This window comes from Balaenoptera acutorostrata, chromosome 10, assembly GCF_949987535.1.
Source record: "Balaenoptera acutorostrata chromosome 10, mBalAcu1.1, whole genome shotgun sequence".
Lineage (NCBI taxonomy): Eukaryota > Metazoa > Chordata > Mammalia > Artiodactyla > Balaenopteridae > Balaenoptera > Balaenoptera acutorostrata.
Genome location: NC_080073.1, coordinates 81407908 through 81984623, shown reverse-complemented (window position 1 = coordinate 81984623; position 576716 = coordinate 81407908). Strand labels below are relative to the sequence as shown.

General features: G+C 40.3%; 4 protein-coding genes, 1 long non-coding RNA gene and 1 other non-coding gene across 13 annotated transcripts in view; 4 read left to right on the top strand and 2 right to left on the bottom strand.

Moving 5' to 3' along the window:
• IL17F (interleukin 17F) overlaps window positions 1-1805 on the top strand; it is a 16873-nt gene extending 15068 nt beyond the window's left edge. Inside the window, exons 3-4 of the mRNA XM_007194042.2 lie at window positions 163-368; window positions 1541-1805. Coding sequence (XP_007194104.1) covers window positions 163-368; window positions 1541-1805 — 471 coding nt within the window. The remainder of the gene's footprint in view (window positions 1-162; window positions 369-1540) is intronic.
• Window positions 1806-37530: 35725 nt separating this feature from the next.
• Window positions 37531-40361, bottom strand: IL17A (interleukin 17A). Its single transcript, XM_007193867.2, has 3 exons — window positions 40335-40361; window positions 39009-39205; window positions 37531-37768 (listed from the first exon to the last, which is right to left on the bottom strand). Exons 1-3 carry the CDS (start codon window positions 40359-40361, stop codon window positions 37531-37533), a joined length of 462 nt encoding a protein of 153 aa, XP_007193929.1.
• A 4689-nt stretch (window positions 40362-45050) lies between these two features.
• On the top strand, window positions 45051-45157 carry LOC114235508 (U6 spliceosomal RNA). The gene has a single exon (XR_003621666.1). It is a non-coding gene; the product is annotated as a U6 spliceosomal RNA (small nuclear RNA).
• Window positions 45158-71174: 26017 nt separating this feature from the next.
• On the bottom strand, window positions 71175-84886 carry LOC103002178 (uncharacterized). Of its 2 annotated transcripts, none has more exons than XR_452135.2 (3): window positions 84800-84886; window positions 84104-84278; window positions 71175-73050 (listed from the first exon to the last, which is right to left on the bottom strand). It is a non-coding gene; the product is annotated as an uncharacterized LOC103002178 (long non-coding RNA). The 2 variants fall into 2 exon arrangements; XR_003621656.2 differs by lacking the exon at window positions 71175-73050 and adding an exon at window positions 77352-80431.
• Window positions 84887-114028: 29142 nt separating this feature from the next.
• PKHD1 (PKHD1 ciliary IPT domain containing fibrocystin/polyductin) lies at window positions 114029-570870 on the top strand. 7 transcript variants are annotated; one of them, XM_057555319.1, is made up of 67 exons: window positions 114029-114158; window positions 119526-119653; window positions 121122-121199; window positions 121821-121965; window positions 122204-122312; window positions 126278-126335; window positions 129963-130041; window positions 132204-132278; window positions 133268-133332; window positions 134615-134654; window positions 135509-135579; window positions 136900-137001; window positions 137802-137897; window positions 141098-141239; window positions 143270-143384; window positions 144379-144657; window positions 145749-145838; window positions 146064-146154; window positions 146901-147043; window positions 148370-148500; window positions 149247-149422; window positions 152168-152306; window positions 154431-154558; window positions 156758-156942; window positions 157844-157966; window positions 159191-159296; window positions 160330-160602; window positions 171777-171907; window positions 174723-174858; window positions 177678-177873; window positions 178582-178649; window positions 181554-181901; window positions 183761-183904; window positions 189653-189872; window positions 199746-199896; window positions 250306-250462; window positions 268175-268387; window positions 289375-289585; window positions 290856-291013; window positions 293249-293440; window positions 296341-296466; window positions 298977-299033; window positions 299269-299399; window positions 314020-314132; window positions 315608-315713; window positions 317696-317830; window positions 324142-324277; window positions 327034-327280; window positions 338829-339006; window positions 340777-340972; window positions 352543-352608; window positions 364049-364177; window positions 399476-399613; window positions 419125-419238; window positions 421738-421825; window positions 437853-438007; window positions 439366-439518; window positions 443657-444535; window positions 445238-445406; window positions 447004-447161; window positions 509161-510175; window positions 521135-521285; window positions 522258-522345; window positions 532669-532776; window positions 539063-539221; window positions 548532-548654; window positions 565762-570870. In XM_057555319.1, the coding sequence occupies exons 2-67, from the start codon at window positions 119602-119604 to the stop codon at window positions 566220-566222; spliced, it is 10995 nt and encodes a 3664-aa protein (XP_057411302.1). In that variant the 5' UTR covers window positions 114029-114158; window positions 119526-119601; the 3' UTR covers window positions 566223-570870. The 7 variants fall into 7 exon arrangements, with proteins under 7 accessions (XP_057411302.1, XP_057411298.1, XP_057411299.1 ...); XM_057555315.1 differs by having other exon boundaries at window positions 180309-181901; window positions 521135-521270; XM_057555316.1 differs by having other exon boundaries at window positions 180309-181901; window positions 539078-539221.
• On the top strand, window positions 404953-407731 carry LOC103001902 (ubiquitin carboxyl-terminal hydrolase 1-like). Its single transcript, XM_057555320.1, is given in 7 exon segments — window positions 404953-405368; window positions 405371-405523; window positions 405525-405835; window positions 405837-406901; window positions 406988-407348; window positions 407350-407619; window positions 407621-407731. Coding segments are annotated over 7 exon segments (2334 nt in total). The 5' UTR covers window positions 404953-405305.
• Window positions 570871-576716: the final 5846 nt, after the last annotated feature.

Genomic DNA, 576716 nt, shown 5'->3' with positions numbered 1-576716 from the left:
ATCTTCATGTATGACTGTTCCTGTTGCCAGGTGAGGACCTGAGGTTCAGAGAGGAGCCCTGATCCCATCCCAGGGATGCTGAGTTCAGCTGATGCATGACCTGTCTCTTGTCAGCAAGTGACACCAGAGTCGCTAACCAGTCCCATTCTCATCTATTTCCAGGTCAAGTCCCTGCTGCTGTTGACATTGGGGCTGACCCTCCTGGGGGAGGTGGCAGCTCGGAAAACCCCCAAAGCTGGGGACCCTGCCCTCTGTCCCGCTCCGGAGGACCACACTGTGAGGGTTGACATCCGCATCCTCAGGCAGACCCAGGGTGCTCTCCTCTCACACGACTTCCAGAACCGCTCCAGCTCCCCCTGGGATTACAAGTATGTGCCAAGGAGACTGACCTCCACGTTCTTTTGAAAAACATGTTAATTTATTCTAACCATAAGTAGAAAATTTCAAAAACATAGAAAAAATAATAGTCCTTACATTCACTCTGAAAAACGGAAATTCCACGTTTCCTGGGTGCTCACATTTTCTTGCTATTTTGGGCTAAGTCCTCTTATGTGGTCGAAGGTCTATTTTGCTTCCAAACTCTCATCGACGCTTTGCCCTTTTCTGCTTCACGCAGCCCTGGATTTGGAATTTGCAAACTTTCTGTGCTGGAAGAGAGGACTGTTTAAAGCAGCCTACCTAATGGTCTCTGCATGGAGATAAGTGGGAACCAGAAAAGTCAGTTCAGAGAGAGCCACTCAGATTGGATTTCAGTCTTCAAGGAGTGGGGAGGAGGCCAGAGTGGAGGAGAAAGGCCAGTTTGGGAAGGGGATGTTCAGGGTCCAGACTTGGGATTTTGTCTTACATGGAGGTTCTCGGAATAGCAAGCACTCATTTATATGCTCTAAATATAAGTATGAAAACAAAGCCCGAGGACCATTAGAAGTGCTTCCGGGGCTGCCCGCACTGCTTGCCTTGGGAAGCGAGAGTGTACGCTGGCCAGCTGGCTGGGTTGGCTTTGCTGCCTTTATTCCCCCTGGCAAGGGGGCTATTGAGGGAGAAATTGAAAGAAGGCATTGGATTCACCGACCCCCCGGGGCTTTGGTTTTCTTTCCCAAGCAGCAGGCTTTGTAGACTGTGTACTGGGGGACCTCCTAGTGAGGTTCAGTCTCTAACCAAAGGATGAATGATGATTATAATAATAAAAATGAAAAGGGAAATGAACTAAAAGATCTAACATTCATGGAATGCCAACGTTTTACGGTGCGGCGTTTCATATGCATTTGTATCACCGAGTGTTGGTAACAATCCCACGGGAGAGGAATTTGCGAACCCCCATTTTAAAGTTGAGGGAACTGAGGCCTAAGGAGTTAAGCACCCGCCACGGGCCGGCGTACTGAGTCCAGGTTGTCTGCTCCGCGCCTGCGCTGCCGCCCTGAGTCGCCCGGCACCGCCTCCCTGCAAGCGGGCGCCCAGTGCCGCGGGGCCCCCATCCTTTGTGCCTCTTTCCCCGCCTCCCACCCCCGGTCTCACCGTCGGCTTCTCCCTGCTCCTCCTGCAGCATCACCCGGGACCCCCACCGGTTCCCCTCCGAGATCGCAGAGGCCCGGTGCAGGCACACGGGCTGCATCGACGCCGAGGGGAAGGAAGACAGCTCCATGAACTCCGTCCCCATCCAGCAAGAGTTCCTGGTCCTCCGGAGGGAGTCCCAGGGTTGCTCTCGCTCCTTCCGGCTGGAGAAGGTGCGGGTGACTGTTGGTTGCACCTGTGTCACCCCCATCGTCCGCTACGTGCGTGGCTTGAGGGCGGCGGATCAGCTCAGCTGAAGAAGCTGTAGAAACGCCCCTCTTTACCCAGCACTTTGCTGTGAGTCCTGTGTGGTTCCCAATTCTCTCCACTTCCCAGGTCTCTTCATAAGATCTGCATGGGACTCTCAAAGCTCTGTATTAGATAGAGTAACTTTCTGGGGCTTCAGAATCTTTATACGGTCCTGAGATGTTCCAGTGTCCCACCCCCCTGAAAATAGATGGAGGAGAATGCAGGACCCTCACCTACTCTGCTTATGTACTATCATGACCGCCTCCCAGCCATGCAGTCATTGGGTGGGTCCCCCTTGGTAAAATGGGCTTCTGCTCCACAAAAGGCAACAAATAAAATAACCACAATGTAAGAGTGTGTGGGAGGGTCTGTGCAGGATGGGGTGGGTGGGAAGGATGGGTATAAGGATCCAGTACCTGTTTATTAAGCATTTGCTAAATATAGATGAGGTTGGCCTGATATTTATACCTATAGGGAAACTGTCCATGTATTTATGATGTATTGATTATATAAAATTGTAGGAGAAAAATTAATATATCAAGTACTAATATAATAAAATATTAATGACTGAAAAATGCTTCAGATGTTTGTTTCCAGTCTCAGCTTGTACTCACGAACCTTGTGGACCTGAAGACTATGAAATTCTTTACACCTGTCATCTGTTTTTCATATTTCATCAGAGTGCTAGTGTCAGAATTTTTATTATTATTATTTGTGTGTAATCTTGGTAATATTAGCTTTCCCCCCCAGCTTTCTTGAGACATAATTGATAAATAACATGGTGTAAATTTAAGTGATAACAAGGTAATGATTTGATACATGTATATATGGTGAAATGATTACCACAATAAGGTTCCTTAACACCTCCATCCCTTCACATAATTCCTTTTGTGTGTGTGTGTGATAAGAACATTTAAGATGTACCCTTTTAGCAAATTTCAAGAATACAATACAGTATTGTTAATTACAGTCACCGGGCTGTACATTAGATCCCCAGAACTTATTCATCTTATAAATGAAAGTGTGTCCCTTTCATCCAACATCTCCCCATTCCCCCACACCCTGCCCCTGGCAACCAGCAATCTCCTCTCTGTTTCCACGCCTTGGAGAGTTCCTCTATTATTAATGGTTCTCGGGGGTTAGGAGGAGAGTTAAAGAAAATGGTGCAAACAGGGCTCGCATTCCCTAGTAACTCGTTACTGCTCTGTCTTCCTGGCTATATTATTTTACAACGTGAACATCTATTGGCCACTGTGGTAGCTACTGGAGACACGAAGAAAAGTAACAAATGCACATGGCGGGGTCCATGGTCTTGGTAGCGGCCGCCTGCAGAGCTCCTGGTCACTAGGGCCATGGCGGTCACTCTGCATCTGGAATCACTGGTGGTCTTTCATGAATCTCTTGTGCTTCTTGAGGACACAGGGGCTTCCAGATTTTGGTCTCCCTACCACTCAGAGGCTCACTGGTCCCTCTCTCGCCCAGATGCACCACATTTCCTCCTTCGCTGCTACACTACCGGTTCAAGGCACATCTGTGTTCTGCTGCCTTTCAGTCCCGGAGAGGGGATGGGGCATCAGTTCTCACTCCCACCTGCAACTTGGCTTGAGGATGCGCAGCGGGCAGGAGCCCGGCACCCATTTTTCACTCTTTAGTGGGGGCAACTTTTACCTAGTCTGTAGGTGAGGGTGGGGATGGAGGAGCTGGTAAGCGGGCTCTTCTCTTTGCTTCAGAGTCTTTCACGTATGGTGTAAACATTGACGTTTGTACTTAAAATGCTCAGCCTCTTGGAATCTAAAAACCATTTTCTCTCATAGTTATCAGCTTCGTAAGTTTGCTGTGAATCCCACAAGTCCATACTGGAGCAGAAATCTGTGCAATGAATCTTCCTTTCCCTGTTCATTTTGGCAGTAATAGCTTTACCCTGAGGGTAGTACACACACAAAGCCTCAATCTGAGTGGTGAGAGAAGTATAGAGGTGAAGGACATTGCAGAGGAAAAAATTATGCCTCTGAATGTATCAAGATATTATCTTGTTACACGTGGTCACATGTAATTTCAAAACGATGTGCTAAGTACCATGATCAAGGTCTGAGATTTAAAGAAGACACAGAGGATGATAGCTCACCAGGAAATTTCAGAAAGGAGATGACTTTTGCACTGGGTTAAATAAGAGTTGCTCTAGAGGAAAATGAGGGAAGGGCATTCCTAGCAAAGGGAACAGTATAAACAAAAGTGCAGAGGCACAAAAAAGCTTGGTGTGTTAAGGGAACAGCATATGCCTGGGATAATGTGGACACGGGGACACAGTGGAGGATGCATAATAAATATTTCTTGAGAGAACGATTGAAAACATGAGTGAATGAATGAACATGGCAGTAGGCAAAGGACAGTAGGCAGAGGGCCCCCTTGTGGATGGTTTTGTATGCTCTATTACAGATGTTATAAAAGCATAGCTGTATTTCATAAGAGAATTTTGGTGGTAAGTGTATAAAAGGGATGGAAACCAGAAGGCCGGTTACAAGGTCAGAGGGAAGGCAATTTCTCCTGTGGTAGATTCACGTAGAGCTGGAGGGGCCCCTGTAGATCACCTGTCGACCTTTTTTATTTGCAGATGAGGCCCAGATGAATTAGGTGGCTTGCTCAAGGTCACTTGGGTAGTTAGTGACATAAGCAGGTTCACTGACTCCAAGTTCGTGACTTTTCATGTTGGTTCTATAGCGTTTCCAATAAGGACTCTGGGAGCCGTGATGAAGGACCTCCCCAGCCCACATCTCCAGGTACATTGTACATGGCGCCCCCTGGAGCCTGGGGCCCTGAGTTACAGCTTCCCTCCGCGGTTGGCTGCTGTTCAGGAAATTGCAGGTCTTCTCCCACTCACAGGGTGGCACACTGCGCAGGTTTGTCCCCAGATTCCCTAGCATAGGCGCCTAGGGAATGATGGCTCCCTCCTGGGGGACTCTGTCTTCCCTGGCAGCCACCTGAGACCCTCCTGTGCTCCTCAGCTCTGCGCCCAGCTTTCTGGGACTTGGAGGTGTCTTGTTTTGCCTGCAGGAGATGTGGTCAAGTTGAGTGGTTCAGGCATCCAAATCCAATCACCATATAGTGTGTGGAGAGAGGAACTTTTCTTTCCACATGGAAACTTGAAAGCATATAAACTTTTCTTTTGGTATCCAGTTCATACTTATGAAGACTTGGCTGAGGGGAAAAACACATTCTCAGTCTCTCTCTTTCTCTCTCCTTCTCTCTTCCTCCCCAAACCTGGATAGAAGTCACCTGTATTTATGACGTCACATGGGAGAAGTTTCGCTTGTAATTTACAGTGAGGAAAATGGTTATGAAATTGGTTTGTCTTTCTTTCTAATAGGAGAGGTAGAAAAAATGCGTTTAATATTTAGACAGCTCTTGATTTTGAATCTTGGTTCTACTATTTTCTGGTTGTATAAATTTAGGCAAATTAGTGGTTCTGAGACTCAGCTTCCTCTATGTTAAGTGGGGATAATAGCTATTTTAAAGAGTAGTGTAATATAATTGAAACAAAAAACGTAAAAGACAATTGAGTACCCAGGAAATTGTAGGCACCTAGTTACCGGTAGTTATTATCCCAAGAGGCACAGAACTTATGTTTCCCATTTTGCTTGGCCCCAGGAAACTCACAACCAACTTTTATGCTTAAACACCACAGTTATAATATTTCTCGTGGTTATTAAATTTATACTCTCTATTTACTCTCTGTATACACATGTATTCAATATATAATTTAAGGTAGTTTAAACAAATGACCTATATATTGTTAGTATGTTGTTATTATAAAGATGGGTTGTTTAAACACCTTAAATTAAGTTGAAAAGAGTAAAGGAAGCTATAGATTTTTTCCTTTCAGTTTTATTGCAATAGAATTGACATATAGCACTGTATAAGTTTAAGGCATACAGCATAAAGATTTGATTTACATACACCACGAAGTGATGATCACAGTAAGTTTAGTGTACATTCATCATCTCAGATAGATACAAAGCTAAAGAAATAGAAAAATAATTGTGTGTGATAAAAAATTTTAGGATTTATTCTCTTAATAACTTTCATATATAACATACAGCAGTGTTAACTATACTTATCACATTGTACATCACATCACTAGTACTTATTTATCTTATAACTGGAAGTTTGTACCTTTTGACTACCTTCATCCAGTTCCCACCCTCTCCGCCCCCCTCCTGGTAACTGCAAATCTGATCTCTTTCTCTATGGAGGAAGCTATAGATTTAATACATTAAAAAAATTCCCCTTTGTCCCAAATGTGCATTGTAGCCTATTCTACTGATATAAAGCATTTTGGTTCAGTAAGTTGCAGAAGGGGTACCTGTTCAACCTGACTCCCCTCAGGTTACAAAGGAACACACATTTTCTCAAACACTGAGACATCATTTTTTTTTTTTTTTTGGCACCCTCTTTGGTGTCAAGGAAAGAATCTTTGGAAAAAAGGTAGCTTCTGAAGCTGACAAGCTCTAAGCCTTGCTTGTGCATCTCCAAGTGTCATAACAGACTACAAAAACATTCCTTCTTCCCTAAAGAGTACCCAGGAAAACAGAGTCCCTCCAGTCAGTGAGAGATCAGGTGTGGGGTAGTGGGGAGAAGCACTTATCCCTTATATCTGTGAATCTGAAAATCAGGGAGGTTGTACTTAGCAAGTCGTAATTCTGCATCTTCTTATGTTTGTGATAGGATTTAATGTATTTGTAACGGAATCTTACTTTTCGTATCTGGAGTATTAATGTGACCCAGGAAGCTAAACCCAATAACAATTCTATTGAGGGTTGTTAAAAAGAATGAAAATGATAACAATGACAGCAGCTTGTATACACTGAGTGTTGGCTGTGTGTGTCAGCCACTGTGCTGTTTTACACGCATCTTAGTCCTTACAACAGTGGTGTGAGTTTGGAAATATTATTATCCTCGTTTTACAGATGAGGGAACTGTGGAATTAATTACTTGCCCAAGGTCACAAGAGCTAGTAAATATTAGCCTCAAGGTTTAAACTCCGGTCTCTTGGACAACATATCAGATCTCCTATTGCCTGATCATCTAATCAGTTCATCTGGGTAAACTTGGATAAGTGTCTTAATATTTCTGCACTGGAATCTTTTCCTATCTGGAAATGAAGACTGATTAAAATGCTTCTTACATAGGTCACTGGAGGTCCTCAGGATTAACCCTTGATCTACAAATAGCACTACTTGATGTCCTTCTGGAAACAGACCTCTGTTTACTAGTAGCAGGTGTGTGACCTTGGTCTTGTAATTTTATAATGGGGGCTGTGTGAAATGTGTGCTTTAAAAATTGTGACTTACTGCTGGCACACTAGCAGCTACTTACCCATGCTGATTTTGAGAATTTTGCTCAATGGTGAAGAGAAAATATTTCAAAACTAAAAAGAAAAAAAAAGAATGACCCCCCATTTGAACACGAAGACTTCTTACCTGCAAAATGTTCATCTCTTCTCTTAAATTGTATGAGCATCATAGCAATATCAGAAACCACACCATAATGACTAAGCATGTAGGTGTTGGAGCCAAATGCCAGCTCTGGCACTTACTGGCTGCACCAATTACTAATAATCTTGGGCAAGTCACCTAACCTCTCTGTGTTCCTCTTTTCTCAGTTGTAAAATGGGGATGATCATAGTGTCTACTTCACAGGATTGGTGAGAGGCTATAATAAGATAATATATATAAGGTGCTTAGCATAGTACCCGGCATGTGTTGTCTGGTGAGTTATTAAGAAAGGGAAAGGCCATCCATTATCCCACAATAATAACATATCACTTTTTTTCTCGAAGTATAGTTATTTACTATATTGTGTTAGTTTGAGGTATATAGCAAAGTGATTCAGTTATATATATATATATATATATATATATATATATATATATATATATATATATATATATATATTCTTTTTCAGGTTCTTTTCCATTATAGGTTATTACAAGATATTGAATATAGTTCCCTGTGCTATACAGTAAGTCTTTGTGGTTTATCTATTTTACATAAGTAGCGTGTAGCTGTTAATTCCATACTCCTAATTTATTCCTCCTCCTGCCCCAAACCATAAGTTTGTTTTCTATGTCTGTGAGTCTGTTTCTGTTTTGTAAACAACTTCATCTGTATTTTTTTAGATTAATATTTTGCTTTCTTTTCTGCTCATTCATCTCACAGATACATGTTTTATATAAGGCTGTAACTGCAACATATGTGCGATCTATATTTTCTACTTAATATTGTATTTTATACATTTTCTGTTTCCATACGGTTCACAATGATTTTTAGTGGCTACATACTACTCTTTCAAGTTGACAAACCAGAATTTGTTTAGGTGTTTCTTTATTTGTGAACCTTTAACTATTTTTGCTTAGAAAGATGAGATAATGCCTATACCTGTTTTAATTACTTTTTAATGTGATACATACACTATAGACAGAAGAGTGTACGTCTTTATATAAGTACAGTTGCCTTCCATGTTAAAATTCTCTCTATGTGCATTCTCTCTATTCTCTCAGAGACTTCCTACTCCACTGGCTTACCTCTGTGGTTTCCTTACATGCTGTCTGTAGGTGACATACCACAGCCCTTTGCATGGCCTGAAGGCAAGGACCAGACCTTGTTTGTGGTGGTAACAACACCAGAAGCCATGTAACCATTTCCCACAACCATGGTCTCATGATTTTGACAGAAACCAGATCTGGGAGGCACAGCTCTGGGGGGGCCGTGTGTGCTGAAGCTGGAGTGGGGTCTGCGTGTGATGGGCCTCCCCGGAAGGGACACGCTATTCACGAAAAATTCTGAAAATACTAATCCATGAGGCAAGAGTTTCCCAGGGTCCTAAGAGACCTCTAAGAGAAAAAAGACCCAGATTTCCCACAGACCACTTGTCAAACGCCTGACTGCCTTCTGCGGTTACCTCAAACCTCAAGTGAGATCCATTAAGAAAGCCACTTGCTTTTGACTGTGTCTGCATATGGGATGCTAAACTTCTGGTGACTGTATTTGAAAACACATAGACATTGAATTAAGTATAAAAGCAAACAAATCTTTTCTCTTTCTATGTTGCTTAGCTTTGTGAAATCCACTAAGTACTATGATTTGGGTTTGAGAATTTAGATGAATTGAAGTTCTTGTCATATGAGAATGAATTTTACTAGGTATGGCCACTGTATGGCGGTTTCACAAAAAACTAAAAATAGAACTACCATATGACCCAAGAATTGCACTCCTGAGTATATAGCTGAAAAAATCAAAAACCAATTTGAAAAGATACATGCACCCCAATGTTCATAGCAGCATTATTTACAATTGCCAACATATGGAAGCAACCTAAGTGTCCATCATCAGATGAATGGATAAAGAAGAGGTGGTATATATATATATATACAATGGAATATTACTCAGCCATAAAAAAGAATGAAATCTTGCCATTTGCAGCAACATGGATGGACTTGGAGGACATCATGCTAAGTGAAATAAGTCAGACAAAGAAAGACAAATACTGTATGAGATCACTTATATGTGGAATCTAAAAAATACAACAAACCAGTGAATATAACAGAAAAGAAGCAGCCTCACAGATATAGAGAAAAAACTACCAGTTGGGAGAGGGGCAGGGGGAGGGGCAATATAGAGGTAGGGGGAAAAAAGTGTCATTATGGGATTATATAGAATCATGTGTGTGAAAATTTTGAAAATTGTAAAGCATTATAGAATTTAAAGAATCTTTCATTCAATAAAAAAATAAATTAAATAAAAGTAAAAAAAGAATTGATTTAATTACTCTTACTGTACAGAAGATGAATACCAAGGGATTCCCTAGTATTCTCATTACTACTGGAACCCATTTTAATGAAAGCTGACACTTGTTGAATGGTTACAATATAATAGACCTCTTCTAACTTATATGCATTCACACACTCATTTGTCATAATAACTCTACAAGTAGGAACTATTAATTCGTGTCACTGTACAGATGGGAACACTGAGGCAGAGACTGAGTTAGTACCTTCCTTGAGGTGACAATACTTATCCTTCCTTTTGTTCCTCAGCTACATTGCCTTCCTGTAGGCGGTCCACTGGGAATCCCTTGCCTGCACTGGAATCTCTGAATCACAGAATCTTCTCTGAGGATCGTTCTCTCTGTGAGTGGTCAGAGAGAGCACGTTAATTTCAGTATTTGCTTAATCATGCAACTGCAGAATTTTAAGCTTATGGAAAGCCCATTGGAAATGTAACCAATAGATTCTCAACTGTGCCAGCTTCCATAAATACCTCATATTGTAATGGCCCTCATCTTGCTTGTGTATAGGAAGGCCAGTTCTTTCCCAGGCCCTCTTCCTTACAAGTTTCTGGGAATCTCTGAGCAACATCCTCATTTCCCTCCAATTTTCCCCGAGGATGTTCACTACCTTGATCAACTGTCTGGTTTTTGACAGCCAATCTCTGCCCTGCCCAGCCACCGGCAGGTGGAGGCCTGGTCATTTCTGTCAGGCTCCACAATTTCCCAGGCTAGGTCACAGGGGGTTATGCAGCTTCCACCTGGTTCTCTGGGGATGCCCATTCTGGGGAAAGCCAATGGCCATTCAAGAAGCGCAGCTACCCTGAGGATGCCATGCTGGAAAGCCCACGTGTAGATGCTCTGGGTGACAGTCCCAGGGTACTCCCAGCTGACAGCCATGTGAGGGGGCCATCTTGCTCACTTTGTCTAGCTGAGTCTTCAAAGGCCGAGCCCCAACCAGTATCTGAAGGCACCTGATGAGCAAGACTGGCTACATGGTTTATGGGGCCTAGTGAAAAAGTGCACAACTCCTCATTAAAAAATTCAGAATGTTGAGCAGAGAGTTAAACCAACCATGGGACCTGTTTAAGCTGAGGGCCCGATGTGACTATACAGGTTGTGCACCCAGGAAATCAACCTGCTCATGATCCCAAGAGAAAACTGCCCAGCTGAGCCCTTCTTAAATTTTTGTGATTGAAATAAAATGGTTGTTTTATTTTTTTCTAGTTTTATTGAGATATAATTGACATATAACATTGTATAAGTTTAAGGTGTACAACACAATGATTTGATATACGTATATATTGTGAGATTGAATCCATTCTATGTAATGAAGCCTCCATAAAAACCCCCAAAGACTAGCTTTGGAGAGCTTCTGGGCTGGTGAACTGGTGAAAATCTGGGGAGAGTGGTGAGCCTGGAGAGGGCATGGAAGCTCTGTCCCGTTTCCACCCTATGCATCTCTTCCATTTGGCTGTTTCTGATTTACATTTTTTAAATAATAAACTGGTGATCTGGTAAGTTAAATGTTCCTCTGAGTTCTGTGAGCTACACTAGCAAATTAATCAAACCTTAGAAGGAGGTCATGGGAACCCCCAATCTGTAGCTACTTGGTCAGAAGCACAAGTAACAACCAGGGCTTGTGACTGTCATCTGAAGGGGGGGTTGGGGGGAGTCATTTAGAACTGAACCCCTACCCTGTGGAATCTGATGCTATCTTGGGGTAGGTGGTGTCAGTATTGAGTTGAATTATAGGACACCCAGCTGGTGTCTGAGAATTGCTTATTAGACATGAGGGGGAAACCCCCATGCCCAGATGGTGCAATTGGGGTACTGGAACACAAAATAAGGTTCTTTACCCATTTTTAAATTGGATTATTTGTTTTTGTTATTGGGTTGTATGAGTTGCTTATATATTTTGGATATTAACCCCTTATCACACAAGTGGTTTGCAAATATATTCTCCCAATTTATAGGTTGCTTTTTTATTTTGTTGACTGTTTGTTTTATTGTGCAGAAGCTTTTTAGTTTGATGTGGTCCCACTTGTTTATTTTTGCTTTCGTTGTTTGTGCTTTAGGTGTCATATCCGAAAATTCATTGCCAAGATCAATGTCAAGGAGTTTTTCCCCTATGTTTTCTGCTAGGAGTTTAATGGTTTCAGGTCTTACATTTAAACCTTTTAAAAATATATAATATATTTAAGTCTTTAAACTGTTTTGAGATTATTTTTGTAAACAGTATAAGATAAGAGTCTAGTTTCATTCTTTTGAATGTGAATATCCAATTTTCCCAGCAACATTTTTGTTTTTCCATACCACGTGGCATGTGGAACTTCCCTGACCAGGGATTGAACCCGTGCCCCCTGCAGTGGAACTGTGGAGTCTTAACCACTGGACCACCAGGGGAGTCCAACATTTATTGAAGAGACTGTCTTTTCTCCATTTAGTATATTCTTGGCTCCCTTGTCAATTACTTGATCATAAATGCATGGGTTTATTTGGAGATTTTGATTCTATTTCATTCCATTGATCTATATGCCTATTTTATGTCTGTACTATACCGTCTTGATTACTATGGCTTCATAATATAGTTTAAAATCAGAAGGTGTGATGCCTCCAGTTTTGTTCTTCTTTCTCAGTATTTCTTTAGCTATTTGGTGTCTTTTGTGGTTCCAAATGAATTTTAGGATTGTGTTTTATATTTCTGTAAAAAATTTCATTGTAATCTTGATATGGAGTGCATCAAAACTATAGATGGCTTTGGGTAGTATGGAAATTTTAACAATAGTAATTCTTCCAATCCATGAACATGGGATATTGTTGCATTTATTTGTGTTTTCTCCAATTTCTTTCACCATTGTCTTACAGCTTTCAGTATACAGATCTTACACTCCTTTGGTTAAATTTATTCCTAAGTATTCTATTGTTTTCAATGCTATTATAAATGAGATTGTTTTCTTTATTTCTTTTTCAGATAATTCATTGTTAGTGTATAAAAATACTACTGATTTCTGTATGTTAATTTTGTATCCCGCACTTTTACTGAAGTTGTTGATTAGATCGAACAGTTTTTTGGTGAGTCTTTAGGACTTTCTCTACATAAAATCATGTCCTCTGAAAACAGACAATTTTACTTCTTCTTTTCCAATTTGAATGCCTTTTATTTCTTTTTCTTATCTGATTGCTCTGGTTAGGACTTCCAGTACTATGTTGAATGGGAGTGAAGAGAGTGGGCACCCTTGTCTTGTTCCTTATCTTAGAGGAAAAGCTTTCAGCCTTTCATCATTGAGTATGATGTTAGCTGTGGGCTTAAAATGGTTGCTTTACACCAGGAAATTTGGGGTTTTTTATTACATGGCCATAGTAATTATGTTATGCTCCAAAAACAATTGTTTCAGACTGCAATAGCCCAGCACTGTTACCCTTTCTAAATGTTCATTCAGCCTTAAATCTGTGAGTCTAGGCAACCTGAGCTATGCCTAGTTCAACTCTATTTTTTGTTCTGTCGTCCAGTAGGAGTTAAAAATTGTGCCTTTATACCTTTGCAGCATTTTTTGGCCACCTCAACAAGGTTAATTAAAAACTCACAAACACAGACCTGTATATTAAAAAACAACAGGGTGTAACAATGAAGTATATTGATAGTTAGAAAGGAATTTTTGTGCAAAGGACATAGTCTGCAGAAATGCAACTCTGCCTTCAGTATTAATGACCTTTAAAATCACCTTTTACAAAAAGGTGCAAGTTAATCCCCAGGAACTATAGTTCCTAAGTTGCTGTATTTTATATTTGCATAATTAAATGGCCCAACTGTTTGCATTTCTCAGAAAAAAATAGGGGGTTTCAAGATACCTCTAGTGCAAAGCAAAAAATTTGCTTGCCTCTTGGAAATAAATTCTCAAATTCTACTATTTGCTCTAAGGTTTCAAAGATTTTAGGGCACTCTTACTGAACGAAAATGATTCCATACCTCATAATTTATTCTGAAGTCAAATAGAGCTGAATCTCTGGGTTCATTTATTCGCCAGAACTCTATACTAACAAGCATTTCTGTGCTCCTAGAATATGGTGATGAATTGATGTTCATAATGAGAATGATCTTAGATATTGTTTCCTAAATAATCAAGAGAATATTGTGTTCAATTGTGTTAAGAGTGCTGTAGGGTGTGTCTGATTGTTTTCTTCTCTGAAAATCTTTCTTGCATGAAATAGTAGGTTGAATAATGGCCCCCAAAGATATCCACACTCTAATGCCTGGAACGTGTGAATGTTACCTTAAATGGCAAAAGGGACTTTGCAGATGTGACTACATGAAGGCTATGGAGATGGGGAGATTATCTTGCATTATTATGGTGGACTCTAAATGTAATCAGATGTCCTTATAAGAGGGAGGCAGAGGGAGATTTGACAACAGAAGATAATGTGATGTGATGACTGATAACAGAGGTTGGAGTGATGTGCTTTGAAGATGAAGGAAGGGACCACTAGTCAAGGAATGCAGCTCTAGAAGCTGGAAATGGCAAAGAAACTGTTCTCCCCTAGAGCCTCTGGAGGGACAGCCTTGCTGACACCTTGGTTTTGACCCAGTGAACCTGTAAGAGAATAAATGTGTGCTGCTTTAAGCTACTAAGCATGCGGTAATTTGTTATAGCAGTGATAGGAAACGAATTGAATTTTCTTTTTCTTTGACATCTTTCTTGCATGGCTAACTCTTCGTCAACTTGGATGTTTGATTAGCCTAAATAAGAATTATATTTCGAGGCTGGGAGAACATTCACTCTAGAAATTATTGGTCATGATCTACCCATTTCTAATCTCCTGGCCACTGTTCATGCCTCAGAGCAGTAACTGAGGTTCATGTGTTTAGACCTCTTTTTAGTCTATTCTGGAAAATTTGCTTTATCCCGTGGCCAGTTCTATTGAACCATGTCTTTGGTGAGAGCAGGAGGTGGAGGCCTCAGAGGGAAATGTCTCTGACTCACTCATGTGGTAGGTCTGAAAGGATGCAGAGGGATGCTGTTTCAGTTTGACTGCTGAGTGCCCTGTGTGGGAGATGCATGAAGAGCATTCTGGGACCTGAAGTTGGCTTCTCACCATCTGACTGAAACAGGCAACTTCTTACAGTAACCTCAGGGGAAGGAAGTCAGTGTTGGTGGAGTGCTCCTTCCACGAACTTGAACCCGACCTACATTTTCAGCCTCCCAAATGACCTTCACTATACCTGTAGCTATTCAAGGTTAAACGCATAAAAGTAAACAGTGCATGACAATCACATTTAATCTAAGGATTATTTGAAATCCTTTGGTTTCATCCAACTCTTTGAATTTGATAGATTAAAGGGCAGTAGGGCAACATGGTTGAGGGGATGATTATTAGTCTTTGTGGGCACGCTGTTTTTTAGGAAAACCTGGTTCCTCCACTTCCACAGCCTCTAAGTCTTCGTTCTCATCCTCACGTGGGATTCCTCCAGGAATGTCAGCTATGGTCGGGTCTCAAGCTTAGCAAGACAGACTACATTCCCTGTGCTGTAATTTGTGGGCCATGGGAAGAGACTCTGCCAGCAAAATATATCTTTGTGCTCTGCTGAAATCCTCTCTTTGAAACATCACTTTTGAGGACTTTACTGAAAAGTACACACCTCTGGGAGGTTGACACATTGAGCTGGTAAGGTAGGTTCAATTTTCCAGTCATCCTCTGAAAACCCTCCTTTTAAGGTCTAGTACTGTGTCAGCTACTGGGGAATCAGAGATCACAGAGGTGCCATTCTCTCCACTGTGATGCTCATGGTCTACAAGGCGGACAGAAACAAGTCAGCAAAGATAGCCCTGGTCAGCTGGGGTCCTCCTGCCTACTGAAATTTAGATGACAATTGGTTCAGGCAGCCAGAGGGCCCTCCCCTCCTCCCTGGGGAGATTCCTGGAGAGAATCTCAGGTTCTTCCAGCCCCCTGGGTTCTTAGGTGCTGCTCTCAGGGCCTTCTGATCTTATTCATGGCCTATCTCCTCCTTCCAGGTGGTTCTGCCCTGAACTGACTGGAAAGGTTTGCCTTTGGGCACCAAGTACTTCTCTCTCTCTCTCTCTCTCACTCACACACACACACACACACACACTCTCTCTCTCTCTCTCCCCTTCTCCCTCTACTGCTATCACTATCTTTGAGGCACAAGGAAAGTTTATAACTGATGAAAAAGGTGGATGTTGAAGGCTTTTGGTTCAGGAAGCAGGTTCTGGGAGCAGGAGGGGAATGAGGGTAGGGTTGATATTCTGAAAAGAATGGTAAACTTTGGTATCATAGACACAGGGATTGCCTGGGCAGATGTTCCCAAACTTGTTCGAGTGACAGAACACCCAGGAATCATGGCCTCTGTGAATCACTGAGAGGTAGTGATGAATTTAATTCATGCCTTAATAGTATTTACCTCAACTTTATATGATGGTCTGTTTTAAGTTTACATGTTTAGACATATTATGTTTGGTTAAATTTACATGCTATAAAACAATATACAGTCAATCCTAGGCACTTGTCCATTAACAATCACTCTGTAAGATGAGGCGTGAGGAGCATCTCTGAGATTTGCCCTGAGATTTGATTGCTACTGACGGGACTGGGGATGAGGGAGTGGAAGGACACTGTGGCTGAATCATGCTTATGCTTATGATGGATGCACCCATTTTTCTAATATGTGCTGCTGCTGACATAAATGAGGTGATTAAGCTCATTGATTCTTTTGGTCACATCTGAGCATTCAGCAGGAGTAATTAAAAATGAGGATTTAGAAATGTCATGTATGTTGAGCAGTAGTTTCTCCATAGAAGCTCTTTTCCCTCCCTCCCTCCCTCCTTCTCTCTCTTTCTTCCTTTTTGTTTAGAACCTATTTGAACTTGCTGATCTGCCAGTGTTTGAAGAAATCTGGAAAAATTACAACTACAGTAACAACTCAGGAGTATTTCAGGTTGATCCATGAATGATTATGGACTCTTTCACTTCTAGAGGTAGAGAAAAGTTTTGTCCTGTATGATTTTTCTTTAGCCTTGAACTTGAAGCTGATGCTGAGAACAGGCAAAGGGTCTTAAAAGGAAGGGGAAGAGTCTCCAAAGGGAATGGCATTGGAGTAGCTCTCTTTCTGTCTGTGTTAAATTCAAACATTATTCAAGACGAGAATTTCTACTTCACTGCAATGAAGAAAGTGCATGCATTCCCCTCCCCCAACCCCACCTTTTCTCTCTGGAGCTGAAGATACAGTTATCACATTCTTGTGGTAAGCATCACGACGGTGAGCCATCAACCAGTCAGGATGGTGTAGACGGTCTGGTTAACCACGCGGCTTGCAGAGGCACGAGGCAGACTGAGCCTGGAGAGAAGGGGGCTTGTGGGAGTTGACTTGGATATGACACAGAAATAAAGGCTCAGTTATCTGGGACAGTAATGAGCTTCATGAATACTTTACACAACAACAACATCTATTCAAGGGCAAAACTTAAAACCAGATACTGTACTATGTGCGCCTCTGTCATTTCAGAAACTTTGCCAAATAATTCTGAAACCCTTGGTTAAAGAAATATTAAACAAATGCTTAAGCCCAGTTGCAGATACTGTACCTCCTGATAAAAAAACAAAACAAAACAAAAAGAAAACGTAACCGTACAATTTATAAAATAACGTGTAGCCTGCAAATATTTTTGTTCTTCTTTTCCGGAACTTGCCCTCAGGCAAAATTGTTTGCTCATCACAGGTATAGTGAAATGGTAGACTGAATGTATGGTTGTCAAATATAAATATGATTTCTTAGTTTGAGCAGCGGGTAGTTTGAGGTTATATTCTCTGGCAATTGTCTTCTTTCATGTCCATAATGCTTTTCAGATGCAGTCATGTTGCTGGGTGTCAGTGGTTTGCTCCTTGTCATTGTTGAGTGTATCCCATTGTATGTATGTGCTAACATTGATTTCTATACCAGTTGATGGGCATTTGAGTTGTTTGCAGTTTTTGGCTATTATAATGAAAAATTTATGTATAGGTCTGTGTTTGCACATACGTTTTCATTTCCCTTGGGCAGATGCCTAAGAGTAGGATTTCTGGGGCTTATGACAAGTGTACATTTAACTGCCAAACTATTTTCCAGATTGACTCTGTCACTTCGCATTCCCACTAGAAACATATAAGAGCTCCGGTTGCTCCCACAACCTTGTCAGCGCTCGGTATTGCTAGTTTTTAAATTTTAGTGACTCTAGTGAGTGAGTCAGGGTATCTCAGTGTGCTTTTAATTAGCACGTCACACTATATTGATTTACACACTTGTGCCACCGAAGAGCCCTGCCCCTTCATTTAGGTGCCACTGCTTGGGGACTGCATGCACAAGGGGCTGATCCCAGATCCTGGCAGCTCCATCTGAGTCAATGTTTCATCAGAAAAGTTGATTTTTCCCCTATCCTTTTATGTCATCTTGTCCTGATCTTGGGAGGGTTCCTCTGAGCCTCTCTTCATAGAATATATGACATGTGTCCTTCAGTGAGTAATCTGGTTTCAGTTTTATCCTTTATTCATAGTCTGCCTTTCGTCTTTCTCTTATCTCCTGGTGGATTGACATTTGTCTTTATTCTAAACCCACTGCCGGTGATACTGGGTATTGTTGCTTTCATGTTTGTGTCACAGTCACTCAATCACAGTTATATGTTGGAAAATTTGGCCCATCATCATTGATTTTCTTTATTGGTTTGGTGCTATTCACAATGCCCAGTGACTCTGATTCATCTGCTCTATTGCAAATAGTTATCTTGGGGTGGAGGTCTGAACAACACAGTCCTGGACAGGTAAGTCATATAACAGGGATTGGACGTGTAACTGTGCATGCCATCTTTATAAAGATGAGAGCTGAACCCACAGATCTTGGAACCATATCCACATTTAGGGCGGAAGACAAAGAAGGGAAACCAATGTGGAGACAGAAGAAATTAATAGGGAGGTGAGGTAGAATGTCACAGTGTCACAAAAACCAGGGCAAAAGAGAGTTTTAGGAAGGAGAGGGTGTTCAGTAGGGTGAATGCTCCACAGAGGCTTAGAAGGAAAGAACTGAGAAGACGCCACTGAATTTGAAATTGGGAGGTAATTTGAGAATTTGGAAACTGCAGTTTCAGCAAATCAGTCGAGTCAGAAACCAGAACGCATAGAATTAAGCGATGAGAAAGTGGGGGAAACAAAGACATCTTTCAATAGCATGGCAGATAGAAATATGCCTCCATCTGAACCATTCTTTGCTGCTTCCAGTAGGGAAAGACATCTTTCTGGGCTTTATATTTGACTTGTCTTTGACCAAGGAACCTGACTCTTCTGACGGCTCTCCTATATCTTTAACCTCTGGCCATTTTCTCTCAGTTTATTAACAGGCTCAAAAATGTTTAGTCTTCATAAGTCAGAGAAAAACAAATATCGTATATTAACGCATATATGTGGAATCTAGAAAAACGGTACAGATGAACCGGTTTGCAAGGCAGAAATAGAGACAATGTAGAGAACAAACATATGGACACCAAGAGGGGAAAGCAGGGAGGGGGGTGGTGGGATGAGTTGGGAGATTGGGATTGACATATATACACTAATATATATAAAATAGATAATTAATAAAAACCTGGGGGAAAAAAAAGGAATTTTCAGTCTTTAACAACCAAAACAAACAAAAAACCCTACAAATAAGTCACAGGTTCCCATGGCCATCACCTTTCTTTTTACAGCCAACTCCTTCAAAAAGAGCCTCTTCCTGCGTCTCCCATGTCCTTCCCTTCTATTCTCTCCTCAAACTATTCTAATCTGATTTTGGCCTCCACCTCTCCAAAGAAACATCTCCTTCTAGGGCTTGATGGCTTCATAGTTCATATCTAACAGACCCTTTTCGGGTCACAACTTAATTGACATTTCTTGGCATTGGATTCCTTCGACCAGTTCCTTGCCTTTAAATTCTCTCTTCCGTTGGCGTTTCTTTCCGATTTCTCTTTGTACATCTTGGGTAGCTCTTTCCTAGTCTCCTTCATGGACTCTTCTCCTTCCTCTTGATCCTTAGACATCAGGGTTCTTCAGGGTTCAATCTTTCGCTGTTGGATCCTTTCGCTCTGTGACTTCTCTTTAGGAGACACCAGTGAACGCATGGCTTCTGATAATCATGTATGTGCCCTCGCTGTGCTTTGGAGCCTGCTTTTGACTGAGGGGCTTTACTCTCCAAGTTCCTCAAGCTCAGATCTTGGCTGAGCTCATTTTACCATGTCCCCGCTGGACAGTGCCACACGGATATCCGACAGATATCTCAGACTCAGTAAGCTCAAAGTCGTTCACCACTCCCATTGGCCCCTAGCCTGATATTCTTCTTTCCTCCATTCCTTATCTTATTGCAGGGCATTGTCATCTACCTGATTAAACAAGTCAGCAATCTGGGCACCATCATTAACTTTCTCCATTCCTGCTTACTTCCCCCCAACTTCCCCATGAAGTCATATTAATTTTATCCTTAATATTTCTCAAATTCACCCCTTCTCTCTGTATCTACTGCCACTATTTACCATCTCCCTCAGGAAAATCATATCTTTCAAATTACTTCCTCCAGGCTGAGAATGCCATTCATGTATCCGTTCAATTTCATTCTTCAAACATATTCAGCAACTATTTGTTATATGCAAAGTACTATTCAAGGGGGCAGTCTCAGCTTCTAGTCAAGTGTTTTAATCTATCTTGGACACTTCCTCTTGACTGCTTCCTCACTAAACCCCATGTTAGGAGTCTAAACCTAAACCGATCTTTCCTCCAATCCCACATCATACCATCCCCCAAACTGGCCACTCTGCCCATGATCAATTCCATTACTCTGAAGGCTGGATTGGAGTTACACCAATTAGCAGAAGATTAAATTGCACCTCAGTGACATGCAAGTGGAATGCAAAATAGTCATCAGCGACTGATGTGAGGGTCCAACAATGTTTATCATCTGCTCTCTCGCCCCTGCTAAATCCTATGATCAGTTTACTGTCTCTTGCCTTTGTGTCCTATTTCCCTTTCTACCCCACTTAAATCCCATGGCAAGCTATTATAACCACTCCTTTTGCACCTGACCTCGGTCCCTTGCATCTCTCACTTGGTCATATTCAACTGGTAAAATTCCAACACCAGTTAAATTCAAGTCTCAACTTACTTATTTTGTGCTTGAACCTACACTGCTTAATGTGGGTGGAGAAAATCCTGCAATCCTGCTGACTAATCTCACTTGAAATGTATGACTGCTAACCTCAGCTGGGTCTGTAATTCTCCTGAAACACCCATTTGCTCCCTCATTCCCCTACATGACTATTTCATGTTCTCTCTTACCTTCTGGTGCCAGATACCAATTTATTGCCTCTCATCTCCTTGATAAATATATTCTCCAAATCTCCACTACCTCCTTCACCACCTTCACTCTGGGTAGATGACCTTGCTTCTTATTTTATTCAGAAAATAAAAGCAACCAGAAGAGCACTTCTATACGTCCTAAAAATATAGGCAGAGGACCTGGGGGACAAGGACCATAGGGTCCTGCTCCATTTTAGTAATAGTTGTAATGAATTTTTATACAATGGTACATGGTCCCAATTCAAGATAGAAAGATTTCAGATGGACATGAGAAGGACTTCTTGCCTTTTTAGGTAATAATCCCTGGATTGGGATAGGTCTATATTTGAAGTTGTCTAAAATTAATCTTGATGATGTTTTTGCTCATATGTAGTATCACTTTCTTTTATCTTTTGACAGAGAAATGGACTGGAAGACCGTTCAAACTTTCTTCCAACATAAGCGTTCATAATTATCCTTGTAATTGTCCAGTAAGACTCAGCTAAGGCCCTTCTCCTCCAGGAAGGCTCTGGGCAGATAAAGGTGAATGAGTCAGCCTTTTAACCTTCCTCTTCCAAGAAATTAATGCAGGCTCAGTGACCCAGGTGTCCTCAATCAATGTTAGTTTAGGAGCAAATCTTATTGCCATCCCTGTCACCATCACCATCATTCCTATTTGGCACACATCTGGGTATGTGCAAACCACGTGTTCTGTTACTTCCTCCAGGAACTCATGAGAGTAACCAACCTGTGGTCTTCCAGCAGGAGGCAGTGAGATACAAATCACCTTTGAGAGGAGCCTTTGAAGGCTGCTTGCTTCTAACCACAGACATACACGGACTTCCCCTCCATCACCATTAATGAGCTCCACGCTTTGAGAATTGACCTTATCAGCTCTGCCCTAAGTTGTACACCTGGTGGTAGTGGGTACCTGAGGATGCGAGGAATCACAAGGACAAGCAACCACCCTGGAAGCCTCCAGGTCTCTCTTGTTGATATTATTACCAGCCTTCCTCAGTGCTCTTTTTTTGATAGGCTCTGAGCTTCTGAACCTGGATCCTAGATGGGCCTTTGTGGTAAAAGAAACAGGAAGACCCCATGCCATTTCCCTGCTCTCTCTCTCTCTTTCTCTCTCTCTCCCTATCAGTTTCGTAAGCCTTCAATTTCTTTGATCACTTCTCTCCCCAGCTACTCTGAAACTTTTCCCAGGCACAGCTCAAATTTCTTTTTCTGGGTGAAGGTTTAGGGACATTTAAAAACTGCTTGATGTCACAAAAGTACTAAAGCTGAGGCCGGTATTGGTGACAGGAACCGTTTTGGGGGAATGATGGGAGGGAAAACTTGATCAGAGTGGACGTTGTAATATTTAAAACCCTTACCCGATGTGAGAGGTGGAAAACTACTATTGTTACCTTAGCACTTCGATTTGTGATGTTTTGATATTTAAAAGCTTCTGAAGCCAATTTCCTCTTGTTTCCCCACCTCCACCTAAACTGCCACCATAACTTGTTTTTGATCCTGATGAATTTATTTTTCATCTGAGGTACCACAAGGCTGAGCATATGATGGAGATATGGCAGTGATGATCTAAACTGATAAAGGTAAATAGTCCATTTGGGTAATTTATGCCCCAAAGATAATTTGTGCCTTCAACATGAATGGCTCCTTCATGGTGGTGTAAAACAATACATATGGTGGCAGGTTTCAATCCCAGGGGACAGACACAACAGCATAAAAAGGATGAAGGCATATGTTTATTTCAGTGTTGCTTTGTATGGGTGAGATGTTTTTCCTGATGTTTTGAACATGGAGCTATGTCTTTAGAGTGTATTATTTGTTAATTTTGCAGTTTTTTTCCCAGCTAGAGTGGATTCTTACCTTACTGTTTCCCTACTTGGCATTCCTGCCACAAGGGGGTTCAGTGGCCATGATCATGGTGGCCTGGATATTTTAAAGTTTTATTTTATTTTATTTACCTTACCTTATCTTATCTTTTATTATATTATATTATTTTTCATTATTTTATTTTATTTTTTTGGTCTGAGGTTCCAGGTTTCAGATACTGACTCTTTCTTAGAGCCATTTTCATATAGTCTCATATTTTCCATTCATTATACTATTTCATTAAAAATGGAAATGATTTATTCAAATTACCAAACAACCATTATTTTTATTTATTTGTTTGTTTGTTTGTTTATTTATTTTTTAACCATTATTTTTAAAGCTGCCAGTTTTCAGACCATAAAGGCATCTCTATTTTAAAAGAAATAGATGTTCATTTAAAATGAGAAACTGTAAAGAAAACATGAAAATTATCCATTCCCCATGACCCAGAGTAACTCCTGTTAGTATTTTTATTCCTGTATTTTTAATATTTCCTTCCTGTTTTTTAATACCTTATTTCCTTTTGTAAAAATTACTTAATTAATTATTGGCTGCGTTGGGTCTTCATTGCTGCACGCGGGCTCTTCTCTAGTTGTGGAAGGCGGGGGCTACTCTTCGTTGCGGTGCACAGGCTCTAGGTGCACGGGCTTCAGTAGTTGCGGCTCAAGGGCTCTAGAGCGCAGGCTCAGTAATTGTGGCACATGGGCTTAGTTGCTCCGCGGCACGTGGGGTCTTCCCGGACCAGGGCTTGAACCAGTGTCCCGTGCATTGGCAGGCAGATTCTTTTTTTTTTTTTTTTTCTTTTTTTGGGGGGGGGGTTTATTTATTTATTTATTTATCCATTTATGGCTGTGTTGGGTCTTCGTTTCTGTGCGAGGGCTTTCTCCACTTGCGGCAAGTGGGGACCACTCTTCATCGCGGTGCGCGAGCCTCTCACTGTCACGGCCTCTCTTGTTGCGGAGCACAGGCTCCAGACGCGCAGGCTCAGTAGTTGTGGCTCACGGGCCTAGTTGCTCCGCGGTACGTGGGATCTTCCCAGACCAGGGCTCGAACCCGTGTCGCCTGCATTGGCAGGCAGATTCTCAACCACTGCGCCACCAGGGAAGCCCGGCAGGCAGATTCTTAACCACTGCGTCAACAGGGAAGTCCAGCTTATTTTCGATAGTTGAATTATTTTCTCCCTCTCATCCTGATTTTTACCCAAATATTTAGAGTACATTTTAAATATTTCAAAAGTTTTCTTGATATTTATGATAAGCTATGATAATTTTGCACACAGTTTTATTAATATATTTTCAAATTATTTTGCTCTGATAACTTTCTAGAAGAGTAGTTAGTGGTCCAAAGAGCATGAATATTTTTAAGTTTCTTGAATGAAATTGTAAACTTGCTTTTCAGGATGTTGTATCCTTTTACACTAATTAGCAGTGAATAATTGCTCAATTTGGCACATTCTTGCCAACATTACTATAGTTAAAAAGATAAACTTGGCTACTTCCATAGGCAAAAGATAGGTAATTGTTTAATGTGAATTTATTTATTAGTGATAGTAAATATTTCCACATGTGCTTCAAAGACATTTTGATGCCTTATTGTGTTGTTAGTTTGTATCTTCTGTCTTTTGAGTAGATGTTCTTAATGCTTGTCTTATCAATTAATGTGAACTTTTCCACTATATATAAAATAGATAACCAATAAGGACCTACTGTATAGAACAGGGAACTATAGTCAATATTTTGTAATAACCTACAAGGGAAAAGAATCTGAAAAAAAATTATACATATATATGTATAACTGAATTATACATACATATGCATATATGTGTAACTGAAAAATTATACATATATATGTATTGCTGTACACCTGAAACTAACACAACATTGTAAATCAACTGCACTTCAATAAAATAAATACAAAAAATGTAACGTGAGCTTTTCATAATCATTCAGTCAGCAAATGTTTAGTGAGCATTTACAAGGAGGAAAGCGCTGTACTGGACGCTGGGCATACGGCATTGAACAAAGCAGACGAACATTCCTGCCCGCAAGGGGCTTCCATTCTAGTGAGGAGAAATAGAGAATAAATATGTGAAATAGTATATTAGGAGGAGGTGAATGCCATGGAGAAAAATAAATCAGGGAAGTTGCAGAGGGAGTGCCAGGGTGCTCAGAGATGCCTTCACTGAGAAGGTGACATTTGCCCAAAGACTCGAATAAGGGGAGGGAAGTTCGTGAGGCTTTCAGTGGAAGAGTGTACCTGCAAGAGAATACCTTTTGCAGTATTCCTGACAAATATTTTCTCAGTTTGTTGTTTGCCTTTCAGTTTAATGTTTTAACCTATTGAAGATTTACAGTTTTGTGTAGCTGCATCTATCACTTTTTTCCTTTTTTTCTGTACCTTTTTAAAATTTTAATTGTGAAATGCATCATATACACAAAAGAATGAATATAATGTATGTGTACAGTTTAAAGAGTTCAATTAAGACAAACAAAATCCAAACACCCAAAACCACACTACTCAAGTTAAGAAGTGAAACATCGCCAGGACTTGCTGCCCGGGTGGTCCTCCCCTCCCCTCTAGAAGGAACAACTATCCTGACGTTGGTGTCCATCTTTGTCTTGCTTTTCTCTATAGTCCTCTATAGTATCACACTTATATTGCATGCTTAGACGATATATTACTTAGTTTTGGAAAACCAGGTGGGGAACACAAACCTGGCTGATGAGGGGAGAACATCATTCCCACTGTTGCGGGAGGCGCCCAGGAGCCGTGTTGCATGTTTTGGTAATGGTCTGGCTCCACCTTCCTGGAGAGTTTGCAGGAGCATCCAGGGAGGGCAGCAGTGAGGCTTTGCAAACACCGCGAGCTGTGGGCTGGGGCCAGTGAAGCAGAGCTGGCCAGTGCAGAGTTGTATTTGGGATGCATCTGCTCATCCAGGGATCTCATTTCCCAATACCCCTTATATTCGTGAAATGAAAAAGAGACTGGGGTCCTGAATCTCCTCAGGAAGGAGGCATGCTCACCGACCAGGAACCCCTCACTTGAACTATTCTGTGATGTTTTAGTCCATTCGGGCTGGTGTAGCAGAATACCAGAGACTAGAGGGCTTATAAACAACAGAAACTCACAATTTTGGAGGCTGGGAAGACCACGATCAAGGTCTGGCAGAGGACTGCTTCCTGGATCATCTTCTTGCTGTGTCCTCACATCACCTCATGGCGCAGCCACTATGGAAAACAGTATGGAGTTTCCTTAAAAAACTAAAAGTACTCTGTGGTGACCTAAATGGGAAGGAAATCTAAAAAAAGGTGATATATGTATACATATAACTGATTCACTTTGCTGTACAGCAGAAACTAACACAACATTGTAAAGCAACTATACTCCAATAAAAAGTAAAAAAGAAAACAACCAAAAAACCAAAAACAAAAACTAAAAGGAGAACTACCATATGATCCAGCAATTCCACTCCTGGGCATATATCCAGAAATAAACAAAAACTGTAATTCGAAAAGATACACACACCACCATGTTCATAGCAGCACTATCTACAATAGCCAAGACATGGAAGCAACCCAAGTGCTCATCAACAGATGAATGGATAAAGAAGATTCCATATATATATATATATATATATAGAGAGAGAGAGAGAGAGAGAGAGAGAGACAGAGAGAGAGATAGAGAGAGACAGAGAGAGAGAGAGAAGCTACACGTTAGACATATTCTTTTTCTTAAGCAAAATTTGTATTGAACCATTGCATACATACAGAGAAATGTGCAACTCTTAAGTGCATAACTCCATAAAATGTCACAAATGTATCATCTGGTGGTCAAAGAAAGCTTGTTAGAGCAGGTGCTGTCTGATCTATACTTTCTCTCCTTTGGGGCTTTGAAGATTTTACTCCATTACTTCCTGGTGTTCAATGTGGAAAAGTCTGACATCAATATAATTTTGGTTCTTGATTTGGTATTTTGTATTTTCCTCCTGGGTGTGAGCCTTATATCTTCTTTACTTTTGAAAATTAAAAATGTTCAATATATTTGAATATGGTCTCTTATAATTAATTTGGTCTAAACCCAATTTTCAGATTCACTTAAAAACTAGCAAGATATTTTACATTTAAAAAAATATTGGGATGGGTGAAAATAGTAAGAGGGTACAAACTTCCAGTTATAAGATAAATAAGTCCTGGGGATATAATGCATAGCACGGTGACTATAGTTAACCATACTGTATTGCATATTTGAAAGTTGCTGAGAGAGTAGGTCTTAAAAGCTCTCATCATAAGAAAAAAAAGTTGTAATTATGTGTGGTGATAGATGTTAACTAAACTTACTGTGGTAATAATTTTGCAATATATACATATATCAAATTATTACGTTGTACACCTAAAACTAACACAATGTTATATGTCAATTACACCTCAATTTTTTAAAAAACAAAGGAACATGTCAGAATCCCCAGAACTAAGGAACCAAAATGAAAAACAAGTATCTCACCATTCCACTGTCTTAACCCCCTCAAAATATTAAGAATATTTTCACAATCCCCCTAATATCTTATGCACTGCCTGTTCATGCTTTGTACCTAGGAAAGATACATGCTAAGTGTACTGTTAGCACCCTCTCCATGTGGGCCACACATTAAAATTATGACATGGGCAACTGATAATTGAGCTCTTGCAAAGAATTACTCTCAAAAATAACAAAAAAACCTTGAAATCAGTATGTGTTTTACACTTATAACACAACTCAGTTAGGACGAGCCACATTTCAAGGGTTCAACAGCCACATGTGCTTGGTGGCTACTGGTTGAGACAGTGCAGTTCTGGTTCTGCTACAAGGAGGGGGAAACTCTGTCTGCCTGGGTCCTTGAATGTCTGAGTGGAGTTGAGCTCCCTGAGGACCCCTGGGGGACAGTAACATGAGCAAGCAATAAACATTGTTTATTTGAGTTTTGCTTGTTGCAACAGCTCTTAATTACTTACCCTGACTAGACTCCCCAAGAAGCTGAGAGACATTGAATTATAAACTATAAGAAGCTAAGCAGAGAGTTACAGAAAGACAGAGAAGATGAAAAGGCAGAGGGCTATGTACCAGATGAAGGAACAAGAAAAAACCCCAGAAAAACAACTAAATGAAGTGGAGATAGGCAACCTTCCAGAAAAAGAATTCAGAATAATGATAGTGAAGATGATCCAGGACCTCGGAATAAGAATGGAGGCAAAGATTGAGAAGATGCAAGAAATGATTAACAAAGACCTAGAAGAATTAAAGAACAAACAAACAGAGATGACCAATACAATAACTGAAATGAAAACTACACTAGAAGGAATCAATAGCAGAATAACTGAGGCAGAAGAACGGATAAGTGACCTGGAAGACAGAATGGTGGAATTCACTGCTGCGGAACAGACTAAAGAAAAAAGAATAAAAAGAAATGAAGACAGCCTAAGAGACCTCTGGGACAACATTAAACGCAACAACATTCGCATTATAGGGGTCCCAGAAGGAGAAGAGAGAGAGAAAGGACCAGAGAAAATATTTGAAGAGATTATAGTCGAAAACTTCCCTAACATGGGAAAGGAAATAGCCACCCGAGTCCAGGAAGCGCAGAGAGTCCCATACAGAATAAACCCAAGGAGAAACACGCCGAGACACATAGTAATCAAAGTGGCAAAAATTAAAGACAAAGAAAAATTACTGAAAGCAGCAAGGGAAAAACGACAAATAACATACAAGGGAACTCCCATAAGGTTAACAGCTGATTTCTCAGCAGAAACTCTGCAAGCCAGAAGGGAGTGGCATGATATACTTAAAGTGATGAAAGGGAAGAACCTACAACCAAGATTACTCTACCCAGCAAGGATCTCATTTAGATTTGATGGAGAAATCAAAAGCTTTACAGACAAGCAAAAGCTAAGAGAATTCAGCACCACCAAACCAGCTCTACAACAAATGCTAAAGGAACTTCTCTAAGTGGGAAACACAAGAGAAGAAAAGGACCTACAAAAACAAACCCAAAACAATTAAGAAAATGGTCATAGGAACATACATATCGATAATTACCTTAAACGTGAATGGATTAAATGCCCCAACCAAAAGACATAGACTGGCTGAATGGATACAAAAACAAGACCCATATATATGCTGTCTACAAGAGACCCAGTTCAGACCTAGGGACACATACAGACTGAAAGTGAGGGGATGGAAAAAGATATTCCATGCAAATGGAAATCAAAAGAAAGCTGGAGTAGCTATACTCATATCAGATAAAATAGACTTTAAAATAAAGAATGTTACAAGAGACAAGGAAGGACACTACATAATGATCCAGGGATCAATCCAAGAAGAAGATATAACAATTATAAATATATATGCACCCAACATAGGAGCACCTCAATACATAAGGCAACTGCTAACAGCTATAAAAGAGGAAATCGACAGTAACACAATAATAGTGGGGGACTTTAACACCTCACTTACACCAATGGACAGATCATCCAAAATGAAAATAAATAAGGAAACAGAAGCTTTAAATGACACAATAGACCAGATAGATTTAATTGATATATATAGAACATTCCATCCAAAAACGGCAGATTACACGTTCTTCTCAAGTGCGCACGGAACATTCTCCAGGATAGATCACATCTTGGGTCACAAATCAAGCCTCAGTAAATTTAAGAAAATTGAAATCATATCAAGCATCTTTTCTGACCACAACGCTATGAGATTAGAAATGAATTACAGGGAAAAAAACGTAAAAAAGACAAACACATGGAGGCTAAACAATACGTTACTAAATAACCAAGAGATCACTGAAGAAATCAAACAGGAAATAAAAAAATACCTAGAGACAAATGACAATGAAAACACGACGACCCAAAACCTATGGGATGCAGCAAAAGCGGTTCTAAGAGGGAAGTTTATAGCTATACAAGCCTACCTAAAGAAACAAGAAAAATCTCAAGTAAACAATCTAACCTTACACCTAAAGAAACTAGAGAAAGAAGAACAAACAAAACCCAAAGTTAGCAGAAGGAAAGAAATCATAAAGATCAGAGCAGAAATAAATGAAATAGAAACAAAGAAAACAATAGCAAAGATCAATAAAACTAAAAGTTGGTTCTTTGAGAAGATAAACAAAATTGATAAGCCATTAGCCAGACTCATCAAGAAAAAGAGGGAGAGGACTCAAATCAATAAAATCAGAAATGAAAAAGGAGAAGTTACAACAGACACCGCAGAAATACAAAACATCCTAAGAGACTACTACAAGCAACTTTATGCCAATAAAATGGACAACCTGGAAGAAATGGACAAATTCTTAGAAAGGTATAACCTTCCAAGACTGAATCAGGAAGAAACAGAAAATATCAACAGACCAATCACAAGTAATGAAATTGAAACTGTGATTAAAAATCTTCCAACAAACAAAAGTCCAGGACCAGATGGCTTCACAGGTGAATTCTATCAAACATTTAGAGAAGAGCTAACACCCATCCTTCTCAAACTCTTCCAAAAAATTGCAGAGGAAGGAACACTCCCAAACTCATTCTATGAGGCCACCATCATCCTGATACCAAAACCAGACAAAGACACTACAAAAAAAGAAAATTACAGACCAATATCACTGATGAATATAGATGCAAAAATCTTCAACAAAATACTAGCAAACAGAATCCAACAACACATTAAAAGGATCATACACCACGATCAAGTGGGATTTATCCCAGGGATGCAAGGATTCTTCAATATACGCAAATCAATCAATGTGATACACCATATTAACAAATTGAAGAATAAAAACCATATGATCATCTCAATAGATGCAGAAAAAGCTTTTGACAAAATTCAACACCCATTTCTGATAAAAACTCTCCAGAAAGTGGGCATAGAGGGAACCTACCTCAACATAATAAAGGCCATATATGACAAACCCACAGCAAACATCATTCTCAATGGTGAAAAACTGAAAGCATTTCCTCTAAGATCAGGAACGAGACAAGGATGTCCACTCTCACCACTATTATTCAACATAGTTCTGGAAGTCCTAGCCACGGCAATCAGAGAAGAAAAAGAAATAAAAGGAATACAAATTGGAAAAGAAGAAGTAAAACTGTCACTGTTTGCGGATGACATGATACTATACATAGAGAATCCTAAAACTGCCACCAGAAAACTGCTAGAGCTAATTAATGAATATGGTAAAGTTGCAGGTTACAAAATTAATGCACAGAAATCTCTTGCATTCCTATACACTAATGATGAAAAATCTGAAAGAGAAATTATGGAAACACTCCCATTTACCATTGCAACAAAAAGAATAAAATACCTAGGAATAAACCTACCTAGGGAGACAAAAGACCTGTATGCAGAAAACTATAAGACACTGATGAAAGAAATTAAAGATGATACCAACAGATGGAGAGATATACCATGTTCTTGGATTGGAAGAATCAACATTGTGAAAATGAGTATACTACCCAAAGCAATCTACAGATTCAATGCAATCCCTATCAAATTACCAATGGCATTTTTTACGGAGCTAGAACAAATCATCTTAAAATTTGTATGGAGACACAAAAGACCCCGAATAGCCAAAGCAGTCTTGAGGCAAAAAAATGGAGCTGGAGGAATCAGACTCCCTGACTTCAGACTATACTACAAAGCTACAGTAATCAAGACAATATGGTACTGGCACAAAAACAGAAACATAGATCAATGGAACAAGATAGAAAGCCCAGAGATTAACCCATGCACCTATGGTCAACTAATCTATGACAAAGGAGGCAAAGATATACAATGGAGAAAAGACAGTCTCTTCAATAAGTGGTGCTGGGAAAACTGGACAGCCACATGTAAAAGAATGAAATTAGAATACTCCCTAACACCATACACAAAAATAAACTCAAAATGGATTAGAGACCTAAATATAAGACTGGCCACTATAAAACTCTTAGAGGAAAACATAGGAAGAACACTCTTTGACATAAATCACAGCAAGATCTTTTTTGATCCACCTCCTAGAGTAATGGAAATAAAAACAAAAATAAACAAATGGGACCTAATGAAACTTCAAAGCTTTTGCACAGCAAAGGAAACCATAAACAAGACGAAAAGACAACCCTCAGAATGGGAGAAAATATTTGCAAATGAATCAACGGACAAAGGATTAATCTCCAAAATATATAAACAGCTCATTCAGCTCAATATCAAAGAAACAAACACCCCAATCCAAAAATGGGCAGAAGACCTAAATAGACATTTCTCCAAAGAAGACATACAGACGGCCACGAAGCACATGAAAAGATGCTCAACATCACTAATTATTAGAGAAATGCAAATCAAAACTACAATGAGGTATCACCTCACTCCTGTTAGAATGGGCATCATCAGAAAATCTACAAACAACAAATGCTGGAGAGGGTGTGGAGAAAAGGGAACCCTCTTGCACTGTTGGTGGGAATGTAAATTGATACAGCCACTATGGAGAACAATATGGAGGTTCCTTAAAAAACTAAAAATAGAATTACCATATGACCCAGCAATCCCACTACTGGGCATATACCCAGAGAAAACCGTAATTCAAAAAGACATGTGCACCCGAATGTTCATTGCAGCACTATTTACAATAGCCAGGTCATGGAAGCAACCTAAATGCCCATCAACAGACGAATGGATAAAGAAGTTGTGGTATATATATACAATGGAATATTACTCAGCCATAAAAAGGAACGAAATTGAGTCATTTGTTGAGAAGTGGATGGATCTAGAGACTGTCATACAGAGTGAAGTAAGTCAGAAAGAGAAAAACAAATATCGTATATTATTGCATGTATGTGGAACCTAGAAAAATGGTACAGATGAGCCAGTTTGCAGGGCAGAAGTTGAGACACAGATGTAGAGAATGGACATATGGACACCAAGGGGGGAAAACTGCGATGAGGTGGGGATGGTGGTGTGCTGAATTGGGCGATTGGGATTGACATGTATACACTGATGTGTATAAAACTGATGCCTAATAAGAACCTGCAGTATAAAAAAACAAACAAAACAACTAATACTAAACTTTCATTGGGTTATTTGTATGGAAATATATTAATATAAATGTTTCAGACATTACATGAAATTTCTAAAAATCTTATATTTGTATTTGTATGGAAATATGTATGGAAATATGTTAATATAAATGTTTCAGACATTACATGAAATTTCTAAAAATCTTATATTTGTATTTGTATGGAAATATGTTAATATAAATGTTTCAGACATTACATGAAATTTCTAAAAATCTTATATTTGTATTTGTATGGAAATATGTATGGAAATATGTTAATATAAATGTTTCAGACATTACATGAAATTTCTAAAAATCTTATATTTGTATTTGTATGGAAATATGTATGGAAATATGTTAATATAAATGTTTCAGACATTACATGAAATTTCTAAAAATCTTATATTTGTATTTGTATGGAATTATGTATGGAAATATGTTAATATAAATGTTTCAGACATTACAGGAAACGTCTAAAAATCTTATATGTTCTGGTATAATGTTATAAGTAATAATCCTAGTTATTACTTTAAAATGTATATCTCAGAAATAACTAATTTTCTTGTCAACTGCATTATTATGAACTTTCATCAAATCTTTAACCATGGTCATTTTTAAGTCTTTTGTCATTTACAGACAGTTCTGGGTGTACTCTGATGATTTTGCAAATATGTTCCTATAAAAGGGTTTCATCTTCAAGAAATTCATGGAAAAGACTCTGACAAGTACAGGTTTCTGGTAACTGACTGTACTGCTGAACTGAATGAATAAGCATTTTCAGAACTCTAATGAAAAACTGATGAACTCATAAAAGTGCTAACAAAAGATCAAGATGAAAAAAAAGAAATTAATTACATGGGACTGAGTGAACTGATGAGGATGAGTATAATTTTTGTGACTTTCTGTCTGATTTAAAAAAAAAAAAAAATCCCACAAGGACTCAGAGGCAAAGAATATACAAATCAATTTTCACTGCAAAGTAAAGGAGCTGTTACAGTGGAGGATTACTGGACTGAATGTCAATATTATGACATAGTATAAGTGTGTTTCATGTTTGGTAATTGCAATCATTGTTGTTTTTGTTGTGGTCATCCATGTACAATGCTTGGTGTCAGTCTATTTATCTCTTGTAAAAATAAAATACAGTGTGTGTGTGTGGAAAAAAAAAAAAAAAAAGAAGCTAAGCAGAGAGACCAGTTAGGATCCCGTTACAAGTGCAACTATTTTTTTTAAATTAATTAATTTATTTTGGTTGCACCAGGTCTTAGTTGTGGCAGGCGGGCTCCTTAGTTGTGGCATGCAAACTCTTAGTAGTGACATGCATGTGGGATCTAGTTGCTTGACCAGGGATTGAACCCCTGTCCCCTGCATTGGAAGGCAGATTCTTAACCACTGTGCCACCAGGGAAGTCCCCCTTTACAGTGCAACTTTAAACATGACTCTGGAGTTAGGGAGGAGGGAGAGGATACGAGACAACTGATGAGGGATTTGTCCTTCGTTGGATGAGAGGAGTGAGTGACAGAGAGAAATCTAGGTTTTTCACTCAGATGAACAGGTGATGTCATTTGAGTAGATAAAAAAGGCAATAGAGAAGCTAGTTTGGGAATAGAGCTCATGACTTTAGTTTTGTCTGTTGACTTTGAGGTGTCTCTGGACAGCTGGTTCACAGTTTACCTCAATATTGACTGTCTGCTGCGTGCCAGGTCAGGTGCTGATGGGCTGGCTCTCAAGGGACCACCAACTGGTTAAAAGAAAGAGCCCATATAGTATGTAAGAGTAGTGATAAGTGATACCCACAGTGCTTTTGGAGCCCGGAAGAGAGAGACTTAATTTGGGATTGCTGGAGTGATAGGTCCCGGAAGGCTCTTTAAAGGAGATGATCCCTACGTGGAGAGAATGAGTAGAGCAGTGGGGGTAGGGCAGAGTGTGGAGGGCAGGTGTCCTAGTCCATTTGGGCTGCTATAACAAAATATCACATATTTTGGGGAGCTTATACGCAAGAGACATTTATTTCTTACAGTTCTGGAAGTCTGAGATCAAGGTGCCAGCATGATTGAGTGAGGATTCTCTTCCGGGTCCAAGACTCCTCGTTGTGTCCTCACCTGGCAGAAGGGGAGAGGGAGCTCTCTGGGGCCTCGTTAATAAGGGCGCTAATCTCATTCATGACCTAATCACCTCCCAATGATCCTGCCTCTCAGTCCCATCACTTTGGGGGTTAGGATTCAACATATGAATTTTGGGGGGACACAGACACTCAGACCATACCAGCAGGGTATGAATAGAGGAACAGGAAGGGAGAAGGTGGTAAAGGTATACAGGTAGAGCGGACCGCATGACACAGGCACTGAGGTCAAGAACAGCGTGGCAGTCAAGATTGCAGGGTGAAACATCAAGGAGGAAGCAGCATGAGATAAAGCGGGAGCACGATCAGGGCCAGGTTACAGAGGGTGTCTTTGTCATGTCTGATTTTGTGCCATGGATAGAGGTTGGAGGATGGATCTGCAGCAACGACAGGCAGGAAGCTGTTCCAATAGCAGGAGGGAAATGAGAAAAGCTGAAGTCCTGAACCTGGGCAGGGAGGGGGTTAATTTGAGAACTTTCAGGAAGTGAAACAATGAGTTTGGGGATGTGTGGGTGTCGGGAGTGAGAGAGAGGAAGAGGGAAGAGTCAGGGATGCCTCGCAGATTTCTAGCAGAGATGATGGGGTGAATGATGGTACTAACTGGGGAAAATGAAGGGAGAATAAAAGCAACACACATCAGGGGAGAAGAGGCTTGGAAAGCAACTGCCTCTTCCCACCCTCAAAATTTCCAGGAATATAGTCTAGTGGGAAATCATGGTGCTGGACTCTGGAGGTATATGCCCTTTTCTTGCTCTCCATCCCAAAGGAAAAACACAGTTTTATTTTCACCACTACCATTCAAGGAAAAGTGAGAAATGAACAGCAGGGAGAGGTTTTAAAGCATAGATTGTGAGAAACCGTCAGTGGCAGCTGCCTGTGAATCTCTTGTGTGAAAACCATGATGGGAGTTGGTCATAAGACTCAAGATCTCAGACCACAAAAACACTGGAAGGGGTGGGGCTGGAGAAGATGACCCCTGGGTTTGGAATTGGAAAAGAAGAAGAGAACAGCCATGGGCCTCTGGATGGGGCTGGAGTTTCGAGAATAAAATATTGCAGAAGATGGTCTTTCGAGAAGCAGGGAGCCTGTGGGACCAGCCTGAGAATTCTCAGGGGCACCCAGAAGTAGGGCAAGTAGGACACGCTGGGCCATGATGGGGGAAAATGGTTATGACTTGAAACTTGAAACTACTCTGGAATTGAATATGGTTCAGTTTTTATTTTACTTGGGCTGAACTTTTCTCATGCTTGAAGTTTGTTTTGCCCCAGTGACTCTTTTCTGTGTCCTGGGGTGCACAGAATCAGCAGCCGAGGGCAGTAGAGGTTGTCCTAGGGGTATGACTTGAGCAAGAGAGAAATGTTCCTTTCTAAATCTCTGGTTGACATTAATCTTCAAAAGCAGACTGAGCTTGGGGAGACACTGCCACTCTAGTCTGAAAACAATGTCTTCTCCCAGAACTTCCTCCTTCCTGTCAAACCTCAGGTCATATCTTTGGGAGGATCTTTTTCTTCCCCCCATATGATCTTTAAAAATGACATGTCATTTTCCCGGGGCCGTTATTTTTATTTGCTTAATTCGTTCCAGAGAGCACGTGTCCACAGCATTGGCTAATATTATGCGGGCCACCATCCTGTATTGTCTTGAATAACATTGAGAACTTGGACTTGGTGTGGGTGGAGGTTGTTGCTACTCAAAGGCATGCTTTGTTTTGCTCTATTGATAAATTTGCACACCCTTCCAAATAGGAAAGAGCTGAGCTCGTGGAAGTCCTTTTAATGAGAAAACAAATAAGGAAACACATTTTATTCCCAAACTTTATTTGTTATCAATTGTTTTTATTACAAGAGTTTAACAGAGCAGAGTTAGACTTGCCGTCTCTCTTGTGAAACCTCAACAATTTACACAGTTAAGGTAATAAATATGAAACTAGGTTTAGTCTTTCTTTTCAGCCATGTCATGCACTCCTAAGAGACAATGAGGAGAAAATCCTGTAGCCATATGCAGTACAAACTCAGAAATTTTCAACTGCTATTTAATCCTATCTAGGATTTCCCTAGGCAGTACAGATACTCATATATTTCACCTTTCTCTAAAGACTAAGAGACATAAATAGATCCATAAATAGCTCATATAAATATAGGTTTTACCTGTTAAATAATAAAATTCCCAAGTCTGGAATCTTGTCTTAAAAAAATACAAAATAAGGCATGTAATTCATTAAAATGGAATCTCATGCCCCAAAGTTATCTCGGGGCCTATTAAATACATAAATAACTTAAAGCCCTTAGAAAAGCAAACAAGAAGCAAATTGGTACTCAGTCTAAAACTTCCTCCTTGGGGAAAGGGAAAAATGGTTCAGATTCCATCTCTAAACCAGTGTTCCCTCTGGAGTTTCCACAGGATGAACTAAGAACCCTGATGATTTTGGTCAGAAATGGGGCTGGGTCTACTCCCCAGAAAGCCTAACTGATTTGGGGAGTGGGGGTCAGACCGGAAGCTCTTAAGCCATGTGGCGGACAATGGGGGTGACACAGGTGCAGCCCACGGCCACCAGCATCTTCTCCAGCCGGAAGGAGTGGGGGCAGTGCTGAGGCTCCCTTCGCAGGACCAGGATCTCTTGCTGGATGGGGACGGAGTTCATGTGATGGTCCACCTTCCCTTCAGCATTGACACAGCCCGAGTGGCTGCACTTGGCCTCCCAGATCACAGAGGGGTACCTCTCAGGGTCCTCATTGCGGCTACAAGGGAGACAAAAACCAGGAAGAGAGTGAAATCCTCGTAGAGCAGGAAGGAAATCAAACAGGAATAAACAAAGGGAGACAAATTCACAGGGGCGCAAATGATAGGCATTGTGAATTCTCTAAGTGCTGTTAGTCTGAAAAAGAAGTAGTTTGGGGAAAACTTGTGTTTCAAAGCCCATGAAGTGTTATAGAAAAAAAGACAATGATCAGTTTTTCCCAATTTCTTTCCAACATACACAAAAGAAGATAGACTGAAACTACAGAATGGATTTAAATTTGACACAAAGGTTAATTTGTTGAGGGTACATTTGATGGATGAAAAAAGACTAAAGGAATAGTATAGAAACAAGATAACTGTTAATCTGACTTAATGAAGTCTGTCTTTGAAACAGAGAATGCACCCAAATTTTATCTGACAGCACGCCGATGGAACAGAGCCCACGGCTGATATGAAGGGCTGCAAACAAAATCTTAAGCCCCTTTATAACCTTCTCTTCTCTCTCCGCTCCAGCTGAGTGAATAATTTGCTTCGACTTCTGAATTAATTTATTTGAACTATTCTTAGTAAGTAGAAGTAAGAAGACAAGAAGCCCTACAGTCAGGTGAATCTGTAGGCTCCATATAACTGAGGTTTATTTGCCTAAAATCAAATTATCAAAATACATTTTGTACTTAATCCATCTAAATACTAGATGTACTAAGGACACAGCAAATATTGGTCTGTTGGGGATGTTGTCTAAGTCAAAAAAGGGTGGAAATACCCAGCATGATACTTCTTCCACTGGTATTCAAGCTATATTTTCCCAGTGTTAATACAATCAAAAAAGCACAAAAACCCCAGTTAATTAATAGTTATTTTCAACAAATCTTCTCTGGGAGCTCTGGTAAAGAGAATTCAAGCACTAATCTCCTACGATAAATGTCTATTTCTTTTTAAAATAAATAAACAACAGACTTGGGGTGTCATAAATATGAGAATGATGACCACCGTTCATTTGGATGGATTTCTGGGACAATGAGAACTAGTAGAATAGGTGTTATGGGGGGTGGGGTGAGCTGTGCTCTATCAAAGAAATCTGTAGAATGAAAGTTTGAGAATCATTGGTTTACACAATGGCCCTTCCAGTTTTGACGGATGATTCTGAGTGAGTAACACCATTCTCAAGGTGATTTAACTGGCAGTCTGATACATACAGGGTAGAAGAATACAGAGATTTTATCTGGGACTCTTACGTACTGGAGAGTCCAGGGTGAGGTGGAGCGTTTGTAGTAATCGGAGGGTCTTCTGGAATTCGTGCTCCGGTTAAGGATGTTTAGGTTGACCCTCACATACTGTGGGAAGTTCTTGTCCTCAATATGAGGGCAGCCTGGACTTTGTGGGATTATGATTCCTGCCTTCACAAGAGCCACCAGACTCAGCAGCAGCAGCAGTGACTGGAACTGGGTGGGAAAGGAGAGAGAGGTGGGAGACTGGGTTAGTACTACATGGTTTTTGTCAACAAAGTGGGGTGATGATGGAATTGCTGATAGCTGAGAACATGCTATGGACAAGGATAATCCATACTAAGTTTTCAGATCTGTTAAATGAAAAGCTGGTTAGATGAACAAAATAATATTAGGATGGCATTTCTACCAGTCTTGAACATTTTTCTTTTTTGACTTAGAAAAACCACATTATTCATTGGCTGGCAGTAGTTTTAGTGAAGATGGCAAGTCATCAACCTGTCAGTGCATGCATCACTCTCAGGTCATTGGGATGGTAATGACCTTGATTTTCTAGGAAGAATTGTCCTCCTGCACCATCGATCCCTCCCCTTGCATTCTGTGAAACCCTATGTGAAATCAAATGTACACCTTAGAAATAAAGGGCTGTAGAAAATCCATGTGTTATCAGTTAAAAATTCTGTTGGTACCACTGGCAAACATCCAACCCAAAATGGACCCCCCTTATGTTTTTCTTAGGTACATTTCCCAGTTTTTCTAAATTTACATATACTGATTCTGTAATCAAATTGGGTTTCAAAAAAGACGTTTTAACTTAAATATTTTAAAAACATAAAGACCGTTTACTCTAAACCACACCTATACCATCTATACATCTATGTCTAGTTAGAATAAATAGGGTTAGCATACCGAGACTATAGTATAATAATAAGATAATGGAAAGAAAATCACTGCCACAACTTATTAAATCCTCAAGGATAGTGACCCATCTTATTTTGGATTAAAGAAAAATGGGAGAATTATATTAAATCCCTTGTACTCAGAGAAACAGGTTTTCAATAAGCATTCTTTCTTAGAGCACAGCATCATGCGACACTTCTTGTGTGGTTTAGCCCCAGTATAGCTATCTTTCAGTTTTAATCTCACCTTTCAAACTGATGTGTACCAGTTCTTGAAAATGCTATACAATGACAAGTATCTATCAAGTGTTTCATTTCCCATCCTACGTAGACAGTATTCTTGGATTTCCATAGCTAGAATCCAGGATTTCATGCCTGCAGTCCAGAAATATTATCTGGCCCAAATCGACGAGAGCATTGCACATTTGTGTGGGACTCACCATGAATGAAGTTCTCACACGAGCCATGGTAGTTTCTCCCAATTCACTGTAAGTGGATGAGCTTGTGCTTGCTGCGAGATGGACAAAGTGTAGCGCTACCTTCTCTCTTTTTATAGGGCTTTTCTCCTTCTGTGGTCACTTACGTTGGCGTGTAGGAGTGAGTTCGGGGTGACACCATTTTGGTTAAAAGTTCCATCCCCAAATGAGGTCAGAGAAAAACCTCCCCTTCATGATGGGCGATAATCTGCTTCTGGGGGAAAATGGGAAGGACAGAAATTTATGTTTCTAAAGACTATGTCTTCTCTTCATTCTTCAAGGAACTATGACTTGTCAGAAGCTGAGTGGAAACACAGAAATCATTTATTTATGAGCATGCATGAAACTGCCATAAGAGATAACTTCTATTTTAACGGCTCGTGGGGAAATAAAAGTTTGACCTCACATTCAAGTCCTCTTTGGTCATATGCCTTGATTTCCCATTTGATAACTCCTTTCCTCACCCGATTCCCTAGCCAGATGTGGTGGAGACCATTCCAGAAACTACCCATGGTCTCGCCATATAAACAAACAAAAAAATGGATACATAATTTCATGAAGACAAGACATATTATTTCATCGATTTAATGCCTGCTTTGTTGAATGTTACTCTGCTTGAGGAACAAATAACTAGGTTCAAGAGACGTGAGATTTACTATCAAAGACACGTCTAACACTGCATGTTACCAAGCAATTTGTTAACTCACGCAATTCCTCAGGAGGAAGAAGGAGTGAGGAAATGTAACCGGACAAAGAGAGAAATGAAAATGGAGGTAGAGACTGCAGGAAGGTGGGGGTAGAGAAAAGGAGGGCAGGCGAGAGCAGACAATGATAACAAGAAAGGAGGAGAGGAATGGGGGATAAGAAGGAAAAAGAGATAGGACTTCCCTGATGGTCCAGTGGTTAAGACTTTGCCTTCAAGGTAGGGGATGTGGGTTCGATCCTTGGTCGGGGAGCTAAGATCCCACATGCCTCTGGGCAAAAAAAAACAAAACATAAAACAGAAGCAATATTGTAACAAATTCAATAAAAACTTTAAAAATGGTCCACATCAAAAAAAAGAAGGGGCTTCCCTGGTGGCGCAGTGGTTGAGAATCTGCCTGCTAATGCAGGGGACACGGGTTCGAGCCCTGGTCTGGGAAGATCCCACATGCCGCGGAGCAGCTGGGCCCGGAAGATCCCACATGCCGCGGAGCAGCTGGGCCCGTGAGCCACAATTAGCCTGCGCGTCTGGAGCCTGTGCTCCGCAACAAGAGAGACCGCGATAGTGAGAGGCCTGCGCACCGCGATGAAGAGTGGCCCCCACTTGCCACAACTAGAGAAAGCCCTCGCACAGAAACGAAGACCCAACACAGCCATAAATAAATAAATAAATATTTTTTTTAAAAAAATGTTAAAAAAAAAAAAAGAAGGAAAGAAAGAAGGAGATGGTTCCTCCTTCCTTTTCTCTCCACTTTCTAAGTGAGGTGAACTTCGATTTCAGGTCCTTGAGGATGGCTCCTCCTCGAAAACATTGAGGTCTATCACAAGGTTGATAAAATGAGGGGTCAGTGGATGCAGACATGGCTGGCGACATGTCACCCTGTCTCTGCCTGTTCTCGGCAGTGAGGTGTTTTCTTGGGTAGACAGACCCTGACTGATCAGTGAGGAAGGCCATGAGCAACTGAAATCTCAGTGGCAATGGTAGATGGATGACCTTGGTAGGCGAAACAGATACAGATGGAAGAGGAAGTGGGATGCAGTTTCTCCCGATTTCCTTGGTTCTGGTGTTGACCTCACCATATACCTTGGAGACATGGAGTCATCGTGAGCTCCCTTGTCCCTCCTCCACATGTGATCACGTAGCCATCTCAGCAGCAGCTGTGTCTCTCACATCTATTTCCTATTCCCAGACCTACTGCCATTCCTCTAACTCATTGCTCACCCACTTGGACTGTTTTGTTTTTGTTTTTTAGTTGAAGTATAGTTGACTTACAATGTTGTTTTAATTTCTGTTGTACAGCAAAGTGATTGTTATACATATATACACATTCTTTTTTATATTATTTTCCATTATGGTTTATCACAGGATATTGAATATAGTTCCCTGTGCTATACAGTAGGACCTTGTTGTTTATCCATTCTATATATAATGGTTTGCATTTGCTAATCCCAAACTCCCAATTCATCCCTCCCCCACCCCCTCCCCCTTGGCAACTACAACTATGTCTGTGAGTCTGTTTCTTTTCTGTAGATGGGATCATTTGTGTACTTGGACTGTTTTAATAACCACATGTGCTCTTCCCAATTGTTGCCTTCCACCCGCCTTCAACATTCCTGCAATAGTGATCCTCAAAGCATGGCTCTGATTGTGCCTTTTCTTGTATCATTCGCTTGCATTCAGAACAAAATGCAGACCCCTTAGTATTTAAATTATTATTTGACTTAGTATTTGAATTAGTATTTGAAATCTGCAACCTTTACAGCTTTACCTCCCACCACGCTCCATGACCTGGGCTCATGGGGTCCTGATTGTCCTCCTTCCACAGACGGTCCCCAACTTACGATGGTTTGACTTACAATTTTTCAAATTTGCGATGGTGCAAACGTGATATGATTCAGTTGAAGCTGTGCTTCAGATTTTGAATTTTGATCTTTTCCCAGGCTGATGATATGTGGTATGATCTTCTCTCATGAGGCTGCAGTGGCTGTGAGCCATGCAATCATGAGACTGAACAACCGATATATTTACCAACATCTGTACCCAGACACTGATTCTATTTTTCACTTTCAGTACATTATTCAGTAAATGACATGAGATATTCAATACTTGATTATAAAATAAGCTTTGTGTTAGATGATTTTGCCCATCTGTAGGCTAAGATAAATGTTCTGGGTAGGCTAGCCTAAGCCATGATGCTTGGTAGGTTAAGGTGTATTAAATGCATTTACATCATGATGTTTTCAATTTATTGGGTTTGTTGGAATGTAATCCCATCTTAAGTCAAGGAAGATCTGTAATGCCTGCATGCCTTTTGTTAAGTACTGTCTCTGAAATGCCCTTTCCCATCCTCAGTTTATATCAAAATGTGCCTTGTCCTTCCAGATCCAGTTCAAATGTGTCTTCTAAGTCTGGAGGTCCTTCCTGATCATTTAGCTGAAATGAGCAGCTCCCATAACACATAGCTTATACCTACCTCTCTAGTAACTTTTGCTTCATTTTGTACTGTGTTTTATTTGGCTGGAAAAAGTATGTCTAAGACATATGTTTATTTCCAATTTTAGATTTTACTGTTATCCTTCAAGGCCAGTGTGTTATTCATCTTTGTAACTCCCATGGTGCTTCACGTGAGGCTTTATACAGCATAGGTCTTCACAGATTGCTTCTGTGTTGCTGGTTTTTCTCTGGTCCACAGCTGTCCATGCATATTTCTAGCACATTGCATGTCATTTGTTTATGTATCTGATTTTCCTGCTAGACTGTGAAGCTACCTGGAGACAGTTATTATTAGTCTTTGTATCACCTAACCCAGTGTCTAAGAAATAGGAAGTGCTTAATATTTTGACTGAATTACAGTACAAATAATGTTATTTGGATAGGTCAGAATCTTGAATATTCCTTTTGGGACCCAACTGCATGCCAGTGGCCATACTGAGCTGACACCTTGACTCTCCAGCTGATCCTTTTGAAGGTAGTGTGACAAGGTTGTGGCCTGTTTTGGACCATCCTTAAGTAGAAGATTCCTTGCTTGTTGCTGTCTGGTAAGGATGAGGTCAAGGTGAATGTGTTTGCTGGACAAAGGGGAAAAGCTGATTCTAGTTGTCCTGCCTATGCCCACCTCCTGTGCCAGTGAAATACACCCTGTGTGCTGTCCTTTGAAATACCAACCCTTGCTTTGAAATAAGAATGGGAAACAAGGTGGGTTTTCACAAAAGTGTAAAACTGACCATTTTGAGGTGGTGGTTGGAGCTCGGTGTGCCCAGTCTTGAGTAGGACTGGTTTCTCAGATACGCTCTTGAGCTGGAGGAACAGTCAGAAGCACAAAGATGGTGCACAGAGCAAGGAGGGTATTTGTCTACAGAGGCAGCTGGTTCAGGTTTGGACCGCAGTCTGTTCAGATAGAAGGAATGCTGGGCTGGAAATTAGGTGCCCAGAACACTGGAGGAGAGGGCACTTTTATTTTCATTGTGGTTCTGCCATTAACTACGCATGCCCTTAGGTATTTCACATCCTTGAGGCTCAGTTTCCCTCTCAATAAAATGAGTTTTTGCACCAGGTAATCTTTGATTATCTGAATTTTCAGAGAAAGAAAATAGTGAAAGAACAAATAGGGACAGTAAATTAGGGGTGATGATTTTGCTTAGTGATTTCTCCCAGTTTATCAGTCTTGCTTCTTGGAGGGCTTGGGAAACAGATATCCACAAAGTAATGGGGAACTGCAATCTGGGAGTTGGGAGCTGGGTGAGGTGGGGAGACGAGGAGCAGGTGGAGGCTGGGAAGTCTTCCTGGGAGCCAAGCATTCATCAGGTCCTAGTAAAGTGTCTGTGGGCTTCTTGATTTAGGGAAATGAGCTTCAAGGCTCCTTGACCTCATTAAGTCATCAAACAGCATCCCCTTGTACTTACAGTAGAGAACAATGTGGGAGATAGAAGAACATATATCCCTTAAATTAAGACTGTCATTTAAAAATTAAATAAATAGTGCTCGCTTCAGCAACACAAATACTAAAATTGGAATGATACAGAGAAGATTAACATGGCCCCTGCGCAAGGATGACACGCAAATTCGTGAAGCGTTCCATATTTTTTTGAATGATTAAAAAATAAATAAATAAGTAAATAAATTAATTAAAAATAAATGTCTTGCTTAGGTGGTGGGGTTACCATCGAGATACTATTGTCTTTTTAAATTTCTACTCTACAGCCTTTAAAAAAAAAAAAAAAAACAATGGTCTCAGTAGAGGAGGAGGCCCTGTGCCATCGTTAATGACTTATGTACAGCAAGTCCCCTACATACGAACCTTCAAGGTGCGAACTTTCAGAGATGTGAACGTGCATTCCATCAACGTCAGGCATGAGTGAACGTGTAGCTTGCCTTCCATCTCCTATTGCTGATGATCCTTCGGCTCTACCATCTCCCACCTCCTCTCCCTCCTCTAGTCAGTAACTCTTCTTGCCTGTTCACTCAATGCCAGCCCTCATATGCCAGCAGTTGTACTGTACTCTGTACTTTTCAAGGTACTGTACTGTAAGATTAAAAATGTTTTCTTTATTTTTTGTGTTTGTTTTTTAATGTATTATTTGTGTGAAAAGTATTATAAACCTATTACAGTACAGTACTATATAGCTGATTGTGTTAGCTGGGTATGTAGGCTAACTTTGTTGGACTTAAGAACAAATTGGACTTACAAATGTGCTCTCGGAATGGAACTCGTTCGTATGCAGGGGACTTATTGTATATTGTAATTTAAAGATAATGGCTTCTCAAAGAAATGGTTGTCATTTTATCTCATGCTGTGCACATCACAAGGAAAACTCCTTTTCTCTTGATTTTGATTTAATATAGAGAAAGTAATGAGTAGCTGCAGAGAATCCTTTTGGGTTTTTAATCTGGGGGCTAATATTTTGAAAATGGGCCAACTCACAAGAAGCAATGTCAGATACTTAATAGGAAGACATGGTTTTGAGAGGGGAGAACGTTTGCCACAGAGTCATCTGGAGGGCCTTGGGGCATTGATAAAATCAGGATTTAGCTGATATTCAGATTTAGATCTAGTTGTTTAAGATCTAGATCATCTATAATATCTCCAACTTCAAAGTATTAATAGTGTTATATACCAGAGGCTCAGCTCTAAGGTTAAAGCTGTTGTGTTTCAAGAATCAGGACTTACTGTCTATGAAATTACCATGGTTTATTAAATAAGAAATATCATCTTAGTACCAGCCTGGTAGTGTCAGTGTTCCTCTCCAGGGCAACACTGTTAGGTGTTCACTACGGCTGTGTTGCTGAGGGCCGTCCTGAACAATGAATTGTTGGGTGGGAATCCTCCAGGGGTAGGTACAAGCTTCCTCTGGAATCCCTGGTGGAGGAATTTCTCCTCCTTATATGACATGATGAATTGAAGGAATGATTAACAATGAGGACTTCTGAACAAGTCACTGTTAATGGGCTGGTGAGGGCTAAGAGGTGAGAGGCAGAATCCTTTTTCAACATTTGGATTCTGTTTTTTCACCACTGGGCATTCTAACACTTGGTGGGTTGTTCTTCCCTGATGAAGACCCTCTGTGAACAGCTCCTGTGAGTGGCTAATTATCTTTCTTCTGCTATTCATTTTTGATGCTGCAGGAGCCTAGTCCTAGCCCAGACCAGACTATTTTTATCTGATGGAATCAGATCACAAAACTGTTTGTACGTCTTTAAAAAACAAACTTAATCTATGGAGTCAAAAGAATGTTGATGGGCCATGACATTATCCACGTGAGGGATTTGACTGACAGGCATTCTGTTCCTGGTGACTCCCCAGTAGTGCACGACACCTTCATCTTTTCGGTAAGTGAGGCTTGCTCTTACACATCTTTCCCAACCTCAAAGCATTGAGATGATACCTGGAAGCCGTGATGAGACCAAGCCATACAAGAAGGAAGACACATCACATCACGTCATCTTAAAACAACTGCAATCCATCAGTGTTTCCCCAGTCTCTACACGAACATCCACAACCCAACTCATCAGATGAGCATGTCAATTTCTCCTTTGAGTAATAACTCCTACTAACCTCATGGAAACCAAGCCTCTTCCTTAGGTAAGTTTCTCACTAGCCTTTTACTGAAACACTGATTTAAAGTGGGTCAGAAAACTTTCCATTTTTTTTCAAACCAATACATTTAGAATTCTATCCCTATATATTAGCAGGCACATGCAAATTTTTTTTTACGGGTGGCCTTCCCTTTGGTAATGCTGACTTCATCTAATACCCTGAGAATTAAGGTCACTAAATGACTGAAGTTTCAAGTCTGAAAGGATGTCACTGAAAAGTAAGGTCTAAAATTAAACAAGCAAACCAAACCACACACTGAGGTTGGGCTATCAAGTTATCAGCTTTATTTTCTTTTCAGCAATTCTGAAGTTAATATGATTTAGAGACAACCGCAGAATGTATTTAAAGGACAAGATACAACATGTGGACTCAGAACAAATTGCTAATTGGTTTTTCTTTTTAGACAATATAGAAGATGCTCTGGTGAAGTGTCTTCTCCACAGATTGGAAATATAGTAAAATCAATAATAGTGATGCTATGTTCCTTTATTCCAAAATCCTTCGAAGGATTTGAGATGATTTGTAACAAAAATTCAGGTAATAAAGTAGATAAGAAATATGAATCAGGCCCAGCGAATATAGTAGAGTCAAAAGTCAAGATCAGGGAAAAGAAAACCGAAAGTCACAGTCCATAAGGATCAATAGAGTTACTCTAATTGAGGTTTACATTTGTCTCTGAGCTTCCTGTCAGCCAAAGAGAAAAGGTAGATATGCTCAGTTACACAGTTTTCATTATCAGCAAGGAAGAAGCTAGCTAATTCCTTAGAAGAGATGGAGTTAGAAGAATGGATAAAGATGTGATACATATACACAATGGAATATTACTCAGCCAGAAAAAGGAACGAAACTGGGTCATTTGTAGGGACGTGGATGGACCTAGAGGTTGTCATACAGAGTGAAGTAAGTCAGAAAGAGAAAAACAAATATTGTACAATATCGATTATATGAAAAGCGATAATGGTACAGATGAACTTACTTGCAAAGCAGAAATAGAGTCACAGATGTAGAGAACAAACTTATGCTTACCAAGGGGGGAAGGGGAGGTGGGATGAACTGGGAAATTGGGATTGACATATATACACTACTATGTATAAAATGGGTAGCTAATGAGAACCTACTGTATAGCACAGGGAACTCTACTCAGTGCTCCATGGTGACCTAAATGGGAAAGAAATCTAAAAGAGAGTGGATATATGTATACATAAAACTGATTCACTTTGATGCACAGCAGAAGCTAACACAACATTGTGAAGCAACTATACTCCAATAAAAATTAATAAAAAATATTAAAAAATATAATGTACTAAAAAAAAAGAAGAGATGGAGTATTTCCGATCATTACATTTTTTTTAACATCTTTATTGGAGTATAATTGCTTTACAATGGTGTGTTAGTTTCTGCTTTATAACAAAGTGAATCAGTTATACATATACATATGTTCCCATATCTCTTCCCTCTTGCATCTCCCTCCCTCCCACCCTCCCTATCCACCCCTCTAGGTGGTCACAAAGCACCAAGTTGATCTCCCTTTCATTTTGAAATAAAATTTCCATTTGGGGCTCATAAGAGGTTCCTGTTTAGTATATTGGTTAAAGACATGTTGTGGCATCAGACATTCCCATAATCAGATCTCAGCCCCACTTTATTAGCTGTGTGACCTTAGGAAAATTATATCATGCACGTCTCAGTGTCCGTACCTACAAGATGGAGGTAACAATAGAATATGACTCATAGATTATTGAAAGGAGTAAATTAAATAATATATGTGGCAATGCATATTGATGAAATATTAACTTTTGTAGGAATGTCAGGGCAAGAGAATCTGACAGAGTTTGTCAAACTTTTTTGAGAAAGAGAACCATTGGGTCTGAGGGTCAGACACTGGATGTGAAAGTCAGACACTGGATGTGAGGGTCAGACATTGGATGTGAGGGTCAGACATTGGATCTGAAGGTCAGACATTGGAGGTGAGGGTCAGACACTGGATCTGAAGATCCGACATTGGAGGTGAGGGTCAGACATTGGATCTGACTAGTTATCTGCTCATTGAATGTCTACGATGTGAGAAAGTAGGGAGATTTCTTCAGCTTCCACATGGTCTGGGTGAAATAGCCCTTCATTCAACAAATGTTTCTTGAGCACCTGTTCTGAACTGGGCACTGCTGAGCTCTGGGGATAGAGCAGGGTATAAGTTGACAAGGCCCTACTTTCAAGGAACTGACATCCAGGGTAATCCAGGCCCTTTATTCATATTCTGTGCTTTTAAAACTGATTGCTGATAATGAATTGGGCTTATTAGGCACTTAGATAACCTGGAAACCAGTGCCCTGGATAGTAGACACAGGCATCTGATTAGCGGAAAGGAATAGTCCCTGCTACAAATTATTAATTTGTCCTGGTTTATATACTGTTGTACTGATGATAAGGAATTTCAAGGTTTACCATATATTGTATTGAACTTAACTCAGAACTGCCACCCTGTATATGTGTATATACATAATTTATATCTATCTATCATCTATCTGTCTATCTATCTATCATCTACCTATCATCTATCTATCCATCTATCATCTATCTATCTACACAATGCACAAGCACACACACACATACACACACGTCATTTTTCTTCTGACCATGAAAGTGATATATGGTCATTTGTTATACAAAATAATGGGGGCCAGGTGCAGGGAGCAAAAGGAAGAAAGCAAAATTAACCCATAATCCTGGTTCTTAGGAATAAGCTTTTGGAGTATACTGTTCCTGTTATTTTATAAAACTGGCATCATTTGAAGTGTATTGTTCTAGTTTAAAAAATACATTAAAAAAAACCTGTAAGTATTATTATTACCAAATTGGGCCATATTATAATACTGTTTTGTGACCTGTTTTCTCACCTTACATTATATTCTGAACATTTTTGCCCTTTTTAAAGCTTTTGTTTGTTTATGTGTGTTTGAATCCTGCCTAACATCCTGAGACATGGATGAACAGCAGACCATTTAACCAGCTGCCTTTTTTTCAATATTTTGATTGCTTCCATGATTTCATTATTTCTTTGACTTCTCTGGGTCATCTGTCCATAGCAGCAAAAAGTCTCATACCTGGATACTCAGTAGAATTATTGTAGAGTTCTACCTTTGCAAAGTGACTGAATTTGGCTGAAGAGCAGTGCTGTCAACACCTAAAAGCAAAGGAAGAGAAAGATCCACAGGGTTATACATGCTTGGTCGCATAAGTAGAGCGACAGTCATGAATTCATAACACTGAGAAGTTACAAATGTTTTTAATAATGGCTTGACTCAGAAGGAAGCAACCCCAACCCAAGAGTTAAACAAAGAATGACTTAGTGACAAAGCCCAACAGGATGGGTTAGGAGCACAAAGATTTCTTTGTAGTTATAGTGGTATGAGAAGTTTAACTATAATGGGACACATTCAATATTTTAATGGTTATAAATTATTAAATAAAAAGATTTATTTGTTCAGGCTTCTCTAAGTTGCAATTTTCTGGTTTGCATTTTCCCATGGTGAGAAAGGAGTGATTATTTTGACTTAAAATACTTTCTCACCAATTTTTGCTTGATAAGAAAAAATAGAAATTGTGTTGATGTCAACAGCTTTTTAAAGTAAAGTATGTATCTTGTCCATAAGCACATGAATATAATGTATTGTAGTCTATTCACAGATGCATGACAATCAAATATAATAATAAAACTAATGCTTAAAATAAATTGACAGAGATCAATGAAGCTTGTTAAACATTTTAGGTAATGTTATTACAAGGGCAATAGTCATTAAAGACATCAACAAAAATATTAATATTTACAAAAAAAGGCTTATGATAGTATAAAAAACAGTGATCTGCCATATGACTGGTGTCAAATAAACGTAAATGATATAAATTTTGTAATGTCACAGAGAAAGGCCTTTTTTTGGGGTATTTATCCATTCTTTTAATCTCTACAGCAATCCTGTACTTGGACCCTATAACTATCCTATATATTTAGATATTATTATCCAAATTTACAGAAAAGAAAACTAAGGTTTGGAAGGTTTCAGTAACTAGTCCAAGATCATCTAGTTGGCAGGTTGTCGAAGGATCCAGACATGGCTGATTCTCAGGTCTGTGGGCTTTTCATTATGACCAGCTGAAAACATTGATATTGAAAACATTTAAAAAACTTATTCTGCAACTGACTTTCCAACTTTCTGAAGCTGTCTGATGTTTTTGGAGTTTGAAAATTTTGAAGTCTTAAAAATTATAGAATTGTTTTTCTTTCATCCATTTTGTGGTATCACCTCTTTCATTTACCTTTGTCCATTATCTTTGTTTTACTGACAATCCCTCACTGTCTAGTGCTATGACTGTATCTAGACTAAGATATCCCCAACATATATTTATTTTGTGATTCCCTCAAAGTGGAGATTTTCGTGAAAATAATGAAGGGAGGGGCAGAGAGAGGTGTCTATATGTCTATGTTTCACTGAGGATCAAAGTAAGAGGATTAATGCTCACTTTCCCAGCTGGATTAGAAGAGCAGTAATCTTTCCTTTCTTTTTCTTTTTTTTTTTCCTAAAAAAAAGGTAGGTGTTGGAAGAGCTGAATTTAAGCATGAGAACCTCATAGGGGAGTATTAGATGATGGCTATGAATCAGATTGGTTTTCTCTTTGATCTGAAGAACTAGGCCATTACAGTCATAATGCATTTTAGCTACAGCAAAAAACTGCAGGAGTCAGGTTTTTAAACATTTGACCAGTATTGAGTTAAACCTCATGAACCTGATGCCAAGTATAAGAGGATAGTATATGAAGAGCAATTAATTCTGAAAAATTTCCAATGTACATATCATTTAAAAATATTTGGTTCAAATTCAAGTGCATGTATATACCATAATTTATTTATTTAGTCTCCTATTAGTGCATTTAAAATTCATTTCAAATTATTCATTATTCATCAGTACATGATAAATATTTATTCATTAGATCTTTGCTCAAATATATATTATTACTAGAGAATATGGAACCATTGTGGGTTTTTGTATTATTATCTATATTTTACTAAGATTTTCTAGTTTCTGTCTTGGTTTGTAATAGAAACTCAGTTGAACCAGCTTAAGAAAAAGCTGGTTTTAGGGAAACCAAGGGAAGGAGTTACAGCAGGAAAGCACTGGAACAAGAGTTTAAAAACAAATGGGAGGGACTTCCCTGGTGGCGCAGTGGTTAAGAACCCGCCTGCCAATGCAGGGGACATGGGTTTGAGCCCTGGTCCGGGAAGACCCCCCCTTGCCGCAGAGCAACTAAGCCCATGCACCACAACTACTGAGCCCACATGCCAAAACTACTGAAGCCCGTGTGCCTAGAGCCCATGATCCGAAACAAGAGAAGCCACCACAATGAGAAGGCTGTGCACTGCAGCAAAGACTCAAAACAGCCAAAAATAAATACAAATAAAATAAATACATGTATAAAAAAATAAACAAACAAACAAAAAAAAAACGGGAGTCAAGCAATTGCTTTTTCAGTCTCTCAAACACCCTCTTCTCTGAACTATGTCATTTCTCTCTCTGAGGATTCATTTTCTCTGTGCTCCTGGCTCTGCCAAGTTCACATATTCAAGGTCCACTGATAGGCATTTCTCAGTTTCAAGCCATAGAACCAGGAGAGTCTGATTGGCTTAACTCTTGTGTCTAATCAGCTATGGTTGAGCGGGATCATGTTGTACAAACAGGGCTGCTAGGGATCCTGCTTTGTGGTTAAGTTAAGTTAGCCCTAATCTCGAAGAAAAGCAGTGTGGGCTGGGAAGACATTCTAAATGGTGTGTGTACTCTAGTAAATTTCCTCCTACGACAGGAAAAGCATACGTAGGTGGCAAAGTAATTTCTTCCCTCCACCCCATCAAATCTTGGTAAGGATGCCTCCAGCTCGCCGAGCTTTGTTATTCCTCCTCAACCTGAGCGATAGGATTGTTTTTATTTTGTTGATGGTGTTATATTTTATTTATTTTATTTTTTAAAAATAATTTTATTTATTTATTTTTTGGTGGTGTTGGGTCTTTGCTGCTGCGCGCGGGCTTTCTCTAGTCGCGGCGAGTGGGGGCTACTCTTCGTTGCAGTGCGCAGGTTTCTCACTGCGATGGCTTCTCTTGTTGCGGAGCACGGGCTCTAGGTGTGTAGGCTTCGGCAGTTGTGGCTCGTGGGCTCTAGAGCACAGGCTCAGTAGCTGTGGTGCACGGGCTTAGTTGCTCTGCGGCATGTGGGATCTTCCCTGACCAGGGCTCGAACCCGTGTCCCCTGCATTGGCAGGTGGATTCTTGACCACTGCGCCACCAAGGAAGTCCCTATATTTTAAATATATGTATATAATTTATACATGTATTTTATAATTTATATATGTAATGTGCATATATCTCTATATCTTTGTGAATAAAATTTTGGGGGTCTATATTGACTAGACTTAAACTTATTAAGTTGCAGTTCTTAGCATTGTACAAAATATATACAGTAGATGTTTAAATGCTTGTTTATTATCTTTTCAAGATGGTCTTCCTGTCTGGAAAGGCTGGATGCAGAAGGATTGCCCACTTTTAAAAATAGTTGTATGTTTTATGTAAGTCTATGTGGATCGGCTGAACCTATGTGGTTTTTAAGCTTTTTTTTTTTTTGATAAGCTCTGCTGCATAAAGCATGTGTAGACCAAATGTAGTGAGCTTGACACCTGAAAGTGAGAGACAGGGAGCCAGGGCCCTATGTGGGCTAAACACAGCATCTGCTAGACATGATGAGTAAACAGCCATCAAGGAAGTGGTTGATGGACCATTTGACTGAGGTGACAAACTCATCTGCCTTTTAGACTTGTTGTCAGAAGACATACTTCAGCAAGATGCCTGGTGTAAACATATGAAGACTCTAAACTTGCTTTTGTTTGGGAACCTGGGTCTCAGCAGAAATATATTGCCCACTGGTTGTCCTAATTCAACAAACATCCCCATCTATCCATCCATCTATCCACCTCGTAAACATTTATTGAAAAATTACTGTATAAAAAGCAGCAAGAACTATAGTTTTAGAAGGAGCACTGGTTGAGTCACACTTAAAAGTTTACAAATGAATAGGTAAGCTTTGAGTTAGACACATCTGGATTCACTCTGTTGCCTCCTAGCTATGAGACCTTAGTCAAGTTACTTAATATTCTCTAAGCCTCAGGTTCCTCACTTTTAAAATGACAATAATAATAATAATAATACTTACATCATAAAGTTATTGTAAGGATTGGAAGACATACTGTAGGTACTGTTTTTTGCACAGAGCCATAAATATTATGTACTATTATTTCTAATCATCAAAATCATATTCATTACCAACCACAATGAGTTCTTACAGAAACTCAAAATTTTATGCATTGTGGAATATACAGAAAGAAGGTAAATTCTGCCTGTTACAAGCTGCCACTTTAAGGAGACTGACTGCTTCATGTGGGATGTGTCCATAAAATAAGACATCTGAAGAAAGAAAAATCCAGGTTATCAGAATGCTTTGCTAACTTGTTGCCAAATATAACTTATTTCTTATTTATGTACTATTATATCCGGGTGGGCTAATTTTTTCACTTTTCATCTGTAGGTTTGGATAGCCTGCAGAGATGGCTTTAGACTCATAGACCCACAGAATGAAAAATGAAAATAATACAGAGAGCTTATTTAATCAATAGGTGTTCTTAAAAACTTGCCTAAATATTTACGCTTTATCTAAACACATTCAGAGAAAGAGATGTTGTAACTGCCTTAGAAATGTATCCTAATTTCTAACTGAACTCCCCCATTTGTAAATTCAATTAATTTGTTTTGTTTTATCCTTAAGTGATATCGTCTAAGTTAATGAGCTCCAAAACTTTTCCATTGTCTTTGATTTTCCATTGCCTTTTAAAAATTGATGTATAGTTGATGTACAATATTATGTAAGTTACAGGTGTACAATATAGTGATTCACAATTTTTGCAGGTTATACTCCGTTTACAGTTATTATAAAATATTGGCTATCTTTCCCAAATATATTCTTGTAGTTTACTTTTTTCTTCCCCTTTTGTCTCCCTTCTGAGTCCTGTCACCAGTTGTCGCAGAGTCCTATTGATTCTCTGTGTTCTTCTGCCATGTGGTGGACGTTCTTCCCACCTTAGTTCAGGTCACCCTTCCCTTGGGCTTTTCCAGTAGTCATCGCCTCCTACTGGGACTTCCCTGTTTCCAGACACCTCCTCCTTGCAGCCCATCCCGCTCACCAAAACCACATCCATCTTCCTTAGCCATTGCTCTCCTCAGAGGTTTTCCTGTGGAAAGTTATTGTAGGATAGATCACGTTTGGGCTTCTCCGTTGTACATTGGGCTCCTCCACATGTGGGACTGCCCTTCTTGTCCAGCCTTGACCTTTATCATTCCCAGCTCTGCTTCTGTCCAGCTAGATTTCTGTCTTGCAAACACAGCGCTCCCAATCTTTCAGCAAGTCTTTGCTCCTGTAAACTATTTCTTCCTTCACTTTTTGATTGTTGTATGGCTAAATGGTTCAAAAACTGTACAGTTATAAAGGTTTAAACTTTTGCTAGCAATTCATTGCAGGAGAGAAGAGTTGAGAGGGTCAATGAATGACATAGAACTTGTGGATAATCATCTCTGCTTATACATGAGCTGGGAACTGTGTGGTTTCCTCAGACCAGAACCTGGGAAATGCGGGAGGTTCTCAGACAAGGATTCTTAATTTAGGATCCATGGGTTTCTAGGAAGTCTATGGATGGGATTCAAGGAAACTGTGAACTTACTAAAATTACAATTAAAGACGCATTCATATGTGTATTTGTTTTCGGTGGGGAGGATCCACCACTTTCATGAAGAGAAGCAGGACATTTGACAAGAAGAAGCTTTAGTTAAGGGTTTGAGTGGATGCAAGAAGGTAGGATGAAGTTGGGACTGAGCCAGGCCAAGATGAAACTTTGCTTGGATACTACGGAGAAATTCAATGTGAAGAAATCAAGTCTTACTAAAGGCTGAGCCAAGCACTAGCACCGGCTGGGAGAAATAGGGACAGTATGGTTCTAGAACCTCCAGGGTGTCAGAATGCTCTAGACTTAGGTCCAGGTTGGAAAAGGGCTTTTCTAACATAAGGAAGTCAGAGACAGAGAGAGAGAGACCAGGAAATCATAGGTTTGGGCTGATTCAGGACACTGATTTTGTGGGTAAGATGGAAATGTCTGGTTGGAAGAGGCAAAGGCCATGTGGGACATACTTGATTAAGAACTGGATTCTGGAAAGAACTGAGATTTTTTTTTGACAGGACCACTCTGAACGTTTTTAGGTAGAAATATTCTTGTAGATGAAAAGAAGAACAGCGACCTGTATGTATTTAGAACATTTTGTTGACTAAGAAATTTGCGACTAGGGTTTAGTTATCTAAGTTTCATATCTGTTTTCTTGTATGTTCAACTTTTTTATTTTTTGCTTTCAGATTTTATCATAATTTTTCCTTTTAGTTTTTCATAAAGATGTTTTGAAGATGTGAATCTAATCTGTGTTGAAGAGGAGGAAACATAGGAAATTGATGGGTTTAGTGGGGAGGGTGAGGGGTACTATCTTAGCTGGACAATGGAAGTCATGGTGGTGCAGTTAGTGAGGGGAATGCTTCCACAGCTCTGATGGATATATGGCTGGGGTCCTTCATTTACAGCCCTCCCACCCTCAAAGATCCATAGCCTAACTATCCCTTGATCATTTTCAAATTCAGGAGGCTATAACTTCCTACTGACCTTCTGACAAATCTCTTACTCTCTCCTCCTAGATCAGTGGTTCTTAACCAGGGAGGAGGTGGGGGAGGTTTTACAAAATAACCGCCCACCATACAGTCCAACTGAGCACACATATTTTGTGTACCACTTGGTAAAAAAATGATTTGTCACTTATCCTGTGTGGTTTATCTTCTCAGTAATACTCTAAGTCTTGGCTGTTCTACAGCCCGTGTTATTTAATGTGAAGTAAACAAGCTTGCTAAACCATGGTTCTTCATCTTTAATTGATTAATTGCTATTGGATGGTAATGTGACAAACTCACTACAAGCATTGAAAAATAATGGATATGGAGAAGAATTGAGATTGATAATGTTTAAGGGTAGAAAGAACATATGTACTTGAGACTGAAGTACCTGAAACAATGCATCTTAAATTTCCCATATACTAATATCACAGAAAAGTAAGTCTTTTTTTTAAACAACAGAGACACTTCAGAAATAAATGAATCTAAATTTAACTGAATGGAATTTGTTGGTAAATTAGATCCCATATTAGAACTAGAATGTATAAGAGGAGAATGCTTAACAGGTTTCAGGCAATCAACTCTAAATAAGGGCAGTGAAAGGAAATACATGTAGTTTTTTAATTAAGAGGTATTATTAAAATTATTAAGGGGAGAAGGCTGCATAGTTTATACCCCCTAGCAAGAAGATCAGAAATTCCTGGGTTAACAAAGTAGGTTGATCTTATAATTTAAAATGCTGGATTGCAACATGTTAATCTTTGTTAGCGAAATAGATGGATTCAGTGAAGATTATTTTATGACCTATTTTCTAAGGAAATAAAGTTTCAAGTTTACTTACAGAAACTATGCAAATGAAAGCGATCGTAACTCAATAATGACAAATGGACAGGATGAGAGAGGTAAAAGAGTTGTAATTTCCCTACAAAAAGATTTTCCGATTGAAGTTAAAAATCTGACAATTCAACCCCTCCAAGAAATAAAAAAGATGTATATCTATGAAAAGTTAGCAGACAGTTTAGAAGCTTTCGAGACTTGTGAATATAAGAAAAACAGCATGTACTGCGAAAGATATTTTGAGCAATAAGAATCTAAGGATTCTGAATTTGTCTCCAATCAAGTAGCAATTAAAAGGACAGCCTGGAAAATGCATCAAAGATAGATGTCTGGAAATATAAGAAGAAATGAAATTGTGACTGGAATAAATCTTCACTGTTAGAACAAGAAAGATTTTATTATTATTTATGTTGAATAAGAATTAAAGTATTTATTTATTGAATATCAATAAACACAAATGGAAAGGAAAAATGGTCCAAAAATACAATTTTTTTTTCAAAATGTTAAGAACCTTTTATGAAAATGGATATAATTGTGAGCTTTGTTCTTCAGATGTCTTTGATGTAGGATTTTGCAGAGTACCAGCATCTTAGCACAACTGGGAGGAAACAATCCTCTTTCTTGCATCAGAGGCCTGGGACTCCCTTGAGTGCCCTTCAGGCATCTGAGCCACTGACTGCCAGGCCCCAGAGGCACGGTTTACCTGTAGCATTCCTGGTTTTCCGAATCCTTGCTTCCATAATAAAAGCAATCTTCTGAGATGCTGGGGATTTTCTTGGAAAGCCACACCCATCTTTGTTGCTCTCCTGTAGCAGCAGATGAGAGAAAACTTTGCTGTGGACATGCTTGACTCAGTACACGGATCTTAGGTCTGACGCTGTAAGAAGGAGTCTGAAAGTGGCATGGGGATTGAGGGTAACAAATACAGTTGTTTTCCTTTAATGAGATCTACTTCACATTTGGATGAGTCTTAAAGATCAGGTTTGAGATTCATAGATTGTGGGGGACGAGTAAAACTTTCTTGTTGCCCAGAAGAAAAGGAGACAGAATATTTAAAGCTCCAGATGCCAAAGCCCAGGCTGCATTTGCATTTACATAGGCTGAATGCACGACGTCTTCAAAACAGGGGCCGTTGGTCACATTTTTCTCACCAGGGAGTCACTGTAGTGCTTGAAATGCCATTGTTAGGGGTAAATTTCTTTGCCTACAGGCAAGATCTGCCTGTTCTCTGGAACTCTCTTTTTAGTAAAATAAGTGATGGTAAGTCAAGCACGTAGAAGAGTGGGTTACTTACTAAGTTTTTCCTGTGTCGACTGGAAAAAAAAATGCACGATGTTAAGAGTTGTGAGTTCAGTTTTATTTGGGGCAAAATGAGGACTATAGCCCAGGAGACAGCGTCTCAGAGAGCTCTGAGGAACTGCTCTGAAGAGGTGCGGGGGAGGTCAGTATCTATGTGATTTTGGTGAAGGGGGTACATGAAATTGAGCACACATTTTGGCAGAACGTTGCTGCTAGTCACAAGGTGCAGATGTCGACATTAATGATTTTTGTGCTTTTCTAGATATGAGAAGATGCAAGAAATTGGGCTCATAAAATCTCCTGAAAATATCTGTCTGAAAGTCTGTTCTGCCAGTTTATCTCAGAGCACAGAGTGCCTCATTCCTGATCTCCACCCTGAACTCTTTTCAGGGTGTTTTGAAGGTCAGCGATTGTAGTGGCTAGTGGCTTCATCCTTGTAGAACCAGATGGCAAACGACAATTTTTAGTTGGCACCTGATACTCCAAGGGCACCTAGGAAGGGAGGAGCGGCTGCCTAGGGGTAGAGTGGGATGGGGAAAGGGTACAGAGAGAAGTGCTGACAGGGCAAAGGAGATCAATTTTCCTGCTTCATCATGTGCTCAGAGACCTGTCCAGTATTCCTAACCCCTGGGGTTGCAGCCTTGATTAGGGGCTCCATGACCTGTAGCTCCTCTTTCAAATTCAGTCCCAATTGCAATGCTGGGAATCCCCAGTCACATGCCCAGGCCTATTGTTTTTGGCTTAGAGGAACATTAAAGCAAATAACACTTTTCTGCACATTTTGAAAAGCTGGAAGCTGTAGAGGAATATTCATACGGTAAAATCATTCACCTCTCACCCCATCACCTCATAAAAGCATCACAATAAACACTTAGTATTTTGGTGCCTTTGTCTATTGTCATATGTGGCTGAAATTAGCCTGGATATACAATTTTATATCTGACATTAAAAAAATTTTAAATTGTATGATACATATTTCTCTATATGATTAAAAATCTTTGTAAATATTTTTAACGGGCACCTAAATTTTCTTTTTGTGGATATGCCATCATTTGTTTAAAATTTCCATGTTCTTGAGTACTTAAGACTATTTCTTGTTTTCTGCTATGATACTGTGATGAACCTCTGTGCGCATAAATCTGACTCCACTTTGGATTATTTCCTTAGGACCCTAGAAATGAAATATATAGGGTATGAACATTTCTGAGACTCATGTTACATACTGTCGAGTTACTTTCTGAAAACCAGGGTTCCAATTTATACGTCTAGTAGAGAAGGAGAGTGCAGTTTCTAGTATACATGTAAAAAATGAATAAACTGAAACCCAAAGAAATAGAGTTGGGAGACCAGAAGGGGTTGCTCTCATGCCCTATGACCTTAGCAGAGTTCAACAGGAAGAAGACAGACTCTTCTTCTTTCCTGGCAAGGTCTCAGCCAGTGAAAAGCCACGGACTCTTTGTTTACTGCAGCCCTCCGGACTTCCTTTTCCCTTCTACATATAAAAGCCATCTCGTTCCCTGGAGACTTACCTGTGGCTCGTCATGGTTGCAGACCCTGAATTGCAATTTTCTGCTGATCCTGAATAAACTCATCTTTGCTGGAGAAATATCTGGCAATCTATTTGTTTCAGGTCAACAACATTATTAAATTTACTGAATGAAATGAATGATAACTGTTTATTGAATCCTTACTGGCACTGTTATCATAAACGATCCAAACTAGAAAAAAACATCAATAACAAAACATATCTTGCTAATTTATGCACAAAGTTTTGCATTTAGCTATTATAATTTCCACATCCTTGAAGACTGGTATACATGGAAAATTTCTGTGGAAGGAATTGTTTCTATGCTGACACCTGGGACTGTTCAGAGGCAAGCTAGAATTTGTAATCTGTACATGGGAGACTGGCTCAAGTCCCAAAGAGAATCTTCCTCTATTAGCTGTGAATGAAGAAAGTCTCTAAAATGGGCTCACCTGCAAATGGATATCCCAGAGAGAGCTCCCAAATCCACTGGGATCTCCAATGATGATAGCAAACCCTTGGGAAATAGTGCTCAAATATTTGCAAAGAATATTCTAACTGACCCGCTAGAGTTCTGTATTGACCCACTAACTCCTTCCAACCACTCTCAGAGGTAGATACTATTATTACCATCCTTATTTTGTGGGTGACAAAAATAAAGCCTAGAGGGTTAAAGAACGTGCCCAGAATCACACCACTAGTAGGCTGCACAGTTGTGCATTGTACGCAACAGTCTGCACACAGAGTCTGATTTCTTCACCACCAAGCTACCTTGTATGTCAGAAATATCACTGAGACAAGGTAGATGGTCCTGTTCTAAGCCTTCTTCACACCCAGTGTTTCTTCTTCATATTTTGTACTAAATTAAATCATTATCTGTGCCATGCTTCCTTAAAGGTCTCTTCTGCTAGAATTTAAGCTCCCTGAGGACAGGCATTTTTTCAGTCTCATTGAAGATAATGGGAGGTGAAGTGGGGGGAGGGGTATGTGGGCACCAAGTGGATGGGCTGCAGGCAGTGAGTGGGTGTTCAGACCTTGTCTTCCCAGTGGGTGAAGGTCCTGGGCTGGTCCTTCCACACTTGTTCACACTCTCCTCCTCCCTTGCCAAGGGCATATCCTTGATGTTATCTTGCTGAACCTGTGAGCGTGGACTGACTTTTCTCTGACCTGGAGCAGAATGGATCCAGATAACTTGGTTTGGTCATGAATCTTTACAACATCAGCAGATCTTAGGAAGCCTCTAGCCCACCTGGAGTGTGGAAGCAGGTGTGAGGAAATTAGGAATTTGGTCAAGGCTAAGGCTAGTTTATGAGCTTTTGGCTGTCTGACTCCACAGTCAGTGCTCTGGAAATTTTAGGATGTGCTAAGAAATTTAAGCCAACTTTTGTCTTGTTCTAGTTCAAGTTCAAACAACTCACATGTTTAAAGCACAAGGGCATAGCACTGAGGAGTGTACATGAGGGACCAATTCCTCATCTCAGACTCTTCCCTGATGATAAGACGAGGACTCTGAATGTAACCTCCAGGGTCCCTTTAGACCAGCACAGTGCAATCATGTGAGCCACATACGGAATTGTAAAATTTTTTTAAAAAGTGAAAAGAAACAGTGAAATGAATTTTAATAACATATCTATTTAACCCAATATATCTAAAACATTATCATCTCAACATGCAATAATATAAACAAGTCATTAATAAGATATTAGAAAAGACAACATATGCCAACACACACACTACAATATAATGTCTTATGTGATGCCATGGTTAAAGGGAAATGCAGTTCAACCAAAACAATAAATTAGTGTTTAACAGAGAAATATTTTACACTGCTTCAATTTGAAATTTAAATTAATTGAAATTAAATAAAATTTCAAATTCAGCTCCTTAGTTCCGCTAGCCTCATTTCAAGTGCTCAGTAGCCACAAGTAGCTAGTGGCCACCATATTGGATGGCATAGCTTTGGAGATCTCCTTGATAGGTCCTGTGTGATAATAGACGACTCTTGCCATTTCCTTTGGGGTGGGTCTTATCTGTAGATGTCCCAGGCAATCTCTGGTTCATTATCAGACCAGAGGACTTCAGGAAAAAAAAAAATTCATTCTTGGGTGCTGCTTGATGGGCTTGGAGATCTGATTTTTAGTTTGTGTTGTTCTTTTGGGATCTCTCCAAACTTACTTTAGAGAATACTCCATGAGCGTTTGTTCTTTCCAGACAGTAGAGCCTAGTTGTTCCTTAAAAGTTAAGTTTCAGGAGCCAAATCCTGGAGAGGCCACTTACTGGATATATGAACTTGAGCAAATGACCTAATCTCTTCATGCCTCAGTCTTTTCATCTGTAAAATGGGGGTTGCAATAGTACTTCATGGGGGTTATTATAAAGGGAGAATGCATTTATACATGTAAAGTACTTACAGGTGTGCTTGACACACACTAAGCTCTCAGAAAGTGTTAGCTATTGCTATTACTTTTAACCACAAGCTCATGCAATTTCTGAAGACCAGGGCTCAGCGGGTGCCGTTCTCTCTGTTGTAGACACTCCACCTGGATAATGTGTATCATCCTTTAGTTTAGATTTCACTTCTCCAAGGGAAACCTTACTTTACTTCTCACACTGGTTTAGGTGCCCTCCTATGGGCTCCCACAGCACCCTACTCCCTCCCTTTTATAACCCTTAGCACTCGGTATGTGTTTATTTGCTTGTCTGAATCTGACCTGTGAAAGTATATTTCTATTTTGTTCTCCACTGTATCTTCCAAGCCTGACACACAATATTGGGTATAACGATAAAAATAACATTAGTTGTAGCTAGCATTTATTGAGCACTCACTAATTAAAGTTCACATAATCCTCAGTTGCACGTTTTTGAGGAAGGTACTATTATTTCCATTTCATAAATCAGGAGACTAAGGCTTAGGGAGGTGAAATAAATTTTATAAAGACAGCCAGATAGCAAATGGCAGAGCCAGATTTGAACCCAACTTATCTGACTCTGAGCTCAAACTCTCAGTGGATTGTCTGGCATGGGTACCCCATAAACAGTGCCCTCCAGCAGAACCTTGGCCTGTTGGACTAGAATCCCTCACATCTGGCCCAAAGATTCAAGAGGCTAATTTTTATGTAGTTATACCAACTCTCTGAAGCAATCCTTCTCTTTTACTCTCCTGAAGTTTACAAATAGCCACTGGCAGCATAATTTAGGCTGGAAGGACTGAGCAGGATCCTGATTCACTCAGTTCTTTGGGTTTAATCAGACTCATACAACACTCTGTTCTACATAACCCTACCATCAGCCCTTCAATGCTTCAACTAAAAATCAAAAGGGACTGGAATATGTGCTTTTTTTTTTTTCTCCAAATGCTTAGGATCTTATTTGTGAACAACTGCTCCTATTGGCTTGAACATAGCTGTGAAAATCTGGTTCAATGTACGTCCTATAATTTCTAAATATTTATTAGCATTATTCCCTGGAAATGCTGCGTAACTGCATGTATATTATTAGAGTATGTTCTTCTGTGTTTAAACCCTTGTTGTCAGCATGTATTTTAGAGGAGATGTTCTAGAGAAAAAAGGAAATTGTCCTACTATATACCAGGGCTTGACAAAGGTCTGTGCTTAATGAAGGCTGTTGAGGGATGCTCTTATTGATGTTTCAAACAGAGGAAGCCTTAAACTGGTGGTAGACTATCCTTCCAACTATCAACTGCTGTCACCTGGTGGCATATTTGAGAAACACCAGAAACTTTGCTAACCACAGGAGTTTTCTCTTTTGATGTTCAGTAAAGTGGATTGAGTGTTTTCACTGTGTTTGTCTCTAGCATATAATCAAATTAAGTGGTTCTTGACAAAGCCAGCATTTATTATAAACTAAACCTCAGATCATCTTTCTTCAGGCTATAATAACAATAACCAATATTTATTGAAAGTGTATTGAAGACCAGGACCTGTTTTAAGTGTTTTACATGGATCATCTTATTTAATATTTATGAGATTTCTATGAGGTGGATATCACTATTATTTTCATCTTAACCCACTGAAGCATCTACAGGTTGAGTAATTCACCCACATCACACCACAGGGAAGTGGTAGAGACAGAACCGTAATCCAAGAGATCTGATTCCTGCGCCCTTGCTCTTAACCACGGCTTTACAGTGGAATCTTAAGCTAAGATGGTCAGCAAGTGAGAACAGATTAGAGGTGGGAGACTTGGGTGTGAATTTTAGCTCCACTGCCACCTCGTTAGTAACAATACCTTGTTCCAAAAAAGATACACCTGTAACTTATATAATATTGTACATCAACTATATTTCAATAAAACAAACAAAAAAACCCCAAAAAGACACACCAGCAGGATCTGACCTTGGTCCTATTCCTCTCCTCTGGGTCCCATTTTTTCTTCCATGAAACCATGGGATTGGACAGGATCATCGAATTTCAAGCTGGGATTTGAGATGTGCTCAGAGTTCCACATGTGATGGGGCCAGAGAGAGAGAGAGATGAAGGGAAGTGGGTGCTTGGCCGGTGGGATTGGGACCCTTGCACCTACCCCTGCTACCTCCTTCACTTCTTTTACATGATAGTCTCTTAATTAACGTTTTCGTTCTACAAATGCTTTAATAGCTAAAAGAAAATTTAGAAAAAAGAGGGCCAAATTCTTCTGGGGACTCCAGAAATACTTGATGGAAGGTACTTCCCCAGACAATTGCAGGTGGGGAGCATCACCGAGACGGGGTTCCACTTCTCTTCAGGAGAGAAGCAAAGGAAATCCATTCCTATGTGGATGATTCCAGCCTAGCACTGTGAAATACAGTTGCCTCTGTAGAATATTTAGAATATATGCTAATAATATGCTTACAATAACAACAGAGTTCTCTGTCCATGGGGAGAACCTAAGAAGAAGCCTGTTTTATATTTGGAATAGGATGCAGATTTAAAGGAAAAATCTTTACTTTGAGAACTTTTAAAGCTTTTTCTTTGGGGGGGAGCAGGGTTTAATTCAACAAAAGCCAAAAAGAAACAAAGCAAATTATGTACTATCAGTTTTAATGTTTGCAGTGATTTTTTGCCTACCAAAAATGCATTAATAATTATAGGCATATTTATATCTCATTTTACTTTATATTGTATTACCTTGATTATGCTATATTTTGGTTGCTTATAGGATATGCAGTCTTTGACAGTTTTGGTCCTGGGTGATAGATTTTGTCTCAAATATTGAAATTTGTGCCCCTTCCAACCACAATGCCTAGTGCATAGCAGGTATCCAGTAACTGTTGAGGAATACTACTGTCCTTGCATGAAGGAACATGCTACATTGGAAACTACCCAGTTTAATTCTTTGGTTTTTGGGCCTACTGAATATTCACTGGCTTATAAAATTGATGTTTTACATTTGCTGGTTTCCCCCATCTTATAGATACAGAAACTGAGGCCAGGACAAATGACATTGTTCCAATGTGTTAGGAAAAGAGAATCAGGTTTTCCTGATGGCTTGATGTCAGCTCTCCAAAAATCAACTTCCTGAAAGCCAATTCATCAATTGATCAACGCACCACGTTTACTTGTTTCTTTTTAAGTATTCAGCTTTGGTTGACCTACTTTCATAGCTGCATTTTAAGGGATGTTAAATTTGCTCTCGTACCAGCACCTGCCACTGCACTTGGATGATGAGGGTACGAGTAGGGGGAGGTGGAAGCTGAGGAGGGGATGGAGCTGATAGGGGGCTGGTTCATAGACAAAAGACTGTAAGACATCTTCATTTTCAAGAGTGTACTAATGAGTCATCATGAATATATTCTCTTTTTCCTTCTTGGGATCATGGGATTCTCAATTTATTAAACGTTATTGGTTGGCTTAAGGTCTTTCCCCCTCCCTCTTTCATTTTATTCCCACTTCCTCTTCTCATCTCCCCCTACCCTGCCCCCATCTCAGGCAACATTAAAATGAGCTTATTGTATATCTTTTTGCTTCTTTGTGATCTTCCAGGCTGGGTATTGTTTTGTGCACATGTATTAAGTTACCCAAATGGTATTGCGTTACAGATCGCATTTTGTTTATCAGTTCGCTCAGGATGCTGTTAGAGGGCCATCTAAGTTGTTTCGAGCACATGTTGACCACTGCTTCTGACCCCGTGGTGTCCAGGCCCTACACTTTACCCAGCTCTTCCCTCTGTGATGGACACCAGGGTGCAGCCAACTGCCCTCTGCCTCTACCCCAAGCAAGGCTGCAGTGAGTAGCCTTGTACTCGCTCTGTTATAGACCTGGGTGGGCAGGTCTTTAGGCTGTATACCTAGGAGCAGGAATCCTGCGTCATCAGTTATGGTCACATGTTTCTGTTATGAGAACAAGAATTCCTGACATTTCAGGGGGAAATTCTATAGGTAGATGAGACCCACTTACTAACCTTCTGTGAAGAAAGAACTGAAAAATTTTGGCGAGTGGATGAAAATACAGCTACTGTTGGTTCTCCCTGAGAAAAACTTAAGAGGAAATGGGTTTTCATAGCAGTAGGGGGATTTATGGGGAGCATCAAGGAGAGTTTTCTGTAGCAAGATTCTGTCAAGGATGTGTATGAAGCTTCTTACCTTGGGACAGAGGATGGTCAGAGCAAGGTCCATACTGGGCCTTGGACAGAGTGACCTCTGCAGTGACCCCAGCCCCCCTTCTCCCAGCCCCCTCTGCCTGCAGGGGCTCAGGGGGTGGAGTCAGTGTCCGAATTCGGCCCTGCCTGTCAAAGAGCCATCAGCCTTTTACCCTAAGTAATGGTCATATTTAGATGATCTGACTTACAGTAGATCCCCAAACTGCATTTCCAGTCAGGACCTGTGTTCTCGCCTCAATATTTCTACTGTTTTGGATGTGGATACAACTGGGGAGTAGAACTTGGGTATGGGGCAGAGGGCTGCTGTTTTTCATTAAAAGCTTTAAAAATGTGAACTTTGTCCATATGTAGCTTTGAGAAAAAGTAAAAATATATAAAAATGTCTGCTGCTTATTTTTGGTTATGTAAGTAATACATACCCACTGGGCAAAATTTAGAAAATTCAGAGAACCACTCCCAAGCTCCACCATCTGGAAATATTTACTACTGACGTTTGTCTTAGATTCTTCCATATTTTCTCAACATATACATAGATGTATTTTTTTTAAACAAAAATGGATCATGTTATTTTGCTTTTGCTACTAAAGAATATAGCTTTAGAATAAACTCCTAAGTCAAAGGGTGTGCATTTGAATTAGGATCCTTTTGTGTCCAAGTGACAGAATTTCAGTATTAAGTACCTTTGGTAAAAAGGGATACAGGTTATAGGAACTGGGCCTTGGAAATAAGTAGGTGCAGGACTTAAGTGGCTCCAGGAATCTGTATCTCTTCTATCTTTGGTTTCTTTTTATGTAATTGGTTCATTCTTCTCTCTACTGAACACTACAGGGAAATATTGGGACCTGTTGTGGAGCTTCACCTCTTTCCATTTGAACTCTCCAAGGAAATGTATCCCTGATTTTTACAGACCTCAAGTCAAAGTCCCACAAAAGGGCACACTAGGATTGCTTAGATCTGATAACAGTGTGTGATCAGGAAAGGTTCTCATAGAAACCTGGTGAGTGGAGTGGAGCAGGAATTTTAAGAAGAATAACCAAGGAAGAGAGACAGCTATTAACAGGAAGGGAGGATTCAGAGTAGAGAAAATAATAGCACCCTCCATGGATATGTGTGAATAAACTATACTCTAACGAGTATATACCAATATTCACTCCACACAGCGATACAAGGTGGCCTGTTGGCTAAGGTCTTGCCAGCACTGGGAATTACCATCAAAAAGAAAATCTTTGATGAGCTTCATCTAATGGGATTTTTCTGTTTGTTCTGAATTCCTGCATGATAGAGGGCCCCAGCACTATTTCCCATCAACTCCTCCTGGGGAAAAGCACTTTCTGCTATTGTTGTCTCACTTGTAGAGATAACGCTGGCCGGAGGTGGGGCTGGGAGCCCTTTTGAAGGTGACCCAGAGTTGTCAATTTTGATCACTGTGACGTTGTCATGTGCCGCCTCTTCCTGGCACAGGAATGATGATTGTACAGGAACACACACAAAGGGACGCAGCAGCAAGAGCAAAACCACATGCCCCGCTTGAGTGGCTTAACCTAGATTTTGCCCTGAAAAGGGGTCATGGCAGGATGAGCAAGCACGGCCCTGAGGCACAATGCCTGGCTCTGACTGAGCTTGATTCCTGACTAACACACAGTCTGGTCTTGGGGGACTTTTGGCCAAAGATGTCAAGACCATTCAAACTTACCAGAAAACATGTGTTACCGAGTCTAAGCTCGCTCTGCTCGCACGACAGGCCAATAAATCGGGAGACAGGTTGTTGAGGAAAGTAGACTTTATTCGGAAAGCCAGCAGACTGAGAAGATGGCAGACTAGGGTCCCCAAAAAACCATCTTATTGGGGTCTGGATGCCAGTTTCTTTTATAGAACAGAGAGGGGGAGGAGGTGAGGAAGTAAAGTGAAAAGGCCATTAGTTTTGCCTGCCTTGGCCAGCATCGGGGAGGGTATGTGTTAATTTCTTCTTTTCTCCAGCCATTCACAGGTGGGCAGGGTCAGATTGTCTCCCTGTGAGCTGAACCAAGGCATTTTAGTTTAACATTCAGGCAGAGGGGCAGGGTTCCCTGAGGCAGGCAATTATGTATGATTATAATAGCAAAAGCAACAAAAAGCAAAGGTTAAAGTCAAAGAAACAGGGGCTTCCCTGGTGGCGCAGTGGTTGAGAATCTGCCTGCTAATGCAGGGAACACGGGTTCGAGCCCTGGTCTGGGAAGATCCCACATGTCGCGGAGCAATTAGGCCCGTGAGCCACAACTACTGAGCCTGCGCGTCTGGAGCCTGTGCTCCGCAACAAGAGAGGCCGCGATAGTGAGAGGCCCGCGCACCGCGATGAAGAGTGGCCCCCGCTTGCCACAACTAGAGAAGGCCCTCGCACAGAAACAAAGACCCAACACAGCCAAAAACAAATAAATAAAAATAAATTAAAAAAAAGAAAAAAGTCAAAGAAACAGATCCAACACGGAATCACAATTGGCTCTTCCCTGTTACACATGTGCTTTCTTAAGGGTTCTTCCTTTCTTTTCAGTGGCTGGTGGGAGCAGGGGTACTTTGGCTCCTCTTCTGGTTTTATGAAAATCTGACAGAAACGTGAATTTCAGTCGTATTCTCAGGGGCTGAGCACGAGGGACCAGTATGGTATCCTGAGTTTGGATGCAGCCTGTGGCTAGAGCTGCTTTCAAAAAGATGGGGTGGCCAATGAAACCAAGCAGGACCCTGTGGGGCTCCTGGGAACAAAAGCCTTTCTGTGTCCCCCCATTTCTTGATTACAGGAAATAGGCTTCATTCAGCCTCCAAGACCTTCCTTGAGTTGCAAGCGGCAGGTTCAAACAGTTGCTAATTAAGGAAGGGAGGGGATGCAGAGACAGGGCAGGAACAGTCAAGAAACAATAGTGCAGCCCTGGGGCAAGGTCCTGGTTCCCCCTCAAGGGATACACACAACAATATCCTTGAGCTGTTTTGCAGATACTGAAGCCCCCCCAGGGAGGAGAAGTTAATCCTATGCTGCCCACCAGCACGGTAGACCCCAGACCAGTTGGAACCAGAGGGTTGATGATGCTGACTCCCACTTACCTCACCACCAACCAATCAGAAGAATGTCCACAGGCTGATCACACCCTCTTTGAACCATTGCTATAAAACTTCTCACTACCCCGTCCAGGTTGGGGCACACAGTTTTGAGGGCATTAGCTGTCTGTGGCCCCCTTTGCCTGGCAAAGCAGTAAAGCTATTCTTTTCTACTTTATCCATACCTCTGTCTCTTAGCTTTAATTTGGTGTTGGGGTACAGAGACCAGATTCGGCTTCACCAAGGGCAAGGGTGGGTGGATTTAGATGGTAACATTTACCCCGTGTTCTCTGAGTCTTGTTAGAAATCCTATGACCTGCCAAGGACAAGGAGATGAGTCTAAAATCACCCAGTAGGTGGGAGTAGCTGGGTCTCCTTCAAGTCAAGTCAAGCCATGAGTGGGTTGCCTTCTTCCTAACACAGAGGAAGATATTATTTAGTCTTAGACTGACATCCTGTCCAGTTTCCTGTCAGGTATTTTAGCCATAAAATCCCAAATCTGCAAGTGTTCCTGCCTGCACCTGCCATTGTCTATCTAACCTTTACCTAAATGACCTCTGCTTTCCTGGATGCAAAGGTCTCTCCTTGTTACTTAAGTACTTGACCTTGCCGTGTTTGTTCTCATGTCGTTTAACCCTCTGTGCTCCCAGGTGTCTGAGTGCTCTGCCACTGTGCTTCAGGGCCCCACTGTCTCTCTCCCAGAGATGCACATCTAGCTCTTGGGGAAGCTCCATCACACACTGCAGACCTGAGACACAGAGGCAGCTGGCGGGCATCCCACCCCTAACTCGGGGTTTGCACCGGTGCGCTGTATTTAAAGAGATACGCAGAAATAGTCAAACCAGAGATTACATGATCTCATATTTGTGTTTAGAATAAAATAATAAAGAAGGTGAACATTTATTAAATAAATTTTTATTGAACACCAACTTAGTTTCAGGAACATTTCAGGTACAGTGTCAAAGATAAAGACTCTTAAAAGTTTATTACGCACCCAGCACTAGTTGTATACCTTTACATGTATTTTCATTTCATTCTCATGCAAACCTTATGAGGTAGATACTATCACTAATATCCCCATTCTACATATGAGGAAACCCAGGGCCAGAGAGGTCAAACAATTTGCCCAAAGTGGCACAGCTGCCACTGTGAGGGTGCTGGGATTTGAGCCCAGGCAGTCTGGCTCCAGCGCCTATGTCTAAACTCCATACACTATGGCCTTCACGTACTCAGCGGTTTCAGACTGGCTTCTTGACAGTGTTCACAAATGAGGGCTTGCTTTCCAGGCGGGATATTTCTTGAAGGTAATATGATCAGTCTCATACACGAAGCACTTTTTAGTAACACTTATTACATACTAGTAACACATACCAGAATGAAGGCATGCTACATGATAGTAGAATTAATAGTTGGAATATAAAATTACCCTGTAATGAGGTTTTATTGATTTTTTTGTTTTTCTATTTTCTTGTTTTAAATCTGGTCTTTCCCTTCCAGTTGTGAGTGCCCGTGGACACAACATTTTCTCTGAGCTGTTGCCATGTACAGCAGACAAACAACACCAGCTGCCATTTCTTAGGGGCTTGTATGTGGCTCTTGATAAACATTACCTTTTAAAATCCTTAAAGCAGCCCTAAGTATTATTGTCCCCATTTTACAGATGAGGAAACGAAGGTTTACACACTGTTAACTGAGGCCCAGGGAGGGTATATCAGAGCTAATAAGCGAGAAGGGGAGGATTCAAACCCTGGTCTCCCTGACCCCCTAGGCACGTGTAGATAAGCACAAAATAAGCTTCCCTGGGTGGAGACTTTGTGGTCCCTGGACATCAGGAGACCATGTTTGTGTCAGAGGACAGCATATGAACACAGGCTTCTGGAATTCCATGAGCAAATGTAACCCCAGCTAAGTCCTGGGCACACCCTGAGTAACACTGTCAAAGATAGAAGTTTTGGGAGAGGAATTGGAAGGCAGGTCAGGATCCCTTCTTTAATAGCAGGTAAAAATTATTGAGATCTTTCTAACTCCTTTACATGTATTCTCATTCCATTCCACATAAAACCATATGTGGTGGGTACTGTGATTATCATTATGCCCATTCTGCCGATGGGAAACTGAGCTACGTGTGAATTTCTTAGTGAATAGCTATCTTTGGGCTGACTTGATAGTACACAGTGTGCCAGACATATTTGGTGGGCTGTGTAAAACAATTATGTCTTGGAACCAGCCATACCTTGCAATTCCATTGAATTGTACCATATTCATATGTCCAATTTCTTTCCTTAGACTCTTAGCCCCTTTGAGCAGGAGCCCTGTCTTCTGGGGCTCATGCCCTTCCCTTGGCTGGCCCAGGGCTGAACCACCATCCATCCTAAAAATCTTTACTGTGTGCCAAGAGCATGAGAGTGGGTCTAGTTGTGGGTACACAGGCACAGAGCTCTGTGTGCTGAGCATGGAAATCTGGCTCACTTCTGAACCCAGGGCTCCCCTTTTCTCCCTTCCTGGAAGCATGAGAGTGTGATAACAAAATCAGAGTCTCTTTCTTAAGGGAAACGTTAGTAGGTAACTTCAGCCACAGATGAATCTCTTCTGTGTCTCCAAGGACTGGGCCTTGCCAGCCCTGCTGTAGCTGGTTGAAGGGGACCAAACCTCTCAGGAAGACGGACTTGGTTCCGTTTGACCAGCCAGAGCAGGGGGCAGCTCCTGTGGGAGTTGACTGCAGCCTCTAGGGTGAGGATTCTTGGTATGTCTCGAGCATCATTGGTCCAAGCCTGTGACAAAGACAGAGCCGGCGTTAGCATGAATCAGATCCCAAGAGCTTGCCTTTCCTAGAATGTTCTCTCGTAGGGTTTGTGAAAACCATATATAATTTGTATTTTGCATTGTATGACTTTTTTTTTTCTTTGATCCTTATTCTTTTTTCAGATATGAACATTGTGGAGAACTAAAGTGATATAGAATTGTAGAATATGGAAAATAAAAATCTCCCACAATTTTCCCTCCTCCCATCTTCCAAAATAAATTTAACATTTTGGTGTATATTTTTTGAATATCTTACATTATAATTTTTAAAATAAATTAAATTTTATAATTTTTAATTCAAATACTGTACATTTATAAAAGAATGAATGTAATACATGTGTAAGTTATGATACATAATGATGAAATCGATACTCACAAACAACTGTTTACCTTAGAAAAAGAATTGGTGAAACCAATACTGTTGAAGCTTTCTGAATGCTTTTCCCAATTTATCTCTTTAGTTTCCCCTCAGAGGTAACTATTATTCTGAGCTCTTTTTTTCTTACAATTTAACTGTTCTTCTTTATGGTTTTTGCCATTTATGCATATATTCCTAAATAATATATTGCTTGTTTTTTAACATAATAGTATCATACCATAGGTATTCTTCTGTGACGGTATTTTCACTTAAAATGATATCTGTAAGATTTATCCAGATTTCATGGCAGCTATCATTTATTAATTTTCATTATTTTATCTTTTTCTCCTACATGAGTGTACTTCAATTTTGTTAGTCATTCTCCAGGTGATAGATATTGAGGTTGTTTGGTTTTCACAAATGGTCAGAATTGACTAAATGGTTGCCCCAGGGATGTGGGGAAATCTTTGACTCTTGTAGATGTTAAAGGAGAAGTCTGGGTGCAGTGTGTAAGAACTTGTATGTTGACTTTGGAAAGGGAAAGCAACACTTACCAGTCCCAAACGTATGGGGGATGTTTGAGATCTGGTAAAAGCTGCTCTTCAGGTGATTCTGATGCAGCTGAAGTTTGAGAACCACCGGATGAGCAGAGGTACCCACTGGTTCCTCTGTGTTTCTGGGAAAGTGCTGCCAAGGGGGCAGGGAGCTGATTAAGGAGGAGGTCTTCCCCAGCAAGGTGGCTTGGCTCTCGTCACCATGCATTTGAGCAGGTGGGGGAAGAGGTAAGGAGAAAGGATATTTTGAGTGATGCTGGGAATTTGCTCTTGGGAGTGGGCTTTGCCTGCCCTTTTATTTCCTCTCCCTGATCTGAAGAGAGTGTAATGGAATGCCAAGCGGGTGGCCTTGGAGTCACACTTACCTGGGTTCAGATCCCACTGAGGTTCCCTGGCTCTCTTGTTTTTTGGAAGTTAAACCTCAGTTTCTACCTCTGTACAGTGGGGGAGTGTACCTACTGCACCTACCTGTTGTAAGGCTTAGTGAAAACAAAGGAAAGGGGCCCAGGGGACACTTTCAGGGGTCGTGGGAAAGTCCTAGGGACAATTCCCACTGCTTTTGAGGCCCAGAGTTTCTCTCTCAACTCCAGCCTGTCCTTCACATTCTTCCCTTCCTTTGGCTGCAAGTATTTTCATTTGGTCTCTGAAACTGTGGAAACCACTGATTGGGAAAAGCAGAACTGGTTTACTCAGCCTAGCAGACCTCTGCCAGGTGGACCCCAGCTTGGGAGCACTGCCTGGAATAAATAAGACACCCCAGAAACCAAAGGGCTCAACAAGGCACCAGAGAAGTGGCTGGTGTGAGGGTGGTGGCGGGGAAGCAGGGACCCCCCCTGCCCACTGTGGCTGGGTTCTAGAACGGTTTGTGCACAGTGATACTGAAGCATCTTTCTTGTTCTGAATCCCCTCCTCCTTGGCCGGCATCCCGTAACTCTGCAGTCAAGTATCTCATCTTCACCCTCCGCCTCCTACCTGTGACACAGGTGTCTGGTGACTGCCGCTCAGGGCTCACCGGCTCTTCCTCTGGCTACCCTTGTCCTAGCCTAACCATCCTCCAGGCTCCTCCTGGGGAGCAAGGGAGAAGGCAGCTGTGGGGGCAGAGGTCATCCGGGAGGAAAAAGTACTTGTGTCCAGCTCATCATTCAAGCCCCTGACGTTGCAATTTCTTTAACTCAGGACACTGGTCTTCATCACCTCTCCCCTCTTCTTCACTCACGTCCTGCCCCTCCCACACATCACGCCCCCAGTTCCTGAGCAGGTGACATGAGATCAATCTCAGGGAAGGAAAAGGAAAACTATTATGGAACAGGAGTGATTCAGAAAAGGGAAGGGTTGTCACTGGAAAGAAGCACAACTTTGAGGCATCTGCCCATTTTACAGGCTCAAAGACAAAGCAACGTTTGTGAAAGAAGAGCAATACTTCTCTTTGGGAGACAATATACCATAATATGCCCGTGTCAGAGACGTTATTCATTCATAGCACTACTATCTAAAGCAAGGGTTTCTCAACCTCGGCATATTGACATGCGGATAAGTCTCTGTTGTGGGTGCTTTCCTGTGCATTGTAGGGCATTTGGCAGCACCTCTGATCTGTGCCCATTTGATGCCAATAGAACCCCTTAGTTGTGACAACCAGGAATGTCCCTAGACATTGCCAAATGTGCCCTGAGGGGCAAAATCACCTCCGGTTGAGAACTGCTGATCTAAAGCTGTAGGTTTCTGTAGCTGCCCCATCTTTATAATTCTCCCACATTCTTCTAAGTTTTCCCCAGTTTTCAAGGAGTCCAGTTTGGCTGCCCTTGAAGGACATTAGGCAACGGCCTAGCGTCTGGAAGAGGTAGGTGGGTGATGTCATCTGTGTTGCTGCAGCCCGGAGAGGGGTTCAGCCTCTTGTGCTCTGGGTGCTGCCCCCTAGTGGGGATGGCATTCTTCATCGCTGGCCACTCAGCCTTCACCTGCTGTCTGCTGTGTAAACATGGCGGACCCTCCCTTCTTTCTTCCCTTTTCTTCTCATCCCAGGTCCTTGTTCTGCTGCTTCTCAGTTCCATTTTGCAGCCCCTTCCTGTGCATCTCAGCACACATCCATCAAATCCTGTGATGTTTCCTCTTGTGGTTCTGCTTGAGAACTCGTAGTATAAATTTAGTGTGGTCCCAGCCGTCATGTCACACACCCTCACCGAGCAAGAAGGAAGCAGGGCTGCGGGATGCAGGAAGCCCTCCTGGGGCTGGGCATCAGTGAGCGAGGGAGACCCTTCTCAGAGCTGGGGTAGCTGATGGCCTGAGCCTTGGGGGACCGCAGCCTCCCCTCATGCTCGGGGTTTCCCTCCATACGTCCAACTCCTTCCTGGTGTGGGCTCAGGCCCTTTATGTCAGGGCTGGGAACATAGGGGTTCAGGGAAGAGGAGAGAAAGGAACTGAGCTAATTGGATGAGTGAATCACTATTTTAGCGCCTCAGACCTTTTCCACAAACGGCCTCAACCAGCACCGCTTGGCGATGGGGTTGGGACATGAAGAGGAAAAGACAGCAGAGCAGGGTCAGGGGGCTGGCTGTGTGACTAGTCTGCCGTCTCCTGAGCCTCACAGCACCTGCCAAGAGAGCCCTTGGAGATGCGCGAGCTGCCCTAGACACCGACGATTATGAAAGAAAGTGATAGAGCCAGGTATGAAGGCACTACGGTTCAGTTTGGTTGGTAGAAACATCTCATTTCGGGAGCAAACGGACAGAAGGAAGGAGCTTGGAGGGCGAGGGCTGATCCTGTGACAGACCTTCAGGTGATGCGGCCTCTCCCTGCATGAGGAGCCAGGTCTGGGAGGCTGGCCACAGAGGGGACTCGGGGACCGCAATCAGTGTTCCTGACCCTTGGGCAGAGGGTGAAACCTCAGAAGGGAGAGAAGGGTGCGGGGGGCGGGGGGACCCCAGGCGGGATTCGGAGCCTCTCGCTTTCTCGGTGAGGGATGCCCATGGGCGCAAGGCCGGGATGAGGAAGAGGGGGACCAGGTGCTCTGGGTGGGACCATGGGGCCGCGGAGAGGCGCTCGCCGAAACCACACACTTCCTTACATTCCATAGCAAAGTAATCCGTATGGGGATATAAAGAAGCATGTGACCTCGGGAAGCAGTCTTGGCCCCCGCCTGGCTTCCTCCATCGTCCAGATGCAGCCCCGCATCTCAGATGTGGGCCCCTCCCACTCTCCTCCTCCTCTAGGTGGGAAAGCTCCCGGGACCTCATGCCATCCGTCCCATCATTCCCCGCCAAACCATCCTGTTGTGAGGCATGGCGGTGCTTTGGGGAGCGGGGTGGTCCAGTCCTTCCCCTACTGTTTGTTCAGAAATAAATGGCACCCAAGTTCCTCTGGCTTATTTTGGTGCAGTTACAATGCATCAAAACTTTTATTATTATTAATACTATTCGTTAATTTGCCTTGGCTTTGTACAGCTCAATGTGATTCTTTTTTAATGTTTGGAATCCCATGAAGGAAAATTAAAAAAAAAAAAGAAAAAAAGAAAAAGAAAAAAGGAGAGAGAGAGCATTCGACAGAGAATTACTCCGCACGTGCGCAGTGAACTACCCTGGCTTAGGACACGCCAGGCTCTCCTGTGCGTCCTGCTGTATGTCTGTCCTGGGAGCAGTTGATGGGCGGCAGCTGCCACGCAGCATTCCAAGCACCATTGTTCATTGTGGGAAGGATCTTTTTGTTCGGCTTCTGCTCCCCCTTCCCCATCACCAGCCCTACGATCTGTGGATCTGTGAGGCCCGAGCCTCAGGGAAGTGAGGGACGCTGGCAGTTGGGGAGCGACCCGGGGTCTGGACAGGCCACCCCTGGCTGGAGGGAGATGGGGTTTTCAGCTTCAGAGGATCTGATATTCTACCAGGAAGCAAGGAGGAAGCCAAGGGAAGAACTACGCCCCAAAGAAGGTTTGAGACTTAGAGCACTGACAAGGGCAGTCAATGACATACAATAAAAGTAATAAAAATAAGAACAACATTTCTTTCAGGCATGACAAGGATGATTTTTGGTGCTTTGACAAATTCCTTGAATTCTCTCTGCTCTGTGAAATAGCCATTACTTTTATCTGGTTTTACAGATCAGTGTCGTAGAAATGAATTGGTTTACATATACGTAAATGGTAATCCTTTTAAAAAAAACTAATCAGGTTGGAGGAACAGTCTTGGATCAACCCATGGAGATAGGCTTGGAAGGTGAGAGTTCAGAGGGAAGCAAGGGAAGAAAATGTCTATGGGTTTTATACTCTGTGAACATTTATTCTTCTGCAGCTCTGCCTCTGAGGTGTTGGTGATAGTGGTGGCTTATGAATCACACTTTTTCTCAGGAAAATAGGAAAATGTCCTAGGCACCCAAGTCAAAATCTTTCTGGCTGACCTCAGGAATCATCCAATAACTCATTTAATCCAATCCAAGGGCTATGTATCAACTTCTGCTGTGAAAACACATTTGTCCCCCATAGTCAAGTGCAGGCTTAGTATGAGTGAGAATGTGGGGTTGATCTTCCACCCCCAAGTTTGGGGGCGGTGGTCCATCAAAAACAGGGGCTGGTGGGGAGGAGAAGCAGAGGGGCCAAGGATAAGATGTAGCTGTGCCTTTGAGAAGATTAAAATGTCTCATCTCTTCCAGTGAACCAGAGAACTTAGAGCTGAGTACAGGTTCATTTTAACCCATTAAATCTGTCACATCAAGATCCCCAAAGTGTGAGTTTCAGGTTTGCACAGATGATAGAGACTGAGTTTTTTGGTCCCAAGAACTAGAAAGAGCCAGCTTTCAGGGACCCACCATTCATAAGCCAGCTGAGGTCCGGAAGGTGATTAATTCACGTAAGGATACAAAAGAAATCGATTTCCTGAGAAATGATTTGAGATAACCAAGACTGTGCTAACCCTCCCGTGAGATTGTCCCCAGCGTTTGGGTGTGAATTATTTTGTTCTTTTGTCAAGCCCAACCTCATGTGGTCAAAAGATTACATAAAAGTTCACTTCAAAATTTGCAGAAAAAAACCAACAATAAACTTTTAGTAACTAATTACTTGATTGTTTTGAGTCTCATCTTACTTTCCCACGTCATCTAACTTAAGATGCTAGGAAGGAAATTCATGGAACAGATGAGGAAACGAAGTGAAAGGAAGGCTGGGAAAAACAAAACAAAACAAACAGCTGCAGTAAAATCAAAATATTTCACACCAGGCATAAATGAGAGGAAAAAATCTAGGATGGGAATAGAAAGACAACTTTCTCTGCGTTTTGCACAGGGCAAGGGACATTGATACAGCAGTGTCCTGTGACTTTGGCTGGTGGTGTTAGTAGGAAGGATGGGGAGGTATGGTGTGTTAACTGGCCATGGGTGTGCTCTGTGATGTTGGTGAAATCACTACCCTTCTCTCCCTCATTCCTGTAGTGGTTGTGTAACCCCATCTGCCCATCACAGGGTGGGTTAAAGATTAATGAGATAACACATGTGGAGAGTCTTGAGTTTCTTAGGAGAACAGGTTGATGGCCATATAAAATGTCACTCAACATGTTATTGAAAACAAGATTTATTTTTCCCTGCTTCTGTCCTCTAGTCAGACAGTTGATCAGAAGCCTTAAATTTCCCTTGTTCTTGAGAATTAAGTTCCACTTAAAAGCACTCAGAACTTAAGTAACGGTTAAGGTAGCATCAAAAGCATAAGCAGAAATTATAGTTCTTTCCTATTTCTTTCACCAAGCAGTATTTGAACATAAATGTCTCAGATACAACATGACAGGGAAGTGAGGATGGTGATTTCCCATGAATGGTCCTCAGAAAGACTCTTGGGTTTGGGAAAAATCAAGGACGGGTTAAGACAGGGAGAGGTCTGAATGATAGACAATGTAATCGTCAAGATTACTGGTGGCAGAGGGGTATAGGGAGGAAGAGCATGGCTTGGCCATCTGTGCGTTCTGGCTCTGTGACCCTGAGCAAGCTACTTAACCTCTCTGAGCCTGTTTCCTCATCTGTAAAGTGACTGTAATAATACTTATTCAACAGGAGGCTTCAATGAGATAGATTCATGTAAAGTGCCATGAACACAGTATCAGAAGTCTAATAAATGGTCTCTGTCACTCTTGTTACTATTATTTAATATATACTTAATATTAATTATTATTAATTAATATGGCAACTGAAACTACCCACACCATGGAGGTTCTTATATTCGACCTACTTTAAAGAGTTTCATTCACGTGACAGTTGTACAAGGGGTGGTTCTAAGATATTTGGGAAAGCTTAAATATTTTCAAAAATATGTCTTTCACAATTTTGGTTTCCCTTTTTTAAAAAACCCAATTTTTAATAATTGCATATGTTTGAAAAAGATTTGTTAAGGAAAGGAATTCGTCAGTATCATTTCTGACAAGAATCGATAGAGGTTCCGAATATCCAGGGCTCCAGTCTCATTGTCAGGACCTTTAGGAAAAGATATAAATGATGAGATGCTCAGACTGTCCCCTTATTGACCACAAGGCCTTGCCCTCTGATGACAGAGCTGATCTTAGTTAGTCAGCCCTTTGCTGGATGAGGACAGGAAAGCAAGACTGAAGGAAAATCACCCCATCTCACTCTCTGAATTTCGAATATAGGCATCTTAGTTTTCCCTATCCCTTCTCTGCCCCATAGAAAAGCCTGATAATAGTTTCTTAAAATGTAACCAAAATTTCATGCTTTTATGGAGATTAGGAGCGGTCTAGTGTCTGCAGGAGGAGCGGTCCACACAGACGCACCCACCTGGGAATCTGAGCACTTGTGACCTTCTGTACCAGTATGACTGCTGGTGTTCTTGGTGGCTGTCCATGAAACAGAAGCTGTTCTGGAGTTCACCGAGGCACAAGCCAAATTATTTGGGGCTTACCATCATCTGGCTGAGGAGGTAGAAAATAAAGCAGTGGCCCCTCCTTTTAAGGCAAGCCTGGGTAACGTGTTGGGATAGAACCTTATTTTTCCAAAGGCTCAGCCAGACACCTTGCTATTTTTAGAGGACTGCCCAGTTCTGAATGTTGATTCCAGCACGGGCATGAGTCCCATTTTAACTTCCCAGGGGCAGCTAAGAGCAAGGCCAGCTCCAAAAGCCCATCTTCTCTCCCTGTGGGCACCCTGCCACCTTTCTCGGAAGAGGTGAGTTTTGGTGGCATTTTAACATCACTGTTGTTCTTGCCCTGTTTTTCATCAGAGTTGGAGAGCTGACCCCTGACTTGGGAGGCTGGGGCAAGGGGATGAGAGGGAGCCAACATTATACTAAGCCATTTACTTATTTATGCTTCCAGCCATTCTGTGAAGTACCTTTCATTACACAGGATGAAACGGACTCCAGCAGATTAGATAATTTGGAGGCATAGAGCGGTTAAGAAACTCGCCCAAATCACACAGCTGATAAATGTCTAACCTAGGACTTGAAGGACCTCTCTAACCCAAAACACACATTCATTTAATACGCTGTATATCCCAACCTAAACTGATCCTAGTGCCACAGAGGTGCTTATTAAACCCCTGTTCTCTACATCCCAGAGCCACAGAATTGGAATCTCCATGGGAATGGCCGGGTATCCACATTTTTAACAAGCACTCGTAGGTGATTTCTATGCTCAGCAAATTTGGGAAAGAACAGATCTGGGAGAGCTGCTTTCAAACTTGAATGAACGTTAGAATCTCAAGGGAATTTGTCAAAATGCAGATTCTTCCGACTTGCCCTCAAAGCTGCTGAGAGAAGCCACGTGGGCCGGGAGTCAGGAATCTGCATTTTTGCAACTATTCCCAATTTATCCCATTGAAAGCGGGCAGAAGAATTTGAAAAACATTGACCTAATAAACAAGAAAGAGAGATGTGGATACTAAAGTAATGCAGTCATTAATACTGGAAAGGACTCCTTTCACAGCAGTCCGAGGAAAATTATTTAGTTTGGATTAAAGGAAGAATTTCTGCAAATATGATGACAAATGGGTGATCCCTTTCCATCACATGAACAGTTAACATATTAGTAACAGAAAGGGGAGCAGGCCCTGTGGTCCACACCCGGCCACTCGTGTCTTATCTTTTCCATGTTCCCTATTCTCAGCTTCCACCTGGAATGTTCCTTTCCCTTTGCCCATCTTCACTAGTTAAAAGTTCTAAGTCTCAGTTCAAAAGACACTTTCTCTACAAAGTTTTCTCCCAGTTGCCCCTCTTCCTCTTCTTTGTTTCTATTGTTTTTACCTGTCCTTGGGCACATGTCACATCTTACCCTGCTGTTGGAATCCTTGGGTACCTGTAATGCACACATTTCCTCAAAAAGAGGGCTGGGACCTGACTGCTTTGTTTTTGATTTCCCACATCACTCGGTGAAGGCCCTTTGCACAGTAAGGGTACAGCAGATAAAACCACCACCACTGCTATACTTACTGTGCGCAGGCATTGTTCTCAGTGCTGTAACAAGCAACTTTTATTAAATATTCCTATTTTGCAGATGAAGGACACAAGACACTGACCCAGAGGTGGTTGTTTGTGGAAGGGTCTCTTTTAGAAGTGACAGCCCTGTAGGCAACCAGAGTCCCACCTGTAAGGAGATCTGAGCTCTGTGTTAAAGGAAACAGCACTTTTAAAAAACCTTAACCTTCAAATTTGGTGTATCAAAGTTCCCTGGAGGGCAGGCTAAAGCACAGAATGCCAGCCCCACCTCTGTAGTGTCTGATTCAGTAGGTCTGGCGTGGGATCAAGACTTGGCATTTCTAACAAGTTCCCAGGTGATTTTGATGCTGCTGGTCTGGGGACCACACATGGAGAACCATTGCTGTGGTTCAAGGTTTCTGATGCTGAACAATTCAAGGGCAAGGAATTGGCCCTTACATCCTGAGCTTCCTTAAAATGAGGAGGTGAGGAAAAAGGAGTAAAGCCACACAGAAGCCAGAAAGCTGTGAGCTCTGTTCAGGGGTGCAGTTGTAGGAGCTTTCACCAATGAGGGTGCAGACAGACAGGCAACACTTCAAAGAGAGGAGCCCGGTCTGTGAAGTTACTAAGTTACTTAGAGTTTTCAGCTTGAGGGGTTGTACACAACTGGAGACCATCCCTTTGGCTTCCAATCTTACCAGTAAACTTCAAATGGGGTTTGAGGAAGAATGGACATAAAATTACATGAATGTTTTTCTTGAGAAGGTAGCTCAGTAGAGGGTCCACTGACTCACTTGACCTCATATTGTATTTGCAGAGGGATCATAATGATAATATAACACAGTAATACAGAATATTGATAAAACTCTTTAGCTCCAAAATCTTTTACTTTTTTTTTTTAAGTGCACCTATTAGATTGAGTGAGGATTAAGAAATGCTTAAGATCCAGGGAACACGTTCGAGAATCTGGTTCTTGTCCTAGTTTTCCAAAGAAATACATTGCTCAGGGACTTCGTTTCTTAGTTTTTAAAAAAGATGTAACATTTCACATTGTCTTAGTGGGGACATCTGTGGGGGTCATCAGAAGAAACTACTGCCATTCAGCAATTATTTGAGATAAATGACAGATTAGAAATAAATTCCTTTGTTTTGCTTTGAAGAAAATTTCAACATGCATTCAAAATATGTAACCAAGGCACTGAAAAAGCAAGCTGAAAGTTCAAGGTCAAGTGCTGTCCAAGTCTCATCCCTCACTCCCCAAACCCTGCCTCTTCTTTAGGTCATGGACCAGCCCCTAGGCGACTGTGAAATCTCTCCCCTCTTCATCGTCCCTCTGTCTTTTATACCCACCCCTCCTCCTTCCCCTTTGCTTTTGCTTCAAGCCCCAGCACACAGAATCAAGTTCACTGTCAGGACCAGCCGACAAGTCATTCCCACACACCAATCATGCGGGCTGGGGTGATTTCTCTCCTCCACTTCCCCTTGCCTAGCTCTGCCTGATGGAGCTGGATCCCAGCAATGCTCCCCTGCCCGTGTGGGATGCAGACGTGAAGATTCACCTGCTTCCGTAGACACTGAGGAGCTGGCTTCAGATGACAGAAGCAGGCTGCCCGCAGGGCTTCCCCAAAATGCACAAAGAGAGAAAGACAGATGGGCAAGGCAGGAACGGCCAGAGGACAGTTAGAGGAGAAAGCCCCACGTGGAAGCAGCTCAGTACATACCTGGGGAAAAGTTGCCGGCGGGTCCCTCCTCTGTGTGCCTTCTTCCCTGGCAGGCTTCAGCCCCGTGGAGGTGTTTAGAGCATGGATTTTTTTTTTTTTTTTTTTCCTCCAGAGCTAGCAGTGTTGGCTTGCATTTCTATGCCTTGCTGTCAGAATTCTCTCAAGGAAACAGCAGCTGGTGAGAAATGTCAGTCAGAATCTTGGCCTAGTTTGGGGCCTTGAAGATTTTACAGAAAGTTAAAAAGGTTTCTGGGCCAGTGTCTCCTCTGGGTTTTCCCTCTCCTGCTTCTCACCTTTTCCATCTTGTGTTTTTTTTTTTTTTTTTTTAATCATTTTTACCTTAGGAGCTAGCTGCTTCAATTGCCTGCCTCCGTCTTTCTGATGGAGACCTTTTGGGTCTGGCTATGGTGCTTCTCCCAGTCAGCCTAACCGCCTGGTGACTTTCTAACCATTTAGCCTGTCCTATGCACTTATTACTTATTTTGTCTCCTTACTACTTGCCTTTTCCTGTTTCCTTCCTTCCTTTTCACTCGTATCTTTTTAATCGCTATCCTTGTAATCACACACAGAGAAATCCTCTTTGTCTTTCCTTTGGGTGATTTCCCCATCCTGACCGTCCACCTTTTCTCCCTATTTGTGTCCAGTCCACTCATTTGTCCTTCATCCCTTTAGTTCTGTCCTTTTTTCTAGCTTTACCTCTCATTGTGTCCTGCCTAGATGGGACCTCCTCTGCTGCCCCCTCTCCTCTTGTTCCTAGGGGAGCCTCGTCCTCTGCCTTCTCTGTCTCTGCTCTCGAAAGGCCAGCCTCCTCCTTTTGTACCCTCCAGCCCTCTGCCCACCCCCAGCACTCTCTCCCACCTGTTTGTGTCTTTTAAGGGCCTTGGTCATGTCCATGCCTTCTGTCCACCTCAATCACTGAAGTGACGGGCCTCTGAAAGCTGTTAAATGACACCTCTTCAGCTGTCCCTTCGCAAGGAGAAATGCCCGTTGCTAAATCCTTTCTCAGATAGACCAATCTATAGTCATGCTTCCGTTTATGGAATACACTGAAATGATGCATCTATTATTTTAAAGACTAAGAACAGAATTTTTTTTCAAGTGAATGAATCCCCCATCTCTCGACACTAGGTTTCTTTTAGGTGATGTCAATATATACCACCTCAGATACAGTCCTTTTAGCTTGTCTCTAACTGATTTTGGCCACTTTTCAACTGGGAGGGTGCTAGTAGTGGGCTTAGGGAAAATGTGGCTAGCTGGGGACTTGACGAGACGCTCATTCATCTATACTCAGTAGTAGTGCTTGCCGAATCATGGTGTAACATATTCAGTAGAAAGCACTGGTATTACAAACAAGTGTCTATGTTTCCTGACTTGAGAGACCTAAGGTTCTTTTGGGGATAGGACCTGTATCTGGAAAAATATACACACACAGAAAAGAATATGATAATTGCAAACTGATAGTACAGAAAATAAGTGCTATCGGCATTCAGAAACAGGGATCGATGAATGAGGGACCAGGTTGTGAACACTTCCTGGAGGATGTTGGGTTTCACCTGGGTCCTGAAGGTAGGGAGGGCTGACATACCTGGAGAGGTGAGGGAAGGGCTTTCCCAGATGGGCAAGTGCTTGAGCAAAGGCATGGAAGCAGGAATGTACAGAGTGTGCTCAGAAAGTCCTAACTAACCAGTGGCCAGATCCAGTGCTTTGTAAGGGGTCAGCCTGGGGGCAGCCTTGGACACAGAACAAATATACTCATAGTAGGAGATCTCAATTTTTAAAAAAGTTCCTTTAACCCACACCTTATAGGTACCTTAATTTTAAAAGCAAAAAAGAATAATTGCTATAGTATTATGATTTCTACAACTTAAATATATAGGGATTCTTTGAGAATCAACATCTGAAAAACCATGGTCTGAAATCTGTTGCTATTGAATATAGAGAGAAATAAACATTTCTCTCCAAACCGTAAATATTATAATTCTGTTTCTTATTTAATTCTGGCATTTGGTATTGAAGGTCTACTGTTATAAATGCAGAAAACTGCTCTCTCACTCATTTCCAGTCTGTCTCCAGTTCTGTCTCCTTCACGAGCCTGCCCCAAACTCTAGTTAACACCAATCTTTCCCCTTGCTGAAGGCTCAGATCCCAATTTGGCTGGACTATGCGTTTGTTATAGGCCTACATACAGTTTAATGTGTCATTATACTGTTTTAAAATTTGTTTCACAATTTTTTTTTTTTTTTGGTATGTGTTCAAGTCTTGAATTTACAAGGCTGTAAACTCCTCAAGGTCAAGTTTATTCTTATTTTGATTTCCTATCATCTCCAGCACAATGTAAGGCATACAGTGGGCTCCTAAGAATGCTTATAAATCTAACTGGATAAAGAGGTTTGCTAAAACTCTACAACAAAATATAAACCCTCCAGCCACCCTACCGATGGGAGGTAAGCATCTTTTTAACATTGCATCAATCTTTTAGCTCTTCTGAGATTTATCTAGGGTCAAAGGAGGGAAGTGACCTTAATTTCATGACTTATCTGGATAGAGGGTTATACTTCACATTTTCAAGCCACATTTTCTTGTGGGCCTCAAAGACTATTTGGAGTAGGTAAGTCAGAGAAGTATAGATATTTGAACTTGGAGGATGAGCCATCAGAGGTACAGAGCAAAGAGGGGCCTTGGGCTTCCCTGGTGGCGCAGTGGTTAAGAATCCGCCTGTCAATACAAGGGACACGGGTTCGAGCCCTGGTCTAGGAAGATCCCACATGCCGCTGAGCAATTGGGCCTGTGAGCCACAATTACTGAGCTTGCGCGTCTGGAGCCTGTGCTCCGCAACAAGAGAGGCCGCGACAGTGAGAGGCCCGCGCACCGCGATGAAGAGTGGCCCCCGCTCGCCGCAACTAGAGAAAGCCCTCGCACAGAAACGAAGACCCAACACAGCCATAAATAAATAAATTAATTAATTAATTAAAAAAAAAAAAAAGAGGGGCCTTGCTGAGGGCTACCTGGCCAGTTACTGAAAAAGCTGGCCTGAAATCCAAATCTTTGGACTCCTGATAAATTTATATATTTATTTATTTGTTTGTTTATTTATATTTATTTATTTATTTAACCTTAGCACATTTTAGGTGAAGAATTCTGATTTCCCTGGTAAAGAGCTACTTTTGTTTTCCCTAAAGTCTCATTTAAACCAGGTTGGTTTTTAAAATGTATTTATTTATTTTTATTGGAGTATAGTTGATATACAGTGTTGTGTTAGTTTCTGGTGTACAGCCAGTGATTCAGTCATATAAACCAGGTTGGTTTTTAAAGGGAGTGAGGAGTGGGGAGGCTCTTTTCCTGAGATCTTTGCCGGTGAGGTGCTCTTCCTCATGGAAATCTCCAGAATCCAGGAAAAGGGTAAAACTAGAGCTGGTCTGAGCAAAATTATCCTCAAGATTAATCTTCAAAATAATCTCACTTGGTTACGTCATTTAATATATGAGGAATCCTATAGCACAGGGGACTGTACTCAATATCTTGTGATAACCTATATTGCAAAAGAATCTGAAAAAGAATATATACATGTATATGTGTGTATATATATATCCGAATCACTTTGCTGTATACTTGAAAGTAACATAACATTGTAAATTAACTATACTTCAATTTATAAAAAAAGAAAAAAAAAAAAAAGAAAATCTGAGAAATCCAAGGCCCAGGTTGGCAAAGAGACTTGCCCTCATTCACAAAACTGGCATCCCTGGATCAGCTCTGTGCTCTTTGTATCACATTTTATACTGGCTTCTGTTGGTAAGAGCCCCTTGAAAGGCCTTTTCCCCACCAAGGCGACCCTGGGACAGAGCAGTGCTGGTGGAGGGACTCCTCGGGCTGACGTCTTCATGGCTGCAGGCCACTTCTTAGAGCCCTCCAGCAGTGAACAGAAACTGGGGGAAAATCCCTCGCTGGTAGGGGGAATGCATAGAACAGACTGTCCCATGTTAAACATGGGCTTCACGCTTTGTAGTGGGCTCAGCTATGGCATTTCATAAGGGCGATAATAATAATAATGAAATCATGGGATGATAAGAATAAATCCTTTGAGATGCTGCCAGAACTATGAATCGGAGGCTTTAGACGCCAATGGGCAGCTGCTTGGCTAAATGTGGACCCCAGTTGTCAAGCAGAGACCCACCCTGATACGGGAGAAACAAATCAACAAGGATGTGCAGGGCACACACAGGGCAGAGCCACTTGGAGGTGAAGGTTTCAATTTAGACACCATTTCTGCCCTTGAGGAATTAGTCACTTGAAAATGTGCTCAAACTGTCAAATTTCACTTAGAGGCATTTATGGCCCCATGTGCTGGCTTGCATGAATCAGAGATCACATATCACGTGCTCTGGTTTCTTAACATGGTTTCAACCAAACGGTTGACAGTTACCAGTGTGGTGGAGCTGGACACACCTTATGGTAGCGTGAGCAAAAAGTTCTGCTAACTTTCTCATTTCCAAGATGGTTTGGTTTCTTCAGAACTGGAAGGTAGGACTTTGCTACCTTCTGTGTGATTGCCAGAAATCACTGATTCTCACCTCAGCTTCCTCATCTGCAAACTAGGGGTAATAAGTGAACTACCTCCCTTACTGGGAGGATTAAATGAGAGCTTATTTGCTGTAAGATATCCCGAAGGGGATCTTAGTTTGTTTTAGTCGTACTTGAGTGGGTAAACAGTACGCAGTGCAATGGAAGGAGGGACCAGTTTGAATTTCATTCAGCAGTGGATGGAGTTGACTGGGGGAAGTTTGCTTTGAGGCATCTGCCCATAGATGTTCATTTTAAGGGGAGATCACCTAGTCCAGACTTCTCATTTCGTAGTAAGGAAATGGAGTCCTAAGAGTTTAAATTGATTTCCGCCCCCCCCCCCCCCGCCAATGTCATTCATGGAATAATTGTCAGAGCTGGGGTCAGAACCCAGGCCCAGATTCCTAATGTTACAGAGTCAGCCAAGCTTGTGCTGAAGGCCAAGGGAGACCAAATGAGATCATGATTGTGAGAGTTATCTGTCAACTGAATAATATGACATAAATGTGCAGTGTTATTTTAATGAAATGTGTCCCCAAAATACCGTTATTGCAGAAAATGACACTTCATCCTGGGTGATGGCAGCAGTGTGAGGTCTTGGACACCAGCTGCTCCCTAGAAGTTTTCCCAGCTGCTGCTCAGGCCAGCTCTGTGTAGGGGGAGCCCCGCGGTGGGTATTCCAAGAGTGTGGATTCCTTACAGGATCAGGCCAAAGCAGGTCAAAGGCAGAACAGTTGAAGCTATTCAGGAAACAGGTGGGAACAATGAAAAATTCATTTGGTTAAATGTGTGCTTAAGTCAACACAGAAGTTTATCCCAGTTGCTTGGTTTGGGAAGACAGTCCATGCAGTGTTTAAAAGCTTTCCTTCCTTTCTTCCTCCCATGCTCCCTCCCTCCTTTCTTTTCTTTTGTTTCCTTTTCTTCTCTCCTCTTTCCTTTTATTTTCTTTTTTCTCCCCTCCCCCTCCCCTCCCCTCCCCTCCCCCTCCCCTCCCCCTCCCCCTCCTCCTCCTCCTCCTCCTCCTTCTCCTTCTCCTCCTCCTCCTTCTCCTTCTCCTCCTTCTTCTCCTTCTTCTTCTGCTTCTTTTTCTCCTCCTCCTTCTCCTCCTTCTTCTGCTGCTTTTTCTTCTTTTTCTCCTTCTTCACCTTCTCCTCCTTCTTCTTCTTTCTCTCTTTCTCCCTCCGTCCCTCCTTCCTTGTGCTTTGTTCTTTTTTAAATTTACATTTGAGGCTTGGTCAGAATTTAAAAGAAACTAGAAATGTGATTGAACTCTCTTTCTGAAGAAATATTAAATGAAAGTTGATTACCAGTCATGTGATTTTTTTTCCTGTTCTGTAACAAGAGGACTTGATTTCAATGCAGGAAAAAAAAGATTAGTTAAATGTAAGGGAAACTAAGTTTTATCAGGCCCCTGGCCTGGGACAGCTCCATGCTTTCACACATGTTTTTTAATTTAATCCTCACAAAACTACCTTTACCCCCCAATAGATGCTAAACTCTTCAATGGCAGGGGTTGTCTTGTCTTTTGTATCCTGTCACGGCTTTCTGCATTCAGATTATTATTTTAAAAAAGGTAGCTTATGGCTTTTTTTTCTGTGCTCCACTTAATTTTGAAAACGGACATATTCTCTAACATATTAAAAATTATATTTAGAGTTTAAAATTATAGTTATTTGAAAGACAATTTCTGGTATGTTATAAATATTGACATTTTAAGCTCGAATATTATATCATTCTTTTGCATCCCGTGAAACCTAAACCATAGCAATTTAACATTTGTCATCTTTCTTTAAAGGAATATGAAAGCAAGCTTTTTTAAACAGTTGGAATTTTGTAATGTTCTTTTTTTTTTTTTTTCTGGAACTTGTATTACTCTCTTTTAAAATGTTATCCTAATGAGGGCATTATGTTTGAAAGTACCCTATCAGATTTTACTACAATGAATGAATATACAAAGATTGAAATTAAATTTAAGAACTTTCTAATTAAAAATTAAAATAAAAATTGTTTTAATTTCCTGTGACTTACAGAGCAAAGATTATAATTTTTCTTTTGGACTGAATTGTCATTACAATTATTACTAGTACAGAGTTACTCAAAATACCATAAATATATTGCAAATAATAATTACTAAATGTAAAAATTAATATTTATTGGAAATATATTTCTCATGAAATTGATAGGGCTCTTAAATTTTTTCCTTCGTTTCATACATCCATGGATGGATATTACTAATTGTTAGGGTGGAGGTTTAGCATCAACTCTTTTTTTTCCATTTATACATATGGACACTGAGAGCATTTGTTCACATAAATAAGAAGATGGGAATGGAAGGAATTTTATGGTGGCGATTTCTCAAAATTCTTTGATACACATCCGACTTTTATGCCAGAAGTTGTATAGTATCCCATTGTCAAAATTATTATTAATGATCCATCACTCACAGCTTGTTGAGGTTTTCTTTCAATTTTGTTGAAAGCTACGAAATGGGAACTTCATGACTTGCAGGAGAGCTTGTTACTCGGTTATGAGAGTATTTTGTTGGGAGAGGCCATGAGTGTCTCTGCACATTCTTGCCTAGTGTGCCAAGAATGCAAGGCTCTGGCTACTTTTTATGCAAACCATTTCTCAGGGTAGTGAGCAACCTTGAGATGAGGTAAGAGCTACACCCAAAGAGCAAGCTTGCTTCTGTTTGCTATAAAAGTGTCAAACCCCCAGCTCAGGGTGATACAAACCCACAGTGTACACAGCATCCAAGACCATCCATCTACTTGCATTGCCCGCATGGGACTTGGAGCACATAGGAAACCAATGCACACCAACATTATGCTTATGCTTCTTGCTGTGCCTAAAGCAATGAAGGTCACAGTCTCTGACCCATGAATTTCATGTCTTTTGCCAGCATCCATGGGACCTTAACAGACTAGTTTATTAGCTTTTCAGTAGAGTAAAATCCCAGATCCTTCACAGACCCTGACATATTATGTTTCTAATTTCTGGGAAGAATACCAAGAAGGCATTACCATGGCTCATTGAACTGTTAATTGTAGCAGTCACTCTTTCACATGGAGGCACCCTGTTTACTATAATCCAAAGTGTTAGGAAAATCTAAATATTGTTAACTTCGATGCACCCTTGTCAATATATTTTTGAAAAACTCTTTGAAAAATCTTACTATGTACTTTAACTATATATTCATCAAAAATTTGGAACCATAGATTTAGTTCATTCAATTTGCGGGGGTGTCTTCCATTATAACTTGATTGGCAAAACCAGTCTTTATAGTCAAACCAATCAACCAAAGTAAACTTATTCAGTGTCATTAATCTGTCTATTTTTGTGTCTAAGGGCACAGAAGGATGCAAACAGACATTTAGAGGGACAGTCCAGGTGACTGCCTTTTACACTTTTCAATCACAGTGGAAACTCTATTCAAAACATCAGATTGGATTTCACTGTTTGGAATTAGACTTTTTCTTTAAGTAATGGAGTGAGAGTTTCACATATCCATAATTCCATCTGGGAAACATCACATGGGTATAAATAAGCTACATTTCTATCTATGTATGTTTTTATTTTATTAATAATTAATGTGTGTAAGACGGATAAAAATTAAATTTGGAGAATGGTGCAGTCAGAGGGCACATTTAATTATACTCTATACAAAGCAGAATGGCATCCATATTCTGGTCTCTAGTACCCAAGGAAATGTCAGTAGTACCAGCAGAGACCTTAGGTAGGTTGTGCACTCATTTGTGATAAATGAAACCCTCCCTGAGGAGTCTCAGAAATTTTGTTGTAACTGGGGTGAGTTGTAGGAAGTTAAAGTTCTGCTGAGCACGTGGGTAAGGGCAAGTACCACAACATTTGGGTTAATGACATCCCATTTGTCACCACATTCCAATGTATGAAGGGATCCAGTGGAAACTTAGGTTACATATAAAAACCTTAGTTCTTTTGAGCAGCAACTGCTGAAACCCCTTCCTTCTTCCCTGTGAGCTGCCTCTTGAATTACCTCCCCCAGTGCCCTCCTTCGTTCCATAAAAGGCTAGGGCTGGAAGGTATCATTTTTGCAACGATTCAGGGTGAAGCAAGCCTTTTTCTTTTTGTTTTTTTCCAAAGCAGACACTGGAATGTTCCCTTTAAGCCCTTTGATGGACTAATTGAGACAGATCTCCAGGCCTCCTGGGATGTGAAGGAGGAATGAGGTGGTCCTCACAATGGCAGTGGGAGAATGATGAGCTCAGAAAATGATGGTTTCTCTCCATGGGTAGAAACCAGCAATCCCACCTGTTCCCAGCTTAGTCCTGTCTTCAGAGCCCAAGGCTGGCAGGTTGCTTAGTTAATGTTTAAAACAAAAACCTGTTGAACAGAAAGAAATTCCTCCAAAGCACACAGGCCTTCACACTGAAACCCCCTCCTAAACCTCTCCTGGGCAGAGAACACTAGACACATTATCTCCAGTAATGCTTGGTGAGAAGGCATTCACTTTCTCAGGGAAGAGTATTATTGGCATTTAGGTCAGGAAACATAAAGTTCTGAGGAAGAGCCTAGAATTTTAGGGCAAGGGAGGGGGCACTGAGAAGACTAATGGGCCCCAAACACCAGTGTGTCCAAAGAGGGTCTTTGGTCCTTTGAACACAAACCAGCTATAAGGATGGCCATGAGTTGGGTCCATAGAACAGCTGGTGTCAGAGTGGTTTCTGAGAAAGGCTGTCCTGTCAGCCCTTTGGTGATGAGACAATCATTAACCTGCTCTAACGACACTGGAAGAATGTTTTGGAATTCTGAGTAAAAGTGGTTAACGTGGGCAATGAGAGAGAAGAACTAAGTAAATATTTGACATTCAGCCTGTGAACTGGAAAAGTGGAGGGAATGGAGGATTCTTCTGAAATAAAGGGTATTTTATTTAGAATTGTTTGATAATAATGAAAAAGAACATGTAATGGGAGTGTCTGTGCCCCTTCATCCTCAGCGTGGGGCGCACCAGCAGACCCCTTAGGGGCCACCCTCCCTTCCCTACTCGGCTAAGAGGTAGAGGTAGCCCCTTTAGGGATTATAAATGTCTGGGGCATAACAAGGGTTGACCTCATGGGTGGACAAATAAATAGTTATTGAAGGAATTGTACCTCTAGGGTCATGTTCCAACAGAGGCAGTATCTGGAGAGAGGATGGTTGAGGTTTCTGTGCACAGAAAGAATGATGGCTAAAATATAAATTCAGCGTTTTGTTCATGGATGTATCCTAAATGATCAGACCAGTGTTTGTTACATGAATGGCTCTGCTCACATGATGGGATGGACAGCCTGCTAAGGCCAGCACAGCCTCTGGACACATGGGTGCTTCTTGCAGTCTTGGCTTTCCCGGTGCCCTGCTCTTGCCTCCTCCAGGCCATGTCTCTCTTGCCCCTCTTCTTAGCCTTCTCACCCTAAAAATCATCTGAAAGTTGATTCTATCCCTTTTTCCAACTGATAGCATTTCTGCTTCCTGTCTTAGGGTAGCTGCCCTAATCCCCCTCCAAAGGGGAGCTACCTTTATAGTTTTCAGGTGAATAAAAGGAGACAAAAAGCACAATTTTGTAGTCCATCAGGATATTTGCTACAGGGCAAATAACTGATCTGCATGTGAAGTCGGACTGTCTCCTCTGTGTGCTCCCAACCGGCATTGCGTTTCTAAATTCTTAGGGAATATAGCTGTTATTTACAGGATACTTTATGGGATAGAAGAAGGGATAAAGCTTCATTCCATAAGAGAAAAATACTTGGCCCAGCAACAGCCAGGTTGATGTGTCATGATATATCCCACGATGGCACAGAGTTGAGGAGCAGGAAAGCAGAGAGGAAATACAATTCCTTCTCCTTTGTCATTCATTCATTTATTTCACAAATATTTATTGCGCCCTGACTCTCTGCTAGGCACCGTTGCCAGAAGCCAAGATGCAGTGGTAAAACAGAGATAAGAGCCCTGTCTTTCTGGAGCTTAAAGTCTTTCTGGGAAGTTAGGTCTTTCCTACCTAGGCCAGTGGACAACTAGAGAGAGGAGTGATAGACAGCTAGGAGGCCTATGGCAATCTACGAATTCTTCCAGAGGAATCTAAAAACAGAAGGCTGGGAGCACTTTGATGCTAAATTAGCCTGACGTAATCAAGGCTATATTAACACTAGGAGAGCTCTAACTGGACCCCAGGAAAAGAATTAAGAACGATATATAGGGCTTCCCTGGTGGCGCAGTGGTTGAGAATCTGCCTGCTAATGCAGGGGACACGGGTTCGAGCCCTGGTCTGGGAAGATCCCACATGCCGCGGAGCAACTAGGCCCGTGAGCCACAACTACTGAGCCTGCGCATCTGGAGCCTGTGCTCCGCGACAAGAGAGGCCACGATAGTGAGAGGCCCGCGCACCGCCATGAAGAGTGGCCCCCGCTTGCCACAACTAGAGAAAGCCCTAGCACAGAAACGAAGACCCAACATAGCAATCAATCAATAAATAAATCTTTAAAAAAAAAATAAATCTTTAAAAAAAAAAACGATATATAAAGAAATTTTCTAAGGAAATCTGGGAGTACGTCAAGATATGTTTTTAGCTCAGTTTTAACGTTGCAACTATTAATATACGACTTCTTCCTAGCTTATTCCTGACCATACCTGCAGAAAGCCAGAGGTGATACTCCGTGCTGTTTGGGTGGCAAGAGTGCAGAGGGAGAAACCCACTCATCTCACCCCTCCCCACACGCAGAATGTCTGCTGCCCTTATAACGGGGGGTGGGGAGGTAGGGTGACAGGTGGGGTGGCTGCGAGCACACCTCCTGAGCACCCACGGATACAGGAGGGCTGCACGGGGCTGAGCTGGTGGCTGAAACCAAAGAAGCCCCAAACCTGCTGTCAAAGCAGCTGCATGAGCCATAAATTGTTTGTAAAATCAACCCCAGTGGCTGTCTAAGGGGAGGGGATGACGGGAGCAGCTACAGTCAGGATCGATTTCCCTTTGGTTTTTCCATCCAGCTCAGAGCTGTGGGATTCCAGGTTCTTTTTTGGAGGCAGAAATACATCAGCTGTAGTTTCCTTTGGATTCCCTTAGTCAGGGTAGGGCAGGCAAGCTCAACCACCCTTGTGTGTGGTTCTACTATTAGGCTGATTCCCATTCCCAAGAGAGCATTGAAGGACCTCCCCCTTGTGAGGCTGAGAGAAAGGCATCCCTTCTCTAGGTCTTCTAGGGCTTCTTCTCGTGTTGGTCTTTACGGCATCATATATGTCTTTTTACAGAAGAGAGAAAGCAATTCTGTGAGTTTGTCTCCACTTTGTGTTCTTCCCTTGCAGATTACAAATAAAGACTTTGGTAATCAAGTGAGGTCCCATGCCTGTCTCCAAGAGAGGGCCATACACCACACAGAAGTTGTGTGTTTTTATGTGTGTGTGAGAAGGAGTGGCTTATGATTAAATGTGAATTTTAACAAGCATGTTAGTTTACTTCCTGTTACTGAAGAGTTTTTTTTTTTTAATCTTTTTTTTTTAGAGGGGCTTCACTGCACTGCTTGCGGGATCTTAGTTCCCCTACCAGGGATTGAACCCTCACTCTCAGCAGTGAAAGTGCAGAGTCCTAACCACTGGACTGCCAGGGAATTCCCCTACTGAAGAGTTTTAAAGAAAGGAGCTATAGTTTGCGATTAGCAGATGCAAACTCTAATATATAGGATGGATAAACAACAAGGTCCTACTGTATAGCACAGGGAACTATATTCAATATCCTGTGATAAACCATAATGGAAAAGAACATGAAAAATAATATATATATGTATAACTGAATCACTTTGCTGTACAGCAGAAATTAACACAAAATTTTAAATCAACTACAGTTCAATAAAATTTAAAAAAAAAGAAAGGAAATATAGAGAAACTACTCACACTGGACATTAGAACTACTATAAGGGCAGTGATTTTACATCTTATATAACTCCCTGCCCTTCCTTCTCTTCCTCCCTCCTTCCTTCCTTCCTTCCTCCATCCAGCAAACCTTTATTGAGTACCTCCTATGTGCCCATTATTATACTACGTGCTGTGAATATTGAAATGAATTAGAGGCACCCCTGACATTGAGGAATCATCTATACTTGCTGTGTATCGACAGCATTCCCCAAATCCAGAAGCAGGTTCGTTCTGTGTGCCAGTCAACAATTACCAGGTGCGTATTACTTTGGTGCTACTGCTGATCTAACCTCTTGATGGCCTGTACTTGGAGTTCTTTCTGTCATAGCAAAACTTCTTGAAAAAGTCATCTGTTGGGCTTCCCTGGTGGCACAGTGGTTAAGAATCAGCCTGCCAATGCAGGGGACACAGGTTCGAGCCCTGGTCCGGGAAGATCCCACATGCCACGGAGCAACTAAGCCCATGGGTCACAACTACTGAGCCTGCGCTCTAGAGCCCGTGAGCCACAACTACTGAAGCCCACGCACCTAGAGCCTGTGCTCCGCAACAAGAGAAGCCACTGCAATGCGAAGCCCGAGCACTGCAAAGAAAAGTAGCCCCCGCTCGCTGCAACTAGAGAAAGCCCGAACGCAGCAACGAAGACCCAACACAGCCAAAAATAATAAATAAATAAATAAAATAAATTTATTAAAAAAAAAAGTCATCTATTGTCTCTGACTCCACGTTTTCACCTTTTATTCTCTCCTCTCCTTCACAGTTGGACTTCTGTTCTTCTCTGCAGTGAAAGTATCAATACTCTTGCAAGGTCACCAATCGCTTTCACATCATCAAGTTCATCTATGATTTTTCTAGTCCCCTTTTGGCATCTCAGCAGCATTCAACTCCCTTGCTGCATCTTCCCAGTTCCTTTCTTTGGCGCTTTCTCTTTTGCTTGGCCTGTAAATACAGTCAGAGGACCTGGTTTCGAAAAATAGGATGTTCAAGTAGAATCTGCAAACATTTAGTGATTATTTCTGGTATTGCATTTTTCATCATGTGTGGGCTGATGGCCATTCATGGAAGCTGCTGGGAGTCGAAGGACATCACCATCACCCAACTAGAAGATTATCAAGTATATAAGTAACCAGGATCAGATGGAGGCTTTAGCAGTGGAGGAACCAATAGAAGCATACCACTTCTCTAATTATAATCTCTCCCAAGGTGATCCTACACAGTCCCATGGCTTCACATTGTATCCTTATGCAGATGACTCCAGATTTACTTCTCCCCAACCTTTACCCTCATACACCCAACCTCCCACTTGACTTCTCCATTTGGAAGTCCAAGCACCTGGCCAAATTGTGACTTTTACCTCTCACCTCTACTTTATGTTCTTCCCTTCATTCTTCTCCATCTCAGAAGATGACAGTTGGGGCTCAGACCCCAAATCCAGGTTGGCGTCCTCTTTGATTGCGCTTTTCCTTCACTCTCCTTATCCATCTTTCAGCAATTTCTTCCAAATAGGTTTCATATCTGTCTCCTCCAGTCCCTCACTACCTTATTCCAAGTCAACATTTCTCATCTGGGCCATGACCAGTCTTGATTTCCTTCAGTCAATTTGTACCTAGTTAGTGCTAAGATTCTTAAAAACACAAATCAGATTATTCTATTTTATGGCTTAAACCCTTCTAAGAGAGTTCCATTTTATTTCAAATAAAGTCTAAAAGACTTACCGTGACCTCCTCTGTGAATTATATGAACCCCGTCAGCTTCTCTTGTGTCAGTTCTTCCATCCATACCCTAAGCTCTGGCCATGCTGACCTCCTTCCCATTCCTTTGACACTCCAGCTCATGCCCACTTTAGGTCCTCTGCCCTTGTCCCTTTGTGTGGAATCTTCTGCTCCACACATTCACGTGGCCGTCTCCTTCTGGGCATTTTGGTCTCAGCTGATACATCATTGCCTGAGAATCGTCTTCCCTGAACATCTAGAGACGCTACCTTCTCCCTCCCACCACTTCATCTTCTCTTACTTTTTATTATTGATGTTTCTCACTATCTGAAATTGTCTTGTTCATTTATTCTTTACTTGTATGTTGCCTGTCTTCCCCAATAGAATGGAATCTTTATGGGATCAGAGACTTTGTCTGATTTGATTTCAATCTCCAGTGCCTTCAAAGATGCTTGTCACATAGCAGGTGCTCACCAGTCCCCTCTCTCCTCACAACCCTTTACTTCTTCCCATCTTAGAGGGGGTTAAGGTCTTGTACTTTGATGACCTACAAGGTCCTCCAAAATCTGCAAAACTTCCTTGCCTCTCAAGCACCAACTCTGTAAGCTCACCTTCTTTCTTACTCCACTCTGGTCAGACTGGCCTGCTCACTAAATGTCGGATGTACCAAGCAGATGCCTTTCTGAAGGTCTTTGCCCTTGCTGTTCCCCGGCCCGGAACTCTGTCACCTGACACATCCATGGGCTTGTTCCTTCATTGTTTCTTGTCTTTATATGATGTCTTCCCTCACTCCCGATCACAACTTTTAGTCCCACCTTGACATTTCCTCTCTTCCTTCCTTTATTTTCCTCCTCGGCACTTAACACCATCTAACCTGTTCTATAGCTTACTTGCTTTTCTTGTTTATTTTCCCTCTCTCCCACTAGACTGTAGTTCTCTGAGGGTAAGGGTTTTTGTTTGTTTTGTTCACTGTCATATTTCAGTGCTTGAGCAGTGCCCGGCACAGAGTAGTTCTCATGTCAGTAAACATTTATTGAGTGAATGAAAAATTAAGGAGAACCTTGTATTCCTCGTCATAAATTCTGGACTTACTGGAAACCATTGAACGATGTGAAAGAGAAAAGTGTCAGTTTTCCATTGAAAAAAGATTGCTTTCGACACTTGGGACAAATAGATTGGGATAGTAAGTATGTATATGGAATGACAAATTAGGAGGATTTGCAGGAGTTTGGAGGAGAGAGAGTGGTAGCCTGGACTAGGGCTGGGGGAGTGGGGATGGAAAAAGCGGGTGTGTTTGAGACTGTTAAGAGTCTGAATCTGGGACTTCCCTGGTGGCGCAGTGGTTAAGAATCCGCCTGCCAATGCAGGGTACGTGGGTTCAAGCCCTGGTCTGGGAAGATCCCACATGCTGTGGAGCAAAGAAGCCTGTGCTCCACAACTACTGAGCCTGCACTCTAGAGCCCACGAGCCACAACTACTGAAGCCTGCGTGCCTAGAGCCCGTGCTCCACAACAAGAGAAGCCATTGCAATGAGAAGCCCATGCACCACAACGAAGAGTAGCCCCCGCTCGCCGCAACTAGAGAAAGCCCGCGCACAGCAACGAAGACCCAAAGCAGCCAAAAATAAATAAATAAATACATTTATTTAAAAAAAAAAAACAGTTTAAAAAAATAGAGTCTGAATCTGTAAGACTTGGGGATCGATTAGAAACGGGAAGCTATGGTTGGAGACAAGATGGCGGAGTAGAAGGACTTGAGCTCACTTCCTCTCATGAAAACATCAAAATCACAACTAATTGCTGAACAACCATGGACAAAAAAAGAAATGGGAAGCTGCATCAAGAATGAATCTCAGATTTCCCTGTGTGAATGGTTGGTTGTTCTATTCCTGGAGACAGAAAACACTGGAGGAGGAAGAGATTTCAGGCAGAAGATCAAGGGCTTAAAGTCTCTGGACTTGCTGAGCTTCGAGCGTCTGAGAGATAGCAGAGTGGAAATACTGTGTTGGCAGTTGGATATTCAGGTCAGGAGCTCAGAAGATTCGAGTCATCAGCACATAGATAGTACACGAAGCCATGGAAATGACGATAAACAAAAACCGGCATTGGGTTGCATCTGTGAGGTCAAAATTTATCAGACATCTTAATGGTTCTAGCATGGCTGTATCAACTGAGAAAAATGCACAGCCTAAGAGCTGAGAATTGTATTTTATTCAGCGAACTTCCTGAGGGCTTCAGCTCGGGAGGCAGCCTCTCAGATAGCTCTGAGGGACTGCTCCAAAGTGGGAAGGGAGGAGCCCGAATACATAGGGGGCTTTTGCAACAAAAACCAGGTAGTCAGAACATCAAAAGATTATTGTTAATTAAAGAAAACCAGACATCTCAAGTTAATGAATTTAGCACTTTTCTGTGTCTGGGAAGATACAAGAGTCCGCGCTCATTGAAACCACTCCTTTATGCACCTTAGCTGTCTAGGGCTAGTATCCTGCTTTTCTCCATCCTGAATCCCCTCAGGGTGCACCGCTGGGGAGCAGCTGCAGTGGCGGAGGGCTTCATGGCCGCAACATCCTTTGTTTACTGAAATGGCAGGTGACATTTTTCTCCCACAGCTGTTTCTCTCTGGGAAGGCTGGTTTGCTTGGTCACTCCTCTACAGTGTCAGAGTACTCACAATCTCCAACTGGAGCCAGAACTTTCTGTTGGTCCGGCCTGCGACCCTCGCACTAGGGTTACTGTAGACAAGACTGGACCTCTCTCTTTAGACTTAATTCTGTTTTCAAGTTTCCCTTCTGCATCAGGTCTGAGCCTTCTTCAACAACCAAGCTGGCAAGGGGATGGTGACAGTCACCTAACCCAGCTGTGCATGGGGACAGTATTTTCCTGAAGCTTTTGGACCTGTGTTTAGACCACCATCATTCAGTGTTATACGTGGGCAGGGGAACAGACAGCTCAAGAAAAGAGGAGCTCAGGACAAACAGAAGGGCTTCAAATTGAACCAAGATCTTGGTGTAGTTTTGAGAGCATTTTGATATCTTTGTATCTGAAATGGTACTTGTAGGAAACCATGCATTTATTTTAGGCTTTCCCCCCCCCCCTTTCTTATTTAAAATATTTAAAAATTAAAAAAATATTTAAAAAAATTTTGGGCCGTACCCAGCAGTTTGCAGGATCTTCCCTGACCAGGGATTAAACCTGGGCCACCGCAGTGAAAGCCTGGCAATCCTAACCACTGGGCCACCAGGGAAGTCCTAAAACACTTCTTTTTTTTTGAACATCTTTACTGGAGTATAATTGCTTTACAAAGTTGTGTTAGTTTCTGTTGTATAACAAAGTGAATCAGCTATATGTATACATATATCCCCATATCTCCTGCCTCTTGAGTCTCCCTCCCACCCTCCCTATCCCACCCCTCTGGGTGGTCACAAAGCACCCAGATGATCTCCTCGTGTGATGCAGCTGCTTCCCACTAGCTATCTATTTTACATTTGGTAGTGTATATATGTCAATGCTACTCTCTCATTTCGTCCCAGCTTACCCTTCCCCCTCCCTGTGTCCTCAAGTCCATTCTCTACATCTGCGTCTTTATTCCTGTCCTGCCCCTAGGTTCATCAGAACCATTTTTTTTTTCTAGATTCCATATATATGTGTTAGCATGCAGTATTTGTTTTTCTCTTTCTGACTTACTTCACTCTGTATGACAGACTCTAGGTCCATCCACCTCACTACAAATAACTCAATTTCGTTTCTTTTTATGGCTGAGTAATATTCCATTGTATATATGTGCCACATCTTCTTTATCCATTCATCTGTCGATGGACACTTAGGTTGCTTCCATGTCCTGGCTATTGTAAATAGGGCTGCAATGAACACTAAAATATTTTTAAACATTACATATTTATGGTAAAAAGTTCAGTGTAGAAGAGTATAAGTGAAAAATACAAGTTCTTTTTCCTCCTCTCCACTTAAAAAGAAAGAAACTGGTTCCATTGCTTATCCTGTTACATTTTGTTTTAAATTCAAATTTGATTGGGGTCAGCAACTTGGCGTGATTCACTCTCCGGTTTCTTTGTGGCAGCTGTTTGCCGTGAATGAATATCTTGCTTGGACTGGGGTCTCCTATGTGGCTTCTCCAGGCAGCCTGTGACTGCAAGGCACCTGGGAGAACAGTCAGATCTTTTTATTCTTGGGCAGGAGATGGCGTGCTCTGAGGACAGGCAGCTGCCTCCCTGCGGGAGGAGAGGGAGCAGGTGGGGCAAGAGGGCCGCATGCCACCAAATCCCTTGCAAAGTTTCATCCTTCCTCAGCAGAGGCTGCCAAACGGGCTGAATTCCACAGGGAGATTTTTTCCACTGTGAACAACTGTCCCAGGATAGCAAGCTGGGATCACATTTCAGGAATCTCGTGTTGCCCTTGAGACGCCGTGTGGATGGCTGTCAAGTATGTATAGGGGATAAGAAAGCTCCAAAGAGAGGTGATGAGTCACGAGGCACTGGGGTGAAAGGGGTGCCTTCTGGCGGGGTGGGAGTGGAGGGTGGCCAGATACTTCCAGTGTTCCCTTCAACTTTTCATGGAAGTGAATGATCAAATGAATAACTCACACTTTAAGGATTTATCAATACTTTTTTGTGTTACTTAATCTTTTCCTTTCCTTTGAATTTTTTCATTTTAATTCAGTTTCCCATCCAATTTGAAATATAGTACTATGAGATCGATTTATCTTCAATAATTTATTAAAGTTCATTGAACACATAATCATGTTGTTGTACTTACTTTCTTTCCTAATGTCATTTGACTCTGAAACATATCATTAGTACCTTCATTCCCAGCACCAAACACCTGGGATTTTTAAAAAATCACACAAGTTATGTATGAATACATCTTACTAAAATGTTCAAATAACACCCATCCTTCACATTTGAAGGCACTTTACAGTTTACAAAGTGTATCCACAGTTATTCTCTCATCTGTCCTTCACTAGCAGGTGTTCTCAGCTAATGGTCCATATCTGCATATCTTTTGAAAGACTCTGGGAGAACAGCCCTGGCCAGTAGACTTTTCTAGAGCAAGTGTGGGCAAGAGAGATGGAAGAAGAGGGAGAAGGTAGCTGCCTGGAGGTGGGAGGTCAGAAAGCAAATCTGGTCTAGTTCCTAATTTAGTTCAATGACCTTAAATCACTGCCCAGGAGGCTCTGAGTGGCTCCTGACCTTGGTCCCACCCTTTGTTACACTCACCCCCTCAAATCAGGTGACTTCTAGATCCCATACCTGTGGAGGGAGGGTACCCCGATTTGGTGACCAAGGGTATGGACAGGGGTTCAAGGAAGCAGCCACCTAGAGTTAAATAACGAAATACAAACCACAGACCCTGGGGAATGGTGTGAATATCCCATGCCCACAGGTCTCCCTCCCTCCCTCCCTTCTCCCCACCCTCACCCTTCCCTCCGTGCAGCCCATCATAATTAGGGCCAAATAACCAAGTGAGATGCTCCTCTCCATTTCCCCCTATCCCCTTGAGTGCTATTTTATGTGCCTTTGAGTTACTGAAGTCAGTACTTGGAATTCATTTTATCCATATTTCATCTGCATAAATGTGTTGACGTGCCCTTAAACTTGGGGGGTCTCCCCGGCTCAGAATTCCATGAGAAGAGTCCTATTTGCAGGAGACAATGATGTCATTTCCTGCTTCCCAGAATGTCTCTAAGCTTCTTCCACTGGTCCTACATGCCAGAACTTTTAAGATTAAATCTCTCTGCTCCTAGCCCACCTCATAAATTCTTTGGCGAATAGAGGAGACATTAGCAGTCAAATGGGTAAACAGGATGGACCAGGTAGCTAGTTCTTCTGGAAATGGTTGAACTCTACCAAACTACAGAAAAATCAATTTCTGAAATCCCATCTGGCATTTGTGGAATATGTTGTTTCTCTCGGGTAACATATTGGGGGCTTTTTGCATCCAACCGTCTAAATCAGGTGTGACCAAAAAACACTCTCCTGGGTGTCACCTCTACTCTCAACACTTCACTACAACACTCCTTCACTTTTTTAAAATTAAAAAAAAATTATTGGGACTTCCCTGGTGGCTCAGTGGTAAAGAATTTGCCTGCCAATGTAGGGAACGTGGATTCGAGCCCTGGTCAAGGAAGATCCCACATGTCGTGGAGCAACTAAACCCCTGCGCTACAACTACTGAGCCTGCATGCCTAGAGCCCATGCTCTGCAACAAGAGAAGCCACTGCAATGAGAAGCTCGCGCACCGCAAGGAAGAGTAGCCCCTGCTCACCGCAGCTAGAGAAAGCCCGCACGCAGTAATGAATAAATACAGCCATAAATAAATAAATAAATAAATAATTTATTTATTTACTTATTTTTGTTGAAGTATAGTTAACTTACAATGTTGTCTAAGTTTCAGCAAAGTGATTCAGTTATACAGACATATATATCTCTATTCTTTTCCATTATAGGTTATTACAAAATATTGAATATAGTTCCTTGTGCTATGCAGTAAATCCTTGTTGTTTATCTATTTTATACATAGTAGTTGTATTCCTTAATCCCAAACTCCTAATTTATCCCTCCCCACCTTTCCCCTTTGGTAACCATAGGTTTGTCTCCTATGTCTGTGAGTCTATTTCTGTTTTGTAAATGAGTGCATTTGTGTCATTTTTTTTAGATTCCACATATAAGTGATATCATATGATATTTGTACACTTTTGACATCAGATGTATGGGTTTTCCACACATTAAGCAATTCATGCTGAGTGCCCTACTATTTTACTCAATTCTGATGCTTATCTACCTGGAGGTAGTGTCAGATCCCTCAGGTTTAGGGCTCAGTCCCAGAAGACTGTCCCCACGTCAGATGCCAATGTCAAGGACAGGTTACCTGTGTTTCTGAACCAACTGCCTATAAATTGGAGGTTGCCATGAACTTCTCCTCAGGATTGATTAATTTCTGTGAGCTAGAGCAGCTCACACAATTCAGGAAAGTATTTTACTTAATAGATGACTGGTTTATTATAAAAGGCTATAACTCAGGAACAGCCAGATGGAAGAGATACATAAAGCAAGATAGTAAGTGGGAAGAGGCACGGGGCTTCCACGCCCTCTCTGGGCACATCACTCTCCCCACATCTCCATGTGTCCACCAACCTGGAAGCTCTCTGAACCCAGTTCTTTGGGGTTTTATAGAGACTTCATCACATTACATGGGCACGATTGATTAGATCATTGGCCACTGGTGATTGAACTCAATCTCTAGCCCCTCTCCTCTCCCTAAAGGTTCCAAGGCTGGGGCTGAAAGTTCCAACCCCCTAATCGCAGGGATAGTCCCCTGGCAACCATCCCCCATCCTTACTTTTCAGAAGTCATCTTATTAACATAAACACAGGGTAGTTGAAAGAGGTTTGTGATGAATATCAAAAGTCACCTTTACTCCTCTTATCACTTAGGAAATTCCAAGGGTCTTAGGAGCTCTGTGCCAGACATACATTTCTTATTACAAATATATATTTCTTATTACAAATCACATAATCACAGCAGAATTTTCCAAAGAATGTTCAGAAACCCTAGTTCCAATGAAAATGATGGATCTGTGATGAAGTAAGTATTTGGGAAATACTTCAATGAACCTAAATAAGATTCATTTCGGCAGGACATCTCAGAGGCTTTAATAAGCCAATAAATATCCTTTGTGAGTCTTTAAAGAAGGGTATAGCTCATAGCCTTTTCCACCCTATTTGACCACAGAACTTGTTTTCTCATGACTTGTCTTTCTAAATTATTGAGTTGCACAGAATATACTTTTTAAGGCTCCTTCAAATGAAAGAAGTTGCTCTAATGTCACACTGTGAAGTTGATTGATGGGAAGATATTCTGGGCCAGATTGGGTGCTAAAGTGCCTGAAATTTTACATTTTGGATGGCTGTCTTTTCCAAATTAGTTTTTTTTTTTTGGCTTAAATAACAGAAATTTATTTCTCACAGTCCGAAATAATATTTATTTGCTCACAGCAGTCTGCTTCTGTATTCATCTTCAAGGGTTCAATATTGCCCCCTAGTGGGTCCAGTCAGATCTTAAATTTTCTGCGCAATTGTCCTAAACTTGGGAACTGACCTTGGTAGTTTTTACCAAAAAAAAAAAAAAATCTTTTAAAGTCACAAAAAAGATACTACTTTTATCATACCTGATACCACTTGAAAAAATTTATGACACAATAATATGTGTTTGTTTTAGAAGGAGAAAATAAAGGTAAGCAAAATGAAGAAAATAAAAATAACCCATAATCTTACCTCAAGTGTTAACCATTACCATTCTAACATGTATATCCTTTCAGTCTTTTTTATATACAGGCACATAAAAATTCAGACTTCCCCTGCTCCTAAACTAAAAAAATATTTTTTTCCAGCCTTTATCTTGCGTGCCCATTTTATCTGAACTTCAACTATTAAGAACCTGCTCCTTGAGTATTTTTGGTCCTTTTGAAGGAGCCAGGAGGAGAGAGAGGGTGAAACATTAAAGGGGTAATTCAGGGGCTAAGTAACCCACTATGTTTCATGGGTAATTGCACCAGTGTCTTCCAAGAGGGACATATACACTTTAATGGCACCAAATGACAACCCTTCCTGGCTGTGCTAGTTTCCTCTGGCTGCTGTAACATGGTACCGCAAACCTAGTGGCTTAAACAATGTGGATTTGTTATCTTACAGTCTGAGGGTCAGAAGTCAAAATCAGTCTCAAAAGGCTAAGGTCAAGATGTTGACAGGGCTGGTTCCTTCTGGAGGTTCTGTGGGAAAAATCTGTTTCCTTGCCTTTTTTTCCAGCTTCTAAAGGCCACTTACATTCCTTGGCTCATGGCCCCTTTCTCCTATCACAACAAACTCTGGCTTCTATCATCACAGCTCCTACTACTGACTCTGATCCTCCTGCTTTCGTCCTATAAGGACCTTTGTGATTATGTGGGGGCCACATGGATAATCTCCCCATCTCAGGACCTGTCACTTAATCACACCTGCAAAGTCCCTTTTACCATGTAAGGTCACATATTCACAGGTTCTGGGGATTTGGATGTGAAGAACTTTGGAAGGGCCATTATTCAGTCCACCATACATACTGGCTTCTCCTCCTTCTCCTTCTTCTTCTTTTTTTGTTTTGTTTTAAGAATTTTGGTGAGAATTAGGTGTTCATTTTCTGGAAATCATGGTCTCTAAACGTCATGGATTAATCTGATAAATATGAGAGTTTGTCAGATCTTGCCAGAAAGTCAAATAAAGCCCACTTGGATCACCTGCCTTGGCTGAAAGCTGCACTTCTGGGATTGACATAAATGGCTTTGGCCATTTACTGCACGGGGGTACAATCAGGCATTTCTGGCAGGGTTCAGAGCTGGTTCCCAGAAGCTGTTGTGTCCCATCCTTTCCTCTGAGTGTTCCCTCCACATCTCTGGCTTGGCTGTGTGCCCCCTTTGAAGTTCTGCAGCAGTTGTTGTCTATAAATAAGGCATGCCCAGCACCATCAAAGTTCTGAGATGAAGGGCACAGCTCACTTACAAGATTGTTGAAAGTGCAGGACAGTGTTAGGTAGAGATCCTGCTTTCATACTTCTTCCCCCACCTCTCCTCAATTCTCCCACTTCCGAATTCATGTAAAAAATACATGAAGGCCCCAGAGAGAATAATCAAAGCTCCTTCACACTTGGCAGACTCTTTCTTGCTTCCTTTTGACAAGAAGGAAGAAGAAAGAAACGAGCATTTGGATAAGAGCCCAGGAGCCCATATCAGTTCAGACTTTCCCCAGCAGCAGAGCCTCCTGGAGTCTTCTGGTGGTAACACAAAGGATGACTACATTATTTGACTCTAAGATGCTAGGTTATCTCATCTCATCCTCACGACTTCCCCCTGGAGTGGGAGTATAAGAATTTCCATCTCACAGAAGGGGAGCTTTCCCCAATTTTTCAATTCTAGGCACACATAGAAAACGGTAATATTTGAACTCGTGGGGGCAGAAGGAGAGGCTTCTTTCTAAGTACCTCTCACTTCTCTCTGCCAGCCCTGAGTATCCCTTATGGCAACGGTGCCTATTCAGTCCATACAGCAGGATGCGTATACTAGTTACAGCCGAGAAAGCACGTTTGGGTCTGTGATCCAGACATTTGGTTTCTAGGCCTGACTCCACATTAGTTAGCTGTGACTTTAGAAGAGCTGCTTGATACTTCCAAGTATCATGAAAAATGGGTACAATAGCCCCTATGATTGTAAGCCTTACCGGAGCCTTCCTCCTGGCATGGTGGCCCCAGGTAGTCGGAATTCTCAGGGATTGGCTCAGAGTTCCAAGAGTTAATGTTCCAACCCACATGGCAAAATTGCATTGTTTTTTCTGACTTAGCCTTGGGAGTCAGGCAGCATCATCTCTGATGATTTCTATTGGTTTTAAGTGAGTCACAAATCCTCCTGTGTTTAAGAGGAGGGAGACATATACCTCCTTCCAATGAGATAATTGACAAAGAACTTGTTACCATTTGTAAAAACACTGCCACACTATCTATCTTCACAAATAAGCATCTGAATGGTTTTCCTTAGCTAGAGTAATAGCTTTAAGTCTTACTGAGCAATTTGATCCATTACTGGTTGTTTTCATTGTTTAACTCTGAAGGCAATCTTACTTCTAGACTTTTGGAGTTCCCCTCATTTTCACCACCCATGTTGTCCCTCCTATCAGGTATTGGACTCTCTGCTATTTTATCAGCTGTGCAACATTTGCCAGAGAAGGGGAAAACATTTCTTCCATTTTAAAAACAATTTTTCTCTAAGATATAGAATTTGACAGTAGCATAACATTCTGCTGCTAAAGCAAGCATTCTACTGGGCTGCAGAAATGTATGACTTCTATGTCACTCATAATTTTAAAACAAGGAGTGAGATACACTTGGGCATCTCAGTTGGGCTCCTGACTCAGAGCAGCATGGTATCAAACTAGAAAAGAATTAATTGCTTTTGTGTTGTTGCTCCCTGCTGATATGATTTATTTTAAATTCTGCTGAACCCAGGAGAGACGCGGTACTGTATGTAATTCAGAAACTGACATAATGCTGTTTTGCCCACATTTCTCACAAATGCTCCAAATTCAAAGAAAAAGACGTTTCTGTGGTCTGGAAAACATTGGATATTGCAACACCTATTTTATCTGACATGGCAGGAATTGAGTTACTCGACATATAAGTGAATTTTATAAGGAACTGAATGAAATCTATCCTCTTCGAGTGCCAAAGCATTTTAGAAAATGTTGACTATGTCTGGACTAGGAGCTGTCTAAAGTGTAGGGTGATGAGCCATCCTGTTTTTCCCGGGACTTTCCCTGTTTTACACTGAAAGACCCATGACCTCGGAAAGCTCCTAGTCATAGGCAAACTGAGACAGTTGGTCATCCTACAAGTTAGATATGAACTCAATTTCACTGCTTTCCGATTACCCTATGTCATTGGTATGAACCTAGCTATGATGAGCGTTGTGAGCCAGTGATGCCCCAGGATGATTGAGCATGTGGCCCCATTGGCTCCCAGACTATATGATGCTGGAGTAGCCAGTAAGCTCTGCTCATCCAAATGAGGAACCTACCCGCAGTTCAGTGTTACTCCCAAGTTCATGGACTTCATTAAGTTATTTTCACCTGTGTCACCCAGGGCACCCTTGATGGTTTTCAGAACTCTCATCAGGATGATGCAGGGCACCACAGTTTGGATTCCAGATAAGTGGGGGTCATTGTTATCAAAATAAGTTAATAAGCAAAACTGACTCCGGTCAGAGGCAATAATGATAGATTCCTTTTAAGTAATTTTACTCTAGAGGGAAAGAAAATTTGTCTAAAGAAACTATGAAGCAAATATTTTACTCATAGCTTTGACCCTCTAGTGGAACAGATTCATTTCTTCTCCAAATCTGAGTCTATATACTCATTATCCTTTGGATCCAAATTTAATCAGGCATATGATATTGAACCAGAGAGAATATAATTCCTTTAGCTTCGTTTCTTTATGAAAAAGGGAGGCTAGGAAGACTTGAGGAAAAGGAAGGAGGAGGAATTGGGTCAATCCTAGACAGGTGAAAGGGGAATTCACCTGTCTCACCTCACCGGGGAGGATTCTGACCACACAGAAAATGTGAGGGCTGTGGCTGGGGCATAGCTCCAGGGCTAGTCACACAAATGGTGTATCAGGAGAGTGAGAACACAGCTTACTCCAGAGTCCCACCTACCCAGTGAAGTTCTTACTTAGATGGAAGGACCATGTTACTGTCCTGTTCCAGGTTCACTTCCTATCAGAAATATGCCTGTACAACATGGATAAGTGCGTGTCACCCTCAGGAATGTATCCACAGTGGCCTTCCCTGCTTGTGGGCGGTGTATCCTGATGACAAGTACCCGTACTTAAGGGTCTGTGACATAAAGCCTTAAAGAGAAACACACACACAAGAGAAAACTGTCAAACATTGAACGTTGTTATTTATATTTTAAAAAATGAAAAAGAGGGGTTTCCCTGGTGGCGCAGCGGTTGGGAATCCGCCTGCCAATGCAGGGGACACGGGTTCGAGCCCTGGTCTGGAAGGATCCCACATGCCGCGGAGCAACTGAGCCCATGCGCCATGACTACTGGAGCCTGCGCGCCTAGAGCCTGTGCTCCGTAATGGGAGAGGCCACCGCAATGAGAAGCCCGCGCACCGCAACGAGGTGTAGCCCCGGCTCACCGCAACTAGAGAAAGCCCGTGTGCAGCAAGGAAGACCCAACGCAGCCAAAAACAAATAAAAATTAAAAAACACAAAAAACACTAAATCAATAAATTAAAAAATAAATAAATTAAATAAAATAAATAAAAATAAAATAAAATACAGATTCTGATTAAAAAAAAAAGATCATTGTTTGTGTGCTAACCACTTACTGGATTCTGTTTTGTGGTGGACGTAGACAGTTATGTTTGAGCTTTGTATTTTGTGAGAACCGTAATGAAACAAAGAATTCCAAAGACAAAAAAAAAAAAAAAAAAAGAAATATGCCTGTAAATTGAAGAGGGTATGATAAAACAATTTTGATAAAGAGAAAGCAAAAAAAAGAAAAAAATGCATTGAGCATTTTTGGTTTCCATTTAAAACCTGCTTTTGACTTTGGTAGCCCTCATCCATTCCAGAATGTTTTTCCTCAAATGGATTCCCAGGCATTCCTTTCCATGTAATTGTGTACCTACTCTATGTAAGGCACTGTGCAAAATGTTTTGAGGGTACAGAGGGAACATATCATTTTTTTCTTTAAGAAAGGCAGCATCTAGTCTGGGAATGACACGTATAACCCAAAAGTTGCCAGGCATCACCACACTCATGAGGTCACATTTACAGTGGCACCCACATTTTGATGACTTGTAACTCTGTATTTGCCCATGTGGGAACTTAGTTATCTCTCAGGGCCTATATATCAGTTAGAGTCTGAAGAAATGTGGCCTTAGTGCAGATGTGGAGATGAATCTGAAAGGACAGCAGCTAGGCCTTTGGTCATTATGCTTCCTCTAACTGGAGATTGGTGAGATGCATTTTCATACCACCCCTCCCCAATTACCAAAGCTGCGAGTCCCCAAGAATTCAGAGTGGTGTTGAAATTCAAGGGAAAGGGATCAGAAAATGACCTGCTCCCTTGACCTCCTTGAGTTTGCTTTATAGGCATTTTTTTTGTCTTGAGAATTTCACAAGGTCTTATAAAAATAGCTTCCTATGGAAGAGTGTCAATGTCTGGGGGTGAGCATGGCTACCTGCCTTGGGGTGGTCGGGGAACCATGCTCTGGTTGCCTTCAGAGACCCAAGCTCAAGATTTTCTTCAGAATTTCTATTTGACAGGGACTTTGGAGTATGATTAGATGGAAGAGTTGGTGGAGGGGACTTGTCTGGAGGTTGTGTTTGCACGACAAACTTAGATATGTGTGTATATTTGAGGGTCTTGAGGTGGATGGAGCTCACAGAGAGGAGTATTTAAGGCTCCCCCAACTTCCATGTGGCAAAGCCACTGCCTGTGGAGTTCTGCAGCTTCTCCTTTCAGGCCTTGGAGCATGAAATGGCTCATTCGACTTCATTTCTTTAACTGTAGAGCTTGATTGCCCACCAGGAAGTTCCTAGAGCACAGAAACCAAAGTCCTGCGTATCATTAGGTTTCTTTTAGTCAAGAGTAAAGAGACACATCTACCCATAAGAAAATTAGGGTGTTTTAGTCTTGATAGCTAGGCTGCCAAAAAGAATTATAAATATCCATTATAGGCTCTTTACTCAAGGATAGATGGGGTTAATCTCTGGAATCCCTTGTTAAAGTATCAAGAAATAAAACACAAGTTAAGTCTTAATCATGAGACTTGACTACAATATAGTAAATGAATCTGATCACGATGTCTCCCCTGTCAGACAGCAAGAACTTTGAGGGCAGAAACTGTGTTATATTCTTTAAAAAAATAATTTTGGATCATCTAAGTGGTTCATGAATATAATTTTCTTTACAAAAATAAAAATTACCAATACTTTTGAAATCTCCTTTGTCTCCCCGGAACCTGGTCTGTTACCTCTTCCTTATTTCCCACGTGCAAAGCACACAAGTGTGGCTCAGATGATGCCTGTGGACCCACATTGGAAGATCTAGAGTGGAACCTGAGGTTCAGTAGGCAAGAGGGTGGCCCAATGACTGACCCCCTAGCTGCCTAACCTGGCCAGGCATCCTCTCTCTACACTACTGGCAGCAGTGCTAGGAAAATCATTCTGCTTGTCGCTCGTTGCCAAGCTGAGATGAACATCAGATTTGGTATAAACTCCCATACTTTCTAGAGGATAGTTCCAGCACTCTTATGGGAGTTGTGCTCTATCTCCATGGATTAAATCTGGTCTTGCTGGGGATGCTTCCCAGGTCCTTTGAGGCAGAGACTCAGGGCTATCAAATTATGCTGGAAAGGCTTCTGTCTCAAAGGAAAGAAGATGAGAATTTCTTCTGGTCAGGAAACACTGGGCATGGACTGACTCGATCAGGAAGCTGGTGATGTGAGTTGGAGTGTATGGTGGGACGGAGACAAGGAAGTCAGATGTGGACCAGGTAAGGAGGTGGTGCTGACCTCCTAGGTCAGCTGCTTGTCTGATTCCTCATCAAGAGAGTCAAGCCAGTGACTGAGACCCATGGTCTGGGTCCTCATAGAAGGTGATGGGGACAAGTCAAGGACTTCCTCTTGGCCAAAAAAAGCAAGGTCAGGAGGGAGGGAGGAAAGTAAAAAACAGGGAGGGCTAGTTGGCCCTTTCTTAGCAAGACTTTGGGTCGATCATCCTCTCTCTGCTTCTTTAGACTCACCCCCGGTAGTGAGAATGCCAGCCCGTGGCAGGCACTTACAAGCCATCAATTTCTCTTGATGAAAAGTCATAGACTGCTCATGAATGGGGACCAGCCCTCTGGTGGCCCTTTCTCCTGGGCCTGTGTTCGGTCACTGACTTACTGGCAAATTCTTTCAATCATTGAATGTCTGTTTGTGTCACTGGGTGGACTTTCACTTAAAATTCTTGTCTAGGGCACATGCAGTAAGTGGAGAAAAATGTAGGACACGGTTTCTTTGGTCATTAAAAAAAGACCCTGGGGAAAAAGCCTAAATAGCTTGTGTTAATCATTAAACTTGCCCCATGGTCAGCTCTGAACTTTCACTTTGGCGTATGTTTGGTCGGGACACAAACGAGTTAGGTGAGTTACCTGTGTGGTAGCTGCAGGCTGGGCTCTAACCAGGTAACACGGCCATCGGTTCTTGACAGAGAGAAACAAGGTCATTTGGAAAGGAAAGATAATTTCTCCCTTGAGTCACAACGAGAGAGAAACAGAAGAAGGTACTGTTGGGTTCAGAAATATCTCTGCTCTGTGTTTTCTAGGTGTTGCCTTTCTTGCCAATGTCATGGTGAACAAAGGAAATGGGGGGTCTGTAGTAGCAACCTTGCAGCTCTGTCTGTCAAAGTCCCAAAGTGGGGGGAGGCTGGGAGGGGAGGGAGGAAAGGAGAAAGAGGAGGAATGAGGGCAGAGGGGAGAGAGAGACAAGGGGAGAGAGAAGACTTGACCCAATGCACACAGCTCTCCTCTGGTTGAAAATATTCTAGTTAAAAGAATTAAATGGAGGCTGAGTTTGTTCTTAGGAAGAATTAGTGGAAAATCACATAAAGAAAAATACATGTATTATTGATTTGATTGTTCTGTTTTAAAGGAAAAGATGTAGCTCTGAACATAGGGCTTGAAGAAAACCAATGTGTGACTATTTACTTCCATTGTTTTAAGCTTGAAAAAAAATGTTAAAATCACAGTCAGATTGAAAATAGACTCTCTTGTGCCGAGCATATTCTGTTGGGCGTAACAAGCAAATCAGATCCTGTGCTTTTGGACTAAGTAGAAAATACTCCTGGGTACCTTTCTCTAGGCAGTAGATGTATTTCTGAAAATTGAATGTTTTAAAAACGAATCCTATTCCAAATAGGTGTAAAAATGTAGGGAATTTTGCAATTTAAAGGAACACCTGCTGAATCTACTTGAAAACTTTAGAACTCCTCTTGTAAATGCAAGTAGCCTCCACTCCTACCCCATCCACTGGGGACTTGTTGGCAGGTACACAGATTATTTGCCTCTGTTTTCCCAGCTCCTAGCACAGTGCCCAGCATATATTAGGTGTATGATAAGTGTTTGTGGAGTTGAATTAACTAGAGATGATTTTATCCATTGCACTAACTTAATCAGGACATACCCATAAGATATGTTTTTTAAAAAAAATAAATTTATTTATTTTATTTTATTTATTTTATTTTTGGCTGTGTTGGGTCTTCGTTGCTGTACGCAGGCTTTCTCTAGTTGCAGCGAGTGGGGGCTAATCTTCATTGCGGTGCGCAGGCTTCTCATTGTGGTGGCTTCTTTTGTTGTGGAGCACGGGCTCTAGGTGTGCGGGCTTCAGTAGTTGTGGCATGCGGGCTCAGTAGTTGTGGCTCATGGGCTCTAGAGCGCAGGTTCAGTAGTTGTGGTGGCATGTGGGATCTTCCCGGACCAGGGATCGAACCTGTGTCCCCTGCATTGGCAGGCGGATTCTTAACCACTGTGCCACCAGGGAAGCCCATACACATAAGATACGTTTATTCTAAGTTTTTTGTAGATATTCCTTTTCTGGGCATTTATCTTGGCTTTTACTTTTTTGAAATGGTATAACTATTTTTTCTGGTTTCAGTGTTTTCTTAATCCTCCTGTATCAATGAAAGGGATCCATTACATCGATGATAGAAATTTAACACGTAAAACCTTGCCTCTGCTGCAGGACACTCTGTAGACTTTGCTGGAACATCTGCAAGGAAGAGGATAGGCAGTGAATCCACAAAACATTCAAGGCCCAGGAATCACTGTAAAGTTGTTGGGAGTTGTGTAGTCGGCTAAGACTCAAGTTGTTCCAGAAGCTATAACTAAGATGTAAGCCTATCCAAGCCCTAAGAGTATGAAATAGATGCAAGTCTTTGTAAGGATTTTGGAGATTTGGAGGACTTTTATTGCTCGCCTGGCACAATGCCTCTGTCCCTTATACAACCTGGCAAAAAAAGGGCACATATGGAACTGCGAGTCAAAATTACAAGCTACCTATGAGCAGGCAAGAATACTAGTGAAGCAGATTAAAGCTCTGGGCATCTCCCAAGCAGGGCTACCATGAGTTATTTGTGTCTGTGACTCCAGAAAGTGTCAACTGGGCCCTGTGGCAGAGACAACAGAAGGAAAGAGTGTCCCTAGGGTTTTGGTCCCTGCTCTAGAAGGTGGCAAAACTCTGATATGCCCCCAGACAGCAACAGCTCTAGCAGTGTACACAGCATATCATGGTAAGAACTTCCCTTCCTTTCAAGGGGTGGATTGAGGATATGTTCCATCAACCCACATTTGCCATGACTCAAAGGCCCAGTTTGACTAAGTGGCATGTCTCTGTGTAGCAGGGGAACACCTTGTCCACCAGGCCCCTGTCTCTAGAAATGTGAGTGCTCCTAGGCCCTGTAGAATATGTAGATCCTTCAAATGCCCCCTCTGGCAATCAGGAAGGTGATTGAAGCAACTGACCCTTCAGTAACCACAGCAGACTGGGTACATAGGAAGAGCAGCCACTGTAACACCTGGGTAAGATGGCATATTGCCAAGGATGCTGGATTGCCCTTGAAATGCAGTGACTTGGTTAATGCAAGTAACAACATGTCCTATATGTTCTAAACAACACCCAGAGCAACTTCCAAAGAGGTCTGGTACCATCTACTGGAGTTTCCAACTGGTGAAGGATTGGTAAATTGATTATATTGGGCCCCTCCCTCTGAGGGAGGGTTCTAAATATGCCTTGGTTTCTATGAACACTGCATCTGGCCTAACCCAAGCTTTCCTCGGTCTCTGCACAAACAAGGCTGCCACCATTAGGGGATTAGAGAACCGAGGACTATGTTTGGGTATCCTCATCCAAAAGACAGTGGTTGATGGGGCACAGTTCAAAGGTCATGATATGCAAGACTGGGCAAAAGAACATGACATGAATGGAGGTTCCATCTCCTCTATAACCTGTGAGAAGTAGGGTTAGTAAAAAGGAAAAGTGGAATATTAAAGCAACAGATTAAATTAATAACAGGTAAAGCCACCTTGGCTGGGTGCACTAAAGTACTATCCTAGGCTTTAATATAGTTGATCAACCAGTAAAACCTGTTGCCCCGTGTATGAGACTGAGCACCCTTACCAAGACACCCAACATTGTAAAGGTACAAAAGTCATGGGAGAAGGCCATGGCCCTGACTCTCACCATGCGTCAACGTGCTATGCTGCTGATAATAGCAAGCCCTATCACACCTTCCCAGGTATCCTAAGACATTATCTACTGGAATTTACAATGGGACATCCCACCAGGACAGGTGGATTACTTCAATCTCCACAGGATCCCATTGTCCTGTTGCCAGCCAGACCTATGGAAATGTACTACATCTGGAATGGAACCAGCACCATGGGAAAGAGGGGAGAAGGTGCGGTCCTGGTATGGCATATCCCCCAGTCCATTTCCTCATGCCTAACAGGGCTGCCTTCTCTGGCCTTGTATGGTATACACAACCAGGTCAAGCTTCCAAACTTTCCAACCTCCCTTTCCTCAAGATCAGATGGGCATGTCTGTTTTCCACTGGTGCCATTGTTTGGCTGCTGCCTTTGTTCCCTCCATTGGCCTGGAGCACATAGAAGCTGTTACTAAATTCACCCAACAGTCCTTAAATGAGAGCCAACAAAGCCCGTCCTTACGGAACACTGAAATGTCCCTAATGAGAAAAGCTCTCCTCCAGCATAGGATGGCCTCGGACACTATCCCTGCCTTGCAAGGAGGCACCTGAGCCATTATCCAAGCAGAATGTTGCGTGTTTGCACCTGATGAATCTGCTGATGCATCATCTTTATTAAATCACATGAGGACACAAGTGAACTTCCTGAGTGATCTGACCACCAACCCAGGGAACTTGATAAATCAGTGGTTCAGATCATGGAGCTCTTGGTGGAAAAAAATGTTACTTATGTTGGGAATGTTAATCTGTGTTTTCTCTTGCATGTGCCTATACTGTTGCTGTGGCCTCTATCTCCTATGCAGCCGGATAGCTGCCAAAGGAGCCCCCTCCATGCTGGTGAAACCCTTTGCTGACCTCTCAGGGCACAGCTCGGAAGAGGGGGCAAGTGAGATTGTTAGAGCTGGTCATGAGGGGCAGACTGCTGGAGGAGGTCATGCACAGGGCGTGACCACCAGTTGACCTGCAAGCAGACCCCGGGCAATTGGAGGCTCCTCACCCCCTCCCTGTCCTTGAAATGTACATTCTGCCCACAGGTCCCACAGCCAGAGCCGTTTTCAAGGATGCAGTTTTGAGAGAGTCAGGTGGTGTTGAGACCACTGGGATTGAACACGTGACTGAATCCCACTGAAGTCTCTATAAACTTTTAAGATTGTGGGGGGGGGGGTGGAGATCTACTCATCTCGCTGACGCCCACGACAAGCCTCGTTTGTAAGTTTTCCTGAAACCTGACACCTGCCAATCTGGAGTGTCTGCCTCTTTCTAAGGTCTCTCCTTGCCCTCTGTGTTTGGGGGCCGGTTAATTTATGAACCAACACAGGGACAGATTACGTGGAGAGGCGGCTCCCAAGCTGGGCCCTGATGCAGGCCAGGAGTTCACTGGGGCACAAGAAAATTTGGGGAATCCAGAAAGCGACCAGCAGGATCCAAGGTAGAGGCTGCCGCGTGGGAAGCTTGTCTGGGAGACGGTGGGGAGAACAGCTTCGCTGCGGTGCTGGGGTCACCTAGGAGAGCAATGCGAGGGGAAGTTGCAAAGGTGGGGGGCAGATCATGGTGGGACTGCAAAGTCAGAGAGAGGGCTTTCCTTTGGAAGCAGAGAACCCTCCAAAAGAAAACTGAAGTTCGTGGGCATCTCCTTTGTGCCAGGCCCTGTGTTAATTTCTTTATGTATCTATCGTCTCAGTTAATCTTGATAAAAATCTTACCAAGTGTTCTTATCGTCATTTTTGAAGTGACAGAGGTTTTGCTTTGAATTGAAAGCTTTAAGCAGGAGAAGGGCACAGTGAAGGCAGAGTTTAAAGAGGATGATCCGGGCATCGTGGATTGAGGTAGAGGGACCTGGGGTCATAGGGTCCAGTTTGGAGGGTCCAGCTTTTTCTTCCTGTTTCCTCTGCTGTGAGGATAAGATAATTTCCCCCAAATTTCCATTAACACCATTTTTTTTTCAACTTGTTACCATGTTTAACATTTGCTTTAACTCTTTACTCTTTTTGTGTTGATTGGTTTCTAGAGGACTGAGACTTCCAGAAAACAAAACAAAACAACCCGCACCCGCTCTCCGTAATCGCCATTAACTAGTATTTTGAATCTGGAATTCATTTATTTTAAAAATTTAAGTGTTTATTTAATAATGAATTAAGGAAAGAGGTTATTATTACTTACCCAGCTTAAACATGCATAAAATAAGTCAGTGGGACAAGGGGGTAGAATAATGATAATTTTATGTAAGATTCTTAGATTATCCTTTTCTTCCAAGCTTGGGAAGATGGTGGGTCCCTCTGAAGACTCTAGAGTCATACTGGTATAATTTCCTTAATTTCCCAAGTTTTAACGAAACAAAGCAATTGTATCTAAGCAAAAGTGATAGTAATTTTTCATTTTGTTTTTATAAAGCTCTGCTGCTCCAATCAAAATTGAAAATGTGTTTAATGTCTGAACAATTTTGAAAGGATTGATTTAAGTGAACAAGATGACTGGCTGGCTGGTCTCTCTGACAAGTATCAAAATACTACTTTTAGCAGGTGAGTTGGATGTGTTTTGAAGGGATTTTGGATAGAATGCAGCAGGTTACCTTGAGAACTAATTTATTGATACTTAAATATTACTTTGGGAGGAAGTGTTAAAGTATCTCCTCTAGGTTTAAATTTTCTCTGCTTAATAATTTTTTTCTGTTTAGTAGTTGAGGTTATATATTAAATAGTTATAAATATATACTTTAATTTTTAACAGTCAGTGGAAGTTGCTGTTAAGTCTAGAGCTTTTAATAATAACTTACAACCTTCCTTTTATAATTTATTTTTGAGCCATACAATGAAATTCTTTTTAGATTTTATTACTTTATCTTCCCAAGGGGAGTAGCTTATCTTGTCTTAGTGATTAATGACCAATAAAAATTTCCTTTTCTCAAATCAGGTCTCTAGTTTTCTCAGTGACTTTGGTTATCCTCTGTATCTTTTTATGGCATTTGTTTTTGATCTTCTTAAGGTAGAAGTATCTAATACACCTTTGAGGGGTGAGCATGAGCCTATCTGGCCAGGGCTGCCACGAATGGTTGTGTTGATGTGAATGATTCTTCACCACTCTTGGTTGTGCAGAGTGCCACCTGCATAAATGTACATAAATGTACAAAGCCCTGGGCTAGCCAGAGTTAGTGTGGCTTGGATGATCCTTTAACTTTTCTGATATAGAAACCGAGAAGCGTTCTGTAGACCTCACTGAGGAGCTAACTGATTTTTGCTGGCTTTACCTCAGACAAGGCATGTCCATCCAGGATCATCTTCAAAAATAAGGCATTGATAAGGTCATGCTCAGCCCATAGTCTCTATGCGAGAACCCAGTCTACCTAGTGTGTAAGTCTATAGTGGACTTTTAAAATAATTCCAGCACTGATTCATGTTTCAGCCCCTCTCTGAGCAGGCAAAGCAAAAATCTAGAGAATGCTGTGTCTCTTTGGGGAGTCATTCTGATCATGTATTCAAAAGGGAGAAACTAGAGGATGATATTCTAAGCAGGAGGACTGAAATAGGGATAACTTCCAGAACTTTCTCCTCTTCTCTGGGAAGTGGAAATATAAGAAATAAGTGGTAACAGTTAAATATGACCACCTAATTAAAGAGTGGGAAAGAGAGAAGACATTTTATGGATTCAGTTAGGAACCAAATGTATCCTGGAGGCTTTTGCAAAGGAAGTGGAAATTCAGGATTGTCCTGGTGAACACAGGGTTTTTGGATGTCTAAGATAAGAAGATCAGTCAAAACTTTCCTTAAAATGGGAGGAAGGTGTGGTCCCCAGACCGGTAACACCAGCAGCACCTGGTGAGAACTGTAAATTCTTGGGATCCACCACAGACCTACTGGATGGGAAACTCTGGGGGTGGGTCCAGCGATCTGTGCTGTATGAAGCCCTTGTGGTGATTCTGAGGAATGCTCAAAGGAAGCCGGTGGATTGAATTTGCACACTGAAGCCAGTGTTTCTCCTACTCACTTATAGTGCCTTGTCTGAGTGTCCACATTGAACCTGAAGAAGGCAGCCTCGCAGGAGGAACGTGGATCACGGTCATTTTTGACGGTAGGTTTGGGCCTTACCGAATGCAAGTTTCTTATTTATCGATCTAAAGAATCCTAAAGAATGAGTCTCTGGTGTTCTTCCTTGTCTAAGGACAGATGTAAAAGAGGTCTGGAAGGGAGATGGACCAACTGACCAACTTCTGTGTTACCAGATGCCCACATGCTAATGTCACATCACACCATTATATGTCTGTGTCCACTTCCTTATCCCAAGCTGTGGGGTGGAACTCTAGGAACCCTAATGAGATGATACCCATGTAGCACAGAACTTGGCAATGTGACCCTCAGAAACTTGGTTAGCTTCCTTGTCGATAATCCTACATATGGGAGCTTCTAAGCCATGGCTCAGTGCATCCATCTATACCACTGGAAAAGAGTAACTTTGAGGGTTGGAAAATTCTTTCCTGGATTTAAGTGGATGGACCTGAAGAGAGAATTCAGAAAAAAAATAAAGCCATAAAGAAGCACACTCATTCACACAGCCTTCGGAAATGAGAAATATTACTTTTAACCCTTAGGTAAACTCAGGGCCTGCCATTGCCCCCGTGTGGCAGGTTTTTGTATTACCCCGTGTGGATTACTGCTCTGCTCAGCCTGAGACTCCACTCTCCCTTGTGTTCAGGTTTGGAGCCAGGTCTCCTTTATCCTGCCAACGGCTCTCAGCTGGAGATCCACCTGGTGAATGTGGCTGTACCCATGCTGCCCATCATACCCTGTGACATCTCTCCTGTCCTCCTGGATTTGCCGATAGTGATGTGTAGGACCAGGTACACCTGCCCGGGAATGAGAAGACCAGACAGGATGAGTGCTTTGCTCATCTCAGTAGCTTTCAGTGGCAAATTAGAGCAACTCCTGCCATGAAAGGCAGGAAAGGTGAAATACAGGACTCCTGGGTTAGCTCTGTTTCGCAGCTGCAGGGGGGAAGTTTGAAGTGGTCAAGTGGGGCTGCCAGCTTTGGCAATTCATAGTCTTTGATTCACAAGGATTGCCACTTTCTGCCCTCAGATCTCTGCTGTCCGAAGCACATGAAGGTCTGTATTACCTGGAAGTGCAGGCTGGGGGACAGGTCGTAGGCAGCCCAAGTTCAGGACCACGAGACAGCTGCACTTTCAAGGTGGGTACTAAGCATGGAGGAATGTGTGTTTGCCTGGTCTGAGAGTGTGCTTGCACTATCGACAAGCAAGTTATAAATCAGCTGGGGAGTCTTTCTGCTTTGCCAGGATGAGAGGAACAGGTGGATGATAGTTACGGAGTTTCCGAGACTATCTTAAGAAGGTAAGTATTGAGCATGTGTATGTCAGGCTCTCGCTAAGTGCTTTATGCACGTTCATTTAATGCTTACAGCAATTTTATGGGGTAGCTTTTTATTATCCTGCTTTTACGGATGAGCAACCTGGGGCTCAGGGAGATTAAGTAATTTGCCCATGTCATCTAGTTTGTAAATTGCAGAACCAGGATTAGAACCTGCATCTAAATCCTCACTTATACTGAAGTCCATAGAGGAGCCACAAAGATTACCATTGTGCATCAGTGTTTCATTTTACAGCTGAGATCATCTGGAGTGTAAGCATGGGGAAGGGACTCAGGGACCCAAGTTCCACCTTCCTCTCTGCTTCACGGTTGATTTCTGCTTCTTCCAACCCTAGACCGAAAGGGCATGTGCTGTTGGAATTCTCCTTCGACCTCAGAGAGAGCAAAAAGCAAGCAGATAGAGAGAGTTTATGAGTCGATGCCTGCTTATTTTAGAGCTTCCAGATGCATTAATTTTATGTTGGGGCTTCATTTTATGTTGTTGAGTCTACTGTCCATTTCAGATTGGTTTTACACTAAAATGCTCTCTGAAAGCATAGGTTCTAGACTTTCCATAAAATGCAGCAGCTTGGCAGGGTTGTACTTGCCTCAGGGAGCCTCTGTTTAAGAGCAGTTCCTAATAACACAATTTAGTTATTAATCAATGCTCCTTTACAACAAGACTTCATCTTCTAAATTCATGTCTCATATGATCCACATTTTACATAGGCAATTCATCTTTAGAATTTGGAATTTGCCATCAATTCACATTTAACAACTTGTTTCTTACTCCAAGAGAATCTTGTTTTCCAGAATTTTGCTTTTGCACGTATGCGGCAGAAAGACAAAAAAAATTCTTTTTTGTTTAGACCCACACCAGCACCTCTACATTGTATCAGTGAATAAAACAGAAGAGAGACGGCGGAGCATGGTCCTTAATCACTGTGCTGTTTTTGGTTTTGATGTCCTTTCACCCCAGATAATAGTTTTCCTACTTATTAAAAGACCGGTAAGGAGAGAGAGGGGAAAGAAGAGAAACACTTCCTAAAATTGCACATAAAAGAAAGCAAGTCCTCCGGTGGTTCCACTAGCTTGGTGAATTGATGAAAAATCACCAGGGGATGCAGTTAATGAGAGGCATTCTGAGCTGAAGGAAACCCAGTGTCTCTCTTTGTTTGGGGGCTGGGGCTGGGGGAACCATATGTATTAAAAATTAATTCCACCTCTCCAGTCCACTCCAAAGAGCCTGCTGCAGGCACTGACAAGTTTGAACAACTCACAGAAGGTTTATCAAGCAGCTGGTAGCTGCGGCTTTATCATTCTCATCCTCTGCTTTTCGGCTCCCCCCACCTTGCTGCTGCCGACCCCACTCAAGCTCAGGGATCAGCCTGCAGGAAGCTCGTTAATTTTTCACTTTGTCATGTCTCTAGCTTCATGGGTGACCAGAGACCTGTTTCTCTTAGAAAAGTGCCATTTTATATTGTGTCAGCTCAGAGAGATTCACAAGTGAAGACTTTTTTGAGGTTTCACTCTGAGCCTGCCCTGCCGCTCTCTGAGGACCTGGGAGGGAGTGATGCAGGAGTCGCCTTATTTCCCCTGCACTTCTGGTGGAAGGCTCTCAGCCTGAAGGATAGACCTTGCTTTTTTTTTTTTAAAACATCTTTATTGGAGTATAATTGCTTTACAATGGTGTGTTAGTTTCTGCTGTATAACAGAGTGAATCAGCTATACATGTACATATATCCCAATATCTCCTCCCTCTTGCATCTCCCTCCCACCCTCCCTATCCCACCCTTCTAGGTGGTCACAAAGCACCGAGCTGATCTCCCTGTGCTATGCGGCTGCTTCCCACTAGCTATCTATTTTACATTTGGTAGTGTATATATGTCCGTGTCACTCTCTCACTTCGTCTCAGCTTACCCTTCCCCCTCCCCGTGTCCTCAAGTCCGTTCTCTCTGTCTGTGTCTTTATTCCTGTCCTGCCCCTAGGTTCTTCAGAACCATTTTTTTTAGATTCCAAATGTATATGTGTTAGCATATGGTATTTTAGACCTTGTGTTTTAAGTTGGAAATCAAGAGGTGTGTTTCCTTGTGTGGTTTGGATTCAGTTGTTCCGTCTGCCTCAGTTGCTAACATCTGGAAGATGGGCAGTAACCACTGCTCTGTATCATGAAGCTCCTATGATAAAGTTCCAGTGGGAATGACAATGGTATGAAGGGCGTCCCAGTGGGAGTTGAAGGCCTGGGTGCAGGAGGAGGCTGGGAGGGGGGTAGTGTACGTTTGGCAGGTGTGTGTGGAGTTGCATTAATCTTTATCCTTCAGTGAGATCAGAGCCAGCTCCCAAACTGTGAGGTCACAGCATTCTTATTTTGACCTCCTAACTGTACATATTTTCTGTGAACTCTTTTCTAACCCTTTCTGTTAGGAAGGGAGGAAACAAGCCTTGATGACAGACTGTACAGCCATGTGAATCAATACATAAAACCTGCACTTGCCAAGCCGCCATCAGCTTTGTTAAAATGTCTGTTGATTCTCCATGTCTGATGAGGGTTGTTGATTAACACCAGAGTTATTCTTTATTGCTCTTCTCCCTGGGAAGGTGGACTCCTGGGGTGCTGGAAGCAGACCAAGCAAAACAATTCGCTGTCTTTGTTTTGCAAATGGGAGGTGCAGTAGGTTAGGGGAGTGAAGGTGGTCTAGGCGTCTAGAGTAGGATGGGGGTGAAGGTAGCAGGAAGGGGAGACCAGGTCTCTTCCTGGGTAAGTCATTAGCCCATGGCTCAAACCTTGGCCAGGTCAGTCCATCCTTATGATTCTCTCCTTTTTCATGCTGGCCCTGACTGTGAAATGCTCTAATCTGGAACTAACCCAGAGGCCTATAGGTGAGATGGAGTTCCCGGAATTGTCTCCTTCTCTCCTCTGCTTCCAGGCAGTGTCTCAGTCATCTCAGATGGGGCCACTCCATTCATTCACAAAAAAGTGAATGTCTTTTACATACCAGGCTGTGCCCAGGGATACAACCAATGACTCAGCCAGGCATTGCCCCTGCCTTTCCGGAGCTTATAGTTAGTAGCTGATGTGCTTCAGGGGGTGAGGGCATCATAGGATGATTTGAGTGCCAGGAACAGGCTTCTCCAGGCTCCTGCCTCTCCAAACAATGCTGGTTTTCTCTTTGGAGAGTAATGTTGCTTCTCGTTCCTTGCATACTTTGAATCATTTTCCTCCCAACAGGCACCTTCCATTTTCCCAGACAAACTTCCCTTGCGTATCTCTCCAACTTCCAATTTTTCGTAGCTTGCTAATCCCTACCAAGGTGCTGGCTGATAATAATTTAATTTGCAATCCTTTTTATCTAAATAAGCAAACTATTGTCTAGAAAAATTTTAAAAAACCTTCAAGACCCCAAGATATCAAGTTGCAATAATGGAATTAAAAGGTTGGTATTTTAAAGCATGGCCTGCCTACCTTTCCTTTGGTAAAACATGTTCCTGGTATGGCAGGTGGGCAAGTAGAAACAGACTTGCCCAGGTGTGAGTGATATGGTGCAGGGAAGACATATGACCTTGATCAGATTCCCTTGACCTCATCTATGGAAGAACTATAACAATGTCTGTTATCTCTGCTTCACAGAAATATTGTGAAGATGAAAGGAGATAGATGTAAGGTGATTTGAGGAAATGCAACCACTTGCTGCCTTAGATGAATGCTCTGTGAGGAATGACTTAGGCTTCTTGTGTATGTGACTGTGATGTTCTAATGAAATGCTCACTGTGATAACACTTTCTAAACAGTTTTCCAGGGCACAGACACCCATTGTTTACCAAGTTAATCCACCAAGTGGAGTTCCAGGTAAGAAATCTCCTATTAAGATAGCAATAAATATAAATCCCTTTGCTGAAGCTTATTGCAAACTCTTCTACCCAGGTGGATGGTTTCTATAAATAGAAAATTTTAACTGCTTCTCTGATGCTGTTTTGAAAATAAGCATCAATCTCTGGTTTATTTTTAACCTGGTTTGGTTTCACCTCTGGGCACTTTTGCTCTATTACTTCACTGATAACCAAAGGAATCTTAACATGAAAAGAAAAAGAGGCCAGCAAAATCAAACCAGGTGTTGCTGGAGAATGGAGAATATAGACATCATCGTCACTCCTAACTTTATAATTATCCACATAATAACAAACCTTTACTGGCCCTTCCTGGGAGTCAGGTTCTGTTCTAAGCTTTATTATTTATGTTATCTCATTAGATCCTCACAACACCTGATGATATAGGAACTATTATTATTTCCATTTTGGAGGTGAGGAAAGGAGGTACCAAAAGGTTAAGTTATTTGCCTAAAGTCATAATGAGTGGTGCAGCTGAGATTTGAACGAAGACAGTCAGAATCCAGAGTGGGCCCATGTACCTTACATTTTATTTTGTGTTGAGCCAAGTTGGGTACCACTTGGAAGGCCATTAACCCTGGTCCTGATCCTGGGGGTTTGTTTATGAGTTAGAGAGCACACTTACATGCAGAGACTAGGAGGACAGAAGAGAAGAGAGAGAACGCTGGGAGGGTGGTTGTAAAAGAAGGAGTTGCAACTAAGAAACACTTACTTAAAACTAAGTAGTAAACAGAGCTGGGATCACATATAATTTGCTGTCTGATTCTTGACAAATTCCTACATCACTTTCAGGTTTTATTTGTTCAGGGTTTCCAGATGGTATAAGTATGGGGATACAAGTTGCTCAATTTTTACATGTGGTTGCATCTCAATGCATAAACTGATCTAGTCGTTTCGAACTGTTCAAGAATGTCAAAATGAATCTCTGAGTCACTGAAAAGTGTCTGTACTTTTGGTGTGTGTGTGTATGTGTGTGTGTATAGACACAGATGATGTATGTGTGTATTTAAATTACAACCTGAACAATATGAATTCGGCCTTGTCTTATTAAGGCCTGTTATTCACAGATCTGTTCCTTTCCATTCGTCTGAATAATCAAGACGTGATCATGTTTTATTAAAAAGAGTTGTGGTCTGTGAAAGTCACATGCCGTCATTTTGTCCCCCCCTGCTCTGGTGTTGTTAGAAAACTCCCGTTCGGATGGCAGAAACCTTGTTAGGGTGAGGGTTGAGGAGGAAAGCCCGCTGTGAGAGGTGTGACATGGGGCATCAGCTGGCGCCCAGATCTGTCAAGCCCATTTCTCCCACCCAGTTTGAGTTCTGCACACTGTCTCCTCCACCTTCGGGGAGAACGATTGGTGGCTGGGCTGGTTGGAGTGGTCCCTCCGGGCAGGATCCACACGGCTGCATCTTTGAAATCACTTTCCAGACGATTAGTCTCATCTCCTTTGGGAAGCCTGCCCAGAGTAGCAGACAGGGAGATGGGGGAGGTGGCAGAGACAGGAGAGATGTTTTGTGAGCAGCTGAATTCCCATATGTGGTTAACAGTCCTCCACTGTGACGCGGAATCCCCCCTCCCCGCCCAGCACACGGTCTGGCTTAGCCATTTGTCAGCTGCTGTTTGTTGGGCTTCTTTGTTTAGAAACAAAACAAAAACTCCCAGGAATTCCTAGTTTCTATAACCTGTTATTCGTTTGTAAAATTGTGCCCATCAGTTGTAGAAATCATGCCTGCCAAAGCCAGGAAATCCATCGGTTAGCCCTAGTAAAATGAAGAATTATTTTGCTAGCTGGCAACAGTAGCCGAGACCTTCAGACTCTGGGCTTCTGCCAGTTCCACAACCTTTGTCTAAGTCACTGAATTTCCTCTCTTTCTACCCGCTCTCTGGTCAAGTGTCTGCCATACTTCCTGGAAGGTTTCCACTGTTTTAGGGCCAGTCATCCAATGACTGCAGATAAAAGTCACTTCCTATTAATAAAACTCATGCACAGTATGTAGGGAAGCATTACTTCTTGCTCATGTTCTTTCGTGGCCTGAAGTGTAGCCATGAGGAGACCCAAAGTCCTCTGATTTCAGTGACCTCATGAGCCCCAAAGATGCCCTCTTCTCTTCTATTTGTGAGGTTTTGCCTCATTAACCAACACCTCTCTTACCTCTCAGTGTTGTGATGCTGGAAGAGCACAGCCTTGATGGTTAAATTCCGTAATTACTTGGAAGGCACACACTTCCATGTTGTGGGGTTGTGTGGTGAACTTTAACTTGCTCTGGTGTGTTTGCTTAAAACCTTGCTTTATGCATTTCCGCGGAACTGAATTTAGGTGTTTTTCAACTCTGGAGGAAAGCAACTCATGTAGCATCAGGTATGGGCCCCAAACTCTTTCTGATAAGGGCCTACTCTAGATTTCTTTCCCAGATCCTCTGAGCAGAGAAGGTGGGGGTAATGCTGAGAGTTCCCCTTGATGAAAGGGGGTTGTTGATGCCTGCACCCCCATTTTTATGAACTCAAAAGAGGCGAGTATCAAGGAAAAACTTGCTACCCAATGGGAATCCCTACACATTGCATAGAGGAGACCCAGCAGTGGAAGTCATCCATTTATCCGTGGACAAGGCAGATCCCCATTTTGCCTGATCTTTGAACATGAGCATATTTGTTGAATTAATTGCATGTGCAGTGGCCCATCCTTTAAGCCATAACTCTGTTGCTCTCTCGTGCCCTTCTTTCTGACTTCCTGTCTGTTTGATTCATCCATGACATTCATCTTTTGTACTCTGAGATACGGAAAGAAGTTTAGTATCTTTGAATATCTATCCAGATCGTGTGATATGAGCTTCCTCTTATCACATGTGTCCAGAGGAAAGTCTCATGAAGCATGGAGCACCCCCAAAGAATATTATTTTTAAATCCCATGTGGGTGGATGGTCTACACACAGCCAAGAGAGTGGAACAAGGCAGTGTGTTTATTTTTTTTTTAATTTTATTTATTTATTTATTATTTATTTTTGGCTGCGTTGGGTCTTCGTTTCAGTGCGAGGGCTTTCTCTAGTTGTGGCGAGTGGGGGCCACTCTTCATCGCGGTGCGCGGGCCTCTCACTATCGTGGCCTCTCTTGTTGCGGGGCACAGGCTCCAAACGCGCAGGCTCAGTAATTGTGGCTCACGGGCCTAGTTGCTCCGCGGCATGTGGGATCTTCCCAGACCAGGGCTTGAACCCGTGTCCCCTGCATTGGCAGGCAGATTCTCAACCACTGCGCCACCAGGGAAGCCCCGGCAGTGTGTTTAAATTGGCCCCTCCCTGCCTCCCTTCCTGGGACTGTGAAGAAGCCCTGATATTCCTTCTGTGCTCCATACATACATGAATAAGTCCACAATGGCAATGATTCATTATTTTTGCCTCTTTGATATTTAATATCGATGAATGGATTATACTTGGTGATCCTTTCCTGTTGTACCGTTTATAAAAATGTATTAATATTCTGAGTCATGACCAGCTTGGCCATTTTGAGTAGAGGTAACAAAAGAGAAATACAGTTTACATTATATATTTAGAGTGTGAGCTAAGTAGATTAATTGAAAAAAATATTTTTCAAACAGGAAACCTTATACATGTGTATGGCTGGATTATCACTGGAAGGTCGGAAACCTTTGATTTTGATGCTGAGTACGTTCATAGGTAAGCGTGTGCTTGTTTCTGTGTTCAACTAGTTACAGATATGCTGGATTGATTCCTGAGACCAGCTTCCCCCATAACAATAAATTGTAAGCAGCTGGCACGGAATTCCTCTTTTCCTCTTTGCAGTTTACGGTCCCTCATGAGCTGGGCTTCAACAAACTTGGCTAATGTAATTGCGACTGGTCGATTAAGTTGGTCCATTTATTTACTGACAACTAGTCATTCTGGGCACAGTGTGAGTTGTACTGTAATTGCATCTGTGGATTTTCTTTCTTGATTCTTCCCCTTCTCCCTCTTGTTTCTCAGGCTGAAATAAATTCTTTATAACGATGTGTGAACACAAAAGACCACTATAACATCCTTGTTTGTTATACATTTGTGTATATAGAATTTCTGTTGGTGTGATCAGAGGAAAATGTGGAACAGGTACTGAAAGCCATTGAGTTATTTTTAAGATTTATTTTTTTGAAGTATAGTTGATTTACAATATTGTGTTAATTTCTGCTGTACAGCAAAGTGATTCTGCTAATCCCAAACTCCCAATCCTTCCCTCTCCCACCTCTCCTCCCCTTCGGCAACCACAAGTCTGCTCTTTATGTCTGTGAGTCTGTTTCTGTTTCGTAGATAAGTTCACTTGTGTCATATTTTAGATTCCACATATGAGTGACATCATATGTTATTTGTGAAAGCCATTGAGTTTTTAGTGTTTTCTGGGAATGATTAGGATGCCAACATGACTTTTTTCATTGGAGACTTTTAAAGTGGAAAGTGGTACTAGTAAATCATCCTTGCCAGGGAAAGGGGAACACAGGATGGAAAGTGTTGAAGTTGAGGTGTTTGTGGGAAGGAACTGTGGTTACTCAACGTATGAAGCAATTATAGTGAGGATTTATAGGGTAGAAGGACCACAACTTCATTCGATGCTCTGTTGAGAGATGCTACATTCTGTGTCTGATATTTCCTCCACCCCTTGGACAGAATGGGGGGCTCCTCATGTTCTGCTCCAAACCTTTGATTCTGTTCTAGTTGAAAAGAACATGATTTGACAAACTTTCAGGATCTACATTTCTGGCATAAAATAATGGCCAGGGAATTCCCCAGTGGTCCAGTTGTTAGGACTCAGCACTTTCACTGCTGTGGCCCTGGTTGGATCCCTGGTTGGGGAACTACGATCCTGTAAGCCACATGGTGAAGCCAAAAAATAAAATAAAAAAATACAGTAAATCCCCTACATATGAACCTTCAAGTTGTGAGCTTTCAAAGATGCGAACGTGCATCTGGTTCCAGCAAGGAACCAGAACCTGTGCCATCAACGTCAGGCGTGAGTGAAATTGCAGCTTGCCCTCCGTCTCCTATTGCTGACAATCCTTCAGCTCTACCATCTCCCACCTCCTCTCCTTCCTCCAGTCAGTAACTCTTCTTGCCTGTTAACTCGATGCCAGCCCCTGTATGCCAGCTGTTGTACTGGACTACTGTACTTTTCAAGGTACTGTACTGTAAGATTAAAAACATTTTCTTTATTTTTTGTGTTTGTTTTTTATGTATTATTTGTGTGATAAGTATTATAAAAGTATTATAGTACAGTACTATACAGCTGATTGTGTTAGTTGGGTACCTAGGCTAACTTTGTTGGATTTAAGAACAAATTGGATTTACGGATGCGCTCTTGGAAAGGAACTCGTTTGTATGTAGAGGACTTACTCTAATCAACTTGTCTTGAACGGAAATTACTCTTCCTGTGGAGGACTGAAGCCCCAAGTACATCCTTGACGATATGCCATATTCAGTACTTGGTCCCATCACAGCCTTGGTCTGGGATACAGCCTTTGCAAGGGGGAACAAAGACACAAACTCCTCCATGGCTCTGTGTGAACCCAGTATAGCCAAGGAGGAGATGATGAAGATTTTTCAGGAAAGGGGCAGTGCTCCCTCTGTGGTGTGAAAGTGTGGGCCACAGACCAGTGTTATGCACCCTGCTCTTGGGCTGAGGGTCTGATTTAGCGTCTCCTTGGGGGACAGTCCCCAGTCACCTGCATTAATGCCCCATAAGTTCAGAGATGAATGTTCATAACAGTGTTTCCTCTTCCTCTGGGTTTTTCCAAGAATGTTTGTTGAGAGCATTCACTCTTGACTTGTGTCTGTTGTTTCTATTTTGTATCCAGCCCATTGATGTTGGAAGCTCAGGGAGACAAATGGGTCACTCCTTGTTCTCTTGTAAACAGACAGACAGGATGCCGGTGAGTGCCTTTCTTGCCAACATGTATGCTTTTAGGTTCTCCCACATGGGCATAACACACACACACACACACACACACACACACACACACAGACACATCTATTTTTAATATAAATCACCCATAACTGTTGACTGCCTCATCTTTAGACTTCCTAGAAAAGACACAGTAATTGATTCACAATGCAACTTGAAGTGGGTTCTGAAAGCTTTCTTGAAAACAAATAGCTGATACTTACTAAGTGCTTACTGCACTAACGGTTTCACATTTAAGGCAGATAATAACCTTGTGAGTACATACGGTTATTAGTCTCACTTTACAGATGAGGAAACCAAGGCACAGAGAGGTTAAGTGACTTGTCCAATGTCTCACAAAGAGCAAGTGGTAGAGCTCAGGTTTCAACCTGGGCCCACTAACTAGCCTCCAAAGTTCATCCTCTTAACCACTATACTGTAACGACTAGCCAGAGAGAAAACAACTAACTTTTCAATATTCAGTTATTTATTTATTACAAGGAAAATTTAGAAAATGAGTGTCTATGTGCTTGTAGTTCAGATAACCAACATTTTGTTGGATTTTCACTTCCCTCTGGACTGAGTGGATTAACCTTCTATACCCTATGGCTTAGCTTTTAGGACTAGCGTTTAGTAGAGCCAAATTCTATAATATGGTTTCTTCCTGGTTTCTTACATTTGATTGCTCAGAATTGTCCTGTTTCAGTTCACATTTGCTAATAGATTTTTTTGGGGGGGATAAGGATCTTGCTGTCCTTGTATAAAATAGATTTTGGAAAGAAAGGACCCAATGGAGATTAGGAGTAGGCAAAATTTTGTGTGTTTGACTGGTAGCATATGTATTGATGATAACTCTAGTTACAGTTTTGTTTTATTTTATTTAATTTATTTATTTTCTTTCCTGGCTAAAGAGCCAGAGCTTCTGAACTGAATTGTCTGGTAATTCTTACCTCTTACTTTTTTTGGTTCTTTCCCTAGCTATCCTATTCAGGAAGACCACGGTCTTGGGACTCTGCAGTGCCGTGTGGAAGGCAACTACATTGGTCTGTTTGAGAAGTAACAGAATTTTAAAGTCTTTCTCTGTGTTGGAAAAAAACGATTTCAAGAATTGGTTCTCCTAAAAGGGAACCCTCCTGCACTGTTGGTGGGAGTGTAAATTGGTACAGCCACTATGAAGAACAGCATGGAGGTTCCTTAAAAAACTAAAAATAGAATTACCATATGACCCAGCAATCCCACTACTAGGCATATACCCTGAGAAAACCATAATTCAAAAAGAGTCATGTACCACAATGTTCATTGCAGCACTATTTACAATAGCCAGGACATGGAAGCAACCTAAATGCCCATCAACAGACGAATGGATAAAGAAGATGTGGCACATATATGCAATGGAATATTACTCAGCCATAAAAATGAACGAAATTGAGTTATTTGTAGTGAGTTGGATGGACCTAGAGTCTGTCATACAGAGTGAAGTAAGTTAGAAAGAGAAAAACAAATACCGTATGCTAACGCATGTATATGTAATCTAAAAAAGACGGTACTGGTGAACCTAGTGGCAGGGCAGGAATAAGGACACAGACGTAGAGAATGGACTTGAGGACACAGGGGTGAAGTGGAAGCTGGGACAAAGTGAGAGAGTGGCATGGACATATATACACTACCAAATGTAAAATAAATAGCTAGTGGGAAGCTGCTGCATAGCACAGGAGATCAGCTCAATGCTTTGTGATGACCTAGAGGGGTGGGATACGGAGGGTGGGAGGGAGGCTCAAGTGGGAGGGGATACGGGGATATATGTATACATATAGCTGATTCACTTTGTTATACAGCAGAAACTAACACAACATTGTAAAGCAATTATACTCTAATAAAGATGAAAAAAAAAAAGAATTGGTTCTCCTGAGGATGATAGTAATAACTGCCATTTGCTGAGAACTCCCTGAGAGACACTACATGAAGCAACTTAAATATAAACTAAATTAATCCTCATGTATAAACCTGGAGGCTGGTGGAATTGTTTTTGCTTTACAGGTGAGAAAGTTGGACCTAGTAACCAGTGGAGCAGGATTTATCATGCTTGGTCTAACTCCAAGCCTGCTCTTACCTGCTCTGTGCTTCTACATTTATCCTTTTATGGTTAGAAGTCACCATCACAGATGGTGTGAGTCTGGAACGTGTTTATTTTGGGCACTGTTAAAGAAATTAAGGTGTGGGTAGTACCTTGGTGATCGCCAGAGTCCTTGGGTTTATGGTAGCAGTGACCTGGTCCAGGCAGTTTGTGCAGGTTCCTGTATTAATGTCTCTTTCTTTTTGTTACAGGCTCCCAGAATGTTAGTTTCTCAGTATTTAACAAAGGAAAGTAAGTAACTGGGAGGAAGCAAATTTATCTTTATCTTACACTATCTACTCTTTTGTCTTGCTTAGCTTCTTTAACCTTTTATAATGGAAAATTTTAAATGTACCCAAATAGAGTAGTGTAATAAAACCCCACATATCCACTTGATTTTTTTTTTTACCTGGGTGAATATAATTGTGTCCTATGCACTCATCCTGAAGCAATGTAAATGTTTCAGTGTGATAATGGTACAGAATTTGGGGAATTACTTCTTAAATAATTTCATAATACTGGAAATTTAAAACAGTACAGTTCCATAAAATGCTTTGTATCATTCCAGGAAATGCCTTCTTCAAGATGGAAAGCGTCCAAATTTCATAGCGCTTTGGAGAGATCAATTAGGATTCTGGATTTCTGCTTGCCTTACCTCATGCTCTGACACTATGTACTTTGTCAGTGTTTTCCTGAAAAGGGCATTGTCTAGCTGATATTAATTTCATTGTGAAGATAGTGACACAGCCCAAAGTAGAGAGATTTGCTCTTTGTCTCTCTCTGTCGCTGTCTCTCTTTTAGGAAAGACTAAAACTAATATCTATTGAGTATCTTCCACAGGCCAGCTCCATACCAGGTCCTTTCACATTCATTATTCCATTTAACGCTAGTCACACTCTGTAAAGTAAGTATTATTATTCCCATATAATTTTCTAGATCAGAAAACAAACTTTGCCCCATTCGTATTCTCTAGTCATCAAAGGGAGCTGGTATCTGAACAGCTTTAAAGATCACTAAAGTTAGTGATCTTCCTTTCAGGCAATCAATTTAAAAAATGTAATCCCAGATGCAGTTTTCATCCAAAACACAATTTTGTCTTTTTGAAGGTCAATGGTACACAAGGATGCATGGCTGGTCAGTGCTAAGCAGGACCTTTTCTTGTACCAGACGTATTCAGGTACCATTTCCCTTCATTGTGTATTTCTCACCCCTCCCCTCACTCGGCTCTGGATCTTGAACCCTCCGTCCCTTCTTTCTGGCCATTTCTCTATGACCATTAACACCTGAAGCTGTCCCTGAAGTCATGGATAGCCCTTTGGTTTTGTATGAGAATAGGTTGCTTGTGTGAGTGTCCACTTTCGTTGCTATATTAAAAGAGGCTTGATCATAGATTTTTATACAAAGTCTAGGGATATAGACAATAAAAGAAAGGGGAGTCATCCTTGTTTTATGTTCTAAAAAAGTAACAGAAAAGAGATGGCACTGAAAAATCTAAAGCACATCTTTGCAGTTATTTTAACGTCTCATCTCTGAGCATTCATTCAACAATTTATGACTTGCTGATACAGATGCTAAGTTTGTGTATTCCTATCTGATGAGTAAATCTTCATACAAAAAAAATCTGAAAACTGGAAACTTGCATGAAATCATGAACTCAGTCCAGTAGTAGAAAGCTGGCTACTAAATATGAGTGCTAGATTCTCAGCTTGAATACAGTCCCAGAACCACTTTAAAAATGTCTGTGAGGTTAGCTCAGATTCCAGAGGCAGCAGAGTCTACCTTTGCCAAAAGTGCAAGAAATTTCCTAAGTCATGGGGCCAATGCCATTCACTCTCTAGGTAGCCTACCTCTGTCAAAGCTGAATTTTGACCCTTGGTTTTATTTTGAAGTGGTAACCATTCATAATTAGCCTCTTTGTACCTTCAGTTTATCAGAGAACACGATTACTCATTCCCCTTGCGGGGATGAAACTTAGAACTCTCAGAGTTTGATCATAGGAGGGGGAAGGATCAGAAAAAGTTAAATTCTTGGGGATTTGTGGCATATGACAGTGTAACTCATTCTTTTGCTTAGAGCGAATTGCAGACTCATATGGGTAAATTGAGACCTTGCCTGGTGCATCCAGAGTTGATTCCTCCATAAAGTGTAACCTACTGTTCTGTGATGTGTAAACAGAGTCCTTGAGGTCAGGAGACAGAGTTCCTAAGAAAGCATCATGGTACGCAGGGACTTTTGCTGATAGCATGAGTGACTGCATTTCCCATTCCTTTCAAATATTGATCCTGTATAATATATATTATTATCCATATTGTTATATGTGAATCCTTTTCTTATTATATGCACTTTTAAATGACTATTACTAGAAAAAATTACAACTGTTGCTGGTCTTAGAAAGTTAAAGTAAGAAATAAATTATGGATAGCTTCTATGATTATATTATTATCTGGCTCACATCCTGGTTTATATCTGGAAGCTTACTTTTTTTTCCCTCTTGCAGAAATACTATCTGTGTTTCCAGAAACTGGGAGCCTTGGGGGAAGAACAGACATCACAATTACAGGGGACTTCTTTGACAATCCTGCCCAGGTTACCATTGCAGGTAACTAAGTTGAAATGGCTGAGAAGAGTTCATAGATTTAAATGCCATAGGAGATTATGTATCTCTTACGGCCTGGAGAGGATGGGGGGAAGCAATATTTGCCTCTTCCGACTCATCATGGGACCCTGTTCTGAGGTCTTTGACCTGTGTTTGAGGCTGCAGGGGTTGGGGGGTGTTTTGGTCCTGCAGCTTGGCAAACATGTAACAGAAATAGGGTGTCCTGCTTCAGACACACACACAACTCATGGGCAAGTCCCTCAGGTGTCCCCATCTCGGGAGGGAAGAGAAGGAAAAGCACAGCTGCGTCTTCACAAAGGTCTACTCCTTCTAAAAGGCGGCCCCTCTCCCTCCCCTTAGCTCTGTCTGAATAAGTAAGAATGGGCAGGCTTTTGCTATGCAGATTCTTCTGGAGTGCCCCCTTAGCAAACCCTTTCGTGGAGAACATGTCTAGAACCTTTTGTTCTGCCTAGTGGGATGCTCCTCTAGTTGGTGACACCAAGGATGCAGGAAAATGTCCTCACACTCTCCTGTCAGTTCCTCTCCCCAGCTCAATTCATCTCCAGTGAACGACATGGCAAGGCATTTTCTTCCTGATTATTGTGAGCAGCCCCGTGTTCCACTGCTCTGCACTCCCCCTTTCTTGCCTCCTTCCATTGAGGTGACAACTTTCTCTCTACTCTCCACTTCTGGCCCTTTGCCTTGGAACAGGAGCCTGTCTACCTCAGTGTGGTCCTCTGTCCTGCCACATCTATATCTCCATTGATATTGACATCTGTATCTAATTTAAATGTTCCCCTCAGGCATCCTGTGTGATATTAGACATGTGTCTCCCAGGAGGATTGAGTGCACCACCGGAGCTCCAGGTAAAGGTGCAAAACTCTCTGCTCCTCAGGCAGGTAAGGAAGTCTCCACGGCTGGTCTATGATATGTGGTCAGTCTCAGCTGTTTGACTGGCTGCTCAGTGAGTCCTGGGTCCTGAGTCAGAGCTTTCATTTCAGAGAGGCTCTTAGCTTTACTCAGATGCTTAGCAACACCCTGCACTCCTAGCCCCAGCCAGCAGAATGACCAATGCGGTTCAGTGGAAACCATGATCCAGGAAGCCTAACTGCCATCAAGATGTTGCTATAGTGACTGGTGGAAACCCCTGAGCCGCCCCTCCATCCTCTGGGTCAGTTGCCCTCCTGCCCACTATTTAAGAAGACAGAGCTTCAGACCATGTCTTCTATGTTCATAGGACAGCTTTAGACGAGGCGGAGGGTGGGGTACAATGGGGTGCATTTAAATGTTGTTTCTTCTCCCCTGTGGGCACTGTCTGCTACTCTGAAAAGTAGAGATGTATTGTGATGGGGCCACTAGGTTACCCCTGAAGTGGGCAGAAATGGAGGGGGCAAGGGGACAGGTTCCACCTGGCCTTCTGTGTTTGTTTAAACCTTCTACTCCACGGCTGCAGACTGCAAGTGCACCGCGGGAGCACTCTTCTGGAAAGCGTTAGAACAGAAGCTCAGGCTTAGTTAGGGACGAAGGGCAGTTGGCGTGTTGGGCAGCCTGAATCACAGGCTGCCAGTTGGGAGCCCTATGTGCCCCGCAAGGGCTGTCTTCAGTGTTAATCCACAGGCAGGGAGCTCATCTGAATCTCATCAGGGGAGAAACCTTTCTAAAGAAAGGCCATTCAGGTGTGAAAACACATGCAAAGCTTTAGCTGGGAATTCTCCAGGTTCCCGATCTGCGGTTTTTACTCAGGGAAAGCTCCCATCCAAGGAAACAAAACTACTGTATGAAGCAAGTAATGGAGAGAATGCGTTTCCAGAGTCAGGAAAGAGGGCGCCTACTGGCGTTGCGGTAGAGGAATTTCCTGAACACAGCTTTTCTTGATGGTTGATAACGTCCTTTCTGAAGCGCTTTTGAAATTTCTTCCGTGGAAGTGTGATGGGGCGGGGCGGGCGCGCAGCTGTTAGCAGGTGAGCATTATCGCGAGACCTTAATGCGAGACCATTAGTGCGAGGCAGTGAGAGGTCTGGTCTTGCCAGCGGCGGGTCTCGTGGTGGTCCGTGGGGCAGAGCGCGGTGAGAGGCGGTTCTCGGCATTGTCCCTGGGGCCCTCCAGGCCCTGTGGCCTCGGGCCGGTGGGTGAGCTGGGGGGCCCCGGGGCAGGCTGAGGACTGTGTCCGGCAGGGTTCCAGAGCCCTCGCCTCGGCCGCGCGCTGGCCGGGCCCAGGCCTTGAGGCGGCAGCGAACCTCTCCCCTCTCCCCACCTCTGTGACCTAATGACAGTGGCAGTCTCCAGGGGTCCCAGTCTGAGGACCCCGGCCCCCGTTTGGGCAGCCTTAGGAGCCTGAGGGCCGGCTGGGTCCTGGGCGTCTGGCTCCCTCAGTGGTGATGGCTGGGCGGGGTCTGGGGACCTGGCCCTGAGGGTGCCGCCAGCTGAGAGCTGCCTCGTCAGCCGGGCTGGGTGCTGGACGAACCCTTCTGGTAACCAGCCCGCCAAAGGGCCCCCTCCTCCTAGCCCGGGCTTGGACCTTGGAGGGAGAAGGTTGAGCCTTGGGACCTTGCCCTTTCTTGTCAGAACAAAGAATAACATTTGTTTGGTAGAGATGTACAGGAACATCGTTACTTGACCGTGACCTGACTTCAAGAACAAAGGATCTGACACCAAGTAGTTTGCAATAAATAACCGCGCCCCTCCCTCACCTTTCCTATAAAAGGGCTTTGCCGAAGGCTTTCGGGGAGTTTGGGTTTTTTTTTTTTTAAGGCATGAGCCACCCCTCTCCTTGCAAGGCCCTGCAATAAACCTTCCTCTGCTCCAGACTCCGAAGTTTTGGTATTGTTTGGCCTCACTGTGTTGGGCACACGGACTTGTGTTCGTAAGAGAAGGACAAAGGATCATGTACTGCAGTGGTTCTCAATGGCCTGCAGGGGGCACTTGGAAATGTTTGGTCCTTACACCTGGGATGGTGGTGCTACTGCCCTCTAGTGGGTAGAGGCTGGAAGTGCTGCTAAACATCCTTCAATGCACAGGACAGCCCTCACAACGGAGTTACCCAGCCCCAAATATCAATACTGCTGAGGTTAAGAAACCTCAAATAGTATGTTAAAATATGCTCTTATTTTTATGCTCATTCCTTATCTGTTTTCCCTTCTTAGGATTTAACAAGGAATAACAGTAGTTTAAAATAATAATAACTACCCTAGCTATCCTTTATTGAGTACTTACTATATTTCAGGCTCTTTGTGTATATATTTTAAACTCCCTTAGTCTTTTCCCCCCCAGAATTGTCAAACTGACTTTATTTCTCTCCCCAGCTTTACTGTGATATAATTGACATATAGCTCAGCTCCCTTAGTCTTTAGTGCAGTATCTCTGTTTACTATTGGCCCCATTTTGATGAAGGAGAAAACGAAGGCATGAAGCAATTGGCTCAAAGCTACACATCGACTAAGTGGCAGAGCTGGACTCTGAACGCACCCATGTGTGATTCCAGAGCTTTTACCCTCACCCCAATTAGTAGCCAATATTGATTGCACATATGCCTTCGGTCTCAGGGTTTGTTTAATATAAAACACAAATGAATAAGTACGACATCATTTAGAATGTTATGTAATAGCAGCCTGTCACGTGATTTGCTCCATGGCTACAAATTGAGGCCATGACCTGTGAAAAATTTAAGGATTGCCAAATTTCTGGGACCCAGGGTTTTAGGGAATAGAATTCCCAAGCTGAACTGAACATTAAAAGAGACTGAAGTCCAGTCCTGGCTTCACGAGCCTTCATTTGCTCTTTCACATTTTCTCGTATCCAGACACTCCCATTAAAAAGAGCTCCTTCGTCTTTTCTGGTCCTCTGAGAATATTTCCCCTTACCGCTCCTTGTCAAGTCTCTCTTTCCAAGAGCTTAAATCCTACATCAAGCAGTAGTTTCCACTTTCTAGAACATTTGTATTATCTATAGAACATCTCACATGGCTACTCCATCTGTGTCTCAGTTGACTCACCTTCTAGATAGTTCTGGATCATCTTCACTCTGTAATCTGTAGTAAAGCAGTTCCCCTGCTTGGGGGAGAAATGCCCTCTGATGTTTATGAGGCTTACATGTCTTACAGGCAATCGAGGGCTTCTCTTTGAAGTTGGAGACGCGGCTGAGGGCTTTGACCTGACAGAAGCCACCCCTGGGTACAGATGGCAGATTGTCCCTAATGCCAGCTCTCCGTTTGGATTTTGGTCAAAGCAAGGGCAACCTTTCAGGTATGTTGTAGGAAAAGTGGGGGTCCATATCACAAGTGTCTCTACTGGCCTAGGTGAGGCTAGGAGACAGGTAAGTAAGCAATGAGATTTCCAGGAGAAAATTTAAAATATCTACTAATTCAACAGCAACAAAGTTTGACCGCTGTTCTCAGCTGGTGTTGGTTATGCTTGTGGACCACAGGCCCTTTATGGGTACACACTAAATCTTGATCAATAGGTAAAATTTATATTTTCTACAGCTTAGTTTGAACTCTGTTTTGGGGAGGACTATTCATCAGAACATTGAGCCGGGTAGTCTAGGAAGCTTGGTAGAGAGCAGGGCAAAACTTGCCGCAGGAATGTGGTTAAGAGGTGAAACTAATATCTGGATGATACTAAAGAAAGACTCGAGAATTTGCCCTTTGGGCATATGAGGGAGCAGAGGCTGGGCAGCCAACAGTTCTGTGGGAACAATTATCCAGTGCCAAAGGTCAACCAGATGGCTGGTATAATAGCAGGGGAAACTCCAGTGGGCTCTGGAGACATTGTTTTATGTAGTGGTGACTGCAGTGTGATAAAGTTTTTCCTGCTTGGTTTAGTTTTGTCTTTTTAATCACTTCAAGGATGTGGCCAAAATTTCTCAGATTTTAATGTGGGCTTAAAAATATAGAAAGTTAGAGAATTGTGGAGACACAGTGTGCTCTAAGGTGTGGATTCAGGTGACTGAATCCTTTAGGTGTGATGGATCTCTTCTCCTTTTGAAACTCTTCTCAGAGAGGTTGGTCATGACTCCTGAGTGTGAATTCCAGCCAACCTGTGACCTCTTTCAAGGATTTGGCCATTTTATTGAACTTTTTCTTTCTTTCTTTTTTTCTTTTTGGCCGTGCCGCACGTATGAGGGATCTTAGTTCCCCAGTCAGGGACTGAACCCGTGCCCCCCTGCAGTGGAAGCACGGAGTCTTAACCACTGGACTGCCAGAGAAGTCCCTTGGCTATTTAAAACTTCAATTCAATTATGAAATGGAAGGCTTTGTTCTCTGTTCAGGGAATTTCAGACATTGAAAAAACCAAGTAGGGAAGGAAATCTGAACAGAGTAGAGTTTCTGTTGTCTTGGAAGCCATACTAATTAGATATCTAACCACCAGTATACATGGTTTTAAAGTGGCTATATATATATATATATATATATATATATATATGTACCACGCGCTAACCGATTGCGCCACTGGAGCTCCTATATATATATATATATATATATATATATTTTGTAGCACCTAGTACTGCGTCTTTGTCATAGTTTTTGAGGCTCATCAATAATGTTCAAAGGAAAACCTTTCAGCTATATTCAGTGTGTGCAGGAGTGTCAAGGAGAGTCAGGCCACCTCAAAAGACAAAAGAACATTTGGACTGTCTGGTATGACCTGTAGGGTATGTGTCTCTAATTGCCATTTCGAGGAGCCACAAACCAGACAGTAACTCTTTCCATTCTTTCTGCCATTCGTTTCTATAAAATTCAAAATTTTTAAATGAAAAAACTGAAATATTTATTGATTGAAAAATTATGATAACGATGGACCTTTACATAGTTACTTTCAAAACTATTAACAGAAAAGATTCTTGGTATTCTTGGTATCTAGACCAAATCAGCGCAAACTCTGATTGGTGATCTCTCTTTATTTGTAATAATGAGAATAATATTTACTATTGATTGAGTTCCTACCATGCACCAGGCTCTGCACTGGCTGTGTTAGGTGAGTTATCTCAGCTAAGCCTCCAGGCAAACCTACGCTGCGACTACGACTTTCCCAAAGACGACAGGACTGCTCAGGGAGTTGTGCCAGTGCAAAGAGATGGGCTGAGATACTGAGCCAGGCAAGCACCACAGGAAAAACTGCATCCAGAGGGCTTTGGCCAAATACATGACACAAGAGCCAAGTGTTTCCTCCTCATTACCATAAAGACAAACAAGGTCCAAGGGCACCATTTTTTGGGTCGGTGATTCCGGACTTGGTTGCCCTCACTTCTTTCTCTGTGTTCCTCTGCTTTCCAGAGCGCGGCTCAGTGGGTTCTTTGTGGCCCCAGAGACAAATAATTACACTTTCTGGATCCAGGCTGACAACCAGGCTTCCCTGTATTTCAGTCAGTCGGAGGACCCGAGGACCAAGGTATACACCTCCATCTCGTTTTCCTTCTTCTGGTCCCCAGTCCTTAACTCCTGAAAAAAAACAAATAATCACAATGAAAGCTCTCATGTTCTACTGATAGTTGTAACATGCCATTAAGCAACCAGAGATTTTTAACGTTTTGTTTTTTTGTGTGTGGGGGGTTTATTTTTTTATTAAAGTTTTTTTAAAAAATTGAGATATAATTGACATGATTTTAATTGTTGAAAAAGGGCTTGGCTGAATGTGTTGGCATGTTTATTGAGGTCTTACTGTAAGCTGGGCATTATGCTACAGCTGTTATACACCTTGTTTCTAACCTTCACAGCATCTTGTGAGCTATGTCTCTTTATCTCTGTTTTCCAGATAAGGGCAATGAGGCTTAGAAGGATTGTATGGCCAATCCAGGGCCACTGGGATAATAAGAGTCATATTAAGAATTCAAACCAAGATTTGTCTGACTCCAAAACTTGCATCTTTACCACTAATTCTGGGTAGGGATGTAGTTAGTTTTATGCAGGAAATTTCTGATCAGCTTTGAAGGATAAGAAAAAGTGTTTTAACAAACAGCCTAAATTAACTAGTGCCATTGACAAAGAAACACAGTATTTCATCTCAAATGATGAATATACTTCTATGAAATTGCTTTGGTAGTTGGCTAGAGAAACATCATAGATTTTGATGCAGTCAAGTAACATTTAGGTTTCTCAGAGGACTTCATACAACTTTACCCACAGCATCATGTAAAGCTAGGGTTTCAGGTTGTCTGTTTCAGCTCTGAACATGGACCATCCAGCCTCATCTGAATACTATGTAATTGAGAAAGAGAGAGAGAAGAACGGCTGGAGAAACATACACAGGCACAGGTCCTAACTTGTTGGAAAAGGCAGACCAGCCCCCAAATCCCTGTTAAGTAGCTGTCTAGACACTTGCTGTTTGAAAAAGAGAGACCCAGAAGCTTCATAGTGCTGGTCCTGATGTGTTGCTTGGGGTGCAGGTGAAAGTGGCCTCCATCACAGTGGGCACTGCTGACTGGTTTGACTCCTGGGAGCAGAATGGGAGTGAAGAGACCTGGCAACAGAAGAGCCCCAAGCTGGAGCTGCTCGGGGGAGCTAGGTACTACCTGGAAGCAGAGCATCGAGGGAGAGCCCCCAGCAGCGGGCTGAGAATTGGTGTCCAGATCCATAACACCTGGCTGAATCCCGAGGTGGTCAGCACGTACCTCCGGGAGAAGCATCAGATCCAAGCCCGGGCCCAGAGACTTCCGGAAATCCAGGTCTCCGTGTCTTCCCTGTCCCATGGGGTTAGGTTCAGGGGGTGAACTCTGCAATGAATATAGTCCCGCCTAGTGGAAGGATCGCTGGCTGGGAGCCAGGAGACTTGAGCCGTGGTGCTAACTCTGCTGCCAAAGAGATAGGGTATCCATCCAATAGGCTTGAGAGGACTTTACAAAAAATGCAAAGTCTTGTTGTTGAGATGCCCTGATTTATGGACTTAGTTTCAGGAATTTAAGTTCCTGGTAAATCTTCCTTTGGAAACATATTCCCCAGAGAGGAGATAAGGTCATCCTAACACCCACACCCATGTATGCATGCCTGTGAGCGTACACATACGAGATTTCATAGCTTTTTGACCCATTCGGGTCCTATTTCCCTGTAGTGTGTTTTCTAAGTCTGCTTTGTAAGGGTCAGGGCCTTTGGGTCTCTTGGTTGTGCCCCATATTTTGGTTGAACAAGTTTGGTGTGCTTTCTTTTTTTAAATTGAAATATAGTTGATTTACCATGTTGTGTTTGGTGTACTTTTTGTTGTCCACTTTTTGGTGTACAAGGGTGACTCAATATGGACTGTGCCTCTTAAAGCTTACGGTGTAATAGTAAAACATGCAGATAAAGAACCACAGAACAAAGGAGAAAACAAGTAATATAAGATGATGGGTGTCACCCCATTACAAGAGTGTGATGTGCCCAGCAGGGAATGCAGTGGAAGCAAAGCAGCGGCTGAATCAGCCTCTGAGAGGGTGTGACACGCATGGGGCTGCTTCTCCCTCCCAGGCCACCCCTGGGAGGGAGCTCGGTGAGAAGGGCTGAGAGTGGGCCCTTCAGTGGTGACATTTAGGTGTCACATTCTAAAGAGAAGGAGGGGGGCAGGCATCAATGGGGAGATAGACATGTATATTCTTCCAAGAAAAGTTTTCATTACATGATGACACTTGTGTTCTCCAGATAGTTCTAGAAGATAGTGAGTTTAACAATTGAAATTGTAATAAAAAGGAAATAGCAAGCCAGGGAGGTGTGTCCTGTGTTTCTAGGTTGTCTCCCTGGTTCAATGAGCACATGTTCTTTAATCCCGTCCCTCTTGACTTTTCAGATGCTGATGGTGTCTGGCACAGGGAACTTCTTCCTTACCTGGGACAATGTCTCTAGCCAGCCAATCCCTGCAAATGCCACGGCCCATCAGGTGGGAACCTTCTTCACTTAAGCAGAGGTGGGGGAAGTAAAGGTGGTCTTTCTGCTCATGGTAGGAACTCCTGGTTGTTTTTCTTTCTTTCTTTTTTTGGCCACACTGTGTGGCTTGTGGGATCTTAGTTCCCCCGTCAGGGATCGAACCTGGGCCCTCGGCTGTGAGAGTGCCGAGTCCTAACCACTAGACCTCCAGGGAATTCCCTGTTTTTCTTTTTAACAGATTCAAACAGCCCTTGAGGAGTTACTTGCAGTTAAATGCAAACTGGAACCCCTTTCAGCGAACATCCTACTCCGGCTGGGATTCGAACAAGGTATGATCTCTGGTTTGACAAATTCCGACCCTCTTTTTTCCTCCTTGTCTTCTTTCTTTCTTTCTCTTCTTTTTTTTCTGTCAAAGGGGAACAATCTTCATTTCCTCTCCCAGGTGACTCTGTTAAGAGTCAAATGAAAATATGGCAACTGGATTCAGACACTGAGTGCTTGGGAGGGAGCTGTTTGGTGTGGGAATCAGAGAAAGAAAAGGCATCCCTCCCGAGCTGTCAGGTGGAGCAGAGTTAGAAACCAAGGGTGCTGGGGAGCTGGAATGAGGACCTGTGTCTCATGCCGTACAGTGGGAAGCGGGCAACAGACATAGCAGGGAAACAGCAAAACAGTGCAAATCTTGTTTAATTCAAATTGCGTCTCAAGTAAAGGAATTATACATAAGACAGTAATCTAACAAATTCTAAAAATGTGAGGGTATGTTTTAAAAATACTAAGGTGAACTAAGTTACAGTCAACACTCTTTACCTGCTTGCTTCTCAATAGTTTTTCTGTGTCATGGTATACATAGAAAAGGGTAATAGATTTTCGATGCTGTAGGGCAGACACAATGGGTTTCTCATATCTGGAGCCTTCAATCTGGGGGGTGGGCCGACCACTTTGAGCCCTGCCCAGCTTGCTCAAGGGCTGAGGGGTCAATGTCATGACGAACCCATAACCCATTCCCTGCAGACATGTTGGGAAACTCTATTTAACATTTACACCCATCTTCCTATTTTGTTCGAAATGCATCCAGGCCTAGAAAGTTCCAGCTCTGATGGGCACCTCACCAGTGGGACAGAGCCCTTCTGTGGGAGGTTCAGCTTCCATCAGCCTCGACACCTTGTCCTGACACCCCCGGCTGCCCAGAAGGGCAACCGGCTAGATCAGTACACACATGTAAGTAGCAGCCTTCGTGCTTGCAGGCGAGGTGGGTAGGGAGGGATTGGAATTATTCTGTGGGGTTGAGCCTGGAGAAGCACAAGAGAGTGATTGCTGTGCCTCGCAGGGCTTTTCGGGCTGAGGTGCTTGGTTTCAGGGGTGAACAGACACCTCTGGTCCTCCCATTAGGTAGTTGCTGCATGGAAATGCCTTTCTATTAGCTGAGACCTATAGAAGTTTTTCTACGCTGTAGTAGTTTCTTTGCTCTCCAGGTATGAGCGCCGATTCTACAGTCAGACTCTGGTTTTGAATTCTGACTCTATACCCTGCATGCCCTCCATGTCTTACTTTAGTTTACTCATCTGTGAAATGGGTAATAATGAGGTTTGCCTTTCAGGATTTAGGTGAAGAGTATATGAGATAATCCAGTAAAGTGCTTGGGCAGTGATTAGGACTCATTTAAGGATAGTTTTTATTATTTATCATAGTTATTGTTATTGATGGATGGACTGACACATTCCTTCAATACCCCTTATATCTTTGTGTCAATAGCTCTGCTGTCCTTCATAAAAAAGTGCAGCTTACTTGCCCTTTGGGAACCAGAGTGAACCTTCTTGGGGTGGCTGAACTCATGGTAGTGGTTTCAAGTCCTTTCCTAGTTGAATGGCAGTGGGAGCCAGGACTAAACGGTTCAGGACAGGGCACTGCCCGACTTCCAGCCTTTCTTCTACAGCACAGGCTCCCAACGCTGGGTGGTGGGGATTTTGCCCCATGGGGAGAATTGGCAGTGCGTGGAGACATTTTTGGTCACCAAAACTGGGGAAGTGTTTGTAGCATCCAGCGGGTAGGTTCTAGGAATGTTGCTAAACGTCCTACAATGCACTGGGCAGTCCCCCTCACAGAAAAGCATTATCTAGTCCCAAATGTCAGTAACACCGCAGTTGAAAAATCCTGCCATGTAATTTTACTTAACTCAGAGTTAGAAGCCAAGGATGCTGGTGAATTAGGGTTAAGGAGTGAGGTTCAGAGAGGTACAGTGACTTGCTCAAGGTTGCACAGGTATCTGGGTCACAACAGGGGGTTTCTATTGATAATTGAGATGCTCTAAAATCCTCATGGCCGTGCACAGTGTTAGGCATTGGATAACTCTCTGTTGGATGAATAACAATTTGCTCTAAGCTATTTGTCTCTCCAGCTAGACCGGTAAGCTCCAGGAGGGCAGGAGCGGGCTGGCTGTCTCTCTGAGCACAAGGCAGGTTCTAGGGAGTGGATTGTCCTTGATAAACATTGCTTGAATTGCTGCTTCTTAGTGACAGAGCTGAAGGACTTGTTTGGTGTCTCTAGCTGTGCCTTGCATACAAAGGCCACGTGAACACGATCCTGACGGTGACAGTGTCCTTCACAATTGGCTTTCAAAACACTGTTAAGAAGAACGTCACCTGTGACTGGAGTCTCGCGGGGGCCAGCCCTAACAGGTAGCTCATCTGCGGGCACATGTGGTGGGAATTCTGCCAGCTGGGATGATTAGCTTTCCTGGGGACAGTGGCCCACGGGAGGTACTAACTGTCTCTGATATTGGGGACTTGGATACTAACTTCAGCTCTGAACACATTTTATTTGGCAAAGAAGTTTGATTTAAGAGCAGTTAGTTGTTATGAATCTAATACTCCCCAGAAGGAGTCTGACTTTTCTCATAGGGATAGAATCATAGACCACCATATTTGGAAGAGATTTTAGGGAACATTCCTTGACGTTACAGATGAGAAAAATTGGCGCCCGGAGAATTTGTGATTCACCAAAATTCATTCAGCGAGTGAACAAAGATGCTGGAATATAATTCAGCATCCTGATCTCTTGATTCAGCTCTGTTTCCACATCTCTTAAGGGTTTTGTAAGTGTTTTTAAACTTAAATGAGTCTGGAAATGTCCAGAGTATTAATCTTCCCTGACAGTAGAGCCTAACAGGTGATCTGCTTAAGACACATAATCATATTGTAGTTTGAAAGTACTGCTGACATTGTTATGAATGGATGGTGGACTTAAGCGTGATTCACTCGTGTTGCATCCCAGCCAAGCTGAGCCCATCTCGGATGGGATGCTTGTACCGCGGCAGCCACGATGGATTGGGTCTCCTGGCTGCATGGTCCTCAGGCCCAGGCTCTCAGGAGAGAGAACTGCGGTGCTCACAGGAGGCCTGTTTCTGCTCTGCGCTTGTTTTCAGCTGGCAGTTCGCCTGCACCGACCTCTGGAAGGCGTGTGTGCTTCACTCCGTGCATCTCCAGCCACCTCCCGCGAACTCCCCGGTGCTGGTTCATCAGGTTGATCTCCTCCCTTTGTCTCCGGAGATGGGCGTGTTCTATGTGGATGAGATTATTATTGCAGACACAAACCTAACAGGTGATAATCAAATCCACTCTCCTCCATGGACCTGTCCGTCAAATGCCGTCTTCGAACTTTGCTGGAGGGGCTGCTTTTCTTTTAATGGTGAGAGAACATATGATTCTCCATCTTTCCTGCCTCGATCCTGGAGAGAAGATGGAGTTGGAATTCTGTGTCCTTGGCCCCTATATCTCTCTAACTAGTTCCTTTTTTTCCCCCCTATTTATTCCAATGCTTGCTCTTGCTTTGGGTGTCTGTGATCTTACCCCAATTTTACCATTTTCTTGCTGAGGGGCCTTGGTTTTCTCATCCATAAAATGGGCTTAATGAGGGCCCTACCCCATTGGATTACTATGAAGAATAACTGAAGTATAGTGTAAAGCACTCATCATGGGTCCTGACTAGTAAGTGCTCAATAAGTGTAATCAATTATTAGTACTATTATCATTACTGTTGTTAGGCCAGCAGGATTTCTCCACCTCTCCATCTGTGAATATCTGTCATACAAAGTGCTGTAAGGAACACAGCAATATCTGGCCCTGTAAATGGGCCACAAGTCTGATTTACAGCCCTTAGGACTGACTCGGTGGGAGTTGGAGGGTCACCGCATCCACATGAGAACAACCTCGTCTTTCCTTCTCCCCATCTGGTTCCCCTCACACATCACTCAGAGCTCAGGCCTGGCCCCTCTCTGCACAGAGTCCCTTGACCTCTCTTGGGTGCAGTGCTCTCACCTGGCTTTGCTTGTCTTAAGGGCAAGGTGCTCATCAGGGGTTCTCCTGAGGCCACGTGTGACGCACACCCTGGGGACAGAAGCCCAGACAGATGGTGTGGTTTGCTCTCAGGGCCTCCAGGCTTCCAACTTTGTTCCCTCTCTCTTTTCTGTCAAATCCCTTGTGACTCTGGGGCTCGGCTTCCCTGCTTCTCATAGCTTCTCTGTTTTTCTCTCTCCAAGGAGAAAAGTATGGAACAGGCATTTGCATTCTGATTTTCAGGTGTGCAACTTTTTAATCTTTTGCCTGGAAGTTGTAGAGCTGGGGGCAGGGGAGCGTGGAGGTGGGGGTTGGGGGTAGGAGAACTCTCTTTCAGCCCTGAAAATACATCATCTTTGATACTCTTCAGAATTCCATCTCTTATCTGTTTCAGTGATGTGAGTGTTTTGGGGGTATCTGGGTCAGAATGCGTCATTGCTTATTTCAAACTCTGTTTGTGTTCTGACACGCAGAAAATAATATTCAAATGGTGTGCTGGGGTAACCGTCTGAGTTTCTTGGTGCCCAAGACAACTGGCTGGGGCCTTTGGTGACCCCAAGTGCTACCCAGATTCCCAGAGCACTGAGGGCATCATTACAGCGTGCTCTTGAACCCACTGACTGGACTGGGAAACTCAGGACTGGATAATAGGTGTCGTTTCCCTTTATCCTCCCCAAACCCTCAAAGCCCAGGATCCAGAATCCTTTCTCACTGCCATCACCGCTTTGCCACCAAATGCTCCAGTATCTGGAGCCATGTAAGGGTGAGGTAGGAGGGGAACAGGGAGGCAGAGACAAGAAAGATGGGAGATGGCTTGGGTAAAACCATCTATTTCCCACTGTCTAGTCATCCTGCTGGCCGCAAGTTTCCTATGAGTATTATTTAATGGTAACATAAACACTACAAAATCGGGCTCCATATTCATAGTTAATTGTCTGACATTTATCTGATCAGCTTAACACTTGGTTATATTCTCCCACCGAATGTCCTCTATGAAAGTTCTTTTCATCTAGTGGTAGCTACCAAATATTTCTCATTTAATTCTCAGAACCCCATGAGATGGTCCTATGATCCCCGCTCAACAGACGAGGAAACCAAAGCTGACAGGATACTATGTGTCTTGCCTCAAATCAGCTGGGATGTGGGGGAGATTGGAACCCAGAGATGGTTGACACCAGAGCCAAACCTTCAATGACTCCATACTCAACTGAGCAAATAAACTTTTATTGAGCCCTTACTCTGTGCCTGGTGTTGTGTTCAGCATTGGGCCTGCAAAGACTGCCTCGATTGTACAGACTTGGAAAAGAAGCTGCCTTTACATGGTGCCTGGTAGGAGGGAAAGAGGATATTAAACTATATTTGCTGGTCATTTAAACCTGCCATCTCACTAAACTCTCCCTGCCATGCAGACTGATATCTGTCACGAGTCCTACTTTATCAATGAGAAAACAGTCATACAGAGGTTATAGTGATTAGCCAAATAGTAACCCAATAGAAGTGGAAAATAAGGATTTGAGCACTGGTCCATCTTAAAGCTTGCACTCTCTCTGCACACATGTTGACGCCATGCTGCGGATAAAACTCAAGTACCTCTAGTATGTGCTTTGTGTGTCCATTGTTCCCAAGGGGGATCAGCTTGTGTTCCTGGAGCTGCCAGGCTTTGGGAAGAAAAGGAGGAAAGGGGGCAGTCCGCACTGCCATAGATGAGCTGTGTGTGTGTGTGTGGCGGTGTCGTGGTGGGAACCTCCAATGATACAGGCAGTGATGCTTGGCTGACTTGGGGCTTATTGAACTTTGCTGTGGAATTAGTCATCGTCTCCTTATGCCATGACCTTGCATTTTCCTTTCGCAACTAAATTCCTACTTCCTCTTCCTGGCAGCAGGTAGGTAGGAATCTCTGCTTTAAGTGTATGCTGGGATGTGAGTAACTCAGCCTCTCCAGCGGGGACCTGCCACACAGCAGGTTTTCCACCTTGATTTACTTGATAATGATTGGATCATTGGTCTCTAGTTTCTCAGGCTGCCTCTGGAACAGCTCGCCCTGGCGGGAATCTGCTGGAATTGCTCTCTGTGGTGGGGTCCCCTCCCGTCTACAGTGTGACCTCCTGGTTGGCAGGGTGTGGCTTGGAGCTCCCGCTCATCACTGCAAGGTAGGGAACCATCTTTGCTCACCTATCCCTGCTTAAAATTGTTAACTGCCCTCCGAAGACACAGAGGTGAGACTTTTTATCAGGAAAAGCTACCTGCCGTGTTGCTCAAAGCAATAGTTCTCAGTCTTAAGAATGCCGTATCAGACTTACCTGGAGGTTGTGTTAAAGCACAAATTGCTGGCCCCTAACCACACCATCATAGTTCAGCAGGTTTGGGGCAGGACCTGATAGTTTGCATTTCTAATGAGTTCCCAGGCAATGCTGATTCTATTGATCTGGGGACCACATTTTGAGAACTAGTTCCTAGTGAATTTGTTTACAGGTAGTTTTTTTTTTAATGCTTTTCAGAGGTTCACATTACCACTGTTTGAGAGGAAAACCTTGTTCCTCTCCTTCCATTCCCCATATATTAATCTTATTGGAATCATTTGAGGCCAAAGGAAATAGTCAAAGGAACAAAACCAGCCAGTTCTAAGAGCTCACCACCAGATGGCACTAGAGCCCCATAAGCATTGGTTTTTCAATAATCAAACCTCTCTGGCCACAGTTTACAAAGCAGTAACTAAGAATCAGGCTCCTCCAAGCTCCTGGAACACATGTACGCTGTAATTTGTTCTTTTAAATTTTCACTAAAATCCCAGTAGGATGGGAAGAATTGAGGTGCCCTGTCTTTAAAATTTCTTTTTTCCTCCCATCTCTTTCTAACATGTTTCAAAATGAGTTCTCCTACTTATACTATGCTTTGGACAGTGTGTGAAAAGTAGGCAAAGAAACCTTGAATCTGTGCTCCATTTTCCTTGACTTAGTGTTTCATAGGCCACTGGGCAGGACAGACACAGAAATCATCAATAGAATGAAGGAGGGAAAGAGCTTCAATGGTGGAGAGAGAGCTGTCAGATTAGCCAGCCCGTGGTCCTGTGCTCCAAACCTACTGAATTATGTAGTTATTAACTCTGAAATGATGGGGTATAATTTAGGTCCACACTTAGAGGGGTTCTCACAACCTCCTTTTCTTTTCCTTTTTTTTTTTGCCGCGTGGCATTTGGGATCTTAGTTCCCCGACCAGGGATCAAACCCGTGCCCCCTACTGTGGAAACGCAGAGTCCTAACCACTGGACCGCCAGGGAAGTCCCACAACCTCCCTTTCTGAGTTTTCCTCAAGTCCCTTAGTTCCTTCTGGAAGCCTCCAGCCTGAGCAAGTCAGGACAACCTTCAGAGTGGCCCCCAAAACAGATAGTATCAGTCTATTTCTGTATGGTTTAAGTATGCACATCAATATGTAGCACTTAAGTAATATTATTGATTGAAATCACACATGTTTGTTGTTGAAAATTAGGAAAATACAGAAAAACACTTAGAAAAAGTTACAAAGCACTCAGAATCCCTCTGCTCAGAGATAACTTCTGTTAATGCATTGGATCCATATTCCTACAGCCTTTTCCCCAAGCAGTTTTTGTAGGAATATATACATGTATATGTTTACTTTTTAAATCTCAGATTGGGACCACACATAAGACACTATATTTGTAACATGCCCTTTTCATCTACTGGTATAAATGGAATATTTCCCCATTTCATTAAGCCTCCTTCTAGATATGGTTTTTAATGGCTGAATAGTATTCCATCTCATGGTGTGTCATGATGTATTTGACCTGTTTATTGTATGAAAAGCAGGATTAGTCAGGCAGTGTGTTTGCATACAGGTGCTGGATAAGGACTCCACTAGATGGAGTGGCCTGTTTCTGCTGGGGATAGTGAGTGCAGAGGGTCTGTGGACTAGGGCCCAAGTTTTCATATGACTGTGCAAATGTGGTTAAAGAACACTGGGTTCTCCTTCCACTCTGCGTCAGGACCAGAGCTGTGGAGACCAGAGTCATCACTCTTTGCTCTGCATCCTTGTGCTTCCAGGATCAATAGAGGGGAACTGTGGAATGCCCTAAAGAACCCTCATATTTACCTTACATTTTCTCTGCTGTGATGGGAGAGGGGTGCCCAGTATTTGGGAGCTTGAGCTCATGGTCTGGAACCATGGGAGACCGTTGGTCTTTGAGACGGAGCTCTGTTCTGTCTGGAGCAGCTGCTGGAGGGTCCCATGGTTAATGCTTTGCTTCTGATATGTCACAGCTCTGTGCCCACTGGAGGAGCAGAAGAAGGATCCGGGTTGGTCCAGGTGACAACACAGAGACTACAGAGGACAAGTCCACCTTTAGGAGGACACTTTCGCATCCAGCTTTCTAACACAGTGATTCCTGGTAAAGGGGCCATTGGGAGTGCAGTGTTTCTCATTGTACACCATCCTGCCAGACAGGGTGACAGTCTTACAGTTATTTTGTTTTCCAGTGTCTGAGAATGACCTTCTTAAAGTTAAAGATCTGGGCAATAACAACCGCATATCATTGTTAATATGATCCCAATCTTTAACTTTTGTAGATGTGGAAACTGAGTGGATTAGCTTCCTGGGGCTGTCATAGCAAATTATACAACCTTGGTGGCTTAAAACGACAGAAATTTATTCTCTTCCAGCTCTGGAGGTCAGAGTCCACAATCAAGTTGTTGTCAGGGCCACTCTCCCTCCTCAGGCTCTAGGGGAGGATCTGCTTCCTGCCTCTCGCAGCATCTGGTGGCTGCCAGCATCCCTTGGCTGTGGGCGCATCACTCCAACCCCTGCCTAACTGCCTGGTCACACTGTCTCTTCCTCTCCTGTGTATGAGTGCGTTTAGGGCCCACCTGGATAATCCAGGATGAACTCCTCTTCTCAAGATCCTTAACCGCATCTTTTGCTTTATAAAGTAATATTCATAGTTTCCTGGGATCGGGACACTGACATATCCTTTTGAGGGCCACCATTTAGCCCACTATACTCAGGCTTGCCCAAAGCTCATAAAAATAGTTGATGGCAGGGTCCAGGTATGAACTTGAGTCTTTGCTTCTCAGTTCGGTCCTCTTCTCTCTAGAGTTTCCTAGGCCAAAATCCACAGTAGCCACGGCCCTTCCAACTTAAACTTCACAGTGACACCACATGATATTGAGGATTTTAGGAATCATAACACATGTAGAAAGAGCTTTCAGCTGCGATGAGGGTAGAACAGTTTCTAAATCTTCAAGTACATACACATCTCACAAAGGACAGGATTAGACGTGATTATAATATGTTATTTATTTGGTAAAAACATAGGGAAATCAGAAAGGAGGCTCAGGAGAACTCAAGAATGGCCGTATAAAAATTGGCACATGGTCCAGGAGTCTTCTGCCCTCTCAAACAGAAGGATGGTGGACTTGCAAAGAATCTTCTTGGCTGGAGGAATGGAGTGGAGTTTTTACTCTAGTAGGGCAAATTAGGAAAAGTTGATGGCCCCTGGGCTATTGGAGTCTGATAAGTGGGTGAGTAAGTGCATCAGAGCCCTGCCTCTGAAGCCCATTACTGTGCTGTTTCCCTTCTCACAAATGAGAAAGCTGCAGCCTGTCTGTAGAGAGACTTTTCCTGCTGTCATATCCTGTTGCTGATACTCCTCATGTCACTGCCTGTAGACAACCGGGGGGAAAGCCAACCTTCACCTGGCCATTTGAAATGGCCCTCAAATGGCGTATTAAATCTTTTTAAAAAAGATGAGAATGTTGTTTGCATTTTGGAAATACAGTGGTATTTCACTAACACTCCAGGGCAGTGTGGGATTCAAAAGGAAAGCTCTTGAGTAGGTAGAAGGCAACCTGGGTTTTAATCTAAACCCCTCTCACTTGGTTGACAAGCTTCTGAATCACACTGGGTTTCATTTTCTTCATCTCTCAAGGAGGTGTTAGGATATTTAGATGACCCACCTCACAGAGATGTTGGGAGTACCTAAGGAAATGGAAACTTTTGGTAAAGCATGAAACAGTGTTCAAACACAGCAAGGCTTAAGCCCAAAGTGCTGTTATTTCTCTACGGGGATGTGAGATGGGGAAGCAGGTGGTTAGGCTTAAAGGAAATTGTAATGGAGAAACCGAAGTTCAATGCCAACATTCCTCAGCTTGGTTGGCTAAGTTTTTATGGGTGTCAGCTGCTTTGTGCCTTCCCTACTCCTTGTGAAAGGTGGCTGGCCAACTTTTCCCTGTTCACAGGGCCAGCTAAAGTTTTCCGGGGAAAACCCAATATTTAATTAGACTTTCAGGGATTACCAGGGTGTCGGAATTTACATTTTGAGTTGACAGTTGAGATAGGTTTGTCTGATGCGATTGTGTCCTCTGCTTGAGAGATGTGATGCTGATTAAAGGGACCATGATATAAAAAGTGAGCACCTACTTACATTTGCCCTAAAAATGGCTTAACTGGACTGAGGATTTTCTTGAACTTGATGGTCTCTGCACGTGTAGTAGGCATTCTGATGTTTATTCTCTGCTGTCTTGATGATGAGATGCTGCAAGGTGGACTAATTAGTGTCCTGTACTTTTTATATCATGACCTTCTCCCCCAGCTGTCCCTGTGCACATCTCAGCTAGTCACCTCCAAAAGCTCTTACAAACCAACGCTGATGACTTCACATCTAGGTACCTCAATGTCAGTGACTTCACTGTGACGGAGGATCTAAAGTCTTGCTATGAACATGTGTGGACTCTCTCCTGGTCCAACCAGGTTGGGGACTTGCCCAGCTTTATAAGGGTATGTATGGTATCCCTTTTGGTTTTGTGGATTTGGTGCTCTGGAGCAATTTTGTGAAAAAGAAAAATCAGAATTTATGAATGAAAACTGTCATGATTTGTTTATTTTGTTGGAATATTCAAATAAAGGGGTTCAATGATCTTTCTGAAAGTTTTCAAGACGTATTTTATATCTCATATTCCTGATAAAGCAGTTTAAACCCAACATCACCTTTTCTAACTTGATGTAGGTAGAGAAGTTTTTGGTCAGTGTCCACCATACACTAATTCTACATCTGTTATTGGATAATTTAAGCAGATGTGATTGACTTAGATTATCATGGAGGCAGATGGCACAGCAGAAGGAAGTTTAGGAAAGGATTTGCTGTCTTTGGATAATGACAAAACCAGATGCTCTTGCATATTTAGGGTTTTAAAAAATAATCTAACGATCATCTAGCGTTTGGTTTTATGAAGTGAAACCCGAGATGAAATTTTATTCTTGTTATTTGGTATTGCAGGTCATCTGGTTTTCATATAAGATCCTTGGGTGGAGATGGAGGAAGGATAGGAGTCATCTCGTGGCACTTGTTTCCTGACATTTTACTTTAATATTTTGTATTGAAAACTTGTAAAATAGAAAAGCACATGGAAACAAAATATCTCAAGACTTAGAAGATCAGTATAGTGTGCATTTTTTTGGGTAACTCTACTTGCATATAAATATTCTTCTAGTCTACTGGGGCTTTCATTAGCCATTACTTACTATTAGGTTAGTAGATTTCAAGCCCCTGTCTCTCCATTTTCACTTTCTAGCTATCTGATTATCTTAAACAGAATGTGAAAACACCCATTGTTATTTGTTTTAAGCAAGATTAGACTTCATTCCATGGCAGAATTCACCAGAACTGTAACCATCTTAGGTATCTGATGAAAACCTAACGGGAGTGAACCCTGCTGTAACCACTCGTGTGGTATATGATGGTGGAGTCTTCCTTGGACCCATATTTGGAGACATGTTGGTCACTGCCAACCAGTACACTCAGGTGAGAGCGGATGGACCACCCAAAGTGAAGTACTAGTTTCAGGTCTACTGCAGCCCCTCCTGATTTGTAATGTGGACCAATCCTAAGGGTCAACTTTCTAATTCGCAAAACAGAGACAGTTGTGGCTGTGCTTTTCTACCTCCACAGGGTATGGAGAGTACGCTTAAAATGTAAGTGCTTTGTAAATACAACATCCTGTTATTATAATTATTGATGCTACTATGGTACCAAAAATAGAGCACCTCTCTAGCTACATATGATTTATACCTCCACACAGTGGCCTTGGAAAGTAAATGAGCTAAGTCAACCCCTTTTCTCTTTAAAATGTCCTTTGCTATTTCCCATCTGCCCATACTCCTGTTATAAGTCATCTGCTTTTAATTAGAGACAATTTTGAAATGCAAAAACTATAAAGAATAATATAACCAACACTTGGGTACCCAAACGAGGATTAACAATTGCCAACATTTGATGTATTTATTTTATTTTTTTTTGGTCTTTATGAATAACGTGAAACAGTACGGATGAAGAGTTTCTTATCACATGTGCCTTCATGCCATCCCAATACCCCTTCCCTTATAAGCAAACACTATCATAAATATAGTGTGTGTGCTTTTAATCCTTATTTTATATGTAGAGAATCAGAGTTCAATCTTTTTCACCTTTCTTATCTCCAAGTATTGTAGAGTTCTATTAGATTAACCTTAGTCCCAGTGAGAGGAAAAGACATATAATTTATTCTTGGAGATCTCCCATTCTAGGATAAAAAAGACCCCAAACCAAATGTCCAAATACACTCTGATCTTCAGTTATACATCCATGTAGCAATGGTAGAACAGAGGTGCCTACTTCACTGGCATTTACCAGCAAAGACAGGGCTTTTCATAGGAAGTAGGTACTCAGTTGAAAATATAAAGTGATAAAAAGTTCTCACTCAGTTTGAATTTACTTCTATGTGACAGAGAGGGAATTTACTCCAGATTGAACATATTTAATTGCAAAAATGTTAGGTTTCCACATATTTACCGTCATTTTAAAAAAGCCTAACATGTTTGGAGTCATGCTTTACAATTTAGGGTCTATTACTGGAAAATAGAAGGAAAAAAAAGAGAATAAGTGAATCGTTAACACATTTTAATTTGGGCAAACTTCACAAGTACTTTATTAATACCCTTGAGCATATGAAACATGTACGTTTGCTTTTAACGCTTTTGTCTTTTCCAGGTGGTTGTGCGAGTGAACGACATACCAGCTCATTGTTCAGGTTCCTGTTCCTTCCAATACCTTGAGGGGTCAACTCCCTGGGTCCACTCTGTGTGGTATGCCCTTGGTATGTTGTGCACTTGGCATTGAGATGGGCGTGAACTTTATTTTTTATTTTTTATTGAAGTATAATTGATTTACAATGTCATGTTAGTTTTAGTACAGTGATTCGGTTTTATATATATATATATATACACACACACACACACACACACATATATATACATATATATATATATATATATATATATATATATATATACACACACACACATATATATACATATATATGTATATATGCTTTTTCAGATTCTTTTCCCTTATAGGTTATTACAAATATTGTGTATAGCTCCCTGTGCTATACGTCAGGTCCTTGCTGGTTATCTGTTTTATATATAGTAGTGTGTATATGTTAATCCCAACCTCCTAATTTATCCCTCCCCCACCCCTTTCACCTTTGGTAACCATAAGTTTGTCTTCTATGTCTGTGGGTCTATTTCTGTGCATGAACTTTAGACTGAGAGTGACTTGTTGGAGGCCGTGTACCTGGTGATGTGTGGGTAGAAGGTGTGTCTGTTCATGGGGTGGATGTTGAGTGATGCAGCAGAATGTGAATTTTTTAGCCAATCTAAATGAAATGGTTATGATTTGAAATGGTGGATTTTTTTTTTTTTTAATTTCTTGGCTGCATCGTGCGGCATGTGGGATCTTAGTTCCCCGACCAGGGTTCAAACCTGCGCCTCCTGCAGTGGAAGTGCAGAGTCTTAACCACTGGACTGCCAGGGAAGTCCCGAAATGGTGGATTTTTGATGACTTAAAATGTTGTATTCTCTTTGTCCCTTGTTTTGAAATATTCTTTATTTTTTTTTTTTCCCCATTTTTTATTGACTAGTGATTTCTCGTCACTAGTTTGAGAAAATTTAAGATGAGGGCTCTATGCTATTAAAATCAATATAGATTCCAATACATGAATCAGCATTTAATTCCTTAAATTTTGGGAGAGGAAGGTGAGAGGGAATGAATATTTGATAGAGTTCTTGTAAATGGAGTGATATCACTGAGAGATGATTTCTTTCTTTTAATTTCTTTCTTCTTTTAAGATGACATTGACCTACTGGTCTATATTACTGGAAATAGTTTCTCTGGTGACTCCAAGGCCTTGCAGGTTACAGTGAACAAAACAAGTTGCAAAGTTATTTTCTCAAACCAAACGAATGTGGTGTGTCAGACAGGCCTGCTGCCCGTTGGAATGCATCAGATTTCAATGTTGGTGAGACCCTCTGGTCTTGCTGTCAACGCCAGTGGAGGAGGCCTCTTCCTAAACGTGGAGCCCAGACTGGATACTGTGGAGCCTTCCAGAGCTGCAGACATTGGTAATCCAGGGGCACCTGCATTGCGTCTGACCCTCTGAAGCTAGCATTCTTGCCAATCTGCAGGAATCTAGTCCTGCCGTGTAATAAATTCTGTAGCCACTGTGATTCACAGCTTTCTGTTTTCTGCCATCAGCATTTCTTCCAATGAGTAATAGACATTTGAGCCCTTAAATGAACTCATTGCCACATAAAGGACCATAGTTTGGCTGATGGTGTCAGGCATCACTGGGTCAATCATTGAGTCATTGGGACAATCTGATCAAATGGAAATGACACTACGAGGGGGAGTTAGGACATGTGCCTGGGTTTTCAGCCTGCCAAAGTCAGAAGTGTGACCTTAGAAGTTTCAGATACTTCTGTGGGACTTAGTTTCCTAACAGTGATGAAGATGGGCACAGGATCATTTACTGAGTACCTCTTCTAGGTAGTCACACACCCTAAATGCTTACAGCCACTGGAAAGATGGAATTATTATCCACATTTTTTCAGATGAGATAATAGTATTTCTAAGAGAAGAGTGACTTGCCCAAGGCTTCCCGATGGAAAGAGGTGGAGCTAGGATGCAAACCAGGATTGTGGGACGCCAAGGCTCCTACTGCTTCTACCTCACCATGCTGTCTTACTCATGCAATGGACTGAACAATGCTTAGACCTCTTAGTTTTGAGTGAGATTAAAATGAGCCAGCAGGTGGGAAAGTCCCTTGAAAATTAAAAACATTTGCAAATGTGAAGTACAGGCCTGGCCCACTAGGAACTTAGTGGGTGTTTCACAAATGTTTGTAAAATGACGTACACTCAGATACTTGGCTAGCAGGCAAAGCCAACTACCATTTGAGTAGTGGGGTATGGAGAGGTCAGCGGGGCTTGCCAGCATCAGCCCCATGCATTGGGTCTTAGTGCCATGGCAACCAAGGATCTCCCCAGGCTTTCTGAGGGACACAACCTGTTTAAAACAACCCAGCCAGACTGCAAGAATCTCAGGAACACTCATGCTTTATATGTTAATATATGATTTTTAGAGCATAAAAATTTTTCCTTAATGCCTTGGATTTTTGTCATTGTTTATTCTGTTGGCCAAAGATTCGTGGCTTAGAACACTTATTAAAGTAGTGTTTCCTGGCTACAAATTCATTGTTCAAAGGAACAGTTGATTTCTGAATTTACTTGACCTTATAGAGTAAATCAAGAGGCCTGCTTTGTTTCTTCTCTGCACATAAAACCGAGCAAGTGTGCCCTTATTTCTCAGTGATTTAAGGAGGGAGCCAGATGGTCTGTGGTGCTCAGAGTGAAAGATCACACTCTATATTAACCCAATAATTATTGGTTTGAGTCTTCCCACCAGGTGCATAAGTGGCTTTGATCTTCCTATAAAGTTACCTTTGCAGTTCAGGCCACACCATCCTTCCCCACTCGACTCCCCCACTGGACTGCAGGTACCTCCAGGGCAGACAGGTGACTCAGTCAACTTTGTCCTCTACACAGAGTGACTCACACAGGCAGACTGGCCAACTGTCCCAGTTTCCTGGGACTGAGGGGTTTCCCAGGACGCAAGACTTTCAGTGTTAAAATTGGGACGTGGAACTCTAAGTGCTAAAACTTGGAAAGTCCCAGGCAAACTGAGATGAGTTGGTTACCCTGTCAGGGTATGCTGTACCAACAACACACGGCGAAGGGTTTGTCTAGGAGGACTGTACACCACCCCTCTGTATTTTAGTGAAAGATGGAAAACTCAGAGAAGGGATAATGTTGGGTGGGTCCAAATTAATCTCTGGTAAGACTGAGGGGAAAGGGAAGGAGAGAGAGATTCTAGCTGCCACTTTCTTTATTACTGGATTTAAACTTTCCTCTGAACCCTTCCTCCACCCTGCCACCTACCTAGTACCAACCAGTATCAGTCAGTCCATCCATCCATCCATCCATCCATCCATCCATCCATCCATCCATCACTCAACACTGACTAAGCCACCCTGTGGAAAGCCCTGTGCCAGGTGCTGAAGACCTTGGTTCTCAAAGTGTGGTTCTGGACCAGCAGTATCTCCATCATCTGGGACCTGGTTAGAACTGCAGTCTCAGGCCCCATCTCTCACCTCCTAATCAATCTGCATGTTCACAGGATCCTCAGGCAATTTCTATGAATAGGGCAGTTTGAGCAACACTGCTATTGGGGATTTAAAGAGAACCAGGCTGAGTCCTACCAACAAGGAATTTACAGAACAGTTGAGTATGTAATGAATACATGTAATAATGTGATCAGTAATATTCCAAATCACCACTTGCCCATATGCCAAGTGCCCTTAAAAGGATTTTTTTTTAAAAAATTGGTTCATTTCTGTGTGTTAGGTCCTAAGGTGTGGACCCTTGTGAGGCACTTCAGCTTTCAAATGGGAATGGCATTGTCACTGCCTCTCCAACTTTTAATTACTATCAACAATAATAATGACAACAATTTATTTAGCTCACTATGTGCCAGTCACTATGAATGTTGAGGATACAATAAATTGAAACAAAGTCCCTGCTGTCCTGGAGGTAAGTGTGTAAGAGAAAAATCTAGCAGGGGAATAGTGACAGAGGGAGTGGTGGTTGTGATAGGATGGTCACTGGCATTGGAGAAATGACAAGGATGTCACTGGAGGATGGAGACAGGGAGGAAGTGAAGGAATGAGTCCTGGGGAAATCTTGGAGGAGATTCTAGGCTGAGGGAACACCAAATGATAAAATCTGAAGTCAGAATGAGCTCAGCTTGTTCCAACCAAGGAGGTTGCTGTGACTGGAATAAATTGAGTGAGGGGGGTGGTAGGAGATGACTGGGAGCAGATCATATGGCTTTAGAGGCTATGAAAGGATGTTGGGGTTTTTTGTTGTTGTTGTTGTTGTTGTTGTTGTTGGTTTTATTTTGGCCATGCCGTGTGGCATGTGGGATCTTAGTTTCCTGACCAGGGATTCAACCTGCGCCCCCTGCAGTGGAAGCTCGGAGCCCTAACCACTGGACTGCCAGGGAGGTCTGAAAGGATGTTGGCTTTAATTCTGAGTGAGACAGGTGCCATTGGAAAATTTTAAGTGCAAAAGCAACATGATCTGTCTTAGGCTGCTGTGTGAGGATATACTGTAGGGAGGCAAGGATGGAGGCTACTGAAGCCATCCAGGGGAGAGAGAGTGTTGGGTTGGACTAGGGCAATATCTCTTAGAAATATATATTTATCATTTTATTGTTGTTGCTTGTGCCTTGGTGTCCTATCTAAGAAACTATTGCCTAATCCAATGTCACAAGATTTATGCCTATATTTTCTTGTAAGAGTTTTATAGCATTAGCTCTTGCATTTAGATGTATAATTCATTTTTGGTTAATTTTCGTATATGGTGTGGGTTAGGGGTCTGTATTAGTACCTGCTTAACGAGGTACCGCAAACTAGATGGCTTAAATAACAGAAATTTATTGTCTCACAGTTCTGGAGGCTATAAGTCTGGTATCAAGATGTCAGTGGAGGTGATTCCTTCTGCAACAACCTGTGAGAAAGAATTTGTTTCATGCCTCTCCCCAAGATTCTGGTAGTCTGCTGGCAATCTTTGGCATTCCTTGGGTTGTAAAAGCATCACCCTGATCTCTGCCATTATCTTCACATGGTGTTCTCCCTGTGTCTTTTATGTGCCCAAATTTTCCCTTATTATAAGGACACTAGTCATATTGAATTAAGGACCCACCCTACTCCAATATGACCTTGTCTTATCTTAGCTAACTACATCTGCAATGACCCTATTCCCAAATAAGTTCACATTCTGAGGTACAAGTGGCCAGGACTACAACATATGAATTTTGAGGGGGACACAATTCAGGACTCATCTTCCTGGTGTTGAGCCCTAGGGTTGGGGTGCCCAATATGTGGCTCAAACCCCTCGCTCCCCAGGGAGGGTCCCCGAGCCTGAGATATCCCCCTTTTCTTCTGTGTCCCCTGCTAGGGGCGTGGGTCCTGAGCTGATTGCTTCTCCTCCCTTCCCACCCAACTCTGTGAGGATTTTCTTACAGCCTTGGTTGTAGAAGAACCTTTCTGCCAGCCTCCAGGTTGTTTGCAGTGAGAGTTGCTCCACATGTGGATGTATTTTGATGTGTTTGTTGGGGAAGGTGAGCTCTGCATCATCCTACCCCGCCACCTGATCTCCCCAATTATAGCTGTTTTATAAGGTATTTTAATGTCTTTCAGAAGACCCCTTCACTCTTATTTTTGAAATTTTGTTTTCTGGCTATTGTTTATTTTTCATTGAATTTTAAAATCAGGTTGTCTAATATAAATTAAAAATCTTTTTTGTATTTTTATCATGATTGTATTGATGCTTTAGTTTAACTTAGAAAGATATGCCACAAGCCTTTTAGGTAGCCTCATCCACCAGAGGCCAGACAGCAGAAGCAAGAAGAACTACAATTCTGCAGGCTGTGGAAGGAAAAACCACATTCACAGAAAGATAGACAAAATGAAAAGGCAGAGGACTTTGTACCAGATGAAGAAACAAGATAAAACCCCAGAAAAATAACTAAATGAAGTGGAGATAGGCAACCTTGCAGAAAAAGAATTCAGAATAATGATAGTGAAGATGATCCAGGACCTCGGAAAAAGAATGGAGGCAAAGATCAAGAAGATGCAAGAAATGTTTAACAAAGACCTAGAAGAATTAAAGAACAAACAAACAGAGATGAACAATACAATAACTGAAATGAAAAATACACTAGAAGGAATCAATAGCAGAGTAACTGAGGCAGAAGGATGGATAAGTGACCTGGAAGACAGAATGGTGGAATTCACTGCCATGGAACAGAATAAAGAAAAAAGAATGAAAAGTAATGAAGACAGCCCAAGAGACCTCTGGGACAGCAATAAACACAACAACATTTGCATTATAGGGGTCTCAGAAGGAGAAGAGAGAGAGAAAGGACCCGAGAAAATATTTGAAGAGATTATAGCCGAAAACTTCCCTAACATGGGAAAGGAAATAGCCACCCAAGTCCAGGAATCACAGAGAGTCCCAGGCAGGATAAACCCAAGGAGAAACACGCCAAGAGACATAGTAATCAAATTGGCAAAAATAAAAGACAAAGAGGGCTTCCCTGGTGGCGCAGTGGTTGAGAATCTGCCTGCTAATGCAGGGAACACGGGTTCGAGCCCTGGTCTGGGACGATCCCACACGCCACGGAGCAGCTGGGCCTGTGAGCCACAACTACTGAGCCTGCGCGTCTGGAGCCTGTGCCCCGCAACGGGAGGGGCCGCGATAGTGAAAGGCCCGCGCACCACGATGGAGAGCGGTGCCCGCACCGTGATGAAGAGTGGCCCCTGCTTGCCGCAACTAGAGAAAGCCCTCGCACGAACCAAAGACCCAACACAGCCAAAAATAAATAATAAATAAATAAAGTAGCTATAAAATTAAAAAAAAAAGAAGACAAAGAAAAATTATTGAAAGCAGCAAGGGAAACATGACAAATAACATACAAGGGAACTCCCATAAGGTTAACAGCTGATTTCTCAGCAGAAACTCTACAAGCCAGAAGGGAGTGGCACGATATATGTAAAGTGATGAAAGGGAAGAACCTACAACCAAGATTACTCTGCGCGGCAAGGATCTCATTCAGATTCGACAGAGAAATCAAAAGCTTTACAGACAAGCAAAAGCTAAGAGAATTCAGCACCACCAAACCAGCTCTACAACAAATGCTAAAGGAAATTCTCTAAGTGGGAAACACAAGAGAAGAAAAGGACCTATAAAAACAAACCCATAACAATTAAGAAAATGATAATAGGAACATACATATCGATAATTACCTTAAACATGAATGCATTAAAAGCTCCAAGCAAAAGACACAGGCTTGCTGAATGGATACAAAAACAAGACCCATATATATGCTGTCTACAAGAGACCCACTTCAGACCTAGAGACACAGACAGACTGAAAGTGAGGGGATAGAAAAAATATTCCATGCAAATGGAAATCAAAAGAAAGCTGGAGCAGCAATACTCATATCAGATAAAATAGACTTAAAATAAAGAATGTTACAAGAGACAAGGGAGGACACTACGTAATGATCAAGGGATCAATCCAAGAAGAAGATATAACAATTATAAATATATATGCACCCAACATAGGAGCACTTCAATACATAAGGCAACTGCTAACAGCTGTAAAAGAGGAAATCGACAGTAACACAATAATAGTGGGGGACTTTAACACCTCACTTACACCAATGGACAGATCATCCAGACAGAAAATTAATAAGGAAACACAAGCTTTAAATGACACAAGAGACCAGATAGATTTAATTGATATTTATAGGACATTTCATCCAAAAACAGCAGATTACACTTTCTTCTCAAGTGCGCACAGAATATTCTCCAGGATAGATTACATCTTGGGTCACAAATCACGTCTCGGTAAATTTAAGAAAATTGAAATCATATCAAGCATCTTTTCCAACCACAATGCTATGAGATTAGAAATGAATTACAGGGAAAAAAACGTAAAAAACACAAACACATGGAGGCTAAACAAAATGTTACTAAATAACCAAGAGATCACTGAAGAAATCAAAGGGGAAATCAAAAAATACCTAGAGACAAATTACAACGAAAACACGATGATCCAAAAACCTATGGGATGCAGCAAAAGCAGTTCTAAGAGGGAAGTTTATAGCAATACAAACCTACCTCAAGAAACAAGAAAAATCTCAGTCTAACCTTACACCTAAAGGAACTAGAAAAAGAAGAACAAACAAAACCCAAAGTTAGTAGAAGGAAAGAAATCATAAAAATCAGAGCAGAAATAAGTGAAATAGAAACAAAGAAAACAATAGCAAAGATCAATAAAACTAAAAGCTGGTTCTTTTAGAAGATAAACAAAATTGACAAACCTTTAGTCAGACTCATCAAGAAAAAGAGGGAGAGGACTCAAATCAATAAAATTAGAAATGAAAAAGAAGTTACAATGGACACCACAAAAATACAAAGCATCTTAAGAGACTACTACGAGCAACTCTATGCCAATAAAATAGACAACCTGGAAGAAATGGACAAATTCTTAGAAAGATATAACCTTCCAAGACTGAACCAGGAAGGAATAGAAAATATGAACAGACCAATCACAAGTAATGAAATTGAAACTGTGATTAAAAACTTTCCAACAAACAAAAGTCCAGGACCAGATGGCTTCACAGGTGAATTCTATCAAACATTTAGAGAAGAGCTAACACCCATCCTTCTCAAACTCTTCCAAAAAATTGCAGAGGAAGGAACACTCCCAAACTCATTCTAACTCATCACCCTGATACCAAAACTAGACAAAGATTCTACAAAAAAAGAAAATTACAGACCAATATCACTGATGAGTATAGATGCAAAAATCCTCAACAAAATACTAGCAAACAGAATCCAACAACACATTAAAAGGATCATACACCATGATTCAAGTGAGATTTATCCCAGGGATGCAAGGATTCTTCAGTATACGCAAATCAATCAATGTGATACACCATGTTAACAAACTGAAGAATAAAAACCATATGATCATCTCAATAGATGCAGAAAAAGCTTTTGACAAAATTCAACACCCATTTATGATAAAAACTCTCCAGAAAGTGGGCATAGAGGGACCTACCTCAACGTAATAAAGGACATATATGACAAACCCACAGCAAACATCATTCTCAATGGTGAAAAACTGAAAGCATTTCCTCTAAGATCAGGAACAAGACAAGGATGTCCACTCTTACGACTGTTATTCAACATAGTTTGGGAAGTCCTAGCCACGGCAATCAGAGAAGAAAAAGAAATAAAAGGAATACAAACTGGAAAAGAAGTAAAACTGTCACTGTTTGCAGATGACATGATACTATACATAGAGAATCCTAAAACTGCCACCAGAAAACTACTAGAGCTAATCAATGAATTTGGTAAAGTTGCAGGATACAAAATTAATGCACAGAAATCTCTTGCATTCCTATACACTAACAACAAAAGATCAGAAAGAGAAATTAAGGAAGCAATCCCATTTACCATTGCAACAAAAAGAATAAAATACCTAGGAATAAACCTACCTAGGGAGACAAAAGACCTGTATGCAGAAGACTATAAGACACTGATGAAAGAAATCAAAAGTGACACAAACAGATGGAGAGATATACCATGTTCTTGGATTGGAAGAATCAATATTGTGAAAATGGCAGTACTACCCAAAGCAATCTACAGATTCAGTGCAATCCTTATCAAATTACCAGTGGTATTTTTTACAGAACTAGAACAAAAAAATCTTAAAATTTGTATGGAGACACAAAAGACCCCAAATAGCCAAAGCAGTCTTGAGGGGAAAAAACGGAGCTGGAGGAATCAGACTCCCTAACTTCAGACTATACTACAAAGCTACAATAATCAAGACAGTATGGTACTGGCACAAAAACAAATATAGATCAATGGAACAGGATAGAAAGCCCAGAGGTAAACCCACGCACCTATGGTCAACTAATCTATGACAAAGGAGGCAAGGATATACAATGGAGAAAAGACAGCCTCTTCAATAAGTGGTGCTGGGAAAACTGGACAGCTACATGTAAAAGAATGAAACACTCCCTAACACCATACACAAAAATAAACTCAAAATGGATTAGAGACCTAAATGTAAGACCGGACACTATAAAACTCTTAGAGGAAAACATAGGAAGAACACTCTTTGACATAAATCACAGCAAGATCTTTTTTTGATCCACTTCCTAGAGTAATGGAAATAAAAACAAAAATAAACAAATGGGACCTAATGAAACCTAAAAGCTTTTGCAAAGCAAAGGAAACTACAAACAAGACAAAAAGACAACCCTCAGAATGGAGAAAATATTTGCAAACAAATCAATGAACAAAGGATTAATCTCCAAAATATATAAACAGCTTATGCAGCTCAATATTAAAAAAAAACAAACAACCCAATCAAAAAATGAGCAGAAGACCTAAATAGACATTTCTGCAAAGAAGACATACAGATGGCCAAGAAGCTCATGACAAGCTGCTCAACATCACTAATTATTAGAGAAATGCAAATCAAGACTATAATGAGGTATCACCTCACACCAGTTAGGGCATTGTCAGAAAATCTACAGACAAGAAATGCTGGAGAGGGTGTGGAGAAAAGGGAACCCTCTTGCACTGTTGGTGGGAATGTAAATTGATAAGCCACTATGGAGAACAGCATGGAGGTTCCTTAAAAAACTAAAAATAGAACTACCGTATGACCCAGCAACCCCTCTACTGGGCATATACCCAGAGAATGCAATAATTCAGAAAGGCACATGCACCCCAGTATTAATTGCAGCGCTATTTACAATAACCAGGTCATGGAAGCAACCTAAATGCCCATTGACAGATGAATGGATAAAGAAGTTGTGGTACATATATACAATGGAATATTACTCAGTCATAAAAAGGAACGAAATTGGGTCATTTATAGAGACGTGAATGGATCTAGAGAGTGTCATACAGAGTGAAGTAAGTCAGAAAGAGAAAAACAAATATCATATATTAATGCATATATGTGGAACCTAAAAAAATGGTACAGATGAACCGGTTTGCAGGGCAGAAATAGAGACACAGATGTAGAGAACAAACGTATGGACACCAAGAGGGAAAGTGGCAGGTGGGGTGGTGGTGGTGGTTGTGGTGGTGTGATGAATTGGGCGATTGGGATTGACATGTATACACTAATATTTATAAAATAGATAACTAATAAGAACCTGCTGTATAAAAAATAAATAAAATTAAATTAAAAAAAGAAAAGATATGCCACCTTACAATGTTCACTCTTTCCGTACATTTACTTTAGTTTTCTTATTTAAGTTTTAACCCATCTGTTAGGTTTGTCAGCAGCATTTCAAAGCTTTCTTCACATTTCTTCATACTCTTGAATTGTTCTTGTCAAGATTGTTTCCAGATATCTTTTATGTTGCTATTGTATGTTGGCTCTTCTTCAACGTTATTCTTTAACTTAGAAGTTTATTGTAGTCTTGTCCTGAATCTTAAGGGCATGTTTGTATATTTAACTTCAGGGTAATATTCCATTTAGTCACATGCTCCTGCAAGAGTTTTATCAGGTTGTATAAGTTTCCTTTCTCACCCTGACACATTTGGGAATGACAACCTTGCTTCTGTGGCCTCTCCCCACTGGCATGGGATATGTGTCTCTATTTGGTGGCTTCACTGCCTCTCTTATATCCCTTTCTGGAAAGATGGCAGACCAGAATCGTTGCTCATCAACAATAAGTGGGCTTCCTGTGCATCAGCTGGATCAAGGGCTGCTCCTCCAAGTGGTATTGTGTGCGTGATATCAGTGCGATTGGTGCCATTCCTCCTCTTACTGACGTTTGTGGTGAGGAGATGGGGGTTTCTGTGGTTGCTCCTCCTCAGTGGTCAGTACAGAAGTCCTGATGGCACTCTGTGACAATGACAGTCACTTCTGTATCATCATGGTGACCAGAACATAGTCTGTGTGGTATCGAATCACAAAGCTGGAAGGGTTAAGGCTGTCATTTAAAGATGAGGGAGTGGGAATTCCCTGGTGGTCCGGTGGTTAGGACTCTGAGCTTTCACTGCTGAGGGCCGGGTTCAATCCCTGGTTGGGGAACTAAGATCCTGCAAGCCGAGTGGCGTGGCCAAAAAAAAAAAAAAAAAAAAAAAAAGATGAGGGAGATGAGGACCAGTGAACTCAGGGACAATAATGCAGATGATCTGCTCTAAGTGGTAGAGCAGTCTATAGCACTGACTCTGGGCCCCCTGCTCTATCTGCTGTCTTATACTTGCTCTCTTATACTAGTTTCTTGGGAAAAGAGTGTGTTTTATAGAATTGGCAGGGACAATGTTCAAAAATCTAGAGCAGAAGCAGTTTCCACAGACCATCTGTTGATACTTTACTTCTCTGTTCCATGGCTGTGTTTTATCTCTATGTTTTAGTCTTCAGTATCTCCTTCTCTCTGCCCTTCAGTATCTCCCATCTTATTTAGTAGTTTATATTTTTAACTTCAGTCTTTTTCTGCAGTTTGAACATGCCTTGTGTTTTGACTAAGGAGTTTCATATTTTGATTTCATTTATTTCTCTTGTGGATAATTAATTTTTATCTATCTGTATGGCTCTGTGTCCTATCTGAAAATGCTGCTTTTGTACAGGAGGGCTCTGGGCCACCATCCGAGGCTCTAGTTTGGAAGACGTTAGCCTGGTTTTATTTGGATCCCAGTTTTGTGCCATTAATGTCACCACAAGCAATTCACGAAGAATTCAATGCAAAGTTCCACCCAAGGTAAGTGGAATCTTTTGGCATCTCCTCTCTGAGTGAGTGACCATTATTAACGTGTAGTGTAAGGTTCTGAGTGAATCGTTTCTTAGAACTAAGTTAACTGACATGACGTTTTCATCATGAGAGCATGCTTATGTTGCTTACATGGAAGCACTTCTGTTATGAATTGGGAAGCTGACCCCGCCAGTGGGGCTTGGAATTAGCATCAGTTAATTTCTTTTAAAAGAAGACAACCAGGCAGTCCCAGTCCATACTCTTAATGAGTATTAGTGCCACAGAGTAAATATATTTACCTAGTGCACATTCTGAGTGCTGGTTTGCAAGGCATAGATCTTAGAATCTCGCTTCTTTCTCAAGTAAACAAATAACTTAGTTTTCATTATCAATTTTGTTTTCTGGCATGGATGGGACTGGTGGAACTTGGAATCCTCTAGAATGTCTGGTTCCTATGAAATAGCTTCCTAGTTAGTCCCTACTGCTTCCCTTGTTTCTTAGAAACAAGTCCCTTAGCTTTCCCATCCCTCTTCAGCTGGTGCTCTCCCATAGATGGCATAAGAGTTTTTGGTCCAGACCCTTCCCTGGTGCTGTGGGTGAGAGTCATGCTCACAGCTGAAATTGAACTTCCTATTCAGAGTTCACTTCAGTGCCATCAAGATTCCTAGCACATCCATGACCCCCAAAGAAGGCTGTCTGCTGAACAATAAAGATCTCTGGAAGAAGAGAGGGTTTGGAGTAATCTTTGATCTCTGGTCCCATATTTTTATCTCATCCAGTTATTCAAATATTATGAAATGTTAGCTTTTATATATAAACTGCATGCAATTCTAATATGTTTGTGTTGTAATTTGTATATTTCCCATTATTGGACATTTAAATAATTTCCAAAATTTCCTATTTCCTATATTTACTGTGTATTTACTATGTGCCAACAATAACAGCACAGAGATATAAAGCTTTTGACATGGATATCCAGTTGTCTGAAACTCTTTTTAAATTAATACTCTCACCATTGCTGTGTGGGTGTCTGATTTCTGGTGCCTTGGCCGAAATTGAGTATCAGCACTTTAGCATATATTTACCATTTTAATGGGTAAAATTTGTACTGTTTGAATTTCTTTTACTAGAGAGAATAAAAATTAAGAAAGCCAACTTTTAATTGAACAAAGCAATACATGCAAAGTTCAAAAGAAAATAGTAAGACAATCATACTCTCTCGTACCCACTTCCCCATTCTTCAGTCCCCCTTTCTGAAACAACCACTTCAAATTCCTTTGAATATAGTTACAGTGTCATTTGTTGGTTAAATCAATAAACCATATTTACATTATTAAACTATTTGAATGATACTGACAGAATCAGGCAATATATATTTTTTATAGTTTGTCTTTTTCTTAGAGTTTTTTTTTTTTTACTTTATACATTTATTTATTTATTTGTTTGTTTTTGGCTGCATTGAGTCTTTGTTGCTGTGCGTGGGCTTTCTTTAGTTGCGGTGAGCGGGGGCTACTCTTCGTTGTGGTGTGTGGGCTTCTCATTGTGGTGGCTTCTCTTGTTGCAGAGCACAGGCTCTAGGTACGTGGGCCTTAGTAGTTGTGGCACACGGGCTCAGTAGTTGTGGCTCTCGGGCTCTAGAGCGCAGGCTCAGTAGTTGTGGCATACGGGCTTAGTTGCTCCGCGGCATGTGGGATCTTCCTGGACCAGGGCTCGAACCCGTGTCCCCTGCATTGGCAGGCAGATTCTTAACCACTGCGCCACCAGGGAAGTCCCTAGAGTTTTTTCTTTACATGTCTTCCTTATTATAAAAATCCTCTGTCTTTAAAAAAATTTCATTATATCAGTTGCTCTTTTTTCTTGAAGCTCCCTCTTCTTCTGCTTCAATCTAACTTGGTGTTTTCTAGATTTATTCTATAGGTTTCATCCTAGTATTTCCCTTGACTGCTCTCCTGAGTAGCTTCACTGTTTCTTGGAGTTTTTTTTCTCTTTTTTTGGTTATTGCTTATTTTATAAGATAATAGCCTTAAGAAATATCCCAAGAAACAAAATGTGGGAGGGAAGTTTTCTGAGTACTTAAATGTCTCAAAGTACTCTCACACTTGATGGATAGTTTAGCTAGATATAGATGTTTATTTGAAATTGTGTTTTTTTTGCAGAACCAATTGGTGTGTTAATTGCAAATCATTCTTCTTTACTCTTTAATCTGTTGGATGCTGCACTTGCCTATTCTAAGCACTTGTCACTCTGTGTGTGTGTGCATGTGAGAGAGACAGAGACAGAGAGAGACACAGAGACAGACTTCAAAGTAGCAAATATATTCTTTAAAAACAATTTTCTTGAAATTAACTCTTTAAACTAATTCTGTATGGACTTTGCTCAACTCAGTCTTATTTACAGAGTTTTTATTTTATTTTTTAAAAAATATTTATTTATTTATTTTCCTTATTTTTTGGCTGTGTCGGGTCTTAGTCATGGCACACGGGATCTTCGTTGAGGCATGTGGGATCTTTTGTTATGGCGTGTGGTCTCTTCGTTGCGGCGCCTGGGCTTCTCTCTAGTTGTGGCATGTGGGTTTTCTCTCTTTAGTTGTGGCGCAAGGGCTCCAGGGCGAGTGGGCTCTGTAGTTTGCAGCACACGGGCTCTCTTGTTGAGGTGCGAGAGCTCAATAGTTGTGGCGCGAGGGCTTAGTTGTGCCGCGGCATGTGGGATCTTAGTTCCCCGACCAGGGATCGAACCTGCGTCCCCTGCATTGGAAGGTGGATTCTTTACCACTGAACTACCAGGGGAGTTCCCAGAGTTTTGATTTTAAAAATTAATTTTTCAGGGGGAAGATGGACCTACAGTGAATGTGACTGTGATCAGAGGGGACCATTCTGTGGTTCTTCCCAAGGCATTTACTTACGTCTCCTCTTTAAATCCAGTAATCGTGTCTCTCAGCAGAAACAGAAGCAATATAGCAGGTAAAATACCTGATCCTGCAGGATCTTTTCATCTTAGAGCACTGATTGTATAAAAAGGCAAACAATGGCCTATTAATTTTATTGAAGATAGTGTTATATTTTGGATGGAAGTTATTTTTCTGAAAACCTGGAGACTGATTTTCTCCTCTTAGCCATCATTGAATAAATCTCCTTATTATCTGTTTTTCTCTCTGTAAAATTGGGACCATTTCTATCCTGAAAATGACATGGGAATTCGAAGTTAAAAATTCAGTAAATATGTATTGTGTACCTACTATGTGCCAATAATAATAGCACAGACATATAGTAGACATTAATCTTTGTCATTAATTTATAGAATTATTAGCCTCAGTTTACAGATTAGGAAACTAAGGAACAGAGAGAATAAGTTACATGTCTAAGATGTTACCTGGTAGTAAGTACCAGAGTGGGGATTTGAACTCAGGCAGTCTGGTTGCAGATTCCAAGCACGCAGTCACTTACAGTTTATTGTAAAATAGCATTTGGGGCAGCAGGTCCTTTTACAGCAGTTATTTGATATGATTAGAAAATAGTATATTCTGATTAACTTGTTCCTTGAGAGACATATATATAAAGAGTGGATTCTTTAGCATCCCTACATGAAATGATTTAATCTTTCTTTGATGATTCAGATGATATGACAGGATGGAATTTTGACAATTTATTATCATGTCATAACATATAGATTTGGAAAAGTAGCAGGTAGCACTGTGTTCTGGTTAATTGGATGCCAGTTGACAGAGTTTATGGCAGACATGTCTAAGGGTTTATTATACAAGACCATCAAATTTCCTAAAGAAACAGCCTGGACTCAATTTTTCTGGTACTATTTTCATTTTCCATTGCTCAAGAGTACATAAAGGGAGGTGTCCTTTAGCTTCTCAATATTATTCAGCTCAGATAGTGCAGAAGAAGAATTTGCTGCCTGAGGCGACCAAAGTGTGTAAAATTCCTTAGTGGTATAGATTCTTCCCAACGAAGTAGAAAAGGGAGGAGGGAGCTCCGTGTTCTATTCAGATTTCAGTGATTTTGGCTTTTAATAAAATTTCCCACCTATAATGAAAAGAATAAATACATTGCATCAGTGCCTCAAAGGCATCTCAGATTAGCTTGACAATTGACCAAGAGCCCAAGGAGTTCATGTTATTGATATATACAACATGATGCATTATTTGCAGGATTTACACTTGCAATGAGATCTTTCTACAGGCAGAATAAAGAAGAACTTGTTATAAAACCCCCAGTGAGTGGTGCCCTATTGGGAAAGTTTCTTTTGAAAGTTGGAGGGCTACATATCTCCATCCAGGAGATGCTGATGCTGATGATGACAGTAGAGCCAAGATGAAATCAAAGAAAAAAGAAGAGGGGCAGGGAAGGAGGAGGAAGGATTTGATGTGAGGGACCATTAGTGTGGTTTTTGCCGTCAGCGCCGGATCTGAATGAATTCCAACTCAATCACTCCTTGGGCACAATACTTAACTTCCTTTATCTTTAGTTTCTCCAACTGTTAGGTAGGAATAAATCTTTCAAGGTTATTGGGAAAAATGGAGATAAAGTATCAATAGGTAAAAGTACCTAGCCCAGGAACTAACACAGAGTAAGCACTCAATAAATGCTTTATTGAAGTGAGCACCATCATTCTGCCAGATACTGGGTGTTGTATAAATGGGCCAAAGATGGCCTCTCTACATTGGCCCCATGTGGTTTCCTTCTTCACAGCAGGCTGGGATCCATTAGCTGAAAAGTCCGCCAATGCCAAATTCAAATTCTTACGCACCTAATTGTTTTAAATTTAGCCTCAATAAGCAGATTTTCTATAATTGTTTTAAATATAGCCTAATTGTTTTAAATATAGCCTAATTGTTTTAAATATAGCCTCAATAAGCAGATTTTCTATAACCTTTTAGAGCCTATCTGCTTTACATACCCTGCAAAACTTCATTTAACATCTGATAGCCATATCTGTTCCTCTTGATACTCAATAAATATGTGAGATAAAATGAAGTGTCCATAGTATACATGGCATTTTAGCAGAGTTGCTAATAAACTAAAAAGGTATTGAGATACAAGACTGGGCTCAGGCCCTCACATTTCCATTAATCAGCTCTGAGACCTGGGCTGCTGAGCCTTAGTTTCCTCAAAAGCAAAATGCCAGTCCTGCTAACTGCCCTGCATATGTTATCAGGACAGTGTGAGGGTCAAATGGGATAATGTGGGTGAAAGGGCTCTGTAACTGTGAATGACTGCGCTCATATATAGCATTGCTACGGGGCTCGGTGCATAATCAAGACAGAGCTTTAGACTTTTACCTTCAGAAAAGTAGAGGCTAAAAAAAGGACATGGGGTGTTATTTTCTGGTTATGAAGACCATCATAACTACTTGATTTGCCTTTGCATGGAGATGAGTTAATGCCTCTTGTGTACAATTGTCCTGACAATTTTTCTTTCTATGCCCTTGAAGTTATAGGCTGTAGCTCTATTAAAAGAGTTGTAAGTTTCATGATAAAAATTAGGTTGGCATTAAAAGCTTTTTCAAATTATTTTTATTTGTTTTGGCCACGCTGCATGGTTTGCAGGATCTTAGTTCCCTGACCAACGATCAAACCTGGTTCCAGCAGTGAAAGCACCAAGTCCTAACCACTGGACCGCCAGGGAATTCCCAGCATTAAAACTCTTAATCAGAGTATTATGCACAGGGCTAACCACGTGTTTAATCTCGAAAGATAATCTTAAAATTGAATAAACGGTTGAGACCACAAATCCACTTCACAGGAGCTAATGGATTCTTTTCAACACAGGAGGTGAGACCCTTTCCATTGGAATGGCACTGCCAATGAACCACACGGATTTGGATGCCCAAGTCCACATTGGGGACACCAGAGCTCAGGTCCGAGCGCAGGCAGCTCAGGGCCTGGAGGTGGTGCTGCCCCCGCTGCCTGCTGGGCTCCACGGAATCTCAGTCTCCATCAATGGGGTCCACATTCACGCACAAGGGTGAGGTGGACCCTTGCCATTCATTTTAAGTCTGTTGACGGTCTAGCGATTCAGTTGAGGAATTCTAGTTTTGAGTTAGGTCTTTATTTTTTCTTCGTCTTCTGAAGTTAAGGGATAAACATATGAGAACCCTAAAATTTGAACAACTCTTGGAGACCCTACAGGACAGTTCACTCTCAAGACCAGTTTTTGGCTTCCTAGCTGGGGAAAGGAGAACTTTCTGGAACTAAGATGTCATGTCTCTCATTTGGGTCGGGATGGGATGGGATGGGCATCTCTATGTGAGGAGGAAGAGTCTGTGCTTAATAAGAGACTGTGATTTCACTAAGACCTTTAATAATAACGGTGTCTTGGGCTTTGAATAAATGGCTTCAATTACTGCACAAGCCATGCTCAGTCCTCTTTACCCTGAAGTCCCTCTGCCCAGTATTTCTCCAGAAGTTCCCTTGCTTCATTCCAGAAAGTAGCTAAACTCTATGAGGCTGATGTGCCCACTTGGTATTGGAGCAGGAAAATATCCCACATAGCTTCTCTTCTTCACGTTTCCTTCCTTCTCTGGTGGACAGTGCCCCTCACCTGCGCTCTCCATCACAGCCCCCTTTCTTTCTTCTTCTCCCCCCAATACATACATCTCGGCTGTCTCGTGCCTTCTTTTCTCTTTTTTTCTGACTCTCAGTTATTTCATGACCATCTCCCCATTTTCTATAGTGTGGATCTTCACATCCAGTACCTCACAGAAGTCTTCAGCATCCAGCCTTGCTGTGGGTCCCTTCTGGGTGAGTGGCTTTGACCTGACTGGTATTATTTATTCAGCAAGTCTACTCCCTGGATATTCAGAGTTTGTTCCTGGTGAGACCAGAGAAGGGGCTGCAGGGAGGGGTGCTTTCCTCTGCCCTGGGAACGGAGTGATGTACTTTGGAAGGTGTGAAAACTCAGGATCCCTTAGCCCAGTGAGTTCAGGAAATTAAAGAATTTTTACGAAAAGGAGACATGCCCGGCTTTCTTTTTTCCTAATGGAAGGAGGCTGCAACATCTAAAAAGTGGCACATCTCGAGTACATATCACCGAATCACTTTGCTGTACATCAGAAATGAACCCAATATTGTAGATAAACTATATTTTGATTAAAAAAACAACAGTAGAAAACAAGAGAAGAGCTTCCTGAGTTAGCCTTTTTGATACTGCATATGCAAGGACAAGAGGGATGAGTCTTTGATGTCTTTGCTTGCTCTAGGGATGTAACTGAAGGACGAGACAGAGTCAGAAACACAAATGCCAATATGGGAGATGTCAGGACAGGAGAAATAGAGAAATCTAGAAAACTGCTCATTTTCAGAAAAAACTGAAAGCTATGTATTTGCCTGTGATAATCATTGTGATAGTGGATAAAATAACACATTATTATCCTTTTTAAAAAAATTTTTATTGGATATAGTTGATTTCCAATGTTGTGTTAGTTTCAGGTGTATATCAAAGTGAATCAGTTATACACATACATATATCCACTCTTTTTTAGATTCTTTTCCCATATAGGCCATTGCAGAGTATTGAGTAGAGTTCCCTGTGCTATATAGTAGGTATGTTATCCTTCTTGAACATAGTATAATCCTTTTTAAAGCTGCTTGGCTATACCACTGATTTGGTAATGATAAGGGGTACATTGCCCCCATCCCTGTCCTGAAGATAGGATTTGATTGTGCCTCAACTAGAAAGTGAGACAATGTCTATGAATACAGCAGCAAAATTACAAGCATGTTTCAGTGGTTCTTGATATGTCATATATACACACACACATGACTATATAATATATGGAATACTGGAATATTACATAGAATAATATAGAAGTAGAAGACTTCAACAAAGTCTTTTCATTAGTAAGTTTACTATATATAGAACAATATACATATATACTACATAATAACATAGAGAATAATATGGAATATTAGAGCAGATAATACAACAGATGACAAGAAGACTAAAGAATTTGAGTTTTCATTATGTATATGTTGTATACATATGTATATGAAATACTCATATCCTCTTTCTACATAATAATTTGTAGAATCATATAGACTGACATGTTAGATAATATAGCAGATGACAAGAGCACTTCAAGAAATTTGATTTTTCATTAGTGTCCAAGTTGATGGAGGTGGTGGTTTCTAGGATCTATAAACATACTTGGAAATTTTGTCTTAAATATTATAAACATTCCTCTTATAGGACAATTTATATTGTTTTACTATCATGTGAAATTTAGCCCATCTGACTCCTGCCAAAATGATCACACATCAACACTGATGGGTGAGGTGAAATACTTTCACTAACACTTACCCCACCTTTTACTTAGTCTTGCTGGCGCTCACACAGGGGCTGTGAGTTCCTAGTTCTGAAATATCAGCTTTTCAGTTTTGTTCTAAATATTTGTGCTTTAGGTGGAACCATCCTCAGCATCTCAGGAAGAGGGTTCAGCAGGGACCCAGCTTTGGTTTGGGTGCTCGTGGGCAATCGGTCCTGTGACATTGTGAACTCAACGGAGATGAACATCTGGTGTGAGACCCCGCCAGCCCCCCTGCTGCCTGGTGCCCCAGCCCCTGTGGAGGTCTGGGCTGGCAGCCAGCCCTTCCCCCACCAACCTTTGCCAAGCCTGGTGGGGAAGGGCTTCACCTTCACATATGAAATGGCAGCAACCCCGGTGGTCACAGCCACGCGAGGAGAAATCACAAATCACAGCCTGAGGCTCTACGTGGAAGGGCAGAATCTCTCCAACTCAGAGGTCCTTCTGGGGAACTTGAGCTGTGATGTTGAGACCCAGTCTCCCAGTAGCAACACAAGCCTGTCTGGGTGCACTTTTCCTCTTCACAGTTTGGAGGCGGGCATCTATCCTCTCCAAGTACGTCAGAGGCAGATGGGGTTTGCCGACATGTCCGCGGTGCCCCAGCAATTTGTGGTGTTGCCTCAGATAACAGCCATTTCCCCAACACTTGGGTCCACTTGTGGAGGGACAGTACTCACGGTGAGGGGCTCGGCTCTCAACTCCAGCAGGAGGTCAGTTCAGGTTGACATTTCAGGTCCTTTCACTTGTGTGATTTTGAGTTTGGGGGACCAGATGGTCCTCTGTCAGATTACCCCGGCGGGTAACCCCTTGCCTGGCACTTCCTTCACCCTGAATGTCACTGTCCTGGTTAATGGGCTGCCCAGCGCCTGTCAGGGGAATTGCACTCTTTTCTTGTGTGAAGAGACAACTCCTGTCGTGGACGCCTGGACCACGACCATCAGTGGGTCTCTGACCACAGTGCTGATTAGGGGTCAGAGGTTAGGTACCGCGGCTGATGAACCAATGGTGTTTGTGGATGATCGCCTTCCTTGCACTGTGACTTTCTTTAATACAAGCCACGTGGCATGCTGGATCAGTGACTTGGCCCCAGGACCCCACTACCTATCGGTTTTTCATACAAGATATGGGTATGCTTGCTCTGGTTACGTTTACAGACACTTCCACATTTTGCCTCAAGTGTTTCATTATTTCCCCAAGAATTTCAGCCTCCATGGTGGAAGCCTCTTGACCTTGGAGGGTGCAGCCCTGAGGGGACGGAACTCCACGTCAGTCTACGTTGGCCAGCAGGCCTGCCTGACTGTGAACCTCAGCTCTGAGCTCATCCAGTGCTCTGTTCCTGCAGGGAATGGCTCCGTTGCCCTGGACATAGAGGTAGATGGACTTTCTTACCAGGTGGGCGTCATTGGTTACAGCGATGCCTTCACCCCCGAATTGCTCTCAGTTTCTCAGACTGATGACGTCTTAACGTTTTTGGTGGCCGGGATCTCAGGAGCTGCGAACGTTGACATTTTTATCGGGATGTTCCCCTGTGTGGGTGTCTCTGGCAACCGTACCCTTCTCCAATGTGTGGTCCCATCCCTTCCTGCCGGGGAGTACCAAGTCAGAGGTTATGACCGTCTGAGAGGGTGGGCCTCATCTATCCTGATGTTCACGTCCAGAGTGACCGTTACAGCAGTGACCGAGAACTTCGGTAAGTCAGGCAGATGAGGCAGAAGAGCTTTCTTTATATAAGTGGATCAGTAGCTCCTGTCCCTACTCTGTGAGGTAGGAAATCAACATCAGTCTCAATGACAGGAGAGAGAAGCCGGTTTTCCTCTTACGGTCCCAGCTTCCTCCTAAAACGTTGTCATGCTCCATTTATGAGGCTTTGTTTTTTGTCGAGGAGATTGTGCATATTCTCTAAGTGTTTGATTGTATTTTAATTTGATACATTAACCCGCTTTAATTTGTGCTTTAAATTAAGTAATACCATTTGTAAGAGCTCATAATTTGATCATTTAAGTAGAGCATAAATGCCTTCATTTATTTTTAAACCTATCTGCCAATTTGAATTGTTTTAAACTTATTAAATATGATTAATTTTTATCATTTTGTGCTATTTCACAGACAGATTCATACTCCACCAATAATAATAAGCCAATTGCACAGTACGATTGCATTGGTTGAACTTTTTCTCCTTTTAGATGTATTGGTATTTGCCTTGGCTTTTCTTCCAATGATGGTTTGGGTTTCTGTCCCCTTAATGTCTTACTACACTTGAGAGAGCTCAAATGTGATTGTGATGCAGAAAGTTTAGAAGTAATTATGGGAGCAGGATCTTAGACTGATGAAGTATGAACCAAGCCATTTCTTGGAACAAATATGTCTGGCCTCAGCTGGGCGGGATGCTATGGGGATTGGGGTTTGGTCCTGAGTCTGTCACTATCTTAGCTGGGTAACTTTTTTAAGCCTCAGCTTTCTTATTTGATAAAGGGTCTGGGGCTGGATGCTCCCTTCTTCCCCTTTCAACTCTCTCAGAATCCATGACTTTTATGTTGAGAGAGGAGGGGTAAGAATGCACCCAAGCAAAAAGTTTGTCAGGTAACTGTGTAAGTACCACCTAGATTTGACCTTGAAGGCAGGAGAAACTAGACCTCTATCTCAGTGTGGACTACAGGTCTCTGCACAGCTGAGACTTCAGCTGACATTTTCCTTTATTGACTTTCAGACTGAAGCAAAACATGCTGTCTGTTAAGAACTGACATGATTTTACCCATCAGACAGGCACTCTTCCTACACAGCAGGTAGGAGTATAAACTGGGGCAACATTATTTTGGAAAGAAATTTGGCAGTATTCGTCAAAATTAAAAATTTACTTTTCCTTTGACCTAGCAATTCCACTTCTAAGAAGTTGCACCAGTTTTACTCATATAAGTGTATATAGTTCATTGCACCATCCTTAATTGCAGCAAAAGAGGAGAAATTATGGAACTATCAATCAATAGGAAGACTGCTCAATAAATTATGGCATAATCATATGATGGAATTCTAAGTGGCTATTAAAATGATGAGCTAGATCTGTAATATATAGACTTGAAAAAATGTTTATGCTACACTTCTAATTTTTAAAAGAAGTTGTAGAATATTATGTATAGAATGATCCCTTTGTATAGAAAAACCTATATGCTTAGAAAATTCAAGAAGAATTCACAAGAAATTCTATACATGGCTACTTCTGGGGAGTGAGATAAGTAGTTAGGGGAAGTTTTTCTTTCACTTTATACTCTTCTGTATAAAAAGTTTAAGAACTATAAATACACATTTTTCTACATAAGAATTTTTACATGTTTTATAGGTTGTTGAATTATTGGGGTTTGACAGAATAAGGGCTCCACACCTTGGAGGCCAGAGCGTAGTGAGAAGAAACTGAGAAAACAGGGAATCTAAGGCCAGTGTGTGGACTCAGGAGGGCATAGAAAGAACGAAGGGGAGCAGGAAAGCATGGGTTTGAATTCTGAGTCAAGAAAGATTTGCCTCTGTGATGGTGAACTTGTCATTTTGTCTTTAAAGGCTGCCTGGGTGGAAGGCTTGTGCATGTGTTTGGAGCAGGATTTTCTCCCGAGAACATCTCAGCTGCCGTGTGTGGTGCTCCCTGCCAGGTCCTGGCTAACGCGACAGTGTCTGCCTTCAGCTGCTTGGTTCTGCCCCTGGATGGTCAGGAAAAATGCCATATTCATTTTTTAAACAGTGTATATGAAAAGGACATACTTTGGTTAACTCCATTTTTTGGATAATTAATGCTGTATTGACTCTAAATTTTTCTATGTGTTCCTGGGGAAAAAAAATTCGCTGATCCCCATCTAAGATGGTAGTTAGAATTGGGGACCACCTGTTAAGATGAGTCATAATAGCTTTTGTCATATTAATGACAACAAAACATTTATCACCTATGTTCTTGACGGCCATCATATGAAGATGGAGAAAGTAGTTCTGAGTGGTGAATACTAGTTTCAGTGACAGCCTAGGCATCGTGGAGAAAACAATCTTGTCTTGTTCTGAGGTGGGGCTGCTGAAAATGTCTGCCTTCTGGAGGTCCTAGTGAGGGGATTAGACCATTCTGCTGGAGAGCTCTTGCATATTAGTGTGCTCAGGTCTTGAATCTTATTATAGGAAAAAAAGGCCAACATTAACATTATCCTTTTATTCTGTAAAGTCCAGATAATTACCTGAGCCCTTACTCAGTAAAACACCACGATCTCTCACTGCTTTAAGCTTTGTAGCCATCACGTAAATTGTGACACGGGAAGCCATGTCTGTGTTGGGTGGAGGGTTTAGAATGGAAGGTGCAAAGTTTTGATATTTCTATGATGGGGCTCACAACACATGCTTATTACCCACTGAGCTTCAGAAAAAAAAGTCTCAGGGATGAAATCACTATTATCACTACAGGGGCAGCTAAGCCAGGTGGTTATTTGGTTTGCATAATCATAGATCTTATACCCATGCATTTAAAAATCATTTGTACTCATGTTTTCTGTAAAATGCTTTAAGTTATATTCCTAATTTCTGTGTCTGCAACTTGAATGTTGGTGAAAGATTTACAGTGATAAAAGCATCACTTCTGAGCTTGGACAAAAATTCCATGATGGATAATACTATTGTGATGGCAGTTTACATTGGATTGTCTTAGACCAGAAGGAGGAGGAGGAGGAGTGGTGGTGGTGGTGGGGATTGGGAGGAAGGAGAGGAGGAGGAAAGGAGGGGAGAGGAGAAAGAACCCTTGCTTAAAATACTAGCAATTGAGTGTCCTATTACCATCATGTACATGAGCAGAACATCACAGACGAGAGATTTATTCTACTTAAGATTCCACAATAGGAAATTTAGGATGTGGTAGAAAATTGAAGTTAATTTGTCTGTTTCTTCCTCTGTTCTAACTCCTGTGCATAGAACTTAGGGGATGTGCAAAATTAATGTTTGATGAAAGAATAAATACGGGAATTGGGAAATGGTGGAAACATAAAACCGACTCCCCATTTCTAGGTCCTAATATTTAACAAATACTGCTACAGTTTTTTTGGAGGGGGCAGGGGGCTTTCACATATACACTATTTAAATTAATCAACTCTTTGCTATTATTTCAAGACATCTAGTTTCAACCAGAAGTACAAACTAAAAAACCAATGAAGTTTCAGGGTCAGGTAAATTGTGTTATTGGGAGTTTTATAGCCCATAGGAGAGGAATAAAATAAATTATTATATTTTAAAAGATCTGATTAAATTTAGAAAAAGAATTCTCAAAATTCCTTGATTTTTAGAAGAGGAAAAGATGAGTGAGGTGCTGTAACTTTTACCATTGTCACTAGGTGTCAGCAAACACTCATTGATTGTGCAAGGGCTGCTCATTTAGGGAAATGGATAATTTATTTTCCTCTTTCATTAAAAAAGAATTGGGAGATTGGGATTGACATATATACACTAATATGTATAAAATAGATAACTAATAAGAACCTGCTGTATAAAAAAATAGATGAAATAAAATTCAAATTAAAAAAAGTCTTTTAAAAGACTTTTAAGTACAGTGTCTATAAAGATGGAGAGGAACTGGTGGAATCCAACTCCACTGGTTTCTTTTTTTTTTTTTTTTAACATCGTTATTGGAGTATAATTGCACTACAACGTTGTGTTAGCTTCCGCTGCACAACAAAGTGAATCAGCCATATGTATACACATACCACATATCCCCTCCCTCTTGCATCTCCCTCCCACCCTCCCTATCCCACCCCTCTAGATGGTCACAAAGCACCGAGCTGATCTCCCTGTGCTCTGCGGCTGCTTCCCACTAGCTGTTTTACATTTGGTAGTGTATATATGTCCATGTCACTCTCTCACTTTGTCCCAGCTTATACTTCCCCCTCCCCGTGTCCTCAAGTCCATTCTCTATGTCTGTGTCTTTATTCCTGTCCTGCCTCTAGGTTTGTCAGAACCATTTTTTTTTTTAGATTCCATATATACGTGTTAGCATACGGTATTTGTTTTTCTCTTTCTGACTTACTTCACTCTGTATGACAGACTCTAGAGCCATCCACCTCACTACAAATAACTCAATTTTGTTTCTTTTTATGGCTGAGTAATACTCCATTGTATACATGTGCCACATCTTTATCCATTCATCTATCAATGGGCATTTAGGTTGCTTCCATGTCCTGGCTATTGTAAATAGTGCTGCAATGAGCATTGTGGTACATGACTCTATTTGAATTATGGTTCTTTTCAGGGTATATGCCCAGTAGTGGGATTGCTGGCTCATATGGTAGTTCTATTTTTAGTTTTTTAAGGAACCTCCATACTGTTCTCCATAGTGGCTGTATCAATTTACATTCCCACCAACAGTGCAAGAGGGTTCCCTTTTCTCCGTACCCTCTCCAGCATTTATTGTTTGTAGATTTTTTAATGATGGCCATTCTGACTGGTATGAGGTGATACCTCATTGTAGTTTTGATTTGCATTTTTCTAATGATTAGTGATGTTGAGCATCCTTTCATGTGTTTGTTGGCAATCTGTATATCTTCTTTGGAGAAATGTCTATTTAGGTCTTCTGCCCATTTTTGGATTGGGTTGTTTGTTTTTTTGATATTGAGCTGCATGAGCTGCTTGTGTATTTTGGTGATTAATCCTTTGTCACTCCACTGGTTTCTTACTTAAGATCCAGGATGGGAGTTGGGGATTCTATGTATCCCTGAAATTGGATAAGACATTTTGAGAATATGATTGTGTATTTTTTTTTTTTTTTGTAGAAAGTAGCTCTACAGTGTACATCAAATTGTCAAAGGGGTGTGTCTCATAAATTATTAAAAACTACTAAATAATTCCCCTACTTTCAGATAGGATTGCACAGAACCAATTTAGTTAAGAATCTGTTATATTTTAAAAGATTTTTTAGCGGGCACTTTCACAGCAGCGACCCATACAAGTGTTTCACAGTTGCTTTTCTCAGAGAAATCTATCCTTTTACCTAACTAATGCTCCCCACTCTACTTTGTTCAACCTTAATCAGCTGGCAGCCCTTGGGAGAGCTGAATAATTTCAGTCCTTCTAACACAGTGCTTCTCAATGATATTATTATTGAGAATTACTGAAAAAAATATTATTACTGGAGCAGCAACAGTAGCAGCACCTGGGAGTTTGTTAGCAGTGCGAATCCTTGGGACCTGCTGTATCAGAAACTTTACAGCAAGTAAACATTTTGGTATTTCTCTTCTGAGCTTCTTGAGTATAATCTGTAAAAATATGCAATCACTATGCTGTACACCTGAAACTAACATAATATTGTAAATCAACTATACTTCAATAAAAGTTAAGAAATGTAGAGCTCTAAAAAAGTCCTGTTGCTGCTTTTGGGGTCATTCATCTTTACTTTCCCCCCAAATTGTACTTCTAACAAAAGAAGAATTTTCTTTTTTCATATGATAGGTTGCTAAAGCATCTTGTCAGTCTAATACTCAGTATTTGTTTTAAATCAGCAAGATCTTTGATCTTTTGGTTTCCTGTATTTATATCTTGAGTTATACCACATGACTTCTTCATGGAAATTTTGACTTTTCCATGAGGCATGAAAAGCTAAAGTGATTAAGGTCGCACAGCTATTTTGTGGCAGAACCTTGAGTAAAATCCATGGATTCTGATCCCCAACGCTGGGCACTTTTCATAATCCACCTTGTCAATTTGCATCCACCTAATCACCCATAATGAGTTCATTATTTTGTAGGTGTTAAGCCTGTTTTTATTTGCCCCAGGGCTCACTAACTGGAAAGTTCTCATGTTTCCTCTATCCATACAAGACTCTTACTTTCCAGACATTTTAATTGCTGTAATTCTTTGGGAACACAGTCACAGAACCTACTGTGTGTTGGGTGCTTTGGAATATACCAGCAATAATAATACTATTTGGGTGTGATTGAATAACGGCAAACCCTCTCATGTACTTGTCTTATCCCTTGCTGCATGCAGCCCTGTGATGTAGGCAGGCCTCTTAGCTTCAAGCTCATAGCCCTTGATAACATGTGTTACGTACCTGCACGAACAAGCTAGCTGCAGAGGTAGAAGGCTAGAGAAAATTTTTCTTTTCTATTTTATTAAGGTTTTCAGGCAGAGATGCTCCCAAACCATCTCATGTAGAGATTTGTTCATCCTCCTGTTAAAGGTTATTGCCAGTCTGGCTTGGTGATGCTTTTTACATCGTGTCTCATGACCTGGAAAGAAATGGTCTCAGGGTCAGAGGGCTTCAAGTCATTGCTGTTCTTCTTTATGAAATGTTAATAGTCATAACTCTATGAGAATCAAGAACTTCTGTTAATCAAGAGATCCCATAAAGAGAATGAATAGTCTAGCCACAAATCTGGAGAAGGTATTAGTAAGCATATAACCTCTGTAGGATTAGTACCCAGAATATAAAACTCACAAATCAATAAGGAAAAGATAAGCATTCCAATAGAAAAAAAGGCAAATGACAGAAATGGGAATTTCATAGGAGGGAAAATATGTCATTACTAAACATATAAAAACTTGCTCAACCTAAAAAGTAATGATGAAAATTCAGATTAAGGCCACAATGAGATGCTGTTGTATACTCACTGGACTGGCCAAAATTAAGAGTCTGATAATTCCAAGTGCTGACAATTATGTGGGTTACTGGGAAGTCATAAATATAGGTGGTAGGAACGTGAAATGACACAACCACTTTGGAAACAACATGGCACTGTCTTGTAAGGTTGAACTTGCACCTACCCTATGAGTAGACAATTTTCTTAGAGGCATATACCCTAGAGAAAATTCCATACATGTTTGTAGTAGCAAAACCTGGGAATTACCCAAAAGTCCACTGGTGACAGAATAGGTAAATATATTGTAGTACTTTCACAGAATGCAGTGTTGAACAGCAGTGAAAATGTTTGAACAACAATTACATGCAATAATAGGGCTAAATCTTGGAAACATAATATCGAATGAAGAAAGCAGGTCTAAGGATATTATGCCATGTAGTCTATTTTCTAAAGTTCAAAAAGAAGTAAAATTCAACAATCTCCTGTTTAGGATACAAACCCATGTGAGAAAACTATTTAAAAAATGCAAGTGTTTGTTTCTGAGAATGAGGAGGAAGTGGGTAGACTTGGCCAGGAGCACATAGACTGGAGAGCATCTTGACGGTGTTGGCTTATGTTGGCTGAATTTATGGTACATTCACATGAGTTTTCTGACTAGATGATTCATATTTTACAAAAACATGATTTGTATCTTCTGTATGAATTATGTATACATAATACACTTTTAAGAAGAGTAAATGAATAAGTTTATTTTCCTATTGGTCAAGGGAAAACACGTGGGCTTGGTTGATGTAACAAAGTAAGGCCTTTAGTTCTTTCTGTGGTTATTACCTAACCCAACATTGACCGTTTCATACAGTGTCCTTGGCTTTCCTGTGTGGCCTGAGGCCTGCGGAGGAGAACTGTGAGACCTCTGGCTGCAGCTACGTGCAGTGTGATTTGACTGTCGCTGTGGGGACAGAGAGCCTGCCTGAATCATGGCCTTATTTCTACACCTGTGAAGAGAGTTCCCGATGCATCTGTGCACAAGATCGTTGGACAGAGTTCGTCTTTCCGTCTTTCTCAGGCCTCTTCATCAGGTAACCCAGTCCTCTCCCTCCCTGACCTTCCCCACGAATGCACAGCCAGTGGATTAACGGAATTCTCAGGAACTGCAGGCTGTGTGGACACGGCCCTGGGGCCAACCCTCTTGTTGGAGGGACTGTTCCATTGTGGATTCCAGCCAGTCTGCATATCAAAGAGTCTCCTGTCTTTTCAAGTGTTCAAGAGAACATCTGAAAAATCTGCCCAGTAAACAGCCTGCTTTGTTCTTGCTTAGATTTTAATATTTATCTTCCGATCCAAAGCAACATCTGGTGAATGCCAATGGGGGAAAAAGATTAGACATTATGAAAAACAGAAGGCTCTTTTCCCGTTTCCTTTTTCTTTTCTTTCCAAACAGATTCACAAGTATGAGAAAAAGTCATAGAGAAATCCAGCAGATTGTACAATGTTTATTCAGAAGAAAGGGGGATGCATGGGCCGAAGGACTGTAGATCTAGGGTTTAGAAGCCATAAGCTTATAAGTTTTTGAACTTAAGAAACAAACAAATAAATACCACAACTTTCCAGGTAAAAATCCCCTTTTCTCAATACATTTTTAAAAAAGTGTGGCCCTGTCGGTTGCTCTAGATGACCTTCATTTCTGCAAGCAGCTCTCTTTCTGTGAAGTGTGATATTTCAGTACTGAACGTGGCCCTGCGTCCTTCTTTATTTCTTATCTAGATAGAGTGGTTACATCCGATTATTTAATGGAGGCCTCTTTCCCCATTAAAAAATAAAACTAAACAAGACCAACTACCCAGAGGAAAAGCAAGAACCAGCCCTTTCCATGGCAGTCGGAATTTCTGATGTCCTAAGGCAGCCCGTGTTTGTTTGTTTGTTTATTTATTTACTTTTAAACATCTTTATTGGAGTATAATTGCTTTACAATGGTGTGTTAGTTTCTGCTTTATAACAAAATGAATCAGCTATACATATACATATATCCCCATATCTCCTCCCTCTTGCATCTCCTCCCACCCTCCCTATCCCACCACTCTAGGTGGTCACAAAGCACCGAGCTGATCTCCCTGTGCTATGCGGCTGCTTCCCACTAGCTATCTATTTTACATTTGGTAGTATATATAAGTCCATGCCACTCTCTCACTTTGTCCCAGCTTACCCTTCCCCCTCCCTGTGTCCTCAAGTCCATTCTCCACATCTGCGTCTTTATTCCTGTCCTGCCCCTAGGTTCTTCAGAACCTTTTTTTTTTTTTTTTTTAGATTCCATATATATGTGTTAACATACGGTATTTGGTTTCTCTTTCTGACTTACTTTGCTCTGTATGACAGACTCTAGGTCCATCCACCTCACTACAAATAACTCAATTTTGTTTCTTTTTATGGCTGAGTAATACTCCATTGTATACATGTGCCACATCTTCTTTATCCATTCATCTATCAATGGGCATTTAGGTTGCTTCCATGTCCTAGCTATTGTAAATAGTGCTGCAATGAACATTGTGGTACAGGACTCTATTTGAATTATGGTTTTCTCAGGGTGTATGCCCAGTAGTGGGATTGCTGGGTCATTTGGTAGTTCTATTTTTAGTTTTTTAAGGAACCTCCATACTGTTCTCCATAGTGGCTGTATCAATTTACATCCCCACCAACAGTGCAAGAGGATTCTCTTTTCTCCACACCCTCTCCAGCATTTCTTGTTTGTGGATTTTTTGATGATGGCCATTCTGACTGGTGTGAGGTGATATCTCATTGTAGTTTTGATTTGCATTTTTCTAATGATTAGTGATGTTGAGCATCCTTTCATGTGTTTGTTGGCAATCTGTATATCTTCTTTGGAGAAATGTCTATTTAGGTCTCCTGCCCATTTATTGTTTGGGTTGTGTGTTTTTTTGATATTGAGCTGCATGAGCTGCTTGTATATTTTGGAGATTAATCCTTTGTCAGTTGCTTCGTTGGCACATATTTTCTCCCATTCTGAGGGTTGTCTTTTTGTCTTGTTTATGGTTTCCTTTGCTGTGCAAAAGCTTTTAAGTTTCATTAGATCCTATTTGTTTATTTTTGTTTTTATTTCCATTTCTCTAGGAGGTGGGTCAAAAAGGATCTTGCTGTGATTTATGTCATAGAGTGTTCTGCCTATGTTTTCATCTAAGAGTTTTATAGTGTCTGACCTTACATTTAGGTCTTTAATCCATTTTAAGTTTATATTTGTGTAGTGTGTTAGGGAGTGTTCTAATTTCATTCTTTTACATGTAGCCATCCAGTTTTCCCAGCACCACTTACTGAAGGGGCTGTCTTTTCTGCATTGTATATTCTTACCTCCTTTATCAAAGATAAGGTGACCATAGGTGCATGGGTTTATCTCTGGGCTTTCTATCCTGTTCCATTGATCTATATTTCTGTTTTTGTGCCAGTACCATACTGTCTTGATTACTGTAGCTTTGTGGTCTGGTCTGGTCAGGGAGACTGATTCCTCCAGCTCTGTTTTTCTTTCTCAAGATTGCTTTGGCCATTCCGTACAAATTGTGCAATTTTTTGCTCTAGTTCTGTGAAAAATGCCATTGTAGTTTGATAGGGATTACATTGAATCTGTAGATTGCTTGCGAAGTATAGTCATTTTCACAATGTTGATTCTTCCAATCCAAGAACATGGTATATCTCTCCATCTGTTTTTATCATCTTTACTTTCTTTCATCAGTGTCTTATAGTTTTCTGCATACAGGTCTTTTGTCTCCTTAAGTAGGTTTATTCCTAGGTATTTTATTCTTTTTGTTGCAATGGTAAATGGGAGTGTTTCCTTAATTTCTCTTTCAGATTTTTCATCATTGGTGTATAGGAATGCAAGAGATTTCTGTGCGTTAATTTTGTATCCTGCTACTTTACCAAATTCATTGATTAGCTCTAGTAGTTTTCTGGTAGCATCTTTAGGATTCTCTATGTATAGTATCATGTCATCTGCAAACGGTGACAGTTTTACTTCCTCTTTTCTGATTTGGATTCCTTCTATTTCTTTTTCGTCTCTGATTGCTGTGGCTAAAACTTCCAAAACTATGTTGAATAATAGTGGTGAGAGTGGACAACCTTGTCTTGTTCCTGATCTTAGTGGAAATGGTTTCAGTTTTTCACCATTGAGATTGATGTTGGCTGTGTGTTTGTCATATGTGGTCTTTATTATGTTGAGGTAGGTACCCTCTATGCCTACTTTCTAGAGGGTTTTTATCATAAATGTGTGTTGAATTTTGTCGAAAGTTTTTCTGCATCTATTGAGATGATCATATAGTTTTTCTCCTTCAATTTGTTAATATGGTTTATCACATTGATTGATTTGCGTATATTGAAGAATCCTTGCATCCCTGGGATAAACCCTACTTGATCATGGTGTATGATCCTTTTAATGTGCTGTGGTATTCTGTTTGCTGGTATTTTGTTGAGGATTTTTGCATCTATGTTCATCAGTGATATTGGCCTGTAGTTTTCTTTCTTTGTGACATCTTTGTCTGGTTTTGGTATCAGGGTGATGGTGGCCTCGTTGAATGAGTTTGGTGGTGTTCCTCCCTCTGCTATATTTTGGAAGATTTTGAGAAGGATGGGTGTTAGCTCTTCTCTAAATGTTTGATAGAATTCTCCTGTGAAGCCGTCGGGTCCTGGGCTTTTGTTTGTTGGAAGATTTTTAATCATAGTCTTAATTTCAGTGTTTGTGATTGGTTCGTTTATATTTTCTATTTCTTCCTGGTTCAGTCTCCGAAGGTTGTGCCTTTCTAAGAATTTGTCCATTTCTTCCAGGTTGTCCATTTTATTGGCATATCGCTGCTTGTAGTAATCTCTCATGATCCTTTGTATTTCTGCGGTGTTAGTTGTTACTTCTCCTTTTTCATTTCTAATTCTATTGATTTGAGTCTTCTTTTTTTTCTTGATGCGTCTGGCTAATGGTTTATCAATTATGTTTATCTTCTCAAAGAACCAGCTTTTAGTTTTATTGATCTTTGCTATTGTTTTCTTCATATCTTTTTCATTTATTAATTCTTCATACTTTGATCCAGCAATTTTACTTCCAGGATTTTAAGAAAGCAGTTGGAAATATGTAACATTTATGAAGAACTATAGTCTTCAAAGCTTTAGGTATATTAACAAAAACAGTTGAAATGAAGTAAACGTTTAGTAATAAAGAATGAATCCAAGTGATAATATACTAAGAACCTTGAAAAACCATGGTGTAGAATATTTAACCAAAGAAGGAAATGCTTACAATTTACTGAGGAGTGAAAGGTACAGGTCACAAAATAGTGCATCAATGAAATCCTGATGGTGTTTATAGTACATGTACGTGTGTCGCACAACAGGTGATTGGGAAAAACACCGGAAGGATGTATTCTAAAATGCTGATAGTGCCTAACCCTAGGGGGCTGGAGGACTGATCATATTTGTTTTCTTCATTGAGTTTTTATGTAATTTTTTCAGTGAACATGTACTAATTTAATAACCAGAAAACACAATATAAATTATACAAGGGGTGCTAGGAATATCATGTGCTAAATGGCTTACCTTGGTTCCTCTTAAGATTGTGCTTGTGAACCCAGAGAACTACTTTCCAGGATCTTTGCAAAGAACCCATTTCCATTGAATGGTTTACCCCCCTGCCAGCCACTACCACTATGGATTTGATGTCATTTGGCAAAGACAGACATTTGTATCTGTGGCAAATATATGCCCAGTTTGTCCATCCATCCATCCATCCATCCATCCATCCAGTAGTTATCAAGTGTTTATTATGTTCCAGGTACTATACCAGGAGCTGGTGACTCAATGGTGAATGAGATGCAAAGTCCTTGTCCTTAAGAGTAGAGGAGGAGGCCAGACAATAAACAAGATGATCACATGTTATGATAAGGGCTATAAAGTGATAAAAAACAATGGAGGCTGCTTTTTAAAAATTTTTTTATTTCATTTTTTGTTACTATTATTTTTTAAATTGCAGTATAGTTGATTTACAATGTTGTATTAGTTTCAGGTGTACAGCAAAGTGATTCAGTTATGCAAATATATTATATATATATATATATATATATATATGTTCTTCTTCAGATTCTTTTCCCTTTTAGATTATTACAAGATACTGAGTATAGTTCCCTGTGCTACACAGTAGGTAGTGATATCAAATGATATTTGTCTTTCTCTATCGGGCTTACTTCACTTAGTATGATAATCTCTAAGTCCATCTATGTTGCTACAAATGGCATTATTTCATTCTTTTTTATGGTTGGGTAATATTCCACTGTGTGTGTGTGTGTGTGTGTGTGTGTGTGTGTGTGTGTGTGTGTGTATATATCTCACATCTTCTTTATCCATTCATCTGTCAATGGACATTTAGGTTGCTTCCATGTCTTGGCTATTGTAAATAGTGCTGCAATGAACATTGGAGTGCATGTACCTTTTTTTTTTCCCCCCCAAGGGAAAGATACTAATTTATTTATTTTTATATTTTTTTACACTTTTTTTGAATTTTATTTTACTTATATTTTTATACAGCAGGTTCTTATTAGTTATCCATTTTATATATATTAGTGTACATATGTCAATCCCAATCTCCCAATTCATCCCACCACCACCTCTACCCCGCCTGGCGTGCATGTATCTTTTTGAATTATAGTTTTCTCTAGATATATGCCCAGGTGTGGGATCACTGGATCGGCTCAGAGGAGGTTTCTCTGAAGAAGTGCCTTTTAAGCTGAGCTAAGGACAAGTGTCATTATGGAGAGTCAGGCAGTGGGGGCAGCAAGGGCAAAGGACCCATCAAGTTTCATGAACTGTCAGAGGTCAGAAGGGCAGGAGTAGGGTAAGAAGGAGGAAAAGTGGCTCGAGAAGAGCTCGGGGAGGTATTAAGGCCTCAAAGGCCATAGTAAGGAGTTTGGATTCTATTCTAAGAACAGACTAAGTATCTTTCTAAAGTCACACAGTCAAGCCCCGGCAGTATCAGGGCTGGAACCCAAGGCTTCTGACTCACAGTGTACTCAGCATGATGCTGTATTGTCGGCATCAGTAACAGAGCCTTGGCTGGGCTGTGTGGGTCCAGGAGATTTGAGACATAGGAAGCAATTTCAGGCTAAGTGAGAGACAGAATGACAGCATGTGTTTTTACTGCCTACCATAGAGAGTGCATCCAAGGAGAATATCTGCTTACTTTTGGATATGATTGGACCGACTGAAAGAGCAATAGATTGAGACTCAGGAAACTTAGGTTCTAGAACTCTGTCTGCCACCATTTGGACCAAATATTCTTACCACATTCCCTCAAAATAAATATTTGTGTGCATGCGTGTGTGCGTGCACATCCGTATCATCTATATCTGTGTATTTCTCTATGTACATATATGTCTATAGTTAAATCTGGCCAACTGTGCTCCTTAATTTGTAGGATGATTGTGGAAGAAAACATGACATAGTAATTATTAAGAAACTTTGAAATTTTGCAAATGTTAGTCCATTTTTGACATCCTGGTGTCTCTGCTCATCTTGATGATGGCTTTTTAATGAAAAAAATGTCTAGTCATATAATCAGGGCCAAAAAAGAAAAGAAATATGAGCTAAACGTTGTGAAAAAGTCTAAGCCAGCAGAAAAGGATTTTAACTCTTTCAGAGCAAAAAGAACATGATTTGTTTTCACTTTCTTCTTTTATTGGGAAGCAGGGCACACAGGGTGGGAAGCAGCCTGGAAACACAGGACAATGCAAGGCAGAGTCAGGGATGCCATGGTGGCCAGGCCTACGCCCGACATCACAGAGGTGGGAAGGAGGTGGACCCTTCTATACCATGGTCACTAGTCTTTCCTGGGAAGATCAGTGACCCCACTGTGACATCTGCTTCTTCTGTCGTGTGCCTACGAATGCAGGGAACAGACTGTCTCCTCCAGGAACAGCCTGGAAAGCCACAGCGACCCTTGTTACAGCATCGACAGATATCAGCAGGGTCTTCTACTGGGGGACCAGCTGTTAGAGGACTTGCTGAAGAAACAGGCTTTGTTTAATTTTTTCAGGACTCGGTCAGCTGGAGTGACCTTCCAATGGCAGGTGATATATACTGTGTTTCTGGAGTCACTAGCAAAATGGAACAATCCACTGTGAACTGGTGGGCATTGCTACAGGCAGATGAAAAGAGGGCAGGGTGACTTACCTCATTTTACCCTAACCTTTGCTGATGAAGAACCTAGAAAGGGCAGAAGAAGTCTTGTTAGGAGGTGGAAGCCCATGATCAAGAAAGGTTGTAAAGGTCACTCCTTCCCTTGAGTTCAAGTCAGTATCTTAGATCATCACATAGTGAGTATAAAGAACCTGCTCATATGAGTGAAGATCCACAGTTGGAAATGAACATGAGAGGGGAGCACAGAACAGAGAGAGGTGACAGGCAAATATTCTTTCCCTTGCCTAAGAAGCAAAAAAAGGGAATTCTGGAAAGGCAGACAACTAAGTTTACATTATCCCTGACAAAATTCCAGAATGAATTATTAATCAGATGGCTTGTGAGCCTTCAGAAATGGGAGTAGCAATCTGGGAACCGATTCACAAGGAACGAGATGGTGTGGAAAACCAACTTCATTTCCTTTCTGATGGCTTTATAAGAGATTTATGATGGCAATGGTGATGGAGAGCTTCTTAAACTATTTTAGCAACCCTCCTACCCCCCGCCCCCCAGTAGCAAAAGAAAGGTTCTAGCTGCAAAGCCCAAGGTACCCTATCACAGCATCAAGTTGAAGTCAGGTGTTTTATTTGAAAAGTCCATGTGAATTTTGCATTCTACTTCATCATATTTCCATAGGTATCTAAATATTACATTTTAATTTGAAAGTTAAATTACTTTGCTTTGCTTTTCTGAATCTTTGCATGCAACTGACACTCCAGGAGAAAATGCCGTGTTTATCCTGTGGCTTTGTCTACCCCTGGACGATGGCTCAGCTAAATGGATGTGTAGCTACATTACAGGCTCAGATTCAAAATGTATTTGAGCAATGGGTCCACATCAGTGAGACGATCCGTAACAACAATGAGTGTAAATTTCCACATTGACATTTCAACAATAATACCACCTATGTCACTACCACCTAAAACTATAACAAGAACTGACTTTATCGGACACTTCCTTGCACCAGATTCTGGACAGGTCATTTTGTAGGCTTCATTTTGCTCCATCCCCCAAACACCTCTTTAAAAGAGGGTCTTTATGATTAGTAACTTCATTTTATAAACGTGGAAAACAAAGCTTAGAGAGTCATGTCTTCAACAATGTCAGATGGATGGTAAATATCTGCTTGGGGATTCGAATCTAGCTGGTTGGCTTTCAAGCCTCACTTCTGCATTATAATGCTTCTCAGAAAATCGGCTGAACAAATGCAGCATGGTGAAATCCTCAGGTAATTGTGGCTCTGAGACTTTGAGTTCACCACCATCTTAATTTAAGCTTAGGGGCTACAAAACGAACGCAGTATTAGGTGCCATGGTGGGGAGGGCTTCGATAAAGGGAGACCACAGCCTCAATGGTCAGCCAAACTGGGCTGCACAATATTAACATATTGACAATCTACAGTAGGTCTAGAAGACAGTGAGTATGGAAGTCATGTCTTGGGTGGATATGGAGCTGGGAATGTTTTAGCATGAAGATGAGATGAAGTAGATGTGATAGTTATTCTGCTCATTATTTCTAGCAAAGTGTGGGAGAAACCATTTCAACATTGATTTGAAAAAAGATGTTCTAGTTGGACATGAGTTATAGTTTCTCAAGCAGTGACCTTTTGCCCTTTTCATCACCAATCCTTGTCTTCCCGTGGTATATGCCAACTTCGTGGTGATGTCCCATCAGCATCTCAAAACTTGGGAGTACTGCTCTAGGAGATGGGACCCCTTGGATTCTCATCTCGGAGTTGCCTTATTTTTGTGTTTGACTTTATGCAAATCCCCAGATCTCTTTCAGTTACATTTTTTATGCCTCTACCTAATTTACCGGCTGAAATGAGATCATACATATGAAACTGTTAAAAAGTGTAAAACATCATGCATTATTATAACTAATAATCTTGGAGCTAGTTGCAATAATGCCTAAAGCCAGGATTATTCTTGAGTAAATATCACACCTGTTGGGGGCCATACCCTGCAAACTCCATGCTCTCCTCTCCTCTGGACCACATATTTTTAGACATTCAGTAATGCTACACTGCAGTTTTTCATTTTAAATCCAGTCTGGTTTCTCTCCTTAAAGCAAGAGGACTTTTAAAGCAAGTGGCTGGTAGTATAACTGGCACATATATCGAATCTCCTTAGTCTGGGCGGTTAAGTAAGTTTAATTAATTTACTAAGTTAATGTTCCACTGCTAGCAACAGAGCCTCATTGCCATCAGCTGGGGAGAGGGAATTGAAAGCCTAAGTGAGCTCATTTTTTCACAGTTGGAATTAGGGACCAGTTAGCCAGTCGTGTGGGTTTTCCAATTTCTCCATCTGCCCTGGGGGGATTCAGGCAATTCACTCCCCCATCACTGAGTGTAAGAACAGGAAGAGGGAAGGGGAAAAGAAAAAAAAATTTTTTTCCCAACATTTGCTTCCATTTTTGGAACTGGAAGTATTATCTGTGCATTGCTTCTTTGGTTGGGTTTGGAGAAGCTTTTGCTAATGTTCCTGATAGAGCTGGAAAAGAGAAAGGCCTCAGTGAAAGATATTTACCATGTGCATTTTCATTGCAGGGTGTGCAGATAAAGGGAAAACAAATAAACAATAAAAGAATGGAAACAAAATTACAGAAATTTGCAAAATTTGACAAATGGTGGCCTGTAGTTGCCACAAGCTAATGGCTTGCAATGATTAATAAGAGTAAAAATAATTGCATTTCATTAAGATTGATGACACCCCATTTAACCTCCCCTCTCGTTTCAGCCCTAAAGTGGAAAGAGATGAAGTTCTCATCTATAATAGCTCCTGTACCATTACCATGGAAACTGAGGCAAAGATGGAGTGTGAGACGCCTAATCAGCCAATTACCGCCAAGATTACTGAGATACAGAAAAGCTGGGGCCAGAACACTCAGGTATAATCAAATCTTTTTTACAGACTGATTCAAACAGCTCAAATTAAATTTGTAATATTGTGTACATTAAAAAAACAATTTAGCCCAAATGGCAGCGATATATAATATTAAATGCTCTCAAACTTTGAGGAGCTGGTCTAATGCACAGCATCTGAATTCATAGTTAACTATGGTTAATCATATATTTTCTCAAAAATAAATGAGTGCTGCCTGGGCTCTTTTAAAGCAAATTCTGAACAGATAATCTCAGCATTTTGTCCTGCTTTCCATGAGCATGTTTGAAAGAAGCTCTCAGTGGTTTATTTCTCCATGAAATAAATGGCCTACAATTTAACCAGGCCCTTCTGGAAGGTTTCCAAATCACTCAGCCATCCTCAGTTGGTGGGATGGCAGTGTCTCCTGGTCCATCCCGTTCATCTCTGTGCCAAGTAGAGCAGAGTGGAAACTTCTACTTCTGAGGGGATGCTGTGGAAATTAGGACCGAATAGGGAAAAGGTCTGCGGGGTCATCTGGTCCAGCCTCCCTACCTCACCCATCCATTTTTAAATCATCTTAGCCACCCCTCCAAGTGGGTTTTGTAAGAATGTGTCCTTAAAAGTCCCTTGTGGGAGATTCCACAGCCTCCCAGGGAATTTTCGAAAATTGAAATCAGAGGCAAAGGGCTCTTTGGAAATGTATCAGATAATCTTTTACAACTCTCCAGGCTTCTCATGGTGCACAGATAAAAAATAATATTTATTGAGCACCTACTCCCTTAGGTGTCTTTCTCTTTATGAAAGCGATCCTCAGATATCCCTCTTTTGTCTCTTTTATTGGAACAAACGGTTATTGAGCACCTATTAAGTGCCACACGCTATCGGAGACCCTCACATGAATGCTGCTCCGATGAAACCTTTGCAATCCCAAACTGTACCTCCTGGGTTCGCGAGGCCTGTTTTTCTATAACTTTTAGGCTGGTGCTGAAAAAACATGCAGTTACAAATAACGTGATTTTTCTGTCCTTTCTAAGCTGTTGCCTGTCTGCCTTTCCATCCCCCCCTCCCCCGGGGTCTCCCTGTCCATCCTATTACCTCCCACGCTTTTCACACCCCTTTCCCAAACCTTCAGGTTGTTGCACAGGGCTGTTGCTTCTTCCTTCATTGTGTCCCCCCCTGCCAAATTCACCTCTTCCTTTCAGTGTACTGATAGCTTTAATTCTTTATCTGCAGCACTATGGTCCCCTAATCACAGCCTCCTCTTCATGCCCGTGCCCCTTCTCAGCAGTTGGCTGGCAGTGATGTCTCAAAGGTTTACTGTAGTGAGCGAGGCTGCTGAATTAGCATCGAATTGTAGAAAGAGAGCTGTGGGCTGAAGACTAGCTGTGGGACACTGAGCATTCTTTAAGGCTTTCCGGGCTTCAGTTTCCACCTGGGGAATAATAAGCTGGGTTGTTAGGGCGCACATCTGAGCAAATGCCGGTGACAGGGAGGGAGAGGCAGGTAGCACAGGGGTTAGGGGTGGGCTTTGAGCTGGACTGCTGGGACTGGAATACATCAGTTGCTCCCTGGGGGACTTCAGGCAACTTAGCCCCTCTGTGCATCAGTTTTCTCAGCTGTAAAGTGGGGAGAATAATGGTACCCCACCCCCCCCAAGTAGGGTTGGTATGAGGATTCTAGCATGTGAGCCGCTGTGAACTGCACCTCACACACAGTAAATGTCCAATGTTGGTTGCTCTTGTCCATGCTCATTTGCTAGTCTCAGTGCTAGAAAATGATACAGGATCATTTCTCCGTAGTGCTTGCTGCTTTGACCAGATCATTGCACTTCTCAGATTTCATTGAATTTCCCATCATCTCAAAGACTAATTTTGAGGTTTTTGGGGGCCTTAAATGTCTGTCATCTTTAAATGTTTATACAGCATGTATTTATTGAGTTCCAATCACGTTCAAGGTCCTCTACTATGAAAGAGAAAAAAAATGTGGAAAGAGACCCCACTTTATGGGACAGTAGGGAAGACAGGTCGTGTATGGAGGTAGGTGAGGTTCAAAGAAGGACATGAAGAGTCAGTTCATCACAGTTGGATGTAATGTTGGACACCATCCGACCAGTGCCTCAGCAAGGGATGAGTTAACTGAGGTCCATAAAGAGAGGTGACCTGATAAATGACACAGCTGTAATTTGGCATCATAACCCATGCAGCCATAAGTCATTGTGGAGGAAATAAGCCAATTAATCTTTAGGAACCAGAGGGGCATGTGTCTAAACCTACTAGGCTAATGTCAGTGCCTAGGAAACTCCAGTCCTGGGATGTATGGTTGTCCCATAGATGTTGGGAAGTCTGGGGACCTTAGGTACACAATTGCCTTTTCTGGGCCTGGGAAGAACCAACACTGCCAGGTGCTTTATCAGGACTAGAGTTCTGGTCTCTAGGTCCAAGTATTATGTGAGAACCTTGGAACACTAGTTCCATAAAAAGTTAATAAGTATTCTGGGATAAAAGGGTTCTAAACTCAAATACATTTATGAAAGTTGGGTTAAATATATATATATATATATAAAACATATATATATATATATATGTTTATTGAGAGCATTCAGTGTATGAATATATAATGTAAAATTCTAGGAGAGGGCTGTAGTGTAGAGTATTACCTGAACTTGTTTGTCCACAGAGCCCTTTATTCCCAGAATTTCTTTGGGGGCTGGTATCCGTCCTGCTGCCCTCACTTTGGGAACTGTTGCCCATGCCATGCTCTTCCCCCTACCCTAGAGTGGAGGGTCAGAGGTGGGAAAGGTTACCTTCAGATGGGGCAGTCAACTGAAGGTAAGTAGGTAGCATTTGTATTATGCCAGGAACGATGGGCAGGGTTCAGGCAGGTGGGGATGCAGAGGAAAGGTATTTTTGGTGGCGAAACCAGGATGCACAAGGCACTGAGGCAAGAGCCCACAGGAATAGTATGAAGAGCATGGTGTATATGAAGGGGACTAGTGAGTCGTAGGTTTGGAAAGATGGGCTAGGATGAGATTGTGATGGCAGGTTCAGTGTTTTGTCCTTTAATTCATCAGGTGACAAGTAGTCCTCAAGGAGTTACTGCAAGATCCCAGGCGTGCTTTAGTCACACTGGTCTGGTAGCTGGGTGTGGGACACCCTGGGAAACCGAGGGGAGATGGGTGAGAGGTAATCGAAGGAGGGAAGTGGCAGAGGGAGTGGAGGGTAGGGGGCACATGCAATAGTCAGCACTCGATAACTTGTGTTCAGCAAAGTGTTCAGAGAGATTGAAAATTCAGTGTGGGAGGTGGGAAAATTATGGGTCAGTTTTCCCAGTGGTCTTTTCAGATGTTTGAAGTATATCTATATATCTATATCTATATATCTATATCTATATATCCATGCTCTTGATTCCAGAATTGTAATCTCCAGCCCAGAACTGTTTCCTGAACTTTCGATTCCCAGACTTCATTGCCTCCTGGCATCTTCACTTGGATACCGAAATGGCATCTCAAGTCTAACAGGTTCTGAGTTGAACTCCTGATCTCCACTGCTGCTCTCCCCTAGCGCCTCTTCCCCCCACCATAGTCCTGAACTGAGTTGATGGCAGCTTTTCAGTTGCTCAGGCCGTGGAGGCATCCTTGATCTTCCGAATCCCATATCAGACCCATCAGGAAATCTGTTGTCTGTACCTTTCATCTGACTGCTTTGTAGCCAGTCTACGGCTGTCACCTCCGCCATCATCTACTGATGATTACAGAGCTGGTCTCCCTGCCCCTCCCTCTGCCTCCCCTTTCAGTCTATTCTAATGGAGCCCCAGTGACCCCTTCCAAATATGTCAGGTAATTACACTCCTCTCAAAACCTTTCCGTGGCTCCCAAATTCTCTCTCAAAAGCAAGTCCTTACACTTATCTAAAGGGCCATTCTCTGCACCAGCTTCCCACCTCCAACTCCTCTTTGGCTTCACCTCTTGTTTCTGTCACCTGTACCTGGTCTGTCCAGGCCCAGCAGCTCCCTGCTGTTCCTGGAACACGCCAGGCTCACTTCCACACTGAAACTTTTGCATCTGCTCTTCCTTCTGCTTAAAATACTGTCTCCTCCTTAAAATACTGTCTTCTGCTTAAAATACTGTCTCTTTTTCTTTTTTAAATTGAAGTATAGTTGATTTACAATATTGTGTTAGTTTCAGGTGTACAGCAAAGTGATTTGGTTATACACACACACACACATATATATGTATATATATATATATTCTTTTTCAGATTCTTTTCCATTATAGGTTATTACAAGATAATCTAGTTCCCCGTAAATCCTTGTTACTTATCTATTTTATATATAGTAGTGTGTATCTGCGAATCCCAAACTCCTAATTTATCCTTCTCCCTCCCTCCTTCCCCTTTGGTAACCGTAAGTTTGTTTTCTATGTCTGTGAGTCTGTTTCTGTTTTGTAAACAAGTTCATTTGTGTTATTTTTTAGATTCCACATATAAGTGGTATTTGTCGATGGACATTTAGGTTGCTTCCACGTCTTGGCTATTGTGAATAGTGCTGCTGTGAACGTTGGGGTGCATGTATCTTTTCAAATTCGAGTTTCATCTTTTCCAGATATATGCCTAGGAGTGGGGTCACTGGATCATATGGCAACTCTACTATTTTTAGTTTTTAAGGAACCTCCATACTGTTCTCCATAGTGGCTGCACCAATTTACATTCCCACCAACAGTGTAGAAGTGTTCCTCCATTCTCCATACCCTCTTCAGCATTTATTATTTGTAGACTTTTTGATGATAGCCATTCTGACTGGTGTGAGGTGATACCTCATTGTAGTTTTGATTTGCATTTCTCTAATAATTAGCAATGTTGAGCATCTTTCCCCATCCCTTTTCAAGTACAACCCTCTGTTTTAACTTTTTGCTGAAATGTTACTTCCTCAATGAAGTCTACTTTTACCACGCTACTTAAAGTTACAACCCAGTGCTGCTCACTCCATATATCATACCTACAATTTTCCTTAGTCTGTTTTATTTTTTCCATAGTCCTTATCACCTGCTAATATATTATGTAAGATACTAATTTATTATGTTTATTGTTTTGCATCTGACTTTTCTTGCTAAAACATAATCTTCAGGAAGGCAGAAATGTTTACCTGCTTTGTTTGCTTATGTATCCCAACTGCCTAGAACAGAGCCTGAATCAGTTGTACAAATGAACAATATAGAAACACAAATAAAGGCAGTTAAAAGAAGCCTTCTCACATGTTGCTTCTCCAATTCCATCCCCTGAAGATTCTATCTGAAAGGAGACACACACACACACTCACACACACTGGTGTACATACACTCATTTGCACACAAAGATGTTATTGCATCATTAATATTGTTCTTCAACTTGTAATTTTAAAAAACCTATTGACACTCTAGGGTATCAGCTCCTTGAAAAGAAGAATTTTGTTTTGTCACTGCTGTTTCCCAAAGCTTAGAACTATGCCTAATACACAGCAGATCCTGTTAAAAATTATTGAATGGACGAATGGGTTTATGAATGAGTGAATGCATCATGGTCATCTTTCCATTTTAGCACAGGTGCATTTGTCTCTTCTTCAGAAGACATTGATTATACCTACTATGTATCGCCGTGGTACATGAAACAAGAGAAAAGATATTGGAAAAAGCAAAAATCTAAGAGTGCTGGAAAACACAATAAGGTGCCATAAGACAGCCAGAGGTTTTGAGGGATTTCTGAAGGATAAGGAGTGGACTGGGTTGGGTGGGTAGAGAAATCACAGCAGAATAAACACAATGCAAAGCCAGTTTAGAGAAAATGGATAGAAAGAGTCAGCTATACTTTTCAATGGAGCTCCAGGAGAAATTCCAAACTTGAGAGTCATATAGGGCAGATATCAAGGTAACTGAAGAAAGGATTGCTTGGGAGAACTACTAGGGTCATTTCCCTTCCTTTTCCCTCTCCCTTTCTTTTTCTCTGTCCCTGTGTACTCAGAGTGGTGGCTCTGTGGCTCTCAAGACAAAGTCTTAAGAGCAGCTCACAAAGCAAAAAGGGGATTATTTGCTTGGGGACAGGAGACGGGTACGGTCCTTTGTGAGTATTAGGGTCTTTGTTAAACTTGGCCAAACCCAAGGCAACTCTGAAACTCCAGGACAGACTCAGGGAAAGAAGGAAGAAAAGGGCAGGGAAAGCAGCATTCTCCTCATTTCTGCCTTGAAGGAATCCCTTTACTTTCCCTCCACTCATCCAGATGTTTCACCTAGCAATTTCAGTTGTGATAACTTGAAGAGGTTTCTCTGAACATCTGATCTGCCATATCAGTGGAAAAAGAAGTTGGAAACAGTGCTATTAAAGTTATCTGGGAGATGATTTTAAACCTAGAATCCTATACCCCGTCAAATACTGTTTGGAACAGAAATAGAATAAAGACATGTATGCTATACAAAATTCAGAACGTTTATCACCCCCGTGCACTCTCTGAAAAATCACATGCTCTGGCAAACCATAAAATGAATCCAAGGATGAAGATGATATGAGAAACAAGAAACAGTAATGAACAAAGAACCTGAAAATAGCAAAACCGGAGTAAAAATTGTTGAAAATATGGCTGTGAAGCTTAACGTAGTTAACAATGAACTCTTAGCCAAACTGAGGCAGGAACCTCCTGTTTCAAGTAGATATAATAAAAGGAGGACAAGAAACAGAGGCATAAACCTCCCTTTTTGATAAAATGAGATTTTTGTAGCACATGCCCAGCGTTATGTGAAGATGGAAAGTATATGGGAGAATGCGGATGACTTCATGGGGAGGAGGAAAGCCAAAATTAAGTTCCTGCAAAGGGACATTTAGATAAAAAGCAAGGCAGTTTGCTCTACTGGGCCCTAGAAGAGCTTTGGATTTAGAGAAATTTAGGTACCAGGAAACGGTCATGAGGCAGGAAGGGGTTGTTTGAAATCCTCAATAAAGAGTGTCTAGAGCCCAGGACCTTGCTATTGGTGCACCCAAGCAGACATCTCTTTCCTACTCCTTCCTCCAGGAAGCAGGGGCATAATTTACGGACAGACTGTATTAATTAGGTGCCTGATATCAAGCACAGGGGAGGAGGGGATGGAGAATCTCGAAGATGACTGGAAGATCTGGTTACTCTTTTAAGAGAGGTCAACCTCCCCCGACCCCGCACGAAATTCTGTCCTTTGCCCCCAGCTCCAGCATCCTGGCAATTCATGTTCTATTCTTTCCAGAAAGGAGACTAAAAGATGCTTTTCTGGAGCAATTAAACCAGAGTAAAGACCCACAGATTTGGACATTTGGAAGCCTCATGACATCCCGCTTATACAGATCGTCCACTTAGATTTTTACTGCGTAGCTCTTAAATGTGAATGGACAGACTTCTGGTTTTGGCCACGAGAGAGTGATGATTTTAGGCTTACCCTCCTGCTGTACACAACTGTGAAACTAGTTGGAATATATTTCAGGCTTTGGATAATAGACGGCACAAGGCTGTGATCCTTGAGAGAAGGGAAACACACAAGGAGAGCAGCTTTCTGTCTGGGAACACTATTCCAGGGAAAGAGACCTCAGGCAGAGAGAAGCAGTCTCCCTGGGGGGAGCCATCGGAGGCTGGGGCTCAGGGTTGCTTATGTAGGTAGGAGGTATGGAAATGGAAGAGGAGGTAGGAAGGATAGGGAAATATTTAATGAGATAATGGCCAAAATTTTTTCAAATTTGATGAAAAATACAATCCCATAGATCCAAAAAGCTTAATGAATCCAAATCAGAGGAAACATTAAGAGATCCATTACTGGAGTTTTCAATAATGTTGAGATGTCAGTCCTAAGTTAATATTTAGAAACAATGCAATTCCAATAAAACAACCCAACTTTATTTTTTGGTAGCAGTTTCCAGGCCGATTAAAAATTTCTATGGAAATGTAATGAATAGCCAAATCTACCTTTAAAAAGAAGAACAAACTTTGATGACTTACTCTGCCCGATTTCAAGTCTACTATAAAGCAATGGTAGTCAGTAGGAGTTCCAAGCAAGATCTCATTTGAAAGAAGGTTTCTGTTGCTAAAAGTATCTTTGAAAACTCTTGCTGCAGTGTCGTGGAAGCCAGGGGAGGGGAGAGACTGAAGGAAGGGGTGATGAGGCACATCAAAAGGTAATGTGATCAGAAGGTCCTTAGTGATGCTTGAGGCTGCAGGACAGTATTGTTGGGGAGGAAAACCAGATTTTGAGGGGTTAAGGAATAAGTGAGTGGTGAGTAAATGTAGGCAGCTGATACAGATCACAAGTAGGAAGGGAAAGGAGGGATGCAGATAAGTATCGTGGTGGGCAGCCAGCCCCTTCCTTGTGCCCATACTCACTACCTCACTATCATTGGCGCTAGGGATGGTTTCTTATGTTAAAGGTGCTGTGATTCAAGCTGGCATCTTCAAGGATGTTACTTGATTTGACAAGACCAAGTCTCTGCAGGTCTCTCACTCTATTCATTCTTCTACTGACTACAAACTAGCTTTCATGCCCCTGATCCTTGGCTGTTAAAAAAGCAAAACCCCACTGCTTAATTTAATCCCTACTTTCTGTTTAAGGAGATTCTCCTAGAAAATTGGTGCAATACAGTGATGCAACAAATTTTACATTTTCTTTATAATGTGTATAGCTAGTTAGAGGCTAATTTGAAACTACTTTCTATTCCCTAATTGATTTTGTTTCTTGTATTACTGAAATCCTCAAACACTTTATTTTTTTTTAAATTAATTAATTAATTAATTAATTTTTGGCTGTGTTGGGTCTTCGTTTCTGTGCAAGGGCTTTCTCCAGTTGTGGCAAGCGGGGGCCACTCTTCATCGCGGTGCGCGGGCCTCTCACTGTCGTGGCCTCTCCCGTTGCGGAGCACAGGCTCCAGACGCGCAGGCTCAGTAGTTGTGGCTCACGGGCCTAGCCGCTGTGCGGCATGTGGGATCTTCCCGGCCCGGGGCACGAACCCGTGTCCCCTGCATTGGCAGGCGGATTCCTAACCACTGCGCCACCAGGGAAGCCCCCCCCCCCCCCCAAACACTTTTTGACTTTTGTTTTCTCTCCTTTCCTTTCTTCTCCTTTTGGTTTTTCTTCTTTCCTTTTCTTTTTCTTTCTTTTCTCCCTTCTCCTTTTCCCTTCCCTTCCCTTCCCCTCCCCTCACTTTCTTCCCCTCTCCTCTTTTCCTTTTTCTTCTTTTCTCTCCCTTCTTCCTTTCCTTCCCTTTAAACCACCTCTTTTATTCAGTGTTTGTCTTCAGGGGTGTGTGCCTTTGGAGGGAGATGCTTTTGGAAGCAGGGTTGAGCTGGTCGTTAAGCCTAAGTGCCTAACAATGAAGTGCTAGTCACCTCCCAAGATGAACGGATATTTAACTGATTTTCCAGAACTGTATCTTTTAACTAAGAACGTACAGCAGCTCTGCAGTTAGTTCCCTCTGTGGTAGTCTCCTCCACTATCCAGTTCTCATCTGTTTTGAGCCCTAGGAAGCTTGGCACACTCCACCCCTTTTTGAAGTGTGATGGGCCACGTCACTTGCTTAGCGTGTGGGTAGAAACCCTTCATGTCTAGGGCTCGACTCTCCAGCCCTCTCTTTTCCTTTGCCGTGATGACTAAATGGTCCAGAGTGTGGTGTCAGCTTATAGAGGACAGCTATTCCATCCTGGAGACTTGCCAACATTTGTAGTGGAGTTTGTGTTGTGCCCATGAGGATTTGGGGTTGTTTTTTACTGCACGTCATCTAGCCAGTCCTAGCTATAGACTAATGACCCCATCTAACCTTTAGCCTGGTGGCTGATTCACTGCATTCCACATGATGCCTTTAATTCTTCTCTGTGAGTCCACATGGAATGACGTCCTGGTTTATGTTCTTGGTGCAGGGATGACAAGCTGGACTATGAGATGGGACCATTAGGCAGAACTTATGGCCTGATGGGAGTTAGCGGGGTAAAGCCAGTCTCCTTACCAGACTCTGGATTCCCACTTTCCTCCCCCTTCATTGATGGTGTGCTTCCATTCTCACCCTGATGCCCTGAAGATCCTCTGTGGAATTTTCTAGTGCCGAGAAATTAATCATCTTCTTTTGCAGTGTTGTTGCAAACTGTGGGAATTTGGGGGGAGATGTGGCTATTTCTGGTATCTCTACCTGTGCTGAATCTCTATTTATTTCCTCCTAAGAATCACTCTGGAACATTATGTACGAAGAAAGTTTGTTCCAACAGAGCATATATTTATACTGTAGTCTATATGCATATCCATAGCCCTGTAGAATCTATGTATAGGCGTTTTTCCATTACACTTAGGCTCTTTCATTTCTTTCTTTAAATTTTATTTAAAAAATCTTATTATGAAGATTTCAATCACAAGGGAAAAAGAACACGACTCAAGTAAACTTAATAAAGTGTCTCACAGAATGGCTCATGGGACAGAAAAGCTCAGTCAGGAGTCATAGGCATGGCCTGACTCAATAGTTCCGTGCTCACTCATGAGATGGCTCTTTCCACGTCTCTGCCCTGCCTTCCATGGGGTCAGATTCAACCTAAGGCTGCCTCCTCTGTGGGCAAAAGATGGTTGCCAGTAGCGCCCAGGGCTACTTGCTCCCCTATCTACATTGCGTGTGAATAAAGGGGTATTTTATGGGCATGGTTTCAGAAGGAGGAAGTTTCTTTTCCAGAAGCCCTCAACAAATGTCTCTTCATGACTCATTGGTCCAAACCGAGTCATTGTACGTGACCATACTGCCTTGTGCTCAGGGTGATAGGATTTGCTGGCTGTTTTTGGCCAGTTATTGCGGACCTTGGAACAGAGTCAATCCCAGCCCCCAGCACCTGGGTGAGAATATGACAGCAGTGATGCCTGGAAGGAAAATCTTAGGGCTACTGATGAAGGGAAACTGAGGAATAGATATTGGAAGGTCAGCCAACACTTGACCATAATGGCTTCACTTTTGTCTTTATGGCTCTAAACTAAGGCCTCTTCCTCTGAGTCTCCTCACTGGTCCTTTGTGATAATCTAAGGCATTGCTGTTGCATGGAATTTTGATGGGGGTGAGAACAAGGTGCCAATAAGGGATTTGGCTAAGTGAAAAGGAAACAAAGAGTTTGGTAAACCTCCCTCAGAATTCCATAGAGTGTTTGCTTTAAGAAACAAACAAATAAACAAGCAAATGAGAAAGCATCATGACTACATAAAACACACATACCTTCAGTAGCCTGCAGGACCTCAAAAACAGTTATGTGTTTCTTTTGTGATGTGCATCTTCCTGATTCAAAATGACAGTAGTCGTTTTTATGATGTACCAGCTCCCAAAGGGGATGGCTCATCATTCAGTTCTAACCTTCTTCTAACAACAAAGAAAAGAGCAATCTAGGGAAAGAAATGGTCTGTTATAGTGTTTGTTTCTCATAATGGGTCTTCCAAATGCTTGGCAAATATTAATTAATCCTCCCAGCGTCCCTGTGTAATGAATACCTATATATACACGGGGTGGAGTAGACAGAGTCAACTGACCAAGGCCCCTCCATGAATTAATGTCAAAAGCAAGGACCTGGACTGTTGGGCTCACGGCTCCAGTACCAGTCACTTGAAAGCACTGCCATTTAACTTCTTTACTTCCCAGAGGGGAAAAGTATGCATGGCCAAGCAGAAGCAAATATATTTTGTTCTGTTTCTGCTTGACACCAATGAGTATGCATTGGACACCACATGATGACTTTTACTAAGAAAGCGAGCAAATACAGCAATATGGCCAGCAGAGAGGGCAAGGTACTTTTACACTGGGAAAATAAGATTATTGTCCTCAACCCTTCTCAAATATCATTTACAGATCACTCTCAGGGTGCCAGCCTTTTTTTTTTTTTTGGCCACGCCGCGCAGCATGCGAGATCTTAGTTCCCTGACCAGGGATCAAACCTGTGCCCCCTGCAGTGGAAGCGTGGAGTCTTAACCACTGGACTGCCAGGGAAATCCCAGGGTGCCAGCCATTGTATTAGTCCCTGTACAGGATGGTCAGATGGTTGTTCTGAAAGATGACAGAAGACTTTGAAACTATGAAGGGCTTGGATAAAATAATTCGGTAAACTTTGAAAGGGTTGGGTTAATCCTACAGATGAATAACCCCTACCGTGTGGAATGTTCTCTTCAATAGGGGAGATATAAAAACCCCAATAACTGTAGTATAAGCAAAATGTAATAAATGGGATAATAAAGGTATTCATATTTTACTATGGAAAATCAGTGAAGGCCAAGAAATCTTCTGGATGGAAAAATCATTACCTACAAATTCCCTGGAAGGTGTGTCATTTTATCTGGGCCTAAATTTATGAGGATTTGAAGGATAAGGGGAGATAAGGAGAAAATGTATACTAGTGAAGAGACGAGTGTTACAGAATCCCAGAAGTGGGGAAACATGGTTTTTATATAAGTAATTGTATTTGGCTGGAGTGTAAAGTTTGAAAGGAATTAATGGGGAAGGGAGTCACTGGAAATAAAGGTTGGGAAACATAAGCCGTCTTGAGTGTCAAACTAAGGAGTGTGGATTTAATCCAGGAGAAAATGTAAGGCTGTTTGAGGCTTTGTAAATTTCATAGCTGCCACTTTGTCTCATGAAATATCCCTTAGGGCTGGTATCAGAGTCAGAACTGCTGGCTGAAGTGTGGCCCGATGCCAGGTTAGTACTGACAGCTCAGATGCAAGTGGATACAGGGCAGTGCTGAGGCAGGAACCCAGGAAAGGAGACATCAGAAAGCTGCAGCTGAGAGAGGGTTGAGGATGGGTGTGCTGAAGGTAATATGGAGAGACACCCCATGTCTCGTTGAGGGACAGGAAAGCACAGGTGATTCTGTGCTGTGAGTTACAGAGAGGCAACGGTAACCGGTAGCGGTCGGTCTGAGAGTGGATGACCTGGGTCCTACCTCCCAGCTTGGGTGTCACCTACCTGTGTGATTCTGGGCAAGTCCTTGGGAGAACCTCAGTTTCTCCATCTGTAACGAGCAATGGGACCAATGCAGCATCTTCCAAGGTGGGTTCTGTGGACAATTAGTAACAAAGAATGGCCCATTAGAAAAAAAGGTCTGGGGTCAAATAAGTTTGGGAAACGCTGCAGACTCACTCACGAATTCCACATTAAGGGGAAGGTAGTTTCATTCTGTTGAAGTCAGCTTTTCCCAAACCTCTCTGCTCACAAGAATCGTACTTATTTCTTGCTTCCATGCAATACCCATTGGCTGCCTGGGGAACATTTTGGGAAATCTTGGACTAGATCATTTTCAGGAAAGGTCCCATCCTCACATTCTCTGATCCTGTGTCACCTCTGAAGGTTTCTTCTCAGTCTAGGATTTTACAAATCCAAAGGAAGTTTTCTCCTCCAGTCTGATTGAGGGAATTTTCCTACCTATACTATAGGATTGACTATCATCCCCCAAGTCAACTTTCTCTCAGAGTTGAGGCAAGGAGTTCTTTAAAAGTGTTTTTGAAAGTGCTTTGAGATCCTTAAGGAAGGAGATCCCTGGTGGATTCATCATATGACTTCATTAGAAACGTTGTATGCTAAGGAGCCTTCGACTTCACCTTCTAGTTTGGAATCATCATATTTCTAACGTACTCTATTAAGCAGGAAAGAGTTGAGGGATTATTTTTTTCTTCTCTTTTTTGCATCTGTATATAATGTAATTTAACCTAGCAAAAAAGACACTGATTGTCCCACAGGACTTAATTAACTCCCAGCTTCATGGTGAGCTGCAGAAATAATAAGAAAAGGAAAAGTTCGGGTGTTCCATACCTGTCCACTTCCACCTCTGGTGCATAATGAGATGTCATGAGTGGTGACACTGATGAGATGTGTAAAATGTGCTGATTGCAGGAGGCGGCGAGCTGCCGGCTTGGCTCCTGGGAACGCTGGCCGGGCTGGAGGAACCGCAGACCCAGGGAGCAGTAGTTTTCTTCAGATGACAATTTCCAGCATCCTCCCCACCCTGCCACCTGAATGGTGGTTTTGCTAACCTTTAGCTCTGTCTTCTGCACCCTGGTCGGAGGTTATGACAATTGTCACAGGACAGGTGCCATGTTTATTAAGCTGCCTGTAGCAAATCTGGACGGGTAGTGCAGGATTCTACCAGCCAGCCCTCGGGGGAGCCCATTAAGAAATTGCAGGGCTAATAAAAATCATGCTGGATAAAATTGCAATCCTCTGGTGCCACTCTATGATGGGTTGAATCTGGTTTTAAATTTTAATGGGGGCAGAGACTGAAGGTTTGAATTGGGACCCTTGTCCCAGCAGCCCTGAAAGTTGTACCTTCTTAATCCAGAGCTAGAAGAGTGCAGGGAGAGGACAGGCTTGCTTCTGTCTTTGTGCGAGGCTTCTGCACATTTGAGATAGGAATTCATTAATGTTTCTTACACGTTAACAATGGAAAAGACTCCTGGAAGGAAGCCTCACTCTGCTATGTGACATGAAATCTGGGCTACAGTTCACATCCTCTAGCCTCACATTGATTGAAGCCTTCAGCACCCAGGCCTTGAGGGGGCCTTGAAAATGCATGGGGAACAATTCCCAGTTCCTCGGCTCGGTAAAATTGTTATAAAACTGTCCTGTACTGGTAGCTTCTTGAACAGGAGATTGTGTAGTTCTCTTGCAGAGCCATTCCAGCATTTAAATTCATCTTCACATTGTACCCCCTCCAATCCAGGGGCCACAGCCTCAGAAGGTGATTCTTCGTTCCTTTGCTGAATCCCTTCTGCTCACAGAATTCATCACTTCATCTGGATAAATCTATGGTTTTCAAACATTAAAATGGAACAACCAAGTGTATACTTGCTGTTTTGGGAAGACTGAGGAAAATGGAAGGAAAAACATAATAGGGTATTTCAGTAGTAGATATGATACCATCTAGGGAAGTATATTCTGTATTTTCCCGGAAAGAAACACTGCTATTACTAAGGGAAGGAGGTAACGTTGGCTGAATAGTGACTTCTTCTTGGGGACTGAGTGAAGCCCTTTACTTGAACTTCCCATTCAACCCTCAGAATAGAGCTCTGACGTGATTACTATTATCATTTAAAATTTTTTTTTTTTTTGGTCTGCGCCGTGCAGCATACAACATCTTAGTTCCCCAACCAGGGATCGAACCCATTCCCCTTGCATTGAGAGTGCAGAGTCTTAACCACTGGACCACCAGGGAAGTCCCTATCATCTCCAATTTACAGATCCATAAAGGCTCAGAGAGGTTCAGTAGCTTGTTTCAGGACCCACAGCAGGTAAGTGGCAGAGCAGGGACTCAAAGACAGAAGAATTCCAGAGCCTGTATTATTAAAATAGTAATTTTAATAACAACAGAATAATCATTTAGCAATATTACTAAATTAATAATTTTCTTTGGAAAAAACCTTTCAAAGAAGAAGAAAGGAAACCTGTTCTCTTTTATAAACAATTCCAAAATAAGTATGTGAAGTTACAATATAAATTTGTGGAAGTAGATCTCTGGGTAGTGGAGAAAGTACAAGTATATGAAAATTTACCTCCCGAGCTTCAACCTCAGCTAGGCGCATGGGTCTAGCTGTGCTCGCTCACCCACCACAGACCCTTCAGCCCCTGCCTTCTTGTGGGCACTGTCCTACCACTTGTGTTCTAGGTCCTTCCAGCGAGATTTTCTGCTTCCTCTACCCTTCTGCTCTGCCAGTGATTTCAGTGGACATGCCCGTGTGTGGATGTGTGCTCATTTATGCCGATGGGGTAGCAATTTGCAGTCTGAGGCTTGATATTCATAACTGTAGGAACTCTATAGGAATAAAGTTTTGTTGGATGAATACCTGAGTGAGCATCATTAAAGCTGATGGTCACCAGATGGAAATCAGGTCTCAAAACTTTCATTATGAAGCTTTTAGAAACTGTTATTGAGACTGGAGGCATTGGGAAAGACAGAAGCGTCATACTTTTACCAAAGAAATAAGTTGTACAAAGGGTGATTTACTCAGAAAGGCCTTCCATTTACAGAGGAAGGCATCTGGCCTCCACAAACATAATAGTTTGGCCATTTGCCAGCTGGGTTTTCCTGAGGGTTGCAGAAATAGAGATCTGCTTGACAGGTGATTTTCACAATATCTTTCTGAACTGTTTCATTAAGTCTTGATAATGTGAGCAATATTTTGTAGAAATTACTAATCTTTGCAGTACAGAGAGAACCTCGTAAGTTCCTTTGCTGTATTATATTAGTGAAGTAATTGGAGACTAGGTCTGTAGTTCCAGAATATTCAGCCTAATTTTCTTTTTTTAAATTTTCTGGGAAATGAGGCAATGTGTCTTGTAAGGTTAGGGATGGGGGTGCTGTTGTAGGAGACACACAAGTGTTATAATTTTTAGGCACCTGCCAGTATCATATTGTCCGGTAATTCCAGCTTCTCTCTTCCTACTGTTTTGGACTCTCCATTTAAGTGCTTTAGTATACGAAACAAAACAAGACAAAACACCTTTTCATCTTACTGCAAAAAAGATACCTGCTTAGAGCAGAAAATGTAAAAAGAGATAATAAAAAGAGACCAAAAAAGATTCTCTACAATTTCAGCATCCAGTTGCTTTGATCCTGGCCAAGGGAATATTGGCCAGGGATGTCATGAGCCATTAACGCTTCTCCGGCTCCTCCACCTCATAACCTTCAAGCTGGAGAGTTTAGAGACGGCCACTCCTGAGTTCAGTGTCTACAGGCACTGAGTGTAGACGTATGGTAGTTTGGTGAAGTAATTAAAAGACATGTTCTGTATGTTGGATGAATAAACTTGGAAGGGTCATAGGTTCAATGTCGGCAATGCGTGAGGGCAATATATTCATGTCTATGACTATATACCTATCCATAAATTTTATGACTTTTTTAGACAATTTTTAAGACTTCTTTGTTCCATCCTAAGAAACCATCCCTTTCAGTATCAGCACCGCGGAAAACTGACCGTATTATTTACTGTGTATCACACACTTCAATGGTACAATTGGGAAGAGCAGTGCAGTTGGCCTATATAAGGTAATATATTTATTGGGGCCCATTTTTTTCTTTAACTTTTTATTTATTTAAAAAATTTATTTATTTAATTTATTTTTAAAAGTTTTGGCTGCGTTGGGTCTTCGTTGCTGCACGCGGGCTTTTCTCTGGTTGCGGTGAGTGGGAGCTACTCTTTGTTGTGGTGCGCAGGCTTTTCATTGCGGTGGCTTCTCTTGTTGGGAGCACGGGCTCTAGGTGCACGGGCTTCAGTGGTTGTGGCACACCGGCTCAGTAGTTGTGGCTCACGGGCTTAGTTGCTTCGCGGCATGTGGGATCTTCCTGGACCAGGGCTCGAACCCGTGTCTCCTGCATTGGCAGGCAGATTCTTAACCACTGTGCCACCAGGGAAGCCCTCTTTAACTTTTTAAATAGACAGTTTCAAATATACTAAAGTGGAGAGAATAACATAATAAACTCCATGTACCCATCTCCCACCTTCACCAGCTATCAACTTACTTACTTTTGTTTTTTAAGTTTGAATGGAAGACTATTTTATATGGGTTAATTTTGAAAGGGGAATCTGCTAGTGGGAATTTTGAGGATGAAGGTAAGTTTTAACCTGGGAATCTCTCGTAGTTTAGTATTTCACACAGAGTACAAAATGCTGTGAAAAGGATGACTACATTTCACATTTATTCGATTTTATAGGAACATAAGGGGGTTTAGATTAAAAATTATATCTATATATAAAGTTCCCCTTTGAGCATCTCTTCTTTTTCCTTTTTTAAAAAAATTTCTGTCTTCCTTTCTTAATCAACTTCAACTCTTATTTAAGGTTTAAGTTCATAAAATCCAAAACTCTCCAGGTATGTTTGCATTTTATAACAGAATTCTTGGAGACTCAAATAAATGGTTATAATGGTAGAAAAATAGGTGGTGATGATGATTTTCGTGTATGGGCTGAGCCATGCTTGGTACCCACCAAATTCCATTGCCTGAGCAGCTAAGTGACTATTTATTAACTTTAAGGCAATAAATAGTAGCTCATGTATATTGAGCTTTTATATGTGACGGGCACAAGGCATATGACTATTTTGTGTACGTTATTTTCACAGCCCTATGAGTAGATATTATTAGCTCCATTTTATAGATCAGGAAATGGATGCTTCTGAAGGTTGAGAGACTTGTCCAAGGCCCCATGGCTAAAATGTTGGAGCTGGGATTTAGAAGTGCAGTCTGCCTCATGTGAAACTTTCTTTTCACTATGATGCTGCCTGCTGAATAAGTTACCAAAATGATAGCAAATGGTATGGGGCCGGGGTGGTGAGGAGAATACAAGATGAGAAAAGGATGGAGTAGCATGGAAAATAAATTTGAGTTGAAAGAAATCTTTTACTAAAATTTCATGTCTAGTGGAATCAGAGCAACACTCTGTGAGTTTAGTTTAACTTCAAGGGCATGGCTGAATGTCCTAAGGAACAAAAGTGTTTCAGTTTTATTTTGAAAAATTTGGCCCGGAAAGCCAGATTCTTTTCCCAGCCCATAACTGTTTCCCTGGCTCTGGAATTTGAAAAGGCTCAGAAAAAAGGGAGGGGCTTCACTCATTCCTACCTAGATTTTGTATGAAAACATGTCCAGTGGAATAAAACAAAGAAACAGGCCAAACGAGGGAAGAAAACGACTCAGAAGCAGATGTTATCAGGCTGGGGAGGTGACATCTGCAAGTCAAGATGGCTGCCCGGTAACCACAGGCTACGCGCAGAGATAAATGGTTGACCCCGGCCCGTGTCAGCCCACGATTGATGCCACTAACAGCCCTAGTGCCTGCCCAATGAGTTTTTTAAAAAATCTTTGATAGAGTGTGTTATCTAGTTACTGGCACGAGGGCAATAGCCCTGAGGGGTGAAGGAAAAGGAAAGAATAAAAGGTCAATCCAGGAGGATAGTCTCTGTCGGAGTAAATGAGAAAAAAGGATCTGGCTCCAAAGGGGAGGAAATAAATAAATAACAATAAAAGCGGCTGTGAGATGCGTGGATGGATAAGTGAGATGGCTTGTTCCCTTTGCTTTCCTTCCTTTTCTCTCCTTTCTTTCCCTCTCTCCCTCCTTCCCTTCCTTCCTCCCTCTCTCTTTCTTTCCTTTCTTCCTCTCTCTTTTTCTTGCTCTCTTTCTCTTTATTCTCTTTCTTCCTCACTCTCTCTCCCTCCCTTCCTTCTCCCATTTTCTTTTAAATTAACACAGGCCTTGAGCTATTCTGGAGAATTTAACAGATGTAGCCATAGATCCTTCGTTTTTCTCTTGAACTTTTCTAATGGTCTGATTGGGATTGTTAAGCCTTTTAAAAAAATGTCTTGGAGAGGTGAAATTAAAGGCCTTAATTAGCCCCCCACTTTGTCTGTGAAATAATAACAATTCAAGTGTAAAAGGTACAAAACAAATAAAATGAAATTCCTCTAGATAATGGAAAATATGTCATTATACTACGGTATTATTAATTGATTTGTGGTAGATATGTGAATTCAATTCTGTAATAACTCTCTTGCCTTCCCACACACACACACACACACACACACACACACACACCTGTAGGCCTAGGTTTTATACATTTTTGGAAAGGCAGGAATATAATTGCTTTTGCTCAGTATTGCTGCATCCACAGAATTCTACTTCATGATAATAGAATTTTTAATTGGCTCTTTTAGTCTTGAAATACATTTTGCAGAGAGAAGAGAAAAGAAGGGAGAACTGAGTTTTTTGGTCTAAAAGACCATGGCTTTAATTATGAATTTTTTCTTTTTATTTGACCTGGAAAAATTTAGGTTTTTTTTTTAGTTTAGTTTTAGTTTAGTTTTTTTTTTTCATAGAGTGTTTGTAGAAGGTAAGATGGTTCCAGGGCAAAGGCCTGAAGGCTGGGCTGGATCTGTGGCATTAATGTTCTCCTTTGAGAAGAATCATGTTGGATATAAAAATATTGGTCCCCAAAAGCAACTCTGGAAAGAGTGGAGAAATACGCTTTAGGCAGAATCCATCCTTTTCTAAGGCCAGAGGAGTTTAATGATGTGACTTCCTGGCCTTACCGTATTGGTTCTCACTAGCCGGTACTGGGTGGGGTCATCTTTAGTTGGCACAGGTGGGAGGACTTGTTTTGCCATCCTTTCCTCAGAGTAATGGAAAGAGATGAGTCTTGATGCTGGAAGATGTAGGTTCTAGTCTCTGCCAAGACCATCTTACCAAGAGGCCCCGGGTCCATGGCTCGATTTCTCTGAGCCATCATTGTCCTCATGTACATGATGGCACTAGTGCTTCACAGCGTCTTCCTGCAAAGATTTTGAAATTTAAATGAGTCTACAGATGTGAAAACCCTCTGAAAGTACTAAAGCGCTACTCACCTCTTACAGGTCCTGTATCAGTGTGGATTCCGTTGGTGTATGGAGGTGGTGGTTGGCTATAACGTGGCACTTGCAGAATAGAGCGGTGAATTGGTAGTTCCTGTAAATTTCCACAAGATTGATTAAAGTAGGGGCAAGGCGGAGGAATAAAATTTTAGGGCTAGCTGAAAAATATGTAGTGTGTATTTTTTTGGCTTTTAACGGGTTCTAGCTTGGCACAATAAAAATGTATGTTGTATAATTTGGCTTGCTGATAGAATTAATATATTTGAAATGCTAAATTTAAAATTAAAGTTTATTTGTCAAGAATTTGTCTTTTATTGACAAATAAATTACATAGAACAAAATGCACAGACCTTAAGTGTATGGTTCATTGACATATGTATATACTATGAATCCCACACTCAGAATCAAGGTATAGAACATTTTCATCATCCAAGAAAGTTGATTCTACTTTGGGTTTTTTTTTTTTTTTTTTGCCATAAATGGTGATGCAACAACTGAACTTAAGAAATATATCTTCTCTTTGTTTTTGTTTAAGGAAAAGTATGAGAAAAGCAAGAAGTAAGCACCTGTTATGTGTCAGGCACTGAGTTGGTCTTCATATATATTAGTTAACCATATATTATTATATATAATTATAATGGCCCTTGAAGACTCTCCATTTTATGGTTGGGGGACTGAACTTCAAGGAAATTACATGACTGCCAAGGTAACTCAGTGAGTAAGTGGTGAAGTTGGAATTTGAATGCGTGTTGCTACCTCAAAAACCTTTTTTTTTCTTCAACTGATAAGATAAAACGATCTCTGAGATTTGGGGACCCGAGGGTCTTCTGCAGAGTCAGAAATACTGAAAGTCCACATTTTCAGGAAAAAAGGGCTAAAGAAAAAGAACTTCTCCTCCATGAGGGGAGAAAAGTGATTTGTTACAACTTTTGACTGGTGGAGCTCTTTCTGTTCTCGGGGTTATATTTTTCCCATAATTTCAGATTTCTTAAAACTTCACTATTATTGAGACAGTTTTTATATTGCCCTAGATTGTTCTTTAGCGCACAGGTGCCTGTGTCTGGAAACAGAGCGGTGAGCCCTGGCCCCATCACTTCCCAGTGTTTTGTCCTTGGGCATCCTTCTTAGTCTCTGCAAGTCTCAGTTTTCCCATCTGTAAATGGGACTGATAAGGTAGATGCCTCAGATGGTGGTTGTGAGGTTCAAATAGGGTTATGACAGCGCAGGTCTTAGTGCAGTGCCGAAGATTGTCATTCCTCCGAGCCTCATGCCTTCAGCCCTGAAGTTTTAGTTGGTTTGGTTTTTATTTTGATATTTTCCGAATTCAGGTCAATTGAAAATCCTCCCCAAATGGGGGGGATCTGAGTGAGTGAGAAAGCCACTGAGTCTGGGACTGTGCGGTGCACATGCATTGCCCCATCCCTGGAGGGCTTTCTGGTCCTGTGGCTGGTGCTTTCTTGTGGTGCCCTGACATCCCCTGTACCCACCGCTGTACCTGATACCTGCTGTGATACCCGTTTTCTGTTAGATGACGTGTCCTGGGGAGCAGGCAGTTCAAGCACCCAGCACTGTGCCTGGCATTAGTAGGTGCTGCCCCACTATTTGTTGAATAAATGACACTTCCAAATTTCATCCCTGGACCAGACTCCTCATCTGTTTTTCTGGGGGAATGAGGGATAATGTAGGAGTTAATTTTCCGGGTAACCAAACCATTGCCCTTAAAATACTGAGCCTTGTTTACTTTGGATGTTATCTTCTAGAACAGAGCAAAGGCTTTCCTGCCTTTTTGACTGACTCTAGGCAGCAGAATCAAATGTTTTCTGGATGCTTCTGGATCATTAGCATAAACCTCAGTGATTTTGCTTTTTAGAAATAACACTTCCGCCGGAGGTAGTATTGAAATAGCAGGAAGGTGCGTGCTCCTCGCCAAATGGCCACGACCGTACTGACCCATCCTGCCCTTCCTTTGCTGTTCAGACTGCAGGTGTCTGTCAGGTGGGCTGCTGTCAGCAGCCTCCACTTCCTTCTAATCTGTCCTTCCGCTCTCTTCTTCACCGACTGACAAGATAACACAATTTTGGTAGATAGATGTGCAAAATCAAAGTAAAACAATTCTGAGTGCAGCTTTGAAAGATACTTCTTGAAGAAGTGCATGAGGTTCAGTGTGTGCATCTTGTGAAATTACTCCTGCCCTCTCACCCCCCACCGAGCCATATCTCATTAGTCTTCATGACTGAGATTGTGAGAGGTCTGGGATGCACCTTCCACCATGAAGACCTAATCTCATGATCCTAGAGGACCAGGGGCTCTATGTCACTTACACTTCTGCTGCTGCTTCTTTTTTTTTTTTTAATACTTAAGACGCAAAGTAATTATAGTTACACAGAGGCCCCCCAAACGGAATTATTCCTGTTTATCGTTAAGTTTTTACTTCACCCTCTCACGTTTATAACTGGAAATATGCGAAGATGAACAATAAATTGGTAATGCAACCCTGTGCCATTTGTTAAGTAATAACTGTCAAAAGTACATTCTGATGCATTAATAATTGATATGTATTATTTTAAAATTCTGCCTAATGTATAACTTTTAGAAATAATTTAGAAGTCACGTAACGTGTGAGAATAAGGGAACATATAACATAAAGATTCTATAATATTTGGTATTTTAAAAGAAATTAGAGTCTGATAATATTTGGTTTTTCTATGAAAATGAAATCTAGTAATGACAAAGTATCTTTGGACAAAGAGCCCACCTTTCCCACTTCCTCCTCCTCCTCCGGTTGTAACCTCTGACTTACCTTCAAGATTTGGTGTCATCCTCAAGCCTTTCTCTTTTTGGTGTTGTAGGTGTGGCCCAACTTGGTTTGGTAAATGAAACCTTACACTGTATGTGATTTCTAGGTCACAGATTCTGAACTTCCTTTTCTTTGTAGCTGAGATTCTGTCTGCGTTCCTCAGAGGCATTCCAGATTGGGTTAGAAATTTTGCCTTCACTTTGCTGGGTTGGGGAGTGCCTCAAGGAAAGGATACCCCTAAATTCTCCAGCATAACAATGGCTTCAGGGAAAGTGTGGAGGTTCTGAATTTCATACTGATATTGACATCCCGGTGTGCTTGAGGTCAAGAATATGTACAGGAAAAAAAAAATTAAAAAAAAAAATATGTACAGGATCACTGAACGCTGGACAGTGCTCTTAGGACTTTGGCAGGAGATCCAGAAGGATGCTTCCATTTTGTTCGAATACAGCATGAAGGTGGAGACTGAATGCACAGACTCTGTGCAGGATCGGGGTGTGTGTGAGCATCCTTTTAGGTCAAGTTCATTCCCTCTTTGTCCCTATCCTCCCTTCTTCAACAAGTCAGTGCGCCCAAAGCCTTATCTGGTGAGGAGTAAAGGGAATAGCTTCCTTCTAGGCCTTTCTCTTGGGGAAATGACTGGTTAATGATGGATTCACTTTCATTCAATGAACCAAGATTTTAGCTAAGAAGAACACAGGCCATCTTTCCAGCCTCATTGGTCTACTCACTGTGCTCTCTTTGGAAAAGGATCATTTTAATGGCATTGCCAATAACAGAAGTATTGTCATCTTGCCTTTCCAAAAGGCTGACTTCTTTTTCTTTGTGGCCCGCTCCTTTGTTATAACTCCACGTTCTCAGATCTGTCCTTATAATCCAGGTTGCTGTAGAGCAAACAGCTTCATTAATGTTTTCCTGCTAGACTGGAAAACAATTAGAGCTGTGACTAGGACGAGTTCAAGAGGGACCCCCAAACCCTGAAACCCAAGAGACATCACAGGGCAGGGATAGCAGGTAAAGTGGTTGCTATAAACACTTTCTCTTGAAAGCTGTGTCTTTTCAATAAACACACCGTTAGGCCCTAGCAAAATATTTCCAGTTGGCTTCGTGGGTGGTGCAGTGCTGGAAGCTGTTAGCTCATGGTCAGTTGAATTTCAAATGTCAAAGCTCATTAATAGTGATTTTAGCCAAAGACAGCTTGTAAGGAGCTGTGCACACTTAACTTCCTCAAATAAAAGGAGAAGAAAGATGACCATTGAACATTGCTTTTCCTCCCCCTGCTTTTTTCACCTCTGCTTCGAGTTTGTTTTGGGTTTTATTGACAGTAGGTTTCAAGTTTATATTTTGCATTTCCTTTAATTTGCCTTGTCCTTTGATCCCCCCCTTGGGAAATAGGCCTATTACAAAGGTGTTGCGATGTTTCTTTGAGCTTTAGGAGTGTTTTGTCTGTTTGAAGGGGGCCTGGAGGAGTCTGTGGAAGTGTTAAGGCAGACGGTTCAGCTTTTGAGTGAGAGAAATACACTGGAATATGATTATCCCAGTTCAGAGGCTGTTTCCAGCCTTCCTTCCAGTACACAAATGTCAAAGGAGATTCCGTTTACACAGTAATGATGTTTCGAATTAGAATATGAATACAAGCTGCACCCCCATTATTTGTGATCTGGCCAGCTCTCACCACTGTGGTGACCTGGAAAACTAAATGAAAAACAAAAAAAAACCTTTTAACCTGGTCTGAGTTTACTTGTGCAGCTGTGATTGTGGGCTGGCCTGCTGTGTTAAAGTCTGTGAAAAACAAATTCATCATCGAGTTGCCGATTACAGATTTGACATCAACTTGGCCTCCCTTTTGATTCTGGGTTTCGTTAGCAGCAGGCTTTACTGTGTTCCCTTCCTGAATCTTGCAGAGGCTTCCTGGGCACCATGTAAGCAATGCCTGAATTTCAGCTTTGGTGCAGGAGGCCTAAGGACCCAGGGCAAATGCCTCACAGATGGTCTGGGTGTGGATATCTCGAAGGTTCTCTTATTGGACTCAGTGACCACAATTGTCTTGAGGAATTTGAGCTTGGGTTGCACTGAGGTTTTTGTGTGACTCCAGTTAGAGCAGACGTGGAGTGTAGGTGGACGGGTATGTAGGGGGAGTGTGTGTCCGGGGATGGTGTTGAATCAGGGGTTTCTTCTGAAGATTTGTGGCAGTTGCCTCTTGGGGGCAAGCATGGGTCCCAATCAGAGGTTTATGAGCCCTGTGGCCTTCTCCCATTTTCCAAAAAAATAAGGGAATTTTTTCCGCCATAAGTTTATTTAGGTTTTTAAAGCAGCTGACTGATTTGGACAAATGTTGCTATGCTGGACAAAGGTCATTAATAGTGAACAGTCCACCCTCTTGAAATGAAAAAAACCTAGTTACAGTCTCTAAATGGATGTGTGTCCAGTTATTGTTTATAGATTTTGATAATATTCGACTCCCTGGTAAAGGCTTTAATAACATGAGATCATGTTGAGTAGGTTTTCTTGTTCAGAGTATTAAAAGTTTGCATGATTTCTTTTTAAATGCCAAGTAATTATATTTTCTGCAAGCAGGATCATAATCTGAGAAGTATTTCTAAGTGGACTCTTTTAGCTTTTATCTTTTCTATCTTCTCTTGTAAACATCCAGATTTTGCCCTTGTGAGAAAAGAAACAAGGATGTGTGATATTATAAGGATTGGCTTTTATGTTCGTTTCTTCTGGACAGTGAGCTTCCTGAGAGCAGGGAATTATGTTATGTATCATTTTATCCTGGGGACCTACCACAGTACCTGGCTCAACAGATGTTTATTGGTTGAATATAGTAAAACTTCATTAATTGATACACTAGCAAGATTATAGGTGGAATATTTAACTTAAGAGGAAAATCAATTTTATGGACTCCAGCACATTCATTATTTGCATGCAAATGGGGGCTGCAAATTACAAATAAGTGCTATCAATTTATCGAAGCAGGTCTGGAGGCACTCTTCTGGCAGACACAGCACCAGTAGTTTGGATTACGCCTTGATGAATATATTCTGCAATCTTTTAAAAAACATTAAATTATTTTAACAGAGGACAAAGAAACTGTAAAATTTCAGGCAAGAGAAAGGTTTTTGGTGACTGTAATCTGCTGTGTGCTGCTGCCTGTTTCACATAGCCGGTCTAATTCATGAGTTTGATCTAATTGACTCAGTAGGTACCCACTGTGTGCCAGGTACCGTGCTGGTGACTTGTGATATGCGGATGATTACGATGCAGCCCCTGCCCTGTGGAACTCACGTTCTAGCAAGGTAAACGTCAAGGTAAATACGGACCACAAAAGTAGTAGGAGCAGGAGGCAGGGCAGGCACTGAGGAAAGAATAGTTTCTCAAAGAGAAACTGAGAAAGTCATCGCAGGGAAATTTAAAGTGGAGCCAGACCTTGAGAGATGATGGTATTGCCCAGGAGAGAAGGGACTTATGCATCAGCATGATCATGGCGTGTTTAGGAGGTGGTGTGGCTTTTGGTATAGCTTGAGGATGGTGCACGTCCCAGCGGAGGAGTCGGAAGGAGTGGGAGATGAGGCTGCGGAGACCAGTTCTTGGGTGGGGGGTTACATACTTATTTGAATTTGTACTTTATTTTCTAGGCACTGGGAATCAGTTTCACACCTCTGTATTCTAAGGGGGTGTGTGGCCAGGTGTGTGACTGTGAGTGTGTGTGTGTGTGTGTGTGTGTGTGTGTGTGTGTGTGAGCGAGGGAGAGAGAGAGGGAGAGAATATGAATTAATGAGGTTAGCTTTTCTAGCAAGAGAATATTGAATATTGGCAGTGCCTGTGCGGAGGAGGAGGATGGAAGGCTGCGAGCAGAGTGGAAGCAGAGAGGCCAGCTCAGCCATCGCCATGGTGGTCCTTCATGCAGCCTGCCTTCATTCAATGAACAAGGATTCATTACAAACCTGCTGTGGACCAAGTACTGTGCTAAACTCTAGGCGCACACACAGACCTGCTCTCTGCCCTCACGGAGCCTTTAGTCCAGAAGATCCAGGCGAGCGACGGGCACCTCCTGTTGCCCTACATGCGGCAAAGAAAAGCCTGAACTAAGAGGCATTTCTGGGATGAATGGACATGGTTTGGTGACCTGTTGGCCATGGGACGTAAAGGTTAGGAGGAATTGCAGGTGACTATATTTCTGGAGTTGGGGGACACTGTAAACTTGGTGGATAGGGCATCACTAAGTGTTGATGGCAGAGTGAGTGAGTTTGTAGGAAGGGGAGGCTAAGAAATGCAGTTTTACCCTTGTTATGGCTGACTGTTCCATGTAACATACATGTGGAGCTATCCGGCTATTTAGAGCTTAGGAGAGAGTTCAGGGTCTGAGATACAAATTTGAAAGCTGTCATAAGGTAGGTTATAACAGAGGCTAAGGGAGGTGGTGACAGTATCCAGGAAGGATGTGCAGATGAGAACGAAGGGGCTGGATGCTTGGGGACTGCCAGTGCTTGTGGGATGAGCAGAGGAGGGGCTGATCCCCGCCCACGTGTTGTATGTAAATCACCCCGTCTCCCATCTCGGCACCATTTGAGGTCATCAATGATCCCCTTTCTTTTCTCTTGTTCCATTAGCTCATTTTCCTCAGTATATAAACTGTTTAATCTTAACCAAAGAACTTCAACCTTTCCCTAATCTTCCTTCGAAGCTATGGCTCCTTTTACAAAGGGGTTGAGTTCTCTCCTTCCCTTGATAGCTGTGTTTTTTGAAAGGATAATGCCATTGGCTGTTTCTAGTTTCCCACACTCTCAGGTGCATCCTTACTCTCAAGCTTCTTGGCTTTGAAACACCCTGACCAGGGTCCCCTGTAACCTCATCCTTATCTTATGTCCTGCTTTTGAATGCAGTAGTCTTGATAGGCTCTAATAATCATCTAACTCCAATTCAATTCAATGTAATTTCAAAGCCACAAACTTTTATCAGTTTAAAAATTGACTTCCCCATCCCCAGATGGCTTGAAGCTTGTGGTGGGGGGAGTGGTTATTTCTCTCTTCCCTCCATCTCCTTCCCCACTTCTTGTAGGAGTTGGCCTGGGGGAGGGAGGATTAGGGTAAAATTATACGTCAGATGTGGCAGGTACAGCAACAAGGTAACAAATGCACTGCTGGTGGCAGAGGTACCATTTTTAGCTTCCTCGTGGGCTTTTTTGTGGGTTCACCAGAAATCCTCCAACTAAGGTCCTTGGCCTACAATTCTTTCTGACCCATTCTGGCCCATTTCTGGCCCACTGAGTTTTTTGGGGGTTGGGAACTTCGCTCTCCCCAGTAGTTCAGTGTGCCTCTTGGGAAGAATCCTTTTTATCACCCCCAATCCGTTCCCTTTAATGGGATCCACAGTCACCTTTGTTCCTCCTGTAGTGACAGGCAGCTTGCTCCCAGACCAGATCCATCTTTTCCCTCTGCTACTGGGCCGGGGCAGCTCCAGCCACAGTCTCTTGTTTAGACTTTCCAGGTCTGAAGCAAATGCTGGTGCCTTTTCCGTTAAGCTCTCCCATTGGTTCCCTTGAATCTGTCTCATTTGGCTTAGATGAGGTGGGCGTGGAGATAGAAAATACCACAAGATACCAAACACTGTGAAGATAAATACTACAGCAGTAAGTTCAAAGCCCAGTGCAAGCAGAAAAAAGAGACAGCTCTGTTTCAGAGTGAGGGGACACTAGCTAAAGCTTCACAGAGAAAGGGAGATGATCTGGCTTTTGAAGACTGAGCAGGGGTTTCCCTAGTGGAATAGGGTAGAAAGGTCTTCTGGGCACAGGTAATAGAGGTCACCTCTGGGACTGGAGGCTGGAGATGGGAAGTAGCAGAGTGTGTCTGGGGAGCTGCAGGTGATTTGTGTACGCTATCGAGCGGGGTGGAGAGGTGACCAGGGACTAGAGCACAGAAGACTTCTGGACACACTCATGCACATGCGCTCACACAAACAAGGGGACAAACCCACTCCACAGAGCAGCAAGGCAAGCTTACATGCTGAGCCTTGTCTTCAGTTTTGGTTTTGCATTCCTTCGTCTGGTTTTAGAACCTTGAAAAAGTCATTTAGCCTCTCTGAGATCCAGTATCCTCATCTGAAAAAGAGAAGACAGGAGGCTCTAAAATTCCTTATTAGAAATGAAGAAACATCTTTTCCCCCCCAGTTTTTAAATTGTGGTACAATATGCATAATGTAAAATTCACCATTTTAAGTATATTTAATGGTGCAGTTCAGTGGCATTGTTGTGCAGCCATCACCACTGTCTATCTCTGGAACATTTTCATCTTCCCAAACTGAAACTCCATAACCATTAAGCACTCACTCCCCATCCTCCCTGCCCCTGGACCCTGGCAACCACTATTCCACTTTCTGTCTCTGTGAATTTGGCTACATAGGTACTTCATCTAAGTGGCAGCATACAATATTTATCCTTTTGTAGCTGGCTTATTTCTCTTAGCATAATGTCTTCAGGGTTCATCCATGGTGTAATGTGTCAGAATTTCCTTCCTTTTTAAGGTTGAATAATGTTCCATTGCATGGATATACCACACTTTGTCCATTCATCTGTGATGAACACTTGGGCTACTTCCACCTTTTGGCTTGTAAATAATGCTGCTATGAACATGGATATACAAATATCTGTTCGAGTCCCTGCTTTCAGTTCTTTTGGGTATAAACCCAATATTGGAATGGTCAGAGTTATATGGTACGCCAATATTTAATGTTGTGAGGAACTGCCATACCATTTCCAAAGTGGCTGCACCATTTGGCATTCCTACCAGCAATGCACAAGGGTTCTAATTCTCCACATTCGCATCAATACTTGTTATTTTGTTTGTGTTTTTGTTTTAACTAGTAGTCATCCTAATGGCTGTCAAGTGACAGCTCATGGTTTTGATTTGCATTTTCCTAATGCTTAGTGATGTTGAACATCTTTTCCTATGTTTATTAGCTATTTATAGATCTTTGGAGAAATGTTTATTCAGGTCCATTGACCATTTTTAATAGAGTTTTTTGTTGTTGTTGTTGCAATTCAGAATTTTTTTATATAGTCTGGATATTAATCCTTTATCAGATATATGACTTGCAAATACTTTCTTCTATTACACAGGTTGCGTTTTCACTCCGTTGATAGCGTCCTTTGATACACAAAAGTTTTTAATTTGATCAAGTCCAATTTATCTATTTTTTTGTTGTTGTTGTGCTTTTGATATCATAGTGAAGAAATCATTGCCAAATCCAAATGTCATGAAGATTTCCCCTACATAAAAACAAAGAAGTATTTTTTATATAAATCATGTTGGCTTAAGTTCTATGTTTAAAAATCCAAATCTCTAGCTTAGTCTGCAGAAAGTAATTAAACTTCATTTATTTTCTGCTTTTGCCTCCTATTCTCAAAATATCCTTTGGGTACCTTCTTATCATCTCAGTTTCTTGGGGATTTAGGCAAGGCATCAATTATCTATGTCCATTACATTGTCTATGTTCCCAATATGTTCAGAAGGTTTAAAAAATGCTTTAAACTAACAATGGTTTAGGTTTGCTTTGGACTGCCCCATATGAAAAACTTAAAGACTTGCAGATTAAAAGCTACCTTCCCACCCCACTTAGTTGAGTATAATGGGAAAGAGAAAGGAGTAACAAGGAAAGGTTATTTCTTTCTGCTTCATGTGATTGATAAGGAGGTGAAGTGATTTTTTTTTCTCAATTTTCTAAAACAACAAAAACGCCTTTGGGTAGATCCTGGGCAAAGGAGACTTCATCTGGAGGAGCTGTCCAGAAGTAGGAAATGGGGACTAATGGGCAGCTGTGCCGTGTGCTTACCAGCTTTTCCATGGGATCCATTCATGTGGCTCATAGCTGCCAGAATGCATGTTGACGGGTCCATCAAGAAAATTTTAGAAGAGTTACACTATGTTAACTTAAAAATAAAGGTCACGTCTTTTGGTGGAAAGAACAAATCACTTCGTTTGGATTTTGTCCTGACTCTACCCCTGCTCAGTTCATTGAGTAAGTAGTCTTGTAGCAGTCACTTAATTTCACCTTTTTGAAATGAGATATTAGAATAAATATCTAAGCTTTCATTAACCCTAAGTAATAGAGGGGCTTATTGGGAGCTATATTTCTTCCCATTGGGAAAATGGGGAAAGAAGAAGCTCCTATTTCCTTAAGGCAGAACAGAGCTACGTGAATAATTAACCCTCAGCAAGTTGAGGTCCTGATTTTCAACAAGAGGGTAATTCCCCAAAGTTGGGAGAATTCCATGGAAAGGCATTTTGCATGTGTTATGTCAGATGTTGTGGCCTCTGATCGCTCTCCCATATTGCTTATTGAATTAGTCTAGCCTTGGATCCCTAGAGAGTGAGTACTGCTGCTTTAAGGCTCATTTCATGGGGGTCTTTGTGGCTTTTAAACTTCCAAACTTCTTGGGTGATAACTATGCCTGTGGATTGTTTAGTATTCATTAAGGGTTCTAAGTTTTCTGCCTTTAAAGACACAATAAGGAAAGTTTTTCAAGTGTTTGTATAAACTTATGTGTATATGTTATACCCATGTTTATACATGATGTGCATTGTATACAACGAATACCAGGTGACCGTAAAGCAAATGATTAAAGTACATTTTGCTATCTGGAAAGTACAGTGAGCTTTATGAATTTTTGGAGAGGCTTTGGAAAATTTTTGCTTTATGGGGTTTTCTCTGAAGAAGAGTTTGTTGGAAAAAATGCATATATTTCATTAATTTTATTTATCAGCAGTCAAAGCAATAACTTACACATATATATTTAAAAAACAGTTTAAAGCACACTGCTTTGAGATACTAAATAGATGGCAGTTCAGTTGATTTTTGGATGTTTTATTTTCAGTCATGGGGACATTTAAATTATGTCACTGCCTGCTTGCCACACCTACCCATACTGATAACTGGCATATGAAAATTTGGAAAAATAAAACATAGAGATTTTTTTCCATCATGTCAAAATAGCATGTGGTTTTGATCCTGAGAGTGGAGGTTTTCCATCAGACTGCCCTATCTGAGATCTCCGGGTCTATTTCCTCCTTTGCCTGGACTGCTGTTACTGGTAGTTGGTATTATTCAATTATCTCTACATTTTAACCTTGGTGTTTACCTCTAATGTCGCTCAAGTCAGTAGATGATTCATTGCATCTGGAGCCAATAAACAGGGTTTGGCCGAAAAGGGACAGTGTGTGGCAGATGCGTTTAGAGGAAAGGGAACAATGCACTTGAAACTGGGCTCTAAGAGCTTACAAATTCAGTTATGCATTTGTGGGTCCAGGGCAGGGTCCTGTAACACCTGGCCCATAGAGAATGTCCAGTGAAGGTTCACAAAGGGGATGGTGATGATTTAATCAACACAACCTGTGTATACAAGAAAGGCATCTGCACTGCAGTGGACAGGCAATTTCCCCAACTTCTAGATTCTTGAGATTGCATCCCAGCTCCGAAACCCATCATTTAACCTTTCTGGGCTTCCTCATTCCCAAGTAGGACTGATAATTTTGTGGTATTAGCCTTAAAACAAATCATCTTTTGCATCATCAGACAATACCAGATAATACATGCATGAATGTTTAATGATAAAACATGATGCTACTTTGATATCGGGGGATCTAAAAACCTAAATTAACATTTCCTTTGTTCTTCCTAAAAAGTACCTTAATCTCTCCCCTTAAAGAATGAGAGAAAAGTTATTTAGTCAAGGCCGATGAAAATACCAGATACAGGTACAGGCTGGATTTCTCTGGTTTCTGAGCTTGGTTTTCCCCTGCAGAGCATAGCTTTTTTTTTTTTTTTTTTTTTTTTAAGTGAGGGAATAAAAAAGTCAGATTCACCTCTCTCCTTGGAAGAAATGCAAGCAAAAGAGTAGTGCTATTAATACCAATTATATTCAAATACTATTCTCAGAAGTCAAGTTGGAATCTGGGCTTTCAAAAATTCTTAGTATCTCCCAAAGGACACACATCATGGTTGTGTTCAGGATCAGGAAGGTTTTGCATTTCTTCAGCCTTTTAAACAGAGAAAGGTTGTGAAGACATAGCAGTCGTATGGTATTTGCTGTTTTTCTTTAGCAGTCTTAACTCTTCCTGAGCAAATGAGTTCTTTATCAGGTCTTAATTTAAACTTCTTGGCATCATAAATGAAAAAAAATTCTGTATTGCCTCTTCTGTGTGCTGGGAGTCACTTATGCAGTGGGAGAACCATCTGGCCTTCTGTCCAGCACCACCATCCTAGCAACTTAGGACAATGCCCATTTATTATCTCCAAGGTTCTGCAGGAGATGTCTGGGCACAGAGTAGCTGGGGTCTCTGTTCAACATCTCACAAGGCTGAAGTTAAGGTGTCAGCCTTGCTACATCCTCATCCGGAGCTCAGGGTCTTCCTCCAGTCTCATTCAAGTTGTTGGCCGAAGTCAATTTCTGTCAGCTGTAGGATGAGGACCTCATTTTCTTGTTAGCTGTTGGCCAGGGACCATTTGGGGTCCTAGAGGCTGCTCTTGGGTCCTCTCCATAACATGGCAGTTTGCTCCTTCAAGGTCAGTGGAGGAATCTCTCTTTTAAGAGCTCACCTAAACAAGAGATGTCTATCCCCCTTTTGATTAACCCAAAGTCAACTGATTTCTGAACCTTAATTATACCTGCAAAATTCCTTCACCATAGCCATGTGATGTAACCTAATTATGGGAGTGAGATCCCATCATATTCAGCAGCTCTGTTCATACTACAGGGGAGGGGAGTATCCAGGGCATGTACACCAGGGGGCAGGAATCCTGGGGGGCATCTCAGAATTCTTAATACAGGTAGTATGCTTGAATTTGGGGATTTGAGAAGATCTCTAGATAGCCTTTGTGAAAGGCTCCCATTCTGGATCATTTCCATTCCTGAAGGCTTTAATGAGGCTGTTAGTTCTAGCTTCCAATGAGGGGTTCAGGTCTGTGGTGGTCTCTGAGGAAGTTACCCCAGGAGAGAGGATTTGTACTCTTGGTAGAATACCTATCTCTATATTCAGTGTTTCTCGAAACTGGACATGTCTAATGCCAGCACAAAGATGGGGAGAAGTCTTGGCTTTGGTTCTGATCCAAATGTAAGGAATTGGTATGGTGTAACCTCAGACCTAGAAATGTAGCTGGGCATCTCCTTGCCCTGTGTGAGCTGTGGGCATGATTCCTCCAAAGAGGTGGGAAAAGGAGGAAGGGGGAGGGAACCATAAAGAAGACCCAATTTGTTTGTGTTCATTGGAGACCTATCCACTTTCCTAATTGATTGTTCACTACAAAGTAGCTTGATGCTTCTTCAGCCTGGGAGCTAAATGCAATCAACTTTTGTTTGTTTCTGTAAAAAAAAAATTTTTTTTTGCCCTTGAGGAGATCATTATTTCTACTGTATGAAGATGGTAGCCCAAACATTAAAAGTAATTAGAGCAGATGGCAGTGAATACGGCTTTTGTAAAGTACACTGATGCTTACAAACCAGTTTTCATTCTCTAGGCTTCCTCTTTTTCTCTCTGCCACCACGTATTCATTTTGCTTCCCTTCAGGTATAAAGGGGAGGGAAAAAGAAAAGGAGGAAAAAAAAAAGGTTCCCCTGGTACATGAAACTGAGGAGCTGTCAAAGGTTCATAGCAGGGAAAGTGAGCTCCCGTGTATTCAATCACTGAAATTAAGTGTTTTCTAAGGCGGTGCAGTCGCGGGTCCATTGCATGGGGAAATAACACGCTGTAGTCCATCACTTAAAATGTTAACCTTGTCTCTTACTAGTGACTGGGAACAGAAAAACGTGCTCTGCGCTTGCTGGTTAAATGGCAGTGTGTCAGATCTGCAGAAAAGGCTAGCGTGTATCTGTCAGTTTTCCGATTTGACTGTATATGTGTATGTGTGCACGCCCGGGTGACACACACACACACACACGCACCCTCACTTCCACTTGACTTTATGTAGCCTTCAGAGACCTGGCTTATTGCTCACTGGAAAATGAGGAGAATTGAACCAGTTTTCAGTATTTCAATATATAGCCTTTTGCTTGCCAGTCCGCAGACTCTTAGGTAGTTGTATTATAATTATTTATTTTTAATCGTAGAAAGTTCTATTTTGAATATATTTCAGTATTGATGGAATGTAGTTGTAGTGTACTAAGCATATTATAGGTACTTGGACAATATCAGTTCTTACTCTTATACTGACTGTATAAATTATAATATACCAGGAGTAAGCAAATTTTTTCTATAAAGAGCCAGGTAGGATATTTTAGCTTTGGTGGGCCATAGAGTCTCTGTCACAAATGGAAAGCAGCCTTCAACAATATGTTGAAGTGAATGGTCGAACCGATGTTCCAATAAAACTTTATTGATCAATACAATGGGTGGGTCAGATTTCGGCTGTAGTTTGCTGACCCTGTTACAGACTACTGAATGTTTTACTTGATCCTTTTCTCTATGACATGTGGAGAACTTGAAGTCTTCAGGCAGTGGGAAACGTGAATGAATGTCCTGCTGCTTCAGCAGGAAGACTGAAGAGCTGTGCAGCCTTCCTGCCTGTGGGCCCGGCTGCCCTCTCCGGGCTCCTTGCTGAGCCTGTAGCATTTCACACATCTCGTTTCTCAGGGCACGTCTGGCTCGCACTCCACCCACCTCTGCTCCCATCCTTTATCGGAGGGGCTGGCCCCTGATCACTGCATATGAAATAGCTCCTCCCACTCTGGCACTTGTGCTCCACTTCCCCCTGCTTTCTCTTCTCAGAGCACATTATTTGTTTTATTTATTTAACTTTATCTCCCTAAGATAGAAGCTCCCTGAGATCAGGGATTTGTTTTATCTTGTGCTCAATAAATATTTGTTGAATCCAGAGCTCTATCTGCTCCATAGTACCAGGCAAGGAGGCTGAAAAGTGTCTGGGATGACTGAGAAAATACCTGTTTCTTAAAAATTTTATTGAGGTATAGTTGATTTACAATGTGGTGTTAATTTACGCTGCACAGCAAAGTGATTCAGTTATGCATATATAGATAATGTATATATGTATGTACATATGTATTACATAAGTGTAATGTATATATGTATTATACTGTTAAGTGCACTCAAAAATGTTAGTCATAATGAGTAAATTTTAAAATTTCACATTAAAAAATTTAAAGTATAGAGGGTGATGCATAGGTTTTTCAGTTGTGAGGATTAGTGATACCAGAAGTCAAATGTCTAGCACTGTGCCTGGGACATTGGAGGCGCTGGGTCGTGGAATGATCTTCAGGCTTATAATTCAGAAGAGACATTATTTGAGGAGATTTGAAGCTTTGAATGGAAGAGAAGATGAGGAAACTTTCGGCAAATTTGTTCTGTTTGCAGACTGTACTAGTTCCTGAAGCTCAAGAGTGCTAAAATAACTTACATGGATGAAGCACTGAGCTAACATCAATATTCTTAGAGAAATCATGGTGTATAGGATGTGCACAGAAGGGAGAGAGAAGCTAGTGAACTGCCTGGTTTTCTAACAGGGACAAAGCATAAAATGTGAATTGGGCCGGTGTGGCTGGCAGGAGGCGTTACTGACATTTCCGTGAGTAGTCAATGTGCCGGGCAGCAGAGGGGGACTTTCTCATGTTATCTCATCATCGTGAAGGGTTTATAGGCACCGAGAAAAGAAAGTGATCACTTAGAGCCAGCATGAGCCCAGTAAGAACAAATTATGCCAAACTAATTTAATTTCCTTTTTGTTCCCTAAGGAGTTATTGGATTAGAGGTCAGGGGCTCTATTCGTAATCCTGGATTTGTAGATGGTTGACTTTTTGTACAATGAGCATTTTTGGGTTTCATAATCAGCTGCAATAATCTCAGCCTGTGTTAATTCATGTGTAGTGTCCAGACTGAAAAAAAGAAAAGTAATTAATGCACAGGCTTTCATCTGTAAGGTGGTCTCTACCAGAGTTAGCCATCTAATTTTCTGAATTCACATAGTACCTTGCTTATGCCTTTAATTATTGAATTAATCACACTTTATATTAATTACCTGGCTATTTGTCTTTTCTTCAGGGATAACATGAGCACCTTAAGAACAAGGATGAAGTTACATGTATCTAAAAGAAATAGCTTTGCACTAGCTCATACAGGAAAGGTTTAGGATTTTAACTGGCCAACGTGCTAAATATCACCCAACATTATAATACAATTATGAAAATAGCCAAGACTCTATTGTTTAATAAATGGTGTGAAGACATTTCATTATATTTGGGGTGGGGGGGAACAAAGCAAAGATAAAAAATAAGGAAAAATAGAAAACTTCCCACCAACGTAAATTCTAAATTAGTTGAGGATTAACATGCGAATATAAAACCCTACAAATCAGGAAGAACATATAAGTGCTATTTGTGTCAGAATGAAAGAAGGGAGTCTTATGTGTAAAAGAATGGAGGATGTTACCAAAAAAAGATCAATACATTTGGTTTCATAAGAATTAAAAACATTTCTATGTAAAAGAGCACTGAAAAAAGTAAAAAAAATTGCAGTGTCATATCAAATTATTTTAGTTATTAAAACAGTACTTTGAATTATGGCATAGTGATTATGAGCCCACGTAAGAGTTGACTATTCATTCAAACACATTTTTGGGGGTACCGACCATGTGGCCAGTCATTGTTGTAGGTACTGGGATACAGCAGAAAACCAAGAAACTCTCATGAAGCTTACATTCCACTGGGACTTGACTGACTATAAACAATACACAATGTTTCAGTGATGATAAGTTCTTTGGAGAAAACAGAGCAGTGTAAAGGGTGGAGAGAGCATTGGTGACAGGGACCTGTCTTTTCCTATTTCCAGGGCTTGTTTGCTGAAGCAGGCATTCTGGGGAGGTGTCAAAATAGTTCCTCCTTGTCTTTGTCATCTAGGAGACACTGACTAGAAAGATCCCCACACTCTGCCTTCTCCACAGCCCTGGCTTAACACAGATGCTTGCAAATAGGTCTTTGCTTTGCCTGGTGTTCCACCTTGCTGATCAATGCTTTCTTTCAAGATAACTCTGGTGGTACTGCAAGTACATTTAAGGTGACAAGTAAGATTTGCAGACACTGCACATTCCTGAAGTTCAGAGAAGTGCTGACAAGCTGTAAGACGAAAACAAATTGCATAAGCTTCTCGCTGAGCCAGGAAAAGTTTTGCTTGTGTTTTGTTTTGTTTTTTGGTTTCTGTTTTGGTTTATTTGGGGCTGTATGTTCTAAGGTAAAAATGAGGGCGTGTTCTGGATAGTTCCCAAATCTCTATTTTTACTCCACCCCCATATGCCCATAGGGAGATGATTTTCTTCATCTGCAGAATGGGAATGAGTGATTTGTTTATCTTGAAGAAGAAAACTAGAGCTAAAGGCTGAACACCTTGGGGACTATGGTGGAAAGACCTGTTATTTGGTGAAAGTGAAACTTGCGTCGACCTGGGAGCTGGGTTGGTGATGCAGAGCATGGCTTGCACCAAAACATTACATTGGTATCAACTGAGAGGCCTTCGAATATATGGACAAGAAGTCTTTTTAGTGATGCTGTCAGCATTCTTTTTTGCTTGATTGGATCAAATTGAAGGAACTGAAGGATAAAGATGTTGGAAAGTGGGCCACCTCCTCTGTCTCATGGGGTTATTGCTCTAGGAGGCCTGTGGAATAGAATTATACTACCATTGTGTCAACTATGAAAATGTAGAGCTACAATTCTTACGACACGTGTAACCATGAATTCCCTGACAACTTGAAACCATGGAGATATTTGACTCTTCTACTTCCCTAGGTGCTGTCGGACAGTTGAGGATGCATTAATTTTTTAGGAAAAATTTTTGCTAAAAGTTTAGGAATTTTTTACTTTTAGTATTTAGTCACTGTTTTGTAATAGGCATGAATCATTGATACATTTTATATAATTTCAAGATACCTTTATTATGATAAGGAAAAGCTTTGGGCAGAGGGAAGCTTAGATCTTTTGAAATTTAATGCTTAACATTGATAACCATTTGTAAAGTACCACATTCAATAAAGAGGCTTAAGGTGAAAGAAAAAATCAGTGGAGGATTTCATAGGGAGATTGAATCTGAGTCTCTGGTTTTAATTTTGATACATTTACCCTTTTTTGGTTTTAAGTTTACATAGAGTTTGAAAACACAGAAAGGAGTGGGAAAGGATGTGGGCCAAACTCAATGGATCAAGAGACCTAGGGAACATAACAGTTTTAAGTAATTTTGGACCCTATCACCTATTTGCTCACCTATTGTATCAAGAAGGCATGTATTGGGGCTTCCCTGGTGGCGCAGTGGTTGGGAGTCTGCCTGCTAATGCAGGGGACACGGGTTCGAGCCCTGGTCTGGGAGGATCCCACATGCCGCGGAGCAACTACGCCCGTGAGCCACAACTACTGAGCCTGCGCGTCTGGAGCCTGTGCCCCACAACGGGAGGGGCCGCGATGGTGAGAGGCCCGCGCACCGCGATGAAGAGCGGTCCCTGCACCGCGATGAAGAGTGGCCCCCACTTGCCGTAACTAGAGAAAGCCCTCGCACGAACCGAAGACCCAACACAGCCAAAAATAAAGAAATAAATAAATAAAGTAGCTATAAAATTTAAAAAAAAAAAAAAAAAAAAAGAAGGCATGTATGCTTATGTGTGTGTGTGATATCTATAAATGCGTGTGGAATTTGCAGGTGGATGATTCACTTAAGAAATCATTTCATCAATTTTTATTTTCCACTTAACTATGTGTCAGACACTTTTTAGGGGGTTGGGGATATAGCAATGGCCAAAACAAAGTCCCTGTTTTTCATTTGAGTAATAAGCTCAATGGATGATAAATACACAAGGCATGATATGGTCTAGTACAAGGATGAAGCAGTATCAGGGTGAAGGAGTGATGGGACATAGCATTTTAATAAGGAGACAGAGAAGGAAGTGTTGTTTGAGCAGAGACCTGAATGAAGTAAGGGAGTGTGCCTTGCAGATACTTTGGCCGAGAGCATCCCAAGAGAGGCCATGTGAGCGGGAAGACCCGAGGTAGGAACTTGCTCGGCTGAGTCCAGGCTGTCTTCACCTCCACGGCCTTTAACACAACCTTTAAACTCCTTGAGCCTTTGTTTCCTCAGCTGTAAAGAGGATATAACAGTAGTTGACCTTCCCACCTGCTGGGTTGGGGCTAAGTATAGCAATTTTCTTTTTTTTTTTTTGTCAGTGGGACTGCTTTTCTTTTTTTTTTTTTAAATTTATTTATTTATTTTTTGGGTGTGTTGGGTCTTCGTTTCTGTGCGAGGGCTCTCTCCAGTTGCGGCGAGCGGGGGCCACTCTTCATCGCGGTGCGCGGGCCTCTTCACTGTCGCGGCCTCTCTTGCTGTGGAGCACAGGCTCCAGACGCGCAGGCTCAGCAGCTGTGGCTCACGGGCCTAGTTGCTCTGCAGTATGTGGGATCTTCCCAGACCAGGGCTCGAACCTGTGTCCCCTGCATTGGCAGGCAAATTCTCAACCACTGCGCCACCAGGGAAGCCCAATTTTCTTTTTTTAAACATCTTTATTGGAGTATAATTGCTTTACATTGTTCTGTTAGTTGATGCTGTATAACAAAGTGAATCAGCTTTATGTATACATATATCCCCATTACCGTCCCTCTTGTGTCTCCCTCCCACCCTCCCTATCCCACCACTCTAGGTGGTCAAAAAGCACTGAGCTGATCTCCCTGTGCTATGCTGCTGCTTCCCACTAGCTATCTATTTTACATTTGGTGTTGTATATATGTCAATGCTACTCTCTCACTTCGTCCAAGCTTACCCTTCCCCCTACCTGAGTCCTCAAGTCCATTCTCTATGCCTGTGTCTTTATTCCTGTCCTGCCACTATGTTCTTCAGAACCATTTTTTTTTTTTTTTAGATTCCATATATATGTGTTAGCATATGGTATTTGTTTTTCTCTTTCTGACTTACTTCAGTCTGTATGACAGACTCTAGGTCCATCCACCTGACTACAAATAACTCCAATTTCGTTCCTGAGTAAAATTCCATTGTATATATGTGCCACATCTTCTATATCCATTCATCTGCTGATGGACACTTAGGTCCCTTCCATGTCCTGGCTGTTGTAAATTGTGCTTCAATGAACATTGCGGTACATGACTCTTTTTGAATTATGATTTTTTCAGTGTATATGCCCAGTAGTGGGATTGCTGGGTCATATGGTAGTTCTATTTTTAGTTTTTTAAGGAACCTCCATACTGTTCTCCGTAGTGACTGTATCAATTTACATTCCCACCAGCTGCTGCACCAACAGTGCAAGAGGGTTCCCTTTTCTGCACACCCTCTCCAGCATTTCTTGTTTGTAGATTTTTTGATGATGGCCATTCTAACTGGTGTGAGGTGATACCTCATTGTAGTTTTGATTTGCATTTCTCTAATGATTAGTGATGTTGAGCATCCTTTCATGTGTTTGTTGGCAATCTATATATCTTCTTTGGAGAAATGTCTATTTAGATTTTCTGCCCATTTTTTGTTTGGGTTGTTTGTTTTTTTGATGTTGAGCTGCATGAGCTGCTTGTATATTTTGGAGATTAATCCTTTGTCAGTTGCTTTGTTTGCAAATATTTTCTCCCATTCTGAGGGTTATCTTTTTGTCTTGTTTATGGTTTCCTTTGCTGTGTAAAAGCTTTTAAGTTTCATTAGGTCCCATTTGTTTATTTTTGTTTTTATTTCCATTTCTCTAGGAGGTGGGTCAAAAAGGATCTTGCTGTGATTTATGTCATAGAGTGTTCTGCCTATGTTTTCCTCTAAGAGTTTGATAGTGTCTGGCCTTACATTTAGGTCTTTAATCCATTTTGAGTTTATTTTTGTGTATGGTGTTAGGGAGTGTTTTAATTTCTTTCTTTTACATGTTGCTGTCCAGTTTTCCTAGCACCATTTATTGAAGAGGCTGTCTTTTCTGCATTGTATATTCTTGCCTCCTTTATCAAAGATAAGTTGACCATATGTGCGTGGGTTTACCTCTGGGCTTTGTATCCTGTTCCATTGATCTGTATTTCTGTTTTTGTTCCAGTACCGTACTGTCTTGATTACTGTAGCTTTGTAGTATAGTCTGAAGTCAGGGAGCCTGATTCCTCCAGGTCCGTTTTTCTTTCTCACTATTACTTTGGCTATTTGGGGTCTTTTGTGTTTCCATACAAATTGTGAAATTTTTTGTTCTAGTTCTGTGAAAAATGCCATTGGTAGTTTGATAGGGATTGCATTGAATCTGTACATTGCTTTGGGTAGTAGAGTCATTTTCACAATGTTGATTCTTCCAATCCAAGAACATGGTATATCTCTCCATCTGTTTGTATCATATTAATTTCTTTCATCAGTGTCTTATAGTTTTCTGCATACAGGTCTTTTGTCTCCTTAGGTAGGTTTATTCCTAGGTATTTTATTCTTTTTGTTGCAGTGGTTAATGGGAGGGTTTTCTTAATTTCTCTTTCAGATTTTTCATCATAAGTATATGGGAATGCCAGAGATTTCTGTGCATTAATTTTGTATCCTGCTACTTTACAAAATTCATTGATTAGCTCTAGTAGTTTTCTGGTGGGATCTTTAGGATTCTCTATATATAGTATCATGTCATCTGCAAACAGTGACAGCTTTACTTCTTTTATGATTTGGATTCCTTCTATTTCTTTTTCTTCTCTGATTGCTGTGGCTAAAACTTCCAAAACTATGTTGAATGATAGTGGTGAGAGTGGGCAACCTTGTCTTGTTCCTGATCTTAGTGGAAATGGTTTCAGTTTTTCCCCATTGAGAATGATGTTGGCGTGGGTTTGTCATACATGGCCTTTATTATGTTGAGGTCAGTTCCCTCTATGCCTACTTTCTGGAGAGTTTTTTTTAACACAAATGGGTGTTGAATTTGTTGAAAGCTTTTTCTGCATCTATTGAGATTACCATATGATTTTTCTCCTTCAATTTGTTAATATGGTGTCTCACATTGATTGATTTGCATATATTGAAGAATCCTTGCATTCCTGGGATAAACCCCACTTGATCATGGTGTATGATCCTTTGAATGTTCTTCTGGATTCTGTTTGTTAGTATTTTGTTGAGGCTTTTTACATCTATGTTCATCAGTGATACTGGCCTGTAGTTTTCCCTTTTGTGTGTGACATCTTTGTCTGGTTTTGGTATCAGGGCGATGGTGGCCTCGTAGAATGAGTTTGGGAGTGTTCCTCCCTCTGCTACATTTTGGAAGATTTTGAGAAGGATGGGTGTTAGCTCTTCTCTAAATGTTTGATAGAATTCACCTGTGAAGCCATCTGGTCCTGGGCTTTTGTTTGTTGGAAGATTTTTAATCACAGTTTCAATTTTAGTGCTTGTGATTGGTCTGTTTATATTTTCTATTTCTTCCTGGTTCAATCTCAGAAGGTTGTGCTTTTCTAAGAATTTGTCCATTTCTTCCAGGTTGTCCATTTTATTGGCATAGAGTTGCTTGTAGTAATCTCTCATGATCCTTTGTATATCTGCAGTGTCAGTTGTTACTTCTCCTTTTTCATTTCTGATTCTACTGATTTGAGTCTTCTCCCTTTTTTTCTTGATGAGTCTGGCTAAGGGTTTATGAATATTGTTTATGTTCTCAAAGAAGCAGCTTTTAGTTTTATTGATCTTTGCTATCATTTCCTTCATTTCTTTTTCATTTATTTCTGATCTGATCGTTATGATTTCTTTCCTTCTGCTAACTTTGGGTTTTTTTGTTCTTCTTTCTCTAATTGCTTTAGGTGTAAGGTTAGGTTGCTTGAGATTTTTCTTGTTTCTTGAGGTAGGATTATATTGCTATAAACTTCCCTCTTAGAACTGCTTTTGCTGCATCCCATAGGTTTTGGGCCATCTTGTTTTCATTGTCACTTGTTTCTAGGTATTTTTTGATTTCCTCAGTGATCTCTTTGTTATTTAGTAGTATATTGTTTAGCCTCCATGGGTTTGTATTTTTTACAGTTTTTTTCCTGTAATTGATATCTAGTCTCATAGCGTTGTAGTCAGAAAAGATACTTGATATGATTTCAATTTTCTTAAATTACCAAGGCTTGATTTGTGACCCAAGGTATGATCTGTCCTGGAGAATGTTCCATGAGCACTTGAGAAGAAAGTGTATTCTGTTGTTTTTGGATGGACTGTCCTATAAATATCAATTAAGTCCATCTTGTTTAATGTGTCATTTAAAGCTTGTGTTTCCTTATTTATTTTCATTTTGGTGGTCCATTGGTGAAAGTGGGGTGTTAAAGTCCCCTACTATGGTTGTGTTACTGTCGATTTCCCCTTTTATGGCTGTTAGCATTTGCCTTATGTATTGAGGTGCTCCTATGTTGGGTGCATAAATATTTACAATTGTTATACCTTCCTCTTGGATCGATCCCTTGATCATTATATAGTGTCCTTCTTTGTCTCTTGTAATAGTCTTTATTTTAAAGTCTGTTTTGTCTGATATAACAATTGCTCCTCCAGGTTTCTCATGATTTCCATTTGCATGGAATATCTTTTTCCATCCCCTCACTTTCAGTCTATATGTGTCCCTAGGTCTGAACTGGGTCTCTTGTAGACAGCATTTATACGGGTCTTGTTTTTGTATCCATTCAGCCAGTCTATGTCTTTTGGTTGGAGCGTTTAATCCCTTTACATTTAAGGTAATTATTGAGATGTATGTTCCTATTACCATTTTCTTAATTGTTTTGGGTTTGTTTTTGTAGGTCTTTTCCTTCTCTTGTTTTTTCTGCCTAGAGAAGTTCCTTAGCAGTTGTTGTAAAGCTGGTTTGGTGGTGCTGAATTCTCTTAGCTTTTGCTTGTCTGTAAAGGTTTTAATTTCTCCGTCGAATGTGAATGAGATCCTTGCTGTGTAGAGTAATCTTGGTTGTAGGTTTTTCCCTTCATCACTATAAATATATCCTGCCACTCTCTTCTGGCTTTCAGAGTTTCTGCTGAAAGATCAGCTGTTAACCTGATGGGGAGTCCCTTGTATGTTATTTGTTGTTTTTCCCTTGCTGCTTTTAATATTTTTTCTTTGTATTTAATTTTTGATAGTTTGATTAATATGTGTCTTGGCATGTTTCTCCCTGGATTTATCCTGTATGGGACTCTCTGCACTTCCTGGACTTGATTGAATATTTCCTTTCCCATATTATGGAAGTTTTCAACTATAATCTCTTCAAATATTTTCTCAGTCCCTTTCTTTTTCTCTTCTTCTTCTGGGACCCCTATAATTCGAATGTTGGTGCGATTAATGTTGTCCCAGAGGTCTCTGAGACTGTCCTCAATTCTTTTCATTCTTTTTCTTTATTCTGCTCTGTGGTAGTTATTTCCACTATTTTATCTTTCAGGTCACTTATCTGTTCTTCTGCCTCAGTTATTCTGCTATTGATTCCTTCTAGAGAATTTTTAATTTCATTTATTGTGTTGTTCATCATTGTTTGTTTGCTCTTTAGTTCTTCTAGGTCCCTGTTAAATGTTTCTTGTATTTTTTCCATTCTATTTCCAAGATTTTGCATCATCTTTACTATCATTGCTCTGAATTCTTTTTCAGGTAGACTGCCTATTTCCACTTCATTTGTTTGGTCTGGTGGGTTTTTACCTTGCTCCTTCATCTGCTGCGGATTTCTCTGTCTTCTCATTTTGCTTAACTTATGTGTTTGGGGTCTCCTTTTTGCAGGCTGCAGGTTCATAGTTCCCATTGTTTTTGGTGTCTGCCCCCAGTGGGTAAGGTTGGTTCAGTGGATTGTGTAGGTGTCCTGGTGGAGGGGCCTGGTGCCTGTGTTCTGGTGGATGAGGCTGGATCTTGTCTTTCTGGTGGGCAGGACTGCGTCCGGTGGTGTGTTTTGGGGTGTCTGTGAACTTAGCATGATTTTAGGCAGCCTCTGTGCTAATGGGTTGCGTTGTGTTCTTGTCTTGCTAGTTGTTTGGCATGGGGTATCCAGCACTGGAGCTCGCTGGTTGTTGAGTGGAGCAGGGCCGTAGCGTTGAGTTGGAGATCTCTGGGAGAGCTCTTGCTGACTGATATTACGTGGGGCTGGGAGGTCTCTGGTGGACCAGTGTCCTGAACTCAGGTCTCCCTCCTCAGAGTCCCAGTCCTGACAGCTGACTGGAGCACCAAGACCCTGTTAGCCACACAGCTCAGAAGAAAAGGGAGAAAAAAAAAGAAAGAAAGAAAAATAAAATAAAATAAATAAAGTTATTAAAATAAAAAATTAAAAAATATATTAAAATAAAAAAGTAATAAAAAAAAGTAAAAAATAAAAAAAGAGAGCAACCAAACCAATAAACAAATCTACCAATGATAACAAGCACTAAAAACTAAACTAAGATAAACATATAAATCAGAATCTAGTCAGTTACATACAGCAAACCCCACGTCTACAGTTGCTCTCAAAGTGCACTGCCTCAATTTTGGGATGATTTGTTGTCTATTCAGGTATTCCACAGATGCTGGGTACATCAAGTTGATTGTGGAGATTTAATCCACTGCTCCTGAGGCTGCTGGGAGAGATTTCCCTTTCTCTTCTTTGTTCGCACAACTCCTGGTGTGCAGCTTTGGATTTGGCTCTGCCTCTGCGTGTAGGTCGCCCTCTGGCATCTGTTCTTCACCCAGACAGGAGGGGGTTAAAGGAGCGGGTGATTAGGGGACTCTGGGTTACTCAGGCCAGGGGCAGGGAAGGGTACGAAATACGGGGTGAGCCTGTGGTGGCAGAGGCCAGCGTGATGTTGCAACAGCCTGAGGCGCACCGTGTGTTCTCCCGGGGAAGTTGTCCCTGGATCACGGGACCCTGGCAGTGGCGGGTTGCACAGGCTCCCGGGAGGGGCGGTGTGGATAGTGACCTGTGCTTGCGCACAGGCTGCTTGGTGGCTGCAGCAGCAGCCTTAGCATCTCACGCCCGCCTCTGGTGACCACGCTGATAGCCACAGCTCCTGACCATCACTGGAGCCCGTTTAGGTGGTGCTCTGAATCTCCTCTCCTCGCGCACCCAGAAACAATGGTCTCTTGCCTCTTAGTCAGTTCCAGACCTTTTCCTGGAATCCCTCCCATTTAGCTGTGGTGCACTAACCCCCTTCAGGCTGTGTTCATGCAGCCAACCCCAGTCCTCTCCCCGGGATCTGACCTCTGAAGCTTGAGCCTCAGCTCCCAGCCCCCACCTGCCCCAGAGGGTGAGCAGACAAGCCTCTCGGGCTGGTTAGTGCTGGTCAGCACTGATCCTCTGTGTGGGAATCTCTCCACTTTGCCCTCTGCGCCCCTGTTGCTGCGCTCTCCTCCGTGGCTCTGAAGCTTCCCCCCCAACCCCCTGTTTCCACCAGTGAAGGGGCTTCCTGGTGTGTGGAAACCTTTCCTCCTTCACAGCTCCCTCCCAGAGGTGCAGGTCCCATCCATATTCTTTTGTCTCTGTTTTTTCTTTTTTCTTTTGCCCTACCCAGGTGCATGGGGAGTTTCTTGCCTTTTGAGAAGTCTGAGGTCTTCTGCCAGCATTCTGTAGGTGTTCTGTAGGAGTTGTTCCACAGGTACATGTATTTTTGATGTATTTGTGGGAAGGAAGGTGATCTCCACGTCTAACTCTTCCGCCATCTTGAAGGTCCTGAGTAGGGCAATTTTCAAAGGCTTTTCGACCAGACCAAGATGATAGAACACAGGGAAGGCAACCAATGATACACACAGCTGCTTCCGAGCCAGAGAGAAAGTCTTTAAAGTTCCCTCAGAGCTAAGATGACAGGTATCAGTGCTAACCTTGAGGTTTGAAAGGTTCTCAAGTTAATTATGGGAAGACATCATGGAATGGTCCTCCTCTGACTTCCTTTTACCTAATCAACGTCTAGTTGTTCCAGATCTTCCCATTGTGAGCGTCATGAGCCCAGGTTTTTTGTGTAGTTCTGTAGCTGGGCTTGGATCTGAACATGAGGCTCACGTCTCAGAAAAAGTCAAGCTGCTGAATTCTTCACTCATCCTCATGGCTCATCCACACACCCTTGCTAGCCTTCCCTGAGCTTCAGGGGCTGGTGTGAAGGGAGCCTCCCAGTTCCTTTTTTGGATCTATCTCCCTCTTCTCTAGCCCTTGCCTTGAATTGGTCCTCAAAATTTGATGCAGAGTGCCATCGAGGAGATGATTAAAATGATAGATCCCTGGTCCCACCTCCTGAGCGTTTTTTAAAAAAATTGAAGTATAGTTGATTTACTATGTTGTGTTAGTTTCAAGTGTACAGCAAAGTAATTCAGATATATATATATATATATATATATATATATATATATTCTTTTTCAGATTCTTTTCCATTATAGGTTTTTACAAGATACTGAATATAGTTCCCTGTGCCATATAGTAGGTCCTTGTTGTTTATTTGTTTTATATATAGTAGTGTGTATTTGTTAATTCCAATCTCCGAATTGATCCCTCCTCCTGAGCTTTTGGTTCCATCCTGGTGGCATTGAGAGAATCTGCACCTTAAACAGCTCTAGGCTGAGAAACCCTGTCTGAAGCATCATCTTTAAAACAAAGGGATAGGATTTCTCTAGAGTCCTTTCCATCTCTGACCTTCTAGAAATCCAAGCTTTTTCACATGTCTTGTCTTAGTGACTCAGGGCTGACTTACAGATAATCTGGTTCACCTTCTCTGGAGTTGTCGTCACCATCTTTTGGTCTTTTCCATCTTCTCACCACTTTATTCCACTCCAGTTTCCTCCTATTGGCCCCCCTTTTTCTTTGTGGATTCTGCAGGAGTGAATTAAAGGATTATAGGAAGGTAGAATGTCTAGTCGTATGAGGAGCCCTTTCTGTAATTTTACCTCCCCATGCCTAGCTTCAGTGTGAAATAGGTAGAGAGCTAAACTTCTGTCCCACTTTTTGAGTCTTTGGATGGTCATCCTGTGGTCACGGTTCATACAGCTCACAATGATGCTTGGGTACCACACATTCTTTTTTTCCTGTGGTGCTGGGACTGCTTATCACTGTGCCTGATGCCTTTCCATCTCTTAAATTGGGATGAGTCACTGACTTATTTCTCCTTTGTAGATGCAGAAAATGAAAAGATCCTGCTTTTCCTTATCCCCAAGTCTTGTTGGTGATCGGGTTCACTATATAACTCAGGACTAGTGAGCTGGGGATCAGTGCACCTGGAAAATCTACTGACTTCTGGCAACACATTTGTCCATTTTCTCTCTCAGAAATACTCCAGGGCACTGTTCTCTGTGGAGGCGCAGTTATTGGTATTATAAACATGCCTCCCCTTCTTCACGATCTTCTCCCATCTGCCTCAAACATCTCACAAGAGGACTTTCTAGGCAGTTGTTTTATAGGAACTGGGGCTTCGCATTAGGTTGGAATCTGTGTGGGAAGAAGAACTGTGGGGAGAGAGGCATACACATGTCATCTGTATGACCTTGAGCTAATCACCTTGCCCAAGAGGATTTCATTACATTTGTCAGAATTACAGTTCCATAGCTGCACTGGACATTTAAACCTGTTCTCTGCCTCTTGCATGAGCCAGATACTGCTTTCTGTGATTTTCACATCCTTGGTTTGAAAACCACGTGAGTTCAGTGTGACTGTAAATTAACAGGAAGCCAGAAGCTCTGAGAGGGAGACGGCAGGGGGTGAAGGGTGCTTCCTCCTCTAGGCTCTTCACAGTCCTGCTCCTGGCACCTCCCTCAAAGGTTCTGGGTTGTCATCTGAAGTCAGCTGGCACTTTTCCTGTGCACAAACTTTGCCAGCGTGGAGGCACCAAACACAGAGGGAAAGGCATCAGTAATATCAAAAGAGGCAGGGTGGGAGGATGGATCTGAACACGTGGAGAGAGGAATGTTCCTATAAAACAGGGACACTTGGTAGCAGAGCCAGTGAAAAATGGTACCAATTATGTAAAGCAAAATGCCACCCATCAAGCAGAATGTTTTAATTCTCTCTATTCCTGGCTATTTATGACTTTTTGTCCAAGACTCAGTACACGTCTGTAAAAATAAAAAATGGAATCGACCCCATCTGTTAGGTAGAAGGCGGCCTGTGCTGGGGAAAAAAAGGTAAGAAAGTATTACCAGCATATCGTTGGAGAATTCCAGAGGCTGAACACAGAAGAACTTTGAGTATGGCTTTGCCCCTTCCGTATTTTCCCTTTTTTGAGTTAGTTGTACGAGGGTGACTAATTTTATGGAGATGTTTAAAATTATATTTAAATTAATTTGAATTTAAGGAGTTTCTGTTCTGATGGATCACCCAGACTATCCTGCTTGAAAACAAAACAAAACAAAATAACCAAACCTGTTTTCCAGGACAACTTTCCCTTTCAGTTCTGCCGGAGGTGGTCCAGGGCTCACAGCTGGTTTCCCGAGAGACTGCCACAAGAGGGCGACAACGTCACGGTAGAGAAAGGCCAGCTGCTCCTGTTGGACACCAACACCAGCATCCTCAACTTCCTGCACGTGAAAGGTTTGCGGAGTTTGGAGATGGGGGTGGCGTTATTATATATGATTTTATCATTTTAGGGGCAGAAGGAAGGGGAACTTTTTGGATAAGTTCCAGCACTTGGTTGACAGTTTATTCTCGGACCAAATTGAGATTTCCCTGTGAAAGGAAGAAGTGGTCAGAAGGTCAGACTCTTAAAAGCACAGAGCTTGATTATTTTAAGTTTTCAGATGCAAGAGGGTGAACAGTGTTCTCCAAGAATATGCTTCTTTATTCAAGTCCTTTGTGTTCATGCTTGTCCCTGGCAGCACTCACAATATAGCAGGAGGCTCTGAAATCAGTTAATGCTGCTGCCTTTGAAATTCCCTGCCAAGAAAGCAATGCCTTCCTGCTTTTACCCTGTTGTGGTTTTGACTTCCTTGTCCCGTGGAAAGTCATATAAATAGGCTTCCTTATTGTGAAACCGGCCACATAGCTCTAGGGTCTGGGAATTTGGGAGAGACTGAGAATTCAAATTTTAACTCCTCCCCCTCATTACCAAGTGACTAAGTCAGTTTTTTCTACCTCCTCGTGAGTTTGTTTCCTTATCTGTTAAATGAGAATAAAAATCATTGCCTACTTCAGTGGCAGATAATAAGGAGTTGTTATCAAAGGGACTCTTGTTCACTGGCAAATGAAAATTACTTGGCAAATGTGATTAGTTATGGAGATCTATAAAACTGCACTAAAATACCATTCTGTACTATAAATATATTTAACATTTACAGGAGCATTTGTTCCTGTTAAAGTAAGCTTGTGGCTATATGAGGGAGAATAAAATATTTTGCAGAGGATAAACTGATGGAGTGTTACTACCCATCTCTTACAGGTGGACTTATTAGGAATTTTACATTCTTTATTCTGCAAGCTTATTTTTTTTCCTCTGGTAGCAAGGAGAAGATTTCAGGCAAGTCAGTTAATTAGTACCCTTTAGGAAAAAGGTCTGTGAGCTTGAGCTCCTGACCTGTCTTTGTGGTGGTTGTGTGTGTGTGTAGCCAGTGGCTATGGGGAGTACTGACTTATTGACAGCTAGCAGCTACCTAAGGACTGGCAATGACAAAGGGAAATTACAGACTTCAAGTCTCAGCTCAGAGAAAAGATGCTCTTTATAGGCCTTTAACCAGGATTCTTGCCACAGGAGTAAAATCCTGTTGGAGGATGGGATGCCCTTCAGGCGCTCAAGGGTCTTTGCCTGATATTGATACCATTTGGGAGAAGTTTTGCAGCTAAAAGTCCTCAAACTCAGCCCATCTGAGTCTCTGGATATCCTAGTAGATCCAGGTAAATGTTCCAGCAAGGAATGGTGTTTGTCGATAGGGCCAGAGACTGAAGATGGAGAGGAGGCATCAGAGGAGAACAGAGGGCAAGGGAAAGGCAGAGGTATGTGGATACACACCTGGCTTCCACTCTTGGAGATTTCGAGATCCTAGTAACCCAGATACTTGACCCAAGCTGTCACCTTTCAGTGGTGGTTATTCCTAAATGTTCCTGGTTCAGGCAATACTTCACTCTCATTATTTAGAATAAGTGACTAGGTTTAGAAGGGCTAACCCTCATTGCATGGAGAGGGAAAGTCTGTTATGTGAAGGATCCCCCCCATTGGTAGGATTGTGAGGATAAGTGGTGGACACCCGTTTCTGTACAAACAGGAGTTGTTGGTAGGGAGCAGGGTTGCCTAGAGTGAAAGTAAGATTTTAATCACAGAGATATGGGTCATAGCTTCTAGAAAGTATGAGAACTGGGAAAGGACACAGATGAAATTTGGTTCAACAGATGACTTGTGAATGCTTATTAAGTGGCCTAGGCACTCTGTGTGAGACACAAGAAGAAGTGAAGAATAATGCTTAACATGAATAATGTGCATTACTACTAAAGAAAAAGTAATTAGGGAGCAAATATAAAAGAGTAAAATGTCTAGTTCTAAAACATGTGATGTAGGAGGTAAGGCAGAATGTAGACAGAAGTAATCCGAGTGTCCGGGATGTAAGATTAGAGTTGGATAGTGGAGAGGAGGTGAAGAGCATGTACTTTGTACCTGAGACAAGTTTTGATCGTGTAGACGTCAATATACACACAGATTCAATGTGGGAGGAATTTCCCCATCTCACTTAATAGCCAGTGGCTCAGGCCAGAAATCTTGGTGGCACCCTAGATATCTTTCTTTTTCTTATATTCCATGACCAATCCATCAGTGAATCTTATTGGCTGAAGCTTCAACATGTGTCCCATTAGTACCAACCTAGTCCTATTCAACCTAACTTTTGGCCGGGACCATTTCAAACAACTTCTTAACTGGTTCCCATGTTTCTAATTTCTTTGTCTTCTTTAGTAGCAGAACCCCAGTTTTTATTTGGGGCAGCAGTGTACCCAGCTAAAATGCTATATTTCCTCATCTCCTTTGTAGGTAGACATAGCCTGTGGCTAAGAGCTGGCCAGTGATATGTAAGGGGAAGAGTGGTACAGGACATCTAGGACATTTCCTAAAGTAGAGATGGCTTAGTAGGAGGCATGCCCTCTTTGTCCCTCTTTCTTTCTCCTCCCTGCTTCCTGGAATGTAAATGTGATAGCTACATTTTCAACTGCCATCTTGGACCATGAGTTGACTTGCTAAGAATGGGAAAACAGGGAATTCCCTGGAGGTCCAGTGGTTAAGAATCTATGATTCCACTGCAAGGGCATGGGAACTAAGAGCCCACATGCCCCTTGGTGTGGCCAAAAAAAAGAATGAGGAAACAGAAGAATGGAAGAAACCCGGGACTCTGATGTCATACTAGCATGGCACCTGGGGCTGCCCACCTCTGAAGTACTTTTTGTGATAGAAAAATATACCTTCATGTGTTTAAGTCATTGGTATTTGACTTCTGTGCTATATGCTAAAATAACCCCCAATAATTTATTGTCCACGCCCTTTAAAATATGTCAGATCTTATTACTTCTTTTCTCAACCACCCCTACCCCAATGGCTTCTCACCTCACTAGAAATAAGGTTCACACCATTATTAAACTTCTGATCCATTCATTGACCTTGCCTTCCTCATTCACTCTGCTCCAGCTCTTCTGTGAATATACCAGTGACACACCTGCCTCACGGCCTTTGCGCATAATGCCCTTTGCCTGGAGTATTCTTCCTCCAGATATTCATGTGGCTAGCTCACTTATTTCATTCTCTCTTTGAGAAAATGTCAGCTTATTAGAGAGGACTTGCCATCTTTTCTAAAATTATAACAATCCTATTAGTCCATCCATTTATTTTGCTTTACTTTTCTTCATATCACTTATCACTACATGAGATACTATAATTTACTTGTTTATTTACAGTTCATTTCCTCTGCTAGGATAAGCTCAAAAAGGCAGAGAACTTCCATCAATTATTTACTGCTGTCTCTTCAGTGTCTAGGACCGTGCCTGACTCATGATGTGGGCTCAAAGTACATGTGTTGATTTTTGAATGGGTGGACAAGTAAAATGGTGCAGAATTCAGATCCCGGATGAAATTTAAGAAGTATAATTTTTAAGTTCTTCCTCTCTTAAATATCACTTTTCTCAACTAATTTGCTTTTACTATCCTTAGTTGTGCTCACTGATATCTATCTATATACGTATGTACACACATAAATACATAAATTTACATATATTCACATACATACACATGTATACACATCTACACATCTACATAAAAAAGTATATCTTTATGAATTAGAAATATAAAATCCATGCTAAGTTATTTTTTTGTTTGTTTCTAAAAGACATATGAAGAAGGCTTTCGCTGGGGAAGAACCCCAGCTCTCAACTGTCTGGTTGATATGGTGTAGCTCTCAACCCCTAATGTCTTCTCTTGGTCTATAATAGGTGTGAAAGTACTTGAAGGACAATAAAAATCTATTCAAATATAAGATTGAATTGTTATCATCATCATCAATAACAGCAATTCACTCTCTGAGTATCTGTTACTGTCTTTTTCATACCCATTCATGGTATCAGAAAAATAGCTGTGTGAAATTTTCTTTATTTTTTGATACCATCTATGGGATGAAACAAGGCATGAAAAATTTCAAGCCAAAAAATAATTTATTCAAAAGATTTTAACGCACACGATATAAAGTATTATAGTGGAAGTACTTTCTCAGCCATTTCCACTGAAATGAAGAAAACATTCCCCATGAAGTATGTACACACTTTGAAAGGATTAGTGCTAAATAGAAGTGAAACTAGATCACCTAAGAACTACATTTGGAACTACTTTATGAAGATATTGCATCCTCCATATTTTTTCCATTCATGGAAACCAGGATCCCAATATATACAGGGGCCAGGCTCCTCCATCAGGAGGAGTTCAACAGTTCTACATATGGCCCTTGAGAGTTCTGAACTCTCTGTGCCTGCCTTATGTTTCCATGTATAAAATAGAACACACTATTTTTTCTTACAAGTAAAACTTATAGTAGGAAGGAGGATTATAAATTTCTTTGAGGCAATTGGGAAATGGCACCCAAAGACGAAGTTTTCACCGTTATTTATGCTGCTGTACGTACTGATTCCGGAACTTGTTGGGGAAAATGGCACATTATTTTGTGACCCTGATAAGAGCTTCAGCTATATCTCTTATGATTTCATCTTAATTAGCAAAAGACCTAGAACTTTTGTCCAGTTACCATTTCTATTTGTTCCCTCCATTCCTCCTTGTCTCTTTTTTTTTTTTTTTTTTTTTTGAATTATTTTTTAGGAGGTACTGTTAAACACAAAAGAGAATTAACCCCATCAATTAATACTAATGAGCTGGGATGGAAATAGGCATATTGCCTTGATTTAGTTAATTATATTTTTCATTCTTTTATGTTAAGATGCCCAACGGCCATAGGCATCGCTGAATTAAAATTTATTATTTTATTCCAGGTAATTATGATGAGCCATAATAACAGAGACGGAACGTTACCCTCTTGTGTGCACTATCATGGATTCTGGTCAAGGATCTTGGGCTTGTGGTCTGTAGCTGGGGAAGCATCCATATTTTCTGAATGAAGCAGTGACTCTCTGTCCTGGTGGTCAACCAGCTTGATGTGAAGTGGTCTAGATCTGATGACTAATAAAGGGGAGGATGAACTCTAGAAACCCCTCTTCCCTTGGTGTTGGGCTTTCAAGAGGAAGATATTTTGTAGTTTCTTATTACTCACAGTGCCTTCATTTTACAAGGCTTGAGCAGAAACTTCTGCTGTTTAATAGTGCATTGGCTTCCTTTCATGTGATTTTCTATTTCTTGGTCTACTGGTGTATACCAAAGCAGTTAAATGCTTGGCAGGCTTTTGAGCCAGAAAGAACTGAGTCTGAATCTGGGCTCTGCTTCTTACCGGCTTTGTGACCTTGGGCAAGTTGCACAGCCTTTGTAAGCCTCAAGTTTCTCCTCTTTAGAGTAAGGCCTGTTTTAGTAATAGCAGCAGGGACAGCAATTGCTAACATTTACTGTTTGCTATTGTGTAGCCATACTACAATGTATCACCCAACTCCTATGGATGTTTTGGGTACTAAATGAAAGAATGTTTCTAAAGCCCTTAGTACAGGGTCTGGCCCAGCACAAGCATTCAGTTCATGTTAGTTGTTGTTTCTTTTGGATTGAAGGGAATAACGGAAGAGATGGCTGAATGTCAGGCCTAAGTTGCAATTTTATTTACAGCTAGTGGCTGCTTCTATATACAAAGCAAACTGGATTACTCAAAGAATTAGCTGGGCAATAAAGACCTCAGATGGCTTCTGCCTCTGTTATCTTCAGAATGCATATTGAAGTGTTTTTCTACAGCAAGAGAGGGAAGGATACAGTGGTGGAAGTAGCTGAGTTATCCACGAGGTTGCCTCCATTCTCCTTAGTATTTTGACTTTGTGGAAACGTGTTTTTCTGCTGCAGTTGGGAATGTGGTCTCGTTTTCTCCAAACTCTTTCTTTTAGTTCACAGTTTTGAGGACACTCAGATCTTTTTAGTCTATTATACTGGCGATTTCTATAGTCTAGCAATGCATATTCTTGGTTTATTGAGATGAGCCATCTTTTCTTGACCGACTACTGGGTTCATTGTAGAGTTTCTTTTTTAAAAATTAAAAAAAAATTTTATTGTGGTATAAATGACATATTATATAAATTTCAGGTGTACAACATACTGATTTGGTATTTGTATATATTGCAAAATGATCACCACAATAGTCACCATAGATAGGTACAAAATTTTTTTTCTTTGTGTTGGGAACTTGCAAGATCCACTCTCTTAGCTACTTTCAAATATACAATACAGTATTATTAACTGTAGTCACCATGCTGTACATCACATCTCCAGGATGTATTCGTTTTATAACTAGAAGTGTGTACCTTTTGACCCCTTTCACCCATTTCGCCTACCCCTCACCCACCCACGTCAGGCAACCACCAATCTGGTCTCAATATCTATGAGCTCAGATTTGTCTGTTTTTTGTTTGTTTCTTTGTTTTGTTTTGTTCTTTTCTTTATCTTCCACATATAAGTGAGATCAAATGGTATTTATCTTTTTCTGACTTATTTCACTTAGCCTTATGCCCTCAAGTTTCATCCCTGTTGTTGCAATGGAAAGATTTCATTCTATTTTATCACTAAACAATATTCCATTTTGTGTGTGTGTGTGTGTGTATATATATATATATATACACATACACACACATACACACGTATATATACACCACATTTTAATTATCCATTCATTAGGTTGTTTCCATGCCTTGGCTATTGTAAGTAATACTACAGTGAACATAGGGGTGCATATATCTTTTTGAAGTAGTGTTTTTGTTTTCTTCACATAAATACCCAGAAGTGGAATTGCTGGATCATATGGTAGTTCTATTTTTAGTTTTTTGAGGAACTTCTATACTCTTTTCCACAGTGGCTGCACCAGCTTAGATTCCCACCAACAGTGTAGGAGAGTTCCCTTTTTCCCCACATCCTCGCCAGCTCTTGTTATTTGTTGTCTTTTTGATAATAGCCTCTCTAACAGGTGTGATGTGATATCTCGTTGTGGTTTTGATTCGCATTTCCCTGATTATTAGCGATGCTGAATACTTTTTCATGTGCCTGTTGGCCATCTGTGTGTCTCCTACAGTTTCTTCATCGTAGTCAAAGGTTTGAGGATTTTGGAGTGAGGTATTAAGTGCTGTATCCAGCACAGCCTTTTTATCCCAGGGTTTGTACACTTGGTTCCTTCTAATTAGAACCAAACCGACCTCAGTTTCAGTAGGTGCATGCTTCAGATAATGCTTTACAATGCAGTGATCTGGGAATGCTGTGAAACAGGGCTTCCTGGGACATCCTGTGTGGTCCCTCTGTGCATCAGGACCCTGGGAGTTACGGGGCAGGTTACCCCGTGTCTGCAGTTTTAAGACTTCACTGACAGCAGCTTGGATTTAAAGGAAATCCATCTGAAGGCATCGGATACAAATGAAATACCCTGCATTAATATTTTTTTTCTTCCTCTCCTAACTATAGAATGTCTTGGTCAACATGGGAGGGTTTTGTGAACTGATAAAATTTGTTTCAAATGGGTTAGTTTAAAATAACTTATGTGCAAGTTGGCTGCAAAAGGAGATTGAGTGAATTGACTCTTCTTCCAGCTGAAAGCTACCCTTCAAGGCAGGAAATGGGATGATTATGTACAGACAAGGTGACAAGGTTGTCTGATTGGGGCTGGGTCAGCAAACAGGGGGCCTGAGTTCAAATATGAGGTACCCTTGGACTTTCCTGTGGCTTTGGATAAGGATCTGGGCCTCAAATCAGTGCACAAAATGGAAATGGTGGTGACTTCCTCCCTTTACAGGAGGAGAGTGGCTTGTATAAATGTCTACCGGCTGTTAATGTTGTTCATCTGTAGCCCTGAGAGGGAAGTGTGGTAAAGGAGTTGGTAAACTTCCTTCCCATAGTTTCAAGCATGGTGCTGAGAAGGGCCTGGGCTGTGCAATGATCTTAAGTGGAAGCCAGATGGAGAAGTCAGCACCAGAAAACATTTACCTGAGTTTTGTGAAATCCACCCTTAACTCCCTTAACTTTGTGCATCTCTATGTATGTGTCAGTCTTTTCTTGGCGACAAATTGGTGTTACTTATTTTATGAGAGGGGACCTTGCTTATATCCAAAGCTAAGTGGATCATTGATAGAATTTTTCATAGGCTAAGAACTTTCATATCATTCATATACAAATCATATAACTTTTATATGAATTGCTTTTATGTTAATTCTTTACAAATTTAATATTAGGGTGTGTTTTTTCTGCCCTTTACCTTTTGGCAAGGTGCAATCTAAGCAAGTAAGCTGAAGAAAGCAGGAGCCAGGTCTGTTTTTGCTCACCTTTGTATTGCTAGGATCATTATATTTCCAGGCACATAGTAGGTACTCAAATAATTGTTGAATGACTGAATTTCTGACCGGAAGAGGCAGATTAATGTTGGTTGTGGATTTCTCTGTGATCAGACTCCTTCCTGTATCCTCAAATGTTAGTGGATTAGTCCAGACAGTGACCAATTTCATTTACTATTTGTGTATCAGGAGATCAGAGACAAAGGCTTTTTAATGTGGGGGACACTTGGCTCTGAAACCCCTTATTTTTCCCAGTCAGACAATGACTTACAATATTTACCTCCAGAGAACAGTCCCAGACGTACTTGATTAGCCTTAAATGAAAGATAAGCCGTTGCTATGAGAAAGGACTTGCTTTCAGTAGATGGGCAGACAGACAGATAGATAGATATTAAACAATTTACAGTTTATGTCTTGACAACTTGGATATTGTAACATGAAAAATGCTATTGAAAGGGACCAGCCCTTTCCTAGCACAGAAGCTACAATATTTTCAGTAACAAAAGATAAATATTTCAAACATCCTTCCTTAAAACCCTTCTGGGACTTTCTGTTAGCCTTTAACATCAAGTCTAAACACCATGATATGACTTACAATGTCCTTCAGGACTTGGTCTCTCCTTACCTCTCTACCTCATTTGTTGATTAATGATTCTCACATCCTGTTTATCCAGACTGTGAGTGAAGTTAGAAATCTGGGATGCTTATGTATCTGGGATTCTTGTGCAGACTGAAATATACTGAAGACAGCTTTTCATTATTATCATTTCCCATGTACTGTAATATTCTTGGGAGTCAAGTAAAGGTAGGATGTACCCTCATTTTTTAAATAAATGCTATGAACGACTATTATTGTTCATTTCTAAAATTATTATGTTGTAGCTGAATCATGGTTACAATACTCAGAGAATAATTATATTTGGAACCTTTTAAATAACAGATTGCTCAGAGAAACATATCAGGTTGCAGGGCTGGTAAAAAAAATGTGATTGGGTCAATGCTAATTGACCTTTGATACAGAGAAAGAAGGAGATTATTTGAATCAGTGAGTAACTTGGTAGTTATGGAGACTTTTACCTGCCTGGAGAAGACAGTGTCTTCCCCCCTGTTTTCTCCTTTCTTTTCTGAGGTCTTAAGTGACTTTCTAAGAATCCATGGAACAGCTGAGGGGCTTCAGAACTTAAATATCAGAAACTTTGTCGGTAAAAGGAAGTTTTGATTTTCTGGAGGTAGAAAGGAAATCCAGATTTAGTTAAGTAGTAACTGACAACAGTAGCTATAATAAAAGGCATTTATTTACATCTCAGGGTTTTGAGTTCCTTTAAATGTTTCTCTTCCACAAATATGTTTATACTTTGTAATTAGCATAGAGTTAATTCACTGATAAGGTTAACTTCATGAGTTTTATGTTTTATAGAAAAAGTAAAAGGCAGAGTCATCACCATTATCTTCTTTCTTGGTTATCTGTAAAGTTGGCCAGTTCACTAAAACCAGGGTATTTCTATTCACCTGGAGCAATTAAACTTCACTGTGACCTTCTGAAAGTGTATTTTATTTTATTTTTTAGCATTTTCTTTTTTTTCAAATTTTATTTATTTATTTATTTTATTTATGGCTGTGTTGGGTCTTCGTTTCTGTGCGAGGGCTCTCTCTAGTTGTGGCAAGTGGGGGCCACTCTTCATCGCGGTGCACGGGCCTCTCACCATCGCGGCCTCTCTTGTTGCGGAGCACAGGCTCCAGACGCGCAGGCTCAGTAATTGTGGCTCACGGGCCCAGCTGCTCCGCGGCATGTGGGATCTTCCCAGACCAGGGCTTGAACCCGTGTCCCCTGCATTGGCAGGCAGATTCTCAACCACTGCGCCACCAGGGAAGCCCTGAAAGTGTATTTTTAACATTTTTATTATGGCACCTAGAAGAAGGCCTTGGAAATAACAGCAAATGTTAGTTGAATGACAAAGTGAATTAATCTGCAGTTCCAGCTTTGTATTTTTCAACCTGTTTTAGACTATGGACTATGGACATCTGGAACAAGCTTAGTTTACCTAGAGCAGTGGTTCTCAGAGTGTGCTCCCTGATCAGTAGCAAGAGCACCGCCTGGGAGCTTGCTGGAAATGCACATTTTGGGGCCCATAGCAAATGTACTCTGAGGGGGCAAGGTCCACCAATCTGTGTTTTAAGACCTCTGGGTGATTCTGATGCACTCAAGTTTGAGAACTACTAGCCTAAAACAATAGAGGGAACCATATAGTATTGTCAGGACTGGAAGCCAATTAACCTGGCCCAGCTACTCTTTTCCCAAAGAACAGTGGAAAAAAAAATCTGTCTGGCCTCATTGACTGCGCCTGTCCTGAGCATGGTATTTTTAGTTAGATGCACTTGTCTCTCCTACCAGGTAAGTCCGAGCTGATGAAAACGATTCCTCCCTATTGTTCGTGGCTCTGAGTCAATGATTTCGTTTCCGATATGTTTTCTGCTCCACATTGCCCACTTGACTAGCAGTGCCAGGCTAATTAAGGAATTAGTATGTGGCATCCATTCGGGGCGGTGCGTGATTCTTTTCTTGCGTCCTGAGAACATTTTTGCAAACACTTTCTGGTTCATATTTTCTTTTTTTAATCAGGCAGAAACTTTACAATTAAAATACCGTTAAAGTCATTCTGGCAAGTATTGCAATAAGCATGTTTTTTAATTAAAGGAATAACAGGGGGACGCATAAGCAGCGTCGGCTAAAGGGGAGAATTTCATTTGATATCTGTTTTAATTGAAATGAAAATAGAGTTGAGAAAAGCGGCAGTAGCCTGTGTGTGTGTGGCTCACTCCTAGGTTGCTAGGCTGAGGTGTTCCGTGCTTGATTAATTAGTAGCCAGCCAGAGAGTGCATTGCCTTTGCCCCCAATCCTTAAAGCCTGATTTATGCCTCACCTCCCCCATGAATGTGTGAGGGCCCAGGCATCTATTTCCTGAGCTGCTAGTGGATAAGATTATGGAGTGTGCACTGAGCTCTTGGGGGATCTCATTTGCCAGCCAAATTGATTTTCCGCCTCTCTGGCCGGGGACAAGCCCACCTCGAAGGCTTCCAGGCTCTGCTCCAGTGGATCAGGCAAAAGCCTAATCCGGATCTGGCCAACAAAGGAAGCTGTGTGCATCCCCACCAGAACGCAGGCTCCGGGCTGTGGCTGCCTTCCCTGAATGCTAGCCTTCCCCTCTTCCTCCCCTTCTCCTGACGCCCACCTCTACAGCAACACGGTGCTGCAGGGTACAGTAGGGGGCGGCACGGCGCCCCAACTCTGCCCAGTCACTCAGTCTGCCCTCCTTATCCAGGCAGAGCAGGACCCCTGCATCCTGAATGGATGATCATCTCTAATTCTCCAGGGAAAGGGAATGCCACAGGCTCCCCCTGGGGAACTACTGGAAAGGTAACAAAACACAGGATGCTAAACTTTTTAAGGAATTATTCAGAGTCGACACAAAAAGCTGAATGGAGGCCCATCCACATAGATAAGGAAATTGGATAACTTACATCTGAAAATTTAGGTAGTTGAAGCTTTGAATAAAGGAAGGATCTAGTTTGGTGATGCAGATTGATCTAATGAATTGGGGGTCATCGGATCTCTCCCTGCATCTTGCCTTCGTTCATCTCTGGCTTTCCCTCTGCTTAAAATGGAAGTCACTCCCCCCGAGTTCATTTCATCACCTGGCATGTACGTCCTAACCAAGTACACTCTTGCTCTGCACCCTTTTCCCCCAGATCCTCCTCAAAATGACACTAAGTATTTGCCATCATCATCTACCACTTTCCCCAGTTCTTAAAGCTCTTCCAGGAACCCACCCCAACCTTCCGGTTCTTCTCCTAATTCACCTGTTTCTTTGACTCACATGCAAAAATCTTTCTACTTCCTCTCCTGAGTCTAGTCTTTAAATACTATTTGACTGTCTTGTCTCTCTTCTGTTCTCACTCTACGTGTCCGCCTAGGGAGACCTCATTCACTTCTGTAACTTCAACTTCTATTTATTCTACACGTATTTAGTGACCACTTTCCCAGCTCCCTGTATGCCTGGCACTGTTCTAGGCATAGGAGCTGCAGCTCTGAATGAAATAGACCACAGTTCTTGCTCTCATGGAGTTTATTTCTGTAAGGAAAACAATCAAGTCAGCAAGTTGTATTTCGTGTTAGATTTTCTGAGCGGCATGGAGAAAATGCAGCAGGGAAGGTGGACAGGGAGCTGGGTGTGGTTTGGTGGTGGTTGAGGGGATTTGCACACAGTGAGGATGGAGGCTGTGAGTCAGGGGAGCAAGAGGGTCAGCGTGGCAGAGGATTGTGAGCCAGGGGAGAGCAGAGGGAGAGGGGGCCAGAAAGGGCCAGCCCTGCAGGGTTTGGTGGGCTTTGACTCTGTGTGTGGTGGGAACCGTTGGAGAATTTCCAGCAGAGAGGTGATGTGATAAAGCTTACATTAAAAAAATCACAGTGACTGTTGTTTTAAGAGTAGACCCTGGGGTGGAGGCAAGGGCAGAAGAAAAGAGCTGAGTTAAGAGGCTTTTAGAGTTACCTGGGGATGAGATGAGGGCAAATTAGACCCCAGTGATAGGAGTGGAAGTGGTGAGAAGGGGTTGGATCACAGGGATATTTTGAAGGAAGAATGCACAAAATTCCCTGGAGCTTTGGTTGTGGTGTGAGAGAGAGTGAACACTGACTCTTTCAAACAAAGCAAAGGACTTTCAAACTTTCAAACTGAGCAAAGGGGGGATGGAGTTGCCATTTATGGAAAAGGGAAGGACTGTAGGAAGACCTGTGGGGCAAGATGAGGAGCTCACTTTTTGGACGTGCTAAGCTGAGAAACCTTTGAGACATCCAGGCGGAGATGTCAAGTAGCAGTTGGGGTGATGAGCCTTGAGCTGAGGGCGGAGGTGGGCCTTAGGGATGTAAATCTGGGAGTTATCAGCCATGAGCATATGATGGGGTTTAAAACCTTAAGACAAGGTGAGAAAAAAAAGTGATCAAGGGACTGAGTCTTGTGACATTCCAAGTGTCAGTGGTTGGGACAAGCAGGAGGAATCAGGTAGAGGAGGTCAGGAGGCGAGGCTCGGAAGGTGGGAGGGCATCCGGGAGGGCACAGTGCTCGGTGGGCGAGGGGAAGGAGTATCAAGAAAGGAGTGAACAAGTACGTTAGATGCTGCTGGCTGCTCAGGAAAGGTGAGCGCTGAGCATCCCACCTTGGATTCAGCAATGTGGTTCTCATTTGTGACCTCAACAGGACCAGTTTTGGTGGAGTGGCGAGGAAAAGGCACAGCTGGGGAGGGTTCCAAAGAGACTAGAGGGAAAAAATTGGGGTAGAAGGTATACCCAGTTCTTTTGAGGAGTATTCTTGTAAGGTAAAATACTTATACTCTAAATGTTTTCTGTAAGGGGGAAAATAGCTAGAACTGTGTATTTGTTTTTCTTTAAAACACACACACACATACAACAAAATCATTTTGCGGTTATTACAGAGGATGGCTAATTGTAGGGTTAGCCCAAAGCAGGTTTTGATGTACTTTGCAAACATTAGCTAGCTGCTAAAAGTCTCTTTTACTTCCCTTTAAAAGAAATAAAAGAGATGTTTAATGGGAAGAAGTGATTACATGTAAAAAGTTGTGTTCATTTATTTACTTTGGAGGGGAAGTAACAATAATGATGGTTGATTGATTTTTATAAAATTACCCAAGGTCACTCGTGGGACATACTCAGTTTTCATGAACAATCATAACAAACAATGTAAGGGTCACAGCCAAAGGCTGATTTCAGCCCTGCTCTTTATTTCAGCTTCAGAAATGGGGTTGAGCTCTATAAAGTGGAGAAATAAAGTCCTCCCACTGCCCTCCCATACTCAAATAACTATCCTTTAAAGCAGCCTGCTGTATACTTGACTTAAGCTAATAAAGTGTGAGGATGAAAACACTTGGAGCCTTGGCAGAGAGACAGATTAAGTATAAACTTTCCGCTCTTCCACACCAAGAAACTTTCACCTTGGTTATCACATATCAACCAAAATTAGCTGAATTCCGCATCAAACTCTCTTCCTTTATTTACCTAGATTTCTTATACATACCTGCCACTGATAAAGTAAGGAGGGAAGGCTTTTTAGCAGGGAAGAGCGATTATTGCATTAATTAATTAGTCCTATTTATAGTACTCTTGACAACACTAGTCATTCATGTTTTGGGGCTGAGCTTTTCTCCCTTCATTAGTGTCATAATTAGCTCCTGTCAGTAAATGACATTTTCAAATTTCTACCAGTTTGCTTCAGTGTATTTAATATTTTGCTTGATGGTATAAGGGACAAAACCCAGGTTATAAATGTACCCACTAATCCTTGTAATCTGCCTTTTCTGGCAGATTATCTGCCTTTTGCCAAATCCTTTTCGGAATGAGGCGAGGTATATCTACATGAACAAAATTAAAACAAACCACATATAAACAAGCCATAGGCAAAGTTACTTAGGTTAACACGTGCTTTTCCTTAAAAGTAACTATGATAAATAATGAAATTAATGAAATAATTAATGGAAATTAATTTCCTAATTAATGAAAAAGCTACTTAGGGGGGTTTGCAACGTGGATAGAGCGTGAGTGCCTCTGTCAGGTGGTCCTGGTTCTAATGCTCGCTCTGCCTCCCCCAGCTCACTGTCTGCTCTGAAATACAGAGCATGACATCGACCTCCTGGGCTTGTTTGGAAGGTCATTTCAAACAACATAGCTAAAGGTACTGGCATATGGTAGGTGCTTAATACATGTCAGCTCCCTTGCTTTCCCCATAATCTCGTTTGAATTCCTGACTGTGCAGGTAATCCCTTCCTCAAGTGGTATTCAAAGTTCCCTTCAGGGTAGGTGGTGGTATTCAAAGTTCCCTGCAGGGTAGGTGGTGGTATTCAAAGTTCCCTGCAGGGTAGGTGGTGGTATTCAAAGTTCCCTGCAGGGTAGGTGATGGCCGGAGAACATGAGGTCCCTGTCTCCATCAGTGTCAAATGCACACTCGACAGCATCTTTGCAGATGCAGATGCCAAATGTTCTAGAGCTGGAAGGAGCCTCAGCGAACGAACGATTCTGTTCTGCACGTCGCCAAGGGGCAAACAGACCATCCCTCAGCAGTGAGTGGGACAGATTTGGAAACTAAGTAGTCCGAGGCCCAGCAATTTTGTGAGACTTACTGAGGGTCATTCAGAGGTCAGTAGCAGAGGGGACAGGAACCTGATCCAATATCCTGTCTCCATCACTGGTTCATCTCGGTTCAGATTCAGATTTCCTGACTGTTCATAATGGTGGGACCCATTGCCCAACCCATGGTCCACCAGTTGAAGATAATTAGTTGGGACATTAATGACACATGGCTGTGAGTGAAAAAGTTCTAGTGAACTCAAGAAGGTGGCCTGTACCACAGGTCACATTTCTTCCCTCTTGTTCACAGCAGGATGCGTGATATGATTGCATTTCTAATGATCATTCTTGTCATCGTGATGACAGTGGAAGGGAAAATTAAGGTCAGAATTGCCAGCAGGCCCTTTGGAAGTCTGGTAAGCAGTGTGGTGCCACTCAAGCATCAAGCCTCTAGGTCACCAAACGAGAGTTGCTTCTTGGGTCGATTACCTTAGACTGTGATCTCTACGCCATATTTGAAAAGGGACGTCAGGGCAACGGAGGGTGAGGTGTTGGAAGGAGGTGGTCTAGTAGGGCTATTACACCACTGCATTAAGTGTCTACTAGGTCAGACCCAGGACCAGAGATCTACAAGCATCATTTCAAGAAATCTCACCACAAATCTCTGAGGGAAGAGTTCTAGCCATGGACAATTTATAGATGGTGAAACTGGATACCCACGGGGGTGTGTTGTTCTAAAATGTGGCTGAAAGGAAAGAGCACTTTAAGAGGTTGAATCCAAGTAAACACTCTGTGACTGTTATTGATGGTGTGTGGCTCGGGCTTTAGGATCAAAGATAAAGGAGCCAAGGAAAGCTGAAGAGAATGTTAGAACAGAAGGTCGGGGAGGAGTGGCCTCCATCTGTATTGGCACTATCTCTGTACTAAGATGGAGATAACAGAAACGACTAAAAGCATCTTGGCCTTTTTCTTCGCTCCGTCTCATTCCTCCAGCACATGTTTAAGTACAAAACAACAATCCAGCGCAAGGATTTGGTACCTTGGATTCAGGACTACGTTTGGCAGATGGAGTCTCTGCTCCTCACTGGCCCTCACCATGACCCTCCTCCTGCCTGTGGAATCTGCCTTTTGAGCCACTTCTGCCACTTGCCTCCCCCGCATTCTGGGCTTACCTTTAGCTCATTGAGACAATGTGTGGACTTACAGATTCAATGTCATAACAATATCCTTTCTGAGAAAATGGGAGTGAGTATGTGTGTGTTTGTGTGTGTGTGTGTGTCTATAAGGAAATTCAGGTACTTAAAACAGATACTCTAAAAGGATATAACCATTTATTCATTTACTCAGCAATTATATATTGAGTGCCAACCTTCTCCCAGTCACTGTTCTAGACACTGGGAATGTAGAAGTGGACAAGGCAGATAAGTGCCCTCATGAAGCATGCATTCCTGGGGGGCAGGAGGGCAGACAGTAAACATGTAAATATATGGTATGTCTGATGCTAAGCATTATGAAGGAAAATACACGTGGGTAAGGGGCCAAGGCATGCTATTTTCTCCAGCCTGGGGAGGGAGATTTGCTTGCTCCACATTTCCTTTTGAAGCCTGGGTGCATGTCTCAGTGGATGGTAGGATAAGACACCATGTTTGACAGTCCCACTCAATTCTATTCAATGGAGCAGAACAGTTCCTTGTGGAAATTAGTGTCTATTGTCCAAAGAAAAGGATAATGGATGTGGGTCAGCTAAAGTGCTAAAAATTTCATAGTGCCTCCTAATTACACTTCCTTTTACTGTAATTCTTATAATTTTGGCATATTTTCTTCGATTCCTATTTCCCGTTTACTGTTTCCCAGTTTTTTTAAACTTAATTTTCTAAGCTGCTGTTACATGGTAAAAACGGTGACCTTCTCGTTTCTTATTTAACCAGTCCTAAACTTGTAGGCATTTAGGTTACTGTCATTAAAAATGCTGTAAATGAAGCTGCTGTGAGCTGTGATAGCTATCCTAAGCTAGGTTAGTAATACGGTGCTTCTGCTCCTGGGTGTCTGATCCACTCAGCTGTGCTTCTAGAAGAGCAGGCAACATAAAATGAGTCTAAATTTCAGCAGAAGTACCTAAACGAAGAGGATGTCATCAGACATTGGAACTGTCAAAAGGAAGTGAGTCTCATTCTCCCAGAGACTGACTGTCTTCTCTTTGGCTATTAGGAGGAAAGCTGATTTTCCTGGACCCAGGACCCGTGGAGCTCAGAGCGCACTCCATCCTTGTTTCTGATGGTGGAGAGTTCAGGATTGGGTCCGAGGACAAGCCCTTCCAAGGCAAAGCTCAGATCAAACTCTATGGGAGTTCCCACTCTACCCCCTTCTTTCCGTATGGAGTCAAGTTCCTGGCTGTGAGGAATGGAACTCTTTCCCTGCATGGTGAGTGAGGCAGTTGACCAGAGGAACTGAGGCAGAGCTGTGTGTGTCTAGCCAAGGTGCAGACAATGGGGAAAATGATAAAACTACTTCCATCTCTTTGGCTGTTAGTCGCAGAGGCAACAAAGTCAATTAGAGCATGAGCCCTGCTTCCTTAAATAAGAAATATTAACTGTGATGATACTCATGGCAGAGTGTACTGTGGTTCTCAGTCATTTGCCCCCCTTTCTGTCACCTCTGCCCACTGTCAGGTGACTTTCAGTGCCTCCCCGTGGGTGGACCATACTTCCCTGTCCCACTGAGAGTGGGCTTAGCCTTGGACTTGCTTTGGTCAATGGAATGTGAGCAGAAATGATGTCCTGCATGGCCAAGCAGAAGTTTTGAGAGCCATTGTGATACTTCGGTCATTTTTCTCTTTTCCTTCTGCTTGAGAATAGCCCATCCCCCATAGGGATAGGGGCAGCTCCTTAAGCTTGGGCAGAGCTGCATACTGCTCCTATGTATGTGTGTGACGAATAAACCTTTGTTGTCACGAACCACTGAGATTTGTGTTTGCAACTGCAGTTTAACCTAGTGAAAACTGACCAATATCGTTACTTACTGTTACTTAGCCTACACGCATGGCTGTGTACACTGGTGGCAGCCCAAAGCAGAGACAACTTCACTTTGTTGGTGTTGTTGCTGTTTTCACCCCCCTGGGAACAGGGCTCAGTTAGAGTTCTACCTAGAATTTTGTTACAGGTGGGTTGGTGTTTATGGATTCCTGGGAAAAAATAGGAATTAGACTATAATGTGTTTCTGCTACAATTTCGTTTGCCTTTTGATAACTTCATCCCACTTTGCAAAATGGACATTTTTATTTTCCTTGCGATTCAGGAAATTACTAAATGTGCCAGGATAATCCTTAGTATCAACTAGAAAATGTAAGTATAACATGATGAGCTTGGAGTGTCTTTCAGTGGATGCTTATATACATTTGATTACATAACACGAGCCAAAGTCAGATAAAAAACGTGGGCACCAGATAGTAGCCCGATCTCCAGAAAATGTGACATTCTGTACATTGGAATTTCTGTGCTGACCCTGCCACCTATCACAGAGTAGTTATTCTAGGCATGGCATGCGGCTATGCTGAGGAGTCACCCTTCTTGCTCCATTAAGGCTCTCTCCATCACAAATTGTGGCCCTCAATCATTGTCTACTTAAAGCCCTCTTTTGCCTTTTTTGGCTTACTATGAGAGGAAGTGAGATCTTATCATCAAGCATTTATTAAGTGTTGACCATGGACCAGCCAGAGTGATACACCCTGGGGATAAATTTTGTAAGGATTAAAAAACCCACAATTATCTAGACAGAAATTCAAAATACCTACAATATTGATTCTTGTATTCTACTTCTAAGGAGGACCTTTTTCTTCCTGTATTCCTCAGCAAGCACTTATATCGATCTTGTAGCCCAGGATCCATGAGGGGCTTCTGTCTATTCACAGGTCAGCGATGGTCTTCAAGTGTTTGCTATAGTCTAACAGCCAGTTAGGTCACCAACCCAATGTGCTGCTCTTTACCATTGAGAAAACACAGCTGGAGAACAAGAGGGCACAGATCAGTGTTTCAACCAGCCCGTAGACCATCTGAAGAATCCTGAAGCTTAACAGGGATCCTCTGGTTTGAGAGCCACTGTCCTATAAGATGCAGATGGCACAACTCTTGCTCGAAATGGAAATTCACCTGAAGAAGAATGAAACTCTCCTGATTCTTTTACTCGGCTTCTTTCATTCCAGCCCCCCTTTTTTTTCTCACATTCTATTATGAAGGATCAGCAAAAGAGTTTACAGATATACCTTTATGTGCTTGTATTGTAAATGTACCCTGTGCTCCTAACCTTTGTGTTTTAACAGATGTCAAGTTAAGAAAATCCCTAGGACCACTGCTTATAATTAAGATGGGGCAATTAAAGCAAAGTAGATACTTCTAATGTGTTTTGAGAATTCTGGAAGTTACAAGTGTTGCTACTTTATCCTGGTGATGTTACTGGATACTGAGAGTGCAGACACCTCCCTCCCCTGCTTCCCTCATTTCTGTCTTCTCCCCTCCTCCTCCTCTCCCAACACTCTTCCTCTCCTCTTTTTCCGTCTCCTTCCTCTTCCTCCACCTCTCCTTTCCTGTATTCCCAGGACTAGGGTGTCATCAATGGCTGTTTTACCCATTTCTCCACAGCCCTGTCAATATAGGCCTGAGTAGAATCTCTCATGAACCACAGAGCTTGCACATTGAACACAGGCGAAATCAAGCTGTTTTCCTCATCGAGGTGATGCTGCCACATCTCATCCGTTTGAAAGAAATAGTATGTAGGAAAGAGCTTAGCCACCGGGTGAGAGGGATTCCCTTCTGCCTCCTCTGGCAGAGAATCCCGGTCACAGCCTGCGGTCCATCAATCCTCTCCCTTCTCTCTCCCTCACCACCTGAGGTCTCAAACAGACTTCCCCTCTGGCGGCGTGGTGGTGTATCACGGTTAAAATCGTTACATAATTTCACTGGCCTTTTCCCAGGGCCAGAGGTGGGTCTGGTGACACTGGGGCTTTAGGGAAAAACTAATTTTCTTTTGCTGTCAAGTATGCAAAACAGTGAGCAACTTGATTCACTGCTTTGCCCCCAGAAGGTCCCTAAAGACCCAACATTCACTCAGCTTCCCAGGATGCTGTAGGGAGCAGATTCACCAACTTTGGTGCATGGAAGACTCTTCTCAGGAAGATTTTAAAAATAGAGGTTTCTGGACCTCACTTCCAGAATCTGACTCGGTGGGCTTGGCATGGGCCCAGGAATGTGCATTTCAGTGGAACCCTCAGGTGATTTGATTCAGGGGGCCCACTGACTACACGTGGAGAAGCGCTGTTTTTAGTGGTTTATATAAGTTTTGGAGTCAGAAATCAGTCCAGTTCTGCCATTCATCAACTAAGACCTTGGGCAAATCAATCTCTATAAAACCAGGAAAACATAGTTCCCACCTCATAGATTTACTGCTTGTGAACTGCTCCAAAGTATCTGGCACATGGTTATCACTCCAGCACTGTTAGTTATGGCTATTCTCATGATATTTTTCCCCCAAAGCAGTGAGTCCCCTGTGCCTATGATCTCATAGTTTCTTTCAGGGGTGAGGGATGGAGGGACTTCTATTTGGCACGGGTCCATCTCTGTCTGGAGATTTTTCTCCTTATTCATGTTCTTGTGTATCTCTTCATCACAGCAAGAGAGAGGTTTTAGCTTTGGAGGTCGTGAAGGAACGACATTCCTCTTTTTCTGGGTTTGGGAGTGGATGGGGCAGGCCGGGTTCTGAATCTGTGGTGGAGATTAGATGGCTTAGTAGGTTGTCAGCTGCACACTTGGCTATGTTAATATGACGAAAGGGTTGCAGATTCTTCATCAGTGTCGGGTTTGGGGGGCTGTTTTCAATGAGGAAATTTCACTCTTGCTTTTTGCTCCCCACCCTCGGTCTGCCAATACAGGTTCACCACCCCAGACCGAGTGCCAATCACATGTCACTTTCGAGGGGGTCGCTGTCAGCTTGGGCAAGTTGAATTTTTGACAATCTAATTACGGCCCTTGCTTCCACAGTGGGAGTCTGAACAGGATGGTGGGGCTTTTATTGATTGTTCAGAGGGAAATTTATCAATGTCTCTCACTTCATTTCCAGTTCCTCCCTGAGAAATTTGGCTGACAGTTTCTTAGGAGAAAAAGCCGTCTTCTGGCCTTGAACGGACTTCTGTCTTTGTCCTTTTCAAGAAATAACAAGATCAGGCATTAAATATAAATGGAAGTTTCTGGGAAAAGCGAGAATGTGGGAACATGGTTGAGGAAAACACTAGTATAATGTTATGAACAGGAGACTTTTGTAGGAATAAATAGGAAAAAAGGAGTTTAAATAAGCAGGTTTAAATACAGTTTGCTTCCCTTCTCAAATATCTGTATGTAAACGCCATGCTTTTTATGAGTACTGTCTATGGACACTCATATTCTGTTGCTAAAGGGTATCAGGCTGTCTGGAAACACAATACTGTGTGCATGGAGTTGATACGTGTGTCCTGGGCAGTGGTTTTCCTACCAGGCTCCACAAAATCTGAATGTTTCCTGGGGGAACTTCAGGGGTTCTGCCAACAATGAAGTATTTGAGGATCAAGCTGTAAAGGTTTAAATTGCTCAAGTAATTGCTTCACTGCTTTTATCTCTAGCTTAAATTTGTGTTAAAGTAATATTTCATTGGAAGAAAGAGTTCTTTTGCTAAAATGGTGACTAAAAATGACTCAAGTAGCTCATCGTTTTTTCTTTTTCTTTTTTTAATTGAAATATAGTTGATTTACAATGCTGTGTTAATTTCTGCTGTACAGTGATTCACCATATATATGTGTGTGTGTGTGTGTGTGTGTGTGTATATATATATATATATATATATTCACATACACACAAACACACATTCTTTTTGTATATTCTTTTCCATTATGGTTTATCATAGGGCACTGAATATAGTTCCCTGTGCTATATAGTAGGACCTTGTTGTTTATCCATCCTATATATAATAGCTTACATCCCTCCTGCACTGTTGGTGGGAATGTAAGTTGGTGCAGCCACTATGGAAAACAGTATGGAGGTTCCTCAGAAAACTAAAAATAGAATTACCATATGATCCGTCCTTCTTATTTTGTGGTCTCTCGGTGCTGGGGCAGGTAGAAGAAGTGAGGCGGGTGCTGGGCAGGTAGAAGAGGTGAGACGGGTGCTGGGCAAGTGGAAGAGGTGAGACGGGTGCTGGGCAGGTAGAAGAGGTGAGGCAGGTGCTGGGCAAGTGGAAGAGGTGAGACGGGTGCTGGGCAGGTAGAAGAGGTGAGGCAGGTGCTGGGCAAGTGGAAGAGATGAGGCCGGTGCTGGGCAGGTAGAAAGATGAGAAGGTTGGCCAGCCTTTTACTGAACCATGCAGTTGTATCCTCTGCTGGGCATTGCTGCCTCTCTGGATAATACTGGCTGACTGCTGATTCTCTCTCCTCGACCACTGGAGTCCTGTAGGAAATCTTCCCACTGTTTTCCAGTGTGGAAGCCCCACCTGGGTTTGCAGTCCCCTTAGCTTCCACCAGAAATTTGGCTCAAGTCAAGCTACCTTCCCCAGAATCCACTTGATCCAGAGGAAACTTACAAATCTTTAGACACCAGAGATGTTCCTCTCAGCACCCTTTCCTCTGTTCTCTCTCTAAGTCTCTTCTCCCCGGCTCAGATAAGCATGGGTAGCCCACACATATGCTGCATATGCAGACATCCAACCTGGGAAAAAGAAGCCAGTCTCCTTTTCTTGCAGGCAACTGTATGACTGGGCTACTTTTGAAGCCCTTTTTCTTTGCTTAAGTGGAGAGAAGTAGCCTCAGATCTCCCCATATGGGAAGGAGAGGAAAAGGCCATGGCTGTTCACTGAGGCTAATGACTCACCCCCACCTCTGAGAACTTCTTTGGATTTCCTCTCTTGGTTGATCATGTAGCTGGGGGCTGGGGTCTGTCCAGGCGTGGCTCAGATAGTGGAGTTAGATTAGCCTACTTTAAATAAGCCCCAAGGAAATGTCTGCTCCCTGTCTGTTTATGGCTCACATACAATGTGGGTGCTTATCTTCTTTTGTCCCTGGCCTGGGTCCTCTTGGTGCGTTTGGGGGACTAGAAGTCTGTGCTCAACAGTTTGCTGCATATGTGAAAGGATGCTGCAAAAGGATATTAGGTTGTTAGGGAAGGCAGCTGTTGTGAGTGTGTGTGTGCGTTTTATTTGATTTAGGGGTGGGAAGAAAGTAAGATCAAAGCGAAAGGAGAAATAGAGGAAGAAGGATGAGAAAAATTAAAAACCTATTCGTTGCTTTCTGTAATCTTGAATTCAAACACACTTCAGTCCAGCACGGCAGTTCTGGTCATCTGGTATGTTGTGGCAGATGGTAATTACTCAGTCAAGTTAATGCTGGTGAGCGTGGTTCCGGTGGACTTGGAACCCTCAGCATGTAGGATGGCCAGTGACTAATGACTGGTTCTCTATTCAGAGCACATGAGGATTGGTCCTTAACTATGTGTCTCTGAAAATATAACCAACACCACCAACAAAAGTGAGGCAGAAATTTTCTCTGTTGCCTAACAAGGCTTCAAAAAAAATCCAAAATACCACTATTCTTTATGTGCAATAGCAGAAACATATCTGGTAAAATCTCATTGATTCTTAACTGAGATAACTTACAATTTGTAACTGCTTGATCTGGACAAGAGTGACCTTGGAACAATGGATTAGAAAGGGTTCCTTCCATTAAGAGTATAAAGCACACCTTAAAGAACTCATTTAAACACTTTAAAGTGAACATGCTGTTTTTAAGGTCCTTAGCATTTTAGGTGTTTACACGTAAATGTATAATGCTAATTAGAAATGAGTTCTAGCTATCCGATAATCCAAGTACAGCAGGAATCCCACTTAGAAACACATTATAAGATACTTTAAGTTTCTTATATATACCTGAACATCTTGGCATTCGTCAGGTCTTTTTTGGTGGCAAGTGACAGAAAACCCAATTCGAACAAAAAATAAGGGCACTTATTGCCTCATATAACTAAAACAACTGGAGGCAAAGCTGAGTCCAGGTGCTTCGATGAAGTCATTAGGCCTTTGTTTCTCTGCAGCTCTAGGTTCTGCTTTCTCCTGAGCTGGCTTCCTTTTCCAATCTGACTCCTAGAGGTAGAAATAGGCCCCTGTGGCTACAGATGAAATAAGGGCTCTTTTCCAATGACTATATCTGAGCAAATTCCAACATTTCCCCTCATCAAAATTTCACACCCCCTTTGTTTTTCCCATTTGGCTTTTAACACTGTCAAAATATAACATATTATTAATACATTAATAATATATAATAATAATATTATGACATATTATATAATATATAATAATAATATTATAATATATTATAATATAACATATTATATATAGTTTATTTGTGATATTTATTGTACTTATTCTAGTGTTTTCCCTAGTAGAATGTATGCATCATGAGGGCAGGGATTTTCCTGTTTTGTTTTGTTTTGTTTTTTATTGACAATATCCTAATCCCTACAACAGTGGCTGGACTCATAGTAGGCTTTCAAGAAGTATACGTTGTGTGAATAACTGAATGAAAAGCTTAAGCAGAAGACTCAGGATTAACTTTGACCCTGTTTGGGTCATAAGCCCATCACTGAAGCTGCTACCGTGGCTGGGGAAGTGGTGCTCTTACTGGCTGGGATGGAGCAAGTGTATGATTGACCCCCCAGAACTACATGGTCTGAGACTGAGAGAGGATGATTCCTTAAAATTAGAGGTGTGTTATCTAACCAGAATAAGAGAATGAGCAAGTAAAAACAATAGCTTGTCTACTTTTAAAATATTTGACAATCTGACATTTTTACTACTTTTACTAATTTGGAATTGAAAATTAATAAAATTTTACTGGATATTTCAAACCTGTTTAGTTTGGCTAGGAAAATAAGAAAAATTCCAATCAATTACTTCACTAAGTAAAACCAAATTCACTATTGATAGAAACACAATTAATAGAAAATTTAGAATTAAAAATTCTAATGTCTAACAACATTGTGATATTTTCTAGATTCAATTATATGTAGAAAGTGTTATTGCAAGTATGAGGTTGATTTGTAAGATAGTTTTTAGTTAGGGGATTCAGGACCACATGGATATTGATCTGGACTGGCCACTCTTGTGTAAATATGTATCAATACATCCCGGGGAATGGCCAGCTAAGGCATCAATATTGCGTATTAGGGTTTGGCCCAAGCCAAAGAGAACCTCTCGTGAACAATGATGTATCATGTGACTAATTCTTGACTAAGCTATGAAGGGCATGGACAACGAGCTTGCGTTCCTTCCTTATCCCTAAGGCCACACAAGACACTGGGGACTTTGCCCTTGATGGAAGACAAGTCCAGCATAGCCAGTCAGTCCAAGAAGAGAGGAGAACACACTTGCCCCAGTGCTCAGGAGAGAGCTGGTCTTGCCTACCTATTCCAGGCCTTTCTTGAATAAGAGGCAGAAACCAGGGAGCTGCCTCCTGGACCCTTTTCCCTATCCTTGAAAGGGGAGGAGAGTAAAAATAGAGACCTCCCCTTTGTTTGGCCTAGTGAATTTTCCATCCCCTGGGACTTAAAGGCAGAGTCATTGGCATGTTACAAATATTGGTAGTCTAGTAGCGTCTTTAGACCATATGAAAGATAAATTAGGAAGGTGTTTCTCAAATTAGAACAATGGATTTGTTTTAAAACCGTGAACTACTTCCTTCTAAAATTCTAACCGTTGATAGAATGAAGTAATGAAAATAGTACATAAGGCCTTAAATTTCCTATCTAAGCCCTTATAGTTCCAAAGGTTTTTCTGTACTTCCTTTTGGCAGTGTTAGTCATGAGTGAACAAGTCTCTGTATTAGTCAGGGTTCTCCAAATAAATAGAACCAATGTGATATCATATATATACATATAGATAGATATAGATACAGATATACAGATATCACATTGGTTCTATTTATCCGGAGCACCCTGCCTACAGTGACTATACAGTGACTTATTCATTCACTAATTCACCTATTTATATATACATTAATATAGATATATATACATATGAAGAAACTTATTATAAGGAAATGGCTCATGTGATTATAGAGGTTGAGACCTAGGAGAGCTGATGTGTATGTAGCTGTAGCCTGAGTCCAAAGGCCTGAGAACCAGTGGAGTCCATGGTGTTAGTTGCAGTTCAAAAGCCAGCAGGCTTGAAACCAAAGAGCCAGAGTTTCAGTCCAAATCTGAAGCCTGGAAGAGACCAGTGTCTCAACTCAGCAGTTAGGCAGGAGTTCCAGCTCACTCAGGCTTTTTGTACTATTCAGGTCTTGAATGGATTACTGGATGAAGCCCACCCACATTAGAGAGGACAATCTGCTTTACTGCAGTCTATGGATTCACATGTTAATCTCATCCAGACACACCTTCCAGACATGCTAGAATAATGTTTGGCTAATTCTCTGGGTACCCCAAAGCCCAGTCCAGTTGACGCATCACCATTACTAAAGTGGATCCCATTTTCTATAACTGACCCTGTATCATATCTTAGACACATAATCCAGGAAGGTAGCAAGCCTCTTGTCTTGACACAAAACTTTCCAAGGGAGATCCATGCCTTCCTTTGAAGATTTCTGTAGTTTACTTTCTCCTTCTAGGTCATGAGGATCTTGACTGACACTCTGCATCTTCTCCAGATGAACTTGGCCTTGCTCAGTCACAGAGCACTCACTCATCTTCCTCTGGATGAGCGTCAGGAGCAAGGACTCTGGAAGTAGGCTGCTTGGCTCCAAATGCCATCTCTACCTCTAACTGTCAGGTGGTCTTTGAAAAGGTCAACTCTTCAGTGTTTCAGTTTCCATGTACAAGTTGGAGAGATGATTCTAAAACATTTCTCATGGTGCTGTTAGGTGGTTTAAATGAAACAAAACATGTAAAGCACTTAGCACAAGGACAGGCATTGAGTAGTTACTCAGTAAGTATTATTATTATTATTATTAATTATATGCCTACAGTTTTGATTTGATGAAGCTGCCTCTCTATTCTAAGAAGGCTGGGATGGTTTTTGTTGCTTTTCAGTAATCTGTCATCTGGAAACATGGTTGTCATTCTTGATACCCCCATCTTTATCATTCCCCGTATTGTGTCCATCACTAGGTCTTGATTTTAATTCTTGGGTAACTCATTTACTTCTCTCCACTTCCATGACTATTACCTTAGTTCATGCTGCCATAAACTTGTGCCTGGACTATTGTTTAAGCTTTCTAGTTTATCTTTTAGTTGCTATTTTCGTCCCTCTCCAATTCATTGTTTACCCTGGAGCCAGGGTGATCTTTTCACAGATCTGTTCACATCACGCCCCTGCTCAAAACCTTTAGTGGCTTCCTGCTGTCCCTGGGAAAAAGCCCAAAATTTCTAACATGGTTATAGCACCCTCTCTAACGTAGGTCTCTGCCTGCATCTCCTGCTGTGTTCTCCAACCCTCACTCCTCCCTCACTGCGGTGCATTTCAGTCTTAGTAACATTCTTTTAGCTTATTAAATGGTTAATGTAGTCTAGATTTTACATTTTTGAGTACCAAAAGAAATTCAGCTTTGTTAAGTAAATGGAATGCTCCATAGGCAGGAGCATGTGATTTTTCCTTCAAAGAGAATTCTTCCACATGTATCATCAAAGCAATATTATTAATAGTATTGCTTTCAGCCTGGTCCTGAAGAAGGAGTATCACTGGATTGGGCATTATATTCAGTATTTGTTAAAATTGGATTTTTACCAAGATCCTGGCACTTTATAATTTTCAAAGCTGCTTCCCATTCTTTCCTCTCATTTAACTTTCACAACAACTCTGTGAAGTAGGAACGACTGGGATTGTTACTTTCATCTCAGAGATGATGAAACTGGAGCCCGAAAGGGGAGTTAACTAGTATTCACTCCGTCCTCTTCATAGGCTTATGACGCACATGAGCTTTCTGTTATTTTGCATACACATAGGTGGTGTTTACCTGTGGCAGAAAGATAAACAGAAGATACTCCTTCCAGGTTTCTGGAGCATTCTTCCTAATTTTAATTTTTTCAGGTTATTTTGGGATTCTAAGTAGGGCTTTGTTCCTTTTGGCTCCCTTTGTAATATTCTTGATAGGGGTACAAAGAACCTGCTTCTTCCCCAGTTTGTTTCTTATGTTCAGTATTTTTTATGGCATTTTCTGATTTCTATAGTGGCAAATCTACAAATATCTTCTTTTATGGCTTCTGCCTTTGATTTCATGTTTGGAAAATTCTCACCTGTACAAAGACTATATAAAATTTTTTCTATTTGTTTCCTGGTACTGTTATTGGATTTTTTTTTTTTTTCACATTAGTGTCTTTAATCTAGAGTCAGCAAACGATGGCCCATGGGACAAATCTGGCCCATTGCCTATTTTTGCAAACAAAATTTTACTGAAGCACAGCCATGCCCATGTGTTTAGGTATTATCTATGGCTGCTTCATGCTGCCATGGCAGAGCTGAGTTGCAACAGAGACAACCTGGCCTGCAGACCAAAAATCTATTCATTGTTTGGCCCTTTGTAGAAAATGTTTGCCAACCCCTTCTTTAGTCCATCTAGAATTTATTTTGATATAGTGTATAAGTTAGTTATTTAATTTTTTTTCCAAATGGTTGGTCAATTTTCTCAACACTATTGATGCAACAGTGCAATTATGGTATGCTGAAAAATGGCCTCCAAATATGGTCACACCCCAATTCCTGGAACCCATGAAGGTTTGGCAAAAGAGACTTTGCAGGTGTGATTAAGTTAAAGATTTTAAAACTGGGAGATTATCCTGGATAATTCAGATGGGCCCGATGTAATCACATTGGTCCTTATCAGAGGGACACAGGAGGAGTCAGAGGAGAAGGAGACGCAATGGTGGAAGCAGAGAGAGGAGTGATGTGTTTGAAGATGAAGGAGGGGCCACAAGCCACAAGCCTCAAGCCAAGGGATACAGGGGGCCACTAGAAGCTGAAAAAGACGAGGAAACAGATTTTCTTCTCAGAGCCTCTAGAAGGAAGCAGCCCTGTCGACACCTTGATTTTAGCTCAGTGAATCCAATGTTAGAATTCTAACATCTGGAACCATGAGACAGTACATTTGCATTGTTTTTTTGAGACACTAATTTTGTGGTAATTTGTTATAGCGGCAATAGGAAACGAATACATTTCCCTGGGAATTTTAAATGTTACCTTTATCAGACACTAAATTCTTATTTGATACAGGTACAGATTAATGTCTTTTATAAATAAAGAGCTTTTTAGAACAAATTTAAAATCTGGCGATGGGTGTGAATAGACATATCAGTATAATTAATGCAAATGACCAACATGAATGCATGTGGAGAGGGCTTGGGTTATCCTGTGCTCACAAGGAGGGAGAGATTCTTTTTTATGCTAATGAGTTTTCTCCAATCTTCGCCTCATTAGTAATTACAGAAATGCAAATTAAAACAAAAGTGATTTTTTTTCCCTTAGCCACCAACTTCACCAATATTAAAAAAAGTAGTAGAAAGTCTGAGGAATGGGTGTTCGTTCACATATACTGCTAATGTGTATAGAGTATGTGCAGTCTTTCTGTAAGGCAATTTGGTAATAATATCAAAAGGTTAAAACTAGGCATATGCCTTGATATGGCAGTGTCACTTTTGGGAATTTATACTAGTGAGATGATCATGAGTATGCATAAAAATTATGCTCAAGAATGTTTACATCTGCACTGTTTATGAAAGAAAAATATTGAGAAAAAACTGAATATGAAGAAATAATGGATTAGTATATAAAATACAGATTTTTAAAGTGGGATACTATGATGCTATAATGTTATTAAATAGTATATAATACAATTGAAAAATGTTCCTTCTCCATTAAGTAAAGAAAATCTCACAAAATGGTATGTACAGAATTATAGCATTTTTGTTTATATGTATATGAAATGTTGTCAACATATGAATACAGGAAAAGAAGGACAGAAAAGACATATATTAATCTGTTGTAATAAGATCATGGATGCCTTTATTGTCTTCTTTTGCTTTTCTATATTTTTATTTTAAACATTATACATTTATTGCCTTTCTAAAAGAAATTATGTTATTAAAAAATAGCTCTTTCCTCACTGTCACCTCCACTCCACAGCATAATCCATAGCAATGATTATCAAAACAGTTGTCTATCTGGTCAGAAATATGTCTGAGTTTTTATCTTTTTTTTTGACAATGAATAGAAGTGGATGTTAAAGATACTCTACAGAAGTCTTTATCTCTGACCAAGTGGATCTTGCCCCTCTAACTAACGAACTTTCCGCACAGTTCTATAGGGCCTAAGAATGGCATTTGTTGAACTGGCCTGAAATTCACACAGGAGCTAGGAACAGCATTCCAGATGTTTCCACTTATCTCACAATATACGATTTCCTTGGTATTTTGAACTTTATCCTTTGATTCTTCTCGGTCACTTTTAAATCATAGTAGCAACAGTAAAGCTCAGATTGGTTAAAATAAAAAGTTAGCCTTTCTTTCATACCTCTAGAAAAGGCCTTCAATTATAGTAGGGCTCATTGCACCATCCAAATAACCTTGGTTAGCCTTGGTCTAAACCTTTGTGCCAAAAGAATGGCAGACTTCTTAGCACTGGGGACAGATGCGGTACCCAGGTCTTTCATTGCAGGGCAGAAATGTTTGCTGAGCAGCTGTGTATGGAGCCAGCTGATCTGCACATTTAGAGAACGGCTCCATCAGTACCGCTGGAGACTGACCAGTAAGGATGCAGGAGGTTCGCAGTGCACACACAGAGCCAGTCTCATACAGGATTCCCCCGCCAGGGTTTGTCTTCATCCAAGGGAGAAATCACAGCGAGTGATTCTCAAGGGCAGAGGGAAATGGTGCAGGCAAAATGCCTCCATTCCATCTCTTTGGTTTGCCAGATAGTCTTGTATTAATGCCAATGTCACAGTCTTCTCTTCTAAAGTATAGTAAATTGGATCACCTCCGATTCACAAATGGTTTGAGTGCAAAGAATTCCCGTCTAAGTTGGTTGTTTGCAACTTGGAATACATTTGTTTAAAGATGGTTGGGATTAACATATATACACTACTATATATAAAATAGATAAACAACAAGGACCTACTGTATAGCATAGGGAACTATACTCAATATTTTGTAATAACCTATAAGGGTAAAGAATCTGAAAAAGAATAGATATATATGTATAACTGAATCACTGTGCTGCACACCTGAAACTAAAACAATATTGTAAATCAACTATACTTCAATTAAAAAAAAGAAATGCTGATAATCCTATGGTTAAGGACCTATGTGAGCCCTCAAAAGTGTGTTTTACTTTTCTGTCTAATGCTAAGGGGAATATAGCAGCTGACCTCTGTGTATACGAATAATTGTGTGGGGAAGCAGGTCCATTTTCAACATGGGATGTCAGAGACACATCTCTCTGGGCTCTCATCCCATTTGGACTCTACTATATCAGTCTTTTCTGGTTGAGTACTAGTGACAGAGGGTGCTAAGTCCCTCTGCCCTGAGAGTGGCTTCTGTGGCCCAGAGGTGACACGATGGCCTGGCACAGTGTGGGTTCTGGGAGCAGAGAGAGCCAGCTTAGATGCGAGGTGGAGTAATCAGCAGTAGTCAGCCCTTTCCTAATTCCTCTGGTTACTTATAACCTTCTGCTGTTGTTAGGGGTAGTATATGATCAGAGAATCTGGGCCAGCTGCTGGCAGGGAGAGGGGAACTGAGAAACAGTAGAAAGCCAGGGTTTTCTCTCCACCCCTTTCCTCTCAAAGCTCATATCCTGCTACTCTACCTTCTATTGGCAGATGGATGAAATGAACAGTGGGAAACAAGGCTCAAGTACAAGAAATGCTGGGCAGATGCCCAGAGCTTAAAAATTACAAAAAAGAGCAAGGAGATGGGGGAGGAATGAGTCCTCAAGCAGGTGTATAGGGAACTAAAACTTTCCTTCCACTGCATTATTTTCTTTAATTATGGGTAAATGCATACCTTCAATTTTTTGGTTTTCTTCCTTCTTCTGATTCTCTTACATTCCTCTTCATCTGCCCAATCTTTGAATGATGATGTTCCCGTGGGCTTGGTCTTGAATATTCTTCATTTATAATATGTACTTTCTCTCAAGAAACCCCACTTATTCCCAGCGTTAACCTTTATGCACATATTTCTTTATATATTGAGCCTCAGACCTCTCTTCTGAGCTCCAGGCTCAACTTTTTACTTGGATATTCTCTTTAGTATCTAACATGTAACCTGTCTAAAATGGTCATCTAAAACCGAATATGTCTAAAACTGAATACTACTAGAATATAAACTACACGAGGGCAGGGGTTTTTGACTGTTTTTCTCACTACTGTATTCCCAGTACCTAGAACAGCACGTGGCACATAGCACACAGTAGGTGCTCAATAAATATTTATTGAATGGATTTGTTATCTTTTTCCCAAGATGTCCCTGTTGTCTACCGACTTGCATCAGCTCTGGATCTGTGAGGCATTATTAACCTCTTTCCCCTTACCTTTAGAGCCAATCACCCAGTCCTCTTGATTCCCCAAAAGGTACCTCAAATTTTTATACTCCTCTCCAGATCTGCTGCCTTACTCTTATTCAGACCTCCAAAACTTCTTGTCTGATCTACTACATTAGCCTTCTACAAACTGCAGAAGGCTTCTACATACACCTCTTACTTTTATGCACTTTCTTGCAATCTACTCTTGATGCCACGTCCAGTGTGACGCTAAAGCTGTAAATTTGATCAAGTAACTATTTTGAATAAGGTTCAGTTCCTTTAAAGCAGACCAAGAGGGTCCGGCATTATTTGTCCCAGCCACACCATGGCTTCGTATTCATCTGCTCCAGAAACCCCCATCTCCATTCAGTCCCTGGAGCACATCAAGCTCCCTCCTTCCCCGCTGGCTGGCTCCTACCCAGCTCAGGACATGACTCAGACTTTTCTTGTTCTCCCCAGTGTGCAGTATATACAGTTTCTCTCTAAGGATTCTCTCCCCTCAGTTTGATATGTGAGCTTATGAACTTAAAATATTGCTGGTCTCACAACAGTATGATTCCTTAGTTGTCATGTGAAATATTTCTTTGGTGGTTTCGAAACCACTTTTGGAGTAAACTCTAAGCTCTTTGGGAGGGCCTGCGAGGTCCTTCCAGGGCAGGTCCTGCTCACCTTTCCAGGTGCATTCCCACTGACCCTCCTCAGGTCCCCATCCCTGCCATACACCTGCATTCTGGCCGTGCCACCTCTATGGCAGTTATTTGAATGTGTCATGTTGGCCAACACCATTGTACACAGTGTTGCCTTTGCCTGGAGGGCTCTGCCCATTTTGTCCTCTGCTCCACCGTGGCTTATCCTTCAAGACCCAGCTCAGTTGTCACGTCTTCTGGGAAGCATTCCCAGAAACAACCCCTGCCTCTGTGTGAGGTATTCCATGTCTCTTCACTGGTGGACCCTGGGTGTCCCTCTGTCTTAATACTTAACAGAGTGCATTTGGGATTTTTTTTTGTCTATTTCCTGTACTATTCATGGACCCTGGAGGGCAGTGACTCCGTTCCCTTTATGTCTGTCTTGCCAGTGCTTGACGGATGTTCATCTACACAAAAGAAAACATAGCATTCATTGTTTTGCTATGGATAATGGTGAAGCTGCATGCAGAAATAAGGGGAAATAATTTATATATATTTGAGAGAAATATTTCTAGTTCTTTTGTGAATTTCTTTATATTTCTGTTCTGATGTGAACATGATTTTGATGAAATGATTCTTTCCTCCCTCTTTCCCTCCCTCCCCTCTCTGCCTTCCTTCCTCTCACTCTCTCCCTCTTCCCCCCCCTTCCCCCTCCCCCTGCCCTTTACTGATTTGGAAAAGTCTTGGCAGTTATTCACTTGGAATAAATTGAACGATTGAAGTCCTACAAAACAAACAGAGGATAATTAGTGATTTTAAAGTGTGTTAACCCACAAAGATGATTTTCTTTCTCTCCATGACCATTTGGCAAGATGATTCTCTGGGCCTGTGTAATTATGGATGAATGGCACTGAAATGCTTGAACAACAATTTGTAGGAAATACAATTATGAGTAGAAGTCGTTAGTGGGAGTAAATGAGTAGTTTGTTGGTTAACAGGTCAAAGTTGAAAGCCCAAAGAGGTTAAACATTGTATTAAATTATGAGCCAAGAGCATAATCTTTTTTCTTGTAAGCATATGCATAAATTACTGAGCTTTTTAAATGGTATTTTTATATGGTTTTTCTTTTTTTTTTTGATTTGTGGTACAGAAAGGAAGGGAGACACCCGAGCTGGGTTTCTGAAGAGTTCTGTGAAGTAAAATGACTCACATTTGAAATGTGTACGATGCTGTTTTCATCAGAGAAGTCGGTCGATCCACCTTGTATGGCTTTTAAATAGTATTTATAAAGTAAAGGATATAATGTTTTGAGTATCAAAGCTAATTGGGTACAGTTAATATACAGTTACTTCCAGAGGCTAGAATTCCATTAGCTGTCCAGTTCTTTGGTTCTGGATTCAGAAGAGCCAGTTTCAGAACTTGGCGCTGACATCTCCTACTGTGTGATTTTGTCCTGGAAGCGTTATTTTAGCTTCCTAATCTACACAGTCTGTTAAAAGGAAAACAAAACAAAGCAAAACCCAGAAAACCAACAGTTCTTACTTCAGAGTAACACTACTTAGCATAGGTTGGATTTATTCTAAATTCTCAATAATGTTTGTGTTGTTTTTCAGCTTTTTACATGCTGGATATCATATGCTCATTTAGGTATATATCTGATGAAGGTTTGTAAGTGATTGTCCCTATGGCAATAGTCAGAATAATTTAAATCCCTATGAGTTGAATGCTAATCATGAACCCAGTTGACTGCTGTGTTAGAAATTGTGACATTTGTAAAGGAGACATGAGGCAGTGGCCCTGCATTCAAGGTGGGGCAAGAGACATATGTACTGTAATAATTAGAGAATAACTTAGTATGAAATATATGGTGCTGACTATAGGTTGCATCACTCAAGTCTACCAAGGCCTCCCTGAACACTCTCAGCCTGTGGATATTTCAGTAGTGATAACAAAAGTATTCCTGCTCACCTCCCCCAACTCTCACAGATCCTCCAGCCCTTACCAACATCCCTGCCTGCTTGTTATAGGTGTTCTCATGACAATTTCATCACTTAGTCTATTTTCCTCTTATTTTGGTTTTCTTGGTCATTGTGCTCCCTTCAGGAAGGCAGCTGGGGGCTGCCCTGCTGCCCTTGCTTCGGGTACCTGCCATGATAATACTGAACACAGGGTGCCAAGGGTGCAGACTTTCATTGCTGCCCAGGTGGTCCAACCCTCAGGTGTGGGAGGGTTGTGCTCCATTATGGAACCAAAGGCAACCACTCTTGCCACTTGGGTTCCCACCTGACCATCTGGGTGCCAAAACTTTGGGGTGCTTGCTTCTCCATGTTTCCATCATGATTTTCCTCCTTCAGTACATATTTATTGAACCTTTATTATATACAAGACACTGTGATATGCATTGGTACTATGATGGTGGGCAAACATAGGTATAACTTCTGCTGCCATGTTTAATAGGGGAGATGGAGAATGACAGTAATAGAGGTCAAACCACATGTGTTAAGTGCTAGAAAGGAGAGGGACACAGTGATATGACAGATTATAAGTCAGGGTTTGACCTAGTTTGGAGGTCTCAGAGGTTTCTCTGAAGGACCAAGTTGAACATCATTCTGAAGAAAGAGGCAGAGTGAGTTCATGAAGGAATCCCAGGCAGAGGAGCATCAGGTACAGAATCCATCTGGAGAGTTCCTTCAGGTTCTTTCCTCAGGTTCAGTCATGGGTCCATGAGAGCGAGCCCATGTCTGAGACAGACCCCGTACCATCTCTGTCATCCTTTCCTATCTGTTCCTTTGTGGAAACTTCTTCTCCCATGCAAAGCAACTCAGTCAAATGGCCCACAAGCCAGCCAGACATGTGGCTTGCCTAGTCCCAGACATACACTGACCTTTTACTCCGTAAGAACCCCCTTACCACTGTGGTGTCTATAGGAGGCAGTGGATATCGGCATGGGCTGAAGTGTTCCCTGACCTCCAACAGAAGAGATGAGGCTTGAGCTGTTTTTAGGAGAGCAGATGCGGGGAAGAAAACTGGGCACCCGGTGGAAGGGATAGAACAGGCAAAGGGGTAGAGGTAGGAATGATCCTGTTAAATGAGAAGAAGTACAGTAAAGAGGCTTCCTGGAATGGAGAGTTTATTCAGGAGTCAAGAGACCATACAGTGGAGTTTGATTAAGGAGACTCTTGAAAGTCAAGAAGGGAATTTGTGCCTTTGTTACTGAGTACTGTAGGCAGATACGGCAGGTTAATGAACAAAGAAGGGATGTAATTAAAAAAGAACAATGCATAATGGTCAGAAGGATAAAAGCTGTTTGCAGAGGGTCTAGCTCAGGTGATTATTAAATTTATTTTGACATTCTCCAGTTTGAGATGATGGTAACTCATCCAAATAGCCATATCTGCTATGTAGCTGCAAATATGAGGCTGGCACTCATGAAACACTCAGGTTGATGTTTTAGTCAGACATGTAGAGGTGTGTTGTTTTTGCAATGAGAGCGAATAAATTATGAGATAATTTTACTGCTTTCCAGAGGCTCTGTCAACATTTGAAAGGTCTTAAGTTTATGTTAATAGTTAAAAATTCACTTCAAAGATTCTCTGTGATTTTTTTCCATTCATTCTGACTTGACTATTATTTATAAGAATGATTAGCTAAAAAATATCTTTGTTGTGCCTGTTCTTGGTTCTGCCACATGTAGCTGCTTGTTGATAGGTGCACAGCAGGTGTTTGTTGAGTATTATGAACCATTGATCACAGTGTTTAATAGAATTCTGTCATTGACAAACATTTTCTATGCATATTAGAGATTTTTCTGTGCAGACATTCACGAACAGATCATAGAAATTCACATATATATGCATATACATCAAAATAGACTTTATTTCATTTATTGTTCCCAAAGGTTAAAACATACAAACCAGGAATAAAATTAAAATTATTTTCTTTTTGGGATGATTTATGTCTTAATTTTCACCTGCTCTGTAATTAGAAATTTTGAACCCTGGGAATTTTTTTTAAGATAAAATTATTGCCCAAGTAAACTTCAGAAATTACATCATTAACCCAGAGACCTTCCTAAGCCTAGGACAACATTACTGGTACAATGCCCCTGCCACCCAACATAGACAAATAAATAAAGAGGGAAGTTTAAAATAATTTGAAAATGATTTATTGTTGCCCACCTCTGTAGTTAGAGATTCAAGTATTATTACTTTAGTGCAACAAGGGAAGACAGGAAGTTGCTGTGGGCTAGAGGTAAATTATGATCTGTTGCGAAGGAGGAAGGAAATGGGCTGAGGAAAGGAGGAGCTGGGAGCAAGCCTTGTGTTTTCTGAGGTATTGCTTCAGGTAATGGCTGGAAAAAAATCTTTACCTTGACCCTTGCTGGAAAAGGCCAGCGTAAACTACGAGGCTGGTTTAGGAGCAGCATACTGGTTTGGGGAGGATCAGACGGCTGCCCTGAAGCCTAAAACAAACCAAGGTGTCTAGAGTCACACGTCCCCCCTTGTTCAGCTTTGCTGAGCCGTCCTCTCCTGGATACACCTTGTCTTAGAGTATAAGGGGGTCACTTGATACCCTAAGACTTAGGACAACCGTTCTGAGGGTAATTTTGACTTTTAACTCTACTGTTACTATTTGTACAGTGAGTTGAAGTCTTCAGTTTAGAAATACATGGTGAACTTCTATCTTGGAGAGTCTACTTGGAAGAAGAAAGAGGTGACCAATTTCATCCTCAAAACAGTGTGATGCAAGGAGGGAAGAGAGAAGACTAAAATATATTGAGGGTCTGTTATGTGGCAAGGTCCGCTCTAGTTGTTTCACAGATATTTTCTCATTGAATCGTCCTAAACCCCCAGGAGGGAAGGCTTTGCTGCTTCTGCTTTGTAACTGAGGAAACTGAGACCCACCTTTAAGTATATCACCCAAAGAAACATAGTTAGACTATGGCAAGACTGTGATTCAACTGTAAAGTTAGTCTGACTCCAATTCCTGTGTTTTTCAACCCATATCATTCTCTATCCTGGATTACTTTTATTGTCCCTGGGTGACAGACAAAAAAAACCCAATATCCAAAAAAGTGAAGGCATTGGTGCCTATTGAGCCTGAAGCTTGCTTTCCCAGATTCTTCTTTCACAGGATTTTTTTGACTGAATAGCATCACGTTCATATTAAGTTTTAAAAATGTCTAAAGGCAAGTTTCCCTGGGATTTGCTTTAGGTTCACTCCCAGAAGTAGTGGTCACCCATCTTCGAGCAGCTGCCTATGCCCGTGACACAGTGTTGGCTCTGGAAGATGCTGTGGACTGGCACGCGGGGGATGAAGTCATTGTCATCAGTGGGATGGGTGCAGAAGGCGCCAAGCCCTTGGAAGAGATTGTCATTGTGGAGACTGCGCAGAATACAGACCTCCATCTGAGGTCGCCCTTGAGGTACTGCATGTCACCTTGGCTCCTTTTAGATGGAAGAAGATGAGGTCTTCACTGTGTTGGTGTCTGACATTTGTTTGTCTTTCAATAACGTAGTTTTACATTAAATAACAGTAGACATTTTGACAAGAAGATTACGAAGCATGAAACATTTGGAAGATTAAGACTTCTTAAATAAGTTTCTCTGGTAAGACTCTAGAACTTTCGTCTTGCAGTAGATGGTCAGTGCAATAGTCAGCATAGTTCCTAATTTTCACATACTTGTGATGATAGTTCACTCTTCTTTATCTGAGTTTCTAAAGAAACAGAGCCCCAGATGGAGAATTAGGCTAATTTAGTGTCTTACTATTCCTAATAAGATTTGGAGTGATACTGGTCAGAATGGCCATCATCAAAAAATCTAGAAACAATAAATGCTGGAGAGGGTGTGGAGCAAAGGGAACCCTCTTGCACTGTTGGTGGGAATGTAAATTGATACAGCCACTATGGAGAACAGTATGGAGGTTCCTTAAAAAACTAAAAATAGAACTAACATATGACCCAGCAATCCCACTACTGGGCGTATACCCAGAAAAAACCATAATTCAAAAAGAGTCATGTACTACAATGTTCATTGCAGCTCTATTTACAATAGCCAGGACATGGAAGCAACCTAAGTGTCCATCGACAGATGAATGGATAAAGAAGATGTGGCACATATATACAATGGAATGTTACTCAGCCATAAAAAGAAATGAAATTGAGTTATTTGTAGTGAGGTGGATGGACCTAGAGTCTGTCATGCAGAACGAAGCAAGTCAGAAAGAGAAAAACAAATACTGTATGCTAACACGTATATATGGAAAAAAAAAAAAGGTTCTGATGAACCTAGAGGCAGGACAGGAATAAAGATGCAGATGTAGGGAATGGACTTGAGGACACAGGGAAGGAGAAGGGGAAGCTGGGACGAAGTGAGGGAGTAGCATTGACATATATACACTACCAAATGTAAAATAGATAGCTAGTGGGAAGCAGCTCCATAGCACAAGGAGATCAGCTCGGTGCTTTGTGACCACCTAGAGGGGTGGGATAGGGAGGGTGGGAGGGAGACGCAAGAGGGAGGGGACATGGGGATATATGTATACATATAGCTGATTCACTTTGTTATACAGCAGGAACTAACACACCATTGTAAAGCAGTTATACTCCAATAATGACGTTAAAAAAAATAATGCAACAACAAAGATTTTGGGTGATATCTTCAGATGTGTCATTTTCTTTTTCTTTGTTTCAGATATTCTCACAACTCCACAGAGAACTGGGTGGCTGGAGAGCTCCATGTTTTAAAGGTCATGGTGGTTCTCCTCAGCAGGAGTGTTACCATACAGGGAAATCTCACTGATGAGAGGCTGCAGCTCCTTGCTTCATGCCAGGGGGCCAATGCTTCAGAAGGTAGAGAAACATTTTGTTGGGAAGTCCAGTGGGTGAAAAAGAATGTTCTTACTGTCCAATGATAAGTGGTATGGTTGACTTCTTTCAAGTGCATGTTCCTAATATTCTGTAGTTTTCACAGTGCTCTTGATAAGTCATCATTTCCCCTCCTGCCTTCAACCCCCTTGTGAAAGAGATAGACAAAAGTATCTGCTTGAGAAAGTAATTATTTTTCTGGGGAAAAATATTCGTGTTAAATAATGAAATCTGGAGAGTTGAATTAAATTTCCAGGTTAGAGATTATAATGAAGTCTTGACACTGATTCCAGGCCTCTTCTAAAATTCTCAGGAAAACTGATTAATGCCAGAGTCAGGGATACAGGCAGCACATTCTTATGGGTTAGACCTGTAAGGCTCTTCCCTCCCTCCACCACCCCCACTTTTAGAGTTTGTTTTCTGAGTGAAATTACCACATACTTTAAGTAAGTGGTTGAAAAAGTCAATTTATCTTCTAGAAGAATAACAGGCACTGAATCACACTGATGTACCTATTAAACATCTATTTCAGGGATGGTTAGTTTAGTAGGTTATGTTTTGGTTTCCCAGGCTGTGGATTATGAGGCTTTCACATGTTGTGAAGACATCATTTGTCAACTTTGGTCCAGGATGGTGTGGGTGTCAAGGATGACTCCCAGGCATGAGCTCTGGATGGATGAGGAGGCTATTTATTGAGATGGGAAGAGGAACAGGTTTTGGGGGTGGGAGGGTGGAGATCATGAGTTTAATTTTGTACATGTCAGGGCTGAGATGCCAGGCCAGCATGTGAGTAGAGATGTCTGGTAGTGTCTGGAGCCTGGAAGAAATGTCAAGGCTGGAGTTAAAGGTTTGAGTCATGCCTACGTATAGATGCCTGTGGGTGTAATGTTGGGATGTGGTTGGGTAAGAGGGACCTTGATCCCACTCCCCACCCCTCTAGTCATCTAGCTCATAAATGTGTCATTCTGAAAAAGATGTTTGTATCCAGTGGGTTAGAATCCAGTGACTGGCAACTTTAACAATTCTGCAGAATTGGGACCTGCAGTCTATTCAAACTCTCTTGGTAATTCTCATACAGGTTTTCTCAGATCATACTGTACAAATCATGGCATTTGATCATGCTGCAAGAGAGACCATGCTTCTAGGTTTACACCAGTATAAATCTGTTGTCTCCTAATGGAAAAAAAACCCTAGTTACACCACAACTCTTAAACATTACTAAACAATTCTAAAAATAAAACAAAATTCATAGACCCTTATTAAAAAAAATAATATGTCACTCACCTCTTCTTTGTGTGGGGCTCAAGTATGGGAACAAGGTAGCCAAATACAATAACAAGAGGCCTGGACACTGGAAAATATTATGGAGCAATGTCATATATAATCAAAATTGTGACAAAGTGTACAAATATAAAACACCTCTTTATTCACCTCATACATTCATCCTTTGGGTGCTGGCAAATGACTGTTGAATGGTCCATCATTTTGTATTAGTGACATTTCTTCTTTGGTTTATTCACCTGGATAATAAAGAGTTAATTCAGGAGATGATTTCTTCTCCATCCTGAGGTCAGTCCACACCACCAAATGCCATGTGTCAACACAAAGCGTCTGGACCCTGAGGTCACAACGCTTTGGTAGTTGTGTGTGGTACTATGTTCATGCTGTCTGCTGTTCTCACTAGCGGCTGTGCTGGGAAGGAGGCCCTGGTGTGGGGGGCTGCTCAGTCACTCCTCTGCCATTTCTTCAGTGGCATGATTGCTGTGCCTCCAAACCATAAAGCGGCAAAATATCGGGAAAGCCCCACTGGACATCTCAAGACTAAAAAGAGCCGTGGTTACATTCAGCGCTCACATCTCTTCCCTACAATTATCCACCACGAGAGGGTCATTTGATTGCACACTCACTCCGGGGGATCTTTTGGATTGAAATAAGCATCTATTTAGGTTGGGTTTGTGGGTTCTAGTCATCCTCTTTGTGACAGTAATTAAGGTGATTGATTTGGGGGCTTCTGGAAATAATAGAGTGAAGGCAACATCATGTCCTAGTTATTGGATGTTTTAATTAATAATCCAAAGAGGAGAATCAAAGTAAAAGGGAAGTAAGATTATTAAAGGAAATAAACAATCATGGTTTGTTTAGTGCCTTTCGTACTGGGAGATTTGTCCCGAAGCCTATTGTACATACTTCTGCTCCCCTTGACTTTGTTCTGTGTTTCAGGTGATTTGCAGAACTGCTTGTATTTCAAGAGTGAGAAGATGCTGGGATCCAGGGATCTGGGGGCCAGAGTCATCATTCAGTCTTTTCCGAAGGAGCCCAGCTGGGTCCAGCTGAAGGGAGTGCAGTTCCGGGACTTGGGGCAAGCCTTCTGTAAGCATGCGAGCTCGCTGACTCTGGTAGGAGCTCTGAGAGGTAAGGAGGCCCAGGCATAACATCTCATTTTTCTTTCCTCTTCCATATTCTAGGCTCTCCATGCAGGGGGTCCTGGTAGGTGGTATGTGGGGACATGGGGGGATCAGAGATGGATAACTATACCCTAGATCTGTGGTTCTCAAACTTTAACATGCCTAAAAAGTCACTTGGGGAGCTTATTAAAATTCTCGCTTAGAGACCCTGCTGAGACAAATTCTGATATAAAGTGGGCCTAGAGATCTGAATTTTTAACAAACCTTCTGATTCTGGAACAAGTAATCCAAGGAGTACCCTTTGAGAAATGTCACTATAGGTACAACAGATGTGGAGGGAACCACACAAATCCGTGTTTTGAATCCTGCCACTACGATTTACTGGTTTTGTGACTGCAGGCAGATTGACATTGAATAGTGTAAATCATCAATCAAGGCTAGCGGAAAGCACTTCGTGAAGATGTCCTAATGCAGAGGAATCTCCTGCTGGGAAAATGGGAGAGAATGGCTGAGAACCAGGCACTCTTCCGGGGGATATAGAGCGGGCAGAGTGTGCAGATCTTGGCCAGACCTGAAGAGATAGGAAGGAAGTAGGAGACATCCAAGGCAGGTGGGAACAAGTAGGTAAAAAAGATCAGAATCAGAAAGGAAGAATATGACCAGATGTACTGATAAAGGCTCTGAGATCAAAGTTGGAGGGACGTGGGAGCAACCAGGTCAAAATGCCAATGCCAGAATGTGATATGCAGAGATGAGAGACTTGGGTACAGATGCTGAGTGATGAGGACAGCAGCTCCGTCTCACAGTTATGCCACCCAGACCTCAGCACCTCAGCACCCACATATGCCAGCTTTGCCTTCCTTGATAGGGTGGTGCTCTGGGGGTTGATGCCTGGCAAAGCACGTCAGGGCATATTGGAGGTTCAGGTGGGCCTTGAGAGGTGCTAGGATTTCAACAGGTAATGACAAAGTAATCCTTGAGGTCATTGAAAGCAAGATCCTGGCTAGCCAGCTGTAGCATTTTTTTTTTCTTATTTCAAATCATCTGCATGCCAAGAATGTCTATTTATCCTAATTTTCCAGATCTCTTCCACCTTATTTATTTCTTTTTACGCCCCTATAGGAGGATGGTTCCTCACATGGCTCTTTCCCTAGTACATTAGGACCATCAGTATCTTTGTGTCCTTCTCTCTGTTTCTTCGGTCTCATGATGCTTATGATGCTGAGGAATAATTGATGTGGGCCAGTTCCGGTAGAAGTGAGGGGAGTAGTCACATATGAGTTATCAATGAACATAATCAACCTCCCCATCAAAAATTCACTTACTCTGCCTCCTCAACCTCTGCTTCAGAGTACCTGCACTTTTATTTATTTATATACATTAAGTTTTATTTGAAAAAGGGGTCGGTGCTTAACAAAAGTTTGAAATCCACTGAATTAATACATTATCTCCTGTAGGTCTCTGTTAAAATGCAAATGTGTTTCCTGGGAGGGGGAAACCCATTAACACAGAGGTTAGAAACTTCTGGCATGCTTGCCAAAGAATCCTTTATTGGTTCATGCCCTACAGACTCCCATGACCTGTATGGCCAACTGTCCCCAGTTACTGGAGTTGGAGAGTGTTGGAATCTTTGCATGCAAGCTGCTTTTACTGAGCCCTGACCTCCACCCACAATAGATAGCTCTGTAAACACATTAGTACTTCCTGGTTGTTCAGATGGGCAGGCATATTCTGATGGAGTGACGTTATGGTGGAGGTCTGGAGTCGGGAAAAGTCTGCAGCAGGCAGTGTTTCCTGCGTGAGTGGGTATGGATGGGTTAACTCATTGGTGACTGATGTGAGGGCATCTGGTACTGGGGGAGCTGAGGTCGAGGGTAATCTACAGGCTCTGTGTCTAGGGGACATCATAGTTGAGAATTTTCTTGAGAGTCCCAATTTAAAAGTCAAATTATTACGTAATCCAAAGTCATTTTTCCAATACTTCAAACATTTGGTGTGATATAATCTCTCTCACTACCTGGAAATAATACAAAACTCCTTTTTGAGGATTTATAATTTTACTATCCAAATAATACATTTTTATTATTTTAATGTGAGTTTCCTCCATCAGACTCAAGATACACAAGTTCAGAATTTACTTAGTTTTATTCATCTTTATGTCTCTGGCACAAGGCACAATTCCTGAAATATATAGTTGATACTCAGTAAATATTTTTTCATTGATTGATTCAGTCCACATACATTGATTTGGGGATCATAAAGTATGCCATGGAGCCAGTGTAACGGTTTTCCTAAAATGTCAATGTCTCTTAGTATGGTAGAGGGTATTTCCCCTTCAGTTTCACAAACCACCATATTCAACGGTGGTTATATTCAATAACTTTGCTATATACCTGAAACATTGTAAATCAACTATATACTTCAATTAAAAAAATTACTTCATAGCTCAGGAAATAATGACTACCTCTCCTCATGCCAGAGGCAGTTTTCAGAGATCAGGGTTGGTCCATAAGCAGTGCTCTTCACATTGTCCTTGACATCTTTTGAGCTGCTGTCCACCATATTGTGATTAGAGTAGATACGAAAGATGACGGCCAGTTGGAAATCTTGACGGCCACGCATTCCTCTGTGGTTAGACCATACTGTCTCTTTCTCAGGTGGTTTTCTTTACTAACACGTGGTCCTTGGATTCCACCCTGCTTATCTTTGGTGTCTTTGAGGTACCTTGGTCTGTGCTGCCCATTTTCTTGATTTGATTTATGCTGCCAACTCCTTATTTCTTGAGTTTTATATATTGTGTGGGAGAATGTTCTTAGTTATATTCTAGCTTGCTTTGGAGATGATTAACAGAATGTGAGGAACCTTCGAGATTCCCATCTAATTTTTACCTTCCTCTTTGCTGTTCAGGTTCCTACATGCAGGGCTGTACCGTGTGGCGATCTTTCAGCAGAGGCCTCAGCATGGCCAGGACCTTGGGCCTGAAGGTGGACAGTAACGTGTTCTACGATATTTTAGGCCACACGCTGCTGGTGGGTAAGTGAAACAAGCTTGTTTAGTTTTGGCATTCTGGTGGAGGACACATCATTTTATAAAAGGAATCATCCCCAAGTTTAAATTTCCAATTTGTAAAACCTTTAACCTCTGATCATTAGAAATAGGCCGTAGTTAAAAATTCTAATTTTAAATTTAGTCATTACTGATTGGCTAACTAAGCTTTACCGATAGGAAACTGATTTTTATTTATTTTTATTTTTAAAATTTTATTGAGGTATAGTTGATTTACAACGTTGTGTTAATTTCTTCTGTACAGCAATGTGACTCAGTTATACATATATATATAAATATTCTTTTTCATATTCTTTTCCATTATGGTTTACCACAGGATATTGAATATAGTTCCCTGTGCTATACAGTAGGACCTTGTTGTTTATCTATCCTATATAATAGTTTGCATCTGCTAATCCCAAACTCCCAATCCTTCCTTCCTCCACCCCTTCCTTGGCAACCACAAGTCTGTTCTCTGTCTCTGAGTCTGTTTCTGAGGAAACTGATTTTTAAAGATGGCATTTCAGTTCAGGTTAATAAATATACAATGGGAGATTTTAAAATTTATTGTCAGTAATTTTAACAATAATTCAAAGTCACATAAGTAGGTTTTTGTGCAGTCTCATGGAGTGTCAAACTTGGATGTTGAACAAGGAGTTAAAAATGTTGAATTCTGTTCTTTGCTGCTCTTGTGGCTTGCTGAAGAAGCCCATGTTTCAAGAATCTTCTAAATGGTCACTTGTATCCACTTTTGTTTCCTAAAGTTCATTCCCCTTGCGATGCCTAGAATTATCCTTAACAATCTCAGATTGCATCATGTCGCTCCTCTCCTTAAAGCCCTTTAAGAACTTCTTATTTATCTTAGAATACAATCCAAAATCCTTACTCTGGCTTAAAAGACTCCCTTAGTGATTTTGCCTTTATTAACCTTGGTACACTTATCCTGCTATTGTCCTCTCCCTGTGTACTCTAAGTGCACGGACCTATTTTATTTTAATTCTTTCCAAAGACCACGCTTTCTCCTGCATCAGGGCCTTTGCACGGCTCTTTCCTTCTGCTCATACCACTCACTCTCCTCCTGTAAGAGTGTCTCCCCCACACTCCCAAGGCAAGTCCGTCTGTCTGAGCTCTTTTACCAACAATCATTACTTATTGATTTAAAAATTATATATCACGTTTCTGATCATGTGTTTTACCACCAGATTTCATGTGAACATTGTCCCCTTCGCACTTAGCACCTTAACTAGTGCATTTGGAGATATATTTGTTGAAAGAAGTGAATGTATTAATGAACAATGGGTCTTTGGTTATATCGGAATAAAAAAGCAAATCAGAGGTTTTCACAGAAAGTAAGACTCTAACTGTACTTGTTAGATAGTGTTTACTATTTAAATAAATTCTGTGATATCATCAGTGAGAAAATGTGTATGTTTCATTTAGGAATGATCTGTTAAGATAAAGGCTAGAAAGGTTCTAACCCTGAGAGGGAAACTGTTTAGTGGGAAATTATGGATCATGTAAACTAACTCAAGCTCGAAAAGGCAAAGAGCTAAGGACAATAGAAGTCATCAGGTGAAGGAAAATCTTCTGATTGGAAAAGGACAGCTACAGGACAGTCAGACTAACACGTGGAGGATTGACTTTGCTTATTCTTACTTTTGTTGCTGTAAGGGAAAAGTTTTTTGAAACCTGGAGCAGAAATTCAGGGAGGTACCCTAACAATATTATTTTAGGAGGAAACAATTATATGGAATAGACATTAACTAGGCAAGGAAGAAAACCTGCAGGAGGAATTTGGCCTTGAGTGCTTGGATATCGTGAATTGGAGGCTCTTGACATCTACTGCATTACAGGTGATGGAATTAGAATATCTGTCAGTGCATTTTAGATAATATACTCAATCCATGCAAGATGAGTTTGCAAACTCAGACTCATGAAGTGACATGGGAAGCCCAGACACCTAAAGACCTAGAAGAAAGGGGGTCTGTGGGGTTGCTCTGTGTGGATACCACATAAGTGGCTGATCTCTGTGTAGCGTGGCCCATGCTCTTTTATTCTCTTCTATTTCAAACCTCTTGTTTGACTGTGAGGGTCTCAGGTCTTGTCTAGCCTGTTCCTCCAGGACATTCCCGCTCTTTCAGGGGAAGAGAAGGGCATGCAGATGGCTGGTGGCCAATTCAAACAGCTAAGGATGGGGCTGGACCTGACACAGGGGTGTGTGACATTTAACTAAGAAGACAGTCAGACTCTTCCTAAGAAGTAAAACGGTAGATCTATCTCTTTGTTATTATTTTTTTAATTTAAAATGAGCTTCTGATTCATGATACTCTAGAACTAAAAAGTTCACATAATCTGAATCTGTTTCTCTGGTTCATAGATAAAAACACAACACAAAATAAAAACAAGCCACACCAAAAAAAAAGAAATACTATTTCAGCATCTCTCATTTTCCTGGGTGGCATGAAACGTGCTGAGCTAACATGATCTTTTGTTCTCAGGTGCATCCCCCGAGATAAGGTATATACCTTGGGAGGTTATTCCTGGAAGAGAAAATGGTAAATATGTAAATTGGTTTTAAAACTGTTACCATCCATTTAAGTCGTCATACATTTTATAGACAAGCCTGCTGGCAGTATGTTAGATATCTTAAATTTGTTGAACACACTAGATGTTTATATATATACATATACGTATATGCATGATGAGAACTATAACGTGTATTAGTAGAAATAAGAACGTTGAGTTGAGTACATTTTAATTATGTTGGTGAATCCCCTTTTCTTAAATTAGACTGGTCAGAACAGGGGAATATAATAAGAAACAATGTGATCATCAGTGTTTCTGGCGCCGAGGGACTTTCCAGTACTGAAATGGTGACACCCTCTGGTATCTACATCCGCGATCCCACCAATGTTGTAGAGGTAAGATCTTCAGCTCCCAGGACGGTCAGAAATGAGAGGCATAAAATTCACTCCGGAAGTTATCCAGAGTGGCAGCATCAATGGTGGGGTATGCAGCATCTACTAGCTGCACAATGGTAACAGGAAACTACTTTATGATTTTGGGTTAAACAGTGCTTTAGGATAAATGCTATCACTTCCCTCAGAATTCCCGTGAACACCCTTTGAAGCAATATTTATACAAAGTAAAACAAAGCAGATATTGATTATTTTCTGGTCATTTAGATTAATGCAAACTAAAATATCTTCCTGAGCCATCTGCTGTGGTTGCTGAATTTGGTCTCGATTCCGATAATAATTACTTACTAAATCTTCACTATGTTACTATACTAATGTGGTCATATTGTTGCCCTTTAAGAGTGTTCAAAACTGAGGGTCAGCAGAGTCACGAGGTGTGTGAGATCACGTCACATTCCAGGATGAATGAATTACATTTGACCCTTGAACAACACGGGTTTGAACTGCATGGGTCCACTACACTCGGATTTCTTTCAATAGTAAATATTACACTACCACACTATCCACAGTTAGCCGAATCCTTGGACGTGGAACCATGGGCACTGAGGGATCATATATATGGAAGGTGGACTATAAATTATATGCGGATTTTTGACTGCCTAGAGGGTTGGCACTCCCAACCCCTGCATTGTTCAAGGGTCAGCTATACACTCTGATGGCCTTGTTTTTTTATCCCATTATTTAATACAACTTAATATTACTTCTTCTTGGTAAATTTCTCTCTAAACACTTTAAGAAATTAATTTTTCTGGTAGTTTAACCATAGATCCGTGAATGAGGAATTGCATCAGAGTAGTGGGAAGGCCATTTAGTTTCCCCTTTTCCAATAATTTTGTCCCATGGACCATCTATGAAAGCGTTAAGGGTCTCACTCTTCAGGACTCGGCTCCGAGTACCTACTGTGTCATGACAGTTATGCCAAGTTTCTGAGGACCGGAGAGAAGGAACTTCTCCCTCTCTGATCATCTGTTTTTAATTACCTTCAGCTGAATAACCCCTAATAAAAGTCATGGTTATCTCTTCAACCCTCCGCCAGACTCTTAATTACCTTTATTCCAAGCACAGTGCTTACACACTATTTTCGGTGCCTAATGGGGGCAGCTAATGTGCCAGTGAGGGCAGGAGGCAGCAGTGCATGGATTGAAGGAAACCAACCTGTAGACGCAGAACAATGAGAGTGACGTTTAACTTGTTGGTGACCACAGGGCTTGCTGCACAACTATGCCAGCAAGCTTTGGGGACTAAAGAGTTACGTTTTTGCCTAGTTTCTTGGGTAACATAATCTTGACTACTCTGAAGTAGTAGACCCTCAGGGTTGCCCAGGTCATTTTCCTTGAGGAGGCTGGAATGTATCTAAATCCCACATTGAGTGTCAGAGGTGCTGCCTGGCTTTGCTTCACTGGGTAGCTCGTTGCCTCCTGGGTGGGTGTTCTGGCCACTACTTGACTAGTAAGAAATGAGCTGACGAGCAGTTACCACAGAGGACAGTATGGAGGCTCCTTAAAAAACTAAAAATAGAGTTACCATATGACCCAGCAATCCCACTCCTGGGCGTATATCTAGTTCGAAAAGATACGTACACCCCAGTGTTCATAGCAGCACTATTTGCAGTGCTTCCAAGACATGGAAGCGACCTAAATGTCCATAAACAGATGAATGGATAAACAAGATGTGGTGTGTGTGTATATATATATATATATATATATATATATATATATATATATATATATATAAATGGAATATTACTCAGCCATAAAAAGAACGAAACAATACCATTTGCAGCAACATGGATGGACCTAGAGATTATCATACTAAGGTAAAGTAAGTCAAAGAAAGAGACAAATACCATATGATATCACTTATATGTGGAATCTAAAAAAAATGATACAGAAGAGCTTACTTACAAAACAGAAACAGACTCACAAACAGAAAACAAGCTTATGGTTACCAAGGGGGAAAGGGGGGAGTGGGGTAAATTAGGAGTTTGGGATTAACAGATACCAGCTACTATACATAAAGTGGATAAACAACAAGGACCTACTGTATAGCACAGGGAACTATATTCAGTATCTTGCAATAACCTATAATGGAAAAGAATCTGAAAATATATACGCATACATATATATATATGTATATATAACTGAATCACTTTGCTGTACACCTGAAACTAACACAAAAGAAACAAGCAAAACAAAACAAAAGAAATGAGCCAGCTATATAGATGCAGAGAACCAGAGAGCCGCCTACAAACTTGTAGGTCACTTGAGTCTTTGCAGACTGACCTGCAGAACAGTGCCTAGAAAGCAATGAAAAATTTGAGCCCAAAACAAATTGTTTTTTCTCTGTTAGATGGCTTCCCTTTCCATCCATTTACTTTCTTCCTCTTATATCCACTTTACAAAATTGAAAAATAATACAATGCATGTGTTTGGAGAATGAGATTTTAGTTTAAGCTGGTAATGTAAATTCATTAAGTATATTCATTAGGTAAATTCCTGACATTTTCATCTTCAATGATCTTAAAATTCTGTAGTTCTCTTTTCATTAGCTTATTAACTTTTAGACCTTAGCACAGCATCTGAAATGTAATAGTTGCTCAGTAAAAATTAATGAAATATAATGAATGAATGGCTGTAGGTATAATTCCATAATCAAAGAATAGGGGGAAGAAAAAGGAAAATAAAGAATAGATTCCAAGATCCCGCAATCATTTTGATGACTGACAAGTAAGATGTTTCATCTGTGTCAGCATTTAGATCCTGTGGAATTCATCTCTCAGTGTTAAATTTTGCACAGTCCTCTCCAATTTTGCAGCTGCGCCGCTGGGGTTCCATTGTGCTGTCTCTTTCATAGTCTATTGTCTGGAGTGTGCCACAACCAAGGACATAGGTGTGACTGGGAGTATGTGTCAGAACCTAAAAATTAGGAACTTCTCTTAGTGCCAACGAAGGTCATTTCAGTCAGTGGGCAAACAGTAAGCTAGTGTTTATTAGGTGTGTCCTATGTGGATGATACACAGAGTACTTTGAAAAATATATTTTAGAAATATTTCTATTCCAAAGTGATAGTAAGGAGGCTACAACAACAATGATAAGGGTGGTGGTGGTAGTGGTGTGTGTGTGTGTGTGTGTGCGTGAGAAACCTGTCCTCTTCCAGTGTTGTTCTGATGCTCAAGAGAGAGCTATCCCTTATGTTGTGAGGAACTGTCTCACGGGGCATGGCGTTTATGTTCTGCTCTGTGAGTGGTTCAGAGCTGACTGCCCCTTAAGAGGATGGAGCCAAGCCTTGCACGTGCTCAGTTTTTGTGACCCCTTTACCCACCTTGCTTTTCAGTTTCCTTGCAGTTTGGCAAAACATTTTTTTTAAAGCCACTGTATTACTGTGATTCATTAGGCTATTTCTTTTATAAACTTTTAATTTTGAAGTAATTTTAGACTCAGAAGTTGCAAAAATAGAACAGAGAGTTCCTGTGTGTCCTTCCCCCAGCTTCCCCCCCAATGGTAACATAACCATAACCATCGCCATAGAGCAATGGCAAAACCAGGAAATCGACATTGGGACAAGACTGTTATGTAAATGAAAGCCCTTATTTAGACTTGAAGGTGACCTAGTCCTAGTGGCTGGGCAACCAATCCAGAAAGCCTAAACCCTCTCTCCTACATACAGAAGTTGACCTTAAAATCTCTGGCCTGGCAGGTAGGCAAGAAGAAACGGAGCTGATCCTTAATTAAGTCTCTGCAGTTATTTGTGGTTGTATATTGTTCCTGGAATGCTGGGATCCAGAGCCTAGGACCAAATGCTCTGCCCAGTGCATGGAATTCACCTGGGCTCCCAGGAAGCCATCTTTACAGTTCACTCACCCTCAGCCCTGCTTGGTATAAGGGGACTTCAAGTGCGATATTCCTTTTTAGTTTTCATAGCCACAAGTGGTCTGCCTGCCTCCCTGCCCAGGCTGCTGCTGAGCCAGGTCCAGGGCAGTTTTTCTGAGAAGCAAAACCTGAGCTTTGTGCCTTCTTGCTAGTGAGGACTCAACATGATATTCCCATCTGAATGTCCAAGGAACTTGGAATATTCCTTTGTATACTCCTTAGACAGGCTTTGCCAGGCTTTGCATGCATCACCTTGCAGTGTCCGGAGCACTTCATTTCCAGGCTGTCTCCCCACCGCACTCCAGCATCTGAGTCTCTGACTCCTTTATGGGTGTTACTTATCTGTCCAGAGGCTTCGTCTTTCCAGGAGACATAACCTATGTTGACCTCAGGCTGGAAGGTCTTTGCTCTCCGTCAGCGAGAGACTGTTCACTCCCAGAGCTCCAGAATATCCCATGTGTCTGTGGGCATTGGACATTTCCCACGACCAGACCCCTGTTTAGAACAGCCAACAGAAACCCCCTGAAGACCAGCCCTTTGAAAACATCCATTTAATTTGAGGGGAATTTGTTCTGGTTTGTGAATCAATTTTGTAAGGAATTCTGTGTTTAAAGGCCGATTTCAGCTCTCTAGCTCTCTCCACTCAATAGCTAATGTATATTTAAGAGCTGCCTGAAGGGTTAACTCACTTTTTTTTTTAGTGACTACAGATGCACACCACAAGGAACTGGCTTACTTAGGCAGTTAATTTCTCTCTGGAATTTCTCTTGCTTGAATGTCCATAATACATTGACTTCCGCAAAGAATTGATTTCCACACAAAATTCCCTGCTTGCCTTAAACCCTTCCCCACAATCCGCCAGCTGCCTGCATACATATGTGGCTTCTGCTCACAAATCGTTTGTAGCATACCCAACTGGAATGCAGAGTAAAAAGGACTGGAAAGTAATGTCATCTGACTGTTCAAGTGCTTCTTTTAAAAGAAAAGTGAGCCTTATTGGCTAACAGAAGACCAAAGTTGCAATATCCTGCCCAACTATAAATGCACTTGGAAAACATTTATATATGACCACCCAGATGCTCCAAAAATACTGTTGACACCACGGAAGATGATTCAACAAATCTGTTCATTCATTCAAAATACATGCTCTCTGAGCACCTGTATGGCCAAGGTGATGAATAAGGATAAAGTCCTTGAAATATATTCTGCATATGTTTGAATCTTTCCCTTCCTCGTGGAGTCATGGTAATTAATTAGCATCTTGTTGGTAATGAAATAGAGGTGTACGTCCAAGCGAGATGATCATTTCTAGCCTCTAGTGCACCTTTCTTTTTTTTTTGGCTGTGCTGCGAGGCATGTGGCATGTAGTGCCCTGACCAGGTATTGAACCCAAACCCCCTGCAGTGGAAGTGCAGAGACCTAACCACTGGACCGCCAGGGAAGTCCCAGTGCACCTTTCTTATTGTTTGTATACTTGCAGAAAAGGTGGGTGTTTCAGAAGCCCCCATTCCCTAACCCTCAATTCTTATATACTCATGGCCTTTCTCGTGGCTCATGGGGGTGGTAGAGACACAGCCACTCAACGCCGGCTATGTGGAAGGTGGAGCTTCATATGTGCTTCCCCGAGGAAGGTTCCAATTGTGTAATCATAACAGAATCAACAGCCATATTACTTCCTTGTGTTTCTATGAGGGCACTTGTATTTGGTGCTTCTATTGGATGCTTGTATTTGCCAGCCCAGTGACAGTGATTATTCCAAAACTGAGGATCATAAGTGCATGTCTTGTTTTCTAGCACGAGGGAAGAATTGAGATAACTGATTCAGTGCCAGTAGGTGTTCTTTGGGGGAGTGTCTAGTGGCAGATTTGGTTGTTTAAAAAGATATAAATACTCTCCCAGTAAAAACTGTCAAAGTATTCTTATTGTAATTAACCATGTTTTTTTTTTTTTTTTTTTTTTTTATTTCTGAGATATACATTTTAAAGTAATAACTAGGATTATTACTTATAACATTATACCAGAACATATAAGATTTTTAGACGTTTCCTGTAATGTCTGAAACATTTATATTAACATATTTCCATACATATTTCCATACAAATACAAATATAAGATTTTTAGAAATTTCATGTAATGTCTGAAACATTTATATTAACATATTTCCATACATATTTCCATACAAATACAAATATAAGATTTTTAGAAATTTCATGTAATGTCTGAAACATTTATATTAACATATTTCCATACATATTTCCATACAAATACAAATATAAGATTTTTAGAAATTTCATGTAATGTCTGAAACATTTATATTAACATATTTCCATACATATTTCCATACAAATACAAATATAAGATTTTTAGAAATTTCATGTACTGTCTGAAACATTTATATTAACATATTTCCATACATATTTCCATACAAATACAAATATAAGATTTTTAGAAATTTCATGTAATGTCTGAAACATTTATATTAACATATTTCCATACAAATAACCCAATGAAAGTTTAGTATTAGTTGTTTTGTTTGTTTTTTTATACTGCAGGTTCTTATTAGGCATCAGTTTTATACACATCAGTGTATACATGTCAATCCCAATCGCCCAATTCAGCACATCACCATCCCCACCTCATCGCAGTTTTCCCCCCTTGGTGTCCATATGTCCATTCTCTACATCTGTGTCTCAACTTCTGCCCTGCAAACTGGCTCATCTGTACCATTTTTCTACGTTCCACATACATGCATTAACATACGATATTTGTTTTTCTCTTTCTGACTTACTTCACTCTGTATGACAGTCTCTAGATCCATCCACTTCTCAACAAATGACTCAATTTCGTTCCTTTTTATGGCTGAATAATATTCCATCGTATATATGTACCACAACTTCTTTATCCATTCGTCTGTTGATGGGCATTTAGGTTGCTTCCATGACCTGGCTATTGTAAATAGTGCTGCAATGAACATTCGGGTGCACGTGTCTTTTTGAATTACGGTTTTCTCTGGGTATATGCCCAGTAGTGGGATTGCTGGGTCATATGGTAATTCTATTTTTAGTTTTTTAAGGAACCTCCATATTGTTCTCCATAGTGGCTGTATCAATTTACATTCCCACCAACAGTGCAAGAGGGTTCCCTTTTCTCCACACCCTCTCCAGCATTTGTTGTTTGTAGATTTTCTGATGATGCCCATTCTAACAGGAGTGAGGTGATACCTCATTGTAGTTTTGATTTGCATTTCTCTAATAATTAGTGATGTTGAGCATCTTTTCATGTGCTTCGTGGCCGTCTGTATGTCTTCTTTGGAGAAATGTCTATTTAGGTCTTCTGCCCATTTTTGGATTGGGGTGTTTGTTTCTTTGATATTGAGCTGAATGAGCTGTTTATATATTTTGGAGATTAATCCTTTGTCCGTTGATTCATTTGCAAATATTTTCTCCCATTCTGAGGGTTGTCTTTTCGTCTTGTTTATGGTTTCCTTTGCTGTGCAAAAGCTTTGAAGTTTCATTAGGTCCCACTTGTTTATTTTTGTTTTTATTTCCATTACTCTAGGAGGTGGATCGAAAAAGATCTTGCTGTGATTTATGTCAAAGAGTGTTCTTCCTATGTTTTCCTCTAAGAGTTTTATAGTGTCCAGTCTTATATTTAGGTCTCTAATCCATTTTGAGTTTATTTTTGTGTATGGTGTTAGGGAGTATTCTAATTTCATTCTTTTACATGTGGCTGTCCAGTTTTCCCAGCACCACTTATTGAAGAGACTGTCTTTTCTCCATTGTATATCTTTGCCTCCTTTGTCATAGATTAGTTGACCATAGGTGCGTGGGTTAATCTCTGGGCTTTCTATCTTGTTCCATTGATCTATGTTTCTGTTTTTGTGCCAGTACCATATTGTCTTGATTACTGTAGCTTTGTAGTATAGTCTGAAGTCAGGGAGTCTGATTCCTCCAGCTCCATTTTTTTGCCTCAAGACTGCTTTGGCTATTCGGGGTCTTTTGTGTCTCCATACAAATTTTAAGATGATTTGTTCTAGCTCCGTAAAAAATGCCATTGGTAATTTGATAGGGATTGCATTGAATCTGTAGATTGCTTTGGGTAGTATACTCATTTTCACAATGTTGATTCTTCCAATCCAAGAACATGGTATATCTCTCCATCTGTTGGTATCATCTTTAATTTCTTTCATCAGTGTCTTATAGTTTTCTGCATACAGGTCTTTTGTCTCCCTAGGTAGGTTTATTCCTAGGTATTTTATTCTTTTTGTTGCAATGGTAAATGGGAGTGTTTCCATAATTTCTCTTTCAGATTTTTCATCATTAGTGTATAGGAATGCAAGAGATTTCTGTGCATTAATTTTGTAACCTGCAACTTTACCATATTCATTAATTAGCTCTAGCAGTTTTCTGGTGGCAGTTTTAGGATTCTCTATGTATAGTATCATGTCATCCGCAAACAGTGACAGTTTTACTTCTTCTTTTCCAATTTGTATTCCTTTTATTTCTTTTTCTTCTCTGATTGCCGTGGCTAGGACTTCCAGAACTATGTTGAATAATAGTGGTGAGAGTGGACATCCTTGTCTCGTTCCTGATCTTAGAGGAAATGCTTTCAGTTTTTCACCATTGAGAATGATGTTTGCTGTGGGTTTGTCATATATGGCCTTTATTATGTTGAGGTAGGTTCCCTCTATGCCCACTTTCTGGAGAGTTTTTATCATAAATGGGTGTTGAATTTTGTCAAAAGCTTTTTCTGCATCTATTGAGATGATCATATGGTTTTTATTCTTCAATTTGTTAATATGGTGTATCACATTGATTGATTTGCGTATATTGAAGAATCCTTGCATCCCTGGGATAAATCCCACTTGATCGTGGTGTATGATCCTTTTAATGTGTTGTTGGATTCTGTTTGCTAGTATTTTGTTGAGGATTTTTGCATCTATATTCATCAGTGATATTGGTCTGTAATTTTCTTTTTTTGTAGTGTCTTTGTCTGGTTTTGGTATCAGGGTGATGGTGGCCTCATAGAATGAGTTTGGGAGAGTTCCTTCCTCTGCAATTTTTTGGAAGAGTTTGAGAAGGATGGGTGTTAGCTCTTCTCTAAATGTTTGATAGAATTCACCTGTGAAGCCATCTGGTCCTGGACTTTTGTTTGTTGGAAGATTTTTAATCACAGTTTCAATTTCATTACTTGTGATTGGTCTGTTGATATTTTCTGTTTCTTCCTGGTTCAGTCTTGGAAGGTTATACCTTTCTAAGAATTTGTCCATTTCTTCCAGGTTGTCCATTTTATTGGCATAAAGTTGCTTGTAGTAGTCTCTTAGGATGTTTTGTATTTCTGCGGTGTCTGTTGTAACTTCTCCTTTTTCATTTCTGATTTTATTGATTTGAGTCCTCTCCCTCTTTTTCTTGATGAGTCTGGCTAATGGCTTATCAATTTTGTTTATCTTCTCAAAGAACCAACTTTTAGTTTTATTGATCTTTGCTATTGTTTTCTTTGTTTCTATTTCATTTATTTCTGCTCTGATCTTTATGATTTCTTTCCTTCTGCTAACTTTGGGTTTTGTTTGTTCTTCTTTCTCTAGTTTCTTTAGGTGTAAAGTTAGATTGTTTACTTGAGATTTTTCTTGTTTCTTTAGGTAGGCTTGTATAGCTATAAACTTCCCTCTTAGAACCGCTTTTGCTGCATCCCATAGGTTTTGGGTCGTCGTGTTTTCATTGTCATTTGTCTCTAGGTATTTTTTTATTTCCTGTTTGATTTCTTCAGTGATCTCTTGGTTATTTAGTAACGTATTGTTTAGCCTCCATGTGTTTGTCTTTTTTACGTTTTTTTCCCTGTAATTCATTTCTAATCTCATAGCGTTGTGGTCAGAAAAGATGCTTGATATGATTTCAATTTTCTTAAATTTACTGAGGCTTGATTTGTGACCCAAGATGTGATCTATCCTGGAGAATGTTCCGTGCGCACTTGAGAAGAACGTGTAATCTGCCGTTTTTGGATGGAATGTCCTATATATATCAATTAAATCTATCTGGTCTATTGTGTCATTTAAAGCTTCTGTTTCCTTATTTATTTTCATTTTGGATGATCTGTCCATTGGTGTAAGTGAGGTGTTAAAGTCCCCCACTATTATTGTGTTACTGTCGATTTCCTCTTTTATAGCTGTTAGCAGTTGCCTTATGTATTGAGGTGCTCCTATGTTGGGTGCATATATATTTATAATTGTTATATCTTCTTCTTGGATTGATCCCTGGATCATTATGTAGTGTCCTTCCTTGTCTCTTGTAACATTCTTTATTTTAAAGTCTATTTTATCTGATATGAGTATAGCTACTCCAGCTTTCTTTTGATTTCCATTTGCATGGAATATCTTTTTCCATCCCCTCACTTTCAGTCTGTATGTGTCCCTAGGTCTGAAGTGGGTCTCTTGTAGACAGCATATATATGGGTCTTGTTTTTGTATCCATTCAGCCAGTCTATGTCTTTTGGTTGGGGCATTTAATCCATTCACGTTTAAGGTAATTATCGATATGTATGTTCCTATGACCATTTTCTTAATTGTTTTGGGTTTGTTTTTGTAGGTCCTTTTCTTCTCTTGTGTTTCCCACTTAGAGAAGTTCCTTTAGCATTTGTTGTAGAGCTGGTTTGGTGGTGCTGAATTCTCTTAGCTTTTGCTTGTCTGTAAAGCTTTTGATTTCTCCATCAAATCTAAATGAGATCCTTGCTGGGTAGAGTAATCTTGGTTGTAGGTTCTTCCCTTTCATCACTTTAAGTATTTCATGCCACTCCCTTCTGGCTTGCAGAGTTTCTGCTGAGAAATCAGCTGTTAACCTTATGGGGGTTCCCTTGTATGTTATTTGTCGTTTTTCCCTTGCTGCTTTCAATAATTTTTCTTTGTCTTTAATTTTTGCCACTTTGATTACTATGTGTCTCGGCGTGTTTCTCCTTGGGTTTATTCTGTATGGGACTCTCTGCGCTTCCTGGACTTGGGTGGCTATTTCCTTTCCCATGTTAGGGAAGTTTTCGACTATAATCTCTTCAAATATTTTCTCTGGTCCTTTCTCTCTCTCTTCTCCTTCTGGGACCCCTATAATGCGAATGTTGTTGCGTTTAATGTTGTCCCAGAGGTCTCTTAGGCTGTCTTCATTTCTTTTTATTCTTTTTTCTTTATTCTGTTCCGCAGCAGTGAATTCCACCATTCTGTCTTCCAGGTCACTTATCCGTTCTTCTGCCTCAGTTATTCTGCTATTGATTCCTTCTAGTGTAGTTTTCATTTCAGTTATTGTATTGGTCATCTCTGTTTGTTTGTTCTTTAATTCTTCTAGGTCTTTGTTAATCATTTCTTGCATCTTCTCAATCTTTGCCTCCATTCTTATTCCGAGGTCCTGGATCATCTTCACTATCATTATTCTGAATTCTTTTTCTGGAAGGTTGCCTATCTCCACTTCATTTAGTTGTTTTTCTGGGGTTTTTTCTTGTTCCTTCATCTGGTACATAGCCCTCTGCCTTTTCATCTTCTCTGTCTTTCTGTAACTGTGGTTTTTGGTCCACAGGCTGCAGGATTGTAGTTTTTCTTGCTTCTGTTGTCTGCCCTCTGGTGGTTGAGGCTATCTAAGAGGCTTGATGGGAGGCTCTGGTGGTGGGTAGAGCTGACTGTTGCTGTGGCGGTCAGAGCTCAGTAAAACCTTAATCCACTTGACTGTTGATGGGTGGGGCTGGGTTCCCTCCCTGTTGGTTGTTTTGCCTGAGGCAACCCAACACTGGAGCCTACCCGTGCTCTCCGGTGGGGTCAATGGCAGACTCTGGGAGGGCCCACGCCAAGGAGAACTTCCCAGGACCTCCGCTGCCAGTGTCCTCATCCCCACGGTGAAACAGAGCCACCACTCGCCTCCGCAGGAGACCCCCCAACACCAGCAGGTACGTCTGGTTCAGTCTCCCCCAGGGTCACTGCTCCTTCCCCTGGGTCCCGATGCACACATTACTTTGTGTGTGCCCTCCAAGAGTGGGGTCTCTGTTTCCCCCAGTCCTGTCACAGTCGTGCAATCAATTCCCACTAGACTTCAAAGTCTGATTCTCTAGGAATTCCTCCTCCCTTTGCCGGACCCCCAGGTTGGGAAGCCTGAGGTGGGGCTCAGAACCTTCACTCCAGTGGGTGGACTTCTGTGGTATAAGTGTTCGCCAGTCTGTGAGTCACCCACCCAGCAGTTATGGGATTTGATTTTACTCTGATTGCGCCCCTCCTACCGTCTCACTGTGGCTTCTCCTCTGTCCTTGGACGTGGGGTGTCCTCCTTGGTGAAGTCCAGGGTCTTCCTGTCAATGATTGTCCAGCAGCCAGTTGTGATTCTGGTGCTCTCGCAAGAGGGAGTGAGAGCACGTCCTTCTACTCCGCCATCTTGGTTAATCTCCTCTAACCATGTTTTTATATTTAGGTTGGTCTTTCCATCAAAATTTGGAGATGGGATACTGGAAAGTTATTTCAAGAACAAGTGAAGACTTTAGACTTTTTTTTTTTTTTTTAACCATGCTTGTATTAACATTTGGGGCCTCTCCCATTTGTGAGAGGCTGTCCTCTATATAACAGCATCCCTGGTCTCTATCCACTTAATACTAGTAAAACCCCTCTCCCTCTGAGTGTGACAATGCAAACTGTCTCCAGAGATTTCCAGACGCTCTCTGGGGAACAGTATCATCCCTGGCTGACAACCACAGCTCCAGACTCTGCCACCCCAAGATAACTGGGGTCCTAGAGATGGCCCAGGTGTCCTGAAGTCATGTTAGCATCTTGAATAGTGATTCAGCTTCATATTCAATGATGCCCAAAAGTCACTTTTAGTATGTGGTAAGACATGTGATTGGAATTTTAAGTGGCCTCAGAAAATTGGAGAAATGCTTAGAATCCAAAAGAATGAAGTGCAGTAAAGAATGGGCCACTAGTGCACAAAGAAAGAAGGAGTTCTGTAATGGAGTGAAAGAGGAGGCATGGCTGGTGGATTACAGATACCCAGGGTGAGAGAGCCTTCAGTGCCCACAGTGAACTACCGGCTGATGTTCAGGAAACGGTACCTGTAGTTGTGTCAGCAAGTGCTGGCTCCCCTGGCCAGGTCCCAGCTGCTGCCTGCTGGCCAGGCCTCCTGTCTCAGTGTCAACTCTGGCCCTCATTCATACTTCCCCAGAGGCTGACGGCCTCCAGGTGCTGGGGTACTGGTTCCTTCTCTCACATAAGCCAGGAGTTGAGTATTGTTTGTTTTAAAACATCCTATTTCAGTTTTTCTTCCATATCGACTTCGCTTGCTTCTGTGTGCTTGTGCGTATGTGTGTGTGTTTGTGTGTGCGCACATGCGTGTGGAACATGTGGCACTCCCAGAGAGGAACAGACTTTTTAAAATCCCCTTCTGTAGGGAGTACTGCTATATAATGACTGCCAGTGGGTCACCCAGGTTCAGAGCGCTGCCTTTAATAATACCTAAAGTCCTTTCATTTAAGAATTAAAGCCAATAAAATATTAGTCTAGAATGGCTGAAGCTATGGGATGAAATGAGTTTGCTAACCTAAGGATAAATAGAGAACAGCTATGATTCAAAGGGTGTGATTGCGGTCTTTGGTCTTAATCCTTACTCACAGTGTAGTATAATAAACTCCTCGAGCTCTCTAAAAGGCTGGGAGGAAGAGCTCTGTCCTTGAGTGGGTCAGAACTTCCTCTTTCAGTTCTAACCCTTTTCTGTGTCTCATCCCAATGTGCATATCCCTTACCATCTGCATTGATATTAAATAACCATTGCAGATAATCTCAGTTTTTTTCTTCTGTTCAAAGGATCAGAGAGAACACTCTGTGGAGACTTGGCTTTAGGGATGACTTTGCTCCCGAGTATTTTTTACACACTAAAGAGGAGAGCTTGTATGAGGTGACGCAAGTAAGCTTCTCACTGTGGAAATTTACAAGGACGTTTTAACATGAGATGCCAGCTACTGAGGTGGACAAAGTACAGTCAAATTGAACTGCCTGGAGGAAGAGGAATGAGCATATATATATATATTTAGATTTACAAGGTTGTGTTTAATTTCTGCTGTACATCACAGTGACTCAGTTACACATATGTATATTCTTTTTCATATTCTTTTCCATTATGGTTTATCACAGGATATTGAATATAGTTTTCTGTGCTATGCAGTAGGACCTTGTTGTTTACCCATTTTATGTATAATAGTTTGCATCAGCTAATCCCAGACTCCTAATCCTTCCCGCTCCCCCACCCCTTGGCAACCACAAGTGTGTTCTCTATGTCCGTGAGTCTGTTTCTGTTTTGTAGATATGTTCATTTGTGTTGTATTTTAGATTCCACATATAAGTGATATCATATGGTGTTTGTCTTTCTCTGTCTGACTTACTTCACTTAGTATGATAATCTCTAGGTCCATCCATCCGTGCTGCTGCAAATGGCATTATTCCATTCTTTTCAATGGCTGAGTAATATGCCATTGTATGTATGTGTGTGTATATATATCTATATATATCTATATATACACACACCACATCTTCTTTATTGGAATGAGCGTATTTTTGAACCAAGGTATATCAATACACCTTGGCAGGAAGTAAGTGAAAAAGCAGAATGAGCACATAGAAGAGTGTTTCTTTCCAGCAGCCTTATTGTAATGGACTGACTATGATTTAACTATCCTTAATTTCCATAGGGAAACAGGGTGTGTGCTGCTGGCTATGGCTACTTTTTTCACCTTGTGACCAACCAAACATCGCAAGCTCCACTTCTCTCCTTTACCCGGAACAGTGCACATGCTTGTACGAGGTAACTTGGGGGAAGTTCATCTACACTTTGGGTGTAAGCCTTATGGTTTAACATTTTTTTGCACAACACTCACAGAGAGGGTTGTGTAATGCTTGGCATTCATGTGAGATTTGATGATGTGTCTGAGTGAGCATCTTGGATCATAAATTTGGTGGTGAAGGGAAGGGAAAGAGAGAGAGGTCACTTGAAGGGGCATAGGACAGAGGCACCTTTTGTGGCCAGAGGAGAATTCAATAGAGAGATGAATTAAACTCCCAACAGACTGGGGGCACCTGGGAAGCCAGAGTGCCTGAGCTCGGGAGCTGAGTGGGGAGAATGAAGTTTGGAGAAGAGGCTCTTTGCCTGTGACTTGCACACTGTGAGATGAGAGGGGCTCGTTCAAAGTCTTTGCTATTTAGAGGATAAGGTCGTCTGCTAAGAGTAAGGACTGGGAAACATGGTGGGAACGTGGGAAAAATGTGAACTTCAGAATCAGTCAGGCCCCGATTCAAATCTGGACTTTGTCTGAGTAAACTGCCTTTTTTTGTTTTTTTTTAAAAGAGTTAGATCCCTTATTTGTGAAATAGGGACAGATCTCTAGTGAAAGTTTGATGTGAAAATTAGAGATGACTTCTATAACGCACCTAAGAGAACATCTCGAATATGGTAGCAGCTCAATAATTGATATAAATAATTCTATTAAACAGTTTATTTATTTATTATTATTATTTTTTTGGCCATGCAGTGCGGCATGCGAGATCTTAGTTCCCCGACCAGGGATTGAACCCACACCCTCAACAGTGAAAGTATGGAGTCCTAACCACTGGACTGCCGGGGAATTCCTCTATATAAATAATTCTGATAATAGTTATGTTAATAATAGGGAAATAATACTGCAATGATGGGAAATGATAAGGAGAGTGGAATAAGGATTAAGCACCATTGCTCCACCATGTTGAAGTGCCGGCTGAGGCTAGAATTAGTACATGTGTCATGAAATTATTATTAAGATTATGAAGTTTTTTATCTAGCAGCTCTCAGCAGCCCTGAGATGTGAGGGGAGAAGGTATCCAAAATACCACAGTGCTAAGGCATTTCAGGGAGAAGCACAAAAGCTGCAGGGATTACAGGGGCTGGTATCTGCTGTCTCAGCAAAGGGATGGATCTAGAAGGGACTGATGGAAGCGTGAGGCTCGTGTTATGAAGGGCTAGGCAGGGGTGTCCAGGCTCCCAGAAAGGGGATGGATCTAGAAGGGCTGAGAGAATGGAATGGGACCATGGCAATCTGTGTCTTGTTGAAATCCAGGAGCAGGTCACAGAGGGTGACAGAAAGGAAAGGCTGAGGGATAGGCAATGACAGTCAGAGAGAAGGCTCGCAGGTCTCCTCTTCACTCTCCCTTATTCAGTACCTTTAGTTTTATATTTTCCAATGAGAAAAAGTGAGACATTTGGAATGCAGAAATTGGCTGAATTTCACTCTTTATCTTTCTTCCTAGGTGTGGCCTCTTTGTATACCCTAAGTTTCAGCCAACTTGGGATAATGGCACTGGTCCCACCCTGTTCCAAAATTTCACGGTTTGGGGAAGTGCAGGTGGTGCCCAGGTACGTTTCTTTGGCTTTTTGTTCTTGTGGTGATTTATTGTGCGTCTCTACTTAAAGGGGGATGATTTGCTGCTGGGGGAGCATTGCGATATTCTCACAGCTTTAAGGAGCCAACAGCATCATAGGTGTGTGTGAAATAGTTGTTGGATGAACAGATTCCTAGTCAGTAAGCCAAGGTTAGTTCATTGCCTGTCTGGCAATTTTCCAGCAGCTCTAATAGGGAACAACAGAATCGTAGAGATTTGCAACCAAGAAAGATCATAGGGGTCATCTGTTCTTCCCCTCACATGCCTATTTAGAGAGAAAAAATTAAGGTTCAGAAAGTAAAGGGATTTGCCAAAGGTCACACAGTTTGTTAGCAGCAAAACCAGGTGCAGAATCCAGACTCCAAAAGTTGTGCATTTGATACCCTAATATCCTGAATAGTACATGTTTCAGTTGTAAGGAAAAGTGCTGTTCATCACTGAAACACAAAAATTCCAGCTCAAGGTGGCATTCTTACCTTCATCAATGAGCCAAATTTTCTCCTATTTTCCTTGAAAGGAAACAATGTTCATGTTATCCATTTAATTTTCATTATTTCAGTGATGTCTTATAAGAAAGCTTTGTATGTTCACTATTACCAGCACCATATAAAAATTATCCAGGGTCACTATTTGGTGCTACACAGAGAAAATTACATACATTTGGTCTCTGCCACGTAGAAATAGGGAGCCTAAGATACACAGATGAAGATATATATCTATAGGGCACTCAGGAAATAGAATAAAAACATATAATTAAGTCACAGTAAGAAAGTTAGGCATTTATTTCACATATCCAACATAAGGAGAACTATTTGGGAAAGTCCCAAAATACAAAATTGGGTTAGCTAACAGGAAGAATCCCTATTGTATTAAGTATTTTCTTCTCATTAAATTTGATGAAGTACTTTGTTTCCCATAAGCATTATAAATATAGAGGTGACAAATCCCTCTTTTGCAGGGAAGCAATTCATGCCTTGCAGAAGGGCTGATGCCTGTAATTAGGTCACAACTGTTGTCAAGTTATCAGTTCAGATCGTACCTATTTTGTTTACATAAACGTGTCTTCAAAGATCTATCATTTTATAAAAGCTGTCAGCGCATACATAGTGGGAAATGCAAGCTATTCAGTTCTTGAAAATTCAAGCACAAAGACTGATCGACAAGTAGAAGCACCATACTGTGATAAATCAAGGCTTCCTTGGCCTTAATTTATAGGAAACTCCCACTTTAAGGTACGAATGTAAGCATGACCCTATTTAGTAAACAAAGAGGCAACTGTGTAAGGTTAACTGGTAGTCCTAACGGCACCCTAATTTTCAGGGTGGTTGAGCTGAGGCCTAGGAAAAGTTAAATGTCTTGCCCAAGATCACATAATTAGTTAATATGAGTGCTAGGTAAAAACCAAGGGCTCTGTCCCCCAAGCTAGTGTGATTCAACTCTAACAAGCTCATTTTGTTAATACTTGATCCTTGTTTGGGGCCACTAGCCCAAGCTGTCATCATTATATATGCATATAACATATTTTGAGTCTGTAGTCATGCTGAATTACTTATTTCATATTTACAATTTTCTGACAATATTAGTAAACGTATACAACACCAAGGAAAATGTTCAGTACTGGAGTTCTTGGATGCTCTGTTTTTCTCCGTTAATTTTGTGTTACTTGACAGTTGCAAGTTTACTTTAGGTACACGAAGAATTCACATTGACCTTTTTAATGCATCAATTGTTAGGAGGAGAAATGAAAAGTACAGAGGGGATGTTACCAAAGGGGACTAGTTAGTGCTGACCTCACGGCAACTTTGGGATGCCCGCACAGATATTGATGGACAAAAGCTGCTTAAATATGGTATAGCATGCTTATTTATACTTCATCAATAATTAAAGAAGCTACAGGAAGTCTGCAAGAAAACCCGAGCCTCGACCTTTGACATAATATATGCTGTTGTTTTATAGATTTTTAGAAGTAGCAATCTTCAGCTGAAAAACTTCCAGGTTTATGCATGCAGAGATTTTGGAATTGACATCTTGGAAACTGATGCAAATACTTCAGTTACCGACAGCTTATTACTTGCTCATTTTGCCCCCAAGGTAAGTGCCTTTGTGTGATTCTTTTATGTTGTCCATCAAAACAGAATCGCATGTGTTGGGTCCCCTGGTAATCCAAGATATGTAATTTAAATAGCATTCTTTAGTAAATCTTGTATGTAATTGGTCAAATTTGGAGGAGCTTTTGATTTGTAACAGTGGTGATGTTTATCATAAAATTCAAATATACACAAGATTTCCATGTTATGTGTCCATGTACATCACAAAAGCCCTGAGTGGTTCGCAGAACTCTTATTTGTTTGTGATTTAGCATTATTGTCCATACAATTCAATAATAAGCCTAATAATTTTAGGGTCATTTACTCTAACTTCACAAGGATTATGAGGTGATTCCATATCGTCTTTGTGCATCTGTGGTTTGCCAAGTTTCGACATCAACATTTTGTTCATAGGGTTCTTACTCTGTTTAGGGTCCCTGCCCCAGAAAAAAAGGTGATATAATTTATATTGTTTGCTTAATATGCTAGGGTTTCTTATGTGATTCCCTAATACTTGCCTCAGTGTGGGTTTCTACATGATAAACATCAACCTATAGATGACTTTCCTGCCACTGCATGGCCAGGGGCCCAGAATGTAGGTGAGCCTTAGAGGACTTCCTGGATAAGAAGTACTAGTTCTCAAGGGAAGTCCATGGCTGCCATTGGCTTCAGACCTATAATGGGTCCCCCAAGTTCTTTTTCTTGAAGGAGTTACACGAATATTAGTGTCCCATTGTCAGAATAATCATAGATGGAAGGGACCTAGAATACTTCTGGGGACCAAGGAAAGAGCATTCTCTTTAGTTTGCTCCTGAATGCTTTGATCAACTGATATTTAAATGATAATTATTGATTTTCGTACTTCCCTTGACTATTTCATAGCTATAGATACAAACCTTAAGAGTAAAAAAAATCATTTTCTTACTAAGCTACATTTTCCTACATTTAATTCTCCAACTTCCTTCATTACTTCTCTTCTGAACCATTCTTTTCAGGAGGGAAATACCTGCCAGTTTTTCCTTTTCTCTGAAAGGATTACCACCTTGAGAGATTATTCTTCTTTTCAGGTTGCATAGTTTTCAAGAGAGCATGGGACCCAGATTTAGATTCTGTGACACCGGTTGACCCAGGCCCTTAAATTTCTCCAAAATAACCATAGAGAAGATGCTAAAAACAAAATGCCCATCAAGCTGAGGAAATAACTGTCCTGGCAAATTAATGTCACAACATCCTAACTGATGCTAAATAGACATCATAATTAATGGGAGAGTGACATAAGTTAAGAGATAGATTATGACAAAAGGGTGCTTATCATGAGATAACAAAAAATAATCTCACCCCTGGGGTGTGATTCACCAGCAAGGTAATGCAACTGAGGACGTCTTAGTCTCCTAACAAGTAAGTGCAGAACCAAAGTCCCTGGATGGAAAATGTTAAACAGCTTGTTCTAGGAAAGGTCTAGATCTTGGTCAGGCATCCAAATCATAAAACCATGCGACTTTAGAGGTAAATATTACCTAAGAGTTGGTCTAGTTAGAACTCCTGAATTTACAGGTAAAGAAATGGAGGCATTGGGAAGTCAAATGATAGCCCCAAATCATTCCCAGTATTGTGGAGCTAGGACCACCTGGATATCTTCCCATGCCTGGTCTAATACTCGTTTAATTACATATGGAAAATGGCTTTGGCAATAAGCATTTATTAGTGCCTACTCCAGTATTCTCTGAAGTGTTTTTCATTGAAGGCTGGTCCCAAGAGAGGCTCTGAGAAAAGAAAGATTCTTAGGTTAATTACATACAGGATATGCTGTTTACCATCCTCCCAGCCCCTGAAATTCACATGCATATTAACACTTTAAAGTCTTCACAAAGTTCTAGAGTTAAAAACAAACAAGAAAAATATCTATGAATCTTTAGTTAACACAGCATTGCTCAGATATATTTGGGAACCACTTTATTGCTGTATAAAACTGTGTTAATTGTTTTTTTTAAAAAAGGAGGATGCCAAACCTCTCTGTGGTTGTGGAAATCTGATTTTCGCCTCTTTCTTTCAAACCTGCCATTTCTTTAGGAATTAAAATTTTCAGAGAATTTGGCTTAACTGTTCTTAGACTTTCCACGCACGTATAATTGGTGACACACAATTATCAGTGAGTCTTTTTAAATCTATTTTTATTAAAAAAAATTTTTTTTTAACATCTTTATTGGAGTATAATTGCTTTACAATGTTGTGTTAGTTTCTGCTATCAGTGAGTCTTATTCTAAAACAAACACTAGTTTCTGGAAGAAAACTAAGTTTTCTCTGGAAGAAAAAAAGGATTTTTTTTCCTTTAGGCATATTTGTGTATGCCTCATACCCAACATTACCTTGTAACTGAGCTGGGTAGAACAATTTTCAGTGAGGATGGCTTTATTATGCAAGAGAAAGAGGCGCGCTAACCATCACTATACATGCTAGTTTGGTTGTGTGGTTTTGTTTGTTGTGCGGTCCTAGCCTTCCATCTAATTAGCACCCCTTTTCACACTCTTCAAGATGTCCTGATTTGGATGTAAACTATGGTCATCCTACTTTTGGAAGTAACTGTAGGATGGTTGCCTTTTTGTTGTTATTGTAATTAATTCAAGCAGAGGATACTACTTAAAAAAAAGTCTTATTCAGACAGATGCTGTTGAGGATGCTTCATTCTTCCTCCTATTTGTCTCAGGGTTACTCCTCATCTTCACTTGTGGATTTCTCTTCCCCAGTTTAGACCTTTCATTTTTTTGTTTGTCTAAATTCTATCGTAAGGCCCCTTCTTTTCTCCATATACTTGCTCTCCCTGGGAGAAATCTCATTTTCTCTAGTGGTTTCAGTTACCATCTGCATGCTGATGTCTCCCACATATTTGCATTTACTTCCACGATCTTATTTCGTGTTTTCAGTTTGCAACCCGTTTTCTATGTTTCTTTTTTTTTTTTAATCAATTGCACTTTAAAAAAAAATTAATTAATTAATTAATTTATTTTTGGCTGTGTTGGGTCTTCGTTTCTGTGCGAGGGCTTTCTCTAGTTGCGGCGAGCGGGGGCCACTCTTCATCGCGGTGCGCGGGCCTCTCACTATCTCGGCCTCTCTTACTGCTGAGCACAGGCTCCAGATGCGCAGGCTCAGTAGTTGTGGCTCACGGGCCTAGTTGCTCCGCGGCATGTGGGATCTTCCCAGACCAGGGCTCGAACCCGTGTCCCCTGCATTGGCAGGCAGATTCTCAACCACTGCGCCACCGGGGAAGCCTCTATGTTTCTTTTTTTCTACTTTCGGAACTTGATTTGTCCTGCATTGAATAATATCTTTTTTATATTTACTCATTTGAACGTTATTCATTCTGTTACGATTGTTCACGTTGAACTTAAACTTGTGACACTCCTGCTTGTCTTCACAAAGCCTTAATTACATCCGCACTTAATTACATGAGCCATGCAAGGACCTTAAACTTCCCTAACTTCTTTCTTCACCCTCCTGTCTTATATGTTACTTTTCTCTAGTATTGTCCCACCTTTTAAAACAAATTGTTTCATGGAAATATAACGTTTACGGGGAAAAGTGCACAAATCACAAGTGAAGAGCTCAATGAATTTTTATAAAGCAAAAACCACGTGCATACCACCCAGATCTAGAAATAGCACATCACCAATTCCTCTGAAACCCCTTCATGCCTGCTCCCAGTTAACCCAACCCCCAGCCCCCAAGCCAAAGGGGAACCATTATTCAGACTTCTCAGACATAGGTTAATTTCAAATCTGTTTTTGAACTTTATATAAATGGAATCATAAATCGTGTAACTCTTCTGTGCCTGGCTTCTTTGGCATAACATTATGTCTGTGAGATTCATCCATGTTTTTATATGTTGCAATCATTTATTCTTCCCATTGTTACGTAGTATTCCATTTTATGGACTCTATCACAATTTTTTAAAGCTATGCTGCTGTTGATGCACATTTGCTTGTTTCCAGTTTTAGGTTATTACAGAGAAAGATGTTATGAACAATCTTCTATATGTCTCTTGGTGTTCACAAGCATGCATTTCTGTTGAACATGTGCCAGATTGTAAAATTGCTGGCTCAGAGTATATCCCTTCAGCTTTAGTGGCCGATGCCAAACGACAAACAACTACAAGTATTTAAACTTGTACCAGCAGTGTGAGAAAAGGGTTTCATAGCTAGGTCTTGGAATTTCTCTTGACCAACATTCTGGAGATTTTCTTCATGTCTCTGTAGTATTGGAACTCTTGTTCCTGATTCCCCTGTCTCCCTCCTTTCTGATTTAATTCTCATTTTATTAGCCTGCAGTAACTTTCTTAACTAACTGGGGGTCTATGGAAGTTAAAGATTTTGACCTACAAATGGAGACCCCCTTTTTGGAAGGTTGTGGCTATAGACTGCTAGGTTGGAGTTCATTTTGCCTTGACATTTTGAAGGCAATTCTTCATTGTCTCCTAGCTTCTAGTCTTGAGGTTAAAGAGTTTTTAGATACTCTGTGCAAACCATTATATGTATATAGGATGGATAAACAACAAGGTCTTACTGTATAGCACAGAGAACTATATTCAATATCCTGTGATAAACCATAATGGAAAATAATTTAAAAAACCATATATATATACTGAATCACTTTGCAAAAAGAAAAGAGATTTTACATACTCAGATTCTAGGTCTTTTGTATGTAACCTATTAGTTTTTCCTCTTTGGAGATTTTTAGGGTCTCGCCCTTGTTCCTGGTATTTTGCAATTTCAATATGGTGTACCTTGCTCTGTGGCTTTTTCTTCTAACCGCTGTATTAGGCTCTGGGCAGGACTTTTCACTGTGGATAATCATATCTTTTCCTTCTGGGAAGTTTTCTTCACTTATTTCTTTGATACTTATCTCCTCTATATTTTCCTTTTTCTTGAAATTATTGTTATTCGGATATTGGCTCTCTAAATTACTTATCTAATCTTAATTTTCTCTCTGATTTCCCACTGCCCCACTGCCTTTTTATCCTACTTCCTAAGATATTTCATTTTTTTCTATTGAATTTATTATTACTGCTCTCCTGTTTTTGTTCTTTTTTTCTTTTCTGAAAAAAAGAACAAAAACAGGAGAGCAGTAATAATAAATTCCTTCCTTTTTAGGCTTCTTCTTGTTTCATGCACATGATATTCTTATTTCTCTGATGTTATTAATGATAGTGTTTAAGTTTTCTTCTGATTTCTATACTGGCTTTGTCTCCACTGGGTTTCTTTTCTTCTGTTTGTTTCTTTTTATCACTGTCTTCCATGCTGGAGACCTTTGACAATTTCTGGTGATCCTCAGACAGACAATTATCTTTAGCAGTGGAACAGTGAAGCACTAACAGCTTGATTAGATGGAGTCTGTTGAAGAGATTTTGTGGAAAATCCTGGAAGCAGTTTTTGTTTCTTTTTAGAATTTTTACTATTTATTTTTATATTAACATACAGTAAAATGGACTTTTTTGATGTACAGTTCTATAAATTTTAACATATGTGTAGATTTCTGTAACTACCAACACCACGATCAAGATACAGAACAGTTGCATCAGCCTGAAAAAACCTCCCTTTGACTCCGTTTCTGTAGCCACACCCTCTTCTCATGTCTAACCCCTCGGAGGTCACTATGTATTCTCTGTCACTATAGTTTTTTCTTTTCAACAATCATATAAATGGAATAAGATAGTATGTAACCTTTTGAGACTGGCTTCTTTCATTCCCAAATCCTTTGGTATTTATCTAACTTGTATTTTATTCCTTGTTATTGTGGGGCAGTATTCCACTATAGGGATCTACTGCAGGTTTACCTACTCATTTGTTGAAGGACATTTGAGTTGTTTCCAGATTTGGTGATTGACTACAAAGAAAACTGTTTTAACCATTTGTGTAAGGGTTTTATATGAACATAAGTTTTCATTTCTCTAAGGTAAACACTTAGGAGTTGAGTTGTTAGGTCAGTGATAAGAGTATGTTTAATTTTGTAAGAAAGTGCCAAACTATTTTCCAAAGTGGTTGTACCATTTTGCATTTCCACCAGCAATGGATGAGAGGTTCATTTATTTCTTTTCCTCATCAGCACTTGGTACGGTCACTATTTTTTCATTTAGCCATCTAACAGGTGTGTAGCGTATTTCATTGTGATCCTTTGTCATATATTTGATTTGCAAATATTTGTCCCAGTCTGTAGTTTGTCTTTTTACTCACTTAATTGTTTTTATTCACGTATTAAAATTGTATTTCATGTGGCCAGTCCCCTTATTTTTCTTCCCTTTTTTTTCCCCCTTCTAAATCACAGGGAAGCCTGTGTATGTCAGCTGGGATCAAAACTCCCAAAAGGTGGGAACTGATAGTGTCTAACACAACCTTTGTGAATTTTGATCTCATTGACTGTGTGGCCATCAGGACCTGTTCAGGCTGTTCCCGAGGACAGGGTAAGTTGAGTAGATAAGATAGATAGTGAATAAGGCGAGTACTCATATAAATGTGATAAATAGTGGCAAAAGCCATTGTGATTCATTGTTTCTTTTAGTTATAGGATTGCATTAGTTGAAACTGCTGCTCAAATCTCCTAAAAGAAATTCTAGAGGAGGCCAGGTGCTCCCCGTGCGGCTCCTGCAGCTCCCCAGTCTTTCCCTATTTGGTGCCTATCACACTCTGTGACTATGGTGCCGTGTCTCTGCTGGACTCTGAGCTTCATAAAGGCAGGGAGCACATCTTTCTCTCTCTCTCTTTTTTATTGAAGCATAGTTGATTTACAGTTAGTTTCAGGTGTACAACATAGTGATTCAATATTTTTATGGATTATACTCCATTTAAAGTTATTATGAAATATTGGCTCTATTCCCCGTGCTCTACAACATATCCTTGTAGCTTATTTATTTTATACATAGTAGTTTGTCCCTCTTGCGCCCCTCCCCCATCTTGCCCCACCCTAGCCACCAGTTTGTTCTCTATATCTGATCACATCTCTTTTGCTCAGAGTTTTATCCTTAGGAACTAGTAGCCTGATGCCCAGCAGGTTCATTGATTAAATCCATGAATGGAACTGGATGGATAGACATATGGACATAAACTAACACACATGCAAGCTTTCCTGAAAGAGCCAGAGTTCAGGTACTTTATGTTTGCAACAGCCCAAGACTTGTTGTATGCACCATAGGAATTCTTGTCCACTTGTTAACCACATCGCAGAGGCAGTGAGAAATACCTTGGAGAACTCATGGGCCAAGGTGAAAAGAAGCAGAGAGCAATCTAGTTGATTTGATCACTGTAAACAGACAAACCAAGTGATTCAAGTAAATATGCTCTTGTGGTTTGAATCACCAATTTAGATAATTGTTTGTTTTTTTAATTAAATGAATAATCAGCAAGTTTCCAATGTGCTTTTTTCCGCCCCCCCCCCATAGGCAGAGCCAAATATTCTTTTTATTTGGGTGGCATCTGAGTTTAAGATTGTAGAAATAATAATAGGAATAAAAAATGCTTTATGGCAATCACTTCAAATCATAATTCCTCAGTCATTTAATAGCTTCACTGTTTCATATCATTCATAAGACACTGAAAAAAAAGCACACTGCTCCTTATGAGCTCTAATCCCTTCTCACTGGATGGTCTTGGCGAAGCCATCTCTTTCATTTGTTTAAAAATTGTCTAGTCCAGGTTCTGTTTAAGGAACTGGGCAGTACAGAGATGAAAAACACATAGTTCTTGTCTTCCAGCATCTCTCCATCTAGGCACAAAAATAAATGTCTAAGCCAGTGATTGTAATAGTGTGATGAGTCCAGTACTAGAGGATTGAGCAAGGTCAGTGAGGGGAGCAAGGAAAGGGGTCAGGTAAGATTTCATCATAGAGTGCCTTGAGAAGGATTTAGAAAGGTGAAGAGAAGTTTGCAAGGAGGAATAGGCAGAGAAAAGTTTCTACGTATTAGAAACAGCATATGCAAAAAAAATTCCAAAGAGCAAGTTATGATTGGGGAATTGCAAAGAAATCCAATATAACTGAATTGTAGAACTGCTTGTGGTATTAGATGAACTACAGAAGTTGCCAGAGGTGGAATCGTGGCATCTTGAATGTGTGACCATTCAGTACATGGACTCTACTGGGATGAGAATGAAAGCATTAGGGCCTCTCTTTGTATCAATATTTTATTTTAAAATTTTCCTTTTTTTGTGTATTTTATAAGGTATATAATACAGTAATATGGTAACATATATACTAAGAGATGTGTACTGAATTTTTAGATTTTAATGACAGGAAGGTGAGTATTAGAAGACCACTGCCATCATTTCTTCCTGGGCAACTGGCCTGGCAGCAGAATCACAATGAATCACATGGAGGTGGTATGAAGGAAACCCTGCTAAGAAGTGTAGCCCTAGAGCTAATATTTGAAAAATGTGTTACTATTACTATTTACCCACATGATTGATTGAATATTGCTTTTGAGGGTAAATGTTTAAAGTATAAATCTCATAAAAAGTGGGGTTAGGTTTGCCGTAGAAGAACTAGAGCAGAAAGATGGAGAGACTAATCCACAGCACTTTTAGCATTTAATAATCAGTCAATTAATGTTCTGTGTCATCATTTCCCACTAGACCACAATTTCTCACCCTTGGCACTATGGCATTTGGGGTTGGATAACTTTTTTTTTTGGCTGCACAGAGCAGCATGGGGGGATCTTAGTTCCCGGACCAGGGATGGAACCCGCGCCCCCTGCAGTGGAAGCACGGAGTCTTAACCACTGGACCACCAGGGAAGTCCCTGGATAACTTTTTGTTGTGGGGACTGTCCTGTGCATTATAGAATGTTTAGCCTCATCCTTGCCTCTACCCACCAGATTCTCGTAGCACTGCCATCCACCCAGTTGTGATAGCCAAAAATGATTGCAAATGGTGCCAAATGTCCCCTGGAGGGCAAACCACCCCTGGTTGAGAATCATTGCCCTAGAATACAGGCTGCATGAGAGCAATGCCACTACTGTTCTTGTTTCCCTCTCTCTCCAGTACATAGCACAGAGCCTGGCATATAGTCAACACCTAGGATTTTTTTTTTTTCTTGAATAAATGAGTGGATTGTAAAACTGTATAAATATGCAATTTAAAATACTGAAAATATCCCAGTGACTTCAGTTGCCATTTGTGATCATATTCTTTGGTGTCATTGCATCACAGTCTTTCTTCCAATTTATAGGTGGATTTACTGTCAAGACCAGCCAGTTGAAGTTTACAAACTCTCCAAACTTGGTAGCATTTCCATTTCCTCATGCAGCAATTTTGGAAGACTTGGATGGGTCTCTGTCTGGGAAAAATAGAAGTCACGTTCTTGCTTCTATGGAAACCCTTCCAGCTTCTTGTTTGGTCAAGGCCAGCTTCAGTCAGCTTGTCCATGGAAGTGTCTGTGAGGAAAATGTTCTCTTTCATCGTATGTCTATTGGTTTGTAAGTTGAATTAACTCTACATTTTGGCTTGTCAGTGCACATGCATATATCATTCATGCTGTTGATATTCGTAGAAGCGAAATTGTTTTCCGGAATCTTTTGGAAGTATTTAGTTCTACAAAAGTGACGTGGGGATAATTTTGACAGCTGTCAGATCATAAGTTTACAGTAGTTTTAGACTTATTCAAATGGCAGCTAACTTTCAATAACAATGGACCAGGTCTCATAGCCCTTGACCTCTTATTGGCATTTTGAGCTAATAGCTTCCTCTTGAAAAGACTTGCAACCAACAGAGAATTTGAAATATATTTAAATTAAGAGGATTATTAAAAATTCCAGTAATGTCCATTCTCATTTATGTACACCTACGCCCCATGAGCTCTTTTTAAGTGTTCAGTATGCTCCAGGGAAGCAATTGCTGATGCCTCCCTATTACTTGCAAAGTTGCTTCACCCCAGTTCATTTTCCTTGTTAATTTCATGACCTATTGGATTTGTACAATACATTTCCTATTAATATTGGAGCAAGGACTCCTTGGTTATGCTACTCAAACTACCATTAAGTCAGCAGCTGGGCTGTTTATAATGCATAATAGGATTGCTTCTGCCCTCTTTAATTTCCAGGTAAAGATTGCTGAGTGTCTAGGGTTCTATCTTTTACCTATTTCAAATGCATTATATATATTTAGCCACACTTTTTTCCTTTTGTTTTGTGTCCTAACTGCATGAATATTAAGTCAAGTGCTTCAGTCAGATCACGCTGGCATCTTATTTAAACAGGTAAACTCCAGAGGGTGAGCCTATATGGTCAGGATTGCACTAAGTCTGCATTCTGAATGCATATGGCATCAGTATCTTGACTTTCTGTTTTAGACACCTTAGTAATATAATACCCTGCTAGCATTGAATCATCTGAAAATGCTCCACTTTTGCTTTCCAAACTGTTTATCATTCTATCTGATGTTAATGGACCCAATTCCAGTGAGTAAAATAACAATGTGGAGGGATATATTTTCATTTCTAATCATTTTGATTATGCAGAGCATGCCTTTCCTTTTCATTCTTAGGAATGCCTCCTGATTTTTATCATTTTAGTGATTTTAACAAAGATGTTTTTAATGAGCATTTTGAGCTTTATTAAAGTTAGTGATTTATTTCTTATATGCGTTTTTTCCAAATGAGGAAAATTAAAATAGATTTATGTAGTTAAAAAGAACATTATGTGCTTGCATGATATTGATTTCTCTGTGTTGTTGATATTCCTTTATTTATTTATTTATTTATTTATTTTATTATTTATTTTTGGCTGTGTTGGGTCTTCGTTTCTGTGCGAGGGCTTTCTCTAGTTGCGGCGAGCAGGGGCCACTCTTCATTGCGGTGCGCGGGCCTCTCACTGTCGTGGCCTCTCTTGTTGTGGAGCACGGGCTCCAGACACGCAGGCTCAGTAGTTGTGGCTCACGGGCCCAGTTGCTCCGCGGCATGTGGGATCTTCCCAGACCAGGGCTCGAACCCGTGTCCCCTGCATTGGCAGGCTGATTCTCAACCACTGCGCCACCAGGGAAGCCCCGATATTCCTTTTTTATGCCTTACTTGGAGACCTACTGGGAGACTGTGTCTTAGAGAGGCATTTAGTGGCATTAGAAGGCTCCGCAGGTGTAATCCTTCTGAACATCTGCTCTTGGAGATCTTTAGGACAGGATAATTAGGTGCTTACCTAGGCAGCAGGTCATGATCCCAGCACTCAGGGACTGACAAGGTCAAAAAGATAATAATCCTGATACTGTATTCTAAGTAGATTCAAAAGACTCCTACTAGGGTGAAAAACTTGCCTTGGTTTGTTTGTAATTTTCTTGGTTTTAAAATAGAAAACCTCGTGTCCCAGAAACCCCTTCAGTCTTGAGAAAACCAGGATGGTTGGTCACCCTACTCCCTAGGCTTCTATTTTAAACATTTTCAGGTTGATTCACAGGTCTGTGGACAAGTGCTCAATGACCCCAAATTCGCCCCAGGGGAGTCTTAGCACACTCCCAATTATGAGTCTCTTAGCCTTCGTGTCCTCATCTCTAGGGTAAGGAGGTTGGGTTAGATGATCTCGAAGGCCTTGCTAGTCAGAGTGCATCCGTGTGACCTGGGATTAGACTGGGGAATCTCAGACTCACTGCAGACGTTCTGAGTCAGGACCCACAGGGGATTTATATTCAAGTTGTAGAAGCACTGCCCTAAGGTCTTTCTAACTTGAGCTTTCCAGGATTCTATCCTCAGCTATTTGTGTTCAGTGACTTGATCTCTGTCCCAGAGCATTTCATTAGGAACATGTCAGAGCTAATGAGCAATTTGAATTCTGCGTAGATACAAACTTTGCTGCATTTCATGGAGAAAGGTTTAATTTGTTGTGCTATTTGCCCTGGAGCACGCACCCTAAGAGTTGATTTACAAAGCTCTCACGGTCCCCATCTTTTGGGGTTGCGTGTTGATGGAGATCTGATGTGGCACAAGGACCCTGCCCTCTTCCCTTTCAACTCTTAGCCTCCTCCTGCCTCCCTCAGCCCAGGTCCCCAGAGGGCAAGGCGTGAGGGCTGCACAGCTGTTTAACGGGGCACCTCTGCCCCCTAACCAGCAACCGAGTGCTTGGAGTGTGATCTCTTCCTTGGAGGCCCCTTCTGGTTCATGTTCACTATAAGTTCCTTGTTTGACATTGGCGACCTTCCCTCACTACCTTTTCCAAGAGTGATGGGTGCTTACATTGTGACATTTCCGGTTTTGTAGCTTCCTCTGACTTGACCTTGCAGTTGGGTTGACTGAGGCTTAAAAATGTTTGAAGTTGGTAATAATGTTTAATATTTAGGTGAAGGAAAGATTCCCACCCTCTACAAGGCAGAGTCTAGTTTCTGTTTTGTTAAAATGATGACATGCTTGGTTTGGGTGAGTTCTCTCTCACTTGCCAGTTCTAAAAACGTGCTTTCTTTAGGGGCCACAGGTACTCAGCATAGCGTTCCTTTCCTGGCTTCCAATCTCATTCTCCCAACCCCATCCTTCCTGATAAGACTGGAAAGCATTAGCCCTATCAGTGTAAGTCAGGACCTCATTTCAGAAAAATGTCAGGAACATTTCCTATAGAGGCCTCATAATGACAACATGCCTCACATAGTTCCTGGATTTACTGATCCCACATTTCTTTTTTTTTTTTTTTTTTAATGAGGATCTTGAATCAGATGCGTATGTTTGATTGATTGATTGATTGGTTGATTTTTGGCTGTGTTGGGTCTTCGTTTCTGTGCGAGGGCTTTCTCCAGTTGTGGCAAACGGGGGCCACTCTTCATCGCGATGCGCGGGCCTCTCACCGTCGTGGCCTCTCTCGTTGCGGAGCACAGGCTCCAGACGCGCAGGCTCAGTAGTTGTGGCTCACGGGCCCAGTTGCTCCGCGGCATGTGGGATCTTCCCAGGCCAGGGCTCGAACCCGTGTCCCCTGCATTAGCAGGCAGACTCTCAACCACTGCGCCACCAGGGAAGCCCCCCCACATTTCTTATGTATAGAGATAAATTACCTGGAACAAGGATCATCTCACCAGTAGATTTCTGTGTGCTCCTTCTAGACCTCCTTTGTAAGTTCTTCTCCCTGCCCCTTAAATGCTAGTGTTCCTTAGGGTTCTGTGAGAAGCTTTCCTCTCACGTCATGCTCTTCCCAAGTGATCTGGATTATTCCACAGCCTCAGTTAACAGTCACTGATGATTCTAGATTTTTGTCCCTCCAGTCTACATTGCTTTATTGGATTCCAGATCCATTTATCCAACTGCCCTTAGAATCTGCCCTGCCCAGTATTGAAGTCACTCGCCACAGGTGGCTACTGAACACGTGAAATGTGACTCGTGCAAATGGAGATGTGCCATAAGTGTGAACTATACGCCTTGTTTCTAAGACTTTGTATGAAAAAAAGAATGTAAGAGAGCTCAGCAATTTGTTTATATTGCTTACGTTGAAATGATAAGTTTTGAATATATTGGGTTAAATATATTATTAAAATTAATTTGACCTGTTTCTTTTAAATATTTCAATGTGGCTACAATAAAACTTAAGATTCTATCTGCGGCCTGCATTTATGGCTTGTATTATATTTCCGCTGAGCAGCTACGCATTCAGTATTTCCACTGGAGTATTCAACAGCCATCTCAGACTCAACTTGTCAAAACTGAACTTATGGTCTTTATTCCTTGGACCTATTCCTCCCTCGGTGTTCAGAATCTCTGGGTGTTCAGACAAATGATTCAGTTATCTAAGCCAGAGATGGGAGTCATCCTTGACTCATCTTCTTACTTATTCCCCACAGAAATCAAGCCTTGATCTGTCTTCCAATTATGTACTGAATTGAATGTGGGGGAAGTTAAAAGAGTTTACAAGATGTTGTAGGTTGGCCAACCAGTCCTTCTGAGTTTTAACAGGAAGCACATAAAAGAAAGTCAAGATATATGCATATGTTTGAAATTATTTTTCAAAGGCTGAAGAATAGAGAGGTAATTAAGAATCATTTGTGGGCATAAATCATAGCCCACCCTCCCTCCGCCACTTCCTAGGTATGTTCCTGGACAAGTTACTTCACCTCTTTCTGCTTCAGTTCTCTTATCAGTAAAATGAGCCAAATGGTACTTAACTCACAGGGTCATTGTCTGGCAGGTAGTAAGTGCTCAGTAAATGTTGTCTTTTAAAAGTCTCTACATTTATGAATGGTCTGATGAACCTAGGGGCAGGACAGGAATAAAGACGCAGACGTAGAGAATGGACTTGAGGGCACGGGAAGGGGGAAGGGTAAGCTGAGACGAAGTGAGAGAGTAGCATGGACATATATACACTACCAAATGTAAAATAGATAGCTAGTGGGAAGCAGCCGCATAGCACAGGGAGATCAGCTCCGTGCTTTGTAACCACCCAGAGGGGTGGGATAGGAAGGGTGGGAGGGAGGCGCAAGAGGGAGGGGATATGGGGATATATGTATACATATAGCTGATTCACTTTGTTATACAGCAGAAACTAACACAACATTATAAAGCAACTATACTCCAATAATGAAGTTTTAAAAAAAAAGTCTCTACATTTATGATTGACAGAACAACATATAAACTTACTACTAATAGAATAAAATATTATAGATGATTACGTTTCTGAGAAGCAAATGCCTGGCAAGGGAATTAAGTTTGCTCAAATGAAACTTAATCCAATTCTTGAAAAATAAGGAACACTTTCCAATAGCCACATGACACTGCACTTATCCAACGAAATATCCCAGAAAGTCGTGGAATCTGGAGTCTTTCAGGACACAGTTTATGATTCATTGTGCCCCAAAGCTTCTGTTTCTTTCTTCCTATTTCTCCTAGAAAAGAAAAGGTTAATGTTGCTGTTGATCACCTTGATTCTTAGATCCTGCTTAATATCCTTCCCTGTAGTGCTTGCATTCAGTGTTTACCTATGGAACTGCTCTTAATGTGTCTGTGTTCAGAGTACAAGGCACCCCCTGCCTCTATGAATGCAAAAGTAGAGAAGAGTTGAAATGGAAATTGTGGCCTAGCTTTTCCTTTAATAATCACCTAACGCTCCTTCCTAGGGATAAATAGGCATAGCATCACTAATGGTATCTTTTCAGTTCCCCAAAAAAACACATGTGTGACAGGAAAATTACAAGAAGTTTTATCCGCTCTCGGCAGCAGAGGTTACAGCAGTAAAATAGAAAAAGATCTAAACATCGAAATGGAGCTCAAACTGAGGAATATCATCAACAATACTCCATGGTTGTTAAATTTCATGAATAATAAAGGGGTCCAGGGGTGTGCTGGTACCTGTTTTACAACTAGCTTTCTAGAATAAAGACCCTGATTTGTAGCATTTGCTTAATTTCGTGGTGAAAATACTCTCACACGATCTGTCCTGATATCACTGAATACGGAGTTGGGAAGAGGGGCTGATGGTGAGCTCATGAGGGGGAGTCTGTCAGCCCCACCAGCACCAGGTGTGCATATATATAAAAGAGAGGTAGGCTTTATAGTCTAACTCCCTACTAGGTGCATAAAATTGTTTTTCAATATTCCTGACAAGTAGTTGTCTACCTTGGAGTTGTGTAGCTCCAAGGGTAGTGTTTTCATGTTCTGAGATAGCCATTCCAGCTGCATTCCACAGATCAAGAAAGAGATGCAATAGTATGTGAAGGATAGACAGATAGACAATAGACATCTATTGCTTCTCTTCAAGGATTAAGGTATAATAAGCAAGAATTATTATCCCAAGTGTGTCGCAAAAACTTTAGACACTACCTTTGGGGAGGTGCTAGGTTGATTTTGGGACTTTTCTACAATCAATTATTATTGCTTTAGCTAACTCTGAAAAAAGATAAACAGAAATATATATCTGCAAAGTCGTGGAGGAGTGATGTGGGGTGTACCTGCCAGAAACGCAAGGATTCATACGGCTTGCCTCTCTGCCTATCATTTCTATATTTTACGTGAATTTAAGAATTGTTAAAAGTTTGGAAGAAAGTCTGAGGGTTAGGGTTTCTTTTCTCTTAGGTTTCTTACTCAGAAGGAGAAATATTTGTTTCTCAATCAATAAGGGTAGTATATACAGGAAACCCCTTACTGATACATGTCAATTATCACTGGGTGATGGCAGATCAGCAGATAGAATAGTGGGTCTCGGACAGGACATTTTTTTTCATTAAAAAAAATTTTGTTTATTATTATTGCTCACCAATGGGGAGGTGCGGTTTCTTTACACCAGTAGCCATAGGGGCAAGGGGAATACACAGTTAGCAACCTGTATAGGATGGGCTACTTATGCAAAAATAAGACTCTCCAAAACAAAGGACAGTGGTGAGCTTCTGACAAGGACTTCTTATAAGCCCAGTGTATTTTTAAAGGATGCTCAAGAAAAGTCGTGCCACAAAAATTTGTCGGCTGTGCTCAACATTTTGATTTTGTCCTCTTTGTGCAGTAAAAGATGAGAGTAACAGCAGCAAGCATGAATATCCAGGCAATGCTGACAGAACCATTTGGGGCTAGTTTTTATGATGTGTCTGGCTTAGGAGATGTGTAATTATAAAGGGTTTATTTCACAATTGCTCCGAATCTAGAGCATTTAGAGCTCAGTGCAGTGTTTGTCTTAATACCCAGAGATATGGACCCTCAGGAAAAGTAAGCTAATGGTAAACACAAACCAGGGAGTTAATATTTGTTCTCACTGGTATTGTTGATTGCCTAACAAATCCTCTGTGGGCAGTAGGCACTCAACAGTTCTGCACAGTATCTGGGCACTAAATTACATAACTGTTGATGCAACTAATATTGTAAATTGGTACTTAGGTTGGGAAGTTTTATCAAGTGATACTGCTATATTTCTAAAGGAAAATGTCCCTTAATTAAAAACAGGCTTGGTGATTAAAAAAAATGAAGCTACCTCATAGAAAAGGAAAGGCTTGTAGTCCTCTTGTCTTTTTGATTGTGTACAGGAGCCATTGCTCACTCGGAGGTAAGGGTTAACATTTCAAATGGACTGGTTGCCTCCTGATTTCTTGCACATAAAGCCATGAGAAGTTCAGGGAGAGACTTCTTCCCCTAGTAATGAAGCTTTCTGCTGCTAATGGCCCATGCAGACTTCCTTGGCTCCTCCAAATTAGAAATACTTGTGTGCTCCTTTGCTTCATTAACAGTAAAGAGAGGGAGATTGGTGGCTATTTACGGCACGGGGAAATTAGTGGCTATTTAGGGCAAACGAAAATTGTAGTAATTATGGTTGGTAAATTCTCTTCATGGTATTCTTCTACTCTTTATGTTCTTTGGGTGCTTTTTAGAAGAGCCCACCACTGTCACTGCTGGCATTTGGCCTAGAAGGATGGGAGCTGATTTGACCTAGAATTTTTGGCCCTTGGGGTGATGGTCAACAAAAGGCATCTTGCCTACTGGGAGATGGGTCTTTCACATTTTGATTTGCTTTTCAGAATGCACAATATGATCCTTTCCACTACCGATTGTGATAAAGGAATATTTGATAACCTCCTTCTCTACCTGTATTTCCCTAAAGAAAGCTCATGCTGCCCTCGAGTGCCTGTGAAATTGCATCCCACATGAACCTTGGTTGAGATGGATGGGGCGGCTTGATAGGATCGGGCAGTGAATGAGGAAGGTAGAGGAAAGGATGATTTAGGATCACACTGTGCTATGGTTGGGTCTCTGGTTGACCAAGGGGTTAGCATCAGATTACTGGATGCTGTTGGAAGAAGGGCATCAAAAAGAAGGGGCAAAAGTCCCGAAGACGAATAGAACTGAATTAATGTTAGCATTTAGTGGTTTTACAGTATTTGAAAACAGGGTCATGTTTATAAGGGCCTTCTGAAACTGGGGAGTATGGCCTGAAAAATGGCTCCTTCAGTAAGTGAAATTACAATCTATAGAAACAGAATCAGGAGAAATTAGATCTTAAAACTGACTTATAAATGTGATGTTGATAGAAATCTGAGAAATAATTAAGTCTAGTCCAAGTGACCAGGGGGAATTCTTGGGGCCATATTGCTGGAATGAAGAAGAATTTCTGGAAATATGCATTATCTCTTAAGAAAAGAGTGATAAAATATAGGCTGGTCAGGCAAAGTAAGTGACAAAATACAGGTTGGAGTAATTAGATGTAAACAGATGGATGCATTTGAACAAATAGAATTCTTTTGGTCTATAGTTAAAAAAAACCCTCCAAAACCCTAATGTAAAAGTGGTTTAATTGAGAGCACTCAACTAGGATAGAAGAAATCTAAGTTCATAAGGAAATCTTAGCATTTTCCTAAACCAGGGCCCACTGTTAGGCAGATTGCTTGTATATGTCCAGGAGAGGTTTTCTGACCACTAAACTTAAATGTATAAGTCCTTTTGGTGAATATCTTATTGATAATGGGGTTGACTGTATCAGGATCTGATAACTTACGATCAATTGCTTATCTCCTTTGATGAGTAAGTTTACAAGAAATCTCCTGACACTCATGTGGTCTTCTGGGTAGACTTCCCTGGGACCAAACATCACTCAGTAGCCAGTTAGAGTGTTCTAGTCCATTTAACACTCATTTATTCATTCATTCAACAAACATTTGTTGAATACCCACTATGTGAAAGGCAGTTTTATTTCTCACTGCGAATTATTAAATGGAAATTCTGATTTATCAGTGAGTCTTTCTTGGAATTCAGTCTTGTGATTCATTTTCCAGAGCCCATATGTCTCTGTGAAAGCTGAAGGGCTGCTCTTTCAGAACCTGAAATTCTCGGAATCATTTTCTGGACCGTGGGGAATCCCACCTGATGTATTGACCTCGGTACTTGCTGCGGCTAACTCATTTGCCTCTTTGGTATTTCAGCTTATCTCTTCTTATCACATTTGTTTTACATTTATTTCACAGTAACCTATCTTCACTTAGTAAATATCTTAGTTGGACCAAATTGTGCTGGCTGATCTCCTGGGACCCTGGGACTCATGGTTTCAGTCAGGGTAAGAGAAAGCCATAGCGATTGAGGAGAAAGGGCTAGAAAATACAAGGGAGAAAATTAAGCTTTCTCAAGCTTGTCTAAAAATAAAATTTACAAATAAATTTCATAAATGGAGGAGGAATTTGAGGATGTGAACTCCCCAAAGCTGGAAGAAGGAACAAGATAAAATATGGAGGGAATTTCCACAGTAGATTGGATGTTAGAACAGATGACCTTCATATCCACTCTGATTCTAAGAATGTGAGTCCAGGATTTACTTAAGTTCCGATTTAAATCTTGATATACATGCAAAAAAAGCCCTCCATATCCCAGGCCCAAAGAGAGGAAGAAGCCCTCCCACCCCAAGATTTCTAAAGGTTCGGTGAATGCTACTTAGGGACATCTGGGTAAGAGTAGTTCTTTTATTCCAAATGCCCTGAGCATTCTTTATCCCTTTCATTTTACTTATTAACGGATGAAACAAATGCATTTAATCTTACAAGAAATATGTATCAAGTGCTACATTGCCAGGGCTAAAGCTCTGTACCATGAAAGGTTTTGAGTGTGTTTTTAAATGACCAAATATCCTGGATAGACTCTAGACAGTAAAATAAGTAGACAGAGTGGCAAACCAGGCACATCTGAGGTTCTTTCTTAAATGAGCTATAGGTAGACTTATTGGGCTTAGTGATGGTTACTGAATACTTCACATAGATTATCACTTTAAGTTTCACAGTTGCTATAGGAGATACATACTGTTGTTGTCTCCATTAAAAATAAAAAAGGAAATTAAAGCTTAAAGAGGGTCAGTGAGTCCCCCAAATTCATACACTTAGTGCACGCAGATATAGATTTCCAATTTACACCCATTTGACAATGGTGCCCAAGCATTTAACACTAAAACCAGTCTCCTCTCTATAATATGCCACTAGATTGTAAATTGGCTTTCGATGTGCTCACATCACCCCTCACTTTGAAAACCCCAACATCCTCCTTTGTCTCATTTCCCTTTACTTTGAGAATTTAATTATCTGCCTGTAGCAACATGCCACAGTTAAAGATTCTCATCAAAACTAAACCAGAGGGGCAAGGACGGTCGTAATGGGTGTTGATTTTTTTTTAGCTTTTGCTTTATTTTTTTTCTGTCCACTTTTTCTTTTAAGGTCTAAGCAGGTGGCAAAATCTATTTATCTTCTAGTGAAGTCTTAAAAATCACTTTCTGGAATGGGCTGCATAGAATACTTTGTAGAAATTTAAAACTTTCTAGCTCTACCTGTGATGTTCACATATTACTTTTACCATACTCTGTCTCAGCTTCCTCACTTGGTAAAATGCTGTTCTTCTAGAAACCCTTTCTGTAAATTGGGAAGTTGGCATCGCTTTTGGGAAGAGCTCCTCCATGCAGGCTTTGTTTGTGTAACAAACATGATTTGAGTGCCCATAATGTGCAGGGCCCAGTGCCACGGGGCAGGATACCATAAAAGAGAAAATGTCTCTAACTTCAGGATGTCACATTCCTTGTTAACAAGCAAAAACGCAAACCCACCGGCACTGAGTGAGCCCTGGGCATCGCGTAAGCTCACAGGAGAGGACCCAGGGCCCTCTTCGTTCCGGGGAAGCTTACTGCGGCTGTTCCTGCTGGGCCGTTCTAGGTAGGCTCTGAGGTTCTGGGCTTCAGCCACTGCTCCCCAGAGGGATAACTAGTAACTGTGTAATACGCTTTCTGCTGCTGATAAACCCGGGCTATGGCAATATTTTGACCTTGGACATTTCTGTGTTAAAATAATAGTATATAGTCCTGGCCTATATGAACTCATTAAGATGGCATTGATTAGTAGCCTAAGATCTGAGTGTTACAGGTCAGTGTGATGCACAAATGGTCCAGTGACACCTTCCCACTGGGCTTTTTGACACACACCATGACCGCTAAAACCTCTATAGACACTGGGACGAGAGACGTACATGGAGAAAATAGATGAATTATAGCTGATGGGAGAGGAGTGCCTTAGATCCAGGATGGACAAAAAACTTACCACCCACTTTTTTTTCTTTTTAAATCACTCTAGAGCCAATGCCCCAAATGTTTCTTATGATTTAACCATAACGGACAGCAGAAATAAGACAACCACTGTCAGTTATGTGCATGACACACTGTCTAACCCTTATGGCTGGATGGCGCTGCTCTTGGATCAAGAGACCTACTCACTGCGATTTGAGAGCCCTTGGACCAACAGCTCTCTGCAGGTAACCCCCGGCATCCACTTGATGGTAGATTCCATTCCCCAGGGCTTCCCGTCTTTCCTTCTGTGATGCAATAGTTTGCAGGTATTAGCATCTTCTGGTGTTGATCAAGAAAACTGCAGCAGCATTTTGACCAGATGAATGTAACCTGAATTTGAGGTATGATTGTTTTATATTTTAAACTTGAAAATTTTAGAATCTCTTTAAACCTCACCTTGAACACAGAATGGTTCTGCCTGAAATTTTAACTTTATTAATACAATGAAAAACAGCTTCTAAGCATCCTAGAGAATTGTAGTCTTATATATTATGGGTTAAGAACCAACTTACCGGGGCTTCCCTGGTGGCGCAGTGGTTAAGAATCCGCCTGCCAATGCAGAAGACACGGGTTCGAGCCTTGGTCTGGGAAGATCCGACGTGCCGCGGAGCAGCTAAGCCCGTGCACCACAACTACTGAGCCTGCGCTCCAGAGCCCACGAGCCACAACTACTGAGACTATGTGCTACAACTACTGAAGCCTGAGCGCCTAGAGCCCGTGCTCCGCAACAACAGAAGCCACCGCAATGAGAAGCCCGTGCACCACGACGAAGAGTAGCCCCGGCTCGCCGCCACTAGAGAAAGCCCTCACACAGCAACAAAGACCCAACACAGCCAAAAATAAATAAAATAAATAAATTAAAAAAAAAAAAAAAGAACCAACTTACCCCAGGGAAGTGTTTGTAGCCGAGAGAGAATAGCTTCACAAGGCATTTTTTTTACATTGCACACTGCCACCTTGTGGTCAAAGATTAACTTGCACATGAAAACGAAAAGCACTAGCCTTTCGTTTGGATTGGGTTGAAGGAGTCAGATGGTTAGGGGGAGGGAAGGTAGGAAAAACCATAAGGAAAATAGGTGCATTTTCTGAAGAAAATCAGTCCAGTGGATTCCCTCAAGCTTCTCTTATTCCTTTTAAGACATTTCTTTCTTCCCGTCTCATCACACACATTCTCCCTAAAGGTCATAAGAGCAGGTCTTAGGGAGCTGGAAACAAGTGTGCTATAGAGCTGAAGAATTCAAAGCAGAATCCATTTGATCCCCTCACCATGGCTCTCAGGAAGAATGTGCACCTCTCTCCCCTTCCCCTGAGGTTCCCATGAGAACATTCTGGGAAGGTGAAGGCAGTAGAATGGTGACTCTGGAGGTGGACACCTGGGTCTCTGTCCCAGATCAGCGCTCTCCTGCTTTGTGATGTAGGGAGAGTTACTGAACCTCCACCTGCCTCAGTGTCTTCGTCTATAAAATGGAGGCAATACTAGTAACAATCCCCAGAGTCTTTCAAGGGTTGGATGCCTTGATATGAATGATACCTGAGCCAATGCTCAACCGTGTTAGCTGTTACTGTCATAAATGGATGGCACTCCTATCATTGCCTGCCTGTTTGAGTCTTGGGGAAAACTGAACAGGAATTCTACATGTGTCTCTGTCTCTTCTTGCTGTTTGACCTGGGACAAGTTACTTCGCTTGTCTGAACTTTGGTTTTCTCCTCTGTTCATTGAGATTGTTAAACAAGAAGAACCTTACAGCTTTCTGTCCTCACACTGTATGATTTTGTAGCTTTAGTTATGAATTTATGATGGAGTAGATTTAAGTAAGCCCATTTCCCACAAGAAAAGTAGCCGGTGTGAACAGTCCTGTTTCTAAACCGCTCCATCTGAGTTCTTTGTAACTCTTTTTCTGGGAAGAGTCTTCCTCACTCAATGAGCACTTTTGTACTTTTTCTCTCACTTCAAGTACTCAGCGACATTTGAGAACTTTGCTCCTGGGAATTACCTGCTGCTGGTGCACACAGACCTGTGGCCTTACCCTGACATCCTCATAAGGTGCGGGAGTCAAGTGGGGCGGTCCCTTCCGTCTCTTCCATCACCTGGTCGGGACCAAGGCTGTGACTGGTTCTTCCACAGCCAGTTGAGACAACTCACCTATCTGGGTAAGTATAATGGGATGAGCATGCTGAGCACATAGTCAGAAACCACGATTCCCTTTGGAAGACCAAACACTGGTGCTATGAAGTGATGAGGAACTGAAAGAGACCGCTGTGTGTTATGGTTAAGTGGTTGGGCTCTGAATCAGACTGCCTGCATTTGAATCCCAGCTCTGGCACCTACTAGCTGTGGGACATCGTGCAGGTATTCTTTCTAAGCCTCAGCCTCCTCATCTGTAAAATGGGTTAATAAAAGGACCTATCTAAAGGATAGGAAATTAAATCAAGGATAACATGTAAAATTCTTTAGCAGAGGGTCTAAACCAGAGCAAGTGCTTAATAAACTTTGACTGCTATTCGTATTTTTCATTCATGTTAAGGCCGTGTTGTATTTGTAGAAAAGTCAACTGCACATGTAAAGACAGGATGGCTGGTTGTGATCACCGATACAGGGAGCAGCAAAGGTACAGAGAGGCAGGATGAAGAGTGTAGTCAATGTGGAAGGTGAGAAGCCTTGGAAGGAAATCTGAGGTCAGGAAAATGAGATGCATGGAAGGCTGTCTGAGGACTTGGGGATGGGCTGTCTTGTCTTGTGTCAGAGGCAGCATCAGGGTGAAGGGTCCAGGAGCCTCATTTTATAGAACCAGAAACCCTGCAGTGATTGCAGAGTAACAGGGGCCAAAAGGATTTCCTTACCTTCTTATTGTGCATGTTTCACGGGAGCCCAATGTGTGGGTCAGGGCCATAGATTCTTTTGACTTCCTGGAGCTCATCTCATGTTTCTTTTCCATATTATTTCAGCATTGGTCACTCTGAGCACATGGTGTCCACTTATACCAACCTTAGCTCAGTGTGGTCTGTAAGAAGGAGAATCTGACAAAATGAGTCTCTAGAAGGACAATTTTGTTATGAATTGGTCTTAATAGATCCTAGTCAAAATCAGGGCCACGTCAAGCATGGCAAGTCCCAGTCTCTGCCACAAGCCAGGCTTGGCCTTAAGGGTTTAGGGAGCTGGTAGGCATCCTGAGTTCTTTGTCCCTCTCACTTGTGCCTAGCCATTTGTCAACTGGGTCTGATTACACTTGAGCCATGGGGCGATTACATTTTAATAGCACCAGAGAGGAGAGGATGGTGCTTCCCGGGTTTTTAAAAAGTCTTGGCCAAATGGATTGCTCTATATTTTATTTGCACTGAATTGTACCATGCAAATTTTATTTCTGATTTGATTCATCCATAAATACAACCTAAAACTATAAAAAATCAGGATGGACAGAGATCCCTGAGACTGTTTTACCACTAGAGTCAAATACAGCCATTAAGTAAGAGCAAATAGTTGCCATTAACTTTAACTATGGCTATTCATTTGATGTATATTCCGAAACAAAATTTTAATTTCAAATTGCTCTTGTGTTATTAGTTAGCACGCTTCTGAGGAATCTGTCTTGTCCATGGATCAGATTTGTTCATGAACTGCAAACTAATTTGAACAGCCACATAAACCAAGCATGATAAAGGAACATTTGTGGCATAAAGAAAACAAAATCAAGTCATGCAGCTAAAGATTTTCTTCCCCACATTATTTATTGAATTAACAGCAAGTTATAGTATTATACTATATTTACACATATGGTATAAATGCACATCTGTATAAGTATATATATATATTTTATGTAGATGTGCATCTGTATTATATATGTACATATATAGGACCTAGGTGAATATTTCAGTATAAACCATTTTTATTAGGCAGACGGCTTTTATTAATTAAAGAGTCTTTGTATCAGAATACCTTGGTATCTCCACTTTTGAATAATATGAGTTGGGCAAGGAACAGGAAGTCACAGAGGGTTGCTGGAATGTTTAGTAAAGTTGGATACCCTGACTCCTTGGAGAGGATTCCTAGTCCTCCAAGGAGCGGCTTTCATGGTCATCTGTGCTCCCGCCATCCTCTGTCTGAATGGAGTAGGTAGGTGGCGAGAGCCAGGCCTGTTCCCATTCCTGGGCTGTCACAATGAGGACTTGAGGTTTCAGGCGGAGCCGAGGCTCACACTGGTCTTCCATGGTGGTGTCTCGTGCAGCTATATTGGGTTGTGTGCATTGGGCATGATTGTGGATATCCTCTGTGAAAAGTCTGCACCACCACTAGGAAGTTGAGGAGGCTACCATGGTGTCCGCAGACCAACAGCCCAACGGCAGTGATGTAGCTGCGGCTGACTCCTCCAAAGGCTCCAAGCAGGAGAGTGACAGTTACATGTTGATTACTTTGTTACTTTCACTTAATTGTCTTCTTTGGACCATGGGGCTTTATATATAGGTCTCTGTGATTGGGATAATTTACATAAAATACATTTAATCTGAGAAGAGAAGCCCTCACAGTCTATGTGGACATATTCCTGGAATGAAAAAAAAATCCCATGGGGAGGTTGTGTATACAGAAGATTCACTTTATTATAGGGAAACTGCTTGACCCTCCTCCAGGTCCACCGAGTTTCCTGTCAGGCTTTGGGGGGTGGGCATGGTTGGGGGGACACTGCTCCTTTCCCTGCTGGCCTTCCATCTGGAGTCCTGCTCCGCTGACAGTTGGCTGGCTTTCACTCATTCCTTGACCACTTCTAAGTAGACCGTCTTTTGTATTGTTGGTGTGCAGCCCTACCACATCCCCCCAGAGGGGAAGTTTTAAAAAAAATCACAATTATCTTCATTTCCTCCATTTGGCTCCTTGCTGTGTGATTTAAGATGCCTGACTCATCTTTGACCCAGCCGAGAATGGCAGAGAGCAGAACCCAGGCATTCTGGCTCCTGGCTGTGACTCTCTCCACTAGAGTGTGCTGCCCACTCAATAATCATGGGCCACTGACCAACAAGGTTGGGGGGTGCCAGGCAGTGGTGCAGGAGAAAATTCTCACTGGTCCCCATGACAAAGAAAAAAGTCCCGCACATATAATATTTCTTGACTCTTGCCTTTCTCTTCTTTACCAAGGCAAGTTTTGTCTTTGTTCAGCAATGTCTTTACAGAATGCAGCTTCTTTGGAAAGCTCATGGCCAGAGTTTAGGGCTTCGGGTTTTAATCAGTGGCTGGCTGGCTGTTTTACCTGGGGCATGGAATTATAAATTCTCCATGCCTCCTTGGCTGCATCTGTACAACGAGGTTAAGAATACTTACTGATCTCTTGGAATTGTGGTACAAAACACCCAAACATCTTCAAGTGTGATTAGCATGCCATGTTATTTTATTACACATTTTCTCAGTAGATTATTTCTCTAGAATGTTTCTTTTTTTCCTGGAAGGTGGTCAATCTCAGGTGCCTTGAATTCCATGTACCCGTCATAACTTGTCTAAAAGAGTCTCATTCTACTTTCCTTGACTAGCTTTTGTAAGATAACAGATTCGTGATAACATGACGTATATGATATATGGGTCCCCTGATTGAAACTTAATATCACTTAAGCAATTGTTACCCACAGAATAAGATAACCTTGCTCATTTAAGAATTTTTCTTAAGGAGATTGGTTCTAAAGCCTTTCTAAAGCCCCTTAGACTTCTGCCCAAGGAGCCACTTACAAAACAGACCACAAGTGAAGTCCTTGTGTGCTACAGTTTGTGGTAGGATCCCGGAGGGGCAATATTTGGTGTGATAAACTATCATGAACGGCAGTGGTGAACTGCAACTTCTACACCATGCTTGCGAACGAGTCTGACTATAAAACAAGCGTTCCTTCATATTGTCAAACTTGGAGTCAAATCCAGAGAGCCCATTTTTCAGTCTCTGTGATCGGATTCACTAACACTCCTGTCTCTGACTTACACGGCCAGTTTCCCACTGCCTCTGTCCCTGTTGGTTTTTTCCCAGGGATGTTTTAGTTCGTGGTGAACTATTTTTATTTTTTAGTTACATTCACGCTATGAAATAATTAGTCAGCTAATTAATCTGGTTTACAAGCTTTGTAGGATTCTTCAGCTGTCAGTCAGGCCCAGGCCCGAGGCCTACATCTAGTCTCAGCTCTCTTGCTCATGTGATTCCCGTTGCCATGGCTACCGGCTACATCTGCTGACACCCCACTCTCTATTTATTGCTTAATTAAGAATTTCACGCTCTGCCCTTATCTGCCTCTAAGAACAAGCGCATACTGTTAAGAAATTCCGAATTTACGCCCGGGCACAAGGAAAGCCTTTCTTGCGGGCTTGGCTGGATGGAGCCTCTCTAACGATCTTCTCGGCATCCCAGCCGCCACCCTTCAATCAAAAATCATTAAATGGGGCAGAGATAATGAGCATGCAGCGTATCAAAAGCAGGATGTTTGCTTGGTCCAAAGGAGGAAAAGCTGCTAGGCCCCATGCTCTGCTCCACTTCAAAGGGAGATGAGACCCCCTCATCACTGGGGCCTGATAAAGCCTCATTTGTTCTGGGCTTGACTTATGCAAAAGGTCTGGTATGTCAGAGTCCCATCTCACAGACGTGGGCTCCCCCCACCTCTTGCCTCCACCTTCACCGGCCCGGCCCCCTCCCCGGCCTTCCGCACGCTCGTGTGTCAGCACTTAGGCAGCTGGGTCCCCCAAAGCATCAGGCGGAGCGTGTAATCACTGACTCCGCGCTGACAATGGCCACTTGTAGGGGGGTGGCCAGGAGGAGGTCTTCATCACAATAGGGACACAATTATTGCAGCTGCTAGGGAGGGCTATGCTTCTTCCTGTGGAAACGCAATAGGACTTGCCCAAAACAGGAGGACAAGGCTGGGGGAGGTGGTGGGGGTGAGGAGGGGTGGAGAAAACACCCTTGAGTTGATTATTCATATTCTGACTCTTGGAAGCCTGATGCGGAACCGGTGGGGTCCCAGCAGCTGTTCCTGCACAGTTCTCTTCTAATAATTGTACATTCTGTCCGGGGTCAACTTACTTTTGACCCTGTCCTTTTATATTGGGAAGAGGCTCTTTAGGGCAAACTGTTGGGTTGTGGCAGTGTGCATTAAACACTCACAGCCCCCTTCCCCTTGCTTTATCCCCTACCCAACCAGCAGCCGGTGGGTGATAAATTCCTATCAGATGCCGAGCCATTCACACTCGCCCCCTGGCCCGAGTTCACACAGCAGAGATGCAGCCGAGCTGGGATATTGTGTGAGGCGGCAGCTGAGAAAGTCCGCCTGCTAGGCTTGGAGGCTCTCGTGTACCACCTTCTTCTGATCAGACTGAAAAAAAAAAAGACACGTCTAGCCAGGCTGGTCAATGCTTGTTTCCAAATGTCCCCCTCACCAGGATAAAGGCAGGCTGTTTGGCATGAAGCCGGGGCTGTTGTCTATGAGGGCAAGTGGGCTGTGGATAGAAAGACAGATGGACTTTATTGTCTCAAAAAAGAACTCAAGTCACATCACCCAGAAGGCTCAGAAAAGATGCTGTTAACTTGGGAGATCCTGAAAATAAGGCATGTTTTCCTAAGTTGGCAGTGAGGTGAGCAGGGATTTGGCCCAGGTTTCTCTTTTCTCAAAGCGCTAAGGCACTGGGATGGAGCAGGTTGCCGCCTAGACCCTTCTGTTCTTCAGCTGGTCTAGGAGACCCCATGCAACTCCTTGAGAAGGAATCTTGTTAGGTTCTAATGAGAGAGGACTCAGCTGGCTCCCCAGAGCTCTCTGGGAGGATTTTATGAGCAGAGCAGAATCATAATCCTTTGAAAATCTGCAGCCATTCCCATGCCGAGGCCCTCTAAGGCAATCTATAGCATTCTAGTTAATAAATTAATTTACATTCTTATAGAAAACTCATTCCCCAAAGATCCCCAAGGATTGGTACCGGTAATATAGAGAGCTGACTTCAGGGAAATGCACGACAAACCTTTATGGCAAAAATATAGAGAACGGAACAGGAGCTGCGCATGTGAAAAGGGATTTTGCCTCTCAATTACAAGCAACTTCTCCAAAAGGAGAAGGAAGGAAGAAATGGAGAAAAGGAAAGAAAGAAGGAAGGAAGGAAAACTCAGGAGTCAGAATCAGATACTTTTTCAAGGAATCACTCAAGGTTAAGGAGCTAATTCTCAGCGATGCTGGTGGCTGGCCTCCGTTCACACAGGTCATGGGTGGTGTAACCGGTATCCCGACTTGGCTTTTCTGACTCTATTTCAGTTTTTTTTCTAGTATACTAGTGTTTTGTTTTGTTTTGTTTTGTTTTGTTTTAATCTAAGCTTATGTACCTACCCACCCTTGTAAACCAGTTCTTCTTTCTCCTGTTTGTAGGAAAAAGCTGTACTTGTTAACTCCTCTGTGCTTTTTGAACTTTACATATTTGAGTGCCGCCTTTACACTTTGTCACATCCTTATGCCTCCTGTGCTATTACTTACTTGATATTTTTCTTACATCAATTCCCACACTGCCTTATTTTTAAAACCTGTCTTTTTTTTAAGCAATATTATCCATAAAATCATGGGTTTAATGACCTACTTGCTTTCTCTAAAACACGTTAACATTCATAACTATTAAAATAAAACTTTTATACTCCTAAAATGATCACATTACATTTTATATTTTGGGAGTATACTTTGGTTTTCAAATTTTTGGTATAATTGATGAAAAGTAAGAATTGTGAATATAAGGATCTCTCTCTCTCTCTCTTTTTTTTTTTAACCTGGGTTCCTTTCCTCACTTGCTAAGAATACCTGCCACTTGCTAAGAGAAACTTTTACTCACAGGTTTTTACCTGTGAGTAAAAACCGCATTTTTAAGAGTAGAGTATGGAAAAGTTTGTAAAATTCCTTCAAGAAGTGCTTTCTAAGTGTGCCTCATGGGCAAACAGCTGGAATGCTTGCTCCCAGGTCCCCCGCCCCCAGAAGTTCTGGTTCCGTAGATCTGTGCAGGGCCCAGGAATCACACACGCCCTGTGCAAGCATGGCAAACCTTGCTCTGAGTCAGAATAACAATTGTTATTGTTCTCTGAGTTAATTAAGAAGGTTTAATTGAGCTAACTCTCAGGACTGGTTAATGCAGATGTATCTCTCAGCATCTTGATCAAGTTCTTTTACTCTTAAAAAATTTATACCTTTTTATGAATGAATGTTATTGGGAATAATAGAAGACTCATAAGTGTTGGAAGGATTTTCATATCATATTTCTGTGAAGGTCTTGAAAAGATCCTGGGTGACGAGGTCAAGGTCACTCAGTGGCTGTCTCCGAGAGGCTGGAATCAGACGAGAGTGGTCCTGCGAATCAAGCTTTAGCTGCCCAGGGACCAGTTGACAAGAAAGGCTTCTCTGTGGCTGAGTGAATGAGGCTCATATCTGGGGAGCAAGAACTGAACAGCGAGGGAGAAACAGAGCAGGCGGGTGCAGGAGTGTGAGAAGAGGTGGAGATCGAGGATAGGGCAGGTGAAGATGAAAATGCAAAGAGAGGACCAACCCAAGAGCTGGCCCATGAAGATGGCACTGGAACTGGGTCCAGGGCCGAAAGAGAGGGAGAGCAGGCACGAGTCAGGTGAGACTGGAAGAAACTCACAGACACAGAAGCAGTTGCTGTTTCCCGTTCTCTCCACGTGTAGTTAGTAGCTGACTCATGCTAGATAAATGTGAGCTGAGCGAGAGGTCCTAATACGTGTACAGTCCTCAGTGGCAAGGTGAGCATGGGGATAGAGTGAAGAAGAAAACAGGCAAGGGATCTATTACTAAGATACCAGCTGGTTTTTCTTTTTAGGTACGCAGGTACTCTCTCCCTCCAAAACTCCAAGAGAAAATGGGACCTGCCCTGGGAGAGAATCAATTAATTTTTCTCTTCCCTAGGGCCCTCGTGAGGACAAAATTTGCCAACACATCACTCTGGCAGGCACGAGAATCAGATCTACATGAGTAACTCTCTTTTCTCTCACCGGGAGCCATTTTCTTACATGTTTCTGTCTTTCTCCTAGATGTCTGTGTTTATAGCAAGCTTAGATCATGTAGCACTCATCAGAATAATTTGGCTATAATTGACCCAAAGGTTTCTTTTCTTTTTGAGGACCAACCAGATATTCTTACAATCTGGAAGGATCAACGGCAGTGAGGCTCCATTGATAAACAAAGGAGATTAACCGTTCTCATATTACAAATACAAAATCAGAAATCATAAGCACTGAGAAAGCATATGTACAATATCGCAGCTTGTGTTAGGCTCTTAAACTCTTCCTGAGTCAATACCTTTATTCTCAAATGATTTTTATCCCTCTTGGTATTTCTCCAAATTGGAAATGACACTGCATTTACGCTGTCTTTTATAGGGTCAAAGCACTTAGCAAACTTCAGCGGATCTGGTTAAGTTGCTTACAACTCTGAATACTAGGGCTTATCGTGATTAGGTGCAGCTGTCAAAAGAGTGAAAGCATATTTTTTGGGTTTTGTTAACTGGCTCCTAGAATAATAAGCCTGTCGTAATAACGGTATTGATGATGACTCACATGTATTGTTCATTTGAGCCAAGAGCTATGCTAAGCATGTTACCTGGATTTTCCATCTTTTCTTCCCAATCACCCTATGATGTAAGGCAGTACGATGATTCCCATTTTCACAGGAAGTGAGTGAGGTTCAGAACTTGTCAGGTGCCCGCATCTAGGACCTGGAAAACCCAAGATTCAAATCCAGGCTGTTGGATTTCATCCACACACTTCCTGCCCACTCTCTGTGGTCTCTCTCCGCCTAGAAGTGGTGTTTGGGAAGAAACAGCCCTCTGAGCCAGCTCCCACGCTCAGAACCAGCCCGCAGGGGGCATGTGGTATAGGAAATCAGACTTTTCTAATTTTTCCTGCTTTTGGTGATGTTGCTTCATTTCCTGTGATGCTGAAACTGCTTCTCTTCTCAGATTGAATGATATTCACACACCTGCTTTAATAAAGTGAGCAATAGGTTTCCAAAGCATGTTTTAGTTTCAGTGTCTGCTTTGGGGAAGAGGTTGCTCTGGAGGTGGGAGCCATTTGTGCACGTGTAGAGGCTGAACAAAGTCAGAGTTCACCCAGATCAGAAGCCACCGGTGCTGAGGTGCAGGCGTGACAGCTCGCTGCTCCAGGGAGCCTTGGTTCACCAGGAACAGGGCCTGGGTAAGGGCTTTAATGGATGAAGGAAAGTGGGACAGCCTGTACTGGGGGTCCGGTATGTCCAGGGCTCGCCTTTTCAGTTTTCCGGGTGATCATCACTGCTGCCTATGACGACTACGTAATCATCATAACTACAGTTCCTGATACTGTACTGGTTGGGGGTGTCCTTTTCGCCCAGGGGATTCTGGATACACTGATTATTTTCCGTCTACTTCAAATTCCCTCCTCTATATAGTGGGAAAAATGATGTTTCAGTCTAGTTGATTTACAACGTTTTGTTAGTTTCTGGTGTACAGCAAAGTGATTCAGTGATATATATATATATATATATATATATATATATATATATATATATATATTCTTTTTCATATTCTTTTCCATTATGGTTTATTACAAGACATTGAATATAGTTCCCTGTGCTGTGCAGTAGGTCCTTGTTGTTTATCTATTTTATATATAGTAGTGTGTATCTGCTAATCCCAAACTCCTAGTTTATCCCTCCTCCCCACCTTCGGTAACCATAAGTTTGTTTTCTATATCTGTGAGTACAAGGATGATTTTTATAACATCTTTAAATGATTTAAACTGACTTCCCTTTCCAAATGATTCTTGGAATTTTAAAAAAATTTACCTTTCTTAGAGTTTGATTCCATTACAATATTTTATTCCTTTCTCTTGTACAAGGGTATTCTATTGTTACAGACTTCTGCATGTTTTTAGATGTCATTTTGCCGTATTCCCTTTCTCTTTTCTTTCTGATGGAACCTATCTTTTTTACCTTTTTTGTCTTTTGGCTCCTTTAAAAGGGTTAATTCCTGCCTGCATTTGTTTAATTTGTCAAAATTGCCAGTTAAGTTCTGGCATCCAGAGTAGAGCAGTATAAATTTAGGATTTCTGATTGGTCCATGAAAATTAAGTATCTACATGTCCAACAATGTCTAGTGTCTTAAGGTACAGGAGAAAAGTCCCTCCCTCAAAGATTTAAAGACAGAGCGAAGGACTGAGGCAATCCTAAATTCACCACAGTTGATGCACAGTGGTATTTGCTCAATTGAAAGAGAGCTTGGGATAAGTATCACTGCATGGTTTTAGAAATGCTTTTAAACTTTAGAAAATGCATAGATCAGTGTGAGCAGAAGTGGATGAGTTAGACATGATAGAAAAAAAAGAGATGTTAAGCTGGTGGCTTTATTATTAATTACTTTTATTATTTAAGTTAGAAAAGTGGGTGAAATTTGCAATAGTATAAAGAAACAATATAAGTAAAGCTTTGGAAGAGATGATAAAGTAGAGCACATAAAGAACATGTTGGCCATTCTACCTGGTCAAAAAAGTGTGTACAGTGGAAGGAGAAAGCCACAGACTCATGCATTTTATAATGCGAAAGAATTTTAAATTGAAATATAGTTGATTTACAATATTATGTTAGTTTCGGGTATACAACATAGTGATTCTGTATTTCTGCAGGTGATACTCCATTACAGTTTATTACAGAAAAATTTTAAATGAGAATAATGAACAAGATAAGAATAGAATCAGAGAAGTCTCATCATGGGTGTTTTGGCAGATTATTTTCTTTGTAATGTTCTGAAGCTTATGCTTTGTAATTAGAAAGAATGATCCTAGGTCTGCTCCATTCTGTGATAGAGGAAAGGGTTTAGGGTTCCAGGGAGAGGCAAATGGAGAGCATGGGTGGGACCAAGGCCCCAAGGCAGCAACCTTCAGCATCATTGGGTCCTTCGGTGGTGGGAGGTGCTGGCCTCCATGGCATCAAATAAAGCAGAAAGGTAATTAACCACTAAGAGACAAGGTGTTACTGAAAAGTGGAGTTGGCGCACCTGATTACTAATTAATCAGGTGTGAGAGGACCTTGTAGATGCTTTCACTATTTAATTACAGCAGCCTCTCTTGGCAAAGGAGCATATGTTCCCAGCTTAATCTACTGGTTTATACTGACATCAAATTGTCATTATCAGAAAGAATCAGGCCTTTTGATTATTTCCACTAATTTATTGAACACTTAAAATTAATGAACCCCAGGCCTTTTAAATGTGCTCAGTTGGTTTGGAAGATGGGAGGAGAAAGCGGGGTGGGGAAAAGGCTTCATTAAAAGGACAATTTGTTTGGATAAAGGTAAAGCAAATACATTTCATGGGTGATCTGAACTCTACTGGTGAAAAATACATGAATTCTAAGAGCTGAGCCTTCAAACCGTTTGAGGGGAAATAGGATATGAGGGGTGTCCTGCTCACCAACACTGGCCTCCAAAGAACATACAGTGAAACAATTTTTTCCCTAATTATTTATGTGCCAATTCTTTTGGAAAGCTTACTGCAATTAAGTTTACAAATAAAAACAATCAAAATCAAATATTAGAAATCAATTGTTAGACTAACTAACAAGGACTTCATTTTTTTATTTTGAAAATTTAGTTAGGTTGGGGAGAATTTAGCACAAAGCCATCGTTCTCACATATGAATCTCTTTCGTATTAAGATAATCTTTGTATCACATCCAAGTTATGGTTTTTTGTGTTCAGTTTCAGGTGAAGGCCAAGTTCAAGTAATTCTCCAGGTGAGGGAAGGTGTGGCGCCAACTATTTCAGGTGAGTATTAACTCATCAAATAGAATTGCCTGGTACAGCAGAATGTCCTCCAGTCGTTTTATAAATTCCTCCCATCATACTGTTTGTAGGGCAAGTACCATACAGCCCTAATGCTTTTATGTCTGACAGCTCCTTATTGTGTCACCCCTACAGCTAAAATATACGTCTGCATGTCAAAGAAAGATGTAAGAATTGGTGCATTTCAAAACATAGGAAAGTAAGAATTACAACATGTAAATAAGCACATTTCATGAATTATGGACCATATGTGCACACAGGAGTCCAGATCTGCAGATGAGCCATTAGGCCCCCACCAAATGGAAAGAAAAATTCAGGGTATCTCAAAACTGTAATTGTTCCCAGTAATTTCGGGAAATCAGGGTAAACAAATCCTCCCCATAAGTCAGATGGTTCTGTGAAATCTTTCTAACTCATAAAAGCTAAACTCTCAAAGACTAAATGACTCATAAGCACCTTCTAATATATTTCATTGTTTGTTTTTGTTTACCCTGAGTCTGTTTAACTATACATTTGCAGCCAGGATAAATCTTTTCAAAGGCTGAGTTTTCCTTTGATTTCCAGTGGCATTTTTGTGTTATGTCAGAGAAGAGCTCGGGCTAATCAGAAAATGATCTAATTTCTCCATTTAAATTAATAAATAAATGAGGTTAAGGTATAGGACTAAAACTGTATGTAAACTAGAAGTACCGACGATGACCCCTTCATGCTTATTGGACCAAGAAGAAAGAGATTCTTTGTTTTTATATCTGTTTCTGAGCTGCCATAGCCTTTGCTCTTTCTGTCCCTGGTTCTTTATCACTTTTTTCCTTTAGGTGACTCAAAATACTTTGTTTGTTGAATGCCTCTCATGTGAGGTGTGGGAGGTGACAACAGTGGACAAGATAGAATGGTCTTTGACTTCATGGGGTCTTATGGTCACCAGGGAATGTCAGTCAAATGACTAAATAATCAAGGAATATGTTTCCTTTAAAATAACTGTTACCAAAGAAAAATATCTTACAATTCTCTCCTCTCTGGATGTCCTGTGTTCAAATTCCCCCGAGAAGAGATACGTTTGGTTGGGTCAGCCCCTGTTTTGTAGAGAACCTACCTGTTGGGGGAGCTCTTATGTCAGGCCCCCTCAGAGGATACTGGACCATCTGTGGGTGGCCATTCCTGGGTGTGGCAGCTTTCGTCAGCATGACATGCCTCTCAGCACTTAGTGCGAAGATTTCTGTGTTAAGGACTCTTTAGAAGGACACTGTGGGTGGCTGGCATCCGGGGCTTTTCAGCAGGGGTCAGTTTAACGGAGATGCTTCACTTGGCCTGTCAATTACAACATGCTGAATAAATAGAAAACTGATGCTTCATAGAGTTGTAGAATTTTAATAAGGGAAGGAACCCCACAAGCTGTCCTATCCAATTGCCTTATTTTACAAATGAGGGCATGAAAGCCTAATCATTAAATAGTTTACTTAGTCACATCAGTAATCAGTGGTTGAGGCTGGATGAGAACTCAGGTTTCCAACTCAGTCCAGTGTTCTTTCTGTTATACCATGTAAACCCTAATGTATTCAAATTACCTTTTTGGCATATATTAATTTATGAGTTAGATTAAAATTAATTATATATATATAGCCAATTTTCCTATCTTATACAGGTTGGGACAGAAAACTCCTAAGACCCAGGGAGTTACAGAACTGGTACATTACCATTTGTTATATTCAAATATTTATTATTAATATGGTTCTAAGACATTGCTTGATTTCTGTCGTGTGGGGTGTAAGTGCTAATGTCAAAATATAAATATGGCATGCATTTTGTTTAATGGAGAGCTCTATGAAAAGCAGTACAATTTTTGCAATATCAAAAATTCTTTGACAAAACAAGAATGGAATAAATAATGGAGTTCCATCTATATGTTGACCCATTCAGAGATTCAATGAATATGTAATGCAGAAAAAACATTTTGGGTTGAGGTGTTCTGCTATAGGGCCTTTTAGCTCACTCAGTTAGTTGAGGGTTTATTCTGTGTACAAGATTGTGCTGGTCATTATGGGGACCTGGTAGACAGGATACTCCAGAGGCAGCAGAAATTAGGGTATATATGGGCCAATGTTGGAAAGAAGCAGAGGAGGTGGTGCTGATGAAAGTTGTTGTATGGGTGCTTAGTGGGTTTGGGGTAAGGATGTATGCTAACTTGGGTCAAGATGGTACCCAGGTTTCTGAAGACCCCAATGCAGGTTCTTCATGCTCCTCCAACACTGTGGCTCCATTGATTTCCTCTTGGTGTCTGTGAAGCGTTATAAAAGATGGGAGAGAGGAGGAGGGTGAAGCAACCCACCCTGGGGGAACACACAAAATATTTCTGAACAGCCTTTACCTCAACCATGTTATCTTTTCAGTGGGGGCTAGTTGCAAATATTGTTGACAGTCATATAAAAATATTCAGGTGATCAGATACTCTGTTTGTAAATTTGCCATCCCTTTCCCCACAGATCAAATTTATTTCCTTTTCTCTGGTCTCTGGATCTGTCAGCCTTTCTCCTGTTTAAACTCATCCCATCCCTTCTAACATCTTCTGAACTTTGTTTAGCAAATGACTCTTTGTCACCTCTCAATTAAAAAAATCAGATCAAAACAAAATTCATAGACCCTAAATTACCTCCTGTAGTTTATATCACTCCTGCAAACTTCTCAAAATACTAGCCTCCTCTTGATGTGGAGCCATAGAATGCTAGGGTAGATGAAGGATTAAGGTGGAGAAGGCAATACTTGGCTCGCGTACCAAGTTGGAGACCATCTCAAATGGTGGCTGTTGTTGACTGACAAATTTGAGAGGAAAGCAGGGTGAGGGCTCATCACAAAGGTTGGTCCTGACCAAAATTAATGGACTTCAGTTTCAAGATAAGTCTAGCTTATTTAACGACTGGGAAGACAGATCAAAGGCTGAGGATCTCAAATCTTAAAGCTGTTCATTCCTTAATGAGCTTTCTGCAGGATCAGACCCAGCGTCTTCCCTTCCTTACTTCCAGTGCATTCCTCAGTCCACTGTAATCCAAGTGGTTGCCACCCCCATCACTCCACTGGGACCCTCTTCATCTTGATCACTATGCTCTAGTTGTCACATTCAATAGCCACTTCTTATTCCCTCTCTTATTGGAACTTCGCTATTAAGATCACTTCTACTCTCTGTACATTCTCTATTTCTTAGTCTTCCAAGACATTCCTCTCTTCTGGTTCTCCATGTATGCCTCTGATAGCTTTTACTCTTTAGGCTTCTTTTCCTCCCCTCTTCTTTCTATATTAAAAATAGTCATCTAGAAGCTTGATTTTAACTGTATAGACATCTCATAATTCTGCAGGAGACTAAACATGTCCTTGTCCATTAAGGATTCTTATTTTAAGGCAGGATGGTATAGAATGATCAAATTCATTCATCATAACGTTGCTTAGAATAGCTACCTTAAGATTTAGTTTGTTCAATTAAAAGCAGTTTCAACCTTCCCATAAATGAGAGTGAAGATGACAGAAGTGAAGAATGTTTGTTTCCAACATCTGTGATACAAAATTGAAGCAATGAAGGGTTTTTGGAGCTTGGAGTAGGGTTTTAAAGAAACTGGTCATTTCCTGTTTGAAATATCACTGGAAGTAAGAACATCTTTTTCTGGACCTTCTGGTGTTAGTGGCCACCTCAACAAATACCCCCACCCTATCCCCACCTGGGTATTTAAGATATAGTATTGAAAAGGAGACAAAACTGGGAGGAAACTTAGAAAGGCATTATTGGTGTTTATAAACTATTTATATTTTTTATTTTATTTTAAGTGAATTATAATTTATTTACCATGTTGTGTTAGTTTCTGGTGTACAGCAAAGTGATTCAGTTATACATATATATATATTCTTTTTATATTCATATATATATTCTTTTTCATATTCTTTCGCACTATGGTTTATTACAGGATATTGAATAAATATAAAATATTTCTAAAGCCTCTTTCTGAGTAGGGTTTGTTGCAAAACATTGCCTGGCTTCCATGGTGTGGGGTATATTTTGTGTTAATTAAATTGTCTAAGATTTCTTTTTCTTTTTTAAACATCTTTATTGGAGTATAATTGCTTTACAATGGTGTGTTACTTTCTGCTTTATAACAAAGTGAATCAGTTATACATATACATATGTCCCCATATCTCTTCCCTCTTTTGTCTCCCTCCCTCCCAACCTCCCTATCCCTAGGATTTCTACTTGACCACAATCTATGTACTTTTAAATTATCCCGGGGCCCTAATTAGGCCATGACCACTGGAGAGTTGGGTTCAGGTAGACAAAATAGTCAGGTGTTCCCCGTGGTTCTGACCTTAGGCATTTTGTCTTTCCACACTGTAGTCCCCTGGAGCTCTCACAACCATCCTCAGATTTTCAAATACAGCCTCTGGGGTGATAATGCCAAAATCTATCTCTCGGACTTAGAGCTCTTTCCCATCCTTCAGATTCACAGCCATCCCCTGCTTGCTGTGTATCTCCACCTGGAGGCTTCGAAGACACCCCAAACTGTAAATGGCCCAAACTGAATTCGTCAATGTCTGTCTTAATGGGCATCTCCACCTGACACCACACCTGCTGGAAACCCAGGGCTTACCCTTGGCTCCTCCGTCTTTGTTACCCTTCCCACTCTGACCTGTGGTTATTCCTCTAGCCCTATCACTTGCATCTTTCCAGCTCTGTGACTCAGCAACACCAAGCTGCTTATAGTTCTTCCACGTGATCTCTCATTTCTTGCCATCGCGCGTGCTCACCCCTCCGGAGTGCAGACTCTCACCACACACCCTCACCCCCTTCACCTGGGTAGGTCCCAAGCCTTTACAGTGCAGCTCAGATCTCAGGTGCTTCTCTCCAGGAAGCCTCCCCTGGCAAGGTCTCACTCCCTCCCTTGGTCAGGTACTCCCTTTAGCATTCTATCCCCCCAGTGTTTACTTACATACTTACACAATGCCAGTTCCTCCTTGGGGGCAAGCATGGCATTTTATTTCTTTTTGCATCACTGTTTTTTAGGACCGTTCTGATGGAGAGGGCACTCATTATTTATGCTTGTGAAATTAGCAAGTAATAGATGAGATTCCCTCCCTCATCATGTGAGTTCTTGAATCTCCTAGGAAATCTCCCTAGGTGGAAAAGAAAATATTTTTCATAGAACAAATATATTTGCCCTAAAAGAACCTAATGTCATTTATGGTTTAACTTGAACTTCTTAAGTGAATGCTGAATAAAAGAAGATCTGTACTGGAAGAAGAGAGTTTGGTCATCTGTGAATCTTTTCATCCTCCTCTTTTGAGACAATCTCTCTGCCCTTCTGACTCTGTACCAGGGATCATGTTCCAGAAAAGAATGTGTGGGTACATTTCACATTGGCGTGGTATGGTCCCCAATGGAAATTATTAGATTTCTGCTTCAGAGGCCAGTGGGATGGTTGAAAAGAAGATGCCACTTGATCATCAGTGGCAGAATCAATAAAAACCAGTTGTAACTTATGAACTATATATAAATTATTGCAGTGAGAGGTGTTCAGATGATTGCCCTGCCTTTAATATGCATTAAGAGCTGTGAGAAAATCATACCCTTTGACTTAGTGATTCCATTGCTAAGATTCTATTTTAAGAAGAAATCATGAGAGCCTCCCATCAAGCCTCTTAGATAGCCTCAACCACCAGAGGGCAGACAACAGAAGCAAGAAAAACTACAATCCTGCAGCCTGTGGACCAAAAACCACCATTACAGAAAGACAGAGAAGATGAAAAGGCAGAGGGCTATGTACCAGATGAAGGAACAAGAAAAAACCCCAGAAAAACAACTAAATGAAGTGGAGATAGGCAACCTTCCAGAAAAAGAATTCAGAATAATGATAGTGAAGATGATCCAGGACCTCGGAATAAGAATGGAGGCAAAGATTGAGAAGATGCAAGAAATGATTAACAAAGACCTAGAAGAATTAAAGAACAAACAAACAGAGATGACCAATACAATAACTGCAATGAAAACTACACTAGAAGGAATCAATAGCAGAATAACTGAGGCAGAAGAACGGATAAGTGACCTGGAAGACAGAATGGTGGAATTCACTGCTGCGGAACAGAATAAAGAAAAAAGAATGAAAAGAAATGAAGACAGCCTAAGAGACCTCTGGGACAACATTAAACGCAACAACATTCGCATTATAGGGGTCCCAGAAGGAGAAGAGAGAGAGAAAGGACCAGAGAAAATATTTGAAGAGATTATAGTCGAAAACTTCCCTAACATGGGAAAGGAAATAGCCACCCAAGTCCAGGAAGCGCAGAGAGTCCCATACAGAATAAACCCAAGGAGAAACACGCCGAGACACATAGTAATCAAAGTGGCAAAAATTAAAGACAAAGAAAAATTACTGAAAGCAGCAAGGGAAAAACGACAAATAACATACAAGGGAACCCCCATAAGGTTAACAGCTGATTTCTCAGCAGAAACTCTGCAAGCCAGAAGGGAGTGGCATGATATACTTAAAGTGATGAAAGGGAAGAACCTACAACCAAGATTACTCTACCCAGCAAGGATCTCATTTAGATTTGATGGAGAAATCAAAAGCTTTACAGACAAGCAAAAGCTAAGAGAATTCAGCACCACCAAACCAGCTCTACAACAAATGCTAAAGGAACTTCTCTAAGTGGGAAACACAAGAGAAGAAAAGGACCTACAAAAACAAACCCAAAACAATTAAGAAAATGGTCATAGGAACATACATATCGATAATTACCTTAAACGTGAATGGATTAAATGCCCCAACCAAAAGACATAGACTGGCTGAATGGATACAAAAACAAGACCCATATATATGCTGTCTACAAGAGACCCACTTCAGACCTAGGGACACATACAGACTGAAAGTGAGGGGATGGAAAAAGATATTCCATGCAAATGGAAATCAAAAGAAAGCTGGAGTAGCTATACTCATATCAGATAAAATAGACTTTAAAATAAAGAATGTTACAAGAGACAAGGAAGGACACTACATAATGATCCAGGGATCAATCCAAGAAGAAGATATAACAATTATAAATATATATGCACCCAACATAGGAGCACCTCAATACATAAGGCAACTGCTAACAGCTATAAAAGAGGAAATCGACAGTAACACAATAATAGTGGGGGACTTTAACACCTCACTTACACCAATGGACAGATCATCCAAAATGAAAATAAATAAGGAAACAGAAGCTTTAAATGACACAATAGACCAGATAGATTTAATTGATATATATAGGACATTCCATCCAAAAACGGCAGATTACACGTTCTTCTCAAGTGCGCACGGAACATTCTCCAGGATAGATCACATCTTGGGTCACAAATCAAGCCTCAGTAAATTTAAGAAAATTGAAATCATATCAAGCATCTTTTCTGACCACAACGCTATGAGATTAGAAATGAATTACAGGGAAAAAAACGTAAAAAAGACAAACACATGGAGGCTAAACAATACATTACTAAATAACCAAGAGATCACTGAAGAAATCAAACAGGAAATAAAAAAATACCTAGAGACAAATGACAATGAAAACACGACGACCCAAAACCTATGGGATGCAGCAAAAGCGGTTCTAAGAGGGAAGTTTATAGCTATACAAGCCTACCTAAAGAAACAAGAAAAATCTCAAGTAAACAATCTAACCTTACACCTAAAGAAACTAGAGAAAGAAGAACAAACAAAACCCAAAGTTAGCAGAAGGAAAGAAATCATAAAGATCAGAGCAGAAATAAATGAAATAGAAACAAAGAAAACAATAGCAAAGATCAATAAAACTAAAAGTTGGTTCTTTGAGAAGATAAACAAAATTGATAAGCCATTAGCCAGACTCATCAAGAAAAAGAGGGAGAGGACTCAAATCAATAAAATCAGAAATGAAAAAGGAGAAGTTACAACAGACACCGCAGAAATACAAAACATCCTAAGAGACTACTACAAGCAACTTTATGCCAATAAAATGGACAACCTGGAAGAAATGGATAAATTCTTAGAAAGGTATAACCTTCCAAGACTGAATCAGGAAGAAACAGAAAATATGAACAGACCAATCACAAGTAATGAAATTGAAACTGTGATTAAAAATCTTCCAACAAACAAAAGTCCAGGACCAGATGGCTTCACAGGTGAATTCTATCAAACATTTAGAGAAGAGCTAACACCCATTCTTCTCAAACTCTTCCAAAAAATTGCAGAGGAAGGAACACTCCCAAACTCATTCTATGAGGCCACCATCACCCTGATCCCAAAACCAGACAAAGACACTACAAAAAAAGAAAATTACAGACCAATATCACTGATGAATATAGATGCAAAAATCCTCAACAAAATACTAGCAAACAGAATCCAACAACACATTAAAAGGATCATACACCACGATCAAGTGGGATTTATCCCAGGGATGCAAGGATTCTTCAATATACGCAAATCAATCAATGTGATACACCATATTAACAAATTGAAGAATAAAAACCATATGATCATCTCAATAGATGCAAAAAAAAGCTTTTGACAAAATTCAACACCCATTTATGATAAAAACTCTCCAGAAAGTGGGCATAGAGGGAACCTACCTCAACATAATAAAGGCCATATATGACAAACCCACAGCAAACATCATTCTCAATGGTGAAAAACTGAAAGCATTTCCTCTAAGATCAGGAACGAGACAAGGATGTCCACTCTCACCACTATTATTCAACATAGTTCTGGAAGTCCTAGCCACGGCAATCAGAGAAGAAAAAGAAATAAAAGGAATACAAATTGGAAAAGAAGAAGTAAAACTGTCACTGTTTGCGGATGACATGATACTATACATAGAGAATCCTAAAACTGCCACCAGAAAACTGCTAGAGCTAATTAATGAATATGGTAAAGTTGCAGGTTACAAAATTAATGCACAGAAATCTCTTGCATTCCTATACACTAATGATGAAAAATCTGAAAGAGAAATTATGGAAACACTCCCATTTACCATTGCAACAAAAAGAATAAAATACCTAGGAATAAACCTACCTAGGGAGACAAAAGACCTGTATGCAGAAAACTATAAGACACTGATGAAAGAAATTAAAGATGATACCAACAGATGGAGAGATATACCATGTTCTTGGATTGGAAGAATCAACATTGTGAAAATGAGTATACTACCCAAAGCAATCTACAGATTCAATGCAATCCCTATCAAATTACCAATGGCATTTTTTACGGAACTAGAACAAATCATCTTAAAATTTGTATGGAGACACAAAAGACCCCGAATAGCCAAAGCAGTCTTGAGGCAAAAAAATGGAGCTGGAGGAATCAGACTCCCTGACTTCAGACTATACTACAAAGCTACAGTAATCAAGACAATATGGTACTGGCACAAAAACAGAAACATAGATCAATGGAACAAGATAGAAAGCCCAGAGATTAACCCACGCACCTATGGTCAACTAATCTATGACAAAGGAGGCAAAGATATACAATGGAGAAAAGACAGTCTCTTCAATAAGTGGTGCTGGGAAAACTGGACAGCTACATGTAAAAGAATGAAATTAGAATACTCCCTAACACCCTACACAAAAATAAACTCAAAATGGATTAGAGACCTAAATGTAAGACTGGACACTATAAAACTCTTAGAGGAAAACATAGGAAGAACACTCTTTGACATAAATCACAGCAAGATCTTTTTTGATCCACCTCCTAGAGTAATGGAAATAAAAACAAAAATAAACAAGTTGGACCTAATGAAACTTCAAAGCTTTTGCACAGCAAAGGAAACCATAAACAAGACCAAAAGACAACCCTCAGAATGGGAGAAAATATTTGCAAATGAATCAACGGACAAAGGATTAATCTCCAAAATATATAAACAGCTCATTCAGCTCAATATCAAAGAAACAAACACCCCAATCCAAAAATGGGCAGAAGACCTAAATAGACATTTCTCCAAAGAAGACATACAGACGGCCACGAAGCACATGAAAAGATGCTCAACATCACTAATTATTAGAGAAATGCAAATCAAAACTACAATGAGGTATCACCTCACTCCTGTTAGAATGGGCATCATCAGAAAATCTACAAACAACAAATGCTGGAGAGGGTGTGGAGAAAAGGGAACCCTCTTGCACTGCTGGTGGGAATGTAAATTAATACAGCTACTATGGAGAACAATATGGAGGTTCCTTAAAAAACTAAAAATAGAATTACCATATGACCCAGCAATCCCACTACTGGGCATATACCCAGAGAAATCCGTAATTCAAAAAGACACATGCACCTGAATGTTCATTGCAGCACTATTTACAATAGCCAGGTCATGGAAGTAACCTAAATGCCCATCAACAGACGAATGGATAAAGAAGCTGTGGTACATATATACAATGGAATATTACTCAGCCATAAAAAGATACGAAATTGAGTCATTTGTTGAGACGTGGATGGATCTAGAGACTGTCATACAGAGTGAAGTAAGTCAGAAAGAGAAAAACAAATATCGTATATTAATGCATGTATGTGGAACCTAGAAAAATGGTACAGATGAGCCAGTTTGCAGGGCAGAAGTTGAGACGCAGATGTAGAGAATGGACATATGGACACCAAGGGGGGAAAACTGCGATGAGGTGGGGATGGTGGTGTGCTGAATTGGGCGATTGGGATTGACATGTATACACTGATGTGTATAAAACTGATGCAAAAAAAAAAAAAAAAAAAAAGAAGAAATCATGATTATTGGCAGATTTGCACAAAGATATGTAACACTGCATTCTCTATAATTTGAAAAGAGAGTGGACAAAGCCTAAATGCCAAACATTAGGGATTAAATAAATTGTGGGCTTTTCATGTGATAGAATATTATGTAACCATTAAAATCATGTTTACAAGGAGTTTTAATGACATTACAAAATGCATGTGAAAAACTGCCAAGTAAAATAAGAACTGAGTGTAAAATTGCATGTTATAGGATCTAAATTATGTAAAAATGCTGAGAAATTCTGGAAGGAAATACAAATAAAAGGTTAATGGCAGTTATCTGTAGGTGGTGAGATAGTAGACAATTATTCTTTTTCTTTTTCTTTCTATATTTGCATTTTCCAAATGTTTTGTGATAAACATATGTTGTAGTATTTATAGTAAAGGCAAAACACAAAAGTTTAATAACAAAAGTAGAATATATTTTCCCTACAAGTGGAGGTAATCTTCTAAGGATTGAATAATTACCTGCTTTATGCCTGATAAATGTTTTTATGGAACATTATAAAATATCTAAAGGCAGCTTCTTTGGGAAGTGAAAATGTCACTAGGATCCTAATATAAGGATAGAATTTGTAAGTTATCATAGTGAATCAGATTTTCATAGTTACCCTTGCTATCTTCCTTTTGTTTTCTAGCTTCTTCCTCTGCACCTGAGTCAGTTTTAAAATGGTCCCTCCCCGAAGCATGGGAAGGCATGGAGAAGGGCTGGGGAGGACACAGCGGTACCATTCCAGGCCCTGGGGATGACGTCCTGATTTTACCCAGTGAGTGAAACAATCTACGGGGTAAATAATCACAGACAGACTGAACTGGGCCAGTCTAATTGGGGATTATCTGTCATTTAAATATATTGAACAACACAGTAAAGAATGTGGAAATAAATAGGCAATTATGTCTACCACTTTCTCTTTTGGGTTATTACAGGAGAGGAATTTCATAATTCAGTAAAAACCAGAAAAAATAGTCAGCATACCTTCATTAAAGGTGGGATAAATAGTCTCCATGCCAAAAGGAGTTAGGCTAATCCACTAACTGGATAATTTTTCTAATGTGTCAGAGAACAGATTTACAGAAAATTTTAGTATCCTTATGTTTGAAAGACACAGGGTATATGGAAAGAAGCAATTTTCAAGTGCCTCCTATCTTTTGCCTTTGTGAATCTTTTAAATATAGGACTGAGAACAATGACAAGGTCTTCTGTTGCCATGATTTTTCAAAGATGATGGAAAAGGAACAGATAAATCAAATAGAAAAATAAAATTCTATCAATCTATCAGCTACCTAATCTATCACCTATCTATCCATCCATCCATCTACCTAGAACTCTCTTTTTGTTTACATAAGAAGGGAAAGATGATTCCTCAGAGGTACAGAAATACACACCATACTTATAAAATTCTTCTTTCTTAGGAGAGAATTCTTGAAACTACTAGAAAATTTCCCTAGCCCGAGAAGAAAATGTTTTTCATACAACAGATATATTTCTTAAGACCTATTTCCATTTATGGTTTAATCTGAACTTCTTAAAGTAATACTGAATAAAAGAAGATCAGTACTGGAAAAAGAATATTTGGTCATCTGTGAAATAATAATAATGCTAATATCAAACATTTGTTGACAACTAACAATATTTGGGAATCGTTCTCCATATATTAACTAGTTTAATCCTCACAGTAACTCTGCAATACAGGTAATATTATCATTCCCATTTTTACTGACAGAGAAACAGAGGTCCAAGGCAGTTAAGTTGCTTGCCCAGGGTCACACAGTTTGCAATTCAGCACAACCAGGATTTTGAACCGGACGATCTGACTCCAAGTCCTTATTCTTAACTAATCAAGTACATTTCCTTTCTAAAAGGACTAAGGGTAAAAGAAAAGAGTGGTGTTGTTGTTTGCTTTATTTACGATAGGAAATGAAGGCAGAAAGGTTAAAACATACTGACCACCTTCTGGGCATTGGTGGGGTGCACATGTAACTGCACAGAGAGGTGAGGACAGAGGGAGCGGGCTGACTGATACAAACTTAAACTGTTATTATCATCCCAGCCCCCCATCATCCACCTCTCTCCATGGAGGATGGAACTCTTTGAATAAACAAGCTCATGAGTCATTCCTATACGGAAAGGAAAAATCTGTTCTGCCTCAGCCTTCTTTTTGATGAATGTAGCCAGTGGATTGGCCCTGGGCTATGGTTTTTCCCACTAAGCAAGCTGTTTCCCCCACTGCATGCAGGAAGCAAGAGAAGCCTGTGAAGGTTGCCAAGCTTTTAGTATCCTTGGGACCTTTATGCTGAGTGAGGAGCAATCTTAGCGATCTTGCTTGGCACTGCATTGACTGTATCCACTGTGTGTCCTGGTTGCTGGGGCCCCTGGCATTCTCCATCATCCTTCATTCCTTTGTTCGTGGTCAGCTTGTAAGATGGACCCGAGTTCTCCGTGAAGCTGCTCTTAAAGAGCACAGATCAGTACTCTGGAAAAGGGCGGTGGGGGGGGGGGCGGGCACAGATAATGGATGTCTGAAGTATCTCCCAGCTGGTCCTTCAGTATTATTGTAAAGATCAGAGAAGTTAAGATTTTTAAAATCTGCAATTATTGTTCATTATTTAGTTTTCAGTTGGAAAAATAAGGGAATGAAAACAGATTTGTAATATATAATAAATGAAGTCCTTATTTCTTGCTGCCTCTCTCCTCGAAGAAGCCCTAATTCCAGAAAATTATCTTATAGTGGCGAGTGTTTTAATCTGTTCTGTTTAGTTTGGGGTCTTTTGTAGGCGCTGTACTAGCTTACTCTTCTGTTTTGATTTTTTTGGCAAACCCTGATATTTTGACCTCTGACGGACCTTGGGATTGAATTCACCTCTTCTTTCTACTTGTGGTTTTACCTTCTTGACCTTTCTGGCTGTTCTGGTTTCTTTCACTCCCTACCTCCTCTGAAACAAGTCAGTTTGTTCACCCAAGTCTGGCACAAAAGAGACACCGAGTATTGCTTGAATGATGCGCATGTTCTCCATGCTGCCATCCAAAATTTCATACTAGAACTGAATCTTTGGATTTCACAGGATCGACCCAGTACAACTATAAGATTTTACAGGTCTGTGGAAAGTAATGCCTTCTCCTTTGAACAGAGTCCTAAGAATTAAGATGTTCCTGATGATGACGATGATGTTAACAGCAACTGTAATTTTAGTGCTGGGTGTCTGCCATGCACTGCGCTAAGTGTTCTACATGGGTCTTCTCGATCATTCCTCACAACTACTTTGATTTGGATCCTGCTGTTATCTTCCTTTTTATAGCTGAGGAATTTGGGACATAGAGAGGTTAAGTAACTTGCCCAAGTTTCTCCCAGCTAATAAGTAAAAAGGCTGGCCCAGGAAAGCAGACAGTTTGATTCCAGAGCCCTAACTCTTTACCATATATATATTTTTAAAAACTCACCATTCCTACTTGCTCTGATTCACTCAAATCAGACTCCATATTATACTGAATTTATACTTCTCTACTTCTGTTCCCATTGTTCCCTTCACTTGGAATTAAAAAAAAAATTTATTGAATACCTAGCATATGTCAGATACTCTACGTGAGGAATTCAATCTTGCTACATTCTCATTAGGTACATACATGTGGAGAAACTGGAGAAACTTCCCAAAGAGGTATCTGATGCCATGAGCCGTTGGTAGAAGTATCTGCTTTGCATCCGGTAGCAAATATAGTTTTAATTCAAGTTAACATTCCTTTCCAATTCAGTTTAACCAACAATAACTGAACACTCACCACACCAGGTGCTCTGATCTGGGGCTCCAGAGGCAAGTCAGATACAGCCGTGATCTCAAACAGCAAGTAACTTAGCTGGGTTGATAAAACACATACTAATACTTAATAATACAACAAATAGCTATAATAAACACCAGAAGTGTTTAGAATCAAAGTGTCTCAGGCAAGATGAAGAGAGATGACTTCACGGAGGAAGGGGCATTTGAAGAGGACCTTGATAGATGGGATAAGAAACTGAAGGTCAGTTACGAGACACAAGGGTGTACTGGGGAGGGAGCGATGTTTTAGGAGATACAGGATGGGCTGTTGAGTAGGGCAAAGCTGTGTTCACATTCGGATTCTGACATTTACCAACTGTGTGGCGTTAGACACGTTTTAAATGTTTCCAACCTTCATCTATAACATGAGGGTTAAAATTAATATATCATCATGTTGAGGGGATTAAGTGAGATAACATCAGCACACATGACCGCCGCGTGGAGTGTTGGCAATAATGGAATTATAGATGAACGCTGTGATTTTTAATGTGTCAGGTGCTCTTTTCCTTCGTTTTTCCATCTGCCTGCCCCTCTTGGCCTCTGGTATTAGCAACACTTTGTATTTGCTTTGCAATGGCTTATTATTTAATTTTCACACCAACCTTGGGAGCTAAATAGGTAATAACTATTATTACAGTAAAAACCCATTTTTACATAATACGATTTTAATGGAACTGCTGATGTTACAAAATGAAAGTGACTGGTAAAGAAGATTTAAGTGATACTTTTGAACCTCTAATATAATTTTATGATGTTTTGTGTATTTTAATTCATTAATAAAGGAAATGCATAGAACATTCCCATCATTATTCAAATAGAATAGCATAATTTTTCAATAAAATTCTTAGGGTAAATTGCCTATTTCCATTTTCTGGGAAATCAATTTTATGGAATGACCTCGGACCCATCCTATTCCATAAAAATAGGACTTCACTGTACTAATAAAAGATATCACTATTTTAAGTATGGTACCATTTTCCTTTGAGGCATTCTGTCTTTATAGACATTGGATTTTGAAAGCTGTAAATTCTTCTTGGTGGTATTATATGGAGTGAGCTGAAGTCATCATGGAGAATTTGCTTTTGTAGTTTAGTTTATGATAACTTTGCTTCACACAAACAAGTATATCTGATTGTCTTTGCCTCCTAAATACTGGGAGAATTGGTCTAAATGCATTCAAGACATCTTGCAGAGTGGGAACAAGTTCTATCTAATAAATCACGCAAATCGCAAACCCTCACAAATGATCCTGCTAACTTGTACTCCAGGTTTTGTCCTGAACTGACCTGCGAGGATTTGATGCTTCCAGTTCTTTCTCTGAAGGAGTTTCAGCCATGACAGGATGACACCTTTTTCACACAGAGCAGCTTTAATGAAAGGAAAATGTGTTATAATTCCAAGTGGCAGGATTCTGTTTTGAAGGGTACAGATACGATATCATATAGCCTCCAGCATGGTTTTATTTTTGCGTGTATGTGTGGTAGAATTCACTGTGTTCCATTTTCCCATATTACTTTGAACTGTCCTTATTTGAAGAGATGAATGGAGAAGTACTGGTTTTCTTTCATAATAGTTCTTCTGTTTGTTCTGATTTTCAGTACTCGGGTATTTTAAATGGCAGTGAGGCTCATCAAAGTCCTGGGATGTTCAAAGTCAACAATGTTTAACGTATTTCCTTGTTAAATCGCAAGACGTTGAGGTTGGAGATATGAGTTAAGATGACCATAAATCAGGAAATAATTTTTCTGGGGGAGGAATTTCTACAAAATGTTGTGAGTAGAGCATTACTAGCTTAATATACTTTTTTCTTACCTGAGATTATAACTGATATAGGATAAGATACAGGTAACACAGAGATTTGGGTCTGCCACGTCAATTAGAAACCAAATACCATAAATATCAGTGTTGTCTCTTGAATAGTTTCAAAATTCTCATCTTGTCCCATTTGGATGGGACAGAAAGTCACACAAGCCATCACCCCCATTTATTCTGGATTACTAGCAAGTGGGAAGGGGAAGTTCATTTAAACTTGAGTTACTGGAGTCCTTTGTAGGATGCATGGCATTAGTATGGTGCCTGCGGGAGTGTGTGTATTCTGGAAATCTATCACTATTTAACAAACCACCTAGAAACTTCATAGCTTAAAACGTACATTTTATTTTCTTCACAGTTTTGTGAGGAAGGGCTAGGCTGGGGTATTCTTGCTGGGGTCTTTCCTGCATTGCCGTCGATGGTGGCTGGGCTCATCTAAAGGCCCAGCGTGGTTGGGTGGTCCAAGAGAGTTCACTCATGCAGCTGGTGGTTGACACTGGTTATTGGCTGGGAGTTCAGTCAGGCCAGTCAGCTAAGAGGCCTAGGTTCCTCTCCACATGGGTTTCTCTGTGGGGCTTCTTGGACTTTCTAACAGTGTGGCAGCTGGATTCCAAGAAGGAACATCCTGGAAAAGAGGAATTCCCCAAGAGTGAGCAGTCCAAGAGACCTGGGTGAAAGCTGCATGCCTTCCGAGCCAGCCTTAGCAGACTCAGAATATCATGACCGTCACATTCTCTTGGTCAAGCAGGGCACTAAAGCCAACCCAGATACAAAGGAGGAGAATTAGGCTCTACTTTCATTGGGAAGAAGAGCAAAGAACTTGCAGCTGTCTTTAATCTACCACTGTGTACGCGTTTATGTGTGTAGTGTGTGTGCATGTATGTAATTAAGAGCAGATGTACCTGACTTAATTCAAAAGGTTTGAGAGTTTTAGGGTCTGGTCAATTTGTGCTGTCTTCCCTCTCTGGGCAGACATTATTTAGATTCTGTTGGCTTACGTGAGTCAGAAATTGAAGCACACCAGGAGACAGACTGATCAAAGGATTTTAGTTTCTTTATTCTCTACTACCTACCATGCCAGGTGTTATGGTATTGCCTCTTCACTGCCTGAAAGTGGGAATCTTCAACCCTTGAACATAATTGGGGCCCTGATCTGGGATTTCTCACCCTGAGATGGGCAACGGATGACAGTGTTTGGGCTGCAGCCTGTGTCCAAATCTCCATGTGGGTGACCAGAAGCCTCTTCTTGGGAGAGAGAGGAGTGCTTTGGGGTGAGGGGCGAAGTGGAGCACGAATACGTTGAGCATTTTGTTTCCTTCAGGGCAGAAATGAAAAGTCTGCAAGGATAACAGCCAACAATTCTTTTACCTTATTTAGAGCATGAATGGGAAAGCTATTCTTTAAGATTATATAAGGGAAGAATAAACAAATATGATTTCAAGAGGTACTCAACACAGAAATTTTTTTTTTTAAATGTGTACTCACAATTTTTTTTAAATTAATTTATTTATTTTTGGCTGTGTTGGGTCTTCGTTTCTGTACGAGGGCTTTCTCTAGTTGTGGCAAGCGGGGGCCACTCTTCATCGCGGTGTGCGGGCCTCTCACTATTGCGGCCTCTCTTGTTGCAGAGCACAGGCTCCAGACGCGCAGGCTCAGTAGTTGTGGCTCACGGGCCCAGTTGCTCCGCGGCATGTGGGACCTTCCCAGACCAGGGCTCGAGCCCGTGTCCCCTGCATTGGCAGGCAGATTCTCAACCACTGCACCACCAGGGAAGCCCAACACAGAAATTTTAATCAGCATTATTAGCAAATAAAAATAAACAAATAAAAAGAAAATCTGAAAACAGAGATCAAAGGACCTTTAGATACTGTATAAATCTCCTTCTTTTAGGCAGTTTCTTAGAGGTGAGCACAGACCTCCGGGAACCTTGCTTCATGGTGAAGGGTGTTGAGGCCATGTCCTTCCCACGGGAAGAAAACATCAGGATCCCAAGCTCCGTGGAGCAAGTATTTCCACAGGCCTCCCCAAACAGTTCTGAAATGTTTAACTTAAACTGACTTTTTATATATCCAATATTGAAGAATGTACCATAGAAGCTTACTATTTAAGGCAATCTAAGTCCAAAATACTTTGCAATATGGACTCCTTTGATGAAATGAATGATTGTCGAACAATTTATTTGTTTTATTTGTGGTGTTTTTCCATGAATTTAATTGTATTAAGTAAACATTAATATATATGTAAAATATGGATACATAGAATTGTTGAGCTGGTAGGGAACTTAGTGACACTCAACTCAAATGAGCTAAGATAATGCAAGTGTTTTTTAAATTGTAGAATCCTATGAAACACATTATTATCATTGCCCAAACATATATGACATTTGGTATCAAGGATAAGAGTGGGATTTCAGTCTCCTTGTTTTCAACCCAAGTGTTGCAAATTGCCTTCTAAAATTTATAAGAAGAAGTAGTGTTGCTTTATTTGTTATATTTTAGATGATTTGTGTCCTTAAAATAGGTTTACATTTGAGAGACACACTTGGAAGCTAGGGAGTTCCTTTTAGTTGCAATGATTGTGATTCAAACGGGTCTTTACAAATGAATAGCAGTAATGCCATAACTACCAAGCAAGACCTGTGATAGGGTGTCCTTGCCAGGGGTAGACAACCAGGAGTTGAATTTTTTTTTCAAGTATTTTTACAACTGTGTATGTTTTCCCCATAAAAAGTAAATTTCAATTAAAATCACAGCAGAGATTTTTATTTCCTGCAAGTGACAAAAGGAACACGATAAAAAAATATTTTAAAAAGTTGATATCCTTTCTCTAATCTCAGTTTGTCAATCTCTGCTTGACTCAGTCATGGCGCTTGTTTCTGGGCTAATTAGAACTTACTTAGAATCTTCTCTTGGGACACAAGACATGTAGACCCTGACACTCTTTATGGCTTGCCAACTTGCTGGAACTAATTGGAGTTTTAGTCTAACTGAGAGGATTTTCAAACCCTTTTCTGTCCTTACTCACCTGAGAAACACACTCATTGTCATAGTCCATTAGTACTAGGATCATAGCAGTTTTCTAGGAGGGCACATACTTCCCCAGGGTTTGCAGATCATAATTTGGGTGGGGAGATATTGGAGTGTGAAGTGTGTAGGAGACCTAGGATTTATTTTTGGCACTTACCGCACCTAGAGAATCACTACTTTTATAACTTTACAAACTCCTAACTCCAGTCTCCCAGAAGTGTGACCCTTCTGGGAACTTTGGGTTCTAGCCTGAGAGGAACCTAACAGGTATACCTGTAAAACACCTGTGGTGCATTTTTTCCATTGACTTAGGTGTGATTCCTTTGCTACTATAACAACTTCTTTCTCCATGTGCAGTTTAAAACTAATTTTTAAAGGAATTATGAGTTATTTTCCTTAGGACTTTTAAGAGTACTTTGACCATCACAGTACAAACTATAAGATTCCTAGTAGCAATAAATGCATTGGTGGTTGCTATGGAAAAATACAAGTATGTGTCATAAACTTGATAAGAAAGGAGAATTGGCAGGACCTGGCATTTTATTAATTGTGAAGGGTAAAGGAGAATGAGGTTGAAAAGATGACTCAGGAGTTTGGGAAGGAAACCAGTTGGGAATCTGGATTTAGATTTGGTAATCCTCGAAGAGTTGACTAAGGAAGCCTTGGAGATTGAACTAGGGTTAGAGCCAGCATGGGAGCCAACAGAGACATGCAAGGAGGGGGTAGGAGACAACATCTTGGAGGAAATTCTAATTTAAATTGCAGGAAGAGAACCCAGAGAAGGAGCAATCGTGAAACCAGGAGGAGAAGTCAGACAACAGAAGGCAAGAAAAGAGTGATACTGAGATGGTGGAGGTGGTTCATAGTAAACGTTCCATGGAGGACCAGGAGGATGGTAGTTTAGAAACTGCCTGAGAAAAAACTGTATACTCTCTGCAGGCTCCTACAAATCAAATGCAAAATCTAATGCTTTTCTTGGCTTATTGTTTAACACATCTGTATCGGATCTTTATAAAAACCCTGGTAGAGATCAATGCCTTCAAGGATCCCCATATTATTTTAAGGTTATATTCCATTTATAGTTATTATAAAATATTTGGCTTTGTTCCCTGTGTTATAAAATATATCCTGTAACTTTTTTTGTACGTAATAGTTTGAATCTTTTACTCCCCTATCCCTACATTACCCTTCCCCTCTTCCCTCTCCCCACTGGTAACCATTAGTTTGTTCTCTATATCTATGAGTCTGCTTCTTTTTTTTTAAAATTATATTCACTAGTTTGTTGTATTTTTTAGATTCCACATATAAGTGATATCATGTAGTATTTATCTTCCTTTGACTTATTTCACTTAGCATAATGTCTTCTAAGTTCATCCATGTTGCTGCAAATGGCAAAATTTCATTCTTTTTTATGGCTGAATAGTATTCCATTGTGTGTGTGTGTGTGTGTGTGTGTGTGTGTGTGTGTGTGTACCACATCCTCTTTATCCATTAATCTGTTGATGGACACTTAGGTTGCTCCATATCTTGGTAATTGTAAATAATGCTGCTATGAACATTGGGGTGCATGTATCTTTTCAAATTAGTGTTTTTGTTTTTTGTTTTTGGAGATATACCCAGGAGTGGAATTGCTGGGTCATATGGTAGTTCTATTTTTAGTTTTTTAGAAACCTCCATACTATTTTTCACAGCGGCTGCACCAATTTACTTTCCCACCAACAGTGTATGAGTGTTCCCTTTTCTCCACAAGGGAGAAAATTAAAAGAAAGAAAATTTGTTAAAATTTAAAGCAATTACTCCCTGGTGAGATAGCATCACTTCTAGGGTGGCAGCCTGGTTGTCTCTAGCCACTCTCTTTCTAGAATACTGCCAAATGTTCTAAATAAATAGGTCATATAATAGGCTTAGTCCAACAGAACTGGTCAATTTGTATAGCTCAGTCAGTTTGGGAGAATAGAATAGACTTAGGCTATCTTCTCTAAGATATCATTGTCATTTCCTAAAGGGGTACAATATTACAAAAATATAAATCAACACAATAAATATATTTTTTATAAAAATGTAGAAGATTGTATATAATTGTTACAATGAGTTCAATTCTGGAGGTCAGAAGGTCATATTGAAGGTCATATTTTAAACAGCCAGTAGTAGTCCATCGGAGTACATTGGTGAAGTCCTTTCAAATTCAGAATACTGAAAGCAGCATCCAGAGATTTTGATATTTATTTTGGGATGTTGATCTTAGGAGCTAATCTCTTTAAAGTCATTAGTAAATAGAGTGACCAACTACTCTGATTTATACAGAACTGAGGAGTTTCCTGGGACACATGACTTTCAGTGATAAAACCTGGAAAGTTCAAGGCAAACCAGCACGAGTTGGTCACCCTACTAAGAAATCACCTTTCAAGCTCTTACCGACCTCATAGTCTGTGATCTGCACTGCCACAAATTTGCTGAGAATTAGTGAAACTTTTCCTTGACGTTAATGCAGAAACCTATATTTTACCTCGTTTAATTCCCCTAAGACATTTGTCTCATGGAATTAATATTCTTTGAGGAGACACAGGCATTTCTTACAAGAGAAGGGGACCAGAGTGACTGCATATGTATTTTACCCTCCTGGTTGGGGCCGGGGAAGTTTGAGCCAAGTAAGGAACAGCTGCCCATGGGGCCCTTAATCTAGAGCAGGGCTTTTTTCACTTGCTCTAATTGAATTACTTCTTTTTCTCTTTACTTTATGGTCTGTTTTCCATGCAGATATTCTCGGAATGTTGAATTAAATAATTCATGATTTCCCAATTATTGGTTTAGGTACAGTTGACATTTCTTGAATTGATTATACTTCTTGAGGGAGCTTTTGGAGTCTCTTCATATGTAGAGCTTTAAAGATAAGCAGTTTGCCCATGAGAGGTACAGCCGGGCCAGCAGGGGCGGGACTAACAGAGTGATTCACTGTTGATCCTTGGGGGTCACCACCCTTTCACACAACCCAGGGGTTCTGAACTTCTTGTGTGCCCTAGGTCCCTTTGGCAGTCTAGTGAAGCCTAGATCCGTTCTCAGAATAATATTTTTAATGCATAAAATAAAATAGGATCATAAAAGAAACCAGTTGTATTGATCCAGCTATCAAAATACTAAAAACCAAATTTGTGATATAATAATATATATGCTTCTTTATTAGCACATTAAATAACAGTATCTAGTTCTGTTTCTAATTACTATCATAATGTCCATGTTGTTGTTGTTGTAGATATTCTGTGAAAAGTACTGCCATAAATTCCTTCTCCCCCTGTAAGTGTGTGCTATTCCTCCCCTGGAGAAGTGGGGGCTCACTCCCTTTCCTTTGAATGTGAGTCTGCCTTCCTGACTTGCTTGGCCAATAGAATATAGTAGAAGTGATGTTCTGGGACTTTCAGGCCTAGGTCACAAGAACACTTGCATAAGAAGACCATTTTGCCTGGATGTCTTTCTTGCTTTTGGGATGTTCCCTTTTGGGATGCAGCCCTCAGGCTATGGGAACCCCAAATCCTATGGAGACCCTGTGTTTTTCACACTGGTTGGCAGCCCAGATGAGCTCTAGCTAGTAGCCAACATCAGTTTCCAGCCATGTAAGTGATCTCTCTTGGACATCCAGACCAGAGATGAGCCCAGTAATGGGGTCTGGCTGGTAACTCTGTTTTATCCCCCTTATTTGAAAACACATGAAAAATCTCTTATTTTACCCTTATGTCAATATTTCTCAGAATTTATTATGTGTATTCAGGAATGCTCCCTTAGAAGGCGGATTCCTACATTCAGTTCATTAGGATCCACATGGGCCCTGAGGAGTCCTTGGCCTTCACACTATCCAAGGGAGTGAAAGTGGTTAAAACTCCTCCTCACAGTGAGCATTATAAACTAATAAAATTAAGAATTGCTGTAGAGGGACTTCCCTGGTGGTACAGTGGTTAAGAATCCACCTGCCAATGCAGGGGACACGGGTTCGAGCCCTGGTCTGGGAAGATCCCACATGCCGCAGAGCAACTAAGCCTGTGAGCCACAACTACTGAGCCTGTGCTCTAGAGCCCGTGAGCCACAACTACTGAAAGCCTGAGTACCACAACTACTGAAGCCCTTGTGCCTAGAGCCCATGCTCTCAACAAAAGAAGCCACTGCAATGAGAAGTCCATGCACCGTAATGAAGAGTAGCCCCCGCTCACCACAACTAGAGAAAGCCCATGCGCAGCAACGAAGGCCCAACGCAGCCAAAGACAAATTAAAAAAAAAAAAAAAAAAGAATTGCTGTAGAAAACATACAGAGAGTTATGCAAGCATATACTTGAGGACCTGGACTGGAATGACATGAATCTAATTAGGTAAACCATACTGTAAGGCTAAAACAGTCATGTAGATGTTACCTATTACTAACGGTAAGTTTACCCAGAATTTCTCAAATTGTTTCCTATGAAATTAGTTCTTTATAAGCATCCCATGTAAGAAAGATAACGACATCAAATGAGTTTGGGAAATTTGGGACTAAACAGAAAAATAATTTCTTTGCTTCTGGTCTTTTCAAAGCCCTTTATATGATAATATGGATTGTGTAATTTCCAGGGGGGATATAGTATGTGCTGTTTCTCCAGGATGTTTAACCATGTAACCCTTTTATTCACAGAGCAGCTCATGACGCCAGGATTTTAGGGAAACACTCCGAGTACAAAGTACTCTCACACTTAACATTTGCTACCACTCCATGAGGTTAAGCATCAGTTGTATTAGGTAAGATTAGGTCTTCTGTGAGTAACAAAGACCTGAAAAAGAGAAGTTTCTATCTTTCTTATGTCTGTTCTGTGGTGTCAGGGACTTGGACTCTATTTGCTCCATTATGTGCTGTTTCCATTCCCAAAGTTACTCTGTGGTCCAAGATGTCGGCTGGAGCTCCAGCCATTGCAACCACATTCTAGGCAGCAGGAAGTAGGAAGGATTCCACCTCTAAGTCATACTTGACACCTCTTCTTACATCTTATTGGCCAAAACTTGGCCGAATGGCCATAACTAATGGGAAAGGAGACTGGGAAATGTAATCTTTTGGCTAGGTGACAATGTATTAAGCTAAAAATTGGAGTTCTTGTGACTAAGGGAAAAGAAAAAAGATACTGGGAGACAACTAGTGGTCTCTGCCACAATTATCTCTGATTTTATAACTGAGGAAAATGGGACCCAAAAGGGGTGTCCAAGAAAGAGTTCAGAGATCATGGAGACAGCACAGATTCAAATCTAGGCCTCCAGATTCCTTGAGTGTGTCTAGTTCATTACACTACCCCTATTTAATCATGTGGGAGGGATCAGAATAGAGCCCTTCAAGGGCTAGGATCTAAAGGGTCATGGTGATATAAACAGATACACCACCGTAAAGCATATTTTAAGAAAAAATTAGGAATATCTGTTTCTTAGAGGTATATCCCCATATTTGGAAATTAACAGCATTTGATAAACAAAAACCTATAGGTGGGATGTGACTGCCTTTTGCTACGGATGTGTTGTTAAGACCAGGATCCTGTTTCTCAGGCTGCTGTGTCCTCCTAGAACCTGCTCTGTGTCTAATGGCTTGTCCTCACTTTCTTGCATTTGTCACATCAGTGATGCTTTGTGAGCCCTGGATCCTGTCTGAAGCCATCCGTTTGCCTCTCTTTATTTACATGATAACATCGCCTGATGGCAAGTTAGTGTCTGGATAAAAAAACATTGCTCTTACCTGGATTGAGCTGGGTTTTTGTCTGGTTTAAGGACAGGCGGATAGCCCCTCTGACTGCATTTCTCGGGCGGCAGTAGTGTGTGGAGGGTTTGCACAGAGGTGGTGAGCTTGCTGCACTGTGCCAGGATCGGCTGGGCTGTGCTCACAGGTGCAAAAGGTGGGTGTCACCCAGCTGTCTTCCAGCACGTGATGAGTACCAACAGGAACTTCGCATCTTTGTGTTCCTATGGTCCATGATAGCTCTGGAACAGAGGAGATGCTCTCTGTGTTTTTGTTAAATGAATGAATGAACAGTGAACTGGATGGAATGCTGATGAATCCCAGCCCTTCTCTTCCATTCATATTGATGGCATCCTTGCTGGACTTGCAGTGGGTCAGCAGGAATGATTGTTGTTGGCATAGTGAGGCTGGATGCCTTGGGGTGGTTGCTCTAATACCATATTAGTGTTTACTAACTATAGTAAGAGTCCTCTTTATTTGGACTGTGCTGTGTATGGTACATATCATTCTATGTGCATATCACTTTAGATGTTTTAAAAATTAAGTGACAAAATATAAAATTAGAAATTTGACTTCAGAACCTATTTCATTTTGAGAATAGGTTAACCTTTTTGGAAACCTGAAAAACCTAATTGTCAAAAGCAGCAAGTTTCAATTTTCCGAAGGCCTTGGTCTTGGGTATAGAATATTGTAGACTGTTCCAGGGCCTCCCCAAGGCCTTTAGGGTAAATCTCCACGTCACTGATTTGGACCACAGAGTCCTTTGTGATCTGGCCTCGTTGCCCAGCTCTTCCCTGTGTGTCCTGCCGACCAATCGCACGCGTCTACTTACTGTTTTCGGACGGAGGCAGCTCTTTCTCCTCTCCGCTCATTTATACTTGCCATTCTCTCTGCCTGGGACTTGCCCCACCCCTCCTTCCCAATTCTCCCCACCCCCTTTCCCACCCTAACACTCTGCCAGTTGCTACTTTCTGTCTTTGAACACTCAACTTAGTGTCACCTCTTCCAGAAAGTGTCCCTGAATCCCGTTTGATGTAGTTCTCTTTCTTCTGTGTTCCTGCAACACCTTGGGCCTATTTCCATCCTGTTTCCTTATTCTGTAATTATTATTTACGTTTATGTTGCCTTGAGGACAGAGGCCATATCTTATTCAACTTATCCCAGTGGAAAGCGCAAGATTTGACGTGGAGCCGAGACTCCATAAATGCTAGAGTGAGTAAAGGAGAGTGAGAGGCTGGTACTGCCTAGTCGGTTCCTGCCAAAGTGTTTCTAGGGGTTTTGGAAGCTGAAGGGACAGCTGTCACTGTCACTCTGAGAATCTTTGCACACTAGGGATGGGTGGAGGGTGGTGAGACCCTAAGAACCTTAGCAACTGACTAGCAGGTGCTGACCTTGCTGGGGAGCCCTGGTGGTCTGCCGCAGAACCCGGCCTGGGAATCGTTCAATGCCAGCATTTATTCAGGTTCCTTGGGCCAGAACTAACTCTCTGTGAGTTGTGCTTCCCACAGCTAAGAGGATGCTCTGTGCAAGAGAGCCAGGCTCATTCCCTTTGCTAATGGAGTTCTCCGAACTCTCGTGTTCCCAGTGGGTTTCCCTTCTCCCCTGCTGAGCTGGTGGCCTTCGTTCAAACTCCTCCTCCGCACAGCTTGCTCCTCCCTCCTCCCCGCACCTTGCACCTGAGCCTGATGGTCCTCCCGTGGGTCAGCACCTGAGGATCTGCTGGGCCTGGCTTGGCTTGCTGAGCAGGAGCTCGGAGCTCTCTGGGGACTTAACTGCCTCCCCAGCCCGCAGGCCCGCCCTGGCTTAGCACCTGGGCGGTTGACACACCTCCTGTGGTGTTAGCTAGGAGCAGCTTGAGGATCTTCTGCTTGCTGGGAAGTTGTTTCAGAGGTTACCTTTTCTCATTTGCATAGCGTGGACGCACCTGGTTTTGTTTGTTTTCTTTTTTTGGTGAAACTATAAAAGGAAGAGGGTAAACGAGAAAACATCAGCGCCTGCTTAGAGCTATGACACTGGCTACTGCAAAGGGACCCAAATGCTGCTGTTTGATAACTAGTTCAGGCCTGAATCGTAGTACTAGTGAGGAAATCATTGTAACTGAGGGAATCTTCGGAGTGGTGCAGTATGTCTTTTTGGCTCCGGGTGTGTGTACCTGGTGTGTATTTAATGATATCTTATGAGTCTGAATGAATTAAAAAGCCTTCTCATACTTCTTAAATTATCTCATTCATCAGAGAAGGCTTCCGGCAGAGCAGCCCAGTAGTTCAAGTGGAAAGGGAAGGAAACAGTTAAAGGGTTTTAAACTGCTAAAGAGGGCTTTTCTGTTTTTCTGGGAAGGCAGCAGTTTGCATGGAAATCACAGCTTTTATACATTAAGTATGGTTATGAGTCTCTTCTCTTAAGCTGTGTGAGAAATGTGGACTTTTTTCCCCAAGGGAAAAGGAGAACTAGGACCAAAGGGGCATGTAGCTTCATGCCAAGGTCTTTCAGGTAACAAAGAAAAGGGAGAGACTGGTTGGTACTTAGAAAATAGAGGATTTTGTTGATAAATAGTTTTTGCCATAGCATGCTTAATTCAGGCCCCATTCAGAGAGGAAAACTTTAGCCACAATTTTTGGAAACTCTACGATTTTACTCTTTTCTTCTCCTATCCAAATTCCACCATATTTCATCACAGGCAAACCCAAATCACACTGCATAATAAGGACCATTCCAGCACTTCAGTGCCAAGTGCTGGCCTTGCTACAAGGTCCCACATTACTTGAATGATGGTAGTCAGAGAGGCTGGGTTAAAATCAGAAGACCATAAAATATTATCAGCAAGAAATGATGCAAGAAATAGCAGAAGTATTCAAATTTAATTTTTTGAGCCAAAAAAAGGAATACATTATGTAAATATAAGGCTACAGAAACATATGACAGATCAAAGAGATTTAGATCCTTCATTTAGTAATAGTAACAGTAATTACAGTATAGTGTTAATAGTAGTGCCACTGGTAATAATATACTCATTTGTTTAATAAGATAATAAAATGAGTTCAGTTTTTTTTATGTGCCGGGCATTGTGTTAATATTATTTTATCTCACTGAAGCTTTATAAAAATGCTGTGATGTCGGCACCACATTCTATGCACAAGGAAACCAACATTGAGAGCAGAAGTTCTTAAACTTTAGCATGCATGAGATCAACTGAGATGGTTGTAAACTACTAATGATTTGCATTTTGAACCAATTCAGCATGAAAATATGTCATAAGTATTCATATGGACTTTTAAAAAATTAACAATATATCTTGGAGATAACATATCAGTAAAAAGAATTCTACTACGTCCTATTAAATGACTGCATACTATTCCAGAGAAAAAATGTAACATGATTTATTGAACTACTATTTTACTGATGAACTTAAATTTTTTCCCCAGTTTTTACAAGCATTATTATAGCAAAAATATTTATACCTTATTGTATGTGTGGGAGAATTTCTCTGGGCCAATTGATTTCCAAAGTGGAATCCATAGCCCACCTATGTCTGAAATCACTCAGGATGCTTCTTAAAAAATTCAAAACGTACCTTCAAGGAACATGTAATCACCATGTTATCAACTCTCTTTGAGCCTGGAAGAAGACACAAAGCTTCTGAATTCATTCTCAAAGCTATAAAATTGATTCTAAAATTAGACAAAGAGAGCGCAAAGAAAGAATATTAGGTGCTAATCTAATTGACATTGATGAGAAGTTTTAGAAAATCAAATGTACCTGTACTTTAGAAGAATCATTATATATGATTAAATAGAGTTTAATCCTAGGAATGCAAGTATGTTTCTACTTTAGGAAAAATTTATTAACATAATTAATTAAGGCAACATTAGAACACTTTTCTCTCCCCAAGACTGTACCTTGAATCTCTTTATAATAATAAGGCACACTTTTCAATATATGAAGAGCCAGAGAACGGCCAAAAAAGTTTAACTTTCTCCCCTTATCAAATACAGTGCCAGTTTTCACCTACACTACTCTGTCTCTCTACCTAAGAATGGGCTCTTGAAGACCTAAAACGTCCAAGGCTGCAGAGCCCGCGTAGTCATGGGGGTGAATGATGGAAGTGTTGTTTATTTTAGGGAGCTAACTTTGAGTATGAAGAAAAAAAACGTACTAGGACAGTGGGGCAGAGAGGATGGGTTAAGAAGTGCTGAGGAAGGAGTAAATCATTGAAACAAATTATAGGTTTATAATGGTGTTCAGTCACAAGTTTCTCAGCATATTTGGGACACTGAAGGGGAAAGTTCTCCAAGTTATTTCATAGAAGCATCTAAATAAAATAAAAATAAAATCTAAGCAAATATTTCAAGCAAGATTTTTTGACAGTATTCCAGTTTTTGCTTTTTTTTCTTGGTGTGAAAAATATGCAGTCTTCCTCTTGAATGGGGCACAGAGCTATCTTTATGCATTGCTTAGGGGCAAAAGTTACAGCTAATGATCACAGTGTGTCAAACTTATCTTCTCCCCACCCAAAGGAAAACTGTTTACATGGTAATAACAAGAGGATTCTGTAGGAGTAACAAGAGGATTTCCCACAAAGGCTTACCAACTTATGAAAGAGAACGCATTTGATCAATTTCATTGCCTACTCAACCAACCCCAAAATTATTAGGCTAGAAATAGAAATTTTTCTTAACCTGATATAAAGTATTTATAAGAAATCCACAGGAAAGTTCAAAGATAACCATGAAAGATTAATTACTTTCTGTTAGAGTCAGGAGCAAAACATCTCCTATGACTGGAGAGGACAGACAATGCAATAGGACAAGAAAAAATATAATAAAGGGCGTAACCATAAGAAAGAAGGAGGAAAATAATTACTGGTAAACATTATTTTTCACTAGAAAAATACAAGAAATTCAAATGAAATATTGTTAAGCAAAAGAGGTCAGTAAAACAGCTGAAACCATACCAACATATAATGAGCAATAGCATTCTTATAATAATCATCAATTAGAAAAGGTAATAGACAAAAGATTCTAATTTTTATGGAAAAAAACCCTAGATGTAAACTTAACAAGGCATATGAAAAAAAGAAAAACCCTTAAAACTTAGGTGAATAAATGGAATGACACACCAGTACAAGAAGACACAATGTTGCAAACATTTCCCCCCCATATGAATCTATAAATTCAATTACTTTTAAAAGAACCCCATTCAGATGTTGTAGAGGGAATATAATTTCTTAGGGAGAAACTAAGCCAAATGCCCAGATATATAGATTCATTTCATACTAAAAGTTTTGTAATAGAGATCATCCCTGATTGGTTTTTGTCAGGTGGATTTTAATGTTTACATTATGTGATTTAAAGGCGAACTGAAAGGGTGTCCCAAGTTCGCAATCTTTGCAGGGTATTTTAATTTTTACACTTTGTACGAATATTCAGTTTCCTCTTGAAAGGAGATGAGTGCACACGGATTGCATGTGCCCCTACCTTCTTCTCTTCTGTTCTAACAGAGAAAATGTTTTACCTTCTCTCAAAGGTCAGTCTCGCCTGGCGTTCCCTGCATCACGTGCTGGTCTTCCCCTCCAGGTTGTTTCCTTTCCCTGTCTACAACCTTTCCCTGCTACAGGATGCTTCCCAACAGCATTTATACATCTTTTTGCATGTCCATATGATTAAAAAATTCCCTTGAGCCCTCATCGACTTCTTGATGCTATTTCTTCTCTCCTCATTCTGTCTCTGCTTCCCCGGTGTTTCTGAGAATGTAAATTTGATAGACATCAACCTACAGACAGTATTTAAAGCCAGGAAAATATTTTTTCTTTTTCCAAGTATCAGACCCATATGTCCAACTGTCAAATTGAAACTTCTACTAAGATGACTTACAGATATCTCAAACTAAACCCCTGGAGAGCATACTCTATTCCTCTCCTCCCCGCACGAGTCTGCCATTCCCAGCTGCCACCTTGCTCATCCCCAGCTTTTCGGATTGAGCCCATGATGTCGTCTCCCATTACCGACTGCACAGTTCTTCTTGACACTTCAGCCAATCTTGTATATTCTGTTCCTAAGTATTTCTCCCATCTGCCTGCTTTTCATCATCTCTCCTTTCACCACCTCTCGGGTGAACCACTAGGATGCCCCTTAGGTATTCTCCTCTGGCTTGTCTTGCCCTCATCAACTCCATTCTTCTCCACTGCAGCCAGAGTGATCTTTTAAAAATACAAAGTGGTTATGTAATTTCCCTGCTTAGAACTCTTTGTTGGCTTTATGTCACTCTTAGGAGAATGTTTCCAATTTGGCACGTAGCCTTCAAAGTCCTGCCTGACCCGCTCACCTGCCTGCCTTTCCACCTCCACCTCTCACCACTGTCCTCCAGCTTCTTCAGTCTATGTGCCCTTGCTATTTTTCAGTCTTCTGAGTGTATGGAGCTTTCCCCCACTTTATGCTATTCATATATACTACTTTTTCCGTCCAGAGCGCTCTGTCCCCACGATATTTTGCAATTTTCCTTCTTACCACTTAGCACAGTTTGTGCCTATGTAGTTATCTGTGTGATTATATTTAGATGTCTATTTCCTCCACAAAAACTTAAGTTTCATGAGAGCCAGGCCTGTGTCTCTTTGGCTCACCAAATAATGAAGTGACAGGCATAGAGAGAACACTCAAAAATATATGTTGGGTGTAAAAAACAGATGATAGCTAATACTTTTATGCCTGGTAAGGCCAGGCACTGTAATACTTTTATATGTGGTGTTTCACCTAATCCTTACTATCACCTCCATGAAGTATTAATTCTCTTATTTTGCACGTGGGGAACAGAAAATCAGAGAAGCTAAGCAATTTTCCCAAGGAATGGCTTATTTGGGATTCAAATTTAGGTCTCTCTGAATTCTAATCAGGTGAGCGCTCTGCTGCACTTGGGCAAATAGTAGTAGATGGATTAGCCAGTGTGTTTTTCCTACACTAATTCTTTATTAGTCAGGTGTCAGTGACTATAGCCTGAAGAGAATGGGGGTATAGTTGAGACATGAATGGGACTATAGAACTACTTAGACCCTGGATATGTGTGGAGGGTAGGTAGGTGGGGCATCATGGGGATTCCAGCCATTAGGGGGTTATGAGCAAATGAAGGCATTGGGTTCTCGGGGATGGATGGGCACTAGAAAGAAGGGAGAAACAGACACAGTGTTCCTTACTTTGAAATAGTGCCTGAGCCTTGCCATGATTATTTTGGTGCATATCAGAAGCAAATACTAAAAAGGATTTAGATCTACTTCTTCCTTCCACCAAAACCTCATCTGATCAATCTCATAAAAGTATTTACTTCTCTCTGTGGAATGGGAAGCTTTATTTTATTTATATTCATTTCTTTGACATATATCAGTATCCAACAAAGCACTTGATAATATTTGCTAAGTGAATGAATGGGTGAATGAATAAACTTATTGGCCAGTGATAATGCTTTGCTTTATATATCATTCTTCTCTTGGGAATTTCTAGACACCCTAGATTAAAAAGAAGGATTAAACCTAAGGATGGGAATTTTAGTATCTTTGCCAAACAGTATGAAGATATTTTAGAGTATTGGGACTTATGGTAGGGGTTGTAAAGTCTGTATATTATTGTTGAAATACATGTGAATTGTGAATAAAAGTTTTAGGAACCTTCATGGTCTCTGGGATGTATTTGAACTCAAGGGGAAAGGAAGTTATTTTGGAAACCCCAAGCATTAAATAAATGTAATTTATTGGAATTTACAAAGAAATTCTTAAAGACTTTGGGAATTTTAAAAATATATAACAATGGAAATGTTTAGAACAGTGAACACCTCTACAGAAGTAATTCTTATATTTATATAGAACATAAGCACTTCATGATCTTAGGAATGGAAAATACAGACTAGTTTGCTCAGAAGTTATGAACTTGAATACAACATGTTAACATGTAGAACAGAGGTTATTTACTCAATATTTATTAGTCAGGTACTATATTCTAAGTTCTCTTTTAAGCATCAATTATGCATTTATGTTTATTTATTTATTTTTTTTAAAGGATTTTCTTAATTTATTTATTTATTTATTTATTTATTTATTTTTGGCTGTGTTGGGTCTTCAGTTCGTGCGAGGGCTTTCTCCAGTTGCGGCAAGCGGGGGCCACTCTTCATCGCGGTGCGGGGACCGCTCTTCATCGCGGTGCGCAGGCCTTTCTCTATCGCGGCCCCTCCCGTCGCGGGGCACAGGCTCCAGACGCGCAGGCTCAGCAATTGTGGCTCACGGGCCCAGCTGCTCCGTGGCATGTGGGATCTTCCCAGACCAGGGCTCGAACCCGTGTCCCCTGCATTAGCAGGCAGATTCTCAACCACTGCGCCACCAGGGAAGCCCCAATTATGCATTTATGAAATAATGCATATAATTTTTAAAACAAATAGAATACAAGCATTTTATTTTTAAGGAATTTAATAGTGTTTTGGAGGGGTTTTTCCCCCCAGCTGGAAGAAATAATTGAAAGCTTGAGAAAACAATAATCAATAACATTAAAGGCAAGTAAAGAATCTCATAGTTTTCTGGACACATTGCCCTCTCTGTGTCAAGCAGAGAAAAAAGGAGAGGATTTATTTTCAAAAAAGAGCTGAAGGGGAAATAAACTCATTGAATATAATGTTTGCTACATGGAGCTATATCACTTATTTCATAGATCTTCATGTTTTTTCTTCAGAATTAAATTGGAAAATATATGTATTTACTAGAAGTTGATTTCATTATTTTTCTTAAGGAAACAAATCAAAACAAAAACCCACATAGGAAAATAAATTTGGTGCCTCATTTGGCTTTAACACTAACTGCCACATGTAAAAATTTAATAATTGGATCACCTGAGACTTATCAGTTTATGCCTTTCCAAATATGAATGTATCATTTACTGCAAGGGATGGAGAGGAATTTAATCATGAAACTTCAGGTCAGTACAGATTCATTAATGATACATTGAGATAACAGAATTATGTGGATAAAGCCTCTGACCTCATTATGTGGATAAAACATCTGACCTCAAATTTATCAGAACGCCTGCTCTTCACTTTTATGTCTCCTGGGGATTGCAAGGTCTAGGTTTTTGCTCTTGTTATCCTGTTGCTTGTTTTTTTGAGTCTCGAGTCATCTGAGCAATCAGAGCACCATGGACCTTGTTTCAAGTGGCAACACCAATGACCATGGGCATGCAGATATCTCTGAGGTCCTGTTTTCATTTCCTTTGGGTAAATACCCAGATGTAGAATTTCTGGATCATATGGTGGTTCTATTTTTAATTTTTTTGAGGAACCTCCATACTGTTTTCCATTGTGGCTGTGCCAGTTTATACTCCCACCAACAGTGCACTAAGGTCCCATTTTCTCCAATTTCTTGCCAACACTTGTTATCTGTTTTTTCTTTTTTCTTTTTGATAAAAGCCATACTAAGAGTTGTGAGGTGATATCTTGTAGTTCTGATTTGCATTTCCCTGATGATTAGTGATGTTGAACACATTTTCATATACCTGTTGTACATTTGTATGTTTTCTTTGGGGAAATGTCTATTCATTTCCTTTGCCCATTTTTTAAATTGAGTGGTTGCCGGGACAGGGAAGATGGGGAAATGAAGAGGTACTAGTCAAAGGGTACAATGTTCAGTTATGCATGATGAGTAAATCCTAGAGAGCTATTGTACAGCAAAGTGCCTATAGCAAACAGTACGATATTCTGTACTTAAAATTTGCTAAGAGGGTAGATATTATGTTAAGTGTTCTTATCCCAAAGTAATAATTAATAATAAATAAGTAAATAAATTGATTAATTAAAAGGGTGGGAAGAAATTTTTGGAAAGAATAGATAGGTTTATGGCCTAGATTGTAGTGATGTTACATGGGTGTATACTTATCTCTAAACTCATTAAGTTGTATACATGAAATATGTACAGCTTTTTGCATGTCAATTATACATCAATTTTTTAAATATTAAAGTTGTTTTTAAAAAAAGGCAATACCAAGTTGGCCACGGTGAATTCTTTGAAGCCTAATGGAGAGAACTGCAGCATAACAGCATCTCAAGGCTAAAAGCAAAACAAAACCAAGAAAGCTGGAATGAAAGAAGGCACAAATTCTTTTCTATTTCTATAAAAATGGCAGCACCTTCTGGTATGTTCCTTTCAGAATTTGGGCTTTAGAGGATTGATCTGATACAGTTGGTAATTTTACTTAAAGACCTTCCTATTAAATAGATTCAAAATATTTTTGAAGAACAGATGGTATAGGGCTTCCCTGGTGGCGCAGTGGTTGAGAATCTGCCTGCTAATGCAGGGGACACGGGTTCGAGCCCTGGTCTGGGAGGATCCCACATGCCGCGGAGCGGCTGGGCCCGTGAGCCACAGCTGCTGAGCCTGCGCGTCTGGAGCCTGTGCCCCGCAACGGGAGGGGCCGCGATGGTGAGAGGCCCGCGCACCGCGATGAAGAGCGGTCCCCGCACCGCGATGAAGAGTGGCCCCCGCTTGCCGTAACCAGAGAAAGCCCTCGCACGAACCGAAGACCCAACACAGCCAAAAATAAATAAATAAATAAATCAAGTAGCTATAAAAAAAAAAAAAAAAAAATAATAATAATGCTAAAAAAAAAAAAAAAAAAAAGAACAGATGGTATAGATTAGAGGAAGAGATAAACACTGTATGTTAAACATTTTATTGATCAATTAAAATATCATAATTTAAAATGTTGATTCTACTGTGGGAATTATGCACGTTTGTCTGTGATGGAGAAAGACACAGAGAGAGTGTATGTGGGGAGGGGATGGGAATTTGTTGTCCGAAGTTTAAATTGGGCTCTTCTCATGAGGTGAGAGTGAAGAGAGCAGCCTCCCCCCACCCCCACCCCAAACACACACACACCAGGCAGGCAGATGGCTTTTCTTCAAGGTGTAAGGAAGCTGGCTTTCAGGGCTGAATCATGTGCCTCTGGGTACTTTGAAAACTGCCTCTTCTGCCTATTTTTAAGACCAGTTTGAAAAAAATGATAGAGTAGAATAAAGAAACTACCTGTGTGGATTTGATGAAAAAGGCAGGCTGTAAAGTTAGCAGCTCTTTGAAAAGCATATAGTTATAGAAGGACTGCATCATCTTCTAGCACTTCTTTGTTCTGCTTTTTCTATAAGAGAATGAATTCTTTATAAATGAATACCAACATCTCTGTAAATTAGTCTATTTGACGTTCATTTTCAATCATGTTAACCTTTCATTCCTGTGAACTGTTTATGTATGACAATTTCCATTCTATTATAAAGGTAATTTTTTTGGATGAGCCATCCTCATATATCGTGATAGAGGGAATATTTGGATAAATCATTAGAGTCACCAAAAGCTAAATGACTGCAAAGGAGAGAAAATACTACCAATGACTGTGTACATATGTATATCTAAGTATCTAAAATAGTTACTTTAGAGCTAAAAATAGTCTTCTCTTTTTAAAAAGGAAGATTGGGTCACTTAATAGTGATTGAAATGGCATTAAAACTTATTTTTCCATTGGTTCACATATTTATGGGAAAGTATTGGAGCTAAGACTGAATGTAGAAACAAGCTCATTAATTATGGAAGGTACAGGAAAATAACAAGCCTACAAATAGTCCTTGTATGTCCTGCTCTGCCCTTGCATGCCATCATTCTCCCCTAGAAGTCAGAGACATGTCCAAAGTTGGTGTAGGCTGTGTTCCTGACAATAGCAGGGTTGTAGTGGAAACTGTCTTCACCACCTAAGTTATGGGCCTGATACAGTGAATGTAACACAAGCAGTGGGTCTGCCTGCCCTAAATTGTGCTTATTCACGAGACCCCATCATTATTCCCAGGATCTGTGCCCTTCGCCCTTGATCTCTTTTCTACAGGATTTAGATGAGTGTCAGACCGTTGGAATGCTACACAATAGTGACCTTGATTCCCTGACTTTTCTGGGGAAAAAAATGAGTTTAAATCTAGTGTTGAAATTATATGGCATGCTTTGTAGCTATAGTAGTCAGATCATTCCTGATACAAAGAAGCCCTCGCCTTCTGTCAGAGACATCTGCCTTTTGATTTGGCTCAGGATTTCTGGTCTTAAGGGTAGCTATGCATTTATAGAAGACTAATGCCTCTTTGTTTTTATTTTTGTAGTTGCATTTGATACGTGGGGAAAGTCAGGTGATTCTTCCTTAGTGTTAACTTTCCAGATATTATTTATAAAGCTTTATCCTTCTCATTGTAAAATACAACCATTTCAGCGGAGAAAAAACCCCAAACACCGCTTGGGAAAAAACACTAAAATAAAGATGGTGGGATGTTTAGTGTTTGATGGATGAACAAGTGGAAAGAGGGTGTAATTCGGGACCAAGAGGCACCACCCCATGGCTGGTCCTGAGCTCCTTTGAGGGGGAAAGCAGTCTTTAATTACATCTGGTACTCATTCATTCTTTTTGGAGTGTCTTTCCAGATATGTTCCCCCATCAGCCTCCCATCGAGCAACAGAAATTCCAGATGGTTCCCTCCATATGCCATTGCTCATTCTCTTCAGTAGGATAGATTGGTCACTGACACAGTAGGATGCAGGAGCCTTGGCCAAGTCAAGACAAGGTGAAAAGCATTGGGCCACAGTTAAATTAGATGTGGTCTATCATTCAAGTTTCTAAGTGGGTTGTGTGCATAACTGCTTCTGAATGATTTTTCTGAAACATCTTGAGTAACTTCATGGAAATCATGCTACTTCTAGACAATGTGGCATATTGGTCGTAACTTTCCACACCTGGAACAGAGAGAAATCCTCTAGAAGCTGTCATTATAGCTGATGGTTGGTCCATTTGGACCTGATCTGCTCTAGACACTAAGTCAGGAGGAAGTGTTTTGCCTGCATCACTTGCAATGCTAGCTGTCATCTCTGTTACCGTAATACAAGGAGAATTCTTTTACAAAATTCTTTAGCGGTAATAGGTTTATTTCATTTTCACAGAACTTTGTCATAATAGGCACTTGGACAGACCTTCTATTTTGAAGTCGATGAAAATGAAGATGAGGTCAATCTCCATGTAATGAAAAAGTATATTATCATTTCAAGGATATTGCGTTGTATTTATTTGTCTGTCTTCACCTGATGATGGGAAACATGTCTAACATATATATTTTCTAACATCTTTATTGGAGTATAATTACAGTGTTGTGTTACTTTCTGCTGTATAACAAAGTGAATCAACTATATGCATACGTATGTCCCCATATCCCCTCCTTCTCGCGTTTCCCTCCCACCCTCCTTATCCCACCCCTCTAGATGGTCGCAAAGCACCGAGCTGATCTCCCTGTGCTATGGAGCTGCTTCCCACTAGCTATCTATTTTACATTTGGTATTGTATATATGCCAGTGCTACTCTCTCACTTTGTCCCAGCTTCCCCTTCCTGCTCCCCGTGTCCTCAAGTCCATTCTGTATGTCTGTGTCTTTATTCCTGTCCTGCCCTTAGGTTCATCAGATTCATTTTTTTTTTTTTTAGATTCCATATATATATATATGTTAGCATACGGTATTTGTTTTTCTCTTTCTGACTTACTTCACTCTGTATGACAGACCCTAGGTCCATCCACTTCACTACAAATAATTCAATTTCGTTTCTTTTTATGGCTGAGTAATATCCCACTGTATATATGTGCCACATCTTCTTTATCCATTCATCTGTCGATGGACACTTAGGTTGCTTCCATGTCCTGGCTATTGTAAATAGTGTTGCAATGAACATTGTGGTACATGACTCTTTTTGAATTATGGTTTTCTCAGGGCATATGCCCAGTAGTGGGATTTCTGGGTCATACGGTGGTTCTCTTTTTAGGTTTTTAAGGAACCCCCTTACTGTTCTCCATAGTGGCTGTATCAATTTACATTCCCACTAACAGTGCAAGAGGGTTCCCTTTTCTCCACACCTCTCCAGGATTTCTTGTTTGTAGATTTTTTGATGATGGCCATTCTGACCGGTGTGAGGTGATAACCTCATTGTGGTTTTGATTTGCATTTCTCTAATGATTAGTGATGTTGAGCATCTTTTCATGAGTGTGTTGGCAATCTGTATATCTTCTTTGGAGAAGTGTCTATTTAGGTCTTCTGCCCATTTTTTGATTGGGTTGTTTGTTTTTTTGATATTGAGCTGCATGAGCTGCTTGTATATTTTGGAGATTAATCCTTTGTCAGTTGCTTTGTTGGCGAATATTTTTTCCCATTCTGAGGATTGTCTTTTCGTCTTGTTTATGGTTTCCTTTGCTGTGCAAAAGCTTTTAAGTTTCGTTAGGTCCCATTTGTTTATTTTTGTTTTTATTTCCATTTCTCTAGGAGGTGGGTCAAAAAGGATCTTGCTGTGATTTATGTCATAGAATGTTCTACCTATGTTTTCCTCTAAGAGTTTTAGAGTGTCCGGCCTTACATGTAGGTCTTTAATCCATTTTGAGTTTATTTTTGTGTATGGTTTTAGGAAGTGTTCTAATTTAGTTCTTTTACATGTAGCTGCCCAGTTTTCCCAGCAAAACTTATTGAAGAGGCTGTCTTTTCTCCATTGTATACTCTTGCCTGCTTTATCAAAGATAAGGTGACCATATGTGCATGGGTTTATCTCTGGGCTTTCTATCCTGTTCCATTGATCTATATTTCTGTTTTTGTGCCAGCACCATACTGTCTTGATTACTGTAGCTTTGTAGTATAGTCTGAAGTCTGGGAGCCTGATTCCTCCAGCTCCATTTTTCTTTCTCATGATTGCTTTGGCTATTCGGGGTCTTTGGTGTTTCCATACAAATTGTGAAATTTTTTGTTCTAGTTCTGTGAAAAATGCCATTGGTAGTTTGATAGGGATTGCATTGAATCTGTGGATTGCTTTGGGTAGTATAGTCATTTTCACAATGATGATTCTTCCAATCCAAGGACATGGTATATCTCTCCATCTGTTTGTATCATCTTTAATTTCTTTCATCAGTGTCTTATAGTTTTCTGCATACAGGTCTTTTGTCTCCTTAGATAGGTTTATTCCTAGGTATTTTATTCCTTTTGTTGCAGTGGTAAAAGGGAGTGTTTCCCTAATTTCTCTTTCAGATTTTTCATCATTAGTGTATAGGAATGCAAGAGATTTCTGTGCATTAATTTTGTTTCCTGCTAGTTTACCAAATTCATTGATTAGCTCTAGTAGTTTTCTGGTAGCATCTTTAGGATTCTCTATGTATAGTATCATGTCATCTGCAAACAGTGACAGCTTTACTTCTTCTTTTCCAATTTGGATTCCTTCTCTTTCTTTTTCGTCTCTGATTGCTGTGGCTAAAACTTCCAAAACTATGTTGAATAATAGTGGTTAGAATGGGCAACCTTGTCTTCCTGATCTTAGTGGAAATGGTTGCCGTTTTTCACCATTGAGAATGATGTTGGCTGTGGGTTTGTCATATATGGCCTTTATTATGTTGAGGTCAGTTCCCTCTATGCCTACTTTCTGGAGAGTTTTTTTTTTTTATCACAAATGGGTGTTGAATTTTGTCGAAAGATTTTTCTGCATCTATTGAAATGATCATATGGTTTTTCTCCTTCAGTTTGTTAATATGGTGTATCACACTGATTGATTTGAATATACTGAAGAATCCTTGCATTCCTGGGATAAACCCCACTTGATCATGGTGTATGATCCTTTTAATGTGCTAGTATTTTGTTGAGGATTTTTGCATCTATGTTCATCAGTGCTGTTGACCTGTAGTTTTCTTTTTTTGTGACATCTTTGTCTGGTTTTGGTATCAGGGTGACAGTTGCCTCGTAGAATGAGTTTGGTGGTGTTCCTCCCTCTGCTATATTTTGGAAGATTTTGAGAAGGATAGGTGTTAGATCTTCTCTAAATGTTTGATAGAATTCGCCTGTGAAGCCATCTGGTCCTGGACTTTTGTTTGTTGGAAGATTTTTAATCAGAGTCTCAATTTCAGTGCTTGTGATTGCTGTTTATATTTTCTATTTCTTCCTGGTTCAGTCTCAGAAGGTTGTGCATTTCCAAAAATTTGTCTATTTCTTCCAGGTTGTCCATTTTATTGGCATAGAGTTGCTTGTAGTAATCTCTCATGATCCTTTGTGTTTCTGCAGTGTCAGTTGTTACTTCTCCTTTTTCATTTCTTATTCTGTTGATTTGAGTCTTCTCCCTTTTTTTCTTGATGAGCCTGGCTAATGGTTTATCAATTTAGTTTATCTTCTCAAAGAAGCAGCTTTTAGTTTTATTGATCTTTGCTATCGTTTCCTTCATTTCTTTTTCATTTATTTCTGATCTGATCTTTATGATTTCTTTCCTTCTGCTAACTTTGGGGTTGTTTTTGTTCTTCTTTCTCTAATTGCTTTAGGTATAAGGTTAGGTTGTTTATTTGAGATGTTTTTTGTTTCCTGAGGAAGGATTGTATTGCTATAAACTTGTCTGTTAGAACTGCTTTTGCTGCATCCCATAGGTTTTGGACCATCATGTTTTCATTGTTTATTTGTTTCTAGGTATTTTTTGATTTCCTCTTTGATTTCTTCAGTGATCTCTTGGTTATTTAGTAGTGTATTGTTTAGCCTCCATGGGTTTGTATTTTTTACAGTTTTTTTTCCTGTAATTGATATCTAGTCTCATAGCATTGTGGTTGGAAAAGATACTTGGTATGATTTCAATTTTCTTAAATTACCAAGGCTTGATTTGTGACCCAAGATATGATCTATCCTGGAGAATGTTCCATGGGCACTTGAGAAGAAAGTGCATTCTGTTGTTTTGGGATGGAATGTCCTATAAATATCAATTAGGTCCATCTTGTTTAATGTATCATTTATAGCTTGTGTTTCCTTATTTATTTTCATTTTGGATGATCTGTCCATTGGTGAAAGTGGGGTGTTAAACTCCCCTACTATGATTGTGTTACTGTCGATTTCCCCTTTTATGGCTGTTAACATTTGCCTTATGTATTGAGGTGCTCCTATTTTGGGTGCGTAAATATTTACAATTGTTATATCTTCTTCTTGGATTGAACCGTTGATCATTATGTAGTGTCCTTCTTTGTCTCTTGTAATCGTCTTTGTTTTAAAGTCTATTTTGTCTGATATGAGAATTGCTACTCCAGCTTTCTTTTGATTTCCATTTGCATGGAATATCTTTTTCCTTCCTCTCACTTTCAGTCTGTATGTGTCCCTAGGTCTGAAGTGGGTCTCTTGTAGACAGCATATATACGGGTCTTGTTTTTGTATCCATTCAGCCAGTCTGTGTCTTTTGGTTGGAGCATTTAATCCATTTACATTGAAGGTAATTATCGATATGTATGTTCCTATTACCATTTTCTTAATTGTTTTGGGTTTGTTTTTGTAGGTCTTTTCCTTCTCTTGTGTTTCCTGCCTAGAGAAGTTTCTTTAGCGTTTGCTGTAAAGCTGGGTTGGTGGTGCTGAATTCTCTTAACTTTTGCTTATCTGTAAAGGTTTTAATTTCTCCATCGAATCTGAATGAGATCCTTGCTGGGTAGAGAAACCTTGGTTGTAGGTTTTTCCCTTCCATCACTTCAAATATGTCCTGCCAATCCCTTCTGGCTTGCAGAGTTTCTGCTGAAAGATCAGGTGTTAACCTTATGGGGATTCCCTTATATATTATTTGTTGCTTTTCCCTTGCTGCTTTTAATATTTTTTCTTTGTATTTAATTTTTGATAGTTTGATTAATATGTGTCTTGGCATGTTTCTCTTTGGGTTTATCCTGTATGGGACTCTCTGGGCTTCCTGGAATTGATCGACTATTTCCTTTCCCATGTTAGGGAAGTTTTCGACTATAATCTCTTCAAATATTTTCTCAGACCTTTTTTTTTCTCTCCTTCTTCTGCGACCCCTATAATTCGAATGTTGGTGTGTTTAATGTTGTCCCAGAGGTCTCTGAGACTGTCCTCAATTCTTTTCATTCTTTTTTCTTTATTCTGCTCCCTGGCAGTTATTCCACCATTTTATCTTCCAGCTCACTTATCCATCCTTCTGCCTCGGTTATTCTGTTATGGATTCCTTCTAGAGTATTTTTAATTTCAGTAATTGTGTTGTTCGTCACTGTTTGTTTGCTCTTTAGTTCTTCTAGATCCTTGTTAAATGTTTCTTGTATTTTCTCCATTCTGTTTCCAAGATTTTGGATCATCTATACTATCATTACCCTGAATTCTTTTTCAGGTAGGTTGCCTATTTTGTCTTCATTTATTTGGTCGTGTAGGTTTTTACCTTGCTCCTTCGTATGTAACATATTTTTTTGTCATTTCTTTTTTTTTTTTTTTTGATGGGTGGTGCCGTATTCCTGTTTTACTGGTTGTTTGGCCTGAGACATCCAGCACTGGAGTTTGCAGGCAGTTATATAGAGCTGGGTCTTGGTGCTGCGATGAGGACCTTTGGGAGGCCTCACTCTGATTGATATTCCCTGGGGTCTGAGGTTCTCTGTTAGTCCAGCAGTTTGGACTCAGAGTTCCTTCCACAGGAGCTTGGGCCTGACCTCCGGCCTGGGAACCAAGATCCCGCAAGCTTCGTGGTGCGGTAAAAAAAAAAAAAAAAGTAAGAAAGAAAGAAAAAAGAAGAAGTACAATATCAACGAATAAAAAACAAAATAAAATTAGAAAGATAAAAATTGTATTTGGAAAAATAAAACTATAATTGAAACAGCCAGTTGCTGGGGGTTCCTTCCATCCTCTTAGGTGCCCGTGGTCCCCCACTGGTGTCTGGTAGGTGCCCTAGCTGTCCTGACTCATCTTTGACTTCCTACCACCCAATAAGATTTGGCACAGGAAGGAAAGAGGCAAGAAAAAAAAGGGGACTGGGTGGATCCAGGAAATTTCAAAGTGAAAGGTGGCACTGAAAGAAATAAGAATAGTGTTTCTACTCTTGCCTTCAACCTATACTTTGCTTCTGATGGCTGTTGGGTTTTACATGTGGGGTGTGTGTGTACACCCTTTGGTGTTATTTTTGAGCACCTACCAAATTACGGGTATTGTTCTATGTGCTGAGCAAATAAACATTAGAGTCACAGCTATGGTCTCTGTTCTCACAGAGCTTAAAATAGTTAGGCTAAGAATGATTTGTGGGAAATTTGTTGGTATATTTGGAGCGGGTCAGGGAATTTAAAGAAAAACATCTACGAAGGGGGAATGTGCTGAAGACCAAAGGGAAAACTTTAAATTCCATGTAATAGACATATTTTAACTGAGAAGTATATTCAAAAGAGGCCTAATATCATGATTTTGTGTGTGTGTGTGTGTTGTGTGTAAGTATTTTGTGAATGAGAGAAAACATTTATTGAAGAAATTCAGTTATTTTGTACAATCAGGTTCAACAGGCAAACACTGGTGGAATGGGCCATAGGTTGGAAGAGATAAAGCCTATTTGTATAGAATTCTTGTATTGAAAGGCATTTGCTTGAAATAATTTCTGTCTTGCTTTTGAAGTCATGTTAAAGTCATAAACCTATAAAATATATGTTAAACCTAGAACATTCTCTAGATATTTCACTCTTTTGTTTGAATGTGTGGAAAGGAGCAGACATGAAATTGAAATGCAAATTTATTTTCATCTGTTTAGCCTGATTATTCATTTTGTATCAGTCACTAATAAACTCTTGAATTTTAAGGGGTGTTGGGAACTAAACTCAACAGATCTGGGCAATGTTTATTTAACAGCTTTATCTTTGATGTCACAATAAGCACTAGGGGTTTTTAAAAAGGGATGTTCTCTTCTCCTAAGGAAGTAACAGTTGGAGAGAAAGACATAATTACACTGAGGACCATCCCAGTGACAGTTGCCTCCTTACAAGCAATAATCATGTATGTAATTACAATAATGTGTTTTAGTGCTATGTTGTAAGAAGGTCCAGGGTATCACTAGAGAGAGATTTCCACAGGGGAGTGGTGGATCCAGTGTGAGACCATGAATGGCTTACCAGCAGAGCTAAAACTTGGGTTGCTTCTGATGGATGAGTGGGTGATGCAGATGCTGTTTGGCCCATGCCCACACCATGAGAACCTGTGTTCTACTATTTAACGGAGACACAAGGGGAGGGAGGGAATACGTGCAGGAGAATTTAGGGACCAGGTCCAGAGATGTCACACTTCAATTCTGCCTACATTTTATTGACTACACCTCAGTCACATGGCTTCATTTAACTGTAGAGGAGGCTAGAAAAGGTAGTCTAACTATGAACCAGGAGGAATAGGGAAATGGTTGGTTCACGACCCTCTACTGTCTGCCATAGGAAGGTGTGGTGGTCTTATCCTTTGAGCAGTAGGCAGGAACCAGAAAAGACAACTCCTGAGAAGTTAATTTGGGTGAGCAGGTCTTAAGAACAACAGGAGCATTGTTTTCTGGAATGAGAAGTGAGATTGTTAAAAAATTCCTTAAATATGAAACAGAAACAGAAACAGACGCACAACCATAGAGAATAGACTTGTGGTTGCCAAAGGAGAGGGGGTGGGAGAAGGAAGGCCTGAGAATGTGGGATTAGCAGAGGCAAACTATTATATATAGAGTGGATAACCAATAAGGACCTACTGTATAGCACAGGGAACAATATTCAGTATCTTCTAATAACCTATAATGGAAAAGAATATGAAAAAGAATAGATATATATGTATAACTGAATTACTTTGCTGTACACCAGAAAGTAACACAACATTGTAAATCAACTATACTTCAACAAAATAAATTTTAAAAAAAATCCCTTAAAAATCTTTGCATGTGTCAGTGATTATGGTACTTAAGATGTAAGCAGAAATGTTTATTTGATATCTTTAACTTGGGTTGAATTACTACTAAGCCTCAGAAAGTAACACTTAATACTTTGGCACACATGAAATATTTACTGTTTTAAAGGTGAATTTTTACTCATGTATTACTCTATTGTTACTTTCAAACAAAAATCAATGTTTCTTTCTCCTGAAGTTGTATGGAAACTGCTTTTATGGAAGGGGAAATGGAGAATAAGTTTTAAGTTGTCCCATGAGCTCTGCAAGCTTGCCAAGCTAATGGACAACAGTCTAATGAAAATGTCCAGCGTTTATTGAGCACGTACCAGACACTGGGCTTTTCGTGGTGGGATTGGGGAATTGAGAATGTTTCAGCCCTTTAGGTCTATTGATTCATTTAATCCTCACAAAAACCTTATGAATGAAGCAGGTATTTTGATTATCATCCTCACTTCACAGATTAGAAAACTGAGGCACAGAGGGGTAAAATTGTTGGTCCACGCAGTCAGACAGTAGCAGAGCTGGGATTCACATCCAGATAGTCTGACTTCAGAGGCCAAGTTCGGCTGTATGGCTGTCTACCTCTCAGACTTGAGAGCCAAACTGGAGGGATGGGGACAAAGGGTGTGGAGCTCATCTGGACGTTTGCACTAAAGTAGGCCTGGGGCAGGGTTTGGGGCATCGGCAGTGCCTTTGGCCATGACCCTCAGTTTGTGAAACGATGGCAGAATGTATGCATCATCCCTTCTTGTTTCCCCTGCCTCTTTATGAAAGCCTAGCCTTTGGAAAACCATTTTATTATTCCACTTCCTGCCCCTGTCCTGGCCCAGGCAGCAAGGGAAGCAGCTCCTGAACTGCCTGGAGCACCGCAGTGCAGGTCCCTGGAGGAGAGGAGGTAACTCTCGTTGTGTTTATGGGTCTGAGCAATTTCTTTTCCTTCTGCAGACAGGACTGTCCTTGTGGATACAGATCTTCCATCCCTCAGAGGCCTCTATGTGATGGGGACTCTAGAATTCCCTGTGGACAGAAGCAACGTTCTGAGCATGGCGTGCATGCTCATTGCAGGCGGGGAACTGAGAGTTGGTGAGTCAAGGGCAAGGGCACCAGGATTGGGAGGAGACAGAGGCCTTGGGAGAGGATGGTGTCCTCCATCGGGTTGCTTGAGGGAGTTTGGGGAGGGCTGAGGCAAGGAGGAAGTTTGCTAGTAAAGCTTCTGCCTGGCAAGCTTTGGACACAGAGGTGATGTTTGCTGGTCACCCCCTCCTGTCCACCCGCTGTCTGCTGCCATCTGGTCCCAGGGTCCTCATGCTCATTGCAGGGCTCTTTTTGCCTCCTTCAGGCCTCACATCAATTCTCCCTTTAGATCTTTGTGTGAGAATTTACCCGTGGCTCACTCTTTCAGAAGATCTTATAGGGTGGATTGATTATCCTTTGATCGACCAACTCACAAGAAAATTTCAATTGCTATCTTAGTGCACATCCTTCAGAGAACAGACCTGAAAGCTAAGCTGTGCACTCGTGCTATACTGGGGCAGAAATCGCTGTGAAGTGAGAGTGAGTCTCTCAAGGAAACAGGGCTGTTTGCGCAGCATGGGAGATGCCTTGAGAGGAGCCTTATAGAACCATCACATCCTAGGACAGTAAAGGGAGAAAGCTTGGGAGAAGGCAAGCAATTCACCTGGCCCCCTCCCCCCCAAACCCATGAACTGCTTAGTCTGTTATGTTTTGTGGCTTCCTGGTCAGGGGCCAGCGATGCAATGGTGCTAGGAGATGAGGGTCCTCCCTCTGGGAAGTGAGGGATGTTGCAGGATGGAGTGGATCTGGGGTGGTGTTTAACCAGGTCTGGTACACTGGTTTACTTAAATAAAAACCCGAGTTGCTCTAGGTAGGCTCTGTACTTGAAACTGTTGTACACAGTGATGGGAAGACATGTCCCTTGCCCTCAAAGGAACTACTTTTGAACTCAGAAAGGCTTTCTACTTTGCCCCCACAGAGGAGATTAAAAGAGAATTTTCAGAAACAAAAATACCTTATCCCAGAGAAACATCTCTGATGGTGAGGAAATGTTTAGATACTGTTGTTCAGTAGCATGCAAATTTTAGACTCTCTGGAAGGAGAGACTTCTAGGCCTAACTACCTGTCCAAAGTTTAAATCACTGCAAGAAGCTTCCTGAAAAATTTTGGTCAAACCTCTTCTTGAATGCTTCCAGTGACAGAAAAATCAAAACCTTTTGAGACAAGGTGTTCCCACTTTTAAAAAGTCTATTAGAATTCTTTCCCTTCTTATAGACAAAGTCTATCTATCTTCCTCTAATTTCTGTTGGTTCAGGTTCTTCTGTTTGATCTATTTAGGACGAGTGTCAAACTTTTTCTTTTGATAGCCCTTCATCTACATTTTATTGTATCTTCTCTTTTTCAGGTTATGCAGTTCCTATTATTTTAGCCATATATAAATCGCAGTTATTTTAATCACAGTTATTATTATGATTATATAATTATAGTTATATCATTTTAATCACAGTTATTGATGTTTTAAAATGATTTTTATTTTTTGCTTCTATTGTGCCACCTGGAAAATACAGAAAAGCAAGTAGAAAGTTATACAGAAGAAATAAAGTAATCACTTATACTCCCAAATGTAAAGATAGATGTAGTTAATGGTTTGTAGTCCTAAAATCATTTTTTTCCCTACACGTGCATGTGTACATGCACACACGCGCTTTAAAACATAGAGTATACGGTTTGATAATCTTTTGAATCCTATGCTAACAATGTGAGAATTTCCTCAATTCATTCTATTTCCAAGACACAATTTTGATAGCTTTAATATTCCACATCCATGTGAGTCTATACATATACATACCTGCATAATAATTTAGTTAACTGTTTTTCTATTGTTGAACTTCAAGGTTATTTCAGGTTTTGTTTTCTTTTGTTTTTTTTTTGTCCTTGTGACTTACTCTGCATTGAACATCTTAGTACTTAAGTCATTATTTACATCTCTGATTATTTTCTTAGGATAGACTTCTATAAGTGGAATTAATGAGCCTAAGGGTAAGTGCATGCTTTAAGGTCCTGGATGCATATTGTCAAATTGCTTTTCAGAAAGATTTTACAAATTTGCACTGCCTACACATTTCTGAGTTATGAGATCCCCTCATGCTTCCTGAAATTGTCGCTAAACGCACTTGTTTTGTTTAATTCCTCTGAAAGTATGAAGCCAGGGGGAAAGAACTATTCTTCAGATTAAGAGTATAAGCATAAGTCATGACTTATTCTGAACAGAGTGAAATGAATATAGCAGAATTGGGCTATATTCATGGGCTCTAAGTCAGACAGCCTGGGGTCACATCCAACCTGGTTACCTACTTGCTGTTTGGCCTTAAGTAAATCAGCCTCTGGATGCCTCCATCCCTTCATCTGTAACATATGATAGAACCTACCTCAGAGAGATGCTGAAACCATAAGTATAACAGCTCCTACTAAGTGCTTGGCATATAGTTGGTGTTTAATAAATGCTAGTTTATCTGTAAGGGTGCCTGCGGGAAGTACATGTCATACTAAATTGGGCAATTGGAGGAGATTTTAATGAAGGAACCATTTACAAAAATCCAAATGGCCTGGGGCAAACACCAGGGCTAGAAACAGGAGAGTATCCTTATCATCCCTTCCCCTAAAGGAGTAAGAGAAGGAGATTGTTACTGGAATCAGAGATGGAGGTGAATGCCTGAAGATGGTTGTCAGACAGCACCATGAACTTTTGTGTGATTGGGACACACTCAGTACCCAGAAGGACCTCTGGGGGTAAATACCCACATCTTACTCTCTGTCTTCCCTCGTCTCCTGCTCATGCTACCATTTAGCCAAACCCAACCGGAACTCCGAGTAAAGGAAGACTCATTGATGTCCTGTATCCAGGACAGCTGTGTCCCGGGGCAGTGAGCAGAGTAAAGGAGGGCAGAGTTTGGAAATGAGGTGTCAGTGGACGCTCTCCACCACAGATATGGTTTTTCTTTTAAAACAGCCAAAGATTCAACTTCATCCAGCTGATTACGCCAACTATTTCATCAACTCTAATTCCTTCTCTTTTTGCATATGCTGCCTCAAATACACATCTCTACATTGTACACTCGTGTAAGAATTATTTTGTTTTCACTTGGGTTTTAGGGAGACCTAAGTGCAATATTCTTTACTCATCTCTTTTTTTTATTATTTCAATCCATCTTTCCACAGTGAGGAAATCCTTTTGGCTTCTGATTTTTTTCCTCCCAGATTAATATCACTTGCTCATTTGTTTAATATTCTATAAAATTCTCATCCAGTTAACTGATAGAAATAGTCAATAAAATTGAGCCTTGTTCTTGTTACTACAAAACTTATTTCAGGTTGGCATCTTCTATTGCTAAGAGTGGTCTTTTTTTTGTAAGTTTTTTAGGTTTCTGAGGTCACTTATTACTATAATTCAAACTTGTTGCCTGTAAATCTGTACCTTTGAAGGGAAGTGACACAGTGCCACTTTCCAGTTTTGATTTATACATTTCAAATCTTATTTTTAATTGTGTCCATTACCAACTGTATTTTTATCTATTACTAGACAATAGTGTGTTCTTTTTCTCTCTGCTTGTCCATGTCTTCCAGGCTTAAAGGTTGATTATCTGAAAGGAACCCATCTGCCCAATCCTATGTGTATGATGCCTGAAGGAAGACTTTCAACCCATCTGTCCCATTCTACCACACCCTAAAGAAATCCCAACATGAAATAGATAATAAGACTAGTTAGCAAATACACCTAATAGATGTGGACATTGGCACAGAGCACTGCCAGAGTCTATCTGCTATCTGATGCCATTTGATCCAAGTTCCAACACTGTGGAATTATATTTCTTGGTGATCCTGCTTTTAAGGCAACTGGTGCTGGCAAAATGTATCAACTGACTTTTAGTAGAGTGGAATCATAATGCTAGCATTAGAAAGGAAGTTTAAGATCAAAGCTTTGCTAAGAGGGCTGCAGCTGCATCACAAATGCCAAATTCAGTTTCATTCTTTGTTCAGTGGTTGTCTCATTAGTCTGATAAAACACTTAAGATAAGCTTAAGGTATTTCACTTGTTTGTCCATCCTTTCATTCATCATGTTTTTTGCTCATTGTCTACCATGTGCCAAGTACCACAGGAGAGGTACAGAAATAGAAGTCATGAACCTAGCTTTCAAGAGATGTCTCAATAAAGCCGTGGAGACAAACAAATAAAAACATAATTGGAAGTGTCACCTCCTCCAATGTGGAGGGGGATTAAAGATAAAAGAAGAGATTGGAAAAGGCACATATTTGTGGATGAGCATTATACCTTCAGGAAATTGTAGGGAATGGGTAGGTCTGGACTGTAGGATTTATAGAATGGTGGTAGCTGATGAAGCTTCTTGGCCTTATGCATTATGTTAGGGAGTTTGGGTTTTATCATGAAGGCAGTGCACAGTCACTGGGTGGTTTTAAGCAGGGACGTGACATGATTAGATCTGGTCTTAGAGTGATCACTCTTGGCAGTGTGGGGGGATGTGTTGGAAGGGGCACAGTGAAAAGTGAGAAGGCTACGAGGTATTTCGGAAAAGAAATTGTAAAAGATTGAACTAAGGCACTGGAGTTAAAGAGGAAGAATGAATTAGGGAAGTACTGAGTAGGTAAAAAATCACTAGAACTGCGTGGCAATTTTGATGTTAGGAGAGGAGTTGGTTAGGATACATCTTAGGGTTCAGGTTGGGAGATCTGGGTCCACGGCAGTGCCAGGACAGAACCTCCTTCCCACCACTTTTTAGTTGAGTGACTCTGGTAAATTAATGAGCTTTCTCTCTCTAAAATGGGAGCAACAAGAATCATACTTATTTTATAGAGTTTTATAAAAATTAAGTGAATTAATATTTATTAAAGTGCTTGAACAGTGTCAGCCACCTAGTAAGCCTGTACAGTGGTTTGTTGATTACATAGATTCATATTTGTCAAGCTTAGGTTTCAGTGGGATGTGTAAGTGGTAACATGTAGAGGGCAAATAGATTTATGAGAAAGCACAGGAGAGAGGACTGGGTCATCAGCCAAAATGTGCAATCAAAGCTGTGAGATAGATAGAGAAGAAAAAATGACCAGTGCTGAAATTTTGGCAAAAACCAACCTTTTAAGGTAATGGAGGAAGCTGAGTTCAGGAAGGCGAAAGGAAAAGAAACAGCTGTGAAGGTAGATGGAAAATGAGAAGAAAAGAATGTCTTGCGACCCCAGCGGTTCGGGCGCCGGGCGAGCGGAGCCGCTTCTGGCGCTCCTTGCCGTCCCCGGGCGGGGACGGGGACGGGGACGGGGACGGGGGCGGGCGTGGCCGGGCGCAGCTTCGGGGATGTAGTCGGTACCGGCGCCTGGCAGGACCGAGCGGCAGCCCGGGTTCCCGCTCTTGAGAGCGAATGGTCACTCGCCTGCGGGGAGGACGATCCGGCCAGCTTTTCCGTGGGTCGCGGGCCCCCGCGGGCTCGGGGCAGGGGCTCACCTGTCGCACCCGCCCTCAGCCCGGTTAGACTCGTCGGCGTCACCGCCGCGGACCTCGCTCTGGGCCATGACCAGAGTTACGGGAGAAACATTTTTGATGTAACAACCCCCAGTGATAAGGACAGTCAGGAGCAAGAAATGGTATAGCAGAAGATACAGCACCTGGTAAAATGTTATATTCTAGATATGATTGGTGATTACAAGGTCCCTGTATAAATTAATTCTTGTCAACTCCTTGGGATTTGAAGAGAAAATGCCCGGTGTCATACCTAGTGAAAGTAATGGGCTTTCAAGAGGTAGTCCATCAAAAGAAAACACAGACTTTCCTTGAAGGTTTTTCAGAAAACGGAAACCAAGAGAGCCTTGGATTTCACAGATTCTCAAGAAAACGAAGAAAAAACTTCTGAATATAGAGGGTCTGAAATTGATCAAGTTGTTCCTGCAGCACAGTCCTCACCTATCAACTGTGAGAAAGAGAGAAAACTTGTTACCGTTTGTGGGACTGAATAATCTCGGCAATACTTGTTATCTTAATAGTGTACTTCAGGTATTATATTTTTGTCCTGGTTTTAAATCTGGAGTGAAGCACTTATTTAATATTATTTCAAGGAAGAAAGAAGCCCTAAAAGATGAAGCCAGTCAAAAAGATAAGGGAAATTGCAAAGAAGATTCTTCAGCAAGTTATGAACTAATATGCAGCTTACAGTCCTTGATCATTTCAGTCGAACACCTTCAGGCTAGTTTTCTCTTAAATCCAGAGGAATATACTGATGAACTTGCTACTTAACACACTCAGGGAACTCAACCCTATGTATGAAGGATATCTACAGCATGATGCACAGGAAGTATTACAGTGTATTTTGGGAAACATTCAAGAAACATGCCAACTCCTAAAAAAAGAAGTAAAAAATGTGGCAGAGTTATCTACTAAGGTAGAAGAAAAACATCAGAAAGAGGAAATGAGTGGTAATAGCAGCATGGAGATGGACAATATGAGGCATTCTGAAGACTATAAAGAAAAATTGCCAAAAGTAAATGGGAAAAGAAAAAGTGACACTGACTTTGGTAACATGGAGAAAAAAGTTAAAGTCTCTAAGGAACACCAGTCTTTGGAAGAAAACCAGAGGCAAACCAGATCAAAAAGAAAAGCTACTGCTGATTCATTAGATATTCCTGCTAAAATAATCCCCAAGTACATTTCTGAAAATGAGAGTGCAGGACCCTCACAGAAGAAATCAAGAGTTAAAATAAACTGGTTAAAGTCTGCAGCTAAGCAACACAGCGTTATTTCTAAATTCTGTAGTCTGGGTAAAATAACAACAAACCAAGAATCCAAAGGACAATCTAAAGAAAGTGAATATGATCTTGAAGAGGACTTGGGGAAGTATGAGAATGACAATATAGCTAATGGTTGTGGACTTGAATCTCCAGGGAATAATGTTATGCCTGTTAATGAAGTTAAGCCCATAAACAAAGGTCCAGAGCAAATTGGTTTCGAGCTAGTGGAGAAATTATTTCAAGGTCAGCTGGTATTAAGGACTTGTTGCTTAGAATGTGAAAGTTTAACAGAAAGAAGAGAAGATTTTCAAGACATCAGTGTAGCAGTGCAAGAAGATGAGCTTTCCAAAGTAGAGGAGAGTTCTGAAATTTCTCCAGAGCCAAAAACAGAAATGAAGACCCTGAGATGGGCAATTTCACAGTTTGCTTCAGTGGAGAGGATTGTAGGAGAAGATAAATATTTCTGTGAAAATTGCCATCATTATACTGAAGCTGAACGAAGTCTTCTGTTTGACAAAATGCCTGAAGTTATAACTATTCATTTGAAGTGCTTTGCTGCTAGTGGCTTGGAGAAAATAAAGAAAATTAAGGGGGGGAAGTGCCATATATCCTTCACAGAAGCACCTGGATATTAGTACTTATTTCAGTATTCTTTGTGTTTGGTTGTTATGGTGGTGGACTTTGCAAGATCAACACTCCTTTACTGACACCTCTTGAACTGTCGCTAGAAGAATGGAGCACAAAGCCAACCAACGACAGCTATGGATTATTTGCAGTTGTGATGCGTAGGGGCATTACAATTAGCAGTGGGCATTATGCTGCTTCTGTTAAAGTCACTGACCTTAACAGTTTAGAACTAGATAAGGAAAATTTTGTGATCGACCAAATGTGTGAAATAGGTAAGCCAGAACCATTGAATGAGGAGGAAGCAAGGGGTGTGGTCAAAAATTATGACGATGAAGAAGTGTCGATTAGAGTCAGTGGAAATACCCAGCCAAGTAAAGTTTTGAACAACAAAAAAAAAAAATGTAGACGCTATTGGACTTCTTGGAGGACAAAAGAGTAAAGCAGATTATGAGTTATACAACAAAGCATCTAATCCTGATAAAGTTGCCAGTACAGCATTTGCTGAAAATAGAAATGCTGAGACTAACAATACTAATGGGACCCATTAATCTGATAGAAACAAGGAATCCAGTGACCAAACAGGCATTAACATGAGTGGTTTTGAAAACAAAATTTCATATGTAGTGCAAAACTTAAAGGAGTATGAGGGGAAGTGGTTGCTTTTTTGATGATTCTGAAGTGAAAGTTACTGAAGAGAAGGACTTTTTGAATTCTCTTTCCCCTTCTACATCTCCTACATCTACTCCTTACTTGCTATTTTATAAGAAATTGTAGAGTGAGTGTATTTTCCTTGCATATATATTAAACAGACCTGGACAAACATCGGTAAATTGATTACATCAAAAAAGTCTTTAGCTTATCTTTTGAAGCTATTGGATATTATTGGTCTCTCTAGGTTTTTATATAAATAGTGAAATCTGAATTATTGAAAACCATGTTAATCTTTAGAATTCATTTTCCTTAGTGGAGACTAGTGATTGATGCATTAGCTTCTGGGAACAAACTTGTATAGGTTCTTAACTGAATTATTCAAAATGGAAGCATTTAAACACTTTGAATTTACACCTATCTTTTGTGTTTGCTTTTTCAAATAAAGTGCTTGTATTTGTACCTCCATATTTTGGAGTAATTATCCACATGATGTTTATAGGTTCTGTGGTTTTTCAGCTAAGAAGCAGAATCTCATTTCAGTACATTTAGTTTTGTAAGTCATGAAGCCAAATCTCTGATGGGCTGTATTAGAGGCACATGTATGTATTCACAGTAGTGCACATTTTGTGCCTTGAATCACTTTGAAAAGTGTCTCAGAAAACCTGAAGAGTCAGTCCTCTTCTATCTTCACAAGAATTTTATATGTATTTATGAAACTGATTCTGTACCCTAGTAAATCTTTTTCAGCATGGACTAATTTGTATCTCTTCATAGTCATACTCTGCACGATCTGTATATAGTGCATTGAACTTAGAGGTGTGACCTTAAATTTAACTTTTTTTAAAAAACCAGGAGGTCAATAAAATTTAAACTGCTTAACAACTATGTAAAAAAAAAAAAAGAAAAGAGAAAATAATGTCTTGAAACAAAGGAAGAAATTTGCAAGAAAGAGGGAGTGGTTAGTAGTATGAGATACAGCGGAGAGAATAAAGAAAGCAGGAAAGGAAATTAAGGAAATTGTCCATCTTATTCTTTTTTTTTTTTTTAATATAGTGGTTGTCAAATATAGTTTTGATAGAAAATGTTACTTTCATTTTTTTAAAAATTAATTCTTTTTTTTGTTTAGGATTTTTTTTTTAAAACATCTTTATTGAAGTATATTTGCTTTACATTGTTGTGTTAGTTGCTGCTGTATAACAAAGTGAATCAGCTATATGTATACATATATCCCCATATCCCCACCCTCTTGCATCTCCCTCCCACCCTCCCTATCCCACCCCTCTAGGTGGTCACAAAGCATGAGCTGATCTCCCTGTGCTATGTGGCTGCTTCTCACTAGCTATCTATTTTACATAAAATTAATTCTTATTGGAGTATAGTTGCTTTACAATGTTGTGTTAGTTTCTGCTGCACAGCAAAGTGAATCAGTCATACGTATACATATATCCACTCTTTTTTAGATTTCCTTCCCATTTAGGTCACCACAGATCATTGAGTAGAGTTCCCTGTGCTATACAGTAGGTTCTTTTTTTTTAAAATTTATTTATTTAATTTATGTATTTTTGGCTGCGTTGGGTCTTCGTTGCTGTGCGCGTGCTTTCTCTAGTTGCGGCGAGCGGGGGCTACTCTTTGTTGAGGTGCACAGGCTTCTCACTGTGGTGGCTTCTCTTGTTGCGGAGCACAGGCTCTAGGCACACAGGCTTCAGTAGCTGTGGCACGTGGGCTTCAGTAGCTGTGGCACACGGGCTTCAGTAGTTGTGGCTCGTGGGCTCTAGAGCACAGGCTCAGTTGTTGTGGTGCACGGGCTTAGTTGGTCCGTGGCATATGGGATCTTCCTGGACCAGGGCTTGAACCTGTGTCCCCTGCATTGGCAGGCAGATTCTTAACCACTGCGCCACCAGGGAAGCCCTACAGTAGGTTCTTGAACAAAGAAAAAATTCGACACAATACCTGAAAGACAGTAACTTCTAATAAGTTTAATGCCATTTATCTATACTTTAACAACTTCATTTTTTCGCTTAAAATATAGCCTTAAGTACAATTGAACAGATTCAACCTCATGTTTGAAAATGAACAGTTGTCTATATTAAGAGTGATGTCATCAAACCTTTCTATGCTTTCATGAGTAACAAACTTTCTTTTCGATGATAAAATGGAGCAAAACAGTAGATATTAAGGAGAAAATAGATTTGCCCCTGTCTCCATCCCCTTCCTCCCCACTTCCCTCACTTCCTCTTTCATTGAATGCCAACTCAGTGCCAAGCATTCTTCCTGGGACTTGAGTATTCAGCAGTGAGCAAGACAGGTAAGATTCCTGCAGGCACTCTTTTGTTGGGGAAATAGACAATGAAATAATAAAATAAATGGGGAAGATAATTTTAGATGGCAATGCATGCTCTGAAGAAAACTAAATGGAGGAGTGAACTGAAGAGAGGTGTTGGCACCATAGATTAGGTAGTTGGTAAACACCTTTCTGAAGAATCAGTGTGACTACAGACCATAGAGCCAAGAAAGAGCTAGACTCACGAAGATTTGAACAAGAGGGTTTCAGACAGAAGGAAGAGCTGGTGCAGAAGTCCTGAGGCAGAGCCAGGCATGTGCTTTACGTAGTTGTGAGGCAGAAAGGCTGCCATGGTAGCTGGAGACTAGTGACAAGTAGGCATGAGATTCACAGTGTAGGATGGATTTTAAGCTATGCAGGGTTGTTTTCTAAAGCGATGAAGAACGCAAGTGATTCCAAATTGTGCTGAAAATTGCTAGTTTTTGATAATCTCATGCATATGACTTTAAGAAGACAGAAATTAGTGTAGGACCTTCATGAATATGGGAATTCTAGAAATCTGGATTATAAATCTAGTTTAGCAAGTCATTATACAACTTCTGGAAAATTCCTCAATAGTGGATTTATAACTGTGATATCTCAGACCTCAGAGATTATGTGAATCATCTGTATCATTGTATGGGTAATGGAACTGAGATCCAAAGAGATTATTGATTGGTTTCAAGGTCTCATAGCTCATAAAGAGCAGGACCAGGATTAGAGGTTATTTTAGTCGCTTCAAATAATTGTCCTTCAAGCCTTTGCCCAAGGACTACCTTTACTATGGGCATTTTCCATTCAGTAGGTTTCAGTGTATCTTTTCTCCTGGTTCATTCTGTCATTCATATTGTCATTACTGCATTCATTTTACTGTTATGAGATGGTATGTTTTCATGAATGTCTTCTCTGTATTAGATGATAGGCTTCTTTATAGAATTTAGGTAGGTAACCCTAGTACCTTGTGCATAGTAGGCTTCTGATAATGTGCTGTGTGACTGATTAGTGTATTGATAAATGAATGGACACATCTAAGTCTGTCCTTCAGCTCAATGCCTTTTTCTTGTAATACATCCAGTCTACTGACACCTAAATGTCAACATCTGTGAGGAAGGACTTAACAGTGTTAATGTATAAATGACCACAATGTTTCCCCCCTCTCCCTATATGAAAGAAATAAACGGGCTAAAAACACATTGAAAAAATTGATGATCTTATACAAGTCTAAATTTTGTTCTGTCTAGGAGAGGAAAGCTAATAAAAATGCCTGACTCAAAGCCTGTTCAATAAACATTGGTTCGTTGAGTGTTTTAAATGTTTGTATTTCTTTGCACAGGAATAGCTGTCTGAACTCATCCTTTTCACCAGTGTCCTTTTTCAGTTGAGACATCATTTCCATGCTTTAATATGCATCCTTTGTTATCTTAGATATCAGTGATATTAACATGTTATTGATCCAAATGTGCAACTCAATGGAAAGTGTTTTAATCTTATGCATACTTTTAAAATTGCAAATGGAAAATTCTCTTGTGATAGTTTGTAGGAGGATTTCAGAGAGGGATAATCAGTAATAATATATGTGTGTCTTTAAAACTTAAGAGAAGTCTCCTTGATCCCTAAGTAAACAATACATGCCCCACATTTCAGAGTCCCTGCGGACTCAGCAGTGCATTGTTCCTTCAGCCTGTCAGAGCCAGGTCACATGATGCACTGCCTAGTCACTCAGTAATTATGCTAGGAACTGGGTTTTTATCCTAAAACTTGTCACATATTGTTTTGCAGAGCCAGTGATGTGTATTTGTCAGCCCTGTCTCACATTTGTAGCCAGGAGCCTAAGGTCATCATTAGCCCATGACTTTGATTGTCAGGAAATGAAGTACTAGGTGTATAGAAGTTTCTTTCATTGCTTGCATGATTGGGACTCTCTCAATCCTAAAGAAGAAGAAAAATCCATACACAGTTTATTGCCTTCCAAACTGACAGTTCTGTAAGGCTCATTGGATGATTAAGTAATAAGAAGGAGACAAACCAGAGAAAAGTGTAGATTAAAACATATCCTCCAGCTTAAAGACACAATACCCAGTAGTCAGACTCATTGAGTAGCCAGAGAGAATCTTGTGGTGATGTTTGTTTAAAAATAATATATTAAGTGAAAGAAACAAACCAAACACAAATATATTCTTTCAAGTTTATGATTAAAAAATAATACAAATTAACCACAAATTTAATGTGTAAATATAAGTATACATAGATATCTGTAAAATAGATGGTTTATAAGTTAGCTAATATAGATCATCAGTCAACAAATCAGTTTCTGTTTATACTGACCGTTCTCTAATCAAACTACTAGTTAATAAAAAGGTGAAATCAAAGAGATGTGATTTTTAAATATCATACTTACTTAACTCTAAGGGCAAAAGCATAAAACCTTTGTTCTTTACAGGTTCAGGAAGCACTAAAGTCCACTTCTGGGTGTTCCTAAGAAGATTGGTAGCCAACAGTTAAATAATACTTATTTTAAAGTTAGATCAAGCATAGAAATATCTGTTTGTTTTCAGATGGATATTAGTTCTCTGACAAATAACACATTATTATTATTATATATTTTTTTTGGTGTGAAACATTTTTAAATTTTTTCCATTAAATTAACTCCATACAGAGACAGCATCAGGTGGGTGCCAGGGTCCCTTTTTGCTCTCATCTCATCTCGTCTTCCCTTTTTTTCCCTCTGCCCTATTCCCAGGATCCTCTCCATCCAGTCAGTGCTCTCTGTGGTCAAGTCCACGGAAATTCCTGTCTCTAGTACAGTTCTAGGAGGGCAACTGTGAGACCTCTCAAAACTTCATTTTAATTGACTAAGGCCTTTTAGGGTCTTTAGAGTGTAGCACCTACAAAATAAACACACAGACACATTTTAAAAACAAGAGTTTTTTCCTGCAAATATTGCTCTCCTCCTATAGTACAACTTGGGTATATTATTTTACTAAAGACCTTCTGCTCACCCTGTGTGAGAAAGCGAAAGATTCGGGGGAGAGGGCAGGGAAGATGAAGAAAGAATGCAGTGGTAGCTGGAGATGCAAGTCATGTCCAGAGAGCATTTCAGGAAATGGAAATAGCATGTTGAAGGCCCCAGAGCTGGGAAGCTGGAACATTTGTGGAACTACAATAAGGCCAGTGTAACTGAAGCTTTGTTAGCAAGAGAGAGAATGGTTTGTGAGATAGAGCTGAGAATCAGAGAAAGCAGAGCATCATGGGTCACATGATTGTGTTTCCTGCAGTTCCTTGGTCTGGCCATTCAAGTAGGTGATCACCTAATATTTTTACCTTTGAAATGTCTAGTTTCTAGTACCTTAGGCACAGGACATTACTTGCTAGGAAGAGTTTGCCTTCTTTCTCTTAATTTCCAAATTTAAACATTGATTTTAAAATGTTTCATTTCCCTATTGTTACTACTACTACTGTTTACACTGTTATTACTACTAAGAGCCAACATTTTTAAAAGCATGTATTATATGCAGACCCTGCCATGTATCTTTAACATGTACTAAATCATTTAAGCCTAATTAAAAATGGTTGCTTTTACTGTGCCTATTTTATATGAAGTCGCAGAAACTGAGGCTTACAGAAGTAAATTAGCTCAATCTTATTTATGAAATTATAAGGGTTTTTATACATGTTGCAAATATGTGAATGAATATGTTATATATTAACTTTTATTTTAATTTCTATCAATTGTTAACAGATTGAGAACCCTCCTCATCAATGATAGAAATTTGTCAGCCTGAATAAAATCACTCTCTGAGGGGCTGGAGATTATCATTTGATAATGTCTACTGGTTATTCTTATAACCATGTCTTATTTCATTGGGCTGAAAGCCCTTCCACTCTCCATTTTTTTTTTTTTTTTTCACATGGGATTGATTTTGTTGAGGAGGGTGTTTTAAGGCTAAGTGGGTCAGGTATACACTGGGAATTAAAAGCTAATTCAGAATAAAACAGGCTTCACAATTTAATTGAATTATCACTATTTGTCCAGAATGTTCTGGAGGCTCTACTCTGAAGAAAATAGCTACAGCAAGACATGAGAAAAATAGTCATGCTTCAACTGGAAGCTCAGCTTCCAAAGTCATCAACGTAAAACTTAGTTCTGAGGGCAGGAGAAAATGTGTAAAATTGATATTGGGGGTAATTTCTTAACCTATCTTTTATGGGCAATCATGATATTTATGGAATTTCAAGGTTAACTTGGAGGGAAATACAGATTATTTAGAAACAGAATTTGTTGTTTTGGATTCAGTGAACAGGACCCGACAAAAAGTTTATTAGGGAGATGAGTCTAAAATTTTGGTCAATATTTATTAAATATATGCAGTTTTTTAATACATCAGTTATACCTCATTAAAGCTGTAAAAGAATTTAATGCGTTAGAGAAGCAGAAAAACAAATATAATTTTGATCAGTTTCCATTCTATTGATGAACAAGTACGTATTGATGAGTGTCCTTGAAACATAATAGTTTATTATGAAATATGACACACACGTTCAGAAAAGTTTGTAAAGTAAAAACTACAAGTTCAACTAAATAAGAATCCATTCTAGTGGGTATGTAGTGGGATCTCATGATTGTTTTAATTTGCATATCTCTAATTTTTAATGTGATTTGAGCACTTTCAAAATTTTTATTGTCTATTTGGTGTCTTGTTTTGTGAAGTAGTTGTTCTCTTGCCCCCCCTTTTTTTTAAAAAATAGATCTTTATTGGAGTATAATTGCTTCACAATACTGTGTTAGTTTCTGTTGTACACCAAAGTGAATCAGCCGTATGCATGCATATGTCCCCATATCCCCTCCCTCTTGAGCCTCCCTCCCATCCTCCATATCCTACCCCTCTAGGTCATCGCAAAGCACCGAGCTCATCTCCCTGTGCTATGCTGCTGCTTCCCACTAGCTAACTATTTTACATTCGGTAGTGTACATATGTCGTTTCTACTCTCACTTCGCCCCAGCTTCCCCCTCCCATCCTGTGTCCTCAAGTCTACTCTCTATGTCTACATCTTTATTCCTGCCCTGCGCTTTTAAAATGATGAATTATCTTTTTTATATTGATTTGTTGAAGTCATTTATATACTTTGGAATGTACCTTTTGTTGGTTATATGTGTTACAAATACCTTTGCCCACTCTGTGGCTTGCTTTTTCACTCTCTTAATGGTATCTCTAGATAATTGGAAAACCTTTATTTAATACAATTCAGTTTATAGACCTTTCCCAAGATGAATTGTACATTTTGATTGAACTATGGTAGGCGAATATATGTGATATGGTTTTAATTCTTTTAAGTTTGCTAAATTTGCTTTAGGGTCATCATATGACCAATATTTGTGAATGTTTTATGCAAGCTTGAAAAGAATATGTATTCTTTGTGAGTCTAGTTTTGCATCTACACATATTATGTTATTTGCTAATTGTATTAGTCAAAACTGTTGCATCCTTACTATTTTCTTGTTTATTTAATTTGCCACTGTTACTTTTGGTATATCTGCTCATTTTTGCTTTATTCTGAAGCTATGATGCTAGGCACATACATACTTACTGTTCTTATAACATCGGTGTCTTTTTTACTGTGGAGTATCCCTCTTTATTTCTAATTGTTTTCTGCAAGAGGATTGGTTAAAATTACCTAGTTCACCATTTTGGGGACAAAATAGATGTGAACTTTGCTGGAAAGACACAGCTCCTTCTCTCAGGGAGTGTACTGTAAAGAGGAGGCAGTCTGATAAAAGACACTTACAGTACAGTTTTGAAGCACTGAGGTCAAGCATGGCCTGTGTGGTAGCCCACAGAGGGCTACTTAACACAGACATAGTTGACAAGGAAGGCTCCCAGAGGAGGTGGCCTCTGAGCTGGGTTTGCTCTTGTTTGGGGACTCGGTTTAGGTGGCTCAGCTCTCAAGCGTGGCAAGGAAACCGGGGCGCAGGTGGCGGGGAAGGAAGGAGTTCTAAATGCACAAAGCTGTTCCCAATCATTTGCTGTTTCAAAGAGTTTTCCAATGTCCGCTATTGTAAATAGGTAGCACTGCAGTGGAGAACTTTGAGCATTAACCCTTGCCCGTGTTCTGTACTATTTCTTTAGGACAAGTTCCTCGAAGAAGACTTACTACAGCAAGAGGTGCGGACATTTTTATGCACAAAAGGGGGCATCTAGCTCTAGGTCATAGGAGGCTTTTAGAAATAAATTATAGTGGAGCCAAGTTTTGAGGGATGATTAGGAGTTAGACAGGATGAAAGTAGGCATATAAAAGCCTGGGGAATCTCACGGGCACAGAGGAGGGTGGAGGTAAATAATTCAGTGTGGGCTGGCTTAGTCACAAACTGTGGGGAGTCGTGCTAAAAGAGTGGACTTAAATGTAAACTAGGTTTATATTTGATTCCATCAAAGAAGTTCAGTTAATAAAATCATATAAAGTCCTTTTCCCTTTTTCTTACCTTTGAAGTTCATGGAATCCATTTGTACCATATTCCTCAAATCATTATAACCGTTATCTTTTATATACCAGAACTTATTTTCCTTCCATCTCCCCAGGTGATTTTAGCATCTGGAACGTATTCTGTTTCCCCTCCGTTGCCCACCATCATCCTAAGTTGTGACAACTTCCGTTTACTTCTTTCCTATTCTGCTACGTCCATGTGTCCTCGGATGGGGCTTTTAAGTCTAAGCCCAGCTTCCCCACTTTTTAGCTGTGTAATTTCTGACAGGTTCTTTAACCTCTCTCTGTCTCCGTTTCTTTGTGAGAGCCTCAACAATATCCTTCACAGGGTTGTGAAAATTAAATGAAATCATATATGCAAAAACACCTGGCATGTCTCGGCAGCATCACGACAAGGATTTCCCCTCCATTATGAGTATCTGCATTCATCCAGGTTGAAAATGCCTTTTGTTACAGTTTAGAGCAGCTTGAAGCAGCTTTAAAAAGGAAAATCAGAGAAGAACTGCATGATCCCTTGAGCCTTCTCTTAGCGGTGGCTCCTTTCATTTAGGGACAAAGCCCAAGCTGGTGAGAGCACCTCACCTTTCTTTGAGTGCTAGATTTGAGAATAAAATGAGGAGTTCGGACTTTAAGGCTTTCCATTACCAGCTTTCACACATTTGAGAAGCACTACATTTTCATGTTAAAATAGTATCTATTTCCTTCTCTTAGGTCACTCTTGCCCTCTTTCTGCTCCGTCCCTATTCTCCATCTTTCCCTTCCCCCACATCACAAAAAAGAATACAAACTCTGGTCATTTCAGATACCAAAAGATCACGGCAGGCTGACTAATTTTGCCCAGACTTTCTGTGAAAGCTCCACATGTGCTGCCGTTTTGGGTTGCATAATTGATTTAATCTCTGGTTTTAGAGGAACACTGAACTCTTTTCGTGGGACTCTGCGTACATTTCTCTAGGGCAAAAACTGTCCTACTTTTTTTATCTCTGGTATCTGTTTAGTGCTAGACCGTTTCTCCCCAAGAATCTAAACTACCCTCCGTGAAATAAATGAAATCACAGTTGGAAAACGGTTTACTGGCCAGACAAGAGCTATACCACACCCACTTTCTCAACATGCTGCTCCTCCCCACATCCCTTCTTTCTGCTGTCACACATCTTTGTTTTGGCTAAGAGGATATGTTAGTCACTCAGCTGAGGATTGGCGTTACCTACGTGTAGCCACTGTGTACCTTAGCGTTTTATTGGGAAAGCACACACTGTGGGGTCCAATCCTTGCATGCCCCTTGGCCTACTGTGTGACTCCAGGGAAATTTACTTACCCCTCTGAGTCTTACTTTCAACAGTCCCTGTAGACCAATGGCTGTGCAGGCTGAACTATAGAGCTAGGTATGTAGCAAGCTGGAAACTCACACCGAGCCTTTGGCTAACCAGGTATATATGGGGTGCCAACTGGGGAAAATGATTTTATGCCCCTGAAAGACCACTTAGCCGAAAGCACAACCAGGCAATTTTAAGTTTCCATTTACTTCATTGTACCATATTTGGCAACCTCATTTTGGGTTATATTTTCAGGAATTTCTAAGTGGAAAGGCATGTTTGATAGCAGATGTGTTTTGTCAACTTCTCCGATCCAGTATATAGTTTGGAGACAATCTTCTCGCTAGTTGCTTCTTAAAAAATCTAATGCTTTGTAATATTTTATGTACTCTAAGATACATTTTCTGAAGAAAATAATCTTTGCTAGGTCCATACTCAGAAACACAATCTTAGTAATTTCCCCAAATTATTCTCATACTGTGAAAGTGACCAAAGTCTGCTGTTTACATCAACAGATTAAGGTCAAAAGTAATTCCCAACTGCTATTTGAGTATCACAGCTTGAAGGTTGTGTCCTTTTACTGCTAAAAGAATTTAGGCTTAGATAATAACCTATTACTTGTTTAATAAAACACAGCATAAACAGACCATTGTTCAAATTCAGACTGTTACTTACTAGTTGGATAAATTTGGACGAGTCCCTTAACCCCTTAGCCTCATTCTGTATGAATATTTAACACTGAGATAAGAATCATATTTACTTCTCAGATGTGTTGTGAAGATTAAATGCTAAAATGCATGTAGAGCAATGTGGGGATCCAGCTGTAGACAGTGTATCAATCAGGTTTTGCTGTAATAATGTTGTGTAACAAAGAATCACCAAGTCTCAGTGGCTCACAACAACAAATATTGATGCCAGACTTGGTTTGACTTGGCTCCAGCTCATGGGTTCTATTCGGGTCTGCTGTGTACGTCTCTTCATCCAGGTCCTAGAGGTTATTTAAGGAATTCTCCTTTCATGGCAGGGAACATTATTGCAAGTGATCTGGTGAAACTTGCCAAGCATCTTAAAGCATCAACTCGGAATTGGCATTACTGTCACTTCTACCTGAATTTCATTGGGCAAAACAAGTCATGTGTCCAGGCTCAATATTAGTAGGTCAGGAAAGGATACTCTGCCCTAAGAAGAGTGAATATTTGCTGAACAGTAATCCAATCTCCCTCAGAGAAGTTTACTGCATCTCATTTTTCCACGTTTTCTTTTTTCATCTATGAACACTGGATTTCTCCATCTAATCTACTTTATAGCATCTACTTTGCATTCTCAAAATTACATCACAATTTCCCTCTCCCTCCTTAAATTTCAAATTAATTTACATGATATACTTTTCTTGTAAACAGGTACTTTAGAAAATCCCTTAGAAAAAGAAAAAAAGCTTCTGATTCTCCTTAGAGCTTCAGAGGGAGTCTTTTGTGACCGTTTCATCGGAATTCGTATTGATCCAGGAACAATTGGTAAGAGTATAATGCAGTTTTTATTAAAAATGAAATGTGTGTGTATTTCTGAATAGGGCAGTACCATTCATGGAACACCTGCTAAATTCCAGGCACCCTTCTGGAGAATTTATTATTTCACTTACCAGCTCTCCTGTAAGGAGTATACATTTTACAGATGTCAAAACTAAGACTCAGAGATGATGAACAATATGCAGAAAGCCACACAGTTTTATACTATCAGAACTTAGATTCATATCCAGATTGGTCACACACCAAAGGCTGGATGAAGAGTCTGTGTTATCAACTTAAATACTATGTGGTTATTGATATATTTTTTAAACTGATCTATAGATTACAAAGAAACATTTACTGTTGGCAGTTTCTTCTTTTGATACTGCCACAATACCAAATCCTGTTTTATTTTATTTTATTTTATTTTAATGTTTATTTATTTATTTATTTATTTCTTATTAGTCATCCATTTTATACACATCAGTGTATACATGTTAATCCCAATCTCCCAATTCAAATCCTGTTTTAAAGCACAGAAGAGCACAGAAGCTAGGACTGGACTTGCATAACTATGACGTAAGGGCCACGCAATAACTTACTTTTAAGAGAAAGGTATAAGAGGCTTTTTATAGATTTCTAGCATTTAAAAATTTTCTTTGTATGGTAATCCTAATTTTATAAGATTTCAGTGACTCAGTAAAAACAATCATGTTAGGATAGTTTGAAGTTTGGTAACCTAGTTTCATAAAGTATAGCCATTGCCATGTAATACTTTGATAGTGCTTTATTGTTTTCAAATGATTTTTGATATATGCTATTTATTTTATCTTTTTAAGAATATGAGGTTAAGGAATATTTTACTTTTTTCAAGTTGACAAACTAGATGGATCACAGCAGGAGCATGGACTCTTTTTGCCTGTGGTGTCCACTCTGTTCCAGGGAGCGCCATGTTGAACTAGACTTTGTGTTAGGAGCATATGAGGGTGCCTTTCTTGATCCCCAATGCCAGCTGTATTGCCAAACAAGTGTTTCTAAAAATTTCTCTGATACTAAATTGAAAAAGGAATTAAATGTTTGTCACTGCATGCTTAAAATTTGGTGATATCATAAGTAAATAACATATTTTAATCTCTTCAAGTATTATAATCTCCTTGAAACAACTAAGAAGTGGTGTCATTTTACAGTTAACCTTTGGTGATTGGGAATGATCAAGAAATCTGCTTTCTGGTAAATTAAAGGAAATAAACTGGTTTTTGTTAAAATCTTTGTAGTTGGAAATTTCTCTAAATTATTCCATGTTACTCTCCTGTCTAGCTTAGTTAGCTAATAGAGATTAATTTTTTGATGATGATGATGATGATATTATTATTATGAAAGATTGATTCCAGGTCATGTCCTAAAAGTGGGAGTATTTTTTCCATTTCCACTAATCCTTATTTTAGTTTTATTATCTCCTGAATTTTTGCTGAATTAGAGTATGGTAAAATTATGGATGTTGACTTAAACACTTGGTTAGGTTCTAATTAACTGAGCTTTTTTAGTTCACATTGGATGAAAACCCAAGGCATATTATTTGTACCTTACTGGTTTTTACTTCCCTTATACATTTTCTGCTAAAATTTGTGAAATCTTTAGATTTCAAGATTAGTGATTTGCAATAAAATGGGGATGCACTAATCCAGGGGTATGAAGACAATCAATCCATTTGGGTGCAGGAAGAAAATATTAGAACTTTTATTCAAACATGTATGAATATATTCATTTGTATACATGGTTATTTATCTACAAACAAATAGACATGTGTTAGGTGTGCATGATCATAATTTTGTTACTGCTTGGGTTCATGCTCAAAACATGTTTAGACCACTAGAATATGAGGAATTTTGCTTCATGTGATTTTAAATGGCAATAAAATGTGTAAGAGGAAAGACCTGAAGGAATAAAACTGGACTGCATCACGCATGTCCCTGGTAAGACTTTAATTTATGAGTCTGAAATAAATTATATTTTGAACAAAGGAGCTAGAGATTTATCCTTTGATATCTATAATACAAAAATATCTGAGGTCCAGCTATGGAAAACAAAGCTAATAGCAGCAAATCTCTTTCCTCAGGAAACAAAATTACCTTGCCTTTGGAAAGTCTACTGTATAACACAAAATATCAAAACCGGTTAACTTCCAACAGAATTGCAAATGGTTTGGAGTCACTTACTGGTAGAAATCTAACTAGTTAGCTGGGAATAGACCATTAGAGTGGTCTATTTCCCAGCTCTTGGATTACTAGATGTGGTGTAGCATTCATTTCGCTATAGCTTTTGAGAGAATAAAAATGTTTCATAGCCAAGTGAGATGTTAAGTGTTCTTTTTCTGATAAGGTGGACATCTTCATATATAGTTTCTATATCATGTATCTTGCACAATAAGCTCTCTAATGAGTTTTGCTTATGTGGCCTTAATTTCTTGGAAGGATTTTCCTATCCAACTGTTGCTCCTTTTATTTTCAGGGGTGTTTGGGAAAGTTCAGCTTCATAGTGCTTATCCTAAGAAATCCTGGACACATCTTGGGGCTGACATTGCCTCAGGCAATGAAAGGTAAGGAATGAGAGTAACTTAAGGATGTAGTTTTTGGTTTGGTTTGCTTCTGCTGGAGGTTTTGTTACAATATGAAATTAAATTTTAGATTAAGGATCATAATTCAAGGATGAATAAATAGAAAAATAAAAGGCTAGAAGGAATTTAAAATATTCTCTGTAACATAATGGAAGAAGAACAAAACAAGCTAAAGGCAGGGGGGATATAATTTATTTAAGGAGTAAATTTTAGATCCTACATGTTTTCTGCTGCCAATAAATCTTTAAAAATATGAATTCTATGAGATAATAGATGAAATATAAGGAGGAACCACAATGTCTGAATTGAAATGATAGCTGGTGAAGAGATAGATAGAAATGAAATAAGAGTGAGATGAAGCATATAAAGAATCTTACGGAATTTAAATTGCAGTAATAGAATTTAATAATGCATTGGAGGCAGTAAAGAATGAAATCACCACTGCGTCAAAGTGAGCAGGCAACATGAAGAAATTGATGGAGTCTACATGAATGAAGAAGACAAAATCAAGAGATAAAAATAATAAAAGAGAAGATATTAGAAATAGAGAACAGAAAATACAAAGCACATTTTGATAACTGCTCTTTTTAATGAGTCCAGAATAATGACAACACAAAGAATAATTAAAACTTAACTAAAATACAGATAACAAACCTGGGATTATTTCTATTTAATTTGAATAACATCGAGAATAATGATAGATACGTATCCTCACAGTACAAGAAAAAAAGTGAAAAAGTAAAAGAAAAACAAAAAGGGACATAAAGCTTGATAACATTAGAATTTTCTACAACATCAAATGTAGGAAGATAGTGGTGCAAAATCTATAAATGTTTAGGGGAAAAAAGATTATAAGCAAAGGCTTGGCTTGTGAACGTAGACCCTGCTAAAATGCTGTTCACATGTGAATGCAAACAAAAGATTTCTTTTGCTTTGCAAGAACTGAAAAAAATTCAAAAATGTGTTATAATAAAGAGGTTAAACTGAGTCTAAAATTTAAGAATACAAATAAAATTCAGGAATTGTATAAAGGTAGATAAAGTATAGATATCAAAGGCAAGCATTGGAATAAGTTAAATATAATACTGTAACTATGGTTCTTAAAATAAGACAAATTCTAATTGCTCTTATAAAAGAAACTACATAAAATCTGAAAGTTAATGTATTAGTCAGGGTTCTGTTTCTATAAAATATATATAATAGTAGGTTATATGTATATGTATATGTATGTGTGTATATATATTATATACAGTATATATTATATATAAAGAGATATGTTTCAAGGAATTAGCTCATATGCTTAGGAGAGCTATAAGTTCAAAATTTTGTAGGGCAGGCTGGCAGGGTGCAAAGACTTGAGCAGGATCTGATACTGTAATCTTGAAGTAGAATTTCTTCTTTTTCAGGGAAACTTCAATTTTGCTTTTAAGGTCTTCCAACTGATTGGTGAGACCCACCCACATTATCGAGGGCCATCTCCTTCACTTAAAGTCACCTGATTGTAGATGTTAACCACATTTGCAAAATACCTTCACAGCAACACTAAGCTTCCTGTTTGATTGAATACCTGGCTACTATAGCCTAGCCAAGTTGACACATAAACTAACCATCACAGGTTATAATTCTCAAATAAAAATCTAGGTTTGAAATTGGGGACTGTAGCCACAGGAAACTGGTGATGGAGCATAAGAGAGCCATAGGAAGTAAATATGTAAATATGAGTTAATTCTAACAGAATTTAAAATAGGACATATACCTTCCAAATCACCAGAGAGAAAAAAGAATGAAAGAAACTACAAAATAAAGGGTGAAATACAGAGAAGACCATGAAATAGTTAAGAGAACTAAAACAACAAAAAAGGTACAAAATGACAATAAAAGTAAGAAAGTAAGAATAAATCTGCCAATTATAAAAAGAAAATATGCTTGTTAAAAATGACCCTATATAGAAAAAAAAATTAATAATGAAAAAAAATGTAATCATAACTTTTTTTATCAGAGGAAAACAAACCAGTTCAGAAAAATGTTTAGTTAAATATTGGACAAAATGAATCCTTAAAATAAAAATAAAATGGAAGCAAGAACTTCAAAATTATTCACACGATAGGTAAAAAATCAAAATAAATACATTTTATATTAATAAAGACTTCAATCTTCGGTGAGACCCCAGTAGTAAGGAAAGTTTTATACCAGATAACATAATATAGAAATATATAAAGTAAATCTGTAAAAAATATGAGAGGAAATTAACAGAAACAAAAATAGTAATGAAAGTAATGAAATTTACTTACCTCTTTCAGTTTTTAACCTTTAGATTAAAATTATAAAGAAAATATTAAGAAATATAACGAATATAATAAAGGCAATTTAATTTGTTTATAAGTATAATATATCTTTACTCCAATATATATAATTAAAAACCTTAATAAATTTTAATAAACAGAAATTATATATTGATACAATATAATCACAATAAAATAAACATGGAGATTAAAACAAAATTTTAGCCAACAACCTTAATCTCTTGCAAGATGGAAGAAAAAAAAGATAAACCTTCTCCTACATAACTTTTGTATCTAAGAGGAGATCAAACCTTTATCAATAGACTACTTGGGAAATAACAGTAAAGAGTGTATTGCATGAGAGACGGCCATACGTGTCATCACATTAAATGCTTTCATTGTTGAGTAAGATAGTACAAAATAAACTAAGTTGTCAATGTAAGAAATCAGAAACAAAATAACCAACAAATCTAGTGAAATCAATCCGTACCTGATAAAGGCAGAAATTGATGAATTACAAAGTAGGAAATTAATAGACTTGATTTTTTTTTTTAGAGGTACTGGTTTAATCTCTAATAACTAACCATACAAAGAAAACAAAATGTAATTCAGAAATGGGGATTCAACTATAATAGCTATCAAAGAGATTAAAATTGCAATCTAAAAATGTGTATATCTATATAGTGTCATTCTGAAATTAAAAAATTATATACAGAAATATAAATGATTGGGACTTCCCTGGTGGTGCAGTGGTTAAGAATCCACCTGCCAATGCAGGGGACATGGTCCAGAAAGATCCCACATGCCACGGAGCAACTAAGCCTGTGCACCACAACTACTGAGCCTGTGCTCTAGAGCCCGTGAGCCACAACTACTGGGCCCACGTGCCACAAGTACTGAAGCCCACATGCCTAGAACCCGTGCTTCACAACAAGAGAAGCCATTCATTTAATCATCAGACATTTATTGTGTTTTACAATCTATTCCATAGCATAGGAAAATATGTGAAGCTTTCCAATTTGTTTTAGCAAACAAGCAGAAAGTAATTTATAAAACAGCTGCTAAAGGTAACTCAAAAAAAGAAAACTGAGGCAACATCCAAGTCATATCCTAAATAAAACAGCAACAAATGAAATCCAGTAATTTATTTTTTAAAAAAAGAGTGTGATTTATTCAAGTAAAGAAGGATGGTTCAAAATGAAATAATTAATTAATATAATTTACCTAAACAAAAAATATAAAGACTAAGAATGTGTTCAGTTTGATACAAAACAGAAATGCATTTAGTAAAATTCAGCTTGCATTCTTGGAATAAACAGTAAATTAAGACTATAAGGATACTTTTTCTTCTAAAAATAGAACTACCATATGACCCAGCAATCCCACTACTAGGCATATACCCTGAGAAAACCATAATTCAAAAAGAGTCATGTACCAAAATGTTCATTGCAGCTCTATTTACAATAGCCAGGACATGGAAGCAGCCTAAGTGTCCAACAACAGATGAATGGATAAAGAAGATGTGGCACATATATACAATGGAATATTACTCAGCCATAAAAAGAAATGAAATTGAGTTACTTGTAGTGAGGTGGATGGACCTAGAGTCTGTCATACAGAATGAAGTAAGTCAGAAAGAGAAAAACAAATACCGTATGCTAACACATATATATGGAATCTAAAAAAAAAAAAAGGTCATGAAGAACCTAGGGGCAAGACGGGAATAAAGACACAGACCTACTAGAGAATGGACTTGAGTATATGGGGAGGGGGAAGAGTAAGCTGTGACAAAGTGAGAGAGTGGCATGGACATATATACACTACCAAACGTAACGTAGATAGCTAGTGGGAAGCAGCCACATAGCACAGGGAGAGCAGCTCAGTGCTTTGTGACCACCTAGAGGGGTGGGATAGGGAGGGTGGGAGGGAGACACAAGAGGGAAGAGATATGGGGACATATGTGTATGTATAACTGATTCACTTTGTTATAAAGCAGAAACTAACACACCATTGTAAAGCAATTATACTCTAATAAAGATGTTAAAAAATTTTAAAAATTTTTTTTGAAAAAGAAATATATAGGGTGGTATGATCCAAGATAGCTGGGGGGTGGGTATGAGGTGTACCCTTTTATATTGAATGGACAAGGAAGATCTTTCTGGAGAAGGGAAATTTAAGCTGAGATATGAATGGTAAGAGGGATCCTCCTGTTTGGTGAGAATGGACAACAGTTCTCAGTGAAGGACGGACATCCAGCTGTGTCTCTGCGGTGGCCTTTGGGGCTCGGGGAACAGCAAGGTAGTCACTCTAGCTGGACCAGAGTGAGCAGTAGGTAGAGTTGCATGACACGACAGATGCTAAGTCACATGGTACCTTGTTTAGGTGTGAAAGGTCAAAGGGAAAATCACTGAAAGGTTTTACGCAGGGGAATTGGCGGGGTCTGATTTAGGTTTTGAAAATCACTCTGGCTGCTATGTAGATGATGGATCATGGACACAAGAGCAGAAGCTGGGGTATCAGGAGGTCAGGCAAGGTCAAAAATCATAATGGCTAGGACTAGAGGCAGTGGAGATCAAGAGAAGAAATGATGCTGTCTGGACTTGCTCATGAATTGAATGTTGAGGTGAGGGGAGTCCTTCAGGTTTTTGATTGACCAACCTGGTGAGTGGTGGAAGCACGCACTGAGATGGGGAGACTGGGAGAGGAACAGGCTTGTCAGGGTGGATGATAGTAGGGATGTGCTGAGTTGGAGACACCAAGTAGAGATGTGAAGAAGGTAATTTAACACATAACTTAGGGCTCAGGGAGACAATGGCAGGGAGTCATCCTGGAAGTGGATGATGTTACTGATAAGAAGACTATCAATAGGTAGAGGAGAAAACTGGAGCCTGGAAATGAGATTGGGGCCAGTCTAATTTTTTAGAAGTTGATAGAGGAGGACCCAGCACAGGTGATTGAGAAACAGAGACCCAAGAGGTGATTCTGTGCTGGGAGAAAGAATGGAGAACACAAGGGACTTGAAAGAATGCCAGGATGGCTGACAAAGAGAGAACAGACCAAGCCATGATGATAGGGTTCCAAGGGGTAGTTATGGGTCAGGGCCATATTCATTGATGATGTCAAGAATTTTAGTGTTTGGCCTCCTGAACATTGTGCAGCTGTTTTAGGTTTCTAACGGGGTAATATGGGTGGGAGGTAGAACCGATAATCACATTTTTATATCTTAAAAAATAATCTGGGGCTTCCCTGGTGGCGCAGTGGTTGAGAATCTGCCTGCCAATGCAGGGGACACGGGTTCGAGCCCTGGTCTGGGAAGATCCCACATGCCGCGGAGCATTTAGGCCCATGAGCCACAACTACTGAGCCTGCGCGTCTGGAGCCTGTGCTCCGCAACAAGAGAGGCCGCGATAGTGAGAGGCCCACGCACCGCGATGAAGAGTGGCCCCCACTTGCCGCAACTAGAGAAAGCCCTCGCACAGAAACGAAGACCCAACACAGCCATAAATAAATAAATAAATAAGTAAAAATTTAAAAAAAAATGTGATGGAAGTTTAAAAAAAAAATCTTTCTAGCTATAATGCAGACTATAGGAGGAGTCAAAAATGGATCTAGGGATATCACTTAGGAGGTGCAAGCAAGAGATAGTGTAACTTGTGGTCAGGAGCTGAAGTGGCAATGGAGAGAAGTGGGCAGATATATAGACAAGAGATAGAATCTCTTGGATGAATCGGGTGTGAGGTGCTTTCTTGGTTCTGGTTTACGTAGCTGGATGGTGACACCATTCACTAGAGGAGGACTAAATTTGTGGGAAAAGATTATGAGTTCAGATTTGGTCATGTTGAGTTTGAAGTGCTTTTCTGATCCCCAAAAGGATTTGTGAGGGAGGCATTTCCAACAGGGATCAATAAGAATCTTTCATTATTATCAGGTTAGCAAGTTGGAATTTGGCAGGAGCCATATGAATGGATTTTTCTTATAAGAATGTGTTAAAAACCTCATTCAGAATCTGAGCTACAGGCTATTTTGAAAGAAACTCAATTTTATTAATTAAAACTATCGATAGTAATTAACTAGCTGCCACTTACTGAGTTCTTATCATGTGGGCTCACTCTGTGTCAGGCATCTACCAAGCATTTTATATACCTTATCTCACTTAAATCTCTCAGTGCTATAAGTTAGGTATTATTATCTTCATTTTACAGATATAAAAACTGAGGCTGGTGAAGGTAAGTAAAATTTCCAAGGTCATAAAGCTAGAATTCCTGAGGCTGAATTTTTACCACAGTGGGTCTGATTCCACTGTTTGTGTTCTACATACTGCAAATATTAAAAACAAAATCATATTAAAACCAAAATTATTTAGTATCAGTCCTGATGAGGAGTACTTTAATGAGTTTATATGAATGATACATAATTATCACAGTGTATTCATTTTATGGATAATTTCTTTTTTTAACCTTTTAAAAATTTGTAACATAAGACTCACAAGAAGTTGCAAAAATAGTACAGAGTTCCCATGTACCCTTGACTTGGCATTACCTGGTGGTATCTTACATAACCATAGACTTTATCAAATCCAGCAAGTTGATATTAATACAGTATTAACCGAACTACAGACCTTATTCAAACTGTTTCTTTAAACATTGATCTACAATCTTTCTTCCATCAAAAGCCAGTTTAGTAAGTCTTTCTAATATACTGTTATGGGGACAGATTTTACTTGGACCCCTTTACGAACTTTCACCAAGAATTCTTTCTACCAGAATTGTTGATCTGAATTTATTTGTATATAATGTATTTATTTTATGAAGGATGTTACAGTGAAATCTTCAGAGGAAAATTTTCATTCTATAAACTTAGACTTTATCAACTTTAACTTTATAAATTTAGGCTCATTTCTTACACTACCAACCAAAGTAAGCTTAGCCAGATATTTGAAAAAAAAATTAGTTTCTTTTGTTATATATTATTATATCAATTTCTCTCTAAATTAAATTACTCTTTGCTGTTGCTTGCTTCAGTTGACTTTTGGGGAGACTGATGAATAAAAATGTTGGATTTTTGGATTACAGATAAGTCAAAGGAGGTTATACGTAGATGAAAAGAAATTCATTTTTTATCCATTAAGTATGTTTTACTGTGAGTCTTTTTAGGGAGACCATGTGCTCTTTGAAGTTAAATGGTTACTTTTTCAATCCTATGATAAAGTTTTCAGATTTTATCCTGGTCTGGGAAGATTTTAAACAGGATATGGTCCAATTTATGTTTGAATCTGATTTACGCTGTGTGGACAATTGACTGTTAGGAGGACAAAGGTGGAAGCAGAGAGATTAACTGTTAAAACATTGCAATATTTGTCTTTTTGAATTATGGTTTTCTCTAGGTATATGCCCAATAGTGGGATTGCTGGGTCACATGGTAGTTCTATTTTTAGTTTTTTGAGGAACCTCCATACTGTTCTCCATAGTGGCTGTATCAATTTACATTCCCACCAACAGTGCAAGAGGGTTCCCTTTTCTCCACACCCTCTCCAGCAGTTACTGTTTGTAGATTTTCTGATGATGCCCATTCTAACTGGTGTGAGGTGATACCGCATTGTATTTTTGATTTGCATTTCTCTAATGATTAGTGATGTTGAGCAGCTTTTCATGTGCCTCTTGGCCATCTGTATGTCTTCTTTGGAGAAATGTCTATTTAGGTCTTCTGCCCATTTTTGGATTGGATTGTTTGTTTTTTTAATATTGAGCTGCATGAGCTGTTTATATATTTTAGAGATTAATCCTTTGTCCATTGATTCATTTGCAAATATTTTCTCACAATCTGAGGGTTGTCTTTTCGTCTTGTTTATGGTTTCCTTTGCTGTGCAAAAGCTTTTAAGTTTCATTAGGTCCCATTTGTTTATTTTTTTTTTTTTCCATTGCTCTAGGAGGTGGGTCAAAAAAGATCTTGCTGTGATTTATGTCAGAGTGTTCTTCCTATGTTTTCCTCTAAGAGTTTTATAGTGTCCGGTCTTACATTTAGGTCTTTAATCCATTTTGAGTTTATTTTTGTGTACGGTGTTAGGGAGTGTTCTAATTTCATTCTTCTACATGTAGCTGTCCAGTTTTCCCAGTACCACTTATTGAAGAGACTGTCTTTTCTCCGTTGTATATCCTTGCCTCCTTTGTCATAGATTAGTTGACCATAGGTCCGTGGATTTAGCTCTGGGCTTTCTATCCTGTTCCATTGATCTGTATTTCTGTTTTTGTGCCAGTACCATATCGTCTTGATTACTGTAGCTTTGCCAATGTTCACTGCAGCACTATTTACAATAGCCAGGTCATGGAAGCAACCTAAATGCCTATCGACAGACAAATGGATAAAGAAGATGTGGTACATATATACAGTGGAATATTACTCAGCCATTAAAAGGAACGAAATTGGGTCATTTGTAGAGATGTGGATGGACTTTAGAGACTGTCATACAGAGTGAAGTAAGTCAGAAGGAGAAAAACAAGTATTGTAGATTAATACATATATGTGGAATCTAGAAAAATGGTACAGATGGAACCAGTTTGCAAGGCAGAAACAGAGACACAGATGTAGAGAACAAACGTATGGACACCACGGGGGGAAAGCGAGGGGGGCAGGTGGTGGTGGGATGAATTGGGAGATTGGGATTGACATATATACACTAATATGTATAAAACAGATAACTAATAAGAATCTGCTGTATAAAAAATAAATTAATTTAATTAAATTTTAAAAAACATTGCAATAACATTGCAATATTTCAGGTGACACATGCTGATAGCTTAGATTGGGGTAGGATGATGGAAGAGGAAAGAAGTGGTTAAATAGATGTTGAAGAAGAGCCAACATGATTTGCTGGTGCGCTGGGCAAAAGGGAAGAGTTCAAAGGTCACTGACTTGAGCAACTGGGTGAAGAGTGGTATAATTTAGTGAGTGAGGACAACAGGGAAAAGAGTAGGCTTATGGGGAACCTTTCTCAAAGGCTCTCATTTTTTTCTTATTTCTTATCTCATTTACTTTTTAAAGAAAGTGTGTAAAGCATTGACCGGCCTCTTTGTCCTGATATTTTTCTGTTTCTTAAGTGGTTTATTAACTTATTCTGTTACTTATAAGAAAATAACTCTGACCTGAATAACAAATAATTTCTCATCTCAACTTTTTCCAGGACCTAGGCTTTTAATTCTAAGGTTATCATTGATGATATCTATTTTATTATCTCCCATATCCAATCAATGATGGTATTCTACAGATATACTTTGGTTTTTTTCCTGTTCTTTTTCATTATAGTTTATTACAAGATATTGAATGTAGTTCCCTGTGCTATACAGTAAATCCTTGTTGTTTATTTTATAGATGGTAGTATGCATCTGTTAATCCCATGTTGCCAATTTATCCCACCCCCCCTTCCCCTTTGGTAACCATAAGGTTGTTTTCTACATCTGTTTCTCTTTTGTAAATAAGTTCACTTGTATTATTTTTTAGATTTCACATATAAGTGATATCATATAATATTTTTCTTTCTCTAACTTCACTTAGTATGATAATCTCTAGATCCATCCATGTTGCTGCAAATGGCATTATTTCATTATTTTTTTTAGGGCTGAGTAATAGTCCATTGTGTATATATACCACACCTTCTTTATCCATTCATCTGTCAGTGAACACTTGGGTTGTTTCCATGTCTTGGCTATTGTAAACAGTGCTGCCATGAACATTGGGGTGCATGTATCTTTTCAAATTAGAACTTTTGTCTTTTCCGGATATATGCCTGGGAGTGGGATTGCTGGATCATATGGTAACTCTGTTTTTTGTTTTTAAGGAACCTCCATACTATTTTCCACAGTGGCTGCTCTACGGATACACTTTGTTAGGAATATTTCTTGTTTGTCTCCTTTCTGCTACATTCTCACTTTGGCACTTCCACGTGGTTCTCTATAACAGCTTCTGTACTGGCTTCCTAAATATTTGATATATGCAATTAGGGGGTCAAAAGTACCCTTGCCTCTCCTCTCTACCTTTACACTTCCTACTGATCCTGAAATATTCCATCACATCTCCTACAAGACATTTGATCTCCCCTCCAGCACACAATGATTTTCCCACTGTCTGAATCACTATTCCATGTGATTTTCTGATTTATAATTTTAATAAAAATGTGCTTCTTAGTGATTGATACTGAACTGCTTCAGGTATGTATTTCCTGTTCTTCCAAGCAGCTTCTATAGGAGAGGAAAATATTGTTTTTTTTATTGATTTGGTGTATTACTTAGCATCTAGTACACAACAGAACATAGAGAAGAGTTCCAATAAATGCCTGCTACACTGGATTGATGTATCTTTTCTGGAAATCAGAACTTGTTGAGCCTGTTGACTCAATGGTATCTTGTCTAATAAATTAGAATCTTGAATTTAATTTCAAAAACTACTCTAATTTTTTGGCTCATTAATCAAACCTCATTATTATACTATAAAAATTTAGTTCAAATATTAGAACATAGAGCTGGTGGCCTTATTCATTTATTAGCAGGAGTTCAGGATCACTTTTGTAGTCTCCAAAAGAAGATGATTCCTTCTGGCCAATGAACTAGTGGGTGTTAATCTCAGATTGGCTATTGTCTCCATGCTAGGAAAAGACATGTGAGTTAGGAAGGGAGAAGGGCAATAGATTTCTACAATGAAAATGAGCTTGGGCTTTTAGGTCAGGCAGGTTAAAATACTTCTAATTATGCAATTAACTAAATGTGTAATTTTGGGTAAAGTATTCTCTCTGAGTCTCAGTTTCTTTTTCTATAATATGAGAATAATAATGCCTGGTTAATAGAGTAGTTATAAGGATTAAGTAAATTAATGTGGATAAAGAACTTAGCCCGGTTTCTGGCACCAAGTCAGCTTCACGCCATGGTAGTTATCGTAGTTATTGTATTGTATTGTAAGAATCCTGATTCTTTCAGTCAAAAGTAAAAGTAAAAGCCACCCTTCTTCATCCACTTGGGAGATTGCATCAGGCCCTCCCTCCACCTCTCCTGTTTCTATATTTCAACCTCATTTAGTTCTGCTGAAGAGGTTTCCACATTCTGTGGGGTGCACATGAACCCAGAGCTGTTGGCTCTTCCCAGCTTTACCACCAGAGAGGCCATTTCTCTTTCCCCTTAGTTTCAATTCAAAAGTCCAGGTGACTACAGTGTAATTTGCTAAGAGAGTAGAACTTAAGTGTTCTCACCCAACAAAAGAAAGGAGTGAATATGTGAGGTGACAGATGTATTAGTTCGTTCAATGGGGGAATCCTGTCATAATGTGCACGTATATCAAATCATCATATTCTATGCTTTAAATATCTTACAATTTTAGTTTTCGATTATACCTCATAAAACTGGAAAAGGGGAAGGATTTTGACCAACAAAGGCAGGTTGGATCCCTTGCTCACCCTTTGGCAAAAGGCTTGTGAGACTGCAATTCGCAGCTCTCACTAGGACCACTTAGTGTGGTGGGTGAGGAGAGCGGTTCTCAGAAATGTGGTGGATTTCCTGGAACAAAGGAGAAAGGAGGTCAGGTAGACAAACAGTTGACACCTACGACAGCTATTCTTGTTGTCACCATCAACATCATTACAGGATTCGATTTCTTAAACACCTCACATAGTCCAGTGTGGTCTGAGAGTGTCAGTAGATTTCAACGGCAGTTGACAAAAGAAAGTTTAAACTGGAGTTTACAAAAAAAAAAGCCTCAGTATTACTAGAGTGCAGAAGTCTATGGCCACTCTTATTCTTCAGGGGAAAACATTTTGGTATCTGGACACTCTGAGACTGTGGTCAAGTGCAGCTATTATCATTAAGACCTCCCCAAAGTTTAGTTAAATTCATTTAAGTTGTAGGTGTTTCTATATGAATGTTTTATACACAGTGGTAAAAACTTTTAAATCAAATTTGGAAGTATATATTTTTTCATTCTTTGTAATGATGTTCTTTTGACCAAAAGTATTATATTTTCCCTATACTCGGTAAAATTTAATGCCAGAATAACGGAAACTGCTGATATTTTGTTTATACTTTTCAAAAGTTATCTTTCAGGAGACTTCTGCAGTGATTATTGTTTCCTCTCTCTTCTCATATGGTTTCCATTTAGGTCCAATTATGTTACAAACAACTCTTTTAATTTTTTTGTTTATTTATTAATTTTGGTGTGTTTTGCTCAGAACAACGAGCAGGTCTCTCCTCTTCCCTGTAGCTATAGGATTCTTATTAGTATTAATCAGATACATGAAATAGAGCTGGGATTCAAATCCTTAAGCTGGGATTCAAATCCTTAAGCTAGGATTTCTTGAAACGGTTGAAGGGCAAACATAAGAGTCAAAGACTGCAAGTGGGAAGAGTGGATACTGGAATTTAAGGAATACTGAATACTGATACTTGACTAGCAAAACTTTTTAGGCTATTGATATGAAGATCAAAATTTTCTCTGAAGTTACCGCTGTTGCTATGTGGACATAGAAGGGGGCATGCTCCCTTGCCATCTGTGTATGTTCTTATGAGATATAGAGTCCCAAGGCTTCAGGAGTACAGAGGAGAGAGAAATGTTTATGAATCTGTAAAGTTTTGGAAGCCTTCATGAAAAAGCTTGACTTAAGTTCATTTATGTTTTTAATATAAAGTTTGGGACAATAATTTCAATAATTCCCTTTTCTCTTTGCCTAGAAAATTGCGAGGTGCTCTGGGGTTTACATAGCTGGATAGTCACATTTTCATTAAATATTAGCTAACAATATCAAAGTTGAATAGCCACAGAAGACAAGAGTACAAAATCATTTACAAGGCAGCAGTATCTATTGTGTCAAAATGATGAACAGAAAGGCGGCTGGGTGTTCAGTGGAGAAGAGACCCCCATGCGATGAGACCCCCTTTGCCCCCTTCTTGAAGGCAAAGGAACTCCAGTAAGTTTTTAAGAGTGAAGAGCAGAATAAGGGCGATGATATTTTAAGTGACAGGTGAGGAACACATTATCTGTTTCTTGGCAGAGTGAGTAGATTCATCAGGCTGGAGCAGAGAACTTATATAAAGAAGTCGGGGGATGAGGCTTTATTTATTCCTTAGTTACATTACAGTTCATGCATTGTGTTGTTCTGTAGGTTTTGACAAATATATAATGACATGTATCCATCCTTATAGTATTACACATAAGACTTTTACAGACCTAAAAATCTCCTGTGCTCCATAGGCAATAAGTTTTAATCTCATTTTCACAAGGAACTTTCCTGAACATTGTGGTAACGTATTGTCTGAAAAGTTCTATTCAACAATATAGACAAAATAAAAAGATTATCCCAGTAACATTGGCCATGAAGGAAAGAATTGATTTCAGTTATACTGCTAACTGGGTTTGGTGTGACTTTATACTCATCACCTGATTTTCTTTCTTTCTTTTTTTTTTTTAAAAACATGTTTTTTAAAATAAATTTATTTATTTTTGGCTGCGTTGGGTCTTTGTCGCTGCGCGCAGGCTTTCTCTAGTTGTGGCGAGCAGGAGCTACACTTCGTTGCGGTGCGAGGGCTTCTCATTGCGGTGGCTTCTCTTGTTGCAGAACACAGGCTCTAGGTGTGTGGGCTTCAGTAGTTGTGGCATGTGGGCTCAGTAGTTGTGGCTCGCAGGCTCTGGAGCACAGGCTCAGTAGTTGTGGCACGTGGGCTTAGTTACTCCATGGCATGTGGGATCTTCCTGGACCAGGGTTCGAACCCATGTCCCCTGCATTGGCAGGCGGATTCTTTAACTGTTGCGCCACCAGGGAAGCCCTGGTTTTATTTTTAAGAAGTATTTTTTTTCTTACTTCCATATACTACCTGGTAAGTTAGAAAATTTAGATTTAAGTGAAAATGACTAATAAACCCACCTTCCACTGGTGAGCTGACATTTTTAGTGTGCATCTTTCCTATTTTCTGTTTTTGTGCATGCATCATTTTTATTAAAAATAAATGGGACATATTATTTTATATCCATCTTTTTTCAACCAATACATAATGAACAGAATTCATTGTAATTCAGTGCTCTGCTACAATGTGCTTTTTAATGGCTATATAATAATCCATTGTATGGGTCATAGACCTCATAAATTCATGGATTATCATAATATAGTCATTATGAAATGTGGGAGTTTTGCTTTTTTATTGCAGGTGAAGAACTAAGAATCAAACAGGTAGAGTGATGTCATTTAATGGAAAGAAACTGGACGTGATCAGGAGCCTTCCTTTGTCCTAATTCAACCTCTAACTCCATTTAGTTATCTAATCTTGAGTTTTGTTATTTTTCCTTTCTGAATCTTAGCTTCCTCACCTTTAAAAGGTAGGGGTTGCTTTATTATTTTGTAACTGTGAGTTTTCTAGGATGTCATAGCAAATCAGCAAATCCTGTCTTACAAAGGTAAGACTCTAAATTCTTTAATTAAAATTGCAACCATTCACAATTGTCTTTTTTTCTCTCTTTTTCACTCTCTCTTTTTCTCTGTCTAACCTCAGGCACACAGATTTAAATTAGTTACAATCTTTGGTTCATAATAGATTCATATCATTGGGCCAAGAATGACCCCCTTTAATTTCTTTCTTTCTTTTTTGGTGTTAATATTATGTATGAAACATCTGTGAATTCCCCACTCACACAGTAGACTCTTTAAGGGTGTCTGCTAGTCAAAATTTAAGTTGTCATTTTTTAACACAAAGGCCATATGTTTTATTTACCATTATGTCTCTAGCACCTACGATAGTGTCTGGTGCATACTGTTGCTTAGAGCGGACAATATGTATTGCTCAGTTGAATGGCCTTCACGTGGACCTGCTGCCTGGGTGAACCTTTACTGGTAGAGGAGACTATTGTCAACACTTGCTAAAGTGTGGACATTAGCAAAAGAGGCAGGCGATTAATATAAACTTACGCCATTGAAGTTGGTAATGACTGTAAATGGAGAATAAAGCAAATATATTCACTGGAAAACTAGGCAGCAGGGAACGACTGAACAAAAACTTTATTAAATGTGAGTTAAAAAAACAAAAGTGAACAAAACCCTTATTACATATTGTGATGAAAGCACAATGCTTGGAACTTAGCACCCTCAGGGAATGCATACCTTTGTCTCTGCAATAACAGAGAGATGGGAAGGGAAGCTCGAAATATTGTCACTTTTCAAATGAAGATATGAAACTCAGAAGAGTTACATGACCTCTCAAGGTCACACAGCTACTAAGTGGAACCTCTAGGATTCACACTTTATCTGCTTGACCACGAAGGTATGAGCCTTAATGCATGATGATTAATTGTCTGAAAATGGTATTAGAGGTCTTCAGAAAATTTGAGAAAAGATCCCTTCTGAAATACCTTTATTATTCAAACTGTTTCCCAATCGAGGAAGACGATTTCCATTTTAGGAAACCATATGTATATGGCATATACTAAACTGTGGAACTTCTACTTTTTCTTGTTCCTTTGTCTGGTACTTCATGGCCGCAGAGTATCTTTGTTATCCCTGTATTGTATACATATCAGCCAGAAGGTGAACTCCATTGGCATTAATTTTTTTTGCAAAGACCTTTTTTCTCTGTCTTGACTTGATATTTCTACTTTACTCTCCCTGGTGGGAATTGTTGTTTGCAGTGGATTTCCTCTTCTCCCTGGAGTTAGTAGGTCATCTGTGTTGTACTGCCAGTGTACCTGATTCCATCTTTATGCTGTTACAGAATTATAGTAGAGAACACAGTGGATTGGCGACCCCAAGACAAGATTGTCCTTAGCTCCTCTTCATATGAGCCTCACGAAGCAGAGGTCCTCACTGTGAAAGAAGTCAGGGGCCACCATATTAGCATCCAAGAACGGCTCAGACACCGGCACATTGGTAAGGCTTTGGTTCGTTAGTTAAGGGAAGTGAATGAGCCAAGAAAAACGTGTTCGGCAACCTGCCTTGGGACCTTGGATCTGATCGGCGTTCAGAGGGGATGGATAATATTTTACTGCTGCCCTAGGCTCATCCTTAGAAGGCTTTATCTCCATCCCTTCATTAATTTTATTGCCTAATTAAAAAAAATACTTTGATGTGAGGGAATTTTTAAAGTTTTAATTTATAATGGCAAGCCTAGAAGCAAGCAGAAGGGTTAAGAACCTTGTTCAAGGTCACTGGGCATTTTCATGGCTAAGCCAGAATAAATCTCATGGGAGATGAGTTTCCAGTTCATTTCCTGGCATATTGAATCCCACAGCCACTTAGAATGTGGTAGTTATTGTAAATAATGACTCCTTTTTCCATACTTAGGAATGTGTCCTTCCTGACATGAAGTTCATTTTATCAATTGACTACTACTACTGCCCCAAAATATAAATAAATAAATAAAAGCCAAATACCTTTTTCTTGAAAAAAAAAAAAGTACTGAATATTTTAATACAGTATACACACTTAAAATATATTGCATTTAAATAATAAATAACCATATTTCCCGCTTCAGCCTAATAAATAAATTTAACCCAGGAAATATAGCTAATAAGTAAAAAACATGGACATAAAGGGATTAGGGGATATCTCTTATCTCTGATATGTGAGAGGGAAATACATGCTTTCAGCAGGACTGTATCTAAAGCTATCTCTAAATCATGGTTTTAAGGATGATTTTGTTTCTAAAGAGTGGCGGGGAAAAGAGACATCGTTAGTAATCCTTGCCTATAATACGCAACGTACAATGCAATGTGAGGTGGGCAGTGGAACAAACCAGCAAGACTGGGGAGGCTCTTTCTGGGAGTGATGAGTTCCAGACCCGCCAGGAGAGGGCGCTGCCGCTGCTGCTTCAGTCCTATCACTGCCTCAGTGGATCTGCGATTCCTCACTCTCTCAAAGAGGTTCACGGACAATGCACAACCAAAGGCGGGAATCTCACACTGAGGAATTGAAGGAAGGAGGCTGGGGACCCCACTAATTGGACCGGACTGCCCTGACATCCCTGTCCCGGTACCCATAGTGATTGAGGAGAAATGAATTCTTGCTCAAACACGCTCACTCTGATCCCAATGAGAGACCAGTGAACGGGCTTTTCATTTCTCAGCTGACGTTTGTGGAGGACGCCCGAGGAAAAGCAGACCTTAATGTTGGGAGGACTTCCGCGGGGAAAGGAGTGTTTTCATTTGTCAGGTTCGCTGGGTCCCCAGCAGGCGATCTCCGAAATAGGTTTTAAAAATTTTTTCCTTTCCCAACTCCGGTTGCCCCAGGAAGTGTCCACGTCATGGAAGATGGCCGACACATTCGTTTGGCTTCAGAGGTTGGACTTCTGACCCGAAACATACAAATCCAGGGTGATACATCATGCGGGGGGAGACTACTTGTGGGGTCCTTCAGGAAGTCCAGCGTGGAAGGATTTTCAGGTAACTGAAATTTTAAGTTACAAAGCACTACCAATTGGAGGCTATGCATCTGGGACACTCAGAAATTCCAACGGTGGGAATTTTCATTTATAAAACAAAATATTTGAAATAGATGCTTCTCTGTGCTCTGAGAAGCTATGAATTTTCAGTCCTAATCTGTGCTTGATTATCAGTGTGATGTTAAAATAATATACTAGCTATCAGCACACAGGCACATTTTTACCTCAAAAAAAAAAATATCTTCAGCAGATGTGAAATTTCCTCTGCTTTGAAATTATAGATGATTTAATGACCAATTGAATTTTATCTCTTTCCTGAATTTCTATTACTCTTTCCCAGTAGCATGCTCTATTTGATGGCAGGCCTCATCTCATGCTATAAATTAATAGTGTAAATTTAAATAAGAATGATTTCCATATTCTAGACTGCTTTAGGGATCAGTTAAATTTCTCTCATTTCTTTCAAGCTTTAGCTCTTCTGGAATGCTGCAAAGTTATTTGATTAGTACCTTTTTCTTAAACTTAGTTTCCTTAAAATTGATTCCCACGTTGTTTCCTAGTCAAATAAAGCTCCATCTTAGAAACTCACTGCATACATGAATATAGGCTCTGAGAAAGCCTAGAGCAAAGGATCTAACGGTTTCCCAAATATATTGAGCATGGAACACTTTTTGTGGGTATATCTGCTTTACCAGTATGGTAAAGGGCAATGTTTGGCCCTTAAAACAAAAGTTCGGGATTTCTGGTTCATAGAACAAGCTCTCTCTCCATAAGCTCCAGCTCCAGCAGTTCTCAACAGAAGTGATTTTGCTCTTCCCTCCTGGCCAAAGGACATTTGACAATATCTGGAGCCATTTTTTGCTTGTCACAGCTTTGGTGGAGCTCCTGGCATATAGTGGGTAGTTACTCAACATTCTATAAGGCCCAGGACAGCCTCCCACAAGAAAGGATTATCTGGTCCAAAATGTCAGTCATGTTGAGGTGGAGGAACCCTGCTCTGGAAGGCTAGACAAAGGCTGAATCCCGGTTGTGGTTGTGTAAAACCAAAACTACCCTGCAGTTTATGAAGACAGAGAATTAGGGAAGGAGCGCAAGACAGGGCCCCTTTCCATGGTAACTGTAGTCCAGGCTGGAACCTGATCACCAGAGCAGGACAGAAGGCCGATTCTTACAGCTGAGCACCAAAGCCAGAGCCCAACCACCAGCAATGCTGGCTTGGTCCTGAGCCTCTGGCTTGCTGGTCAGGGCTCTTAAATCATCCCCGGGGAAGGGAAAGAGAATCTGTATTCGATGCTTCTTATGGTCTAGGAACCACGATGGTTTTCATGCCTACTTTGTTTCATTTAATCCTAATATCTCTGTGAGAAAGACATTTTATCCTCATTTTTATAGATGAGGAAACTGAGTCTATAATAAAATAGCCTGTTAATTTATAAAACTCCATTATGAACTTCTGAACTTCTTGAGGGTAAGGTTGGGGTTTTCAGCCCTGGTTTCCTAATATGGTAACTGCTGAGTATTAGATGCTTAATAAACGTGAGTGAATTAAATAAATCAAGAGTTAGAAAAGTCATCCAGCTTGCAAGTGGCAGAGGTAACATTCAAATTCAAGCCTGATTCTGAAGCCCTTGATAACCTTTTAATTTTATAATCACTTTAGATTTATTAAAAAGTTGCAAAGGTAGTATGGAGTGTTCCTGTGTACCTTTCATCCAGTTTCCTTTACTGTGAAAATCTGATAGAACTCTGATACATTTGTCAAAACCAGTAAATTAACATTGGTGCATTAGTGTTAACTGAACTCAAGACATTATACAGATTCCACATGTTTTTCCACTAATGTCCTCTTTCTGTTCCAGAATCCAATCCAGGTCCCGACACTGTATTAAGAACCCTTGCGTTTTTCTGTAACATACTCCAGAGCCTAGATGAGGTAGCATCTTCAGGTGTAGGTCAAGGGTGCCAGCTATGGTGCTGAATGGTTACAGGGCAGAAACGCAGGCCAGGACTTAACAATTCCTGCTTTTAAATCAGAGACCTCTGTCATTCTCTTCCTTCTGACCAGAAATATCCAGCAAGTTGTGCTCAGAATTGTGATTAAACAAAAGGAAAAATAAGAAAACAGTCGCGAACAAAATCATTGCTTAATTCTCCATCTGAATGCTCAAGACATCTTAAGTATTTACTATTGACTAGTTTTCAACCATTGGTTAATATGCACACAAGTAAAAAGATCTTGTACAATTTAAAACCATGAATTACAACCATGCAAGTATGACGGAAAAAAAGAACACTAAGTAAAATGATAATGATGCATCGCCTTGACCAAGATCCTAGAACCACTTTCTGTTCTACAAAACAAGCTTTTATGTGTGGACACACACTAGCATGGTGTCCTTTGTGCCAGAGTTCTCGGAGGCAGGTCCCATGGCCCTTTCAGCTATGTGCTGCTGGCGAGGGATGCTTTAAATCACATCAAAAAGTGTTATCACCACACAAATAGTTTTCAGATGTTTTATCATTCTGTGAATGTTTCCACACCGCCTACCAGTGTCTCCTTAATCAGTGTCATTTGAGAAATCTAGATACATTGGAATCCTGTTTGCCCATCAAGAAAGACACACACACTTCACCTGTCCTTCTCACAATAGCTTGGTTCTTCTTGGCAGCTGATTTGCAAGGGTTCAGGTTTCTCGTCTGTGAAAAGGGAGTGGGGAAGGTGGAAGATTAAGGCTGGACTATCTTTGTGCTTTAAATACTAAAACGACACAACTCTCTACATTTTTAATGAGGGGAATAACTTTATAGTTTACCTTGGGCAGGACCTTTAAAAAAGAAGAAGAATAAAGAAAAGAAGTAAGGGACAAAGCTGTGGCCTACCTAGCTAAGGACATGTGATATCTGTTGGCACAGGACTGTGGCCCAATCACTGGAATCTCAGTGTAAAGCTGTTCTGTTTATTCCATCACATCCCGCATGCTCCCCACTGAGCCTGAGTGGGGTTTAACAGTACAGCCTCTGCATCCATATGCCTGGGTCCAAGTCCTCGTGTGCCACTTAGCCCTTCTCTGCCTCAGTTTTCTTATCTGTAAAATGGGGATAACAGCACCTATCAAATATAGGATTTTTACAAAAATTAAGAGCATATATATATATATATATATATATATATATATATATATGTGACACACATATACACACACACATATAGAACAGTGCCTGGTATATAATGAGTGCTATATTAGAGTTAGGTGTTATATTTATTAATTCAACTCATTTCCCCCCTATATTCATGTTTTTATCTATTTTGCCAAGAGTACATACACTGACAAATTAGTGCTCATTATATTTTTAAATCAATCTAGTGACTGTATTTTATACTGTTTTAACAATATCTATTTTAAAAGTACAAATAAAATTCCCAATAAGACTAAATAATTCACTATCCTCCCTTGACATAAAAAATGTAGAAAATCTTCTTATTGTGAAAAGGAAACAGGGATTATAGTGTGGCTAGAATAAAATACAGAAAAAAATTTAAGGGTCTTAAAGTCACTTAAAAATATGTTATCACCTGTATCGTGTCTTCATCAAGAAGAATGTTATGTTTCTGGACATCCACTGAGCAGAAGTTTTGCACTTATACTCTTCTTTAAAAATGCTTAAAATATTGTATATAGTTGGCATTTCATTCATGCAATATCTTTGTGGGGATGGCTGTGGCCTTTTCACATGGGGTCCCTGAAAGGAAACATGACTTTGAGGTGAGTGGCCAGGAAGCCACATTCCCTTCATTCTTAGCCAGTTCCTTGACCCATCCCTGCAGACAGGTGCCCAGAATCTTTAAGCTAGCTGTGCCCATCCCCAAAGCCTATCTCCTTCTCCTGTCTTTCTTTCATCTCTCTCCATCCTATCACCAGACTCTTCAGAATGCACAGGAAAATTTTCATGCAGTATTGTGATATTTTTAATGATTCAGATTTTGTTAGTGAGACTCAATGACATAAAATATAGTGCTGGTGCTGAAAATAAACATATTTTAATGAAAAATCTTCATATCCCGATGCCATTGAATGGACCATCCTTCTGCCTTTTGTAGGGAAGAAGCAAGTACCTGATGACATGCATTTTGCTTGCAGGTATCCTTCAACTTTTCAACGTGGAAATTCAGAACTTTGGTTCGCCACTGTATTCCTCCATCGAGCTCATTGATATGTCGGCAGGATCCTGGATAATATCTTGTACTCTGCACCAAAGCTGTGGTGGGGGCATTCGTGCAGCTGCCAGTCAGGGGATCGTTTTAAATGACAATGTAGTGTTTAGCACAGCTGGCCATGGCATTGATTTGGAGGGTCAGGGCTATTCTCTCTCTAATAACCTTGTGGTTCTGATGACACAGTCAGCGTGGTCTCCCGTTTGGGTGGCAGGAATCAAAGTGAATCAGGCAAAGGACATGCATCTCCATGGCAACGTTGTGGCAGGATCCGAGAGACTTGGCTTTCACATCCGAGGCTACAGGTGCTCCTCTCCTGAAGCTCTTTGGTCTGACAACGTGGCCCACTCAAGTCTTCACGGCCTTCATCTCTATAAGGAGACTGGACTTGACAACTGTACCAATATCTCTGGCTTCTTGGCTTTCAAGAACTTTGACTACGGCGCCATGCTCCATGTGGAGAATGGCATGGAAATAGAGAACCTCACTCTGGTGGACAATACTATCGGCCTTTTGGCAGTAGTTTATGTGTCTTCTGCTCCACAGTGTTATAGTGAAAATCTACAGATTGTGGTTAGGAATTCAGTCATTGTGGCCACTAGCTCATCTTTTGACTGCATTCAGGACAGAGTTAAGCCTCGTTCTGCCAATGTGACGTCACCTGATCGAGCTCCTTCCAATCCCAGAGGGGGTCGAGTTGGTATTTTGTGGCCTGTATTCACCTCGGAACCAAATCGGTGGCCTCAGGAGCCATGGCACAAAGTGAGGAACGGCCACTTAATTTCAGGCATCATGAAACTTCAAGGTAGGATGTTTGGGTTTCCAAGCAATGTAGTGTCATACGTCTGTGCGTAGAAGCTTTAACAGCATTTTGAAATTATATCAACAAAAGCGTACAGTGTAGTCTGGTGCTTGCTGTCCAATTGACCATCTACTGGGCATTGATAACCACAATGGTAGTTTATAATGACAGTGAGTGATTTCTTTAAAAAGTCACTGCTCTATACATGTTGAAGAGCTTTCACAGGGAAATATTTAATTTGATTATATGCCTAATCTCTTAGGTACGTGTTACTTTTCCTGTCATACAGAGGAGGAAATTGATACGCGGAAGTTGTGCCTCAGTGAGGTTGTCAAGTAGTTGGTGGGGCAGCCAGGATTAAATTCAATTATACTACAACCTACACAGAGAATCTTCTATCAGCTCTCTTTTGTACTATTGTACTCACTCCTCACTGGATTTTGATCAAACCTTTGATGGAAAGTATTGCTCTTAAGATGTCAATGTGTTGGAATGCTCTTCTACTTTGTATACAATGTCCATGTCTTCAAGAATTAAAGATATTTTAAGTCAAGATTTATGTAAACTCCTGGAACTACCCTGGACAGTAGCTTAAACTTACTCCTGAACATATGTTAGTATAAGAATATTTAGTTGTATAGTCTGTATTTGTGGTTGGTAGTTTACATGATATAATGTTGTAATACCTTAAACATTTTTTTTCAGATGTGACCTTTTCTAGTTTTGTGAAGAGTTGCTATAGCGATGATCTAGATGTCTGCATTCTGTCCAATGCAGAGAACACTGGAATCGTGCCTCTAATAACGGCAGAGAGGACCAGGATGCTAAAGATCAAAGATAAAAACAAGTTCTACTTTCCTCCTTTACAAACCAGGTACCGGTTTTGGTATTTATAGTAAGCCATATTTATGAAGGATTCGGTTATTCTCCAAATACCTGAACATGTTTTTTAAACAAGGATAAAATTATCAATGGGAATAGAAATAGGTCCTTCTAGAAAAATACGGTAGATTGATTGGTCCCAATTCTTTACCCTCCTATATTTGTGCCCTTTGAGATACGATTTTTGCAATCTCTCTCACTGAAGAGAAAGAGACTGTTTCTCTCTTCCTTGAATCTGGAATCCACCACGTGATGTCCTCTGGCAGACAAAAGCGGCAGAAGTGATGGATTGCAAGTTTTATTGATATTGTTTAATTGTTTTATCTTTATTAGAGGTACTTCTTTGGGATGTTTTCTAAATCAATGGAAAAAATTGACCCTGATTCTTGAACCTTCCATGGAGTATGGTGTCACTAGTTTTCAGAAGGAGGCTTGGGTGTCCTTGTGCAGGCACTGGTGGGGAAGGAGACCATGTCTGCTGTTAGGAATCCCTAAAATGAACCATATGGCTTAGACAGATATTTGCTCTCAGACCAGGCGTAACTATTGTTCTTGAACGTATGATCTGAGAGTTTTATTCAAGAATCTGAAAACTAGACAAGGAATTTTTTTTTTTTTTTTTTTGCTGTAAGAGGGAGTGGGAAAGTCAGAGCAGGGAAAATGGGTTATTTTTTCTTTCCTATAACATTGGGAAAACTTCTTTAGTTGGAATAAAAGAATCAGGAAAAGCACCCTAATTAGAAAGTTTATATGTTTGGCCCAACACCAATCTCTTTTTGATGCCCATCCCTGAACCGTTTTGGAACCTAAACATTATTAGGTATACAATTTGTGTTATTCTGTCATTTTTTTCTACTGTCCAATCTTCCTTATATTCAAGTCTTACCTATGGGATGAAATAGTTATAAAGCTAAATGATATTAACATTTGATTCTTTGTACTATTAATACCTGACACATGGTTGGCATGCAATAAATATTTAATATTATTACTAATGGTACCTAAAAATGTTAGATGAGAGGAAATCAAATAAATTCTCTATAATTCAATGTTATAATTGCCAATAACTTGTTTATATACCCTGCTTGACTCTAAATTCTGATGCCTATGTTTATCACCATTGTATTCCCCAACGTACAAGTAGTAGGTTTTCAATAGATATTTGTTGAATGAGAACATCTTTTTTTTACATTGTTTTTATATAGCACAAGTATAATCGATATTTATAATGATAATCTTAAAATACTGCAAGGCCCCAAAGTTCCATAAAGCATTGATCACATCATGTTTAATAAATATTAGTTAGGGGCATTTTATTATATCTTGCATCTTAGAAAATTAGTGATTTATGTAAAGATTATATAACTCGATATCCAGAATATTTGGTTAATAAGAATTGTCTTTTTTTCTTGACCATATAACTGGGAAATAACATTTTCTATAGAGTGTTATTTCATATCTAGGTAACATGTTATTAATAATAAAATTTTATTGAATTTATTTTTCATAACGTCAGCACTACCAATATATGTTTCCTTTTGGCAGCTTATCATGGAAATGAGAGAGTTGCTTTCTATCTATCTTCCCAGGAAAGATTTAGGAATGCTGGTCTGCTCTGAATCTGACTGTGAAAGTCCTAGAAAATATCTCTTTAAGGATCTGGATGGGAGAGCCCTGGGTCTGCCTCCACCAGTTTCTGTATTTCCTAAAATTGAAGCAGAATGGACTGGATCCTTCTTCAACACAGGTCAGTTCTATCTGAACTCGATGTCTCCAGTAGAGGGAACAAGCATGGGACGGAGCTGGTTTGGCTGGGTGGTCCAGTGGGAACAAAATATCCTGGAGAGGAACTGAGCAATAGAGTTGGAGTCTGTGCCAGTAAGCTGCTCCACTCACCTCTATCTCAGGAATGTTGGGTGCTTAAGGGATGTCACAGTACCACCGTTTTGCCCTCCGTGAGATTGCCTGTGGTCCATGTCAAAGGTACAGACTCCCAACACCCCCTTGTGCACAGGTGAAGAGAATGGTCCTCTCACTAGGTTGGTCTCCTGGGCCTGAAGCAGCACTCTCCGTGCTCAGCGTTTCGCAGTGTCTGCCTTGGAAGCAGTTCCTCTGGATTCTGAATCTTTCTCTTCCACCAGAGCTAAATGCCCTCACTCTGGAAAGGGTGGTAGACTAGATGGCATGCCTTCTTTTTTGCCTTCCTTTACTCCATCTTCTAATTGTCCCTGGGGGACTATAATCAAAATCCCTCCTTATTCTTCTTGCTTTTACAAGCCCATCCGGCTCTCAATTTTTATAGCTGGACCCCTGGAGAGATCATCGTCTTTCTACTTCTACAAACAACGCAACTCTGAGTTTACATTTTTGTTCAGGTGGAAACTGCTGCAAGTACATCCAAAGAACTTTCCCAACTTTCTTCCTACTTCATTGGATGACTCTTTTCAGACTTCTTTTCTAGTCTCCCTTTCTCTTTTGAAGTTTTGAATATTCCAGGACTATGTCCTCAGACCTCTTCTCTTCCTATCTTGCTCCTAAATCCAAAGTTGAAATACCGTTTACTGCTGATGAATTTATATCTCCAGCCCAGACTCCACCCTGAACTGTAGTCTGTTATAACCAGCTGACTCCACTGGGAGGTATAATTCGCATCTCAGACTCAATATGCCCCAAATGGGGACTCCTGGAGACGTGACCCACAGTCGTCCCAGCTAAGCCATGCAGAAGCTAAAATGTTGACACTTCAAAACCTTACTCTTCATTGGCCGAGGGATGCTCCTGGGTGCACTAACTCTCCAGCCCTTTGGCTTTTCCCTGAACAGGCCAGTCATGCTCTTTCCCACGGCCAGGAAAATCCTTTCCTGGAAGGTTTCCTTCTGAGGAGGGAAAAACCTTCCTCAGAAAGGAGTGGTAGGTTTTTGTAGCAGCCATCTTTGGTATGTGAAGGTGAATGCCGGGAAGATATGGGGTGACACTGAAAATGTCTCTTGCAAACAGGAACTCTAAAATGTCCATCAAATACTCCAGGTGTGAATAATAATATTCTTTCCATGAATTCTTAGGTGGTGCTTACCACGTGGTGTAAATATACTGTTTAGGCACAAGCATATTTGCTGCTGGTTGAAAAGCTGTATATTTTATTTTTTCACCACTCTTTGTCTTGGTTGTGAAACATGATTCAATGGTAAAACTCTGATAGGTATTATAATATTACATGCTACTTACTATCAGCATATGGACAAGCGTGAGCATATGTGTGGGAGGCTGAAGGTATATTGGGAGGTGTGTAGGATGGACTGCCTTAAACTCCTGATGTTTTAAAGCTTTATAACATTTTAAATGAGGTTGCTATAGGTCCCAACTGTAAGGATTCCCACAGTAGAATCCACTGTTTATTGCACTACAAATACAGTCTGTGTCTTCGTGCCATGAAGGAGACAGCACATAGTAAATGGTGCCTTCTGGGTACTAACAGGATTGGAGTGTTTTCCTGTGACTTCCAAAATAGGAATAGATCCCTCCTTCCCTAGTTCAAATCCCTTCTCATTTTTTTTTTTTTTTAAAAAGCAAGGAACATGACTTTTTTTTTTTTTTAATGGGAATTATTTATTTATTTATTTATTTATTTATGGCTGTGTTGGGTCTTCGTTTCTGTGCGAGGGCTTTCTCTAGTTGCGGCAGGTGGAGGCCATTCTTCATTGCGGTGCGCGGGCCTCTCACTGTCGCGGCCTATCTTGTTGCGGAGCACAGGCTCCAGACGCGCAGGCTCAGTAATTGTGGCTCACGGGCCTAGTTGCTCCGCGGCATGTGGGATCTTCCCAGGCCAGGGCTCGAACCCGTGTCCCCTGCATTGGCAGGCAGATTCTCAACCACTGCGCCACCAGGGAAGCTCCCCTTCTCACTTTTTAAACCATAGTTTTATGCTACTTTCCAGTTTCTGTCCACAATATCGTGAAGGAGAAAAGCACAAATTTAATCTTAAGAGAATAAATGTCTATTTTGTATTTTTCCTCTGCAAGACAAGAACCTATGGTCATCTATAAAACAGTGGAAGCAGCCCAGCAAAGATGAAAATGGAGGCCTCTGGAACCAGCTCTTATATTTATTCCAAATGGCGTTGAGTTTAACACACCCTTTTGGCCTTTCTCCATTTTATTAACAAACAGTTTGGAGTCCATTGCCTTTGAGGTTTATTTTTAATTTGAAAAATACAGATTTTATTTGCACATATAAGTTCACATGCAAAACTCAGACAGATATCCACAGGGCCCAATGTATTGTCATATGCTCCGGTGTTGGGAGCAAAAATTATCCACGTGGATCAGCTGTGAGGAACACTGTGCCAGTGGGTTTTGCTGTCTGTGTAATGCAGGGTGTGTAGCCAGGGGAAAAGTGAGCTGCTAATTTTGTTTTGTACTTATCTGTAAGTTCGCATCTGCAGCCAACTTTGAAACATGCATGGCAACAGGGTGCAAGGCAGCTAATCCCAGGCAGGAGAACCTCTAAGAACCATTTGCATTTTATTCTGGAAAGAATTTCTTTTGATGATGGAGGCATCTGATCATCTGAAAATCCAAAATTATAAAAACAAAGTCTTGAAATTAATATCCCATTTAGGTAGGACTAGATCAGTACTAGAGCTTTCCACCCTGGCTTCTGACTCATTTCCTGTCTGTCCCAGTCTACAAATGCATGGAATCACCTCTCAGCCCACTTTGTACGTATGGCTACTGATGTTATTGGGAGAAGACTGAAAGAAATCAGAGCTTTGGTTTCAGTGGCATTTTACAATTTCTTAGCCATGATATAGAAAGTAGAAAGGGAGTGTAACGGAAGCTAGCATCCCTTGAGCACCTTTTGCACACGATGTGCTGAAGTTGGCATTTTCACTCATTCAGCAAATGCATTTGACCATCTGTAGTCTACCAGTGCCTTTCTAAGGATGGAAACTATAGTTGTGAATAACATTCCTGCTTTCATCAAACTTATGTTCCAGTGGAGATTATATCTATATATCTATATCTATAAACAAATAAATAAAAATATTTCAATAGTGATGAGAGGTATGAAGAAAATAGAACAGAGTTTTGGGCTAGAGAGGTAGCTTCAGGTGTGTGTGGGTGTATGTAGTGTGTGGTGTGACGTGTGTGTGTGTGTGTGTGTGTGTGTGTGTGGTGTGTGTGTAAGGGAGCTGCTATTAGAAACAGAGTTACAATTCCAATGAGGCCTGAATGAGGAGCAAGGAATCGCTCCTCTGAGCAGACAGGGGAGCTTTCCAGGGAGAGGGACCAGCCAGAGCAGGGGCTCTGATACCAGAATGGCCTCAGTGTGTCTGAAGGGTGGGTGGAAAAGAGACCCATGGGAGTGATGTATAGTTAATGAGAGGGGGCGTAGTTGCAGGTAGTCAGGGCTTAGCCCCTTTATAGGCCAGAGTAATTTAGTAAGATGGTGTCGGAAGGTGGTGCTAGGATTTTATTCACTCTCTGAAAAGATCGTACAAGCTGCTGTGGGGTGAATGGATCATGGTGAGAGCGAGGCTGGGAGCAGGCAGTGCAGTTAGAAAGCTGGGGTTGAGGCGGCCCAACAGACGCAGGACTCCATGAGTGGTCCACCGCCCTGTGCTGCCCACAGCCTGCGCCGGTTCACAGTGAGGTGATGACAGAAATGTCACCTGTAGAACCAGAGCTACTTGACAGTAATTGTACATCTGTTGGATCTAATGAACAAAACTTAGGGCTTTCATTTTGTACGTCTAATTTGTCTGATAATTTGCATTATATTTTAAATGTGTTGGTTCTCAATAGACTGGAAATTTTGAAACAAACAAACAAAGCAAAACATAAAACCCCCTCGTTCTCCTGCCCTTGTTCTCCTTCTTCAATTTAGGAGGTAAATTTGATGTGCTTAGGACAGTGGTTCCCAAAGCTGGCTTATTATCAGAATCACCTAGGGCATTAAACATTTGTTTGCATGAGTCGATAGGTGTGTGAAGCCCAAGCCTTTGTATTTAACACACACACAAACACACATACACACAAATACACACACATACACACACATACACACACATACATACACATCCACACACATGCATACGTACACATCCACACACACACAGAAGTCCTCCCCAAGTGATTCTGCTGGGCTAAGGTTTGAGAATCACTGTTATAGAGTTATACACCCCCTTTGAAGTCAACAGACAGGATGTTAAGAAGACAATATTTTTAATTTAAAAAGCGGGCAGTTTCAGTTTCTCATGAAGAATCAAGAATTAGCTCTCTGTGCCAAATACCAGCAGACATAAACATACTTGCTTATATACACACTGTATATATTTCTGAAAGGGAAAAGAACATTAACTAAAAAGACATAGGAGTATTTACAATCTAAATTAAGTCTTTAGTAATAAGAATATATTAAACCTTTTTAAAAAATTCAGATTATTTTTCCTAGTGTTGAAGTGAGTTAAATGACCTCAGCATATCACTGTCACAATATATCACTGGATAAAAATGGGTTCAATGTTAAGTTTATTTTTTAAACTATATATTGAATCATTGTATTAAAAGTCTGAACTCATGATAAGCTTTTCCCACACTTTCCTCAACATCATGCCCAGCAAAGTACTGTGGTCTGACTGGGACTTCTGACTAAATCCACCTTCAGGGCAGGTGAGAGTTTCCCATTCTTTCCCAGGAAAGAGTAAGAAACATTTTTCAAATCGTGTTACTTCTTGGACACTTCTTGAGAAAGAAAGTTATAAACCATTATGGAGATCTTAAAAGTGACTAGCCTCAAATCAAAAATAAAAGATGAGGTTGGTGAAAAAGAAAATAAAGCTGGCATTGGACTGTCAGCACACAGAGTGATGAAGTGGTTTGTAACTGAATAATGGGGAAACTCAAGTTTCAGTGTGGGGACGTGTGCTCAGCTGCCTAACAGAGAGCAGCCAGCATGTATTCAACTGTTTGTTGCTAGGTCGTGAAATGTGTCTTTTCTTTAAGCTTTCCAGGCTTCTCTTTTTTCCCGTTTGCCCTGGGAATGACAGCAAGATGGTATTATAAAATGGAAGAAGGAGAGGGAGGGAGAAAATGAGAGGACAGAACGGAGAGAGGAAACGGTTGTTAGAAAATTTGTCTGCCAATATATGTGCTTGTAGAGGTCTTCTCTTCTAGCTAGAGGGGGAAATACCATTCTCTTTTCCCAAGCAATTATAGGCCCCAAAGATTGAAGCTTGGTATATAGCTCTTTAATCTCAGCAGATATTTATGGTCAAACATTAGACTTTTAGGATTCCAGATGTCAGGGTATTAAAATATAAAGGCACAGTGGAGTCTCAGAAAATATTAGAATCTTTGGGATATGTGACTGCAGGGATTTTTATCCTGAGCAGAGGAGGATAAAGCTTCCGGGAATGCTTTTTAAGACCCAAAGAGCACCTTTCTTCCACCTTAGTCTCTCCCTCTTCCATGCCTTGTCTGGTCTCCAGGCAGTGAAGGGCATAACAATATTTGATTGCATTTTTAAATAATCCGTACTGTGAATTGGAATGATTTTCCTGTGTGACTTGTAAAGGGTGATGTAAAGAGGCATTATGATGTACAGGAGCAATTTCCCTTTCCTTTCTTCAATCTAGACATCCTATTTCTGTGATTTTCTTGCTCTTCAGCCCTTCCATTAACAACTAGTACTTGTTGCGTATGTTTCTGACTCTGTGCTAAGACCTTCAGATGAATGATCTCATTTAATGCCATGGACAGGATCTATCCTAGGAGATAAATATTCTTGTCCCCTCTATTTTATCGATGTGGAAGCTGATGAGACACATAGGCAACTTGCCCAAGTCATACAACTAATTAATAGAAGATTCAGAACTGAACCCGTGTTTTTAACACTGTGCTGTACTGTACACAGTACCCTCCTTCGACTTTTTCTTGCTTCTTTCACTGCATTGTCCAAGGTAAGCTCTCTGAGATCTAACAGCTTTTCTCACACACAAAGCTCTGTCTACGAAGAACAAAGCAAACTGAAACTGTGCAATTATTCCAGCAATTATCCACCCCAACTAGCAATAATAATAGTTACCATTTATCTGGCATATTCCATGTGCCACGCATTATGCTAAGTGGCTTATAAACATTCCTATTTATCCCTACAACAACCTTAACATGTAGGAATTATTATCCCTTTCAGCATTTGAGGGAATAAGGGTTTAGAAAAGTTAACTAATTTTTCATGGTCCCGCAGCTAGAATGTGCAGAACCAAGATTTAAATCTGTATTTGTCTGACTCCAAAGTCTGGGCTTGTAACCACTTCTAGGTAATTATCATCGTGTGGCCTGAATCATCTGGTGGCTGTACAGAGATATATTTAACCGAGTAATTCACATATTTCCACTTTACATGGTAGGAAATAGATGTTTAGGTTTAAAAAAAATAACTGTCAATTACTATGACGTCTTTAAGAAACAGTGTAATAGCAATCACACAGAAACCTCATTTAGTTCCTCTTCTTCCTCTTCTTCTAGTATATATGTGTATATATATTAGTTTTCATGGACAAACTAAATGGACTCTGTCACATCCAAGAAAAGCCTTTTGCCAGCATTAATCACTGAAGGTTGTGTGATGGCAATAGAGTTGTATGGAGAAGAAGCTTTGGTCATGAGATCAAAAGTGTATTATGGTAATTTTTCTGTAGCTTCTTCTTTTCCCCCAGTGACTTAATGCAGGGTTTTTTTTTCCAACCTAGGCAAAAAGTTATCGAGTACCCAGTGAGAGCAAAGCACTGTGTACTGTTGGAGTAACCTAGAAAGAACATCAAGGTAGATCAGAAAAGAAGGCATATATGAAAGAGGCAAGTAAAGAATTGTGTTTAGAAGCAGCAGACGCAGGCCTTCCTGTGCGTTGCAGTGTAATAGCTCCCCTATGGAATGCCCCTGGCTCCCACATGCAGCTGGGACTCTGTCTCTTTATGTCCTTGTTTCATCTATCACTCAATTCCATTATAGCTCATCTCATGCTCTACAGCCATCACTTTACAAGCCTGCCTTCTCACCAGACTGAGTACCTTGAAGGCAAACATCTTTGAATTTTTAGTGCAATCTTTGGAACATAATATGTGCCCAGTACATGTTTGCTGAGTGAGGGAATAAATGAATAAATGGGTGACTAAATGAGTGAAAAAGTCAAGAATTGAAGTTTGCCATCAGCTGTTTCACAAAATGTTTTGTAGATTTACTCAATGTATAATTTGTTTTAGCATTTTTAAAGAGTGTTTCCCATTCACTTATCTTAGGAGATTGTGAAAAATGTGATGCATGGCCAGATATATGTTGAAAACTCTGACCGTTCCCGTTTTGGAGATTCATCACATGCATTAAAATATTAAAGGTTCTGATAAGTCCTGCAATTAAAAAAAAAAAACAAACTGTTCAACTTTGTGTTATCCAGTATTCTCAAACTTTTTGACTACAGAATACATTTTCATACTACACATGAGTACTCCTTGGAATTAGTGTAGTTCAGAATGCATTTTGGAGAATATTGTCTCATATTAATACAGTAGGCTGCAGAAATACATGCCAGTTGGAAAGGAAATGATAAGATTACAGTATTTTTGATTTTGATGGTTTCTTGAAGGTCAATCAGTTGCACTTCCCATTCAATGTGAAGATGGCCTCTATTGTTGACTTTCTCAGGAAGTGGGAATTCATTCCCTTACAAGACTGCCTAATATATTTTGAATAATTTTAATTGTTAGGATCTTCCTGTATGATTTCTATCTACTAACCTAGTCTGCTTTCTGGTGACAAAGTATAAGTAATTCTTTCCATATTGCATCTTTTTACATATTCAAAAGCGGTTACCTTTTTCTAGCATAGAAATTCTAAACTTTTTTCTGTTAGTAAACATATGACAGAGTTTTTCAGGTTTTCACTTTCTAAACTGGCTTGTTTTGATGTTCTTCAGTTGTTGATGATTTTTCCAAAATGTAGAAACCAAAACTGAGCATTGCCTATCCAGAACAGCATTGTCCAATAGAAATAATAATGCAAACCACAAGTGTAATTTAAATATTCTAGAGTCCAGATTAAAAAAAGGAAAAAGAAACAGGTGAAATTTAATTAATAATATATTTTATTTAATCCAATATATTCAAAGTGTTATTTGAAGATGTAATCAGTACAAAATTACTGAGATATTTGTATTTTTTTCATACTATCTTTAAAATTTCACATGAATTTTACAGTTACAGCATATCTCAATTCAGAAACTACATTTTCATAAGAAATATTTGATCTAGATTTCATAAACTTTACAATTGAAAAGTAGATGCACGTACAATTTGTTCCAAATATACCTAAACATTTTTTGTAACTAAATTATCAGTTTTACACTTTAAATTATATTTAATTAAAATTATATACAATTTAAAATTTAGTTCTTCAGTTGCACTAGTCATTTTTCAAGGCCTAAATAGCTACACGCAGATGAGTATTTCTTCCTTTGTTCTGGAGGGATAAATATTAAAGAGAACTGATTTTTTAAGACCTATGTGCTAGACTGTATTTGTCTCTGATAAATTTCACTTTTATAAGTCCTTTTTATAGGTCATCATATGCATCTTGGGTTTCTAGAATTAGAAACTAACCACAGAATTAGAAGCCATTCTGGAGACCACCTTATTGGTTCTGGGCATATAACTCGGTCAGTAAAAGAGAGAAGCTTGCCTAGCTGGGATTATCTGCCATTAGCAGAAACTACTGTTTAAATATCCAGTCCTCCAAATAAAGCATCAAGGTTTTCTGAGCCTGGGAATTTTACTATTCAGGGTATAATCCTTTATTGAGAAATCTATTCACATTTCTATGGTTTGTTATATGAGAAGCAGTAACATCAATGTTCCACAAGAGGGGCTATTTTTGAATGTCGGTCACTAAGTGAAATTACTTAACTTTTTGCCATGATGATATACTGGCTCTCTCCTTTCTCTTTTTCATTTTCTTGTCTTTCTTTCGCCTTTCCTCCCCCAGCCTCTGCCCCTGGATTATTTCCAGGACTTCACTGAATAGTAAACTGTGGTCTTATTCGTAAAACTTTAATAATGGAGGAATCCTTCAATGCTGCTTTCATTCTTTTGGTACAAGAATTATTGAAAGATTTAGAAGGCAGAAGCTCAAACTTTAGCTTGTTTTATGCCTAAGACAGATGGATGGTTTCTATGTGTTTGATTATTTTGTGTTTGTGTGTGTGTGTGTGTATGTGTGCACACGCATTTTAATGGAAGGAAACACTTGGGCAGTCCCACCAACAAATAAAGCACTTGTGCCTTACCAATAGGTGCTAAACAAGTTCATGACTGAGACCTTTTCATTTCAATATTATGGATCTGAAAGATTCTTTGATTTAGTTTTAAGTTTTTTCTCCATATATTTGCACACTCACTAGGTGTAAAATTAATGCTATGTTGTGACATTCTGAATGCAATTATTAAAATATCCTAGAAATAGATATGTGGATGGAACAAAAAATTTTTTAAAGGTCAGAAATAGATACCAAATACATTAAAGAACTTAGTTTATAACAAAGATGACATTTTAAATCATGGGAAAATAGAAACTATTCATTAATGATATTGAGGCACTTGACTAATCACTCAGGGAAAAAAATTAGGAATTCATATCTTTCTCTTTATAAAAATAAGTTTCATACAGATTCAAAATGAAAAAAATATATAGAATTACCAGGAAATATTGGTGAGGTTATATATTCTTAGCATTATGGAGATTTTTCTTAGCATGAATCAAAATCTAGGACATATATGTAAATATTTGATAAATTTGACTCTTTCCAAATTAAAAAGTTCTGCAAAGAATATTAAAAACTAAACTAAAAAACTAGGGAAAAAATACAACTCATATAGAAAAGGGCTAATTTCCTTAATATACCAAAAAAATTCTTACTAATATTTAAGAACAAAAAAAGAACAAACCAATTCAAAAAATATTCAGAGGATTCTAAAGTGCATTTCACAGAGAAATAAATACAAATGCCAAAAAGCATACAAAAAGCCATACAAAACATACAAAAAGAGAAAGATGGTTTCTCTCATAATCAGAGCGAAGGTTAAGAGTTTTGACACTGAGTTGAGCTGTCTGCATTGTGTCCACTTACTAGATGGGCAACTCCAAGAAAGCTTCTTATTCTCTCTGAGCCTCAGTTTCCTCATTTAGGAAGTGGAGATATTAATAGTATATACTCATACGTTTATTGGAAGGATTAAAAGAGAGCAACTCAACAAAAGTATCCACCACTACTACCAAGACAGTGATGACCACTGCCACTATTATTTACTATTAATATGATTATTTTAGCAGTAGTGTTGGCAACTATCTAAAGGCCTATACCTCTGACTCCACAACTCCACTTTTAGGAAATTATCCTAAAAATTTCTGTTGAACGAATAAACAAGACAGTAAAACATATATAATGAAAAAGAAAAAACTCCCTGCCTTTACCCTCTGCTGTCCTGATCTTCAGTGCTGCAGCTTAGAGGGAAGTTTCCATTTTTAAAAATCATGTATATGTATTACTTATTATTTTAATAAGAATAATGATAGTAAAACTCATTTATATAACAAATGGGAATCATCCTGAAATATGAGTTGGTTATTATGTAAAGCATGTCAGGAAAAGGGACGCAGAAGAAAAGAAATTTTCCTAGCCCTAGAAGCCAATCTCTCTACTATGGAATTACGGACTCCCTGTAGGACCCAATTCCAATTTGCTTAACTCCCTCACAGGAAAAATATTAATAAAAATTGAATATAAGTTCCTGAAAATAATTGCCATGGAGAAAGGGATTTGAAGCTGATTTTTTCTGTGCCTGTGGATAATAATCTCTTCCCTTTTGGGTGATGTTGGTGAGATGCAACTTTCCTTAAGCATGGCCCGTGTGGAAACCAGCCTATCCCTACATCTAGACCATATTCTCTCTTCTTTGAGCACTTTACAGGCAAAGGAGCAGATCCTAGAGCTATAAAACTCACAATGCCTATAAACTATTCAGCCCCTCACCTGGCTTGGGATAAGCACTAAGGAAGTACTAGTGCCCACTGTTTTGTTGCCTCCATTTATCCTGCCTCCGACTGGGGTGATGACTTGAACATTTGAGCATCCATCTTAACTGGTTATTTTACCAGTTTTCTGCTGCTGCCATAGCAAATTATTATAAATTTAGTGACTTAAAAGAACACCCATGTATTGTCTCACAGTTCTGCAAGTCAGAAGTCTGGGATACTTGTCTGGTTTCTCTGCTTAGAGCCTCTCAAGGTTGAAAGTTAGATATTGGCAGGACTGCATTTCTTTCTGGAGTTTTTATGGATGAATCCACTTCTAATCTCACTCAGGTTCTTGGCCTGATTCAGTTCTACGTGACTGTAGGACTGAGGTTCCCATTCCCTTGCTGGTTGTAGACTGGGGGAATCATGCTCAACCTCTAGGGCTGCCCACACTCCCTGACCGTGACCCGTTTCACCTGCAAAGCCAGCAAGGGTGGCTTGTGTCCTTCACATGCTTTGAATTTCTCCTGCCTTCTCTTCTGCTGCATATCTCTGATTCTAGCCAGAGAAAGTTCTTTGCTTTTAAGAATTTATAGGATTAGATTGAGCTCACCTAGATAAACTCCCCACTTTAAGATCCATGAACTTAATTACACCAACAAAGTCCATATTCACATGGTGAAGATTAGGGCATGGACATCTTTGGGAGGTTATTACTCAGCCTACCATAGTTCTTTGTAAGACCTTAGTTTGAGTTTGGAAGGGGGAAGAACAAGAAATAGTAAGTTGGAATACTGATGCTATCTCTGGAAGATTTCTCTCAGGAAAGAAGGAAGACCTGGTTTATCTGATTTTAGAGGTACTGTAGAAATATGGAGGTCTCCGTATCTGCTCTCCAGGGTGAACATCAGGTTTTGATGGAAAAATTATCAATAGAACTGGATTTATTTGATATGATTATGTAACATTATGATTCTTAGCCTGATTTTTGTCTCATCTTTGTTACAATTTGAAGCAAAAAATATTTTATAGGCATATCTCATAGATATCGTGGTTTTGGTTCCAGACCGCCTAATAAAGTGAATATCACAAAAAAGCAAGTCATAAATTTTTTGGTTTCCCAGTACATATAAAAGTTATATGTACATTATGCTCTAGTCTGTTAAGTGTGCAATAACATTTATCCAAAAATCAATGCACATCCCTTCATTAAAAAATACTTATTGCTAAAAAATGCTGAACATAATCTGAACCTTCAGTGAGTTGTCATCTTTTTGCTGGTGGAAGGATTGAAATATTGCGAGAATTACCCAAATATGACAGAGACATGAGGTGAGCCAATGCTGTTGGGAAAATAGTGCTGACAGACATGCTCAACGCAGGGTTGCCACAAACCTTCAATTTGTAAAAATCTCAGTATTTGCAGAGTGTAATAAAATGAGGTATGCTTGTGTACTGATATGCATTTAAATATGTATTTTATTACATGTGTTTTAACTATGACTTTATTATAAACTGTCTTTGATATATTTATTTACAATGCTATCACTTCAAAATACAGCCTCAGTCACCAAATTTCCCCTGAATTAAGGGAACCAGAATCTAGGCATTAGAAACTCCTGAAGGTCTAGTGCCTGATGATGCTTGGTGACACAAATGTGAACTTCTGTAATAAGGGAAAGCGGCTCATTTTCCCTGGCTCTCTCAGACACATCAATGGCCCACCCAAATAGCTGAGTATGAACTTGCAAAAGCTTAGATGAGGGAGCACCGCATTTTGCAGCAATTAATTTTGCAGAGGAAGCAGTCTGTTTAAAGATGCCTGCAGCACTCACTAAAATGGGGGCTGTTTTTCAAGGCCACCAGAGCTGCAGTGGGCTCTGGCTGGTTCATCCACAAAACAATGTTAAAATATGGCCTCCTGGGTTTTGCAAAAGGAGGGACTGGAGGGGCAATGAATTATGCTCACCTGCTAGAGCTGGGTGAAGTCTGTAATTGTTTAGCCCCCTAGCACTCCCCTGCAAGGGTTAAAATGACAGAGATATTAGTTGGCGATGGCTAAAATTGTTGGTTTGAAGCTCTCGGCAATACGCAGACTGTTATTTACCGGACTTGGTCGATTTACTTCTTAATGCAATAATGACCTGTGAAATGAAACGTGAGCTAGACAATTGTTCCTCATTGTTTCCAGTAAAACAGCCCTTCATACCCCATTAAACCACCATTAATTCCATATGAAAGAGAGTCGTGCCCAAGCGCAGGATGGTCTCTCTCTTTCTTTCTCAGACTTTCCTGCCCTCGTGCTCCTGTTTCATTTTTCTTCATTTACTTTGTATTTCCCCTTTTCTTCCTCTTACCCTCCATTTCTCCAAATGGAATATGTGGGTCATGGAATCCATGGTGGGACATTTTTCCAAAGGACACTCGGAGTTACATCTCCTCCAAAACAGAGGCAAGGTTTCAGTTGCCAAGCCTCCACCCTCTCTCTGTTTGCCTTGAACGTGAGAACAGCTACAGAAACAAAAGAGTTTTGAAAAAGAAGGAGCAATTGTTTAGTCTTGTTTAAAAAAAGATCCAAATGCCTATTCCTGATGGGTACGTTCTAGTCTTCCCACACTGGTTGCCTAGTAACTGCCTCCAGGTAAGCCAACCATGTGAATGGGTGATGTACCTTCTCTGGCCTAGGGAGGGGTCCTTCCCACAGCAGGAACGCACACAGGTCACAGAAAGCGCCTCTGTGTTCCAGGAACCTGACTAGTTTCGAACTGCTTTCCCTTCTCCCAGGACCTACTCTAACTCCCCCATAACAAAGGCCCCAACCAGGAAGCACTGAACCACAGGGCATGAAAGCTGCTTCTGGAGCATTTCTTCTCGCTGACCCTTTTCTCCCTACAACCTCATAGCTGGCACCTGTCTTAATTTTTTTTCATTGCATGACTGGAATGTTTTGCTTCATTTTGCATCTTGTTGAAACCTAGCAGGGCCTCTCTGGGTCCCCAATTTCTTGTTTGTAGGAAAAAGGCTTTAGTCTCCTAGACCTTTCTGGAGTTTCAAAGAGCAGACTCCAGCAGTTACTAATTAGGGAAGTGAGGGAATACAGAAACAAAGGAAAACCAGTCAAGAAACAATATTTCAGTGATAAAACAGAGTCCTAACTCCTCCTCAAGAGATATACATAACAATCTGATACACATCTTTGAGTTGTTCTGCTGAAACTAAGACCCCACCTACCCACCCAGGTGGAGGAGGGTGAATACATGCTGAGCACAAGCACAGAGACACCAGACTGGTTGGAATCAGTGGATGATGATGAGGATTTCTGAAACACCACCCTGTCACCTCACCACCAGCCAATCAGAAGAAAGTCATGCCCCCTGCAGCCCTCACCCCAAATGTTGCCTTTAAAAACCCTTTCCTGGAAGCCATCAAGGAATTTGGGTCTTTTGATCATGAGCTGCCTATTCTCTTTGCTTGATGCCCTGCAATAAATGCTGTACTTTCCTTCTCCACAACCTGTGTCAGTAGATTGACTCAGCTGTGCATCGGGCAAGGGGGCCCAAGTTCAGTAACATTGCTGTTTGCAGGGTCCCTGCATGACTCTTTCTGCCTCTGTAGTCACATTGTCTTCTCTTCTTCCTTCAAACGTTTTCAGCATCACTCTTCTGAGGACACTTGTGATTATATTTAGAACTGTTGGGGCCCAGGGTAGACGACCCCAAAATATGCCTTAACAGCATATGATTATTTTGAATTGAAGTTACTTAAGAAACGGTCGAAACAAGAGGGACACTCTGACCCTCTTCTCTGTCTCCCTGAAAGGAGGAAATAAATCTCCCATGTGAAAGGTGCCCTTCATGCATCTGGAGGTAGAAGGGACACCCTTATCGCTAGGGACATGGAATTCAGGGCCAAGAACCTTGTATAAATAAACCTTGTTACTTCTTTCCTAATTTATTACCCAAGCCCAAACTTTGCTTACATTTCTTACTAATTGGGCACCCAAACCTAAATTCTTTTGTCCTGCCAATTCCTCTGAAATTTATTGTTTCTATGTCTAAAAAAATATAAAAGCTGTTGGCTTTGGCCACTTCTTAGGTCCCATTTCTATGAGACCTCTGTGCACATGAATTAAAATTTGTTCCTCTTTCTGCTGTTAATCTGTCTTGTGTCAATTTTATTATTAGTCTCGCCAAAAGAACTCAAGAGAAGTAGAGGGGGAAATTTCCCCCTCCCCAGCAGAGCCCACCTGGATAATGCAGAATATATATATTTTAATCTAGAAAGTCCAGATTTGACAATTAGGGTATTTTCTTTCCCTTTCTCTTCTTGAAAGGAATGAAAAAGAAAGGGGAAAGAAAATATTCTGAATCACCTAAATCACTCTTGATCTCACACATACACACTCAAAACAAATTCAAAATAACACCTCACCATCAATTTTTTATATCATTTTAAATTTTCACTTCTGGTTTTGGAGGTAGGTTTATCATCACCATTTGAAATTCTCAACAGTTGACTTTCCCACCTCTCTCAAAATGGTTCCATTCACGCATGAATTGTTCTTGAATAGTCAATCATTTTATAGGTATCAACTCTGGCACTGGTTTTTGTGATAGTACCTAGTAATTAGAAAGGCTTGTAAATTTCCTATATTCCCCTTCCACACAGGATCATGTGTGCTGGGGAATGAATAGTGCAGGAGGCTGGACACTAACAAAGATTATCTCCCTATGGGACAAGGAGAAAGGCTGTTTATTTTTTAAAATTCTTATTTATTGTATTTATTTTTAATTAATTAATTAATTTATTTATTGGCCATGTCGTATGCACGTGAGCGGCTTGTGGTATCTTAGTTCCCTGACCAGGGATTGAACCCCTGCCCTCGGCAGTGAGAGCATGGAGTCTTAACCACTGGACCACCAAGGAATTCCCAAGGCCATTTAGATCTTCCATATGAACTCACTCTTTTTCTAAAAAAATTGAAGTATAACTGATTTACAATGTTGTGTTAGTTTCAGGTGTACAGCAAAGGGATTCAGTTATATATATATATATACATATATATTATATATATTTCATATATATTATGAAATTTCATATATTTTAGATTTTTTCCATTATAGGTTACTACAGTATGTTATTGAATATAGTTTCCTGTGCTATACAGTAGGTCCTTGTTTTTTAATCTATTTTATATATAGTAGTGCATATCTGTTAACTCCAAACTGCTAATTTATCCCTCCTCCTGCTTTCCCCTTTGGTAACCATAAGTTTGTTTTCTGTGTCTGTGAGTCTGTTTCTGTTTTGTAAATAAGTTCATCTGTATCATTTTGTTTTTTGCTTCCACATATAAGTGATATCATATGATATCTGTCTTTCTCTGTCTGACTTTCTTCACTTAGTATGATAATCTCTAGGTCCATCCATGTTGTGAACTCATTCTTGAATCTGTTGTAAAATGGGTTTCATCACCTCATTCTTTCCTCAAAAACATATCTGGCATTTTACTGTTTGCAGCTGATATCACAAAGGTCCCAGGAACAAAGCGACTCCTTTACAATCATGTAGCCTATCAGACCAAACTTTTAGTTCCTTTTCAAGCCAGTATTTTTTCCCCCTGTATTAAAATCCCTTTTAAGAAAAAGTTAATTAAAAAGGAAATCAGTAATTAGTGAAGTAAACACTAATGAAGTGACTAAGGTCTCATTTAAAACAAGCTTCAATTTTTTTTTTAAAGAAAAAATAATAGAGGGTAACCTTTACTGTTCAGAGTAGGCCTATTCCTGTGGCTATTCCATCTTTCAAGAGTTTACTGAGGATCTACATGTCCTTCAAGGGGATGCCCTCTCCACTCCAGGAGGAAGTGAAGTCTTCCTCCTCAGACTGCCTTGGCTCTTACTGGAATGTCATCATTCATGTTACATTTTGCTCAGCATGATTAATTATATTAGAATGTGGTGGTGCCTTCTTTCCCCGATTTGATTATAACCTTCTAGAAGGCAGGATAGATTTATTATGCTAGTTTTAGCTTAGTTTAACCAATACGTATTGATTCTCTATTACAATTTAATGATAGTTACTTCTATTACAGTAGTTTCCATTTACTGGGTGCCTCTTACATGCCAGACATTGTGTTAGGTGCTTTATATATCATACCTTTACAGTAACTTGGGAAGTAAGCCTCATTTTTATCATTCTAAATATGATGAAACTGAGGCTCACAGAGTTTAGGGGCTTTGTTTAAGATGTACATCAAGTGATAAAGTGAAGATTTATGCCCAAATCTGTCTGAACTCAGTACCCATGCTTTTTTTTCTTAATGACCATGACCTTTCTTGGATATAGGCTGTCTGGGGAATTATGCATAAGTGAGATTCATCTTTGACCCTCAAGGAGATAATTTAGTATGATAATTCGAGTACTCGACTCTAGTTCGAAACAATGTAAGGTAAGCACCTGCAAATATATAAATAGTACTCTGAGCGAACTGGATGGGTGGGATTTTGACAGAAGGGGAAAAACTTCCCTTATCGAGGCATGAATAAAGGACACTGACATCACAAGGTGTGGTGTATTTTCATTTGGCTGTAGAATGGGAAACATGTTGAGAAGAAAGGGAGACCAGAGCTGTAGTTTTGGAGAGCCTTGAAAGCCAGACTGAAGTACTTTTCTTTATTTACTTCATGAGCTGTTGAGGGGACTTTGAAGAGTCCAGGATAGAGGAGGAGACTATGGGAAGCTGTACTGTACTCAGGCTGCAGGAAACAGGGTGAAGATTGGGTTGGAGCATGGACCAAATGGAAAGACTTGATAGGACACTGTTTTAGTTGTGCAGCTTTAGAGGAAATGCATTGAGGATCTGGAGGAGATTGATGGCCATCAGAAGCGAGAGGATGGTACCGATCAAAGACATACAAAAGAGAGGGAAAAGAAAGGGCTTGCCCACTCCTGACTGTTGGGAACTGATGAGAGGAAATCAAGAGTGACTCTATTGTCCATAGTCAGCATATCCTGGGGAACAAAGGTTCCAACAGTAGATATGGGGAAATAAGAAGGAAGAGGTTGTTGGCCTAAGCTTTGTCTTTAGTGAGTTTGGGATGTCCACTATAAGGGAGAGGAACTATTCAAATATCCATCTGGCAGTGGGAATCTCTGGGATTAGAAACTGAAAGATAAAGCACAGCTAGAGAGAAAACTGAAAATTGTCTGGAATTAGGTGGTAGGTGAAACAATAGAGCAAATGATTGCTGAAGAAGGAAGAAAGAAAAGAAACTGAAGCTCAAACTTTGGGAAATGCATGGCATTGAGGAGAGCCTTCACTGGGAAGTGTGCAAGCAGATAAGTGAGGTGTAACATTTTACTGTTTGTCACAGAGACAAGGGGGCACAGAGGTAGGACAACCCACCAGAGGCGGGAAAACTCTCACTCTATGCTCCTTGCTGGGTTCTGAGGTGCTTTAAGGAAAACAATGAGCTGTGGCAAAGATGGGGTGGTTTGTCCTCTAGTAAGAGGGGAAGCTGGGCCAGTCTTGTGCGTCGATGGAGGAAACTGGTGCAGGTACAAGGTGATTTAAGGGACTGATCTACCCAGGGCCTTGCTGACCCCCAAACACTTTCCCTACCCATGCTGTGTCCTTCCTTCTAGGCTGAAAATGCTACCTTTGCTGCTAGAGCTATTCCTTCAGAAAGTCAGTGTTGGGTGTGGAGAAAAGGGAACCCTCTTGCACATTGGTGGGAATGTAAATTGATACAGCCACTATGGAGAACAGTATGGAGGTTCCTTAAAAAACTAAAAATAGAATTACCATATGACCCAGCAATCCCACTACTGGGCATATACCCAGAGAAAACCATAATTCAAAAAGACACATGCACCCCAATGTTCATTGCAGCACTATTTACAACAGCCAGGTCATGGAAACAACCTAAATACCCATCGACAGACGAATGGATAAAGAAGGTGTGGTACATATATACGATGGACTATTACTCAGCCATAAAAAGGAACGAAGTTGGGTCATTTGTAGAGACATGGATGGACTTAGAGACTGTCATACAGAGTGAAGTAAGTCAGAAAGAGAAAAACAAATATCGTATATTAGCGCATATATGTGGAATCTAGAAAAATGGTACAGATGAACCGGTTTGCAAAGCAGAAATAGAGACACAGATGTAGAGAACAAACGTATGCCACCAAGGGGGGAAAGTGGGGGAGGAGGGTGGTGGGATGAATTGGGAGATTGGGATTGACATATATACACTAATATGTATAAAATAGATAACTAATAAGAACCTGCTGTATAAAAAATAAATAAATTAAATTTTAAAAAAAGAAAAGAAAGTCAGTGTTAAGATGTGCACATTCATTTATTCATCCATTCATTTACCCAGCTGATATTTAGTGGGTAGCTACTGCATTCCAGGTATCAGGATAAAAGCTGGTGTACAAAATGACATGATTCCTATCCTCATATCTTGTTAGGAAAGGTAAGCAATAAGAAATATATACATAAAATAGACAAATAAATATATGATTACATATAAATGCTATAAAGAAGAGAACAGGCGTGCCGTAAGTGCATCACAGTGGTCGTTGTGGTGGTGGTGAGTCAGTGAAGGCTGCTCTGGGAAGTAATATTAGAACTGAGACCAAAACTGAATAAGAGTTGGCCAGGTAATATGTGGAGGGGAAAGCCTTCAAGGCAGAGAAAGCAGTTTGTGTGTAAATCCCAAGGCTGGAGGAGCAGAGCCTCGGAGGAAGGAAGGCCACAGGGACTGAATAACAGTGGGCTTGCATGCAGATGAGTAGCCTGTGATGAGGTTGCACAGGTGAACAAGAGCCGGATCCTGAGGAGCTTATGGGACATTTTAAGAACATGAGATTTTATTCTACTTGCAATGGAAACTGATGCAATTTACTTTGCATTTTTAAAACTCTGGAAGAGTAACTGGAGGTTTGCAGGAATGGATAAGAGAAAGATGAGTTAGCCGTTCTATTGCAGTGATCCAGGTGTGAAAAAATAGTGATATGGGTTACTTTTGTTCCTTTTGTTAATTTTATTTTATTTTTAGTAGACATTTTTTAGACTTGAGGCTTGAACATAAGAACCCCAATTAATTTTTTTCTGTTTTATCTAAGATTTTAGCATCATGAAAAATGGTCTTGTATTCATTTGCTTTAACACATTCTTAGTCCAGAACCCAGATGTCAAAATCTATCTACTTAATGATTTTATCTAAAAAACTGGTAAATATGAATCTTCTCTTGTACTCTGACTTTAAGAGAAGCTCCAAGCCCTGAGAACAAAACAATAGTTGACAAAACCTTCACCTTCTAAAGTGAGGTTCCAGAGTTCCAGCTCTGTCTGTGGAACTTTCTGCAATGATGAAAATTTTCTATATCTGTGCTATTCAATGTGGTAACCACTAGCCACGTGTGGGTATTGAGTGTCTGAAAGTGACTGGGAAGATTGAGGAACTGAATTTTATTTTGTTTTACTGTGATTAATTAAAATTTAAACTTACATAGCCACATGTGGTGAGTGGCTACTGCGTTGGACAGTGCAGACTCAGATAATCTATGTTGATCTTGTAAACAAAGTGGCTAGAACCTAGTGTAAGCTCTGACTCTCTAGCCCTTCACATACCTCCGGGTATAAGGGAAGAGGAGAATTCACTGGGAGGTGGAAGGGGACTGTTCTAGGATCATATTGTAGATAATTTTCAATGTACAATGAACGCTTCATCTCTGCTCACAGGAGGGCAGAGCTTAGTGCTTGCCCTCATATTCCTCTCCAAAGGAGTTGGGTTTTAAAGCACCACTAGTAGTTTACAGAGACTGTTGTCTGACACACTGAAGAAGAGTCTACTGGTGAGAGACTGGCCGAAGTGCCTTGTGCTGAAGAAGTTTCCATTTCCTGGCTTGCTGAGCAAAGATGCCAGGCCCACAGTATTCCAGGTGTGGACTTGTTAGGGGAGCGTATCATGTCCCATTTTAACAGAGACCCACCCAAGAGGTGTGAGGTGACCTCAAGTGGGGGTGAACACTGGGCATCAGGGGCTTTCAGATAAGTCATAAGTAGCCACCAGGAACAGGCATCTCCCATGCCAGTCAGGCAACCAAAGATCCTTAGTGCAAATCTCTGTGGAACCCACAGGAGGACTCAAAAAAGAGTCAGTTTTAGACATCTGCGATACTCAGAGGGTATCAAACCCTCTGAGCCTACAAAGCCTCTGGAAAATCAGAGGCTTTGTAGTGAGTGGAGGAAGAGGAATCAAGGTGGAGAAATAATGCAAAGCCAACAATATTTTCCCCATCACAGATTTCCCAGATTTTGAAGCTGAAGGAAGGAAGAAGGTTTGAAAAGGATTTGAGATTGCATTGGATTGGACTGGAATGTTTCATATGTGAAAGTAATCAGAAAAGCTGTGTCATCTGCCTGGGGTTTCATCCAGGATCTGAGTGAAATAATTTGACAGCGTGAGTTTAAATGGGTATGGGTTAGGAAGACTAAATTTCCTTTCTTGCACCTGCTGAGTCCAGGTCACTCAGTAAACAGATTATAATAATAAGGATAATTGTACATTATTAATGATACATTGATAATGATGGTGATGAATAGCTAACATTTGTCAAGTATTTACAACCTGCTAGGCACTCTTCTAAGCACTTTATCTGTTTTAACCCCTCAGCTGGAGATGCATATGGAATTGATTCCTCTCTATCTGAGGAAGCTCTGATAACTGGACTGGAAAACTTTCTGAGTCTCACTGGAAGATAAAATCTCATCTACTGAAAAATCATGATCATCTAGTAGTTACTAAACACACTTAACAGGCATTTCATGTGCATTATTTCATTTACTACTTTAACTGTACTATGAAATAATCACTCATTTTATCCGTTTTATCCATTGAGGTTCAGAGGAGTGAGGACAGTTTACCTACTGGCAGGTCTAGACTGGGAATCTAGTGCTGCCAGGCCTCAGTGTCTTGCTTTTCACCAAGACCCTACATCTGAGGCCAGGACTAAGGCTCACCTATCTTCTCTTCTTGAAAACAAGTACATTAATTATGAGGAACAAGAAATTGTCTCGTTCAAGCAAAATTAAAAGTTGGTCAATTTGAACATTGCAAAACACTTTGGATACTAATTAGTAATAAAATTAGTTCCTTCTCTTGCCCCAAAGTCTTAACTTTAGTATGGAGAAACAGGAATACAGAAAATGGCTCAAAGGGACCATCAACATGTATTCCGGCAAATACAGGAAAAACAAAAGCCAGGGCCAGCTCTTCATTTCTGACCCCCTAGAGTCCTCCTGATCCTCTCAAATCTTCTTCCTCTCCACTTTATTTCATTGTTGTTCTTAAAATGAATTCCAAAACCCAAGAGAGGGATAAGGCTCTTACCAAGAAGAAAAAGAAAAAGCTATGCTGTTACGGTTCAGTGTATTCTGAACTCTTGAAATTTGGGGCCTATTTATACTTCAAGACAAACAGAGATCATTTTAACAATAGCAGATGTTGCAGGGGAAGGATAGAGTTTATTACAGGCAGACCTATGTGGGGTCAGAAGCAATAGGCTCTTCCTGGGGAGGAAGTCGGATGGGCAGCTGCAACTTGGCTAGAAAGAGCTCGTTATCGTATTACAGTCCAGGCTGAGAGCACGGTGTGGTGCCCAGCTCTGTGGGTTGGATACACGTGCAGCTTCGCTACCCCTTGCATGATTTTCTTGTTGGTCCCAGGTGTTACTTCCAAAACTGCGGAGGTGGCTCAGATGCAAGGAAAACATCTAACCATTTTGAAGGGGCTAGGAGATGACCCATATTTGCAAATATGATTGGAAGCATTTATCTTTCCTTCCCCCCCCTACATCTTCTAAATATTAGCATTTAATAAAATACACATTTCTTTCATTTATTTTGAACTCCCTCCAAAGCCAGCAAATACCAGAACCTCAAATATTATGATAGGATAGGTTCTTTATTGGTTTGTTTTCTTTTCATTCTTTCTGTTTTTACTGTGTGATTCTTTTTCATTATAAATCCTTATGTTTCCAGCTCAAGGAGCCTGACTAATCAGAAGGGTTTCCAGCAGAGGTAGACAAATATTCTCAATGTGGTCCTGAGACCCTACAGATGCAGATAGCTCTGCTATTCACAGGAAATGAAGAAGTCAGGTCCATCAGAGACAGAGGATTTCCTCTTCAGATAAAGTATGTTAGCTGTTGCATATTAGTGATATAAAGCTCAGGAGGAGAGAAACAAGATGGTCTGATGGTGGGGAAAAAGGCCTCCTCTTATCCTGGATGCTGTTAAAAGCAGAGCCTGAGACAAAATTTGCATATAGTTTATTTATTTGGGAGATGATCTCAGGGAGCAGGAGTGGGGGACAGAAGTAGTGAAACAAAGGAGGGAGAGCAACTCAAGATGCCTACAGGAGATGCTTGATCCTGTGAGGACCCTTTTGAAATGTATCTCAATTCTGCCCATGGGCAAAAAGAGAAGACACTGGTTCATGTCTCCAATTGGTCAAAGCTCCAAACCCAACACTTCCTGGTTGCACAGGTATGAATGCTAAGTGGTTCATCTCATGTGGCAGCATGAGAGAGGCCCAAGGGCGGAAGGCAAGACACTGTCAGCTTTCTTTTGCATGGAAATGGGAGTCAGTGGCTGGAATAAGAGATGGGATGGAGAGGACTTGACATGGTACACACAGGTATCCAACACAGCATCCTGAGAAATTTGTTATTATAGGCTGGTAGTTCATAGAGATATGAGTTGAGGCCCCATCTGGATGACTTACCAGCTCTGTATCCTGGACAAGTTATTTGCTCCTAGGCCCACCTTTCTCCCTTTTAATTTAATAACACTTACCTCATCTGGTTGTCGTGACAAGGAAGTGAATCACATAAGCTTAGTGCCTAGTGCCTTGTACAAATTCAGTAAATACTATCATTATAATCAATAGTATGAATAATCGACATAGGTTTGATGAGTTTGGCCTACAGCTCAGACCAATGGTGGCAAAACACTCTGTAGAGAAGAAGTGAAAAGGGAATTTAAGACAGATGTAGGACTCGTGCCTTTCTTTAGACAGGTGAGATTCATGTACACATAAAGTACAATATAGACTTCTGTTCTTGAAGATGAATCTCAGGCATGAAGATTCCAAAGTGATGTCACAATCATTAAAGAAATAGATACAGGATAAATTTGATTATTAATGATGTTTAATTTAATTTAAATTTATGGGAAAATTTTAAACAGGCCTGATTCCAAGGGAGCCTTGCACAGAGCAGGAACATTTGCTTCCTGTGTTCTCAAAATTCATATCTGTAAAGTCAGCATGTTAAATCAGATGATTTCTGAAGTTTATTTCAATTCTTAAATTTTGCATCCCCAAATAACTTATTTTATTATTCCTGAATATTAATTAGCTAGAATATCTGATTTCCCACTTATACTGAAAGACAAAAAGATTGACTCACCTGTGTATGTCAAAAAAAGAGCTTGTCATAAAAGTATTTATTCACAGTAATTATACTGGCCATTCCAAACTCAAGGTGGATTGAGTTTTGAAAGTTGGTTATTTACAATGAGGGATGTGTTTTCACACAATGACTATGTTAAAAATAATAGGCAAACTTCCAGGTCAGTAAAGCAAAAGTCTATTTTAATCATGATGTTCCATAAACACAGTATTTTTCTACTATTTGTCTGGTTTCTGAATACTACGTGTTACGATGATTTGAACTCTTCCATGGAAAGAGTTCCACCTTGTGATTACAAAAGCCACTGTGGTTTCTGCTCCAGTGATCTTAGGAAATTTCTCTCTTCCCAGGCAGTTGGACCTATGAACTTTTTCCAAGTCTCCTAACTCCTCCAAAGCGGGACACTTTTGAGAGCAGAGAGGGAGCTATTAATATTTTTTCTGGGACAACGAGCATAAATCATCATTGTCCTGAGAACGCTGGGGGGATGGTTGTCCTAGTCATACTCTTTTACAAGTACTTCCATGGCCTGTCTGTGGACGCAACAATATGTAGCTCTCACTTATTTTCATTTTCGTTGCAGTTCATTCAACAATGTTTACTAAGTTTCTACCATGTACTACATACTGGAGATATAGTGTGGTAAAGATGAACATGGTACCCAACTTTGCTGAGCTTAGAGTCTAGTGCAAAAAAGAGACATTAAATAACTAACTGTAATAAAGCATAAGTGATGACTGAGGAAGTCCAGGCACCAGGGGAGCACATAGTAGGGGACCTTAGGTTGATGCTCTAAGGCAGGGGCTAGTAAACTTTTCTGTAAAGGGCCAGATAGGAGATATTCTAGGTTGTTACTATTTTAGACTTTAATGATCATAGCTGGTTTCTGTTTTTCCTCCTCCTCCTCATCTGTCTCTTCCTCCTTTTCTTTTTCTTCTTTCAAAATTCTTTAAAAAATTTAAAACCTGTTCTTAGCTTGAGGGCTGTACCAAAACAGCCATAGGCAAATTTGTCAACCCTTGTTCTAGGAGAAAGCTTTTTGGAGCAAGTGCTATGTAATCAGAGATTTAGAAGATGAGTGAGTTTGCGAGGTAAAGAGTTGTAGAAAAAGGATATGAGATGGAAAGATATGTGCAAAAGCACGGGGACTGGAGAATGAAAAGAAATCCATCCTGGCTGGGAATGGCCCAAGATGATGTCGAGATGTGTGAGATCTGTTCCCAGAATGTTTTATAACCCTGCTAAGGATTTTGGACTTGATCCTAAGAGTTAAGAGGCATTCATAAAGGACTTAAAAGGAAGGAGGATCATGATCAGATTTGCATGTTTCAAAGATTATTCTGACTGCCCTGTAGAGAACAGATTGGATGGGACAAGAGAGGAAGCAGGGCATCCAGTGCAGTGGCAAAGGTCCAAAGGATAGACAATGAGGCAGCACAGATCAGGATGATGACAGGAGAAATACAGGGACTCAGGTGAGGTTTGTGAGGTGTAAATGGCTGGACTTGTTGATTGATTGGACGAGGAAGAGAAAGGAGTCAAGAATGACTTCTGAGTTCTTCCTTAAATAACTGGGGGGCTGGTGATACCATTTACAGAGGGAGAACCCTGGAGAAGGAGCGAGTTTGGAAAAGAAGAAGAATTCCGTTTTAGACATACTGAATTTGAGGTATATGCTAGACTTCCGAGAGGGGATGCCCAATAGGGGGTTAGATGCACAGCTCTGTAGTTCACATGAAAGGTCAAAGATGTAAGATTCACCGTGTAGATGGGAACCAAGGCCAAGAAACTGAATGAAATTATGTGTATAGGGTGAGAAGAGCCTCCCAATGTTGAAGGAATGGCTGGGCAAGTAGATGGAAAACAGTTTCTGGTGTTTAATGAGTCACCTTCCACCTAGTCTACCTGCTCCTCCTCTTCTTCGGTCTTCTCCTTCTTTTACTAGTTATGCTACACATTTTCTACCAATATAGACCAAACCCGGGGTGAGGTGAGAATTAGAGATGATGTATGAAGCTGTCCTTGATAGGGATGGGAAAGAACATTCAACTGGAAGTAGAAAGGAAGGTCCTTCTTGGGGCTGCGGTACCTCTGATACAGGTTAAAAGTGTTTTTTCAGTTTCTTCTCTGCACATAGGGATGTGAATAGGTTGGGCATACATAAATTGTGAATGACCTGCCTTCAGTATATGAGAGAACATGATCCAAAAAACAAGACTTGGCATGGGGAGAGCAGCAGACACAACAGACACAAATATCAGTGAGTTGTTCCAGCTGTTGAAGAAATATCAAGAGAGGAATTTGTAGGGGAGGAAAAAATTCTACCCTTCTTAGGTTCATTGGCTGGAGTCCTACAACTTAGACTAACAAAAGACAGATTAACAAGTGAAAAGCAAACAGAAGTTCATTAATGTGTACATTGTGCATGGACATGGAAGTACTCAGTGATGAGTAACTCAAAAGGGTGGTTCGAACTTGAGCTTAGACCTTGAGCATCTTAGCAAAGAACAATAATTGCAAAGAAAAGTGACAAGGCAAAAGAAAGGGACTTTGAGCTTCCAGAGGTGGCAAATTGTGGGAAGGTAAATGTACGGAGACACTAATGGTAGATAATTGTGGGAAGGTAAATGTACGGAGACACTAATGGTAGTTATATGGTTTCCCTGGTACTATCTCTGGGCTAATAAGGGTCCAGCGTCTCAGAGGACTAACTTCAGTCCTTCCTGGTAGAGAGGGGAGGGGAGACACCTTTACAAATTTATATTCTGCTTTTAGGGGGAGTGTAGAGGGCTTTTCTTGTATCTGCTTACTTCTACATTATCTTCAGCTCAAAATAATCAGCATGCCAAACTGGTGTTTTTTTGGGGGAAGCATATTCTGCTACCCTTCAAAAGTCACCTAGCAACCACTGTCAGACTTAGATTTCCCCACATCCTCATTTCACTTCTGTGATTGTAGTTAGGGAAAATTATAATGAATTCCTATATGTCTGACCCTGGGCATTTAACAATTTTAAGTGCCATGTATATCACCTAATAGATTTAATTTTTATCCAAATTAGTATTGTTTATTAAGTTGAATTTTTATTCTTGGAAATTGACAATCTATGTATGATGCTTCTCTGTATGTAGGGCATAAAGGATAATTTCAGCTAAACAGCACCAGTGATTAATCAGTGTTCTCTGCCCATTACAGAACACATGTAATATTCTGTTATTACTGCTGATTGAATTCAGGGCCAACTCAAGCAAAGCTGTGAGGCGGGCACTGGTTTTCTTTGGTGTTTGCCTTCTCACTTCCCTTTTCTACTTCAAGCATCTATCCTGGCCTCATTTCCAGTTGTTACTTGGGTATTTGCCCTTTAATAGAAAATTGCTGCCAGTAAAAAGCCTTTAAGGTCCAACTAAATGAATGTTTCATAGTGGACTTTTAGGTGGAAATGGGGCCCTATGGGAGAGATGTTTTCTGGAGAAGGGCAGCCATCAATTTGTGCGATGGGCATTGCAGGTCTATCACAGTGGGTTGTGAGGAACAGCTCTGAGACAGGGTCTCTACTTGTGTCTTCCAACTATTCTTGAGGCCCTTTGACCCTGTATCCCCCTGTGGCTCCTGCCATATCCTCTTCATCTCTTCATAGTCAAACTTCTTTAAGGAAAAGTGCCCTGACTGACTCTTCCTTATGTCTCATTCAGTCTTTCCCGCTGCACTGTGGCTGTCCAGCATCAGCAATTGCAAATTACTGGACGTTTTCTCCTTATCTATGTGGTCTCTGCAGAATTTGACTCTGAGTCTGCTCCCTGATTCTTTAAATTGCATCCTGCTTTGGTTTCCAAGACAGCGTGCTCCCCTGGTTCTCCAGCCTCTCAGTAGTAGGGTAACTGAAAGTGGGGGCTGGGATGGAAATGTAATGTCCAGCAGCATCCCCACTCTTGGGTACACAGGACTGAATTTCCTTATTCTTGTAATGAATATTCAAACCCCCTTCTGACCTGATTGCTGGTCTGAGTCCTTCCAAAATAGAAATTTTGGAATCTCCACTGCCCCAGCTGTTGCCTCCTCCTAATATTCTCCATCTGAGTCCTTTTCCCCCCATCCCTCCAATGTTAGTGATCTTTAAAGTTTTGTCATTAACAATCTTCTCCTTTTCCTCTTTTTCCCCTCCAGATCTTATCTATGACCTGGCCTTCGACTCTTAGGTCACAAATCTCTACTTCTCTTCCAGACTCACCCTTCCTTCCAGATCTGAATATTCAACTATCTGTGAGATATCTCCATTCTACCTATGTTAGAATGCCTTATCTTCAGCCCTCCTACTCTTAAATATTCCAAATTAGTAGTCACCCTTGGCTGCTTTGCCCTCTCAACCTCTTCCTTCATGCAGTCACAAAGGCTTGCCAAATCCATTAAGGCTGTTAAATTCATTCTCTCTTCCATTTCTCCCTACTGCCTTAGAATAAGCCTTTATCTGAGCTGTAGCAGTGAATATTGTTCTCCCTTTCCCTACTCTAAACCTCTATAATTCTACAATTTACACAAGGAAGAAGTGCTCTTTATAAAATGCAAATCTGATCATGTAAGCCTCAGCATAAAACTGTTAGCTGGCTTCCCTTTATTTTGCAGAATAAAATCTCAGTTCATTAGCATAACATCTGATGGACTTTGTGATGGAACCTCCATCACAAGACCCCACCCTCCTCTTCAGGCACCACTTCCCTCCACAGTACAATTAAACATTTCATGTTGCTTGAGGCCTCTGTACCTTTGGACAGTATGTTCTTCTGGATCATTCTCTCAATTTCATGAGTGTCTATCTATCTAGAATATAGACTCCATGCTAGAAGGAATTGTGGAGTAAAATCCCTTTCTACAGGTATTGCTCGATTGACGTGAATGTCAGGGGAACAACAAAGAAGGGTAGAGGATGTATCATTTCTCATCTGGTTACCACCACCTCTCATCTGTATTAGCAGGACTGGCAGGACTCTGAGGTAGAAATAACTTTCTGGAAATGTGCTAGGAACCCTCCAAACTAGGATCATTAGAGCAGAGATGTGAAGAGCCTGCATCTCTCAGAAACAGCAGAGCATCTTCTAAACCCTTGTATTTGTGTTTATTACCAGATAAGCTTTCCAGGAATTAAAACTAAAGGTGGTGTGGTACATATATGCAATGGAATATTACTCAGCCATAAAAAGGAATGAAATTGGGTCATTTGTAGAGACGTGGATGGACCTAGAGAGTATCATACAGAGTGAAGTAAATCAGAAAGAGAAAAACAAATATCATATATTAATGCATGTATGTGGAATCTGAAAAAATTGGTGTAGACAATCTTATTTACAAAGCAGAAATAGAGACACAGATGTAGAGAACAGACGTATGAATACCAAGGGGGAAAGGGGGAGCTGGCATGAATTGGGAGGTTGGGATTTACATATATACACTATTGATACTATGTATAAATAGGTAACTAATGAGAACCTACTGTATAGCACAGGGAATTCTACTCAGTGCTCTATGGTGACCTAAATGGGAAGGCGATCCAAAAAAGAGGGGATATATGTATACGTATAGCTAATTCACTTCACTGTACTGTAGAAACTAATACAGCATTGTAAAGCAACTATACTCCAATAAAAATTTTAAAAAAAAACCAAAAACAAAAACCAAAGTTGGAGCTTTTGGTATAATACAGGGAGATGCTGAAGTCATCATCTGACTGATATCTGAAGAGGAAAAGGTTATGAGCTTTTTAAGCCTTCATCAATCAGCCACGTTGCCACATTTTAGGTCATAGTTCACCGCCAGCCTCCTCAGGAGAGAGGAGACATAAGACTTTGGTTTCCTTCTGAATTTATAAAATATGTGTGTGGTTTTGGTATTTATTATCTATTGTATATTACACTAGTTTGAAAGATTAAAAAAATAATATTAAAGTTTTCTCTCTTCTTTATTCTAGCTTGGATTTGTATTGAATAATCTGGGGTTTTCTTGTTTGTTGTTGTAATTCCTCATTTTAATTCTTGAGATGGCTAGGGAACAATTCTCCATTAACTGGAGCTTTCAAATAAAAAGAATCTTAATTGTCAGAATAAAAGAAAATTTATTGTGATAGATGTAGTGAAAAAATATAAATAAAATACTCTTGACTATGTCCTCATTGTCCCTTTCAATTCAGTCAAATTATCTGGAATGCCTGTCTGTAAAGCTATACAGTGAAAATAGACCAGAATTGTTATTCAGAAGCGATACAGGGATTCTTCATTAAATATTCTGAAGATCCAATGTCCTTATTGCTAAGATTGCAAGAGGAGAAATATACATTTTTATTATGAGGAACTTTCAACAGCATATTCCTAAGTCCTCCCTCTGTGTTTATGTAGCACTTTAAACAAATGTTTATGTAACGCTATGTATACATACTTTTATTGCAGACACGTTACATACCATTACTGTACTTTGTCCATTTGTCTTTCTGCTCTTGAATTTTAGTGCTTTGAGGGCAGGAGGCCATTTCTCTTTGTGTCCTCATCACCTAGCACAAATTCCAGGAGAATTATAGTAAATAATATTTAATGGATGGCAACTCCAAGCAAAAAATGGATTTCTGATAATTCTGAGTCCCAGAGAAAGTTTGGTACATTCCATATTATTCATTGAGGTCTTAGAGGATAAAATATATGGCAATTACTTCTGCTAACTACATTGTCTGAGATAAGGTAAACCTGATACAAGTTTTGAATTTCATCCATAAAAGTTTGTGGAAATTTGTTTTCTCTCATTAAATAGGTATGTATGTAATATCCTCAACTTGGCCTCTTTGCCTGTGAAGTCTGAAATACTTACTATCAGATCTCTTACAGGAAATGTTTGCTGACCACTGTTCTGTAAAATACTTTATATAAGTTTAAGAAACAATTGATTTGTAAAAATTTCTCTAATGTAACATTTTAACACTGGCCTGGACATTAAAACTGTGAGTTCTGCTTCTCACCTATAGCTATGTCTCACCTTCTTTTGTACTTTACTTGACTGGGCATAGGGCTGAATGCAGAATGGATGCTTCGTAGTAATGGTTAATTGATTTTTTTCTCAAGCTGCTCAGTTTTAGGAAAAGATTTTGCCTGATCCCATTAGAATTTTAATGAATGGCATCCTAAAAATGCAATGGAAACCCAAATATTTATTTATTTATTGGCCATGCCCTAAGGCTTGCGGGATCTTAGTTCCAGGAATTGAACCCGGGCTCTTGGCAGTGAAAGTGCAGAGTCCTAACCACTGGACCTCCGGGGAATCCCTGAAACCCAGATATTTATAATGAGGATTATTTTAAATGACTGGCCTGGACTATGAGGCGTATGCTCAGAAATAAATGCCAGAATCTTCAGGCAGACTTAACTCTCTGCCACATGTTACAAGCTGGCAAAATCTGTGAAGGACTGGGGGTGATAACTCACACAGGTTAAGAGATGGCTCTGAATTAATATGTCAGGCTAAATAGATTGATTGTTACTTAATTCTAATTTAATATTTTCAAATGCAGCATTACCAGTGACACCAACCATAAGATATTTTAAAAGATCTCAAAATTAGGTAACTACATAGCAAAGGAATTACATCGAGTGAAAAAAACCCAGAGTTAATGTCTTGGTTAATGAAGTTGAGCGTTTTAGTGAAATTTCTTTTTCCCTTTTGGTTACTGGGAAGTCCTTCCTAAATTCACTTGTTAAAAGAGTATATTTTCGGCTTCCTGGATAAAGCGGGTTGTATTGTAAATCCTGCCTAAATGTACTTGGAATAAGCCAGTCAAGAATTTAACCTCTCTTTGACAAACTAATTGGCTGGGGTTTAAAACCATCAGTTTTGTAATAAAACTGTGTGCAATCAATTAGGGTAAACTGATTATGTTCCCTTGGCTTCATGTCTGAGGAATCTTGTTAGCAGTTGAACTCTCTGAATGACTTGCCTAACTCTTAGAAAATGACTCAGCCTTTTGTATAAGCATGAGGTTTTCAATTCCCTGCAAATTTCACAGGGCTTTCAGGTAATGGCTGCATGTTACCGAAGGGAGTAATGTTAAGTGCATGTGTAAAGAACAGTTCGGGATAGTATCCTTTCCTTAGTGAATCACAAATGAGCTTTTCATGTCTGATTCCCTCTCTGGATGAGCCAGCCGAGGGGCTGGGGTGCAGTGAGTTAGGAGTCTGAGATTGGGACAAATCCAGTCCTTCGTGGTCTATTGTCTGCCACTGCGAAGCTCCAGATATGATCCAGAGTCAGCAATCCAGAGGACTTAGAGAATAAGAACCCTGATATGATCCTTATTAATGAGATGAGAACTGGGAATCTGGACAAGAGAGCATTCAGAGAAAGAAGAGGGGAAAGCTGTGGGGACTGGTGACATTCCTCCGCCAAAGAGGAGAACTGACTTTTAGCTATTGTTAACACTCATATGTTCCCTCCATTTATCAAAAGAGGTTTGATATTTTAAAGTACCGTTCATGGTTTTCTGTTTGCATTATAGATCTGCTTCTTCCAGAATTGGAGGTTTTTGTTCAGTTATCACAACTTGTATTATATTTTAGGTTTTAATTTGCACTAATGTCTCAGGAACACTTGGGAATTTCATTATTTGCTATGAAGTTAGAATTAAAACACATCTGACATTTTCTATTTATGCTTCCTAAGAGTGAGTACCAGGCATTGTTCAAACTAAGGCCAAGTTCTAAAACATCCCCAGCTAATATACCCTATGCATATCTTTAGACTGAATAATATTGTGATTGAATAATCACAATAATTGAATTATTGTATGTGTATATGTGTGTGTGTGTGTGTGTATATATATATATATATGCCTCATGAGTACAGAAGCCGAATCTGTTCTCTTCACAGTTATTCCTAGGATAATAACTCTCACTGAATATTTGTTTGCTGAACTAATGAGTGTGGTTCTGGTCCTTGCAGCTGCCCCAAAAGCATGCAGCACATTTTTATAGTTGTCATAAATACAAAAAGAAGTAAATAAGTAGTTCAGAGCCATTACAGCTCCCCTGACCGATTTTATAATACAATTTTAGAGGATATTACAGTATTGAATAAAACATTTTATTATGGTTTCAAATATTTGATATCAAAGGACTTTCTACAAAACACTTTATTGGAAAATAATGCTATTTCCCAATTGGAGTGCTAAAATGTATTATCTTATAACAGTTGATAAAGATTTTTTTTTTTTTTGGCTGTGCCACGTGGTGCACAGGGTCTTAGTTCCCCCGACAAGGGCCAGGGATTGAACTTGGGCCCCGTGAGTGAAAGTGCCCAGTCCTAACCACTGGACCACCAGGGAAGTCAATACTCTCTAACAACCTAACTGGGAAAAGAATTTGAAAAAGAATAGGTACATGTATATGTATAACTGAATCACTTTGTTGTACACCTGAAACTAACACAACATTGTTAATCAACTGTACTCCAATATAAAATTAAAAAAATTTTTTTAAAGTTAAAAAAATATTTTTAAATAAAGTCATTCTAGAGTTCTTATTAAAACTGTCAACCTGTAATAACAAGTGCGGGTGAGGATGTGGAACAACTGGAACTCTCATATATTGCTGGTGGGAGTGCAAAATTGTACAGATACTCTGAAAAACAGTTTGGCAGTTTCTTACAAAGTTATACATATACTTAACATATGCCCCAGCAATCCTCTTTCTGGTTATTTACCCTAGAGAAATGAAAACTTACGTTCCCACTAAAACATGCAGGCATATTGTTACCACTGAATGCAAGTGCAAGTTTGTGTGCCCAACACACAGTGAGGCCAAACAAACTGAGACGTTGGAGGTTGGAGCAGAGAAAGATTTATTGCAGGGCCATGCAGGGAGAAAGGGTGGCTCATACCCAAAAAGCCCTGAACTCCTGGAAGGGTTTCAGCAAAGCACTTTTAAAGGCGAGGTGAGGGAGAGGTGTGGTTAGTTGTTGCAAACTTCTTGGTGTCCGATCCTTTGTTCTAGCAGCTGTTCATGTAGGTCAGGTCACGATGATCCTATAAACCTCCAATAAAACAAATGTTATTCTCTGTTCTGCAACTCTTTATCTCTATATGAAAGGACTCGTAAAGGTCAGAGACCTGAGTAGAGGCTATCCTTTATATTTCAGGCTATAGGCAACATTCTTTTACAAAATGTGCAGAGCCAACATTTCTAAGCACAGGCAATAGACCAGGTCTAACATGGAATCAGATTTGTTCTTTCCTATTACAAAATGTTCAGAGCAGCTTTATTGGTGATAGTCAGAAGCTGTAAACAACCCAATGTCCTTCACGAGGGGTCTGGATAAACGAGCTGTCATATATCCATGCAGTAGAATACTACTCAGAGATAGAAAGGCACAAGCTATTGATACATTTTGATACTGATACAGGCAAGATGGATGATTCCCAAAGACATGTGGGAGTGAGAGGAGTCAGTATGAAAAGGCTACATACTGTATGATTTCAACTATGTGATGTTCCGGAAACGGCAAAACTGTAAAGACAGTGAAAAGGTCAGTGATTGCCAGAGGTCTGGGTGTGGTGAGAATAGTATTATAATGGGGTAGCACAGGGGGTTTTAGGTGCATCAGCAAGTTGTCCTGTATCCTAATTGTGGTAGTTACACAAATCCATACATTGTTGAAATCCATAGACCCTTACAGCAAAAGAAAATAAATTACCATATGGTAATTTTTAAAAATAACATAAAAAAACTCCCAGTTAATAAGATTTAAGTAATTGTATAACCAACTGGCTGCTTACTTACAGTCAAGTGGTATCTTCCCAGGCACATCACAACTGGAGACCGTGGGTTTTAAAAGCCATGATCTAGTTATCTGAGAGGTGGAAAGTTAGAAAAGTAAGCTATAGTATACTTTTTACAAAAGAAATAAAGTAGCATTATCAAAAAGGAAACTCTTCCATACTTTTATTCAAAAAGCAGAATTGCGAGATCTTGTTTGAAGCCATCACTTTATTGTCCAGTTATGTAGATTTTCCCCTCTGGTGCTTATTCTGGCATTAATTAATATAACAGAATCTGAAAGAAAGATTCGAAATGTGTCATGTTAGAAATAGCCTTGCTTTAAGGGACATGCACATTGATATGCCAGGAAAACTTGGACAATTTTCTCACTGCTGAGATTTTTTTTTCACCCAGTCTGGAGTCCAGTGGAAACCACATATTTATTAAATGATTGATGTTTGTGCTCCTCAGGAACCATGGGAATTACCATCTTAGATCAGATCATTAGTCTGCCTAGTCTAACATCTTGCTTCTGGCTTAGGTAATTATCTGATGCTTTTGAGGGACATTTAAGTCTTTCTTATAAAGCATCTGACCATTGTTTCACATAGTGTTGATTCTCATTGTTGAGATGTGGATGAGAAACTTGGGCTGAAGTTTCTTTTAGTGCAATTAAGTTCATTTGTATTTTCAAAATCTAATTTTATTTTGGCCGTTTTGACCATACTGGTTAGATCCCAGATGATAAGAAATGCTGTGACGCACTTGATTTAATGCTCAAAGATTTGATTTTTCTACTTCCCTGTGAGGCTACAAGAGTGACTAGATAAAAATCCCATATAATGTAACATGTTTTATACTTCTAGAAGTCCTATATTTTATAAGACAAAAAGCAAATGATCCTCTCCATGTTTGTAAGATGACTGTTCAGAGCTTTATGTGCTATGGTCTCAGAACTAATTATTCCCTAATAATTGACAACTAATAACTCTTTAGACAGTTACTTTTTACCATTTTCTTTCTAATATATTGCTTTGATTCCTTAAAAATGGAACAGTTTAATTGGCTGGTACAATGTGATCCTTTTCTGCCTTCCTATCTCCTAGGTAGATATTAAATGCATAGACATTATTCTAGGGTCAACAGCAACTTATTTAGCGTTTACATCTTCTTAACAAAGACTTTTTAAAAATGAAAGCCAGGTGAGAGACATATCCTTTTACAAACATGCAAGAATTGGAATTTAGGCTTCCTGCTCAATGAGAATATTTGCCGTTGCTGTTGTTTATAAGCAGAGTTCTAGCTGAGGTGTTTGGTAAGGAGGCAACTACACCACATGAGTAGTAAATAACCTAAGGATAGGTTATGTGGAGAATCTTCTACAGCAGTGTTTTCTCAACCGGGGTGCTTAACCCCCAGGGGCTGTTTGGCAATATCTGGAGACATTTTTGGTTGTCACAACTGGGGGCTTGGAGGTGTAATTACCGACATTTAGTGGGTAGAGGCCAGGGATGCTGTCAAACATCCTACAATGTCTAGGACAGTCCCGACCACAAAGAACTGTCCCGTCCAGCATGTCAATCGTGCCAAGATTGAGAACCGCTGCTCTATAAAGTGCAGAAGATGTGTTTTTAGCATCAAACACAATGCCTTGAATATGATAGGTGCAGAGAATATATTGAGGGGATTTTCACAAGGGACCGCTCAAATCAGACTCAGGACAGAAAGGGAGGGTGTTTATTATTGGAATCAGGCAAGTTGCAAAGAAATGCTTGTTGACCACAAATTTCACGATACGCATTACACTTATTTCATAGCATGTTTGATTAGGCACACATGCAAAGCAGCTTATTAAGAGGACTATTACTAGTATCATTTTTTAACCTGTGAGACGAAGCATTGTTTTCCTCTCTTCTCTGCTATAGTTTTCAAGGATCGGTCATCGGTTTTTCCTCATCCCCCACAATCAGCAGCTCTCAGTTTTTGGAGCACGTGTCCCACCAGCTGGGGTTCTCTTGCTCCCCCTGACAGTTCTCCAGGGCTACAGTTTTATGTTTCACCTCTAACTTCTGTTTTGCTAATCCTCTCTTTAGCTGTTTGATCTTAAACTTGAGGGGTTTTAGAGCAGGAAAAATCCTGTTGATTTGTCTCTCTCTGGATTCTGGATCTTGAAAATAAACTTTTTATAATGAGATAGTAAATAGTAGGGTATCTGGACCAGGAGATGACTATATACAGTGCGTTGTCCAGGGGAAAGTGCACGGGGACAGGAAGGGTATCTCAGTCCTTGGATTGGGTGATTTTTTTTTTTTTAAGTTTTATTTATTTATTTATTTTTGGCTGTGTTGGGTCTTTGTTGCTGTGCGCAGGCAGGCTTTCTCTAGTTGCGTCGAGTGGGGGCTACTCTTTGTTGCGGTGCGTGGGCTTCTCATTGCGGTGGCTTCTCTTGTTGCAGAGCACGGGCTCTAGGCACACAGGCTTCAGTAGTTGTGGCTCGCGGGCTCTAGAGCACAGGCTCAGTAGTTGTGGCGCACGGGCTTAGTTGCTCGGCAGCATGTGGGATCTTCCCGGGCCAGGGCTCGAACCCGTGTCCCCTGCATTGGCAGGTGGATTCTTAACCACTGTGCCACCAGGGAAGTCCTGGATTGGGTGATTTTTATCCAAAAAAATTTGGACAGATTTTTGCCTTGTTGGGTGGTGCTCATGATGGCTTTCGTGAATCTTGCTGTGCTGCTCCTGAGAACTCACCTTCTAAAAATCTTCAGTCCCATTTGTCCCTTTCCTGGGGATCAATAATGGGTCTCTGGGCTATAGACCAACAAGCACCCTTGGCTAATTTAGTGTCTGTCTATCACTGCCAAATCCTTAAAGCAGAACTGGATTCAGATCCACCTTCAGAGTGCTATAGGTTTGCAGACTGGGGAAGACCCTTTTCTAAAAATCACAGCACTGCTTGAAAGCTTGTTGCATTCCTTTACATGAAGATAAACTTTCAAATCCACTAGAGAGTTTAAAAGTTAAACTTATAAATGCAAACTGGGGGTGCCAACTTGTTAGAAAAAATTTTCATAAAAATTCAAATAAGGATGGCAGATTCTTTCTTCTTCTGTAGGAACAGAGAATAGCTTTGGGAACCCAAAAGCAGGAGAGGTTTTTTTCTTTAAGGCCAGGAAGGGCATCAAAGGCAAACTTTTCTTACTTCAAAATTTCACTTTGGGCTTGTGCCATTTTTCTTCTACTTTTCTTATCCAGATGTACAACAGATACAAGATAGTAGAGCAGGAAAGAGAAGGGAATAAGATTTCTTTTCTAGAATTCACTGTTACCTAATAGAATTTCAGGCTCGTTAAAGTCTCTACAAAACCTAGAAATTTATAATTAATATAATTCTCAGAGATATTCACATATACCCATATTGTTATTTTAAACCAATGATATTAAATAGCCATCAGTTATTTTCATGATCTATGGAAAAATGTTCTCGGGTATCAATTTCTGAGACAGGTAAGTGCAACATTGTTTTAATCTGAAGAACTATAGCAATGAACCCTGAAAATAGGTTGAATAGGTCAAAGTTATTTCTTGATCATTACCAATTTAATAAATTATGAAGTCAAGATTTCATTTTATATATTATTCATCTTCTTTTTCGTTTTCTTCTTCTTCTTTTTTTTTTTTTTTTTTTGGCAACCTGGCCGTTCTTTATGTTTCAGAAATAACAGTATTAAATACTATGGAGAAAGGTTAGAGGGTTGACACTGAGGTTGCATTATAAAGACAAGTTAAAAGCTTTAATTTATACTTGAGAATAACAAGATATGAAAGGATTTTGTGAAAATCCTTTGTTCATTAGATAATGTTTATTTAACAAGAAATGAGTGTTTTCAATAAGATTTAACTGAGGATTTTGTTGGAAAGACTTTAAGAAGTAAGGTCTCTGTTCTTTAAACCCTGCTGATTTAAAGAAATATTACTAAATACTTTTAAGTCCATTTTTATTCAGTTCTGTCTACTTGCTATTGGTTATAATAGACTTAGAACCTTAAGGCTTATTCTTTTATTCTTCATTTTTTGTTTTAAAATTTTGGCAAGATTGTTTTCTTTGTGCTTGTTGTTATTCGAAGGCCCCAGCAGAATTCTGATTCTTCTGTAGCCAGTGCTATTGGAAGAAGACATGATATCATTGCCAGTGGGGAAGCTGTTAGCTAGGAAATCTCTTTTAGTCACAATGTGGTTGTGTAGCTAAATTGTCCTCTGTGTGTCAGAAGTGATTTGACCATACCTCCTGGTTTGCCCAGGACAACCTAAGTTCATACCTGCTGTTCCAGTGTAATTGTAATACATCCACTCTCAAAAGTGTCTTGGTTTGAACAATAAATTACATGATCACCATCAACTTAGGAGGCTATATGGAGAGAATGGTAATTGGATCAAGTGTTTATTTTTTGGCTTTTCTTGTTTATTTATTTATTTATTTATTTATTTATTTATTTATTTATTTATTTTATGGTATTGGGAATGTGTGGCTTGTGAAAAAGAATCAATAAAATTAGATGATCCAGAATGAAACTGAATATAGAAGGGTTTTGTGGGAACTGAGAAAGAAAACATTTGCAGACATTGCTATAAATTAACAAGCCAAAACGGAGAGGGAGAAAAGATAAAAGTAAGCATCGTGACCGCAGGGCTATAATTATTAGGATAAAGCCAGGTGTTTTGGTGATGGTGCTAGTGGAGGAACGGATATATAGGAACCAGCACTCAATATTATTTTAAGAAACACAGTAAAATTTTTAAATAGCTGGAGAGTTTAGGATAGAGGTCAAGGACATGGACTTTGGAACAGACTGCCTAGTGTTCACTTTCTTCAAGCTACTGAAAAATGGAAAAGATGCTTAAACCATATATGCCTCATTTCCCTCATCTGTAAAAGGAGAGTAATAATAGTACCTATGCCATAGAGTCATTGTGAAGATTCAATGAGTTGATGCTTATAAAGCACTTACAACTGTATGAATCACATTAAAATCACTCGATACATGTAGCCTGCTATTATTATTATTATTGCGATTGTTTTCAATGGGTAAAGGGGGCAACAGCTGTACCACGGTCATCAGGTGCCTTACATGAAGCTGCATATACTTCTGGATGCAGCATCACACACTGAGCAGCTCTGGCTGGTTGGGAGTCCTGTCTTTATCACATATTTGTTCAGCAAGTTTCTGAGCTTCTCTTTACTCTGTCTCCACATGTTTAGATGCAGATGAAAATAGTGTAGACGTTTTAGGTTTATTGTTACGGTTAGACTTGCCACAATGCTTGTAAAACCACTCACCACAGCCTCGGGCATACGGTCAGGGTTTCAATGTTAGAAGTTATTCTATAGGAAGCTCTCCCTATCAACTTACATATGTGATAAGGGATGTTACCTTCTGGGTTTCTTAGCTCCAATCATTCTTACGTAGAAGATAACGAGCATGTAGTTCCTATTGAGGCATAGAGGGGCTGCAGGACAGTGGGTGTGTTTGAGGTGTGTGTAATGCCTTGAAAGAGAGGGTAGTTGACACTCAGTTCTGTCATTCAGGAGAGATGATGAGTTTGGGGTCCATTAGCACATGAATCAATCAATCTCTCTCTCTCTCTCTCTCTCTCTCTCTTTCTCCTTCTGTTTATATGTGAGGGGCATACAAACAGGGGGCATATGTGTTGTGAGATGAAGACAAAGAACTGAACCCTGAAGAATACCTTCCCTTAAAGGGTTGGATGAAGGAGACCCCCCAAACAATAACAACAGTTGAGGAGAAGCAAGGGTAAGAGGAATAGGAGATAAAGATGTCCTAGGAATTAGGACAAAAGAGTATTTCAAGAACAACAAATGCTATAATGAAACCAACTATGATTAAATCAGAAAAAGCAACTGGATCTTAGAACTGGAACTGAAGCTTCTAGTAACATCCCTGAGAATAGTATCAATAGAGTGAGTGGAGCAAAATGTAGATTTCAGTGGATTGAGACCCATCTAGATGATGAGAAAAATTAATAAATAACATAGAACAAAATAAAAAGAAAACCTATCTTTTCAAGGAATGTGAGAGTAAACGGAAAGAAAGGAAGGTGGGAAACTTATACATGCTTCCAGGTAATGGGAAGAGGTTTGAAGACCCAAGAAATGAGCAGCAGTTGACGAGGCTAATTTGTGACTTTCAAGGAGAAGGAGAGAGGGCTGAGGTCACCCATATAGAAGTTAGCTTGGGAAAGAGGAAAGATACCCATTTCTCTGAGTCAGATGAGAAGAAGAAAAAGAAGAGCGAATATTTGAAAATGTTAGGAGTAAATGTAGGAAAATTAGTTCCTCGTGTCCCCAGATTTATTTGTGAAGTCGGTGACTTGGTCATTAACGTGAGAGGGTAGGGGCAACTAAAGCCTTGAACAGAAGAGAACTTTAACTAGGGGTGAATGGAAGAGGGCTTGGTTAATACTGAAGGCTCAATTGAGGTTGCAGATAAAATATTTGTGATAGCACCAAATGATACAGTTCTCAGTTATGTGAACTTTTATTCTTGTTTTATGCTTGTAATTTTTATTTTTATTTTTTCCTCCAGTTTTATTGAGATAGAATTGACCTATAGTGCTGTATAACTTTAAGATGTACAGCATAATGATTTGACTTACATACATCATAAACTGTTATCACAATAAGTTTAATGAACATCTGTAATCTCAAATAGATACAAAATTCAAGAAATGGAAAAAAAATTTTATCTTGTGATGAGAACTGTTAGTACTTACTCTCTTAGAAACTTTCATATATAACATAGAGCAGTGTTAATTATATTTATCATGTTGTATGTTACATCCCTAGTACTTATTTATCTTGTAACTGGAAGTTTGTACCTTTTGACCACTTTCATCCAATTCTCCTCCTTCCACCCTGGCCTCTGGTAACCACAAACCTAATCTCTTTTTCTATGAGTGTTTATTTTTGAAGCACAATTGACCTGCAACATGATATCAGTTCCTGTTATACAACAGAGTGATTTTTTTCCCTGTACATTTCAAAAATCATCACCACAAGTCTAGTTACAATGTCACCACAAAGATATTACTTAGTTATTGACTATATTCCCTACATTGTACATTTCATAACTCATTTATTTTGCAACTGGAAGTTTCTTCTTCTTTTTAATTATGTGATTTTCTACAGAATTCTTAAACTTCCCAGGAGCAAAAGTGGTGGAAACGGATGCATAGCTTTATCAAGGATGGGGATTTTATATGTAGACATGGGAGAAGAATGAGGGAGGAGATATTGGGGTTACTGAAAATGCTGATGACAGGGTCAAAGAAGTGATGAGGAGGAAGTACCATTAGGTAAGAAATGGAAGGAAGTGAGGAGAGGATGAAGAACCAAGACTAAAGTTTCAAGGAGGTAAAGGAATAGGTACAGCAGGAGTATAAACACAAGGAGTTTGCTTGCTTGTTCATTTGTTTTTGTAAGGCAGGAGGTTTGGTTGGAGAGACGAGTTTCCTTTCTAAGATATCAGAGAAATGAAAGGGCCAGAGTACGGCCATTTGAGGGGATAGTAGCATGATGTATAAGTGATAAAATCCTTTTTGATGTGAACGTTGAAAGGGATCTCAACAATAACTTATTTAGCCTAATCTCATTTTTTTTTTAAAGGGGGTTCACAGGAGAATCAGCTTTTCAGTTTTCCTGCAGAAGTTCTTCATTTTTATAGTAATCTTTTTTATTTATTTATTTATTTTTATATTTATTTTTGGCTGTGTTGGGTCTTCGTTTCTGTGCGAGGGCCTTCTCTAGTTGTGGCAAGTGGGGGCCACTCTTCATCGCAGTGCGCGGGCCTCTCACTATCGCGGCCTCTCTTGTTGCGGAGCACAGGCTCCAGACGCGCAGGCTCAGTAGTTGTGGCTCACGGGCCTAGTTGCTCCGTGGCATGTGGGATCTTCCCAGACCAGGGCTCGAACCCGTGTCCCCTGCATTGGCAGGCAGATTCTCAACCACTGCGCCACCAGGGAAGCCCTAATCTCATTTTTAAGATGGTAAATTTGAAGTTCTGAGAGCTAAGGCAACTTGTTTAAGAATGGTGGGTTTGGGCAAAACAAGGAACCTTGTTCCCAATATGGGGCTGTGTTTAATAAAACATACTGTTATGTACTTGAAACACTGAAGTATTGGTTTGCTCAGTAAAGGTGGAAACACTCATAAAATGATTCTAGATCATGCTTAGAAATTAACAAACCAATCTCTTCTGCACACTTCATCAGATAAATCCATGGTGTCAAATCCTGACCAATGGCTTGTATATCAGAAAGAAAATGTAATCCAGGTGACACGTGACATAAAAATGTCACATTGCCTCGCGCCAGCCCTTGCTTAAGTCTAGCTAATTAGTGGCACTTTTTGATTAATTCAAGTGGATGGCCCTCAAGGCTGTAATTGCAGAATTCAGTCTGAGAATTTAGCTCCCCCTCTATGTTCTCATTAAAAATGTTTTGGGTATTAATCCACATGGTTTGAAAATTTGAAAATAGAGTAATTTCAGGGTCTCTTTGACGATTACAAACCTTGGTTGATTTATTCATTCATAAGTCTACCCACTACTCGTTTTACAGAAAACACAAAGAACATCATGTTATGGCAAGATCTTTGGACTAAGATGTCAGTTAGTTGGGGTACATAAGTATAAAATGAGACAAAGATCTTTGCCCTCATGAAGCTTACTTTCCAGAGGTGAGAGACAGTAAGTGATCTCCGTAAAAGATAAGTGAAGTATCTACCAGGTTAGAAAGTGAAAAATGCCATGGACAAAATGTTAAAATGCAGGGCATCATAAGAGGCAACAAGAGCATGTGTGAGGATAGGCTGATCAAGGTGGGCTTCATGGAGGGGGAAACGTGAGAAAAGTGAAAAAAAGTGTAGAAATGGGCCACATGACTAATCTGGGAGAAGAGTGGAGAGATTGCCTTGTCCGAGGCCCCAAAGAGGGTGAATGGTCTGAGCAGTGTTGGAAAGGAAAATTATCAAAAGATGAGGTCAGACGTAAGGCACCCTGTTTTTTTGCAAAGAAATCCAGCTTTTGGTGTGGTTTTAAGGATTATCAAGTCTAATTCCTTTCACTTATAAAGTAGAAGGGGAATCATCCATCTTTATGAAGGAACATGAATCGGTTGTTGAAAGGGCTTTTCATCCTGCATCTTTACTGCCTTTCTGAATTCAGGAAAGTAAGATTTAGGTGGTGTCAGCCAAGGCTGCCATCCATCTGGGACAACACTTTCAATTTTAGTCAATTTATAATGATTCTTATCAGCCAGTGATTATAATTTTCAACTTTAGAGTAAATGATGGAATACATTTTGCCAGCCAGTGATCAGCACAGAAAGAATATTAGGAAAATACTTTTAGATGCTTAAAAAGATGTGGATTGGTAGAATAGAATTTGGATAGAATTCTGGATAGTGGGTGGACTAGGGTTGAAATTCTGGTTCCATGACCATGGTAAGCTCACGTAAGTTCTATTGAGCAAGATGTTTGCATAGCAGATGTAGTGGTATTTGTATTGAGAGTAAATTTTGTTGAAGACCCACTGTAGGTATACCCCTCATCCCAGCAGACTACTCATCTATCACAACACTTTTTCTAATGACTTTTTACATGGTCTCATTGCCTTTCCTAAGACTATATTTTGGTAACTACTGCCACAGATGGGCACCAGCCTTTGGAGTGAAACCTTTTGGCCATTTTGGCAAAGAAGTCGCTTTGGAAAATAGTGAGGTGAAGTTTGCACAGAGTACAGTGGAGCAACTGGCAAAGAATCTTGGATTGTAAGGTTAACCATGGACCTACAGGTTGAAGTCAATGCAGAGTAGGACCTCTGGATAGTGAGATAACAAAAGTGAAAAGTTTTAGAATCACTGGGAGACAAGAGTAAACATTTTCACATTTCAAAGGAGTAGTGGAAATTCTTCTTCTTTTATTTTTTTCTTTACCCCATTTCACAATATGAGAACAAGTATGCTCTCAATGAAATGAACAGTGGGAAAATTTAAAACAAATAAAAGGAAATACTTCTACACTTAGTGCATAATAAGTCCATGGACTTTTCAGTTGAGGAAGGTCAGGGAGTCAAATGTTGAAGAGGAATAGAAAAGAGAGGAAAATCTGGTTAATTTTTTGACCAATAATAACATTGTAATTATGCCTTAAGATAAGAATAATGAGGTTGAAGCTTTGGGGCAGAAAATGATCGTCTCAGAGGGCAGGAAGGAATTCTCCCACTCTTACCCCTAGCAATTTGAATGGCACCAAAGGATTGACCAGGTGCATTATGGGGTGTAATGTTTTCCCAGGAGGCAGCTCTTATTAACCTGGAAAACCATTGTTGAAAGACCAGTGGCTAGTTTTATCTGGAAAATCCTGTATTTCAGGGGAAATCAGCCTTGAATCCAAACAAAAAGAATTTTGTAGTTGGTGGAAGGATAAACTCCCCAATGACAGATACGGTCTAATTTTGCTTTTGACCCAGTGTGTGAATGTGTCTAAACATAATATTCATGTAACTAACTCAGTGTATGGTAATGGATGGAAATTGGCCTTTGACACAGAGCAGGTCCAATGGAAAGCACATGAGCTATCCCTTAGGAATTAAAAATATGCTCTTGCCCTTTTGCCAAACTTTTTTCAAAGTTCAAACTAGCTGCTTGTAGCTTTTGACTTTCTTTCTTGGCATGTAGGATGCTGCTGGAACTCTTGTATTCCAGACCTTAGTGGGGCTCTGAATCCTTAGCTATCTTTAAGGGCTCCCGCATAAATTTTGAGCTGGCCACCGAGTGGAGGTCACCTAGGAGGGCAGAACTCATTTGTAGTCAATTCTCAGTGAACTTCTAAGAACAGGAAAGCCACTACTCTTATTAAATGGAGCCTCTTTAAAATGGTAGATATAGTCTAGGTCAGAGAGTCAGGGCCTTTGGCCTTTCCTCTTACTAATGCTTCTAAACCAACTGGGACCTTAACCTTGTTTGTTCTTTGCCTCTGTGTACAGATTCACTTTTAAAATTGACTTCATTTACTTAGGTAAAACACGAACGTTGTGTAGGGCAGAGTAATTAACTCCAGTTAACAGATAACCCCCAAATCTCAATTTTTTAACAAAATGGAAAGTTTGTTTCTACTCACATCTCAGCCTGATGAAGAGTGGGTGGTACCCCTGGCAGCTGTGCTCCTGGTAGTGACACCGGGATTGAGGCTGGCTAAAGTCTGGCTTTGCCATTTTAGAGTCCTTCAAGTCCAACTTCAGGTTTGTTTCCTTGTTTGGAAAATGGAAGCCATAAAAACATACCTCTGTGTTTGTCGTGATGATTAAATAAAATATGACATGTTGAATGACTCTCACAGGGCCTGGCGCATAGTACATGGTTAGGAAGTTTTGATGTTTCTTCCCTCTGTGTGTGTATCAGGCACAGGTGTGAGTGTACAGGGAAGGAGGGAGATGCACCAAGAGGAAGTGGGGCTGATACCTGTACTCAAACTGTTCACGAGTTCACTGTCTCTAAAAAAGGAGGCACATTTGTTACTAGAAACTTGACTAAGTCAGTCCCATGAAGGCAAACACTGTGTCTCTCCTTTAATTGTTCACTATCATGTTCCCAAGGTCTAGATCCTATCAGGATAATGATAAAAGCTTAATAAATAGGGTTAAATCAGTGCAATGAAGGAACTAGAAAATGAGATTCTTTCCCTGTTTTCTCTTTCCGTCACCCACCTGCTCCCAGAATTTACAAAAATCCAAGATGATAGGGTAATGCTCAGGATGGCTATCGATTTCCTGATTCTACACCAGCCTTCATCCAAATTGAAGAGATTATCTTGAAGGATCCCTATATGCAAACCATAGTATGCAACTGCTTATAAAAGCTAACACATATATATGGAATCTAAAAAAAAAATGGTTCTGACGGACCTAGGGGCAAGACAGGAATAAAGACACAGACATAGAGAATGGACTTGAGGACATGGGGAGGGGGAAGGGTAAGCTGGGACAAAGTGAGAGAGTGGCATGGACTTATATATACTACCAAATGTAAAATAGATAGCTAGTGGGAAGCAGCCGCATAGCACAGGGAGATCAGCTCGGTGCTTTGCCACCACCTAGAAGGGTGGGATAGGGAGGGTGGGAGGGAGATATGAGGATATATGTACATGTATAGCTGATTCACTTTGTTATACAGCAGAAACTAACACACCATTGTAAAGCAATTATACTCCAATAAAGATGTTAAAAAAATTTTATATATGGTTGTGTTTAACTAAAGTTTTGCTTAATCTGCTATCCTTTTCATGTTAAGCTTGTATATAGTGTTTGTTGGCATTTGTAGATCTTTTCTGAAGTACCTGTTTTCATAGCTCTAGCCACTACTTTGTCTCCCATTTTGTGTAAAGCCTTTGCTATAAATAAGCCATTCTGTCTGAATTTTTTTTTTTTCCAAGATAGGGTAAACAAGTGGAAGGGTAGAATTTAAAGGGAGATGAAAATTTCAGTTTTTTTTTATTGAAGTAAAGTTGATTTACAATATTGTGTTAATTTCAGGTGTGTGGTAAGGTGATTCAGTTATAGACCTATATATGTGTGTATATCTATTTGTGTGTATCTATATACTATTTTCTTCTGATTCTTTTCCATCAGAGGTTATTACAAGATATTGAATATAGTTCCCTGTGCTATACAGTAAATCCTTGTTGTTTATCTATTGTATATATAGTAGTTTGCATGTGTTAATCCCAAACTCCTAATTTATCCCTCCCTCCCCTTCACCCCCACCGCTATCCCCTTGGTAACCATGAGTTTGTTTTCTATGTCTGTGTGTCTGTTTCCGTTTTGTAAATAAGTTCACTTGCACTATTTTTCTGTCTGAATATTTGGTGCCAATTGTGCATGTCAGTAATCTAGCTATGTTTTGTTACTCAAAGTTGAATTCCAAAATGTCCTTAAAACACTTTCACCTTGCTGAATTGTGCTGCACCAGTTTTCAAAAGGAAACATTGAATTTAAAAGATGACTTGGAAGTTGCTTACCTGCAAGGCCCTGGTCTGTTACCTTCTTTGTAAGAATCCTAACAAATTATTTGTTCAAATGACTGAACAGTGTCTGGTCAACCTGATCATGTTTCCCATCCACTCTCCCTCCTGGCTCCTATTTATTGCTCTCAGTGAGCAGATTGCTTGGGTGGCTGCCTTCTCTCTCAACCCGTTTTCCCCTGCCACGTTTCCTAGACATTAGTGCAGTTAACGTTTATGCCATCTCACTGTAGATCAATATCCATGTATATTGTTTTGCATGCATGATAAGGAAACTGAGGTGCATGGTGATCCGTCTATTGCCAAAGGTTACCAGGAATAGGAAGAAAATAACTTGGAATCGACATTTCACACCAGCGTCTCTATCCATCTGATCACAGCACTTCTCTTGGCAAGATACCCCTTGGCTCCCCTTTCAATGTCTGACACCAGGAACACAGTGCTCTCAAGGTGTCTCCATCACTTCCTGCTTCCAAAGAGCAGCAGCAGCAGGCTGTCCGCTCTACTTGTCCTTCTGTGAAGTTGAAAAGGACCACGTTGTCTTCTGCCCCCCAAATGGACCTTTCCTTATTCTTCCAAAGGAGAAGATCTAGATATAGCAAAATGAGCAAGTCGGGCCAGCTGTATACATTTTTTCAGCCGTATTAAAACTGCTAAAGCCCAAATGCAAGAACTCATTCTGAAAGACACGAGCATTTCAATTCTGGGCTTATGGAAATCTTTCCCCCTAATGACGTTAATAACCTTCTCTGTGCAGTGTATTGAGGAAATTTTATGGCAAAGAAAGTAAATTTGCAGAGATTCAGGGGACTAGTTTTTCAAGGAGCTTTAACAGAGAAGATTGATTCTCAGGTATTAGAAGCAAATATCAGGATCAATTATGTAAAGAATATTTATGTTTAGAAAGTTCTAGGCCAAATGTTAACTGAGAATTCAAACATTTCATGTCCTCATCCTGTCTCCTGAGGAACAAAAAAAAAAAAAAAAAAAAAGTCCTTTTATGCTCTTTGTTCGCTTCCCTAAAGCTGGATATATTATGTATGTTCAGAGAAAAGGATACATATGAGAAGAGCAGAGATGCTGTATCCATCAGGGTAGGCTGGATTAGGATGCCATAGCACACACCCTGCAAATCTCAGTACCTCAAAAAACAAACAAACAAAAAAACCCACCAAGGTTTATTTCTTGCTTACACTTCTTATCACTTACACTTCTTACTTATCTCTGGTTGGCAGGGACCCAGTCTGAGAAATCAACCTCCATCTTGTACTTTGCTGGTCACTGTCTTAGCGACAAACTTGGAACTCTTTAGAGCAGGAGTTGGCAAATATATTCTGTAAAGGGCCAGATAGTAAATATTTTCAACTTCACAGGCCATAGAGTTTCTGTTACAATGACTCAAGTCTGCTACTGCAGTGCAAAATCAGAGTTTACTGTAGTTTACAATGCATAAACAAATGAGTATGGGCTGTGTTCCAATAAAACTTTATTTACAGCAATAGCCAGTGGGCTGGATTTGGCCTGTGGCCTGTAGTTTGCCAGCTGTTTCACTTAAGTTGTATAGCCCCAAAGGGACACTTGGTACCTCTGCTCAATGACTAACGACTAACTAATGATTCTACTCAACCACGAGAGGATGGGGGAGTACAAGCCTGTCACTTCCCGAGGTAAGCCCGGCCTTACAGGTGTTCACACACATACCTGGAAAATGGTGAAGAATAGCTGAGCAGTTATTTTCACAGCTCCACAATGCTTGATTAAACCTACAGGTCTTTTAAGGTTTCTCTGTCCCCTCAATTTTCTCCTTAACTCAGAAAATCAAACTTCACAAGGTGCAGTGTTCATTTGCTCCTTAACAGGAGGTGGAAGTGGCTGGGTAGTCAAAGAGGACGCTGCTCAGCTCTGTTTACGCAGCCTTCGGGGCCATGTACCTTCACCTTTGGGGATCCTAAAGTGAGTCAGGATATGCACCCTGGAAGCAAACCTTGGAAAGGGATTTGGAAGGCGCAAGAGAGGCATTTTATCAGATGACGTTCCTCAACAGTGAAATTGCCTAGGGGACGAGTCATTTTCTCGCAGACCAGTTTTTGAGAAGTTTCCTGATGTCACAGTGCAGCCTGGTCACAGGGAGCAGTGACAGATGGGGTTTTCAGTTCATTTTACTATAGATGGAGTCTCACTTAAACCCATCGTACCACAGGATGATGTCACTTTATGTATCTGGTGTTCTAGCAAAACCTCCCTCCCTCCCCAAATCAAACCAACCCCACCTTGCCCCCTCCTGGTTCACCATTGTTTTATAAAGTCAAATGGTTCCGTGCCTTCTGTTGACTCACCTCTTTTAAGTTTTATTGGTACTTACTGCTCTAAGAGCAAAACTTCATGAGTGCCTTTATTTTTACACACTTCAACTCATTAATATATCTGACTTTTCTCCATAGGAAGAGTTTGACTAGATATAGAGAAACATATATTCAAGTGGATCTGTCAGTTAAAACAGAGACACTAGGAATCTATTATACAGGTAGCAGGCTCTCTATACATGGAAATATCAGCTCATATTGATTATAATCCATACCTTCTAGAATTTTAGGGCATTTTTTGCATATTATCAGACAGAGAAACACTTCAGTAATCCATTTTAATAATTACATTTCAAAAAGATAAAAAACAGAGAACAAAACATATACCTGAACTAGGATCCCTGAGTTGGTGATAGCCCTTAACCTTCATCCTCCTAATCAGTGATATTTCAGTTGAATATGAGAAGATTCTAAAGGCAAAGGTTACTTGACCATGACAGAGAGGACCACTTAAAAAGAGTGAGAATAACCTACATGTAAAAAAAGTACTTTCAAGGTCCAGATGATATTTTTATTTAAAGTAGTGTTGTACTGTACCTTGAAATTAATTGTAATTTACTTGAAGGTGCTATGTTTTCAAATTTCATTTCTCAGATTAACTGCCAATATCAAGCAATTATAGAGAAAAGCTCTAGTGTTTCTAAAGAGACTATTATCTAAGTTTCTTTGTTTGGAGTAATAATAATGATAATAATACCACTGATTATGTCCCAGGCATTGTTCTGAACCCTTTAAAATACATTTAATTGTCACAGCTGCCTTATGAGCTTGTTACCATTCCATTTTTCTTCCCACTTTGTAAAGGAGGAAACTGAGGCACAGTGAAGTTGTTACTTCCCTAATATTACACAGAGAGTAAGTAGCAGAACCGAGATTTGAACCACCGCAGTTTGCACCAGAATCCATAAATAACCAGCGTCTGTAGGAATAACCACTGTGCTCTAACATCTTTCTCAGCTGGGACAAGTGGATTAGAATTGAGATGCCAGTGAAGAAGCAGCAAAATTTAAGGACTTATAAACAATCAACCCGTGTCATGTAGGAAAATCTGTGCTGTTTTGGTGTTTATCTAAATTGACCACAGATTCACTGAATAGAGGCAACTTCATTTTCCTGGGACTGTGGAGATACAGGGAAAATGCTAACCCCCTTTCTTTCAGCAACTGTCTGGGGTAGACATTTCTCTTTCTGGAATGAAGGGAATGTGAAAGAAAAGGAAGCACTCAGAGGCTTCAGTTTGCTGTCAACAGGTAATCAATGAGCTGGGTCATTATTGTCACCTCTTCTCCCTCCCACCTGAACTGTCCTTGGTTTGTCTGCCACAAGCTTCCTTGAAAACCCTCTGCTGTACTTGAGTTCCCATACATGACAGTCTTGCCTTGCAAAGCAGATTAATACAAAATATCAGCCAAAGGTTTGGTATTCCCAGCCCAGATCTTTATCTCAGAATAAAGGGGGGGAATTTATCTCTCATGAGTCATGGGCATTGAGAAGCTGGGAACATTTCACTGGCAGGAGGAGTTGGCAAAAACAGTCCCAGTGGATTTCAAGTTTATTTGACTAATTCTTTCACCACTTGTCAAATGAAACTACTTTTGTTTAGGTGACAAAACAAGCTGTTTCCTCTGCCATTTCTCCACTGAGCGGTATAGGCACTTGTGGCGAACACACATTACTGCTAACTGTTATGATGTTTGCTGTCAAATTCATTTATTTATACAACTGCTGGAAAGAGCCTGCGGCCCATAAGCAGCCATGAAAGATTTCAGAGTCGTGGTGTGGGGTCATGAGAGGGAAAAAAAAAGTCTCCACTGGTTATGAGAAAGGAACTGACACAGGAAACGGTCACATATGGTGCAGATTTATTGTGTCCGGGGTTTCCCATTCAAATCTCATTACAGCCACAGCTCAGAGCTGGGCATGGCATGGCTACATCCATTTCAGTTTTGGCATCCGACAGAATTACTGCTCTAGCTTCACACCGAGGACTGGAGTGGTGATAAGTTTATCACTCTGGGGAGAGAGTGTGCCCGAGTCGTATTTGTAAAGAAGGCTGTTGGCTGTCCCTTCCTTTAATCTAACCCATGGACATCACTTTCTTCAAAGCTGGCAGGCAAAGTTTGCTAGTAAAAAAGAAATAGGAGGGTGGCGAGAAAAGGTGGAATGGGGTGGAGAGTATTGCAAAAGGAATGAAGGGAAACGTAAAGATTGGATGAAAGGGAAACCACCTTGAATTTTGCAGGTTTTAATTTATTTTTGATTAGTGGAAAAAAATAGGTGTCCTGCTTAGAGATGTGTGTGCGTGCATGTGCCCACATACCTATGTATGTGTGTATACATGTATTTCTTTCTGACCTGTATTTTCTAAAATCACAGAATCTTATGTCCGCCTTTTAGTGTTTTCCTCACCTGTAACTTGTCTCTTTCAAAATCCTTTATTGTGAATGCTTGCAACACTTATAGGTGCTGTTTTAGACTCCTACGAGGCAAATGTCATTAGTTGGAGACGAGGATAGTGCCAAAAAAGACAAGAGGAGAGTGCAAAAAGTATTTTAAAAAATACTCCTTTTTAAATTATGGCGAATGTAACAGCTTGTATATATTAGCAAGTGTTTGCTCCTGACTCTGCACGTGCATCATCACATTTAATCCTGTCCATCAGCCTATGGATTGGGAACTGCTCTCAACCACTTTTACAGATGAGTTACCTGAGTCAGAGAGAGGATACTTATGTAACCTGCCTGTGGTTTTGCAGCGGGAAGGTGGCAGAGCCAGGACGCAATGCAGCTTTCTCTAACAGGAAAACCTGATCTCTCGCCCCCAAAACTGGGCTTCCTGAACTTGCATTTACATTGGCTGTTTTCAGAGCAGTATTCACTGAATAAAAATCATAATCGAGACCATACCCATAGGTGTTTGCAGGTAAAATCATGATACAACAAAATAACAAAAACTGGGCTTCCCTGGTGGCGCAGTGGATAGGAGTCTGCCTGCCAATGCAGGGGACATGGGTTCGACCCCCGGTCCAGGAAGATCCCACATGCCACAGAGCAGCTAGGCCCGTGCGCCACAACTACTGAGCCTGTGCTCTAGAGCGCGTGCTCCGCAACAAGAGAAGCCCCTGCTCGCCGCAACTAGAGAAAGCCCGCATGCAGCAATGAAGACCCAACACAGCCAAAAATAAAATAACAAAAATGCAAAAATATTTTCTATGACACTTATTTCAAGCAAAATATAGACAATGACATTTCAACATAGTGAAATTATATAAAGTAGTCCTCTCGAATTAATTTGAATGGACTTTCATCACCAAAAATAAGATTATTTTTTTAATATGGAAAAGGAAAAAGGAAAAATGGTTGATTCAGAAGAAAGGTCTATTTGATACATATCTGACCCTCTCCCTCATCTTCATTACCACTGCATTCAAAGTAATTTCATCTCCTGATCAAAGTAACACTTTTTATAAAACGGGAACAAATATTTCAAAATATTCACCAAGAGAACTTAGTAAGGACAGAAGGACCTTTCACAGAAGGCCTTACAGGCATCCTTGCTTCATATAACAGTTGGTCTTATGTGGTTTTCCATTTTTCTCACATTAGTTTGAATATGTATTCCCACGGAAAATAGACTCAAGTTCAAGAACTTTGGTGAGTTTGCTCAAAAAATGGGCACAGATCCTAGAATCTGTAGCTCCTGAAGTCTGTTAGCCCATTACCCCTATGGAAGTGCATTCCTCATTAAGAGCCTTTCGTGCCTGTGCAGTATCTTGTCGTTTAGAGCTGTCTTCATGCTCGGACATCTCTCTTTTTTTAATTTTAATTTTTTAAAAATTGAAGTATAGTTGATTTACAATGTTGTGCTAATTTCTGCTATACAGCAAAGTGACTCAGTTATACACATATGTACATTCCTTTTTTATATTCTTTTCAATTATGGTTTATTTCTGTCCTCTCTTGACTCCTGAACGTGGGGAGTCACTTCGCCACGCCAACCACCAGCTGTTAGAGTGTCTTCCTCACTGAGAGTGATACAAGGAGACTCAGCCCCTGAATGCCACTGCCTAGCAATTTGTGAAAACCAACCTGGAAATGCCTTTATTTTGAAGCTCCGGGACCCAAACTTGGAATACATTAAATTTTCCAATTCATTGAAATTTAAGTCTCTCAAATTACATTTTCTTATAATACTGAGTGTATGGGTATATGTGCAAACATATATACCTTATCTATTTTACAAGGACAAGAACTACCATATTATGGTCACTGGATATATTTTAAGACCAATAATTCTTGACTCCAAATTAGCAAGGTTGTGTTTTTTGTCATCTGTATGGAACCTGTTATGCACAAGAACGTTACCTTCAATTTACCTTCACTTTACAAATATAACACATGCCCATTCATTTTGAGGTTTTAAAAAATAATTTTTAGCTTGAATTCCCCATTCCGAAAGAGTAGTTTTTCTCTATTATTGCTAATATGACTAAATACATATTTTCTTTAATATTTCTTTGCAAGATTTCAGTTACTCCATTTGTACATTTAGGAACACAGATTTTGGAGTTTCATTCCTCATAGCCCGAAGGTCTATGACAACCTATATAAATGGGGATAAATTCAACTTGTCTTCACTTTATTTGATCTGTGGCCATTTATATTTGTTAAATTAGAAACAATGAGGTGTAAATGTTGTTTGACAGAAAAGAATTGTAAATGATTTCTTTTCATTTCTTGAAAATAAGAGCATGATTATATATTTTGTTTTTGTCAAAATCTGCTATACTTTAGTGTACCATGAATTGTGAAATCTATCACAAAATGGCTAAAAAGATTACCGAGGGAAATGGTGTTAACCTCGAGGAAAAAAAATCATTAATGTTGATGTATTTCATTCAATTTCAAACATATAAATTTTTCTCTTTTGTTGAAAAGGGGAAGGTGGAAGGAATCCATGTGCCTTTGAGTCAAAACATTTATTTTAAAAATACTTCTTTCTTTCCTTCTGATCCATTTTTCTAAATAAAGGATAGAAATTGTTTCTTTTTTTTTTTTCCTTTTCTTTTAATTTTTTTTCCTAGCAAAGACGACCCCTTCGGCATATTTTCTTTTCAAATGTGAAATGAAGTGGAAAATCCTCATTTCAAGACAGGAAGGACAAATATTGACACAAAGTTAATAATTGTTAGAACCCTGGAAGCAACCTGAGTGCACACACACTCACACACATTCACATACATACCCACCCACCTTTTCCTCTGCTTCCTCCTTTACCAGGAATACCTAACGCTCCTCCTTTCTGGTTTCTAGGTCCATGGTTTCCAATCTAGGGAAAGGCAGACAGAGCGTATTGTATGTCTAGGATATTTTAGGATGTTAAAGTACACACAGAGACAAGTGCACGTATGCACACATGCACACACACATACAACCTGCTTCATCTAATTTCCCCCACTTAGAGAGGAGCTTCTGGACTTTATCACTGGTCTTGTCCATCTTGAATGAAAGAGCATAGGCCAAGCCAATACTCACCGGTCACTCAGCATTTATTAAGTCCTGTCCACTCTTGCCTTCTGGAAAGGAATGCCCTGGGGCAACTGGATGGCTGCCCCTGACAGGCTGGGTCACTTTATCCATTCACATTGATTATGAAAGTCAGCTGTGGCCAGACCTTGGTGGGTTTTTGTTTTGTTTTTTTTCACCCTTCTTCTCTCAGCCCCTCTTACAAGCACCCCTGCCTGGATTTTCATGAGGAAATAATCAGATTAGGCCTTTCACGGTGAGTTCATATGGAGTTCTCTTTCTCCAGTGTGCTACTAACTGAATAAACGTGTTTAGTGGTAAATTGTAAATGACATTATGATTACCAAAGCCAGCATGGGTTTCATTTAAAAGTGATCAGAATTGCAGACCACAAAAATTGTGACTGGCAGATAAGGCCATTTGGAGAAGTCAGAAAAGACAAAAACAAGTGAGAAAGAGAATCATTACTGAAAACTACATCCTTCTCCAATGGAGAGAGGCAGGAGGGAGAGAAACCCAGGGAAGGAAAAGATGGATCGCTATTTAGAAGGGAAGCCAGACTGTCCATGTGGGTGCTGCCAGCTGTGTCTGCGAGAGGGGACATGACGTGTGTTTGGGTGTGCGTAGCTCTCTCCTAAGGAGTTAATGTCAATTCTCTCCCACAATGAAGAACTGCACTCATGTAGCAGCTTTGGAATCCCAGTGCATTGCTTTCCTATGCTTGATTTTTGCCTCACATCAGAACTAAAATACTGGAATTGATTAACTCTGAAGATGAAATAGGAAAATGGATGGTCAGATACCAATAAACCACCATCTCTTAGTCTTTGGTAAGTTTTGGAGAAATAAAAGCAAAGTTTCTTATTTATGAACACCAGGATTCCACATTTGGCTACAAAACTACATAATGTGACTTGCTGATAATCTTTAGGCTATTGCCTTTGTTAAATTTGTGGCTATACGTTTATACTTCAGGGATAGTATGTTAAAATATTAAAAAGGCCAAATGGTAATAGAAAAGAAGCAAATGGACTCTCGCCAAATAGGTGACTTGACAAATAACCAAAAACCTTTCTGTGAGTTCCTGTCAATAGACTGTGTTAAGAGAACTCCTGACTATACAACACCCTTCCCACAGGGTTAATCATCACAGCTGACCCCACATCTAAATACAATCCCCAAATGAAGTTATTTGGATTCCATTTTATTTTGCCAAAAGCATAGGTAGAAGTTAAAAAATATGTTTTTCTCTTCCTCCTCTTCCTCATGGCTGTTACTAAGTAATTGTGTGAATCATAATTGCTGTGAGTCAATTTTTCTATCTATAAACTACGGATAATTAAACTTGCTATTAGAAAGTTTTAGGTAAAGGAAGTTAGGGAAGGAAGAAGGGAAGGAAGGGAGGAAGGAAGGGAGGGAGGGAGGTAAGAAAAAGGGAAGGAAGGAAGGATCACCAACCTTATAACTTGAGGGTATCTTAGTAGTGAGGTCAAGTCTTCCTCTTGGCATTCTAATCCCTGTTTTATCCCATACCCCTTCCAGGTACCATTCCCATGAGTCTATGGACTTCCTGTCAGATATTTCTCTATCTGAAGCTCTCCCAAGCAACCATTATATATTATTTGCAACAACATGGGATGACCACCTCTGGCCATCTAAGACCTGTTGAAGCAATAACTCAGAGCCTCCCATTGACAAAACTGTGTGAAAGTTTTGTCTTATCAGGACCCCTCTGATAGTTTCCATGCCATTGTTACAGAATATAAGGATACGGTGTGTTTTCCTTAGTATCCCTTCTTCCTCAGTCATTACACCAAATCCACCAGCACATTCTATTTACTATCTGCAGAAGACACATTGTTCTCCTGATTCATTCATAGACTCATCCAACCTTTTACTCCCTTCCTCCACTTGTTTAATGAATGAATGAATCAGCCAAGAAAAAAATGCTTTGTCATAACAGAATTCTTTTGTGTGTGGACAAATCAATTATGTGATTCAAGAGCAGAAGATTCATATAAATATAATCAGCCATAATTTCAATCTTATGGTTTCATGTGAAATGGTTGGAACTCTCACAGAACGCTATCAAATATTAACATTAATTCAAGGGGCAATTCTCACCATACCCTTCTGTAGTATACTCTGTTATTGTGATGAGTTGGTTTAAATTGTATTCAAGCTATAGAATAATAATCTTATAACTAGACACCTGGAAATAATAGATACAAATTATTTGAAGAATAGGAGTTTTGAAAAGGACATTCCATGTCAGTCAACTAATACATATTAAGGAATTTCTACTGTGTTTGAGGTAGGATGTTAAACCCTATGGTAATTTAAATATGAGATATAGCCTTAGGCCTTGAGAAATAACACATTAAGGACACTGGTTCCTAGCGTTTATGTAATTTATCAAAGTACATATAGTTCGTTAGTAGCAGAGAATGATTGAGAATCATATCAACTAAGAGAATAAGTATTTTGTTTAGGTACAGTTCCAAGAGTTTAGCAATCTACAGAGGTCACGATGAAAGACCTTATAACTCCTGAATGAGAAGCAGGAAGAATAAAGTCAGAGATCTATAAAACTGGATGGAATGTGAATGATTCATCAATGGCATCAGCATGGCTGAAAAAAGTGTGTAAAAAGGAGAGTGAGCAGTAGGTTTAGAAAAGAGGAACTAGTGTGATTTAAGGATATTCCATGAGGAAAGGCTACCTAACTATCTCATTTGAAAACGATATACCTGTAGTAGCGATTGATGTATCAGGGTCTCAAAGCAAAATTTTCATGGCTATTAAGATCGTGCAATTAATTAATTCCCTTCATACTGGTTCCATGCTTTTGAAGATAATTCTTGATTTCACATTAGCGTTTCCATATTACATTACCACAGGGAAAAAACACACTGTGTAAAGGTGACCATTTAAAAAATATTTTATAATTAAATCTCTACTTAAATTAACAATTTAATATTGAATTTAATGAATTCAAGTGATTTAAGAGACATAGAGCAATTAGAATTTTTCGTTTTGTGTCAGTTTTCAAGGAATCTGCCTATTTCATCGAAGTTGTTGAACTTGTTGGCATAAAGTTTGTTTGCAAGAGTCTCTTAATCTTTGGCCTGTAGGATCTGAAGTAGTAATCCTTCTTTCATTCCTGAAGTTGGTGATGTGTCTTCTTTCTTTATATCTTGATCAGTCTAGCGAGGAGTTAATCAATTGGTTGACATTTTCCAAGAACCAAATTTTAGCTTTGTTCACTTTTTCTGTGTTTTTTTGTTTGTTGTCTATTTCATTGACTTTTGCTGTTATATTTATCATTTCCTTTTTTTCTACTTACTCTTGGTTTACTTTGCTATTTTTCTGAATTTGTAAGGGAGTACCTAAGGCATCACTTTTAGACAATTCTTCTTTTGTAATATAAGCATTTAGCATTATGTTTCCTTCAAAGCACTGTTTTTGCCACATCCCACAGTTTTGATATGCTAAAATTTCATTATCATTCCATTTGAAATATTTTACAATTTCCCTTATAATTTTGACCATTTTGTTGCTATTATTTTTGAGGTTCAGGTAAACTGTGTGTCCTACTCCTGAAGTAGCATTTTGGTAATTAAGTTTATTGATACCATAGGCAGCTTTGGCACAGTTTTTTTTTTTTCTTCTTTCAGCTTTCCTCAGTGCCCTATGACACTCTTTTTTTTAATTTAAGTATGGTTGATTTACAATGCTGTGTTAGTTTCTGGTGTACGGCAAAGTGATTGAGTTATACATATATATATTCTTTTTCATTTTAGGTTACTACAAGATATTGAATATAGTTCCCTGTGCTATACAGTAGGACCTTGTTTTTTTAATCGATTTTATATATAGTAGTTTGTATCTGTGAATCCCAAACTCCTAATTCATCCTTCTCCCTCCCCCCTCCCCCTTTGGTCACCGTAAGTTTGTTTTCTATGTCTGTGAGTCTGCTTCTGTTTTGTAAATAAATTTATTTGTATCATATTTTAGATTCCACATATAAGTGATATCATATGATATTTGACTTTCTCTGACTTACTTCACTTAGTATGATAATCTCTAGGTCCATCCATGTTGCTGCAAATGGCATTATTTCATTCTTTTTTATGGCTAAGTAGTATTCCATTGTATATATATATACCACATGTTTATCCATTCATCTGTCGATGGACATTTAGGTTGCTTCTGTGTCTTGGCTATTGTGAATAGTGCTGCTATGAACATTGGGTGTATGTATCTTTTCAAATTACAGTTTTCTCTGGATATATGGCCAGGAGTGGGATTGCTGGATCATATGGTAACTCTATTTTTAGTTTTTTAAGGAGCCTCCATACTGTTTTCATAGTGGCTACACCAATTTACATTCCCACCAACAATGTAGGAGGGTTCCCTTTTCTCCACACCCTCTTCAGCATTTATTGTTTGTGGACTTTTTAATGATGGCCATTCTGACCGGTGTGAGGTGATACCTCGCTGTACTTTTGCTTGGCACAGATTTCTTATCATATCACATGGAAAGAAGGATGCAGAAGGAGGCTAGATCATGTTCAAATGTAGTACATCCTACATAGTAATAATTTGATTTTTTTTGTCCCAATCCTTAGGCTACTTAGATGAACATGCACTAAGGAAAATTAAAATATGTAGAAAACAATACAAGACAATTTTGTGACTATTAATTTAAAGTCAAAGGAACTTTTTTTTGTTGGAAGGTAACATATACCTTTGAATTCAGAACAGGAACTACTCTAGGTTCATAGACAGGAAGATTAGGAATAGTGGGAATAGTGAATAATGCTGTTTCTTTAAATGTTTTCATTAGCTGCAGTCATCCTCAACTTGGGTTCTATTTAATGTCAACACTCCCCAAGTTACTACTTTCCTCTTCTCCTCCTGTTGTATTTCTTTATTCTTCATGTTTAGAGAAAAAGAAAGTATGAGGAAATTATACAGTCTGACATCCAAACTATTTCACAATCTGGTCACAATATACCTTTTCAATTTTAATATACCTCCATAAAATCTCTGTTCCAGCCCCCTCAATCTACCTCTTTCCCATTTACTCAAATATCATTATCCTCTTCTCTCCTATCCTTTTTCCATTATGGAGACCTTAGTGATTATTCCTTTTTCTTAATTACTTTGTTTATTCAGCTCTTTTACCACTTAGCTATTATGCCCATTATTAACTTTAAATAACATATTATGTAACATATACATTTAAATTATATTAAAGAGCTGTCTCTTTCCATAGTTTGCCCAAGAATTTTTTGCATTCTCACACTTGAATATTCAATAAATGTTTCCTGAGGTTACAGATGATGGTGAGAGTGATGGATTGTAAATCATCTTTGAGAGATTGTGGTTCTTATGTCACTTGTTTATTTTCCTTTATTTTATAGGCACATTTAGAGAAGAGCAGAAATGCACATACCGTTCGCTGATACAAGGCTACATCTGCAAACAGACTGACCAAGTGATCTTAATTCTTGACAGTGCTGATGCCACTTGGACAATGCAAAAGTTATATCCAGTTGTATCTGTGACTAGTGGTTTTGTTGACACCTTTAGTAGCGTAAATGCCAATACTCCCTGCTCCACTTCAGGGTATGTATCTGCTTTCTATTCCATTTTACCCACCAAGGAAATCACCAAGGTCTGCTTTGTGGATCAGACTCCTCAAGTTTTGCGTTTTTTTCTATTGGGGAACAAAAGTACCTCCAAGCTCCTCTTGGCTGTATTCTACCATGAACTCCAGAGCCCGAGTGTTTTCTTAGGGGAAAGATTCATTACACCTACTCAGGTTCAATCAACTTCCTCACTGCTGAATGGGTCTGTTGGCGCCAACTATTTCAGCATCATGGATAACCTCTTGTATGTTGTCCTACAAGGAGAGGAGACCATTGAAATACGCTCAGGTGTTTCCATTCATTTGGCCCTCACTGTGATGTTTTCAGTTCTAGAAAAAGGCTGGGAAATGATGACCCTTGAAAGACTAACTGACTTCTTGCAGGTTAGCCAAGACCAAATCAGATTTATTCATGAGATGCCTGGCAGTGAAGCAACCTTAAAGGCCATGGCTGACCATAGAGCAAAGAGAAAGCGCAATTGCCCAACTGTGACTTGTGCCAGTCATGATAGAGTTGGTCAACGTAGACTTCTCATGATGGAAATGAGCTCATATAGAGTCCTACCACCCACCACTATGGAAACTATCTCAAAAGTGATGGTCGTTGAAATTGGTGATCTGCCAGCAGTAAGGAACACTGGAGTAATTCCATCCTTATCAAGTAACAGATTACAGACTTTGGCTCACCAGGTTATCACTGCTCAACAGATTGGAGTACTAGAGAATGTTCTGAATATGACTATTGGGGCCTTACTAGTGACTCAGTCAAAGGGAGTCATCGGCTATGGGTAAGTACTAATTATAATAACTTCTAAATGAGAGCTGATTTCTTGGATGCATATTGCAAATGTCAGTCTACTTACACTGAATCACATAACCTGTCTGCTTTTTAAGATAAGAATAAAAATGTCAAGAGCCATTTATAGACTTAAATTCTCAATTTAAAAATTCTTTATTAAATCTGTAGTCTTCATGGTTATACTATTTCCTGGGTAGATGTAGACATTATATTTTGGTACTTTAAAATGAAAAGCATGGAGGAAGAAATTTTTCTAAGGCAACTTGTTTTCAATATGCTTGTTCATTCATTTATCATGTAATGCATATTTAAGCAGTGGGCTAGATTCTGGGTTTGCCAAGGTGAAACAGATATGATCTTTGCCTTATGGGACAAAAACGCTATCTATCACAATTCCATAGAGCTATGAGCTAAAACTTGAGTACTCAGGGTGTTGATACTGCCTGTAGGAACTGGGGAAGAGACTTATATTTAGGAACATTTTGGAGGGATGTCCAGGAGTTTACTAAGCTAAAGCCGTGACCCTGATTGGGTTTTATTTAACCTAGGATTATAAAGCCCTGAAAGGATGTCAAATTGTGTGAGGCAAGAACATAATTGCTGCCAGCTATGTTTATGGTACAGACCTATGTAGGATCCATAATATCCTTTTTGCTATGCTATTCTGACTCTACAAGCTTGTATTTTGAAGTTCTTTACCAGATCAATGTTTACTACACACTTCAGAAGTAAATTTACCTGAATATTTCCCTGAGCTTAGTAAATGAAGAAGTACGTGAAGTACACAATAAGGGAAGGCAAGTATAAATGACTCTCAATTTTTTTGTACATTGTATTACCCAAGAAGTGAATTGTCCAGCCCAAGTTCATCTAAGACATCTGTCACGAGGTCAAGACTGTTAGAGTCCCAAGCTCTAATTTTTAGCAGATACAAAAGAACCAGAAATGATACCCCAAACTGAGAGACAATATGAAATTGCCATAATGCTTAGAAAACGTGTATAAACTAACCATTTCACACATGCATGCTGCTTGGTTATAGAGGACTCAAAAGATTCAAACATGGATATTCCCTGCAAGACTGTCCTCACCACTGGAAAAATAAGCTCAAACCTATGCACATTTTGAGTTGATATAGTTGATGTTGGGTCCCTGAAATAGGTAAAAATTATTTAGATTCTGAGCTATATTACTCAATGAAATTTTAGAGTGTTCATATTCTTTTAGATTATTCTGTTGCTGCTTTTTCACTGTATTTGTGGTAGTGCTAATAAATAAGCAACTAATATTTAATGGGTATTAATTACTTCTATACAACCATCTCCAGTGGATGTGGTATTCACTATAAAATAAAAAGCAAAACAAAAAGACACACCTTCACATTTTAAGGAATATTCAACTAATACATTGATTGCCTTTTTATACATAGAGCAACATATCCAAATGCAAACTTTGCTAATGTTTATGTATCATATTTTACCTGTCTCTGGTGTTCCTCTTCCTTACAGTACACTAGTATGTATGGAAGATATGGAAAGAAAACTCAAGCAATTTTTTTTTCTGGATTCTGGTTGATTTGAAGGGCTTTGAGGATTGTTAGCTTAGAATTTAAAAGTACTCCTAGTTGCATGAGTGCTCAGAATCTATTATATCTTGGATGTTTTTACTAACCACTAAACCTTCACCGTGTTATTGATGTAATTACGATATTATGCATGATAATATAAAAATCAGGAATCTGAGAAAAGATGGTGCTAGTGTATCTTAGCTTACGTTTAAATATATTTTCTTTCCTTTAGTCCAGTTTCATTTAGATTCCACCGAGTTCTTATGAGCATATTCTATGTATGGGTGACTAGAGAGAAATAGGGCCAGTTCATTGCTAAATTTTATTTAGATTTTACAGTACTGAGCTTTCTTAATAGGTCATCCTTCCAAAATGACTGATTTTTATATTATATAAAAAAAGACTCGATTGGGATTGACATGTATACACTGATGTGTATAAAATGGATGACTAATAAGAAAATAAATAAATTAAAAAAAAACCCCAAAACAACAACAACAACAACAACAACAAAAAAGACTCAGTGAATATTTAGCTTTTAACTAGAAGGAGAACAAAGTCAAAGAGTAGAAACAATGGAGATAAAGCAGAGGAAACCCAGGAAAGAGAGTGGACCCAGCACAAATGTAGGTATGCACACATATGTGTGTGGGATATCATCCTATCGTGAGCTTCAGAGAAAAGAGCACCTCTATTGCCCACCATCTGTCATAGCCATCATGTTTTCATTTTAGACTCAGGTATTTCTGACTTAATAAGAAACTGCTGAACATGTATCAGCAGTTTCACATTAGTAGCTTTTTAAGTTTCCTTACTCTGTATAAGGAGCACCTTATCAAGCTGACTTGGAAAAGAGAAGAAAACTCGGACAGACAATTGGTGACATGTAGCATCAATTTTCTGTTGGGATGTGTTATAGTCCCCATCTTTCTCAGTTTCTTTACTATTTTAAGAGAGGTTTCCCAGATATGCAAAAAACAAATCTTCTGAAGCTAAGGAAAGGTTGCTTCCTAAGTATATCTGAATAAATCTCTGCAGAATGAGAAATGCCATGTCCTAAGGGACTTAATGAGAACCAGCAAGTTTTCCCATGGTCCTAAGAATTGCACAGTATGGTAAACAACCCTGAAGCCTTGGGCAGATCCCAGGGCCAGCCCTGTTTCTTTCAACTTTGATCAGTGTTAACTCGGACTTCCATTGAACTCACTGGAGAGCCACTGACAAGCTAATGAATTGACCTTTAGATGGCAGAAATTAGTCTGAGGACATAGGCCTTTCAGTGGAAACATCTAGGATGTTCTTTAAAGGTTCACTCTTGTAAATAGAGCTGCAATGAACATTTTGGTACCTGACTCTTTTTGAATTATGGTTTTCTCAGGGTATATGCCCAGTAGTGGGATTGCTGGGTCGTATGATAGTTCTATTTTTAGTGTTTTAAGGAACCTCCATACTGTTCTCCATAGTGGCTATATCAATTTACATTCCCACCAACAGTGCAGGAGTGTTGCCTTTTCTCCACACCCTTTCCAGCATTTATTGTTTCTAGATTTTTTGATGATGGCCATTCTGACCGGTGTGAGATGATACCTCATTGTAGTTTTGACTTGCATTTCTCTAATGATTAATGATGTTGAGCATTCTTTCATGTGTTTGTTGGCAATCTGTATATCTTCTTTAGAGAAATGTCTATTTAGGTCTTCTGCCCATTTTTGGATTGGGTTGTTTGTTTTTTTGATATTGAGCTGCATGAGCTGCTTGTAAATCTTGGAGATTAAGCCTTTGTCAGTTGCTTCATTTGCAAATATAGCCAGGACATGGAAGCAACCTAAGTGTCCATCATCAGATGAATGGATAAAGAAGATGTGGCACATATATATAATGGAATATTACTCAGCCATAAAAAGAAATGAAATTGAGATATTTGTAGTGAGGTGGATGGACCTAGAGTCTGTCATACAGAGTGAAGTAAGTCAGAAAGAGAAAAACAAATACCGTATGCTAACACATATATATGGAATCTAAGAAAAAAAAAAGGTCATGAAGAACCTAAGGGTAAGACGGGAATAAAGACACAGACCTACTAGAGAACGGACTTGAGGATATGGGGAGGGGGAAGGGTAAGCTGTGACAAAGTGAGAGAGTGGCATGGACATATATACACTACCAAACGTAAAATAGCTAGCTAGTGGGAAGCAGCCACATAGCACAGGGAGATCAGCTCGGTTCTTTGTGACCACCTAGAGGGGTGGGATAGAGAGGGTGGGAGGGAGGGAGACGCAAGAGGGAAGAGCTATGGGAACATATGTATATGTATAACTGATTCACTTTGTTATAAAGCAGAAACTAACACACCATTGTAAAGCAATTATATTACAATAAAGATGCTAAAAAAAAAGAAAAGCCGATTCAACCCCCCCAATAAAAAAGGTTCACTCTTGTTAATTTAATGGCATTACATGCATTTCAACAAATTGAGGCCATATCAGACATTTACTTATCAAGGAGAGTACTACCTACTTTCAAAAAGCTACCAACTTCTGCTTTGTGGGGAGAAATGGAGTGCTATTTTTTTAAATTAAATAATATACAACAAATTGGCCTCTCCCAGTCTTCATCCTCCTCTAGACACATCTAGATTTAAGTGTCTTCTGCATGGCTAAGTCAGTTTCGTGAACCTGTCTTCCATCTTCCAAAACTTTGTTAACCTCTGTTGTTGGTTGCTCTCTCCTCTCCTGCCTTCTTTATCCATGTTGATTTACACCATTTTTATTCATTTTTCTTCTTTTAAGTAATTTCGGTGGAGTAGAGGGAACAGAGATAAACATATGTTCAACCTCTGCTTTTTAAACTTGGGGTTCCCCACGAGTGTCTTATTTTATATTCTGCCTTTTATCTGGAATCCTGGCAGTAGAAATTTGATTTTTGCTCCTTTGAGTTTCTTTCCCTCCTGTCTTTTCTTCTTCTCCCTCTCTTTCTCCTGCTTCATAAAAAAAAACCCACCTCTAAATAATATTCTTTGTCATATAGTAAGCATAAATATATCTGTATCTTTCATGGAAGTTTAGCTATTGAAATGCTAAAGCCATTTGTGGTTGGCAGAATTTCTAAAATGACCACCCAAAGGTGTGCTGCCCTAATCCTGGGAACCTATGAATAGGATCAGATAGCATTTCTATGAAGACACTGTGTTATGTGGCACAGTTGACCTTAAGATGGAGAGAATACCCAGGATTATCAAGGTGGCACAATTACACACAACAGCCCTTAAAAGAGGAGAGATTTATCCTGCTGTGGCAGAAGAGGAAGGCAGAGAGATTCGAAGGGTGAGAAGGAATTGAAGTGTCACTGCTTTTAGGATGAAAGGCACCACATGAGAAAAAAATCAGGTGCACTTTGTAAGTACAGAGTGGACCTTGGCTGACAGCCCACAGGGAAACAGGGACCTCCATTCCACAGCCACAAGGAAATGAATTCCACCAACAATTGGAATGAGTTTGGAAGTGGATTCTCCTGAGAGCCTCCACTTAAGCAGTGAACCCCCAGCCAAGCCTGTCTGAACTCTTGACCCACAACCTGAAGATCATAGATTTGTGATATTTTAAGCCACTGAGTGTGTGGAGTTTTGTTTCACAGCCATAGAAAACAAATATGCTATCTCACATAAAACTCTTTGTTTATGACGTTGCCATGAACCTTGGACCCTAAAAACAGTTATAGGGAACGTGAGCATGGCTCTGTGGCGGTGTACATCTGTGTGTTTTTGCACCCTTCACATTAGTAGCTTTTTAAGTTTCCTCACTCTGTACAAGGAGCACCTTATCAAGCTGACTTGGAATAGAGAAGAAAACTAGGAGAGACAATTGGTGACATGAGTCTTTTGGTGACATTCAGGCTCATTTAACATCTTCTCTTGTGCAACCTCTCCCTGCCCCTTGGGCACCTGCTTTCTAGGAAGCAGCTATTTGGAGTATGCAAGGACAGAATCTTTCTGTCAACACTGGAGGATGCTCTTACCAAGACTGGCAGAATATTCATCCGGGAAGGGATTCCCGTACTGCTAGGCTGTCTCTTTCCTCCCTCCTGGCAAAACCACAGCTTTGCCATTAAAGAGTGTTTTTGCACCATTTCTTTTTTTCACTACAATACAAATTCACTGACTTTGTTGAGTTAGGTGGATGGCAAAATTATCATAATGGTATTTTATATATGTGGCTTTGTGGGAAAATGAGATGCTCTGCATAAGTAAACTTTCCATTTAATTAAAAATGTTTATTTTGTCACTACATTTTTAAAAAGACTTCATCTCTTAAACTAAAAAAATATATATATTATCCGGCCTTATTAAATGGAAAATAATGTAGACCTTTCACACTTTTATTGATGATTCATGGTCATCATTAAAGCTATCATTCATTTCACAGCCCTGTTACTGCAGTGATACCCTTAGGGACCCTTGTTCTTATACTAAATGGCCCCAGACCACTAAATCTTTGATTCTACTTCTGCAGTTTACATTTTTCCTGCTCTCTTCCTTATAAACAGGAGGAAAATTCTAATCCATTATTGCCGTTGACTTATCTGCATCCAGTAGTTTTCCACCCACATGCACATGTAGTTCTAATTCCAAAATTGAACCAGAACCATACTACCTTACAATCAACTTAAGATTTATGTGTACAGATGGTGAAGTTGTAGCTAAATATAATACAGACTCATGAAAACTTACATTTGAATGTTTTTTATTTCCCAAACATTAATTGAACAGTTATTATGTCCAAAAAATTATATGGCTCATATGAAAATCTAGAGATTTAAAAATTAATAGATAGGGAAAACAAACATTTACACAACTGTCTAATAAGAATATGGTATATTAAATCTCATTATTCTATATCTATTACAAGGAAATCATTAATTCAATATGAGCCTGCTTAACCATTAATCTAGTTTTTCATAAAATTAGTATATTTTTATTTTTATAATATTCATTAGCTGGTCAAGGCTTCAACTTACTATTATACTCCCAAGAGTACCTAAGCAGTGTCATGCACCATAAGTGATCATTAAATACATGTTGCAAATAGTGAAATGTAACCGGTTTGATGTCTCTGCTATTCTAATACTCCTGTGCAACCAATATCCTGTAACAAATCTCTTCCATCAGAAAGATCTTGAGTGATTTCTCTTTTCCTGGTTAGACTATGACTGCTAGGGGACTCCATCACAAACAGGAAATTTTGAATATTTGTGTATGATCTTAAAAAATGTATTCAGAATTTACATTATCCCAGATAAGATATTCATGGTAGATTTATTATAAAATATTATTTTGAACAATTTTCTGACTAAAATACTTAGGTTTTGACCTCTGAGTTGACCTTGTTGGAAGATGTGCTGTGTTTATTTTGTGTCTTTATATTCTCATGGCACAGTGCAACCTATGCCTATGGTTACTCAAATCTCAGTTTGAAATGAAATATTCCAAAGAACCATAAGAGTTTAATAATAAGTATTAGAGCACAGCAGTAAGTGCACCAGTTCAAGAGTGTATCAGAACTTGAAGTTGGCCAGTCCAAGATAGGTGGCGGCTTTCTAGAGGCATTTAATGACCTAAGAACAGAGGAAGTGCATGGTGGGTACTTATTGGTCATAGTGTTACTATAGTAACATGTATTGGATGCTTGTAATGTGCTAAGTTTGGAATCACTATGCTATAGTGCCAGAAAGAAACCATGAGATCATAAGACATTTTTTTCTCTCTTAGGAGTTGATGGCAGCTAAGGGCATTTGGCTAGGTTTAACAGGGAGCATGAGGGCTATGAAATATAAATAAAATGGTATGTGTCAGCTCTGAAAGATAGGCAGGAAAGTCATTCTTGCCTTACGGACTCTGTGGAAGAACATTCCTGAGGGACAGAGGTTATGGTGTTGTATTTATCTTTGCCTATCTCATAGTGCCTAAAACAATATTTGTACATAGTGGAAGGGTTAACATTTGTTTGTTAAACTGAACCGAGTGGAGAACTTGCTTTCTTCTTCCAGGGTACAGAATCTCGCAAACTCCTCTGAACTTTAAGTTCCCTCACGGCATACCCTAAAAAATTTAATCAAAACATGGGGCTCTTTTGTAGGAACCTGACTTAGTAACTTTGAGGAGGCAAAGGCTGAAGAGGAAGTGAGGAAGTATCTCAAAACCCCCCAACCTCACCTCACTGCCCAGGGCTAGCCTTCATCAATATGATTTATTTATTTGTTTGCTCAGTTTGCCATGCAGATAGAAACAATCCCCTCTTCTGTAGTGGAAGCATTTCAGATCTGGCAGATTAAAAAGCAAGAGTTGGAATGAATAGTAGTGATCTCTGAACTGAGACATTTCTGTATTTTCTTGGTCTTTCTCTTTTGCTAGCACTTAAGCATTGAAGGAAAAAAAAAATTCTTCCACATTCCTGGCTGGCTATTGGAAGCCGTTAAATAGTGGTTAAACTGGGAGGATTGGAGGGAACTTTCCTCCTCCATTTTTTAAAGTTTGGCTGTAGGTCCCTCTGCCTGCAGGCTACAGTCACATTAGCGGTTGGAAATTGGATAACGACAGCACAATGACAAATCCAGGTTGCTTGCAATAAGTTGCTAATCCCTTTGCTTTAATATCGGAGCAGCGGGTAATGATGTTTGGACATCACTCCGGTTTACTGACGACCCCACTGGGGCCAGCAATAGAACCTTACAACTGTCTAACAAGGCGTCAGGTGATTCCCGTCGTCACAGCAACGGACACTGGAATCTAATCTTCCCTCCATCCCTTCTAGCACCCAATAACGCCTAGGTTATATAAGTGGCCCATCATTGCTTGGTAACTTGAATCAATTAACGTTAATTCGCACAATGCTATGATGTATTGTGATCACTTTCATTTCAGGGAAGGGGGAGAAATTGCTATAAGTCACCTAAAATGAGGTTGTCTGTGGTGCTGAGGTATTAATTGGGTGTCCATATTAAATGCAAAAGGAGCCCCATCGTGAAAGGAAAGTGGATGAGTGACTCTCTTGGCTGCTATTGACCTATCAGAAGAAGACAGTGCCCTTTTCCTTTGCTTTTATCTATTACAGTTTTCCCTATTGCGTGTCAAGTTGATGTATTATAAAAAATTCATTTGGTGACCTTTCACCCCCTTAGCAGATTAAACAATTTCACTTCGATGGCATCATTAACAAGACCCTGCATTTAATGATGATTTCTCTAAAAGGCCACGGAGATTCGATTTTAAGCTAACAGATTTATTGCACTATTATAACATATCGTAAAAAACTGTACCACCTACGGTCAGGTTTTAGGTTAGAAACTGCCTAAGAGTTTATGTGGAGCTTAAAGTGGTATTACCTTGGGATATGCTGTAGCAGCAAGTCTCTGACCTCCAGTGGGATGCTGTTTACATTTAATCAGAGATGTTTGCTCACAATAAACTTTAAAGTGTGTCAGGGACGGGCCTTTTAGCAAGTGTTCAGGCAGTTGGTTCCCATCCCTTCGTCTCTAGACATCAATGTACTTATGTCAGGACCTTGGATGGAGTCTTTTGGTTTCTTTAACCTACACGGCCAGCCTGCATCCTGTCCTGCATCAGAAATCTTTTAAGAAATAGGCCAGTGGAGAAATAGCATCTGGTAACAATGTTAGAATTTTCCAATAACCTAGGAGCCATAGAAGGATGCAATGAATAGCATGGAGTTTTAAAATATGATTTCAATTTTTTCTTTAAATAAAAAGGAGCCTTACTCATTCAGGCTAAGCAAACTAATAAATGATGATCAGACTAGTGTATGTTGAATTCCCAGTGAGTGATTCTAGCAGAGATCAGGGCCTTAGCTGGTAAATGACCAAAAGGGATTCGTAGGACCACACATGCCCCATCCCCCATTTTCTAGGATTCTCAGGAGAGAGGGAAACTGCTCCCTACAGAAACTTCATAGTTTGTGATCCTCTGTATTTGTTCTTCCACTGTTTCCTCTTCTTAGGACTAATTGTCACCTTTACCTCACATACACTCTCTGTTAAAATAAATATCCTTTTCTCTTCACATAAGAAAAAAAAAAAAAGATTAGGGGATCAAGTAGTTGACTCACAAGCATTTAATTGAGGGTTGGGTAGGCTACTATTTAAAAAAAAAAAATCAAATCTTGTTAGACCTGACCTAGGGTGTTTTGAGGGTCATCTGTTACCCTATATTAGGGTAATATATGTGATATATGGTGTCTATATACCTCCATTTAATTGCTAAAACTCTACTGCATGCCTCTGATGTGTAATACACAATAGGCTTAATGGGACAATAGGTGTATAACCCAGAATATTCGTTTAATAGAGCTGCCTTGGTCTTCAAAAATACCGAAGCTCTGGTAAAAAGATGTTTTGAGGTATCATGAATTACGTAACTATTTTATTTTATAATTATTCCATTTTATTGCTAAGTCACATCAGCAATTAATGTGCTCAGAAGAGATGAAAAACAGTATAGCTCTAGACCTTGGGCATACACTTACTCTTGGTAAGACCTTTGGCAAAATACTTAAGCCTTTTTGGACCTCAGTTTCTTCATGTGCAAATAAGAGTACCTATGTCATAGTGTCACTTTAAAGATGCATTGAGTTTATAGGTGGAAAGCATAGAATAGTACTTGGTACAGGGTGTAAGTGCTCAGCATATATTAATTATAAATAAGTATTATTCTCCCTAAGGACTTCATTCAACTGAAATCAATTAATCAATGAATTCCACAGTTGTCGATTCTATTTAGTGCAAGCATCCTGTGGAGACGATGAACATGAAAGGGTTGTCGTGAGATTAAATGAGCGATTCCATGGGAAACAGTGGTGTGGGAGGTTGCTCCCAGGCACCTCTTTCCAGTTCTTTTCGGTGACGTCATCTTGGTAACACAGAATTAGCCATGGTGAATGTATTTATACTGTGGAAATTGGAAAACACTAGCACCTCTTGTGGGAGAGCTGGTTTACTAGCATACTTAGAACATATCCCCACCTTCTAAATATTTTAGTCTGATAAGTTGCCTCACTAAGGCTTTTTTGGAGCTGATATGAACAAATTGTGATAAAAATCTAAGTTCATAATAGTGCTCCTCCCACCTCCCCCCCGCACCCCGCCCCAACCAGTGCATTCTTTCCTATGGCAAAGCAAACATATAAAGTAAATATATAATTATTCTTTAGTTATAAGGTCATGTTTGCTATACAGTGTATTATTCAGTTTCTAGAAACAAAGGCAAAGGCAAATCTTCTCACTGGTAATAATGTATTGTGGAAAAAAGCTACTGCAGTGATATGATATCTGTAATCTTAGGCATGTATTCTTTTCTTTTTTAACATGTGCCAGAAATACAAGCAATTTCGAAACTGGGAACTTGATATATATTCGGCCCTATGGTCTTTCAGTCCTAGTCCAGCCTTCAGATGGAGAAGTGGGAAAAGAACTTACAGTACAGCCACAGCTCGTTTTTCTGGATAAGCAGGTACCTTGTGCACAGGTAACAATCTTTATTTAGAGCAGGGTACCATGTTGTATTTGGTGCATGTTTCATATTCCATCATCTTCACGATACACATGTAAAGAGTGCCCACCCTGTGACCTTTGGTGCACTTAGAACATCTAACTACTTTCATTATTTTCCTTCCATTTCACAGCCTGCTTTCCTTCCACTTTCTATAAATGTCCAGAATTTGATCAAGGGTAAAAATAGAATTCTGATACTTTTTCTCCTCAAGCAGATTCTTACAGTAGGTCTCATGTATCTTCTCAGAAATCTCGCCTTCTCCAAGTGCTGGATCTATATCTGAAGAAGTCATTTCATATGCTAATGAAGGAATTTATGTCATCACATCTGCATTATAGTTCCATGTTGTTTAAATGATTTCTCCTGTATGTGGTTAAGTACAGCATCAACAAGAGGCTTCTGTGCTTAATTCTAATTTCAGTGTCCATGCCCTCTGATTCTATTTTCTCTTGTCTATATTTACTTATATCAAGGGGGGAAAAAGTGAAATACGATACTCAAATCAGCTTTCCACTCTTGACTTTAAAAATGCCTCCCCTGACGTGCTTACAGAGGGATGAAGGCCATGGGCCTGAGGTCCACACTTCCGCTCTAGCCTGGCACCCACCCAACTCTCTCTTGCTTTGTCGTCTTAATCTTTCCTTCCTTATTGACCCTCAACACACCGTGCCACTCTCCTTTTCTGTAAACTTAACTTTTCTTTCTCCTCTTCACTGCCCTGCCCCAACTTTTTTTGCAATAATCTCCCTTTTGTCCTCTCAGTAAGCTAATTTGATATAGTCTTCTTAACATGAGAAAGAATATTTATTTATTATTTTTTTTCCTTTGTTTATTTCTCATGAATGTGTGCTTTATAAAAGATTCTGTGTGAATCCTCTTCTTTTTCAGATAACTTCACAAAATTCTCTTCTGAGTCCAACTTTTCCCTTTTTTTCCTGTTTCCAGAATCGGAGAGTAGAGTCGTTGGGACCCCCGTCAGAGCCTTGGGTCATTTCTGTTTCTCTGGAAGGGACATCAGATTCCATGCTGAGAGGTAGGTACCTGTGACATTCAGAGACCTGCTATAATTGCATCCGCACAGAAATGTTTGCTACCCTTGGGAATCTATAACAAAAGTCGCTAATACTCAGTATCTTTGTTAGTTTGGAAGAAATCCCCTTCACCACCAGTCTACAATGCCAGTGTCTGCAAAAGGGAACATTAGGTTGGCAGGAAATGTTTAACAAACCATCTGCCCACCTACCCCCACCCCTGCCGGCATGGTGAGGAGCATTATCGTCATACCCGTATCTTCAGTATGGTGTAAGGAAAAGGGCATGGCCCCCTGATCATGTACAGATGATTCTCTGGTACAGTATCAAGTCATAGGTACAATGTGGTTTCTATGGGGAAACAGAAACACTGGCTCTCAATGTTATAAAGAATAAATGTGATGGCAAATGCAAAGCGCCTGGCCCAGAACAGGCCCTGAGAGCTCATTTTCTCCTCTCCAGCTTTCTTGGTCCTCCGTTACCTTCCTGTTCAGTCCGAGTACCACTGCTAGCTTCATTTACTTCCCTGGAGCTTGTGCATATGAAAATCAAAAACCACCATTCTGTTCTTTGCTTCTATAAGTTTTACTATTTTAGATACTTCATATACATGAAATCATACAGTGTTAGTCCTTCCGTGACTGGTTGATTTCACCTAGCATAATGTCCTCAAGATTCATCTATGCTGCAATGTATTTCAGAATTTTTTTTTGAGTTTTATTTATTTTTTATACAGCAGGTTCTTATTAGTTATCTATTTTATACATATTAGTGTATATATGTCAATCCCAATCTCCCAATTCATCCCATCACCCTCTGCCCCCGCTTTCCCCCCTTGGTGTCCATACATTTGTTCTCTATATCTGTGTCTCTATTTCTGCTTTGCAAACCAGTTCATCTGTACCATTTTTCTAGATTCCACATATATGCGCTAATATACGGTATTTGTTTTTCTCTTTCTGACTTACTTCACTCTGTATGACAGTCTCTAGGTCCATCCACATCTCTACAAATGACCCAATTTCGTTCCTTTTTATGGCTGAGTAATATTCCATTGTATATATGTACCACATCTTTATCCATTCTTCTGTCGATGGGCATTTAGGTTGCTTCCATGACCTGGCTATTGTAAATAGTGCTGCAATGAACATTGGGGTGCATGTGTCTTTTTGAATTATGGTTTTCTCAGGGTATATGCCCAGTAGTGGGATTGCTGGGTCATATGGTAATTCTATTTTTAGTTTTTAAAGAAAACTTTAACAAACAAAACACTTTAACAAACAAAACAGCCACTGTTCTCCATAGTGGCGGTATCAATTTACATTCCCACCAACAGTGCAAGAGTGTTCCCTTTTCTCCACACCCTCTCCAGCATTTATTGTTTCTAGATTTTTTGATGATGGCCATTCTGACCGGTGTGAGATGATACCTCATTGTAGTTTTGATTTGCATTTCTCTAATGATTAGTGATGTTGAGCATTCTTTCATGTGTCTGTTGGCAATCTGTATATCTTCTTTGGAGAAATGTCTATTTAGGTCTTCTGCCCATTTTTGGATTGGGTTGTTTGTTTTTTTGTTATTGAGCTGCATGAGCTGCTTGTAAATCCTGGAGATTAATCCTTTGTCAGTTGCTTCATTTGCAAATATTTTCTCCCATTCTGAGAGTTGTCTTTTCGTCTTGTTTATGGTTTCCTTTGCTGTGCAAAAGCTTTAAGTTTCATTAGGTCCCATTTGTTTATTTGTGTTTTTATTTCCATTTCTCTGGGAGGTGGGTCAAAAACGATTTGCTGTGATTTATGTCATAGAGTGTTCTGCCTATGTTTTCCTCTAAGAGTTTGATAGTGTCTGGCCTTACACTTAGGTCTTTAATCCATTTTGAGTTTATTTTTGTGGATGGTGTCAGGGAGTGTTCTAATTTCATACTTTTACATGTACCTGTCCAATTTTCCCAGCACCACTTATTGAAGAGGCTGTCTTTTCTCCACTGTATATGCTTGCCTCCTTTATCAAAGATAAGGTGACCATATGTGCGTGGGTTTATCTCCGGGCTTTCTATCCTGTTCCATTGATCTATATTTCTGTTTTTGTGCCAGTACCAAACTGTCTTGATTACTGTAGCTTTGTAACATAGTCTGAAGTCAGGGAGCCTGATTCCTCCAGCTATGTTTTTCTTTCTCAAGATTGCTTTGGCTATTCGGGATCTTTTGTGTTTCCATACAAATTGTGAAATTTTTTGTTCTAGTTCTGTGAAAAATGCCAGTGGTAGTTTGATAGGGATTGCATTGAATCTGTAGATTGCTTTGGGTAGTAGAGTCATTTTCCCAATGTTGATTCTTCCAATCCAAGAACATGGTATATCTCTCCATCTATTTGTATCATCTTTAATTTCTTTCATCAGTGTCCTATAATTTTCTGCATACAGGTCTTTTGTCTCCTTAGGTAGGTTTATTCCTAGATATTTTATTCTTTTTGTTGCAATGGTAAACAGGAGTGTTTTCTTAATTTCACTTTCAGATTTTTCATCATTAGTATATAGGAATGCAAGAGATTTCTGTGCATTAATTTTGTATCCTGCTACTTTACCAAATTCATTGATTAGCTCTAGGAGTTTTCTGGTAGCATCTTTAGGATTCTCTATGTATAGTATCATGTCATCTGCAAACAGTGACAGCTTTACTTCTTCTTTTCCGATTTGGATTCCTTTTATTTCTTTGTCTTCTCTGATTGCTGTGGCTAACACTTCCAAAACTATGTTGAATAATAGTGGTGAGAGTGGGCAACCTTGTCTTGTTCCTGATCTTAGTGGAAATGGTTTCAGTTTTTCACCATTGAGGACAATGTTGGCTGTGGGTTTGTCATATATGGCCTTTATTATGTTGAGGAAAGTTCCCTCTATGCCTACTTTCTGCAGGGCTTTTATCATAAATGGGTGTTGAATTTTGTCGAAAGCTTTCTCTGCATCTATTGAGATGATCATATGCTTTTTCTCCTTCAATTTGTTAATATGATGTATCACGTTGATTGATTTGCGTATATTGAAGAATCCTTGCATTCCTGGAATAAACCCCACTTGATCATGGTGTATGATCCTTTTAATGTGCTGTTGGATTCTGTTTGCTAGTATTTTGTTGAGGATTTTTGCATCTATGTTCATCAGTGATATTGGCCTATAGTTTTCTTTCTTTGTGACATCTTTGTCTGGTTTTGGTATCAGGGTGATGGTGGCCTCGTAGAATGAGTTTGGGAGTGTTCCTCCCTCTGCAATATTTTGGAAGAATTTGAGAAGGATAGGTGTTAGCTCTTCTCTAAATGTTTGGTAGAATTCGCCTGTGAAGCCATCTGGTCCTGGGCTTTTGTTTGTTGGAAGATTTTTAATCACAGTTTCAATTTCAATGCTTGTGATTGGTCTGTTCATATTTTCTATTTCTTCCTGTTTCAGTCTCGGCAGGTTGTGCGTTTCTAAGAATCTGTCCATTTCTTCCAGGTTGTCCATTTTATTGGCATAGAGTTGCTTGTAGTAATCTCTCATGATCTTTTGTATTTCTGCAGTGTCAGTGGTTACTTCTCCTTTTTCATTTCTAATTCTATTGATTTGAGTCTTCTCCCTTTTTCTCCTGATGAGTCTGGCTAATGGTTTATCAATTTTGTTTATCTTCTCAAAGAACCAGCTTTTAGTTTCATTGATTTTTGCTATTGTTTCCTTCAATTCTTTTTCATTTATTTCTGATCTCATCTTTATGATTTCTTTCCTTCTGCTAGCTTTGGGGTTTTTTTGTTCTTCTTTCTCTAATTGCTTCAGGTGCAAGGTTAGGTTGTTTATTCGAGATGTTTCCTGTTTCTTGATGTAGGCTTGTATTGTTATAAACTTCCCTCTTAGAAGTGCTTTTGCTGCATCCCATAGGTTTTGGGTCATCGTGTCTCCATTGTCATTTGTTTCTAGGTAGTTTTTGATTTCCCCTTTGATTTCTTCAGTAATCACTTCGTTATTAAGTAATGTATTGTGTAGCCTCCATGTGTTTGTATTTTTTACAGATCTTTTCCTGTATTTGATATCTAGTCTCATAGCGTTGTGGTCGGAAAAGATACTTGATACGATTTCAATTTTCTTAAATTTACCAAGGCTTGATTTGTGACCCAAGATATGATCTATCCTGGAGAATGTTCCATGAGCACTTGAGAAAAATGTGTATTCTGTTGTTTTTGGGTGGAATGTCCTATAAATATCAATTAAGTCCATATTGTTTAATGTATCATTTAAAGCTTGTGTTTCCTTATTTATTTTCATTTTGGATGATCTGTCCATTGGTGAAAGTGGGGTGTTAAAGTCCCCTACTATGATTGTATTACTGTAGATTTCCCCTTTTATGGCTGTTAGTATTTGCCTTATGTATTGAGGTGCTCCTATGTTGGGTGCATAAATATTTACTATTGTTATACCTTCCTCTTGGATCGATCCCTTGATCATTATATAGCATCCTTCTTTGTCTCTTGTAATAGTCTTTATTTTAAAGTCTATTTTGTCTGATATGAGAATTGCTACTCCAGCTTCCTTTTGATTTCCATTTGCATGGAATATCTTTTTCCATCCCCTCACTTTCAGTCTGTATGTGTCTCTAGGTCTGAAGTGGGTCTCTTGTAGACAGCATATATATGGGTCTTGTTTTTGTATCCATTCAGCCAGTCTGTGTCTTTTGGTGGGAGCATTTAATCCATTTACATTTAAGGTAATTATCGATATGTATGTTCCTATTCCCATTTTCTTAAATATTTTGGGTTTGTTATTGTAGGTGTTTTCCTTCTCTTGTGTTTCTTGCCTAGAGAAGTTCCTTTAGCATTTGTTGTAAAGCTGGTTTGGTGGTGCTGAACTCTCTCAGCTTTTGCTTGTCTGTAAAGGTTTTAATTTCTCCATCAAATCTGAATGAGATCCTTGCTAGGTAGAGTAACCTTGGTTGTAGGTTTTTCTCCTTCAACACTTTAAGTATATCCTGCCACTCCCTTCTGGCTTGCAGAGTTTCTGCTGAAAGATCAGCTGTTAACCTTATGGGGATTCCCTTGTGTGTTATTTGTTGTTTTTCCCTTGCTGCTTTTAATATGTTTTCTTTATATTTAATTTTTGATAGTTTGATTAATATGTGTCTTGGTGTGTTTCTCCTTGGATTTATCCTGTATGGAACTCTCTGTGCTTCCAGGACTTGATTAACTATTTCCTTTCCCATATTAGGGAAGTTTTCAACTATAATCTCTTCAAATATTTTCTCAGTCCCTTTCTTTTTCTCTTCTTCTTCTGGTACCCCTATAATTCGAATGTTGGTGCGTTTAATGTTGTCCCAGAGGTCTCTGAGACTGTCCTCAGTTCTTTTCATTCTTTTTTCTTTATTCTTCTCTGCAGTAGTTATTTCCACTATTTTATCTTCCAGGTCACTTATCCTTTCTTCTGCCTCAGTTATTCTGCTATTGATCCCGTCTAGAGTATTTTTAATTTCATTTATTGTGTTTTTCATCGTTGCTTGGTTCCTCTTTAGTTCTTCTACGTCCTTGTTAAATGTTTCTTGCATTTTGTCTATTCTATTTCCAAGATTTTGGATTATCTTTACTATCATTATTCTGAATTCTTTTTCAGGTAGACTGCCTATTTCCTCTTCATTTGTTAGGTCTGGTGTGTTTTGACCCTGCTCCTTCACCTGCTGTGTTTTTTTTTTTGTCTTCTCATTTTGCTTATCTTACTGTGTTTGGGGTCTCCTTTGCACAGGCTGCAGGTTCGTAGTTCCCATTGTTTTTGGTATCTGTCCCCAGTGGCTAAGGTTGGTTCAGTGGGTTGTGTAGGCTTCCTGGTGGAGGGGACTAGTGCCTGTGTTCTGGTGGATGAGGTTGGATCTTGTCTTTCTGGTGGGCACGTCCACGTCTGGTGGTGTGTTTTGGGGTGTCTGTGGCCTTATTATGATTTTAAGCAGCCTCTCTGCTAATGGATGGGGCTGTGTTCCTGTCTTGCTAGTTGTTTGGCATAGGGTGTCCAGCACTGTCTTGCAACATTCTTTATTTTAAAGTCTATTTTATCTTATATGAGTATTGCTACTCCAGCTTTCTTTTGATTTCCATTTGCATGGAATATCTTTTTCCATCTCCTCACTTTCGGTCTGTATGTGTCCCTAGGTCTGAAGTGGGCCTCTTGTAGGCAGCATATATATGGGTCTTGTTTTTGTATCCATTCAGCGAGCCTGTGTCTTTTGGTTGGAGCATTTAATCCATTCACCTTTAAGGTAATTATCAATATGTATGTTCCTATTCCCATTTTCTTAATTGTTTTGGGTTTGTTATTGCATGTCCTTTCCTTCTCTTGTGTTTTCCACTTAGAGAAGTTCCTTTAGCATTTATTGTAGAGCTGGTTTAGTGGTGCTGAATTCTCTTAGCTTTTACTTGTCTGTAAAGCTTTTGATTTCTCCATCGAATCTGAATGAGATCCTTGCTGGGTAGAGTAATCTTGGTTGTAGGTTCTTCCCTTTCATCACTTTAAGTGTATCATGCCACTCCCTTCTGGCTTGTAGAGTTTCTGCTGAGAAATCAGCTGTTAACCTTATGGGAGTTCCCTTCTATGTTATTTGTGGTTTTTCCCTTGCTGCTTTCAATAATTTTTCTTTGTCTTTATTTTTGCCACTTTGATTATTATGTGTCTCAGCGTGTTTCTCCTTGGGTTTATCCTGTATGGGACTCTCTGTGCTTCCTGGACTTGGGTGGCTATTTCCTTTCCCGTGTTGGTGAACTTTCCAACTATAATCTCTTCAAATATTTTCTTGGGTCCTTTCTCTCTCTCTTCTCCTTCTGGGACCCCTATAATGTGAATGTTGTTGCGTTTAATGTTGTCCCAGAGGTCTCTTAGGCTGTCTTCATTTCTTTTCATTCTTTTTTCTTTATTCTGTTCAGCAGCAGTGAATTCCACTATTCTGTCCTCCAGGTCACTTATCCGTTCTTCTGCCTCAGTTATTCTACTATTGATTTCTTCTAGGGTATTTTTCATTTCAGTTATTGTATTTTTCATCTCTGTTTGTTTGTTCTTTAATTCTTCTAGGTCTTTGTTAAACATTTCTTGCATCTTCTCGATCTTTGCCTCCATTCTTTTTCCGAGGTCCTGGATCATCTTCACTATCATTATTCTGAATTCTTTTTGTGGAAGGTTGCCTATCTCCACTTCATTTACTTGTTTTTCTGGGCTTTTATCTTGTTCCTTCATCTGGTACATAGCCCTCTGCCTTTTCATCTTGTCTATCTTTCTGTGAATGTGGTTTTTGTTCCACATGCTGCAGGATTGTAGTTCTTCTTGTTTCTGCTGTCTGCCCTCTTCCAGTTACTTCTTGCTCTACCCTGGCTTTGAGTCTAAGCTCATTCACATGCCTCCTATAAAATATGTACCTTGCCATACTGCATACATTACCCGTACCCAGTTCCTTACTCACACTCCATACCTTATTATATCCCATACCTACTCCTCTACTATACCTTACTCAGCCTCCATACTTTACTGTGCCCCACTCCTGACACATACTCCCCCCAATTCTTCATTGGTTTCCTCTCTGTTATCCCAAGGATATCATCCCTGTCTAGCTTAGAATCATATTGGATCATGCAAAATGAATGAGTCATGAAGCCGTTTGTTATTTTCTCCATTAACACCAACTCATGCTCAAGCTAACTGACTCTCCTGGATCAGTATAGTCACCGTTGTCCTCTTTGGGAGATTCAATGAGAGCGTATGAGGAATGGGCTAAGGTCATCTTATATGCACACGTTTTTGTGCATGTGTGTGAGTGTCATGAAATAGGAAAAAAATGTTGTGTCATTTTCTTTGTAGAATGCCCACATCACCAAACACTCTATTTCAATGATTGAAAGTATCTCTTGAAGCCGTCATGAAATATTTCTCCTTAACTTTAGAAAGAATGGAAGCAAAACCATTTGGCATGGATTACCTAACTTATTCTAAGTATTTCCTGCAGAAAAATAAATTAACAACAACAAAACCCGGTCTATATGTCTAGCCTAAATCTTTTGTTCTGCAGTTTAACTTCATGTTCCTTTGTCTCAGTAAATCCTCTTCAGGTCAAAAAGAAAAAAGAGGTTATGACCAAAAGTGGGTTTATATACACAAAGACAATTATTTTAGGGTCCTTCAGATCCTTTGATATTTAGCTATAGATCCTAGTTGTAGAAAAAATGTGTTCTTAATACTAAAAAAATAAACTCTCAACATTCATGATGTAACAGTTTGCTAGTGTGGATAGCTAGGGGTAAAAGGGATAGTTTGGGGGGTGAAAAGTATTTTAGAAACCCTATGCCCTACAGAATCACATTCAAGTAGCATTCCCTCATAAAGCATGTCATCAGCTTCAATCTTGTGTGAAGCCCAACACCCCATCTCCTCCCAGGTTCCCTCAGCCAGGACCAGCTTGATCAGGGAGGCTGTCAATGACATTTGTCTATTTTACAATTACCATTCCAGAGATATGATGAACCCTGGAGTAATGTACTGTACTTGGCAGCAAACTGCCTCAGCTTTGGGGCACATATGCTTCAAAGCTGAGAATATCGTAGATATATATGGGAATCTTTGTAGAGATCTCTGAGGCAAGCTGGTATTTAACACAAAAGCAAACCCATTTGGAGCTAAAGTACTTTCCATTAGGCAGTTTGGCGGCTGTTCTATGAGGCAGACTCACTGTGCTCACTGGACACATTTCGATTAAATGCTGCTTTGTATTCCTCCAAAGATGGGAACAATAAGAACGTTTGTCAAAGGGAAAACTGTAGCAAATGATTTCATGTTGAACATCTGTACTCTGCAGTTCATTGTTTGCAAGAGTTTATTGACCATAATTTTGATGCATATAGGTTTTAAAGAGTATAAACGGCATTTGTCTTGGTGCCTATCATTTATTTGAGTCTTGGATTATTTATTTCCATTTTTTCTGGGCATTTTATTTATTTTGGGACTCTGAAGAGATGAAGGAAAGGATGTTTCTGAAAAAGGAAATTTTAATTAGCTCTGAAAAATTGATGAAGAAAGACAATGTTTTCCCAAAAAGGATTGAGCAATTGAACTGAGAAATAGAACACTATGCATATTCTATCTTTATGATACCTTTCAGCCTTAAAGATCTCAAACCAATTTTTAAACGTTAGGACCACTTTCCTATCTCATTGTCCATCATACCAATCATAGTGACATTTCCAGAGTGAAATGGAGCAGCTGTTAATTAGCAAAGTAATTTGAGGATACTGGAGTCAGAAGACTAATTAAAGGCATTGTGAACGGGATCCAGAGCTAAGTTTCCTTCTTTTACTTTATAAATGGATGGCCTATTGTTAGAAGATGTCAGCTTTCCTTTTTGCATTTTATTCAGGGAAACCATAGCCCAGACAATCCAAGTTGCTGAACAGGGTAGCCTTTATCACTCTTGATTTGATGCATTGCTGTGGTCCTGATCTATTGGCCTAACTCTGTCACCGCATAAACCACAGATCCCTTGAATAGAAGAGAGGCAGAGCCTAGAAACTGACCACCTAGAAAGAGAATAGACTTTCTTTCTTGAGAGACATTTAAATAGTCAGTATAAAATAGTGGCTAAGAATACAAACTTTGAAAACAGGCAGATTTGAGCTATAACCCCCTCACCATGTAATTTAACCTTTCCTGAGTCTCTTTCTTTCTTTCTTTCTTTCTTTCTTTCTTTCTTTCTTTCTTTCTTTCTTTCTGGCTGGTGTTGCGTCTTTGTTTCTGTGCGAGGGCTTTCTCTAATCGCGGCTAGTGGGGGCCACTCTTCATCGCGGTGTGCAGGCCTCTCACTATCGCGGCCTCTCTTGTTGCGGAGCACAGGCTCCAGACGCGCAGGCTCAGTAATTGTGGCTCACAGGCCTAGTTGCTCCGCAGCATGTGGGATCTTCCCAGACCAGGGCTCGAACCCGTGTCCCCTGCATCGGCAGGCAGACTCTCAACCACTGTGCCACGAGGGAAACCCCTGAGTCTATTTCTTAATCTCTAGAATATTGGTAATAGTATAGTTTATAGGGTTGTGTAGTTTATGTACAATGATGAATATAAAGCACAACGTCTGGCATAGTAAGTTTTCAATATATGTTGGCTGTTGTTGTTATTATTCTATCTTGGATTATTTGGTTCCAAGATTTGTCTAAGAGAAGCCTGATGGATTTAGTAACCTCTTCAATTAAATTTTTTTTTCTATATTGTTCATTTGCCTCTCTACAGGGAAGACTTGAAGAAATCGCTCTTGTGTAGGTAACTAACATTCACTTTTTGGTTTTGTGTTTATTTGTAGGATGTACTCAGGCAGAAACTCAAGATGGTTATGTGAGGTTCTCCAACCTGGCAGTTTTGATCTCTGGGTCAAATTGGCACTTTATTTTTACTGTCACTTCCCCTCCAGGTAATTTCAGCACAGTGTGTTTTTATTATCTGTTCCTTTTTTTAAAAAAAAATATAACCCCTTCTCCTTTATAATGGGACTAGCTTCTATCATGAATAAGAAGTCATTGTAGTTTAGAGAAAAAATTCTCTTGGTTGTATCATTAAGGTGTGAGAAGCAAGAACACATGTAGAAATTAAGCTTCATGAGAATCATGGTAAGCAAGAATCCAAATGTACATTTTCCTCTAGTTACTAAAATTTACTTTGAATGTTCTATTTTTTTTTCTATGACATTTGATGTAATTTGGTTGGGTATTAATTTAAGAATTTTAATTTATAAGAAGGAGAGTCCTGGGGTATCGAGTATTATGAAATTTTATCTTTCAGTCCTGCCCTCCTCATCCACTGCCCCACCCCCACCTTTAAAATGGTGACTATACCCATTCAAAATCCTGGTACTTTAGAAGTGTAGGTATAAGGTGTGTGTAAATTGCTTATATGATCCAGTTCTTCTTGACAAAACATTAAAGAGAAACCTTCTCCCTTTGGAAGTATTCTTGACAAATTTTGCTTTATTAGAGTGTAATACTATTCAATAACTTCATAGTAAATAATATGTTACTTAAACTTCAAAGCCAGATGAGCTTATGAAAAATACTACTCTCCCATTTCCATGATGGGTAGAGTCCAGGCTGCACCCTACAGAGGAGTGGCGAGAGTCCAGTTTTGGACATCCTTTTTATAAAGGATTGAACTCTGATAGAGACACAGAATTACCACTTGAAAAAAGTGATTTAAATATTGCATCCAATATTGTAATTTACCAGAAAAAAACCCTCCTCACCTAAGAGAGCATCTGAAAGAATTCTAAAAATACTAACATCACGTTTGAACTGAAAGGTAGATAATTATAATCAATTATTAATTTGAGTCAGGGAAATTAGTCTGGTACTTAAGACATGCAGTTGTGGAAAGTAGTTAATGCACAGCTGTGATAATGCAAAGTTTTAAAAAATACACGAGAACAATCATGAGTGGATTTAAACTGCTTAGATATTGGAAATGGCAAAGGAAATTAAATGTTTTGATGTGAGGTGTCTGAAGCCCAACAACAAATATTTAATTAAGGCCAGGTATTAGTTCTCCTTCATGAAACTTAAATTCAAACCACCAGTATACTTTTCAAAAAGTTAAAAATATGGCTCTCATGAAAATATATAAAGAGTACTTGTCAACAAGTTACTTTACTCTAATGAGGGAACCAGGAGGATGGCAAGGTTTATAGCCTGGAAAGGACTGCTTTGAAATCAGTTTGCTAAATTGGATACAGGGCATTCAAACTCTAATCTTTGAGTTGCATGTCTACAAATATCACTTCCATTCTTACTGGATGAAAATCACTTGCAGCTTACCAATCTTCTACAAATTCACAAGACTGGACCCCTAAATATTGAATATTAAGTCAAACAAAAGTGTGTTCCAGAGAATTTGAAAAACCTTGGATGGGCTTGTTCGAAAATGCTCCAGTATGATATTGTTAAGATCTGTAATCATTATTTTTCTCTCAGTTCCAAGTTTTAGACAATTTTTCTTCACAAAGGGAATATCATCTGGGGTCAGGTAGTATTATTAATTCTGTAGGGCAGCTATTCTTTTAATACCTAAGACGTTGTCCTGATGTAAGTACAGATTCATGGAAAAGAATGTTCAGCACCTTGACCATGGGATTCCCAAGGATATGTTTTGAAGGGTGACACGTGCAGAGCTGGATATTTTGGTCCCGATTTGTTGCATATTTAAAAGACCATTGCCCTCCAGTTTCCTCAGTGGTTAACTAAGACTAAATACTTCATCAAGTTTATTTTAAGGCATAAGTTATACAACTGAATGTAAACTATAGTGTAGACAGAAGCTTCTCAGTGACAGTGTGATTTTGAACTGGCCCTGGTGTTCACATTTACTGGACTACTGCTTCCTTTAATTTCCACCTTCAGCTTGTAAAGTCCCCTAAATGAGGAATCGTCTTGAGAAGTTTTCCTTTAGAATTTTCCTTAAATTATTCTTCGTAATTTTCAAGACTGACTCTATGAGGTGAGGCTCTGTTTAAGTGAGAAGAGAAAAGATGGAAGAGAAATAGAAAACATCAGAAGGCCTGCACTTCTGTGACCCCACAGCCACATGTTCATTACCAGTACAGGTCCTGAGAGTGACTCCTCGTTTCCAGGTGTATCAATGTCTAAGGCTGGAATTATTTGGGAAAGCAGCTCTCATCCTCACATTGATAGGCCACTCAATGACAATTCTCCTTTTTAATAAGCTCCAACAGAATAGCTGTGACAAGCATTGATTCATGGGACTGTAATTGTTGCTTCATCCCTGAATCAAGCAGAAGACTTACAATCATTTTCATTATTTTCCCTCTTCTCCCTTAGAGATAGGAACACATCATTATTCCTATTTTACTATTTTTTTGTCTCATTATTTATTTATTTTTCTTAAAACTGAAGAAAAAGGACAGAATTCAACATCTGCTTAATGCCCAGAGATGGCAGATAATGGCAGATGTGATTCCTGATTTTATTTAGATCATGGAAATTGGCAATCTGTCCTTCTAAAGTTTCCAAGATTGTCCATGTCTTTATGTTTTTAAGTGGAAATAGATGTCACTTTAATCAATGTTTCATTAATCACTGCATACAAAGACATACATTTCTTCAGCTCCATAGATACACCAAAGACTTATAATTAAGGACTTAGTTCATTAAATATATATGTATATGTATATATATATATATACATATACATATATAATTTATTTTCTACTGAGATACAATTGACATAACATTGTATAAGTTTAAGGTGTACAGCATGTTGGTTTGATATATTTATATATTGCCATATGATTATCCCTGTAGTGTTAGCTAACACCTATATCACATCGCATAATTATCACATCACATAATTATCATTCTTTTTTGTGGTGAGACCAATTAAGACCTAGTCTCTTAGCAACTTTGAAGTTTATTATACAGTATCATTGACTATAATCGCTATGCTATTTTGGAAATATAGAAATTGAGGAACTGAGAAGTTACATAGGTCTAACCAAGTATATATGGAATCCTCATAAGTCTTTATAACATGTGGACTAATCCAGCTCATTTATCTGTTTCTGAACTTCCTGAGACACTGTCAAGAGGGCAGGGTGTCTGTAAGTTTGTTCTACCGACTTCCCACCCAGCCTTTCCACGTGCATTGTCATTACCATGGTCTAGGCTGTGGTTTCTCTAACCATTTCCTGGAGCCATGGGACTCTTAGGGGGTTCTCCAGGGCCGCTGGGCTGAGATGGGATGCACCCTGCCACCCAACCCAGAAAATCTCAACTGCAGTGGCCGTTTCCGAGTCTGGAATATTCCTCCTCCCTAACTTCTCATGGTTCACTCACCAGTTCACCCAGATTTCTTTTCAAATGTCACCTCCTCAGAGAGCCCTTTTCTGCCTCACTCTGTCTACACCACAGTCTCAACCCTGCTCCCCTCTCCAGCCATTCTCTGACTTCTGCATGGCACTCATCACTCCCTTAGCGTCAGAGTATCTGTGTATTTGCTTGTTTGTCTATTGCCTGCCTGCTGTGTCCCCCATTAGAACCTAAGTCCCAGAAGGGACAGGAATTCTGCTTAGTTCAGCATTACATCATCCGGGTGTTAAAAAAAAAAAAAAACCAAATAAATATTTGTTTATGAATAAGTGAGTGTACTGAGATTCTGCCTAAGATTACATTTAAATAATGTTCTGCTGCTAAAAGTATTTAAAAACTGGTGGTCTTCACCCTTAGACTCAGGTTACTGCTCCAGGCTTATAAACCTTAGGCCTGACTTCAGCCTCTCTGTCATTATTTGTGTTCTAAACACTTCCATGGCTTGATCTTCTATATCCCAGGTGGCTCATGCCACTTCTCAGGTCAGAATTTTTCCATCTATGACACCTCATTGCCTTCAGAATGTTGTCAAGGGCCTTTTGGCTTTTGACATTTAATGCCCACCAAAATTTGCCTCACATGCTTTCCTGCACTGATTCCTAGTATTTCCTGGCAGTACTTTTTTCAACATTGATTGCTTTTTTTCTCTTTTCTGTCTTTATTTGCTCAACCTTCAAATCCCCATCTAGATACTCTCTCCTCTAGGAAGCTTTCCCCAATCATATTGCTAGAAAATAATCTTCCAAAGCAATTGATTTGCATTATTCTGGTGGCATGGGTCACATTCTGATTTGTATGGAAAACATTTGTATGTGTATCTTATTTCATTTATTAGCTTGTAAATATCTTAAGAATGAGAACAGTAACTTATCTACGTGGTGAAGTAAACAATCACTGAGCAGTTATTGGAAAACGGATAAAAGAATAAAGAATTTTGTTTTTAATTCTGTGAATCCCTAGTAAAATCCATACCCCTGTCTCTGGGCTAGAGTTAGCTTATTCAGTTGCCCATAAAAAGCAACTAATTGATAACAAACAAGCCAAATATGGCTCAAGGATAAGATGTACCCACAGGAGAAGCATTTCTAGATAATTTTGTTACAGTAGCTTTGGGACCAAGTCAGCCAGGAGTCAAGAGACTGGAGCTTTAACTGTGACCTCCAATCAAATTGTCAGGTTCAGCCCAAGGAAAGCACAGCAAAGAAAACATGGTGTTTCCTTGAGTAGAGAAAATACAAACTCTGCTTTTGCCTGAATTATTCAGATGAAAGCAGAGATTTGGGGTTTGTTTGTTTTGAATGACCTACTCAAAAATGCTGGTTATAACTAACTTATGATCACAGGCAAGTGTTTTATTTTTGACTTTAAATTTTTTGTCTTGAGATATAATCGACATATGATAAGCTATACATATTTAAAACATACAGTTAGATAAGCTTTGATGAATCTATACTTCCATGAAACTATCCCCACAGTTAAGATAATGAACATATCTATCATTCCCAAAATTATAGGCAAAGTTTTTAAATTTTTATTTTTTGAAATAACATACAGTAAAAATGATGTGTTTTTTTTGGTGGGTCATTTTATAAACTCAAAGATATATATAGATTCATGTAATCACCACCACAACAGGATACAGAACATTTCCCGGAAGTCTCCCTTATGCTGTTCCTCTGTCCTCACATCCTCCCACTAATCCCTGCAACCACTGATCTGTTCTCCATCTCTATAATTTTGTCTTTTCTAAAACGTCATATGAATGGAATCATATCATATGTACCCCTTAGAGATGGGCTTTCCTCACTCAGCATAATGCTTTGGATGTTCATCTCAGTTGTTACAGGTTATTAATAGTTTCCTTCCTTCCTTCCTCCCTCCCTCCCTCCCTCCCTCCATCCATCCTCCTTCCCTCTCCTCCTCATCCTCCTCCCCACTCCTTTTTCTTTTTCTCTTTCTCTCTTTGGCTGAGTCTTACTCCATTGCCTGAAAAAAACACAGTTGGTTTATTCATTCATCTGTTGAAGAACATTTGGATTGTTTCCAGGTTTTGGTGGTTATTGAGGTGCTACAAAGATGTGTGTACAGGTTTTTGTGTGTATAGACAAGGGTTTGTTTGTTTGTTTTGTTTTGTTGCTTTTTTAGATTCTTTTTTACCTTGCTTCAAAGACACTAATGGAGTGAGAACCAAATTTGTCAGTCTACAAAACAGGGAGGAGTTTGAGACGAGTTCTTAGAAAGACGTGCTCTCTGAAGGGAATGGCCATTCTGCCCCTTCATCCATAGCCACGGTGGCTCTATCCATCTACCCCTGCTCTACCCCTAGTTTTCCAGATAACAAAATTCTTGTGGACCTTAGAAATTCTCTTGGTTCCATAGTAGGAGTCCCTGTGCCCTTGTTTTGATGTGTTACATGTTGTATTTGAAATGAGATACATATGTCATAGCAAGTAGTTTCACGCAATCTGGAGTCCGGAGTGCTTCTGTTCTAATTAGTGGAACATGAGAGTGAAGCTACAGCTTTGCACTGGTGGAGAAAAAAGGTCTGAAAATAGGAGAGCATTGGAAGAATTCCCCATCATAATGGACAGAAGTGGAAAGAACAATCATATATTATTGTTGGAATCTTGAAATTCTTTAGAAATATGAGTCTTGGATTTATTATTGACTCATATATTGAATCATCTAATTCAATAAATATTTATTGAATCAACTATGTGCCAGGTACTATTGTGACCATATCTTTTCCACAATATTTTATATTAGCATCTTATTAATATGCTATTGTTATTATTTTGGTTTTTTTGTGTGTTTTTTTTTTAACAGGGGTCAATTTTACAGCTCGCTCCAGGCTGTTTGCTGTCTTACCTGCAACTCCATCCGAGAGGCCCACCATCATCCTGGCTGCTTCCCTGTGCTCAGGGGTCTCGTGGCTTGCTCTGTGCTGCCTCGTATGCTGTTGGTTTAAGAAAAGTAAAAGCAGAAGTATGTAATTTTTTTTTTAATAAAAATATCTGAAGGAAATGCCATGATGTATAATATATTAACTATTCTTTTTCTTCCGCCAAAGAGACATTTTTATGAGCCTCTGTAACATATCAAACCACATGGAGCCAAATTACTCAACTCATACAGTAGAGACAAGGATTGTCTAATTCTAAATAATAATAATAGCAATAATGATGTCAGCTCTTATTTTTGAATACTCACTATGGATAGGATTCTAAGTACTTTAGAGATGTGAATTCATTCAATTCTCACAACAACTCTATGAAGTAGATACTAAGTACTACATCTGTGTTTCATTGGTAGAGCATGAAGCCCAGAAAGGCTAAGTGACTTGCCCAAGGTCTCACCACCAGGATCAAACTGGGTAGTTTGGTTCTCTCCATATCTGACTCTCTGAAACACTGTGCCCTACAGCCCAGGTGACCCTCCAAAAGGAGAGTTCAATAAAGGGGAAATGTCCTCTGCTTTTTCAGAAGAAGGAAGAGAGTGCTTGGTGTGGTTTTTTTGTTTTTTTGTTTTTTTCCGCTAGGAGCATAGAAATTGTGTTCTTAGGCATTTTCCCAGAAGCTGATCTTTTTCTTTCTTTCTTTTTTTTGGGGGGGGGGGCGGGGGCAGTGGGTGGAGACATGGATGAAACACTTTGATATTAGGAGATACTAGGAAACCAAGGTGATAAGGAAGAGTGAGAATAAAAGAGGTGAAATGAGGAGAGGCAAAGAGAGAAAGTGAAAAATTAAGAAAGGAAAGAGGAGGTAGCATGGTGCCCCCACTAGACAGTTCACTATGCTTGGATTTCTGAGAGATGCTGAGGGATGGAAGCTCCACTAGATGCTCTTTAGTTTGAACCAAGCTTCAGCCTGGTCTCTCCCTCCCTCCCTGGCATCATCAGGCTTCACAGACTTAAAGAAAACTCAAGGATCCCTTGTCTTTCTCAAGAAGAATGGGATCTCATCCTGGGTTGTTGCCTGTGATTTGTTGAATCACGGGTTTTGGTCTTTGTTTTAAAATCTAAAAATCTGTGTGTGTGTGTGTGTGTGTGTGTGTGTGTGTGTGTGTGTGTGTGTGTATGTATATGTGAGTAGTGCTTTCTGGTTTGAAAGTAAAGAACTTTCGTAATTTTTAATCTCATGGTTCGTGAAGTAGGTGATTTAATTCTCATCCTCCATTTTATAGCTAAACCTCCCAGCCATGGAGGGACTGTCCTCTAAGCTCGCTCACCCCATCTCTTCTCTTTTGTTCACCCAACTCTAGAGGAAGCTTCTTCCTGCAGTTACTAACGTTATCAGTTATCTCAGTGTCCTCTTTTTGCTTTCTCAACCTTTCAGTATCTTTGGACACATTTCCCTGTATTTAATTTCCATATTTTCTTGACTGGACACAGACTTCTAACTTTCTTTTAAAAAATTTAAAGAGATTAGGAGGAACTTCATGAAAAAATACATAGTCATCAGTTCTGTATGAGTAATTTCTATTTCCCTCTTTATATCTTTCTGTATTTTTCATATTACTATAATTAGCATTTATTACTTTAGAATCAGAGACGATATTGTTCCCTATCTTCCTCCTTGAAAGTGATTCTCTGATCCAGCTGTACAGACTAGAGCAGCACTTTACAAAATTTTGATCTCAGGACCTCATCACACTTTCAGTAATTATCGAAATCCCCAAAGAGCTTTCATCACTGTGTGTTCTATCTATCAGTATTTCCAAATTAGAAGTTAAGAGAGAACATGTAAAGCTTATTTATTAATTTATTTTAAAATACAAATAAGACATGCATTATATGTTAATATAACATATTTTTAACTTAAAAACTATGTTTTAAAAATATATAGTGAAAAGAATGACATTTTTTATAAACCTCTTTAATGTCTGCCTGAAAAAAAGTCAGCTGGATTCTCTTAGCAGCTTCTGCATTCAGTCTGTTGCAATGTATTGTTTTGGCTGAAGTATGTGAAGAAAATCTAGCCTCACGCAGATACATAGTAGAAAAAGGAAAAGTATTAATAACCTTTACAGATACCGTAGACATTCTTCTTTGATACTGCACCCAACCTGGACAAGAGGAAGTTACTTAAAGGTACATCTCAATGTACTTTTTATATTGTTACATGAAAATGCACCAGTCTACCTTGTACTTTGAGTGGAGATTTTGCCCATGCGTGATTTTGAAACATTATGCTTTGGCCATTTAGGAAATGTTGTTTCACTGAGTTATGCAGGTCTATAAAATGCTGATATATTTCCTTCTATAATTTAAAAAAAATCACATTAATATCAACAGAATTAGAAATCTGTGAAGCTTATAGTAGTTGATAAAAATTTTCTAAAGTTCTAAAATTTCCCATGTGAGCTTGATTTATATTACTGGCAACAAATACTGTCAATCGTTTCTTTGAAATTACAGGCTCACTTCATTTACTTAAAAAAAAAAACTCCCGGTGCCTGAGTCTTTCTCTGGCGGGCGTTCTCTCCCATCGTCTAACATCAAAACCAGCGTTCTCTGACCCCCCAAAGGACGTGAAGAGATATCTGCCCACCTTCTGTAAGACAAAACTGAAGTTCTTCTTGAGCTGCCGTGTGGATGAAAGGCTCTTGGTGCTCCAGCCAGGCATCAGGGCCGTGCCTCTGAGGTGGGAGAGCCAACTTCAGAACCCTGGTCCACAAGAGACCTCCCAGCTCCACGTAATACCAAACGGCAAAAATCTCCCAGAGATCTCCATCTCAACATCAAGACCCAGCTTCACTCAACGACCAGCAAGCCACAGTGCTGGACACCCTATGCCAAACAACTAGCTAGACAGGAACACAACCCCATCCATTAGCAGAGAGGCTGCCTAAAATCAAAATAAGGCCACAGACACCCCAAAATACACCACCAGACGTGGACGTGCCCACCAGAAAGACAAGATCTAGCCTCATCCACCAGAACTCAGGCACTAGTTCCCTCCACCAGGAAGCCTACACAACCCACTGAACCAACCTTAGCCACTGGGGACAGATACCAAAAACAACGGGAACTACGAACCTGCAGCCTGTGAAAAGGAGACCCCAAACACAGTAAGATAGGCAAAATGAGACGACAGAAAAACACACAGCAGATGAAGGAGCAGGCTCAAAACACACTGGACTTAACAAATGAAGAGGAAATAGGTAGTCTACCTGAAAAAGAATTCAGAATAATGATAGTAAGGATGATCCAAAATCTTGGAAATAGAATAGACAAAATGCAAGAAACATTTAACAAGGATGTAGAAGAACTAAAGAGGAACCAAGCAATGATGAAGAACACAATAAATGAAATTAAAAATACTCTAGATGGGATCAATAGTAGAATAACTGAGGCAGAAGAAAGGATAAGTGACCTGGAAGATAAAATGGTGGAAATAACTACTACAGAGCAGGATAAAGAAAAAAGAATGAAAAGAACTGAGGACAGTCTCAGGGACCTCTGGGACAACATTAAACGTGCCAACATTCGAATTATAGGGGTACCAGAAGAAGAAGAGAAAAAGAAAGGGACTGAGAAAATTTTTGAAGAGATTATAGTTGAAAACTTCCCTAATATGGGAAAGGAAATAGTTAATCAAGTCCTGGAAGCACAGAGAGTCCCATACAGGATAAACCCAAGGAAGAACACGCCAAGACACATATTAATCAAACTGTCAAAAATTAAATATAAGGAAAACATATTAAAGGCAGCAAGGGAAAAAAAACAAATAACACACAAGGGAATCCCCATAAGGTTAACATCTGATCTCTCAGCAGAAACTCTGCAAGCCAGAAGGGAGTGGCAGGATATACTTAAAGTCATGAAGGAGAAAAATCTACAACCAAGATTACTCTACCCAGCAAGGATCTCATTCAGATTCGATGGAGAAATTAAAACCTTTACAGACAAGCAAAAGCTGAGAGAGTTCAGCACCACCAAACCAGCTTTACAACAAATGCTAAAGGAAATTCTCTAGGCAAGAAACACAAGAGAAGGAAAACACCTACAATAACAAACCCAATACATTTAAGAAAATGGGAATAGGAACATACATATCGATAATTACCTTGAATGTAAATGGATTAAATGCTCCCACCAAAAGACACAGGCTGGCTGAATGGATACAAAAACAAGACCCATATATATGCTGTCTACAAGAGACCCACTTCAGACCTAGGGACACATACAGACTGAAAGTGAGGGGATGAAAAAAGATATTCCATGCAAATGGAAATCAAAAGAAAGCTGGAGTAGCAATTCTCATATCAGACAAAATAGACTTTAAAATAAAGACTATTACAAGAGACAAAGAAGGACACTATATAATGATCAAGGGATCGATCCAAGAGGAAGGTATAACAATTGTAAATATTTATGCACCCAACATAGGAGCACCTCAATACATAAGGCAAATACTAACAGCCATAAAAGGGGAAATTGACAGCAACACAATCATAGTAGGGGACTTTAACACCCCACTTTCACCAATGGACAGATCATCCAAAATGAAAATAAATAAGGAAACACAAGCTTTAAATGATACATTAAACAATATGGACTTAATTGATATTTATAGGACATTCCACCCAAAAACAACAGAATACACATTTTTCTCAAGTGCTCATGGAACATTCTCCAGGATAGATCATATCTTGGGTCACAAATCAAGCCTTGGTAAATTTAAGAAAATTGAAATCGTATCAAGTATCTTTTCCGACCACAACGCTATGAGACTAGATATCAATTACAGGAAAAGATCTGTAAAAAATACAAACACATGGAGGCTACACAATACATTACTTAATAACGAAGTGATTACTGAAGAAATCAAAGGGGAAATCAAAAAATACCTAGAAACAAATGACAATGGAGACACGACGACCCAAAACCTATGGGACACAGCAAAAGCAGTGCTAAGAGGGAAGTTTATAGCAATACAAGCCTACCTCAAGAAACAGGAAACATCTCGAATAAACAACCTAACCTTGCACCTAAAGCAATTAGAGAAAGAAGAACAAAAAAACCCCAAAGCCAGCAGAAGGAAAGAAATTATAAAGATCAGGTCAGAAATAAATGAAAAAGAAATGAAGGAAACAATAGCAAAAATCAATGAAACTAAAAGCTGGTTCTTTGAGAAGATAAACAAAATTGATAAACCATTAGCCAGACTCATCAAGAGAAAAAGGGAGAAGACTCAGATCAATAGAATTAGAAATGAAAAAGGAGAAGTAACCACTGACACTGCAGAAATACAAAAGATCATGAGAGATTACTACAAGCAACTCTATGCCAATAAAATGGACAACCTGGAAGAAATGGACAGATTCTTAGAAATGCACAAACTGCCGAGACTGAACCAGGAAGAAATAGAAAATATGAACAGACCAATCACAAGCACTGAAATTGAAACTGTGATTAAAAACCTTCCAACAAACAAAAGCCCAGGACCAGATGGCTTCACAGGCGAATTCTATCAAACATTTAGAGAAGAGCTAACACCTATCCTTCTCAAACTCTTCCAAAATATTGCAGAGGGAGGAACACTCCCAAACTCATTCTACGAGGCCACCATCACCCTGATACCAAAACCAGACAAAGATGTCACAAAGAAAGAAAACTACAGGCCAATATCACTGATGAACATAGATGCAAAAATCCTCAACAAAATACTAGCAAACAGAATCCAACAGCACATTAAAAGGATCATACACCATGATCAAGTGGGGTTTATCCCAGGAATGCAAGGATTCTTCAATATACGCAAATCAATCAATGTGATACACCATATTAACAAATTGAAGGAGAAAAACCATATGATCATCTCAATAGATGCAGAGAAAGCTTTCGACAAAATTCAACACCCATTTATGATAAAAGCCCTGCAGAAAGTAGGCATAGAGGGAACTTTCCTCAACATAATAAAGGCCATATATGACAAACCCACAGCCAACATTGTCCTCAATGGTGAAAAACTGAAACCATTTCCACTAAGATCAGGAACAAGACAAGGTTGCCCACTCTCACCACTATTATTCAACATAGTTTTGGAAGTGTTAGCCACAGCAATCAGAGAAGACAAAGAAATAAAAGGAATCCAAATCGGAAAAGAAGAAGTAAAGCTGTCACTATTTGCAGATGACATGATACTATACATAGAGAATCCTAAAGATGCTACCAGAAAACTCCTAGAGCTAATCAATGAATTTGGTAAAGTAGCAGGATACAAAATTAATGCACAGAAATCTCTTGCATTTCTATACACTAATGACGAAAAATCTGAAAGTGAAATTAAGAAAACACTCCCATTTACCATTGCAACAAAAAGAATAAAATATCTAGGAATAAACCTACCTAAGGAGACAAAAGACCTGTATGCAGAAAATTATAAGACACTGATGAAAGAAATTAAAGATGATACAAATAGATGGAGAGATATACCATGTTCCTGGATTGGAAGAATCAACATTGTGAAAATGTCTCTACTACCCAAAGCAATCTACAGATTCAATGCAATCCCTATCAAACTACCACTGGCATTTTTCACAGAACTAGAACAAAAAATTTCACAATTTGTATGGAAACACAAAAGACCCCGAATAGCCAAAGCCATCTTGAGAACGAAAAATGGAGCTGGGGGAATCAGGCTCCCTGACTTCAGACTATATTACAAAGCTTCAGTAATCGAGACAGTTTGGTATTGGCACAAAAACAGAAATATAGATCAATGGAACAGGATAGAAAGCCCAGAGATAAACCCACACACATATGGTCAACTTATCTTTGATAAAGGAGGCAAGCATATACAGTGGAGAAAAGACAGCCTCTTCAATAAGTGGTGCTGGGAAAATTGGACAGGAACATGTAAAAGTATGAAATTAGAACACTCCCTGACACCATGCACAAAAATAAACTCAAAATGGATTAAAGACCTAAGTGTAAGGGCAGACACTATCAAACTCTTAGAGGAAAACATAGGCAGAACACTCTATGACATACATCACAGCAAGATTCTTTTTGACCCAGCTCCCAGAGAAATGGAAATAAGAACACAAATAAACAAATGGGACCTAATGAAACTGAAAAGCTTTTGCACAGCAAAGGAAACCATAAACAAGACCAAAAGACAACCCTCAGAATGGGAGAAAATATTTGCAAATGAAGCAACTGACAAAGGATTAATCTCCAAGATTTACAAGCAGCTCATGCAGCTCAATAACAAAAAAACGAACAACCCAATCCAAAAATGGGCAGAAGATCTAAATAGACATTTCTCCAAAGAAGATATACAGATGGCCTACAGACACATGAAAGAATGCTCAACATCATTAATCATTAGAGAAATGCAAATCAAAACTACAATGAGATATCATCTCACACCGGTCAGAATGGCCATCATCAAAAAATCTAGAAACAATAAATGCTGGAGAGGGTGTGGAGGAAAGGGAACACTCTTGCACTGTTGGTGGGAATGTAAATTGATACAGCCACTATGGAGAACAGTATGGAGGTTCCTTAAAAAACTACAAATAGAACTACCATACGACCCAGCAATCCCACTACTGGGCATATACCCTGAGAAACCATAGGTCAAAAAGAGTCATGTACCAAAATGTTCATTGCAGCTCTATCTACAATAGCCAGGACATGGAAGCAACCTAAATGTCCATCGACAGATGAATGGATGAAGAAGAGGTGGCACATATATACAATGGAATATTACTCAGCCATAAAAAGAAATGAAATGGAGGTATTTGTAATGAGGTGGATGGAGTTAGAGTCTGTCATACAGAGTGAAGTAAGTCAGAAAGAGAAAAACAAATACAGTATGCTAACACATATATACGGAATCTAAGGGAAAAAAAAAAAAAAAAGGCCATGAAGAACCTAGTGGCAAGACGGGAATAAAGACACAGACCTACTAGAGAATGGACTTGAGGATATGGGGCGGGGGTGGGGTGAGATGTGACAGGGTAAGAGAGTGTCATGGACATATATACACTACCAAATGTAAAATAGATAGCTAGTGGGAAGCAGCCGCATAGCACAGGGAGATCAGCTCGGTGCTTTGTGACCACCTAGAGGGGTGGGATGGGGAGGGTGGGAGGGAGGGAGATGCAAGAGGGAAGAGAAATGGGAACATATTGTATATGTATAACTGATTCACTTTGTTATAAAGCAGAAGCTAACACACTATTGTAAGGCAATTATACTTCAATAAAGATGTTTGAAAAAAAAACAAAACAAAACTCCCAGTACCAAAGTATGAATAACCATAATTTGTCTTTCAATCATTCTTTCAAGTTCTTTCAATGTAAAAATGGTGTCCTGTGAAAAAAATCAACTAGTTCAGCTCAAAACTCAATCACAAAAGTGCCTTTCCTTGAGAAAATCATCATATGTCTTGGCATGGCATTATCTGACATCATATTACAATTTATTTATTTTTCTTCTGCCATCCAAACTAGAATGTAAGGCAGACCTGGTCTTTCATACTTATCATTGGCTTTCCAGTGCCTAGAACAATGCCTGGCATGAAGAATATAAATGTATTTTTATTAATATATTTAATGAACAAATGAATAGGAGAGAAGGCATCACTCTAGTCAAGAGCAGACTGAAGATATAAAGTCTTCAATCAAAAGCACACAGCTGTATGAGCTCTGTGGATTGCACCAATGCCAATTTCCTAGTTTTGATGTCATACTGCAGTTATACAAGTTGTTGGAAGTAGAGAGAAGGCTGGGTGAAGGTGCATGGGTCATCCCTGTACATTTCTTTTGACACTTTCTGTGAATCTATAATTATTTCAAAATAAAATGTTTTTAAAAAATATTAGTAACATTGCAGCTCTGGTCAACAGAAAGATAACACGAACCACCAAAGTGAGACACATAGTGTCATTTTCTAGCAGCCATTTAACCTTAAATATCAAGATAATACTTCAACATGTAATGGATATAAAAATATTAGATATCTTACATTTTTGAAAAATCAAGTGTGTATTTTACACTTACAGGACATCTCTTTGAACTAGTCACTTTTCACATGTTCAGTAACTACATGCGGTGGCAAGTATATCGGATGGTAGTTTTATACCTCAATGTTGTGGTCAGTATATGGGATTTTATTTCATTATTCCTTAAGCTCTGAGACTATTAAATGCATTCTACTGCATGTATATCACAATAATTTGGGGGGAGCGGATAAGGGAAATATCCTAACACTTAGGGCCCATTTATAATAAAAATGTCACTTTATTCTAAAAAAAGCCAATGTATTTTTTCATTAATACAGAAATAAAAAGTGAAGAGATTTCTGAATCCCAGACTAATGATCAAAAGAGTCATAGCCACGTCTCACCCAAACGCCAAGGATCACAAGTAGAGACGGGAAAAGAAGGCACCACGATGGCAGAAGGTAAGCTTGGACAATGGGATGATTCCCACAAGAAAAACAAACCCATTGTGTGTGAACTGTAGCCTCCCGCTGGCTGCCAGTTTCTGAATCAGTTTAGTTTATAGCCCCTTCTTTAGCCTTTGTTACTTCTTCTCAAGGAAATTATACCCCAGCGTAAGAACACACAAGTCCAGCTGATTCACTCAGCTACTAACCAATTATTCGAGTTGACATTTATATATATTTTTTCTTACTAGAAGATTATGGGTTTAACATTTGAATTCGTTATATAGAGGAAAGAAAAACCAGAGTATAGGCATATAATCTTTCCCTTAGCTAGTGCAAAGCTGCCAGTTTGGCAACATAATTGAATCTGGGAAAGAAGAGAATGGAGTTGCCAAATACCAGCTATGCAAAGTAGATTGAATGCAGAACCCTCAAGAAATAAGTCAGCTTTGTTAAGCTCTGCTTTGTTGTTTAGTTGTACTTTTTGCAAAAGGTATTATTTGCCTACGTTGTGCATGATGCCAGATGATTTTGCTTGTTATATTGTTAAGTTGTTATTAGAGTTGCTGCCAAGCAGAGAAAAGATAAGCATGTATCGCAGACCAATATTTTGTCCTTCTAAGGACACAGAAATTACAAAGACAATGGGCAGAACACAAGATGGATTTGCCAAGTACGAGTATGGTGTATGAAAAATATTCATGAAACTTCCATGGATCTGAAATATTTTGAAACATAAGCTCTAAATAGGAGAATATTCCTTTTTTCCCCTAAATAATAGCCAATTATCATGATATTTTCTGCTTGAAAAGGAATCCAAATCTTACCAGTTCTGAGTGGATGTTTCACCAAACCATAGCAGTCTGAAGTTGTTCTGCCTCTAATGAGTTTAATGAACTCTGGTGGCTGTGTGTATCTATGTATCAGTTTGTTTACCTGTTTGGATTTTTCCCACAGAGTAAATGAGGTGTTTTTTTTTTTTTAAGTTTCCCATCAAATTAGCCATCCATACTCCATTCACCTCCTGGACCTGCATCAAAAAGTAGTAGGGAATGTGAGTGGGTGGGGGTGTGAAGGATGAAGATAGAGAGAAGGGGGCAGGAGATCTTTCTAGATTCCATCTAAGGCCACTTTGACTTTGGTTTCCAGAAGCTTCTTGTCCATATCATGGCATGCAAATTCAGGACAGGTGTTTGAAAATGGTCCTCTGAACCCAGCTCTGTGTAGAAGGGCATATTCAACTGATTTTCCAGCAACCAGCAGGAGTGATGCTAATCTTTCCCCTAATCTAATATGGCCGTTTACATGAATCTCAGTTTCCCGGCTTAAATTAACTACATTACACAGTCCACAGTGCCTGGATGTTTTATTAAGGGACATTTTTTATGTGGGAGCTTATTAATAAATTATCAGAGATGAAACAAGGGACAGGGCTCCTGTGGAAGAGTTTAGATTGAAGAGACAGAAGAATGAAAGAGGCCATTTTATTAGGACATCCAAGTTAAAAATAGAAAGATGTGTGATCCAAATCCTCCCCTGGGGATCAGAGAGGATTTGTTTTCTTATCTTCTAAGCTTTGTCCGAATCTTAAGAGCATTGTTTCCAAGGGAAGTAATTAGGCATCTCTTGCTTTTCTTTGGAGATTATTACCAGCTACAAAACACCTAATTATTGCTAGCTTTAAATAAATTAGGTTTTATTTTATTATTACCATGGCACTCTAGTTTCCTTTTCCTTCTGTGTTTTTAAACTTGTGGCATTTGCTGATCAAGCGATTGGCCGTCTCTCTCATAAGCACTATGCAAACACAGAGCATCACCTTCACATATTTAGTTGGTGGAATCAAGCATTTCCACTGTCCAGTAGATTCAGACTGTAAATTCATCACGTTACGGCTTTTAGCAAAAATTGTATGTATGCAACAGGGAAGGGAGTAAAGCATGTATCCCTTGTGTTTTACTTTTACCACGGTTTTTGACATAGGGAGCATCTGAGCTAGCTTTTAAAATTGACATCTGCTTTTGTCACTTTGCTACTCAGAAGATTTAATGGATTACCAGCCTCAGTTAGAGAGGCAGGAGAATGTGACAGTTAAGAGCATGAAACTCGGGTGTCAGCAAGACTGGGTTTAATCCTGATTCCCTTGTTGACTTACTTCATGGCCTCAAGCAGGTCCACAGTCCTCTCTGTGCCTTTCGGTTTCCTCATCACGAAAATTGTCCTAATAATATTGCCCACACTCAGATGTTGTGATGCTGATTGAGTTAATGTCACTCTAGAGTGAGGAAAGATTCCTGGCGTGTTGTATGTGCTGTGTATGTGTTACTTATTGTTGGTCTTTCTTGCTACTTAGGACTCAACGCCCTCCAAGACCTGACTCCACCCTGTCTTCCTGCTCCTACTCTGGGTTTCACCTTCTTGCCCCCTCCTCACACTCACCTGTTCAAACCCCCTCAAGCTCTTCAGCACCAGCTGGTATGCCCTTTTTTTTCATAAAATCTTCTCTAATCCTCCCCAACTCAATGAAAATGAATATTTTCCTCTTTGGGGTTCCAAAAATACTGAAATCATACCTCCATAGTCGCACTTAATGGTTTTTGGAATTTGTCATATAAAGATGGCTCTCTGTTCCCACAGGCCAATGGTTCTTAAGCAGGGGCAATTTTGTCTCCCAGGTAGGGTGACCAAGTCATCCTGGCTTTCCTAGAACTTTCGTAGCTTTAAAAATGAAAGCCTTGTGTCTCAGTAACTCCCTCAGTCTCAGGCAAATTGGGACATGTGGTCATCCTACCTCCAGCAGATCCTTGCATTGTCTGGAGACATTTTTGTTGTCACAGCTTGGGGGAGGGGGATGCTTCTAGCATCTAGTGAGAAGAGATCACCCCCACCGCAAAGATGATCTGGCTCAAGATGTCAGTGATTCCAAGGTTGAGAAATCCTGGCAGAAGCGATTACTTGTCTCTGTAACATTTAGGTGAGAGATTGCTGGAATTACAATGAATGAACTTAAATTTTATCTTCTAATACATATTAAATAAGTATTTATTTATTTCCTGAATTTTTTTTGTACATTATGAGGTCCTCTCTGTATAGTTACAAAGAGATGATATTTGGCTACCTATCCTTTATGAATTTCTAATATGATTGGGACACAAGAATAATATTTTGGGGAAAATGAAAGAACAATTCCAGGCAATAAATAAGTAAGTGTAAAGCAATCACAACAAACAATATGTATTTGAAGAATTTGAAGAGGGGAGAGAATGCCAAAGGAGAGAAAGAATGCCATTATCCTAAGCTACATGTTTAGTGCTTCCAGCTCCCAAATCATATCACACGGTTTCAAATCCCATTTGCTAAGGGTTTAATTGTGTACTTTGCACAAACTCAGGTTCACAGAAGATCAGGGAAGGAGCCCTGCTTTGCTCTGCTGAAGCTCAGTTTTGTACCATTCCTTCTCGACTGTTCCCTTATTCCCCTTATTTGGTTAATATCCCCCGAATCTCCCAGGCTAGACACCTCAGAGTTACCTTTAACTGCTAGTCTCCCGTTACCACCCTGCCCCCTTGCTTGCTAGGTTTTATCAATTCCACCTCTGCTGTGTCTTGGTTTTCATCTCCCACCCACTCCATTTCCCAGATACATCTTCAGTTCAGCCTCAGTTAACACACTCCTCATAGATGTTCTTCCTTCACTCTTTCTCTTTTCCCACCAGGACAGTATTCCCTGTACACAGAGAATAAGACTCTCAGTTTCAAGATACCCTTCTATAATGTACCCACAGATCTAAAGTTTCCATTCTTTCCAATCCCAGATCAAATACTTTTTCTCTTTTTTTAAAAATCTTTTATCTAGAAGGAATAGTCCCCTTCTCTCAACTTTTGTGACACCTCCCTTTTATTCATTTAACACCTTTTATATGTAATATAATTATTTGTTTTTATCTTGTCCAGATTCCTCTGTTTAAATTCTGTATCTTTTCTAATCCCAGCAGCACCTTTACCAGAGGGTGTTAGGACATGAGACCATTGATCACCATTGTCGAGTAAATGGTGACGGTAGAGATGAAATGAGCCTTTCTCCTTTTCCTCTCCCCTTTCCAGAGACCCCTGGATTCCAGCAGTTCCTACAACTGCTGACAAAAAAAAAAAACGGCTACTCATCTCATCTAAAAGAGATGGAGAAATTTTATCCTTGTTCATAAGATTAACAACAGGACAATGGCCACACATCTTTTGGGTCCTAACAATGGGCAAAAAGCGACAACTTCCTTCCAGGCGATGCTGTCTGCTGGCCACCTGAGTTTCCTCTCCCAGTTTCCTGGGGACTGCCTTTGTCTTTGCAGGACAGCTACTGCTGGAGATCTCAGTGCTGCCTTCTCCAAATCGTACCCTGATCTGTGTCTGGCTACTGGTCACTATTGTGTGTGTGTATGTGAAATACATGCCCCGAATGTTGGGAATGAAAGACTGACATGTGAAAAGGGGCTCCATTCCATGCAAGTGTGACCATAAACATTAACGTCGTGGATTTCTTATCTCTACCACGTTTGAATTCTACTGACTGTATATGCTGTGTGTTGTGAATGTAAAATAAAAAAGACTGTCAATTTACCTTTTTGTAAGTACAAATCTATAGGAATGACAGGGAGAGGAGAGGAGAGGAGAGGGCTGGCCTCAAGATGTCTGGAAACAGTGAAGAGCAAAACAGTTTAGAACAAGAAATTGTCCCAAGTTCCCAACAAAGTAAAACTATATTTGGAAGTTATTAATAAATAGCATGTCCATGCCATATAATAAAAAGATATGAACATCTCCTAATTTAAAGACATAAATAAAATCTATCACTTACTCCTTAAGGAAACTTTAAAATAAACTAACCAGGAATAAATAAGATGCCTGGTAAATAAGATGGAGAGTTCCAATGCTATTTGCAACAGAGATCCAATATTACCTTTAACAATGGAATATTAGAGGAATTCCTGCTTAAATGAGGGTAAAACACAGAGCTCATTCTTATCATAATTTTATAACATATATTTTGGAATAGGAAGAAACAAAGTCAGATATAAAACAAAATTTAGAGGACAACTTTGGAGAAAATATATGATGATTTACAGATGATTATTTAATGATAACTTAAAGATTCAACCACTAACTGCTATAATTTATAAATAACTTGAGTAACTTACTCAAATATAATGTCAATCTATGCAAAAATCATACTGTATAAGCCAATGGTATACAGTTAGGAAAGACAAAGAAATACACATTAGTGACAAAGAATATGCTGCCTTGGAGAAAAAAATCTAAACAAGAGATATATGGGACTTATATAAAAAATAAACTATATTTTATTGAATAGTTTAAAGAGAAGACTTGAATACATAGGGAATTACAACATGTTTCTAATTAGGTTGACTAATATTGCAAAGACCTCAGTTATTTCTATATTAACTGGTTTAACACAGTTCCAATTATTTTGTACAGGAGTATAACAGCATAAGATGATTCTAAAATTCTTCAGAAACTATAGATCAACACTAGAAAACTAATTTTTTACAGGAAATTGTTTTTTTTTGGCAGTGTGAAAAGGTAGCTCAACCAGAGAGATAATATTTATGTCACTATTCTTCAGGCAATGTGATACTGACACAAGAATATATGAGCACATTATGAGAAATAATCTCAATTAGGTATAGATATAGATACTAGATATAGAAATGTAATATGTGATGGAGATAATAAAAATAAAGGAAAACACAAGCATTAGTCTATAAATGGGGCTGTAAATTTGACTATTCAGAACATTTATTAATCTAGATTCACACTTCAAAAAATATACCAAAGTAAACTGTAGATAGATTAATGAGTTAAACTAGGTTTACTAAAACATAGCCATTGCTAGAGTATTACAAACATAATAAAGTGGAGATCACTTATGTGGGATTAAAGGCATTTTTTTCTTTATCTTATAAAAATTTTCATACTTCCTGATTTGCCATGCATTGTTTATTAAAAATAAATAATAATTTTTCATTTAAAGGAACAAATAATCTAGAAAGGACATTGGTGATAGTATTTATAATATGTATCCATTAATATTAATTAATACTTACCAATTAATAATGAATAATTTAATGTTATTTATTAATTATGTATATGTCTTCTTCAATATGTGGGCAGGACTGTGCCCTTATTGACAAATGAGAAACCAAAGTGGAGTCCATTCTTTATGTTGGCTGATCAGCCATCCATCTTGCTGCTTTAGATCCTATTTAGGCTTCAAAATAGAGGTCATTATACTGGGTCTTTTGTACTGAATCCAGGTCATCCAACACTAAATGCAGCACATGGAGACTATGCTATGAAAATATAAAGAGTGGGAGTGGGGTGGGGAGAGGGGAGATTCATTGTTAATTATCCCATTGCAAAAGAAACCAATGAGTGAAATAAGTCAGACAGAGAAAGACAAATACTGTGTGATATCACTTATATGTGGAATCTAAAAAATACAACCAACTAGTGAATGAAACAAAAAAGAAACAGGAAAAAAAAAAAGAAGCCAATGACTACTACCCACACAAATTTTTAAAACCGTAGCTCAGCATATTTGTTGCCCAAGAAAGTTCTGGAAGCCAGAAGAGATCAAGGTTACCTGGAAAAGTTTCACTGACTGTGGATGGACCTGGATGGACCCAAAACCACGGAGTTTTCCTTTTCATAGAGAAAGGATCTGTGTTCCCATATTTTACCCCATTCTTCCTGAAATTTGATCAAACCCACAAATGGGACTCTGAGATAACGTGGAGGAGCAATGTGAAATGCTATCTTTCCATTTTAATGGGGACTCACCAATGAGATGGAGGTGGAAAGGAGGCATGCCGTTTCATATGATTTGATACTCACTATTCTTCCTTCCCTAAAACCCAAATATTCAGCTGAATGCCTTAGGACACATATCTGCTATAAATTCATTTTTTTATCTCATTTGTCTGAGATCTAAGCTTCCTGTGGAGGTCCAAGATCAAAGGATCGGATTCCTTCTGATGTCGGTGCTGACATATAATGTGTGCTGACTTAGTTCTGTCTATAACCTCACAGTGGGAAGTGGCCAGCCTCCCTCGGCACCTTTACTCAGTGCACTCTCATTTCAGCTGGGGAGTCTGTCAGCTATGTTGCTGATTGGAGCTGCCATGTAAATAATTCATGGGAGATTTTTAAATGGTTTTGGGCCTGCAAAGAAAAGCTACACTCGTGTTAGTCTTTTATGAATAGACGCAGACCTGAAGAACAAGGGGGAATAGATTTCTAAAGACGGTCTCTCAAAAACAGAATAACAATACCTTCAATGGATTGAAAATAGGTGACTTGCAGTGTTTGATTCCCCTTACATGAGATGGTATTGGTTGTACCAAGGGATAAAAATTCAAAGCACTTTTTCCTTTTTAAACTTTGCTTCTATCTGACAATTGATTATTCTTGTTGTTTGGTTATTTGCTGATCTTGATAAACTATATCTTTTCCTCCTGGTGGGAGCGGTAATTATAGAGATGACACCAAGCTCAATACTTGGCATAGGATTGGGCTTAACAGAGGGGCAAGGTTAATGGCAAAAAAAGTTCCTTCCCTGAAGGAACTCAAAGTCCTAAGAGGAAGATGAGACTCTCATACAAGGAAAGGTGTCCAATAATAGAAAGAGTTGCCCAAGTCAAATGAGAAACTCCAGCCAGCAAGTATTGAGGCACAAAGCAATGTAGTTTGAGTTGTCAAGGAACAGTTCTGGAAGGATTTGAAGATCCCATAGTGAGACTAGGATAACCTGAAAGCTCTAAGCAAGAGAATTATCCCATAGTTAGAGAACCATGGCAGATACATGCTAGGCAAAAGGACTGTGGAAGAAGAGAGAGAAGATATGGATAATGTGGGCTTTGCAGAATATTAATTGACACATCATCAAAACTATATAAACAACATGATTACTTTATCTTGTTTTACTGCTCCAAATCAAAAGTGTGTTATATATATTTTATATATAGAGAGAGTACTCATATTTATATTAAGTTGCTATTACCTTCTTCCTCACCTCAGCTCCCATTCATTGTTAGATTAAATTGAGGTGGGAAATTGTTACCCTTTGCCTCAATACTGTCTCTTACACCATGATATAGACATGATGACTGTCTCCTAACACAAGCCAAGATGGGTCTCAGTAAACTAAGAGAGGAGCATAATACAGAGGTTCATAAATTAACATCTACCTTGTATTTAAAACTATACACGTACAAAAAGTTCACATTATGCATTTGGTGGTGAGATATGAGATAAGCAGGGATGGGAAATGTCATGCCCCACTCTCAGGCATGTATCCAGCCAGACCTTCTTCTTAACTCACTGCTATCTTAACTTTACACAGTATTGTGTGGTTCTCACAGTACAGACTCTGGAGCCACAGATCTTGACCTCTGTAATGTAAGATCTGCCATTCCTTTATATGCTGTCTTGAGAAGTTACTTAATCTCTCTGTATCTCAATGGCCTCCCTTCTAAGAGGGAGATAATAATAGCACTTACTTCACAGAGTGCTGGTAAGGATTAAATTATATATATGTATATATATGTATGTATATATGTATGTATATATTTTTATATACATATATATGTATATACATACATATATATGAAATATATGTATTTATATAAAAAAAATATATATATATAAAAATTGGTGGCCAGCATGTGATAATTGCTATAATTGCCATATAAGTGTTACTTTAAATGATTATTATCCTTTCTCTCTTCAAAGAACACATACTGGAATGTAAAAGGATGAGTATCACTAACATAGAATAATTTTGAATTTCCTTTAATTTCTTTAAAAACAATAATTTAATAAAATTATTTAAAAAGTTGAACTATAGCATTTTATTGTTTGCAAAAATAGATTGATACATACCTCAACACTTAATGAATTATGAGGACGAGACATTTATGAGTTAGGAAATACTTTCTGAAGGAAGTGAGAAATTTGGGGAGGGGAGTAAAAGAAGGCAGAGAGTTGTTTTTTTTTTTTTTTTTTAAACATCTTTATTGAAGTATAATTGCCTTACAATAGTGTGTTAGCTTCTGCTTTATAACAAAGTGAATCAGTTATACATATACAATATGTTCCCATTTCTCTTCCCTCTTGCATCTCCCTCCCTCCCACCCTCCCCATCCCACCCCTCTAGGTGGTCACAAAGCACCCAGCTGATCTCCCTGTGCTGTGCGGCTGCTTCCCACTAGCTATCTATTTTACATTTGGTAGTGTATATATGTCCATGACACTCTCTTACCCTGTCACATCTCACCCCACCCCCTCCCCATATCCTCAAGTCCATTCTCTAGTAGGTCTGTGTCTTTATTCCCGTCTTGCCACTAGGTTCTTCATGGCCTTTTTTTTTTTTTTTTTTCCCTTAGATTCCGTATATATGTGTTAGCATACTGTATTTGTTTTTCTCTTTCTGACTTACTTCACTCTGTATGACAGACTCTAACTCCATCCACCTCATTACAAATACCTCCATTTCATTTCTTTTTATGGCTGAGTAATATTCCATTGTATATATGTGCCACCTCTTCTTCATCCATTCATCTGTCGATGGACATTTAGGTTGCTTCCATGTCCTAGCTATTGTAAATAGAGCTGCAATGAACATTTTGGTACATGACTCTTTTTGACCTATGGTTTTCTCAGGGTATATGCCCAGTAGTGGGATTGCTGGGTCATATGGTAGTTCTATTTGTAGTTTTTTAAGGAACCTCCATACTGTTCTCCATAGTGGCTGTATCAATTTACATTCCCACCAACAGTGCAAGAGTGTTCCCTTTCCTCCACACCCTCTCCAGCATTTATTGTTTCTAGATTTTTTGATGATGGCCATTCTGACCGGTGTGAGATGATATCTCATTGTAGTTTTGATTTGCATTTCTCTAATGATTAATGATGTTGAGCATTCTTTCATGTGTCTGTAGGCCATCTGTATATCTTCTTTGGAGAAATGTCTATTTAGATCTTCTGCCCATTTTTGGATTGGGTTGTTCGTTTTTCTGTTATTGAGCTGCATGAGCTGCTTGTAAATCTTGGAGATTAATCCTTTGTCAGTTGCTTCATTTGCAAATATTTTCTCCCATTCTGAGGGTTGTCTTTTGGTCTTGTTTATGGTTTCCTTTGCTGTGCAAAAGCTTTTAAGTTTCATTAGGTCCCATTTGTTTATTTGTGTTCTTATTTCCATTTCTCTGGGAGCTGGGTCAAAAAGAATCTTGCTGTGATGTATGTCATAGAGTGTTCTGCCTATGTTTTCCTCTAAGAGTTTGATAGTGTCTGCCCTTACACTTAGGTCTTTAATCCATTTTGAGTTTATTTTTGTGCATGGTGTCAGGGAGTGTTCTAATTTCATACTTTTACATGTTCCTGTCCAATTTTCCCAGCACCACTTATTGAAGAGGCTGTCTTTTCTCCACTGTATATGCTTGCCTCCTTTATCAAAGATAAGTTGACCATATGTGTGTGGGTTTATCTCTGGGCTTTCTATCCTGTTCCATTGATCTATATTTCTGTTTTTGTGCCAATACCAAACTGTCTTGATTACTGAAGCTTTGTAATATAGTCTGAAGTCAGGGAGCCTGATTCCCCCAGCTCCATTTTTCGTTCTCAAGATGGCTTTGGCTATTCGGGGTCTTTTGTGTTTCCATACAAATTGTGAAATTTTTTGTTCTAGTTCTGTGAAAAATGCCAGTGGTAGTTTGATAGGGATTGCATTGAATCTGTAGATTGCTTTGGGTAGTAGAGACATTTTCACAATGTTGATTCTTCCAATCCAGGAACATGGTATATCTCTCCATCTATTTGTGTCATCTTTAATTTCTTTCATCAGTGTCTTATAATTTTCTGCATACAGGTCTTTTGTCTCCTTAGGTAGGTTTATTCCTAGATATTTTATTCTTTTTGTTGCAATGGTAAATGGGAGTGTTTTCTTAATTTCACTTTCAGATTTTTCGTCATTAGTGTATAGAAATGCAAGAGATTTCTGTGCATTAATTTTGTATCCTGCTACTTTACCAAATTCATTGATTAGCTCTAGGAGTTTTCTGGTAGCATCTTTAGGATTCTCTATGTATAGTATCATGTCATCTGCAAATAGTGACAGCTTTACTTCTTCTTTTCCGATTTGGATTCCTTTTATTTCTTTGTCTTCTCTGATTGCTGTGGCTAGGACTTCCAGAACTATGTTGAATAATAGTGGTGAGAGTGGGCAACCTTGTCTTGTTCCTGATCTTAGTGGAAATGGTTTCAGTTTTTCACCATTGAGGACAATGTTGGCTGTGGGTTTGTCATATATGGCCTTTATTATGTTGAGGAAAGTTCCCTCTATGCCTACTTTCTGCAGGGCTTTTATCATAAATGGGTGTTGAATTTTGTCGAAAGCTTTCTCTGCATCTATTGAGATGATCATATGGTTTTTCTCCTTCAATTTGTTAATATGGTGTATCACATTGATTGATTTGCGTATATTGAAGAATCCTTGCATTCCTGGGATAAACCCCACTTGATCATGGTGTATGATCCTTTTAATGTGCTGTTGGATTCTGTTTGCTAGTATTTTGTTGAGGATTTTTGCATCTATGTTCATCAGTGATATTGGCCTGTAGTTTTCTTTCTTTGTGACATCTTTGTCTGGTTTTGGTATCAGGGTGATGGTGGCCTCGTAGAATGAGTTTGGGAGTGTTCCTCCCTCTGCAATATTTTGGAAGAGTTTGAGAAGGATAGGTGTTAGCTCTTCTCTAAATGTTTGATAGAATTCGCCTGTGAAGCCATCTGGTCCTGGGCTTTTGTTTGTTGGAAGGTTTTTAATCACAGTTTCAATTTCAGTGCTTGTGATTGGTCTGTTCATATTTTCTATTTCTTCCTGGTTCAGTCTTGGCAGTTTGTGCATTTCTAAGAATCTGTCCATTTCTTCCAGGTTGTCCATTTTATTGGCATAGAGTTGCTTGTAGTAATCTCTCATGATCTTTTGTATTTCTGCAGTGTCAGTGGTTACTTCTCCTTTTTCATTTCTAATTCTATTGATCTGGGTCTTCTCCCTTTTTTTCTTGATGAGTCTGGCTAATGGTTTATCAATTTTGTTTATCTTTTCAAAGAACCAGCTTTTAGTTTCATTGATTTTTGCTATTGTTTCCTTCATTTCTTTTTCATTTATTTCTGACCTGATCTTTATAATTTCTTTCCTTCTGCTGGCTTTGGGGTTTTTTTGTTCTTCTTTCTCTAATTGCTTTAGGTGCAAGGTTAGGTTGTTTATTCGAGATGTTTCCTGTTTCTTGAGGTAGGCTTGTATTGCTATAAACTTCCCTCTTAGCACTGCTTTTGCTGCGTCCCATAGGTTTTGGGTCGTCATGTCTCCGTTGTCATTTGTTTCTAGGTATTTTTTGATTTCCCCTTTGATTTCTTCAGTAATCACTTCGTTATTAAGTAATGTATTGTGTAGCCTCCATGTGTTTGTATTTTTTACAGATCTTTTCCTGTAATTGATATCTAGTCTCATAGCGTTGTGGTTGGAAAAGATACTTGATACGATTTCAATTTTCTTAAATTTACCAAGGCTTGATTTGTGACCCAAGATATGATCTATCCTGGAGAATGTTCCATGAGCACTTGAGAAAAATGTGTATTCTGTTGTTTTTGGGTGGAATGTCCTATAAATATCAATTAAGTCCATATTGTTTAATGTATCATTTAAAGCTTGTGTTTCCTTATTTATTTTCATTTTGGATGATCTGTCCATTGGTGAAAGTGGGGTGTTAAAGTCCCCTACTATGATTGTGTTGCTGTCAATTTCCCCTTTTATGGCTGTTAGTATTTGCCTTATGTATTGAGGTGCTCCTATGTTGGGTGCATAAATATTTACAATTGTTATACCTTCCTCTTGGATTGATCCCTTGATCATTATATAGTGTCCTTCTTTGTCTCTTGTAATAGTCTTTATTTTAAAGTCGATTTTGTCTGATATGAGAATTGCTACTCCAGCTTTCTTTTGATTTCCATTTGCATGGAATATCTTTTTCCATCCCCTCACTTTCAATCTGTATGTGTCTCTAGGTCTGAAGTGGGTCTCTTGTAGACAGCATATATATGGGTCTTGTTTTTGTATCCATTCAGCCAGCCTGTGTCTTTTGGTGGGAGCATTTAATCCATTTACATTCAAGGTAATTATCGATATGTATGTTCCTATTCCCATTTTCTTAAATGTATTGGGTTTGTTATTGTAGGTGTTTTCCTTCTCTTGTGTTTCTTGCCTAGAGAAGTTCCTTTAGCATTTGTTGTAAAGCTGGTTTGGTGGTGCTGAACTCTCTCAGCTTTTGCTTGTCTGTAAAGGTTTTAATTTCTCCATCAAATCTGAATGAGATCCTTGCTGGGTAGAGTAATCTTGGTTGTAGGTTTTTCTCCTTCATGACTTTAAGTATATCCTGCCACTCCCTTCTGGCTTGCAGAGTTTCTGCTGAGAGATCAGATGTTAACCTTATGGGGATTCCCTTGTGTGTTATTTGTTTTTTTTCCCTTGCTGCCTTTAATATGTTTTCCTTATATTTAATTTTTGACAGTTTGATTAATATGTGTCTTGGCGTGTTCCTCCTTGGGTTTATCCTGTATGGGACTCTCTGTGCTTCCAGGACTTGATTAACTATTTCCTTTCCCATATTAGGGAAGTTTTCAACTATAATCTCTTCAAAAATTTTCTCAGTCCCTTTCTTTTTCTCTTCTTCTTCTGGTACCCCTATAATTCGAATGTTGGAGCGTTTAATGTTGTCCCAGAGGTCCCTGAGACTGTCCTCAGTTCTTTTCATTCTTTTTTCTTTATCCTGCTCTGTAGTAGTTATTTCCACCATTTTATCTTTCAGGTCACTTATCCTTTCTTCTGCCTCAGTTATTCTACTATTGATCCCATCTAGAGTATTTTTAATTTCATTTATTGTGTTCTTCATCATTGCTTGGTTCCTCTTTAGTTCTTCTACATCCTTGTTAAATGTTTCTTGCATTTTGTCTATTCTATTTCCAAGATTTTGGATCATCCTTACTATCATTATTCTGAATTCTTTTTCAGGTAGACTACCTATTTCCTCTTCATTTGTTAAGTCCAGTGTGTTTTGAGCCTGCTCCTTCATCTGCTGTGTGTTTTTCTGTCGTCTCATTTTGCCTATCTTACTGTGTTTGGGGTCTCCTTTTCACAGGCTGCAGGTTCGTAGTTCCCGTTGTTTTTGGTATCTGTCCCCAGTGGCTAAGGTTGGTTCAGTGGGTTGTGTAGGCTTCCTGGTGGAGGGAACTAGTGCCTGAGTTCTGGTGGATGAGGCTAGATCTTGTCTTTCTGGTGGGCACGTCCACGTCTGGTGGTGTATTTTGGGGTGTCTGTGGCCTTATTTTGATTTTAGGCAGCCTCTCTGCTAATGGATGGGGTTGTGTTCCTGTCTAGCTAGTTGTTTGGCATAGGGTGTCCAGCACTGTAGCTTGCTGGTCGTTGGGTGAAGCTGGGTCTTGATGTTGAGATGGAGATCTCTGGGAGATTTTTGCCGTTTGGTATTACGTGGAGCTGGGAGGTCTCTTGTGGACCAGTGTTCTGAAGTTGGCTCTCCCCCCTCAGAGGCACGGCCCTGATGCCTGGCTGGAGCACCAAGAGCCTTTCGTCCACACGGCTCAGAGTAAAAGGGAGAAAAAATAGAAAGAAAGAAAGAAAGAGGCTATAATATAGTGAAGTAAAATAAAGCTATTGTGAAGCAAAGCTATACAGACAAAATCTCACCCAGAAGCATATACATATACACTCACAAAAAAAAGGAAAAGGGGAAAAATTAATATCTCCTGCTCCCAGAGTCCCCCTCCTGAATTTGGGCTGATTCGTTGTCTGTTCAGGTGTTCAGCAGGTGCAGGCACATCACGTTGTTTGTGGAGCTTTAATCCGCTGCTCCCGAGGCTGCTGGGAGAGATTTCCCCTTCTCTTCCCTGTTCGCACAGCTCCTGGGGTTCAGCTTTGGATTTGGGCCCTCCTCTGCGTGTAGGTCGCCTGAGGGCGTCTGTTCCCCGCCCAGACAGGACGGGGTTAAAGGAGCAGCTGCTTCGGGGGCTCTGGCTCACCCAGGCCGCGGGGAGGGAGCGGTACGGAGGAGGCGGGGCGAGCCTGCAGCGGCCGAGGCCGGCGTGACGTTGCACCAGCTCGAGGCGCGCAGTGCGTTCTCCCGGGGATGTTGTCCCCGGATCCCGGGACCCTGGCAGTGGCGGGCTGCACAGGCTACCGGGAGGGGCGGTGTGGAGAGTGACCTGTGCTCACACACAGGCTTTTTGGAGGCGGCAGCAGCAGCCCCAGCGTCTCACGCCCGTCTCTGGGGTCCGCGCTGATCGCTGCGGCTCGCGCCCTTCTCTGGAGTTCGTTTAGGCGGCGCTCTGAATCCCCTCTCCTTGCGCGCAGCGAAACCAAGAGGCAAGAAAAAGTCTCTTGCCTCTTCAGCAGCTGCAGACCTTTTCCCGGTCTCCCTCCCGGCTAGCCGTGGTGCACCAACCCCTTCAGGCTGTGTTCACGCTGCCAGCCCCAGTCCTCTCCCTGCGATCCGACTGAAGCCGAGCCTCAGCTCCCAGCCCCGCCCGCCCCGGCGGGTGAGCAGACAAGCCTCTCGGGCTGGTGAGCGCCGCTCGGCGCCGAGCCTCTGTGCGGGAGTCTCTCCGTTTTTCCCTCTGTGCCCCTGTTGCTGTGGGGTCTGCGCTGATAGCTGCGGCTCGCTCCAGTCTCTGAAGTTCGTTTAGGCGGTGCTCTGAATCCCCTCTCCTCGCGCACCAGGAAACACAGAGGGAAGAAAAAGTCTCTTGCCTCTTCGGCAGCTGCAGACTTTTTCCCCGGACTCCCTCCCGGCTAGCTGTGGTGTGCTAACCCCTTCAGGCTGTGTTCACGCCGCCAGCCCCAGTCCTCTCCCTGTGATCCGACTGAAGCCCGAGCCTCAGCTCCCAGCCCCGCCCGCCCCGGCGGGGAAGCAGACAAGCCTCTCGGGCTGGTGAGTGCTGCTCAGCGCCGAGCCTCTGTGCGGGAACCTCTCCGCTTTGCCCTCCGCACCCCTGTGGCTGCGCTCTCCTCCGTGGCTCCAAAGCTTCCCCCCTCCGCCACCCGCAGTCTCCGCCCGCGAAGGGGCTTCCTAGTGCGTGGAAACCTTTCCTCCTTCACAGCTCCCTCCCACTGGTGCAGGTGCCGTCCCTATTCTTTTGTCTCTGTTATTTCTTTTTTCTTTTGCTCTACCCAAGTACGGGGGGAGTTTCTTGCCTTTTTGGAGGTCGGACGTTTTCTGCCAGCGTTCAGTGGGTGTTCTGTAGGAGCAGTTCCACGTGTAGATGTATTTCTACTGTATCTGTGGGAAGGAAGGTGATCTCCACGTCTTACTCTTCCGCCATCTTCTCCCTCCTCATTGTCAAGGCAGAGAGTTTTGAAAGACAGCATGGAAAAAATATTTCAGGCCTAGGGTGTGTTTTCTTATAGGTTGGTAATTATATATACACACTCATATGGATATGTGTTTATTTATATATTTATATAAATATATATTTATATAAATATATATATATTTATATATCTCTGCATATGTTTATATTTATGTTTTTGTAAAATCAAAAATATTTAAATGATGAATTTGGCATAAAAGCCAAAAGTATTAATAAGACTGGTTCTTAGAGCTCACATTTCTAAATACAAGTGTGAGTTAACCCACTTGGTAAGGTCTGACTCTGGCCTAATTTTCATATTTAAGCTGCCATGCTTACAATGAAAAATCCTGATTGACTTATCAACATCATAAAAGTTTTTTTCTGGGAAGCTATATTATCAAATTTGTGTTAGATAGTTAATATTAATTATCAGTTGGGCTTAGGATATGGTGTTTTTCTTTTTTTTTTCGAAAAAGTATGTATTCCCAAAGATATTTGGAAATCGGTAAGGTGATATAACTCAAGCTTTAATTATTTGGAGATATCTTTTCAGGAATGCTAAATATGCAAAATGTGCAATTAGCTGATTGGGAAGTAGGTCTATTTCGTCTCCTCCTTCTTTTCTCTCACAGATTTGAGGATGAAGGTCATGCTGGGCAAGCTGAACCAGCTCCCCCATCAGTCACTGAATGGTGTGTCCAGAAGGAAGGTAAGCCGCCGTGCAGTCCAAGAGGAAGGTGGCAGCCGAGAAGAGGCCGAGGCCGCGGTGCCTGCTCCCAGCATTACCAGTGTCGCATCACAGGGGAACACCTGTGCTTTGGGCTCTCCTGCTCAGCAGGTGTACCTGCAGGAGACTGGGAGCTGGAAGGAGGCCCAGGAGCAGGTGCTCCGATACCAGCTGTCAGGCCAAGATCAGCTGCTGCTGCCCTGCCCAGACCTCAGACGAGAGACGCAGCGACTGCAGGGCCGGAGTCGCCTGGGCAAGGAGCATGTCAGCCTGGGGCTGTCCCAGGAGAAGCCAGCCTCCTGCGGTGCCACCGAGGCATTCTGCCTCCGTTCAGTACGTCCGGAGGCTGTTCAGGAGCAGCTGTAATCAAGGAGTAGTGAGGGCATCTGGGCTGAAAGTCATAATGTTCAAAATATATCTGGCTCATGATGAGCAGGGGAGATGAGGCCTGACCAGTCTGGACATTAAGAAGGGAGAATATGGACTCTGAATTCTCTGTTTTCAACTTTAAAACGGAAGACAGTCATATAAATGAATGTACATTGAAATGGTATCTGATACATCTTTTGTATTCATCATGAATCCTAGTCCAATGTCCGGCAAATAATAGGTTCCCAAATACTAGATAATTTTTTACTTGTTTTTAGTTTAAGCTGGTTATCTTTCTGATTTACCAATTTTAATAACGGTGTAATGCTGATTTATACCAGTAGGGGGTGATATTAAGCTTCCTCTAGGATGATCACCCACAAAGCTTTGGGCTTCTCTTATTGAAGGGATCGTGAAAAAGTCTGGTCTGCTACAGCTATTTCTGCAGTGTTAAAGCAAAACATTTCTTTTTCCTATGAGAATGTTTGAAGGACAGGAGAAGACCCCACTCCCTGGTCTGCAGCCTTACCTGGCAACCACCTGGTTTTTCACAAGATGATTTTATTTCATGGCTTGAATTCAATCATTATTAGGAGCCCACAGTTGAGCAAACATACCAAGCTTGCACCTCATGAGTACTGACACATGGAAATTGAGATTCTCTTGGGCTTTGCTGAGATTTTAGTTGAGGACAAAATATAAAAATAGCAAGTTTGGGTAAGGAAATTGTCCATGGACCACAGTTATATTTTTCAATAGTTCTTTCTGTTAATAACTGAGTCAAATTTACAAGTGGAAAAAAACTGTATTGGGAGACTAGCAATGACCAAGTGGCCAAGTGGATTATCAGCTAACTTAATTATTAGAGAACTGCTTTTTGGAGAAGATAGTGCATGGGAGAGATTACATCATGTGCAGCCTCTCTAGGCTGTGTGCTAGGGGTTCAGATGGAGACCAGAGCAGAGGGTTAGCTATGCTGATAAGTTGAGTAAGGATATGAAAGGCAGTTTCACCCGATTCACACATTTGCAGAGGGCCCATCTGTGTCCAAACTAACTGATACTTTAAGCAGCCTGTGTCCTTGGCTGTGGATCCAGAAGGTCTTATGCACCAAGGGAGTAAAGCCAAGACTGCAAAGGTGAAGAAAATATCTAGAAAGAACTTGCTCTGAGCTTTTCCCTAAATCGAAACCAGGATTTTCCAATCTCTGAAAGATGAAGAGGCTGTCCTATGTTTGAATTAGAGCAGAGGAAGGAAACACACTCTATCATGGCAGAATTTTAAACAATGATGTCCTGGAATTAGCCCCAGAGGAGGTATTAATGGCAGAAAGTCATCATCTGAGGGCATCAGCGGGAAAGTATGTCTCACTCTACCATGAGCTGGCAGGGAAGTTCTCAGCCCCTGTGTCCATTCTTTAGGTGTCTTGCAGACATCTCAGATCTTAAAGCTGCCCCTGAAAGGAGGTAGGCAGTCTTCTCTGTGACACTGTGTTGGATTCTCTGGGTCCTCAGAGAGCTGTGATCTTTCACTACAAAAACATTTCAGAAGTTAAGGCTTTTGAGGAGTAGAAAACTGCCCACTAAGGGTTTGTCTGTACATTCTCCCTTTCACCACCTCCAATTCCAGCCCAGGTGTCTTTCCTGAGCTCTATATTGTTTATCGAGCTGCCTACTGAGAACTTCCACTAGGTTATCCCACAGCCACTACAATGTTAACAGGGCCTAAAACCTGCTTCTCAGGCTTGCCCTCACATAGTGCATGGCATGACCACATTCAGACTAGAAATCTAGAAGTCACCCACGACTTCTCCTTCTATCTAACCCGTCCCCAAAAGTCAGGTACCAGCTCTTATTTTTACACCTTCTTTACCCTTCTCCCAATCTCTACTATCTTCTTATCCATCCTCCATGTGCTAAACACTGATCTTTTTGGAAGGCAAGTTTGATCCTATGCCTCTGGCTGGGAACAACCATAATCGACCTATTAATTTTACCCTAGGAAAACCTAGGATCCCTGAGTCCAGAATGGACTCTTTGGGCCTGAACAGCAGCCAGAAATATCCAGAGTAACTTGCAGGGCTCTTGCATGTGTCACGGGATTTCAGAGTCTAGCCAGAATCCCCAACCCATAGTTAAGGCAGTTCTTTTTTTCCTCCTCAAAAAATGGGAGAATTGGGTAAATTCTGGAAGCAAAGAGAAGAGTTCTTGGTTCCTTTTTGTCTGGAGATGAGTTGATTAAATAAAACCCCACTGTAGGCCAACCCTAAACTTACTCAGACCATTAACATAGGGAACCCAGTAAGTGTTTCCCAGCAGTAACAAGCCTTACCCTTTATGCAAATAAGTAATTTTAAAATGTCTTGTTGCTGTGTAATTTCAAAGGACCTCTTCTTGCCTCCCATTTCTGATTTTCTATGTGTGATGGACTCCTTTCCTCCAAGATACTGAACAAACTAAAATTCTAGAGAGTTCAAAATTATTTGTAAATATTTATGGATGTTAAAGCTGAGAGGGATGATGGGAGCTAGGGTAGTTTCCACCATCTCTTGAGTTTTGGGGAATGTGTTCAGGAAAGGTACCAGACTCTGACAGAGCTTCGTGTGTTTCTCAGAGTGAGAGCCTGGACCAATCTGACCAAGGTTGTGTCCTGAAGCAAACTTACCCATCTCATTGCCCAAAGAGGCTGCTGAGTACTGAGAGGCTTTAGTCCCTCAGGGATGTCCCCTTTCAAGGATTATTCAGTTGAATGACTCCCGTCCATCTAACAGTCTAACTCCAAAAGTATAAAATTACTATACATTGAAATGTATGCAAACTATACGCAAAAATGAGCATGGGGAAATTGAATGTAAATTACATGCAAATATTAATCAACCAAGCTTCTATAAAATGTCATGTACATGTCAATAACAGTCAAGGATTTTAATTAATTCTGTCAGTTAAAATTCATGCATTTATTCCATATTTTGTTTCCAGAACTTATAATGTATTGTGCCAATTTTGAAAGAGCTATAAGCAGAAGGAATTACTCTGATGAGTGTAGAACCGTTGATTTCAGCTTACACTATATCACTGTGACAAATTACAGTTATATTTGAGAGGCAAATCACATTTCCGGAACTTAATATTTTAAAAAGGGATAAAACATTTTTTTATAATGTTAAATGAGGTTTAAATGTTTGAATACATAGATTTGGGTGTTTACAAGTATTCTTCTAGCCTTTTTTATCTTTGGGCCTCAAAAGACTGGGAATTTCTTTGCTTGGAACAATTCAAAAAAAGAATAGATTCTGCCCATAAATCTGGTCTGTTTTGAGACGGAAGATCTGTTTAACACATTATAGGACTTTCTAGAATTTACTGGGATTTGAATTGATTGCTCTATATCATCCCTCATTTCAGTCTCAAAATGACGACTCATTTATTATTATCACTATATCTTTTAACACTTAACATAGGATCGACCCTCTCAGAAGACTGTATCAATAGGTACCTATGCAATTGTACTATGCCATTTTATGTAAGGGACTTGAGCATCTGCGAATTTTGGTATCTGCAGGGGCTCCTGAAACAAATCCCCTATGGATACCGAGGGACCACTGAGGGTAATACGGTATCGTTAGCAGTTGGCACTATGCTGGGTGGTAGACCTTCAGAACTCATCTTGCATAACTGAAACTTTGTGCCCCTTGACCATCACCTCCCCATTGCCCCCAGCCTCTGGCAATCACTATTCTACTTTCTGCTTCTGAGTATGACTGTTTTAGATCCACATATAAGCAAGACCACATATTATTCATCTATCTATGTTGACTTATTTCATTTAGATAATGTTCTTTAGGTCCATCAGTGTTGTTGCAGACAGCAGGATTTCCCTCTTCTTTAAGACTGAGTGGTATTCCACGGTGGGTACTGTTTTAAGTCACTCAGTTGCGGTAATTTGTTACGCAGCTACAGAGACACTCTGGTTTCCCTGAACAAAAGGGGAGTCCAGTCCTCTTGTCTTGTCCTTGCTCCGGTCTCTTGGACGTCTCCTGATCTCTTTTTCAGTGGGCATGAATCACTTCCAGTCCCCCAGAAGCTTAAACCCCTCACTCGACCCGTAGATTACCCTGTGGGCATCTGGATGGCGTCAGTCTCGGTGCCTCTCTGGGTGTCCCACTGGCGCTCGCTCCTTCCAGGGTGGAGGATGCCGGCTCTCAGGTCCTCCAGACACCATGGATTTGTTCCCATCCTGGAACCACAAGATGGAAACAAGCCAGAGTGTCCTTGTCTCCGTCTCTCCCTTCTGTCTTCTCATTTCCCAGTCTGTCCCCCCAACTAGATTCTGAAAAAAGTTATTTGCAGCATCCCCATCAGTTCCATGTGTGACAGGAGACTGATGTCAAGTGAGAAAATGAAATGTAAATTTTATTAAACACCCCCTCTCCTCTCTGTGTATCAATCCAGATTCCAGCCAAACATAGCAAATCAAATCCTGCCTATGCCCGGCCTCGGGGCACATGGAAAATCATTCTCCTTAATACCATTGCCTTCTAGTAAAATATTTTTCTGTTTGGTAAATGAAAATTGTAAATGCAAACCCTGTATTAATCCTAGTGAAAAGTATATTTTCAAAATGAACAGTTGAAGGAGGGAGCAGAGAAGGGACGAGGGGAGATTTGGGGGGCAAAGGGGAAGAGGTAGGGGATTGGGAAAACAGAATTGTATTTAGCTGTATCATGCACAGTCCTGGCCGGTGGCTGGGCAGAGATGCATATCCACAGAATAAATGCCGACATTCTTTGAAAGCTTGGCCCATCCGGACATTTATCTACATGCTGTCCTGTCTCAGAGATAATAAAGATCTTAAATCTGATACACTGGCTTGAAATTGCATTAGAAATATAGATGCTTCATTCTGGGTGTATGTGCACAATTACAGGTTGTCTGGAATTTTGACAGGTGATGTCTGACTGTGTGTAGAGAAAAATCTTGATTTGGGGTCTTAAGTGTGATTAACTTAGTGGGAAAAAAAAGCAAATTTTGACTGCATATTTATTGAAATAAAAATAACACAAAATTTGAACCAAAAGTGAACATTGAAAATACCACGACTACTTAAAATACACACTCTATTTATCCAAATTCCACTTGACAAATTTAAATGAAAACTGTAAATACTGTTCTACGTTTTTGAAAAAAGAAGTTAATTTATTGAATCTATTTTCTTTTAATTTGCTCATTTTAAGTGGGTAAACTATTTTTGAAATGACATTTTGTCAAGAACATATCGGTATTTGGACCACCTGTTCTGATTTGCCTGAGACTGGAGGCTTTCCAGGATATAAGACTTTCAGTGCAAAAACCAGAAAACCCCAGGAAGTTCCAGGCATACCAGGATGAGTTGGTCACCCTAATACATTACTATTATAAATAATATAAAGTAGTAATTCCTTATACTCTAATAAATTATTAGTATTGTAGACTTTATTTTTGAGAAATGATTTTGAGCTAAATAAACTTATAGCTGTATCTGGAAGTGATTTCCTTGACTTGGTCAAACTTGGCAGATAGAGTTCAGGCTTCCAAAATAAGTGAGGGCACAACTCAAGCATTACACTTGATAGCTGAGAAAATGGCATTCTTATCCTTTTCTTTCCTTGTAGTTAAGCTTTAAGAACATTCTTCCTGATACATCTATGAGTAATCAATATAAAAGAATCCGAGTTTTGCTTTTCAGAGGCTTAAGGATGTGCTAGAACACAACTGATATTGCATAAACAAATGCCTCTAGTTAAAAGATAAAACCCAGTTTAGGTACAGTATTGCATTTAAGATCTGAAAATGTAAGTTAAGTATTGGGCTAAACAGTGCATTCGTTTCCCACCTAGCAGAGGTCTGACCCCTGAGGTCGATGGAGCTATGTTTAGAATTTTAAAATAATGCCACACTATTTTCTGCACAAGAAGAGAGTTTATATGGTAATGTAGAAATGTTAACTTGAATTATTGTATTGGAAGCCACAATCCTTGATTGCTTAACTAAATATATTTGATTTCTTAACTACTCTTCCTTTTTGGTATTTTTGTGTACTAATTAATTAAAATAGGGTACTTTGTTTTAAAAATGGGTACAAATTATATGCGTAAAGAGCATAAAAGCAGCACTAACTCAAGGCAAAATTGTGGAATCATTAACGTGTGTATTTTGGGTTTGCCCTGACCTTTGTCTTATTTTATTTCTTCCAATCTTAGTCTCCACACCTTTGGTACTCAAACCAGCTCATACCATATGTATTTCAAGCTCCGGACCTATCATTTCTATATCCTTCCATCAAACTTACCTATCCAGTGACCCATTTTGTCTAGAATTTCTAGATAGTTTCACAGAATCATCCACACTAATGTTTTAATGTTAGTTATATCACACCCCCTATGGTATTTTCACTTTAACAGATTTCTCAAGGCATGGCTTAAAGGAATAGATCTAAAGATTGAATTCCAGTAAGTGGAGAAGGCTATTTTAGGAGAGGTCCCTCAAATAACGTATTGATACTGGTGTCCTATTGCTGCTATTGCCACAAACTTCCTGCCTTAAAAACACCACACATTTATTCTCTTAAAGTTTTAGATGTCAGAAGTCTGAAATCAGTTTCAATGAGCTGAAATAAAAATGCTCTCAAGGTTGATTCCTTCTTGGGATTCTAGGGGAGAATCTGTTTCCTTGCCTTTTTCATCTTCTCATGGCTGCCTGTATTCCTGGCTTGTGGACCTTCTTCCATCTTCAAAACGCATCTCCAATGCCTCCTTCACTTCGGATTCTTGATTCACATCTAATGTTTTTCTGATCTCCCGCCTCTCTAAGGACCCCTGCAATTACATTTAGGGCCCATCTGGATAATCCTAGATAACCTCCTCATTACCCGGTCTTTAACGTAACCACATCTGGAAGTCCCTTTTGCTATGTAAGGTACATTCACAGTCCCAGGGATTAGGATGAGGATAGCTTTTGAGAGGTCATTATTCAGCCTCCTACAAATAATATTCTCTCTGGTTATTTATGTCTATGGTGAGGTTGGCTCTGTAGGAAGGAAAAGCTATAGTGATGACAAACCCTATCCCTCCATGCAGCTGAGCATATAATTTGGGAACTGGGGATGGAGTACTGCATGGTGGTAACCACCAGCATCACATACCTTTGTGGTCCCTGTTGCAGTGAGAATGGAGAGGTCATAGAATGAAGCCCTTCTGTCCACTTCTGTCCAGTCCTTTCTAAGGCCCCCTCTCAGTGCTGCTGGGATGGGGTTATAGGAGCTTCAGGAAAGGGGCCACAGACACAAAGATCAAAGTAATTGGGCCTATTGGATCTTGAGGCAAAAGTGGTATGTTTTAATGCACAAGAAATCCAAGAGAGAATATTTATCTTTTTCTTTATACGTACAATTTTCCTTTCCTTTCCTTCCACAATTCATGTCCTATACATTCTTTGGGGCCCAGACAAGGTCTACCTCTGGTCTCCCATGCCCCAGTGAGCTTCCCCTTGCCTGGGATTGTCTACACTGCCTTCCTTACAATATGAGGCCATACCCAGGTGAGGAGTGGCTGTTGACATTTTAGAGAATATGTCTGTTTCCCCAACCAGGTTATAAACATAGTGACAGCAGGGACCGTGTCTCCTGTATCCGTGAGTTCTCCACCACACTCCTAGTACAGTGACTTAGTAACAGAGTGGATGTGGACGTTGAATGAATGACTATGGGAAAACTGTTTTCCTAAATCAGACTTGAGTCAAGACCTGTGCTTTCAGCACATTTGTAAATAAATATTTCTAAATATTTATGATGCTCTTAGGCAAAGAGGAGGAGAACAGTTGCTCAATAAATATGTGTTGATTGATCAATCAACAAATAGTTCCTTAAGTGCTACAGAAGGAAAGTTATTCTGGGTTCATTTTCATGGCATTGGCTGGCTTTATAGCCATTTTCCCCCAAAATTCTATGCCTAAATGGTTGAAGTTTTAAGTGTAAAACAAGTTTAGGAGGAGCTTACAATAATATTTTTCCCCTTTATCTGCTCCTGGATAATGTGAATTAAAAACAAGTACTTTATGCATATACCACACATAGTACTGTTTTAAAACCTAAGGTTTATATAATCACATGATGTTTCATAAACCTTTGGTAGAGATACTATACCTTAAAGTCAATAATGTGTCTATTTCACTATCACACCCCTTTTAGATCTTTAATTTAATGCTACCTCAAAGCTCTGGTCACTGGATAAAAATATTTGTAACAAAGAAAAGGAAGATTAATATACTTAATAAATAAAAGCCTCTTAAAATTATTTAGGAAAAGATGACTGTGGCCAAACCCCACCCCTAACTAAACTGGTAAACATACTGTTCACAAAAGAAAAAATACAAACAAAAGTAAACATATAAAAAGGCTCATTTCAATGTGATCAAATGATGCAAATTCAAACAACAAGGTGACTCCACATTTCATTTATCCAATTGGCAAATACTTAAAGGATATGTAATACCCAGTAGATGGGAATACTCTTGGTGTTGGCAAAAATACTGCCTAATAAGTGTTCCCATGTGGGGTGGCTGTCAGTTGATATAAACTTTATAGAGGGCAATTTGATCATTATCAAAGGACTTTAAAATGTATATATTTGTCTAAGTGATTCAAATATAAAAGTTTTACCTAAATAATTCATTGGAATATACACTGCACTTATATGCCAAAACAATAACAACCAATTCCCCAAACTATTGACAAAAGAGAAATAATTAAATTAAAAACTAAGTAAATGAGATAGTTAAATTGATACAGCCATATAATTAAAAGACTTTGATTCATTAAAAATTATGTTTTCATATAATAATTGCATAAGAAATCCTTATTTTTCACTAGTAAGTCAAACATATAGGGTACAAATAGAGCATGATCTCACATACATTTGTATGTCTGTCTTATGCCCATATTTATATATGTATGTACACGTGTTAACAAGAGTTATCTCTGAAAGATGGTTTTATTTGTATTTTACATTCTCTTCTTTGTTTTTGTTTTATTCAGAATTTCAACCATTAACAAGTTACCTTGTAATCAGATAAAAATCCAACAAGTTCTATTTAAAAAGGACTAGGGACCCCAGCCTCTGCACTGATAAACACCCCTCCCCACCGCTAGCCTGGGAGGTGCCCACCTGCACAAATTCACTTTGTACTGGCTTGCCTCCCCCTTGTTCCCCCGTGGGAGAATCAGCTGAAGAAGACCCAGCTGCAGCGTGGTGAGGTCCTGGGGAATATGCCAACCACGGAGGGGTCATGGAACCTGAGGTCCCTTGGCAAGCCTCTATTACTTCCTGCTTTTATTCCTCATCACCTTGGTCACCCTGGTCCAAAATTAGGATGAACATAGTCTTCTCATTGTGGTACAGCAGAGGGGTTTTCCACCAGACCCAGCTGGGGAAATGTTATTCTCATTGCTCTTCCCTCTGCAGTGTCCTGGCTCAGATGGGATGGAAGAAGTGTGCTTTGCTGTGCAGTTGGTAGAGGATGGAAGTGGTAATAACACGAGCGTTGACTAGACTCAATATTAGTGATGGTACTGGGGAGTCGTCCCGGCTTTGGGCTGCCTGAAGGCAGTGGTGATCCCCTGCTTGTCCTATCTGTCAGTCTATTTGATCTCCAAATGAATTGCTTTTGATAACAGCTATATAAATGCAGAACTGATCCGCTGGGCCTTCTTAAATGAGACTCCTCGCTTTCATCTCCCAGTCATTTCAAAAAGCAGATAGACTTGTTAGAGGTTTTAATGCAATGATTTATGTTTTATCTTGCTTGGTTTGAGGCAGCATTTATTTAGCACTAAATTCTTCCCAAGCCTCTATGTGAGGGGAGGCTCACATATGTTGTATGTTGAACATACAACATTTGGGGTTTCTTTTTTTAAAAAAATAAATTCAATAATATATGTTTTTCTCCTTTATTATGGTCAGGAAAGGCAATAAACCTTATTTTAAGGAAGGAGGGAGGAAACAGAAAAATTCACCATACAAAACACTTTCATTATCAGACCCTTGGCAATGTTATAGGGAACCAGAAAGGAAAAGTATTAATTCTCCAATTCTATAGAACAAAAGCATTAAGCTTCCCCCACCCAATGACCACCAGAAAAAGAAATCACAATTAATTTCAATTAAAACAAAGGAAGACAAATTTTCTCATGGTTTTGTCCCATGTCGTTTGCATTTTCTATAAGAAAGCAAACTGTGGAAGTCTTAATTATTTCTCTTTCTTATAATTTTCTCTCCTTACACCTCATTTTCTAACCTCTTTCTGCTTTCACCCCTTTCCCATTGTATGAATGAAGAAAATTCTATTAAAGAGAATGGAGCATCATTTATAATACACAGAACCTTTTGTAAGAAGCTTTGTCCATTTACCACTCAAAGGCTATAAGTAAGCTTATTTAAGGGATATATTTAGGGGAAAA

Coding starts and splice junctions, on each gene's coding strand:
- IL17A (XM_007193867.2), bottom strand. CDS start 40,361: ATGGCTCGTGTGAGAACTTCATTCATG. Junction 39,206..40,334: donor GTGTGAGAACTTCATTCATG/GTGAGTCCCACA, acceptor ACCCAGTTCCAG/TCACTGCTGCTGCTGCTGAG. Junction 37,769..39,008: donor ACCTCACCCTGGACTCTCCA/GTACGTAAGAGT, acceptor TCTCCCTTGTAG/CCGCAATGAGGACCCTGAGA.
- PKHD1 (XM_057555313.1), top strand. CDS start 119,602: ATGACTGGCTGGCTGGTCTCTCTGACAAGTATCAAAATACTACTTTTA. Junction 293,441..296,340: donor TCTGGTAGGAGCTCTGAGAG/GTAAGGAGGCCC, acceptor TTTGCTGTTCAG/GTTCCTACATGCAGGGCTGT. Junction 419,239..421,737: donor TATTGATCCAGGAACAATTG/GTAAGAGTATAA, acceptor TTTTATTTTCAG/GGGTGTTTGGGAAAGTTCAG.